Consider the following 576716-nt stretch of genomic DNA (forward strand, 5'->3'; position numbering starts at 1 on the left):
GTATTAATAGATTGTGTTTCCACTTATCCAACCACCACCACTGTTTGGTGTTGGTTCCTGCACGCGGATGCTGATAAATAAGCAAAGGAAGGCAGAGAAGATCTGAGGGCCACTGGCTTCTGAAGATCAGTCAGGAGGCAGAGAGAGCACCGGAGGTCTGATTGACAGCACACTCCAGCCAGCTGCGGACAGTGACGTTAAAGCATGGGAGTTAGGGAACTGGACCGATGGCTTTTAGGAGAGGCTTCCTGTAATGCTAAAAGGTGAGGGGTGCTTGTGAAGGAACTTCTCCATGACTCCTCTGATTTTCTCGTTTCTAGTGATTATTTTTATCAAGGTCAAGGAACTCGGATCAGGAGTGGCTGCTTGGGATTTGATGAAACAGGCAGTTTCCTTACCTTAGCAGTGCCTTGGCCACACAGCAGCCACTAGACTAGGAACAACAGGCTAGATGTCTCCGCACCTGTCTCCTCATTTATAAACTGAAGGGGAGGGAGGCTCAGATTTGGGAAGGTGATCTGAATCACTTGGGGATTTTTAAAATGTAATACACAGAAGAAAGTCCCTTTGGGAATCTGTCAATGTGCTCTAGGCCAGCTTTCTTCCTTAGGGGTTCAGGTCTGGATTGAGAATATATTGGCTGAGATCCCTCCTGGAGAGGCTGGTGTGAGCCCAGATCTGTAAAAGGTACATGCAGACAAGGACTTTAGCTGCTGTCAAATTTTACTGATGCTTCAGACAGGTAATTTAGCTCTGCCTTCTATCCTTCCAGTTCTTTTTTTTTTTTTTTTTCTTTCCATTTTTTATTAGGTATTTAGCTCATTTACATTTCCAATGCTATACCAAAAGTCCCCCATACCCACCCACCCCCACTCCCCTACCCGCCCACTCCCCCTTTTTGGCCCTGGCGTTCCCCTGTTCTGGGGCATATAAAGTTTGTGTGTCCAATGGGCCTCTCTTTCCAGTGATGGCCGACTAGGCCATCTTTTGATACATATGCAGCTAGAGTCAAGAGCTCCGGGGTACTGGTTAGTTCATAATGTTGATCCACCTATAGGGTTGCAGATCCCTTTAGCTCCTTGGGTACTTTCTCTAGCTCCTCCATTGGGAGCCCTGTGATCCATCCATTAGCTGACTGTGGGCATCCACTTCTGTGTTTGCTAGGCCCCGGCATAGTCTCACAAGAGACAACTACATCTGGGTCCTTTCGATAAAATCTTGCTAGTGTATGCAATGGTGTCAGCAAACGAGGAGTTGGTTCTTTGAGAAAATCAACAAGATAGATAAACCCTTAGCTAGACTCACTAGAGGGCACAGAGACAAAATCCTAATTAACAAAATCAGAACTGAAAAGGGAGACATAACAACAGATCCTGAAGAAATCCAAAACACCATCAGATCCTTCTACAAAAGGCTATACTCAACAAAACTGGAAAACCTGGACGAAATGGACAAATTTCTGGACAGGTACCAGGTACCAAAGTTGAATCAGGATCAAGTTGACCTTCTAAACAGTCCCATATCCCCTAAAGAAATAGAAGCAGTTATAAATAGTCTCCCAGCCAAAAAAAGCCCAGGACCAGACGGGTTTAGTGCAGAGTTCTATCGGACCTTCAAAGAAGATCTAATTCCAGTTCTGCACAAACTTTTTCACAAGATAGAAGTAGAAAGTACTCTACCCAACTCATTTTATGAAGCCACTATTACTCTGATACCTAAACCACAGAAAGATCCAACAAAGATAGAGAACTTCAGACCAATTTCTCTTATGAATATCGATGCAAAAATCCTCAATAAAATTCTCGCTAACCGAATCCAAGATCACATTAAAGCAATCATCCATCCTGACCAAGTAGGTTTTATTCCAGGAATGCAGGGATGGTTTAATATACGAAAATCCATCAATGTAATCCACTATATAAACAAACTCAAAGACAAAAACCACATGATCATCTCGTTGGATGCAGAAAAAGCATTTGACAAGATCCAACACCCATTCATGATAAAAGTTCTGGAAAGATCAGGAATTCAAGGCCCATACCTAGACATGATAAAAGCAATCTACAGCAAACCAGTAGCCAACATCAAAGTAAATGGAGAGAAGCTGGAAGCAATCCCACTAAAATCAGGGACTAGACAAGGCTGCCCACTTTCACCCTACCTTTTCAACATAGTACTTGAAGTATTAGCCAGAGCAATTCGACAACAAAAGGAGATCAAGGGGATACAAATTGGAAAGGAGGAAGTCAAAATATCACTTTTTGCAGATGATATGATAGTATATATAAGTGACCCTAAAAATTCCACCAGAGAACTCCTAAACCTGATAAACAGCTTCGGTGAAGTAGCTGGATATAAAATTAACTCAAACAAGTCAATGGCCTTTCTCTACACAAAGAATAAACAGGCTGAGAAAGAAATTAGGGAAACAACACCCTTCTCAATAGTCACAAATAATATAAAATATCTCGGCGTGACTCTAACTAAGGAAGTGAAAGATCTGTATGATAAAAACTTCAAGTCTCTGAAGAAAGAAATTAAAGAAGATCTCAGAAGATGGAAAGATCTCCCATGCTCATGGATTGGCAGGATCAATATTGTAAAAATGGCTATCTTGCCAAAAGCAATCTACAGATTCAATGCAATCCCCATCAAAATTCCAACTCAATTCTTCAATGAATTAGAAGGAGCAATTTGCAAATTCATCTGGAATAACAAAAAACCTAGGATAGCAAAAACTCTTCTCAAGGATAAAAGAACCTCTGGTGGAATCACCATGCCGGACCTAAAGCTTTACTACAGAGCAATTGTGGTAAAAACTGCATGGTACTGGTATAGAGACAGACAAGTAGACCAATGGAATAGAATTGAAGACCCAGAAATGAACCCACACACCTATGGTCACTTGATCTTCGACAAGGGAGCTAAAACCATCCAGTGGAAGAAAGACAGCATTTTCAACAAATGGTGCTGGCACAACTGGTTGTTATCATGTAGAAGAATGCGAATCGATCCATACTTATCTCCTTGTACTAAGGTCAAATCTAAATGGATCAAAGAACTTCACATAAAACCAGAGACACTTAAACTTATAGAGGAGAAAGTGGGGAAAAGCCTTGAAGATATGGGCACAGGGGAAAAATTCCTGAACAGAACAGCAATGGCTTGTGCTGTAAGATCGAGAATTGACAAATGGGACCTAATGAAACTCCAAAGTTTCTGCAAGGCAAAAGACACCGTCAATAAGACAAAGAGACCACCAACAGATTGGGAAAGGATCTTTACCTATCCTAAATCAGATAGGGGACTAATATCCAACATATATAAAGAACTCAAGAAGGTGGACTTCAGAAAATCAAACAACCCCATTAAAAAATGGGGCTCAGAACTGAACAAAGAATTCTCACCTGAGGAATACCGAATGGCAGAGAAGCACCTGAAAAAATGTTCAACATCCTTAATCATCAGGGAAATGCAAATCAAAACAACCCTAAGATTCCACCTCACTCCAGTCAGAATGTCTAAGATCAAAAATTCAGGTGACAGCAGATGCTGGCGAGGATGTGGAGAAAGAGGAACACTCCTCCATTGTTGGTGGGATTGCAGGCTTGTACAACCACTCTGGAAATCCGTCTGGCGGTTCCTCAGAAAATTGGACATAGTACTACCGGAAGATCCAGCAATACCTCTCCTGGGCATATATCCAGAAGATGCCCCAACTGGTAAGAAGGACACATGCTCCACTATGTTCATAGCAGCATTATTTATAATAGCCAGAAGCTGGAAAGAACCCAGATGCCCCTCAACAGAGGAATGGATACAGAAAATGTGGTACATCTACACAATGGAGTACTACTCAGCTATTAAAAAGAATGAATTTATGAAATTCCTAGCCAAATGGATGGACCTGGAGGGCATCATCCTGAGTGAGGTAACACATTCACAAAGGAACTCACACAATATGTACTCACTGATAAGTGGATATTAGCTCAAAACCTAGGATACCCAAGATATAAGATACAATTTCCTAAACACATGAAACTCAAGAAAAATGAAGACTGAAGTGTGGACACTATGCCCCTCCTTAGAAGTGGGAACAAAACACCCTTGGAAGGAGTTACAGAGACAAAGTTTGGAGCTGAGATTAAAGGGTGGACCATGTAGAGACTGCCTTATCCAGGGATCCACCCCATAATCAGCATCCTTCCAGTTCTTTTATGCACAATGTTAGTCCACGGTCTTTCTATGGGGAACCGTTTAAGAAAACTTGACAAATTGCTCAGGTGGATATTTACTGGGGCATGGTAGCCTAGAAGCACCTGGAATATGAGATGCCAAGGAGGAGGGCCACAGTGGACACCTCTGCTGATGGCTGAATCCACTGGAACCTCCAGCATGCTAACCTAGAATTTGGTCAGAGGGAAGAGGAATGCCGTAACACCGCCTCTCTCCCTTCAGTTGCCATTCAGAGATTTAACCTTATTACAGGATCCCCAAAATGCCTGATTGAGGCAGAAAATTGGAAAGGCCATGCTGTGTTCACACTTAGGTGGTGAAGGACAATCCTGAGTTGAAGTCTTGGCGAGACAGTAGTGTGTGTGTGTGCCGTGCACACTGGCAGGAACACACTGCCAAGCTCACGGTCATTAGCTCATTTAATCACAACCTGATCCCATGAGCTTGCACAGAAAAAAGTACTACTAAAAGGAATTAAGAGACGTGTTCCAAGACATGTAGCTAGTAAAACTCAGAGCCAGGAGTCAGACCGGAAGCTTGTGCTTCATGTCTGGGTGGACACTAATCAATTCTTTCCTAGTAGCCTATCTGGAGCCTCTGCCTCCCACAGATTCCTGCCCTGAACCAAAAAGGGAAACCAGCCTGTTATTTGCCCTCTTTTGCTTCTCTTAAACTATTTTTAAAGAATGCATGATTGCTCTCCTTTTTATCATTTGGCAAAGTATAATTTCTTTATATTAGAATACAGGAAAAATAAAAAGTCAAACTCAAGCAACTTTAGAGTTGGATTCACAGCACAGAAACTGGGTCCACGTCTTTTTAAGCCTCCTCAGACACCACAGGCAGCCTGCAAGCTTAACAGTCCAGGCTACTCTGGCACCTGATTTACATGTCTGGTTCCAGGTACTGACATTGGTTGCATCTGCAAGCTCTGTCAAGGCAATGCCCCACAAAAGGTCTCACTAAACAGAAAGGGTTCTGAGGTTCCAGCTGGCTTTTTATCGTTTAAATGGTTCTCAAAAGATAGCAAAATTAAAACCAGGCCATCAGCTACACTGAGCACAGGCTCTCTCCTCCCATAAAACCACACCACAATTTACTGCATTGCAGACTTTGTCACTATCTCCATTATTATCCAAGAGTCTATCTCAGTCCCAGCTTCTAGATTGTCTCTGAAAAGGGAGATGGAGAACACATTTTCATTCTGGACTAAACCACAGGAGGGGAAAAAAGATAAAGGAAAAAAAAAAGCAAAGAAAAGATTCGGGCACTAGACACCAAAGTACGTAAAACTTTTAATGAATTAACCTTACAAAAGACAAATGGCATCAAAACATCAGACGAGTTTGGTACAAAACCGGTCCTAGGCTGTGAGGACTAATTCTGGTAATGGATGGCAACGTGCTGCTGCCACAAGACAACACAGCAAGGTGACAAAAGCCGCGAGTCTCAGCTGAGGCCCGCGGATGACCACTGGCAATGAGACACACGGGTGGGTGAGCACAGACTCCATGTTGAGTGACGGGATCAGCTTATTCACAAATACTGTGGGTTTGAGTATCAGACTAGGGATGCGGTTACGAGCTACCGTATTTTCCAGAGAAGAACATGCACCAGAAGATAATATACACCCCCCAGTTTTATTGCCTTAAGAATGTGTGTTCACTTCACCTCTTCCTCCATCACTTCTTCCAATGCTCTCCTTCCAGGACACGGTTCCTTCTCCTTCTGCTTAGGAGCAAGCACAGTGCAAGTGGCAGGACAATCTGGGCACACGCAGACACCAAACAGTATGCCACTGGGTCACAGGAACTAGTCTGCAAGGGCTCCAGAGGGTGGGACAGAGCACGTACGTAATCAAGACGAAGGGGAAGGGCTGCAGTCAGAAAGTGCGTGGTACCTTCCTGCAAGCACACGCTTCTTGTCAGGAAGAGACAGCTTCTCAGGAAGCCAAGTTGCTCTGAGAAAGGGACCGTGACATCTCGGTGTTTACAAAGTACGTCTTCAGGTCCCCTTTCCCCTTCACGTTGATGATACCTCGACATGTACACGTGTAGCCAAGCGTCTGCAGGATGAGGCTTGTCTCCTCAGTCACCTACAGGCCACAGAAACACAAAGGGATTACTTTACAAGGCAATGTAGCCCACTTCATACAGGGTCAAAGTCTTCCTGTTTCTGCTTCCTATACAGACAATGTGGTACATTTATACAATGGAGTACTACTCAGCTACTAAAAACCAGTGAATTCATAAAATTCTTAGGCAAATGGATAGAATTAGAAAATATCATCCTGAGTGAGGTAACCCAGTCACAAAAGAGTACACATGGTATGCACTCACTGATAAGTGAATATTAGCACAAAAGCTCGGAATACCCAAGATACAATTCACAGACCACATGAAGCTCGAGAAGAAGGAACACCAAAGTGTGGATGTTTCAGTCCTCCTTAGAAGGGGGAACAAAATATTCAAGGGAGGAAATACAGAGACAAAGTATGGAGCAGAGACTGAAGGAAAGGTCATCCAGAGACTGCCCCACCTGGGGATCCATCTCATATACAGCCACCAAACCCAGTCACTAAAGTGGATGCCAAGTGCTTGCTGAGAGGAGCCTGATATAGCTGTCTCCTGAGAGGCTCTGCCAGAGCCTGACAAATACAGAGGTGGATGCTCACAGCCAACCATTGGACTGAGCAGAGGGTCCCCAATGGAGGAGTAAGAGAAAGGACTGAAGGAGCTGAAAGGGTTTGCAACCCATAGGAAGAACAACAATGTCAACCAAGAACCCCCAGAGCTCCCAGGGACTAAACCACTAACCAAAGAGTACACATGGAGGGATCCATGGCTCCAGATACATATGTAGCAGAGGATGGCTTTGTCGGACATCAATGGGAAGAGAGACCCTTAGTCCTGTGAAGACTTGATGCCCCAGTGTAGGGGAATTCCAGGGCGGGAAGATGGGAGTGGGTGTGTGGGTGGGGAGGCACCCTCATAAAAGCAGGGGAGGGGGTATGTGATGGGGATTTCCGGAGGGGAAACTGGAAAAGGGGATAACATTTCAAATGTAAATAAATAAAATATCCAATAAAAAAATAGAAAAATCCCATTCCTGGGAAATTAATAGAAAAAGATGTACCAGAGAATATTAGCATCAATAATGCTTAATTTACTGCTGGTATAAAAAAAAAAACCCTGAAAAGAGCAAAAATTGCCAAGTAATGTTCAAGGTTAAAACACCCATGGCTTATGGGGAAGGGATAACTAACATTAAATACCTTGGAAAACCTTACGGAGACACACTACTGTAGAAACTTCCTAAAGTGTATACATGTTTTGGAGTTTAAATGAGTTATCCTATAATGTGGGGGTCAGGGTGGGGTGGCGGCAATACCTCTCTCGGACACCATAGGCTATCAAGTAAAAGCCTGTGTCAGGTATGGTTACCTCTTTTTGAGTTGGTGGCCAGTTGGGTCCTGGAGAAAAACATTACAGGCTACTGCCACTGCTCTTGGTTACCTCACAGAACCCGATGGTGACATCCTGTTATTGAAAACACCATATACTTGAGTCACAGGGCATGGGGGAATATTTGGTACAGACCTGGAAGCTTCATCCCTTCTGATTAGGGTTCATCATATTGGAAGATTCTAGGCCTGATACTAGTGGAGGAAAACAGCCAACAATCGTACTTCCTGATGAACCTGCAGGCAGCAATGACTGGCCTAGCAAGAGTCTCCTACAAGTACATAAACCACAAGACTGAATCCACACTAAACTGAGTCAAATACCTGTGGCTGGAAAGGTCACTAAACTGAGTCAAATACTTGTGGCTGGAAAGGTCATAGCCCAATGGGACACATTAATACCACCAGTCTGCTGAATGGATGTGGTATACATTGCTCCCTAAGCTCTTATGGGTCTACCTATGAGTTAATGGATCTCTCAATGTTAATCAGAAAAGCTTCTTTTTCACTCGGTGACAATTAACAGAGACTGGAAACTGGCCAGCATGCAGAGAATAGGAGATCGTGAACTGCTCAGCTCTATACAGTCTTTCTCTACCACACCTTTTGCCCCTGAGGCTGAGGGATCTTCACAGAAGAGTGGATGGAAAGATTGTGCTGGCCAGGGGCAGTGGCTAAGCAGAGTGAAAGCGTTCAATGGACACAAGAGGGCAGCTTCATACAAGAATGTGACTGTGCTGTGTCTGCATGTACAGTATCTGTGTAGGGAAGCCACACCGCGTTCAGAATGGAAGAGGAAACTAGGGTGTTCATCCCTAGCTAGCTGAGGAGCTGCTAGGGGGAGGAGAGCCAGTTTCCTGAGGGGAGCCGTATACCTGACCACCAGTAGATGGCCTTATACTCATGCACATACTAGCGGCATGAGGTGGACTCTGTGGGGTTTAAAAGAGAAGGGAATGTGAAGCTGGAAGAGAATGGTTTATGGAATTTTCAATCATAAAAAGATGGCATTTCTGTCACATTTGGAGCGAGAGCAGGCTGCATCCTAGGAGAAAGGAAGCCTACTCTGTGCTCACACCAGGTTCTGAGTCAGGACAGGCAGCAGCTTGCAAACCTTCTCGGTCTCCACAGAGATCTGTCCTAGTTCCTCCTCAGGCAGTCTGTGGAGGTGCTCCACCTGTCTGAGATGCTCCACCTGTCTGAGATGCTCCACCTGTCTGAGATGCTCCACCTGTCTGAGGTGCTCCACCTGTCTGAGGTGCTCCACCTGTCTGAGATGCTCCACCTGCCTGAGATGCTTCACCTGTCTGAGGTGCTCCACCTGCCTGAGATGCTCCCCCTGTCTGTGATGCTCCCCCTGTTTGAGATGCTCTGTCTGAGATGTACTGGATCACATGGAGTGTTAGTACAGAAGTCCTGAAGAGTCACACAGGAGACACTGACATGTTGCACAGTGACTGGTAACACATATACTTATGTACATAATTAAAAATAAAAATGAATTAAGAGACAGACTTTATACCCTTTGCTGTATGGTATTTCTTATTTCAAATATATGGATGGCCAACGGCCTCCCACATTCCCTTCTATGCCGTTCTATGTCATTCATTTTCTTCCAAAATCTACAAGAGACTGCCTTTGTCCTTTGTGGGCCACTGTTTGGCCATGTCCACACCTAGCTTCTTCCATCTATCCCCTTAGTGATTTCATACTACCTTTATTGCCTCTGTCCTGTGGGCACTGCCCATACTCACCAAAGACAAATATTCAAAAAGACAAATAAGAAAAGAAAAACTAAAAGGTACGGAGCAAAGCAGGCAGGCCAGCATCCTTGTGCTCTCTGCAAGTGGTTGCAAGCCTCTACTCAGAGAGCCTTCTGGGAAGGCAACACCCTATGGCCTCATCAAGGACTGACAATCTCTCCCACCTCCTTTTGGGTGGCTTCTGATGCCAGGTCTCCACACAAGGCTAGAGACGGAATTTAAAACAAATTCCTTTGCATATCACAATTTGAGTGACATTTATATTTCTAGCATTGCTTGGGAAAGAGAAAGTGCAGGTCCAAAGCTTCTACAGAACAAAGGTACTGTAACATCCCAACCCTCCAGTATAGCTGGTCTTAGCCAAGACAGGACCAAGGGCATTTCTAGCATATGGTCAAATACATGAACACACAGTTAAGCTCTCTGTCTCTAAGTGTCTACTTCATATCTGCCTACTGTCATCCCCCCAGTCTCTAATTGCCATAAGAGAGTTCAAGCAACGACTAGAGATAATTATTCCCGATGAATGGGATCACTGTGTGTGGCTGTTGGGGTACCCCCTCCAGTGGACCTTGAATATACAACAGATGTGACATTTCTCTAACAGCTAGGATAGGTAGAGAAGATATGCCTAGGTAGAGATACTTCCCACAGTGTTCAAAAGCAATCTTGTATAAACTTCCCTTTCTGGTCTGTGAACTCGCTTTTCATCATGGTTCAAAACATTCCCTGTTTTATTATTTTGTCATAATTGTGACCACACAGCTGTGATGACCACAGCACACCTCTTGTCCCTAATGCAGTGCTGTTCCACAGTGTGTGGGCACTGGGCGATTGATATATTCCCTGCTGTAGACACAGTACATAGCTCAGCATGTGAGTGGAACTAGGAATTAAATGAGCCAAGATACCAACTCTAGGGGACACAGCTGCCTTGTGGGTAGCTTCCTGCCCATCTTTTGTACTCTCTGTCTTGACTGGTAGATCACTGCTCAACTACAGAACTGGAAGAATTCCATCACACTTCCTATAACAGATTTTTTTCTCATTATCTTTAGAGCAATCTCTACTCTTTTCCCCAACCCCAGAATGTGATTAGTGCGTTTTTAATTAGAGTTACTGTAGCCATGGCTGAAATTGATTAAATGAGCAGTGGGAACACTAACATGAATTGATTTTATTTTTTTAGTTGTTGCTTTAATTTGTCAGATATTGTCTTTCTTTCCCTTGGGTGGATTGTAGAGATTTGGGGTCATTTAGAGCTTGTAAGATATCTTGCTATGATGATTTTATTCTGCTCTTTCTGTCAGTCTTACTTTCATTTCTCCCACTTCCCAGTCTTCATCTTTCCTACACTTTCCTTTCCAGGAAGGCAGGGCTACCTGAGCTTTGAGCTGCAGACCTCCCCTGCAAAGTCTTTATATATGTGATGGGGTCAGCAAAGGGAATAGTTCATAAGACGTCTCCTGGGCTCTCAGTACAGGTGGGTACCTTCCCTCTGGGGCATTCACGGCTATGGGTCACCACCCTGCCTTGCAGGTCACCTCTGGTCAGAGGATTTATATTTTGAAGGCCCATACCTTCTTATCATTAGAGTCTGGTTGGTGTCATTCCTAACAGTTAATGAAAAAACTATGATTTTTCTCTATAGAAGGGTTTAAATAAACTCTTAAGTTTTCCTATTTATTTTTTGTTGTATTATTTAACATCATCATCATCATCACTATTATAATCAATGACAGTTCCCAAGAGAACCAAGGGTGGCTGAGAAGAGACTGTGTTACCTGTATTTTGTCCAGGACTCCGGTGCTGTCCATCCTACTAGCGACGTTGACAGTGTTGCCCCAGATGTCATATTGTGGCTTCTGAGCCCCTATGACGCCAGCTATTACAGGTCCATGGTTGATACCTGCAACATGTCAGAACTTGGTTAGCAAGATTGGAACTGCAGGAACTCTTTTAAGTCAGAAGTCATTCAAATCATGCATGAAGCATTAATATTAAATCTCAACCAAATCCATGAACTATAAGACTCCAAAGTCCAGAGCAACTCCAACTTTATCATCTCAAGATGCTACAGTGCCTATGCCTGTCAATGTTCCTTTTAGAGCTCGGCCCCTGTTTGTAATGCCATTGACCCTGCTGTGCTGTAAGATCTGCGTGCTTTGAAACACTCAGTGTTGTGACAAATTGCTTTCTTGATGTTGATAAGGAAATTCAGGTGAAAAAACCATCACAAGACACTTCCAGGGTTCACACGTGAATTCATTTTGTCTGTTTCCTTGGTGGCGCAGCTCAGACTGACTTTGAATTTCAAATCTTCCTGTTAAGTGCTGATACTTAGAGGTGTGAGCTATCATACCGAATATAGTTAATGTTCATTTCCAAATACTCACGTTTTAATTCTGTACCCTGATTGGATGAACTCAACGTTAACTTCCCTTTTGCCTACATGACAAGCACAGTGGCCACCACAGCAGCATCTCTGACTTCCATGGACTTCATGCCTCCCACGTATAAACTCTCCTCTAACAGTCCTGACAACTCTAGGAGGTGGGTCAGGCCACAGTTGTGGGTAAGGAAACTGAGGCAGGTGCCATCACAGAGGCAGAAGGTAGAGTACAAGCCAGGAGTGGCTTTTGGGTCCTCAACAACACATCTCTTGCCTCTACCTGTGCACGTGGTCTTTGCCTGCATGGGCTTGCTGCTTCTGAGTGTTCTGGATGGTGATGTATTTTGCTACCCTGTTTTCCAGTGGATTCCCTTGAATTTCTAGAGAGAGCTTTTACTCAGTCTGCACTAAAATCTCAAACAACTAACATGTGTGATGAAAAGAGGCCGGGAGAGCTCAAATTCGGGGATTAAAAAAAAATCACCGAAACTTCACATATACAATACACTGGAATTTAGAAGCAGTGAGGGGATTTTGTGAGCCCTGAGACTGTAGGAGAGTGGGTCTGGTTGAGGTTGCCCTGTGTGAAGAAGAGACACACTTGGCCAATCTCCAGGCTTCTTAGGTTCTGGTTCTGTTGGATCTGGGCCGTCTGGTTCTTTGTTCCTCAAAGGGAGGGTTGTCATCCTGCTGGGATAGAAGCCTCTCTCTCCGAGTGACTACCAGAGCTCTCGTTCTGGCCTGGCTGGCCCAGTTCTGGCTGAGGCACAAAGAATTTGCTCAGCTGAAATTGTGAAGCCTGGTTATTTGCTTGATTGAGGTTAAAGTGTGTGTTGACTAGTGTTGGGACATAGAGACAGCACCTACTATCAGAAGCCAATGGGTCAAGAGTCAGACCAATTTCTCTAACTGACAGGAGACCTGGAATTGTCTCAGTCTACTTCAAAGTCTATGTTGATTTCTTTCTTGGACAACTCAGTTCAAGCACACAGACCCTTAAGTGTTTTGGGGTGGAGTGGAGGAGAGCCATTGGAATAGGTACTGTGGTTCTCTGATTACTTTCTTATATTTTTTTCCTGCATCTACGCTCTCACCTTGAAGCATTACCATAACAGTATTAACAGTGCATTCCTGAGAGATATAGATTCTGACTGCAGACCTGCCTAGTGATGGACTTTAGAGATTTTTTTTTTTAACTATGGGAAGCTAGGCTCAGAAACAAAATCCAAATACTAGTCCATAAAATCCTGCAGGTGGGAGAGTTGACAAATACATCCCTTTCTGCTTTTTGTGGTATACTCAGCAAAATTTAACTTCTGCTGTAGACATCTGGCTCTGTCCCAAGGGTCAGAGCACGCAGGAGTCAGGTCAAGATGCTGGCCTGTGATTCTATCCCCTCACCTGCCAGCTTTTCTTCTGGCTGTGTGTAGATTTCTGCTTGGACTGCATCTCTTGGGGATGGGTGGGGCCTGACCTGGTTATGGCTGGCAACAGGATGTCTCTACTTAGTACACAATGAATGTGCATGACTTATGTCTTTGATTCTGCAGTCTGGCATACAGAAGAGGTTACATCTAGAGTGAATCTTGCTCTTGATGGAGCCATTGCTTTCTGTGCTAATTTTACTCCATGTTCCCAATGTGAACTGCCACTCCATAGTGTTGTGTGCTGGGGTCAGGCAAGGAGCACTTCTTAGGAGTGCCTGAAGGCTTGGGGAAGGGGGACTCAAAGGCAAACAAAACATCAGGTTAACAGATTGCAGGACTGATGTGTGGGGTGACGGGAGAGGTGTAAGTTACTGAATAATCAGAAGAAAGCAACCACTCAACAAATACCCACTGAGGGAGGGCATTTAGTATTTTCCCCAAGACTAATCAGCAGCAACTGATCTCAAACCACGTCACTCATCTCCTGGGTCCACACTGGTTCACTGCATGCTTCCTAACTCTATCAGTGGAAGAAAGAAGGTCTGTGTGGTTGCAAGATACAACCGTGCAGGGTCTCTGCTCTTCCAGCAGAGATATGTGACAACAAAGCACAGGCCAGGATGACTTTGCTTCTCCACTCCAGCGAGCAACTTTAGAAAGCACCGAGGTCCTGCCTGACTTACCTGCCTTAGTGCAGCATGCAGCTCTGTGGTCTAATGCTCTTTCCGCAGAGCCCAGCCTTTGCTCCTGTGTGTTTTCTGAGCTTCTGTTTCCCTGCACAGCGTCCTCTCTTTTTGGTCATTTTGCTCACTGATTTTTGTCAGCCTTGCTTTTTTTTTTTTTTTTAAATGGTGGCGCTGAAGTTATGATTTGTGGATTTCACCAGCTCGGCAGCAGGCTGCTGCTTACTGTGGCCCAAGCTTCATGTATGTTTGGAAACCACGCAATGTATGGAAACATAACATGCTTGGAAACGGTATTGGGTCACACAGAAAGCTCAGTGTTCAGGTGGTGATGTTAAGGTGATGGGGTTTCAGAAGGATGAACTTATTGATTATGTTATTATGAGGTGATAACGTCACTGTGAGCGTTAGCTCAACTCTCGTGGATGCAGACTGTTGCAAAGAGTAAGTTTAACCTGCCAGCCTCTCCGGCCTCCCAATTTTCCATATGATCCCTCTCACATATACAACTGTCATGATGTCACCATCCCATGCTGTGATGTAACCATGAGGCACGTTCCATAGGCCAAATGGTCCATTAGCACCTGATCTTGTACCATCAGCCTCAAGAACTATGACCTGCACCAACCTGTTTTTTTTTTGTTGTTATTGTTGTTATTTTTTTTTTAAATGGAAGTCTCCAGGGATTCCATTATAGCAACAGAGTAGTAGCATCAGGGTCTGAGGACACCATTTCCCAGGCTATCAAGAAACTATATAAAGAGAGCTCTGGTCTAGGATCCAAGAGACATGTGATGTGGATGATTGGCTGGCAGGGCAGAGCCCTGGTCGCCTCGCCTCCCTGACTTCTGGGTTTGCAGAGTCTAGATGAAGGCTTACGTACACAGAAGTGACGCAGTACGAAGCACAACATGCTTGGATGCTCACAATCAACAGTGCGTGTGAAGAAGAGCATCTCGTTTGCCATCAGGAGAGTTTTTAGAATTCAGGTCACATATATAGAGAAGGAAGAAGAAAATAACCTCCAAATATCTAGATATTTCCACCTCCACCTCCCCCTCTAAAGTAGAAATCTGTATGCAAAAAAAAGTTATAAACCACACAGATGGAGCCTGACACAGGAACTTCTTGTCTGTGGACTAAGAAGAAGCAAAATGTGTTGCCAAGAAAACAAAAAAAAAAAATTGTCAAAGAAGTTCTTACAAATCACAAATTCCTACAGACACCGTGCATATATTACGGGGCCAGCTGTGTGCTAAGTCAACGGCTTCAAACACTGCTTTTTTTTTTTTAAGTAAGGCTTTGGAAAAGGCAAGTCATCATGGAACATGCTAAATATCAACTTAAAGCTTGTTAAAAAATCTTCTCATAAATCAAGACGTTTCTTTTTCCTCAGAAAATTAGAACTTATGATTTAAAAACAAAATAAAGCAAAAAACTAAAAATCTCCCCAAGATGGAAGGAAGTTGGAAAACTACCTGGGACACACATTTTGCGTTCATCAAGTCTATGTGACCCCATGGATGTAGGACTGGATTTTAGTGTTTGGTTTCTGAGACAGAGTCTCGTGTAGCCTCAGCTGTTCTTGAACTGTTATGGAGCTGAGGATGGGTGTGAATCTCCTCCTTCCAACCCTTACCAGTGCTGGAACTGCATGTATATAAAGCCACGACCCTCACGCTTAAGATGCATTCTATTCAATGGCATCTCTTATGTCTGGCACAGGTCGAAAAGATGGTTGATGGGAGATCGGTGGTAACAGCAAAGCAATGGCAGCTTCCAATCCGTAAGGCACAGCAAATGAATGATTCCGTGCTAGGTAGAGCCGTGGCTGACTGGAGGCTCTGGGGACTAAGACAGCACCAACTCCACCTGGTGACCCATACGTCTGTTCCTAGAGTTCACCCAGAGGGAGCATCTCTTTCCAAATTGACTCTGGGGCTCACAGTTTCTCTACATCCTTCTGTATGCAGCCAGACCCACTGCTCCAGTGCCTCTAACTGCTTAGGTTCGCCAGCACCAGGGTCCCCATTGACTCTTGTGGTGGTTTGAATACGCTTGGCCCAGGGAGTGGCACAAGGTGTGGTCTTGTTGGAGGAGGTGTATCCCTGTGAGGGTGGGCTCTGGAAGGCAAGAGTCTGCTCCTGGCTTCTTTTGGGTGAAAATGTAGAACTCTCAGATCCTCCTGCACCATGCCTGCCTGGATGCTGCCATGCTTCCTGCCTTGATAATGGACTGAACCTCTGAACCTGTAAGCCAACCCCAGTTAAATGTTGTCCTTTCTAAGACTTGCCTTGCTCATGGTGTCTCTTTACAGCAGTAAAACCCTACCTAAGACACCTCCTGAGGCTTCATTCCTCATCCCAGACATTTGCACTTGCTCAAACCACTTTGCACAACATACCCACTCGAAGTTTGAAGTCGTTGAAGGAGTGCTTATTGATGGCATCCAGTTTCCCCACCAGGGCGTATGCAAACTCCACCATGGTGCCTATGTGCATGTATTGACGCTCGGGTTCCTGGAAGAGATCAGAGGCATCCAGACAGGGTTAGAACCACAGAATGGCATCATCACTCAGTCATGAGCCTGGGCCCATCCTGAAAAGAAAGGACTCATACTTTTGTGGGAGTTAAACCTCATCTCAAGGAAATATTGGCTCTGAATTTACTGTTGGAGTCAAAGCATGACACTAACCTCTGGAACACATTGTCCTGGCATCTTCAGGAGAAAGCACCATGGCTCAGAGATGTGGCCCACCTCAGATCTCCATTGTTCTACATGTGAGGCACTAGTAGTGAACTTTGAAGGCAGCTAGATCCTTAATGTTCACATACCCTCCTTATCAAGGCTGGCCAGAAAAGGGACCCTGCTGCTTGCCTTGCTACAGGTCCTGCTGGAGTGGACCAGTGGGAGCTTCATGAAGATGAGAGGGCCTACTTTGATCATAAAGGTTGGTTCTCACCATTTGGAGTAAGCTCACCATTCCCCGATGGCAGCTGTTATTCCATGGCAGCTCCCCTCGGCTCTGGTAACACACTCCTTACTTTGCCTATTCAGGACTCCAGGTGGGCATGCTGAGGGCTGAGTCTTGTGTGGAAGTCTAGCCTTAGACACTCAGAGTGTGATTTCATATCTCTGGATATAAATCCTTAAACAGGCCATTTAGTGAGGTTTCCAGCTAGAGCCTTAACTTATGGGATGGACACTCCTGTAAGAGTAGGTTGAGATCAGATGTACACAGAGGGACACCATGAGGACTCAGGAAGGAGCTGCCATCTAGCCAGGACAGATGCCTCAGGAGGTGCTCCAGAAGCACCTTGACTTTGAACTTCTGGCTGCAGAATGAAAAGGCGATGAGCACAGAGAGCCAGTCACCAGTTGTGGTGTCTGCTACAAGCCCATTCAGACTAACACAGGAGAGTCCTGCCCTTCACTCACCCCTGAGTGTTTTATGAAACACTTCATATGAAGTTACGTTTATTATTATTATTATTATTATTTACTTTTCTTGCATTTAACAAACTTATTCACCCCAAATGTCAGACCATTTCCTCTATCATACATAAGATGGCCTTGGGTATCTCTCTCTCCATAGATGAGGAAAATGAAAGCCAACTCCCAGAGCTTCTATAGGGGTGACATAGAAGAACAAGCAGACATAATCCATTCATTCCAGATAACAGGAAGTGGAGACAGCCAAGGGGGTAGCTGACAGGAAGGGGACAATGACATGAGGGTGACTTGGTGAATCGGCTCAGCAGTTAAATATGGACATGGGAGAGGTGCCTCACTAAAGCAGGTTCTCACCGTGGCTCTGTTGATTGAGCGGATAACCCTGTGTTCCGGGGCTTTCCTGGGCACCACACAGTGTCTATTTGCATGGCTGTCTCTACCCACTGGGGCTAATGGCATTCTCTATCTCTAGTGGAGATGACCCGCCCCTCCCCCAAAATGTTTCTGGATATTGACAAATTTCCCCTGGGGGAAGGCATGTCGGGCCAGAGAAAGGATTATTCTAAGATGAGAATGACTGAAGTGAGTAATGTAGATGTGAAAGGACAAGAGAGATTAGGGTTCTCACTAAGAGAGGAAGATTGAACATCGATCGAGAAAACGCAAACAAATGAAACAGTGCTGCTACCATCGTCTCAGGGTTACTCTTGCTGTGACGAAGCACTGTGACTCTAGCAACTTGGGGAGGAAAGGGTTTATGTGGTTTACACTTCCACATCACTGCCCATCTTAGAGGAAAGTCAGAAAAGGAGCTCAAAACAAGGCAGGAACCTGGAGGCAGGAGCTGATGCAGACGCCATGGGAGGGTGCTACTTACTGGCTAGCTCCTTGTGGCTTGCTCAAGCCTGCTTTCTTTCAGAATCTAGCACCACAAGTTCGGGGATAACACCAATCACAATGGGCTTGGCCCTCCCTCATCAATCACTAATTAAGAAACACCCTACAGCCAGATCTTATAAAGGTGTTTTCTCAAATGCTCCCTTCTTTCAGATAAGGCAAGTCTGTGTTAAGTTGACATAAATCCAGCCAGCACTGCTGTAAATCCTTACAAAAATTCTGGTGGAGATGCAATGCAACATAATCACCATCACCATCATCACCGTCATCACCATCATCACCTGACGTCATCATGTATGTATGATGCTTATGTAGGGGAACATGTGGACAACTTCATGGAGTTAGTTCCTTCCTTTCACGTCTACACAAACTCTGCAGATTGAATGCATGTTGCCAGGTTTGCACAAAGTGCTTTTAACTGCTGAGCTACCTTACCAGGTCATGGTGTAATTTTTTTTTCTTTTAAGAACAGTGAGGCTTGTACTAAAGGCTGTTAATACGTTTGTCTCCGTGGTTTGTGAGGAGCTAGGATTCAAAGCCCGTGTAGTGAGGTGAGCACACTTTGCTTTTTAACAGAGCAACATGTCACCGAGTCAACAGGAAGGGTCTTAAGTGGTAAAATCAAAACTGCCAAAGAGGAGGATGTATTTTTGTGGAAGAAATGGTTTGAGTTCCGCTGAACCAAGTAGCTTCATGTGCTCACCCATCGACTGTTTCCTATGCCTTCATGCAGTTGTTTGAGAATGGAGGTTTGTAAGGGACCTCAAGTAGTGAGGCAAGATGGAGTTCTTGGAGGAGGGTTCAACAGCTTATGTGGGCTCAGCAAAACCTAGAAAAAGTATATAGTCTGCAGACAAACTCAAGTCTTTTTGAAAGTTCCCAAGACCTGAGCCCTTGATACAAAGTTAATGGCAGGATTGTGCAGTCATTTCTCCTACGATTTAAATATCAGTTTCTACCAGCCATTTCCAAATGCTGAACTAGTGCCTAGCTGCCCAGAGATGACACATTTGATTTCTGAAGTGCATATTTTAAGCTGGTTGTTTTGGAAACAACAAGGAATGGTGCCGAATGAAAAGCCGTGCTTACTGAGATTTTAAAAATGCAAGTGACTATTTGACAACATCTCGTCCCAAATTGAGTTGGCTCTCCCCTCCTCCTCCTCCACTAGTCCTGTGCTGTGTGACTATGTTCTGTTTTGGGAAACTTCTGGTGTTCTGATTCTAGCCTTTTTGGTCTTGCAGGGACTCAGGGTGTCATCTAAGGAAGATTTGTTCTTGGTGCTCTCAGGAACTGTGACCATACCTGTCAGCTTTCTGCAGTGACATCTACCCACTGCCCCGGTGAGCAGAGAGAGCTAAATGCTGTTATCCCCAGCTTACACTGGAGAAGGCACTCTGTGAATACTGCCCTAGTCAGACAAAAGAGGACTCAATGCTGCGTTCTCCAGTCGCTGGGTATGTGATTTTTGGGTGAGTCACTTAACTTCTCTGAGCTTTGATTTTCTCACTTATAAAGTAAGACAAAAAACTAAGATGAAACATCTGCCTAATTGGACTCACAACAGCTTGTAAATAATGCCTGGTATTGAAAACTCTCTATACAACTATCTAGGGCTAGTGACATCATGGATATTTGAGGAGAACTTACTACATAACTTCCCTAGACCAGCATAATCCCTAACTGTATTATAAAGAAACTGCATTATAAACAGTTATCCTTATGTCCACAGCCAAGTGTAGCTGTCACCCCTCACCAAATGAACTTCTCTTTGTAACAGACAGAGACACTCACACAAAATCACAATTGACCACAATACAGAAAATAACTGATCCTGTAGTACCCAGGCGAGCAGATGCATCTACAACACAGCTTTTGCAACCAAAAGCTCAGGGAACATGGAAGAAGACAGGGAAGAAATAGTGTGATCAGGAAGTCACTATGAATTCATATTTCCTAAATGACAGGGAAGCTTCATCCACGATCCCTCAACAATTTAGCCATAGCTGCCTAAATAAGATGAGATATCACCAATAGAAATGCTAATGTAGAAGTCTCATGGGGCCACATGCCTAAACAAAGAAATACAGGTAACCAATGACTATAGAAAGAGGGAGAATTAGCCCTGCCCAGCCCAGGGATGAGACCTTTAAACTCCTTCTCTAATACCAAGTGGCCAGCCCTGAAATCATATACATGCAAGCAACACTAAACAGACTCAGCTTGTATTTCAAGATTTATGTATGTATGTACATATGTGTGTGTGTGTGTGTATGTGTGTGTGTGTGTATGTGTGTGTGTGTGTATATATATATATATATATATATATATATATATATATATATATATATATACATGCCTTGTTCCTATTGGGTCTGTTGCTAGGTAGCACCTCACAGAGGTATGTGTGGCAGGGATGCTGCTTACTTCTTCGTGGCTGGAAATGAAGATCAAGAGAAAGGTTCTGTGTGGCAATATTTCCTTCAAGGGTAGTTTCCAATAGATCTAACTGTCTCCTAAAGGTATTGCCATTCTTCAGTGCACCACCAGGCAGAGGCCAAGCCATTACCAGGGGATTCTTATCAACACCAAGGCAGGGAGCCGCCTAGGGGTGCCCTAATATGGGACTTTTTCTCTTCCTATGTAGGGAGTCTCTCACACTTTTGAATGACTTTGACAGTGGTCAAAGTGTTGGGCAAGCCAAGAGTCCTTGAGGGTCACAGAGCATACAGCTGAGATGGATGGCTCATTTCCCCCCTTCTGTTTTCAGGGCCCTAGTAACAAAAGAAGCAGAGAGAAGTTTGTTTTCCTATCACATACCATGAAAGCTGTGGTGTTTCTACAAGAAAACACAGCCTCCAACCTCACTTAAGCAGAGAATGAAATTGCCCTCTACCCTTCCCAGGAAGTGGGGCTACCAGCTCTGGTGGGCAGTTTGACTTTTGTAACTTGTCAGTGGGAGATCTCAGCAGACACTAAGATGCTTCTTTTTCTACCCGCTGATCCCTGCTGGCATGTCCTGTACCCTCTGTATCTCATGTAGAAACTGCTGCACCAACTCTTCATTTCTACACTTTAATCAGAACAGCAGTCATCAGTAAGGCTCTTGGTTTAGGCACAGTGTAAAAAGAAATCACCTGTGGGCTAACAACAGGCACATATGATTCCTAGCAGCTTCACTGGGTGACTCCTAACTTGGGCTTTCAAGGAGTGGGGTGGTTGAATGAAAGTATCTCCCGTTCACTGCTCTGACAGCAAGCTCTTGTTAAGGATTCGGTGGATGAGCGAGTTCAGAGTTTTCAGGGGCTCACATGGAGCCTGAGGTTGAACTGGGCTGGCTGGTGATGGACAGTATCGAAAAGGAGAAATGTGTGCCTTTGAGTTCTGGGTGAAGTTAGAGGTCCATCTCCCGATGCTAACTGGTCCTAACCAAGCCTGAAGCCCAAGTCCTGATGCCTGTTTTGTTCACATATAGTAAGCAGCAAATGAATTAATTTAAATTATATTTGAATTGAATATTTTAAAATTAAAATTATTAAGAAAATCAAGGTTCAATGCAGACCAAACACCTGGTGCTCATACCTTGGTAAGACAGGAAGCCCCTTTCGCTTTTGCTAGGCTCTTCCATCCCAGGTTTGCTCTATCCCTGGACGTTACATCCTTTCAAAGGGGTGCTGAGCTACATGCAATTAAGAGTCAAAGCTGGAGGCATCGTTTATTACATCAGGAGGACACAAGCATAGATTAAATGAGCTTTCTTCCTTCTGTGTTGCCTTTAACATCCTGGTAGAATTGGTGGGGAAGATATTAAAGCCAGTAAGTAATTACCACCGGTGATAATACAGGAGGTCACTGACTAGGGGCTTCCTCTGCAGTCAGCGGGGCTGCAGAGCTCTTCAGAGGTGGAGCAAGGGAGGCAGGGTAGAACCGTGAGGGTCAATCAGGGAAGAGCAAACGGAGGGTGGCAGCTACTTCTACTCCTGCAGTTCACTGTCATCAGAACCAACAATGGGTGAGAGTGATCATTCTTCAGTTGAAATGTTCTGCAAGTCAAGAAAACTATCTTTGACCCACCATTTGGCTACTGCAGGGTGAGGTCTAAAAGCCCAGGAAAGGAATCAACATGGTTGGCCAGGATTTGAGAAGCCTGAGGTCACAAGGCTAAAGGTCAGGGCCACAAACTGGGTGGGCCAGCTCCCAGTTTGAACCCTGATAGACTTCCTCGGAGGACTTTTGGTCACCAGGGCATGAGTTGCAGAACAATGGGAGCAGTCTAGAAAGTGAGACGATTCTTTGGAGTGTTTTTTCTCTCTTGACAAATGCCCGATTCTCTTAAGAACAACAGTCGGTTCTTAAAGGTGATGCTATCTTCGAGTCACATTGTCTTAGTGCTTAAAATAAGAACTCCCTGTTCCATTTTAAAGAGCAAATGAAGGGGAACAGTGGCTGGTACTAAAGCCTGGCCTGTCTGAGTGCTGACAGGACTCTTTGTATTTAATTTGCGGGTAGATAAGGATGCTGTTCTGCCAATAGACAATGCCGAAGCAATTATAAATGAAAGCCAAATTCCAAATGGCCATAATTCACATAATTTTGCCTCCTTTTGGACTTAAGAAAATCCAATTAATTCTTGAGAAGGTCTACATATTCTGCAAATTGAATGTTTGGCTGTGAAGAATAATTATTTGGTCACATAAATATATTTTGCCTATAACTTTAGATAGTATTAAGCATTTTAGAGATGTGGCATTCTCTTCTTTCTCCTCTTCCTCTTCCTCCTCTTTTTTAGAAAAGATAACTAACATTAATATTGACATTTCTACCTCATAAAATGAAATGGATTTTCCTTTTAGAAAGCTATCATTGTATGACCTGCTGAAATTCTAATTAAAAGTTGTAATCACAAATGGCCTCTACTGGGTAGAAATTTCCTGCATGGATATTATATTTCATTTATGCCCCCCAATAGCTCTTATCTCACTTCAACCAGAGAGGTCAAGAACATCATCATGGGAGACAGAGTCTGTCTTAACATTATTAGCTCTTTTATTGCCCACAAAGACCATGGCTTTTATGAAATATTTTGAAAAGTAATAGTTAATGTCATCTTCCCGAGAGCCTTACAAAAGAAGGGGTGGATATTGGTCTATGTGTAAGGAGACAAATGAAAAATCCAGCTGTTTTCTGCTTATTCTGAAAACCACCACTGGTGGGCTACTGCCCGCTCAGAAGGCAGAATTTTAGATCAGGCACAAAAGGATGTGTTCAGAGATACAGTTCATGAGGGTAGAGGGACTGGGCTCTGAGCAGAGAGTGAGTTGCTAAGACAGGATAGAGATGCCTAATGGTGTTCTCATTCATGCTCAGGTATGAACACAGCAGGTGGAGAGTATCAAGCAAGGGCAGATAATGAGGAAGGCAAAGTAGTTTAGTGGCAGCTATATTCCAGACAGACAGACAGAGAGGCGTGCATGGTACATTTGGATACTGGTCTTCGACCGGCTCTATAATTGTTGTTTTCTTTACAGCCTTGGTTAAGTCTGTGACTGCTCTTTGCCAGTTTCTCTATCTGTGGGATGTTCCAGAGAGTTTATCACTTAACATTTGGATTGTGGCAGCCCTCACCAGATATCCAAAACTTCTGCTTTGGATTTCCCGGCCTTCATCTGCGTTGCTCAGCTGTGTCAGGCCATGAGGACCAAGATAGATAGTTTCTGACAGTGCTATGCTGCGCATCTTTGGAGCCTGAGGCAAAGGGAGAGGGCCTGTCCACACATTAGGATTTCATGTTACATTTAGTAGCTAAGGTTTTCTAGGTCATTAAAGGCATTGACAGAGTCTGTTCCTTTCTATTATAACAGAAAGTAAAAACTTATAATGAGTTCTGCTTTGATTATAAATGAGATACTTACATTAAACAATGTTGCATTTTAAAACCTCTGTTTTACATTTTTTTTTTTACTTCAACACATTACTGTGATGTGGGAAAAAAAACCAAAAAACTGTTAAAAATATGCAAGAGCATGCACAGGGCTTTTGCCTCAGGCCCTAAGCTGGCTTAGGGGTTACTACTGAGAGTCCATGCATGAGATTTTCTTAGGTTTCTTTTACTGTTTCTTCTCTTTTTTCTTACTGATCAGTCAGTGTAGTCATTGAAATGTTTCTTGGAAAGAAATCAACTAAAGGGGAGGATGGATGATTATTGAGTCAGAATGATTTGAAAGTTACTTCTTGTGATGCTGTGGTGGTGTGAAGGAGAATAATCCCCATGAGTTACACACTTGAATGCTTGATCTCCAGTTGGTGGAAATGTTTGAGAAGGATTAGGAAGTGTGGCCTTGTTGAAGCCCCTGAGGGTTGGCTTCGAGGTTTTGAAAGCCCATGGCATTCGAGTTGGCTCTCTCTCTTTTTCTGCCTCGTGGTTGTTGTCTCAACATAAAAGACTTCAGCTCCTGCTCCAGCACTATGGCTGCCAACCTGCTGCCATGATCCCCACATGATGGTCATGGATTCACCCTCCAAAGTTGTAAGCCAGCCCCTAGTTAAAGGCTTTCTTTTATAAGTTGCCTTGGTCATGGAATTTCCTCACAGTTAGAAAAGCAACAAATTCAGCTAGTTAGTTTTCTGTTTCTTTGTCCATATGACTCTTTGTTTGGGACTCTCAGTCGAAAATATGCCTCCACCAGACTGGCCTGAAGGAAAGTATGTGAAGGCATTTTCTTGACTGATTGATATGGGAGGGTCCAGACTGCTTCGTATGGTGTCATCCTTGAGCAGGTAGTCCCGGATGGTGTAAGAAAGTGGGATGAGCAGGCCAGTAAGCAGAATTCCACCATGGCCTATATATCATTGACTGGCTCCAGGTTCCTGCCTTGTTCATGACGTGACTTTCCTGGATGATGGGACTACAAACTTTAAGATGAAATTAACCATTTCCTCACCATGTTATTTTTGGTCATGGCATTTCACCAGAGCCTTAGAAACTCCAACCGTAAGACAACTCTTGCCTCAGAATTACTCTTTCATTTGTCCATGAATGTTAGGAAGGGAACATACCTTCCTGCCACTTCTGGAGGATTTGCCAAGGCTCAGATTGTGTTTCCTCTCTCCCAATGGAGGTAGACATGAGCTGAGCCTGTGGAACTCAGCCCTTCCTATCTCTGAATTCCACCTGCTTTCAGGAAACTGTGTTCTGGTGTGTTCCATGCAATACTCAGCAGAGAATGCTTCCTGTAAAGCTACATTGAGATGCTCAGGATGTCTAATCTCCTCATAGGGTGTTGGTCTTACTCATTGATCTCTTCTAATAATCCAACAAGTAACACAGATATGTCTACACTAACATAGAAGCATGAGAAGAGTCTCAGCTCCTGGTTGATTGAAAATAATCAAAGGTCATGGGCCTAGGGGAAAACAAACTAATATTACTTTGCTAAATGAGCATAGCAATCAAATGACTCCACATGACACACTGCTGTACCCACAGGCAGAACATTTCTCAACTTCATCAGAAAAGCTTATTTTTGTAGTAGATGGGAAATTAACAAAGAGACCCAGAACTGGACAATGTGAAGAGAGGGAGAAACTTTGGGTCATTCAATCTTAAATTCTATGTCTATTTGTCAAATACCAATCAACTATTGATTGCTTCATCTTCTCTTTAGAATCAGAGTTCAGAAGACTCTAAGAAGTCTCCAGAGTTCTTGTTTTTTTCCCCCCTCCTAGGACTATGAACTGTCAGCCACAGGCAGTACACACAATAGAGTTCTGGGTCTCTGCATGGCTGTCTTGGTTATAGGCTGACTCCTTGACACAGTGGTGCATTGCTAGTCAGTTGACATGTATGTACCTACCTGGGCGTGCTCCTGACTGGGTACAGCACTCAGACCCGTGGCTGCCATGTATGTGCTACCAATGGTCTTGATCTTTTCAACGCCACTGAACTTCGGCTTGGAAAGCAGCTACAGAGCAAAGACAACCATTCAGTCACTCAGCTGGGTGTTGACTGGAAGCCTAGGTGCTACAGAGCCATTCTAGGATCCTAGACCACAATCACCACAAAGGGCAAGACACCCTCCCACCTTGAGCATGCAGGGAGCAAACATTTTTATGTATTTCATAAGCGTATCACCTTGGGGAGAGGAAGATAACACAATGACACACTTGGGATTGCACACAAATTGTCAAACTCAAGTAAGGAACTAGCATAAATTATGATGCAAGAGACAGTGGTTGGAAATAAATCCCCAGCTCCATGCATTAGAGGCACCAATACAACACTGATTCAGTGTGTAGGGTCTTCCCTTCACATTATGCAATAATCAGTGCCAAGGAAAGTCTTTGACAGCTGAGCACTGGAGGTGAGGAGAATAAAGACCCCAAATAAAGACCTCACCCTTCCATCGGCCCCAATCTAAAATTTCTGCCTCAGTATCAGCCATAGGCTTCTGTATCCATGCCTCTTCTCACACGGAGGGAAGGCTAAAGCTAGGCAGAAGCCACGAGGGAGTAGTAGGAATGGGAGTAGACTCATTCAGGAGGGCAGGCTCAAATGAACAGCAGCAACCAAAGACCAGGGGCATTGCTTTCTCAGTCCTCCGCTAGTCAGAGAAATATCTTCCAGGCTTAATGACAAAGAAATTACTTGTGAAAATCATGGTGCCACAAATGCACACAGCCACTGTCACTCACGTGTCAATATTGGGAAGACTCTATCTTGCTGCAGGCACTGTGCACACTCTGCAGCTAACATGCCACTGCCCTTCACAAGACACGTGGTGTGAGAGCAGAAGTCTTTGTTATGACTCCTCCATGAACATCCACAGGGAACGCATGGTGGAGATGGGGTAGGGAGAGCACACAGGACCCAGCAGATACTTGACACTGCATAGCTCATGTTCTACAACATCCTCTGATTCCAACGTGGCATTGCATGAATCAGGTTAAATGTACACTCACAGATGACAAATGTTCTCTGTTTTGTATAATATCAATAAGAATGGTACAGCTGCAATGGCCTTGAAGTCACACGTGTGGGTTTTTCTTTCTTACCAGAAAATAGGACATATTATTCTCTATTAGATAGAACATTGCAAGTTGAATAATGATACCTATTTCAAAGTCTAAAGTATATCTCATGTCCCCTCTGGAAAATGATGTATTATTCACACATAGTGCTTTGTCAACAATAAAGTCTGCCATTCATAAACACCTCAATTTGGCATCTGCCAGAGACCTTGAATATGCCCAGTGATGTCAATAATCTACTTCCATAAATAGATCGATTATATTTTAATATATAAAGGGTTGGCCTTTTTTTTTCCCTGGATCTTAAGCCTTTCTCGAAAGTCTTACCTATGAATTAGATGCAGATTTAATAGCTGCTCCCTGCAGTTATATTAACTTGAAATTAAAATGTATTTTCTTCCCCCAAATCATCCAGTGTGTAGGTACAGATTATGACTTGACCTCCAACTACCAAGAGCTAGGTGGAAAGACAAGTCTGAAGGCATGTCACTGTCCAGAACTAATTTCAACTGTGTAGGAATCATACACTGGGGGTGGGGCACCCCTGCTCTTCAGGTAAGTCTTAGCACTTACATCATCAAAGTCAGCGATGATCTCATTCAGGAGCCGGAGGCATTCCAAGCCTTCCTTGTTCACATCTGACTCCGTGTAGAATTCCTTGAAGTCCGGAATGGAGGCAAACATGACACAGACACAATCGTAGGACTGGTGGTACAACTCCTGCACAGAGAAAGAGAGGACTTGAGCACCCGGTGACCTTCACGCCAAGGCCCTTCGGATGTGTGGTCTGCTGGAGATGGCAATGCTCATGGAGAGTGGGAGCCTCTCTCTGCCAGCCACACAGGCAGCACCAGATGCTCAGTGCAGCCTCTGCTCAAGCCTGTCCATCCGCTTTAATGAAACCTTCTTCATGCTTCCTGGAAGATGCTATTGATACATGCCCCCACTGACCTGTAATTATCCCAGTCCTGAATCCTTCAATAGCTGCCAATGAGACAGAAAACCCTTTAAAGCACAGATACAAGTTCCCCCAGCCACCAGCTATTAGGAGTGCTTGTGTGAAACCTGTTCTCTCTACCTCAGACAGCTTTCATCTACCAGAGGCTGAGTTAGGACAATGTGACCTTCAGGCAACTGAAGGGAAGTAAATTCCATTCCTCAAAGAACAGTACTGTATTACAATAGTGTGTTAAGGCTCCATCCTTTGGATTAAAGTCTGCGCTTTTCTTTTCTTTTCTTTTCTTTTTTCCATTTTTTATTAGGTATTTAGCTCATTTACATTTCCAATGCTATACCAAAAGTCCCCCATACCCACCCACCCCCACTCCCCTACCCGCCCACTCCCCCTTTTTGGCCCTGGCGTTCCCCTGTTCTGGGGCATATACAGTTTGCGTGTCCAATGGGCCTCTCTTTCCAGTGATGGCCGACTAGGCCATCTTTTGATACATATGCAGCTAGAGTCAAGAGCTCCGGGGTACTGGTTAGTTCATAATGTTGTTCCACCTATAGGGTTGCAGATCCCTTTAGCTCCTTGGGTACTTTCTCTAGCTCCTCCATTGGGAGCCCTGTGATCCATCCAATAGCTGATTGTGAGCATCCACTTCTGTGTTTGCTAGGCCCCGGCATAGTCTCACAAGAGACAGCTACATCTGGGTCCTTTCGATAAAATCTTGCTAGTGTATGCAATGGTGTCAGCGTTTGGATGCTGATTATGGGGTGGATCCCTGGATATGGCAGTCTCTACATGGTCCATCCTTTCATAGGAAGTGATTCCTTTAATTGCAGCAGAAAGAATGAATGACCATCCCCCCTCCCCAGGTCACTTATTTAAATGGCATGAAACCCTGACTGCATCTGTTTGGAATATCTTTTCACTTCAAGTAGAGAGGGGCTCCTGGTCTTTGGTATAAAGACAGTAAAGCCACAGCATCCCGCATACGTAATTGCATACGTAATTTCAATTGTATAGTGACATCTTCATATGCAAATGGCTTCAGAAAGGAAGGGCTATGGGTGGGTTCATCGCAGGTGTGGAGGGCCTGACCACAGCACAGGCAGAGATGCCTGGTGCCGCTGTGTTTGCAGTGCAGCATTGGAAGGAATGACTTTGCCAGGAAGTTTGTTTAAATCAGATGGACAGCCTCTGAGTGGGAGCCACATTCTGGGGGCCAGTCCTGGCCATGTGCGTGGCAGGGAGAAGGTGCAGCTTTCTAAGAACACTGTCAGTGAGCTCTGTTCCCCGAGAACCTAGGCCCATCCATTGGTTGGCAGGGAGCATGCTTAAACAGCACTGTAACTCCAGGTTTGAGTGCCTCGTAGAGAGAGTAGTTTTTACCTCAGTAATAAACACTTCCGGGAATGACAACCCAAAGGAAGGTCATAACAGCTTCAAGGCAAAGCAGATTCGTGCCAAGCTCCCATTCCCAGGAGCTCTCATCTCACAGGGCTTTCAGCTACTGTCTCCAGCCTGGTGAACACTGCAGGAGCAATAGCACCAAGGATCTCCTTTCGTCTCTGCGCGCTCGGGGTGGTTGAGATGGCCTGCAGTGCAGACATCTCTTCGAAAAACTGTTCTGTGATGTGAACTTCATTTCCACTATAGACAACTCGAAGCTCATGAGACTGCCAAGGCCAGGTTCCAAGACTGCTGGCTGTAGTTCAGCAAGCAGGGCACCAGCGAGAAGAGAGCAGCTAGGAGCCCATCTTGGCTGATACCTTTTAATAAAAGATGTACTGATTCTCTTCTTAAGGATAGGGTACATGCCCCCACCCTAATTGACATTGGCATTAGTCAGGGGGCCCCTGGGAATGAAGTATAGATGGGGTATATTCACCACATACTGGATGCCCATTTCATGATAGCATGACCACTTCAATTCACACGGTACTTTCACTAATACACATGACTGCCTACAGATAAGGAAACTGAGGCACAGAGCAATTGCATTAGTTCTGTAAAGCTGAAATTACTCAGGTTGATCATGAGGCCTACTCTCATAAAGGTTAGATTGATACTTTATATAAAATCTACCAGATGGCTGTAGGGTGGCTATGCTCTCTGCAACCAGGCACCTACTACTGTGGATCATGTGACTTCATATTTATATTTCCCCCTGGAGTCTTGATGATGTCTGGAAGTGGGACAAGATGGGACATATCATTGTACTGACTCATATTTGATCTGCATGTCGTCTCATGCTGTGATTCTTAGATGGGAATCTGTAAGAAAATCAGCTATGGGGTTTCTAAGAATGTGAGTACCTGGGCCTCATCACTGAGCAGATGAGCTTCATCCTTAAGGATGGGATCTGAGCATCCACATCGCTTTGCAAAGCTTAGGGGATGTTCTGCTGGGTGGTGACCCTGATGACCATATCACTTTGAAAAGCTTAGGGGATGCTCTGCTGTGTGACCCTGGTGACCATATCACTTTGAAAAGCTTAGAGGATGTTCTGCTGTGTGACCCTGATGACCAGCTGGAGTCAGGAGCAAGTGGAACTCAGAGGAGTTGAGGGGCCCAATAAGGTTTTCAATTGGTTTGAGAGATGAGTTAAGACCAACTTCTGCATTTGTAGCAGACCATATACGCAAGTAGAGCCCCTGAATGGACACTGTTCATCCTCTCTTCTGAAAAAGCAGTCACCTGGGGTCATTAGAGAAATGCCAGCAGTAAGCAGAGACACTGTACCTCTGGTTCTGAGATTCGGGATTCCTAGATGACTATACCCGAAACCAAGGGAACTCCAGTGGTTTCCAAATTCCTTGGCATGATGAAACCTGAAGGCTTGGAAGAATAATCTGAATTTACAGACAGCTCTCAGCCTTTGCTTTGGGCATGGATCCTGAGCAGACCACATTCTGACTGGTGGGTGTCCTAAGCTTGGGATGTAACTCTCTAGAGGATGTGGGGACTGCATGGAGACAGGAAGATAACCCTTGGGAAGATTGCGCAGTTCAACTGGGAATGGGCAACTCACAAAGCTCTCACAGAGCATCACCAGACTCAGATGCACACACATATGATAATGCTACTGAAATGCCAGGACTGGGAGTATTGTCACCAAGAAATCACTTCTGTGTCCAGTTTCTGTTGATTTGTAAATGTACCAAGCTCTCCCCTGATGCTGAACTAAAACCTGAAATAACCTTCAGGGTCTTCTTGTTACTCAGGGTAATTCAAAGTCCTTTTATCAATAATTAAAATGTTCAGTCCAAAGAGTGATCAAAACCCTGGACCTGTTGACCTGTGTGGCGAGGAGCTGGGTAAAGTAGAATCTTAGGCACTCACTCTAACTGGCACGTCTCTTTCTATCCTTAATCTGCTAGCCATGTTCTTTTCCAAAGCACTCAGGATGGTGAACGTGGGGAGGAAAGATGGTTGGGGTACAGGCCAGTTTTCCATTGACTGTGTCACCCTGGGCAGCGACACCTTGCTTTGCTGACTACTTACTGCTTGCTCGTGGCTGGGCTCTTCATCTGTCCCCCATGGTGAAGAGCATACACTCACCTGGTTGCTATGCTCCCCCCAGTCTTGTGTTCTCAGACCATTCTAGGTTTTTGGATGAAGTCTGTTTTCCTATCCAGGGAATTTTGTGAAACAGGGTCTAGGTCAAGCCCCTGTTGATGCTCATTCTCAGCCTCGGTGCCTGAGAAGAACAGCATCTTTACTTTCTAAGATCCTTACAGTGTAGTTATAGTCCCAACCTTCCAGCTCTGTGGGCCTAGTCACTCAGAGGTAGTTTGTTCTTGGCATTTTATCTCTATCCTGAGTTTTAGGAGCTTCCCAGAATCACTCAGAGCCTTGATTCAGTCAGTCAGTCAGTCACTCAGTCAGTCAGTCAGTCAGTCAGTCAGTCAGTCAGTCAGTCAGTCAGTATTAGGCTAGAAGTTATGGGAGAGGCCTCATTATGGCTCTTAGAATAAGTCTCATTTTGACTACATTTTTTTCCTTCCAATGTCTAGTTTCCTAGTCAGTCCCACACAGGTCAAAACCTATAACTGAGTCTCAAATGGAGCATGCACAAGTTTTGCCCACTGTTCAGTAGTTTCTTTGGAACACAAGACCGAATGTCTGTTAGTGTTACAACCTAAGAGTCAGTTTAATGCTCTGTTCCACAAATTATTGAGAAAGGTCCAGGTTGCAGTAGTTAGACAACAGATAAGACAACTGTATAGACTCTGCTCTTAAGGCACTGAAGGTTGGAGAGGTAAGCTGCAGGGAACATAAAAATAAACGAAGAAGATCGGGGCTTATGCTCAGGAATGATGATACTTGGGCTGTCTCACCAGGCTGGGAGGAGTTAGGTGTGCTCTAGAAAGTGTCTGGAGTTGTGTGGATGTCTTCTCTTCCAGACTTAAGCTACTCCACTATGGTCTCTGGTCTTACACAAGACTCCACTGATCTCTGTATAGATTGTTTAGCACCATGATCTCAAACTGTCAGGCAATACTAATCTGTTCAGGAGCTCATGTAATTAATATCTCCTGAGAGTGCATTGCAAACCAATCTGTCCCTTGAATAGAATAGGTAAGGAATGCTGTGGGCATTGGGCTAAAAGTCCTTGAAGAGCTCTTATTTACAGAGACTATCCACAGAGTATTTGCTGGTCAAGCCTTGGTTCCCTGAAGGAGAGCACCTGGCTAAACATATACATAGCTCCCTTTACCTGGGGCCTCAGGAGAGGGTCAGCTAGGTGACAAATGCAGTCTTCTCATCCAATGATGAGAGTGGGCTCTGATCTGTGTTTAAGGCCTACAGAGTGGAGAGGACCAGCCCCTGGCTTCCCATCAGGAGCTCGCTATCTGTAGGGCAGGAGTATGGGATGTCCAGTTTCAAGAGGAGGGGGCAAGGCTATCTCTGTGAAGCTGGGTTCAGAGCAATGCATTCCATGCCAGGTTCTGAGCAGAGGCACAGGGAGTGATAGCCATCAAAATGAAAGCTTCAGCAAATTGTTACAGTGATTCAATAAATATTGAGTCCTAGATATGAGGGGAGGGTTTTTTTTTATTGTTTATACAATGAGATACAATGGATAGGGGGCAAACGGCACACTGAAGGACATTTGCTGATATAGGTGATGACACGCCCTGACATTTTAGCACGAATTTTTATTTCTAGAAAATTGTGTAGTGAAGGATGACCAAAGCTACCAGCATTTGCCATCATCTCCCACAGACTACGGCGCCGAAGAATAAGAAGGTGCTTCCCTGGTTCCGTCTTACGTGGTGGATGCAGAATCTTGTGTGATATTCTGTGCCTGCCTCTCTCGGACTCAGTACTAAGTATCCCATGACATATCTATCAAGCACAACTGGAGGGAAAGTCAGCCTTTTCACCCTGTACAGATGGCGAGATCAAGGCTCAGATGGGGAAAGTTCCTGGATGAAGGCTGCACAAGTAGGTAACATTGAGAGTAAGATGTGAAGCCATGCTGCCCAGCTCCAGGCTCCTTTCCTGTTCCCCTCTTCCCCCTCTGTTTACTGTTGAGACAGTGCTGACTGTCAACTTGACTGGGTTGAGAAATGCCTGAGATTTTTCTGGGTTGCCTCTGGCTGTCTGCAACGATGCTTTCAATGATGATTAGGCCATGAAGGCTCTGACCTAATAGAGAGATCATTCTGTTATCACTAGATGGTAGTGAACACGAGGAGCCAGGGCCATTGGAGGAAGTATGTCATTTGGAACATACTTGTCTTCTTGGGGTGATGGCATGTTCTGTCATTTGGAATGTCTTCTTGGGGCTATGGCATGTTCTGTCTCTGTATACTATCTTTTTCTTCTTTCCAGGCACTATGATCCTTTAAAACCTTTAAATCCTTTAAAACCATGAACTTTAACTAGTTCTCTTGTATTTCAATCATTGACACAAAAGGAACAAAAGAAGCAGAGAAACTATGTTTGGGTGCTTGCCCCCTTCCTGCCTGCACCATGGCTCTTCCAAGTTTTCTCTTCAGTGCCTCCATGCAGGCTGGAATCTTCTTCCCTGCCACTTGCTGCTTCTGTCTCATAGCTAGTTTCTAGTACTTTCTTTTCAGAGTCAGGGATCCCTTCCTCACAGTGGACTTCCCAGAGCCTGAAAGCCACTCTCCTGATGTGTGCTGACAGGCTGTGGCCCCCAAGAGGAGCCAAGAGTGGCCATTCTGTTCTGTCCATTTCTGTATTTAGGACAGCCCTAGCTGACTCTCATGTCAGGAGCATTAGAGGCAGGCTGCGTTTAGGAATCAGATGAACAGGAGCGGCAAGATGGCCAGTGGGCAACAATGCTTGGTGTGTAAGCCTGTAGATATGAGTCTGGTTTATAGAAGTCATGGATGATGAAAAGAACCAGCCCAAAGGTGGTCCTCTGAGCTTCACATGCACACATGACACCTGCAAACATTCACTCACACACATCACTCTTGTCACACACACACACACACACACACACACACACACACACACACACACACACACACACGCACACACACACACACACACACACACAAGATAAAATAAAACCTAAGAACAGCTAGATGTACAAGAGGCTCCTGTAACACTAATGAAAATGATTTTTTTAGTATGTCCAATGATTTAATTGCTTGTGATCAGCAACAAATAGTTTTCTGAGAAAACTGCTTAGGTCAGAAAATACAAATGACAAGAAGGAACACATGTTTTGACAGGATCGCTACACTCTGCACCCCAAGACTTCTCAGCTGCTCCACAAGCTCCTTTTCTGATTTTCCACATCTAATCTTATTTTATTTGTAAACTGTAAGTTAATTTTTCTAGTGGTACATCTCTACCTATAAATGTGATATCTTAAGCATCATTAAGCCAGCAGTAAAGTCAACAAAAATTACTATACCCAGGGGAACCACACCATAAGCACAGAGCAGTGGATGGCAATGTTCTCAGCATGGGTGTGAGCTATTGCAAGCCCCCTCACAGGAGGATGCTTGGCGGCCTGTTCTCCCAGGTTGAGTTGATCTGGGGATGAGTTCATCTGTCTGGTTTCCTCTGTTGCCTTAATATTCTCTCCCAAGCCCCAGCCTAAATCTCCTGTGGAGTAGACGGTGCTTAGCAGGCTCTGAAAGCACAGAGTGATGCTAGCAGTGCTAACCCCACGGTTTAAATTATGTGCAATTAGAGATTTGTCTGCTTTCTCTTGGTGCTCAGCAATATTAAAGAAAAAACAAACACCAGAAAACTGTTGCCCAAGCCACTCCCATATTCCAACGACAGTCACAACGCTAAGTATTCTCAGATATCCATTTTCTCCATTCAAGATGGGCAGACACAGCTGTGTGTGTGCTTGTAGGGAAAGCGCTTCTTTTTTCCCCCTAAGTACTGCCTTTTTCTTTTTCTTTCTCTCTTTTTTTAATTGGATATTTTCTTTATTTACTTTTCAAATGTTATCCCCTTTCCAGGTTACCCCACCCCCCCAAAAACTGTCTATCCCATCCCCTCTCCCCCTGCTTCTATAATGGTGTTCCCCATCCATCCACCCACTCCTGCCTCCCCATCCTTGATTCCCCTACACTGGGCACTGGGGCATCTATGGAGCCTTCACAAGACCAAGGGCCTCTCCTCCCATTGATGCCCGACAAGGCTCTCTTCTGCTACATATACAGTTGGAGCCATGGGTCCCTCCATGTGTACTCCTTGGTTGGTGGTTTAGTCCCTGGGAGCTATGGGGGGAGGGGTCTGGTTGGTTAATATTGTTGTTCTTCCCTTGGGTTGCAAACCCCTTCAGCTTCTTCAGTCCTTGCTCTAACTCCTCCACTGGGGACCCCGTGCTCAGTGTGTGGAAAGCTCTTAAGTTTACAGTCTCATGAATTATCTTATTGTATTTGAAGTTCCAAGCCCTTGAAAGTTTCCTAAGTCCACAGACAACATGGAAACACTGGCCTGTGGACTTCTGGCTTATTCTGGCTTCCTGACTTGAACTCTGTCACATGTGTGTTGGTATGGAAGTGTCCCCCATGGATGGGGACAAGAGGCCAATTAGAGGACTTGTGTGGGAATGTTGAGCCTCTTAACTCACATTCAAAACCTGACATGATTAAGGAAGAAAATTTAGATTGCATTTCTGTTCGCACACGTGTGTGCCTATGTGTACGCCACACCGAGAGCATGTGGAGGTCAGAGGAGATGGTCAACTAGAGGAGTTGGTCTTCTCTTTCCACCATGTGGGCCCTAGGGATTGAACTCCACTCATCAGGATTGGTGGCAATCACCTTTACCCGCGTGTCACCCCACCAGCCTGGAAGAAATTCTTAATAACAAATTATTTCTTCCTTAGATATTAGAAGGTCTCGCATAGTCCTTGCCTTATCCAAAGCTATCCTTGAACTTTCTATGTATCTGAAGATGGTTTTCAACTTCTAATTCCCACTGCCTCTACCTCCCACATGCTGACATTGTACGCATGAGCCATCACATCTGGTTTATGAACTCAGGGCCTTAAGAATGCTAGGCAAGCATTTTTTTTTTAATCAGGAAAATTATGGTTAAGTTTATTTTTTTTCTACAAATAGCTTATTCCTAAGCAATAAGATTATTTGATCTCTCTAATTTATAGTTATCTAAAAATTAACAGTATGTGTATACAGGCTATTATATATTATATTAGCATAGATTTATTTTAATCATTATGTGCATAAATATAATACATATAAAATATGCATGCTATATACACACACATATGAATATTCAGTTGGAGAGTGTGGGCATGTTAGCTTTTCCTGTCATGATAAAGTTATGGAATTTCAGACCCCGTCACACATGTGCTACCTTCTAGCTAAGATAAATAGGCTGAAGTTAGTGAACATGACATTGCTGTGCACTGATAGTGTATGTAGCAGAGGATGGCCTAGGCAAGCATTCTAGCAACGAAGCTCCGTCTCTGACCATGGACATGCTGCACATGCAGTGTGCAGTGCCGCAGTACGGCAGCCTCGAAGCCCACGGTGACCCCGCCCAGCCCCAGCCTGCCCTCTGACCTCGTTTTTCAGGCTCCTGGCCAGGAAGTGTTCAGCCACGTGTGCAGGTAGCACGTTCTCCAGCAGCACTCGGTTTAGGTTCTCCATGGTTTCGATCTCCTCCCGCTCTTTTTTGAACTTGTTCTTCCACAAGAAGTCTAACCTACAGTAATATTCACTCTGTTACAAGAGGACACAGAGGTGAAGAGACAATAGGCAACTTGTCCTGCTAGAGTGGAGGTCATCAAGAGAAAACACAACAAGAGAGCAAAGCAGCACAAAGAACGAGCGGTTGGTCGCCCTCCCGGCAGAGCCCCATGTCCCGCCCAGATATCTGTCAATCACCGTGTGATACAGAGAAGAAGCCGAGGAATGAGCAAAACCCAACAGCAGAGAACTGGGGGCGTTGGTGGCTTACAAGTTAAGATGATTATAAGCTGCCTCCAGATCTCCAACAGTCAGCTTACAGTCTAGTGACTTACAAATGAAAATGGTTGTAAGCTTCCCTTCTAGATCACCGCTAGTCAGCTTGAATTATTTTTTGACTTGGATTATTTCTTGAATTTTTTTGAAGTAGTACAATAGTATGAAAATGATGAACAAATAAGAAATTCAGCATGCTTCCTAGACAATTGATTTGAATCATATAAGAAATACTTTAAACTCATGTTAGTTTGTCCTTAGAATTTGGAAAGCAGCCTCTGCTACCACAATTACATGTTTGTTCATTATAAAGTATGGATGTTTTTCATTTACCATTGCACTGTGTACTAAGAATGCCAGTACATTGTAGATAAGAGTATATTTTGACATTATTGAGTTAGGAAAGGGGCTGTTGTTAAAATATACATTTTCATGATTTATGGTATATCATAGTACAATATAAAATATATGAGGCAGTTATTATTAATACTGTTGAGATGGAGACATCTATTAGCTGACAAAGGCAGTCTTTGGCCTGGCCATCATTTTGTGTCCCTACTCAAAGCTTTACATTTAAAGTCAAACTTCTCACACACTATATTAATAGAAAGCGTATATTGTACTGACAGGAAAAGCCCTTTATCTGGGAAAAATGCATCATCTTTTTCGATTTGGGGGCAAAGGGGCAGTGTAGTTGGTTTAAATACTAGACTAGAAGAAGGCAGGCCATGGTGGGGTATCAAGAAGACACAAGTGAACACCCAAAGTCAGGCACAATTGGCAGGAACGTAAATGAGATCATGCCCTTAGAGCCAGCACAGGCAGAAAGCCTCCTGCATGAAAGTTCAAGGTTCCCATGAGCTGCTCAGTTAGCAAGAGGCTGCTCAGGTGTTCTTCGGGCATCACAGGCAAACATTTGTTAGTGTCTTATAATTTGGAAATAGCCGCATGGAAGTGATAGTTTGTGTACTGGCTGGTTTTGTGTGCCAACTTGACACAAGCTAGAGTTATTACAGAGAAAGGAGCCTCCCTTGAGGAAATGCCTCCATGAGATCCAGCTGTAAGGCATTTTCTCAATTAGTGATCAAGTGAGGGAGGGCCCATTGTAGGTGGTGCTGTCCCTGGGCTGGTAGTCCTAGGTTCTATAAGAAAGCAAGCTGAGCAAACCAGGAGAAGCAAGCCAGTAAGTAGCATCCCTCCATGGCCTCTGCATCAGCTCCTGCCTCCAAGTTCCTGCCCTGTGTGAGTTCTTGTCCTGACTTCCTTTGGTGATGAACAGCAATGTGGAAGTATAAACTGAAAAAAACCCTTTTCTCCCCAACTTGCTTCTTAGTCATGATGTTTTGTGCAGGAATAGAAACCCTGACTAAGACAGTTTGTTTGATTATCTTTCTCTGTATCTATGGATTGTGCATCTGTCTATCATCTATTTTCTACCTTCACCTACATACCTTCCTGCTATGGTCTGGGTATGATTTACATGAATCCCTGAAAGGTTTAAGTGTTGGAAATTTGGTCTTTAGTGTGGTGTGATGACACGGAGCCTTTAAGATGTGAGGGGCAGTTTGTTGGGAGATCCTTTAGTTACTGGAGGTATCTCCTTGGAAGGGACTGTGAAATTTGGAAGATTATCAAGCTTCTTGTTTTATGATATAATCCTTCTAACCCACAGATCTATAGTACAATGTGATGTATCCAAGATGGCCTTCACTACAGCTGAGATGGTGGCAGGGCCTTGCTCTTTAATGTCTAAAGCTTTGAATATGTGATAAACTTCTTCCTTATAAATGTAGCCTGTCTATCATCCATCAATCTATAAGTCTATCTATCTATCTATCTATCTATCTATCTATCTATCTATCATCCATCATCCATTATCTATATAATCATCCATCCATCATCTATCACATCTCTAGCTCTTTTTGCATGTTAATTATATAATCTAACCATATCATCAACTAATCATCTATATTTATTTATGTATCTATCAACTCTCTAGCATCTATATCATCCATCCATCACTCCATTGTACCACTTTTTTAAGCAATGAAGACCACTTTAGATCTCTCCTACATATAAGCAGTGTTCATAAGAGAAACTCATGTTGAAATGTTTCAAAGGAAAGAAAAGGAGGTCCATCTCAAACCAGTTGTAATGAATTGAATAGTGAGTGTCTCAAAGACAGTTCCAAACCCTGGCTCCTGATATCCATGACCATGGTCTTACTTGGACATAGAGTATATGTTGATATATTTGATTGAGATCTGGAGATGAACTCGTCTTGGAGTTAGGTTGACTCTAAATACAATGATTGTTATCTATGTAAAATAACATGAGGATGAAGAGGGAGATTTGATGAGGCGACATGGGGATGGCCATGTGATACATCCAGCAGAGAGTGACTATATGGCCTAGGTGACTGTAAGGATGGAAATACTGAAGAGAAGAACTAAAGCACTCTGTCAGCCTGAGGAGAACAGTGGTTGTTCCACCCAACCTCCCAGAGCCACAGCTTTGCTCTGTAAAATTCTGTTCCTCAGACCATGATCATCTCTCAGATTGTGTCAGGCAGGATGTGTGTCAAGAGTGTCTGTGACCCTCAGTGCAGTGTCACACTCATCATTGTCTCAAGGCAGCTTTATGCTTTGCCTATTTCCAAAATTTACCCCAAGGAACCTCAGAACTTCCTATTGGTCTGCATGGACAAATTCAGGGGTCGAGAGGCTGCTGAGCCTGGCTTGAGATGACATCTTTGTTTCCAGACACCGCAACAGAATGACACCAGTCTCACTGTGGGATTGTGGAGACAGCCCAGCTTCATGATAGGGATGTACCTCACGTGGAACATAGACTTGACATTCAGTTTGCTGCAGTTTAAACTAGAGGCATGCAGGCTTCATCCATATTCTAAATAAGCCCTTTAGTGGGCCAAATTAGATGTGCTACTGTACATCTGTACAAGATATTGGATATGTTTTCTTTCATTTTATTAGCTGTATTTATTTTATGTGTATGTGTGTGTCTGTGCCTACATATATGTATGTGCACTGTGTGTGTGCCTAGTGTCTATGGAAGCTGGAAGAGGGAACAGGATCTCCTGGAACCAGACGTGTGGATGACTGTGAACCATAATATGCACTGGAAACTGAGCCTGGATCTCTTGTGAGACCAACAAATTTTCTTAACTCCTGAGCACACTTTCTAGCCTGGTCTATACTTTTCTTAAGCATATACAACTAGAAGGATCTTTAGGCTGCCAATTTGCTCAGAAAGCAGGTGGTCATGGGGACAGGAGACCACACAATAAATGTAGCTTCCTATAGAGGTGGCTGTTTGTAACTTATTTGTGATTTGGGAAAGGAGTGGAGGAATGGTCTTTCTTATCCCAGAAGAGTCTTCTGTAATGAATCAACATTCCTGTGATGATTCTGGATTGAAGATCAGCCTCCCAGCCCACCACAGTGTTTCCCATGTGCCTCATATAGATGTGTGATTCACAGCCAAAGGCTGCGTAAGTGACTACAAAGTCTCATTCTACTCCTTTGGGAAGCAACACCTTGTCCAGGTGTCTAGATGTGGAGGTTATGTATCATTAGGTTAATGAGCAAAAAGGAATGGCTTCCTATAAAGACTCCTTAACACAATTATGTTAGTGGTCAGTTACTTATTTGCTTTAAATCTATTATTGAGTAATGAGTCAACTGTCAGTCATCGGCCTTGACCACAATTACGTAGTGGAATTGAATATTGGCCATAGCTATTACTATTAAAAATAGGGGCTTGGTGGGATCCAGTTTGACTTTAGCATCCTAAAATACTCTGTGATGGGAGTGTGTGTGTGTGATCTGAGTGGTGATTATTACAAGAAAGACTTTGGACATAGCATCAATGACATGGCACATAGAGTCAGACAACTCATGGGTGGTTGCTATTCCCTGAAAAATGACTACTGGGGGCATCACTGCACAAGGAAGCTCAGTTCTTTTCTGTGTAACTTGTTGAGTACCCTGGGAAGCATAGGGGGTATGCAAGAGAGCAGTAGCAAGCTTGCCAGTAGTGAGAAAAAAGCAACCAGTGATCAAGTCACAGGAGAAGCAGAAAGTAAATGAGACAAAAAGTGGAGAGGGCGTTTTGATGGCAAGCCAGAGAACACAGAATGGAGGAATACAGACACCGTGGGGCTGAGACCAGATGAGAAGCTCACACAGGATTTTGGGCGTATGTGGCTAACTTAGCCTGAGGACTGCCACACCGCTAGCTCATGGGAAGCCTGAAACTCATACTGTGTCGGTGTCATAGTAGGGTAGCGTTTCAGATGTGGCATGCTAGCCAACCAAAGACTTCCCAACTGTGCAGTTGTTAATAGCTACCTAGCAGAAAGACTGGAAGCCAGATTGAAAGTCGTAAGTCTGTAGGCATTTGCCACGAGTTCATGTGTTTATTTAATAATGGACCCATGCTGAAACATTGGTGCCTTTTAGCCCAAATCATCCACTTAGCTTCACACTGCCAAGATCATATGCTTTAAACCAGATGCTGGGGACAGAGCTGCCTGGCTTCTGATAAGTCTTATCATCCCTAATGGCTGACTTTGTGCACAGGCAGAAGCATGGTAATCCTTAAATTCCACTATTCATAGCCTCCCCTGGGAGACCAGGAGCAGGCAGAGGCCCTAAGAATGAGCAGGAGTCTCATTTGCATTACAAAATACAGTTTTTAGCAGAGAACCATATTTTGAGAAATGGTTACAAATGAAGCCAAACTACCAACTTTGAGAAGAAGTGTGGCATTTACCATGACAGTCCTGTGCCATGGTAGCTCCCCATAATTCCAGCTGTTTGCCAACTACAATATAATTGTAGTTTAAGATTTAATAGGAAGTTAACTGATTCATATCTGTATCCAAACTTTGTTCAGAAGTTGTTCTGAAGTTTGTCCTGGTGGCAAAACAACCTTTTCCTTCATATCTGGCACTCACCCTGGCCGCCTCCTTTTCTCTTAAATGATTAGATGATTCTGATTCTTATATATATATATATATATTTACACAAACATGGCTACAACCCACCACAGGAGATGAGAGAAAGAACTTCTTACCTGTCTACCCAGAACGAGCAGCGTGATGAAGAATATAGAGAGGGACACAGAGCCCATGGTCTTCAGGTCTTTCCAAATGCCTGGTCTATTGAAAACAGAAACCAACAGGCATATAGACAGATGGACAAACACACCACAACAGCACACAACATGCATATAAGACTTAGAATCCCAGTAGTGACAAATGTCCAAATCCCCACTGCATTTCCAGATTTCATCCCAGCCAAGTACACATTTCAAATACATCCCAAACCCCAATTTGCATAAAACCACAAATAATTAAGTCCATATATTGAGGACACAGTAAATAAACATATGTACAAATTAGCACAGACTTTGCACTGAGTTCTAACAGATATTACAGAAGTGACTTGCAGAATACTAATTTATCCTATTAAGGCTTGTGGGATCAAGATGGATAATTGGATATATGGTTTCTTTGGCGTTTTCATTATTGCTCTCAGAAAGAGACAGTAATTTTTAAGTTATTGACTGTATGAAGCATAAAAATGAAATAAGGAAGTTAGTTTCTACTAGAGTCTTCCACTTGTGGCAGGTGCAGATTCATATAACACTCTAGCTGATGCACATTCTTAATACATTATACAATCCTGTATCCCAGAGGCCGGAATCCCATTCATTGCTAATCTGCCCTCAGATTCAGGTGAACACTGTCAGCCTGTTGCTTCTTACTACAGCAGGCATGGCAGCGACTCAGCACATCTGCATTAGTGCAAGAGGCCTCTACTTCAATCCTTGGCAGTGTTCTACATTTTCTGACAAGCAACCATCCCACATTAGAGCATAATGAAGTTCTGAAAAATACTGGGTAATTTCCTCAGACACTGTCACATGACTAACATGGTGGTAGGCAGTCACTTTCTTCATTGTTTATCCTGCTTTGTGAGTTTCCATTTTCCCCACTGAAGGTTCAAGGGCAAGCGAAATACTAAGATTTGATGTAGCTCAATGGGCTCTGAAGTAAGGGTGCCTGGACTTGTACTGTGAGCTGAAGGACTTGGGGGAAGTCCTTTTCAATGTCACTGCCCTCATCTGTGAAAGGGATGCACATTTCAAACTTCTGGGCCGTTCTGGATACCACATCAGATTTATACACCTGGCACATAGGCTGGCCCACAGCACTCTCATGGTAAATGGTGATTTCAGTATTAAGTGCAGGGTGACGTCAGATATTTATATACCCAGCACATACACTGACCCTCTGCACGCTCTCCCCAAGTGGCCCTAGTGATTTCAGTATTAAGTGTATGGTGACAGTGGAACAAAATGGCTAGAAAATTGGAAAAAAATGGAGATCAGTAAATTTCACAGAAAGGAAAGTGTGAAAGGTAAGGAAGGGTAGATCCCAGTGGGCTCAGCTCTGGAGCCTCAGAACCCTGCAGAAAGGCAGGTATGAATTTGTGCTCTTCCTTCTGGATCACACCTGCAGGTGTGCATTTGTGCTCTTCCCTCTGGATCACACCTGCAGGTGTGCATTTGTGCTCTTCCCTCTGGATCAGACCTGCTGACCCTGTTAAGAAGCTGAGCTCAGCTACCATGAGGAGGTCTCTATTTCTCCATGAATTACTAGAAGGGCATAGGGCTGCTTTCCGATTTTATCAGCACTGATTTTTATGACACGGAGCTCAGGCAAATGTGTCTAAAGGCACAGTTTAAACGGGTGTGGAAACCTAATAACAACGGTGACATCAGAGAACTTTAAACTCATTTCCTTTCTCCATGTTAACCATAAAGACACTGTGATGGGTGGTTAGAGAGAGCAGCATAGCACAGCTACCATTCCTGGAAGGTGCAGGTTGAACTTCTGCATGCTTCTGTCACCTAGTTGTTTTTAAAGCTAGGGGACAGAGACAGAAATGACAGTCCCTCTTCTTGAGCATCAATCAAACTAAGAATAAAAAGTTAAGCATACAGGTCAGAATTTTGTGGTAGTTTTTCAGCGACCCCAGACAGAGTCAATTCCCTTTTGATGTCTAGGTAAGAGACCAGCGGCCTCAAATACATGGAGACAAGGAGTCAGAGGCAGGGTCCTCATGGATTCAGAACCTGGTTGGGTTTCCATTGAACACAGAGAAAGCACACATACAAGCCACCAGGGATGCCATTCTGGAAATGCCTCCCACTAACGCTTCATGAATGAGGTCACAGAGGAAGGGGTTGACACCATGGTCCCACCTGACTTTCATATCTTCCAAATGACTAAATGCAGCAGTGAACTGGGAGTGGGATATCTGGAAAGCAGCCGAATGAAGGTTTGCTCTCCTTGTTGATCTTTGGAGGATGACAAACTACAGACCCCAATAAACCTTACAAAAAGCAGTACCGGGAGACCCTGGAGAACACTGTCCACCGGTAAGTGGAAGCCCTTTTATGCTGTGAATTTCCCCATCTATTCAGGAATTACTGAATTTTCTCAAAATGTTCTCCCCCAAACATCTTTTATTGAGTAAGCAAAAAGGACTGCCAGCGGCTACTGTTGGCCCTCCTCATGAGAGAACCTCTGCAGACAAATGATGCTGGGACTGCTGAAATCTGAAATCACATAGAGATCTATTCTTGGGTTACTCCTTTCTTCAAGAGTGTGTGGATGGGATGGGCAGGAAAGACGTAGAGAAAATAAAGTCCCGGATATACTCCCAACAGTCCGGTCCTCTGTGTAGCTGGCTCACTCCGCCGATTTCCTGCTGCAGCTGCAGCATGGGCACAGTCACCTAGTGGCTCCAAACTGAAGCCAAGCTGACCTTGGAGCCGTACTCCTCTGAAACCGAGGCTCTTCCTCGTCTCTTTCCAGCTTCCAGCAGTTTGCTGGCCACTTTCCGTGCTCTCTGACTTGACGATGTATGTTGTCACTCTGGGGTCTGACTTCATCATCACTGGGTGACCTCAAGCTCTTGTGTGTCTGTCTTTTCACATGTGATCTTAGAGGAGTGCAGTCATCCTGGGCTAGAGGTCATCTTCCTCTTGTTTGATCTCATTTTAATTTAATTTTATCTTTGGCTGTCCTATTTTCTCATAAGCTCACATTATGAGGTCCTTGAAATTAAATTTTCAGTGTATCTTTGTGGGGGCGGTATCATAATTTGAATCATTGAATGGGTTTGAACTAATTTTATGTAAAATGATAGTTCAAACTCTTTCAACTCGTTTGTTGTTTCTCTCTGTTCCACCTCTCTCTCTGTCTCTCTCTGTCTCTTTGTCTCTGTCTCCCTGCCTCTGTCCCCTCTCTCTCACACACACATCATGAAGATAAAGCCTTTTTGATCTCTTCTATTTTGGTGGTAGGGTGTCAGGTAACAGTATTACTGAATTGTGAAGCCAGAAGATGCAGCCAGTGTAACTGGAAACATTTCCAACAGTGATTTCTAATGGAAATTTCTAATTTCTAATGGTGATGTGTGTTTTCTTTCTAGCCATAAGTAGACTCTGGGGACTTGAGCCCACATATTCCTGAAGTTATACACTAATATGCAGCTATGTGACCGTCTGCCTGAAGCTGTTAATTAGCAATCATTCTGACCCTCAGAACTCAGGGATCCAAATGAACAAAAAGTCCTGATAAGTGGGGTGAGAGAGATGGAGGAATCCCTTAGTGAACCAGTGTCTACCTGAAGGGAAAAGGTTCTGATGAGGTAGACAGGACATTCTCGTTACTCTGTGGAGAAAAAGTCATCTGTGTATATGGGCACACACATTATCTCACAGGCGCAGGAGATGTTGCCCTTGCTGAAGACTGAAGCTGCACTTAGATGTTGTACTGAAAAACAGAGGTTGGGCTTACAGGGAAGGTTAAGGGTTAACATGACAGAGGCTGGAAGCTGATAGGAGGGACATGGCTGTGGGTGTGTGACCACAGCTGACTATGCACTCCTACCTGACATCCTGGATGGCAATGTAAGACATCCCATCTTTATATTATATTCTAGCGTCTAATGTGGCTAATTGTAACAGACTAAATTGTAAAGCTGGTTCTAGCCAGAAACTCCTGCCTATGAGGCCCCTGCATTGACAAGGATCTGAGGCAACCAGGAAAGACTGTGGCTGCTGTGTCTTGGTGTTAACCCTCTGACATGGTACAGCAACAAGTTAATCATGTATGTATGAGAACAGAGGGAGCTGGGACATCTGGCAGCACTAAGTTTGGAGGGCAGTGGCACTGGCCACGTGACTGGCAGATAATCAACAGTCAAGGAATCCGTTCAGAAAGTACAAATGAGAGGTGGATAGACAAGGGTTTTAGCCACCCTTATCTGGGTGGGTATCAAATGCACAGACCAAGGAGTTCAACGGCTTTTCCTCTCTTGGAAACCTCGACACTGGGAAGTTCTTCTCACTTCTTGATTCCTCAAGTCTTCCCAATTTCTCATTTTTCTGTAATTCTATTTAATAAAGGTTTCTTCCATTACAGAAGAGTCTTTGCCTTTGATTTTCCTTCATCTGAGGTGCAACTTCGGAGCCACTATCTCAGGTTGGCCTTTGTGACCTTTGAGTGTTAGGGACATCAGGAGCCTGGCTCAGGCACAGCAGGCAGAGAAAGGTTTCACTGAGAAACTACTCAACATCATTACTTCTAAAAACTTCATATCTGGGGGTGGGTGGGTAGAGAGATGGCTCAGCAGTCAAGAACATGTACTGCTCTTGCAGAGGACCTTAGGTACAGTTCTTGGCAACCACACAGCGGCTCACGAGGGTCTTTCTGACACCCTCTTCTGCCCTCCACAGGTACTAGATATATACACAAAACATGCATATATGCAAGTGAACTATGCAGAAACATAAGAATAAATAAATAATAAGTTATTTTAAAATATGTTTCTTAGATGACATAATCTATTAAAAAATATCTATAAGGAACCCAATTTCTGCTGTGCCATGAACTACACACAAGCTGAGATAATGTATTCTCAGGTTGCTGGTGTCTGGGATAACTCAGAGGTCTTCTCCCTAGGGTCCTCATCAGGAGCCCATGGCTTATAAAGAGGCCAGTGGACCAGAGGTGTGGTTTAGTGGTAGAGAGTTTAGCAACTGCAAGGTCCTACATTTCTGTCCAGCAACACACACACACACACACACACACACACACACACACACACACACACACACACAGAGTGAGAGAGAGAGAGAGAGAGAGAGAGAGAGAGAGAGAGAGAGAGAGAGAGAGAGAGAGAGAGAGAGAAAGCAGCAGCAAAAAGATAATGCCTCTGCCCATCACTTACCCACATAGCATTCAGGGCTGCCAGCTGACTTATCAGTTGGCATCAAGTCTTTTGGCTTTCTCTTTTCTATACCATTGTATTATGACATATTTATCTGGCTTTGGTAACAAGAGGCTTTTGAGTGTTCAGGAAGCTTTAATGCCAAATTAGGCAGAAATAAAAGCTTTTCACATTGATGTCATGAGGGTGAATCTGCTCACTGCCCTATGCTCAGCTCAGGACATGGAGCAAATGATGGGGGTCAGAAGTCAACACTGCCCAGAACCAAATGTAAAAAAGCAGCCCAGAAAACAAGCTGGACTCAAATGAAAAAAGAGACAGCCCATGTCCTGTCAGAGCAGCTTCATGTCATCTGGATGTGAGGGATGGGGAACTGGACGACGGACATGGTGGTCCTTCACAGTGCTGGCAGGCTGTCTCAGGAAGGTGGTATATTGGCTATGTATGACCACGACTGCCCTCTTAGGATGCTACTCCTCATCTTGAGTCCTCAGTGTCTTTATCTAGGTGAGCCAATGGCTGGTAGGAGGCTTAGTGACAACAGTTCAGATAGGGCTGCAGCATTCCCTAGAAGTGGTGCCAAGTGACAGTCCTTACGTTATCCAGGGGACAGGTGGCTCAAGACTTGAGAACCTTTCAGAGTGACAAAATATCATACCACTGATAACTGGACCATGGTAATAAGGCATGTTTGGAAAGTGCCATGAAGGTGGATACAGGTCAGAAAAGAAAAAAAACATGGCTGGAGAGGCACCGGCAGTGCACAGTTCTGGAGATAATGATACACTCCGATTAGTGCAGTTCTGGGTTCTCTGTGTAGAGACTGGATGCTGAGTGGAATGCAGATGCATGCAGTGGGACCTGATGCCAGGGGCTCTGCACAAACTCAGCATCCAATCTGAAGAGTGGACCCTAAGAATTCTCTTCTGTAGAATCTGCCGGAACAGGCCTGGTTCCCTCTCCTTCACTCAAACAAAACAAGCTTAAAAAAAATAGAATGTTTTTCCAGGTCAGTCCAAACAAAGATGTGCTCTGTTTCAGGTATAAGAAGATGGCTTCATCCTACAGAAGGAAGGTGTGGCAGAGTTTGGACAGCTAGGCTTTCCTCCCTACACTGCTGATGGAGGGCATGAGACAGCGCAGTGTATGCTCCTTACTTTTGGAAGAAGACAGAGAAATAGGTAAGACTGGGGAGGTTGAGATACCAAATCCCAAAGTAATGTAAAACAACTGCAAAATTTACTTGGACATATTATGAGAGAATGGATAATTAGAATATATTCTAATGAAAAGAAAGACGACCTTTAATAGATTGTAGGTGTTTTGAACACCCATCACTATCTACAGAGGGGGCAAATGTGTGGATCTCCCTGCTCTTCTGAACTGAAGTCTTCAATTTTTTCTCTCAATGGCCAATTAGTTTAGCATTCCCTGATCACAAGGTGAACAAAACATATCACAGTTTGACAACTTGTAGACACTGAGGTTCTCAAGAGATGTGGGGAAGATGAGGGAAACAGAGACATTCCACCTGGTGGGTCTGGACTCTTGCCTCTTAGTGATGCTTGCTGCTTTGAGCCCCTACACCAGTATCTGGGAGAAGGAGCTGATGCTGAAATTGGGAAGGTGAACTTACTAGAGATCACAGTCCAAACTTGTGGAAGATGCTAAGCTCTGGATGTGTCTGCTAATTATGCATTCATGTGCTGTGCCACCCGCAATGTGTTTATTTTACTTCACTCTGTTCGCTACAGTGCCCAAGTCTACAGAACTCCCTCATGGCTCCTCTCTTGGAACTCCTCATCCTTCATGCCTCTTCAAAAATAAAGAGACACATCTGGACTTCCAGAGGGGTTACCTAATGCCTGGCGCACATCTTGCATCTTGAGGCTTGTCAATCTTCAAGAGAAGATGCTCATAAAAAACCCGATGGTACTGTGTAGATTCTGCAGTCAGCCTGCATCATGGGAAGTAGAGAGGCAATAAAGCACTTCCCTCAGCTGCCACTTCCCTTAACATCATCTTGAAGAATGAACACTTAGTGGCACAGCAGCATTGGTTAAGAACAGTAGGAGAAAGTGCCCAGGTCCTTGTTTTGGAACTGGTATGGCCACATCCTCACAGACAGCATGTAGGGCTGTTGAATAAACTCAGAGATATGGGAACAACTCCTCCTTCACCTTCCAGACACATCCTTCACTGTGAGGTGATACAGAAGAAGCACGTGTTGCCAGTGTCCTGATGACAGTGATCCACCACAATGGATTGTTAACAGCGCTCTCACCCCATGCAGTCTTACTTTCCTTCTGAAAGATCTTGCCACATTCATGAATTGGTAATGACACCTTTGATGTCCTTTTATGAATTATTCAATGATCTGAAACTTCTCTCCTGCAGACTTCTGCTTTCTTTGGGAGCTTCCTTGGAAAAAGAGAACTCAGAAGAAGAGGGGGAAGACTCCATCGATTTGGGCTGTCTTGTACAGACCTTGGCTTTGTATTGTACTTATCATGACCTATGTCAAATTTGGCTTAGACAAGGCTACTCACCAAGCCACGATGAACCACGATGGTTAGCCACACACCATGCAAACTGCATTTATTTGTTGGCAGTGTCTTTAAATAGAGATGACCTTTCTCCATACTCTTTTGAGTGACATGACCTTGAGGAGCTGCAGAGGCAGGAGGTAGCTGAGGGGGAGTCTTAATTATTACCAGTGTTTGCAGGCTTCATATTGTTTGAAACACACCCTGATTGTATTTCATTTATTCAATACCAAGAACATGCCAGGCACTGTTGTAGGTACAGCAGGGCTCCTGGGTCTGTTTTGCTTCATTGAGAGACTTAAAGACCACCAGATTTTCCTCCCTCTCTCCCTCCCTCTCTCCCTCCCCCTCTCTGTGTATGTGTGTGTGTGTGTGTGTGTGTGTGTGTGTGTGTGTGTGTGTGTGTGTGTGTGAGAGAGAGAGGGGGGGGGAGAGGCAGAGACAGAGAGACAGAGAGAGATAGAAAGAGAGAAAACAATAAGTCAAAATCTATACCCAATTTATTAAGAATGGAAATATCAGCCTTTATTTTCAGGATGGAAACACGTCAGGAGTTACTGTGTATTTTGGCATACCTTCAGAGTGAAGGCTGAAACTGGAGTGAGGCCCATGAAAACACTCAAGAACAGTGAAGAGCAAGCCCAGAAGCCTTGCTGGAGGGGAAGGATGCTAGAACCTCATAGTCAAGCTGTGATATCAAGCCAATGTGTGCAAGCAAATCTGGATGGAGGATGGGATGAGGCTACGATGCCTAAGACAGGATTAGAAAGGGGTACAGACTGGTGGACTGCAGCAGCACACTGGCTCCAGGGGAAGGCCTGCCTCAGCTGCTCATTTCTGAGCCAGTTTCCTCCTGGAAGGGCATTCGTGTGCTGTTATGTGAAGATGCTCGCTCTCCAGACAGCAGGACTGGTCAACATACTTGCAAACATGTCCCCCTCTCACATCAGCACCAATAACTATCCTGTCCTAGCCTAGCCTAGCCTACCAGTGTCTCTGAACTAGGCAAAGTGTAGGGAGATCTTTACCATCCAGACAAAGCTTTGGATGCTCAGGATACAGAGAAGCATGAATGTTGGGGTGAGTTAGAGATGTTGGGATGACACTGAGCTACTCTTAGGGCTTTTCATTTGGGGTTCCCTCAGGCTGGTGTTAGAGGTCATTTTAAAGCTGGTGGCAGTTTGCTCTTCTGTTCTATGTTTCTAACACTTCTCCTTCAGCAGAGCAATGTATTTGGGGGATGAAGTAGGTACCCCCTATCCTACAGGTATCTGCCAAAGAAGAAGAGCCAGCTCCTTCTGAGGGAGGTTCCAAGATGGGCAGTGGACAAAGCCCCTGAAGAGGATGCTGGCATCCCCCAGTCATCCCTGTAGGGGTGAAAACAATGGAATTCCAAAGGAAGTCTTGAACAGATCAAAGACTTAGCACAAGTACCTAGCAACCACTGTGTCACTGCTGGGGCCTCTTGGAGATGGCATCTCTTCACGGGCTTATTTCCATCCCTTGGAACAATAATGTCCCCATCAAAAGCTTTATAATCTTATTTCCCCCTTTGCTTCAAATGTATAATATATCTCAGCACTTTAAATTTAATCGAGGAAAATTTAATAATTTTCAGCTGTATGCAAAAATCAGCAATGCTGCATTTATTTAGGAAAGTGATGCAGGCTCACTGGATATGGTAGAGATATAATAAAGCATGCTTCACTGGGGATTTTAAGAATTTATGGGAAAATTAACTTCTGGTTTCATTCTCATCTTGGCTAAGGAATAATAACATTCCGTTAATACAGTTACGCATTTCTGCAGCTTTATACCCTCAGCTTGATTACAGATTATCAGGTTTCACAGCATGGAGAAGGGTGGGAATTAAATTAGGTGATGAGGATGGCTGTCGTCACACTTCTGAAAGCATTTGTATTGATAAGAAATATCTAGTGAGGTGGCCACATTGTGCACGTGAAGAAGTGGCTACACATTGTCAACAGAACCATCTTTCTGGGCCAACATTTCTATGCATGTATTTGAGGATTCTCAATATTAAAAAATGGACAGGATAGAAAGAACAGGAAATATAGCTCAGTGGTAGAGCACTTGCAGGGAACATTCAAGACATGGTTTAGACCTTCCAGTCCTGAAAAAATAGGGAAATGATATTGAGAAAAGGGCAAAGGATTCATTGATAAACCCTGGTATGTATACAAGCCAGTGCTTGATGGGAACAACTTGCTATTGAGATGTGAAATGGATATGATCATTAAAATGCTCTCTTTCAAGTTTCGAAGGTTCTGGAAGCAATTTGATAACAGAAGAATTTCCCCAAACACGACTTCTTCAACCAGTAGATGCTTGTGTGTGATAACAGTGATAAGACCCTTCTGATAGGATAATTTTCTGCATTTGGTCCTGAGGCTGGGAAAGTCAACAGGATTGTGTTTGTCTTGGGAGTCAGATTTTTTCACAGAACTAAAAACATTTCTAGGTTTGACTTTTTCCCCCACACGGTAGTATTTAGGGTAATTCTACAAAGAATCTTTACACCACATCTTGTGAAAATAACTACTTATTTTTGGGGGGGTACTTTTTCTTCTGAGCTGGATGACATTTTGCCTTCAGATCTCTCTCTTGGGGAGATCTGGTGATTTCTGGGTACATGATTGGTTACTGTGAGCTGCTATGGAATGACTGTGACTGGTGTGCAGAGAGATGGAGACACTAAATGTCTCTAGACACCCCACCATATCTCTATCTTTATCTCTATACCTCTACTTCTACCTATACCCATCCATCCATCCATCCATCCATCCATCCATCCATCCATCCATCCATCCATCCATCTATCCATTCATCTATCCATCCATCTATCCATCCATCTATATTACATCCCCTGCAGCGGAGAATGGCTCAGGGCACAATGTTAATAGGGCCAAGGCAGGACTCTCCAGAGTGCTTCTCAGTTGGGCATGATGCAACCCATCAGTCCTGCTGTGCTAGCCACTGGAATGTCTGAAGTGTGAGCATCATTTTTGCTCAGGAGCTCAAGTCCAGCCTAGACAGGATGGGCAGACAAGGAAGGAAGTTTTATATTACACAAATCTTCCCCCCTAAAGTATGCCATACTCTCTACATAGATTTCTCAAGACATAGTCTATGTCAACAATGAAAACTCATCTCACCTTCTTGAGCCATCGTTTCAAAGAGACTCTCACCACGATTACCAACAGCAGAGACTTTGATGATTTTCACTGACCATAGGTTCAAAACTGCCATCAATGAGGTAAGGATAACCAGACACAGTGGAGGGGGGGGGGCGTCCCACTCACCTCTGAAACAGGACCTGGCTGTATGCATCCAGGACATGGGCATGGGTGTGGAGCAGAATGATGTTGTAGCCCACGAGTGCCACCATCATGATTAACATTTTCAACTCGTAGTTCACCCTCAGGAAAACGGAGCAGGAGATCAAACCCAGAATGCAGCTGTATATGAAGTACTGGGACAGGAAAATAGGATAGTAAGACAAGCCTTAGGATTGCTAGGAAGCCCTAACCAGTTACATCTGGGGACACCATCCAACAAATATGGTCAACATGAAAGCTGGCTGAGGAGGCAGGTGCACATCTCCACCCTCTGATCTGAAACTTTGTACCTGAGTGTGTTTGCTTCATGAGAAATGTGGAGTGCAGGACACTGGCACACTGCATCTCAGTCCACTGGAAACGGTAGGTCTGCCCACTTGCTTGATCATCTTCTCTCTGTCTATCATATGTAGCAGGCACTGGAGAGCCCTGGATTCAGCCATACCTTCATCAATCACTATCAATGCATTGACTTTTGGCTTTTTGCTGTCAGCATCTTCACTGTACAGTGAGGGTCATGATACTAGTCTTACAAATGTCTACAAAGAATAGATGCGGGGAGCCCAGAATCCAAACCCTACAGCCAAGACAGACTTGCCAAAGGGAGAAGTCAACTTTTCTGTGTGTTTTCTGTTGCTGCATCATGGAGATTCTAACAACCTGGAGCTAGGTTTCTAATCCAGCATTCCCATGGTGGAAAGAATATGGCAGAAAGAGCGAGTATCTCGGCTCAGAGAATTGGACTGGTTCATAAGGCATCCGGTTGTGATTTCATCGCAGTGATGCACCACTTGTGAACTCCTGCCACAGCTAGACCATCCCCATGAAGCTATACTGATATTAACTCATGAGTTCTGTTCTCACACAAGGAAAAAAGTCATAGTGGCCACAGAACAAAGTTCTGCTTTGTAACGGCGGTGCTCAATTGTGTGGAGGCATTGTGTAGGCATAGGGCACATGTTTTGCTGCAGAGAACTTGAACCTCACATTCCTGTTTTCAAAGGAGACATAAATTCCAACCCAATGATACAACTGGGTGGCTCTAGCAGAAGTGACAGTTTTCCTTGCATGGGTGCCAGGCAGTCACTCTCCACCTATGATGGCAGCACCTTGTGAGACCAGGGGTGTTGTAAGTATTCATCAGTGATTACTCACTGTTGGTTCTCCATTGCTCTGACCACCACAGAAAACAGAAAGGGACAGAGGGCCATGATGGGCTTATTTAGGCCAATATGGAGAAAAGACATAAGAGAATCATGAACATTTAAGTAGCAAAGCCATCTTCTCCTTACAGGGCGTTTCTTAAAATCAGCCCTGATTGCATCTTAGGTAGGTGGTCAAGCAAGCCTTAGGGACCATCTGAGGACTTATGGATACAATACACTTTGGCACTTCCTTGCCTAGGCTAGCCCCTTGGTGGGCTAACAATTCAGTGGTGAGTCCCAGGAGACCTGAACAGAATGTTGATAGCAATCCCATAGGACTAATTTGTTTCATTTTAAACTAACAGAATACGGGCTCGCAAGCACGCTTGTTTTTAATTGATTCTTTTTAGTTTTGGTAATCCACCTTTGTATTTTTTCACCAAAGTATGAAAGCACAATAGATTAGAAATCAAATGAACAAAGGTAAATGAGAATCAGGTCTTTACAACAAGAGTCCATGAGGTGCTGACTGCAGCCTGGTGGTTCCTTGCTCAGGTAACACAGCAGCCCCCCAGGCTGCTCTTCAGAGCTGGGGGGCTACACTAAGAGCTGAATATAGCGGGCTGCTTACCTGGGGTTTCTGGCCTATCTAACTCTTACAGCAGCTCATTTCAACGAGGAAGAAAGTTCTACATCTTCTGTCACTCAAAGGAGTTCTGGATATAATGCCAACCACCTCAGAGAACTCACACGGAGACTAACTATAACAACACAGGAAACTCATGTGGAGGTTATATGTAACAGCACAGAGAACTCTCAGGGAGATTATATACAACACACAGAGAATCTCTGTGGAGATTATATACTGCACATAGAGAATTTCCATGGAGACTATATATGACAACACAGACAGTTCAAAACAGTGCCTGGCCCAAAGCTACATAAAATTTATGTTTTTGTTATAGGGGTAATAAAATTTTGTCATTATTTGTAAAGACTGGCAGCCTTCATAAGTGGTAATTTTAAAAGGGTTTTATTGTTGTTTTATGAACGTTCAGAAGCATGTGATGTTAAAATTAGAAGTATACAAAACAACACACATAAAAATGAGAGTGTGTAATAGTCCCCGCTACCCAGAGTCATCTAATACTAACAATGTGGAGGTTATATGTAACAGCACAGAGCTATGTGTCTTTCTGTGCTTCCTACATAGTTTATTAAAGGTATTATTTTAAGAAGTTGTATTTGTATTTCTTGAGATAGCTTTAAATAATTCTTTTTAGTAATTTACTATGAATGTATGTTACTGAATGTTTTATAAACTAGATTATTTTTTAAGATTTATTTATTTATTTTATGTATATGAGTACACTGTTGCTCTCTTCCAACACACCAGAGGGCATTGGATCCCATTACAGATGGTTTTGAGCCACCATGTGGTTGCTGGGAATTGAACTCAGGATCTCTGAAAAAGCAGTCAGTGCTCTTAACCACTGAGCCATCTCGCCAGCCTCACTGAAGTTTTGTTTTTAATATCTCATTTAAAGGCTGAGTTTAATTCTATTGTGTGGTTATAATGAAATGAATTAAAATTTTTTTCCCACTTTTAGTTTTTCTCTCTTATTTTGTAAATACTTTGTGGGTAAACTATTCACTCTTTAAAATTAACTCACAAATTTAATCTTTCAGTGTTAGGAATTCATGTGGTTTTGCATTTAAAATACTAAATATTTTGACAAACTATTTTGTTATTACTGCAACTTTTATAATTATTAAAGTTTCTATTAGAAGAGTTATGTCCTGGCCAGTAGTACCTGGGACCTTCTTTCTCAGACCTTCCCCATTTTCCTCATTCTTAGACTTCCTATAATACGGGTTTAGAGGTATGTGGTCTTGCAAACACCCACAAGTAGTTCCCCTGATTCTCCCATGGGTGACTCTGCTAAGGCAGAAACCGTGATACTTTCCAGATCTTCTGGCCTTTTGACCTCCAGAGTCCCTCATGTGGTTTGTGTATAGGTTGGACAGGCCAATGTGGTTTATATATAGGTGGAACATGCCAATGTGGTTTATATATAGGTGGGACATGCCAGTGTAGGGCTCCTTGACAGAACCTGCTTTCCAAGGACTCGTGATTGGGTCGAAAGACTAAATGAGCTGTTGACTGAGACCAGTGACTTTATATCGCTTAGGCTGATGTCACAGGCAAACAACAAAGCACCATTGGGTGTAACTTTCTTACCGGGAGGAAAAACAAGTTTCGTGCATGAAGAATTGCTGTCTGGTTGTCTGGGACAGAAACGTTTGCATTAGATGCATTGGCAGTCGGAAGGGTTGTCTCCTCAGAGTTGCTCAGGAAAAACTGAAAGAGAAATGTGTTTTTTTTCAGTGAATTATTAGAGATCGGATGAAATACGTATCAGGAGAGAGCAACACTTATTAATGACTGTTCTTCTTGTGTACAGTCAGTGAACAGTCCTGGTCTCTACACTGCCAGTGTGACAGCTTCAGCTTCTTCTTGACACTGTGGGATGTTCTAGTCCATGAGTATGTAACCATTACAGTATTACTCCTTCAGTATAGAAACTCTAGGGCTTCAAGAGTGCTGTTGATGAAAACAGAAGCAACTGGATCAAATGTTAAGGTGCACACAGCACAGGAAGGCCTGCTAAGCCAATATCAGCCAATACACAGATATTCAACTCTCCCTCACAGAATCAAAGATGCCAGAACTGACTTCACTCTTTGCCATCTTGGTTCAAACATTCAATGAATCAATAGACTGAAAAAGGACAGTTGCCTGGAGCCACATTTGCCTACATCCATATTTACCTATAGCCACATTTGCCTACAGCTATATTTGCATACAGTCACTTTATTTGCATACAGCACATTTGCATAAGTCACTTTATTTGCATGTAGCCACATTTACATACATTATTTGTGAGCATTTGGCTTCTCAGATGATAGGTAAGAGGCCACAAAGTGAGCTTTTCCAAAGGTGGGTAGGATTAACAATAAGGTATTCAGATCAGCATCCAGAAGCAAAGGGTCAACCTGTTTGAAAGGCAGGATAAGAACCAACCCCTCTTTCTCCTAGATAAGCTGTAACACAGACTGCCTCAGTGACCACTGATCAGTTTTCTGCCATGTGACTGGGAATACTAGACATATCCTGAAAAAATAAACTAGAAAATCATGACTCTTGAAAACTTCTCTTTATAGGAAGAAATTAACCTGTAAATCTAGGCTGTGTGTTCAGTATTCACATCCAAGGTTGAAATGTAAGCCTTTCCTATATTTTTCCATGGTTGCTTCTGTTTACCACTTTACATTCTTTGATGGTACAGTTGTCAGCAATCTAGATTAGTTCACTCAAGTAAATAGGAAAAATGTTTATTTATGACAGTTTGGGTGGCATGTCGTTTTCCCCCAACAATGATGCTTGATATAATGTTTTTATCTATTATAAATAAAACATACTTAAAAGTTAATGAAACATAGATATCTTTAACTTCTTCTAAATAACTTGTGTCAAAATCCATGATCTCTAGTTGACCTATAATTCTGTTATCTTTTCTGGAAAAATTATATCAGGAAGAAAACGGAATGAAAAAATTACTTAACATACACTATGCTGTAAAACACTGTAGATTTATATTTGACCAATCCTAAATGCAATTAATTTAAACATGGAAGGGCATAGAAAGGAAAAAAGGAACCTTTTTAGTTTGGAGAGATACCACCCAGTCTAGTTGTAGGAACTCAGGAATTTTTAAATAATAAACAAAATATCTTGATCACATCAGGGAGACCAAGAATAGGAAAGATGATGTGCTGTGTTCATGCTGTGTAGGTACCAACTGCCTCTAGGAAGACCATGTCCTTGCCAGGAAGCTATACATAAATACAATGCTATGAATCTGAAAATCAGTAGAAAACATGGGAGCTCTGGAGCTAGCTCAGCAGTTAAGAGCACTTCCTGCTCTTGCAGAAGACCTAGGTTTTGTTATCAGCAAGTCTGGGGACGTGCAACTCCAGTTCCAGGGGTACTAATATCCTTTTCTGGTCTCTGTGGGCATGTGATATACATAGGCAATGTGGACACTCATACACATAAAATAAATCTTTTTAAAAACCAGTAGAAGATGCTAATCATTGTGTGCAAGAATACTTCCTGAACACAGTGTCCTCAGAGCAAGATGTTACTCAAATTCCTCTTCCCCATTCTTCCATGTTAATCCATCTCACTTCTCTTCATAGAATGAATGTCCACATCATGATTATCTAGGGGACTCTTACTGAGTACTCTAACTGCTAAAGCCTTGGCAATAACTGTAAATTTTAAATTGTCTAGAACAAGATAGTCTCAGTGGATGCTCAGAATGCCATGAATATGGGGCTTTTCTTTCAAATTTTACACTTCCCAGCAATTTAATCTCAACCAAAAGCATCTTTCCCAAGAACTGTTAACTGTGACAACAGGATTTGACATGGAGATCTGTGCTTGGTGATGTCATTCTTTGTCATTTGTTAGGAATTAGAAGTTCAAGTTGTTTATTGGTTGAGTTCAGTTAACTCTTACCTGCATGAATCACAAGTTTATGTTTGAATTACTCGTAACAGATCTCTTGGCAGTTTCTCATTTCATGACGTGGGCTGGCACGTAATGACATCACCAGTGTTGGCACCAACAGTGGCAAGTCTATTCAGCTTTCTTTATCTCTTTCATTTTTTGAGATTATAATGTAATCACACCTTTCTCCCTCCTTCTTTCTCCCCATGGATGCCTACATATTTCTCCTTTCTCTCTTTCAAATTCATGGCCTTTTTTTTAAAAATAAATTATCCATCTGTTCTACATATGAATCTACGCAGCCTGCTGGACACTTGTGGGAAGCAAAACAAGGCCATTTGTAATTTGATACTGAAGACTTAGGTTTGAAAAACAACACGGAATTTGGATAATTGTTGAAATATTTAGTATCATGTGGATGAATATGGAATGCTTAGGGCATCCTGGTAAAATCTCTGAGGTCATTTCATATACATTGAACATTCTCAGAACTGTTAAAATGCAGGGTTGGAAAAAAAAACCCACAAGTGAGTGAGATCTGCGCACAGCCTCCCTGTACTGTGGCCCATTTCCATAGTCATCAGCACAGGGAGGCTACCCACAGCCACCAGCCCTCTCAGATTGTCCTGAATACATCTGTCCCATCTTAGGTAAGCAGAACAACTCCTACTCCTTAGGTAGGGAGTTGAACCTAGAGAAGCCACTGAAAGGGGCTGCCTGCTGCTGGCTGGGAAGACAAAGCAAGCAGAAGCTCACTTGTTCCAGAAGGGCCATGACAGCAATAAGAAAACAAGAATTGTGAACACAGAATGATCTGTGAGATAAGCTGGGTACAAAAGAACATCAGTGTGTGGTTTCACTCTCAGGAGCATTCACAACAGGCAAATCCATAGGGACAGGAAGGCAGATGTACACAAGGGAAGGGAGGACCAGAGAGTGGAGACGACTGCTGCACTGTTTTTCAAGTGTAATTAATGCCATGGAATTGCACATGACAAAGTGATTAAATCAAGTGTTTTAGGTAACATTTTATTCAATGACAAATGCATTTAAGATAGGTTTATTTAATTTAACTTCATGTGTGTTGAGTAGTTCACCTGGGTGTGTGTACATGTATCACGTGAGAGTCTGGTGCATGTGGGAGACAGAAGAGGGTGTCAGATGTTCGGGAAATGGAGTTATGGATGATTGCGAGTTACCATGTGTGTTGGAGAAGTTAAAAGTGGGTCTTCTGCAAGAGCAGTGAGTGCTCTTAGTTAATGAACCATCGCTCCATCTCTGACAATAAACAGTTTTAAAGGGAAATAGAAAAAAAATTCTTAGTTACACACCCAGGAGACATAGGCATCTACAAGAAGAGTAGCTCTTGTGTCTATTAAGGGGTGGTACATGTGTGTATGTATGTGTTCGCTTAAATCACTGGGGGAAATTTTAGTGATTTTTCTGCCAGAAAATTTCATTTGATAAGAAGTCATAGTCAGCTCCACAGGTGAAATCCCTATGATTCTTGTGTTCACTTGGGAAGGAAGGGATCAAGTAGCTTGTAAAGAGTGTCCCAGAAGGCTGTGTTGTGTAGGAAGCTAAGCAGGATGGATATGTGGAAGGAGGGCCAGATAGGAAGACACAGACACAATGAGGGGAGCAGGTAACAGTGTGGAGGGAGAATGGGTTTTGCTTACATTCTAGTGGAAGGGAGCATCTTCTCCAAGAGATAGCAAGGAAAAGGGAGCCCATCTCCCAGCTATGACACCCTCTGGTGTCCTGTCTATTCTGTCCACTCTGTTCTAAGGAGCCCAGTGTTCCTGGGCACCAGCTGCTTAGGAGAGCCAGGAGGCTGGGTCTAGGGATTAGTGCACATGGCAGGCTTGTCTCTGTAAATCCAGATGCAATCATAAGTGGGGCCAACACAACAAACTCCTGGGAAAGTCAGATAGCTACCTAGGTAAAGCTGCTGCCATTTTGTTCATAATGTCAGCTTTTAAACCACTTTATGATCTCACTTTGGCATAACTACAAGAAACCCTGCACACAAAAGAGACACTGGAGGGTCAGTAAACATGGTGCACCTCTCACTGGGGAGGATGGAGCACTGCTGGCTTTTCCGTGTGGTTGGACAGGAGAGGCAAGACAGCTATACAGCTCCATCCTTATCCCCCCGAACGTTGATGAGCATGTGGTACAGGATTGTACTTCTAATTCACCACCTCCCTTCTCCATCAACTTTGCATGTCTTCTGGCACTCTCTCCTACCTGGCAGTAGGATTCTCCCATGTTAAGAAAGAAGAGCAACACTGCAAGATTTCTGGCACTGAAGGCAAAATTGTTCTCTCTACATGGATTATAGTCATGGTGTGAAAATATGTGTCAAACATGTCTACTTGGTCAATTACTATTAGTATTATTACTTGCCTGCTTGTCAACTACTATAAGTTACCTTACATTGGATACATGTATCCAATCAAATGTTTCCCAGCTATAATCTCTTACAAAGAGTAGTTGATGAATCTTGGTTGAGTAAGGCCAAACTATATTTTACAAAAAAGAAATGGTTTTGTTTTACAGAGTTCTTTACTTAACTCATCATTAATTATATACTCATGCACTAATGATTAGCTATGTCATAGGAAGAATACACTTCCTACAATGTGCAGGAAGGCAAAGACAACAAAAGGACCTCATCAAGGAGACATTTTCCAATTCACTCCCATGTTAGTTGCAGCACTCATCACAACTGCCATCTTTGGAAACAACCTCGATTTGTTATTACTGATGAGTGAATAAAGAAAACACAGCATATAACACAGAGATATTATATAGTCTTAGGGGATCCTGTCATGCATGACTCTGGAGGACATTATGCTAAGTGAATCAAGCCAAGTACAGACAGAAAACTACTACATGATCTCACTTGTATGTGGAGTCACAAAAAGTTGACTTGATACAGACAGAATAGTAGTTACCAAGGGCAAGAGGTCAGGAACTAGTAAAGGGTAAAAATTACAGTTGTGTAGGATGTGTAAATTTAGAGCTCCGATTCATGGTAGGAGCACAGAGTATTGTATAATTTGAAAATTAGCTAAAAAGAATCGATTTTAGGCTCTAAATATACACACATACATGCACACATGAACTCACATGCATGCACATACAGACACACACACACATACACATGCACACATGCACTCATTTACATTCAGTAAGTAGGGAAGGGGAAAGATACCCTAAACTGCTCACTCACAGTAATTATTTTTCTGTATATATGCACACCAAAATATCATGTTCTATGCTTCAAATATATGTAATAAGAAGAAAAGCCTTACTGTTTTTCTTGGTTGGTTTTGAAGATGGTGTCTCACACAGCCCAGACTGCTCTTGAACTTGCTATGTGGCCAAGGATGAGTTTGAGCTTCCGATCATCCTGCCTCCACATCACACTATCGTTTATCACTGTGCTTGGTTAGGGGCATTGACCCCAAGGCCTTTTGAATGCTAGGTAATCACTCTAGCCTGAAACTCACTAATGAGTGTGTGGACATCCTATTAACTGTTGAGTTTCTATAATTTGTATGTGGTGCTGTTGGCCAGTGAAAGTCAGCTTCCTGGAAATGTGTTGACTCACTGACTCTCTGCCCACACAGGTGAACTCAAGTGCAGGGTGAGGAGGATCACAGTAAGAGTCTTCAGGTAACCTAATATACCCTGTGCAACCATACAAATGACTCAAAACTACAGCCATAGCATCTGCTGTCCCCTCTAGGCTATTCCTCTGTCCATCCCACTCACACAGAGGCTCCTACAAAACATCTCTTTCCTTAAACAAACTGCAGCAGCAGTTTGAGGCTGGATTCAAAAGGCAGGAGGCAATAGGTGTCACAGAGACTTTGTGGGCAAGTTTCCAAAACTTCAAGACAAAAGGCTGAAGAAGTGGTTAGGCAGTTTAGAGTACCAGCTGTTCTTCCAGAGGACTCAGCACCTGAGTGGTAGATAACTGATGGTCTCTGTAGCTAACAGCTCTCTGCAACTCCAGTGCCAAGAGATCTGATACATGTGGTAGATAGACATACATGGAAGCAAAACACCCATACACATCCCAAACCAAACCAAAGTAGACCAAATTAACCAACCAATGAACAAAGCAACCAACCAATCTACCAACTGACCAACTGACTAACCAACCAACTCAACCTGGAAGGCAGACCATAGGTGAAATGACCTGTTCAAAGCAAGCCTTGATCCAGCCCAGGGGCTTACCATGTTAAACACAGCCATGGTTAGTATGATAGCTGTGGTGACGATCGTGAGGGAGATCCGTGGCCATGGGCGGTTGGCTATGATGCCTGATGATTTCAAAAGCCACAAGAGAGAGGCAGAGGCCTTTTTGCTGCATTGCTGTGTAGAAAGAGAAAGAAAAAATACACTGCTGTTTAGTGTATTCTCTGAAGTATAAAATAATGGTGTTTAAAACTGCAAGAAACACCAACACTTCTCCAAGATTAAACAAATCTCTCCCTGAGCACCCATACCAAGTCACAACCTCATTAAAATTATGTTGGCTGTCAAATGAAAGATAAATTAAGTGTTTATGACAAAGGTATGATATTATTGTGTATCTTTTCAGATAGACCTGAAATTATGATTTTAGGTAATTTTGGAAGAGGGAAAATTTCAGTTTATTTTATACTCTGGGGGAATGTACTAAATGGATATCTCATCTAAAACAATTACTATACATTTAGTTGATTTATGGAGAAAACAGGTCAACATGTTTCACATTCCTTTTACTGCTACAGCAGCTAATCATAAGAGCACATTCAGAATGTAGAGTGAGTTTGCTGACTGATAGAGTCTGCAGATAAGATACTCAATGGTGGATGGCTTCCTGCCATGTTACTGGTGGTTCATTCTTCCACAGAAAAATTTTATTTCAAACATTGCTCTCTCTTTCTCTGAGTTCCACTGAATTTCACCAGGTGATCCCTGTGATCCTGGACTAGGAACTACCCCTTGGTGCCCGGTGGGTAGGCACCTGGTGGGTAGGTGCCTGGTGGCTACCTCAATGAGCACACAAGTCCTAAGTCATGACAACGACTTCCTCCCTGAGAGACACCAATAGTCAATACTTCCTGATCTGTGCTGACTGTTGGTAGACCTAGTCATCTGAGGAACAGTGTAGGCATCCACAGCTGCTTGAAGTCACGGCTCTCAGAAGCCAGCATTCCTCATCCTCTTCCTCATCATCTGGCCACATCAATGGTGATATAAATGTCCTGTTTACAGCCAAGCACTCAGTCCCCACTATTCTCAGCACCTTGATCAGCTATTTGCCCCTGTATGAATGTCGGAAAGGCAACTGTAGGGAGGAGGGGAGAATGAAGAAATTCAGAGGGGATTAGAGAGGGTAGGGTTATAGTAATTATAATATTTTTTAATTTTAAAAGTTATAATCATTTATTCGATGTGTGTCCACACATGGAATCAGAGGTCAGAGGACAACAAGACAAAGCTACTTCCCACAGTTAGAACTTCTGCATCAGACTTGGTGGCCAGCACCTCTCTCCTCTGAGCCAAATGCCTTTACTTACTAAGCCATCCTCCTGACCCCCAGTTTACATGATTTTGACTATCTTAAATACCTTGAATATGTGGAATCATACATTTGCCCTAGTGACTAGTCTATTTCACTCATAATAATTCCCTAAAGCTCACCATGCTGTAGATGTTCCCTCTTTGTCAAGGCAGAGTAAAATCCCATTGTAAGTACATGGTATACTTTTTTTTTTTTTTTTTTACTGAGGTAGACGTGGAATGCTCCCACCCCATGCTCACATGAGCACAGCTATTGAATTGAAGGTCTCTTACTACAAAAAAGGGATCAGGATTGTTACAGAATGGGAGCAGATGTTCCTTCACCATTTCCATGGGCCCTGCACTGTTATGTGGTGTTTCATAGCTGCTCTTATATTCACTTCTTAATGGACAAGCCACTGTGAGTCTCACCTCAGTATGGGTCAGAGGGTAGAGCACAGAGAGCGCCTTCCAGGAATGAGTCACATGATCACACGAGGATGGTGCACTTTAATATGACAGGCAGTATCTGAAGAATTCTCCATGGAATCTCTAGGGAGGCAGTTGTCAACCTTTCTAATAGAGACCAGCCCTAAAGGGATGGGTCCTGGAAGTCTAACCCTCCCCCATGTTTATATGGTGGTAGATCTGGTGCAGTCTAACTAAAACTCAATGTGAAATAACCTCCAATGGCATTGGCAAACACCACTTACATTTTTTATACCTATTTCTTATGCTCTTTTTGAACTCCTCCTAAAATACCATTGACATAAGCCCTGAAATATGTTGAATGTCAACATGACAATCAAATAAGGCTGCTGCTGAGTGGGAGGCTGGTGGAGGGTAAGCATCCAGGCAGCACCTTCCAGGCATCCCCACAGCTGTGAGACTTTCCAAAAGTTAGTTATACCTTCCTGCCCAGTTTATTCACACACCTCCTTGGTTGTTTTGGAGATCTAAACACAAGGCACCTGATGGGAACTCACAAGTGTTAACTTTTCTCATCATTTCAGCGAAGAAAACATTGATATTTCTCAACAGCATCTCTGTGACTGGGAATCCATTTATTTCTTCAGACAACATCAGTAATCGATTCTTTCTTTCCATTCTTACTCTTTACTATGGTTCCCACACCCACAGTCCCTAACACAAAAATGAAGACTGTTAGTCCTTTATGTAGATGAGGACCAATGCTTTGGCTTCACTCCTTGGGTAGATGTTCCCAAGAAGGTGGTCCAGAGTTCAAGTCAATGCTGGTTGACTCTAGGAGCTGAATCTCTGACTGGTGTACAAGCCACTTTTCACTGGACTCTATAGATCCCCCTCCTCCTCCCAGCAAACTGGAAGTGATCCAGATCTATATTTTACATGTCAATCAAACAACAGAGCTTTAACAGGAGTTGGCAATGCTATGCATCTGTTATCCAGTATGGTGGCCCTTAACACTCAGAACATACAAGATGGGTCATGGGTCAGCATCATAACTGTGTAATGAATACTACATCTAGTGGTGCTAATGATATAGAACACACTCAGATCTGTGTTGTGTGGAAGCAGGAATGAAGTATGTAGATACATATCCAAGGAAACCTTAATCTTATCTAGCTCAGACTCTGTCAGACAATAATATTTGGTTGGGCTCTGATCAATTAAAACTAATTTTGTGTTTGCAGTCTATGCAGTAGGATTAGTATTTTTTTTGGAGATGAAAATGATTCCGATCAATGCACCTAACTTTATCTCTTCTCCCACACAGTCTTCACTGGACCCTCAAAGCTGTATTTTGAGACAACTTATAAACATATCAAGCTAAATGCTCATTGTTTTCAAGGTCAGGAAGGCAGGCATCCCTGTTTCTCCCCAAATCGCCAACAAGAGGCAGAATTAAAAACAAATGGTGATAGTTGGTCATTGGTGCTTGTGTTGAGGAAAAGGAAGCAGGAGGGCTGGGTGCAGATGCATAGCATGGCCAACTCCTGTTAAAGCTCTGTTGTTTGATTGACATGTAAAATATAGATCTGGATCACTTCCAGTTTGCTGGGAGGAGGAGGGGGATCTATAGAGTCCAGAGAACCTAGTGATGGTGGTGAGAAGAACCGAAGATCAGGATTTTAAAATGAAAGGAAAGTTATCAAAGGCTGATGAAGAGTCTAGGCATTGTATTACATGCTGCAATCCCAGATCTCCAGAGGAGGCAGGGAGATCAGAAGTCCCAGGTCATCCTTGGCAATACAATACGTTTAAAGTCAGGCTGGGCTAACAAAGACCCTGTCTCAAATAGAAATGGAAGTATAAAAAGGCCACACTAAAACCCATTACTTTGCATTTTTAACTTATTATAAAAAGGGCCAACACTGTCTCTACTTGCAGTTCTCTACACAGTTCAAAATATTCAGATTTCAGTATTTCAGTAACGTCCATGAGAGAAAAAGAGGTTTATCAAAATCCTGCCTATTTTGATTCAACATTATAAATGACAGCATTTCAAGTATTATGTCGACCTGTCCTCAGAAGGTGCCACTTAACTAAAGAGGAGATAGTACCTGGCCCAAGGCGATGTAGTCCTTGATTTAACTGTTAGCATCATTTCAGCAAATCTGCTTCCTATCACTGGGTCCAGGTGTTCAAGGATTGGCTCTTACACTGAGACAGGACCACATTCACCACCAAAAATCAGGTTTGGTACTAACTATGCTGAGAGATTTAAAGAAAGAAAGAGTATACACTTCCAGGAAAATCTTACCCCAGAGGTTATACTGGAGTCCAGGAGACCTGTTGTGTAATAGAAAGCTGTGTGGTGAATACTTAAGTTCTTGATCCTAAACAGACAGAGCGTCCACCAGAGAGTCAGTGCTAATACAGTGCACTTGGATTTGAAAAAGCCAAAAAGATAACTCTGCCATAAAACATGGCTTTCACAGAGGCCTCGGACTTGACTCAGCTCATGAAGCACCAACTTTACAAATCTGACTTCAGATTCCCCAGATCCAGGCAGAACCCAGTGTGGTAGAGCATGTCTGCAAATATTGTGAGGTGGGAGACAGAGAGCAGAATCTCTGGAAATGGTGCCAGCCTGCCCTGTGTATGCAGTACAAAAACACAAGAGCCCTGATCTCAAATATGGTGGAAGGTGAGGATGAGCAACCTGAAGTTACCTTCTGGCTTCCATACATGTGTACTTGGACACACAGAGAAAGAGGGCAGAGACAGGAGGGGAGAAGTGAATGAAAGAAGGGGTTGAGGGTGGGAAGCAGAGAGAGAGAGTTTTCTCAGTACTGTACAAGCCAGGAGAATGTAGAATTATTAGAATTATTAGAAAAAAAGTAAAAAACGATGATAGATGATCACAACAAAGAAAGACGCTTTTATACAATTAAAAAAAACAGCTATTATGCAATATCCTCAATTCTCATGAAAAGGGCATTTCTTACCAAGAAAACAGTTCCAGAAAAATATAATGCTCAGAGGCGATAGTTAGATAAATCACTACACAAGGGTAATGATAACGTGAATAATTGGAGAATATTAAATACACAAAGATTAAGTGATACGAGTCCGGAAGATGAGAGGGATGATGAGATTAGAGTATGGGGTCCGTCTGCTTCACGACACAGTTGTAAGAGCATCCAAGCATCAGGTGTACAGTACAAGTTTTAAAGTAAAATAAAACCAAAGCCCCAAATAAACAGCCGGGCTGGAGTGCATCATGTCTAAGTTACCAGAGAGAAGATAGTCCATTTGTAAAAAAAAAAAGAAAGAAAGAAAGAAAGAAAGAAAGAAAGAAAGAAAGAAAGAAGACAGAAAAGAGGAAAAATGAGTAAAGGAGGTGGAAATGAAACATGGGGAATTAATTAAAAACTATCAATCCCGCCATCGTGATATACACGCAGGCCGCTTGTCAAATCAAGGTGGGGGACTTCTGGATCAGAGAAAACAGCGTGTGGCGACGTGTTCTTTACCAGACTTATTACCAAATGATTACCGATTTTCCAAACAGACAAAGAGCAGCTGAGAGCAAGATGGAAAGAGGGTCACCAGCAAGTTCAGCCCAAGAGGGCTGCGAGCGCTGTGTTGCCATTAGAGAAGGCAGTCTTCAATGGCCACGCTCTCCCCAAAGCAGAGGGTTTTTTGTTGGCTGGTGTGTGACCTACTTTTCCTCTCCTAGGATGAACTCTGCATTTGCACTTTTGTCATTGTCCCACAGGAGGTGGCTGGCAGGGTGGCATCACGCTGCTTCCACCGTTCAAGGCAGGAGGTAACGACGTAGGAAATGTCTTCTGACATTTTCTAAGATAAGCTTTGTGTGGTGGTGGTGGTGGTGATGGTGGTGTGTGTGCATGTGGTGTGTGTATGTGGTGTGTGTGTGAGTGTGCACTCTATATATGGTCAGAGTTACTGTTTTATACCACAGAGAGGTAAGTTTCTCCCACACAGCTCAGAAATATCTGTATAATATTGGATATCTGTGCTCAGTATTAGCATCGTCACTGCTGTAATTATTCCATTACTGGCTCTGAGCATCTGTGAGAGTATGAAGAGGCTTCACGGAGCAGTGGTGGGGAAAGTAGATATGGCTGTGTTTAGGCAGCAACTGCTTACAAAAGTTGTTCATGTGTGTGATGGTTTATATGTGCTCAGCCCAGGGCGTGGCACTATTAGAAGGTGTGGCCTATTGGAGTAGGTGTGTCACTGTGCATGTGGGCTATAAGACCCTCATCCTAGCTGCCTGGAAGGCAGTATTCTGCTAGTTGCTGTCAGATGAAGATGTAGAATGCTCAGCTCCTCCTGTACCATGTCTGCCTGGACTCTGCCATGTTCCCACCTTGATGATAATGGACTGAACCTCTGAACCTGTAAGCCAGCCCCAATTAAATGCTGTCCTTGGAAGACTTGCCTTGGTCATGGTGTCTGTTCACAGCAGTAAAACCCTACCTAAGACCATGTGGATTTTAATGTTATACTTGGTCAAGTGTCCTGGAGGCAGACAGGACATTAGTGTTATTCTTGGTGTAATGGGAGGCCAGCTGGATGCTGAGAAACCATTCCTGTTTTAAGAGACTTACTATATATGTCTGGAAAAACAATAACAATAAAAGAAAATGCATGTATAAAATTGAGGCTCAGCTATGGCACAGGTCTGGAGTTCCATGATACTCATCACAGAACTGGTAGAGATTCCAAAGTCTCTGGTAGTGGGACTAGCTGTTGAGCCCACTTCAGTAGGTAAGAATTTGGAAGTGAATGCCAAGGGGAAGGTGGGAGGGAGAGCTCCTGGTGCAGGCAGTGGCAGGCTGCAGGTAAAAAAAAAGAAATTCCCAATGAGGCTCAGAACAAGTTACTGAATAAACCTCTTCCCATTTGAGGGTCATCACAGAGCTAGGAGCTCTGTGTCATAATGACTCTACTGTTTGCACATTGCATGATTTTCTACCTTTCATCAGGCCAGCCGTGAAATGCCAACCACTGTGACTTCCGTGTGCTGGATACTCTGTGCAGAAGACAGGGACAAAGTTCTACAGAGAAAGAATCATTGGCTAAATTTATAGCATTTGTAACTTTTCTCATTTCTGTGACCAAATAGCTAAAAACAACTTGAAAGAGGGTTCATTTTAAATCACAGATTATGAGATTCAGGCCATCATGGCAGGGAGGCAAACCGGGGAGCCAAGACAGGGGAAACACTGGGCTGGAGTTTCCTCTCTCCCCTTCTCGTTCAGTCTGGTTCATGTGATGGAACCATCCACATTCAGGATGGCTTTTTCCTCTTGTGTTAAATAGACCTGAGATCACTATCATGGATCTGCCCAGAGGTGGGCCTCATCAGTGCCTACATGTTTCTTATTCCAATCAAGTTGAAAATCGACACTCAAGCTAACTACCATGCTCTCCTCTGCTTGACTTCCTTCTGAAAAGCAGAATTTTAATTCTTCCCTTTAATTCTTCACAGCGAGAACTTCACACTGGCATCCTTAGCATCAATCTGCCCTTGGCACTTATGTCTGCAGAAGGTTAACAGCTGGTGGGCATTCTGCACATTTTCATAAGTTCAGTGTTTAATTAACAAGTAAATGCTAATCTCATCAGCTCTTATGCAACCAGTAGAATATCCAGGGCTCAGAGAATGAGCAGACGGGTGGCAGCACCATCTCTCCATGACCACTGTGGGATATCTGTTCAATTCTATCTGGAGGGCATCGTGAAAGACACACAACCCTTTCTAAGCCAGTTATGCGTTAATAGTTTAGCTGTTGATAGTTAAACAACCACCACAGAACCCTACAAACATTAAAATAACCCATTAGAGGGATGCAAATTTCTTTCTAAAGTTACAACCGGCTACTGGAGACTCTTATTCAAACATTCCTTTATTGGATGTTCAAGAGCATATGTCCTAATTTGCATTTTCCTGAAGGTGAGGCGGTTGGACAACTCTGAAAATATTTATTATATTAGCCATTTGTGTTTCCTGTTCTCAGAACTACCTGTTTTGTTCATTGGCCAATTTATTGATTACCAAGCAGATTTATGATTTTTAGTGTTTAATTGGTACATTTTTATACATTCTGGATATTCTTCAAGACTGACTCTTATAGCTGACAAAGATTTTTTTTAAAGATTTATTTATTTATTACATATAAGTACACTGTATCTGTCTTCAGACACTCCAGAAGAGGGAGTCAGATCTCGTTACGGATGGTTGTGAGCCACCATGTGGTTGCTGGGATTTGAACTCAGGAACTTCGGGAGAGCAGTTGGGTGCTCTTACTTACTGAGTCATCTCACCAGCCCAACTGACAAAGATTTTATCCCATTGTATAGGCAGTCTATTTTCTTTGCTAATAATTTTCTTTTATGTGATTTCCTATAACATCATTTGTCAATTTTTGGGTCACTTCCTGTACTACTGGAGTTTTGTTTCACAGATCTGTATCTATGTCTATAGCTTCAAGTGTTTCTTCTTTTCCCTATCAGTCTTAGCATTTCAGTTTTTGACTTAAGAGCATGGATAAATTTGAGTTGATATTTGTATGGGGTGAGAGATATGATAACTTCAGTTGGAATGACTATCAAGACAGCGAATGACAAGGCACGTTAGAGAGGATGTTTGGAAAGAGGAAGTTATTCATTGCTGGTGCAGCCAATCACAAACATAAATCACAGTGGTTTTACAAAACACTAAAAATAGAACCACCATATGAACCAGATATACATCTCTGGGTATATACCTAAGGGGCTCTGTAGCTTACTTAAGAGACATTTGCACACCCATGTTTATTGCTGTGGTCTTCACAACAATAAATTTCATGAAATCAGCATGGGTAGCCATAAAAATAGGAGTGGATAATGAAAATGTGAAAGACACACACACAGGCATTTTATGAAGCTATAAAGAAAAAGGAATTATGAAATTTAAAGGAAATAGGATGTGGCTGAAAATCATATTAAGCAAGATATGCCAGACTCAGAAACACAAATAACACACATTCTTTCTCATATGTGGATTACAGATCTTAATTTTCAAAATGAGACAGGGTCTTATTTTGTAGCTTCAATTACCCTGGAACTCACTACATCAACCTAGCTGGCCTTGACCTTGTAATGATTCTCCTATCTCCGTCTCTCAAAAGCTAGGACTGCAGGTATACATTCATGTGAGAGTGAACACGTATACACTGTGAAGGGATCATGAACTGAAGCAGGGTTTGGGGTAGGTAACAAAGTGGAAAGCATAATTCTGGGGATGGAAGGGTTCAAGTGAGGGGAGAGATGTGGAGGGGGGAGTGAACAGGGGAGGAGGGTTACCCGAAACAATGCATGTATGAAAATACATTAGGGAAAGCTGTCCCTTTTTCACACTAATTTTAAAAGTAAATAAAAATGACAAATACTTTCAAGTTTAGCCTTCACACTCCCTACCATATCCAGTCTTCTGAGAGGGGAGACAGACACTGGTTCATTTGTAGCTTTGAAAATTTCCCAGAATCACCAGAGAGTTACAAAAAACTTGCTAGTGAGTGTCAAGTAGGAGTTTGAGAAGCCTCAGGGAGGGTGGTGGCAATAATAATGAAGAACTACCAATTTCATCTTGATAGAACTTGGGGGGTCCACAGTCTATGAACAGGGGGGATCAAGAGATGTGTTATTAATAATAAAGAGGCTGGAGTCTCTGAGGCCAAAAAGGGAGGCACATGAAAGATCATAGTATTTTTATCAAAAGTAACAGACTCAACTCCTCCACATCAAAAACAAACACAGCTTCTAAGGCACAGGTGTGTAAACTATTGCTTTGAGAACAGGGCTGGATTTGTAGTGGAGCCACAGTGATAAACTTAATGCTGAAGACTCAAGAAGTGGGCTGAAGAGAGTTTGGGAAGACAAGGTGAGTCTAGAAAACCACGCATATTCTCATAGTTAGCATGCTATTTGTATTTCATGTGAATGATATTTTAGCTGCACATATGTCTGTGTACCTGCATATATCAGATTGTGCATGCCTGATGTCCAACTTAGGTAGCCTTTCACATTTTCCTTTGTATCCCATGAACAAGATGAAACATTGGCTTATTTCTGTTTCCATTCTGGCTTTCTAAGACAGCTTTTATAGTGACCTAGCTAGCTAGCAATACTTGAATAATATGGAACAATAAATAAAGAGATAATTTTCATATCTCAAACTAGTCTTCAGCTAGCATATAAGTTATAAAACTGCACAATAGTTGGCTTAAAATGCAAATAAGTAATACTTTTTCCATCTGTTAGGTTTCAAAGTTTCATATATTCAAATAGATTTAAAAGTTGTGTTAAAAGTATTTTAAGGGACTGGAGAGAGATGGCTCAGTGGTTAATAACACTGGCTGATCTTCCAGAGGTCCTGAGCTTAATTCCCAGAAACCACATGATGAATTATAACCATTTATAATGAGATCTGGTGCCCTCTTCTGACCTGCAGGAGTTAAATAAATCTTTAAAAAAAACCATGGTTTAAAAATATTTTTACTGTCCTTTACACGAAAACCTAATACTCGCATTCACTGCTACAAGTGGTCTGAAAATCAATGATGATTCAAAAACACTTGACAGAAAGGGACAAGCAATCCCATGGAGAATTATGGAGTGACCCCAACACTTTTTCTGGGTGCAGTGGTACACATTCACTTCCCAAGCTATTCAGAAGATTCAAGTAAGAGGATATTAAGTGTGAGGACAGTCTAGGCTACAGATTGAGGCCTCATCTCCACGGCGAAGAAAAGCCATCCAACATTGTAATAGTGGTCAAATGAGTGCCTTGGTTGCCCATGTGATACCTCAATTAACACCTAGGCTGTCTCTCCTGCTGGCCTAAAGGGTGCTAGAAACCACGGTTCTTCAAATATCCGCCAATGGTCCCCTTGCTTTTGAAAAGATGATGTAAGCCGTTTCAATCCAATGAAAACACTTCCCAAGGGAGTTCTGTCTTTGAAGCACCTACCAAAAGCTGTCCAGCGAAGCAGACAAAGAGGATGAAGATGAGGGAGAGAAATGCAGCTCCAAAGGAGAAGCCAAGGATGGACGTTCTACCAGGGAAGAAAAAGCAACAGGTTAGTTCAGAGGTTGTGTCCATCACTCTGGAAAATACCAGTGATGCTTCTCACCCAACTATGAGTGTACTAAATCAGGATTGCGACCATTGATTTTTTTTCTTTTTTAAATGAAACGAACTCAAATGAAATGTATGTCCTTGGAAGAGTGTTGACAGCCACGGTGGAGCAACACACTATGAATGAACCATTCCTATGGCACTGATACGTCATGGAAGAAAGGACCATTCTATATGGCTCACATTTTGTTTGACTTTTCAATATTCCGTCTGTCCAAACTTTCCCCTGATTGGCCCCTTTCCTGCTAGAGGTATCCTAGAACGTATTGTTTCTATGGAGACCACCATGATTGCCTGGAACATCTCATCCTACCCTTATCACTGGAATCCTGAGGACACTGAATCTCCCATGTCCTCCATACCTCTCACTGAGATTCAATTTTATTCAACATGGACACAGTCAAGTGTCTCCTGATCTTCTAGGATTTCATAGGGCAGGTCATGTACATGCTTCATCAAGCCAGCAAACGTGAAAAGCATGTCCACCAAATTAAACCTGTCCAGACGTTTTTTCAGGCTAGGCTCACATATCGGTGGATAAAACACTTACTTGTAAGGATGAAGACTAGAGTTGCATCCTTAGCTTCTACATAATAAACCACGTGGGTATGGAAGCCCACATTCCTAACACTCAGAGGGAGAGACAGTGGATCTCTGGGATAAGTCAGCTGACCATACTAGTTGCATTAGTGAATTTCAGGTTCAACAAGAGATCTTTTCCCAGTAAATAAAACAGAGAGCGATAGACAACACCAAACATCAACATCTGACCTCACATGCATGAACTCACAGGACACACACACACACACACACACACACACACACACCACACAAATATATATGATAAAAAGAACTTTATGTATTTCTGAGTGGTACTTTAAATAACTAAAGAACTCAAAATCTTCAAAAGTCCTTAAATTCCATCCTAGAATTCAGGACTAAGACAAGGGTTAGAAGCCATTCTTCAGACCTTAGAGTTGTGAGCTGCCATGTGGGTTCCGGGATTTGAACCAGGGTCCTCTGGAAGAGTAGTCAGTGCCCTTAATCATTGAGCCTTGAAGTGATTGGAAGAACCAGATACAAATGACTAAATAAACCTGCAACCACACTCTAGGACACAGCCTGAGACTCTAAAAGAGCAACAAGGCAAGCAGTTGGGGTACTGAGTAATACTTCAAGACCTCATAATCGGGCACAATATCTCTACCCACTACCCCACTCCCCTATACTATTTCAAGACATGATTATGGTGGCCTTGACAAGAGCTGCAAGCTTCTGTTCAAACCAACACTGAGCACTGTGGTATGGTGCTTTCATGTAAGTCCTTATAAAGCAGTGTACGTATTTCAGACCTAGACTGTCGACAGGCATCATGTGCCCATCATGCTTCAATTCCACAAAAACGAGTGAGATGGGACCTCAGGGTTATGTAGAATCTAGCAGAGGTAGATGCTAGGTGCTTCCTAAATTGTCTTACTCAGAACGTTGTCCCCTCACAGAACAAGCCAGGCCTCATTCCCTGGTGAGAAGCCAGCAAAGATCCTGGATACCAGCCTCTGCTCGAGGCTACCAAACACTACCAGAAACTCCTCCTTAGGGGAGTGAATGTGTGCAATGTGTATCTCAGAGGTAGCAAGCAGCCATAATTTTTAGTGGATCCCTCCACAAAACACACATGAAAGCAGGACCGGGTCTTCTTTGGCAGATAAAGGTTCTACCTCCCTCACATCACATGCACACCATGTTCACATGGTTGTATTCTTTAATTAAAAAAAAGATTTATAGTATATGTATAAATGTTTTTCCTGCAGGTATGTATGTATGTATGTATGTATGTATGTATGTATGTATGTATGTATATCATGCAAATGCCCACTGTCAGTGGAAGTCAGAAGTTGGCACTGCATCCTTTGGCGTTAGAGATAGGGATGGATGTTGATTCTGGGAACATGGATCCTCTGCGAGAACAGTAAGTGCTCTTAAGCACTGAGCCATCTCTTCAGGCTTTGTGTAATTGCAATGGCTATTCCCAATTGTTAATGTGACTGTATCTGGAACGAAATATAATCCAGAAATGGAGGGCATATCTGTGATCCAGATCTTGACTTTGGATGACACAATCTTTTGATGCAGATTTTGAGGTATACTGCCCATGAAAAGCTTAGTCCCAGGCAAGGTGGTACATGCCTTTAATCCCAAGAGACAGAGGTCAAGACCAGCCTGGGATAGTCCAAGTTCTAAGTGAAGAACAGTTTAGGTCCAGTCATGGTGGTACACACCTTTAATCTGGGCTACACCTTCTGCTGGAGACCTACATAAGGACATTGGAAGAAGGAAACCTCTCTCTTCTCCCCCTGCTTGCACCTGCCAGCACATCTGTTGGAACCTACTTCTTCAGGATTCCAGCTTATGCAGAAGTCCAGCTGAAAAACCTAGCCTTGTGTGACTGAGCAACTACTAGATTCTTGGACTTCCCACTCACAGATGCCCATTGTTGGGTTAATTAGGCTGCAGACTGTAAGCAATTACTTAATATATAGAGATATTTCATAAGTTCTCTGACTCTAAAGAACCCTGACTAATACAGTAATTATATTTTTTTATTGATAGCTGCTTTTACTATCAGGCATTCCATAATTCTGCTCTGTTTATTGGTTCTGTTTCTTGGATCAATCTTGATAATGCTGATAGGAAATTACCTATTTTATTTGTATTTTCAAATGTAAAAAGTCTACATAACATCTTCAACACAATTCCTGAGCCTGAGGCTCAGGGGTCATTGTGGCAAAGAAGGTGGCAAGATTATAAGAGTGAGATGAATGGGAGATTTGCTGTGAGATTGTTTCCCTAGAAATGTCAGAGAGGCTATACCAAGAAGTGTACACTCTCAACATGGATACCTAAACAAGACCTGGATAACAACACTACCAATAGACATGCTAACATAGAAAGGAAAGCTCATGGGTTTTCAACACTAGACAAAGATCCACAGCAACTGGGAATGCTGAGAGCCAGAGACATGGTCTTCCCCAGGGAAAGCTGCCTGCCTCCAGAATTGGTTTTCCATTATCACATGGTCAACCCTGCGATCTTATGCAATAGCAGTTAAAGAAGATGTCATGAGAACAAAGCACAGGGTGGGGAGTATAGGAGGAGATAGAAGAAAATAATATGATTGGAAGAAAGACATGGAAGAAGAAAAATAATGTAATTTTGATTTCAAAAGTAAATTACAAAAATCTGATATAACATTGTCTTATAATGCAAAAATTTCATATATGAAATAATTTCACCTCTGTTAAACATTTTTTTTTCTAAAATCTGAATGAGTCTTGAAACTTTGCATATTTTGCTGAACTCAAGACTTTGGTTTTTGTTTCACTACTAAGGACTATGATTTCTGTTCATTTTTTACATTTTAAATTTGAATTAAAATAACTTTATTGAAACATATACTGTTCTTTTTATTTGACTGTCATTTATTAACAATATTTTATACTTTCCAATAAATGTATTCAAGGACACAAATATTTCAGAAATTATTCTTTTGGCCAAACCCTACAGCTGCTGATTTACAGCTACTCGTTGTCACTCTTTCCTTAAAGCCTATAATTTCAATTTCCATCTTCTTGTAATAAGAGAATAATTAAAGCTATGATTACCAAATTCTACAGGGTAGTTATTTTTAGTTGGCCCTTATTATTTCTAAGTTCATTATAGCTGATCAGAAACTAAAGTAATTTTTTTTTGCTCTGTGCGTGATAAATATGTCATATTTGTATTATACCATAGGCATTTTGGAAAAGATATATATTTTATTTATTGTTGGTGACAGGGTCTGTTATCTGTAAACTTTTATTGAGAGAAACTGAGAAGTTAGTAAAGTTCTCCAGAGGCTGACTCACTTGACCTGTGAATGTAGAGTTTAATAGTATTTTACACTAGGATGCTCGGCTTGTCAATATATCTGAACATTCCAATAAATTTCCTTTTTTTTCTTCCAAAGAGATGCTGGAGTACATAGAAAGTTATGGTTGTTAAATTTTCTTGGAATTACATCATAATAAAAGCCAAGTGTCTAAGGGAGGGAATCAAATAGTCCTAGCAAGCTTGACATCTATGAAGCACGATGGTTAGCATGGCAGGGTAGCCCTAAGGGCACAGTAGTGCCATGCATACTTGGGTGATAAATAACAGCTCTCTGATTGGATCAAAAGCCACTCAACTGGGGGGGGGGAAGTTGTGTCTCTTACTGGAAATATAACCAACTAACTAGGGCTACTGAAATCACAGATCTTTGAGGAGAACCTACAATCCCTAACTGGATTCTGAATACTTGTCCTTAGACCTGTAGGTAAGTATCCTCACCTCGCATCTAGAAACTTTTTGTTTTTTTGTTTTACAAGAGATAAAAACAATTTCAGAAAACCACAACCAGTAAAAATACAGAGTTGTGGAGCCCAGTCCCAGCAGACACATCTACAATACAACTCCTGCCTCTAAGGCTCAGGGAACATTAAAGAAAAGGTGGAAAAAAAGATTTTTAAGAGCCAGAGAACCAGGGAGTTTGCTATGAGGTTGTGTCTCCTAGTAATTTCAGAAGCTATGTCCACAAAGGATCAACAACATGACTACCTAAACCTGAGCTGAGCAAAGATGACAGTAGGCATGGTAAGGTAGACAAGAAAAGCTCAACCCTCCATAAAGGCAACCAAGAAATCCTTAGAGTACGAGAACCACTCTTCCTCAGCAAAGAACACATCAAATGGTTATCCAATACCAAACAGCCATCCATGAAGACATGTCCCTACAAGAGACGTTATATAGATTGAGCAGGACATGTTTATGTATTTAGAAAGTATATGTATATAACAACAATTAATGAAAAAAGAAGATATGAATTTGAAAGAGAACAAGGAGAGGATTTGAAGGTAGGAGATTACAGGGTGAAATGATGCAATTATATTATAATCTTAAAAAATAGTTTAAAAAGCCAAGGTTTGGCTTTATTAATTTTATTTTTCAATTAGTTTCTGTTTTATTGACTTTAGAAATATTATCTATTCTCCTTTATTTGTTTGATTCTAAATTGTTCATCTCTTTCTGCTTCTACAAGTTGGAAACAGTTAAATGATTAAAAGTTTTTCTCTCTTTTAATGCAAAGGCAGTAATTTCTACCCATCACTTACTATACTATTAGCTATATTAGCTATATTTCACATATTTTAATATATGGCCTGTTACTATTTAAACAGTTAAAATTTCTCTTATGGTTTCTTAGTAGACTTGTGACTTATTCACAGATATATAGTCTAGGGTCAAATACATGGGGATAATTTTAGATATTTTAGATATTTAGATATTAGTAGTTATTTCTTATTTGATTGTGATATGTTTATATATCCAACTCTAAGATTTTAACTTTCTTTAATTTATTTCAACTTTATTAGATCTTTTCAGGATTTTTCTGGGTTTTTAGAAATTATATATTGGTCAATATTTCATGTATAGTTGAAGAAAATGTGTTTTGTGGTTTGCTTTATAGTTTCATGAAACAGTAATTAGGAAACTAATAATTTTATTCCAATACCCATCCTTGTTTGTAGAACAAGGGGTGGATCAGCTTTTAAAGCATCCAAAGGCACTATGCAAGCTGGCAATGGAGGAAAGCAAGCAGCAATCCTACCCAGTTGTAGAGCCTATGAACCAGAGTAATGGCCACCTCTATAAGATATCCCTAGCTGTACAGTAGTGGCATATTAATCTTGGTGGTAACCACATTAATTGGATTTATTACTACTTACTAGAAGGGAGTTCAACTGAAACCTACCCAATTTTTTGTTTGCTGGAGAGGTCATGGACTCTAGAAGAGAACCTGCTAATGTCATTTTCCTAAATCCTTATAGCAGGGAACACTGGCACCCATGTTATTATTGTCCACATAGACATTCATGTCTTCCAAGGTTGTTATGTTCTGAATGCTTGTGTGCTTCTAAAATCACATGTTAAACTCTTAGTACCAAGGCAATGACATTTGGATAAGGGCCCTCTGGGATGTGAGTAGATCATCAGAGTGGAGATAGTCTCCAACCATAAGAGGTTCCTTATCAGAACCTATCTAACTCTGCCACCCTCACAATGGACTCCAGTTTTCTAAAATCCTATGAAATAAATTCCTGTTGTTTACAAAATATGAAGTCTAGATGGTACTTCGTAACAGCAGACACCTGGGGACAAGAAATACCACAAGTCAAAGTAGTGGTTGGTCAAAAGCTCTTAATTACTACCACTTCTTTCTTTCAAAAAGCGTGCTCTGGCCCATTAAGCATAACAAGATGTTTTTGCAACTTAATCAATTTTAATTAACATTCTTGTTGCAAAGCTGTTTCTTTTAAACATATGAGTATAATTGATTTATATACTTACTGAAAAATAAATTTGACTCTTTCTTGCCATGAAGCAAGAAAAATTATACCTTTTAGTGGTGATGTTTGACTTTAGCAGTTTAATCAGTTGTATTGTTACATTCATGGAAAGGGCTGATTGGAGACCAAGTCCTTTCCCCCTCTGTGATTTTGCCTTTATGAGAGAAAGGTGCTCCTAACAAAGACAGAGACTCTCATTCTGGGGGAGAAAAACCCAGCAGGAGCACTGTCTCCTAAAGCCCACAGTGCGTCCCTATCATAAGCCATTGCATTAGATAAATACGGGTGACTTTTTCAGGAATTCAACTCAAGGAGATAAGACCCATGGCATTTCTTCCTCTCCACCCTGACTCGTCCCTCACTCCATGGAAAACTGTTCTACTCTATTTAGATTTTTTTGAGTTGGGTTCATCAAGGGAAATAATGGAGGGACAGAACACTCAATTATAACTTATCATGGAATAATTCGAAATCTCCTTTATAAAGGATACAACTTCAACATGAAAGGTCTTCAGTAGCAATCGAAAACAAAAAGAAGTGAAAGTTTAGGGGACAGAAAGGCATTCACATCCTTGATGTAAAAATATGAGTCCCGGGATCCTCATTTTCCCTCAAACCTGTTCTTTCCATCATAGGACGTTTTCCTTTTGCAAAATGGCAGGCATTCTTCTAGCTCCTCAAATGAAGCACACAAATAAAACTCCGCAAAACAACCCTCTGAGAGTTTTCATACCTGACCAAGCAGCAAGAATCATCTGTATCAGGTTTTATACTACAGCTCAGAAGTAGACCTTTTTTTTTTTATCACATTCAGTGCCATCTCCATGAAAACCACCACATCTTACTTGGTCCTGTATCTTTCCTTCCCATACATCACCCCCAGTGCACAGCCAGATCGTGACCTCTGCTTTAAATCTCTCATGGCTCCTCAAAGCACTGGGTAAGATATCTGTAGTTCTTAGGGTAGGCTGCAGTACAGGAGCTACCAAAACCAGCCTGGACACTGCTTCTCCTATCCCTTTAGATACCTGCTCTCCCGAGGTGTGCTCTAGGTTTTGATTACCCACCAAAGCAAACTACCTCTATCATAGCTACCCTCATTACGAATGCCAAGGGAATCAAGTCTATTTCTAGTGGGTATGAATGATACCGCTTTCTCATTATTTTCCTCTTTTGAGAGAATACTAAAAATGGCCCTTTGAAAAGAGCATTAAAGAATTACTGAAAATATATCTTTAAATGAGTAAGGAAATTGACAGAATCTAAGTAGAAATAATGGTTTTGAGGCTGCAATTTTGCTATTAATTTTTCTTAAGTAAAGTATCATTGTTATTTGCCTAGCCAGGGATAATGAGACACAAGATATCTAACTAAACAGTATTAATAAAACGTACCCTTGCTTCAACAACTTTCACAATGCAAAGCCTGATTTAATAGAATCATTGACTTTGACAGATAATTTGAATAGAATAATTGAAATATGCCCCACATTTGGTTATTATTTGGTCTTTGAAAGAATTTCTTATTCATAACAAAATTCTGCATACATAGTACAGGCAGAGCAGCAAAAACACCCAGAAAAGAGAGGTCCATTGATAATTTAATTAATTCTATTCAAATCTTAAGACTAGAGCCAAGTTCCACAAACTGGGATGGGTATAAAGAAGGTTGCAGAACCTCTTTCAGGAAAATGCTTTCTTCCACTGACCATTTCCAAGTAGAAAATCCCCCTGTTAGCAATTCATTTGCTCACTCACTCAGGCCTGACCTCTGCTTGCCTTTTTTGATTAAAAACAACAAACAAACAAACAAACAAAAACCAACAAAAAAACCAACAACAACAACCCAGCAGGTGATAGATGTAACTACCTTGATTCATCATTTACCTCATATCCACAATCATGAAAATGTCACACTGTATCCCATAGGTACAATTACCTCTTATTAACTAGAGTGCAAAAGTTATAGCTACACAGATACACACTCATGCATTGTGAGAAGGACTGCAGAAGAAGATGCAGGCTCGCTGTAACACAGTGGAGTCAGAAAATAAGTAAGGGTGTCTCAGCAAGAGTGAGATGTATCAATACAATGAAAACATATCACACAGACTAGGTAAGAATAAAATTTCTAGGTCCAGGAACGGCATCAAACACTCAGGGGCAATGACACTTGACAAACCTAAGGGGACCAGGGTCTGATGCACCCTTCATAGTCTGTGATTTAACATGTATCAAAGTAAGGGATGCATCCATGAATTTGGTTAACTGGGAGCTGGAGTTAAAACTGTGTTTTAGTGAAGTCAGGAGCCATGAAGAGCTGTACTTGGAGAAGAGTACATCTCTGGGACCCCAAGTTCTTCATCATGAAAAGGCTGTCATCAATAGTCAAGATCCTCAATCTCTCTCCACACCAGGGATGCTGATGGAAATTACCACCCATGACCTACTAAGCACCACAATGTCCCTTTAGGGATGGAACCAAAGATGGTCCCTTGAGCAGGCGAGCCCCAGAGGTACCTGACACTAAAATCAACCTCATGGCGATGCCTTTATACCAGAGAATGAATGAGGTGCCTGCAAACCAGATGAAACCATGTCTAAATAGGAGGTAGTGAAAGGAGAAACTGAAGAAAAACTTTATAGCCTGAAGCTCAGAATGGAAATGATGTACAGATAGGAACTCTGGGTTGGAAGGGAAGCAATGGGTATGGAGTTGTCTCCTTTGTGGCCAGGTGGTTCAGGAACTCAGAAAAGGCCACACTTAGTCACATAGGCATACAGGAACAAAACAAAACGAAACAAAACAAAAAACCAAAATGAAACAGAAAACCCAAAACAATAACAACAACAACCATTACCACCAAAACAAAACAAAACAAAACAAAAACAAAAACAGAAAAATAAAACATAAGAGACAAAAGCTCTTAAAGGACCCAGGACATGCAGATTTCATGCAAAGACATGCAAGGATCCTGCAGTAGCAGAGAATAGGACGAATCCACTTGAATTATACATGTGGGAATCTGTGCTTCAGAACCAGTAGAAGAATTAAAGAAATTGTTTAATCCTTAAAAGTTAGGAATATGAATTCAACTAAAGTTAACCCAAGATAAAATAGTAGAGATGAGGGCACTTGTAAGCAAATACATAAAAAATATCAGTTGAATAATGCCACATTAATAAGAATTAAGACTGAACAAATTAAAAGGGTAATTTAGAAAACACACATAAATCCAAACAGTGTCCAGAGGAAGGATCATGATTGCAATGCACAGGATATAGTCTTAGCACTTGCAAAGTCTGTGCGGTGGACACTGGGGTGTTGGTGACAGTACTTTTCTATATCTTTAAAACATTCAAAAGCAAACATCATTTAAATAGAAATAAACAGGGCTAATATGAGAAAGGTGAAAGAAGAAATACAACAAGAGCTTTGAGGCAGGCAGGGGACCGGGCCATGAGACAGGGCATGCATCTGTCAACACCAGCAGGAAAGGTGGCCCGTGTGGACTTCACAGGGCTCATTTTCAATGGCTAACTTGTTTGATGTAAAACCAAGTACCTGATGAAGTTTGTGAGAGTGGACTTTCCTGGGCTCATCAAGATGTGGCAGAAAACAAGAGACAAGAAAATCAAAGCCAACCCTGCCAGCCAGTATGGCATGGTGCAGTGTCCTCTTCTCCTCTTTTTTATTTTATATATTTTTTATTTTTAAGAATTCTTATTTGCAATCTCTTTCTCTTTTTTTCCAATTTTCATTACGTATTTTCTTCATTTACATTTCAAATGCTATCCCGAAAGTCCCCTATACCATGCCCCCGCCCTGCTCCCCTACCCACCCACTCCCACTTCTTGGCCCTGGCATTCCCCTGTACTGGGGCATAAAAAATTTGCAAGACCAAGGGGCCTCTCTTCCCAATGATGACCGACTAGGCCATCTTCTGCTACATATGCAGCTAGAGACACGAGCTCTGGGGGTACTGGTTAATTCATATTGTTGTTCCACCTATAGGGTTGCAGACCCCTTCAGCTCTTTGGGTACTTCCCCTAGCTCCTCCATTGGGGGCCCTTGTGTTCCATCCAAAAGCTGACTGTGAGCATCCACTTCTGTGTTTGCCAGGCACTGGCATAGCCTCACAAGATATCAGGGTCCTTGCAGCAAAATCTTGCTGGCGTATGCAATAGTGTCTGCATTTGGTGGCTGATTATGAAATGGATCCCCGGGTGGGGCAGTCTCTGGATAGTCCAACATTTCGTCTCAGCTCCAAACTTAGTCTCCGTAACTCCTTCCATGAGTGTTTTCTTCCCAATTCTGAGAAGGGGCGAAGTGTCCACACTTTGGACTTCCTTCTTCTTGAGTTTCATGTGCTTTGCAAATAATACCTTAGGTATTCTAAGTTTCTGGGCTAATATCCACTTATCAGTGAGTACATATCATGTGAGTTCTTTTGTGATTGGGTTACCTCACTCAGGATGATACCCTCCAGATCCATCCATTTGCCTAGAAATTTCATAAATTCATTCTTTTTAATAGCTAAGTAAGTACCCCATTTTGTAAATGTACCACATTTTCTGTATCCATTCCTCTGTTGAGGGGCATCTGGGTTCTTTCCAGCTTCTGGCTATTATAAATAAGGCTGCTATGAACATAATGGAGCATGTGTCCTTATTACCAGTTGGAACATCTTCTGGGTATAAGCACAGGAGAGGAATTGCTGGATCTACCTGTAGTACTATGTCCAATTTTCTGAGGAACTGCCAGACTGATTTCCAGAGTGGTTGTACAATCCTGCAATCCCACCAACAATGGAGGAGTGTTCCTCTTTCTCCACATCCACGCCAGCATCTGCTGTCACATGAATTTTTGATCTTAGCCATTCTGACCGGTATGAGCTGGAATCTCAGGGTTGCTTTGATTTGCATTTCCCTGATGTTTAGGATGTTGAACATTTTTTCAAGTGCTTCTCAGCCATTTGATAATCCTCAGTTGAGAATTCTTTGTTTAGCTCTGTGCCCCATTTTTTAATGGGGTTATTTGATTTTCTGGAGTCCACCTTCTTGAGTTCTTCATTTATATTGGATTTTAGTCCCCTATCTGATTTAGGATTGGTAAAGATCCTTACCCAGTCTGTTGGTGGCCTTTTTGTCTTATTGAGAGTGTCTTTTGACTTACAGAAGCTTTGCAATTTTATGAGGTCCCATTTGTCAATTCTTGATCTTACAGCACAAGTCATTGCTGTTCTATTCAGGAGTTTTCCCCCTGTGCCCATATCTTTGAGGCTCTTCACCACTTCCTCCTCTATAAGTTTCAGTGTCTCTGGTTTCATGTGGAGTTCCTTGATCCACTTAGACTTGACCTTAGTACAAGGATATGAAAATAGATCAATTCACATTCTTCTACATAATAACCGCCAGTTGTGCCAGCACCATTTGTTGAAAATGCTGATTTTTTTTCCCCCCCACTGGATGGTTTTAGCTCCCTTGTCAAAGATCAAGTGACCATAGGTGTGTGGCTTCATTTCTGGGTCTTCAATTCTATCCCATTGGTCTACTTGTCTGTCTCTATACCAGTACCATGCAGTTTTTATCACAATTGCTCTGTAGTACAGCTTAAGGTCAGGCATGGTGATTCCACCAGAGGTTCTTTTATCATTGAGAAGACTTTTTGCTATCCTAGGTTTTTTGTTATTCCAGACGAATTTGCAAATTGCTCCTTCCAATTCGTTGAAGAATTGAGTTGGAATTTTGATGGGGATTGCATTAAATCTGTAGATTGCTTTTGGCAAGATAGCCATTTTTACAATGTTGATCCTGCCAATCCATGAGCATGAGAGATCTTTCCATCTTCTGAGATCTTTGATTTCTTTATTCGGAGATTTGAAGTTCTTATCATACAGATCTTTCACTTCCTTAGTTAGAGTTACATACACTAAGGTATTTTATATTATTTGTGACTATTGTGGAGGGTGTTATTTCCCTAATTTCTTTCTTTCTCAGCCTGTTTATCCTTTGTGTACAGAAAGCCCATTGACTTGTTTGAGTTAATTTTATATCCAGCTACTTCACTGAAGCTGTTTATCAGGTTTAGGACTTCTCTGGTGGAATTTTTAGGGTCACTTATATATACTATCATATCATATGCAAATAGTGATATTTTGACTTCTTCCTTTCCAATTTGTATCCCCTTGACCTCCTTTTGTTGTCGAATTGCTCTGGCTAGGACTTCAAGTACAAGGTTAAATAGGTAGGGAGAAAGTGGGCAGCCTTGTCTAGTCCCTGATTTTAGTGGGATTGCTTCCAGCTTCTCACCATTTACTTTGATGTTGGCTACTGGTTTGCTGTAGATTGCTTTTATCATGTTTAGGTATAGGCCTTGAATTCCTGATCTTTCCAAGACTTTTATCATGAATGGGTGTTGGATTTTGTCAAATGCTTTCTCAGCAGCTAACAAGATCATCATGTGGTTTTTGTCTTTGAGTTTGTTTACATAGTGGATTACATTGATGGATTTCTGTATATTAAACCATCCCTGCATCTCTGGGATGAAGCCTACTTGGTCAGGATGGATGATTGTTTTGATGTGTTTTTGGATTCAGTTAGTGAGAATTTTATTGAGTATTTTTGCATCGAGATTCATAAGGGAAATTGGTCTGAAGTTCTCTATCTTTGTTGGGTCTTTCTGTGGTTTAGGTATCAGAGTAATTGTGACTTCATAAAATGAATTGGGTAGAGTACCTTCTATTTCTATTTTGTGGAATAATTTGAGAAGAACTGGAATTAGGTCTTCTTTGAAGATCTGGTAAAACTCTGCACTAAATCCATCTGGTCCTGGGCTTTTTTGGTTGGGAGACTATTATGACTGCTTCTATTTCTTTAGGGGATATAGGAATGTTTAGGTAATTAATCTGATCCTGATTTAACTTTGGTACCTGGTATCTGTCTAGAAGTTTGTCCATTTCATCCAGGTTTGTTGAGTACAGCCTTTTGTAGTAGAATCTGATGATGTTTTGGATTTCTTCAGGATCTCTTGTTATGTCTCCCTTTTCATTTCTGATTTTGTTAATTAGGATGCTGTCCCCGTGCCCTCTAGTGAGTCTGGCCAAGGGTTTATCTATCTTGTTGATTTTCTCAAAGAACCAGCTCCTTATTTGGTTGATTCTTTGAATAGTTCTTCTTGTTTCCACTTGGTTTGACTATTTCCTGCTGTCTACTCCTCTTGGGTGAATTTGCTTCTTTTTGTTCTAGAGCTTTTAGGTGTGCTGTCAAGTTGCTTTCTCTAGTTTCTTTTTGGAGGCACTCAGAGCTATGAGTTTTCCTCTTAGGAATGCTTTCATTGTGTCCCACAAGTTTTGGTGTGTTGTCACTTCATTTCATTAAACTCTAAAAAATATTTAATTTCCTTCTTTATTTCTTCCTTGACCAAGGTAGCATTGAGGAGAGTGTTGTTCAGTTTCCACGTGCATGTTGGCTTTGTATTATTTATGTTGTTATTGAAGATCAGCCTTAGTCCATGGTGATATGATAGGATGCATGGGACAATTTCAATATTTTTGTATCTGTTGAAGCCTGTTTTGTGACCAATTATATGGTCAATTTGGAGAAGGTACCACAAGGTGCTGAGAAGAAGGTATATCCTTTTGTTTTAGGATAAAATGTTCTGCAGATATCTGTTATATCCATTTGTTTCATAACTTCTGTTAGTTTCACCGTGTCTCTGCTTAGTTTCTGTTTCCAGGATCTGTCCATTGATGAAAGTGGGATGTTAAAATCTCCCACTATTATTGTGTGAGGTGCAATGTGTGCTTTGAGCTTTACTAAAGTTTCTTTAATGAATGTGACTGCCCTTGCATTTGGAACATAGATATTCAGAATTGAGAGTTCCTCTTGGAAGATTTTTAGCTTTGATGAGTATGAAGTGCCCCTCCTTGTGTGTTTTTTTTTTTTTTTGATAACTTTGGGTTGGAAGTCGATTTTATTCGATATTAGAAAGGCTACTCCAGCCTGTTTCTTCAGACCACTTGCTTGGAAACCAGTTTTCCAGTCTTTTTTTTTTTCCATTTTTTATTAGGTATTTAGCTCATTTACATTTCCAATGCTATACCAAAAGTCCCCCATACCCACCCACCCCCACTCCCCTACCCACCCACTCCCCCTTTTTGGCCCTGGCGTTCCCCTGTACTGGGGCATATAAAGTTTGCAAGTCCAATGGGCCTCTCTTTCCAGTGATGGCTGACTAGGCCATCTTTTGATACATATGCAGCTAGAGTCAAGAGCTCCGGGATACTGGTTAGTTCATTATGTTGTTCCACCTATAGGGTTGCAGATCCCTTTAGCTCCTTGGGTACTTTCTCTAGCTCCTCCATTGGGAGCCCTGTGATCCATCCATTAGCTGACTGTGAGCATCCACTTCTGTGTTTGCTAGGCCCCGGCATAGTCTCACGAGAGACAGCTACATCTGGGTCCTTTCGATAAAATCTTGCTAGTGTATGCAATGGTGTCAGTGTTTGGATGCTGATTATGGGGTGGATCCCTGGATATGGCAGTCTCTACATGGTCCATCCTTTCATCTCAGCTCCAAACTTTGTCTCTGTAACTCCTTCCAAGGGTGTTTTGTTCCCACTTCTAAGGAGGGGCATAGTGTCCACACTTCAGTCTTCATTTTTCTTGAGTTTCATGTGTTTAGGAAATTGTATCTTATATCTTGGATATCCTAGGTTTTGGGCTAATATCCACTTATCAGTGAGTACATATTGTGTGAGTTCCTTTGTGAATGTGCTACCTCACTCAGGATGATGCCCTCCAGGTCCATCCATTTGGCTAGGAATTTCATAAATTCATTCTTTTTAATAGCTGAGTAGTAGTGGATGGCAGGATCAATGTTGATCCTGCCAATCCATGAGCATGGGAGATATTTCCATCTTCTGAGATCTTCTTTAATTTCTTTCTTCAGAGATTTGAAGTTTTTATCATATAGATCTTTCACTTCCTTAGTTAGAGTCACGCCAAGATATTTTATATTATTTGTGACTATTGAGAAGGGTGTTGTTTCCCTAATTTCTTTCTCAGCCTGTTTATTCTTTGTATAGAGAAGGGCCATTGACTTGTTTGAGTTTATTTTATATCCAGCTATTTCACCGAAGCTGTTTATCAGGTTTAGGAGTTCTCTGGTAGAATTTTTAGGGTCACTTATATATACTATCATATCATCTGCAAAAAGTGATATTTTCCAGTCTTTCACTTTGAAGTAGTGTCTGTCTTTTTCCCTGAGATGGTTTTCCTGTAAGCAGGAAAATGTTGGGTCCTGTTTCTGTAGCTAGTCTGTTAGTCTATGTCTATTTGTTGGGGAATTGTGTCCAGTGATATTAAGAGATATTAAGGAAAAGTAATTGTTGCTTCCTGTCATTTTGTTGTTAGAGTTAGGATTCTGTTCTTGTGGCTGTCTTCTGTTAGGTTTGTTGAAGTATTACTTTCTTGCTTTTTCTAGGGTGTAATTTCCGTCCTTGTATTGGTTTTTTCCCCGTTATTATCCTTTGAAGGGCTGGATTAATGAAAAGAAATTGTGTGAATTTGGTTTTGTCATGGAATACTTTGGTTTCTCCATCTATGGTAATTGGGAGTTTTGCTGGGTATAGTAGCCTGGGCTGGCATTTGTCTTCGCTTAGTGTCTGTATAACATCTGTCCAGGATCTTCTGGCTTTCATAGTCTCTGGTTAGAAGTCTGGCCTGCCTTTATATGTTACTTGACCTTTTTCCCTTACTGCTTTTAATATTCGGTCTTTATTTAGTGCATTTGTTGTTCTGATTATTATGTGTCAGGAGGAATTTCTTTTCTGGTCCAGTCTATTTGGAGTTCTGTAGGCTTCTTGTATGTTCATGGGCATCTCTTTCTTTAGGTGTGGGAAGTTTTCTTCTATAATTTTGTTGAAGATATTTGCTGGCCCTTTAAGTTGAAAATCTTCATTCCATTCTACTCCTATTATCCGTAGGTTTGGTCTTCTCATTGTGTCCTGGATTTCCTGGATGTATTTTTGAATTAGGATCTTTTTGCATTTTGCATTTTCTTTGATTGTTGTGTCCATGATCCCTATGGAATCTTCTGTACCTGAGATTCTCTCTTCCATCTCTTGTATTCTGTTGCTGATGCTTGCATCTATGGTTCCTGATTTCTTTCCTAAGATTTCTATCTCCAGAGTTATCTCCTTTTGGATTTTCTTTATTGTTTCTACTTCCATTTTTAGATCCTGGGTGGTTTTGTTCAATACCATCACCTGTTTGGTAGTGTTTTCCCGTAACTCTCTAAGGGATTTTTGTGTTTCCTCTTTAAAGGCTTCTAGCTGTTTGCTTGTGTTTTCCTTTATTTCTCTCTTTAAGTCCTCCATCATCATCATGAGAAGTGACTTTACATCCATGTCTTGTTTTTCTGGTGTGATGGTGTATCCAGGACTTGCTAAGGTGGGAGAGTTTGGTTCTGATGATGCCAAGTAACCTTGGTTTCTGTTGCTTCTGTTCTTATTCTTGCCTCCTGCCATCTCTCAAGTGCTTGCTGCCCTCGATATATCTGATTGGAGCTTGTCCTTCATATAATCCTAGTTGATTCAGGACTCCTCAGAGTCCAGCTTTCTCTGTGATCCTTTGATTGTGGGATCCTGTGAACCTGAGATTCTAGGTGTATCAGAGTTCTTTGCAGTCAAGCTCCTCTGAGACCCTGAAATACTGGTGTGGCCCAGCTCCTGTTATCCTGGGATCCTGTTGTCCTAAGATCCTGGGTGTGTTACAGTGCCTGGAAATGGTGTCTCCTTTGAGGACCTTGGAGCTGTCTGGTCTGTTCGGAACCAAAGTAAACCAGAACTGATCAAAAGGAACCTGAGCCTCTGTCCAGGAAGGGCTCCAGTGTCCTTGTTCCTGCTGTCACAGGCCTGTCACAATTGGATTGGAACTGATGTTGGATTGGAACTTAGGATCACCAGTGATCCTAAGATCCTGTGAAGAGTCCTCTAGGGACCGTGGGGGTGTCTGCTGACTCCTTGCCCAAGGTGACCCGGTGCTGGTGCAGACCAGAAGGGACTTGTGCCCCTGGTTAGGCTGGTTTTCTGCTTCCTTAATGCCATCTCAGGTCCCTCGAGATTGGATTGGAACCGATGTTGTGTTCCACTTACCAGTGATCCTAAGATCTCGTGGAGAGTCCTCTAGGGACCGTGAGAGTGTCTGCCGACTCCTTGCCCAAGGTGACCCGGTGCTGTCGCCAACCAGAAAGGGTTGCAATCTCTTTCTTAACTGAAAATTATGAAGCATTTTCCCCCTCAGTCTTTTGTCTTCCTTGGGGATTTTTTTTTAAAACAACCATTCATCTTTCCAGTGATCGACAGCCCCTGCATCACTTAGGATGTAGGTAATATAGAGGTTCACCTAACAGATAGATGCAGGAAAATGAACTTATGCACTCGCCAGTGGCGCTGTGCCCCAGTTCCCTGGGCGATCATGACTCCACGACAAACTTCTGCTCCCTGGCAGCCCTAGTGGAGCACACACATTTCTCTCACATACCAGCTGCTTCAGGCCTGGTACTAGAAAGGAATTTAATTTGTTGGCATTTTTGAACGGAAGGCTGATCAGCTGACAGTGGGAAATTTCACTGAGGAAAAATTTTTTTTTAAGCAGAGAAGAAGGGCGCCTTGGGGGCCCATGCCTGCTGATGCTAATTTGTAAAAAAGGAGGAAATCTGGTGGGAACCTCTCCAAAACAGGGGAGACAGCTGAGGAACTGTGTGCATGAGTAATGCCCTGGCTGGCTATCACTCCTGTGAATGCCAGGGTTCTGGCTCAGTGCCCAGGATGAAAACCTTTGTTGTATAGAGGGGAAGATAGTGCTTGCTTCTAATTGCTAAGCATCTTTATCAGGAAAGGGTGCCACTCAATCTGAGCAGGTTAGCTGCCCACAAATCCTGGCTGCACTACACAGGATAAACGGCAGTACAATATTGAATCCTGGTAGATTGAAAATGCTTTTTTCTTTTCTTTTTTTGGCTCCTACAGAATACGCAGTGACTAGAGAAAATCTATTTCAGAATATATATATATATATATATATATCCATTTATAATAAGAAGGATGAATTTCCTAAAACTTCCTTTAAGCTATAAAACAAAAGTCATCTTCTTTGGAGACAGCCATATGAAAGTAAGTGTGAGAGGAAGGACCCTTTAGGAATTAGGATGGCAAAAGCAGTGGATAGAGCTCAGGGTATAGATCCTGTAAGCAGAACAGGAATCTGTGTTCTGAGCAACCCTGCCTTGGCTATATGTGGGGATGTGACTGGATCACCAGTCTGGATGCTGCTCCTGTCTGTTGAATGACATTGGAACCAGACCTCGGGTGTCATGGTGGAGGTAGACCGTTTCTATCCCCCAATTTTGGTGCATCTCCTAAATGAGGTTAGGTTATTTCTTTAGAGGGAGGATTGGTACAGAATCCTTTATTAGTGCTCAGTCGATGCCCATCAGGGATCACTATTTTCCCTTGTCAAAAGACTGGAACCTATTCCTGTTCTTGGATCGAGACCTTGCATTTTAAGTTACTCCAAAAAGTTAATCCAACCGGGCCTGTCAATCACCTGACATGGAACCACTTCTAAGGCAGGCGGATTCACCTTGAGCCATGCTGAGGTGATAGAAGGAATAATGTACTTTCCCTTATCAGACACTCTGCCCTCAGAATTGTCACTTGCTGAGGGCTAGGCTAAGCCTGCCTGATTTTCTGAATTACTTGGCAAAGTGTAAGTTTTTCTTTTTTCCATCTCTTTCTTTCAGATACGTGCCATAATCCCAACCTTTAAAGAAAGAGTGAGGGGGCACCTCTCTCTCTGTCTCTGTCTCTCTGTCTGTCTCTCTGTCTCTGTCTCTGTCGCTCTCTCTGACATTTCTACCATACAGTTGCTTACAAATGGCACAGGTTTCCTCTCTTCTCCCTTTTCCATTATTTTCCTGTAGGAATCCTCTCAGATTTAGAACTTACCTGTGATGCTTTTTTTTCTTTCAAACTCTAATAAAACTTTCTTCAAGACTGTCTCTGGGTCTGTTATTAAATTCTCTTACTAATGAGTCTAAGAACACTGAGATGAGACTCCAGTTCCCCCAGTTACAATATAATGCTTTTTGTCAGTTGGTTAGAACCTGAAGGACTCTATCCTAAAAGACAGGACTTGCATGGCTCACATTTCTTCCTGTGTTTCACGTCTCTCTTAAAACCAGCTGGAAACTGACCTATGACAGTGGGTAGATTTAAGATGAAAGAAGGGTGCATAATTCACAGAACTTACAAAAAAATGAAGGAATGGCATTTGTAGAGCAGGTGTTCATCTTCATCCCATGACACTGTGTATGTACATATGTGCACACAAACATGTGCAGCGGTGCTTTCCTCTGCATGTGTGCTGTGGCGGCCTGAAGTTGACACCAGGTACCTTCCCCTATTGCTCTCTGCCTTATTTTTCAAGATCAAGTTTCTCATCTAACCTGAAGCTTGCCATTTTGGCTAGAATAGTCGACCAAAAAGATCCCAGGATCCACTTGTCTCTGACCCCATCCAGCGCTGGAGGTGCAGGATGGGTTGCCAGACTGATTTTTCTTTTCTTTTTTTTAAACCGTAGGTGTTAGGGCTTTCACGTCAGTTCCTCATGTTTATTATTTGAGCAGTTTATCACTGAGACATTTCATAAGCCCCAACAATGGTGTTAAAGTCAGAAAGGGCACTGATTGGTTTGAAGATGCGGCATAATAGCAGGGCACTCAACTCACATGCATAAGGCTCTGGGTTTGGTCCCTGATATTGCAGGAAATCAGAACACCTTGCACCATCAGATCAGAGAGTAATTTCTGGCTTTCCTTGTAGAAATTATTCCCTGATCTGATAATGTTCAGTCTCAAGAATTGAGGCCGATATGCTTTATCTACAAAGAGCTCAATTGCAAGGTGTTATTATCACATGGCCACCAAAATCCACATTATGTCTCAAGTACTGTGATATGAAGAATGGCCCTCTGTTTGTAAAAGTACATGCTTGCACATCCTTCAAACACGCTGAGGCTTCGGGAGAGAGGCACAGCAGCTGAGAATCACAAGGGGGCGGGCTCATGAACTTACTTTGGCAGTACAAGAATCTGTACAATGAAGATACAGAGGAAGATGAGGCAGGCACAGGTCACGTAGTACTTGAATGCTGGCAGTGCAGTGGCTCGATACTGAGGAGGAAAAGGACACTGTGAGAGATGGTTGATTGCTGCCACGAGAAGAGCTACACAGAGCTACCCAGCAACCTTGTATCTGGGGCAGGATGACACTTGCAAATTTCAGATTTCAGCAGAAACAAGCTATGGCTGCTCATCCCAGTTAGTCAAATGTCCTCCCTCCAAATGTACCGTGAGTGACTTGCAAAGGCTGTGGTGTATGAGTAAATGTTTGAGATCCACGGATCTGTAACAGGTTCAAGCCAGTTAGGAAGGAAGCACCCAGACGGAAGCCGAGTGGGAGGGCTTAGTGGGTCCTGTGTGGGTCCTAGTTTCTATAGTCTACCATTATTTGGAGAAAGAGAATGACTTTCCAAATAATGACACTTTTAAACATACATATGAAATGCATGCATTTCAATGTTTTGTTTCATCATTGATCTCAGGGCTACTTAAAGTGTTGAATGACAGTATGTGGCGTTGGTTCTGAGGCTGGCTCAGGGAGCCTCCTTTGTCTTGTCCAGCACCATTAGCAGGGGTTCTGTCTACGATGCAGGACCACTGTTCTCAACTGACTTAGGAACACAAAGCCAGGCACCACTGTATCCATGATGACTGTGGTGGTGGTCTTTGCCCCAAGTGATTTACAACTCTGAATGTTTTACGTACAAAATGCAAAATACCAACAAGACACCTACAGGGAGGCAGAAACTATTTCTGTCCCTGCTTCTGGTTGAAGGAACTGCAGGCCAGAATTCATTTTAATATTAATGATTGATATGCTAAGGGACTGGCAGTGCGTGAAGCCCTAGTTTCTGCATCAGGAAAAGCAAAGGCTGTCTTCCACACAGGAAGCTACGCTGATTTCCCTAACAAGGCTCATAACAAAGTGGAAGGAGACAAAGTTTTATGAAATGGCACTGTAACTTCTTGCAGATGCTTTCAGGTCCTATCAGCTATATCAACCTAGCCTGGTTCCAGAGTTAGAAAGAAACAGATGAAGTTCTTAGATGTGAGCCACTCGGGTTTTGGTGTTGAAAGTCAGCAGCTCTCCCCTTCGTCTCTCCATGATTCTTTCTCCGTTTGTTGGCCTGTATTCTCTCCCCTTTCACTGGAAGTGCAGGCTGTGGGTGCTTAAGTTCCAGTATTCTCCATACTTTGCCTTAGCGTTGTCATCTGCAGATGTGCACACATGGGGAGAGTGTGTACAGTCTCTCCAAAGCTGCAGTCTTAACGATGACTACCTTCTTCCTTGTTAGAATCTTGTTCCTACTGAATTTTGTGTCTTAATATCCAGGACAATTTGCATGCTGATGAAGGCACGTCATTAGCATAATTGCTGGAATGTGATTGGACCCTATGCATTCTGTTCCTTCCTTAGCTTGAACTTCTCCGGGGCTTTGCATGGAGATGGTTTGGATTGGCTTTTTGGTAATGATCACGGGTTTCTAGCAGGAAGGAAGAGTGTGGCCGTTACATAACAAACATCCTTTAGTATCTCTTAGAATCATTCCGGGGTGAGATGTTATTAAGTAATAAGTTGGTAAACATTTTTAGACAGTATTTTACCAAGAAAGTGGCAAGTGATCTTGGTGTACCAGGTACACCAAGGGGACTTGGGAGAGCCTATAAAATCCACCTTCTTGGACTCTGAAAAACTTTACTTTTTATTTTTTTATTAGATATTTTCTTTATTTATATTTCAAATGTTAGCCCTTTCCCAGTTTCTCCTCTGGAAATCCCCTACTCCATCCCTTCTCTCCCTGCTTCTATGAGGGTGTTCTCCTACCTATCCACTCACTTATGCCTCACTGCCCTGGCATTCCCCTACACTGGGGCATCAAGCCTTCACAGGACCAAGGGCCTCTCCTCTCATTGATGCCTGATAAGGCCATCCTCTGCTACATATGCAGCTGGAGCCATGGGTTGCTCCATGTGTACTCTCTGAAAGACTTTTAATGTTGGATGTTTTCATTCCGTTTTCTAGAAAATGATGTGCTGAGTCTTCTGTGCAGAATATTCATAACAGTCATGCAAATGCTACCACTAACCTAATCATTTTGTTCAAACTGAGTGTGTAATGATGTGGTTGGATGATGGACATGGCCTCTGAACCATGTTTCTTCTTTCTATCAACACAAATCAGGAAGTGAGTGGACTTCAGGTGGCCTAACAGGACCTAGAAAGACTTTTTAACCTGCGCTTAGCAGATCTATAAAAGTCAAACATCTGCTGCTTGTTTTTGAGCCTAAACCAGCTCATTAGGACTCCTGGTGCCAATGTATTCAGATGCAACAAAATTAAAAGTTTGAGTTTTCTAATCTTTTTAACACAGAAGTTAGATGTAAACCTCAGACTTTTGTCAACAAATCAGAACAATTTGTGTAACAACATTGTCAATTTATTGGAAGTATTTTTTCTTTTAATGTGGTGGTTCTCAACTGGTGTGTGGGTCATTAAACTCTTTGGTGGGGTCAAATGACTCTTTCAGAGGGGTTGCCTAAATCCATTGGAAAACACAGATATTTACATTATGAATCATAACAGTAGCAAAATTACAGTTATGACATAGCAATGAAAATAACATGCTATTATTGTTGTTATGTTTTGTTTTTGTTTTGTTTTTTCTGAATCTCAACTGTATATCATTCACTACCAAGAGTGCAGAGAATATCACTGGGTCAGAGAGAGCATTTGGCAAAAAAGAAATGTTATGAAAGAGTGCCCAGGAGCAGTAGAGGTGAGGTACATACACAGCACTGACCCAGTTAGAGATAGTACAGACTGGGGTTGCAGAAATCAATGCCCTAGGTACATGTCTGAAATGGTCAGAGAGCAAATTCAACAAATGCCTCAAACATGGATATTAGTGAAGTATTTAACCAAAAACTATATTAAAAACATCCACTCAGTTTCATGATTGATGTCAAAACTACATTTCCAAAAGAAAATTATAATAGTTTAAAGAGGAAAATGGCTTACTTCTTTTTCTATATTTTTGTTATAGAAAAACAGGGAGATTCTTTGAATGTCTTCTGACTTGAGCCATTGCCTAGAGGTGAGGAAGACAGACAACATCAAACATCCAACTAAGCATCCACAATGATTTACAAAAGCAAGCAAACCGTCCAGTGTTCCTGGATGTAAACCCTGCCATTCTGAATACATTTTTGGAATGTAATAGCAATTTATTTGGTTTGGATTCTAGAAATGGCTACAAATGCTACAGGAGTAGTCACACAATGCCCTTCTGGGGAAAAAATCACATAATACAACTGTCATATTAAATCCAAACTAAAGTTAACCAAATTAACTAGCTCAAAAAATACCTCATCCCAAGGACACAGCTAAACCCACACTTCTTCCACACTCACCAAAAATCCTCTTATTGTCATTTTCTCATTTCAAGACAATAATAACCATGTCAGAAAGAAGTTCTCAGGAGATGCTAAAAATAAGGCTTATGTGTAAGCACTGCCACGACCTGTCGAGTTAGTCTTTTGGGCATGTTTCTGGAAATGGCATAATCAGGTCATATATAGGCATACTTTTAGGTTTTTGAGGAACCTCTACAAGGATTTCCATAGTGACTGGAGTCATTAAAATAGAAATTTGTTTATGGGAATCAGGAAAGAGGAGACTGGGGAAAGAAGAAAAAAAGGTGTATGGGGCTGGGGGAGGCTATACAGTCAAAATATATGATATGCTTGTATAAAAATATCTTTATGGAATCCAGTGTCATACACAATGAATAGAGCTAAGTGAAAATGTCTTTATGGAATCCAGTGCCATACACAATGAATAGAGCTAAGTGAAAATGTCTTTATGGAATCCAGTGCCATACACAATGAATAGAGCTAAGTGAAAATGTCTTTATGGAATCCAGTGTCATGCACAATGAATACACCTTTTTAAAAATTACTAAAAACATCAATTTAAAGACCCACAGGTTTATGATGCTGGAACAAACCAAAAACATCACAAACACAAGCACATAACCCTGATACTGAGAAATGAATAAAAATTATATGGATGAGATCATCCTTCCACATCAGCAACTTCACAAATCTGTTTCAGGTAGATTATACAGTGGTAAGTAACATCAGGAGAAAACTGCTCACTGGAATGCTTAATGCAACCCCAGGCAACAGCAGCACTGGGCACAGGTCACGGGACCTGAGCACAGAATGTGTGGCACAGCTTCACAAGTGACAACAGAATGAGAAAAGCGTGAAGGAGAAAGACAGCTTTCTCAAATGAATCATGATAGAAATGCAAAGCAAAGCCCAAATCCAATACAGAAAAGTGCCTGTGAATACCAAGAACAAATCATTACTGATTGGTTTGGATCACTACTCATTGAAGGACATACATACTTATTTTCCTAAGTTTCCTTTAATAAAACTTTCTGTTTAAAAAATATAATAGTCTCAAATATGTGGGCCTGTATATATTTATATACTCATATGTTTATAGCTGCACTTAACACATATTTACACAGCCATCTAGATATGGATGTTTAATATTTTTATTATCCATATATTATCATCTATCTATCTATCTCTACCATTTATCTATCTATCTATCATCTAATTTATCATCATTTATCTATCTAATCTATCATCTATCTATCTACCTATCTATCATGTATCTATCATCTATATCACCTGTCAACCATTTATCTATCTAATCTATCTATGTATCTATCTATCTATGTATCTATGTATCTATGTATCTATCTATCTATCTATCTATCTATCTATCTATCTATCTATCTATCTATCTATCTATCAATCAATCTATCTATGTATCTATCTATGTATCTATCTATGTATCTATCTATGTATCTATCTATGTATCTATCTATGTATCTATCTATCTATCTATCTATCTATCTATCTATCTATCTATCTATCTATCTACCTATTTAACATCCATCTCCTTTTATTCATCCACCTGTCTGTATATATGCCCATCTGCCTATCTTTATATCCAGGTATGTATATACCTACCTATCTATCTGAGTATATGCATTAGAAAATCCCAGAGAATTGTGTTTCACATAGATTTCCAAAAAGTCATATAAATATTTCAGTAATTATTAAATCACATGAATTTATTCTTTAAAAAGTTAGATTTGTTTATCATTTATTTGTGGGTGGAGCACAACACACCACAGTGCATGTATGGATGGGAGAGGAAATTTTGTGGGAATTGGTCTTCCTTTCCATGATGTGGGTCCCAGAAATCAAACCAAGGTGAAGAGGCTTGGGAGCAAGCTCCTTTGCCCACTTAGCCATCTTGCTGGCTTTGAAAATTTTAATACAGTACTTTCCAATACAATGAATTAGAGAGATGCAGGATGAACATGTGAGGAATCATGGGACTGAAGTAAGTGAAATGGTCTGACAGCCAAACACTCAGTAGGATTCCAGAATAGGCCTCTATAGCAGACTGGCACTCAGGACGGTGGTTAATGGCACAATAGCCAGGAGACCAAGAATGCTAATGGGGGTTTCCAGGGTCTCAGACACCTTTGCTGTCTAACCCTCCCACACAGATGGTCACATCAACTTGACTGACTCAGAAGACAGGACTACCAGTGACCCTTTTAAAACTGAGAATTCAGAATCAATAGTGTGTTCCAGAATAGCTATCATTAAAAGTAGATTGGACATCTGCACTGCTTCACGAAAGAAGGTTAAATTACAGGTTTCAAAAACAGATGTTGTTGGTATTTCTGATACTGTTAGCAGAGGTAGAATTTGATCTATCTTATAAGACTATTGTAGGACTCAACTCCTGATTTTCTTTCCACTTTTAAAAGTTCACTCTTATTTATTTCAAATTTTTAAATTTCACTCTTACTTTATTTACAAATTTCTATTTTGGGGAAGCAGTTTTTAAATTTTTAAATTAGGAATCACAGTTGATTCCTATGAAAATGCCCAGAAAATAAAAATAAATTTTATTTTGTTTATAATTTTTATTACATGTGAATTGATTTTGTGGGCATGCATGTGTGTGTGTGTGTGTGTGTGTGTGTGTGTGTGTGTGTGCACATGCACTCGTGCTCCACGTGCACTTAGACACACACAGGCCACTGCTGTTGTGTGGATGTTAGAGGATAACTTAGGGAGCTCAATTCTTACTGGTCATGGAGACTGAATTTAGATCGCCAGGTTTGGTAGCCATCTCCTTTACCAGTTTTTCTACCTTGTTGGCCCACAAACAAATTTTATCCATACTTTCTATTAAAACTGTATTTATCAGAATATGTATTTGTATAGCACTTGCAGGTAAATTACCCCCCATTTTTTTTCCTTTATCAAAGAGCAAAATCTAATTTTAAAAAATGCTTCCAGAAGACAGAAATTTGTAAATAAAATGAGAATGAACTTTAAAAACTTTTAGAATGCAGTTCTCTCTTTATTGCCAGAGTGCACCTACCACGTCTGGATTTACAGCTCCGGCATCTGGCAGGAAGGCACCATGACAGAACTTACCTGCCCTGGATTACCAAAGCCCAACATGGTAGCCCACAAGCCAGGAAATCCTGAGGAAACAACCAAATCCCAGCCAATCCACACCCTCATTTCCCCTTTCCATAGCAAGGTCTGTCTGACTGTGGCTTTTCTCTTGGAGCAGTAAATGGTGAACAAATCTGACGGCATCTTTGGACTAAGAGACTGTGTTGTTTCCATGGATTTAGTCTCCGTGAAGCCCCCAAATGGCTCCGTTCCCTCTCATGATTTGTATGAAATTCACATTTAGTATTATAGTCTGTCTATTTGATATGCTAGGCCTGCACTCTCCCCACCAGGGTTTGTTCACAGAACTGACTGGCCTGTTTGGACAGAAAGGATTTATGTAGGGCTGATAAGGTCTGATAATGTTTTTGGAAATTAGAACTAGAGAGTGACAGAAAAGACAGGAAAGGAAAGAAAATGAAGGAGGGAAATGGGCAGGGACATTGAGGGTAGAAGGAGAGAAGAGGGGAGGGGAGAGGAGAAAGTGGTAGATAGTAGGAGTGTAGAGGGCAGGAAACATGCTGTGCATGTGTGCGTGTTATCCTTATCTTCCCTGTTTCCCATCTGGTAGCATGAAGAGTCGGACGCTATCTCTGGCCCACACTGTTGGTGTTTCCCTGTTAATTTGTTTTTTTTTTCTACTATGATTTATTTATTTATTCTATTTCTAGGAAAAATAAAAGGAGATTACAAGTGAGATCCTATGTGGAGAATGCAGAACACAGCCCCATCTTCCCTGAGAACATTCTCCAGTGGAAGAATAAATGCACGTTCTGAAATGACAGAAGCCGTGGAGGGAGAGACTCAGCCATTCTATTTTGGATTAAATGTTTTAAATGTTTGTGTCTTCCTCAATGTCATATGTTGAAGCCCTGGCCTCTAACATGGCTGTGTTAGGATGTATGGCCCCTTGGGTACTGCAGAGATTAATCAGATCTTGGGAGTGGAGCTGGACTCAGATCAGACAGAAGTGAGTGTGTTGGTCTTGCACTTCATGCATGTACTTGGAAAAGGGAGTTTGCTGTGTCTGTTGGTCTGATGCTGAACTCAACACATGGCAATCTGCAGAGAAATCACTGCTTTGTATAAATAGAGAGAAACACTAATTGGTAATCCAGTTCCAATGGAATCAGTAGGTGGAAACCAGAAGAACAGAGGATCCTACCAAACCCAACAAGATTTAATGGTTAGGGAACAACAAAACATAACCAATGCCAACCAAACCCAGAGGCTGAAGGGCTTCCCTGTGAGCCGCTCCCTGTCTTGTTTCAAGAACAGCATTCGACTCTTTTCTACTTCATTTGGAAAATGTTGGGAAACTTATGACAGAAGCACTCAAGGCATCCGCCCGAAGCATCTATCTGGAAGCTGTATGGGATCTTGCCTTTTTTTTGTTTTTGTTTTGTTTTTGAGACAGGGTTTCTCTGTGTAGCCCTGGCTGTCCTGGAATTCACTCTGTAGACCAGGCTGGCCTCGAAATCAGCCTGCCTCTGCCTCCTGAGTGCTGGGATTAAAGGTGTGAGCCAAGGATCATGCCATCTTTATGTGCACATTTGGATAATAATGAGGCAAAGAAAAGCAACAGTTCAAAGTTAACCTTAATAACAATAAAGCAAAGCCACTGTAGTAGCAACTACACTGTAACTACACTGTCATAGTAACTACACTGTAACTACACTGTAGTAGTAACTACACTGTAACTACACTGTCGTAGTAACTACACTGTAACTACACTGTCGTAGTAACTACACTGTAACTACACTGTCGTAGTAACTACACTGTAACTACACTGTCGTAGTAACTACACTGTAACTACACTGTAGTAGTAACTACACTGTAACTACACTGTAGTAGTAACTACACTGTAGTAGTAACTACACTGTAACTACACTGTAGTAGTAACTACACTGTAACTACACTGTAGTAGTAACTACACTGTAACTACACTGTAACTACACTGTCGTAGTAACTACACTGTAACTACACTGTCGTAGTAACTACACTGTAGTAGTAACTACACTGTAACTACACTGTGACTACACTGTAGTAGTAACTACACTGTAACTACACTGTCGTAGTAACTACACTGTAGTAGTAACTACACTGTAACTACACTGTAACTACACTGTAGTAGTAACTACACTGTAACTACACTGTGACTACACTGTAGTAGTAACTACACTGTAACTACACTGTGACTACACTGTCGTAGTAACTACACTGTCGTAGTAACTACACTGTAGTAGTAACTACACTGTCGTAGTAACTACACTGTCGTAGTAACTACACTGTAGTCTAACGGTTTCTTGAGAGGATGAATGGTGTGGACAGTAGGGTCCCACCTGAGCACACACTGAGGCTGGGATCAGAGCTTGGGATTTTAGTGTTGCTATTGTTATTGTCATTATTTCTGGTGTTAAAACTCTGTCAGTGGGCAAGAGTTCCTCTTTCTTCTAATGTGTGTTATTCTTGGGGGAAACTAAGTACTGCCTGCTGTTTCCTTTAGTTGGATGACTCTCCCTCTTCCTTGTTTTTAGCTGCTAGAGGCTTGTTTCTTTGTGAAGTGCTCAAGTGTTCACTGGACCAGAGGTCAAGATAATGCTATGAGGATTCCAGAGTCAGGTTTCTACCAGGCTCTGCTCATGGAACTTGAGCATACAGGGTGATGGTATGTGTGTCAACTTGGACACATGAAAGAGCTATGACAGGCAATAATAGCCATAGCTTGTATATCTTTCTTGCAGCTCACCTGATCAAGATGCTTCATTGCCTGACACACATGCTAAACAATAGGCACCTGTGGCTTTCTCATAAACACTGTGTGTTCTGCATATCTAGACTGGGGCAGTCTAGAACAAATATGCATTTTACGAAGATGGGCAACTAAGGCCTTGCAACTTTACATTAAGCTATATTAATTGAAGGTGGTAAAAGTCATTTATATTTTCAAAAGTCAACTCTGATATAACAAATGAAGTAGGTTACCTTAAATATGGAATTTTTTTCCTTAAGCATTTTCTCAAGTCAACCTGCTGTTTCTCATTCTAATTTAATTTTTAAAAAGCACTGATTGTATAGGTGTGCTCAATACTTCATCTGCCGTTGGCTCTCCTGAGACCTCTATGACATAGGTGAGGTCCTTTCTGACACAGAGAAGGCTCTAGGGTACAGTCCAGTCCCTAATAACACAAGTGAGTCTTCTATGACACAGGTTGAGTCCCCTAAGACAAAAACAACTTTCTCAATGACATAGGTGAGTCCTCTGTGACACAGGTGAGTTCTCTTTGACACAAGTGAGTCCTCTGTGACATATATGAGTCCTCTTTGACACAGGTGAGTTCTCTTTGACACAGGTGAGTCCTCTGTGACATATATGAGTCCTCTATGACACAGGAGAGTTCCCTTATGGTATAGGTGACTTTCTCTATGGTGCAGGTGACTCTTCCATGAAACAGGTACTATTCAGTATGACATAAGTGAGGCCCTCTATATCATAGCTGACTTCTCATGTGACATAGCCAAGTCCTACTATGGCACAGGGGAGTTCCTTTATGACATAGATGAGTTTCATGACACAGATAAGCTTCTCTACACTTTTTAATTTTAAAATATAAAACAAAGAAGTATGGGCAATGAATTTAAATAGGGTGGATGCATGAGAAGAATTGGAGGGAGAAAGGGAAGGGGAAAATCATGTAATTTTATTTTAATTTCAAAAATAAAGGCAAAGTATATAATCTGACCCATGACTTTTCTTTGTAGGATTACTTGTCATGGTGTTTATTGCTAAGTAACTGACTGACTCCTTTCTAGACAGAACTTAATTTTTATAGCATAAAAGAAATCCTACAAACATAGAGCAGTTGGAATGAAAATGAGTAACTGAGAGGCTTGGGTTTGCCATGATAAGGATGGAAGCATTGGCGAGAAGATACTTGGAAAATGTTGCATTGTACTCATGGAAGCATTGGCTAGGAGACACTTGGAAAATGTTACATTGTATTTGTGGAAGCCTAGGCTAGGAGACACTTGGAAAATGTTACATTGTATTCACACATTAGGCTTTGAAATAAGCTGATCGAAATTTAAAACACTCACTTTTGTGCGTTGATCCCGTCAATTGCTTGGATCATCCTTTCATTCAGTTCTTCTTCGAATCGCTTCTTCTGTGACTTAGTTCTACACAGAAAGGAAATACGAGTGAGAATGTTAGTATGAAGGTTAATATGTGGTCCAGTTATAATGGTAACAAAGCATACACACACACCAGGGATTAAATAAACTGACCATAATGTTTACCACAGTATGTTGGCTTACTATTCTGTGAAACTCACTGGGATTTCAAATCACCACTGGAAGTACTTGGTGTGTGATATTTGTTAAACTTCATTTTATGATTAGAACATGCTGGCTGTAGAAGGATCCCTAGAGGAATCCTTTATGTTGGTCATTCCTTTTTGATGTATTTCTCAGCCAGTTTCAAAGAATTTGCAAAGCTACAGTCTCTGTTTGGGCATCTCAAAGCTTCATTTCATATGTAATCTATTGAATATAATTGAATATAACATAAAGATTCTGTGACGTGCAAAAGTCACACTCAAAAGACAACCTGGTTGTGTTTGTAGACTTAGAGATTACCACACATGGTCTTGGAGCAGGTGATCTTAAGACATAATACATGAGAGCTTCTAAGTCTCGCTATGCCGCTTAAAAGTGGGAGCTTCCTTCTGCCAGGAAAGGTGGATAATTTACACGACAATAGCATAAAGGAGAAACTGAGATTGATATGTCTTTTAAGAGTTAAATATCTACTGGAAAGATTAAAAGGCACAGGTTGGCCCTTGCTAGCCAATCTAGATGAGGCTATGCCAGTCTTCAGACACATGCATCTAGGCAGTTTAAAACTAAATGGATGGATCTGACCTGGAGTAGTCCTGGCACTTTTCCTGAGGTTTGATATACCCGTACATACCGATAAGAACACTAACAAGCATGAAATGTCACGCTTATCGTTTATCTGTAATGAAATCTCACAGAACTATCAGCGAGCCACAGCAATGTTTGTGCTCTCTACATTTTGACTTTGTTCCTTGTCTCTGTCATTCTGTAAAAGGTCAAGGGCTGATTTCATTCTAAAACAAAAATGACAGAAGGTGGGGGTCCGGACTGTACACATCAAGCCAAATCAATGACGAAGCTTGAGCACACTAAATTCTAATCCTCTCGAAGAAAGCATATTGATTTTGATCCCGTTTGGTTTCGACACTAGAATCTTGAAGTGTCCAACCATCCTGTGCTCTACTCCGAGCCTCTCCTCTGGCTCCTTTGCATTTTTGTATTTTAAGTAGAGCTTAATCAATCACCAGGCTCCCCCCCGATGTATGTAGACCCTCAAAGCAATCTTCAAGTCCCAGGAGGAGGCTGGAGTTTCTGTACTGCCATGGTTTTCTTTCTCACGTTTTGGCCAAGTCTAAGGGAATGCGCAGTGAGGTTGGTGCTCACAGGAAAAGGCACATATTTCCTGAGAGGTTGAGCTAATGTGTCAGCTTTGCTAATCTGCTCAGTGGTGGTCAGTGCTAGCACAATGACACCCGGGCAAGGCTCACTATTTCAAACACAACCTGTGAAGTAGCTATGAAGTGCCTATTATAGTGAATAATTTAAATGTACCATCCAGGGAATCATTCTGATGTAGACACAGATTTCTTATTTATGTGGCTTCCAATGTTGAGAGTGTAAGCCAACTCTACACCTGTTGGTCCTCTCACCAAGCCGTCTCGATGGCCTGTTGGGACTTGGTCTTTTTGATTCAGAACTGCTGGGTTCTCTGTCCTGTCACTGTCCCCTGACTCTGAGGTCTGCTCTGTGCTCCAATCCCCTTTTCCAAAGGTGTCAACACTCATTTTGGTTCTGGCCTTCTCAGGTCTGTCCAATCCAAGTGCCTGGGTGAGTCCACTTAAAGAGGCACAGATGGTGTCATGAGAAGTCAGTGCCCTGGTCAGGTACCAACCTCAGAGAGGTTAGTAAGCGTCCAGTTACAGTTCTGGAAGCAGTCTGGCTCAAAAGCTGTGTTCTCCACACAGTTCTTAGAGGCTACTAAAGATCAACAAATATAGACAACATGAAGCAAGTACATAATAAGGCCTTTCTAACCCACCCATGCTTTGGAAGCACAGTGGCTGGACACTATATAAAATCAACTGCTGACTTCAGCTCTGGTAGTCATAAGAGTCTTAGGATTGCCCAGTTCCCTTGTGTCTTAGGTTCTTCCCCTTTATAATGATTATGCAATAGTATCTATCCCATGGGAACACAGTCAGTATGAGGTTAGATTTTTTTTCTGACACAAGAGATAAAATGGTAGCAGGCTTTGATTAGACTCGTAGCCACAGTCATCCGTGAAGTCATGTCCTGCCTGTGTGGGTTCCTGTGACGCTTTCCCCACGGTACCTTGTCATTTGAAACTGAGTTGCATGGTGGTGAATACAGAACCCAGATGGTCCTGAGAATAATTGCTAAGCATGTGTGAGCATCTCACCATCTCCAGAAAGGGGATGCCTTCTCAAGGTAGCATAGAGATATAGAGGTACTGTATAAACTTAAGATTACCTTTATATAGTATATATTATGGAAACAGAAAGTATTTTGAAAAACCAAGAGCCTTACCATCTTCATAACATAAAGATGAAAGCACTAAATTTCAATGTTAAAATTTCACACTTGCAGAAATACAAATTAGGGTTCATTACAGTCGTCATATGGAAGGGCTCTGGGAAAACAAACAGGCCTGACAGGCATGTTTGCTTTCTTCTTGGGATACATTGCATATGCTATAGAAAAATATGTTGGATCTTCCATTTTTCTTCCATTTTTGTAAACCAAAAAGGTAGTCTCTTTGTAGAGAAAGGAAAGTTACCTTAACTTTTGTGACAATAGCTTACATTAATTATTCCAATATTACAGTAAAATGTAAGATAAATTGGTGTGGGGTTAAATATGTAGTGGAGCTCAAAGAGATTATTACATCAATAAAGACACTGTTACTGTTGCAGGGGACCCAGGTTCAGTTCCAAGCACCCATGTTATAGTTTCCAACATTTGAAACACCCAGTCTGAGGGACTCTGTCACCCTCTTTTGGCCTCTGCCGTTCATACAAGCATGTGGTATACATAGATACATGCACACAAACACCAATACACATACATTAAACAAAAAGATGGAGAATTGGTTTTATTATGGATAGTGGCAGGACACATAAGGACATTCTTGTAAAGGTCTTTCTTTTTGAGCAGGTGGGCAGCTTGGGGGTCGCTTTTGGGATTCAAAACAAACATTGATTTTTAAGCAGCAGTTAAAAATGTAAAACAATTCAGATATTTAAAACTCTGTATGTCTAGTAGGAAGAGTAATTGCAAGAAAGCATTTAACAGTGCAAAGTGTCGAGCAGGTGGTGTTTTCCTCTTCTCCCTCTCAAGCCTAATAACAAGACACTAATATTCTTATTTTTAGAAGCTGGGAGTAATTTGATAGGGCTCTTCACAGTAGCTGCTCTTTTGGAAGACACCTTTGAAATAGCTCTAATTGATGATAATTACTCTCAGAAATAAATAACAAGCAATATGCCTTCAAAAATTAAATAGTCAATGACAAACCATACCTTAAGGTGCGATTTTGAAAATTATGTTGACCCATTGGCACATCCTGCAATAAAAAAGAAACTTAATTAGTGGTGTCAAAAACATCTTTCAGGAAGAATGTGCTAACGATCCCGAGATGGTACATATTTCTTCTCTTATCATGGTGAATATAATGTAAATAACGAAGTGATAATCTACCTGAGAAAAAAAAGGTGTATCATAAACACTTAAAGACTTAAAATATTGGTATAAAGGCTACCAGGACCCAATGGTGATGACTTTAGGTGAAATGCCCAACAAACTGGAGACACAACCTGGAGAGACCACCTCCAGTAGACAGGCACAACCCCCACTTGAGAGATGGGGCTACCCAACCATCTCAAAAGGTTTAACCCAGAAATGTTCCTGTCCAAAGGAAAAAGACAGGGACATAAAAAAATAAAATAAAAAAATGGAAAAAGAGACTGAAGGAAAGGCCAACAGTGATTGCCCCACCTAGGGATCCATTCCATCTGCAAACATCAAACCCCCACACTATCGCTGATGCCAAGAAGTGTTTGCTGACACAGATTGATATGGCTGTTCCCTGAGAGGTTCTACCAGCACCTGACCAATTCAAATGCAGATACTCACAGCCAACCATCGCACTGAGCCTGGGGACCCTAATGGAAGAGCTAGGGGAAGGATTGAAGGAGCTGAAGGGGATTGCAACTCCATAGGAAGAACAATATCAACTAACTGGACCACTGGAAGCTCCCTGAGACTAAACCAACCAAGGAGTATACATGTAGGCAGCCATGTGATACATATGTAGCAGAGGATGGCCTTATCTGACATCAGTGGGAGGGAGGCCCTTGGTCCTGTGGAGGCTCAATGCCCCAGCATAAGGGAATGCTAGAGCAGTAAGGTGGAAGTGGGTGGGTTGGGAAGCACCCTCTTAGAGGCAAAGAGGGTGGGGGATGGGATGGGGGATTTGCAGAGAGAAGACTGGGAAGGGAGACAACATTTGAAATGTAAACAAATACAATTGTTAATAAAAGTGTTGGTGTAATCCATAAACATTGGCTATTGAGATGCTGGGAGTAGCAACATAATTTGGTTTTTTAAAAGTTTACAATCTTAAAATGCTCAATTTTAGCTTCAAATGGTGGCTTGCAGAAGACTTCATTAGATTTGTCAGAAATTCACAATCAAGTGGAAATGAATCTCAGTTATCACACAAATGTTTGACAGTGTTTAAAACATAAAAGTATCTGTCAATATCTGTCCAAGGACTGATTGGCAAACCAGGCTGTAAGAAATGGCACCAAGGATTAAATGGGTTTACTTGGACTCTGGAGACAAAGGACAGGAAGAGAAAATGTCATATGAGCACAGGAGGTTCCAGAAAGATTGGAATGGAGACATGGGCTGGGAATGACAGTAGAGATAGCTCGATGCCTAATAACAGCCAGAGAGTTAAAAACCAATCAATTGAACAAATAAAAACCACAGGGATGCTTTTGTATACTTGTTGTGGAATTAAAGTAAAAGCTTGAACAGTATGTTCAAACAAACTTATGCTTCATGTTTTATTTTTAAACTAGGAATATTGATTATAATTGGCAACTGGACACTAGAGCCTGGGGGTGCCTTTTCTAAGTGCCCCCGAGTGCTCAATGACCCCAGCATGGATCCCCCTCTCCCGATGGTTTCACGCTGAGCTTCAGCTTCCACAGTAGCATCTCCAGCGTCAACCTCTCTCACATGCCTCAGGCTTGCACAATCACCCATGCCCTTCCTTGTTGGATTGAGATATGAAGAAGGCATGGTGCTTATTAGAAAGATTATGATTTTTTTTCTATTTTAAGTAACCTGACTGCTCCTTACATTTATCACCTCAATCTGTCCTCATTCTCCAGCTGTGAGACCTGCTGCTGGCATGGATCCATTTTGCCACCAAGTCTCATCTGCTCCCCTTTCCAAGTAGACCCAGAGTATGCATCTCACAGTGCCTGCTGCTGCACCCTTGTGTGGAAGATGAGGATATTTCTCTCTCTCTCTCTCTCTCTCTCTCTCTCTCTCTCTCTCTCTCTCTCTCTCTCTCTCTCTCTCTCTCAGAATCTCTGCAGTTCTCATTTCCATTGAGGGACTTGACCCGTGCTCCTGCCAGCTCCCCTCAGGAGCTTCACTTTTGACCTTCACCTGAGAGGTTCATCCCTACACCCCATTAGGACAGACACCATTTCACTCCTTGATACACCTAAATTTACCTTCTTCACAGTGCTTATTGAACCTGAGATAGCGCTATTCATTGATCTTATTCCACTGTGATCTCCCTCACCATTAGAATATAAACTCCAGTCAACACTGTCTTCTGTTGACTGACCACTCACAATCTTCTCTTGGTTTACAACTATTTTTAAGTAAGGTATGTAACAGCAATTAATGAAAAAAAAGAGTTGGTGAATTCGAAAGACAGAAGGAGGGCTATGTTGGGGGGGGGGTGGCAGTGTACTGGCTAGTTTTATGTCAACTGGACACAAGCTGGTGTTTTCACAGAGAAAGGAGCCTCCATGAGATCCAGCTGTAAGGCATTTTCTCAATTAGTGATCAAGGGGGAAAGGCCCCTTGTGGATGGGACCATCTCTGGGCTGGTAGTCTTGGGTTCTATAAGAGAGCAGGCTGAGCAAGCCAGAGGAAGCAAGCCAGTAAGGACGTCCCTCCATGGTTTCTGCATCAGCTTCTGTTTTCTGACCTGACTTCCTTTGGTGATGATCAGCAGTGTGTAAAGTGTAAGCTGAATAAACCCTTTCCTCCCCAACTTGCTTCTTGGTCATGATGCTTGTTCAGGAATAGAAACCCTGACTAAGACAGGCAGGTACAGGCAGGAAGGGGAAATGATGTAATTATGTGATAATCTCAAGGATGCATGGCCCCCACTTGCAGGACTTAAGGATCTCTTGTTAAGTCTGAGGCATGGAGAAGAGGGAAGATGGAAAGCTGACTTTATCTGCCAGCCTGCCATGCTCTTTCTTAGCCAATGAGAACCATAAAACATTGCATCTTATCTCAACTTTTTCCTGCCATTACACATGAAACTGGACTCTACTTCGAGACTGAGGCATGCTTTTAGGATTATGTTAGTGATTCAACTGTGTTCACCCTTCCTGCTTCCTCTGGATCAATCTTCTATATTCTTCTCTGTATCATATTGCAAGAGTCCCCACTGTGAGAAGCTTTGGCATTTCTGATTGGAACCAGAACAGGGAAACACAGCAAAGGGTCAGGCAGATTGTTGTAGAGCCTGCACACCTAGGTCTTGAATAGTCTTGATAATGCCCATGAGCAGGATATCATGGATTCACAACTGCTTTCATTAGATGCTCAAGGTATCATACACTTTTCATAAGAGAAAGAAGAGTTTGGTTAATTCATTTTGTCACCCATGGATTCAGAGGTCACCATCATTGCTGACAAGCATGATTTTGGCTGGAAATGGCTGGTTCGTGGCTGGGGCAGGAGCTCCCAGTCCTCCCACCATGCCCATGGCTCCAAGGCAAGCATACCGTGGTGCTAATCTTCCCATTCTCTGTGGTCATGCTATCTCTGTGGTGCAGATGTGCAAATGGCTTGGCTGCTCCCCAGGACTCCAAGTACCGGGTCATGCGGACAGATGCTCTCATCTTGGCTCCATCCAGAGTGTGTCGAGGTCTGAAGAGATGCTGAGGACTCCGTCTTTCTCCCTTGGGAGGAGAAGCAGAGCATCACATTAGGCACACTCTAACCCTAGTCATCCCTTCCCTGGTCCTACTCCAATCTCATTTGGCCAAGTGAATTGTTTTTTTATTTTTTTCTAGATAGAAAAACTCACATGCACTTGATATTTAATGGATAACAATGCATAAAGTAAACACTTTGGCAGAACTTAGGATCTTCTTTGGTTTGTGTTGATGGTTTTGTAACTAGGTTTGTCTGTGTTGATCATGCTAGGTGGCCTCACACACCTGTTTTTTGGTGTTCTTGGCCTGAATACATGACTCGTACCATCTGCTCGCTACTCACGATACCCATCACCCATGTACCTCTAGGTCAACCGTGAAGCTAATCAGAAGTATGTCCCTAAAGGTGAACCAGGCTTCAGGGAAGCTATTACAGACAAATGTTTATGAATTGATCTTGATTTTGTGATCTTGGCTGACGTGGCTCGAAAGCCCATCTTGCTGTGTTCTGTACTATTTACTAGTAGTGCCACTTGGACAGTTATGCAACTGCCTGGAGCTTCAGGGTCTTACACTGAAAATGATGTTAATACCAGTTTGTCAGGAATCTGAGAGAAGTTTACAACACTGAAAGCTCAGAGTCCCTTGATTTCATCAAACAGGCAGTGTGCATACAAGAAGAGGCCATGCTGTCCTGTCTGTACATCTCCCAGGTGATGGGCTCTCTGGAACACAAGGGAAGCAGATCTGTATGTATCTATATTTTCACAAATGGATTGACAATGGACTGTGAGGTTTGCTTGTTAATCATAGAAAAACTCCTCTCTTTTTTTTCAGTTATCTTAGTTCATCTCATTAGATTATTATGTTTTGATGGCTTCATATTTCTTCTCAACTCACAGATTTCAAGGCTATACACACCAAGAGCCTTTCACATGCAGTATTATACAAAAACCCCACACACTAATATAGACATATCTCTACAATAACCCTAACCATCATCCTTCATCCCCTCCTTCCGTCCCCAGCATACAGACAGGAGATACTTTTAAAATATTTTCTGAATAAATATTTGAATTTATCATTGCAAAGTGTTTTCTACAATCAAGCCATTGAATGCACTTAAAGTAGTTTAAGGTGAAGAGTAGCAGAGAAATATACCAATTCCTGGCTAAAAGCACTACCTGTAACAATACTTCTGCTCTTCCTTCCCAATCATGGAAATCACGAGCTAATTACAAACACTGCAGAGTGGTACTGACCTTGGGGTTGATTACAAAGTAGGTTTTCACCAAATGCTGCTTTAAATATGGGTCTCTTATCTCACCGTCTCCTTCCTCCACTTTATAAGCCCCATTCAAGTGCTCCAGAGTGACTGAGGAAATGTGAACACGTCTGAAATTGAAAGATTTAAACATATAAAGGGATAATTGTAAAGAAAGGTATTCTATTTCTTTATGATTTGGGGAATAATTTCTCTTCCAAGTGAAGGAAAGCCAGTGTGTCCTTAGAAATATTGACTTCAGTGGAGATTTATAGACTACTTTGCCACTGCTTTGAAGGACAGCATCTGGAGGTCACGAGTGCCTAATACCTTCAGATTCTTTGTGCAGACAGGGAGTTTGGTGAACTTCATCAGAAAATGTTGGATCACACTGAATTTTCCTGTGAGAATATCTGTCAAAATCCACATTTGGGGTCTGTTAGCACAAGGGCCTCAACTGTATGAAAGAATGGATTTCCTTCCCAATGCACACTCCTAGGCTTCTCTGAATTACAGCTCACACATGTGAGAGTCACATGACTAATTACTAAGCACAAGTGGACTCTATGGCTGCTTATGATACTTACACTACTGCTTGTAGATGCTCCACTGCTGGAGTGATGCCATGCCTGTACTGAATCATTCAATGGTAATTCAGATCAATATTGGTAAATTTGCAAATAAATAAGGGTTTAGAATTGACTATGTGATATTCATAGAGGCTAAAAGGCTTATAGAATTGGGGCCCTGAACCCCTCAAAAATATTCCCTTCCTTCCTTCCTTCCTTCCTTCCTTCCTTCCTTCCTTCCTTCCTTCCTTCCTTCCTTCCTTCCTTCCTTTCTCCCTCCCTCCCTCCCTCCCTCCCTCCCTCTCCCCCCTGTGATTTTCATAAGAGGTCACACAGGTATCACAATTTCAACACAGGTAAGAGTAGTCATGTAAAACCCAGCAACTCTTTATTACCTTGTTCACCTGGCATGCCTAATTAAGCCACCACCTTGAAGAGAGAAATTCAATATTTGTCTTACCCAGGGACTCCTCCAGCTTCCATGTGGTTGGCCAAAGTAACATCATGAGACCACACGTCATACTGCCACTTCTGGAGACCAATCACACCACAGAGAACGTTCCCAGAATGCACTCCCACGCGCATGTTGATATCGACCCCAGTAGCATCCCTCACTTTCCTAAAGAGAAGTGAAGTGATTGCAGTTCAGGAATGTCCTTTTATTCCTTTGCTTCATGGCCAAATTCCCTGTGTTTTATTATCCAGATCACATCAGACTTTTGGCAATGCCTCCATGGACCCTCCCATGGCAGGGGACAAGAGGAAGGGATTCTCCTCAGCCACCCCAGAAGTCCACCCAAACATCCAGAGTCAGCCTAGTGTTGTCAGGAGTAACAAAACATTTGGCTACGGCTTTTATATTTCTAAGTAACATGTATCAAGAACAGATCCAGGTGTGTGAGCTCTTGCTATGTGTTCAATTCAAAACCTTTAGACATCAATGCCATTGCAGTATCAGACCTCATTCCAAATACCATTTGCAATTCTAGTGCTTTCTAAGGGGTATGTCATTGATAAACATATTATGAACTTATTTGGGAACTTAATAACTTCAGCCTGAATATGGATTTAAACAAATAATCATAAGGGGTTAAATCTTATCAGTTGAAATTTAATAAAAAATAAAATATTCTTAAACCTCCTACAGGGTTTTTGTTTTTATACCATAATATGAGGCTGGAATCATCTTTTGTCTATCGTTTTGAATACCAAATATTGATATCTCTTTCACTTGAAAATTCTTTTCAGTGTCACAGTGATGCTTTGAATGTACGTCTTGCTATCATATAATGTTTTTTTTGGTGTTATCTTCTGATATGAAATGATTTGTAAAGGTTGTACTATTTTAATTTAAAAAATCTTATCAGTTGAACACACTACTTAATAAGAAAAATAATTTTAAGAGCTGTAATTATATGTAATATATTATGAAAATGAATGTAATTTAAAATTGTATCTCATATTTCATGAGTACTGATAACCATTATCAGAGGTCAATGAAGAATTTCACTAAAGCAGAGATAGAAACATCGGGCAATGTTGACTTAAATCATTCACCATTCAAGGTATTGTTACAAAACAAGGGTTTAGGAGGATAATCCTAGCACTTGGAGACAACTGCTCAAGGGAAAATGGAGAAGAAGCACAGATCAATAGCATCTCATTACAAAGGACAGACAATGGTCTGTTACATCACAGTAAAGAAAACTATTATCATCTCACAATGGCCCAGAGTGTGCATAATGATGGCATTGGACGATGTTACAATTTCCAGAAAAATGTGCTACTGATGTAAGAAGAAATGGCTTCCCTGAAACGGTATCCCTTCACTAGACTTCCTGACTCATCTTATGCTCCAATAATAGGAGTACAAATGCTGTCCCTTCATGTAAGAGACAAGAGAACAAAGATTTCCCAGAATGTATGAGAGATCCCCAGTCTGTCACCCATTACTGGGGGCTTAAGAAAGCAAACTATTTTTAATCACCTCATCAATCACGCCTGAGATCAACAGGTAACATATCACAGAATGCAGAGCCAATGAGTGGAACTTGTTTTAATCACCTTTGAAACAAATTATTATCTCAGTTGCACTGAAATTCTTGGATGATAACTATGACCCTAAATGCCTCTGTCAGTCTTTCTCTGGACTGCGGCACTCTCAATACATCCATTTCCTCATATTTACCCTTAAATGTACAGTAAGCGCCAGTACACAGAAAATAGAAATAGCAGCAGGTGAGAATTACAACTCAAAATTGTTCTGCACTCAAATAGAATTTCTGAGTGGTACAACTTACTTTATGGCTTCGCACATATCCAGTCCCATTTTCACACAGTTCTTGGCATGGTTAGGGAGAGATATCGGGAGCCCGGAAACACAGTAATAGCAGTCTCCTAAAATTTTAATTCTCATGCACTCATTCTCCTGGAGAAAGAAATCAGAAGACCTCATTTGCATTGAGCTACAACGATTTGGATCTGTGCAGCAGCATCCATTGTTGACTCTGCTCCCATGGACAGGGCACATGGAGAGAGGGAGTCAGAACCTGGGCTTTCCCCACTGCCCAGAGAGAACTCGCCACCCCTTCCCACATTCCCATTTTCAAAGCAGCACAAGTCACGGTGAAGGGGAAGATGTGGGGCATACAGAAATTGCTTTGGAATGGGTCTCCCCTAAGAGCAGAGAAAGATTGTTCTCTGTAGGCTCAACTTCTCTAAACACTCGTGGAGAAGGACAAACGAACATTCTAAGAAGACTGGAATTGTTCAGACCAGAATCAGACAGTGAGACTTAATATGTGTTAGAGTATTATAGTGTTCTCTACTGTGTTTGGGCTTTTCTCCTTTATTTTAACTGACAGCAGACTCCTCCTTACACACACACACACACACACACACACACACACACACACTGCCTATGTCTAATACAAAGTTTGCTCAACTTAGGGCTGGATAAACGGTCAATGGTTAAGAGCTAGTATGCTCTTGCAGAGACACCAGGTTCAGTTCCCAGCACTTGCATCTGGTCCCTCACAATCCTCTGTGTCTCCAGCTTTGGGAGATCTGACCGGCGTCTTATCCATACAGAGTCACACATGTATATACAATACAAAACTAATCTTAAAAAATAAAAAAGGAAACAAAGTTTGACCAACTCATTTTGCTTGTTTACATTATATTTACATTAATTATAATTTACATTATAGTATTTAGGTTATCTCATTCATATGCATCAATACTACATTCCTTTTAAACCATTTAAGGAGCCCTTTAGTAAAACATGACAAAACTCAAGGTTTTCTAAACACGAATTATTTCCTCTGAGAATAACACATGACATCTTTGTAAGCATGTACGTAGTTTGTTGAATGTTTCGGCACATGTCTTTTCCTGACTAATAGGTCAGGAAATAGGTAGGATATGTGTTCATGCTTATTTATATCACTATTGATGATGTATTTAATTATGCCAGTGTAGTGTCACAAATAAGAAAGGAGCAAACTAATCATTAATCATCCTCCTTGTACACTTCTTAAGTGAATATTTTAGGTCAGAGGTTAGAAACAATGGCTGGCTATGACCTTGATATGCTTGGCTTAAGTGATGTGATTCACTCTGTGGGCTGGGCTGACTGCTTGCTTCTGATGCTTGGTTAATGTTATTTAACTGTATCATGAGCTGTTATCTAAAACGGATAGCCTCTCTGACCATGGACAGCTAGGCTCCATCTGCTGGGCTGGACTGAGATGCAGTCAGAGAATCTTACAGGAAATCACAATGTCCCTCTATTCTGAATGGGGAAAGTGTTCATTCTAGAGTCTTCTGTAGGCATCCTTCCTGTTGCCCGTTTCTGTCACTTGTCTAGGCAACAGAATTACTGAACATACAATGAGTTACAATGAAGTTCCACTGGAAGAGGACAGGTCCTATTCCAATATGACTGATCCTCATAGAAAGGAGAAATGTAGGTCCTAAGAGGTAAAGACAGAGGTAGAGCCATTCTCTCACTAAAATTTTAACCTCCTTTCTCAGTGGGAGCTTATATACAGAAAAAGACAACACACTAGAGGGATGGGCCCACAAAGAACCATCATCTCGTCTGCAGACGAAATTTCTTTCTAAGACACTGGCAATTGTTTACAAATGAAGTAATCCATGCAGAGCAGCTCTTCTCTGCATAAGTAACTAATATTCATAGCTATAGTGAAGGGTGTTAGGGAGCCATTCAAAACAAAATTAGGCTGAAAGGCAGTATTTAATGAAAAGGAAAAGGTTGACAAAAATGTTTTTCTATCCATATTCTGCCAGAAATTCTAGAAGTTCTCTAAGTAGAATCTAGTGTCATCTTAGATATCTTGAGTTCATGTCTTTGTGAAATTTCCCATATATAAGCATACAGAGGATGACACCCAGCTGATATGTCTGTTGAAGTGGCAGAAAGCTATAAGATAAAACTGAGGCAATAGTAAATAAAGGGCTTGTACAAACGGCACACTCATACCTCAGGGTTCCTTCCAGAACCCTACTTAAATGTACGAAGACAGGATGATTAAACCTTCACATTGAGATGCCTAGAAAGGAACCCCCCTCCCCCCGGAGAGCGCAAGGTGGACAGCATCACAAAGAGAATCTCACCATTCTGAGTGTAGAATTATACATAATTGTAAATTAAATGTAAAACTGTTACAAATAGATGAAAACTTGAAGTGCTTACATGTTAGGGCACTGTCCTTCCTAGCTACAGCAAATAAAACTAACAGGTTTTTGCAAACATTCTTGAAAGAAGGAAAATAAGCTGGGCATTTATTTATCTTCTCAGTGGAAGGAGTGCTGTGATACCCACCTTTGCAATTTGATCAAACTTCCCAAAGAGTTCATTCAGCATGTGGACCAGTTCACCAGGGGAGCAATCGCTTGCAAGGCGGGTGAAGCCAACAATGTCAGCATATAATATGCTGTGGAAACAGGTAGGGTAGGATAATTTAAAAGTCTATATTATGTTGTAAAGACAAGTCTTGGCAATTTCCTATTAGAACAGTGTAAATGCTTTGTATGTGATATTTTTAGAAGAAACATACAATTTCCTGGACAGGAAATACAGAAACCTTTCATTAAATCATAATTGAAATATTTCTCAAGTGGTCATTTTAAGGGAAGCTGAGGAGTTAGTGGGGAGACACAAACTGCTGCATCATTCTGACCCAACTCTGGGTCTTTACTCTTGTCTTTCCTCCATACTTCCGGGCACTGCACAGCTGCCTCAACACTCCTGCAACTCAGGTGGTCAGTGGAAAGCCCTGACCTGAACTGTCATGTGGCTCACGTTGTATAAGCTTCTACAGTAGAAGCAGCCGTAAAAGGAGCAGATGATAAGGCCTAATCCTGTGTGCACCAGCTCAAAAAAGAAAGAAAGAAAGAAAGAAAGAAAGAAAGAAAGAAAGAAAGAAAGAAAGAAAGAAAGAAAGAAAGAAAGGAAGAAAGAAAGAAAGGAAGGAAGGAAGGAAGGAAGGAAGGAAGGAAGGAAGGAAGGAAGAAAGAAAGAAAGAAAGAAAGAAAGAAAGAAAGAAAGAAAGAAAGAAAGAGGAAAGAAAGGAAGAGAAAAAGAAAGAAGGGAAGGAAGGAAGGAAGGAAGGAAGGAAGAAAGAAAGAAAGAAAGAAAGAAAGAAAGAAAGAAAGAAAGAAAGAAAGAAAGAAAGAGAAAACAAAGCAACAATCCTCTTTTCTCAAAGGGGATGGCAATCACATGATCCTGCATAGTTTGCTACCTGCTCAGACTTCAGGTGGGATGATGTGTCATAAACTGGATTGGAGTTTATTTTACAGTAGAGAAGTGGAAAGAGTAAGCAGAGGTTGTGATCAATGTGTGAAATCATGTAAAGCAATCATGTGTCTCTAAAGCCTCACAGGAATTGGGGAATGTATCACTACTATAAAGTTAAGTTTGAGCCGGGAAGCAATGGAGAGACATGGTCCTGCACTGAAGGAAAGTCAACCACATTGTGGCTAATTAGACGCTGGCAGGGAGCTTTCAGGGAGATACATTGAAGCTGAAGAGTAGTTCCTGAGTGAGCTGTGTTTGGGAATCCAGACTCACACAGATCATGAGCTTGCACAGGAAGGAGACCACTTCAGCTTTGTCAGGTTTTACTGCTGCCTTAAGTCATCCATCAGGTGAATCAGCACAGGATGCTGTGTAGAGTTCCATGTGTCACAAAGATAATGAAGTCCCAGAGAGCGAAGAGGCACAAAGGAGCCACAGGAGTGACAACAGTACTCATTTATAGGAGAAGATAAACTCAGTCAAGAAAAGAAAGTATCAAGATTGTAGCAAGATGAAGACAGAGGTGTTCTCTGAGTAGGGGGAGCACATGGTTAGTGGGGCCTGGACACCTGGCTGGCCAGTGCAACAAATATGCAGAAGAATACCACAGAGATGGGGAGAGGAGGGGTCAGAGGAGACCTCAGTTTGAATCAAGTTGGTGGCTCTTTGGGGGTTATTTCCAAAGGTGGCAACCCGAGGACAAGAAACACTAACCAGAGTATAGAAAAACCCTCTAGGTCCTGAACTGTGCAGGAAGGACATGGTTTCAGACAAATGATACATCAGATTAAGCAATAATACATTTGTTTTTATTTTGCCTTCATTTTTCAAATGTTGTGTCTCTGAATGTTTAAGAACTGCCAGGGAAGATCTGGAGAAAGGCAATCAAGAGTCAGAAGGCAACCAATAGTTGCTGTCATCACACTGAAAAATTATTATTATTTTTATTAGTGCTAGTAAGTATTATTAGTGGGAAATAAACTCTGTGTCTAGTGGAGGTCAAAGCAGAACCAGGAGGTAACAGTTAATTTTTCTGGCTTTGCCTAGATACCCAGCAAACGGATTCCTTGTATTGGCCGAACTGAGATGCCATGTTGAGAGGATATCAGGTCAGGCTGCTGATTGTGAGGACTAGGAGAGTTGAGGCCTCTAGTTAATAAACCATGTGACCCATCCAAGGAGGGCAGGATAGAAAGCAGATCCTCCGGCAGCTATAAACGATGCTTGGCCTGTAGTTCCATGACATAGCCAAAGCCCTAAACATCTGAATAAGCATTCAAACTTCTAGCCTATGGACATGTGAGATGCTTATGTCTATGTTAGACCACTAAATTTGGGGGTGACCTGCTATACAGAAACTGACAGCCAATGAAGGTTCTATAAGGGTTTCATTAACTGCTTACAGTTGCCAAGTTGTCCAAGGACAATATGTTCAAGGACTACTTAAGTGAACCACTTTTTCCTTTACAGGCTTTGATTACCCAATAAGTAGCTTGAAATTAGCTCCTGCGATGGGAGGGGACTGTAGCAGTTTGTACAAGGAAAGGCTGGGAGGAAGAATCACTGGAACAGCCCTCTCCCAGATACCAGAAATGAATTGTCTTGTTTTTTTTAACCTTATAGATGAGATGCTTACACAGCCAAAGGCAAACAGGGCTTTTAAATAATTTTATTGCTTAATGTGCCATAACATTAGTGTGCCATTCAAATAGGCTTAGTTTTCGTCATCACCCATCCAAGATTTCTTCTTTAGTTCTCATTCGGTGGGATGGGTTTCTTATTGCTCACATAACCGTGTGTATGTTTGCATTACTGGCTCTGTGCACCTTTTTGTAAGATCTGATGACAAATGAGCCATGGATCTAAGTTTCTGTAAAGTGCGTGTTTCATCTCTGAGTTGCAAATTTTTTATTTAAAACAGCTGGCCCAGGAGACAGTAGCCTGTGATGAGAGCCCAGATTTGGAGAACAGACTAGGGCCCAGTTCTAACAGATGTTCAACAGACTGCAGTTGAGAGCCAAGATTTGGGGAATAGGCTAGGGCCCACTTCTAGCAGATGTTCAATTAAATGTATCTGTGGTCCTGGGCATTCTGAAAAAGTTTCAAGAACCTTCCCCGACAAACTAAAGAATAACAAATGCAGCTAGGTATATGTGCAGAGGATTATGGGGACTGCCAATATGAACAAAAAAGCCTTTCATCAACACAGTGAATGGATGAGAGAGCAAACTCCTGAAAGAAGTACTTGGAGCAGGTCGGACTTGAAAGGAATACCAGCTATGTGGTGGCTTAGGGGAACAAGTCTCCTATCCAGCCCAAAGTGAAGGGCCTTATAGTTCCCCTTCTGTATTCAGGGGTGATAGAGGCTTCACACATCTTTCTTCTTGGCTAGACTCCCACAGTGCTAGCTTGCTGGCTTCTGAGCACTATAATTCTAGGAATGACTCCCTGAAGGATTCCTACGTCTGTCTTGACAAAGCAGTTACTGTCATGAGAAATACAAAAATAAGCACCCCACGCCCCATGGCCTTTGTCTCTGCTTGGTCAGACCCTGTAACAAAGTATCTCAGCCTCCTCCCGGGAATGCACTGGCTTCACCCAGCTCCTGCTTCCAGGAAACCCATCTGGAAGGGTTGGCCACTATATCGCAAAAGCTCAGGGCCACTCGTTCTAACTACACTGCAGTATGACTTTGGGGGTTCTCAGACAAAAGACCCCACAATCCACTTCCTTTTCTCTGTTCCTATTGGCCACAGATGGCAAGCCCACAAACTCAACTCAATGAGCTAAGTACATTATTTTAATATGAAGGTCCCGAGAGGTATCAGAATGGTAAGCGATGCGAGCCACACTCTACCATCAATGGATGGGAAGTTATCGTAGGATGTGACTCCCCAGGAAAAGGCCACTGAATCCAGTGCTGTGGGCCCGCACGGGGCACCATACCTCACGTTGGTGTGTCGCTTGACATACAGGTTGTGGAAGTTGTTCGTGTTTTCCATCTGTCCTGCTTTGGGTCCCTGTAGCCTTTGAATGATTTCAGCCTTCATTTCCATGGCAATGTGAGCAGGCAGCAGGGAAAGCAGAAGTCGTTCCTGCAAGGAGGGAAGGAAAGGTCGACATGTTTCAAATGGATACGGAAAGGGCCATCTGATTAGGTGCTGCTCTGAAGACAAACAAAACAAAACAAAACAAAACAAAACAAAACAAAACAAACCCCAAAGTTTCCTAAGGTCAGGCCATGGTATAACATCTTTATTTATTGAGTTCTAAATAAAAGTTCTTCACCTGGGTAACAAAAGCAGGTATAGTTATTTCCCCAAGGATATTACTCGTCTACTTTGATTCTGAAATAGGAAAGCAGGAATCATATTAAAAATCCAAAATACCAACAGACAATGTGAGATTAAAAAAAAAAAAACATTCATTTCACCTTCCCGTTCACGTGCATGAGAAAGCGTGAGCTTTATTGCACCTGGGGAAGGCAGGTGATACTCCAAGCTCCCTAAAAAAGGAAGTTAAATATTTTCCAATATTTCATTTCCTCTATGATAAACACCCACTATCCTCCAGTGACTATAAACTACTTCAGAAACGGAGTTAGACGTCTGAGTCTCTGCTAAGCGTTGTCCTTAACACACGCGCTTCCTGTGTGTTTTTGGCTTCTACATTCATGAACGCAGTTTTGGTTTCCACGTTCGTGAACACAGTGGCAGTGAACACTAGCATGCTACCCGGCACTTACTTCAGTGTAGACCTAGTTTAGTCAGAGTGGCATTCTCCCACATTCTGGAAGGAAAAATAATCATTTTTGGGGGGGAAAGAACCACAGGAGGTCAACCTCAGAAGTTTAGAGTCAAAATAGAACCATTTAAATGTTCATCTATTACATGTAAGACCGTCAGCAGGCTCCCCCAGCTCCTCACTGTGGCTCTTAGAGCTGATTTTTTTTTTTTTTTGGTATCTTGAGGGCTGCAGGGTGGACCCTCTGCTCTTGGTGAACAGGACCTGATGATAACAGTGTTATAAAATAACAATAAAAGTGAATTTCTAATGAAAGCCAGAGTTCAAAATAATACATGAGTTTCCTTCAGATTTGTCTTCATCCACTTTTAAAGGCCAAATATTAGAAGCTTTGCTCATTGCCCAAGACCCCCCTCATCTATGTCCCAGGCACTCGCTGTGGCTTGTTCCTTCCCACCGTTTCTCGGGTCTCAGACCATGAGCTCCTGTGTCTGCCTGTTTCAGTTCCCAAGCATCCTCCAGAGGGGCTCAGGACAGCTTATGGCTGTCACGCTGGCACTTCCTCCTCCACCTCACTCCCTCATCCTTCTTTCTGAGACCACCTCCAAACTCAGGTCCTCATCGGGGGCCCCTTAGCATTGCCCTCTCTCCATATTTTATAACCAAGTGAGCTAGACACCAAAGCCAGTCCTGCCTAGGGACACAGACTCCACGAAGAAAAATGGAGAATCAAATATAGTGATTTTATCCCCCACTCATGCCTTATTTAACAACCAAATGTAAGTTACAATTTCTATTTTAAATCCAAAAGGTAGATGAATGACCAACCTTTTTTTTTTTAAAGGACTGAGAAATACGGAAGACAAAATTCACATGTTATGTAACACAAACACATCTCTTTTGTCGTATTAACACATCACTGTGGATTTAGAACACAGTAAAATGTTTGGGAATAGGAGGTTGAGATGACTCTGTGGATGAAGGTGCTGACCACCAAGTTTGTTAGTTAATAAAAGTGAATGTCTAATAAGAGCTGTGTGAGCTTTCTCTCTTTAGTGACCCAGGCAAAGGAGCAAACTTTTAAAGCCAATTCGCCTTTCAGAGCAAGCATAAAATACTTTCTTACGAGTTTTTAAATTTTCATGCATTATTTGAGGATTTCATACATTTATATTATTTATTTCTATATCCTTCCCACTCTGTCTGTCCATCTTCTCCAAAACCCTACCATGCTCTCGTCTTCATTTTCTTTTTCTCTTTATAATCCCGAGTCCAATTATTGTCACTTGCATGTGCACATATGTAGAGCCATGCACTGGAGCATGTATAACTTAGAGGAGGCCACACCTCTGAAGAAAAGGACTCTCTACTGCTAATAGCTCTCACATAGGAGTGACGCTTCATGACCCTCTCTCCTATCCATGCTAGATTGTTGGATTTTTAAAATTTTGAATTCTTACTTCCAATCATTGTTTTATATGCAACCGAATCCTATCCGGAAAGCAAGCCAGTGTAATGAGCAGGAGGGGTATTAAGTAGTGCCTCTCCCTCCTCTTTCCAACTGAAAGGGGCTCTCAGAAATTAACAGTTTTTAGCAGAGCTGAGCCACAAGTGGCTCCATCATGCACCTGCTGAGGGAGAGCTTGTCTCATCTAAGACTGCCCTGCAACACAAAAGAGCTCCGGTCTTACCCAGACGCTGGCCTTTAGAAGACACCCACTTGGGGTATGAAAAAGAGCTACCATTACCTCCCTCTAGTTCACACTAGCTTACACATCACCATGCAGCCAGGACTATTATGCACATCTGGGAGAAAGGACATCTTCCACCAATTCCGATCACCAGCCTATCCCTGGAGTTGGGTTCTAGTCACAGTATGACTATTGCTGCTTCTCTTGTCTCACAGTGCTTATTTCTCATGGGTCCCTTGCAAAGGTTACTTCATACCAGTTAATTAAAACACACCACTCCGAATACTTACTATCTGAAGTCTTGTTTTATGTTTATTTGGCTACCATCTTAATAAAGCAGATATAGTGATTGCATAAGATAGGAAGCAACAGTTTACAGCATAAGCAGCTCTGAGATGGGGGAAGATGGTTCCAGCCTGTTTGCTGCCTTTTAACAGATAGCATGGGAATCCGAGCTCCAATTTCATTGTGCAGAAACTAGTTCTGTGCCAGGAGACCTGTCCGCGTCCATGCAGGATTTGGGCACTTCTTAGAATTCTGTTGGACTCTTTGTAGAAGTTACCTTTTCCCATTCTGGAGACAACTATGTGTCTAGGATGGATGTTCCCAGTGACTTGTCGCAACTAGCCAGGCTTGTGTTTCATCTTCCCTAGTTTCTATAACCTCCTCAAATAGTGATACCAGTCAGGAGGTTGCAAGCAGCAAACCATGAGCCTCTGAGTGAGATTCAAACTTGAACCATAATATTGCTTTTGCCCATCATATTCTTAGAGCAACTACAGAAAGGCAGGAAGAACAAGAATGGGCTGGTGTGGGAGCAATGGCCAGCATAATCATATCTGTGTGTGGGTAAGGTGGGTTCTTATTCATGGCTATTATAGCTATGACAAAATACCATGACCAAAAGCAACTTGGGGAAGAACAGCTTTTATCTAGTTTACTTCACAGTATAGAGAACTCTGTCCAAGTTAAAATCAGTGTACACCTCAGCAAACTAAACATTAAGTCTTTTCCTCGAGTGCATCACTTAATTTCTTATTAAAAACTGTGATTACATACAGTTTCATTTCAATTTAACTATTCTGACAACAGGAAAAAATTGGGACGGCTGTGGATCAGAGAGAACCTATGATTAAAAGGGAATCTAAGTTTTCCAACTTGGACAGTGGGTGGTGGTCCCACTCGCTGGGATGTGTAAGGAGATGGCCAGAGAGCTTTTCAGAGAGCACACTGTGAAAACAGGTGGGAAGAATGAAATTACCACTTCTATGCCATTGCCATCGCACTCCAGCCAAATGAAGTTAGAGAAGAAAGCACTCATCAAGTCAAATTATAAGTTACGTCTATAGTCACTGACAGCAGTAAATTGGCATTTCTAAGCTTGAACTGTTTACCATCAACTTTCAATTCAATTCTCTAAAATAGAGCCTCTGGGGGAATCAGAAATCACTCATCAGGTGGATAAATGTTCAGTTCTTACTGGTAGACAGTGGAGGTCCCCAGGGAAGGCCACAGCTGTGCTCTCTAGAGCAGGGACAAAGGATGCTTGAGTTTCAGCATGCAGAGAGCAATGGCAGGCAGGTCTTGGGTGGGGTCTTGCACAGAGTCTGGGCATCACAGAATGCAGCATCAGCAAAGGGCCAAGCGGTGAAATGCTCCACACAGAAGCTGATGCTGGTTGGCTCATCTCTCAAGGTCATCTATCCAAAGACTAAGCCATAAACAAGATGTGACAGCCAGTCAGCCCCATGGGGAAAATGTGTGAGGACTGACCATAATCCTGGACACTGGGTGATAAAATCCACAGCATAATGTCTGGGTTGCCAAGGAGGTTAAGACACCAGATTTTGAAACTCATTTGGGAGACAGGACAGGTGAGGATACCCATAGTATCCTCAACTCAAGAGGAAGTCAGAAGCAGTGGGTTCTTATGAAGGGTTCCTAAGAGCAAAACTGAATATTTTAATAAATAAATGCAGCCCTCCTGTGTGGGTATTATGCTATAGATAGCCAACTCTGGTGTAGTTTTAGATACACAGCATCTAGCAGTAAACTGAGGCACTGCTCTGAAACATACTGACCCTCTCTCTGTCTTTGTGCCACTGGTCAGCATCTTGGCCATGATCTGCTCTGATTTATGGGATGAACATCTGTGATGGGGGCTTGAGGGTGCTGCCCATCGTAGTGGTGAGGAGACAGGAGTAAGAGTCTGAGGGCTTGGCTCACACTGCGTCCTCACTGGGAAGCAGAGAGAGATGAGTGCTGGTGTCTCACGGGCTCGCTCCTTTATGTTCAATCTGACACCTCAGCCTAAGGGATGGTGCTCTTCACATTTAGGCTGAGTCTTTTCCCTCCCATTAACCCAAATTAGGGGCTTAACAGCCACACTGCTGTGTTTATTGAGGATTCTATACTCTGCAGCTTAGCAATAGAAATTAACCACAACGTTGGTCCTTCTACGTGTGGCATCTGGAAACAGTGGGCTCACTATGAATTTTCTTGTCTCCTCTTGTTTTGTATTATAGACAGTGAGTTGGGAAGCAATTCATGGTTTGGAACCTATGCATAGTATAGAATGCTAACTCACCTATGCCCAACATGTACAAGTGGGAGACCATGATTCTTGGTGATCACTTTGATTTGAGGACAATTCCACCATCCTATACTCTAGCTATAGAAATGCTTATAACACTGAATAACATGTGCACACCAACCCATGTCATTTAGATATAAGATTTACATACAGATGCTTTGACTTGGTAGATTTTATGTACATAGTCATGTAGGTAACCTCTCCCCTGTAAGTGTGACTTCAAGGTGGAATCTGTGGGTTGCACTTCTCTGAGGTTCTGATTTTTTCTCTTTCCCTCACTTACAGCAGAACTTAAGACCCATAAAACTGACAGCCTCCAAAGGAACTCACAACCTCCCAGAGACCTTGAAGCTCAGCTCTATTAACCTCATGGGTCCTATCAAGCACAGAAGTGACGATCTTTATTTCTTCCAGCACACTAAAGAATTGTTTATCAAAGATTTGCTCCAACTAAAAGCTGTAGTCATTGGAATCTAGTCAATCCTCCCTGACCTCAAGTGTCATCCTACATTCAGAGTCTTAGTGACTATTTTCTCTCAGCAAGTGTTAATTCACACAGTAAACTAAGGAACAGGGTGGCCAATAGCTCTTTCTCCTCAATTGAGGCATTACTTCGTAAAAGAAAGAGATAAACTCATCAGTCCTAGGAAGTAAGTGAGTCTTACAGGGCTCAGGAAGGAAACAAAACTCCAAAATTTACAAGGCCCTGGCTCAAGGCTACTTAAGCAACAGTAATGGCTGAGGGGAAGAGAATCCCTTAGAGGCCCAGCTGACTACAAGTTGTGAAGGGAGCTGCAAGGATGTAGCTTTTTTTTTTTTTGTTATCAAGAGGTCACTGTTTCTATGATGCATCTGCCTTTTAGTCACCAAGGCCTCACCCAAATTCCTGTAAGTAGCTCCAATAAATTCACTAGTTCCCTAAGCTACACTGAGGAGGAGTCATTTCTCTGTTATGTCACCAGCACTGTGTTTGAGGTGAACAGATACGTGTTCATACCTCCCTTGGAAGAGTCATAGAATAGGAGTGTCATCCGGCAGCCTTGACCTCCATCATTCAGAATGTAGATGCACATTGCAGGCACCCTGTGCTCAGGGGAGCCCCAGGAGAAGCACAGAAAGGGACCACCAGCATCTTACAGTAGGGTACATTGCCTGCTCTCCTGTGAGACCATGGTGCCTGTCTTTGCATCTTTAGGAGGCTCAGATTCTTGTCTATAGTGGGTCACTCTGCCAAGTCTGGAAGCGCAAAGCCAGTGAAGGAGCAGAACAGAATGAGGCTCAGAAGGCGGCATGACTCCTAAGTATCAGTCTTGAGTCACTAGAGTCTTTAAAAATGTCTGTGAGGGCAGGGGAGATAACTCAGTAGCTAAACTACTTCCCACATAAGCATGAGGGTCACAATCCAGATCTCTGGAACCCTTATGAAAGTCTGGAGGGAGGGTAGGTGTCTATATTTCTACAGTGCTTGAGGCAGAGACAAGGAATGCCTGAAACAACCTGGCTAGTCAGACGAGCATAAATGGTGCATGCCAGGTTCACCAAGAGACCCTGACTCAAAATGCTAGGTGACAAGAGATGAAGGAAGATACTGGATAGCACCCTTGCCCTCCCCCCACATGTGCACTGTCACTCACACATGCATTCACACACATGTGAACACACACACACACACTGCTCAAAACAGTGTGTAATCTGTGAATTCACTCAGCAGATATCTGCAGTTGTTGATTAAAGAAAAGACTACTATTTTCAGAGATACAAGCTCTGTAGTTCATGGTGATTTTCTGGTCCATATTTCTTGAGTCCAGTTGCTGTACTCTTGATTCACGATTCTTTCCTCCATTCCACAACAATTACGGAGGCTTTCCATGGACCACTTACAGGTCCATGGACCTTTATAAGTCTCAGCCCATTTAATTAGCCCCACAGCCCAGTGAAGCAGACACTGCTGTCTGTCCCATGTCTAATAAGAGGAGAATGAAAAGCTGAGACATCATCACAACTTACTCTCCGAATTTACAGTGACAGTTAACGGTTAACGGCTTCTAACCAGTGTCCAGAAAACAATGACAGCAGGAGTGGGCACAGGAGTGGCTGACACAACCTTAGATAGAGACCTGATTGTCCCATACAAAAGCCTTGGGTATGGTGGAACTTTATTTTAAACTCTATTTTCAGTGGGAGATGGAACTTTCCATAAAGTATGCTGAAGTCAGAGACTGGAATACTGCACTGAGCAAAGCTGCTTCTGTGTGAGCACCAGCAGCTTCAGGAACATTTCCGTCTCCAGTTGTTTCTTAGCAAGCCAGCCCAGCTCAGGCTAGCAGCTCTTCTGCCTTGAGACTGCACCATCCTTCATGTAAACCTGCTTTGGGACACCACATCGTACTATGAGTATGTGCAACTTTCACTTTCCAATCAATGTGAGATAAAAAACATTGCATGCAGAGCATGATACCAGAATGATTTCTTTGGAAAGATTGGGATTCTGGAAGAGAGAGTTTCATGCTCCACTCATGAGCACATAGATGACTCCTGAAGCAGGCACATGTATTTTCCTTTATGGATGCAGAACAGAGTTGCTGGTCACAGAGGTGAGCAGGGCATCTTCAGTACTGAGGCAAGTTTCCAAATCTTTGTTCATCTGTCCCCATAGAAGGTGTCTCATGCCATCCTCCCGGGACAGCCTAGCAGGGAACCAGCCTTCCAGTGCTGCACTTGTACTCAGGGAGCAGGATTTAGTGTTGCACACATCCTCAGGGACCAGCCTTCCAGTGCTGGACTCCAACGCTGGTTTTCCCCGTGAGCACTAAATGGATCTTTCACTTTGTCATAATAACAAGTTTTCAGGGGACGAGTAATAAATGAGAAAAGAGGGGCTGTAGATGAGTGGGGATCCACCCTGTGCCAATCAGGCTGGGTCCTGTGACACAAGTGATGACTCAGGCAGATCCGTCACAACCAACCAACCAACCAACCAACCAACCAACCAACCAACCAACCAACCAACCAACAAACGAACAAAAACCCAAGCCCAACTAAAACAAAAAAAACAAACCAAAACAAAAATCAGAGGGGGCAAACTGCATTTCTCAAGATTTTATTTTAAGGCTATTCTACTGCAGTCTGCCTGAATATACACACCAACCTGTTATTTGAATGGTCCACATAGGGGGTGTTTTGTCTTTGGAAAGCACATTGTCACCATCAGACTACAGGTGACTCTCAGAAACACTGCATCTACATTTCATGTCTTTGGAGAGAATCACTCCACTTATTAGATCAAAACAGCCATGCTTGCTCAGGACCTTCAACTCCCCTTTTCCTGATAAGAAAAAGAAAGCATGGCTCAGAGCTCACAGAATTTGGGAAACGAGGCATCCTGGGGTGGAGTCCTCATGGATGAGAAGACTCAAGTTCAGATCACACAGCTCATACAGGAGGGGATTTGATTCGGCACATCTCACCACTTGTCTGTGGCCAAGAATACAAGCTCTTGGTGCTAGAAATAGGAATAAAGGCTCAATACGGGGAAATTCCATCTGATTAAGAGAGCAGAATCTCTGACCAGAGTGGAGACTTAACATGCCAGTTGGCCTATGCCAATCACTGGCCAAGAAATCACCACTGGGAAGGCGGGTTCACCTTAAGCCTTGTTAGAGAGATGAGCGGAATAATTGGTCCTTTAATGAGATATTGTACTTTTGCTTAGGGGCACAACTGTGAAGCTTTAAGTTGACCTCCTTTTCTGAATCATTCGACAGAATGCAACATCTCTCTTCTCTTTTCCCAGAATGCTTTCCTCAGCAGTTTGTGTTCTCCCAACCCTTTGGGCTGTCTTACTCATCTACCATGTGTCTGACCTTCATGGCAGCTTAAATGGCGTGGCTTTTTAATTCTTTCCTCCGCACCGCTGAGGCTTTTACAGCTTGCCTGCCCTGAGGTTTTTCTTTTAAGTGCTAATAAAATTGTCTTTGACTTTTTCTTTTGAATCCACTCTTGAATTATTTTCTTCAGGAGACTAAGAAAACCCTGATGTCTTCTGCATCCTCTGACAACTAAAACGGGAGAAGTTACAACCCAGTAACATTAGCACTGATCAGAGATTCAGGTCCAAAGAAAAACAATCACCTGGTAGACTGTGAGCTGAGCCCAGCTGGGCACCAGCTCTGGATGCTTCCAATGCCTGGAAAGTGCACATGCCCAGTATATTCTAAGACACGGTGTTCTGTATGTGCCTCACCTCCCCTTTTCCTCCTTTCAGACCTTATGGAGTACGTTCTACTGCAGAGAACATTCTTCCCCTGGGTCCTGGATGACTGATCCCTTCATGTTGTTCCTACCCACCTTCCTTAGTTAAGGCTATTTTAAAACAAATTTTCAGACAAGCTTATAATACCTTTACTCCCTCATTCCACATTTTTCCATGCCCAAACTGCTTTGGGACCCCATGTTCCCCCTTGCAGTGGTCATTAAATCCCACTAGAATTATATATTTATATCTGGTACATATTTGTTCAGACTGTGTGATGGTTTGTATATGCTTGGCCCAGAGAGTGGCACTATTAGAAGGCATGGCTCTATTCGAGTAGGTGTGTCACTGTGGGTGTGGGCTTTAAGACCCTCATCCTAGCTGACTGCAAGTGAGTATTCTGTTTGCAGCCTTCAGATGAAGATGTAGAACTGTCAGCTCCTTCTTCACCATGCCTGCCTGGATGCTACCATGCGCTAGCCTTGGTGATAATGGACTGAACCTCTGAACCTGTAAGCCAGCCCCAATTAAATGTTGTCCTTATAAGTGTTGCCTTGGTCATGGTGTCTGTTCACAGTAGTAAAACCCTAACTGAGGTACTGTGTATTTTCAATATTGTGTGTCCAGCATCAAACACAGATCCCAGAGCCTGACATGATAGAGAGACAGTATTTGCTGAATGAATTCAGCAAAGAATGCATGAATGAAGGACCAAAGGCCTTATGACACTTTGAACAGAATTTCCAGTGTATTCATTACATCATCTAATTCTTCAATGACAGATCTTAGGAAAATATCCGGCTTATGTCTGTTACTTCTTAAGAAGGCAGCATGTAAATTATAGCACCTTCTTGACCCTCAGAGTCCTCAAGGGCTGAAAGCTATTGAAGTAAATGCCTGCAGTCAGTTGTGGGCTTTTGCTGTCAAGTGTCAGGAGGAGATGAGAAGATATCCTTACATATGTCAACAAAAATCGGAATATGTCCTGAATTTCATTTCTGTTCATTCTTGAAACCATCTGATTTTCTCTAAAGAAGAAATCATGGAGAACATACTCTGTACATATATGTATGGAAGCTTCATGCATGTATGGGCATATTTACATTCACACATTTAAATTTTTTTTTCTTGTATATTATGTTAGTTGCTAGGGATGCACAGGTTCTTGGGGAACTGTAGACCTGTGGAGATTTGATATTCTTTTCAACACCTCCCTGAAGGGCTTCTTATTTCTGATGTCCGCAGAGCTGAAGAAGTAGTATTATCCCCATTGTTTCTGCAGATCCAAGCCTGAACGCTCAGGTAAACCACTCAGGCCAAGGCTCCTCCTGTGGCAGACTCCAGCTGCTGACGGGATGGAGCAAGCCCAGCCCAGAATGCAATGTAGAGGGATGGAGGAGAAAATGAATAACATATGAACTGAAGCCTGCCAAAGCAAAAAGAAGGCACATTTTCTGCCAGGAAACAAAAATTCAGACCAGCCTTGGAATGGAAGACATGGCTAGTGGGAAAATTCAATTAAAAACCATATTTATTGATTACTTTGAATAAACTACATTAGCATAATAGAGAAACTTGGTGCTTCTTATGCCAAGCAAAAATATCGCTCAGTCAGTGCAAAGATTTTAAAAGGACTGACTAGATGTGTGCTGGGCTGAAATTAGATAAAATGTTGACTCCCATGCAGTGGTTTCTGAGGGAGCAGCATGTGATTTTTTCACACTATGCACCACCCTGCCTGAGCATAAGTCTGTTTTCATTTAGGAATGTGTTTTCATCAGCTATTGCTGCAAAAATAATCACCTAAAAATAGTAGGTTGGAAAACACTGAGACCTTCATCCTCATGATGTGGGAAAGCGGGGCAGGTGTGGGGCAGGTTCTGATTTGGTTGCGGCTGAAGCAGACGACTGGGTTCAGTCAAAGTCCTGGCCATGCCGTAGGCTCTAGTTGGAGGTCTGTGTGGCAGTTGCTTCTGGCAAACTCAGACGCTTTGGTTCTGTTTTCCAAGTCTGGCCATGTGTTCTTCCCTAGGCCATGCAGGCCTCTGCTGCCATCCCAAAGCAGCATTCTCAAAAGTGAGAAGGCGACTGGCGTATCCCCATGCAGCGTGGGCTGTAGAACTGCACACTGTCACTTCCCATTTGTCAAAGCAAGTCAGTCCCAAGCCCTCGCAGACTCGCAGACTTGCAGTGTAAAAGAATCTGGCCACCTCAGCCTCTCTCTCCACATTTTGCATTCTTCTGATATTCATTGACCCAAACGTAGGTGGAGCCAAGGGCGGTGGTTTCTGCAGTAAGTCTGGCAGTTTTAGTTTGTGAGCCATCCCAGGAACTCAGAAACTACAGCTTTAAGTGCTGGCTGAGTTACTTTGGACTCCAACTTGATTCTGTGAGTTCCTTTTGTTTCTAACTCTATGCTCACAGATTCATCTGATCTTTCCTCTGAACCCTGGCTCTGGGCTAAGCTTGCGCTGTGCAGGATAACACAGAGTAGGGCTGGGCCTCCCAGGAACTTTAATGTTACTCTCTACCATTTGCTCCTATGGAAACCTCACACCGGGCATACCATTCTCTTAGAGAGAGAGGGAGAGAAAGAGAGAGAGATAGAGAGAGAGAGAGAGAGAGAGAGAGAGAGAGAGAGAGAGAGAGAGAGAGAGAGAGAGAGAGAGAGAGAATAAGTAAAATTAAGCAGTTGCCCACAGATGCAGTGGCTCTACATTCATTATAAGGTTATTTACCCTATATGAATTAAGGATTTTACAAATCCCTATTGATTTTTATTTTCAGTTCTATGCTTGCCCTCCACACATAGGGGAATGAAAGAGTCCTTACTAGAGGTTTGCTGTGTCATTTAAGAAAGTATTGTTATAATGACTTTAGGATACTGCTTGACATAAAGGATTCTGAATGTGTCAGTTGCAATGGGCACACAGTTGTCTCTCTCGGGCAGCATGACTCCACACATCACTCTTTTCTCCGAGGAGTCAGGCTTTTAATCAGCAGTGCTCACGTGACATTTAACTTCATGCTACCCGCTCCCAGTTGTTGCCCAAAACAGGCAGAAATGATAAATTTCGCTTATATAATCTTTGTGACTCCTAGTGTTTATCAAAGCTATTTAACGGTTAATATTTATGACTCAATTTGTCAGTAGCCATAAGGATATGAACAAGGTAAATGCCCAAATTTATATTGCATTAAAACTATAAAAGTAAATTTCTGCTTTGCCAATATCTAACCAAATGGACCAACACTTTTAAAAGGCAACAAGAAATCCCAACGAATAAACAGATATAATTCGTAGTAACCCAACAAAGTCAGGAGATTCTCACCAGTGTCCATAAACCCGGGGAGGAATAAATGAGAAAGCGTTTGCAGTCTCTGTGCAAGGGATGAGGGGAATCCCTGAACTGTGGGAAAAAGCAAGGGGCAAGGAACGGAGAAACTGGAACTTTTTGTCTTGGTGAGGAAGGAAGGCCTCCCTCTTGCCCCAGCCTCCAGGCAGAGGAATGAATGTGACTTTATTAGTTCTCAATGAAAATATTAAGTGCTTGCTTTCATGGGCTGTGCACAGTAGGAAAAGAAAGTCCGATCAGTGTGAGCAACTCAGCTAGACTATCCCAAGGGAGCACTCCCAAGCCACCTGAAGCACGGCAGATAAGATCCAAGACATCCATGGCTGTCACAAACTACAGAATAAGCAAGTCTTTCACTCAGAGGGAAGGGGATGAAGGCCAGAAGGCTTGTATTGAACTTAGCTACTTCAAGGTGAAGTTTCCCCCAGACTGTAAATAAAGCAAGAATCTTGTCCCTCCAAAGTCACTACTGATAAGTTAGCAGAGGGAACAGGATGGCTCTCCTGCTGACACCAAAGCCAAGGCTTGCTGGAGACAGATGCGCTGAGCCTTGGACACCAGAATTGGCACTTCCTCCCAGCTAGTGGTATTGGAAAAATATTTTTCAATCCGAGGTAGCTAGCTCACCAAGGGCCAATATTTCATCAATCTCCCACATATTGTGAAACTTTCATGTTATTCTGTTTATCTTCCATTTCTGGTAGAACTAAGTCTCTCCACATCTCTTTCTGGAACTTGATGAAGCAGCCCACTCCCTCCTCTCTTCCCTTCACTTTCTTTATGACCTATGTTTTAAAACTAGCCAATTGCCAAGGCTGTGAGTTTGGACCCCAGTTAATGTGGAAAAACAGTCGGTTGCTTCCTACCAGGATTAATCTTTCTTTGTTTCTAATAGTAGTGACTGAACCCATGGAACAGTCCTTCATCCAACTTCATCCCCCAGTTCATAGTTCCCTCCTACTGGACAAAGGTATGAAGCAGCTAGAGTCCTGGGTGTGGTGAGAAAGAGACTGTGCATTGCAGGTGACCAGTTTGGATGAGAATCCCAGTTCTGACTGATGCTCATGTTTTCATGGGTTCTAAATGTGGGGGACTGAAGTGTCTAACTGCTATCAAGATCAGTAAAAGTAGGCAGGATTATGACATTCAACGAAAGCTCTAAATTCTAGCCTGAAATTAGCTGCTAATTTGATTGGGAATTTAGGACATTCCTACTTGCCATGATTTCATTTCCTCCAGCTTAATGTGAAGGAGCAGTTCATAATAAACTGCTCACCACACTTGTGGTGAACCAAGGCTTCTCTATCCCTTTCCTTTGGACACAGAACGTGGGGGTAGGGAATCAACCTCAGTGTAACTGCAAACAAAAGTATCTCCTTTCCCTGCTCACTAGCTAATTCTCCAGCAGTCAGAATTCAGAAAACACGTTGCTCGATCTATAGCGGCAACCTATAATTTGTGTGAGAAAGACTTAATTTAGGAGAACGCATGTGTCATTTTTTTCATAACCAAGTAAGAGTTACAATTATTTTGATTCACAAGCTGTCAGAGATGTCCCCAGTAGACATGCGGCGAACAATGAGGGAGAAACTCCCGAGGCAGCTCCGTGATCAGAGAGGGAGCGGGTTTTCAGTTGTGTAATTAATACTAAACATAAACCCTCCTCTATTTTCCTTCCTCAATCACCACTGCTCCCTGGAGCTTCATCTTCCAGAAGTCCATGAAGGATGAGAGAACCTGATTTCACTTACTCTCAAGGAGTTCTGTTCTGCAGCCTTCCACCTCTGGGAAAGAGCCAGAATAAGTGGCATTGAAATGCCCCAAATAATGGATGAAGCAGACATACTCATGAACTGCAAGTTTGAATAACATCATCATATCAGGGCTGTTGTGTTTAATAAAATTATAAGAAGGAAGGGATATGTTTGGTGGGAGATGCAGTATGGTGTGTGTGGGGGAGTGAGTCCCTCTGAGGGTCCATGCCCAGGCAGCCCTTTCTCCTGAGGTACCAGCTACATGAAGGGTATAAAATAGAGTCTATTCAGGGCATAGGGAGGGGAGTTGAGAGAAATGGGGGGGGAGAACAGGGAGAGAGAGAGAGAGAGAGAGAGAGAGAGAGAGAGAGAGAAAGAGAGAGAGAGAGAGAGAGAGAGAGAGAGAGAGAGAGAGATCAGCCATGAGCAAGTGAGAGAGAGGGGAATGGGAATAGGAGAGAGGAGGAAGAGGGTAAGGGAGCAGAAGCAAGGGGAGAAGAGAAGAGACCAAGAGACCAAGAGAGTGAGGAGAAGGCAAGCAGCCCCCTTTATAGTGAGTCAGGAACACTTGCCTGTTGCCAGGTAACTGTGGGGCAGAGCCTAAACTAAATGCCAGCAAAGGCCAGTGAGATAGCTTGGAGAATAAAGGTGTGCAGAGGTTTGATCATACATGTCTCTGTAGGCACATGGAACTGAAGGCGTGGTCTCCAGCTAGTGATGATGTTTAGACAGGTTATGGAACCTTGAGAAGTTGGAGCCTTGTTGGAAATACACAGAAATACATGTTAATGGATGGATCTGGAAGACATCACCCTGAGTGAGGTAACCCAATCACAAAAGAACACACATGATATGCACTCACTGATAAGTGGATATTAGCCCAGAAGCTCAGAATACCCACCCATGATACAACTTACAGACCACATGAAACTCAAGAAGAAGGAAGACCAAAGTGTGGGTACTTCCATGCTCCTTAGAAGGGGGAACAAAATATCCATGGAAGGAGTTACAGAGAGAAAGTATGGTGCAGAGACTGAAAGAATGACCATCCAGAGTCTGCCCCACCTAGGGATCTATCCCATAAACAACCACCAAAACCAGACAATACTGTGAATGCCAACAAGAGCTTGCTAACAGAAGCCTGATATAGCTGTCTCCTGAGAGGCTCTGCCAGTGCCTGACAAATAGAAAAGTGGATGCTCACAGCCATCCATTGGACAGAGTACAGGGTCCCCAATGAAGGAGGTAGAGAAATGACTCAAGGTGCTGAAGGGGTTTGCAGCCCCATAGGTGGGACAACAATATGAACTAACCAGTACACCCAGAGCTCCCAGGGACTAAACCACCAACCAAAGAGCAGGCTGACACTCTCTGCTCATGCTGATTCCTCTGAGATGCTGCCTATAACCCTCTCCACTGATCTCACAATCCACAAGCCAGGATCCACTTAGGTTGGCAATCGTCCTTCTAGAAGGTAAACCAGGATCTCATCTCCCAGAGAGCCTACTGTGGCCAGAATGTTCAGCACACTTGAGGAACTGTCTCCTGAGCGATGGGTGTCAATACTTCTCTCTGATAGCCCGCTTTGCCTGGGAACTCTGGCTAAGAGTCTGGCTTCAACCACTTGACCCATTTGGATGCTTCTCTGTTCAAATGAAGGTGTACATGGAGCTCTGCCTTACCTGTCTATTCGCCTCATTAGAATGAGGACTTGACCCCTCTATATTTTCCTTCCTTTAGCTCCTTGTAGGTTGATTCTTACTAACTCATTTTAGGAAGTATCACTAATTCAGGCGATCCCCACAAAAATCACATGACACAGTGTTTCCTCCAGTCATGCTCCTTATTTTCTCTCCCTCCTCAAACAGGATGCATGGATCTTTGCGTAGAACTGGTGTAGTAGTGAAGTAGCAGGTGGGTGTGGAGTTACGAGGGACGAGGAACAGTGAGAAGCGAGAGTTCTGATTCATTCCAATCTAAGCAAGAACTGAACCAGCTGTTCAGATCAAAGGTGCGTTTCTTACACGTCATATGAATGAGTAAGAATTCCAAATAGTTGTCATCTTGTAATATCAATTTCACCACAAATAAGTGCACAAAATATGTAACAAGAAAAATCTTTGATTGCAAACTTCCCAACCACTGTGAGATACAGTGGTGTGGTTTTTCTACAGAGACAATGAGCTTTCTATTCGCCAACCAAGGATTCCAGGTGTGTAATAACGAGAAATCTTCATTTATATTTTTAAGTGTACTCTTTTTTTTGTCTTTAACTTCTGTGTGCTTTTCCTGGTTTCTAGTTATATTTCAAGGAACCACTTATATTACTCTGAATTTCCCATTACAAAACAGAAATGATAGGGTACTTTGATATCTTTCTATATATCTGCCTGTCTATATATCTACCTATCTTTCTACCTATCATCTATCTATATTTATATCTACCTATCATTTATCTATCATCTGTTATCTATTTGTCATCTATCTATATTTATATCTACCTATCATTTATCTATCATCTGTTATCTATTTGTCATCTATCTATATTTATATCTACCTATCATTTATCTATCATCTGTTATCTATTTGTCATTCTCATTACCCTATTATCCATCTATCCATCCATCCATCTATCTATCTATCTATCTATCTATCTATCTATCTATCTATCTATCTATCATCTGTCTTTCTTTCTTTTATCATATATCCATCCACTTGTCTACATCTATCTATCCATTTACCAACCTTGTACTTCTTGAACTGTATTTATAACATCTACTCACAGGTTGCAGGACATGACACATTGAAAGTGTGTAGGTCAGGTTAGCTGGCTGGAGTCTCACAGTTAATGCTTCAGCTGGAGGCCATACTCTTCAGAAATTCATTCTTTCTTAACTATTCAAGTCATTTAGTGATTGAATGAGGCCCGTTGATACTAAGGATAGTAATCTGCTTCACAGAAAATGTACTGATTGGAATATTAATCCAACTTAGAGGGTAAGAAGCATTCTACCTAGCACTTGGCCAAAGTCTGTGTACTCACAACTTACCACAGAGTAACACATGAACCACTGCAACATAATGAAATACATCTGCTGACCTGTTTCAACTTCTGATAGAAAGAGGATGCTTAGAACATCAGTTTTATTCTCCAACATCTTTCAGATCTGTGGAATTCTTTACTTAGCTAAAGACAATCAGAATTTCATGAATTTTATTTGGTGGAAGATAAAAAAAATCACATAAAATTACTGTACCCAGAAGACAAATCTTTATTTGTGCTTTCCACATCAGTATAAAATATACTCATTCCCATCAGAACAATGGCTTCTTGACTTTAAACAAAATAAGGTATTTTAGTATCCTAGGTGATAACAATATGGTCTTATGAGTATATGAAAAGTCAACGAATCCTGTATTACATACTGAGAATCAGGGAGTTAGAGAAGTCTCTTTGGAGTTTGGAAGAAGTTGATCAATTACCAAGACTATAGTTCCCCTGTTTGGGATCACTCTATCTCTTCTGTTTCTTTGCAGAGTCCTAGCCAACACATTTTCTCACATTGTTGGTTGACAACTAAGCACTAAATGGATAACATCAAACCCTTTTCTTATGCATGTAAACCACTCCTGCCATCACACCATATATTGTTTGCTTTGGTGCATTACCTCATGGGGAACATGGAAAAGTCTGGGAGACTGTGTAGACAAGCTCTTCCAGTTGAACCACTTGGGAGATGGCTAATTTGCTGACTAATGCTAAGAATGGCACTTTTATCCATCATTTCCTGCTATTAGTCTTTTTTTTTCCCTCTTCTTCCATACTTCTCTTGAGAAGAAAATACCAGAATTGTATAAGGCACTAAGAACATAACCTGACATAGAAATTTTAGTCAGTGTACAGCAACTGAGTCATGAATGAGACAAGTAATTGACTTTGGTAGCTGATTAGAATAATATCCCTGGACTCAATTGGGCACATGGGAAGAACAACTTTCATCAGTACATTCAGAATGGAATCCCTGGACATCCACAGAGGGAAGATTGACTGAGGTGTGGGGAGCAGACAGAGAACTTTCAGCTAGGAAATGAACTATTGTAGGGATACCATTTGCCCTGGGGTCCCTCTTGCCCTGGGAGTCCAAACTCCACAGCAAGTAAGAGAACAGATACAGCGGCTAGCATCCTGATACAGGTGTCATCACTGTATGATCTTGGATTTTAATGGTAATTTTAGTTTTGTTTATGGGCAACATAAATAAAGTTCCACCCACTAGGCCTGTTTTTGCTCACTTTCTAACAAAACATAAAATGTTCCTGGCATAACTTGTGCTCCAAGTTAACATGAGTTTCTTTCTTCCTTGTCAGACTAAAGGATGGCCTCTAATGTGTAGGCAGTACATGGGCGCACAAGGAGGTGGTTCTCTGTAGAACTTTGGAAGCGTTAGAAGAGTCTTTTCCTGTAAGAATTAAATCTACATTCTAACACAAATCCCCAAAGGATTAGGGAAAGCCACATCCTACTAAGTGTTTTTTAAAGGCCCAGTTAAAAGTGAGAGAAATGGGTCTGGACTCCAAATGAAGCACAAACAAAAGAATCAGGAAAGAAGGGGAGAGTGCCACTCCAGTGATATTTCTGGGAAAGATACATGAGCTAAGGTCTAGGATGTGACCCAGGGGCTTCCATCAAGGAGAGAGTAATCATGGTAATCATGACTTCAACTCTGCTGACTCTTCCTAGGGCATGCATATGACGGTCACCAGCACCTAAAAATGGCAGCAAAACCTCATCAGCCAGTGGATCTTCTTTAAGTGACAGAGACTTCTCAGCATCCAATTATGAATTGTTTGCTCTCTGCTTTTCAGGACCCTCCCTTTGAACCCCGAGCATGTGGAATTGTTTTCGTGAATGGGGTATATAATCAGAGAGCTAGAAAAACCAAGCCAATGACCTTATGAAGTGAGAGAGCAAACTCAGCTGGGTGGAAGGGTTTGCCACCATGAGAAGTGTGATGATGCTCAGAAGAAAAACCAGCACATCTCTGGGCCACCAGTGACCTCCTGGTATGTTTCAGTGCAACACAAGGATGGACACAAAGGAGATCAAATAGGTAGCTCACCCTGAGCTCCTTGGTAGACTGTGTCTTGCTTTAGTTTGGAAGAAAAAGTCTTTCTGTCCATCTTGTTTTGCAAGTGAACAAAGAAATAGCTTTGTGCAATTTAAGAAAAAATTTTAAACTGAGTTTTCAATTCAGCTGTGAGGAAAAACACCTCGAATGCTTTTATAGACTGAACAAACTATGGTTGTGTCTTTCGGGCAATCTTGGCCCATCTTTTGTCATTGAATGTTTTTATTAGAAAGCTTTATGAAGACATTCTCTTAAAATGCTAGCATTCACTTTGAAAACCAACTTTCAGTTTTACTTTGACTCACTCTGGAAAGTTCTAGTTTGATCTCACTGGAGTGGTCAGGCTGTTTTAGGTACAAGAGGTGCACATGAGTTACCTCTCAGGAGTCACATTGAAAATCCACCTTCCTGACCAACTTGTGGACTTGCTTCGGATGCCTCTCCTACCCTACAGTTCTCAGGTTAGAGTGAACAATGCCCAAATGGTGTAGAGTTCCCATCTCCTTTCTGTGTAGAGTTATGGGTATGTAAGATTCTGTGTAGGGGTTTCTTGTCTCCAAGTGGTTTTGCTTGTTTGTTTTTGATTGTGCTGTTTTTGTTTTGTTTTATTTCAACCTAAGGATGCCCTCTTTTCAGAATCCTGACTTGTAACATTCTTGACCTGATCAGGTGTCATCTTTCCACGAATCCTGTGCTGTGCCTTATCCATGTTCATTGTTCATGAAGATCAGCAAGAGTCAGCTCATAAAAGCAGCAGGCTGTACACGCCCCTGTGTCTTGAGGCTTAAGAAGAAACACCCACGTTTCTCTAACATAGGATTTCTGTAAACTTCTAAGAGAAGAAGGCATGGATGATGTTAGAGATTCTTACTAAAAGTCCTTGGGCATTGGGCTGGAAGCACAGTAGACTGAGTTACCACAATAGGCAGGATGCAAATGCCATTAAGGACATGGACTGATTGTTATACTGGGTCTTGGAGGGACAGTGCCTGCAGCTCTGAGGTCTAGAAGCTCTTCTTTTTTATTGATGATAACAATCAATCTAAAAAGAGGCTCTCAGCCTGGCCAGGCATGGGAGTATTTTGAGGGATAGTAACTAGGAAAGGCTGGAGGAATAGAAGAAGAGGGGAGGAAGTGACGTAATTTTATTTCAACTGAAAGCATTAAAATTATAAAAATGATATGTGCATAACTCTTTCAGCTTGTATATTTACTGGACATGTCTCCTGACCATTAAGAATTCTGCTAGTGACATAAAAGCTAAGAGATCGTTTCCATAGACTCATTTCTCATTATCAGATTTCTCAGGAATCTAGTGGCTAGGCAGGACGAGAATATCCTGAAGATAGTATGGTTGCCTGTTTCTAATCTCATAGAGTGGCTGCCCATTATTCAGCTGCAGACTATTGCAGTGGGGTAGGGAGATGCCGATTTGGGCAAGTTGTGGTGGTCCAACCAACGTCTTGCCTTTCACTAAAATTTTGGCCCTGCTCCCAGGAATGTCTTTTCTGTGCTCTGTTTGTCTTCTGTGAAACCCTCACATGACAACTTTCTCCTCCCACCTACAACCTCCCAAGATAGATTTCTTTTCTGCTGCTGATGACCGAAAAACATCCAGTGGCCCACCTATAAGCAGTGCCTCCTGGTACATGGGGGAGGAAGTGACCTCTCCAGCCATGGTGGCTTTTGGAGATCAGCTAATAGCCTGCTTCATAGTGCATCTTCTAGACTTAACTAGAAATGCATCTTAAGCCAGATGAGATGCTAGCAAAATATCCATAATCCACTAATACAAATTATAAATAAGAAAAGAAATCATTGCCACTGCAGAATGGCCAACAGTTCCTGGGCTGGAAAGACACTGACAAGGCTTTGTGGTGTGTGTGTGTGTGTGTGTGTGTGTGTGTGTGTGTGTTTTGGTTTTGGTTTTGTTTTGAGACCAACAAACTATGTCATGTGCTATATGTGCATATTCAGGAGAGGGGTAGGGATGTGCACCAGCTGTCATCTATACTCACATGAGCTGGTTGAAACCATTTTTGTAGCATTCCTGAACTTGACCTCTGTTTATCTACTCTCTCTTGCCCTCAAGACACTAATGCTAAATTTTGAATATTTTCTTTACCTAAGGATGTATATTGCTTTTTTATGGATCCTAACATATTTTATCTGGAATCAAGAATATCTACATTCCTCCAACACACACACCTTTTAGAGTTTGTGTGTGCCAGAACGCAACAACCAACTTTATATTGCTAATAAATGGGTGGTTGTTCACCAAAATGATGAGAGGACATGAGGGGCCTCCCATAGGCATCCCCTTTCTCCACACCCAGGATGTGAATATGCTGTTTCCCACAGTAAAAGTAGCTCTGCAGATGTGACTCAGAGAAGTATCTTCGATGAGGAAATGATCTTGCACTATTGCAGCCAGGCCCAGAAATGTAAATAGAGGATTTCACAAGAGGGAAGCAAAGAGAATTAAAGACAAAATGTGATGGTGATGGTGGTGGTGGTGGTGATTCAAAAAGACATAAGGAGACGAAGAGAAGCATAGAGAGACAGAGACAGACAGAGAAACAGAGATACACAGAGAAAATGAATGTTGTAGTTTCAGCTTTGGAGATGGAGGATGGAGTATGAGCCCAGAATGTGGGAAACCTCTGGAATCTTGGATAAGGAAAATTTTTTCCTCTAGAACTCTGAAGGTAGGGACACCAGCGATCCATTTTAAGCTTTTCAGAATTGGAGGAAAGTATGCTTGCGATAAGGAGAGATCACATTTGGGGAATTACTACAGAATCTGTAGGAATGCCTCTTTACAGGGAAGAGCCCATGGTACCAATATTTCTTGTAAATATTGGTATAAAACAGTCAGTAAGTACTAATATTTTTGTAAGAAAAAACAAGATGGTGCATATATTAACTTGGACTTGGGGTAACCTGTGTGTGCATAGGGCCAGTGGATAGAGCAGGTGTGGTTATGACACCTCAGACAAGAGCACCCCAAGAGTGTGGGGAATGATATTCTCTATCTGCGAGATGCATGACATCATCATTGAGATGCCTGGTATCATCAGTGAGCTGCATGACATCATCAGTGAGATACGTGACATCACCAGTGAGATGCATGCTATTCTACCAGTGGCGTGCATGACACTACCAGTGAGGTCTAGTTTCTCGTTTGTGTCTCACTGCAAGCTTTGCCTCACCACTGGGTTCAGAAATTTCCAAGAGGCTTTCTTTGCATGAGGGCTTCTAGTGACTGCTTCTGCCAACACCTGTTACTGTGATCAGTGAGAGAAATTCACCAAGAGACAAAAGAGGGGTACACCATATTCCCTCTTATGAAGGACTTGCACGATTATTGGGAATGATTGAGAAAAGGATTGTCTCTCTAGCAGGACCCAGATTATCTTTTAAAACTGTCAGAAAGCCATATAGCTATTTCGTATTGCAATCAACAGACTCTCATTCTGGGAATGACTGCCTGGGACGTGGGTATCATTTATAAGAAATGGTGCTCAAGAAAAGAGGATTCTGGGCTGAGGGCTGGTGTGGGAATCTCTCTGGTGTGAGCGATAACACACTATATAACATGAGGGGTTGGATGACACTTGTCCCAATGTGCTCATAAGATAATTAATTAATGAACTGTATTCATAGTATTAAAATTATCATCAAAGCTGAAAAGAATTTTTTTTTCTAAAATTAAAAGTACAATGTTGTTTTGACCTTTTCTGCGTGACAGACTCTTCAAATAGCTGGGGGATATTTTTGAGCACATAATAATAAACATTTAATAAAATTAATCTATTCTTTTCAAGCAAAAATGCAATTTGTAATGATAATGTATAAAATAATCTTTTTCTCCTTTAAAGTAAGAATTTATACTATGAAGAGTTTGAAAACATTCATCTCAAAATGTCTTTTCATGTGATCTTATTTTAAAAATGTTAAGATTCATATTTGTATAGCTATAAGACTCATATGTATATAGCTATAGACCTTTGAAATAGAATTGTTAATTTCAGTATTTTTTTCAAATTAAATTTCAAGTTGTCTTTCTTAATACATTTCCTAAAACTAAAAACTTTAAAAAACTAAGACACACAGACAAAACAGCAATAACAACAACAACTAAAAAAACTATGGCTGAATTGTTAAGAGTTGATTAACATCAGGAAAATGACAATGGAGAGCTGAATTCCATCAAAAACTTAGGTTGTAAAGTTAGTATCCACCCTTTTTCTATTAACTAAATTCCCTATTCACTTCACACCCTGATCTCAGATCCCCCATCACACAGACCCTCCTCCTATCCATCGATTTCTGAGAAGGAGGCTCCCCCAACTCCCTTGGGTACTAGCTCACTCTGACACCTTAAGTCACTGCAGGATTAGGCACATCCTCTCCCACAGAGGCCAGACAAGGTAGCCCAGTGAGGTGAACAAGATGCACAGGCAGGTAACACAGTCAGGGACAGTCCAGGGGTTCCAGTTGTTGGGAGACTCACATCTGCTGCATATGTTCAGGAAGCCTAGGTCCAGCCCGTATATGCTCATTAGTTAGAGGTTCATTCTTTGGGAGCCCCAAATGGTCTATGTTAGTTGACTCTGTTGGTCTTTCTGTGGAGTCCCTGTCCCTTCAGGGTCCCTCTGTCCTTTCCCCAATTTGTCCCCAAGTTCCCTCTAATGTTTGGCTGAGGGTCGCTGTATCTATTTCAACTTTTTTTTCCAAAGAAGTGGATCACTTGTTCATGAAAACCAAGTGTCTAAATTATGGAACTAAAATAGACTACATTAGAGCACTCTCTTGTCAGATTAACCAGTAATTTCTTAAATGTTTGCAGTGGGGAGTTCAATCCACTTATATTTAATGTAATTATTGGCATGGAAGGAGTCACTCCTGCTGTTAACCGTGTCCTGTTCCGAATCACAGTCCTTTAGTGCCTGTTTTCCTTTCTCATTAATGATGCATGTTCATCCATGATGTTTATTCCCTCATGAGGCTCTTGACAAACATGCAGAGAGAAGGTATATTTGCTATTAAAACATTAAGTCATCTAGGAGCTGGACAGATGGTTGCATGAGTCTGATGACCTGAATTTCATCCTGGGTACCCACATTGTCACACACTGTGGGAGGAGGAAATTAACTCCTGCATGATGTCTTCTGACCCCCATACACGCACCATGGCGTGCATTGTTCTCCAACGAATGTAACAAAAAGTAAATAATTTACAAGGATTTCCATCCTTACCCAGAAATGGTTCTAAGTTGTAGTTTATAATGTACTGTTGGCACTTCTGTGGGTCCCACATTCACAGACTGAACTAATTTCAGATGAAAGAAGTGTTTGGAAAAAAATGTGTATATACTTAAATTGTAAAGACTTGTGTGCCATTACTTCCTAAATAATGAAATGTAACAACTCTTCAAATGGAATTTACATTACATTATGTGTACTAAAGTATGTGTGAAAATGTGGATGTTTTTTTGGGTGAAGACTATCAATTTATATGAGAGAATTTGGTATCTACCACGGGACAACTGTACCTAGAACTTCATGTGTATGTCCTGTAGATAAGCAGATACATGGATAAAAGATCGATAACCTCTATTCCTAAGTGGATTGTCAGAAAAAAATCTGATGCACCATGTCACAAAGCTTTGACTCTTGGACCAAATCAATCACCAAGTCTCTCAGCAACCAACAAAATCATAGAAGCACCCTCAATATTCAAGGCAAAGAAATCCCACGGATCTCCAGAAAGCCAATCCGTGCAAGTCTGAATCACTCACATTTATGGTGGTGTGAGAGAGATGTGTCTTTAAGAACAGATGGAAGGCATCTTCTACCCTTTTCTACTCTTACTGTGGTTGACATGAGACACTACTGTGGCTAGCCTATCCTGTCCAGTTTGGGCAAACACTAGTTGTTACTAGGGATGTACCTTTTTTCCTACCTGTAATAGATCTTGAGATCATTATGTTGGTAGCCCAAAATGTACTCATCTGAAGGACTTTGGAGCAAATATTTAGTTCCCCAAAGAAGGAGTTCCACCTCCAAGCTATAAAGTAGAAATATGTCTTGAATTTTCAGTCTAACTCAGAGCCATAGTTCTTGCCCAGATCTCCAACCAGCCTCATAGATTTTTGACTTGCTGGCTTTTGCAATGGAATGTGTCTGTTTGATCAGATAAATATCTGCCCTTACATATACATGTATGCTGTCTGATCTGTTTCTCTGGAGAAGCCTGTCAGCTTGAGTCACCCATATGCTGAACGAATAAACAGTCCCTGCCTCATCTGTGCCTTTACTTCATGCCTTTCCAAGAATCTTCTGGGATCTATTGTTCAGTACAACCTCTTGTCTTCCATTTCTTATCTGTCAGCAGATTCTTAATTGCTTCCCTTTGCCCTAGTCTTCTATGAAGAGTCTCCATGGAGAATTCCTGTGCCTGGCTGGCTCTAACACAGACTGAGACAAACAGGCTTCAACTATTTAAGGCATATATACTCCAAGGTTTCCACAGAAGTGGATGTGAAATCTAATCCCCTTTGTCTCACTTTTATTTATGTCTTTCTGTTTTCATCCCGGGTAATGAAGGAGCTATTTAACAGGTGACTCTTATTCTACAAAGTATGTGAGCACCGTGCGCATCAGATTGTTGACACAGCTGTTGAAGGTCACCATGGGGGGGGGTAGGTGTCTCACTAGCACTGTCATGAGTGTGTGGTGCATGGTGCTGATTCATCAAGGCTGGTGTCTGTTATTCTTGTCATAGTGGCTTCACTAGGTGACACTTCAGTTGAGGCTAAGTGTCATTCAGGTAGATGGGAACATTCAGCAAGAAAGAGAGGTGACCACCCATAGACTGCCCCACCTAGGGATCCATCCCATATACAACCACCAAATCCAGACACGATTATGGAGGCCACCAAGAACTTGCTGACAGGAGCCTGATATAACTGTCTCCTGAGAGGCTCTGCCAGTGCCTGACAAATACAAAAGTGGATGCTCACAGCCATCCATTGGATGTAACACAGGGTCCTCAATGAAGGAGCTAGAGAAATGACCCAAGGAGCTGAAGGAATTTGCAACCCATAGGTGGAACAACAATACAAACTAACCAGTAACCCCAGAGATCCCTGGGCCTAAACCACCAACCAAAGAAAACACATGGTGGGACTCATGGCTCTAGCTGCATATGTAGCTGAGGATGACCTAGTCGGCCATCAATGGGAGGAGAGGGCCTTGGTCCTGTGACGGTTCTATGCCCCAGTATCGGGGAATGCCAGGGCCAGGAAGTGGGAGTGGGTGGGTTGGGGAGTAGGGGGAGGGGATAGGGAATAGGGGGTTTTTGGAGGGGAAACCAGGAAAGGGGATAACATTTGAAATCTAAATAAAAACAATATCTAATAAAAAAAAGGAAGAGAGATGACAGGGCAGAGGTTCTGTTCTTGGGTGCAGATAGGTGGACTGTGTGGGTAGCCATGGAGGCCTAATGACTGTGTTTCTCTTATAGATCCACACAACTTGGATTTGCATTCTCACTGCTATTTAACCTGGATTTGAGAGTACAAAAGCAAAGAACTGTTGGCCACAGAGACATGAAAGTTAAGTGTTTTCACTCACATTAGTTGTTCCGTTTTTGATGACTGCATTTACCTGGTCCTCATGTCACAGCCAACAAATTACCCACAGCAGTTTGGGTATCTGGGAATGTATAAGTCACAGCTCTCTGTGTGTCTCTTACCTGCTGACTGTGGCAGAGTCACAGCAGCAGTTTGGAAATTGACTTCCAACCTCTCCTGGGAAGTTTCATTTATACAAATCTGCCTGGGATTGATAAAAATCTTTCCTGTCATCTGGGCTACTGCCGTAGAGCTTGCTCACATCAGAGGGTTGTTGGTCCTTAGGGACTCAATGTTCTGGCCCCACGAGTGTCCTGTTACAAGCTGTGGATGTTTGGGGATTAACTGGTAAGTATAACTCAGAAACCACAGAGCTGTGGTTTTCCGCATGGTTACAGAGAGACAGACAGTGACTTTGGTATCAGTTTTACCATGCTGTTTTCATTTTCATTCCAGTGCTGGCAAGAAACAATGAAATAGCCAAGAAAGAGCAGGAGTCTGGATATTGCAATATTCTTAAGTAGAATATAGATACGTGCATCCCCCACCCACCACCGTATACATGTGTGCAACCCCCAACCATATATATGTGTGCAACCCTCCAACCATATACATGTGTGCATCCTCCAACATATGCATGTGCGCATCCCCATCACCATATACATGTGTGCAACCCCCAACCATATACAACGTGTATACCCTCAACCTATACATGTGTGCACTTCCTAACCATATACGAGTGTGAATCCCCTAACCATATCCATGTGTGCATCCCACCATCAACATATACATGTATGCAACCCTCAACCATATACATGTGTGCATGCCCCATCATCATATACATATATGCATCTCCTTCCTCCATCCCCCCCCACTATATACATATGCATCCCCTGTCACCATATACATGTGTGCATCCCCTCACCACCATATACATGTGCATCATCCTCCTTCTGCCACCACCAAGAAGATACTTAGGTTTATACCAATTCTTGTAAATTACACTGCACTGCAAGGCTATGTGCAATTATTTAAATTACACATTATTAAGCCAGAACTGGATTGAATAGTTTGAACCACTGCAGTGTAAGAAAGCTACCTGTGCTGAAAGTGAAGCCCAGTGAAGCCATAGCCAACGACAACTCTTTCACCTCAGTTTGAATATTAGCATGATGAATTTTATAGCTTTCCAAAGACTCAGAATGGCAGAATATTTTACTGTTTAGCATTTTTAGTCCAGTTCTAAGAGCGAAACTGAAGCCTTGTATAGGTTTGGCAGTCGCCCTGCCATTGAGTTATGATCCTGACCCCATTTTAGTGTTTAAAGCCAAAGCAACCAAGTTGGCTGGGCTCCAGTATCCAATAGGTGATGAGATTTTCTTCTGAACCTTTCTGTGAAGTTTGTTTCAGATTGATTAACATTAAACTTGGGTAGAGCAAGTTTCCCACCACAAAGTGCTCAAGGTCTCTGTAGGTAAAGGCTGAGCTTCCCCAAGCAAGGATAGAAAAGTAGCCGTGGTCTATGTACTTGAACTGTCACATTGGCTCCAGCCTGTACTCAGCCTGTAGATTTGAACCTGTCAGATTCCATGCTTATAAAAAATAATTCCGTAAATTATCTTCCTATCTGCACCCCATTGGTTCTGTTTCTGATGTCTTATTCTAGTTGATTATGTTTCTGCTTCCTTGGCCTTGTGTTTTCAATGAAGCAGTGTAGTGTATACCTTTGTCTACTCTGATAAAAAGAAAAAAATATGAACTTGCAGGAAAAACTTTTCACTGGCTGGCCTTGAAATCTGCTCCTTTGAACTCAGCCCTCACGTGGAAGCATGGGAGAGGGTTCTAGTTTCACCACTGAAAGTCTGAGGAAGATGAGTGTCACTGTACATTGAGGCCAGAGCTCAGAGGCCATGTGGACCTTGGGCATGAATTTCCAATGTCTGGTTTGTCCTGGTGAGTTGGGCAATTACACAGTTGCTGTAATGGAGGCATGACTGCCTTTTCATTGGTCTTATGGTGCAGCAGGCAGATTAATGGCTCATAATTTTGCATCTGACGTTTAGCTGAGAGAGGAAAAAAATGCCAGGATTGTGCATATCTGAATGCTCATGGTCACCATCTAACTGCCTCATGCCAATAAATCTATGGAAAAGCATTGGGTGGGCATTGTTTGTGATGCTGACCGAAGAACACTGGCTAACCTGTTAACCACTTTGCCTACAGGTTAAAAATTTAAAAGGAGCACTTGTGTTTATGCCTGTGTGTGGTGGGAAGACATGTGGTCATGGAGATCAAGCACACACAGGATTTGGAAGAGGCAGGGACAGCACTGGACAGAGATCGGGACCCGCTGTTATAATCCTATGATACAAGACCCTGCCCATTCCCCCTTCAGCCCTTATTGCTCAGGGTGTGCTGTCCTGTACAAATAGTGTCCATTGTTTTTTTTTTTGTATTAAAATTTATTTATTTATATTTGTATGTATGTATGTGAGTGTGTGTGTGTGTGTGTGTGTGTGTGTGTGTGCGCGCGCGCATGTGTGAACATGTGTGTGTGTAGAGTTATAGGCACATGTGAATGCCAGGAGGCCAGAATAGGGTGTGGGACCATTCAGGGCTGGAATCCAGACGTTCATTATATGGGTGCTAGAACTTAAAGCTCTGGTTCTCAGGATTGGGCAGTAAGTCATACCTGCTGAGCCATCACTCCAGCTACCCTCCCTCAGTTTCTTCTAGATTCTATACACCACAGCAAAGTGATCACAAAGTAAAGTCAAAAGCACAGCTGGATCACTGATTGTCGCCTGCCCATCGGACCAGTAACTCCTACACTCCTTCATTTAGCAATGTACTTCTCTACTTTAAGTATCTGAAAGCCTGGTCACCGTGGATTGTAAAATATAAACTCTGGTCATTTTCTTTCTCCAGGCTGTACTTGACCCAGGAATCTGCTGTTCTTCAGTCACAACAGTGCCATCTCATCCCTTGCCACCTTGCTATTGCCACAATGTGACCGACCGTGCTACACTAGGGAAGCTCACCCTTGATCTTGGTGGGAATGACATCCAGCTGCTCAGACAGAAAGAAAATAGGGTTGTGTGACAGAATGATCTTCAAGATCCCATCCAGACCTTCAGGTCAGTATCATCACCCACTGGCTGAAATTGAATTTCCCAATTAATTTTCCCATTGTGTTTACTAGGATCTATTGATGAATCTTTTCAGTATATTCTGAAAAATATTTAGAGTCAGCATACTGCCCATATCCATACCAAACACTTAAGAGCTATAAAGCAGGGGCTACATTTATGAAGATTTCTCTGTGCCAAGAGCTCCTTGTAAGAGCTGTGTTATTCCAACAAGCATTTATTTCATGGGATACTGGTTTGGTTTGGGGATAGTGCAATTGCATTATCCATGAAGATGGACTGTGTTTAAACATTGGTCACAAGCACCCACATGGGAGATGTTGGCTTTGCTCTTCCACATTTACTAACCTGTAGCCTAAGCTTATGGCTTCTAACTGATCTGATGGTCAGTCCATTTATAGTTGATTCTTCATATCAGTGTGTGTGTAGCCCAGTCAAGTTAAATGCCTTCCTCCATGTGTAAACATCACCGAGTCCTATGAGAAATAGAATGGAGCCAGGGATAAAGGAATGAGCCCTTTCTGACATTCACTCTGATAGCTACAGTTGGGGTATTAGTCTTTTGTCCTTGGATTGGGATTCATCTGGCAACCTCTTTTTAAAATGATATTTTAGTTTAAGAAATCTTTATAGATTTATGTGTATATGCACTGGCCATGAAAGTGAGAAGAAGGTGTCCAATCTATTGGATTTGGAATTATAGATGACTGTAAGCCATCACATGAGTGCAGCGAATAAAGCCCAAGTCCTCTGGAAGAGCAGTGTTCCGAGTCATCTCTCCAGCCTGACTGTATTTTATCTATTATTTGGAAATTCCATGCACCTGTACAATGTATTTTGATAATAATCCAACCACCACTACCTACATCCAACCCCTCCTAGGACTCTTGTCTTCTAAAATTTATAGCTTCTTTTGGTGTTATTAATAACCCTCAGAGTTCATTTAGTACTGACCATGTGCACAGATATAGAACAATTCACTGGGGTATGGGCAGCTTAACAGCACCCACATCCCCACAGGGGAGTGACTCTACCTAGCAGCCACCAGCTGCCAGTAACTCCCCCGCCAAGGGTGGAGCCTTGGGGACTCCTACTCCACATAGGTTGAAACTTCAGCAGGCATGTATTTGTGCTGGTGACTACGACTGTCATGAGTTGATGTGTGTAGAAGCCATGGCATGTCTAAGAAGCAACGTGTATTGCTTCCTTCTCATCTACCAGTTCTTACATTTTCCTGCCCCCTCTTCATCAGTGTTCCTTGAGTCTTGGCTCCCTCTTTTGAGATTTCTAGCCTTTGTGGGGTCTCATTTCTTTCAGATGCAGATCAAGACATCTCAGCCTTCTGATCATGTGAGCTGGTTTTACATATGCCATATGAAAGTCTGCACTGTATGTATGTGTCTCTGGGGTCCATTTCTCTGAAGAATTCTGATTAATACGTACCTCCAAGCAGTGATGAATAACGAGAAAAGCAACAAAGAAACCCAACTAAAGAGAAACTCTCTCACACACAGCTAACTAGCTTAGAAGTACTTTGGGTCACTTGGTCTTGGCCCTGAGACACCAACTCAGAAATCTTGCTGGGACAAGAGCCAAAAGGCATTGTGGGAAATCAGGTATTAATCCTTGTACTCAGATATACGTCCTTAGATAGCCTGGCTTCCAATAACCAATGAAGATCTAGAATCATTAAAAAATTGATTGAAATACTTATGATTAAGCTAGAAACACTTTCTGAATACAGAAGCCATGTTCAAAAATTCTCTCTCCCTAAGCAAAAGGATGCCTATTTGAATTTCCACCTTAAATATTTCCATCATTTCAAGACTACTGAGGTGAGCCTGGATATTCATCCCAGTGCCCACATTGCATATCAACCTGCCATATTTTGCAACCCTCTTCACAGCCCTGTGTTTGTGTAGGGAAGGAATGATACAAAGGCATAAAAAGAAGAGTAAATAAAAGAGCGTAACGAAATCACATCTTGTTGTGGTTTGCCCTGATGCTGTTTGTGTTCCGATGTTAATTCTGCTTCCTTGAGAGGGGTTGCCATCGATAAGCATTCTCCCTATTATAACTGGTCAATAAAGGCTAGAGCCTGTGATTGGGCAGTGGAGGAGACAGGTGGGACAAGAGGTTTGGGAGAGTGAGGGAGGAGAATGAGAAGAGAGGAGAGAGCACAGAAGAGGAGAGGAAGCCATGATGGAGCAGAGCCACATGGCCAGGAGAAACTGCCAAGTAGCAAGGGGTCTATAGCTGGGGAATAAGTTAGTATAGTGATAGATCTGCCCAATCTAGGCACATAGCTTATAATTATAATAGCTAGATTGTGTTTTTTTTTAATATACAGGCTTACTGGGGTTGGAAATTACTGCAATAACATCTTGTACATAAAAAGGCAGGGACACACATGATAAAAACAGAGGAAGAGAAGGATCCCCCATCTCCACTAGCCATCTCTACCTCTCAATACATGTGCATGCCACCTGGAAGACCAGGTTCTCTGTTCTCTCCCTCAGGTTCCATTCCTTCCCATGTGTAAGGAAACCCACTCTTCTTTCCTGCTCAAGAACATAACTCCAGTGCTTTCTCTCACTCTCCAACAACACCTAATTCCTTCTTGCATGGCTCATTCAATAGTACATATCCATACTATTCTTTATCCCATATTTAGCTAAAAACAAATGGTAGGCAGGGCCTGCATTTGTTGCTTAGGCTGACCCTGAATTCATAGAATTGAGTGATCCTCCCACCTCAACCCGACTTCCTTTACTCCCTGTGACAATTTCACTGGGGTTGTCTAAACACTACTCTTGTGGGCTGTCTCTTTACTGCACAGCAGTCTCTTCTCCATCCCCTCTTTTGACCTCCCCCTTTTCTCCTTGGTCTCTCAGTGTCAGGGTTGTAAGCAATACTGTTCATTGGTCTGTCTCAAGCGTGGATCTTTAGCACAGCCCTCCATGAAATCCAGACTTGAACTTCAAATTCTATTCTCACCCGTTCTCCTTGCGTTTCTAATAAATTCGTCCCCGTGAAGTCCAGACATGGAAATAATTTTCTGCACCCGAGACGGCTCTACTTTAAGTGCCCAAGACTCGTTCATCATGAGTGATTGCAAGACCTTTGAAGTTTCAGGTTTCCTGTGATAGTGAGAAATACACTCAATAGTATTATATGCTCATAAAATGTGAAAAATTGCTTCACTTTCAGGACATTATTTAAGGAAGTTTTTGTTTCTGTCTCCATCCCAGTGCAGAGAGAAGGGTTATAATAACCTGTCCAATATCTACTGAATTCTGCTGCCAGAAAAAAAGTAAACACCTTCCATTGTCCACTCACTTAACTCTCTTGAAATGCTGCTGCAGCCTGAGTGACTATCATCCTTTAATTGCCATGTTTTGTCTTATCCAAGGAGAAACCTGCCCAAATCAAACCCTACCAACCCCCAACACCCTTCTCCTGGCACTACAGAAACCCTCGGTCCTGGGTCTAAGATCTGCCATGAGTAAAGGAAAGGGACAAAGAAAGAAAGAAGTATTTTGAAAGACACATTTCTTAGTGATTATACCCAGTATTAAAAAAATGACTCTCATTGATGCAAACCTTACGCTGTCATCACCCTTGGCACTACTGGGCTCACGGGAATTGATATAAATTCCAATCACAGTAGCATGAAAAAAATCAGAGTCATGAGTGACATTCTGAACATACTAAAATGATGTCCCTTCCCCCCCTTTTTTTTCTTTTTACATTTTTCTTTTTCCCATGGTTAATATTTTATTGCTTTTCTATGGAGTTCATGGAAAGACTTATGTACAATTAAGCACTAAGTTCAAGGAAGTTCAAAGAATAAAACAAGGGCTGACTTCTAAGAGTTGGAAAGGCTCACCCTACAGTGTTGGGAAGGAACAGTCTCAAAAGTGGGAAAGAGACTCTACAGAGTTGGGGAGGGTTACCCCACAGGGCCAGAAAGGAGCATTCACAGAAGGAAAATGGTTTGTTCAAGTCTCTCATAAAGGACTGTAGAGGGGGAAGAACAGGAGAAAAGATGTACAAAGATTCACAATGAAACACGTACTTTGTGAATGGACATATGCTAGTGAAAAAAACTCAGCCCAAGGTCTACCAGCTTGGTTCCATGATCCTATCTGAGAAGAGCTGCATTCACCTCACTGCAAGCTGCTCTGACGACATCTTTGAGATTTATGTTCCTTGTATATGAAGTGAGATCAATCTAATGAAAGGAATTATAGAGAACAGGTACAATTATTAAGTTTCATTGTCTGGAAGCTTGCTTTCACCAACACTGGAAACAGTTTTTATAGAAAATAAAATCCAAGTTTAAAAATAGCATATTTGAAGCTTTAAAGCTTCAGCTTTTGACTGTGTGCAAAATTGTAAGCCTATCATCATATCTTGAAAGTGATCAATGGCAACATATTTTACAGTTAATACTTGAAACTAGGTTTTCCTTTGGGCAAGAAAAAAATATAGCAATTCAACCAATCTTTTCTGCCGGTGTATTTATTTCTTGCTCTTTCCCCATAGCATAAAAAGCTGAGTGACTTTATAACTCTCACAACTTAATGAGAAAGGGAAAGGAAATGCCCACAGCTATGATCACAGACTGATTCAAAACTCTTCACTTTTTTCCGGTTGCATTGATCAGCTTGTATATGTTATGATAAATGCTGGTGTGTATCCTGCCAGGGGCTGTGACCTCAGTTGATTAAAATGACTTTTTAAGGAGGTAGTGGCAGAAGGAAGCATCTACCAATGAAAATCTTGACTATCCTCTAGAAGAGGGTATCACTAAACACAGTGTACTCTTTCCTCTAGATCCCGGCTGTGTAAACAGACTTTGAGCAAAACCTTTCATGGTGGGCTTTGGACCATAGCCCCAGGGCAGCAGGCCGAAAGCCTGCTAAAGATCATCCATTCATGTAATTCACAGTCCAGAATGGCAGATAAGTTGCCAGGAACCACTTCTCTCTGCAAACTTAAATGCCAAGTCACCAAGGAGTGGTAACTTGACCCCTGTGCAACACTGTGTCAGGGAATTGTCCTTCAGTATCTTTTTATGCAAACAATACTCCCTAGGCAACTGGCCTACAAACAGATGGTTCTGTTCCAGGAACCACACAGTCTTGCTCAATTCCCCTTTATTAGGATGTGGGAAAAAGTATCTCTCTTCTGCTCTATTTTTTTTAATTGGTCCTTATAAGATCCCACATAAGTGAGTTATTTTTAGAGTCCTCTCCTCTCTATACCCATTTTTTTTTAATCAACAACATCAGCAGTATTGGTGTGTACACAAGGGAGTGATCTCTCTCCAGGATTCAGGAGCCAAGAACATAATGGAGAATTCACAGGGGTTTATAGTGGAAGTTTCTATGCCCTGGGAGTGTTCTGTGTGCTTTATGTAATTATTATTTCAGAATTCCAGTTAATCATCCAGCTTTATTAGCATTTAGTGCAAATGATCAATGATTACAAAATGATGGCAGCTGTCAGTTACCAAGGGCCTCATGGAGACAGCCATTGTTGTAAGCATGTTATTTGTAAGTCATCATACTCAGGAAAATGGAGAGAGGAAGAAGGTGTTGATGTGTTATCTGTGTCTGGGTATATGTGTACATTTTTGTCCAATATTCTATCATGTGTTTTACAGTGAATATAAGCAAAGCTGAATATTTACAATTAAAATAATAGCTATACTGGCATATGCCTTTAATCCCAGCATTGTGAGTTCGAAGCCAGCCTGGTCTACAGAGCGGGTTCTATGAAAGCCAGGTCTATATAGAAAAACCCTGTCTTGAAACAATAAAATAAAATAAAATACCCAACAATATGACATAACATATGGACATTATAACCTCTGGGTTAGAGCAATGTCTACATATGGGAAGAATGAAAGTGTAAGGGAAGAAGGAACCATCTAAGGCAGAATTTGGTTTACAGTTAAAAATATGAAGAAAAAGAAATCAGCCATATCACCTCTCCTTGAAAGTTCATGAGAAATTGAAAATAGTTTTAGAAAACTGTAAACCCAGGGATGGTTGGTCAGGAAGCAACCTACTCACAATAGTCTGGAGGCCTCATTTTACACACAAGGAGACTGAACCCACACAGCATTTAAATTGATCCTCTCGGCATTCTGACATTTGCCCTGTCTCCTTCAGTGGGAAAGGGAATAGAAAGGGGGATCTACTTCTTTGTACTTTAAGACTGAAATATTTCAGGGAAGAAGTAGACAACATCAGCAATTGTCAAGGACAGTCAATCCATAGCAACTGCAGATGTTTACATCTCTACAACTGTGTAGTTCACACAAAATACGCATCTTCTATCTGGATGGAAACTCAGGTATCACCACACACAGACAGAAGGCAAAGATCAATGACTTGGCGTGTTGGACTCACTGTAAGAGGATGTCTTATTCTTGTTTTAAAAAAAGTCTCTGGTCTCTTTGGTAACAAAATATGAATGACCATGTGTGACCTTTTCAGATTTAGGAACCACAGTCCACTTTGATGAATATAAAAATCTACTTTCTTCTTTAAAGCTGTATGCGATGAAAGAGTAGACATTTTGCATGACTTAAACCAATTGAGTAAATTATTTAGATGTGCTTACATAGAGCATTCATATTTAAAGCAATAAAATAAATTATTTATATACATATTTTGTACTTAAAAATTTATGTGCAAACATATAATCAGGTCTACTAGATGAGACACCTGACTGATTTGATCATTCCCAGGAAAAAATCTCCAATTTAATAAATCAGACTTACCTTTCTCATTGTTTAGTACTATTTTGACACTAATAAGTAATAATTTAGTTTCACTTATTGTTTTAATAGCTAATTTTCTTACAATGCTTATTTTATCCCCACCTTTACCTCCCTTTTTATTTGAATTGGTAACCTGTCTTACTGAAGTAAATCTTAAAATAATCCTGTTTTGCTTAACTTGTATGGATGTTAGATTTCTTAAATCCATATGCACCCTAAAGTATTGGTTTTAACCTACGCACAAATGTTGATTTGACTTGGCATACGGACGATAAAGGAAAAACACTAGGCTTCATTAGTGTTAATACCCTTGCTCTCCCAGTTTCTAAAAAGATGCAAATCTGAGTTGTCTTATAGCAGTAGACAAGTTTCCCCCTCCCTCCTCCACCCTTGCAGCTTTTATGGTCTCTCTTACCTTAATATTAAAGAGCAACATATCTGCTGGGGGGGGGATTTAGGTGCCTGTTGAATATATAAAGATTCAGGCTTTTCATCAGTGATTCTTATAATTTATCCATAAGTTTTTTTTCTAACACACAGACTTGTCTCTAATGATTTTTATTTCTCTCTTCTAGAAAGAGGCATTGGCATTTAACAGCTATGAACTCAGCTTCTTCCAGACCCTCCTCAATTCAACCACAGTGGTCCCATATCAATCATTAATCAGTAAAAATTAATGCCTCACAGACTTGCTTATGGTTATCTGATAGTCATATTCTCAATGGAGTTTACTCCTCTCAGCACGTACTTCTCCAGCTTGTATCAAGTTGAATAAAACTAATCAGAACAGCCTCTGTCCTGATATAACACACTATATGATTCTGTTATGGTTAACCTCAATTGTCAACTTAATGAGACCTAGAAATGATCTGGGAGATAGGACTCTGGGTACTACTGTTGGAAGTTATTTTATTGGTTTAAGAGAGATGGAAACATCTGCTTACCGTGGGTGGCATCATTCCCTAGGCTAAAATCCTGACCTCTATAAGTGAGCTGATCATAGGCATTCATCATCGTTCCTTTTTTTTTTCCGTGACCGGGTACAAGGTGACCAACTGCTTTTGAAAAGGAACTTGAAAGTTCCTGTTGCTTTGATTTCCATACAAGGAACTCTGAGACAAAATAAGTTCTTTCTTAAGTGGCTTTTGCCAAGTCATTTCCTCGTATCATCAGAAAAGTAACAGAGGCATTTGCCATCACCTTTATTTTGGCCATAGAGAATTCAAATATAATACATTGAGTAGACATATATCTTTTAGGTGATGATAAATATATACACTGTAAACTCCAAATGAGGTAGGTGGCCATCTTTTATTTGCATATTATGAAATTAGGGGGTGAAACACTTAAGTAACTTTCCTCCAGTTACTTGGGTATCGAAGGTGTAAAAGGATTTAGACCTAAGCAATGTGGCTGTGGTGCCACGCTCATAACAATTACATAACATCACCTCTCAATCATAAGTCAGGGGACATCTGTTAGGGACACTGTATTATTAACTAGGGCAAGCTGTTAACAGGCTCAGCCTCTCCTGGTATTAACTGTGCCTTGGGAGGATTAATAGACTGCTTCTATGTGGTATGAATCTGACTAGTCTCAGATCACTTCAGCTAAACCATGCGAGCCGGTGTGGCCACGACAAAGAGGAAACCACAGGCACAGCACCTAACTGTATAGATGACAAAACACAGGCAACAGAGATAGGAAAGGGGAGATTTAGGATTGGGATGGGTAATGGGAAGGCATAAATGGCAACAGTGGTGCAAGAACGTGGTTCAGTCAAAGGTGGGATTTGGACAATTTGTTTCTATTGCATTAATGACCAAATGTCTACAGAAACAAATAAAGCAAAACACAGTACAGACTTACAGCTTATTTGAAAGCTTGTAAAAATTTAAACAGACTGACTAGAAACTTTTGATCCAGGAAAGCTCACTAATACTGATATTGAGACAGAGCACCTCTGAGTGTGTCCTAATGTGATTGGTGGGAGGTAACAAGAAGAATGACCTAAAAGGATTTATACAAGGGCAAAAGGACCAAAAAACTGAAATGGTAACAATTGACACTCCAAGAATGTCTTTCTCACTCACAATGATAAAGAATGGAGGGAGCAGAAACTGTGGTTGGGACATAGTATATGAGAGAAGAATCTATTTCCAATAAACAAACAAACAAACAAACAATCCACTCCCAAACCCACCAGAGATCCAGAGACAAACCATTACACATGCAGGGTAAAATGTTTTCATTTGATCAGTGTATTTAGATACTAGTTGAGCATAGACATTAAGAAATGTGCAAAAAAAGTTACCCTCCCCGCTTCCAAGAAGGAAAGTGGTAAGTCAGAGGAAGCAAGGAGAATGCTATTGATACTACTGACCAGACAGCTCAGAAAGAAAATATCTTTCTCACTTTATTAAAAGAAGACCATGAACATGCATTACTGGATATATGCCCATTGAGATAAAAGATAATTCCATTGCCAAAAATTGGCAAGTATATTCCAGGATGTAGCAAATACAGAGCCCTGTGCCAGAAATAGCTTTGTTGTAGAGTTGCTGGCCAGTGATCCTGTAGATCCACAAAACATTATAGGCTAATGCCAATGCTATTGATTATGTGCTAGAATTTGAAACTTAAAAGACACCATGCATTTGAGTCACAGAACATGAAAATATTAAGTTGTACTTAGTAGTGCCTTGAAAGCTTTGTCTCTACTGGGTAAAGTTTATAGTACTGGAAAGCTTTATTCATGCTGTCAGAGAAGAAAAGTAACAAGTCATGAACACTGTGAGCTACGATGACTGATCTGGAAAGACGTGTGCACTGGTACAATAGAGGCATAAAAATCACAGGAATACATAGTACTACCGGAGGATCCAGCAATATCTCTCCTGGGCATATATCCAGAAGATGTCCCAACCGGTAAGAAGGACACATGTTCCACTACGTTCATAGCAGCCTTATTTATAATAGCCAGAAGCTGGAAAGAACCCAGATGCCCCTCAACAGAGGAATGGATACAGAAAATGTGGTACATTTACACAATGGAGTACTACTCAGCTATTAAAAAGAATGAATTTATGAAATTCCTAGCCAAATGGATGGACCTGGAGGGCATCATCCTGAGTGAGGTAACACATTCACAAAGGAACTCACACAATATGTACTCACTGATAAGCGGAATTAGCCCAAAACTTAGGATACCCAAGATATAAGATACAATTTGCTAAACACATGAAACTCAAGAAGAATGAAGACTGAAGTGTGGACACTATGCCCCTCCTTAGAATTGGGAACAAAACACCCATGGAAGGAGTTACAGAGACAAAGTTTGGAGCTGAGACAAAAGGATGGACCATCTAGAGACTGCCATATCCAGGGATCCACCCCATAATCAGCTTCCAAATGCTGACACCATTGCATACACTAGCAAGATTTTGCTGAAAGAACCCAGATATAGCTGTCTCTTGTGAGACTATGCTGGGGCCTAGCAAACACAGAAGTGGATGATCACAGTCAGCTATTGGATGGATCACAGGGCCCCCAATGGAGGAGCTAGAGAAAGTATCCAAGGAGCTAAAGGGATCTGCAACCCTATAGGTGGAACAACATTATGAAATAACCAGTACCCCGGAGCTCTGGACTCTAGCTGCATATGATTCAAAAGATGGCCTAGTCGGCCATCACTGGAAAGAGAGGCCCATTGGACATGCAAACATTATATGCCCCAGTACAGGGGAATGCCAGGGCCAAAAAAAGGGGAATGGGTGGGTAGGGAAGTGGGGCAGAGGGTATGGGGGACTTTTGGGATAGCATTGGAAATGTAATTGAGGAAAATATGTAATAAAAATATTTTTTAAAAAATAAATAAACAAAAAGAAAAAAATCACAGGAATAACCAACCATTCTCTGATTGTGTTCCATCCCAATCCACGTGATGACTGATACCTAGAATCACTTTTGGACTAAGAACCCATAGCTAGACTTGCTATAGGTTCTAGAGGGAGAATCTGCTACCATTATTGTGCTCAATGGATAGAACATTAAAGTAACTTCTTTTTGTTTTGTTTTGTTTTTTTTTTGTTTTTTTTGTTTTTTTGTTTTTTTTTTTTTTTTGAGACAGGGTTTCTCTGTATAGCCCTGGCTGTCCTGGAACTCACTCTGTAGACCAGGCTGGCCTCGAACTCAGAAATCTGCCTGCCTCTTAAAGTGACTTCTAATGACTTATTTTTGTACTTATAGATTAAGAAATTGCTCAACCCTTACCAGAGAAGCTCCTATTTCCAGTAGATGATCAACACAGAAGTCTACAACTAGACAAGCAGCAGGGAAAGAGAGACTGCAGAATGCTCAGCGTGAAGTGTAACAACTTTATTGAATTCTCTCCTCCTATGGCTAATTGCAGAAGAGGTGGTAGATGGACTAGAAGAGCCAAGTGAATTAAATGAATACAAGGTGGTAGTGTCCTTTGGATACAGTAGAGCAGTTGCGTATGTGAACTCACAGGAGTTATGACAGCATGAGCAAGCACCATGCGAGTTCATGCATGACCAGGACATAGAGGGGAGGCGAACATGCAGTCCTACCCCTCACTGAGGAGCTATTGGGAGTTGATATCTCTATCTATTTTAAGAACGTTGTCAATAGTAGGTTGACCACACCCAAGTGGAAGGCCCCACACCAATGAATATATGAGCAGCACAAATTGGACTTGATAGTGGAAAAAGGGAACAACCTTGATCCATGTTCACGTAGGCAACTCTGAATGAATAAAGGAGGTCTCAAAGCAGACTAACAGGGATGGTTGAAAGTGATTAGTTTATGTATATGATTACTTGTTCAAGTTGGAAATTCTTAACCCTACATAGGCTTGGAAGCAGCCATGCAATCACCCTGTTTTTCAGTTTTAGCAGAGTTTGAGTTAGAGAATGCTCAATGATGAGTTATATGCTAGAGGATTTTGCCCAACTATAGGCAAATAAAAAGTATTCTGAGATAGCATTTAAGCAGCCAGATGTGTTGGCATACATTTTAAATCTCAACCTATGATAATAGAATGGCTTTCTTGTTTTGTTTTGTTTTTTAACTGGGGTTTGATTTTACACCTAGATCTTTCTAGACCAGAACTTTCTTGATGAACTGTAACCCAAATCAATGGTAGCTATTTTTGATTGTCATCTTGATGACATATGAGATCACCTAGGAGACACACCTCTGGGTGTTCCCCTGAGGGACTGACTGAGGTAAGATGACCTATTTTCAGAGTAAGAAATGCTTATTAGCAGGGAGCCCAGATGCAAAAAAGGTTCAAGGGGAAAGCTGGAATTCATGCTTGCTTCACTTCCTCTTGGGGGAATGTGGTTAATGTTGCTGCTGCTGTTATCACCAGGCTCATTTCCTCAGACTTCCACCATGGACTAAAGGCTGGAGTCTCCTCAGGAATCTTCTAGGCCTTGGCACCATCTGGAGATCATGCTATCTAGCTTTGTGGATGTAGTAACTGATAGGTTTACAGCCTCTCCAGTGTGCAGACCACCATGTTGGACTATTTGTATATTTAACTATGTATACATACATAAAGTTGAGTTTTGGAAGTTAAAAGTAAGATGTGATTCCTGGGTCTGATTAAATTAGCAGAGCACTCACCAACAAGAGAAAACAGAATAGATTAACGTCGAGCTCCATGATCACCTATGCTATTTTTTTTATATTGGGGGTTTTCTGCTTTGTTTCTTCATTTTGTACAATTCCAGTTTTAGCATTAGACAGAATTTTATAGAGTCTGTGAATCTTGGGGCAGATCAAATGGGTAGTTTGGTTCCACATGACACAAAATCCTCTTTGCATTGCCCCCTGTTAGATGCTTGGCTCTTGAATGGGATACCCGTAATAGTTGGTGGCTTCAAAGATATCAATGAGTTCCAAAGGACTTCGCTGAGAGAGAGAGAGAGAGATGGATGAAGGATATGAGCCAACAATGAGATGACAGGGTCCATCTTCCTCATCTTTCTTTTCATGGTCACCCCAAATAAGGACAAAAAATATCCACCAAGTTCAAAACATTTTATGACCTATGAAAAAAATGTATTTTCCCAGCTCATCCTTAAGTAAGGGATTCATTAGCCATCCTCAGACTCACCATGCACTCTTTCATGTGTAGAGATAGATGACAAGAGATGGAATTGTTAAACTCAATTTATATATATATATATATATACCGCTAAACTACCATGAAATTTGAATATTTCTCTTTTTACACACAAAAATATTCTGATCTGACCTGTTTCATGCTGCAGTCTGATAATGCTTCCTTCTCGGTCAAGTCAAATAAAATTGTGAGGTCACACAAAGTAAAAGGCAGTGGCTATCAATACTTATGTGCAGTCCTGAAGTGAAAAATTTCCTTAAGGGCGTAAAACACATAAACCCCAAACTTGAATTAAAGACAAGCTTAGTTTTTTCCCATTGCTCATCTGCAATGTTGAGAAGTCCATCGATTCTCTCTGGGGTGGAATTTTCTACATTCAGCATCCATCGTATGAGCTGATGAAGTATTAATCATCAATGAAAGGCTTTTTTTCCTATTTTTCAACAAAGCCTTCAAGTTTGAGTCATTATTTATTTTCAGGATGAACATTCTCAAGGAAGCATCTTGTCACCAGGGCTTATGTTTTCAGTCTTCCATGATCTTCTGTTCTCTTTAATGGTAAGAATCAATTACACACATGTTACCTTGTGTCTTGAAAGACCATTTGTGACAGCAACTCCTATGTACAAAGCCAGGCCTTGCTTTGCTACTGAAGTTCACCAGAACAGATATGAAATAGGTGAAGAATTGCATTCATCAACATAAACATCTCAGTTTAAAGCTTCATCCTCATGCAGACTGGGATCATGACTGTCCATGAACCAAGGGTTTCAAAAAAGACGGAATGTGTGTGTGTGTGTGTGTGTGTGTGTGTGTGTGTGTGTGTGTGTGTGTGTTTTTCAGCAGATTTACCTAGCAGGCTACTATGACTTCAAGATAATAGTCTGTCTTTGATATGTAAATTATATAACTTATAATACATGAACAAGTTCTGTGCCTACACTATCTTCTGGGAAGAGCCAGACTGCTTCCTTATCAGGCTACACAAACTCAAGTTCACAGACAATGGTCAGACAAAATGAGACTAGAGACTAGTAGGGAAAGAGCTTGGGTTTGGAGGACAGAGAAGTTCTAATACTGCTACACACCTTTGTTTACTGTTTAAATAGGTCAGCATCACCCTTTTGATTAGTGACTAGGTAAGCTTCACTATGGGAAAGTGTCTGGTTGTTGTGGCTGGGCTCCCTCCGCATATCCCCGAGGTTTCTAATATCCAATGATAGGAGTCAGAAGAGAGAAGCAGAAATGTACCATGGTTTTCCCAAGATAGTATTAGTATGTTGGAAGCCACAAGGATTAGAGAGTGTGAAATCATAGCCTTTGTAACCTAGGAACTTGTGTTCTACTTATAGCATGCTGATCTGCTAAAACCAGATGTTGTTCTTGTTGTTGTTGTGTTTGAGGCAGGGTCACTGGCAGATTTGGAACTCACTATGGAGACCAGGACGCCTGCCTCTGTGACCCATGTGCTTGGGATGTTCTCCCAAGCCTTGCTTAAACTGCTATTTTCAACACTGCCTTTGTGATGTAACTTCACTGGCTTCAGATGTAAAGCTTTAAACTTTTCTGATGCTTGAGTTTTTGTCTTAACCACTTCTCTTTATTTCCCATACACTCTTGTGAATGCTTTGCTTTCCTTCATAGCTTTTATGTTATTTACCTTAAAATTACCTTTTAGTTGTTTTACCTTGTCTAAAACCTTTGTTAGCTAATAGCATAGAGGATCTAATACGGAAGATATTACACATAGCAGTGTGTGATAATATATGAACAAAAAAATATTACTTCCTATCCCTTCTGTAAAATCAATGATTCCTAATAAAAGAAAAAAGTGAGAATACACAGCATAGTGCATCAGAAAATGTATGAAATACTCTGGGAGTAGGCAATACATAATTTAAACAGTATTGTCAAAAATGATATGCACTACAATAGGAAACATATCTCTGATTCCTGTGGGGTGCAGAGAACCCTTTAGCAAACACTATGCTGCATTCTTTCATTTTCAGTGCTACATAGAAAAAAAAAAGAGTTGTCCCCTTTAGGAGACAGGTTGTCTGTGGTTCACAGATGTGTTGTCACACTATCTGTCTCTCCTTGGTGTATATGCCCCAGCTCCGTATCAGAGAAGGTAAGAGGGAGGTAAAGGGGGGAGGAAGCTCCACACTCACTGAGTGGCCTTCCAAATCTCCCATTTTGTCTTATAAAACCTCAGCTATTTCATCATCTTTTCACATCTTACATGATTGGTCCAGGCTCCTGGAGGCGACTGCTGAATGCTCTTCCCACTAGGACACCTTCAGCCTTTGACTTACTGGACGGATAGCCCTACACACCATATTATCTTGGCTTCCACTGAAACACGAAATCTGGATTTTCTTTCATGTGATGACTTTGTATAATCATGCGCTGACCCCCTTATTTTAACAATAAGCTTTCCCTTCTCACTTTAGAAACAGGGCTGGTCACATTGGACACAGTTTCTTGTTTCCTCAAGGTGAGTACTGCAGATGTCTGCCTGGAATGGTCCTGTTGGTGCCCATCTCTCCCACTTCTCCATGAGCCCTCTGGATGCTCTGTATTATTTATTCACTTCAGTGACTGTCTGGACTGTATGTGCTATGCAGATGTATAGCGCCGACTTCTCCCTAGTGGCCAGCTGTGGTCCAAGTACATGCAGGCAGTGCTTGCTTGCTCCAAGTAAACACTCCAAGTAAATCTTTCTTTTTTTTAAATATTTTTTATTACGTATTTTCCTCAATTACATTTCCAATGCTATCCCAAAAGTCCCCCATACCCTCCGCCCCACTTCCCTACCCACCCACTCCCATTTTTTTGGCCCTGGCGTTCCCCTGTACTGGGGCATATAAAGTTTGTGTGTCCAATGGGCCTCTCTTTCCAGGGATAGCCGACTAGGCCATCTTTTGATACATATGCAGCTAGAGTCAAGAGCTCCGGGGTACTGGTTATTTCATAATGTTGTTCCACCTATAGGGTTGCAGATCCCTTTAGCTCCTTGGGTATTTTCTCTAGCTCCTCCATTGGGGCCCCTTTGATCCATCCAATAGCTGACTGTGAGCATCCACTTCTGTGTTTGCTAGGCCCCTGCATAGTCTCACATGAGACAGCTATATCAGGTTCCTTTCAGCAAAATCTTGCTAGTGTATGCAATGGTGTCAGCGTTTGGAAGCTGATTATGGGGTGGATCTCTGGATATGGCAGGCTCTAGATGGTCCATCCTTTCGTCCACAGCTCCAAACTTTGTCTCTGTAATTCCTTCCATGGTAAATCTTTCTTAAGCAAAGCTGCTTGAAAGGCTCCCAGACTCAGCAGGACTCTGTCTCACAACACTCACATGCATTCCTTCTCCTGAGCTCCACTCCTGTGTGAGATCCTCTCTCCTACGAGGAACACTGCGCTGCTATGCTGCTATTTCCTATGATTTGTCATTAGATCTTCCCTGACCTCCAGGTCAGATTTCTCCTGCAGTCGCCATCTTGTAGGAATGAATGGGACTTACAATGCAGGAGGACCACATTGGCACTGACTCCGTGAGCACACCACAGAGGGAAGGGTAGGGTCTGTGACCATGTTAACCGACCATCAGACATGTGAGGTTAGCAGATTTCACAATGTAGAGTAAGCCTCTTATTAGTGGTTTCCACAACGTACAGTGAGCCTGTGATGATAAATCCAACATGCTCCCTTTCCTGGTAAAAAGCATCATATTATACTTTATGATTAATACTCAGCAAAAATAAAAACAAAAACATGTTGGAGGTCACAGAAGCCTTTGAAATGTTTCTCCTGTAAGTGACGGACATCAGAGGTGTGGATGGTAAAACCAGAATGGCCGAGTTTTGAATTGGTGTCTAAATATTATTTATTTAAAATTTTCTTTCTATTGGTTTTTACTCACATCAACTTGGGTCTCCCCATTTGATTATCCCTTTCCTGTTATGCACTTCTGAAAGTGCCAAGAAGACCCATCTTAAAGAATGAAAAGTCATCTCCCTGAAATATTAGAAGTTTCCTGGGTGTCAGTAACAGCAAAGCCAGTGTTCTTCCTAGGACACCATTCTGGGCTCTGGCGTCTTTCAGACATTACCATCAGTGTTAGCTTGTCACAGTGTGGAGGATAGAACTGATTTCCCGATGCTTCTCTCAGTAGACTGGCATGTTCCAACTGGCCATTGAAGGTACTGCTGAGGTTTCTCACACAGAGGAAACTTCTAGAGTTTTAATTCACCCTTAGACTTTTGACTGCCATGGTAGAAAGAGATATTTGCAAACACTTTATCATTAAGACAATCTCTTGTTTTATTTTATTTTTCTTTTAGAGGAACATCATTCTCTTTAAGGAATGAACACATAGTTGGGAATGCTCTCTGTGAACTTCTAGAATCCTCTATACTTCTGTTCTTCCTTAGATAAGACAAGGTGATGATTTTTGGTATCCCCTCTCCACTTCCCTCAATCTTTCACGGCGTGTTTTTTGTTACCCTTAGAAGAATGTTCACAGCACAGCCTTTATTGCCATCTCTAAAAATGGGCTGAGTCTCATTTCTTTTGACTAAAGCACTTGTTTTGAAGATTGTTGACTAATTCCTTCCAGAGTTGATTTTATTTCCCATCTGAAAGCATCCACATGGATACCATTTTGGTACAGTTTTCCTGAAGTTTCTCCATGAGTCATACCATCCCAGTTTCCTGAGAATACAATACTATGAACTGGAGTAGAAACGGCTCATGCCATCATTTCATTTTATTCTGATGGTCTGGGATGGCAGACAAAGTAAAGAGAGCTGTGGCGGGGAGATCTCCAATTGTTTTCTTCCCAATTGTGAAACAAAGTATCTGTTGCCATCTGCACTGTTTTATATTCTAGTAACAAACAGAAATGGCCCGCTCCCGCATAGCTGTGGCCTCTCTGGAAGGAGAAACTCCAAAGAGAAAGGTGTAGTATAATTTCTGAGGAGGAAACTGTAGCACAAAGACTACACACAGGAAGCTCCTCTAATTAGGAAGGAGAGCTACACTGGCCAGTGGGTAGGAAGCAGTTAATTCTATGCACATTTAGCAGAGATTGAGGACTGGTTTCACCTCTAGAGCTGATGGCCCAGGCAGCTGTGAGTTCTTGGACCCTTTAATAGCATGAGGCATGAGTTCTGTGTTGTAAAGCAGATTTTAAAATCCAATGAGCAAGCAGTTGGTCATTCCCCATACTATGGTTCTCATGAGAGACGCTTCTATTTGCAGGAGATGGAGGTCATCACGATCACAGAACTGCTCATAGCAGAGAATCAGACTGCAGAGTGCTCATCCCTCCCTGTGGTCAAAGCAGAAGAGAGCAGGCAAAAAGATTCTAAGAGCCAGAGGTGAGAGGTGGGGGAGGACTTCTGCAAAAGTGTTTCCACGATGTCGAGGCCATGGCACAGATGAACTCAGATGAACTCTGGCTACTTTCACAAGACCTGCACAAGATGGAGGAAGCCAAAATGCCAGCAGGGGTGGGAGAGGAACTTAATAATTCCCAACACTAACTGAGGAGCTATTAGGAATGGATGGCTTCTGGGGTAGAGACTGTCACATGTCTGCAAATGTGACCTCCTGATAGACTGCACATGCTCCAGTAGACTGCACATGGCCCTGCAGTCACGTTCATACAGGCAGCACTAAGTGGACTCTGTGGGCTTAGAAACGGAATAAATGCAGTCGGAATGGGATCCTGGTGGAAGGCTAAGGGAGGGATCTGAGGCTAGTGGGATATGAGTTTGATCAAAAGACATACTCATGCATCAAATTCTCAAGCAATAAATAAATGAACCGCTGTGACAGAAATGATAGATGTTAGACGTCCTTGTCGGGGAGGAGACACTAAAGACAACAGTGGACACTTACTAAAGCAGACACAGTACAAGCAGTTGCCAGGACCAAGGGAGCCTTTAGCTACTAATTTCTGAGGATGCAGGAGTTGAGCAGAGCAGGCATATCTGAGCCAAACTATAAACACAGAACAAGCTGACTCGGGCTGCTCATGTTCTGCTGTCTCTGTTGGGTGCACCATATGATCAAGTTCCTGAAACCGATTTTGCAAGAAAAGTTGCTACTTCAGTTCTCCAGGAGCTGCAGTGGGAGGTTGTGGGACTCAACAGCTCCAACTTGTCCTCTTCCCATGTTCAACTTGGCTTTATGGGATGGGGACCACTATCGAGATGCCATCTTTGCTTCTAACTGCCATTGCTGAGAAAGAGCCTTGGGGTGAACAACAATCCTTTCCATCAGCGTATCCTTCCCCTTTCCCACTCAGTCCGTTCTGCTGATAAAGAGTAAGTTTGACTATGGAGAGATGGGTCTTATTTTATGTGTATGGGTGTTTTGTTTGCATGTATGTTTTGTGCCACATGTGTGCTCTGCTACGGAGACTGAAAAGAATGTGTTGGATCCCTGAAACTGGGGTTATTTGTGGTTGTGAGCTTCCATAGGGGTGCTGAGAATTGAATCCCGGTCTTCTGGAAGGACAGCCACTGCTCTTAACCAGCCACAGGAACAGAATTCTTGGTTAATTATTTTTGTCTTGACAAACCATCAAGCTTGTGCTGTTTAAACTTAACATACAGCACAAGAATAGATGCCATTGCATGACATCCTTCATCAATGGTCATATAAGCACAGGCCAGGATGGCTGCTTACTTCTGTTACCCGGGGCTAATGCACAGCAGTGTAAGGACAGGGACACTTCTGTGTAGCTTTAAGGGCATTCTGGTTACTGGAAGTGCCATTTAATGATTACAAGTAATCAGTCATGACTTTCATCTAGAATTCCCTCATGACAAGTAACCTGTTAACACACTTCCAGGGATTGCTCCAGGAAACCCATGCAGAGCCAGCACAAGAGGCAAAGGACCTAGAAACCATACTTATTTACAAACAGTGCGGATTTTGTCACTTAACTTCGACAGCTTCTAAATTCACAGGGAAATGGCATAAGTTGTGCATGGGAATAAGCAGAAAAGTGGTCAGATTCTACAAAAACATCACCGTCCAAATCCATGAGATGTATTGTCTTATTATTAAATGAGAACTTTTCTGTTTGTTTTTGTAGCAGGTTCTCATGTGCTTCAGGCTGGCCTAGACCCACATAGCTGAATGTGACCTTGAACAGTATATTTCCCTCACTTCCTCATCCCAGGCACTGGGATGACAGGTATGTGCCAATACACACAGTTTTGTGCAATGACTGAGCTCAAACTAAGGGTTTCATATCAACAGAGCTACACTGCCAGCAACTGGGTATGTTTTTAGGTGTTGTGAAATTTAGGAGGAGTATGCTTGGTTATCTAGGTGAAGCCAATGTCATTGTAGGGGTGGGTCATCAGAAGGAGAGACCTCAGGATCAAAGTCAGAGCAGGAAGTTGGTGGGACAGACGAATCAGAAGGTGGTGGTGGGGGATGGGGTCTATCATGTTGCCTTTGTGGAGGAAGGCAGGGGCTAAAAGCTAATGGTTGTTGAAAGCTTCTAGAAGGTTAGAGAAGTAAGACAACGTGTCCTTTCGTTCTGGAGAAGGGAGGTCAGTGGGTTTGTATTTCTAAAGTCTAGAACCACCAGCTCTTAAAGCTGTTTTGTATTCGGCTATCAAGAATGGCATTTGTTACATCAGCAGCGGGAATCTAATACAATGTTGTATCTAAAGCTAAGCACACCACCTGGCACCTCTAGAAGCCAGGGAAATGTTAGTTGCTGCACGCTTATTTCCTGTCCCTAAAGGCACCAAAATTTAGAGTCTACATCTAGAACAGCTTTAGCATTAGGCTGTTTAATGATGCACAGTGCATTCTTAGTCTCTGTTGTCCTGTCTATTTACAGGTGAGTGTACTTGCTGCCTACCAATCGGGGTTGTACTGAAGATGTTTGCTTATTTCTTTGAACTTTAAAGGAGGAAAGAAAGTTTTAATACAATGGCAGAAAAGAGACCCATTCTACTGACCTCCCAACAGGGCTCTGAATCCAGGCATATCAGCCTTGACTGTCTAGTGTTTCTTACTGGATGTGTGTATTATCTGTAGAACCCACACTAAAATAAATCATGGGTAAGCATGTGTACTGGCTGGTTGTGTGTCAACTTGACACAAGCTGGAGTTATCACAGAGAAAGGAGGTTCAGGTGAGGAAATGCTTCCATGAGATCCAGTGTGGGGCATTGGGCTATACACAGACAGTCTGGTCTCAAGTCCAGCTGAGGTGGAACCCCAGGACCCAGTGGTGATAATTCACCTACATGGGACAGAAGGAGTTCTCTCATGTCTCCTGGACCCCGGCTTCTGTCGAAGTTACAGCCCCACAGCCCCCACAGGAGAAGCATGGCTTTTAGTCACATAGGCAATGTCCCAAGCTTCTGACCTTCAGGCTAAACTCTTTTCCAGTTACCTAGCAACAGTAAAGATAACAACATACCACAAGAGGGGCCGCTTGCCCCCACCTCACTCTCTTACTCACCTTACTCTTCTTACTCTCCTCTCCTCTCTTCTCTTCTCTCACTCTCTTCCTCTCTCTCCCTCCTACTCTCTAGCCTTTCTTCTCTCTCTCTTTCCCCTTTCTCTCCTCTTGGCCATGGCTGGTCTCTCTCTCTTTCCACCTTTTCTTTCCCCCCTGCCTTTCTACAATAAAGCTCTAAAACCATAGGCTGTCTCTGTTCATCAAGGCCCACAGAGCTTACTCTCCCCTGCGTGGGAAACTTTCTCCCTTGGCCCTCTCTCTCTCTCTCATAACCCCAGGGCTACAGGGTCTCGCCCAGGGGCCCCCACTCAGGGGCTTCCCCTTGTCCACCCCGTCAACTGGGTTCAGTGGCTTAGATGTCCACTGGCGGCCGAGTGGAAAGCGTCTGGCAGCCCTCCTGCATCTGCCTGTCCAGAGCATAGGAGGAACTCTGGCCGGACATGGGCTATTCTCCCTCCCCACTCTTTCCCCGCACCCCCTTTAATTCCCACAATCCAGTTGTAAGGCATTTTCTCAATTAGTAATCAATGTGGGAAGGCCCCTTGTGGGTGGTACCAGCTCTGAGCTGGTAGTCTTGGGTTCTATAAGGAAGCAAGATAAGCAAGGCAGGGGAAGCAAGCCAGTAAGTAACATCCCTCCATGGCCTCTGCATCAGCTCCTGCTTCCTGACCTGCTTGAGTTCCAGTCCTGACTTCCTTTGGTGATCAACAACAACATGGAAGTGTAAACTGAATAAACCCTTTCCTCCCCAACTTGCTTCTTGGTCACGATGTTTGTACAGGAATAGAAATTCTAAGACAACTTGTAATGTCTTTAAAATAATGACAACATATGAACTAATGAGGATTTATTTTCTTTCCTTTCTAGTCCTGCCCTTCTCTCACTCTCTCTCCTTATTCTTTATTTCATGAGCGGGGTCTCACTTTCTAGATGAGCCTCTCCTGGAGCTTGCTATGTAGTCCAAGCTGTCCTTGAACTTATGGCAATCCTTTTGCTTCACCTTCCAAACTACTGGGATTACAGGGCTGAGTTCCTATGCCCAGTCGGCTTCTCTCTCTACCCTGAAAAAGAAAACAGTGTGTACTCTCATAGAGGCAGCATCAATTTCAATTGCTATAGCAGTTAAGAGAAAGGGTTCTTGTTTTGCTCTGTAGCCAGCTTTCAACAATTCCTGAGAGTCAATTACATACTCCAGAGAGAAGCTGTTCCCAGGTCTGACAGAGAAGCATCTGTTATACTATGAGATGCTCAACTGTGACTGTAGCTTCTCCTGTAGAAGCTGAAGCAGCAGACAACCATCAAAATGCAGAGATGAACCCTTTAGCCCCTAAAAGGAGCCTTCGTTCTAATGCCTTGCCACAATTTCTACCTAATAAAAAATAATGACTGTTGCTGCTTTTACATGAGAGCACATTTAAGGCAAACAAACAAACAAACAAAAAAACCCACAAAAAACCAACCAAACAAAAACAAAATCAACAAAAACCAAGCAAACAAAAAAACCCAAAACATATACAAACCCCCCCAAAACAACAAAAATCCCCATCTCTAAAAATACTCCTATCAAAAACTTTTATTTCCTTTTTGCTTAAAACTTTATATGACCAAATAGATGCTTTATTCATGTATTAATAGTAATGCCTCAAAGATTTCTCATTTGCATGTAGGGAAAGAATCACAGAACTTGATCAAATGCTTCTAGAATTGGGTGATTCCTTATACATGTCCTGGGAGCAACAGCTGTTTATAGATCTCTTCCAGGTTGAAGAAGGTTGTCTCCTGGTGACCCACCTTCTGCTTTTCTCTCTTTTAGGCATGAGGAGATGAATTCGTGCAGCTAATCAAGATTATGTCTCTCAGACTTGTGGGATATCGGCTCACTTTGAGGCATCTGCCATGTGACGTTAGGTTGCAGTATTTATTGTCTAAGTAATGAGGGCAAAAATAATTTCCTAGTTAGACAGCATGAATCTTCCTGGATAAAGGACTTACAAGGATATTACTACTTACTATAGTGACTGGGTAAATCAATGGAAGTTACTGGAACCTGATGAAAGAAATGATATGCACAGCCCAAGGAAGGGGACATGGAACCTAAGACCTCAGTCTGGATTGTGGCACCACATGGGTCTTGGGACCTCTAGGATTAACTCTTGGGCTGTGCATCTCTCTCTCTCTCTCTCTCTCTCTCTCTCTCTCTCTCTCTCTCTCTCTCTCTTTCTCTCTCTCATCTATGTGGTGTCTGTGTGTGGTCTGTGTGGTGGTGGTGGTGGTGGTGGTGGTGGTGGTGGTGGTAGTGTGTGCGTGCATGAATATTTAGGTTCTTGTGTGTGAATGTAGTCATGTACATGTAGACCATAGCAAAGTGTAGAGAGAAGAGAACAACCCAGGTGCCAGAACCGACCTTCCATCTTGTCTGAGAGAGGGCCTATTTATTGCTTTTAGCTGTTTGAGCTAGGCTGTCACCTGTGATCATTCAGGATTTCTGTCACTGCTTCCCACCTTCCCACAGGAACACTGAGAGTAAAGATTCTTCTGTCTGTCTGTCTGTCTGTCTGTCTGTCTTGTAGGAATTCATACTCAGGTCCTCATGTCTGAATGGCAAATGAGCCGTTCAGACATACCCACTGAGCCATCTCCGAAGCTCTATTTTAAGCAGACTGAATTCTATTTTAAGCAAGATGATTTCTTCGTCTTATTTAATAATCTGTTCTGGAAAAAAAAAACCCACGTATTCTCATTCTAGAAAAACATTCTCTGAATTCCTAACAGGAAAAGTATTTTCCAGGAATCAGTCTCTGGAGATGGACTCCCAGCTTCTCATACCATTAACAATTGATGGACCAAACTCTATTATATTAAACATCTTTAACAGATGTTTCTGCTCCCTTAATCTTTCCTCTTGATTATCTCTTGATTATAAAGGATCTCTGCCTTCTCTTATGAAATTTCCAGTGAATCTCTTCCCTTCTGCTACCTCCCAAGAGGGTCATATAGTCTCTGGCCCCTGGTAACCCATGACCCAGAAGCTGGGTGTGGTGACTGTGATCACAAAGACTGCCAGAACACTTAGGCTCCTTGGCTCAGAGAGACAAGAATGCTATGTTCTTCCCAAGCTCTGGGCCATGCCAAGGAAATATGATGTGTTGATGATGTCAGTAGCCTGAATCACTGCTTTTGTCAAAGCTGTGACTATAAACATTAGGCTCTGTAATCTGCCTACTTGGAATTCAGTTTCCTGTAGTTTTAGTGCTATTTTGAAATAGAGTCTAGAGGTGATGAGAAATAAAGTTAACTGTTTCTATCTGGACCAAACTTATGAATCTCCAGCCTTTGATGTTTTAATTATGTGTTTATGTATGTGTTTGTGGGGGGTATGCCAACATGATGTGGTTACCCATGGAGGCCTGAAGAGGGGGTCAGAGCTAACAAACTGGAATTACAGGTAGTAGTGAGTTGTCCTACATAGTCTCGGAACTGAACTTTGTAAGAGCAGCAAGTGCTCTTAACACCCAAGCAATCTTGCTGTATTTTCTTTTCAAGAAAATTCTAAAATTCTAAAGTGCTCAAATTTTAGACTATACAGTTGTAGACACGACCAATGGACATACAAGGATACTGTGGTGCCTTCTCAGATATATTGATAACAATGAAATTCGCATTACTGTATAGTGATACCCAGGCATGCAGCAATGGACTTGTTATTTTTTCTAGCATGAGAGAGGTGGTTAGACCTTCTTCTTGACTTCCTAACTGCATGGGTGGTGCTAAATTATGTAAGAGGTATAAAGCTAAATCTGGTAGTACTCCAGTGAGGAACCTTTGCTGACCTGAAAGGCATTCTGGGTAAGCTTCTCAGTGACGCAGATGCTTTTGAGTCATCCCTGTTCCTGAAAAGAACACCAGTAACTTCACACATCCATGGATCTGAAACTGAATGGAATTATTTCCTTGGTTTATTCGTGATCTATCTGTATGAATACATGGTTTTTTTGTTTGTTTATTTATTTGGTTTGTTTTCTGATTTTTGTTTTTGTCTCCCTAGGAAACCTCAAAACAAAACAACCATGTTATAGTGGAACCAATTGTGAATGAGAAGGGATGTCTACTGACATTGTGGAATCTTCTAGAACCCAAAAATTAAACATGACTGGGCACACGTATATCAAAAAAATCTAAATAGCTACTTAAGTAAACAATTGTCTATGGTTTTGATATGTCTAGTAGATAGTTAATTTAGCTATTAGCAGGCTTGAATGTTGTTGGAAATGGACCCCCTTCTTCATAATCTGTAGCTTATAGAACCAGGAATGGAGACAGCAGGATTCTGATGACTGAAGAAAGAAAAGAGGTGGGTAGAGAGGTATAGCAGGAGGGAGGAAGGAAGAGAGAGAAATAGATGAGGGAATTTGAGTCTCTCTCTGGTTCTGAGAGGGAATATGATATTCTGAATTTCCCAGAAGCCTGTAAAATTTACTTACTAGGTGAATGCTTTCTGGTAAGGGAAAAGAACATTTCATTGTCCCTCCCATAAGAGTCAATCTAGATGGGATGCCATTCACCTACACAGGAACATACTGATCAGTAAGGTCTGCCAGTTTTAGAGATGTTAGAGATGACCGTGTAAAGCCCGCTCCCGATGGATGCCAGCATGCTGCTCTCCTTTCTCTGATTGCACGGTCACACTGGAAGACCGCTCTGATCTGCAATGGTCCATCCCTTCAGCCACTGGACACTCTCGCCCCTTGAGAGGTTTCCAGTTTACTCTTTAATAAATTCTGTCTTTGTATGCTATGATGCATTTCAGCTGAATTCTTTCATCAGAGACAAGCATTATGGAGCTAAGGGATTTTTATCATGAGACCGAGGTATAATAACCAGGATGGACATATACATAGACAAATGAATTTAACATGAGTTTAATGGGAGGTAAAAATATTTTAAAATATCCACAAGATTTGCCAGTAGTAGCGGTGAGACCCTGCTGTTCTCACCTAGAACCATGCCCAGCACAAATGCTGTTCAACAGATATTTACTAAACAGACGAGCTGATGTTTCCAGTTTGAAAACTAAAAACCTGATTATTATTCTCAAATTTATACACAAAGAGAAGTCCAGGGCCAATACTTAAGTGATAATTTTTCCTCCCAACACCAAAAATACATTTTGATGAAATTTATAGACGATGTTAATTTAATACAACTTAACACAGTATCTATATTTGGACTATGGTCCATAGAAAATATGGTGGCCAGTGATACAGAAGAAGAACTCAGAGTTCACAGCCAGGTACAGCAATTGTCACTTTCTGTGTCACTCGGACCTTGCGATGGTGAATCTCCACTATCCGCTTGACTGGACATGAAATCAGCATGGAAATGCACAGCTGGGTGTGTCTGCAGGGTTTTCCAGCAAGGTGACTGACAATGAAAGAGCTAATTTGAATGTTGATGAGACCACACTGTGGACTTGGGCCCCAGAAAGCATAAAAAAATAAATACATAAATAAAAGCAAGCTGAGCACCAGCATCCATGTCTCTTGGCTTCCTGTCTGTGGGCACAGTGTAAGCAGCTGCCTCACACTCCGGCTACAAGACTTCCCTGCTATAACAGACAAAACCTTTAAACTACGAGTACTAAATAAACCCATCCTTACTTAAGATGCCTGTGTCAAACTTTTTCTTACAGCAATGAGAGAAGCCACAAACACAGCATCATGCCATCACCTAAGATAAGGGATATCCAAATCAAGACTGTGGGTGAGTTTTTCCTCTAGTGTGTCTGGTATATGTGTTTCTGCCCACTTTGTAGGACACCACATGCTTTGACTGTACGTGCCTCTCAATGTTTCTATCAGTTCTGCTTTGCATTGTTTCAATTCAGAGAATGTAATTCCCCATGTACATTTCTATACACCACTCTCACCGTCATCACAGGGCAGCCGCAGACAACACAATGGGCAGCCACCAGCTCCTAATGAAACTACTTCCTGATGCTAAAGTGATTCAGGAGGATGTTCATGATCAATGGAGTGGAAAATAGCTGCTGCCACCCTGCCATGACGTCACAGTCCTGCTTACACCAAGACGAATGCTTGCCACTAATGTTAATTAATAGCTGGCATCCTAGAAATGCCCAAGATAGTACAGATATAGGATTAAAAACACATTTTACCTGCTGCCGTTTTTCAAATTCCAGCTTGATCCGGGACTTGATGCAATTACATGTGTCCCGATAGGTTTGCTGCAGGGCAAGTTCCATGAGGTGCTTATGGTAAGCTCCCGCCAAGTTCCCACAGATGAAAATGATCACGTTGGCCAGTATCTAAAGAGACAAAATCATTTAATATGATAAGCATCTCTTCTTTGTGGACCCAACAGAGGCAGACTGTATGTATATCAGGAATAATCTTAAAAAAAAAAAGACTCAGAATAATTTTTACTTCTGCTTCTCAATTGACGTTGGCATTCTGGTTTGCCAAAAACCAGCCCAACCCAACCCAACCCAATCCAACCAAAGCATCTCTTAGGATTCTATCCCCTATGGCATGCTTGCCCCTTAGGGTCCCTCCCTGGATTTTAGACTCAACCCTTTGGGTTTTGTTTTTGTTTTTGTTTTGTGCAATGTGATCATGATACTTGCATTTTGCACCCAGCACAGGGCTTGCAGCCTTGGGGACTTAATACAACTCTCAGGACAAGCGTACATGGTCCCTATCTATTGCATTTATTCCAAGAAGGGAGATACATGGAGGAAGGCTTCCCCAGCCAACCTGGAGTCTACCCCTCTGCTACACAATTTCAAGTTTGTTACACAGCACCATTGCAATAAGCTGACAGATGCTGTCTTCTCTCAAAATGTATCCACTAAACCTCCATAAGTGATTCTTTTGTTTATAGACAAATAAGGGGACATTTTAACAAAATAGCTGTGATTCTTTTGATGAGTAAAAGTGTGTTCAAAGAATTTAGATGGAAAAGGATAAAAATATAAAAGGAATCTGAAAACTGCCCCAACTTCCTTGCCCAGGAAGACGCTTTCTGTCCAGAGGGCAGACTTCACCTATTTCACATTCCTATTTTAAAATTTGGTTCAAAACTTATTTGGTCAAGATTCACATCTTGTTCATAAAGGGCAGACTTCACATTTACTGCAGCTGTATGCTTCAGCTGTTTAATGTAACATAAAATAAAAGGTGTCTGAGATTACAGACATGATGTGTAGGCAGGTTTCCAGATTCTTAGTTAGTATTCAGTTCTATGACTCATTTAGTCATGTCTGTATATGTCTGTATCGCTCGATACGACTGTGTTAATATTCCATGTGCTTTCATTCTGCCACAGATGCCAACCTCATGTATAAAACCGTGACTTCCTCTCTGATCATTGCTTTAGACTCAGTTACTAGTAACGTGAGAAGTCAAAAGCCAGGTATATTTTTGTGCTTGATTTATGTTACAAATTTGCTCTCAAGACACATCCCCTTTATGTTCCTATCAGCAGGGGGTAGCAATGGCCTATCCACTGTGCCCTTGTCATCTAGCACATGATTTGGTCACTGCCAGCTCCTCAGGTCTCAGAGCTGAATTTGCTGGTCTGCCCAGGAGACGGACAGGCACACCACATGACTGTAATTCTAACATGACAAATCACTTAGAGTTTCAGTGGCATCCAAAAGGCATTGTTTCCAAAGGCCTCATGTTCCCCAGCAGACACAGTGGGCAGGAGATTTATTCCCACACCTTTGACATTTCTCAGATTTGAGCTCCAGAGAATTGTGGGTATCGTCACTTCAGCCTCTCTGACCAAGAGGTTTTCTTCTGAATGTCTCACTGGAGTTTTCCCAAGTAAAATACTGAGGCCATGCAACTTGCTTCTTTTTTTCTGGACTTAGAGTGGTCATCGACATCTGCTTTGCTGCTAGCCAAGCTGTGTATCTAATGGAGCCTTTTGACAAGGCTATGGAAGACTTTCATCTGGGGAGGGGGGTGAGGGGGGGTAGGCAGGGGACACACATAACCATGTTTCCAAAGTAACAATGATAATAAAGGTGGCCATGCTTATTTGCCTCTGCCTGATGCCTTATATCTTGACAGGCTGTGGGCACAGAAGGAAAAGATAGATTGATTTTATGTACCCCAAAGTGCCCTGCGGCATGCAGGAGAATGGAGGGACCAAGCTGGAGTAGAATTAAGATGAGGAGTATGGTGTGATGAACTCATCTCGGAGTTGCTGCTGGTATTCTGTAGAGCCCACAAAGAACTCTACAGACTGGAAGCAACCTTTGGCGCTGCCCTAAGTAACCCACTGGGGAGGTGTAACCCACTCGGGAGGCGTAGCCCACGTGGGAGGTGAAACTCACGCGGGAGGTGGCAGCTGTTCCATCTCAATCTCAGAACTCAACTCTAAGACATTTTTTTTATGCAGCCATATTTTATCTCTACTCCTTTAGTACAGATAGTTAAAAATATTAACTTTGGGTAGACCTCGGCGTGTTTTTCTTGTGTGTTGTATGGGCAAGGAGTCCATTCATATGTGATTAATGTGATGTACATATGTAGTGTGTATGCCTGTGTCTCTACATGACCCATACATATGACCCATACACACAAGTGTTTCATGTGCTGTGGGGGGTGGCATGTGCATTCATAGTCCATGAGTGTATGCACCAGGTCAGAGGTTCCTGAGAGCAATGTGACAGATTTCTGTTATTTCCACACATTTCCTAACATCAAGTTCTTGCTATGGTACAGTAACACACAGCCTCTGTGAGTGGCAATCCTGGAGTGGATAGGAAGTTTTGAGGACATTCTTTTGTTTGCTGTTTTTGCTTTGTTTTCATTTTTCTTTTTCTTTTTCTTTTTTCCTAAGAATTCAAAGATGAACTCTTTTAAAGATTTATTTGTTTGGTTTTTTTTTAATGTATATATAGGAGGATATAACAATATAGGTATAGGTGAAGGTCAGAGCAGCCAGGGACTAGATCACTACCAAAGAGGTGGTGGGACTCATGGTTCCAGCTGCATATGTTTTCATTTTACAAGACAGGGTCTCACTGTGTACTTCTGGTTGTCCTGGAACTCACTATGTAGAGACCAGCCTGGTCTTGAACTCACAGAGATTCATCTGCCTCTGCCTCCTGAGAGCTGGCTTAGAGGTGTGTGCAACTATCCCCAGCTAGAAAACATTCTTAATGACCTACTTGAGGGGATCCACTTGCAGCTGAACAAGACTGGTTTGGGATTCATGGCCACACCATTCATAAACTCCTAACGTATTTAGTGTCTGTGAAACAACCATCTGGTTTGCTTCTGATGATTCAGATCTCCTCATCACTGGAACTTCTTTGGAGAAATTCAGGGAATGAGGAAAGACAAACCCCCTGCTCAACTAGAAAATGCTAACTCTTTCCTTAGTAAGCACAGCTGAAATAATAATAAAGCAACTTAGTTGCTCTCTGTGAGAGCTGGCTCCTTTCTTTCCAGGGAAGTGTCTTCAAAACAAATGAGGAGAATTTGGAAGCTAAACCCTCCAGAATATGAATATATATACTCAAGGTAAGAAGGTAAGAACCGGAACTAGCAAAGCCATGTCTGTACCCCCTCTTCCCAGCAGGGGGCGCGAGTGTGGCCTTTCAGACCAGCATCCCAGGGCAGAGCCTCTTCCTCTGCCAGGGAACTGCTCATTTTTATGTCCTTCCTCAGGTTGCCTTGTTTACTTATTTCCTCTTTTTCAGAAGGGAGGTACCCCTTTATTCCGAGGTGCACCCCGTCCCACAGTCCCCAGGACAACCGTTGACTGGCTCAGACCCAAGATACCAAGAGAATGCTTATCCTCTCCAGGACCAGCCCTGACGAAGGGCCATGTTTTGGGAATGCTAAATCCAGATCAGACTCATAATGGTAAACTGAAGTTGGGCTGTGCCCTGAGACCTCGAGCGCCCATTCACTTGCCAATGTGGCATCAATCAAATAATTCTTATCCCGTAAGAAGTTATGGGGCAGGAGAGCTGGTCTATCAGGTAAAGTGTTCACAACACAAGCACAAAGACCTGACTTCAAACTCCAGCACTCTGAAAACTGGGTAAGGTGGCATGCTCCTGTAATCTCAACAATGGGGAAGAGGAGACAAGAAGGTCCCTGGAGTTAACCTCCCAGCAGCCCATCCAATCAGCAATCAGCAAGCTTCAACTTCGGGGGAAGATACCAAAAGTAAGGCGGAGAGAAATTGGAGGCGACACTTGACCTTGTTGACCTCTAGTCTGCACACATGCACATAATGCACACAACACACATATACATACACACACACACATATAGACATGCACAATGCATACACACATACATACTTTCACATCCAGACATACGCAAGCAGAATGCATACACACATGTGTACATCATATACATTTACATACACATACACAATGAATACACATATACACACATGCACAGCATATACATAGATTCACATACATACATATACACATGCACAAACCTATGTGCACACACATACACACATATATATACATATATACCCATACACATGTACATATACATTTACACACACATACACACAAACTTAGAAATTTTCTCAGTCTTCATTAACAAAAACCTGTCTGTTCAAGGTAAGTGGGCTTGTGTGTCTCTCTAGCTATGGGTTTGAAGAAGAGCTTCTTTCCAGCTATGCATTCCTTTGCTTTTCCTTAAAAATTTCCATTAACTTTATGTGGTGTGTGTGTGTGTGTGTGTGTGTGTGTGTGTGTGTGTGTGTGTATGTGTGTGTGTTGGTGTGTGAATGCACATATGTGTGCAAGTGTTCCAGGAGGCTGGCAGTGCTGGTTCCCTTATATAAGCTACTGTAAGTTGTTCATTGTGGGTTCTGGTATCAGAACTTGGGTCCTCTGCTACACCAATATGTGCTCTTAGCTTTTGATCCCTCTCTTCCAATCCCATCATTCCTTCTTGATGCTTTTCAACACTTCCTGGGTACCAGCACTGAGAAGGAGCATCTCTCCTGAGCTTTATTGGCACACACAAAGGAAAGGTACAAGAAGTAAGTGACTTAGACTTAATGCCAAATAAAATAGGAGATGTTTTTCTAAAGGAAAAACTTAAGAAATACCTCTCTTGAAACCTGGTTTTCTCTTGGTGGACAGTATTCTATAGTTAGCAGAACTGACTGTGGAATTTCAATAACACCATGTATTTACAAATATGACTAATGTCCCGAACCATTTTCCTTTCAGACTGATGTAGTCATGTGACTTCACATTACATCTTAGGTGTGGAAAAAATGATTAGGTTAAGAGTTTGCTTTTTAAAAATAACATCAAAGTCTTTTATTTTTCAGAAGGCTGTCAAACAGAACACGTAATCAAGAGTCTTATTTTCACACTCTTTGATTTTTTTTGATAGCACCATGCTGTCTCTTTGCGGCTTTTATCTTGTTTCATTTAGTTACCCTCACCTTTGTCAGAAAACAGGACAAGGAACTTAGCCTCCTCTGAAAGGTTTAGAAGAAAACAAATTGTTTTAGATAATAACACCAGGCCAGTTTTACCCTGCAGATTAAAACCAAGCCTTCAGACTGTGCAAGGCTCAGGTCTGGAATCTGTACGTATACAGCCCCATGGAAGCCTGCTATGTCTGAGATTCCTTCATTCCCTGCATCTGACTGATATAAATATGGAGACATGTCAAACCTTCTCATGGATGCTTAGAGGTGACATTAATGCACCAAAGGATGACAGAAGACCAGAATTCACCAGTATTCACCAGTAAGCAACAATTTGGTGTTTTTCTCCTGCTGGTCACCACCTTTCCTCCAAACACTTTCCAATCTCCAAGCTTTCAGGAGTCTAAACAGCACATTACACATTATCGATCCTCTTACAGTCAAGGAAAGAAAATTAAGTAACATGTGAGAGCAACCCCTGGGCTGTACTAGTTTCCCAAGACTGGTACTGTTGGGACAACTCCTATCCCATCCCTTAAGTACAGGAGAAATATCTATGCCAGGACATTGAGGATTTCTGAGGAATTCAGAAGAGATGTACATTAAAAAGAAAAAAAAAGAATAGACACTTTTTATTATCTTTAAAAGTTATTCGTATCTTCTGCTATACACGGCTTCTGTCGCTTAAAGTTAATTTAAGTGGCTACATTTTGGAGCCACATGTCCTTGGAGCCACATGCCTGTGCATTTTCAGAGAGGAACATAAGGAGAATGTGAAGATGCTTTCACAGACCACGTGGTCCAAAGAGGTGACCCATCTGAGAAAATGCCGCCCGGGAAGGAAACATTTAAGGATGCTAATTTATTGAGTTCAAACACCACAGAAATTTATCAAATCCTTTAGGTGACAGCTCAGATCTCTTGTGAATCTGAGATGCTATGCTTTAAAAAGGGGCCAGTATTTATTTATTTTTGCTATACATTTGGGGTGGAAAATTAAAAGAGGTGCAGCAGATAAAGAAAGAAGTACTCATATATACTGAGGGCGAGGTGAAGTGCCTGCCATGGCATAAGACCACCCACCACAAAATGATGGTTGTTCACCACCAGGAAAACAGCACAGCGTAAGAAGGGAAAGGATTTGAAACCTGCCATCAATATGCAAAAATGCCAAGTCTCAGTCCTAGAAAAATAAAAGGGAAAACAATCCATGGAGGGCTGCAAATGAGTGCCCAGCAGCTCCGTGCATCTCCAGAGCATTACATTTGGCTCACGGACAGTGTTCTGGAGCTGATAATGATCAACTGACATTCTCCTTCATATATTTCTCAATCATGGCTGTGGGTAATGAAGCCCCTACCACCTTAGCACTTCTCAGAATTAAATTAGCTGTATGCAGTGGGTTCAGGATCCCAGCAGACAGCAGTACAATGGTTATATTCATTACAGTCTTTTATATTTTTGATATAACTTAAAAAAATAAACCTTTAAGGTTACTTTCTAGCTATATTTAGGTTATAGAATGATAGACCGCAGGGCTGGTGCTCAAGTTCTGGTGCAGTGAACAGGCAGCAGGGGAGAAGGGGGCCTTTAGAACCATATTTTTTCTTTTCCGATGTGATCTTGAAACTTATTTAAAGGAAGGATGAAGTTTGGAAGATCAATAAGATCTTGACAATCATTTCTTCCTACAAATAGTTATTAAGAACACAGCTCCCCACCCGCCAGAAAAAAAGCCAGGTGGTGGTCAAGCACGCCTTTAATCCCAGCTCTTGGGAGGCAGAGGCAGGTGGATTTCTGAGTTTGAGGCCAGCCTGGTCTACAGAGTGAGTTCCAGGACAGCCAGGGCTACACAGAGAAATCCTGTCTCGGAAAAACAAAAGAAAACAAACAAACAAAAACAAACAAAAACAAAAAACAAACAAAAACCCAAAACAAAACAACAAAACAAAACAAAACCACAGCTTCCCTCCAAAAAGAGAATTAACCACATGGAAATCGAATGCATTTCACAGCTCAGTGGCTGCAAACTTGAACTGACTGAGAGCAGGTCATTCTGATGGACAGATTAGACTATGTGGAAAGATACAAAATCAGAGTATTGAGAGCTCTGTGGAGGAGAACTACACAAGTCTCCCCTACCACTTCTGGTTCCTGCTTTCTGCAGAGGAGGGCAATGCGTCCCTGGTGACCTCAAGCTGACAGTACCAACTTAGCCACAGGCTTATCAATGGGAAGAGGAAGCTGTACCAGATGAATGCTACAAAGACGCTACAATGATATAATACAGAGAGGAGGCTTTAAATATGTTTAACTTGTATTGTGCTGTCCTTTGACCATGTCGTAAATGTATAGCATGCATTCTGTTCAACTCTGTGCAAGAACGCCTTTTAAAAGCCATATCACACTTTATGAGGGGATAGGCAGACTTTTGTGATAGGTTAATGGAGAAGGAACACAGCCCCTAATTTCCACATCTTGCTTCTAGAACTAGGGCCAGTTGTTTCCCTATTGCAGGGGACCTACTCTGTGCAGCATCTCTACAAAGTAGCTCGTGTCAGATACTTCCCTTTCCCTCCTCTTTCCTCTCTTCTGCAGCCCCAGTCTCAGAGCTCCGGAGAACACACAGACCTTCTGTGAGAGCTACCTTTGTTGAGACGGACCCTTGATATATGAGTGGTTACATCTGATATTATGTCATCTGATAATGGTTGCCTGAACTTTACATCCATACCTATAGCCAATAGAGATCACCATGTCCTTAGACTTTGAAAGTCTAGTGCCCCACCCCACCCCCCCAGTGATCTTTCAGCTCTTATTTAAGAGACCCAGGGGGCCAAGGGGTCTTCAGTCTACTAAGCATCTTTCTAAATCCGTTATTCTATGGAAATGGCATATTGCTTTAGCAGGATGCGTTTTAATTGACCCATCTGAGGTGTTTTCAAATGTATATGAGCATATAAGTATATTGTTCCTACGATCCCAATTTTACTAGTCTTTAATAAGCTTTTCTAAGAAACAATATATAATTTGTCTTGTTAGGATCATCTTGGCAGGATTACCTTCTTTTCAAGAAAATTTAAACACACTTTAATTTAGACTCTAATTAATCTGAATCAATAAAGGTTAATTTCATTTAAATACCACCCATAATTTATTTTATTCATTACCGCTTAATAGATAATGCAGCAAGTCCCATTATGGCTAAGAAAAGCCTTAAGGTTTTATCTTTTGCACCTAATAGATGGATTTAACTATACGGAAAGTCACAGCACAGTGGAGCGTCCTGCACACAAGCACATGAAGAATAATGAATGGGAGGAACGGCCAATCTTCAAGGTGAAAAATGTGGAATTAGTAAGCATGTCCCCAGGAAAGTGATGGTCATGTTATTGCAAAATTGTCACTGACTCCCAGGGGAGGGGAAAGACAAGGGGTGTTATGGTTCCTTAAGTTGACTTTGAATTGTAATATTCTTTTCACTATGATCAAAACAGGCAGCACACAGGCACACAGGAGTTAAAAACAACAAACAAACAAACAAAACAAACAGATGCTTTTTGATCTGTGACTAAAATCATTTGCAGATAGAAAAACATAACAGTTAATGATACTAATTTTGAAAAAAAGGATGCCTTAGAGGTAGTTTCCTTGAGAGGATGAGAGGGTGAGATGTACTAAAACTTTCTCTTTCCCCAGAGGGCTTTTTCTGAGTCCCCTCAAGCACCTGCCTTCCTGTCTGTCTACACGTTCCTGTGAGTACGTGAAGGCAAGGTCTGAGACCCACTGACACCTCCCTCTGACTTCTGAGAAATTTCCACCAGGGAATATGCAACTGTTCTACCTAGTGCACCATTTGACTTCTGTGCTAGCATAATGTGGCTGCAACTACATGCTCAAGTCAACAGTGACCAAAGCAGAGTACATTCCCAAGCATACCTCCAACACCTTTTAATCTATCTACCTATCTATCTATCTACCTATCTATCTATCTATCTATCTATCTATCTATCTATCTATCTATCATCTATCTATCTATCTATCTATCTATCTATCTATCTATCTATCTATCTATCTATCTAAGAAGACTCTTGGACCAACATCATGGTGTGAGCAGGCTGAGCTAAGGCTTCTCTCTGACCTGCATATGGCTGTCTTCTTATTGTACTTTTGTGTCTGCTGCATTATCTATTCACACTGATAATGGCAGAGTACACAATGGTGTCATGTATAGCCAAAATGAAGGCATCAGCTCCCAGAAATGCAGGTTAGAAAGTCCAATCACAGTGCCAATGAATTTGTTGATGTTGGAGTCCAGTGTGAAACCCTGCATGCTACATCCTTCCAAGGGTCATGCTGTAACTGTGCAAGGAAGCAAAAGGAGGCCGAGTCTGCAGTTCTAAAATGGCGCAGAGATGCCCACTAAGATGTAGCCACCATGCCCTCAGCACATCATAGGAACTGCACTGATCACTACATAAAAGGAAATTAAATTCCATTCTGCATTTTGAAAGGGGATACTCATACTATAACACCTTGCATGGCCTTGTATCTGCAAGTGCCCTGGGAGTATCTTTGCCCTATAAATATCAGTGCTCTGGCCTTCCCTTATTGGGACAACAGGCAGCCTGCATTAGATCTAACTCTAATGTCCCTTTTACCCTAACCTCCTTTTCAAAAACCTTATGTCCAAAGGAAGTCACATTCTGAGTGACCATACTTTAACACACAAAATCTCTGAGTTGACATAACCAGTCCTTATCAGCACGAAGATGTATTTTATTTCTCCTGAATTTTTATTTATTTATGTGTGTGCAGACACACAGGTGCATGTGGAGGTCATGACAACCTTTGGGAGTTGGTTTTGTCCTTCTGTCTGAAGATCCAAGAATTGACTTCAGGTCTGCAGGCTTACAGACAAAACACCTTTGCCACCTAGGCCACTGGGCCATAAAATGAGTTTAAGAAGAAAACAATTTATTTATATACTACCAGCAAATAATACTCAAAGGATAAAACTTTGACATTATAAAATGTGAGGCTGGCACTTCTTTCTGAGAAATGTCTCTTGTTGCTGAAGATGACTTACTATGGACTGAGATGAAACATTCACTAAGGCCCCATGTTGGATTTTTTTTTGGGGGGGCAGGGGTATGGTTTGACCTGGTATAGGTCTTGTGCATGCATTCCCAGGCACTGTGAATTCTTGTGTGCCATAGCTCTGAAGTGCTCAATGCTGAATGGCATATCCATAGCACACCTCCCCCACAAGATTCAGGGATCTATGCAGAACAGGAAGCAGAAAGATTCTGATATCCCAAGGTAGTCTGACACAGAGCAGTGTTTTCAGGAGAAACAAGATTCTAATCTCAGTTACTGAGATTCCTGGATGCTTGCCATACACTCTGCCATTAGAGAGTCTCATCAAAGATCTTTGTGAGTATGTATAGGATGGACGTAGCTGAAGGAAGGTTCATGACAAGCAGAGCATGCTTCCTCAAATACTTCAAAGTTTTACTAAGAGAACTAAAAGCACTGACGTAGGCTTTCTGGATCCATAATGCCTGCAGTGTGTCATTAATTTCTTATACTGCTCTGAGACCAAAAAGGACCCTCTAGTGATTTTAAAATGCTACTAGGAAGGTCAAAACAACTTATATATTATGTTATAAAAACTTAGTAATTGCAATGAGTCCTTGTCATTAAATGTTGAAATCAAATATAGTATTTTACATCATTCTTGGGTAACCCCAGTGACTTACTACCAAAAGTCAGTAGCCACCAGGCCTGTTGAGTATTACAGAACTTCACAATCTGTGTTACAATTTAAATTACTACCCAAATTCCCTGTCCCATCTTCATTTCCGCAGCGTAATGTTGTTGTGGTTATTTTAAGGAGTGGTGGTGGCTCTCAGCAATAACTGAAACCCAGATTTGCAAATGTATGAGATCAGCAGGGAAACACACTTCATTTTAATCTAGGAACTAAGAGTTCCTTCAAGATAGCCTTCAAGGGAGCTGGAGGTCTGGCAGATGCTAAGCATTGCTGTATTTAACTGGAAACTTTGTAATATCTTCTTGAGTACTGGGCTCACAGCCTAGAAACTGCACAACTGCACCACTAAGCAGAGCTCCGCCAAAGTGAATCTATCAATTAATTTAATTAAACAAAATGTGCAATAGAATGATGTGCACTGCCTGGAGAACTCTGAGGAGAAGTATCAGCTTGGTGGCAAGCATGACCTCTCTGTGTGCACTTGGTTTGTACTGACACATGAAGCAACAATCTGTTCTCCCCGTGACTCCAGCTATAGCCTCAGCACCAGAAGATGGCATGTGCGAAAGAGATAATGTCATTAAGGGACAGTTCACAAAGGTGTTATCAAAGATAAGGAAAACCAATATTGAATTCAGAAATGCACAGACCTCTACAGCAGATTTCTGTTATCATGCAATCCAAGGCACAAAGAAAAGAATATGTAGCTATAACCTGGAGAGCTATTCTGTAAACTGAGCTGGCCAGCAGGGCCCTGGGGCAGAGCAGTGTCATAGTCAACCTGAGTTCTGGCAAAGAGGTCATTGAGCCTCCAAAGGAACCTAGAAGTCAAGACATTAAGGGAAGGATTGTGCAGAATTCGCACTAAGGCTTTGGATGGTCTGTATGGAAGCCTGTGTACACAGAAAGAATGAATGAAGAGACACTGTTTGTAAAGGAGACTTATAGAAGTCTGAATCCCCAGCTTACAGGGTCTGCTCTAGTTCTGGGTGGTCGGCACAGAAATGGAACTTAGCATACCAGGTAAGGTGGCCATACCTTCCCCTCAGGGCATAGCTGCCTTAGATAGGGGACTGATGGCAGAATGCCACCAGGTTTCCTCAGCTGAGCAGAGGGTGTCTCCTCCACCCTGCTTTCTTGTTCTGTCTCACAATTCCCATTGAAGCTTCTCCAGTGGTTGTCCATGGGTTTCCTCTTCAGGTTATCTTTTCCAACCTTCATTCCCACCCTCCCTTCCACCTCACAGAGATATTGGGAATACAATGATTAATAGATATAGGGAGCAGAAGTTCAGTGTTTTTCCTTCAGTTGAATAATCTGTGGTAGATATCCTACTTTAATCATTCTATGACTTGGCTTGACCTCATATGCCCACAGTTGTCTATATGTCCTCTCTATATTCCCTCACTCTTCTCACTCCCATGGCAACTTTACTCAAGAGTTTAAGTCATCACATCAGAACACCTGCTTCTCAAACTATCTACCAGAGACATCTACTGCACCAGAACAGTATAGAGACCCACAAGCCAGGCATTTGACTGTCAACTGATGCCCATGAATACTGGTCTTTCCTAAAGAAGTAACATGTGGTTTATATTTATATCACCTGGTGGTCTCAGAACCCAATCATTTTGTCTACAAGGAAGTGGATTCCTTTCATGAGACACAGTTTCTCAATTTCTTGCTACTATCCAACCTAATGCTTTCCATATGGTGGACTTTGCCCACATTTTCTCAGCTAGCAAGGAGCATAAAGCCAAAGGTCTCAACTTCATTTGATACTGTCTATGATCAAAATAAGTAACTTGCAGTTCCAAATACGATGTCATTCAGGGGCAAACTAAAACAACTCCTAATGTTCCGAGACCTTTGTAGGCTACCCAGAAAATAGCAGTCAATCTATGGCCATTAAAACTCTAAATCATGAATGTATGAAGAGAAAAGAACTCACTACCATAGTGTGTATAGACCACAATAAATCTGATCACTAAAATCTTTAAGAGGAGAACTAACAGATGTTTGAAAATCACAACTAACATTGCTAGATGAATTAGTCCAGAGGTAATGACTCTTAAGAATTGCAAAAAAGAGTAGATATACCATTTGTCAACTGATGAAGATCTTCTTTACTTTTTAATGTATTTTTTTGTGGTATTATAAGTAAAGGGGGGCCTCAAAATCACCTTTTCACTGGGAAGGAACAGAGACAGACAATGCAAGGCTTCCTGTGGTCAGGTGGCCTTGAGAGCCATTTCCTGACAGAAACATTGAAATTCTATGACTGCTTCAAGGAATGGTTTCCATAACTCAAGGATTCCTACAGTGATCTCTGCAGTGAAGGATGCTGATGAGAAAAAGATGTGCCTGGCATCAAAATAGTTTTAGATGTAGAATAGGACTAGATGAACCAGCATCACATTGAATTATGCATTTAAAATGTACCCTGATCCAATCTGGTAGGCAAATTCCACAGCTTATAAGGAAAACACACTTTGAGAGATTCTGCTAACATTATATGGGTGATGCTGGTGCTGAGTATGTTGTGGAGTCTACTGGCATCTTCACTATGATGAAGAAGGCTGGGTCTCACTTGAAGGGTGGAGCCAAAAAGATCATAATCTTTGCCCCTTCTGCTGATGCCCCCATGTTTGTGATGGGTGTGAACCACTAGAAATATGACAACTCACTCAAGATTGTCAGCAATGCATCCTGTACCACCAACTGCTTAGGCCCCTGGCCAAGGTCATGCAACTTTGGCATTGTGGAAAGGTTCATGACAATGGTCCATGCTCACTGCCACTCAGAAGACTGTGGATGGCCCCTCTGGAAAGCTGTGGCAGGATGGCTGTGGGGCTGCCCAGAACATCATCCCTACATCCACTGGTGCTACCAAAGCTGTAAGCAAGGTCATCCCAGAGCTGAACAGGAAGCTCCCTGGCATGGACTTCCATGTTCCTACCCCCAATGTATCTGTTGTGGATCTTACATTCTGCCTGGAGAAACCTGCCAAGTATGATGACATCAAGAAGTTGGTTAAGCAAGCATCTGCGTGCCCACTGTAGGGCATCCTGGGCTACCCTGAGGACCAGGTTGTCTCCTGTGACTTCAACAGCAACTCCCACCCTTCCACCTTTGATGCTGGGGCTGGCACTGCTCTCAATGACAACTTTGTAAAGCTCATTTCCTGGTATGACAATGAATATGTCTACAGCAACAGGGTGGTAGAGCTCATGGCCTCCAAGGAGTAAGAAACCCTGGACTATCCACCCCAGCAAGGACATTGAGAGCAAGAGAGAGACCCTTGGTTGCTGAGGAGTCCCTATCCCAACTCAGCCCCCAACACTGAGCATTTCCCTCACAATTTCCATAATTGACCTCCATAATAACAGGAGGGGCCTAGGGAGCCCTCCCTATTCCCTTGAATACCATCAATAAAGTTTGTTGCACCCACTGAAATGGAAATAAATGCTACTGGAAACCCAAGATGTATCAAGGACTGTTTAAAATACAGATTACATACAATCTTATGTAAACAAAATTATATAATATTCAGCTCTCTTAGACTTATATGAAAATGTGATTTTTTTCTCCTAAGTAAATCACTCCATTGTTCCCTGCTGGAGGACTGCTCTGGCTTTTGGGGAATGGCTTTGGCATTGGATGAAGGCCAAAAGGCTGATGATCTCTGACCTTGTAAGAAACTTGACTCTTACTTTATAATTCTTTGTGCTTGAACAAGCACTGATCTCTGGTGATGAACATGTGCTGTCTAGCAGGAGGAGATTTATCTTTATGGCTCTCTTCTCTCTTACCCAGGAGACTTGCCTCTCCCTGGGCAGGCAAGAGGGAGGGTTGGAGCTATTAATTCCTTGTGAACCATGCAAAGAAAGTCATGCGTTTAGAAAGAAAAACTTGTTCCCAAGCAAAGATGCGCGCACACACATACATACATACACACACACACACACTTAAACACACACACACATATTCTTGTCAGGCCCAACCAACTGTCTCATCTACTCCATAGGTATTCATGCACACTTATATACACACACCTATACTTACACATGCACACACACACACACACACACACACATATTTGGTGGATGGAGCAAAAGCCCCCATAAATAAGTTCTACTAAGCAAGCACCAACACAGAAAAAAATCTTCACTCATTCTAGATGAAAAATAAGCTCCAGCCTTTATTGCTCAGAGAAAGCAAAAGCTTCTCTACCTTTTTATTGCTGAATGAAAAAAAAAAACCACCCTTGTATAAAAAAGCCCATTTGCTTATTGCCATTGTTCTTAGTTTTTATACTTTCCCAGGAAAAGAGATCACATGATTTTCAGGCATCTCTACATTGCATAAGTTCATTGTAAATCTCATAAGTTTCAGCAGGAATGTTTACATGAGATTCCATTAAGAATAATTATCTAATTAAACATTCATTATCTGTCACTAGCTTCACAAGTTCATTAAAAGTTTAAAACAGTAATTCTTATGTCATAAGTTACGATGGCTTTGTCAAGAGGCAAATTATCTGCCTAATGTCTCATTAGTTTTGGTGTTTTAAATACATAAATACAGTCAATATTTTATCTTTTGTCCTTGCATCTACAGTAAATTGTCCATTCCCAGTTTATGACCTATAGTTATCAGACAATGCTTTCACTGTTAACCTAGAAGGAATGTTTTCCCTGGTCATAAATTTGTTCCAAGCCTGCTTTATATCCTAGTGCAATTAGCCTGTGACACATGAAGGTTTATAAAGCCATAATTCATATTGTAGAGGGCTCAAAATTACTTATATAAATTTATGAGTTCTATAGAATCATTATTAGGAATTATGAAATTATCAATTTGTCTACATAGCATTGCTACAAGAGATTAAGTACATCTTCACTCATCGGCAGAAAATCTGCCCAGCATGGTGAGATGATGCCCAGGAATTATTATACTATTTTAATAATGACAGGAAAGGCATAACAGCTGCAAGAAGTGATTCTGAGATGAAGTCTCTTTGGGCCTTGCCTTTTAGAGTTTACCCATAGCAGTCCATGAAATGATATGGGCCATCTTCTGAAAGGTCACTTATATGCTTTTGACCTATTCTAGATGGATCCTGACAGTAGCCCCTTTCACATTTACTGAGGAGGCCTCACAGATGCTTTACATTATATTTGATATCACAGTGATGCCTTTATGTGTATGCACTGTCCCTTCCTATAACGCGTGCAGGTGCCACCTTGAAAAAGCCATGATGACTTTGGACATGAAGTTGTCCATTAAGATTGAGCCTGATGAGGATACAGATACACATTTCATTCTCTAAAAGGAAGTGAAACCCATCCAGGCCTGACATCTGCTCGGGACACTAGAACATCCAAAAAAAAAAAATTGAGGAGAGGGTGTTTGGTTGGCTGTCTTAGTACTTGGTTGACATGCCCCTCTCCATGGATGCCCTCTGTAAGCCAGTGGTTCTCAACCTGGCTGACACTGTGACTCTTTAATACAGTTCTTCATACTATGGTGATTCCCAGCCATGAAGTTATTTCTTTGCTACTTTGTAACTGGAATATTGCTACTGTTATGAATCTTAATATAAATTCCTGGTATGAAGGATATCTGATATCCAACCCCTGTGAAAGGGTTACTTGATCCCTAAAGGTACCATGACTCATAGGTTGAGAACTGCTAGCTTAGTTATAATAAAAACCTTTGGGTTCCATGTCTCAAATAGTGCATTCTTTATGGTAACCATGCAGTCTGACAGTCAGATCCTGGTTCTTGATAAGGGGTTAAGTTTCTACATGTACATTCATGGCATATACAGGATGCAATGTACTTCTGGTGTTTTGGTTTTATAAGAGCAGCTTAGGGAAATGTTTTTAAGCACCTAGGAGAATGGCAATGCCCAAAGATGCAGAAACATGGCTATTTTCTTGGAGGTGGTGTTGGGGGTTATATCTATGGCCTCAAGAGTGCCAGGCCAGCATTTTGCCAGTGAGCAACTTCCCAGACTGAAATGCAACATTAGCACAGGGCTCAGAACTCCAGCTGTGTTAACAGCACACTCACGGGTGAACTCCACATAAGTGGCTTCTTGCTCCAAAAAGAGAAGGTAAGAGGTGGCACTGTACAACTCTCTGCTCTCCTTGAAATCTTCAATTCTTGTGACAAATCACTACGTTAATGTTCACCTTCGCCTACCTCTTTAAAGAGCCAGTCGGCAATGTGTGTCTTGTAGCTTGAATTATTCCAAGAATCCTACTTCAAACCTCCTGAGGTTTGAAGCTGATGTCCAGCAGAGGAACACAGGGTCCTAGGTAGATGAAGGCTCTGTGTCAATAGGCTTCCCTACCAGGCCTGTCTTCTGCCTGATGACATTATTTCTTAAATGAAGGATAACTTGCTCATGAGTCCATTGGTGTATATTTAAGTATGCCCATTGGAACAGATGCCTCATTCTTATCTGATAAAACAAATCATGCTCAAGTCAGTATGTGACTCTATGGTTTCTGGTTATAGGGACCCTATTGAGAATGTCACAGTTAAACATTCAGGGCAGCAGTATCTGCAAAGCTATATACTTCTGCAGTGTTTTGGGGAAGGCTGTCAAGAGAAAATGCTGTGCAAATGCATCTTCTGCCTCAGGGAAGTGATTGGAAAGACAAAGTGAAGCTTCCCTGGATCATTTCCTGACAAGTGTCGGGGCACTAGGATTCGAATTTGGGTGTGCCACACAGGCACCTTGCACACAGAAAAGACAGGTGCATGCCTGGAATCCACTCCAGGAGGTTCAGTTAATTGATCTTTAACATAATTATCTCCATGGGACTATGCTGTGCAGGACCAATGGAGAAACGTAACGTCAGGTACAAAGCAGAGGAGTCAGCTTTAGCACTTTCAGAGCCGAGCAACAGTCCGTGTGGAGAGAAGAGCTGAGAAGTTTTCATCATGGATGGAATAATGGAGAATGCTAATGAGGACACACAGTGCTTCATTATCCAAACATGAAATGTGAGGCCTGGATGAATGCTTTAAGCAGAAGAAACGATATCCTTCCACTCACTTGGGGGAATGGGGTGTTCTGTATTGACTGTTGAGAGAAGAGAGCACCTGTGAAAAGGATTAGGCACCTCCAGGAAGGAGGGGAAAGGCAGAATGGGTTTGATAAGAGTGAGCCAAGGCCAGCTCTCTCATGTCACTATGCTGTGTAGGGGGCATTTCAGAGGACCATGGCAATGGGTAGACTCGGTGTCTAGGGAAGGAAGTCAGTAAACAGAGTATAACGCTAAGGCCTAGATTCCTGGGAGGACTTGTTTCCTTATGACCTACGAAAGGATGCTTTGAAATGTGCCCTCTCAGATGATGAGCTATATACTTCTGTGTACAGATAAATTGTGCCTCTAGGCACAGAGCCAATATACAATAGTTTTCTAAGGAAACAGAGACTATCACATTAAAACTGGATACTATGCCAGCCATCTGAAATTATCTATCACTCCTGTGTTCTTCTGTTGCAGCATCCCAGTGTTCTGAACTGGCTAGTCTGGGTGAGCAACTGTAATAAATTTAAAATCAGTAAGAAGGACCGTACTCCAGAGCCTGCAAGAATGTACCCAGAAAGAACCCAGCTTACAACCAGTGCTCCATGTATACGATCATGAGCCAAGTCCACATTTAAATATCAAATTGTCTTTCATAAATAATTTGTTTTCATAAACCAATTTTTGTACTAATAACAGAGATGAAATATTGTTTGTATAATTTTTCGTGTTTCTGCTCCATTTCCACTACCACATTCCATTGGTTGGAGACCCAAAGGAACATACTGAGAACATCGAGTGAGTCTCCCCTCCAAGGGAGGCACAGGCCAGTGTCTGTATCCCACCCAGGCCCTCAGCAAGAGGTTTCCTTCATGCTGCATCAAATCTGGCATCAAAACATCTGCTAGCATCCCCTCCAAAATAACGTGTCTCCCCATCTAATTAACAGCTCTCTCTCTAAGGTTGACCGCAGTCTTAGGATGACAGCAGTGGGGTTCTGTGCCCACAGCATTGCATTCCAGAAAGCTCACCCCTGTATTTAAATGGGGAGAAACTCCAGTTCCATGGCTTATCTACTTTAGAGTTAATGACTGCCTACTAAGCTAATAGCTATTTTCATTGCAGCAGATGAGACCCCGTGCACTAAGATCTAGAAACAGCTGGTCTGGTCTGTTAGTCAAGACTTTCCTACCCCTGTGTCTGTGGGTGCTTGCACTACCCCCAACACATACACACAAAGACAAGGCAGGGTAAAACACCATATGTCTGTCTCCTCAGGCTCTCCTGTGATTGGATGTGGCAAGAAGCCAGATGAGTGGTATGTGGGAGGAAGGGTTCTCTTGAAACTTAATTTACCGAGAAAGAACAGCAGGTGCAGTTCTTGGGATGCATCTAACTTCCTGCTCCCTCTGCTTGGTATTTTACCAGATGAAGTGGTTGGATCTGCAGTAGTCTCTCACAACTGTGTGGAAAGCGAGTAGACCCCTGGAGGAACCAACCCCAACATCACTAACACATTGGACCATGGGCAGGATCCATTCTTCTGAATGTTTTTATGCAAAGCAACTGATTCCCATTTGTTCAAGCTTCTGTATTTTGGCTTTCTCTTTCTCCCAGCCAAATTTAAGGCTGACTCATATTTGGGAAGCCCAGGTGACTCAGCAAACAGCCTTGCCTGTGTCATAGCGGGAGCTCCATGCAGCTTTTCTGAGAGTGTTTGTAAATTAAATGAACAAGTTGAGACCACATATAAAAGCAATGTATATGGTGTACCTTAAATAGTCTGGCAAACCAATAAGAAAAGAAATTCAGAACAATAAAAAAAGTCACCCTTCATCTAGAGGCAGAAATACCAAGATAGATTTATATGGTAGATGTCTACCATTGTATCATAAGACCAACTAAAAGGGACCTTATGAAGGTAGTTATAGAGAGAAGCACAAAAGGGACACTGTGAATTGGCTCAGTGCCCGAAGGGCTGAAGGATGAGAAATAAAGGCGATGAAATGAAGAAGACATTCAAGAAATGACCACTTGGTACACTCTAAAAATATATCCAAAGGTGGCCGTGGATACACCACGTTCACTACTTGGCTACTATGTGGGAGGTGCTGGCTTCAACTCCATCAGAGTCCAAACCAGACCAAATGAAACCAAAGAGCTAGACAATCAAAAAAAAATACACCCCTCCTTCAAGGAGCATTTTATATAATTATGGGTTGCAAGCTCCGATGGGGGATCTGGATTGAGTTCAGTGTGGGTGTACCCGCCTGGTACCTGATGTGCATCTTCTCTATTTACCAGTATTTATTTTAACTTTATGAGACTGTTCTATAATCACACTGTTTCTCTCTTCCCTTTTCTCTCTTCAAACCCTCCAATACACCCCTCCTTGTTCTCTTTCCAATTCATGACCTATTTTTTCCCATGAATTATTGTTACATACATATATGTATATGCATATATGCCCCTAAATACATAAATACAACCTGCCCCGTCTGTATAATGCTATATGTATATATGTTTTCAGGACTGGACCATTTGGTACTGGATAACCAATCCTTGTGCTCTTCTCTGGGGAAGACTATTTGTCCTGTGCTCAGAATATCTTAAGATAGTGAAGACCAAAGGGTTGTGGACTTTGATGTAAGATTGTGTCTACTAGGAATGTTGGAAGCACCCTATCATTGCCTGTTGCTACTCAGTGGTGACTCTTCCACCCACTGGAAGCCCATGACAGTGACTATGGCACAAAAGGTGTGATAAAACTTAAGAGTTTAATATTATATTATCACGGATGAGAGTCTCCTCAAGCCACATGAGGAGAGATGACAGAGAGGAAAACCCAAGTTGAGATGAGGTCTAGACTACTGTGAGGCATCCATGAGCTAAGGAGTACAAGAAGTTACTAGAACCCACAGAAGGTAAAATAAGGGCCTATGCTTCGGTCTCTGGAGGAAAGGTCTCACTAACTACACATTGACCTTGTCTTGTGAGAAAAAAAACCTGCCTTTGCCACCAAATTTGCAGCACGGTGTCCTGATGCTGTCCTATGATCAAGGCAGAGAATCTGAAGATGAAAAGGAAGAAGAGGAAAGGATCTCAAACAGATGAAAGACAAACAAGTGGTCTGGATGTGACAGGAATGACTGATATGGGAGTGTGTGCATATTTGTGCGCATATGTGTTTGTGCATGTGTGTTTGTGTGAATGTGCACATGTGTGATTGTGCATGTGCATATGAGTGTATATGTGTCTGTGCACTGTGTGCACATGTGTGTTTGTGCATGTGTGCACATGTGTGTTTATGTATCCATGCATATGCATGGGTGTGTGAGTGTGTGTTGTTTATCATGACACTGGTTGCCATATTCACCAAATGAAGGCTTTTCTCTAAGTAGAAAGCCTTGTTTCTCAAGCGCAAGTGTGACTCAAGTTTGGAGTTTGGGACCAGTGACTATTAGAATGTGCAGAGATTGCCTTCTGATATAAGGCTTGCAGCCAGACTTTTCAAATGTCCCAATATCTGATCTTTGCATATTACAGAGGTCTAAGATGCAGATGTCCTTACTGACTTGGCCTTACCTGAATGTCTTCCATGGTTTTTCCTCTGTTCATTTAAAAGAAAACCTTTGATTCTGTCAAAAAAAAAATTAAACTGGTCTAAAAATTACTGTCAAAAAGAAGCCAGTAGGAGCTATTTGTGAAGGACCGGGTCCTAAGCAAAGATCAGACCACTGGGCTCCAGAGCAGAGATGGGCAGCTCTCAGCATAACTGTGAACATCAGGACCTGTCTTGGAGCCCTCTCTGGAACCCAGCTTTATCTCTCATTCTAAGAGATCTCAAGATCTGTAACCTGATGACTCCCAGTTCTTGGCCATCTGCTAAATTGGTAATGTCCACCCCAACTACAGCTGGACTCCTGAGCATATGAGAGGTTCTATCTTGACAATCTCAAATTGCTGAATGCTTCCCCCAAATTCACCCTGGTACATGTACATGATCCAGCCTCCACACCTGTCAGGCTCTGCAAGCTTCCAGCCTGCCTCCTGGCATTTTCCTGTGTCGTACATTATTGTCAGCTTTCATTGAGCATTCCTGGGGCTCTTCTGTTCCCACCTCCACACTCTGGCTTCTTAGATTTGCTTTACTCCTTTAGAATTCCAGCTAAGTGATTGTGTTGGCAAGTATGGTCGACACAATGCTATTAGTAAAATGCCCCACAAATCTGTGCTTCAGTCCTAGACACGGCTTCCTCTCATAACTCACTTGTGACCAGCTACCTGGCACAATTCTCTACCCAGTGGCTCTGTAAGATATTCTACAACACGGCCAAAAGAAATGTCCCATATTCTCTGCATAAAATTGTCATTTTTCTTGTACTATAATTTGGTTCTGAAATATATCATAAAAGCCATGAGTTGAAGGGTTGGTTCCTGGCTGGCTGTGACACTATGCAAGACCAACGTTCTTTCAGGGCAAGCCTGCTGACAGTGAGCTAGGCGAGTAGGATGCTGTGGGAAGCCACATATGCCATTACAAGATGGCGCTGGCTACCGCTGGCCACCACCCGCCCATAAATTCAGGTAAACAACCAATGTGCACATGTGCATAAGGGTTTCAAACCAAGTCACAGCCCATCCCGGGGAATGTAAATGAGGCACTGAAAGCACAACCAATCAAGTATAGACACACCACTCCTAGGCCTATATAAGCAGGGCCAGTTTTGGGGCTTGGGGTCTTTTCGCCTTCACTATCAAGCTCTTCCAATAAACGTGTGCAGAAGAATCCTGTTGTGGTGTCTTCCTTGCTGGCGAGTTGGGCATCTACAGGATGCAGTATTGGAGGTTATGTTGGAACTCTGTTTTTTGCTTCCCACATCCTATGAAGTAAACATCTCCCTTTGTCACATGCTTCTATGGTGCTGCCTTACTACAGACTCTACCACAATGGGGCCAGCCATCTATGGACCAAAGTATACAAACCAGTGAGTCAATGGACCTCCCCCACCCCCATCATCCTCAGTTGTATTTTGCAGGTATCAAGTCTTAGTGACAGGAGATGGACACTTCTACACCTTCTCCATACATTCAGTGTCACTAAGACTCACAACAGAATAGTCCTCTTGACATATCTTTCTCCTACATCACTCCTCTGCCACCTGCATGCGATGCCAACTTCATTTGACAAGAGCCTCCTGAAGACATGAATGCTCCCTACCACTGCTTCTTCCATCGTCTCTGAATCTTTATAACACAAACCCACTGCTCCTGCCCCAACACTGTCATCTTGAGCATCTAGGGTAGTTGCTAAAGCAATGCAGGTGAGTGAACCAGTCGCTGTCCATGTGGCAGGGAGACTGACACCATGACTGGGAGAGTTCCACACTCACCCTCCTGCCAGGAATGCCTCTTGCCTAGAGTATAAGTCCTCCATGGTTCAGTAGAGGATGGGGAGAGTAGCACACAGTGGGGATGCAAGTGGACATGGGTTTCATCTCACGGGCACCACAATTCTTGTGCCAGAGAGGAATCTGTAGCACAGTGGCTCCCAAAGAAGGTGACTCATATCGCCATTGCTTGTCATCGGAAGGCAATCGTATTGAGCTCTAAGAGCAGAACAGTACAACCCTGCAAGTATCAGTTGGCCAGCAGCTAATGCCACAGATGCCCAAGCCTCACAGTTCTCTGCTTAGAATCCCTGGGATTCCTCCACAGCTGCCAGCTCTGATCTCCTAGTTTCACAATCCACAATGAAGATCAAGGGTCCAAAGCACCGGGACCCACCTTCAGAAAATTCCGACTGGATTAGAACACAGCTCAAGAATCTGCATTTTAAATAACCAATGGGATTATGTTATTGTTGGTCCATGAGCCAAGTGTTAAGAGCTTCCTTGGTTTGAGCTTCCAAGACCACCGTTGTGTCTACAAGACTGGTTTGGCCTTTCGGGAATCCTATTTGTGTTTGCTCCTTGAAGAGAACTTGTAACAGAGGTTGTGCAGAGGATGTGGCTGTAATTCTCTATAGACGAGCTCCCTTCCCCTGTGAGCACAACCCTTCTCCACCTCCAGTTCACACCCTGCCATTTTGTTTGTCTGGTTCAGCCTGCCTGTATCTAAAGGAACAAGGATACTGGGATGCATTCAACCAGCTCCCACCTAGAACTAGTTGGGTCACATGATTATTGATTATCCTTTCTATTTTTAAAATTTATTATTTTTAATTAATTGTGTGTGTGTGTGTGCACGTGCACACACATGTATATGTGCACATGCATTTCCATGCCATGGACGTGTGGCAGTCAGAGAAAAACTTGACAAAATTTGTTCTCTCCTTCTATCCCATGGGTTGTGGGGATGGAATTTGGTCATCTGGCGTGGCCCCAAGTGTGTATTTATGGAGTTGAACGTGATGTTCTGATGTATATAAACATCATGCTTGGCTTGAAGCCTGATTGCCAAGTCAAAGGATACTTCCTTCGCTGGACTTGCCAATTAAGTTCAGGGGGAAAAAAAAGCTCCTTTGCTAGACTTCAAAGTTAAGAGCATGGGCATTTCCTTCTCTATGCAGAGTGAAAGGAGATGTTCGTCCTGGTAGTCAGTGACCATACAAGAGACTGGAGAGCCATGCACTGTAACCCACGCCATTCCTGCATCTCTCCGAACAGTCCACCCGCCTGTACTTGAAGGACATCATCTTGAACAGCTGGACTGAGCCCAGGAAGCATCAGGGCCAGACTCAGAGTCCCTGAAGCCTTCTCTGCGGCTTTGCAGCCTGATGTTCCCAAAGGCCTGTGCTGTCTGAGAGCACGGACTGCTCAAAGAGCACCCTGTGAAGCTCTCCCTAGTAGGCTCCTGAACATTTGCTTTGAGTCTAGTCCAAACCACAGCCCCAGCCTCTCCCTGGCCCCTCACTCCTTCTCCGGTGCCTTCGGGCAGAAACCAGAAATAGCAATTGGCTGAGGAAGGGAGGAACCGGCAAAAGCCTAATGCTTCCTTGACCTTCAAATGGTTCTTTTTAAATGAAAGAAAAATAGGCCATCAAGACTTTGCTTCTTGCCCACATTCCACCTGAGACATACTATGGGCTGAGCTTCCAGGAGCACACAAGACACTGCCAATGAGTTATTCTCCCAATGTTTGTTTTCCTTGCACGGCACTTTTCTTGTTAATGTGAAATCTGTTAAATATCATTGTATTGTGCCCATATTCTCTCTCTCTCTCTCTCTCTCTCTCTCTCTCTCTCTCTCTCTCTCCCTCTCTCTCTCTCTCTCTCTCTCTCTCTCTCTCTCTCTCTCTCTCTCTCTCTCTGTGTGTGTGTGTGTGTGTGTGTGTGTGTGTATTCCATACTGGACTTTTACCTCAAGATCTCCCTGCCCTGTCTCCCAGGTGGTATTGATTATAGGCATGCATCTGGGTTAATTCCTATATGAACATAGAAGATACATTTTGTTTGGTTGGTTGGTTTTGGTTTTTTTTCTCAGCATAATTTGTGATTTTTTTTTTATTTTTCAGATATATCATGTATTTAGCTACTAAAACTGCACAAAATAGTTCTAAAATTCCTTTCACTAATCTCTAATTTCCCCAGGTATTTGATTTATATATAATTAAGAAATGATTAAGTTTAAAAAAGACTCCAGTTCACTGATTCAATATAGGCCCTACACTAGATCACAAGACACTGTGTGATGTTTAATTGAGAATAATAATAATATTAACATTACTACTACTACTACTACTAATAATAATAATAGCAGCAGCAGGAACAGAATTTCCGTGTACTGGGCACTAGTGAACCCCTGCATGCTTAGCAGTGTATGCTCTGGATTTTACTCCCACTTGTAAGATGGAGATGTGAGGGTATATGTGTTCTGATACAGTCTCTGAGAAACCAGGAAGTCTGACTCCAGAGCCCCCAGCTCAGTTGCCCACACACAGGCCTTGGGTAATATAAGAATTACATTTTTTAGAAAAATGTTTCAGCATTTGTTGTTGACTTTTCTCAAGTAATGAGAGGTTCCTCTTGTGAACTAGCCTAGCAAGTCATCAAATGACCCCACCCTCCAGAGCCACTCCACAGCCAGGGAGGACAGGGAAGCACCTCGGGAGCAGGATTTGGACTTTGCTGTTGAGTACCCATCACTTTACTGGACTCAGGGAAGGGAACGTTGTGAACCTAGCCCTGGAGAACACTGTATCTGGAGAGCCACACATGCCGACAAGGCTGTTGCCATTTGTTGACCCTGGGTCCCCAAGGAAGAAATGGACATTTTAAAGGCTATCACATTATTTTTACCCCTTGAGAGACACACTATAATACACAGAGCTCCCAACCACTTAAGAATGAAGAAGAGGGAAACTCTCCATTCCTTAGCAGGCAAAGGAATACCTGATTGCAAAATAGCAGCTAAATTGGGATTTCAATAACTAGTAGAGATGGCTCACCAATCAAAAATACTTGTTCCTTTAGAAAATCTCAGTTTGATTCCTAGCATTCACTATCTATAACCTCATCTCCAGGGGATCCAATACCCTCTTCTGGTCTTTGTGAGCACCTGCACACAGGTGGCACACATACATGCACACACTCAGGATACCTTCACACACACACACACACACACACACACACACACACACACACACATGCACACACTAAATGTTTAAGTAAATAAATAAGCCTAGCAAGGCTTTTCTGAACATGTATACATTAAAAATGTTTTCCATAGGTCATTAGACTGAGAAAGATCAGGTTTCTATGTAAACACATCAAAGCCCAGTGAAGAAGAAAATGAAACTATAGACTCCTCCATGAAAAACCACCACCTGAACCTTCTCGAGAGTTGCCACGCACAATGAGCTGGACTTCCACATGTTATCTATTAATTCTTTAAATAGGATGTTTCAGATTTATTTTTATTTTATGCGTATAAGAGTTTCACTTGCATTAATGTATGTGCCCCACACACATGCCTGATGGCTGTTGAGGTCAGAAAATGTCATCAAATTCCCTGGAACTAGAGTTAGGAATGATTGTGGACCACCATGATGGTGCTAGGAATCCAATCTAGGTTCTCTGTGGGAGCAAAAAAATGTTTCTGAGTCATATAGCCAGACCCTGCTTGTAAACTCTTGATCCCCAGCGGGAGTCCACCCATCACACACAGTGTTGCCTGGTTTGTAGCTCAATGAATACCTGTTCTTTCTAAAGTCTTTCTTTCTTTTAACAATATGAAGAGCATTCCTAGCACTAGGAGATACAGAGATACCCAAGGGAGCTGTTAAGTGACAGAAAGTAGGGGTGTGAAGGAACAGGGTGGGAAAGTCCCTCTGGAATGTGAATGGGTGCCCCCTGAGCAAGGTGGTGGTGTGAGGGTCCCATAGGAAGTCCTCTGCCAGGAATGTAGTTGTAGAACTTCAAAGGTGAGAGGTAGCTATTTAGTAAATATCACATACAGAATTTGGTATGTTTATATTATTTTCTAATATTTAAAAATGATGAAATTTGTCACTTAGAGATCCTTGCTGAGGAAGTGGTAGGCATGGATTCTTTCCTTTTTTTTAAATATCAGAGAGGGATTTTCTTTCTTTCTTTTTTTCTTTCTTTAGTTTTTTAAGACAAGGCTTCTCTGTGTAGCCCTGGTTGTCCTGGAATTCACTCTGTAGACCAGGCTGGCCTTTACTCAGAAATCCACCTGCCTCTGCCTCCCAAGTGCTGGGATTAAAGGTGTGCACCAACAGTGCCTGTAGGGATTTTTTTTTTCTATTCCAACAGACATGTGGGAACTAAGGTCATGACAAAATCCTCTTTTCCAATTTCACTCCACTTTTTTCTTAAAAGCCAAATTCAGAATTACAGAACCTCGTGTGTGTGTGTGTGTGTGTGTGTGTGTGTGTGTGTGTGTATGTGTGTGTGTCTGTGCATGTGTCTGTGTGTGTCTGTATGATTGAGCATGTATATATGTGTGAAAACAACATGTGTAAATCCCTCTGCAGTGGAGGATTACTGTAAACTACAAATTTACATGGGAACCGACATTGTGCTATTAATGTAAACAAATGCTCACGGACCATGGACAAGGAAATGTGTCTTGGGAGTTTGTTTTTTTTTTAAGTTTTGCTGCTTTGGGCCCTCTCTCTCTCTCTCTCTCTCTCTCTCTCTCTCTCTCTCTCTCTCTCTCTCTCTCTCTCTCTGTGTGTGTGTGTGTGTTTGTGTGTGTACCATGGCTGTGGCTGTTTGTTTTTTTCCTCCCACTTCACTTCACAGAGCTGGCATGGAGGTGTGGCCAGGTGTTTGGATGCCTGCCGCAATGCACTCATTAGATGGAACAATTATAATTAGATAATGAATAAAAGCACTATTCCTTGCAAATCACTCTGCCTTGAAGGACAACGAAAACAAATTAAAAGGAAGGGTAGAGGAAGGCAAACTAATTTAAAATGATATGCCCGTGTCCTAAATAATTGGCTTAGAGCCACACAGACAGATAGCATTTAGAAGTAGGCTCTGGATTCTATCTGCTGGAACCAGACTTGAGGCTAGACTCTTCCAAGGACACAGCCCTTCTTGCTCTGAAATAAAGTTCATAATACTGGTCTAAGAAGGTGAAGGAAATAGCTCTTTATGTAAAAGCCTTGGGTCATTTTATTTAATAATTTAAAATCGTGTCTTTGAGATGAGTGCTTCCCCAATATAGAAACATCCATGTGTTGGCGAAATCTTGTTTATTTGACCATTTATTCTCCAAACACTTTATTGAAGACAAGACAGACAAATCCTTTGCCTTTGTTCAAATTTATGTTTCCAGTTGGGTACAAACTGACAGCAAGCATATAAGCTTATTAGTAAGTCAGTTAATTAAGGACTATTATGTGCAAAGGAGCCACCATGCAGAGAGTTACACAAGCGTCCCTGGCTACTTGGGAAAATTGTAGCATCCAGGGAAAACAGTGAGCCTTGTTATTATAAACCCAGAGCTCTAGCAGCCCAGTTGCTCGCAATGTGGGATGTCTCAACTGTATGTCCAGAGAGTGACCTGGTGCCCATCTGCACACTATCCCTCCATACTTGGGAGTCCTATGTAGTCTGAGCTTCTTACTTTCCATGTCTGTCTTCTGGAAAATCTACACAGTGCAGCCTTTGGTGCCCACCCCACAGAGAACATCTCGTACCATGTTGATCACTAAAACCTGGGTCTAAGCTTCTGCTGACACATCTCACCTTTAATAGTAATGATCTCAAAGCCCATCTTGGGAATCTGCCTTTTCTATCTTATAGCACTGTAGCCAGTGAAAGGGACCAATCAAAAGAGAGACCTTATCATTCATCAACAATGATGGCCAAGAATCTGCTCCATCCAATGCAGACAAAAGTCAATGTCCTTCCCACTGTACCAAAACCACCTCTCCAATCTCTTGGCCTACTTTTCTCTTCTGCACACTGGCTTCCTTGCTAATATACATACTCAGAACTCTTGCTGTGGATACCTTTAGATCTCAGATCCTCAGATAACACTGTCAGGAATGTCTTTAATGGTTAATTGCTAGATAACAATACTCTTTACAATCAATGCTGTTTAGATTTACATTCAAGCCAGTAACCATTCCCTACCTCCTCCACAGTGCAAAGGTCCTAAAGTCAGAGCTGCATCATGAGATGAACTGCTTGCTCTCTCTGTCTTTGAGAAAAAGCCTGTTGGGTTAGTACAACCCCGGTATCTTCAATGGATAACTTGGATGCATGTATCTGTGGGCATAAGAAGGACATTTTGGTTCTGCTCCTCAATGAGTTTCCACTACTCATGAATGTATGTATGTATGTATGTATGTATGTATGTATGTATGTATGCATGCATGCATGTATTCATCTATCTTTTGGCCTTCATCCTGTCCTTCTCTTTCCCCTGAACTCCACTCATGTTTGTAACACAAATTGCTGCCATACCAGATCAGGAAGGAGAGAGATGGCACTGTACTTGCTCATTGGGCCAGCAGCAAAAGACTCTATCCTCCATGCATGAGTGAACCTGACCAAAGGCAAGCCAGTAACACACTCAGCGGAAACCCCCATGGGACAACTGCATTTTGTTGACACAGTTTCTGTGCATGAGCTAGATTCCCACATCATACTGAAATCATGAAATCATTTCTGCTGAACTCACACAGGGAGAAATTTCTTCTGGCTGAAAATGAAAGTGCTCAGAAACATTCTGCTAGTGAGAAGTATCATTCGGCCACATTCTAAAGTATCTGAGAAATTGCAGACGGGAATGCTACTGCCTTCGGAACATTTTAGAACATATCCCTAATATCAGCACTTTAAAAAAAGACCAAACAAAAACCAAATGCGATGAACTCAACACCTCTTAATGACTGTGTTAACCATTTAAACACAAACATCACTGATTCAGCTCATAGGGTTTTTTTTTTGTTGTTGTACATTCATCATTTATCAAACTAATGACCACTGAGAGGTGTCCCCCCCCCCGCAAAGGTGATAGGTGCAGAAGTAATAGCTTTTGCATCCTAAGCCTCCAGGTACCATTGGGACATTAAGGCTGACAACACCTCTTGGTTCTATTGTTCCTCCTCCTAGGTTTTTTTGGTGGTAGTTCTTCCTCTTGGAGGCAGTCATTCTTCAAGCCTGGTTCTGTAACTGAACATGCTTCCAGATGAAAACTCGTCTGTGAAACCTAGGTAGCATCTTGTAATACCAGAGCATGAGGGCTTTTGAAAGAAGGCTGAAGCGTAGAGGAAGAGAGAACAGAGGAAAAAGCCATCACTGAGAACTGAGACTTCATACTGAGTAGGAGAGAGCCACGGTAAACAGCAGCAAAGTGCCCCGCAGGCTCATGCATTTGAACAATGGTCCCCCGATGCTGGTCCTGTTTTGGAGTGTTAGGAGGCTTGGCCTTGTTGGTGGACTTTGAGAATTTAAGGCCTTATCCTACTTCAAATCTATTCCTTCTGCTGTGTGTTTGTAGTTCAAGATGTGAGTTCTCAGCTTGCTGATCCAGCCACGGCCAACCTGCGGCTACCTATCTTCACACCACGATGAACTCCAATCTCTCTGGACCCATGAGTACAAATAAGTCCTTCCTTCTGTGAGATGCCTTGGGCATGGTGTCTAATCATAGAAAAGTAACTCATAAGTTTAGATAAATATTCTTGAAACACGTACTAAAAATGAAGTGGGGGGATGTGAATTGGCTCGGTGGCAGCGGGGCTGCCTAGCATTTGATCCTGAGTTAAATTCTAAGAACCAGCAAAGAAAAAGTCATATACAAACAATCTCTCTCTCTCCCACTCCCTCTCTCCCCACTCCCAGTCTCTTACTTTGAGTGTGTGTGAGAGAGAGACAGACAGTCAGACAGACACACACAAACACACACAAATCTAAAAAAAAAAGCCCCTTTGTTTTTCAGTTTTGATGTTATTTTTGGATGGTGAAAGGGAATAATAATAAAAATAACAGAGATGAACAACAAAAGAAGGGGGCAAATACACAAATGACCAAGGTAAACTAGCAAATGATTTCAGTGCTCAGAAACAAAAAGGAGGATTCGTTCTTTGTTTCAGTCACAAATTCAGCTACATTTGTATTGCAGACCTCTCCAGGCTGCCTACCTGTGCCATCCTGCTCTCGCTTCTGATAGTTTCATTACAACATCCTTTAACAAATGCTTCTGTGTACTGTTTTGCCTTTTCTGATCATCAAAATCAGGCAATAATATTTTAACCACTAAATTGCCAACATAGAGGAAAATCTTTATAAACCACCACTTGTTTGACTGCAGAAACAAGCAACATGGATGATTAAATATACCTTTGCGATAAAAGAATACAAGGCTCCTAGAATATATACTGTAGCTATTTTTAAAAATAGGATCTTCAGTTGGGCACAATTTAAACATGATCTAGTTTCTCAGCACTGTGCGTTTAACTTACAGTGCTCACTGGTGCATGGCCTGAGTGATTAAAATAAATGACAGAACTGAAAGACTCCCAGTATCAATTAACAGTCGCCACAGGCTACCATCTCAGCAAACACTCCAAGCTTAGCTTCCGTCATGATTCCCTCTTGTCCTTTGTACTTTGTTGAAGAACAGTGACTCTCAAGTTACTTATTGCCTTCTAACTGTTTCCTATAGCTCCTCACATCTTTGATTTTAGTTTCAGTTGATGGAGTCTAAACATCTGTGTGGCTGTGGTGCTCAGGCTCCCAAAGCAGCCATGTCTGTGTCAGCTGGCTGTGCCACCTATAGAGTCACAAGGCGATTTAGTATCAGTTATAAAGGGTCTTGGTAGAAATCTTAGTCAGTAAAAGCTTTGCCACACAAGCATGAAGACCTTAGTTCAATCCTTAGAACATGTCCAAATGCCAGGTGTGGTTGTGTCCACTTTCAATTTTCACCCAGTTAGAGACAAATGTATCCCTGGGGCTTATAACACCGAGAGTCTCGCCTAAGGAATAAGCTCTGGGGCAGGGGATGGCTCCTGAGGAATGACATTGTACTGGCTGGTTTTGTGTGTCAACATGACATAAGCTGGAGTTATCACAGAGAAAGGAGCCTCCTTTGAGGAAATGCCTCCATAAGATCCAGCTGTAAGGCATTTGGAAGGGCCCTTCGTGGGTGGTGCCATCCCTGGGCTGGTAGTCCTGGGTTTTGTAAGAAAGCAAGCTGAGCAAGTCAGGGGAAGCAAGTCAGTGAGCAGCATCCCTCCATGGCCTCTGCATCAGCTCCTGCCTCCAAGTTCTTGCCCTGTGTGAGTTCCAGTCCTCACTTCCTTTGATGATGAACAGCAATGTGGGAGTGTAAGCTGAGTAAACCCTTTCCTTCCCAACTTGCTTCTTGGTCATGATGTTTTGTGCAGGAATAGAAATCCTAACTAGGACAGACATGTTGTAAATTATGGTGAAAGAAAATACCCATGAGACCCACAAAGATGACAATCTCTTGTATCTCACCATAGGCAGTTCTGTTTGAGAAGCCTTGTCAACCATGGCAGTCTGCAGGTGCTGTGCTGTACTGTCCTGGATGGTTTCATCCCTCAGAGAGCAGATACCGTGGTTGCATATCACAATGCTCAGCTGTGTATTCGTTCCCAATGATGCTACATTTTCTTAGGTATAGTTTTGTTGTTCTTGTTGTTATCAAATATATTTACAATTAATTTTATTAAATTACCAAAAACAGGTTCCGTGAGATATTTATTAGTCGAGTGTGTCAATCTTACAGATGAATTTGGCAAAATGCTGGCCCAGCTGTGACACAATTTTCACTCAGTAATATGGTATTATTATATACACCCCGAGGGGGATACACCCTGAGGGAGGAATCACTTTCCTTTAAATTTCTTCTACTTTTCTTAGGTCAAGTGAGGCATGTAAGTAATAAAGATACTGGGATCCTATCAGTCAGCAAGAACATGAAGGGTACTCAGTAAATAACATTAAGAGTTGGCTGAAACTCTGTGCAAAAAGCCCTTGCATCATCCGACATCTGAAGCAAATTCCCACGCAGAGGTTAAAGTATAAAAAAGTCTCCATGGGTGGGTAAAGGCGTGGGTGCTATCTGGAGACAGACCTCTGCGGAGAGAGAAATCAACAGATGGATATGTGGATGGAGAGACACAGAATCTGCTCTTCTGCCCATGCATGGGTAAAGTTTTGCCATAATTTCACAGTGAGATAACACATCTATAGACTTACAGGCCCACTGGTGGCAGGCCTTTCTCTGGCAGTTCTGCACGCAGAGCACCATACACATGCCTGGGTACATTTTTTTAAATTAAATTTAATTTTTTTTTCACTTTTCACTTTACACCCCACTCACTGCCCTCCTCTTGGTCATCCCCTCCTATAATCCTTTCCCCATCCCCCCTGCCCTTCTCCTCTGAGCAGGTGGGGGCCCCTGGGATTCCCCACCACCACTGCATGCCTGGGTAATTTTAGGGCAGTCTCCTCACTTCCTGAACACATACCCAGGGAAGGTAAACACTCAAGTTCCCTGGCCTGTGTGAGCTCCATTAGCTAGCCTTCTTTTCTGAAATGAACCCTTCCACAGCATGACAGAATTTAATTAACTGTACATTCTCTTTCCATCACGTTTGCCAGAATTCATAAATTGATCAGGAATAGTCTGCACAGATGTATTGCTGGGATGGCGAGAGCCTGGGAAGCCAGGAAGTGAGGGAGGGGACATGAGCCCAGGGACAGGGACAGAAAGGGTGGGCTGGCAGTCAATGTTGAGACCTAAAACCGCTCTTTTTAAACTTCATTATTCTGGCTGCACTCTTTGCATCAGTACTTCACAAAAAGCTATTTTGTATCAATGGTTTGCAAAACCTAAATGGGATTTTCTTCCCTCTCCAAACCCCTTCTTTGAACTTCTCATGAATTAATCCAAATGTACAATACCGATTGGCCTCAAAAATCAAACAGGTAAAATCATAAGGTTACTTTTCTTTCCAAATAAACTTACTATTGCATCTAGCAGTTATATACAATACACAGGAAAATGTTCAGCTAAATGATTAGAGTGGGCAAGCTTATTTATTTATTTATTTATTTATTTATTTATTTATTTATTTACTTACTTACTTACTTACTTACTTACTTATAACCAACCTACACTCACACACACCATTTTTCTTTCCTAAGGACAGCTGTGTCTTCGTGCACTGTATAGAAAGTCTGCATTTGCATCCAGTGCTCTTCCCAGCAGTTAAGCAAACGCAAGGCGGATGTTAAGGGAACAATGAAGTGGATAATATTTATGCTCTACAAGAAAAGTCGAAGACTGCATGATAATAAGCACAAAACAGCTGTGAGTTTAAGACATAAAGCACCCCTGTTTAGTGTTATCAAAAGACAATATTGTTTTGGTTCTGGTTGCTTTGAAAAGAATTCCAACCAAGAAATACAAATTTTTGATAAGTAAGGTTGCAGGTTCTCAGCTCACAGCATGTTAATAAAGACAAACTTACTGAAGGGCAGGAAGAAGCACAGGAATTTAAAGTGGCTTGCCCTCCTTGGCACCTGTGGGTTTAGCATATCTGCTAACAGCCACGACTAGTAGGTCACCTTCCATTCACCACAGAGCCTCCCCCCAAATAATGCATCTGTATGTTTGAGGTCCACCAAGAACATACTTTTCATTTCTTTTGATAGAATGAGTTCCCTGAGGATGAAGAGGAAAGAGCCAGTGACTTCATCAACTTATGTGTAAAATGGATCATAGAGAAACAACTTAAAGGTCTATGCACAAGGCAAAGAACTCATGTCACCCAATTTCTTAGAGCCTACTGTAAAGCAGGGCACCCTCTAGGTCACAGAGCTGGTTGGTTGATCTTAGGACATAAAGCACAGAGGCTAGGGGTACATAGGTTACCGCAGGTTGTTTCTGTAGTACCTTTCTTCCCACCCAGACCATGCTTGCCAGCCTCACCCAAGAACAATAGCTGCATACATGTAGATGCATCCAACAAAGAGTGAGAAGGGCCAAGGGCACTTCAGAGTCATCCCCGTTTTAACTGATTTAACTCCCACAAAATGTACATGAGATATTCACACATCTTCTTAGTAAGGCTCTTCCTCGTGGCTATAGCAGTGGTAACAGTGCTGATCGAGAGTGTTCTCCAGTGAGCTGTCTGCAAGCTCTTTGGTGAGAACCAAGGTGCTTCTGTTACATCATCCATGGTGGGGGTTGGGGGCAGGGTTTCAAGTGACACCGTTGACTTTGAGATCCTATAAATAACCAGCCATTTATGCTTTTATACGTAACCTCAGGAAAGCTCCCTGGGTCACTGGGCAAGACTTGAGTGCAATCATTTTTTGGTATGTAACTGGTGCTCTTGGGGGGAAATGCATTTGCTTACATCTCTCCAGGATTAGTCACAACAGTAGCAAATTGTTACTTTATTGCAGGTATTTTTGTCTGTTCACCTACCTACCAATCCATTTTATTTTTAATCCATTTCAAAGTACTTTTTACAGATCAATACACTGCACCTTGTCCTGCTTACTAAAGCCAACCAAGCAAGGTCTTTAACTGTGATCGGCCTTCACACGATTATTCAGACTATCCCAAGTCCTTTGCCTTTCTGTAAAAACAATAATCAGATCATATAATCCTATAAAAAAATCTATCGCATTTACCTGTGAGCTTAATTGAATATGTGCAATGACTTTGAGGAAATTTCCATCTTAATAATTGTGAGTTTCATTTATGCCAATTATATTGAATGTACATTTCTTTGGTCTTTCATCAAATGCCTTTTAGCTACTATGTAATGTCAAATGTAGAAATCTGGCTTGTGATTTAATTTTCTTAAATATTTTATTTTTTGACAGAAAGGAAGCCATTAGATCTCCACTTGTCAAGTTTTCTTGCGATAATGTATCAAACTCAGTGGCTTTTCCCCTCCTGGGTCTGTGGCACAAACTCTGTTCACATTCTACTCAGACCCTTGGAATCCATAGAGAAACAGTGTAGCCATGAAAAAGTTTGCTTCTTCCTTTTCACATTTGATGCCATTTTTTTCTTGCCTCATTTCACTTGCAAGCCCTGCAGATAAATGAAATACAAGTGCCCTTTTCTAGACTTCAGAGGGAAAGTGATTAAAATGTGGCTACAGAGCATAATGTTAGAGTGCCATTCATGCCTTTCGTCCATTTAAAACAGCCTTGTTCTAAATTGCTGGATTTATTAAGAGTCAACAGCAGCCGGGCGTGGTGGCACACGCCTTTAATCCCAGCACTCAGGGAGGCAGAGGCAGGTGGATTTCTGAGTTCGAGGCCAGCCTGGTAAACAAAGTGAGGTCCAGGACAGCCAGGGCTATACAGAGAAACCCTGTCTCAGAAAAAAAAAAAAAAAAAGAAAGAAAGAAAAAAAAAAGGAAAGAAAGAAAGAAAGAAAGAAAGAAAGAAAGAAAGAAAGAAAGAAAGAAAGAAAAAGAGTCAACAGTAGAAGTTGAATTGTGACAAATTCTCAGTTTCTACAATATCCATATACATTTCCTCTCCTATTCTGTAAGTGGGGGATACAATTGTTTAAGTTGCAAATACTAAATTCTACATGTAAAGGAGAAACTAAACATGGCTAAGATAGATGCTTCTGGCGTGCATACTGGTATGCCAAAAGAGTTTGCTTATTAGAATCACATTTGCTTATCTCTCTCACCATAATACAGTCTAATAACTGAGTTAGCTGGCCCCATGGACCTAGCAGGGATGTCTTCTTTTCTATTTTCTTTTTCTGAACTGGTTCGAGAAAGGTAGATCTCGCTATGTCCCCTGATTGGGATCATTTCAAGACTTGGTAGCCAGGCATGATGACATTCTTCTGTAATCCTGGCAGCACTCAGAACACTGAAGCAGGAGGATCATGGTTTCCAAGCCAGCCTGAGTTACACAGCAAACCCTACGTGAAGATAAATCCCCACAGCCAGGGCTGTAGGATCAGTGATGGATGCCCCACCACACAATCATGAAATTATTTTGTACTGAGCAGTCTCTCCACATGGCCACTGATATTAGTAGAACCACTGAAAGCCCCTGGCTATATTTTTCACTGATATTCTAACCAGAACACCTTCATATTTAAAGGGATTTTTTAAAATTGCATATGACTGTGGCATGGTTGTTCCCAACCCTGATAAAACCAGCATTTTAGGTTTTTATATTTAGTTTTAAATACTTAGGTATTTATTTCATTAGCATTTTACATAATTGTTAATATAGCTGGGTATAAGACCAGCTATATTAATATTTAATGTATGTGTGTGTTGCTTTTCCCAGACTTTCTCCTTCAGCCAATTATATTTGAATCCCATTTCAATCCATATCATGCTTTACCTGTGTTCACCCTTCACTAGGATATTGCGGCAGCAGTGACAGGAGGTATCACTAACTTTTCAAAGATGACGTGGCATGTATATGCACTATGATGTGGTATGAGTCTCAGGCAAGGCACTGTATACTATATGTACACTAGACATTTCTCTATCATGTGCATTACACGACAAACATTAAAAATTCACCAACAGACAGCCCATATGTATGTTTTAATTAAAGCAGGATTAAAGTAATTATGAGCATATGTGTAATCTCCAGCGATCATCCTCATTCCTGGCCACCCACATCTCCATCACTTTAAGTCCGCTGAAAGGGATCCTGCCCTGTCCCTTCCCTTGAAGTACCTCCTAGTGACAAATGTCTCAGCTGTCCTTTGGAGAAGACCTTCATTTGCCTTCAGTCATGATGGATGCTGTTGCTGGATTCAGATTTACGGTCTAATGTGTGTTTATCATTGAGAAGATTTACAAGATCAGGCTCCCATGCCCTCTGGCTTTAGATGGTTTTTGGAAGGACCTGCTGTCACGGCTGCCTGTGGTGTTATTCCCGGTACCTGTCTTGCAGAGTTTCTCTTTATCACGGTCTGTTCCAGTTTGATGATGATGCGCCCATTGCTGGAACTCTTTGTGTGTGCTCTGTGAAGCAACTGCACTAGAACCTGTACATTCAAATCTACCCGACTTTGTTCCCACCTCTCAGGGGAGCCTAGGACAGGCTGTTTTGGGGTTTCATTTGTCTTATAGTTCCAAAGGGATACTGTCTACATGGCCAGGAAGACATGGCAACAGGCAGAACATGTACAATTGCAAGATCATCCTCATGTTCCTGTTTGGGGAGAAACCACACCCAAGTCCTGGAAACAGATGAGGAACTGAGGCAGAGCTGCCAAGCCCTGCCCCTCAGAGACCCAGTTTTCCAATGAGGCTCTACCTATTCAGGGTCACAGAATCTTTTCAACCAGCACCAGCAGCTGGAAGCCAACTATTCAAATGTGAGAGCCTAATGGGTGACATCATAATGACAGCAGGCTCACGGCAGGTGGCTTCAAACCACACGGAGGAAGACCTTCCACTACATATTTGCAGATGTTTACCAGGCCTGTTACAGGAAGAGCTTGGCACACTGACTGTTTACGCATGGAAAGCGGTAATGAGAGGGGTCTACCAGCTTTAACATGCATCCCACTGTAGTGCCAGACAAAAGGAAGCTCTTGAAATAAAATGCCCCCAATTACAAAACATTTGCTCACTACAGAGAAACCAGATGAACACGCAGCCAATGTATTGCAAAAGTACCTCAAATGAAAAGCATGCATGCAAACAAAGACTTGCCAAAGAAAACAATTTCTCCTTTAAAAATAACCAGACAGCAAATGGAAGCCCATAGAAGACACTTTTTAGACTAGGGGGAAAAGGTGAGGATAAAAAAAAACCAAAACTGTTTACAGTAGGAATAGCTCAGTGATTCATTTCTGCAATGTTCTGAGTAAGAAAAGCACCGGAAACACACTCAAGGCTCCAGGTTCGGTGCGGCCCTTGGCACCATATCAACACAGCCCCTGGCACTGTGTGTGTTCACAGCCACATTGCACGGACTCTTGTTGAAAATTCAAAATGTAGCCTCTCATAAAGTATATTTTAAGAAATAAAACGTGTTAAGTGTTTTCTCCCTTTGTGCATTTTCTCTTTTCTCATTTTAATATTTTATCATTTTTTAATTTAAAAATGTGGCATTGTTAATTTTTTCCACTAATTTATTTATTTACTTCACATCTCAGTTGCTGCCCCCTTTCTGGTCCCCCCTCACACAGACCTTTCCTTATCCTCCATCCCCTTCTTCTCTGAGAGGGTGCAAGGTCCCCTGGGTATGCCCCCTTCCTGACATATCAAGTTACTGCAGAGCTAGGAGCATGCTCTCCCACTGAGGCCAGACAAGGCAGCCCAGCTAGGGAAATGATTCCACAGAGAAAAGCAACAGCTATAGGGACAGCCACTGCTCCAATTGCTGGGGGACCCAAAGGAAGACCAAGCTGCACATATGCCAGGTCCAGTCCATGTCTACTCTCTTTAGTTTGTTGTTCAGTCTCTGACAACCCTCAGGGATCCAGGTCAATTGACTCTGTTGGTCTAACTGTGGAGTTCCTATCTCCTTCTGGGCCCTCAATCTTTGTCCCAACTCTTGTGTGTGTGTGTGTGTGTGTGTGTCTGTATGTATTACTTTTTGTTTTTATTAGATCTTTTCTTTATTTACATTTCAAATGTTATCCCCTTTCCTATTTTCCTCTCTGAAAATCCCTCATCCCCTCCCTCCTCCCCTGCTCCCCAACCTACCCACTCCCTCTTCCTGGCCAAGGCATTCCCCTATAATAGGGCATAGAACCTTCACAAGACCAATGGTCTCTCCTCTCATTGATGACCGATGCCTCTAACTGCTACATATGAAGGTAGAGACATGAGTCCCACCATGTGTTTTCTTTGATTGGTGGTTTAGTCCCAGGGAGTTCTGGGGGGGGGGGGTTACTGGTTAGTTCATATTGTTTTTTCTCCTATAGGGCTGCAAACCCCTTCAGCTCCTTGGGTACTTTCTCTAGCTCTTTCATTGGGGACCCTGTGCTCTGTCCAATAGATGGCTGTGAGCATCCACTTCTGTATTTGCCAGGCACTGGCAGAGCCTCTCAGGAGACAGCTATATCAGGCTCCTTCTTAGAAGGGGGAACAAAGTACCTATGGAAGGAGTTACAGAGACAAAGTTCGGAGCAGAGACTGAAGGAATGACCATCCAGAGACTGCCCTACCTGGGGATCCATCCCACAAACAACCACCAAACCCAGAAACTATTGCAGATGCCAACTCTTTTTTTTTTAATATTTTTTTATTACGTATTTTCCTCAATTACATTTCCAATGCTATCCCAAAAGTCCCTCATACCCTCCCCCCACTTCCCTACCCACCCATTCCCCTTTTTTTGGCCCTGGTGTTCCCCTGTACTGGGGCATATAAAGTTTGTGTGTCCAATGGGCCTCTCTTTCCAGTGATGGCCGACTAGGCCATCTTTTGATACATATGCAGCTAGAGTCCAGAGCTCCGGGGTACTGGTTAGTTCATAATGTTGTTCCACCAATAGGGTTGCAGATCCCTTTAGCTCCTTGGGTACTTTCTCTAGCTCCTCCATTGGGAGCCCTGTGATCCATCCAATAGCTGACTGTGAGCATCCACTTCTGTGCAGATGCTAACTCTAATGTAGTCTCTGAACTCTGCCCAATGTTTGGCTGAAGGTCTCTGCAATTGTTTCAGTCAGCTGCTGGGTACAGCTTCCAGTCTATGAGTGCTATATCCATAGATTTCACAAAGCTGGCAAAATGCATAGCAAGGAGTTTCCAGTCTGCTTTCTTGGTCTCCAGACTCCTGTAGGGAGCTCCCTTGGGACTAAGAATGATAGCTTCTCCTAGAGATAGGCACCGTTCTAGTGTCATTCCGAAGCAGCTTCAAAGGGGACAACAGTGGGTAAGGACAGCAAAATGCTTGCTCTTCTCCTCCTTTCTCTCCTGCCCTTCTCCACAAGGAGAGCTTGTCATTGTTTGCAAACACTTTGTTGTGCTGTGCCCTGCTGCTGGAGCCAGGTACAAACTCTCACAGCTGAACATCTCCTCCTATCTTATTTTATTTATTATTATTTTATTTCATGGCAGCTATAAGAAAGCAGCCACACAAACAGCAAGTCTGTGACATCATAAGGCCACTCTCTCCAAAGCTTCTCTTGATACCTGGAGCTGTGACTCAAGCAACAGCTTCAACACTGCCAGCTGTTGCTTCCAGACTCACAGTGCCACGCCCACCACCAGCTATTCCCTGAGTGCAAACCATCAGTAAGTTTAGAAAAATCTGATCTGGGCTTCATGATTACCAAGAGGCATATATGCATGACAACTGCAAAGTTGGCAGACGGTATAATTGTATTTAGAATATTGCAAACTCAGGATTCAATCATCCAGCTTTGAAGGCGCTCCCAGGATGCAAAGCAGCTTCATACTCTGTGCTCTTGTTTTGGGATCCTGTATCTGATAGGACACTCTTTTATTTTATTAGTTCTAAGCCTGCAGGTTGGGATGGGTTGTGAGCAAGATGTTACCTCTTCATAGAAGCCTCTTCTCTCTCACTGGAATTATTTAATAGTCCTATTTATCTGACTCACTGAGTCTGATTGATAATAGCAAATGGTTTTTCAAAAATAGAATAACTATCCAATTCTCCATCACACCTCATGGACATAAAATAGCATTGAACATAAATTAATGAGGAAGGAATTTGGCACCGATTACATTAAAATTGCTTCATTAACACACACAAACACATGCACAAGTACACACACACACACACACACACACACACACACACACACACACACACACACACACACAGAATTTCCACAACATTAAAAGTTATCTTCCCAATAAAGATAAATTCTCTTGTTGAATTTGCATTTAAATTTTCTTAAAACGTCTCTGCCAACTTTAAATAAGTTGCTTGCTTTCCTTATCAATCAGGTTTGCTTAACATCTGAGGATGTGTCTAGAATAAATACCTTAGTCAGGAACTCTTAATGTTGTTAAAGGAGGGCATTGATGAAAGTGTTTAGTTTCTGTCTCCATGTATAAGCTCCACGACCTTTAATAACTTGCTTAAGGTTCTGTATCTGTGCTCGGCGCAGTAAGAGAAAGGCAGTTTTGAGCTTTGAAAATGAACTAACAAATTGAAGCACGTTACTTTGTACAGTATCTGACTCTGATGCTCAGCAAGTACTCGGACAGGACAGCTTGCAAAGTCTAACTCGAGCTATAACACAAGCTATGATAATTTTGAAATCCTGTTTTTCTTCACCATTAGCACCAGGCTATTCTGTTGATTTCAGTGGCCAACCCGAAAAAGCCAAAAGCTCTCTCTCTCTCTCTCTCTCTGTCTCTCTCTCTCTGTCTCTCTCTGTCTCTCTCTCTGAGATATATATATATATATATATATAGAGAGAGAGAGAGAGAGAGTGTGTGTGTGTGTGTGTGTGTGTGTGTGTGTGCTGAGGTGAGCAGGGCATCTACAGCCTGTTATTAATGTGCTGGCCTCAGCCAGCTAACCTCAGGAGCATCTCTGCAGTCCATGAGTGCTCTCCAGCCAGCCTCATTCCTCCCCCAAGGAGTCATAAACTGAGGCTGCGGATTTAGTACAGAACCATCTGTGGCAGCCCTGTGACAGCTCTGTTACTGCCGCTCCCCTCCTGGGAGGGCCTGTATGTAGCACAGTGAGCCAGAAAGAAAACATTTTGCCTTCACTCTGGGGGTGAAGCAGAAGCTGGGAGGCAGAGGGTGCACAAACACATGGATTTCTGGTAATGAAGTCAAAGACCAAGAACACCATACCCAGGGGCATGTTTCAAAATATTTCATTCTGAATAATACTTCCTGTTGCTTTAGAAAGTAGAAAACGATTACAGTTGTTTTCTAAATCATCCCTCCTACACATAGGTGCACACACTCACTAATAAGATCATTTCTTTATTATTGAAAAGCCTATACTACTGTTCAGAGGTAGTGTGATTTAAACAGTTTGAGTCTGGTTCCCAATAGGCTGGATTGTTTATAATAAATTGCCACTTTTTTATAACTGGTGTTGGGCAAGAATATCCTAGTGAAGAGGATAGATGGCACATATTTCATTGTAAAACCACATTTTAAGCCTTTAATCTACCCAAAATTGTAATACTAATTTAGTATCTCTTTCAATGTTATAAATGATATATTCATATGAAAGTCTCATAATGAAATGCATTAATTTTTATGCTAACTAAAAAAGTCTCAAACAGAAATACTTAAAAATAAAGTCAAACAAATGGCCTTTTCAAAGGTAGACAGAGACACAGAAAATCTATTAGCTTGACTCAGAAAGACCTAAATTTAGAAGTATTTTTTTATAATATTAAACCAAACAATTAGCTTGACAATGACTGCTTAAAAGCCAACCAATTAGCTCAACAATGTAAAAGGTAAATTAACTGATACATGAAGGAATGGGCTTCACATTCCAAAATTCTGTATGACCACCTTTACTAAATTATAGCTGTTATGTCTTAAACATTAACAAATTACATGATTTTTGTAGCACTGTACAGTTAAATTATAGAAAGTTCACAGATAATTTAAAGGAAAATATTAAAGGTCACCTATAGTATCAATAGCCCTAAATAACCCAGTTAGGATCTTTGACATGCCACCTCCCATAGTTTGTGTTTCTCTGCAGGGTTTCCACTGCAAAGATGGAGCTATCATGTTGCCATCATTTTGAGACACACTTCCATACAATGCTGTAAATGCCTGTTTCTCAAATGTCATCTCTTTGACACAGTTACATCACTGTATTTCATTGTAACAACAATGTGTGATTTCATCCCTTACTGTCAGACGTATGATCCTTCCACCTTAAAACAGAACAAAACAGAACAGCAAACACTCTTAGAAGCTGACAGTTTGCAAACATCTCTTAGAACTTCTTTAGAACACCTCTCTTGTGATTCAATGGTGGCATACACTGGAAGGCTAGGTTTGACCAGCTTGTCACCCTAATGTGATATCAACGGAAAGCCACGGGTAGAGCATGATTGTATGTGGATAGCTCAGGCCGGGGTGTCCTATACTGTGTGTGCAGCTGACAGCATTTCTGCCAGCCATGGATTACAATAGGGTGGTCTCATACAATTACCGTGAAGCTGAACCTCCCTGTCTCCTGAAGATGTGTGGCCTCATAAGTTCCATGATACAGTTGGTGGTGATGCTAATTTGAAAAGAGACCCCCTGTGCTGCTATATCGAAGCACGCTCCACTACAGCACACGAAGTAGTCAACCCACTTGACAATAAATGACTATGCTACTGAATTAGACATTCATTACTGTTTGGTTTCAGACCCTGAGAAATGAGGCTGAGATGCATATTTCACATACCAAAGCGGACCTGGCCTTCAGGTTCTCCTAGCATCCCTCAGTTCCTACTTTGCATACCCTGCCCCTAACCTTAAACTTCCCTCAGAGGCTCTTCCCTATATAATCTAGATATTTTGGTCTCCCTACTCTCCTCTTCCTCTACCTCCTCCCTCCCTCTCTCCCCATCTCTCTATGTGCATACTCTCTCTCTCCTTCTTTTTCTCTCTTCATCCCCTCCCCTCCCCTTTCCCCTCCTCTCCCCCTCCCCTTCTCTCCCCTCCCCTCCCCTTCCTTCCTCTTCTCTTCTCTGTCCCTTCCCATGGTGACTTCCCTGGAATCCTTCCCTGGGGCTAGTGAACTTGTATGAAAGCAGCTTCCCAATAAACTTGCATTTAATATAACCTAATTTGGCTTGAATTAGCTCATTTTAGTGGGCAGAGAAATAACTTATCAGATAGTGCCAAAACCCAGAAGAAGTTGAGACCCCAGCCAGTGGCCTGGGTCTTTTCTGGCTGTGTGGGGACCACTTCTCTCTCCCTCTATATTTCTCTGCTAGAAACTTAATTTCTTTGGATTTATTGAGTATTTGGATTTATTGAGTATCTATCCCCAGATACTGCTTCTTCAGGTCCAGGACCCTCTGGGCTTTCTCTGCTGAGTCATGGCTGCACCAGAACTAGCCCCCTCTGAACAAAGACCAGGTCTTTGATTTGGGGGAATCTTTGATACAGAGATGTCTTGTCTGAGGTTACTGCCTCCATATAAACCATTGGATCCAGACTATCACTTGGGCCACAGTTTCCATAGTCCTGGTATTTCTGCCAAACATTGGGAAGATGGGTACTGCTGAGTCTAAAATTGATCCCCAGACACCTCTTGTGTCATATCCTCAGACCTTATACTTTTTGTTAATTTATGGTGTATGCCTTCTACTTATTTAAAAACTGCCTGCCAACAGCAAAAACCAAAACAAGCCAAACAAAACAACAACAACCAACCAAACAAACAAAAACACGCGGTACCCTGTGTTTCACAGCAGCAACCTCATGGTTTCATTTCCCACATCTCTGTGGTGTCAGATGTCACACTGGAGATCAGAGGAAGCCTCTGGAGATTTCTGCAAAACAACTTCGTGATGCCCATACAGCAAATCCAGCATCACCACAATGTTTCTCTGAACGAATCCCTGTGAAGTGTTCCATGACGGCATGCCATCAGTTGTGTTTCACCTGGGTAACCCTCACAAACACAGAATTCATATAGTCCAAAAGGTCTTCAACTTATGATACCCTGACTTTACATGGCTTGAAAGAATTCAGTGGAAGCAGCAGCACTTTGAATTTTGATGTTGGGTGCTCTTCCAAGCAGGCAAGATGATACAAGGCAGCAGCAGTGAGTTGCAGCTCTGGCTGTGGTGATGGGGACCAATGCTGTTGAACAGTGTCTCGTGATGCTGAGCTGTGGTGCTCAGTAGGCCAGCTGTGGCTTGCGCGCCGTGGGCATATAATATATTCAGCTTATGATCAGTTCATTGAGATGCAGTCCTACACAGAGAAACTCTGTCTCAAAAGGCGAGAGAGAGAGAGAGAGAGAGAGAGAGAGAGAGAGAGAGAGAGAGAGAGAGAGAGAGAGAGAGAGAGAGATGCAGCACTACTATAGGTTAAGGAGCATCTAAGTGCACTTATGTGTAAGTTACATTGTGACTTTTATAATAAGCCTCCTGTGACATCTTAGCAAGGCCTATGTCTTGAACAACTCATGAACGAGGAGACTTTCTACAGCTCTGAAAACCTGAAGCCTAGGGATGAATAATAAGGAAATGCTGAGAAAGCTCTGAGATAGGTGCCTGGTCCCCACCAATGTTTCAAACAAAATCAATAGGGTCTTACGTTCTTAAGAAACTTGGTTACAATAATTTTGTGCTTGAGTTGTGGCAAATTTCTTAAAGCTTAAAGGGAAGTTCCTGGGTGGCACATTCTAGAGTGAGACTCTTGAGTATGTGGTGTCCTCTTGTATTTAGCTTCCCTTTGGCTTTGCTCTTGATTACATCTTGGACAGCCCTTACCTTACAAGGCTATGAATTATCCGTTCCCCTTCTACTTCCTTCTATGGTTCTGCTTCCCTTATATCACTTTCAAATGTCTCTACCTAGGTCCGACTAAGCTAGCAAGGATCCTTCCCGTTCCCCTTAGTCAGGACAGAATGCCCCATTTCTTTCCTGGTCTCATGAAAGTCTAGACTGCAGGAAAGCATTCAAAGCTAAGGTAGGAAAGCTTTGTTAAACTGTTTCCCATAACAAGCTTACAGAATGATACCATGTTGCTACTGATGAGAAAGTGTCTCCTGAAGGTATGCAGTGTGAGTCCTATGCCCTGTGAAAAGGCCCATCACCAGGTGGCTTCAAGGAGCCTGACACTGTTAACCACCTGCATTTGTTCAGAGTTACATATCAATTTAGGTAGCTATGTGTCATCAACTATGTGGAAGTTCACTTCAGTTTGACAAGAAAAAACATTTTAACAAGAAAATATTACCTATGAAACCATCATAATCTTAGAAATGATTAGGAGACCTTAGAAAGTTTCTAGGTCAACCTCACTGGTCTTATTAAAAAAAAAAGTGTTCGGCGGAATGGCTTGTTATGGCTATTTAATGTGTTGATCACCGTAGAGAATATAAATATATGTTTTCCACTTCACTTTTTCGTTCCAGCTTTTCCTTGTAAGGTCACATTTCCAACCAGACCCCAGCTGTGATGTATTAAAGCACTGTGCCCACAATGACTAGGAGCTGCACACTTTTGAAGGACAACATAAAAAGAGAAATTTAGATTAAATCTGGCAGGTTTCTTTATATCTTGACCAGAGTCATATAGGAACTACATAAGCCAACATGGGTTTTGCCCTCGTCAGTGAGTATGCATGACATGTAATTCACGTAGTGTAGCTATGTTTGCTGTACTTGTTCACTACTAGAAGCCTATCGGCTTTTCCTGCATCAATGTCCTTACAAACAAGGGAGTCATGCATTATGCTTCGGGTCTGGACTGAATGAAAACAAGAAGGCACCGAGAATCAACATTTCTTCATACTTGTGTCTCTGTCTCTTTTTGCACCCTATAGATGAAATGTGACCAGCCGCCTCATGATTCACTCGCATTCCACACCTGATGGACTTTATTCTTAACCTGTGAGCCCAGCCCATTAATGCAAGATAACCTTAACTTCAGTAATCTTCTAGGGCCAAAGTTTTGCAATAGTCCTGACTCTACTAGACAGAATGTCAACATAGAGACACTGCACTTCGTATTACTGAAGTTTCATTGAAAAGGGGTAAGTAGCCTAGAGATGGTAAATTAGATTCATGCCTGACACATCAAATTTTGGTTGAGAAAAAGTATCTCTTACAAATACACAAAGGGAATTGAGCAGTCAAAGAGCAAGACATGTTCTTACAGATATGCCAGTTGAATCATATTAGCTAAGAGTCCACCTCAACCGTTACATGCTGTTCAGATAGGCGGCAAGCGCTCTCCTGTTCATCTTAATAAAGAGGAAAATCTAGTTTTGGCACCATCAGCACAAAACACCAGCCTTTTTATCGATGAGTTCTCTCAAAACTTTCTAGATGCAAAGCAACGGTCATGCTCCACCACCTCCAGTGAGGTCGTTTTATACACACGAGAAAGGCTACAGGGAAACCATTGAACTTCCTGGGAAGGAGACTGGGCAATCAGATGAGAAACTTGTTATCACCCAAGAAATGACTTTTTCCTTTGTAAGAACAAGCTATGAACACTAATTATTGTTCCAAGCTTGAGGGTAACAGTATGTTCAGTCTTTCAACTTTCTCCTAAATTGATGTCATTAGAGGCCAGTGAAGATGCAGATCTGTCACTAATTATCCTCAGACTGAGGGAGTAGAGAGTCAAAGAGCAGAGCCTGAGATGGATACAAGTAAATAGTAAATAGGTTATAAAGAGAGATGTTGTGCTGGTATGGGAGCCTGTGGGCCTGATATAAATGATTCTGGGGGTCACAGCATAAAGAAAAGGGACATTGGCTGGAGAGATATCTCAGGGGTTAAGAACACCGACTGCTCTTCCAGAGGCCCTGAGTTCAATTCCCAGCAATCACGTGGTGGCTCACAACCATTTGTAATGGGATCTAATGCAGTCTTCTGGTGTGTCTGAACACAGTGACAGTGTACACTTATATATAGCATAAATAAATCTTAAAAAGAAAGAAAAAAGAAAAAGTACATTGATTCTGAGCTCTCATCTCTTAGCACAGTAAAGAACAAATGGATAAAACATGAGCTATTCCTAAAACTAGATCACAAATCCTGAAAAATCAAATCCAGAATATTCTCCTTAGAGGAATGTAATGGAATAGGTGCATACAAGAAAGGAAACCACCCTTTTAAAGAAGAAAGACAGCAAGAGAGACATATGTGCACAAATGCTCTTCTCCATCCAAACTCTGCACCCCTGATTTCTTTTCGGTCAGATGGAGATCATACAGTTCCTTGTGGTTCTGTAGTATGATACAGTGATCTGAGAGATGATTAGTGAGATGGGCTATATTAAATAACTATAGAAACCATGCAGTTGTATAATTATTCACAACAAACTTCAATAGAACAAAGATTAATGTGACAATTGGAAAATACTGGAAATAAGAACAAAGGAGTTTGGGTTTCTAAGCTGCCTAGCCTCAGCATCAATCTTCAGAGCTAATCTCGACATCATGCTCCTATTATCAAAGAAGCTCAAAAATCTACAGAGCACAGATTGTAAAGAGAGGGCCAGCTCATGAAAGATATCCCAGCATCATCCATAGCTAAAGGAGAAAATCGAAACAGGTTCCAGAGACATTAGTTGTCACCTTTTGTTGTAGGGAATAAAAATAAGAAATGTTAAAATCCTATTGGAAGTACAGAAATCATAGAGGAGTGCTGCAGAGACAGTCTTTCTTATTCTAAAGGGTTAGTCAAAGGGATGTAACATGGCTCAGAAGGTGAAATCATGTCACTGGTAGAGAAAGAGTTATACCCAGAGTTAAACAAACACTTCAGGTTCAACGTCAAATATCATGTGCTTTCTCTCATTTGTGGATTCTAAAATCCACACATATAATATTCTGTGACACATATAATATTCTCTGTGTGTGTGTGTGTGTGTGTGAGAGAGAGAGAGAGAGAAAGACAGAGACAGAGAGACAGAGAGAGACAGAGAGACAGAGAGACAGAGAGAGACAGAGAAGTGGTAGTGAGATGGTAGTGAGATGGAAAGGAAGTCACAAAAGTAGAGAAAAGAGAAGAGGGTCTCAATGCTCCAAACTCAATAAAATGCCTTGAGGAAACCAACACCATACATGGTCATATTGGCCAATAAAACATAAAGCTCTTACCTAGAAATGAAAGACCTAGGACTGGAGAGTGTTACTCAGTGACAGAGTGACTAACTAGAATATGCAGCACTAGTAACAGCACCACATTAGCAGAGAATTGGGAAGTGAGGGAGGAGGGGAAAGCAGGGAAACAAAATCAAAACCCCAAGAGGACACATGAAAACCACTAAGGCAAGGATGTATATGTATCTTCTGAAAAGTAGAAAGCAGTTTTATACTGTGATTAGCCCCAAGAAACATTGTTTCAAGGATGGAAACAGATCACAAGGACATTGATATTGTTATCATTGATGGAATCTATTTACTATTATTTAAAATATCTTTTGCATCAATATCATTTGAAACTGTTTCATATACTCTTGAAATAGTAGTGGAAAAACGTAAGAGCCAGAGCGCTGGGAAGTGCTGTCTTCTGGACATAGCAGGACTATTGAAATCATGACCTCACAGCAGCACTGAAATCTGGACAAGATTATCACAAGACCAAGCCAGCCAAGATCTTAGCAGAGATGGAGTAGAAGATCTCCAGGCCCACTTCTTACTGAGGAGCTATAAACAGTGGATAGCTGCTGCAGAAAGAAGAATCATTCTTTATTGAGGGTGTGACTACTGGTAGGTTTCTCGTGCTCCAGAGGAGGACCCTACATCCATCCATGCACATATGAGCAGCACAAACTAGACTTATTGGGTTATCAAAAACAGTAATCATGACATGGGGAGATATGGAGGAGTTGAAGTGGGGAAATGGTGAGTATATATGCTCATATTTCAGTGTATGAAATTCACAGAATAAAGAGATAAATAAGCTATAATGAAAAGTTGTTGCTGCCTGTCTTAATGGTTTTCTGCAAAACAGGCTTGTGGATAGAGGTGCCAGCCTACATCCTTTGGGCTAAGAAAACCCCCAGCCTGGGCTGAGTTTTCTCTGAGGCTCAGAGGGCAGTATTCCATGGGTCACTGTTAGCGAATCTTGAGAAGACACTGGTAATGGACAAAGAAAATGTCTCTGCCAGTGATCATGGAAGAACAATTTTTTCCCTTAGCCTTGTCTAAGTGGCTGCCATAAAGAAGAGATCACAACCAAGGGAGCATGTGTGTTGGTCTGCAGTTATTTTAGCACACAGGAAAGATGCTTGAGGAACATGTCTCATGTCTGTACTTGGTACTCCAGCCTTAAGAAGAGACTGAAAAGCACTCTGGTAAAATCCTAATGAAGGGCGCAGTACTTCATCTGTGTGTTTGAAAGGCTCTTGAATAATGCCAAATAGACCCACGATTAATATCCCAATGTCAGAGACCAGACAAGAGGAACCAAGCAAAGAGGACTCAGTATTGCTGGCATAGCAATATTCTATGGAGTGAGCTGTGTGCTGGGTGATGTGAGCTGAGTGTTGGGTGCAATGTGTTAGGTGCTGGGCATTGGGATCTGGATACTGGTGTGGGTTAATGTAGACATGCTCACACGTGTCAACTGTCCTCTCTGAGTGTCTGGCTGGAATGCCAATGCATTTCTACCTACTTTAGTAGCACTCATGGACACGTAGTTCTTTCTTTAGCCTTGTTATGGTGGCTGGCAAAAAGAACAGATCACAACCAAGGGAGTCTGTGTGCTGTTCTGTGGTTATTTTAGCACACAGGAAAGATGCTTGACAAACACGCCCCACTTCTGCAGTGAGAGCACTTCTGGTAAATGTCTTAATGAACAGTTTGCTAAATGAGAGGAGGGAAATGAAGTCAGAGATTGCAATTGAATGGCTACTGGGAAATTTTACATGCTTAAAGCCTAGCCTTTCAGTTCTTACAGTGCATTCTAGAATTTCCCATGACTTCTGGTACCAGTTAGAGATTCTTGGTGGTTTGTCATAGACCTGACCATCAAAATACTATAGTGAACACTTCCAAAGAGAATGAAACAGATTTGGGGGGCAGGGCACATGACTTCCATCACAGGTTATCTGAACTCTTTTGGGGAAACTATCATGCCTGGGTCTCACCAAAGTGACCATTTCCTCAAAACCCACGACTTTTGCAGGTGACTTGGCTCAGGGAAGATCTGTGGGGCAGGGAAAATAGACCCTCATCCAAAGAAGCTATGACCATTGCACAGTCAGAAAATGAGTTGCATTTGAAGTGAGAGGGAAGTTCGCACAGTGAGAATGTCAGGCAGAGAATCGACTCCAAGGTGCCACCTGACAGCCTGATGTCTCCCTTTCTATGCCCCAGGGATTTTGTGAAGCAGAAGTGAACTGATAGACTCCAAGGACTTCTGCAGCATCCTGACACATAGAAGCATCACTACCAAACTGTTGTTCTTCTGTAAATCACAGTAGCCCTTTGAATTTATAATGTATCACTCCTACCCACTACTGTAAGAAATGCATCATGTCTTCCATGACCCTAGAAATGCAAAGCCATGCAGTGAGCTTGTGATAGTTCATAGAATAGGAGGAGTTGGAGCCCCATGAACAAATAACCAGCAGAATAATCATATAATGTCTCCACCATGCAATGGGGGAGACAGTGACCCATCTAGGTATCTTATGTCATCAAGTACAACATTCAGTTCCAGAAATGGGTTATGTCTTGTTGAGTCATTGATCAAAGAGGTCCCAGAGGTCCCCCGAACATCACAGGCTATTACTAAGGCCATTGGTTGTTCTCTATAACCTGATGGTAAAGCCCTGTCGATGAACATACACTATTTCATTATGTCACTTAACATGGAGAAATTGATACGGTGCCAATTGATACGGTGCCCATCTAAAAACTTCATCCTATGGACCACCTCTAGGCTAGCATTCATGGCATTATAAGGTACTTTGCATGCTACTGGAGGAGAAAAGCAATCAATTTCACTAAGCTACAAGCACTGTGCTCTACAACAGAGACATGTCTGTAAGACATACTGGTACAGCTTTGGCACAAGTATTACAGGAGCAGCCAGTAACTTTGTGGGGGTGGATTTAAGGCCCACTTTATAAGATGTAACCTACACCTGACACTGATAAAGTAGTCAAGAACCTAGACTCTAGTTAGATCCCAGGCTTAAGGGGAAACTTGGTACTAAGTTAATTCTGCTAAATGAACATAACAATAAAATGTCCACTAATGATATATTTCTATACCAAGAACAGAACATTATTCAAACCTCATCAAAGAACCTTCTCAGAAGAGATGGCAATTAACAAGGAGATCCACATCTGGACAGTGTGCAAAGTCCGAGAGACTTTCAAGTATTAGGCCCTAAATGGGATGTCTTTATCAAAGTTCTCACCTCAAGGCTCCGGGAGAATGTGGAAGAACAGGAAGAAAGAATATAAGAGCCAGAGGTGATGGAGGACTCGAAGGAACCAGTGTCTTCCAGACACAACAGGGCTGGTGCACATAGGAACTCACAAAGACTGTGACAACATACAATTAATACCTGCACTGTTCAAACCAGACAAAAGCCCAGCACTGACAGGGGATGTGCACACAAAATCCCACCCTTAACCAAGGACCTATTTGTAATCGGTATCTGCAAAAAAAGTGACAATCAGTTTTCTCCACTGTAATACTGCTGAGTGCATTGACCACACTCCAGCTGATGCCCAGAAGTAAAACAGACTCTTTTTTTGGGTGGGACTTTGTTTTGTTTTGTTATTTTCTTGCTCTGTTGATTTGTTTTGTTTTGTTTTGTTTTGTTTTGAGACAGGGTTTCTCTGTATAGCCCTGGCTGTCCTGAAACTCACTTTGTAGACCAGGCTGGCCTAGAACTCAGAAATCCACCTGCCTCTGCCTCCCAAGTGCTGGGATTAAAGGCGTGCACCACCACCGCCCGGCTGATTTTTTTTTTAAGTTTGTCTGTTTGATTTTCAACTTTTTGATTTTGTTGTTTGGGTTTTATCTTTCTTAAGACAGCAGAAGAGAAAGAATATGCAGTTGGTAGGTGGGGGAGCGGGAAGGCTCTGGTAGAATTTGGGGGAGGGAAAAGAAAGAAAAGGAAATTAAAAAAAAAAAGAAAAATAGCAGTGATTTCAAATAGACCTTTATTCTCCTGATTGCTTTGCAAAAGGAACACGCTTGAATGCCTTCGGTTCAAGCTTACTCAGAAGTCTCAAGGCCACAGATTTTAAAAGACAGCTCTCAAGATGACATCTGAATGCTGAGTGTGTGCATAATGGAGTAAAGTTACTCTGAGAAATTCAGTAACTTCTGCACACATATAAGAGAAAGACTTGTAAGAAGCATTTTCCCATTAATAATAGGAACTGGTTACTATTTTTAAGCTACTGTTAAAAATTAAAACATTAAAAACCACCAAAAAGGAAAGGAAAAAAATAACATAACCGCTGCTTGTGCGTTTGCCATGTGGATCAGTGAAGAAGATGTCTTTTCCACAACATAACCCACTACTGACATGAAAAGCACTCTCTTCCCTTCTAGAGAGTTCCTGACACTAGCTTTGTCAGACATGTTAACACAGACATGTAGCAGAATCAATGTTCTAGAATGTTCTAGATGCTTCTGCTGTACAATAGAATGTTCCACAATATACCCAAGGTCAAGTAGCTTGATTTCTTCCCTCCTTTCCTTCCTTCCTTCCTTCCTTCCTTCCTTCCTTCCTTCCTTCCTTCCTTCCTTCCTTCCTTCCTTCCTTCCTTCCTTCCTTCTCTGTCTTTTTTGGAAATATCCAGAGAGAATTTTCCAGTAGTCAAAAAAGTTATCATGCTTCACAGGTGAGCAGAACTGTAGGTTTTTAAAACTAAGTGTTCTAGTTATGTCCCACAAACAGCATGCTCATGCAAATTTTTTTCATGAATAATCTCTTTCCTGGTATGTGGGGCTTCATGTATGTGGGGCACCATGTATGCAAATACCATATTTCCAGCTGGGACATGATGTTCAATATATATTTTAAAATACTGCACACATGAAATGCACACATGTGAATACAATACATACCTACACATTTAGGAAGAGGCATGCTTTGATCTGAGAATGTATCGATATAAAAGCTGTGTTTCCTCCACATCTCCAGTGGGCGGGAGGTATACATCTCAGATGGCCTCTGGAAATCTGAGAAAGTACCAGGTTGGAAAGAAACCACTGGATGACTTTTGGACACATTTCCTTCACATTTTGGGGCAGCCAGTCACTGTCCTCTTTGGATATCTAGTGAGAACTGCTGAACAGATTGCAGAAATGCAGACGGGCTTCACAGAGACACATGTTCCGGAGACCCGCTGAAATTCTGGCACCACCATGTCCTCCCCACCCTGTCAAGCCATAACCTGAAACCTGGAGGATGTGTTTACCCCAGAGTGGTTCTATTAGCACTTTCAAAAACTCAGTGGCAAAACCAGTTGGGCTTCCTGCCCAGCTGGCCTACTTTTGCTTAAAGGATCATGTCTGGAATCTTCCTGAGCTTACAGAGAGTTTAGCATAATCGATTTTTTTCAAAAACCCTACCGTATGGCAACACAGGTGCTACTCAAGTCCCATCTAGACAGTTATTTACATCAAGTAAACAGTTGGAGGTTATAATTATAATCAAATGTGTATTTCCCCTCCTCACACAACTACTTCCTTATTAGGGATAGCATCATTTCTTTATGATGTTTAAAAGCAAAACTTACTTTCAAAATGCCACTGGAACTTCCAACTTTTCCCATGAAAGACAAAAGTGCTCAGATTAACACTTAACTTAAAAATCAGGCCAAATCCCATATCTTTAATTTGCAAAAAAGAAAATTATAAATTTAAATACATTAAAAACACTTAAAAATTAAATACACTTAAATAATAATTTGGGGGAATGTGTGTGTGTGTGTGTACATGAATGTACCGAAAGTGTCCCAGTGTGTTGGTGACTGTGGAGTCATGGTTCAATCTCAGGTGTTGGTTTTTTTTTTTTTTTGGTCGCTGTTCACCTTATTTCTTTGGAGGGCTTGGTGTCTCACTAGACAGGATCTTATCATCCCAGCTAATCCGGATAGCCAAAAAGCCCCAGTGATCATCTTAAAGCCAGCACACCTGCCATTTTACAAGGATGTTGGAGATCAAATTCAGGATCACCTGCTTGAGAAGCAAGAACATTACCAATGGAACCAACTTCCGAACTTCACCATTTTGTTTCCTATGAACTGACCTCAGGCACCGAAATAATTAAGAAATGAGCTATTATCTACTTGTTTCCATAACTCACCCTTCATATATATCTGACCTTCTGCTCTGTGACCTTCCTCACACACACAGGATGCTTGACTGACATTTCTAATCATATGGAACTTTCATATTAACACAAGAGAGAGAACATCATTGTGATTAAGTCTTGTCATGTTTCCCATCTCCCTACAGTTCCCTTTACATTCCGAGAAGCAAACAATGGACGTCCTGTTGCTTCTATTTTTTTTTTACACCCAAAGAAATCATTTGTTAATAAGACTCTGGGAATCCTGGAATCCTCGGGTACTTCTTATGCACTACCTGATCCTAGGGTACTTCATAAGCACTACCTTGGAAAAGCCTCAACATTTGTCTTTCTGACAGGAATGGCCTAGTGCAGCAGAGTGAAGCCACCTTTCAGGTTCCAAATCACACCATTGTTAATGCCTTCAATGCCCTTTCTGGTCTATGCTCTCAGGGTGTATATATATGAAGACATGCATCACTTGTCGGAGTCTGTATGTTTCTTGAAGTCCGTGTTGTAGGGTACACCCCATGAGGCCACAGGTGCATAAGTGGGGTCAGAAGGAAGCACAATCTGTATTTGTCAGGGTGCCTGGAAGAACAGACTGATAGAATGAACATGTCCCTCCTAGGTTTAGCTGTCTTAGGAAGAACAGGTAAGGTGGAGGTGAGATGAGGTTTCCATTAAGTCTGACCACTTCCTCCTTCTGTTGGCTCTCTGTCTCTCTGTCTCTGTCTCTCTGTCTCTGTCTCTGTCTGTCTGTCTGTGTGTGTGTCTCTCTCTCTGTCTCTCTTTTAAGGACTCCTGTAATAAGATCCAGATTTATCCATAGATAAGGCTATTCCACAAATGATTACACCCAAAGATGTAGTGTAAAGGTAAGACTCCAGGAAAGCCTATTGCGTGTCATTGATGATATAGGCTATGGAAATCACAAGTGGTACTGTTCTCTATCCTGACTGTTCTGGTGCCAATTTAGAACCACAGATTTGTCAAACATTATCAAAACATACATGCCAGCCAGTGTGTCTTACTGTATATAAGCTGCACCCCAGGGAGTTCTTACAAGGTCTCTAGAAGGCCACAGGCTCTGATGGCCTCATGAGCTCCCTTGGGGATGTTCATCTCGGCTTCTACAGGACACTAAAGCACACCTCCATCCCCATCTAGGTCTGGCCTTTGTCTCCACAAGTATGATGAAGACTGGGCTGCAGAGTCATCCCAACTTTTAAAAGCAATTAACAGATATTGCATTACCAGTGGAATATTTTTAAATGCTATATAATAGACATCTTTAGGACAAAAGAGCAATTTTTAAAAATGTATACAGTCTCAACAGAAAACCCTAAAATCTAAAAGTTAATTATATACTTTTACTCTAGTGCATTTAGGGTAATAAATGGTAAAACAAAACAAAAAACAAACAAACAAAAAATAAAAAAACAAAACCAAAACCCTACACAAAGACATGATTTAAGAATGCATGGTTTGAGGCCTGGTGTATGCTACAATGCTAGAGAAGCCACATAGTGTGTGTGCAGACCTGGTTTGATTGTCAATATTGGAAGGAAGAAAGACAAGAGTGGAGGGAGGGAGAGATGGAGGGAAGGAAGAAGAAAAGAAGAGAGGGGAGAAGGGCAAGGGAGAAAGAGAGATGAATCCCTTGGCAGAAAGAGAAGTTGGAGGATAATGGAGGGAAGGAGGAAAGGAAGGGAGAGAGGAAAGGAGGAAAAAAATCATTGTACAGAGTTTCTTCTTTGATCTGAATTATGGGTTCAGAACAAAGGATGTCAGAAGAAATCACAGAAAATGTATCCAATGTGCTACATTTAGTAAATATTTTCAACAAAGACTATTATATTTTGTTCAAAGGCTTCCAAGACCATGATGAATAACAGCTCTAACTCCTAATACTCTGAATGTGCATGCACATGCTCACATGTATAAGTGCACACATGTGGATATGCATTTGGAGACCAGAGGTCAGTGTGGGAGCATTCATTCATCACTCTCCACCTGACTTCTTCCTGTTCTCTAAATGAACCTGGAGCTTGCCAACTTGACTAGACTAGCACAGCGATCCTCCTGTCTCCGACTCTCTGCCCTGGGATGACAAGTTCGTGCTGCCGCACCTGGCTCTTTACATAAGGGCTGAAGTTCCAGACTCCAGTGTTTACACTAACATGGCCAGAACTTACTGAATGAGCCCTCTCCCTTGTCCTCTATTAATATTTGAAATATGGTATCGAGATTTCTTCTTTCCCAGAAAGAAAAAGGGCCTTAGGATCTGCAATACACGAATACCCCTCTTCCTTAGCACAACCACAGGCAAAGACACAGAAGCAAGTCTGCCAGCTACCAAAGTGCTGCTTCCAACTGACCAAAGGCCCTGTTTTCCAGACGAACATCTAACAAGAGTGTAATTAAAATATGGAGTAAGGAGAATTTTTACTTTTCTCAGCCTCTACAAGTCAGTTTATCTCAAGGTTTATGCCACTATTTCAGCTCTTCGTGAGTCGTTTCTTAGCCTAATAAAAAGCTCTATTCATTGAAAGCAATTACAATAGATTTGCTGCTCTGCCGAATCAGTTGTGCTATTAAAATCTACCTCCAAATATTACAGGATTCTCATTAAGCCATTGATGGCAATTTTAACTGAATGATGCAACTCTGTACTGATTTCATTATTTTCTGCTAACATATTATTCAGGTAATAAAATTAACTATACAGAGCAAAAATAAACAATACCTCTCCCACAGGCTTATCCACATGGGGAATAATAAAAAGCAGAAGACATAACCTTAGAAAGAATTTTGCCATTGGATGGCTTTCCTAGGTTTCTCCACATGGGCATATAAAGACACAGGCGTAGGCACAAGTGATGAGAAGTCTCCAAGGGTTCTGACATCTTTTGACACACGTGTCCTCCAAAAACACAGTTTTCCAGAGTAAGAAGATGGGTCTAGTGTGCATTAGATACCAGTGATGGCTGCTTTTGACAGTCACTGCTTACTGGGTGAACCCTATCATAGACTTCCTTATGCATTCTGAATAAGTAGACATCTGTGAGGAAGAACATCTCTTGCTGTGTTCACAAAAGGAGACCATACACACTGCCTCTCCAAGGTTGTGTTTTGTGAGTCTTTGCAGGGTGTCTCCATGGACTGAGACATAACAGAGTGCAGAATAAGGAAAGAGACCCCAGTACTTCCTGTAAGCAGAAACTGCTTTGGATCATTTCACCTTTTGGAATCTAAGTTCCCAGAGTCACCAACATCAAGAAGCTTGGCCAGGTGGTACTAAATTTCTCAGATGAGATCAGAAAGCTGGAATCTTTGCTAAAGACTGGGAATATGGTTACTCTCCAAGAGAGACAGGAATCAACATCAAGAAGCCAATTTCTCAAAGAAGAATAAAAATTCACTAAGTACAGAAGTACCCCCCCCCCCGGGAGAATCTGCGTTAAAGAACAGAGCATTTAGCTCCTCTGTCAGAATGAATGGGAACCAGAAATTGGATGTTTATAACCAAGAAAAGCAGAATTTCATCCAGCACTTCTCCCAGATCGTCAAGGTGCTGACTGAGAAGGAGCTGGGACACCCAGACATAGGGGATGCTATTGCCTGGCTCAAGGAGGTCCTAGAGTACAATGACTTAGGAGGCAAGTGCAACCGGGGTTTGACCGTGGTACAAGCCTTCCAGGAGCTGGTGGAGTCGAAGAAACAGGATGCTGAGAGTCTTCAGCGGGCCCTGATGTGGGCTGGTGTGTAGAACTGTTCCAGGCTTTCTTCCTCGTGTCAGATGACATCATGGACTCTTCCCTCACTTGCCGGGACAGATTGGCTGATATCAGAAGCCAGGCATAGGCTTGGATGCCATCAACGACGCTCTGCTTCTGGAAGCCTCCATCTATTGTTTGCTGAAGTTCTACTGCAGGGAGCAGCCCTACTACCTGAACTTGCTGGAGCTCTTTCTGCAGAGTTCCTATCAGACTGAGATCGGGCAGACTCTAGACCTCATGACAGCACCTCAGGGCCATATGGATCTTGGTAGATACACTGAAAAGAGGTACAAATCGATTGTCAAGTACAAGACGGCCATGTACATGGCAGGCATTGATGGGGAAAAGGAACATGCCAATGCCTGAAGATCCTGATGGAGATGGGCAAGTTCTTCCAGGTCCAGGACAAGTTGCCCTTGATCTCTTTGGAGACCCCAGTGTGACGGGAAAGGTCGGCACTGACATCCAGGGCAACAAAGGCAGCTGGCTGGTGGTTCAGTGTCTGCTACGAGCCTGTCCTCAACAGCGCCAGATCTTAGAGGAGAATTATGGGCAGAAGGACCCAGAAAAAGTGGCTCGGTGAAAAGCAATGTATGAGGCACTGGATCTGCAGTCTGTTTTCTTCAAGTATGAGGAAGACAGTTACAACCGCCTCAAGAGTCTCACAGAGCAGTGCTCTGCGTCCCTGCCCCCATCCATCTTCATGGAACTTGCAAACAAGATCTACAAGCAGAGAAAATGACCTTGGTATTGGAGAGGCTGGGAGGGAGGGATCTCAATAAATTATTGTTCAACAAGAAGAAGGAGAAGAAGAAGAAGAAGAAGAAGAAGAAGAAGAAGAAGAAGAAGAAGAAGAAGAAGAAGAAGAAGAAGAAGAAGAAGAAGAAGAAGAAGAAGTAGTAGTAGTAGTAGTAGTAGTAGTATCCTCACTGTAGGTCATGATGTTGCAGAGGCCTTAGAGAACTGGATGACTCTGGAATTCTTAAGCACAGGAGGTGAAAGGGTGGGTGTGTATGAAGGATCAAAAACAACATTGAGCACTATGTGGTGGTAAGTGTGGTCACAGGAAGTGAGGCATGAAATTGGCTGGATCTGAATACTGGAAGAGAGACAATTGATGCTATTTGTGCGGGGTTCTCACTTCTTGAGGAGACACAAGGCATAAGATTATACGAGAAGGACATGGATCTCTCATGGACTGCTGTTAACAAAGAGGTTTAGCAATTGTGAAGCCAATAAAGGATCTAAGAAGACACCTCCATTCCAGGTAGCTGACAGGTATAGAATTTGTGCTTTGTAGTCAGAAAAGTGAGCAGAAGCCACAGTGTTGTGTTTTATGAGCAAAGTCCACATTGTCCTTATTGTTTCTGTAATTTAAAGAATAATATTTTTGTACTTTCACAGAAATTGGGTTATATTTTTAACCAACCGGAAAGATAATAGTTTGTTTGTTTGTTTGTTTTTTGAAACCAGGCTTCACTGTGTAGCATTGGCTGGCATTTAATTTACTATATAGACCACTCTGGCCTTGAATTCACAGAGATCTGCATTTCTCCGACTCCAGAGTTCTGGAATTAAGGGTGTGGCCTTCACAGTGAACCTTTGGAGGAAGCATGAACCACCCAGCTTTCTGGAATTTTAAGTCAAGGAGGAGTCCTCAGGCCCCGAGAATGTTTAAAGTCCAAAATGACTGGTATGACTTTCGTTAGTTATAACATAGCCAAACTTTATATTATTTGGGCAGAAAAATAGAATTTCTCTAACACAAAGGGAGCTACACATAATGAAACCAAGCTTTAGAGTCAAGAACAGAAAGATTTCATCTTCCGCAGGATCATGTAGCTTAGCACATTCGTACCTATGGATCCCAAAGGTTTATTAACTTGCTTTGCTTCCCAAATATAAAGCTTTTTGTATTTGTGTTCTTTTGCTGGAATTCTGGAATGCTGAGAAAGGAACCCAGCGCTGAGGCAAATAATGTCCAAGTGGTCTAGGTAGGCCTCTCTGAGTGAGAGGACCACTGAAAGTTTGGTTTGTGCATGACACTGTAGGCACTGGCTGGAGAGATACATCAGTGCATGGGTGTCTTAGTCCATTTGGTATTGGTATGCCCACAAAATGCCTTAACCTTCATCATTTATGTACAGATCTCTTTGGTCTAAGATTCTGGGGGTGGGGCAGAATGTTCTAGAACAGGTGCTGGCATCTGCTTCGCACTGGCAAAGGCATTCATGATGCAGCCCCATAGCAGAGGACAAGGCAGGAGGTACACCATGAAGCTTCTAGAACAAAGCCATCCCCCAAGTAACCCATAAATAAGCTAAACCACTAGGCCATGCGTGGATTAGAATAGATGGAGCCCTTCCCATACACTTTTCCCATGGTGCTAACTCCAAATACCATTAACCCATGCATTCAAAGACTACATTTCATCACAGCCTCCAGAGAGGACATCCAAACCGTGGCAATAGCTGGTGGCTGTGTCTGGTCACTCGACTGTGGCCCGGTCTCCTGAACTTTGAAGGCAAAACCCTGTAGACACCTGGTGGATCTCTGAAAGGAGGAAGATTGACAGTGACTTCACAGGCAGGAAGCTCATGCTGAACCAAATGTCACAGCCTCATGAAAACAGCTCTCTGGATCTCACGAATGACACAGAAAAGAGCTCAGCAAGTGGATATCTACCTGCAAAGACTTTGTATTTGAAAAGCAAAACAACTCGAGGAACCCTTGGGCTCAACAGGCAGAGATGTGCTAAGCTGCATTGATACTTGCCGAATCATCCCACGGAGGACAAGACCTTTCTGTCCCTTACTGTCAAACTTGCTTTATTATACATAGCCCTCTGTTAGAGGAATTCTACTCTTCAGCCCAAATAATACTAGGTTTAGCCAGATCATGACTAGTAAAAGTGACAGTATTTTTGAGCAGAAACTTTAAGAAAACCATTCCAAGGGCCTGTGGCCTCTGCCTTCCATCCAGGTAGAGATGCCACCTCTTCCAGAAGTCTACAGCAAGGAGAAAGCAGAGAGAATGCAGACTATTACCCATGACAGAAGCCAAATGTGAGAAAGAAATCCAAACATGCGATAATCTGTGGGGATTTTGGGATTACTTGTTATAATAACATAACCTTCCCTGTCCTCAAAATGCCTGTGTGTACCATTTATGATCATTTTTAAAATGTATAAGTTAATTCCTACACCAGTGGAGCCTAGAGCTGCTCGTAATGCCAAGGAGGCTGTTCTAGCTTCCTGTACCATTCTCCTTCCCTACAAAACCACCACTTGGGAATTTTCTCCTGCTAAGTACAGAGGCAGCAAGCTCTGCTCAGCCCCAGAGCTTCAGACAGGATGAATGTCCTCAGCCTGCTCCTCCTCCTAGAGCAAGGAACAAAGACAGGCAAGTAAATATTATGGTTCTATGTTTATTTTTAATTCCACAAAGTTCATGCATATGTAAATCACAGATGGGTTTGGGCTTCTGGGCAAGCTGCCAGGGAGGTTCTTTGGGGCCTAAATGTGGGTATATTGTCCTAACATCACTTCACGTGGAGTGCTTGGCAATTATAATGCCAGAGCCACGAGAACAAGTCCCGAACTGCTTCTACTAAGAAATTATTAAAAATACTGGGAAAACAGAGATTGTGGTAGATTACCCTGGGAGGAACAGAGTAATTAGGGGCCACTGATGCAAAACTGAAATAAAAATTGCTTATTCAAACATAGGCACTAGACAGTCACAGACTCCAAGTCAGAAACTCTGCCAGCTACCCTTAAAGAAATCCATGGTGACTCCTCAGTCCTGACATAACTGTTTGTATGGGACATTTAATTTCTGTCTCAAATAACTGGTTTTTGTTTTTGTTTTTGCATTGTAACACATGATCGGCTGTACAAATTATAATACATAGATTTTTATGTTTACTTTAGTATAAAAGTACATACCTAAGTGTACTTCCCAAAGAGAAACATTGTGGTCATTTTTTAGTTTTAGTTTTCTGTATTATGGGGGGAAATCAACTTCAGAATAAATCATCAGGTGCTAGAAAGATGGCTCGATGCTTAAGAATGTATACTGCTCTTGCAGAGGACCTTAGTTCAGTCCCCAGAACTCATGTTGGGTGACTCACAACCACCTGAAACTCCAGCTTAATGAGGTCTCATGCCCTCTTCATGTCTCTGCAGGTATTGCATTCATGTATGTACATCCTCTACACAGACTTGCATACACATAAACACACAAATAAAAGAATCATGAAAACATTAAAATATATAATACATCCTCATCTAATGATGTTTTCTTCTTAATGTGATAATACTATTTTACTGTATATCAGAAGTAGTAAATTTGTTGAGTTTGGCTCTGTCAAAAAGAAAAATTTTACAATATGACTTCCTTCTTCCGGGCTACATCATGAGATGCATGTGTGCCCAAAAGAGTCACAATGGCTTTATTTAAGCTGAGTGTGGATCCTAGAGAAAGAACCCAAGAATCCAGACAGTTCCTTGGAATGTGGTTTATCAGTCAAAGCAATTTGGTAGAAACCTTTCCCACAGTAATGAGTTTTCAAATTCATTATAGAACGAAATGGCAAAAGGCCACAAGGTCACCTCAGTGAAAAGCCACAAGCTAGAGAGAAAGGACTTAGACACCAAAAACCCTTGTAGCTCTGCAGAAAGTCAGCTGTAGGGAAAACAAGGGGAGACGCAGTTGTATTGTCAAACACTAACATCCAGGATCATCGGGCACGTAAAGGCTGAACTTAGCATCAACTGTGATGACCACTTGAAGACAAATTCAATAGTAGCCACAAGGAAGGGACAACTTAAATTTTCTTTCTTCAGAACAAGAACATCTGTTGTATCACTGACAGCAAAAGGAGCAAGATGGGGAAGTTCAGAAACTAAGATATTTTGGTGTCTTGTTAGAAATATATGGAAATCCAACCTATTTGCTCATACTACAAACCAGGGGCACCTTGCTTACTGGTTTCTATAGACACATCCCTATATGTGCCCACACCCAAGGGAAAAAAGTGTGTAAGACTCAGACTCAAGACTGTAGTCTACATTAGTACCTTTTCAAGATCTGTTAGACAATAGTAGGGCCACTTCACTCTTGCCACCCAGCTTATATCCTACCATTGGCTTAATAGAACGTGCCTGCCAAATAGCCACAGATCCTCTCCTCTCAGAGAGTAGATCTGGAGGACATAGAATGCTCCCTAGCTTAGGTCACAGACCAAAGTCAAGCACTATAGTGTTTAAGAATTAAAATGAGGAAGCCATGATGTCTCTGTTCTTGGTCTTCCATTTATACTATTCTGGGTGTGACACCCTAAGTCCTTCTCTTAGGTGATAACTTTTGCTGTTGGTTCTTCAGTAGTAGTGGTGACTTGGGGTGGTCAGGAGGTTTGTACCCTCCAACACTTATAGAACTTTTAACTCAGATGCCTGAGCCAGAGTGACTGGTCTGTCACTCACTCACTGTCTATTTGGACAAGACCTTTTATTCCCTCAGGGTATTGTCACTGCAGCAGAGGGAGGTAGAGATCTTATTACAAGGGTAAGAGATTGGAACTCTTTGGCCACACTGGGTACTGCCTGCTCTCTTCATTGCAAGTACTGGGGAAAGGTCAGTCACGACCTCCATTATTTTTGTCATATCTATTCAGGCAATTTCCTTCCCTTAAAGCCTTCCCTGGCCATCACATTAGGGACATACAGACCTATAAGAACGTGTTAGACAAAATAGGTTTCTGATTTGTCTTATACAGAAAGGACTTCAGGATCAATACAGGAAAAGCACAGTCTCCTCGGAGTTTTTCTGTGCAGACTTAGCCCATTTGCTAATGAAAGAAAGGGCTGAACGGCCTTTGTTTTTCTAGGTCTGAGGTAGCAGTGGTAGGAGGGAGGAAGTTCTTGGCAGATGACATCGCTAGGCAGAAAAGGTGCATTTCTTCCCATGGTTCTGGGAAATGAAAATTCAGAAAGAAATTTCCCGAAATACCCGTGATGAGACCAAGCACAGTGCCTCTCCCAAAACAGCTGTGACGGCTCTGATAAAATCCCAGTCCTTAAGCCTTCCATCACCCAGGCTGAGCCGCTCACGAGGTGGGGATTACTGGCAAAATGTAATTGCAGAGAGGAGCAAATGTGCAAAAAGATTGCTTATCAGCTGGAGAGGGCCACTCCATTCGTGTGCGGAGGGATTGTCATTGCATCCTCAAAATGACTTTCAGGGAGAAGCAACTACCCCTTTAAAGGGCGAGCACGAACCTTCAGAGGTAATCCCGACAAATACAGCAGATACCTCTGTGGCTGTTGGAGATGAGATTGGATGCATCCTGACCCAGGTCTGTCCACCAGAAGTTTCTTCAGTCCATCTGGACAGAACAGATATGGATTCTCTGCCTCCCAGGTATATAGGTACTGACCAACTGGCACTATCTTTAAGAGGAAAGTAAAACTTTCCCAAACACTTGCCAGGGTGGACAGGTTCTAATGCATCATCTCTCTTTCATAGGAAGAGAGAAGATGCAGAGACCAGCCCAGCAACACGAAATGAATGGAGAGAGTGAATCCAGTGTGATTCCAGGACGTTCCCACATCTGGATATGTGAGGGCATCCGGTTTGGGGGTGAGTCTGTAGATGCTTCATATCTAGATGGCACTCAGCACTCTAGGCCTGCCAACAACCATGCCATGCTGTGATCCCTTCCAATGCATGTGGAGCTCAGTGTCCTCCTTCCTATGACTAGGACATGGGGACAAGGATGATTAGCTGTCACCCCAAGCTAGGTTATAGACTATGGCTTTCACAGTGATGTTATTCTATTTTCTCACTATTGTCTGTCAACAAAAAAGAGGGGGCATGGTGTGGTATGGCCACAGAGGGGACCTAGTGTCACCTAGCCAAGTGAGGCTTTGGCTAACAGCTCATGAGGCTGTGGGGCCCTTGTATGGACCAACCATGAGGAATTAAATTCTTTAGACAAACACAAGGAGTTTAGCTGTGATGCCCCAGTAGAATACGGGTTGTCTACAACCAGTCTACAATCTTCACAACACCCTTCAGAGAGGCCCAGAGAGAAAGGACCCCACTGTATCCCACCTGGATCCCTTGTCATGAGAACAGTGATAAAATAAAGGCATCTATGCACACACAACCATATATGTGTACAGCAATTCTTCTCGCTAGTCATCTTGTCATTTAGGAGTCTGTTGCTAAAACCTAACTTCCTATCACAGATTTCAAGCACCAGGACATGAAGGAGAGAAGTGGGAAGTACGGAAGACTACCCAAGGACTTTACATCCTTCCTTGGGCTAGTGCTGGTTTCTCTTCATTGCACATGGGATGACTGTCTCCTGTTATAAGAGAATATGGCTGTCACTTATTTGTTGGTTAAATACGCATCAAAGGTGCACGCTGGTGCCACGTAGATAAAGGCTGGCATCTGTCGGTGAGTTTTATGTGCCAATTTGGCTAGGCTTTAGAATCCACTTCTTTAACCAAGCACCAACTTAGGTGGTGTAGTGAACGTGTTTACAGGTGTGGTAAATATCTATTCTATTTAAAATCCTTAAAAGTTGTCAACCACAGTACTTATAATAGGTCTCATCAAGTCAGTTTGTAGTGTTTATGAGTGACACAAAGGTTTTTTACAGGAAAGAAGGAATATATTTTGCTTAAGACTGCTCCTTCCCCTCAAGTTCCCACCCTCCTAAGCTACCCTATCAGTCTCAAGTATCAACCCACAATTCTGTAAGCAATCCACCGACATATATCTCTTAATGTGCATAGGTGGGGGTGAGTGGGTGCATATCTGATACTGACTTCCTGGGGAGTTCTGACTGATACATGAATATATGAATATATATATTCATATAATTCATCAGCCAAGGAAATATCAAGATAAATTTTAAAAAATGTTTGAATAATTGAATTTGTCAACATTTGTCAGGTGCAGACAAGATATTGCTTAGTTGAAAATTCATGACATTAAATCCACATATAAGAAAAGAAGAAACGTCTAAAATATGCAATAAAATGTCTATCTTCCTGGGGAGGAGCAAATTAAACCAAAAATAATATTATAATTAGGTCAGAAATTAAGAAAAGTAAAATAAAGAAAATGGAACAAAAATAAAAATGTAAATCTAGTCCTTTGAGTGGATCAATAAAATGATACATTTCTGTTAAAACAAAGCAATCTAAGAATATGTGGATGTTTCACATAATAGTTTTGCTTCATGCTGTAGTTCTGCATACAGATGAAGTTCTGACTGTATTTTAGTTTTCTAACAGAATAAGTTTTGTTTGCAGTAATGGAAACACTAAAGCTGCCTGTGCCGTGAGGTCACATGAGGTCACATGAGGTCACATTGTCACATGAGGTCTCATAGGATCTCATGAGGTCACAAAGCCTGGGATTTTGGCAAGTGCCACTAGACTTTCTTTCCTTTCTTTCTCTCTTTCTTTCTTTCCCTCCCTCCCTCCCTCCCTCCCTTCCTTCCTTCCTTCCTTCCTTCTCTCTCTCTCTCTTTCTTTCTTTTCTCTCTTTCTTTTTCCTTCCTTCCTTCCCCTCCCTCTCTCTCTCTCTCTCTCTCTTTCTTTCTTTCTTTCTTTCTTTCTTTCTTTCTTTCTTTCTTTCTTTCTTTCTTTCTTTCTTTCTTTCTTTCTTTCCTTCCTTCCTTCCTTCCTTCCTTCCTTCCTTCCTTTATCTACATTTCAAATGTTATCCTCTTTCCCAGTTTCCCTCCCTTCCTCCCAGAAACACCCTATCATATTCTCCCTCCCCCTGCTTCTATGAGGGTGTTTGTCCACTCACTCACCCACTCCCACCTCCCCCTTCTTGATTCCCCTACACTGGATCATCTATCGAGTCTTCATAGGACCAAGGACCTTTCCTTTCATTGATGCATGACAAGGTCTATGCTACATATGCAGCTGGAGCCATGTGTACTCCTTTGTTGATGCCTTAGTCCCTGGGAGTTCTGGGGAGGGGGGGGCAGTCTGGTTGGTTGATATTGTTGTTCTTCCTATGGGTTTGCAAACCCCTGAAACTCCTTCAGTTCTTTCTTTAATTCCTCTATTAGGGACCCCATGCTCAGTCCAGTTGTTGGCTGCTAACATCTGTCTCTGTATTTGAAAGGCTCTGGCAGGGCCTCTCAGGAAACAGCCATATCAGGCTCCTTTCAGCATGCATTTCTTGGCATCCACAATAGTGTCTGGGTTTGGTAATTGTATATGGGATGAATCCACAGGTGGGACAGTCTCTGGGTGGTCTTTCCTTTAGTTTCTGCTCTACACTTTATCTCTGTATTTGCTCCTGTATTTTGTTCTCCTAAGAAGGACGAAAGCACCCATACTTTGGTCTTTGTTTGTACTGAGCTTCATGTGGTCTGTGAATTGTATTTCATGATAGGTGGAAGAAATGGACCCTGAGAACCTGGGCTACAGATGTCTGCTTGCTATGCACCAGTTAAATAGTTTGTCTTGTCAAACAACACAAAAACAAAAGAATGAAAAAGCTGATGGACTTTTGTCTCAGTCTAGAGCGCTTGTGTTGGTCTTTCCCAGTTGGGGTTTCCCAGAAAATTCTTCATATTGAATGCTGGCACTGCACTGTCCTTAACCTCACAGTACTGGACCTCCATTGGCTTTCAGTGGGTCAAGGTATCTGTTTTCACCAGTGTGATTCCCTTTGTTTGCTTAATTGTGAAAGGACAGAGCCGAGGCAGAACTCAGGCTTATTGTCTTCATGCTTGCACTTTATGGATGGAGTACCCATAAAACTATAGGAACTCCTGTGATGCTCTGACCATGGTCCTCAGTAAGACCCATTGTTTCTGTAATACATAAACTGCTTCTACATAAACTGCTTCTACATAAACTGGAATCCAGAATATGGGTAATGTGTCAAAAACTTGACCCTTACTCCCAGTTGATGAGTAATGCCAATGCAGACCTCTAGGGTTCTGTTTTTTACTGTACTGAGTTCTGGGACGGTAATACATTCTATTTAGGTACTCAAAGCAGGTAGCCATGGCATTCCACAGTGGTTTTGTTTGTAGGTTCCCAGTCAGACTGCCTACACTCACTCATAACCTGAGCCACCACTTGGAAGGTTCCACTGTGGGGGAAGAAGGAGAAAGGATAAGGAGCCCAGCTGTTTAGATGTGGAATGAACTGGGAAGTATTTGTAAACATCAACCAACTCCACTCCAACCATCAAATATCAGGCCACTAACAGTTATCAGCTCAGCTCCTAAAAATAATTGTATTTTGTGCCACAGACATCCTTGTTCTTCTTGTTTCATGCATGCTAACATCATATGGTCCGACCTGTACCTACAAAAGAATCTCTGAATTCCTTTGCCATAGGATGTTCTGTAGCATATTTTCCTCCTTCTGTGTTTAATCAGTGTGTGTTCTGATGTTTATGCTAGAAATAAAATCTAAGTCAATTCAGTGAACATTCTAACCATGCTAAACTTTGTCCAGCAACTGGGGAGATAGTTCAGTTAGTAATGTGCTTACTGTGCAAATCCAGGGGCTCAAATTCAATCCCCAGAACCAGTGAAAAAAGATGAGAGTGTGGTCGTGCATGCCTGTGATCCACGGGATGCAGAGGGAGAAGTAGACAGATCTCTGAGGCCTGCTGGCTAGCCAGCTCACATTCTGCTCAAACGATGTTTCAGTAAGAGATGCTTTGCACAAAAACCAGGGTGATAGCTTGTGAAGCAGAATAAAGGCTGAGGTTGAACTTCGCCCTCCATATACATGTGCAGAAGCACTTGCAAGCACAACGTATATGTGCACTTGCACACACACACACACACACACACACACACACACACACACACCTTCTTCGGGGGTCTGTCTTCTGCCTCAGTTATTGCCAGCCTCTGTTCAACATTCATATCATTGCAAGTTCCTACAGGAATATCTCATTATCACCCTTGTCACCAAATGCACCTTTAATAAAAATGTGGGACAGGCAGAATGAAGCTAACCCTGCATGGCACATCTAAGATGTTTCACACAGACACATGCCCATCAGTCACCATGAAGGCATATTCTCAGAAGTGCTTACCTGTAAATGCTTTGGCACCTCCAGGTGGCCTCCATGGCCTTCCTGGTCATGTTCCTTGTCCCCAGAAAACTCAAGCAGGAGCTTAACAAGCTGAAATACAGATGCCTCCCATTTCTGACAACCTGACAGCCCTTGAGTCTACCATGAACATGTGTTCCTAGCAGACCTTTAATACATGGGGAGGAATGTGTATTTTCATGAATACATTTTCCTTTTACAAGTCTTGAATTTCACACCATCTGCTGATCTGGGCACTTCTCTTACTGCCAGTCAGCTTAAATTTTATTTTTAGATGCCAGCATTGGGCAGAGCATGAAAACCCTCCAGGCTACATTTTCAGACATTCTAAACAAAAAAATTTCAAGAGCCTTTGAAGACCTAATAAGAGTGGATCATGTCAGAAGCCAAAGCCACTTAAGATCACTCGGTTGTTTCATAAAAGGAGAAACAAAATCTAATGTAAATGGATAATTTAAATGCACAGGCTCTAATAATGGAGGACTCTGTGACAGGGCCATGTACACTGTTCAGGGAGGTTGGCTATGGCTGGGCAACTGTGAGGAACAGAGGAACAGGGCAGCATTCTTACAAGAGACAGGAAGCATGGCAATCAAAGCACAGGGTAGGCACCCCTCAGGAAGCTCTGCTCTTTCCTTAGTCTTCTTGGAATATGGACTAAGGAAGAAGAAAAAAACCAACCAGCAAGCACAGAGGTACTACTGCAGGAAAACCATGAGTCAGTAAGCTTGGGTAAAATACAACAGTCTCCTTTCATGAACAGTGGTCTGTCTTAGCAGAACACAGACCCTAGCCAGGCACCAAGATGTGAGCTGTAGGGAAGGTTGACCACCACATGATTGGGATATTTCCATAAGTTGTACTGGACACTCTTTGGGAAAATGTTAAGTAGACTGCAGTAGCCAAGCCAGGGCACTGACGACATGTGCATGTGCCTACATTTCCCAGACACTCACGACAGACAGGGGTGTGGATGTGTCACTTGAAATGGAAGCATCTGCTTGAATCCCAGAAGACATTCAGACACTTTCCGGCATCACGGGAATCAGAGATGAGTAAGGGTAACAGCCCCAATTCTCACTGTTAGAGTAGAGGTGTGGAGACCAGTTAGGTTAAATCGATGGGGGATTTCACAGGCGTGCTTATTCTGAGACTTGAGGAACATGGAAGATGAGGTACAGTTCCACAAAAGGAAGCTCACTCTGGAAGCTGCATACTCCAAATCTTGGAAGAAAACAAATACCTATGCTGAGTAAGAAGATGACAGCAGTGACTGCTCAAAGACTGTGTAGGGTGATGCCTGTTCTACTTGATGTGAAAGTAAAATTGATAGCTAGTATTCTGCCATAGACCACAGGCCACCTCTGTCTACTGCTTGTTTCTGTAAACAACTTTCTTGAAGCTCAGCCACACCTGTTGGCATGCATATTCCGTGCTTGCGGCTGTTCCAGGAGCAAGGCTGAGCAGGCCTGTCACCAGATGGGCCATGATCTGAAAATATTTGCTCCATAGCCATTCCCAGAAAAAAACACAGAACACCTATTCCAAAGAAACATGCATCTTTCTATGTGGCTAAGGGTTTTCTTTATGAGCCCTGATAACAAAGTTACTGTCCAGCAACTGGCAAGACCCAGAATTGTTGTAAAGAGGCATTGCCATTCTGAAAGTACGGTATGGAACATGGCAACCTAGTCATTAGACAGGTACATTATGAAGGAAATGGGTACCCTTGTGAGTTGTTAAGCTTGGGTGGAGCCTCTCAGAGAACAACATGCTCCTGTCTGCAAGTATAATTGAGTATCATTAATAGTGTCAGGGATTGGTACTTGCCCATGGGATGTGTCTCAAGTTGGGCACCCTCCCCCATATCTGCATGGCTTGGAGAAAGGATCAATTTTGGATCGAAAGTTTGGTGGGTTGGTTGGTGTCCCTCTCATTCCACTGGCATTCCTGTCTAGATACAAGAGGTGGCCTCTTCAGGTTTCACATCCCCAGTATAGTAATTCACACTAAGGTTACCCCCATTGATTCTTGGGCACATGTTGCTTGCAGACCTCTGAGTAGATGTTCAGATATTTGAGGGTTTTCTTTATTTCTTTCTTTTTTTAAAAAGTCCTATCCACAGAGTTATGGATGGGTCCAGTTACATAAGCCCAATGACCTGAGTTCAGATCCCTAGAACCCATCTAAGAGCTAGACACAGTAATAATCCAATTGCCCCAGTATCAAGACAGGAAATAGAGACAGGAGAAGTGACAGAGCCTGTCGGTACCAAGGCAGAAGGCAGGGCCCATACCTGAGATTGTCTGCTGACTTGCATACACCTGTCCTGGCATGCCTGCTTGGACACATGATCACCCCCTCCCCCTTAGGCACACACCGGATATCACACACGCACACACCACACCCTGCCCCGCCCCTCACACACAGATCCCACATCACACCACACTCATTTTGATAGAAAGTACTGAGATGGAGAAATTTCTTGAAACATATCTGTTGGATGATGACCTGGCAACTGACATCAAGTTTTAACACATTTCGAAATTTATAGCAAATACACAATTTATTTAGAAAAATATTTAATAAGTTAGTTTTGAAGTCATATATGGTGGTGGAGCTGCCTATAATCACAGCATGTGGAAAGTGGAAGTAGGGAGATCAGGAGTCCCAGGTTACCCTTGACTACGTGGGAATTTGAGGACATGCTGGGCTACATGAGACACGGTCTCAAAACAAACAATTTATTTTCATGGAGAAATTAAACTACTCTTTATGCTTACTTCTCAGACAATGTAATCTTACTTGTTGCTGGACTTCTAACTGCAATTGTTCTGTTTGATATAGAACAATGCAGTGCTAAACACTATATGATTCATTCCCTAACTGTTGGAGGAAATGACTACAGATGTTGTGATAGATGCAAAATATTTTCTCCCACCTAAAAATCTTGGATGGTGGCTCTCTCATGACTTCAAAGGCTCAATATTTGTATCTTAGTAAAAACTAAGCCAGCAAAAAGGGTGGGGTGGCAAAGCTAAAACCTGATAAGGGGCTGCTGCTCAGTGGGCATGTGACCACACCCTCAGACAAAGGCCACACATACCCACATCCCCAGTCCAATCTGTTACTCTTCATCTTCCACACACAGGTCACAGGTAGATAGAGAAGCTGAATTGTGGGGCAGAGGGCACAGACAACCTGTTGCTTAAAGCCATGACCCAATAATGAACTAGGACCTGGGCTCATGCTTTGGGCTCATGCTTTCTTAACTCCAGGATGAAGGTTTCTGCCATTATACACCATGCTGCTGCAATGAGGAGAAACTGTGACTTCAGTTCTGTGAGATTTAGCAAAATTATACTTTAGAGAAGAATGCAGCTTTATATGCATTCTTATAGAAAACAAGTAATATTTCTAAGTTCTATAAGCTCAACATTCTAAATATAACAGACAGGAGGTTTATAGATCCAGCAGTGGTGTCTTCTGGGAGCCTGAATCTGAAGGGTCTTGCAGCGAAACATGGGTGGCAGAGAAAGGAAAATTTGACTTACTGTTAGAGCTCACTCACAGATACCCAGGTACCCAGGACATACTTGTAGTAACTGAGGACTTCCAACAGGTGACACCTAAGCTTGCTCTTAAGTACCTGCTAAGTGTCAATGCTGGAACGCTCCATAGAGAGCAGAATAGCTGTAACAGAACAGAAAGATCGACAAGGAGCTCAGATCCTATGCCAAGGAGGAGACGGACAGACTGTCAAGTCGCTGGAGATATATTACACAGGGCTTATTGTTATCTCAGTCCCAAAAGACTATTCTATTCTACCAGTAGTTAAAAAGGAAAAGAAGGCACTAAAATGGTTGTAGACTGGTCTTTAGGTGGACATGCAATGAGGCTGAGCTATTACAAAGACCTGGACAGAAAGAACGTACCCAGACACACATCAAGACTGAGAGGAGGCAAAGTGACATGGTGGAGGGAGAGTGAGGAATGTCATAAGATCCAGCAGCTGGGAGGATGATGAGTTGGGAAGGAGCAAAATGAGGAGGTAGTGTTCCCTTTCACAGACATGAAAGAGTCACAAGCTGGGAAGTACTGAGTTGAGTTTGGGGTCCCCTGTTGAAGTTCCTGTGGAGTGTAGGCTGACTGATAATGAAGGCACATATTTAACTTTGAAAGTAGAGAGCAACCGACTTCTAAACCTCATGCAAGTCAAAAGGCCAGCCGTAAAATGGAAATCTTTACTTTGAGACGTTATAAATATTAGATTTTAAACCCTTTAAATAATAAAAAATAATTTCAAGTTTGCCCCCAAATAAACTTGAGGAGATTTGTAATATTCCTATAAAAATGTGCCTTAACACTAGAATAAGAAACCTATCCGCTTCTTGGTCTCTTCACCAAAGCTCACAGAAGATTTGAAATTTCCCACAGAAGAGAGTTCTAGCAAGGAAGGGAAGTCAAAGCCTTAGATGAATTTGGAAGTCTATGCATAAGACAATTTATGGCTTATTGGCAATGCCACACAGCCTTTGCAGCCGTTAAATGAACAGAAAAGCAAACATAGAATGGGAAAGATATCCAAGGGGGGATTTCAATGCTTGCAAATCATACAAGAATGAGAAATGCCTGGCTTACGGCAGAGATACCACTGACAGCCACTATAGGTCAGTAGGGCGTGGAGACCCTGACTACTCTGGGAGCAGCTGGCCACATACTGGGAGGTAAAGTCCATGGTCTCTGGCCCATGCTGGAAAAATTAGAGGTCAAAAGGTCAAACTTCCAAGGTGGGCAAGGTCAAGAGGAAAGAGAGAAGAGAAGATGAAGACAGGTCAAGCCATGTAGTGAATGCAGTTTAACTGGTGTCTTGTCAGTGTTTCCACTTTTTGCCGGAAAGGCTCCAGTGATGAGCCCTAAGTTCTATATTATCAAGGGTCTCACCAACAAAGCCCATTTGCCTGGGCCAAGACCAAACCAAGCTAGGCTGGCCCATGGAATTTCAAGGCATTGCAGACATGATCTGTGGTTCTTGAAGATGTCTAAAAAAGATTCCCAGAGGAGGGCATTCAAAATGGCGATAATCACCTGTTCCACTTGCCATCGAATACCTCACCAGCATTTGTTGGGGTGATGGGGTTACCATGGATCACACCTGCACAGGTAGGCATTGGGATTCCAGGTTACCTCAACATCTCCACCGACATCCACTATTTTAATTCAACATCTGCCCGGTGCTCTGGCCCCCTTAAGGGATGTTATGTGGGGATACTTTTCACTGGGAGTGCCACCATGAAATTATCCACCTGACTGGAGTCTACATCATCTCCAGAAGACTGCATCTCCTTAAAGGTTCTGGTCTGCCTCAGAGACTGGTCTATATTCATAAAAACCATCTCCTTCTGCCTTATTAATCAGGTCTAATCGAGGCTGCCTTTCACTGACAGTATTTTGAGTGAAACATAAGGCAATTTTCTCTAGATTGGTGAGCCCAGTTCCTGCAATAATATTCTGAAACTGCCTCTGTGTATGTAGGACATTAAACCAGTGTTGTTTACTGCCTGACTAAGTAGATAAAATACTGGCCCAGAGATAGAAGTTATAGGGCTATATGAAAGTAAACCTCCAGCCATTCTTCCTCCTATGGGTCATGTTAACTCAATGAAGGAAGTTCAATTTCAGTTCCCTTTTTCTTCCAATGACCAGCAATCCCAGATCCTTGAAATCCTACTTACACATCCCATTTCTTCAATCACCTTTGCGTCTTTCTTCTGGTTACTCTATAATATTGTACATTTGGAGAACTCAGATGATTTAAATTGCATGGAAAGATCTGGATTGTCCTGAAGATAATAAGCTAGTGACATAAACATCTGAGGAAGTTAGGATTGTTGTCCTTTGTGTCAATTCAAATGAGAGTTACTCCCTGTCTTAGTCAGGGTTTCTATTCCTGCACAAACATCATGACCAAGAAGCAAGTTGGGGAGGAAAGGGTTTATTCAGCTTACACTTCCACATTGCTCTCCATCAGCAAGGAAGTCAGGACTGGAACTCAAGCAAGGCAGAAGCTGATGCAGAAGCCATGGAGGGATATTCTTTACTGGCTTGCCTCCCCTGGCTTGCTCAGCCTACTCTCTTATAGAACCGAGACTACCAGCCCAGAGATGGTATCACCCACAAGGGGCCTTTCCCCCCGATCACTAATTGAGGAAATACCTTACAGCTGGATCTCGTGGAGGCATTTCCCCAACTGAAGCTCCTTTCTCTGTGATAACTCCAGCCTGTGTCAAGTTGACACAAACTAGCCGGTACACTCCCAGAGTCTCATATGTTTGAATACTTGGTTCTCAGTTGGTAGAAATCTCTACCAACTATTCGGGGAAAATTCTCTTTCTGTGATAAAGCATGCAACCAAGGCAACTTATGAAAGAGTTTAAGGGCTTGTGGTTTCAGAGGGTTAAAGCCAATGGCTCATGATGGGTAGCATGGCAGCAGGTGGGCAGGTACGATGTTGGAACAGTAGTTATGAGCCCACATCTTAAAGTACAACCATAAGGCAGGAAGGGCTGTTAGGGAATGGCATGGGCTTTTGAAACCTCAAAGCCCTGACCCCATAATGACATACCTCATCCAACAAGCCACACCTCCTAACCCTTCACAAACAGTTCCATCAACTAGGGATCTTATTCAAACACATGAGCCTATAGGAGCCATTCTCATCTAAACCACTACAAGGTGAGTCATGGGGCCAAGCTTTGAGGCTTAAAACATCTCCTACCACTTCCAGTGTGGATCAAAATGTGAGCTCTCAGCTGCTGTTCCAGCCGTGTCACCATGCCTCCATCATAGACATTAACCCTTGGAACCATACTCTAAACCAACTAAAACTCTTTCTTTTATAAGTCGCGCTTGATCGTGGTGTTTTATCATGTCGATAGAAAAGTAACAAACTCTTCAGAATTACCTTCAATGGATACCAGAATTAACTGATAGATATTTAACAGCCAGCAGAGATGCTTAAGGAGGGTGAGTATTACAGGGGAGAAATAATCCATTTCCTTGACTTGTAATAGTGAAGACACTACCTGCTGTGTCTCTACATCTGTTTAGACATTTGTGAGCTCCATTGTCCCACATCTCAGGGCTTTAGTTACATGTGTACACATTTACTATGTACCTTCAATGATGGAGCATAATAACTTGTAAAAGACCCAAGTTCTGCCACAGAGAATTCTTCCCAAGGTCCACAGAATATGTGGCAGAAGCAAGCAAGGAAGACACAATGACACATACACATGCTGACCTCTGATGTGCTATGTTCCATGAAAGATGAGAATCAAAATGGATAACAGGTTTTATGGAAGAGTGGAGTATGGACACCTCATTCCTTCCTCTTCCATCACTACATCTATATCCACCAATGGCTACTTAGGGCAGGGTACTGATTCTGTCCCCACCTTAACTCTACTTCTTTTCTATATAGAAGCAGGCTTGTCTTCTGGGAATGGTGCTAAAAGGAGAGATGTAAAAAAAGAATGTTCAAAGATTAGAGTGGAAGAGTTCTCTCCATGGTGACTTAAATGATAGAATTAAAGTACTCGGGGAAATCACCCTGGGGCTGGGATCTAAGATAGTGTACACTGTAAACAACTCCCTCACTCTGTTAGCATCTGCAGCTTCTATCTCATCTCAGGTCCCTGTCTTGGGCTCTAGCTTGAGGGTCAGACATAAAACACAAGGCAGATTTTTAAGAAGTTTCTAAGAAATAGATATTTGCATTTTACCACGTGGAGGATACATTCCATCTTCTCAGCCTGGGAATTAACTGGAACACATAGAACACAGAAGAAACAGGAAACACAGAAGCCATTTATGTTTTCAATATGAAAGAGTGCAGTTAGTATCAAAGTCAGACAGGCAACAGAGTGTAGGGCAAGAGAAGCCACAGAAGGGGACATTCATGGAGGAGCTGACAGGCAGATCCAGGAAAAGGAACCTTGCTATTCAGGGCCTCACTTGGGTGTGTGGGAGTTGAACCCAGAGGCTCACAGAGCCAAACTAGGAAAGGTGTGAGGAGTGAGGCACACTGATACTGAGATCTTTATCTAGATACCATGAGCATCTGCACTGGCCATGGTGAACCATGATGATGACCTGTGGCAGTCAGCAGCCAGCTCTTGGGAATTGGTTCTTTCCTTCTACTGTGGATTCTGGGATTGGAACTCAAGTCCTGATGACAGTAGTTCAAGCACCTGAAGTGCCCCATTGCATTTGTGACTATGAGGAGGGCTGGTGGCAGCAACATGGACAGTGTGGACCTCATAGAGATAGACTATGTTGGAAGCAGAAACAGGGCTGCTGGGGGTGGGGAGTATTCCCACTGGGTAAAGGCTCTTGCCACACAAGCCTGATAGTGAGTTCCATCCCCCAAAAACCAGAGAGAAGAAAAGAGCTGAGTCCTGCCTGCAATACATGCACAGGGCCCATCTATGCCTGCATTCAAACACTCATACCATGTACACAAATACAAATAAACTAATAGAATAATAATAATGAATTATAATAATAAAATGAAATAGAAGTCTTTTTCAAGAGGATACATTAAAAGTAAGCAGGACACCATCTCTAACCTTTAAGGCAATAAAACTAAAATTGGTGATAAATGTGAAAATTACACACAACAACAAAAAAGCATATTGTCAAAAAACCCATCACTACAACCAACAACAAAAGTTTTTCTAAGCAAAAAAGGAAATGCAAATGAAGTTTAAATTATGTAGAAAAATGGTAAGGGGCCTATCAAAGACTATGAGTTTTGTAATTATATAGTTGCGAAAAATATGAGTTATTTAACACAAAACAAAGCAAAGGAAAACTGAGATACTCATGAACAAAAACACAAAATAAAATAACACAAACTGGAAAGCAATAAAATAATATGTACATCCAAAATTCCATATTTGGAGCAATAAAATAAGCAAAATGTTATCTGGATGGATCTAAAGTTGGAATACGGACAAGAGATTCATGAAGAAGACTCTAGCCAGGGAAAAATAAATAGAAATATAAAAAATGAACTCATTAATAGATTCCTCAATTTGGAATGAGAAGTTGGTATTTATAAGAGAATATATTTTACCAAAACAAACATCTGTGGAGAGAGTAGATAAGCAGAAACATCTTTACAGGAAAAATAGAAGATGGTATCTCATTAAATCTAACCCAGTCTAAGCTAATGAACTAAGCACTGTAGTTTAAAGTTTGTGAATGAGAAAATCATGCAGAGCCAAGGGCAGTGATGGGATGTTTACTTTCGCCATTCTCAAGACAGATGCAAATTCCTCAATAACTCTCCAGCCAAAAAAAAAAAAAAAAGGTAGAAAATTAAGGATAAACCTAGCATGCCTCCATAGGGATAATTATAGATTCCCAAGGTTTATTCAACTCTATGGAAGTAGGTGAATTGTACAGTCTTGCCCACACTGGGTACACAAGTGTTTTGGTAACAGTTCAAGATTCCTTCTTTAAAGAAAAGGCGAGGGATAAAACCATCTGCAAATAAAAGCAAATGATTCCTTCCTTCCAATTATAAACTTCTCTTGGCTTAACCCTGAAGCTAATCTCTGTTTAGAAGAAAATCCGCCCTACTAAACTAAATGTTAAACCAGATGGTCTACCTCACAGTCTTGAGGCTGGATGTTTTTGTCCTAGAGGTAGCCTGAGCACCAGCTGAAAGAGAATGAGGAATTTGAATTGTAAAGTGATCCACTTGACAATGAATGCCATTACTGTTTGTCTAGAGAAAGCAGATCAAAGGAGAAAGATCTATAGACACCAAGAAAGGTCATGAGTGGTGGTGTGCGTGTGCACACACACATACTAGTATACCTAGTAGATGTATGTATGTATGTATGTATGTATGTATGTATAACACTAGGTATACATTCAGTATACAATTTGGGGGAAAATAAGAATTTTTTTTTAGATCAAACCACAGAAGTTGTGACTAGAACATTCTTGATTTAGGATGGGTCCTATTACTACAGCCACTATCCCCATGAGAGGCAGAAGAAATGAAGATGCAGAGAAGAAATAGCATGTGAAGAGGCATAGATTCATGGAGCCCGAGCCTAATGAACAACTGACCCCCACTGGACGCAAGAACACTCACATAAACAGATTTTCATTCTGAGTCTCTAGAGGTGACAGAACTTACCAATGCTTTGGTTTTGTGTGTGTGTGTGTGTGTGTGTGTGTGTGTGTGTGTCTGTGGGAGAATAAGCGTGAGGTTTTATGGATTTCTAACTTCAAGAACTGGCATTTGTAGTGATTTTGTTGCAGTGGCCCTTGGGAAATGATGCTGTATCTTAGCTGGCAGAGGTGGGAGAGATGCAGAAAGAAGCCATTGCCTGTTCTCAAGACTATACACTATAATCCTGGTGTATAGTCAAGTCTATCTAAGCAGGGTACCACAGGGCTGGAGAGCATGAGGAGAAAGCAACCTTCCTCCAGGCTGGTTGAAAGATGCAGTGAGCTTCTTTGGAATTAAGAACTTCAGAAAAAAAAATGCCAAAGGGAGTCCACGCCACCCCACTGGCAAGTCAGTCTCTATGCATTCACTCTGGCACTGATGCCTTTGTGCCACCTACAGATGTTCATTTGTGAGCCTGTCCCTGAGGGTTTCCAAAGTCATGCTGTCAAAACCCAGAGGAGTTCAGATTCTTGGGGATTAGCAGACTTCTTGTCAGTGAGGTGTGGGCTTGGAAAACCCAAGTTGCATGAAGCGTGCCATCTTGGATCTGAGGAGAGCACACTACAGAATGGATAATCAAAACCAGACTTCAGCTCAGAGTGTCTCACACATGTGAGACCCACCTCCTTCCCTATTCAGCTTTGACTGTGACTTGATTGCCTGGAGTATTTTTATGTTTCATTTCTCTTAAAGTCTGTGAAACCATAGAACTAAGTAAAACTACAGTATTATTGCTATTTATTGAGAGCTAAATACTACCCTGGCTTGATAGTGGGCTGTTTATATACAGTACCTGCCACTGTTATTATTGGAATCTGAAATTTTTCATAGGCTTGGACATCCAGTACCTGGAAGTCAGGTGACAGAGTTACCTTGGGAAGTTGTGGAATGTTTAGGAGATTGAGCCTAGCTGGCCAAAAGAGGTTTGTTGGGATAGGCCTTTAAAAGTCACAGCTAAGCCTTTGATGAGGATGTGCTCTTTGCTTCCTGGTGCCATACACTCTTCTTACCAAGAAAAACACCATGCCTCCCCTGTTTTCATGATAGACAGATTCCCTGAAACTCCCTGAAATAACATGTTTCTGCCAAGTATTGTGATCACAGCACTGCAAAAAGCAACGAATACAATAGCCTATGTACTCAGCACCAAGGCCAGCAGCCATACCACCTCATTAGCTGTCCAGGTGACAACAGAGGATCATAATACTCCGGTAGCTCATGAAACTTACCTGCTGTAGGATGTTCATAAAACTTACAAGGTTCACATGTCCCCTGCCCAAGGTTGTATGTGCCGCAAACAACTGCTAGTGAGAAGAGACTCTTCTATGATGCAACTCCCTACAGGTTCCATAAGGAAGCCCATTGATGTTACTTTTGTGAGTTATTATCTATATGCTTTTTGGTGATGCAGCTGCTCCTGTAAATAACATCCATGTTCCTGGGAGTAACCCTAGTGAATTCATTAGTTCACAAAGCTGGAACTGGGTGGTATTTCTTTAGTATGTGATCAGTGCCCTATATGGAATGGAATCAGCATGTTTCTCTTATTGCCGATACATACAATACTCTGAACCAGAGATTTGGGTTTACTAGCAGTTCCCTAGCACCAAGACTGAAGGAGAGGAAAGGAAGTGTATAATAGGCTGGAGGGAGAATTTGGGTGTATCGCCTGCATATCCACCACACACAGGTTTAAGGCAGAAGTGAGATCTAAACCCAGAAACTTCCTGATATCATGAAGCTTTTTCTGCCCAGCTCCTATGCTCCTTGTTATATCAAAATGTTAATGAACCTCAGAGAGGAATTTTAGCAATGGTGAACCCAAGCCTTGAGTCTGTCCACCAAGGTCTCTCATCTCTCAGGAGATGTGAAGTCTAGGATAGGTTTTCTCATTTCCTGATATCTCCCTCTGTTATCGGCCTATCCAACTTACTGTATATATTGGGAATGTTGTATATCTACCAGTAAGCCATTATTACCAGTCCTTGATGTTTTAAGTGCTACGTGCTTGGTTCAGTTAATTTTTTTAAAATTTATTTCCTTGCTTCATCATTTCTGCTGCTGTTGGAATGAATGAACTAACTATCTACTCTGTCTTTCACTGAATAAAATGGGTTGAATGCATCTCTACAACATGGTCAGTCAGGGGCAAGGGCTACCTTCTTCTTGTTCTTGTTGTTCTTGTTTTTCATTTTGTTTTTGTTCTTGTTTTTGTTCCTCCTCTTCCTCCTCTTCCTCCTCCTCCTCCTCCTCCTCCTCCTCCTCCTCCTCCTCTTCTTCTTCTTCTTCTTCTTCTTCTTCTTCTTCTTCTTCTTCTTCTTCTTCTTCTTCTTCTTCTTCTTCTTCTTCTTCTTTTTCTTCTTCTACCAATTATCCCTATTTCTTTAGATCATTAGACTCAGCCACAACTCTGTCTTTCCAAACTACCCTCAAGAGTCATGTTCGACCCTAGAGAGGACTCCTCATGATTATTGCAGTCCCACCCCAAGGACAAATGATTAATGCATATAACAAAAGCTTCATTCTGTGTTCAGCTTCACAGAAGAAGGGGAGAAACATATGAGCCTGTACTGACAATTCTCATCTTCGCATTCCCTTCTGTGTGTTTCAAAGAATAATGATCAAGGTTTTAGTGAATATCACAAATCAGAGTACATCACAAACTATCTTCCTCCACTTAAAGCAAACCTTTGGAATTATCAGAGCTGCAGATATTTACAAGGGACAAACCAAAGACACATGAATTAGTGGAGATGGGAGGAAAATCACTCCAGGCTTGTCAAATAAAATGCCAGTGAAAGGTGCAGAGCAAATTCTGATAGAACTGTCAGTATAACTTGTGTGCAGAGAAACATTCTCTTAAAGAATGGAAGTTACACAGTCCAGATGCTAAAACCAGTAACAGGATAGACATGGTTCACAAATTACAATCTTGCTTTATTTTTCAGAAAATCCATCTTTCATGCACCCTTTATCAAATCTTTAAGAACAGGACAGTGTTCTGTTCATTAACCCACAACACACACACACACACACACACACACACACACACACACACACACACACACACACGATACATAAAGACCTTGGGGACAATTAGTAGAAGAAGAACAAATGTAGACCTCATTCTAAAATTGGCTGCTAACTACAAACATGAAATCTGGTTTCAAACTCTTGAGTTTTCACTCTAGAAATTGCTGGAACATTTTTAGTGTGATTTTTATGCTCTGAGGTCGGAGTTACTGTTGCTCACTTCTTCTGTCTCCCCCATTGGCCAAGGTGGAACTTGTCTTCAGCCAAAGCAGTGCCATGAAGGTGGAGTGGGGAGGGAGAGGGAAGAGAAGAAAAGAAAAGGAGATTTGCTCTCACATTTGCTCCCAACTTTATTTGCATGATCTACTTTTTCACAAAACACACCTATTTTCTCTTCTTCCCTATTCCAATCCTCCTTTCCTTCCAAAACCAAATGCCTTCAGATTACATAAGCAACCATTTACTAAGACAAGATATGAATTAGACTCAATCCATACCTTTGTAATATAAAGAATATTTTTTCTTTGTGGAAAAATAATATTTGATACTTCTTTGAAAACAAGCAGGAGGACAGAGATCCAAATTGCTGGTAATTAGTCTCCTCAACACCAGAACTGGGCAGCTGGTGACCTGAGGTTTTTCCTTTGAGCTGCTCAGATTAGACCTCAAATGCAATTTAATTCCAGACACCAATAGACACTTCCTGAATTACACTTCATCTCAGTTACACAACAAATCCACATTGCCATTGATTCCAGACTCGCCACAGACAATTGTTCACATTAGATGCAGTGAAAACGCTCCACGTTTTCACAACTTAAATATATTAAAGCTTCCACAGTGTCAAAGATTCCTGTACCAATTTCCCTGATATCTGAGTAATCCTGTTACAAACCAATAAGCAGTCCTTAGCTCATCTTTTTTCATAAATATGGATTCTCATATAACCGACTTACTTAAATAAATCTATATTCAAATTTCCCTCCTCTCCCAAGGGAAAGGAAAGATATATGAAATGAAAATTCAGAATGGGCTGTGAATGCCAAGGAAGTAAAGATTCAATAAGAGTGACTAAAATTCAAATACAAAATGTAGCCGTGGTGCATAGACAGGGATGCCTGAAGATTTCTTGAAGTTGCTTAGGTATTGTGGGAACTATCATGAGGACCTCTAAAAGTGAAGAAAATGGAAAGGCAAGATACATATTTAAGATGCAAGAGTGCTCACAGCACAAGCTTCAGTGTTGGACCACTACTTTTGGCTGTGAGGCAAGACTCCAGTCTTTTCCCTTCTTTCATTGGCTGCTTACCCGTCCACTCCTCAGACTCAGTCAGGATGCAGCCAGCATAACAGGGGAGCGGTGGTCCCGTCTTGCCTTTGCTGACTTCATTTGCTTACTTTGATTTAAAGGTAAGCAAAAATGACTTGCTGTTTTCATGTTTTAGGAATTATAACCAAACACTTAGTATCCAACAAGTAACAGTAGAATTATTTTCTAGTCAATTGTGAAATGCTAAAAGGTTATGGTAGTTTTACTTAACTGAGCATGTAAAAATAAGTATTCGTAGGTGGGCAAAGTAAGAACTTTTGCTCAGGTGCCTGCTGCTTTGTAGTTCCTTCCTATCTTTATTTTGGAAGTCTAGAATATGGTCATAATCAGGAGGTTCCATAAACATTCATGAAAAAGAAAAAAGAAAAAATTATTTGAAACACAGTAGGAAAATAAAAAGAAAATAACTACAAGAACATATTCCCAAGCAGAGTCAATCAGTGACCAATTGAAACTCTTCTCTTCCTCCCCCACAAACAGTGATACGTTCAAAATTTGTTGCTTCTTTGTCCCGTCTCTTCTCCTGTGATCCTTGCTTCTTCCTTCTCTTCTAGATACTGCAGGTGTAGTGGCAACCTCACATGGATAGATCCTTAGGTCCTGCAGAGTATACAGGTCTGCAGAGAGGAAGCTGGGCATGGTGGTGTCTGATGTGGGAGACTGGCTTTACAAGAAGATTAAGAATCATAGAAGCTATTATTTTTGCAACTATTGGTCAAAAAACACACATGCATGCTGGATGAATGTGACCAGCAGCTTCCTGACTGCCGGGCTGGCCTTAAAGTCCTACTGCTGTGTCTTTTCCATTATGGTGGACCATATCTCTGTTGGGACTGTAAGCCAAAATAAACCATTTCTCCTCTAACTTGATTGTTAAGGACATTTTATTACAGCAATGGAAAGTTATATTAATAATAGTATGTATAACAACAAATGCAGCTGTCAATATGTGGGCCCGACATTGATATGATGCTAACATCCCAATAGCAAAACCAAACAAAACCAAAAAGTCCCTGATGCCTAAATGTTACCCCTAAACCTTCTCCACTACAAAGAATCAGAGGATAGAGTATGCAACTCAGTTCTCAGAGTGCTGACTGAGCATGCAGCCATACTCTGTTTCCTGTGGTATACACCTCTAATGTCAACACTTCGGAAGCAGGAGGAAGAGAAGTTCAAGGTCATTCGGTCATTCTCAGCTATGGAGAGTTCAAGGCCAATCGAATACATGAAACCCCATGTTGGTAAATAAAATAAATTAATGAATAAATAAATATGTAAAGAAGTAGAGATCCTTAATTTTAGACATAGCTAGGGCCAAGCAAGATGTGTGTGTGTGTGTGTGTGTGTGTGTGTGTGTGTGTGTGTGTGTGTGTGTGTGTGTGTGTATGTATAGTAAATTTCCTCTATCATGGCATGAGAATGCTTTGAGGCAAATGCTGGCTAGATGAATTTCCTAAGAGCATTTAACTCTGATAGGAAGCATGGACAAGGAGTGGATTGCTCTTCAGTCAGTATTTCACTCAACAGACACATCAGACATGACCTCCGGAGATTTCCCCATGCCAATAGAGGCACCATAATACAAAATTCTTAGTATGGATATGGACTAAGCAGATTTTCACCTCTGCTAATGGCTTAGTGCAGTGGTTCTCAAGGGTCCCAATGCTGTGGTCCTTTAACAGTTCCTCATGTTGTGGTGATCCCCAGCCATAAAGTTAGTTCCTAAATACTTCATAACTGTAATTTTGCTATGGTTATGAATTGTAATGTAAACATCTGTTTCCCAATGGTCTTTGGTGACACCTGTAAAATGGCTCTTCCTGACCCACAGGTTGAGAAATGGTGGCTTAAAATCAGAGCAGTACCCATCCAGGACTCAAAACCTTTCTTTACACTTGAGCAGTATCCTACATTTTACATAATATTTTTCTGAACAAGACACCATAGTGATCTAACCAGCAAATGTACAGCTTTCTAATTTGTAAGTACTATGCATCAAAAGAATCCAAGGAAGTGTTTTTCTTTGCCCACAATCCAATGGTAATTTTAGCTTATATTTCCAGCAGTGGCCAAGCATAATAAAGCGTATCCTTCATACCGTAAACATGAACCCATCTCTTAAAAACACATTTTCTATTAATTAATTTATTTATTCACTTTACATCTCAATAGCAACACCCTCTTTCCCCTTCTCTAATTACCCCACCCATCATGGTCCCTCCCCTTCATTTCTGAGAGGGTGGTGCTCCCCATCTGGGGTACCATCCCATCCTGGCAGCTCACGTCACTACAGGACTAGGTGCATCCTCTACCATTGAGGCCAGACAAGGCATCCCAGTTAGGGTAATAGGATCCACAGGTAGGGAACAGAGTCAGAGTATATACCTACTTCAGTTGTTGGGGTACCTGCATGAAGAGCAAGCTGTGTATCTGCTACATATATGCAGGAAGTCTAGGTCCAGCCCATGTATGCTCTTTAGTTGGTGATTCAGTCTCTGGGAGCCCTTAAGGATCCAGGTTAGGTGACTGCATCTTCTTGTGGAGTCTCTATCCCTTCTGGGTTCCTTAATCCTTCCCCCAACTCTTCCATAAGACTTCCCTTGTTTCATCTAATGCTTGGCTCTGTACACTGCACAACCCCCCTTCTGAATCCATTACTGCATTCTGCCTTGTTGGCTCTTGGAATCATGGAGTTATTGAAGACATCAGAAATTGACTACAGGGTCTTGGTTTCTTTCCAATGTTATCTTTAAATGAAATACTATAGCATTAAGCATATATTAAATGTTAAAGTCATTTATATAATTCCACAATTATCTTATCTCTGGCTGCAAGCCAGCATATTTTCCTACTAGTTTTGAGAAAAGAGTAAAAACGTTGTATACTAATCTCTTTTCAATTTCTTTCACTAATAAAGATAACAGTGCATCAAAAAAAAACAATTCAATACAAAATGCAATGACCTGAAACACACCTACTTCTTTATAAAGCATTGCCTATCTCTCTTTACATAATTGTTTTATTGCTATAAGAGCAATTAAAGCCTCTGTCCCAAGATATAATACTTCATTTCCTCATGAAGAAAGCAGAAAAAATTGGAAAGTGTGTACCCAGTGGAAACCTCCATCACACAGCTGCCACAAAGCATGAAACATCCGAGGGACCTGCTGCCAGTGTGAGCATGAAGAAAGCTTTTCCACAGTTGTATCCAGAATGTTAATGGGCTGAATGGATTCTATACTTGTTACTGCACACAGCTACTCACCGAGGAAGCTGAGCTTCCTGGTGCTAGCAGTCAGCATGGTATGACCACTGATAGGAGAAAGTGGAAATCTATCAGGGGTGCAGAGAGCAGTATGAAATGCAGAGCTGAGGAGCAAACATGAGTGGAACCTGCACACAGGAGTTTCTGGAACTCTTTCAGGCCCCCCATAGGATCATCTTTCCCTTGAATGCCATGGGAGTTGTATGGAGTTTGGGTTTTTGGAAAGAGGGAAGATGTGAGTTAAAAGGCACAGATAATGAGAGGAACATGTTTTATGTCTCACAGACGACATTTATAGTGACAGGTATGTAAACTGCTCTGATAAATAATCAAGTCTTTTGTTTGTTTGTTTTTGGCCCATCTGTCTTAGTCAGGGTTTCTATTCCTGTACAAAACATCAAGACCAAGAAGCAAGTTGGAGAGGAAAGGGTTTATTCAGCTTATACTTCCACATTGCTGTTCATCACCATAGAAAGTCAGGACTCAAACTCACACAGAGCAGGAACCTGGAGGCAGGAGCTGATGCAGAGGCCATGGAGGGATGTTACCTACTGGCTTGCTTCCTCTGTCTTGCTCAACTTGCTTTCTTCTAGAACACAGGACTACCAGCCCAGGGATGGCACCACCCACAATGGGATGGGCCTTCCCACCCTGATCATGAATTTAGAAAATGCCTTACAGCTGGATCTCATGGAGGCATTTCCTCAAGGGAGGCTCCTTTCTCTGTGATAACTCCAGCATGTGCCAAGTTGACACACAAAACCAGCTAGTACACCATCCGACACTCTAAAGTGCTATACTTCACCTTCATCCATTTGAATAAGTGCTGGCTGGCCTCCATTCGTCAGGTGGTACAGATCCAGTACACAGCGTAAAGCTGGAGACTATCACCTTTGCTCTCACTGCGGACAGAGGATGCTATTATACCTTGAGTTTCATAATGACCTCAAAGGCTCTTGTATTGAAGGATGGGTTTCAAAACAGCAGAGCACAGGTGAATGGGTAAAGAGCACTCTAACTTCATGAATAGATTAAACCACGGATTGGTTCAAGGGTGGATGGGCTGTTAGGGAGTGTGGCTTCTCAGAGTTAGCAGGTCACAGTGGGCGTGAGGGCATGTATTTGAAGATATACTTGTCCCCCAGACCCTTCTTCAGCGTCTCTTCTTCCTGACTACCAAGAAGTTAGTCATATGTATTCACCCCATGAACACCTACCCAGTTTCTCTCCCTCCACAGACGTCACATTGGTTATATCTCAAACTCCCTTTTTTTTTTTTTTAAGTCAGGATGCAGCTCAGCAATAAGAGGAATACACAGCATTCCAAGGCTCTGGTTCAATTCCATCACGCCCCAGAATTAAATGACCCCATCTATGGGCACAGTGCTCATCACACTGAAACTTGTATACCTAGTACATTTTATACTGTGGAGATATTTGTTGTGACTACCCCAAGACAGCAAAATAAAACATACATTTTTTTTTCTCATAAAAAAGGACACTGTTAGGAAGAACTCCAAATCGCCAACTCTCGTGTTTATGGATACACGTAAAGGGAATCAAATAGCTTTTAAAATGCTTTTAACTAATTAAATAGAACAGCTTCTTGAAATATCACTTATGAGCAAAGCACAAATTTGCCGCTGTAGCATTTTAAAAACTCTGCTTTTTAATGCTCATAGATCTGGCAGAAGACTGAGAAATTGAAGTGTTTTTCCCCCCAATACTCTGTAAAGAGAGATGTTGGGGGTGATTTATGCTTCTAATTATATGATGTCTCATACTAAAAGTAAGAGTCCTAAAAATTATAATCTATAATAAGATTCCAATGTATACCTTTGCTTCCAAAATTATATCACTACTCAGCAATCAGCAAAATGGTGTGTATACACTCACACACACACATATATGCATATATACATATACATACACACACACACACACACAATTATTCTGTGAACATTTTCTAATTGCTGCTAATGGCTAAGTGACTAATGACCCTGGTGGAGGAGGACAAGGCTCAGCAGCCCTTGCAGACCATGTCAAGGAGCAGCCAACAAATCCACCCTGGCAGCTCCGACCGATGCTAGGAAGAGCTCTGAAAGGCCAGTGGCTCCCACGAGGAAGGGTACTCACCTGCCAGAACAGGTGCTCCTTGGCCCCTGGTGTTGCAGACAGGTAGACACTCAGCACTATCGTATGAGATGAAGAGGTGAGGACGCTGGCGATGATGGCATCCCTCATGTTGAAGGGAAGCATGGTGTACACCACGAAGATGATGAAGAGGAAGAATGACACCTGTGGAGGGAAGAAAACAATGAAGCATCAGAAAATCCCGGGTTCAGTTATCATTAAAGGAGGCCGAAGACGACAACACCCTCATTTGAGAAACGACATCATCACAATATAGAGTCAAACAAATACACTGAATTATAACAAGCCTAGTGCAGGAAGCATTGGCGGTGGAAATGCGAGGACCCAAGGCTGAATCCCTGGAACCACGTAAATCTGGGTGTGGTAGTCACAGAGTCCTGTGGAAAGATAGGAAGCGGACACATAGAAGATATCCAAGAGCTTGCAGGGCAGCTAGACTCACGAGGGTCATTGAAACAAATGCTCAAACCCTGTGTCAGGGCGGAAGGAGAAAACCAACACCTGAGATTGTTCTCTTTCCGCCATATTTGTTGTAGCACATGCACAGATATGCATATACACAGATTAAAAGGGGGAGGGGAGAAAAAACTAGCTTGCCATTGTGATGGGGAAACGGTTTCTTGTGTGGGACTTCAAATTTTAGCAAACAAACTACCGCATACATGAGACTGAGCTTGGGGGCGCTTGTGTGAAAGAGCAAAGCCGGTCTCGCATCCCTGAGGCTTGGAGTCATTGCTTCTGAGTTACCAAAGGTGCTTGGGTGCAGATGGTCCCGCTGTAGTGGAACAGGTTAGTGCTCCCTGGCAAAGAGATTAAACATAGAATGACCCTCTGATCCTATGGTTCCACTCCTTAGAATGATATTTTAAATATATGCATGTACATTTTAATCATAGGATTTGCATATCAGTTAAAAGATGAGAACACAGATACCCAGCAGTGGGTGGATATCACCTGTCATATCTGCACACCAGAATGTGATTCACGAATAACGTGGATTAAAGCTTTGGTATATGATACAATGTGGAAGAGCCTCAAAGGCTCCACATTGTAAGATTCGCTTTATATAGACCATGTGTAGTTAGTAAATCCAGAGACAGGAAGCAGATGCTGATGACCTGGTTGGCAAGGTCTGTGAGCAGGCCTGTGGGGCAGTAGAAGCACAGAGATCGCACAGCAATTGTAGACTTCCCTTGGGTGATGGGAAGGCATTTGAGTTGGACAGAGATGTCCATTGCCCAATACTGAGAATGTACTGAATGTCTCTGTATTCTTCACTGTAAAATGGCTAACTTATATTTTATGAATTTCACTTTTATAAAAATCAATATGAAACCACTCAGAGAAATTTTGAGAATGGAAATGAAAATGCTTACTAGGTAATAAAATGAGAGCATTTTTTTTCATTGCAAATGAGCCAGAGACAGAGGAGCAAGAGAGAGAATATAAGCATGTGGTAACTATAGCAAGAGAGCCTGAGGTCATAGGCCTCAGGGGAGAGAAAGGCATGTGACTACAGTCATATACACCATGAGAAGAGGACACAGAGACCTGGTCAGCTGTGTGGGCATGGCCAGATCACCACAACTGTTATGGTGTGTGTTTTCTTTGAGTGTCCAAGTGTGAATGACCACCAGGCTCTGGTGACCACAGACTCAGGACAATGCAGCCCAGAGAGTGGTGGGCTTCATCTTCTCTTGCCCATTCTGCACATTTACAACATAAAGGTCTTGTCTACCTCCATGCTATGGTTCCAGGATGGCACTTTGCAAGCTGTCTTTGTATTACCATCACACTTGCAAGACTACACAGAAAACAAGACGTTTACAGCCTAAAAATAACTGAATTCCTAAAACGTGTCCTTTTATTTTCTTCAGGACATTCTAAGAAGGACATCCATTCATTCCTCAAAAAAAAAAGCATGGGTTCCTCTGAGGGGGCAGCATCTCCTACAGAATGAGGAGCGAAGGCTCGATCACAGCTCTGAGCCGTTACAACTGAGGGGATGAGTCTGCCATGCATGCCAGCTGTCTTCATGGCTGAGAGAAGGGCCACCCTTCCTACCCAGCCCCACTCTGAAGAGACAATGAAATGGGCTCTAAACATCTTCTCTATTTGCTGCAAGTTCTGTCATCGTGGAATGACAGCCAAGGAGAAAGCCATCGTGGGTGGGCAAAGTGACCAGAAGTCCTCGGGAAGCCTGAGTTTGGTGTGGGCCATCTGCTTCAAGCCCCCGCTTCCTCCCCTTCAAGCTATATTTATATGGGCTGTCAGGATAAAAAATGTGGGTGAGCAGATTAACATAGCCATACTTTTTCTAGCAAACATGTTTTTTTCTTTTGCCTCTTCAAAATAAAAGACTATGGAGATGTTGCTCTCGGCAGAGCACTAGCAGTCAGCATGACACACATTCCGTTTTTCCTGTTCTGTGTGTGGATGAGACCCAGCACTGCTTTCAGGGGCACTTTATGCAGTGAGCAATGATCTGTCCAGACAGAACAGGATTGCCTCCCTCAGGAAGCCTCCCTGAGGCCAGTATATGAAGAAAATGTTCAGGGAACCAATCACATTGTTTCAAGTCAGTTACTAACCTTTGCAAGCATTTACTGAGGGCTAACCTAGCACGATTACGTTTCCAAAGTTGAGGTAAGCAATTGCAACAAATCAAGCCCAGGGTTCCAGCATTGGTGCTTCAAGAGCTCAGGCAAAGACCCCTGTGTCACCCACCAGTGTGACTTGGCCAATGGAAGTCAAGTTTAAGGCTTCTCGGAGGAATGGCCTTTACACCTTATTAATCTCAATAGGTTTTCAGATCATTAGGTCTAGTTTCTAACTCCAAAGAGCACTGTATGTAAATGGCTCTGGCACATCTAAAAACATGTTGGGCAAAATGCTCCAGAAACTTCTCTTGCAGTCTCTAGGGTTTCCATGTTACCATGGGGACATGAGATTCCTCTTAGCTGTACTTTTCTCTCTGTGTGGGACAAGAGCCTCAAAATCAAAGCAAGATCACTGTTCTCAAGACTGCAGGAAAGGCAGGTGGCAGAGTATCTGAAGTGGCCATGTTCATGCCAGTAAAGGGGCCACAAGTACTCGTTCTCACTGAACCTCTGCAAGACACACACATCTTCCTGACTTTCGATTTCCACTCCTCTCTAGCTCTCAGAGCTTTTCTCTCTGCTCACTGACCTGTTCCTTTTGTACCCACCTCACTTTATCTGGTGATGGCCCAGTTTCCAATCACAAAGGCACATACCACCAAAGCTTATCCTTAGCCATGTTCTCTTCTGGCTTTGAACTTCCTGTGTACATTCCTGGTATCTGTCTGTTGTTCTGCCTGACATCCATGACACTGTCTCAGGGCCTTTCCACCTGGCAAGAATATAGCTTATATAACACACTCTCTCCCTCTTCTGACCTCTGACAGCTCAGTGAATCCTTTCTTGTTTGTATCCACTCAATTCCTGTCTCCATGTTTCAAGACAACCAGTTCAACTTCCTGTCACCATTTTCTTCTCGGTTAGGGGAAGTTTCATAAGTGTCTATGAAGCATAAACACAACTAGTGTGTCCTCTTAGAGTAGAAAAAATAAATGGTGCATGATATATCTTGTCACCTTTTCTCCCTGGCAGTCATAAAATGACAGTGTTGGAACTCCTCTAGTATATATCAGGAAGTGAGGATAGAAGGTCTCAGATGACTGTAGTTATGCAAACACCTGATTCGTATTTGTAGTATTATCTCCCAAGTCAATAAGCAGAGCTCAGCTGGTCTAAATCCATACCAAAGCTACATATCCCTCCTCTGTCCCATTAACGTTATATTTATAAAAGTGGATTACTTTTATATGATCAGTTTGCTTTTTAAAACAAATATTTTGTGGCACAAATCTATAGATGTGAATATATTGATTTCACTAGTTCACGACTAGTTCACTTATGGCATATGCTTTCCCTGAGTGCTGATCATTCCTAGCAAGGCAAGTACCCATGAACTGATTTTAATATGTGTCCTCTGATCGACCTTGCTTCAAAATTCTATTTTCCCTTATCCAGATAATACTGCAAAGCTTGTGCTTCTGAGTGTAGAGATCTATGGCTTTTCTTTCTTAGATGATGGCCTTCTCTGGTCTGCCCTAAGAACTCTGCAAGACATGACACATCTAGTGCTTCTCACCAACTTCACTCATCATGTTTATAGTTCCTATTTATAGATTAATGCCCCCCCTTACACAGTGAAGGATACTGGTACTTTAACAGCACACCTTGATTTACTAAGAGCCAAGACTGCAGTGTTCAGGGCTGCACCCGATGTGGGAACTGCTTCGTAAATTTTGTTGTCTTTACAAAATGTCTATTATATGTGTTAGTGTGACACAAGCTCATCTTCCTCAAAAGCACCTCACAAAATGCATTTCTAAACAGTTCACTGTCCTCTTTGGTATAATTAGCTTCACCATTAACTATAAACATGTTGATTTCTGAATTCACATTTTTTCTATTTAATGAATCAATTACAAAAAAACAAAAAACAAAAAAACAAAACCCTTCAGCTCTCTATTAGACAGACACTGGCCAGATTCTCATAGCAGGCAGCTGCAGTAAATCTGGGAGCAGCCCCTGCTCACAGAGAATGTAGGCTGCAGTACCTACCATGGCACCTTCTCTCTGATCCAATCCCTGTAATCCCTGAATCCTACATAAAAGACTTCCCAGGACTGCAGTCATGAAACTACTGTTAATCAACAAAAGGGAAGAAATGGCACAGGCTTTGTGCAGTCAGCCTGACAGTTGAGACTTTTTGGGATGCCTATGTACTTTGGGGTTTCCAGAAGTCAGCCCAGAGGGATTGTCACTTTCAAGTTCATGAGGAAACATGTTGCTTTAGGATATACCAGCTAAGGAGGCAAACAAACAAACAAACAAACAAAAAACAAAACAAAAAAAACCCTTATTCTGCCCAGTGCTTTGTGCTCCTAGCAATACAAGCTTGCAAAAAGGAATTTTGAAAAGGTAGGAGTGATAGGGGCGTCACCCTGTCTATCTGAGCAGAAGGAGCTAACTCTTCTTTCTGTGGATTAAGACTGACTCTTGCCAGTCTGGAGAGATCTAGACTTGGAAAACTAGAAGCATCATTGACTTAACTACTTAGAGTCATATGCTAAGTGTGTCAGCTTCTTTTATCTGTCAAAACAAATTACCACATGTTCAGTGACTCAAAATGTCAACAAAAAAAGTTACTCTTATTGTTGAAAATCAAAAAGTTTAAAATGTAGGTGCCAGCAGGGCTGGGTTCTTCCAGGGAGATTATGGGAAGAGCTGCTAAGTATATGCTCTTCGAACTCTTCCAGCACTGGACGACTTGGGCATTCACTTGCTAGAAGACATGCCATTCTAGTCTCAGTGGCATTATTCCAGGGTATCTCTCCTGCTATCTGTGGGTGTCTTTACCTGGCATCTTCTCTTTGCATCTTTGTAATACTTTTATTTTTTTTCTTTCCATTTTTTATTAGGTATTTAGCTCATTTACATTTCCAATGCTATACCAAAAGTCCCCCATACCCACCCACCCCTACTCCCCTACCCGCCCACTCCCCCTTTTTGGCCCTGGCGTTCCCCTGTTCTGGGGCATATAAAGTTTGTGTGTCCAATGGGCCTCTCTTTCCAGTGATGGCCGACTAGGCCATCTTTTGATACATATGCAGCTAGAGTCAAGAGCTCCGGGGTACTGGTTAGTTCATAATGTTGATCCACCTATAGGGTTGCAGATCCCTTTAGCTCCTTGGGTACTTTCTCTAGCTCCTCCATTGGGAGCCCTGTGATCCATCCATTAGCTGACTGTGGGCATCCACTTCTGTGTTTGCTAGGCCCCGGCATAGTCTCACAAGAGACAGCTACATCTGGGTCCTTTCGATAAAATCTTGCTAGTGTATGCAATGGTGTCAGCGTTTGGATGCTGATTATGGGGTGGATCCCTGGATAAGGCAGTCTCTACATGGTCCACCCTTTAATCTCAGCTCCAAACTTTGTCTCTGTAACTCCTTCCAAGGGTGTTTTGTTCCCACTTCTAAGGAGGGGCATAGTGTCCACACTTCAGTCTTCATTTTTCTTGAGTTTCATGTGTTTAGGAAATTGTATCTTATATCTTGGGTATCCTAGGTTTTGGGCTAATATCCACTTATCAGTGAGTACATATTGTGTGAGTTCCTTTGTGAATGTGTTACCTCACTCAGGATGATGCCCTCCAGGTCCATCCATTTGGCTAGGAATTTCATAAATTCATTCTTTTTAATAGCTGAGTAGTACTCCATTGTGTAGATGTACCACATTTTCTGTATCCATTCCTCTGTTGAGGGGCATCTGGGTTCTTTCCAGCTTCTGGCTATTATAAATAATGCTGCTATGAACATAGTGGAACATGTGTCCTTCTTACCAGTTGGGGCATCTTCTGGATATATGCCCAGGAGAGGTATTGCTGGATCCTCCGGTAGTACTATGTCCAATTTTCTGAGGAACCGCCAGACGGATTTCCAGAGTGGTTGTACAAGCCTGCAATCCCACCAACAATGGAGGAGTGTTCCTCTTTCTCCACATCCTCGCCAGCATCTGCTGTCACCTGAATTTTTGATCTTAGACATTCTGACTGGTGTGAGGTGGAATCTTAGGGTTGTTTTGATTTGCATTTCCCTGATGATTAAGGATGTTGAACATTTTTTCAGGTGCTTCTCTGCCATTCGGTATTCCTCAGGTGAGAATTCTTTGTTCAGTTCTGAGCCCCATTTTTTAATGGGGTTGTTTGATTTTCTGAAGTCCACCTTCTTGAGTTCTTTATATATGTTGGATATTAGTCCCCTATCTGATTTAGGATAGGTAAAGATCCTTTCCCAATCTGTTGGTGGTCTCTTTGTCTTATTGACGGTGTCTTTTGCCTTGCAGAAACTTTGGAGTTTCATTAGGTCCCATTTGTCAATTCTCGATCTTACAGCACAAGCCATTGCTGTTCTGTTCAGGAATTTTTCCCCTGTGCCCATATCTTCAAGGCTTTTCCCCACTTTCTCCTCTATAAGTTTAAGTGTCTCTGGTTTTATGTGAAGTTCTTTGATCCATTTAGATTTGACCTTAGTACAAGGAGATAAGTATGGATCGATTCGCATTCTTCTACATGATAACAACCAGTTGTGCCAGCACCATTTGTTGAAAATGCTGTCTTTCTTCCACTGGATGGTTTTAGCTCCCTTGTCGAAGATCAAGTGACCATAGGTGTGTGGGTTCATTTCTGGATCTTCAATTCTATTCCATTGGTCTACTTGTCTGTCTCTATACCAGTACCATGCAGTTTTTACCACAATTGCTCTGTAGTAAAGCTTTAGGTCCGGCATGGTGATTCCACCAGAGGTTCTTTTATCCTTGAGAAGAGTTTTTGCTATCCTAGGTTTTTTGTTATTCCAGATGAATTTGCAAATTGCTCCTTCTAATTCATTGAAGAATTGAGTTGGAATTTTGATGGGGATTGCATTGAATCTGTAGATTGCTTTTGGCAAGATAGCCATTTTTACAATATTGATCCTTCCAATCCATGAGCATGGGAGATCTTTCCATCTTCTGAGATCTTCTTTAATTTCTTTCTTCAGAGACTTGAAGTTTTTATCATACAGATCTTTCACTTCCTTAGTTAGAGTCACGCCGAGATATTTTATATTATTTGTGACTATTGAGAAGGGTGTTGTTTCCCTAATTTCGTTCTCAGCCTGTTTATTCTTTGTGTAGAGAAAGGCCATTGACTTGTTTGAGTTAATTTTATATCCAGCTACTTCACCGAAGCTGTTTATCAGGTTTAGGAGTTCTCTGGTGGAATTTTTAGGGTCACTTATATATACTATCATATCATCTGCAAAAAGTGATATTTTGACTTCCTCCTTTCCAATTTGTATCCCCTTGATCTCCTTTTGTTGTCGAATTGCTCTGGCTAATACTTCAAGTACTATGTTGAAAAGGTAGGGAGAAAGTGGGCAGCCTTGTCTAGTCCCTGATTTTAGTGGGATTGCTTCCAGCTTCTCTCCATTTACTTTGATGTTGGCTACTGGTTTGCTGTAGATTGCTTTTATCATGTTTAGGTATGGGCCTTGAATTCCTGATCTTTCCAGAACTTTTATCATGAATGGGTGTTGGATCTTGTCAAATGCTTTTTCTGCATCCAACGAGATGATCATGTGGTTTTTGTCTTTGAGTTTGTTTATATAGTGGATTACATTGATGGATTTTCGTATATTAAACCATCCCTGCATTCCTGGAATAAAACCTACTTGGTCAGGATGGATGATTGCTTTAATGTGATCTTGGATTCGGTTAGCGAGAATTTTATTGAGGATTTTTGCATCGATATTCATAAGAGAAATTGGTCTGAAGTTCTCTATCTTTGTTGGATCTTTCTGTGGTTTAGGTATCAGAGTAATAGTGGCTTCATAAAATGAGTTGGGTAGAGTACTTTCTACTTCTATCTTGTGAAAAAGTTTGTGCAGAACTGGAATTAGATCTTCTTTGAAGGTCTGATAGAACTCTGCACTAAACCCGTCTGGTCCTGGGCTTTTTTTGGCTGGGAGACTATTTATAACTGCTTCTATTTCTTTAGGGGATATGGGACTGTTTAGAAGGTCAACTTGATCCTGATTCAACTTTGGTACCTGGTATCTGTCCAGAAATTTGTCCATTTCGTCCAGGTTTTCCAGTTTTGTTGAGTATAGCCTTTTGTAGAAGGATCTGATGGTGTTTTGGATTTCTTCAGGATCTGTTGTTATGTCTCCCTTTTCAGTTCTGATTTTGTTAATTAGGATTTTGTCTCTGTGCCCTCTAGTGAGTCTAGCTAAGGGTTTATCTATCTTGTTGATTTTCTCAAAGAACCAACTCCTCGTTTGGTTAATTCTTTGAATAGTTCTTCTTGTTTCCACTTGGTTGATTTCACCCCTGAGTTTGATTATTTCCTGCCGTCTACTCCTCTTGGGTGAATTTGCTTCCTTTTTTTCTAGAGCTTTTAGATGTGTTGTCAAGCTGCTAGTATGTGCTCTCTCCCGTTTCTTCATGGAGGCACTCAGAGCTATGAGTTTCCCTCTTAGAAATGCTTTCATTGTGTCCCAAAGGTTTGGGTACATTGTGGCTTAATTTTCATTAAACTCTAAAAAGTCTTTAATTTCTTTCTTTATTCCTTCCTTGACCAAGGTATCATTGAGAAGAGTGTTGTTCAGTTTCCACGTGAGTGTTGGCTTTCTGTTATTTTTTTTGTTATTGAAGATCAGCCTTAGTGCATGGTGATCTGATAGGATACATGGGACAATTTCAATATTTTTGAATCTGTTGAGGCCTGTTTTGTGACCTATTATGTGGTCAATTTTGGAGAAGGTACCATGAGGTGCTGAGAAGAAGGTATATCCTTTTGTTTTAGGATAAAATGTTCTGTAGATATCTGTCAGATCCATTTGTTTCATCACTTCTGTTAGTTTCAGTGTGTCCCTGTTTAGTTTCTGTTTCCATGATCTGTCCATTGGTGAAAGTGGTGTGTTGAAGTCTCCCACTATTATTGTGTGAGGTGCAATGTGTGCTTTGAGCTTTACTAAAGTTTCTTTAATGAATGTGGCTGCCCTTGTATTTGGCGCATAGATATTCAGAATTGAGAGTTCCTCTTGGAGGATTTTACCTTTGATGAGAACAAAGTGCCCCTCCTTGTCTTTTTTGATGACTTTGGGTTGGAAGTAAATCTTATCAGATATTAGGATGGCTACTCCAGCTTGTTTCTTCATACCATTTGCTTGGAAAATTGTTTTCCAGCCTTTTATTCTGAGTTAGTGTCTATCTTTTTCTCTGAGATGTGTCTCCTGTAAACAGCAAAATGTTGGGTCTTGTTTGTGTAGCCAGTTTGTTAGTCTATGTCTTTTTATTGGGGAGTTGAGACCATTGATGTTAAGAGATATTAAGGAAAAGTAATTGTTGCTTCCTGTTATTTTTGTTGTTAAAGTTGGCATTCTGTTCTTGTGGCTGTCTTCTTTTAGGTTTGTTGAGGGATTACCTTCTTGTTTTTTCTAGGGCATTGTTCCCGTTCTTGTATTGGTTTTTTTCTGTTATTAACCTTTGAAGGGCTGGATTCGTGGAGAGATAATGTGAGAATTTGGTTTTGTCGTGGAATACTTTGGTTTCTCCATCTATGGTAATTGAGAGTTTGGCTGGGTATAGTAGCCTGGGCTGGAATTTGTGTTCTCTTAGTGTCTGTATAACATCTGTCCAGGCTCTTCTGGCTTTCATAGTCTCTGGTGAAAAATCTGGTGTAATTCTGATAGGCTTGCCTTTGTATGTTACTTGACCTTTTTCCCTTACCGCTTTTAGTATTCTATCTTTATTTAGTGCATTTGTTGTTCTGATTATTATGTGTCGGGAGGAATTTCTTTTCTGGTCCAGTCTATTTGGAGTTCTGTAGGCTTCTTGTATGTTCATAGGTATCTCTTTCTTTATATTTGGGAAGTTTTCTTCAATAATTTTGTTGAAGATGTTTGCTGGTCCTTTGAGTTGAAAATCTTCATTCTCATCCACTCCTATTATCCGTAGGTTTGGTCTTCTCATTGTGTCCTGGATTTCCTGGATATTTTGAGTTAGGATCTTTTTGCATTTTCCATTTTCTTTGATTGTTGTGCCGATGTTCTCTATGGAATCTTCTGCACCTGAGATTCTCTCTTCCATCTCTTGTATTCTGTTGCTGATGCTCAAATCTATGGTTCCAGATTTCTTTCCTAGAGTTTCTATCTCCAGTGTTGCCTCACTTTGAGTTTTCTTTATTGTTTCTACTTCCCTTTTTAGGTCTAGTATGGTTTTGTTCATTTCCATCACCTGTTTGTATGTTTTTTCCTCTTTTTTTGTAAGGACTTCTACCTGTTTGATTGTGTTTTCCTGTTTTTCTTTAAGGACTTGTAACTCTTTAGCAGTGTTCTCCTGTATTTCTTTAAGTGATTTATTAAAGTCCTTCTTGATGTCCTCTACCATCATCATGAGATATGCTTTTAAATCTAGGTCTAGGTTTTCGGGTGTGTTGGGGTGCCCTGGACTGGGCGAAGTGGGAGTACTGGGTTCTGATGATGGTGAGTGGTCTTGGTTCCTGTTAGTAGGATTCCTACGTTTACCTTTCGCCATCTGGTAATCTCTGGAGTTAGTAGTTATAGTTGACTCTGTTTAGAGATTGTTCTTCTGGTGATTCTGTTACCGTCTCTCAGCAGACCTGGGAGACAGATTCTCTCCTCTGAGTTTCAGTGCTCAGAGCACTCTCTGCTGGCAAGCTCTCTTACAGGGAAGGTGCACAGATATCTTGTTTTTGGACCTCCTCCTGGTCGAAGAAGAAGGCCCAAAACAGGGCCTCTCTCAGAAGCTGTGTTGCTTTGGCAGTTCCCAGAAGCTGTCAGCTTCTGTGGTGCAGACTCTCACCTGTGCAGACTAAAATCCTAAGTTCCAGGGAATCCTGGAACCAAGATGGTGACCGCTGCTCCTGAGGCCGAGGCCGTCTCCCGAGCCAGGTGGACACCTGTCCTCTGGTCCGGATGGTGGCCGGTTATCTGCGGCCCGCCCAGGCTGCTGCCTCAGCGGCTCTGTGCTTCTGCCCGTCCCAGAAGCTGTCCGGTTCTCTGGTGTACCCTCTAACCTGTTCAGACTAATTTCCTAAATTCTGCTGATTCCCGGAACCAAGATGGCGACCGCTGCTGCTGAGGCTGAGGTCGCCTCCCAAGCCAGGCGGACACCTGTCCTCTGGTCCGGATGGTGGCCGGTTATCTGCGGCCCGCCCAGGCTGCTGCCTCAGCGGCTCTGTGCTTCTGCCCGTCCCAGAAGCTGTCCGGTTCTCTGGCGCACCCTCTAACCTGTTCAGACTAATTTCCTAAGTTCTGCTGAGTCCCGGAACCAAGCCTTTGTAATACTTTTAAAGACACCAATTTCTGGGTTTAGGATATAACATAGCTCCAGTGCAATCTCTCAACTTGGTAATACGTAAAAAGAATAGATTTCCAAATTAGGTAAGTGTCACAGATACTGAGGGTAGGAATTTCAATTCAACCCAGGCTATCAGTTTGTTCTACAGGACAAACCAGTATTTAGATTTCAAACCCTTGCCTCTACTTTACATTCCTCTTCCATTTCCATATCAGATATTGAAGCCATGTCTATGATATCAAGGTCTTTACACTTAAGAAAGCAAGTTGATGTGGTTTAGAGATGCAATATCTTATAAAAACTTGTATAATGAGGTTTGATTCTCCCAGGTATATAGCAGTGGACCTTAGGCAACGACTGAATCATGACTGGCAATTTGTAGATAAGTTCCTTGTTTGAAGTTCACAGGAGGTATAACTTAGGAGGATATCTCTGGCTCCTCGTCCCTTTCCCTCTTTGCTTGGCATTACCATCAGGATAACAGCCTCCTCTACCAATTCTCCCAGTTGCCAGGATGTTCAGCTCCCCATAACGTTCCAAGCAATGAAGACAATTGACCAGAGACTGCCTCAGCCATTTTGTTGCAACCATTGAACAATGACTAATACAGAAGTTGACAGTATCACTAGGCCTCTGCTGCAAAGCTTACCGATTATAGAATATAACTTAATATTTCTTTCAGTACTCAATGATACGAAAAAAAATTCTCAACACTCCAATATTATCTGGTAAAAATTGGAGGATTTTTAAAAAATCAAATCATACCTCAACACTTCCTGAAGCGTTGCTGACCATCCACCCTCTTCTATGCTGTATGAACTCACTAATATGTATGATAGTCTCGAACAGTTCTGAATGTAATAGGGTTCTCAAGAGAAATACCACCAGAGAAAGGTTAATGTTTCTGTTATATGAATAATGTTATAGGAAAAATCCCATTGATTTTTATAACCAGAAACAGAGATATTGAAATCATAATTCATCCAGATTCTCTGAGAAATTAGAAATAGCATAGTATTTCAGTTTCTTAACTTATTTTGATTTATTATTTTATTTTATGTGTATTAGTGTTTTGTCTACATGCACTGTCTGATGTATATTACACACAATATCTGATGCCCTCAGAAGCTAGAGGAGAGTATTGGATCCTATGGTGGTTTGAATGACACTGGCCCCAGAAGATCATACTTGGTCCTCAGCTGATGGAACTGTTTGGGAAGAATTGGGCAGTGTCACCTTGTTGGAGTGGATGCCTATTCACAGGGATTGGGCTTTGAGATTTCAAAAGCCTACACCATTCTGGGTTAGCTCCCTCTGTCTCCTGCTTCTGGATTGAGATGGGAGCCCTCAGCTGCTGCTCCAGTGCCATGCCTGAATGCCTGTTGCCTTACTCCCTGACCTGGTAGTTATGCACCCACACTCTGAAACTATAAACCCTTAATAAACACTTTCTTCCATAAATTGCCTTGGTCACTTTGTCTTATCACAGCAATAGACCAGTAACTAAGATTCCCTGGAACTGGAATTATGAATAGTTATAAGCTACCGTATGGATGCTGGGCATCAGACTCAGGTACTCTATAAGAACATTGTCTTAACTGCTGTTCTATCTCTCCAACCCCCAGTTTCCTAACTATGAAAAGGACAAGTATTTGAGCCCGAAACTGTAGGAATTAATAGCATTCTAAGTAAAATATCAGATACAACTCTATACCTCATTGCTGTCAGGAATTCTAAGCATAAATGCAAAAAACCAATTAGCAAAATGCCCCCAAAGTCAAGGTACAATTATTTAAAGGGAGATATACAAATGACCAATAGATGTATTCAGTGAAGTTCAATATCACTGATCCTAAGTGAAAGATGAATAAAAAGCAGAAAAAGATACTATTTTATACCTCGTGGATATGATCAAATGATGGTTGCTAGGAATGTTTATTAATTAGTACAGTAGTTAAGGAAATGATCTGGTGATTTCTATGAAAACCAGAGTCAGAACAGCTGTGTTAGTTAATTTTATCATCTTTATGGCCAAATATTTGACATAAACAACATCATGGGAGAAAGGATTCTTTGTCCAGGAGCATCAGGCCATTGTGGTGGGAGCGAGGCTCAGAGGAGTTCACAGCACAGCTGCAAAGAGGCAGAGAGACCAGGGAGAGGAACATCAGGAGGACCCAGGCCATAGTCTTATCTCAAGAACATCCCCTCAATGACCCACTTATTTCAATAAAGACCATTTCTTTTTTTTTTTTTTTTCTACCTTACAGTAATGCCACTTCTGAAGCCAACAAGGGCTTAATCCATCAATTCAGTTTTAGGTTCTGAAAAACATGTGGTATCTATTCTGACTGGAATTTTGGCCTTTTAAGAGGAAACTCAAACCAGGAACTATACACCTGACTAAGACCCCACAGCTAGAGAAGTCATAAGCCCTAGAGGAGCACTTACTTCGATTACTTGGCTAACTGTGTAATCTCATCTTTATACCCACAGGATGCCACAACCCTCATTAGAAAAGCTTCCACTTGATGGCAGTTAGTACAGAGACTCAGAACTTGTCAAAAGTAAGAAAAATAAGTGATGGTGAACTGCTCAGCCCTACATGAAACACCTGTCATACACACCCTTTCCTCAAAGCTCAGGGGACTCTGGAAGAGATGGCCAAGAGACTGTAAGACTCAGAGACAGAGGACCACTATGGAGCACTGCCTTCTCACAGAGGCAGAGGATCACTATGGAGCACTCCCTTCTCATAGAGGCAGAGGACCACTGTGGAGCACTGTCTTCTCATAGAGGAAGAGGGCCACTATGGAGCACGCCCTTCTCACAGAGGCAGAGGACTACTATGGAGCACTGCCTTCTCACAGAGACAGAGGACCACTATGAAGCTCCCCCTCCTCATACTGTCTCTTTTGCACTGAGACTTCTTTATTTGAATGAGTTTAATTTTTCAGGATGTGCATGTGAAACCTGGCAGCACTTCCCTTTCTATGCCTGACTCATTTCCTTTCATGCAACATTGGAGCACTCATCTGCCTTGTCCCAATTGAAAAGATTTTCTTCTTTTCTATGTATGTTTATCACACTTTTCTTTTAAGATAGAATCTCCCTTTGTAGCTCAGCCTGGCTTATTTCTCCCTATGAAGCCCAGGATAGTCTAGAACAACTAATACTCCTGCCTCAACCTCCTGAGCGCTGGAGTTACAGGCATGAGCCAGCACAGGCAGCCTCTTATTTTATTTTGCTTTAGTTTTTGTTTTTGTTTTTGTTTCTGTTTTTCAGCTGACATTTTCTTTATTCACTCCATGACTGACAGAACTCCAAGCTGATCCACCTTACTCAGAAGCATATAAAGGAGAGTCCTGACATCTCTTCTGGGCCCCAGCTTCATGTTGTGTGTGTGTGTGTGTGTGTGTGTGTGTGTGTGTGTGTGTGTGTGTGCGCGCGCGCATGCGCGCGCTCGTGCCTTCAAGCATTGGTTTGTTAAATTATATATCATTCAATTTTAGTTCCCTTATAAGGGATTCTTCCATCATCATTTTAAGTATTGGAATCTCATTCCCTTATAAGAGCAACACAAACAAAAACCTCAGACGCATATTGATGACTAGATAGTATGAGATTCTATTTCTTTCATACCTTCGACCAGATGTCCAGAACTCTTTTCAACGTCAACCCTACAGAACGTGAAAACATGACCTTAAATGTTACATTATGAATCAAACGAACGCATTATCTTCCTTGATAGCTATCCTGGGCTTCAAAATGGTAATGATGAAATCATGAATCACAGGATGCACTTCATGAATCTCTTTAAAACCCTATGCAGTATGAGAGACGGATGACAGTGTGTATTGAGAAACAATTTAAGTTCTCTGTGCCTTTTAAATTTGAAACAGGTAGGAGGTAGATCATAGATTCTTAAAAAGCTTTATAAAATAGACGGGTAGGAGAGGCAGCTTTGCTAGGTTCTGGGTGCCTACATAAGTGTGTTCGCTCCATCCTCCTTCCAACACTCACATTGCTCTATTCTTATTCAGGGGTTTGAATCAAGGTCAACACTAGACAAGTGTTCTACCACTGAGCTACACCCCAGCCCCATGTCACACTTCCATCTGCTGTATCTATAGTAACTTCAAACCCCGTAAAACATCCCACCATCCACGAAGATGCTATCCTATGGCATGTGAACATCTCTCAAGAGGCCCATGGATTAGACATGATTCAAGCCAGTGTTACCATTGGAAGGGGTTGAGACTTTCAGTGATTGGAACTAAGTCGAAGGAAGTTATATCACTGGACTGTGCCATTGAAAGGGATGTGGGGACCCTGCATTCTTCCCTGGGTCCTCTTTGCTTCTCTACCACTGTAGAGCAAATGCCTGCTCCAACTCCCAGCCCCCTCCAAAATGTGCTGCTTTATCTCAGGCTAAGGAAGACCAGTGACCACAGATGGAGACCTCTGAAGCCAGGAACTAAAAGGAGTCTTCCCCTCTTCACACTGGTCAGTGGAACTCCCCCACAACACCTACTATACAATGTTACTGATCTTATCATTCTAAAAAGGGTTTCAATTGAGACAGATTCCAAATAAATCCATGTGCTGCAAATAGTTTAAGCCTTAACTTCTATTACTGTCCCTTTCCTTTAGAAAGCAGGAAAGGAAAGGACAGTCCTCAAAAATTTATATAATTAAGATGCTGATTTGTCTTGTAGATTAGAGATTTTCCCAATTTAGTCTCTCTCTCTCTCTTAGAGTTTTAAATTTTTGTTTTTAAATATTTTTTAATTAAAATTGAATTACATCATTTTCTCCCTTCCCATTCTTCCCTCAAGCCCCTCCCATTCTCCCATTCTCAAGTTGATAACCTCTCTCTCTTTTCCCCCTCCCTCCCTCCCTTCCCCTCCCTCTCTCCCTCCCTCTCCTGCCTTTCTCTCACACACACATGCATACCTTTGATGGTACTGTAGTGGTCATGGCTGACCTTTCTTCATTGGACATCCAACGAAGGGGCTTATCTCTGGGAGAGGCCAATTTTCCTTCTCCCAGTATTCTTAAAACTCTTGAACTCTCTCAGTGAATACCAGGTTACAGATTTTCCCCCATAACTCTTCTATCACTTCATTCATTTTATTTTTGTTTGCTTTTTTGTATGTGAAAGCATGATACATGTTTATGGATGCATGTGTATTGGTACATTGTGTACATGTATGTGAATGCATGTGGTGGTCAGACGCCCATGCCTGGTATCTTCCTCAATCATTCACCACACTGTGTTTTGAGTTAGGTCTCTCACACTGAGCCTGGAGCATATTAGTTTGGCCAGGGGAGCTAGCCATCAAGTGTCAGAGATTTTGTGGGTGCTGAACCTGGATCCTCTGGAAGAACAAACAGGGATCTTATGAGCAGAACCATCTCTCTAACTTCCTTTTTTTTAGTTTATTTTTTAGCTATTATTTTAATGATTTAAAATTTTAAGGCAGTATATAACTCTCTGATCTTAAATTTGTGTAGAAGTGGCTGCATTGCCTCCTTTGTTCCTCCCTGGTTGTCACTGTGTATACCCCAAGATCTTCCTAGTATATACTTTAAGGCAGCACAGGCCAAGGCTGCCCATGCAGAACCCTACCCTCTAGGGTGGCATGTGATAACTGCACAGCAGATATACTCCCCCATAAGTTTAGTCATTTCTGCTGTGACCATATTAGCTTCACTTTCATTATTGCTCAGATATAAATTATAAGGATTTTTATGAACCAAATGTTCAAAGAAAACAGAGACAGCCCTTGGTAGCCAATAAGTACAGCAGTTCAAGCCAGACTGGCTCAGAAATCCTTAACATAGGAATGCCTGAGAGGCCTCTACCCTAATCACTCAATTGACTAGCACAGCAGCACACTGATTAATCAATTGAATAGCATGGCAGCACACTGGCTATGCTTAAATGATCATTTGGGCCATGGCACCTCATTCTTGTGTCTTTATCTCCTCATTCCAGCATCAGTTCTTCCACCTCATGGGTGAGAGATCCTCCCTGAAGAGATGCTGCTGTGTGTATGCCTAGTACATCATAGTACACCATTTCCATATGTGAAGGTTTTTAAATTTTAAATCATGGCCTATACATGAAAACGCCAAGGAATTGTTTGCATACTCTGTGTGGGTTAACTAGCTTTATACAACAGGATATGTAATCTTAATTTATTTTTCTCTGTCTTTGGACATTCCTCAACTTATTTAGGCAAACACTGTATTGAGCCCTTGGCATGAGGCTGGGCTGAATTTTTGGCTAATTGGTAGCATCATAGAGCAGTGTTATCTTCTCTCTATGGATGCTTAGGAAAATGTCACTGTATGAGATAATTTGACAAAGTGATGATCTCAATCTGCATATTACCTGGGGTTGTGGAAGAGATGGTGCCTTGGAAAAATCACTTTGAAATATTCCACTTATGAAGTAAAGGGAGAAAAAGTAACTCTCTGGTAAAAAGAAACAAAATAAAATGTTATGCAAAGGGCTTTTATTTATATTCACTGTTTTGGTTCTTATGAATATTCATGTCTATATTCTTTTGAAACACTATATTTACTTAATCTGAAAGGCCAGTACTTCAGATGAGGAAAAACCATGCTGGGAAAATGAGTGAATTATTCATCTAAAAACAAATATTGCATTAGGATTCCATTTTAGACTATGTCTCATAATCAGCATAGGCCAGAGGGGTGCATTCCACAGTGGGATCTCTCTAGAGAGACCCACCAAGCTCTAAATGCCTTAGTTTGCTTTTTCCTTTATCCCAAACAAGGAAAAATCTCACCAGACAGAATGCACACATATCCCTGAGCTGTAAGACGGATTATTTTAGCATTGACTGGGTGAAGCTTTCTTGAATGACACAGTTGCTTCCTACTCATCACTGGGCCCCATCCAATCAGCATTCTGTGGAGGTGCCCAGACTGCTGTGCACTCTCCTCAGGGAAAACTGGCAGCCTTCAGAGCATGCACATCACACCATGGGATCTGGAGCTCACCTCACACACTACCAACAACCCCCAGGTTTAGATCCAAACCCACCACCACACATAGGATGGTGTCTCTCTATTCAGTATTCTATGCTTCCATTTTGACAACTTAGGTGTGTCATTTTTATGACATGTACACTGTCACTTAAAGAAATAAAGTCTGAAGATCAACAGCATGGACATGCGTAACAGAAGGCTTCCTTCCACAGACACAGCCCTGCCTTAGACTCACTTCAGAACAGACAGCACCACATGCACCCTGGCTAAACAATACATAGTACTAGCTAAGTATTTATAAGCATGTACAACTCCTGTTTGCATAGGCAATTTGTTCCAGAGAGCAATATGGGCTAAACAAAACAGGAAGATTTCACACTCAGAATTTTGTCAAATCCATGTCTTTGAAAATACAGATAGTATAAAAAAAGTTCAATAAGGAAATATTTCAACTTTAGATCCTATAAAGTTTGATACTGTGTTTTCTGTTCACTTATTTTTATGGGTCATAACTTATATCAACCTTGTTATTTAATAAGGAAATTCATTCAAGTAGCTATGGAAACACTACACACATGCACATACACACAGGCACACACATGAATACACAAAAACACCCACACATACAGACACACATGCACACATATGCATACACACAAAGATACACACGCACATGCATACATATACACACATTGACACAAATACATACACACATTCATACACCCATGCACACACACATGCATACACACATGTAGACACACACAAACACACACAGACATAGACAAATGCACACACATGAATATATACACACACATGCAAACAAACACAAAATCACACACATCCATCCATCCATGCACATACATACAGGCATACACACACACACACACATGCAGACACATAGATACACACACACATGCAATACATGCACACACAGGCACATATACTGGTCACTGCTGTGAGTCCCAGGAGTTGGGGATAATATCCAGTGAGAGCATAATGAGCTGATATTGCCACACTGATGGAAATGAAATAGATCCCATTCTTTCATCATGAGCACAACACAAACTGGAGCTGTATACTCTGTGTACTGGCTGGACTCATGGGAAAGAAGAAGGAGAAGGAGAAGGAGGAGGAAGAGGAGGAGGAGGAGGAGGAGGAGGAGGAGGAGAACAACAACAACAATAACAACAACCAGTTCAATATCATTGTGTCTTGCTTCCTTGATTCTGTGAGCCAGGTATCCAGCCAGCTTTCTCCTGAATTGTGTGATGCCATAGGATGACTGGCAAATCCCTGGGCTGTGAAAATATTCCCACTCCAGCATGCTTTTTTTCCTCTGAATGCTAATAAGCATCAACCTAAATGGCTAACTACGTGAGAATCCAGAGGTTCCACTATTTACTGCATAAAGAGACTGAACTGGAGATGAAGCCCTTAGGGGTCAGAGGGTAGGTTCTGTACCCCGCGCCCCACCTCCTGCCTGACCATCAGCATAATAGGTCACTGAACTGACATGACTTCAGGCTCCCTCTGTCTTTCTAAAAGTCCATGTATATTAATAATAATCAGAACAAACAAGCAGAAGCAAAGGCAGGCTAGAGATTGCTTTCTTATTACCACTTATAAACTTTTATGTGTGCATCTGTTGTGGGTGATGAACTTTCATTGGTAAGTATTGTACTACATAACTCACTGCACACTTTTCAGGACTCTTTAAATGTTGAGGGCAGAACTTAAAGGCAGTGAACATGCCTGCAGCATTGTCATGAATACAGAGGGAAAGAAGAAATGAGTGCTGTGTGCAAAGATGTGGTCCAGAGCATCAAGTGTCTTTAGGAAATAAGCCCTATGTCTTTAAGGCTGCATCACTTTGACAGAAAGGTGGGACTAGCCAGTTGCCTGCTAGCCTGTGTGTCCCTCTGCCTTCATGTGGAAGTAAATGATAATGAAACCATACATATCATACTAGATCTCTCAACAGTAAGTCCAAGAAGGGAGGGAAATGGAGATAGTTACTTTGGTGTGTGTGTGTGGGGGGGGGGGTTAAGTGTAATCATTTCTTGTTAACAAAAAAAGAAGATGATGAAGAAGACAAAGACAAAGAAGATGAAGATGAAGAGGAGGAGGAGGAGAAGGAAGAAGGATGAGGAAGAGGAGGAGGTGGAGGAGGAGGAGGAGGAATTCATCTGAAACAACATGCATTGCTTCAGGGAAATTTTCCTACACCCTTTAACATCATTTTAACCTCTATATGTCCTGATGAACTCAGAGTCTAGGCATACTTCAGAAAAGTCTACTAATTAAGTACATGCTGATGATTTTCAAACTAGGCCCTTTTCACCTGTGAATTAGAATTAATAGTTCCCCAGGGACCCTCTCTTCATTAAGGGGATGAAGACTTAGAAACCAGGAGCTGACTTCTAAGTGTGATCATTATTTCAGCATATCGTTTTATTTCAAATAAATACACTTTCACTTTAATTGTAATGAACACGTCATCTCTATTAGTGGGTTATCATTTAATATGTAACTCTAATTCCGACATCATCAACAACTTGGCTGAGATTTTTATTATCTTTACTTTTCCTTATGGACTTACTCATTGCTCCACTGACTTTTGCAGCCTTACTCTGTCCTTATGAGTCCATATCTTCTTGTGTCACCTTCTACTCTCTGCCGATGAAAGGGGTGTTTTAGTTAGTGTCTCTATTTCAGTGATAAAACACCATGACCAAAAATAACTTTTGGAGAACTCCCATTCCTTGGGGTTTCTTTTTCTCTGATGTGATAACATCCTCTCAGTTTTTAACATTTGACTTCAGCAAAGAAGTCTCTGCTACATTTCTTTTAAAATATTTTTAACCAAGTATTTTTAATCATGTATTTTTAAAGTCATCTTTCAAGTGACAGAATAAAAAAAAATCAAAATAACAGATACACACACCCATGATCCCCTTCTCGTTAGTACTGTATACTAGCAGGTGCACCTGTCAGGCTTCAAGAGCCAGCGTTGATATCACCACTAATTAATGCTCACGCTTCACTCAGAGTCCCCTCTCACCTGGCATCCTTTTCTGTCATAGAATGCTGCTTACTCCTCAAACACCCTTGAGGCCTCCAGCTTAGTTATTTTTGATCTTGACAGTATAAAAAAAAGTCACAGAATGTTCTTCCACTGAAATTTGTCTAAGGCATTCCTCGTGACTTTGTACCTTGGGAGAAAGACCCTGTTGTGGATTGTCCTGGTGCTGTTTTATTCTGATGTTGATTCTGCTTCCTCAAGAGGGGTCTCCCCAAGGAGGAGTGGGTCACGTACTCAGGTGACTTCATGTGAACCTTCTCCCCATTCTAACTGGTTGGTCAAATTAAGGCTAGAGCCTGTGATTGGGCAGTGGAAGGGAAAGGTGGGGCTGGAGATCTTAGAGAGGGAGGAAGGAGGATGTAACAGAACCACATGGCCTGGAGAAGCCTTAAAGTAGCACGGGATCTCATGCCTGGGGATAGCTTAGAGCGGTGGTAGTTCTGCCCACTCTAGGCATACAGCTTATAAACATAATAACTGAGTTGTGTGGGTTTTGCACGAGCTTATTGGGGTTGGCGATTTACTCCACCAGGACTCCTGAGAAAGAGGTATCCTGTCAGCTCCTATCACACCAGAAACTGTCTGTATGACCTACACTCCTGTTAGTGAACTTGGATGATAGATTAGTGACACCAGACAGGATGCTACCCATCTTTCTCATTTCTCACTTTCCAGTCTTCAGTCCTCGGCAGGAGGATGTCTGTGCAGCACACTGGAGGAATTCAAAGCCAGTTCTCATTCCCTAAAATCAGGGCTTTATATAAGCCATCCAGAATTCTACGACAGGCCCAACTTGACCATCCCCAACTACTTACGAAGACACATATATAATTGTGTAAATTGATGAGTGAGTCCTTTGTGGTGTCGATTATAATACAATACTATCTTGTTTATTTGGGTGTTCAAATTCTCCCAGCTTTGATTTTTATTCAGGGTGCAAGTGAGTACTTAGAAGCAAAGAAACCAAATAGCATCTTACAGAAACAGCCGTGTCAGAGGGACAGAGCCACAAAATAACAGTTGATAGTCTTTTCAATACCTTTTCTTCATCTCTTATGATAATCAAAGTTGAGGGGTTTTTTTTGAGATATAATAGAAAAAGTTATTATCTTTATTTATTATTATAAATAGACTAGGTCCCTTCATATCTATTTCACATATTTGTATTTGTGTGTATGTGTTTGTATGTGTGCAGCTGTGAGCTGAAGCCAGATATTGATACTTGGGTGTTCCTCAATCAGTCCTCACTTTAATTTTTAAGATAGCATCTCTGACTGAGGCTCAGTGATTTTGCTAGACTCCATGGCTAGTAAGGCTCATGGAAGCTCTTGTCTGTCTCTACCATGCCTGGTCATAAGTTCTGGGATGAAACTCCAGGGTGTGTACTCATATAGCAAGCACTTTACCCAATGCATGAGCTTACTAGCACCATTTAAATTCACTGACGTGACTAAAAGATTACAGTTTATCAAACACTGTACAATGGCTTTAGCAGGCATGTCAGATTGTGTTTATGTTTATTTCTCGGTGGAAAGTTTCCTTCGCTTTTGCGTTATGTTTCTTTGCATTTAAAAAAGATTTATGCTTCTATATTTTTGGTTTAGTGGCAACATAGACTGTATTGATATCGCATATATATGAGCTTTTAGTTGTTCTTATTTCTTCAGTAGTAGATTTGTACTAACTGCATCCCAAATTTGAACTAGAACTTCTGGCTCCTGCTAATTACCTGAGCAGCCATCAAAAGCTCATCTCATCTTCCCTCCCTTCTATCTTCTGTCCAGATATGGCCTCTGTACTATAAAGAAGCAGCATTAAAAAAATTGTGCAAAACCTCCATCTGTACATCAAAAGTAAAGGCAGTTACAATCAAACCAACTCATGACATAGCTCAGGCGTCTCAGGACCTATCAGGATCATCGTTATGAAAAATCCCACAAAAAGTGACTCCTGATTTCAAGGCAACAGATGAACTTTGCATGCTTTTGATTTCTATAGGAATTAAATCGTGCCACATAATCCTTTATTGGCTGTTGTGTACTTAATCTACATTATATGTGCTCTTCTCTCGGCACTGCCACCTGGTTTTAGTAATTGTCACAGAGTGTGCTTCTCCTCCAGTGGCCCAGGGGGCAGTTGACAGACACAGAGCTAAGATGTTAGTTCAAATGCTGCTGAGGACATTCTTGCATATATCTTTTGATTAATGACTGACACTCCTGAGCAAGTGGCTCTGTGTATGTGGAGCTGTGGTGAACACCAGCATATTTTCTAAGTAGTTAAACCAGTTTATATTACAAAATGTACTATATGCACTCTTGCTTCCTATCTGTGTCAATACAGCTTCCATTTTAAAGTTGTATTAGTTTGACAGGATATATAACACTTAAAGGTACTGTTTTCCCAATTGGTAGATGTTAGTTTTACTCAGAGATGTAGAGACATACACTTCAGAAGCTTATCACGCTCTTCATCATTGTTTCAAAATGAATGATGTCCTCCTGGAAAGTACTGAGGCTTCACCATGCTTCCAGACTTCCTGGGTGCTCTTCAAAATACAATTGATTTGGGACACATCCCATCACTCCTTCTGTTTTAACTTTCCATCATCTCCTGGATAAATCTTGTCCTTTGGTGTGATGCTGTTTGAAGTAGGTCCCAGTGAAAATGGAAGACAAACTCAAAATTAAAGGGATGGTTGCACTGAAGATGCTGTTTGGTATACTTTTGTCACTCTTCACTTCTGTTTGCTCGTCTTTTATTTGTGAGCAATGTGTTATTTACCAAAGCAAGTGGGATCTTGAGCACTTTCAAGAACAAGTTATCTATCTTTTTAAAGTCCTTGAAGAGGAGCCGAGAAGACTGGAGTGTGTATACACAAGTACGACATCCTTGAATCCTTGATTCTTGGAAACAATCTGGCTGAATACACGCTGAGGAGCTCATGCGAAACCTCTCTTGCTTGGTCAACTGCTATAAAGCATCCTGCTGTCAAACCTATTTCATTTCTAAAAAAATTAATGAAGACTTTTCTCATCTTTAACATACTAGTAACTAGGAATGTCCGGCAAGGCTACTTCAGGCCAGTTTCTTCTGGTACTCAATGAGACCTTGGACATACAGATTAAAGATTTAACTGGTTTTCTTCAAATTTCTCATATTTATTTATTTATTTATTTATTTATTTATTTATTTATTTATTTATTTATTTCATTTTTAGTGCAAGTCTCATTTAGAATTTTTAAATCTTAGGACTGTTTCGTGACTTTCAGGGATATATTTCAGCTGCTATAGCATGTGAATCCAAGAAAATAAAAGCAGTATAATGAAATATTCACATACTACATACATATTTGTGTGTGTGTCCAATCCAGTTAACCACTCTATCTCATTACCTTGGTTCTTGTGGCTAATTTCTAGTCCTCTGTGTCTTTCATCCTATCTCTGTGAGATGTGTCCTGTCTCATGTTTCTGTCTTCAAATCTTCCCTGAGATTAGCTGATATTTAATTCAGCCTTACTACTTTTTAATCAATATTCTTCTCAGTTTTTGAATTACTAATATGACAGTTTCATGTAACCCGGGTTGGCCTTAAATTTACTAGGCAGCCACGGAGGGCTCTGAACACCTCTTCATAGCTCCCAGGGCTTCTTGCAAAGCAAGCACTCTCCCAGCTGAATGACACACACAGCCGACTCGTTTATCTGAACATGCTTCTTAGGACTGTGCTTTAGCTTCACCTTCCGTTGCATTTGCTTTGTGAGGTTTTATAACTTCCTATTTGTCCTTACAGGAGTCTTGCACAGATGATGCCACATCCCGTCCATTTCATGAGGAAACAGTGCAAAGCCCATGCAGCCAGAATGAGGTACTGTCTACGTGCTGCACACCACTTCTCAGTCAACGACTTCTTTGGAGGAGGCAGAGTGAGTCCGCACTCTTGCTATTTTGTTCCAGCATGACTACATCCCATTCCCATGCTTCTCAGCATCATGCATTTAGTGAGTTTGTTCTCTCGTCTGTCCTTCCCTGCCAGGCAGCAGCTCCTTCCTGAAATTGCTGAACACCCCCATCCTGCAACCTCTCAGTTGCTTCCTATAAATCCGCCATGAGTCAGCACTCTGATGAACCAGGTTTAAGGATTTTTTTGTATTCAGTCTTCCTTTTCCTTTCTGGAAACGAATTTATCTTTTTGTTAAATGGCTTGTTATTCTGTGACGGTTCCATATACTACATGATGAAGTTCACTCATTTCTCCTCACTCCCGTCTTTTATCCTCTCCCCCCTTTCCTCTCAAGACCTTTCTCACCCCTCCCTCTGACTTTCATGACTCTTGTTTGTGTGACTCCCTAAGTTAAATAAGAGTTGCTTGCCCCAGCATTGTGGGCATGTGCGAGGAGGAGAGACACTTACAGGAGCATGGCAACTTATCTATCACTACAGCACTTAATAAAGCTAAAATCCCTGATCTAGCAATCATTAGCTACACACAGCGCTTAGGGAAGGGAATGGGATGCATAGATCTCTTCCCCATCCACAAGAAAAGGATGACAATGTGCTCAGCTCACCATGGCTGTAGTGAGTCCAGCAGATCATCATGGCAGTAGTGAGTCCAGAAGCTCACTATGGCAGTAGTGAGTCCAGCCAATCATTATAGCAGTAATGAGTCAAACAGCTCACCATGGCTGTAGTGAGCCCATTAGTGCAATGGCCTTATTATGTCCAAAAGACCTTTCACTACGTAATTCTTCATCATCTGGTTCTTACATTTGTCCAACTCCATCTTCCTCAGTGTTCCATAACCTTTAGAAGGAGTTATACAGCTGTGTCCCAACATCTGGAGTAGTTATTTTACTTCTCTCAGCTTGGTAGTCACCATCTTCTCCTCTGTTCTATGCAATATTCCTGGAATTCTACTCAGGTTTGACTCTAGTTTTGGCTCTGTTATTAGTTTGTATATAAAACTTTATTTCTCACAAAAAAAGTCTCAGCATTTATTAGTCTCTCTCTATTATGCTTTTGGGATAATTACGAGAGTTTCATTTGATCTCCTTAATGATTGTGAGAGCTTCTTTTAGGGGATATATTGAGATCATGAGGCCACCTTGGTAGGAATATTAACACCAGAAATTAACACCCTGGCTTCATTCCCAAAGGGTTGCCTGGCTTCTGTTTTGAAAGATTTTTATTTCCCAACATTTTGAAAAGATATAAATATGTGTCAACAATTTCTGTCCATTAGTCAGTCTGCTTTTATTTTGGTAGCCTTTCCTTCTCATTATGAGAACATTACTACATCCTAATATAAAAGAAGCAAGCAGCTATGGGAAGCTCTACTTCATGTAACCTTTCTGGACCTTCCTGTCTGGAATATTCAAAACTTCTCTCAGCAACAAGTGAATCATTTCCCCATATCTTTATGTTTACTTTGAGTGATAAAGCATTCAATTTAGACATTATAGACAGAAAACTTGACATGCTATCAAACAATGTTGAACTTTCATGTGTTGCATTATGTTCTATATTTTTAGCATTAGTATTTCCTCTTAGTGCATTCCTTGGGTAACTCTTTGGTTCCCACGCAACTTTGAGTCTTTTTTGCCTTATTTCCCTTATCCTTGGATATATTATTATGACATATTGGCATAACAATATGTCCCTAGGTGTACCAGTATGAATGCATGTATGTCTATCATCCCATTACATGGCTTCCTTTCCACTTGTCTACTGAAGTCAGTCGATGCCAGTGCTCACCATACTGACACACAGACTCTCTCCATTAATTCTGATGTCTTCCTGAGAGCTTCTCTATGTTCAGGAAGGTATTACTTACCAAGTGTGTACTCTTTGCTCACTGTTCTAACAGGGGCATCTCATGTGCATTATCCAAACTACTTTAACAAATTTATAATGTACACTGTATTAATGATCTCAGTTGAGAAATTAAATATGAAATTTCACACAGATTAAAAAACCTGGTCTCTATTACATTTCTAGGTCAAGTGTAAAAGCCACAATTAAAGCTTCTTGTCCACGTTTCTCTCTATAAGGATTCTAATTTATCATTGCTCAGTCAGTGAAGTACAACAAAGTTTCACATGATGATGCCTTATGTCCTTTTTGATCTTCATTCTAATGAGAATTTCAATGTAGAAATTGTTATTTTTATGGCACAGTTAACTGTTCTTTACTAAATTTTAATAAAATAGCAAGGGCTTTTTAAAAAGAATATTTACTAAGAATTTACCCATTAGAAATTGAACTTAAATTATAGGAATTATTTTGAGAATATATATATATATATTCTCAAACACACACACACACCAAAATAACCATTTAGTTTTACCCTTTGAGATTTAAGATTTTAAAAGAATGTAACAATGTTCTATTTTCAGCTGTTGAACTTTCTTTCCTTTCCAGAACACATTCTACGTAGTTCCTGGAAAAATGTTTTAATCTCTACAGGCCTGTTATACATTATTTTCTTTTTTGAGATTATAACTATATCATTTCTCCCTCCCTTTCCCATTGGAAACACTGACAAGTATCCACCTCATAGTTCTGGGGCAGAGCGTATCTGTTTACTCCATCAACCTACCAAGTAGGCATTTTCTGCCGGGCACTGATATCCTACTGTCTTACTTAGAGTTTCATTACTGTGAAACGACAACATTTAATTGATAGAAGACAACATTTAATTGGGGCTAGCTTACAGGTTCAGAGATTTAGTCCATTATCATCATCATGGGGAGCATGGTAGCATAGCACATAGCAGGCAAAGATAGTGCTGAAGAAAGGAACTGAGCGTTCTACATGTTGATTTGCAGGAAGCAGCAGGAGAGTGTGTTCCACTCTGGGTGGATCTTAAGCCTCGGAGACATCAAAGCCTGACCTCAAAAATGACACACTTCCTCTACATCTCCTAACAATGCTACTCCCCAGGAGCCAAGTATTCAAACACATGAGTCTATGGGGCCCAAACCCATTCAAACCACAACGCCTACAACAACATGCACAAAAACCTCATATTATAGTTAATGAGATAAAGGAGATACAGGTATTACTCACCATTGCCATACATTCCATAAATAAGAGGGAAAACAGCTCATGGGTACATCTGTGTTGAGGTTTTGTCTTTCATTAATTATGGTAATGCTACCTCTTGGCCTCCAAGATTTGGAATCAGCATATAGCCTGAGGGATCCTGTCCCTAGTTAACTCTGACTGGTAAATAAAGATGCCAGCAGCCAATAGCTGGCGAGAACTGACATAGGGCCAAGAGATCATGGCCCAGAGAGCTGCTCAATTGGGTCAACAGCAGCAAAGATTTAACATAGAAATTAGTAAGTAGTGATGCAGGATTACCGATAGGAAAGTAGATCATTACAGCATGGAGGTAAGGCAGTTGCCCAGTGATTGTGCGGCATAAGTCTTCTTAAAAATAAACCTGTAGATGGCTTATAACAAGATAGCCATTTTTACTATATTGATCCTGCCAATCCATGAGCATGGGAGATCTTTCCATCCTATGAGACCTTCTTTGATTTCTTTCTTCAGAGACTTGAAGTTCTTATCATACAGATATTTAACATCCTTAGTTAGAGTCACACCACAGTATTTTATATTATTTGTAACTATTATGAAGTATGTTGTTTCCTAATTTCTTTCTCAACCTGTTTATCCTTTGTGTAGAGAAAGGCCATTGACTTGTTTGAGTTAATTTTATATCCAGCTACTTCACTGAAGCTGTTGATCAGGTTTACGAGTTCTCTGGTGGAATTTTTAGGGTCATTTATATATACTATCATATCATCTGCAAATAGTGATATTTTGACTTCTTCCTTTCCAATTTGTATCCCCCTGATCTCCTCTTGTTGTCAAATTGCTCTGGCTAGGACTTCAAGTACTATGTTGAATAGGTAGGGAGAAAGTGGGCACCCTTGTCTAGTCCCTGATTTTAGTGGGATTGCTTCAAGCTTCTCACCATTTACTTTGATGTTGGCTACTGGTTTGCTGTAGATTGCTTTTATCATGTTTAAGTATGACCTTGAATTACTGATCTTTCCAAGACTTTTATCATGAATGGTTGTTGGATTTTTGTCAAATGCTTTCTCAGCATCTAAGGAGATGATCATGTGGTTTTTGTCTTTGAGTTTGTTTATATAGTGGATTACATTGATGGATTTCCGTACAGATTCAATGCAATCCCCATCAAAATTCCAACTCAATTCTTCAACCAATTAGAAAGGGCAATTTGCAAATTCATCTGGAATAACAAAAAATCTAGGATAGCAAAAACTCTTCTCAAGGTGGAATCACCATGCCTGACCTAAAGCTCTACTACAGAGCAATTGTGATAAAACTGCATGGTACTGCTATAGCAATAGACAGGTAGATCAATGGAATAGAATTGAATACCCAGAAATGAACCCACACACCTATGGTCACTTGATCTTTGACAAGGGAACTATAACCATCCAGTGGAAAAAAGACAGCATTTTCAACAAATAGTGCTGGCACAACTGGCGGTTATCATGTAGAAGAATGCGAATTGATCCATTCTTATCTCCTTGTACTAAGGTCAAATCTAAGTGGATCAAGGAATTCCACATAAAAGCAGAGACACTGAAACTTATAGAGGAGAAAGTGAGGAAAAGCTTTGAAGATATGGGCACAGGGGGAAAATTCCTGAATAGAACAGCAATGGCTTGTGCTGTAAGATCGAGAATTGACAAATGGGACCTCATAAAATTGCAAAGCTTCTGTAAGGCAAAAGACACTGTCAATAAGACAAAAAGGCCACCAGCAGATTGGAAAAGGATCTTTATCAATCCTAAATCAGATAGGGGACTAATATTCAAAGAATTCAAGAAGGTGGACTCCAGAAAATCAAATAATCCCATTTATGGGGCTCAGAGCTGAACAAAGAATTCTCACCTGAGGAATACCAAATGGCTGAGAAGCACCTGAAAAACTTTTCAACATCCTTAATCATCAGAGAAATGCAAATCAAAACAACCCTGAGATTCCATCTCACACCAGTCAGAATGGCTAAGATCAAAAATTCAGGTGACAGCAAATGCTGGTGAGGATGTGGAGAAAGAGGAACACTCCTCCATTGTTGGTTGGGATTGCAGGCTTGTACAACCACTCTGGAAATCAGTCTGGCAGTTCCTCAGAAAATTGGACATAGTACTACCGGAGGATCCAGCAATACCTCTCCTGGGCATATATCCAGAAGATGTCCCAACCGGTAAGAAGGACACATGCTTCACTATGTTCATAGCAGCCTTATTTATAATAGCCAGAAGCTGGAAAGAACCCAGATGCCCCTCAACAGAGGAATGGATACACAGCTGTCTCTTGTGAGGCTATGCCAGTGACTGGCAAACACAGAAGTCGATACTCACAGTCAGCTATTGGATGGAACACAGGGCCCCCAATGGAGGAGCTAGAGAAAGTACCCTAGGAGCTAAAGGGGTCTGCAACTCTATAGGTGGAACAACAATATGAACTAACCAGTACCCCCGGAGCTCATGTCTCTAGCTGCATATGTAGCAGAAGATGGCCTAGTCGGCCACATTGGGAAGAAAGGCCCCTTGATCTTGCAAACTTTATATGCCTCAGTACAGGGGAATGCCAAGGCCAAGAAGTAGGAGTGCGTCGGTAGGGGAATGGGGGGGGCAGGGAGGGTATGGGGGCCTTTTGGGATAGCATTTGAAATGTAAATGAAGAACATACCTAATTTTAAAAAAAAAACCTGTGTGTGTGTCTTTCATCCAGGAACATAAGTACCTGGGTGGGGATGAAGGCAGGAAAGGGAAAGAGAAAACTGATATAGTTATATCTTATTTGAAATGTGTCTTTTAAAGAGAAAGAAGAGACTTTCCTTTTTCTAAATTTCTAAAATGGTTATTCACTATTTCTGCTTCCTTAATTCTTTTAAGTAATTTATCTTCCATTAAAATGCCATTAACTTGCTTAAATTTCCATTATTATCAGCATAGAGTTGTACCTAAAATGGCTTTTCATAACATTTGTAAACTGCTATGACAGTGAAGAAAACATCAAAAGAACAGTTAAGGAAAATTCACCTTTTTACCCTCTTTTAAAAAATCACTTCCAAATAGGTTTTTTATTATATATTATAATTTTTTAAAATTACAATAAAATTACAAAAATTCCTCTTCCCTCTTTCTCCCTCTAAACCCTCCTATTTATACTGCACTTTCTCTCCCAATGGAGGAGCTAGAGAAAGTACCCAAGGAGCTAAAGGGATCTGCAACCCTATTGGTGGAACAACATTATGAACTAAGCAGTACCCCAGAGCTCTTGACTCTAGCTGCATATGTATCAAAAGATGGCCTAGTCGGCCATCACTGGAAAGAGAGGCCCATTGGACACTCAAACTGTATATGCCCCAGTACAGGGGAACGCCAGGGCCAAAAAAAAAAAAATGGGAATGAGTGGGTAGAGAAGTGGGGGGGGGAGGGTATGGGGGACTTTTGGGATAGCATTGGAAATGTAATTGAGGAAAATATGTAATAAAAATAAATTTAAAAAAAAGAAAAAAAAGAAAAAAAGAAATTTATGGTCTCTTTTTACAACAATTATTGCTGCATATGTGTATTTGTGCATATACAGACATGTATAGATTACAAAAAATATAAATACAACCTGCTTGGTCAATATATTCCTTATGTGTATATACTTTTTAGGGCTGACCACTTAATATTTGATAACGAAGAATTCTCACCAAAGAAGTTCTGATGTTGAGATTCAGATTGCCAAGAGCAGCCACTCATTAGGCACCATCTTGAGCAGGTATAAATAAACTTAAGTGTAACTTTGCCACAGAACCACAGCTACTTTAAAAAAAATAAAAAAAGGAAAATTAAGTGTGTCAGTGTTGTATTATAGCCCTGGGTCCTTCAATCCACACTTAGTGCAAAGTGAATGCTATGTGTGTGCAACACACTAAGTTTACATTCATCAGTTCACCCACCAACAGTATGTGTTAGTCATCCACCTGACCTCTGATCATATGGACCCTCGAGTTTCAACACACTGAAAACAATGTTTTTTTTAATGATCATTAAATCATTGATCATTAAATCATTGATATGACTTAGTTTTGTAGTTATTTCTTCTGAATTGAGACATCCCATCTTAGACGAATTCAGGAAGTGAACAACCCATAAATCTCAGGAAGGTCCTGAAACTTTCAAAACTCTCCAAGTCTTTTCCTCCCCCAAGACTATAAAGGGCAGTTGCAAAAGTTTCAGACCTGTCAGGCTGCCTGCCAGTTTTGCAGGGATCCCCAGGGAGGTAGCTTTCATGAGCCGTCACTGAGGCTGGGGTGGGATTTCAGTGATGCAGAGCTGCCTTTGAGTGGTTGCTACTCTTGTGAGCAATCCCTTACTCATACTTGTAAGCAATCTCAATGAAACTCTTAGGTCACCAGGCCAGAATTTAATGAGATCACAACTTTAGTCTTTCATTAGTCTTTACCTGAGAAGAATAGATATTTGTTTGTGTCATATAAGATTAGGATATGGTTTGAGTATGTCCCCCAATAGCTAATGTGTTGGTTCTCAGTATGATGATACTGAACCTTGGTCAAACCTTTAAGATAAGGGCTTTATCTTGAATTGTTGATCCCTGAAATATTTCCATCATGAGATATGAAGGTGATTGTGGGTCCACACTGGTTCTTGAGAGTAAGTTGCTATGACAGAATGTGACTGGCTCCTCAAGAGTCCATGTGACTTTGTAATGTCATCCTCCATTTTGAGATCCTCACCAGAGTGGAACTGAAGTCAGCATTTTACCCAGAACCTCCAACACCTACTTCTCCATACATCTCTGTTCTAAATAAAATACCCAACATTGGATATTTTTGACAGCAACATAAAATAGACTAATCTGGGCACCATTTGTATTATTTAACGTTTTATTTCAAAGGTATGGTCTCCTGGATGGTTTTTCATTTTTTAAAAACTCTCTCTGATAACAGAAGGTTATCTTGTTTCATATTTCATTTTCCAGTTTGGGTCTAGTTCTTAAGGTTGAATCCAGGACCTTCTGCATACTTAGAAAAGCCTGCACCACAGAGCTATATCCTCAGCTCCTTCAGCACTCTTGCAGGGTAATCAGCACTTGCCATTCATTACCACACACAGAATGAACGCTCACATTTGGTTGGCATGAGAGGACATTTTATAAATTCAGTCATCTTCTTCCTGATTATGCCTTCTTCTCCACAGACTGGCTAAACAGTTCACTGAAACTGCCTTTGGACTACTCCCAAATAGAAAAAAAAATGAAAAAATTTCATGAACTGCTTTTAGAAAAGAATGTCAGACCCTTAAGGTTCTGCATGTTGTTTAAGTTCCATGTGAATTCAAGGTGTACAGCATGACTTTTTCCAGGTACCCTTAAAATAAGATGAACTACTTTGGACATAAGTATTATTTAAGAAGATTTAATTAGCAAAATTGAAATAAAATATGTTTCTCAATCTTAAAAAAAATCCTCAAATATATTCAGTTTAGGCCATCTCATTTAAAAAGTGTCACTGTTCCATTATAAATGCAATTAGTTTTATATGCTGGGAACAAATAAAGAATTCAGGTCTTAAGAGGTATTAATTTTGTGTAATAACTGCAATAACTTTTTTGTGCAATAACTTTTTGTCAACATTATAGTATCAATTTCCCATCATGGTTGGATTTACCCTATTTTTCAGAGTTCCTGGGCATATACTAAGGCCTTCCAAACAAATGAATTAGATGATATAGTGAGGTCTGGGAATCCTGACCAAGCAATATTGGTTACCTGTGCATCCCTGACAGGAGCTACAGAGGTTGTGTGAAGTAGATTTAACTTATTTATTCACAGTAAGTGAAGCTGAAACTATAACATGACACAGATATGACACAGGATGGGTTAAGGCTAAAGAGCAGCGAAAGTGTGCATTTGTCCTTGAATGGGGCCATGGGCTGAGGTAAACATAATTACCAGGGACTGAATATAGACTTTCTTAAGTTCTATTTTAAAGATACAGAGGGTTTGAGTAAGAAAAAAAAAGGAGTTGATAACAGAGACAAGGGGCATCTGAAAAATCCTTCAAAGGGAAATATGTGGTCCTCTAGAGAGACAGCCAATGTCAAAAAGATGGTGATTCTGGTGTTTTCCCAGAAAGTGTGTGATTAGGATGGATTCATTATCTTTATCCAACATTTAAAGTTGAGTCAAAGCTACAATCCCTTGTAGGTATGTTCTGTTACTTCAATTCACACTTGTCTGGAAACACCTGGAGATATTTGCCAAGCCCTTTTTGTGACAGTAAAATGGCATCTCCCCTCAGCTAATGAACAATACATCAGCTTTCTTTGCCTTCTGAGAATCAGTCAGCCATCTTCGGTCTTCCCCAAGAGTGTGTCTGTATGATCCAGCCCCTGCTCAAGAGGATGGTATAGTGATGACAACATCTGAGTCTATGGGAGAGGTATGTCTTTTCTATGATTCAAAGCCAACATGATGAGAACATCTAAACAGACTTAACAGTGACTGATAGGTGAGTGTGGAAGGATGGGAGTTAAGAGACTCGAGGGCAGAGGGACAGGAGGGGCCAAGCACTTACAGGTTCTGACCTTAACAAGAACTCTAGGTATGTATAGACATAGGCAAGCTGACCATGCCTTGATGAAACTGGATTGATGGAACCCAAGACAGAGAGGTAACATGGGGCAGGAAGAAAATGTCTCGCTGAAGTAGCTGACATGAAAAGGTACCTTTTCTTCAGGCATATCAACAGTCAGTTCTTAAAATTGAGAGCTGAGCTGCCTGTAGCTCATAGGTTTCTTATTCTCCTGTCCTGTGGCTCCATGTATACCCAGTGTACTAGAGAGGCACAGACAAGTGCATGCAAAGTTTAGGGGCATACCAGGGGCACTTCCTTCTGACCAAGTTGGCTCCAGATGAGTCTCCTCCAATCTTTGGCCTGAATGTGGAATGACTACTTAAACATTTGTCTGTGGAGTTTATGACCTGGCCAAAGTGTAGATTTTCACCGAGCATACCTTTCCTTTTCACTGCATCTTGCCTTTCCCTAGTGAAAAAGTACTTGAAGAACACTGCCTTTTGGGCTTGGCTGAAACAGAAACATTCTTTGTACTTCCAAACTGTCCTTACAGTATCTGCTGACCCAGTCCTTTCTGTCCTCAGTTCTACTTGTCACAGTATCCCTCATCTGTCACAGTATCCCTCATGCCCATGACTCAATAGCTCTCAACTAAGAAACAGAAGACAGTACAAATCTCTCCACACAGTGTTCTCCCACCCTGCATGAATCAACCTAGCATCTTCTCATGGTCACATTCTGGTCAGATGTGGCCTAACTGTAGACTGGACGGTATGCATTCCATACCTATCTTTTGATTTTTCCTGTTAGCTTACAAAGAGCCATGAAATCCCTGAACAATGCCTCCTCATTTGCCTCTGTCCTTTAGTCTGTGGAGTCTTCAAGGACTAACACATACCAAATTCCTTTTGCCAATTTCCTTCCATTCCATGCCCAGCTGTCATCCTCCAAGCTTGGCAGAAACTTCTTGAAGGTCACTCATACCACGTGATCCTGCTCAGAGGTGGGCTGGAGCCTCTTCTTCTCCCATCTCTCTTTGCTCCTGACTACAACCTCAGGACCAGTTCCTAGTTTCCTTCATCTGCCGTTTCACTGCTCTTGCTCTCTGTTTCTCCATCACCGACACAAAAGACTCACTCTCTTTTGCCTTCATCACTTCTCTCTCCACAGATATGGCTTGTCACAGATCCCAGCCCAGTGACCTGGCTTGGCTCCTGCATGGCCACCATGAGCCAGTTTCCTGTCTTTCAGCCCCTCATCGTGTTCTGTGTGGCAGTGACTTTCATTCACCATACTCTGGCATCATTTCCAGGCACACACTGGTCCTTGATCTATACCTTTCTTTACCTTGTGTCTTAGTTAGGGTTGTACTGCTGTGAACAGACACCATGACCAAGGCAACTCTTATATGGACAACATTTAATTGGGCCAAGTTCAGTCCATTTTCATCAAGGCAGGAAAATGGCAGCATCCAGGCAGGCATGGTATAGGAGGAGCTGAGAGTTCTACATCTTCATCTGAAGGCTTCTAGCAGAATACTGACTTCCAAGTAGCTAGGGTGAGGGTCTTATAGCCCACATCCACAGTGACACACCTACTCCAACAAGGACACACCTACTCTGATAGGGCCACACCTTCTAATAGTGCCACTCCCTCGGCTGAGCATATACAAACCATCATACCACTTTGTCTGCTCAGCACTAGGGCACCTCTCTAGCTGTGCTATTCTACCTGATCTTCTGATGAGAATCCTAAACTGATGATGTGGCGATAGCAGGTAGTCACAGAAATCATTCCCTTACTCTTGAATTCTGATCTTTTCTTAGGGTGCTGATCTGTGGTACAAGCCTTTTCTTAAGATGCATTCACAAGTCTCGAGCAGCAACACCCAGGAAGTGGGAGATCATAGGGTAACAACTGATTCCATTGTGTTCTGCTTCTAAAGATGGATGTCCTAGTTATTTGCATTATCAAATCACAGCGTTTTCAAGTTGCAGTGGTTTTCACAGGAAGTGACCCTTCCAAACACTGATGACAATATCTAAGTGCACATAATCATGCATGGTTAATCCTCATTGTCACTCTGACAGGACTTGGAACCACCCATGTGACAAGCTGTGCCTTTGAGAGATTATCTAAGAAGAGAGGTCCCAACCTGAATGTGGATGGCGCCATCCCATGAGCTGGGTGCCAGACTGAATAAAAAGGCAAAAGTCAGTGAAGCATCATCATTATTGTCGTCAGCGTCATTGTCATCATCATCATCATCATCATCTGTGAGCACGAGCATGCATGCACACATATGTAGGTACCTGTATGTCTATGTGTACTTGTCTGTGTATGTGTCTGTGTATGTGTATCGATGAGCATAGGTTATGGTGCATCTGTCATCCTCTGTCTTATTTGGGGCAGAGTCTCTTGTTAGCTGAAGCTAGCTGCATATATAAGGTGACCAGCCACAGCAAAATCTCTCAATATGACTAATCCACTATGATGGATTGTGTCCCCTCAAACTGTGAGCCAAGATAAAAGCCTTTCCCTTATTTAGTTTGTTTGTGTCAACATTTTGTCACAGAAAAGAACAAGGAAATGAAGACAGACCACAGCTGTGCATTGCTGAGGAAAGCCTTCATGGGCATATGTTACCTAGCTCTAAAGTATGCTTTTGTTCTTTCCAAGTTTATTTTGTTTTCCGATGGAGTCAGTAGACTCAGAGAAGAGTTGCCTCCTCTGCCTAGATTGAAACCTCTGTTGTTTCATTGTTCACCACTGTGGAAGCTAAATCCCATAATCAAGGTCTCCTAACATCCACATAGCAGCCATTGCTTCCTGTTCACCCTAGAGCTGTGGTGTGGGTGGGCCAGGCAGGAGTCAGCCCACAGGAAACTGTGAACTACTAAATAGTCTCATCTGAAAACAGTGCCATTTAATATCCGAACTTCTGAAAGATGTGAATAATGGCATTCGCAGAATGAAAAGACAGCTCTTATAGATGCTATTAATATTCTACAACTCCTACCGGTTGTAAGGGGGAGAGAGCTGACATCAATTGTGTGTGTGTGTGTATATATATATGTCTCTGAAGGTTCCCACCTACTCTCACACTAAGAGTGAGTTTCTAATCACATATCCAATTTCCTTTTCTCAGAAGTAATATCCCTACCCACTAAAAATGGTAAGTTTTGCTACTATATCCTTCGAGCTTTTGCTTGAGCATTAAACGACATATTAAACTTGCCTTCAGAATTCAATATTAAAAAATAAATAAGGCCAGAGTAACTAAAGGCCCACTGCAAGCATCTAGAATCTGTACATCAAGCTGTTTTAGACACCACAGAGTTGTTTATATCTGCTCACATGTTTCAGAAAGGAAGCAGCCTGGCTACCAATGCAAAAACAACCAACCAACCAATCAACCAACCACCACCACCACCACCACCACCAACAACAACAACTAGCTCTCTCCTTAAAAGTAATGGAATTTGTTTTTATTCTGAGCCAAACACAAGGGCCCATACCCCAAGAAGACAGAATCAAGTTGCCCTAAATGACATGCCTCACCATAGGCATGGTTACCTGGACCCTTTATAGTCGCCCTACAAAAGGAAGCTACAAATCACTGCATTTCCTAAATACATCTGTGGGAACATTAGGTTAGGCAGAGGAGAACAAAGCTTATGTATCCGCTGCTATATTAGATGCTATCTGATGATAGCTTTAGCTCTTTAGTTGGTGGAAGCTAATTAGATATGCTAAGAATACAATCCAAAGATTTTCCTCTGAGAGTCAAAGGGATGTCAGTTCTGATACAGAGGTGGGCAATGAGTGGCTATTAAGAGGACTAAAGATAGATCAAGATAATTTTGGCTCTAGGTTTACAACATTGCCACTCTCTTTAATCATGCAGCCTTGTAGATTGTTCAGCATAATGTATTATTTTTTTCCTAAGGCTTTTCATTCCCACCACATGCTCTTACAGAAAGGACACAGGTGACTCCAGGAGGTAACTCCAGGGGGCGCTGCATTGCCAACCTACATGTTTGCACTCACTTCACTTGCACATAATCTGTGATTGGGGATCCAGGGACAGGCATGGGAGTGGCATAGAATCACACCCCAGTGACAGTGTGGTGACCCCAGGACTGGCATAAGGACAACTGAGAAAAAACTATGAATGAAGTTTCCTGGCAGATCTACAGAAGAGATGGCCCAAAAAAGAGCTGAGCAGAGGGACAAACCATGTGTAGACCATCCCCCAAAACCTTTGACATCAGAAGAGAGGATGTAGCCGGGCATGGCAGCATATGCCTTTAATCCCAGCCAGCACTTGGGAGGCAGAGGCAGGTGGATTTCTGAGTTCAAGGCCAGCCTGGTCTAAAGAGTGAGTTCCAGAACAGCCAGGGCTACACAGAGAAACCCTGTCTTGAAAGAGAGAGAGAAAGAGAGAGAGAGAGAGAGAGAGAGAGAGAGAGAGAGAGAGAGAGAGAGAGAGAGAGAGAGAGAGAGAGAGAAAGAGAGAGAGAGAGAGAGAGAGAGAGAGAGAGAGAGAGAGAGAGAGAGAGAAAGAGAGAAAGAAAGAAAGAAAGAAAGAAAGAAAGAAAGAAAGAAAGAAAGAAAGAAAGAAAGAAAGAAAGAAAGAAAGAAAGAAAGAAAGAAAGAAAGAAAGAAAGAAAAAGAAAGAGAGAGAGATGTATTGAGACAGGAGGCCCTGCGCTGAATGGCTGCTGCTCCTGATTCTATGCTCAGGTTGCCCAGGGAAAACATGGGTCAGAGACTGTGCAAAGTGGCTGCCACCAGTGAAAGAGGACTTCCATAGGCTTTTAACAACTACACACGAGTCCTGTGAGGATTCTGTGAAGATCAGTGCCACAAATGGAGAACTATGGAAAGTTTGCTCCCAAGCAGAAATGCAAAGAAGCCAAATTGTGTTCATGCCATAGACAGGAAGTGGTTAAACGTGTGCAAGGCCACAGACAGGAAGTGGTGGAACATGTGCAAGGCCACAGACAGGAAGTGGTGGAACGTGCGCATGGCCAGACAGGAAGTGCTGAAATCGGCCCAGTCTTCTTTCCGGACTGGGAAGGAGGAGTCAGTTTTCTCCATTTTTATGAAAATTCAGAGATTTTGAAGAGGTGGAGTCTGGCTATTCAACCCAAATCATAAAATTTATCTTACTAAGCAAATGAGTGGGTTTTAAACAATGATTTTTAAACAAGTTATTTTTATTCTTTTGGAATTTCAAGCACATATTCAAAGATATACAGTAACAAACACATACATTTTCCCTGTCTAGATTCCCCAAGATTTCTCATCCTTCTCTTATGTTGGTTGGTTAGGGGAAGAAGCTAATTGGTTTTGTCTTTAAAAAAAACTATTTTAGATTACAGAATAATTCTATCATTCTCTCTTTCCAACCTTTAAGTCCTCCTATATATCCCTTCTTATTATCTTTCAGATACATGGATTTTTTTTCATTAACTGTCTGTATAGTGTTCCTAGTGCATATATATATATATATATATACACACACACACACATCACATACATACATACACTGACCATTTGGGGGCTGACCATTTGTTACTGGATAACCAGTTGGTGTGCTCTTTCCTGGGGAAGGCTATTTCTCCTACTCCAGGCATTCCTTAGTTGCTTAGTTCTTTTGGATAGAGCTTTCTCTGAGAAGCTCATTCATCACAGAAGGTCATGGTGAACCTTTCTGGAGCTTCAGTCACAGGTTTGGCCGCCAGATAAATTTAGGGGGCAGAGTGAGAGCTTGGTTCCCTCCAAGAATCTTTGTGTTAAAGGCAATACCTGAAAAGGACAGCTAAGGTTTGAATGATAAATGTTCCCTGCAAACTCATCTTTGAACACTTGGTCTCGAGATGCAGTATTGTTAGGGAAGGTTGTTGAAACTCTGGGATGTAGGATAGGGCTGGTGATGGCTCACCATTAGGGTTGGGCTTCCTACCTTCATTCTCTGGTTCTTATCTGCCATCCAATGTGACAAATGGCCTCATGCTGCCACAAGCCTTCAAGCCTGTGCTGTCATGTCTTTCTGGGCCGTGATGGGAGTTACACTGGAATTACGAGCCAAGTGAACCCTCCTCTCTCAGGTAGCTTCTTTAAGTGTTGTGGCAGTGAGAACGGGGCCTCCACAAGGTCTTTGTGGCCCTGGGTGAACAGATGCCAGGACTCCTGGCTTCTTAGTAGGAGGCTTGAGAAGAAAAATCCCTCGGGTGGGGGTTGAGGGCAGGCCTTACTGAAACTTCACTTTCAATATTATACTCCTCTGGTATACTGCAGAAAATCCTTCCAAAAATCTTCACAACAGTGAGGTTTTTAAACAGGTTGGACTCAAAGCATGGAGAACGGAAGGAGAAACACAGTGGGGGCAGAAATTCCAGAGGCAAGCTGAGCTGGAAAACACATGGCCATAATCAGGGGGTGGGGAAACAAAGCATTCCCACAGGACAGTGGGAGGCACAGAGCAACCCAATGTCACTTATACACCTTATAGAAATCCTGGCAGAGCCACCTACAGACTAGCTTATTAATATCCCAATGTTGTTTTCAGGAGAGACTAAAATTCTAAAACGCTTTTTAAATGATGTGTTTTGTATACACAAGTTTTCACCCACACCACTTACAGTTTTCCAATAAAAGCCTATCTAAATAAACAGTTTAAATTCGTTACACGGGGCTGCATATTTCAGTTCTGAAATCAAAGATGGGAATCAATTTGAATTATGACTGAAATCACCATTTAGAAAATGGTCTCATACTGGATGGGTTGTTCTCAGAGGCAGAATAAGCTCTGCCCCATCCCAGGACCGCGACTCCAGGCCAGTCATGTCCCCTGTCTCACTGCAGGACCACGACTCCAGGCCAGTCATGTCCCCTGTCTCACTGCAGGACCACGACTCCAGGCCAGTCATGTCCCCTGTCTCACTGCAGGACCGCGACTCCAGGCCAGTCATGTCCCCTGTCTCACTGCAGGACCGCGACTCCAGGCCAGTCATGTCCCCTGTCTCACTGCAGGACCACGACTCCAGGCCAGTCATGTCCCTTGTCTCACTGCAGAACTGGAAACAAAGATTTTGTCTTCCGAGGGAAACAAAGGCTCTGACTTGCTATTTAGAGGCCGTGTTCAGGGAAAGGACAACCCCCAACCCCCGCGCCCCATGTGTCTCATTATCGTCTACAAAAGACGATACCTAACGGGGAGACCCCATCAGGATCTGAGCAGAAAAAGAGGAGGTTTCCATTCTAAAAGGGTAGGCTTCCTTTAAACAATCGCTCAGCAAAGACTTGGTTTGTGCAACACTAATGAGACCATGGAAGGAACAGGCACATTGATGGTGTCAAGCATAGGGCCCTGAATGCCCTTCTTCATGCCTGTGTGTGGTGGTCTGACTGTGAAGGGGTCATTCCAGAGACAGCTTCTCTGAGAACATGGCAGGGTGAGAGGTAAGGCTCAGAATCGCTGATGCAGAGAAGCCAGAGCCCCATGGCGTCAAACCCTGTATGTTGGAGAAAGAAGCCTAGCGATGAGCGAGCAAGGTCACGTGGGTAGATGCTCTTTCTTTTTGGAACCGCAGCCTCAATGCACGCTGCTTTCATACCAGGGCCCGTATCCAGGATGTCATCCATATCACCCCAGAGCATCCTGCGGAGCAGAACTTATTTTGCCCCCATACACTAAACACTCCAGAATTACCTATAAAAAGCCTGTGCCCACGGCCCATGCCAACTTCTGTGTCCTAGTTCCCAGCAACATGCCATCTTGCATACCATGAGGCCAAACTATTCTCTTCAAAGAACTTAACCCTCCCCAAGCAGCCCTCCCCTCCATAGGAACGCAGCTTTAGTGTGGCACGCCCCTCTTCGGACCCCACGCCACTCAGTATTGTCTCTTTCTCTCAAGTCACATCTAACATCTACATTGTCAAGTAGGTTTGTTACAGGGTTAATATATACTCTAAGACTTTTTTAATATAAAATTTCTTTCCCATGTTGGAACGCGCAAAGAAGGATCAGTGTTGCACCGAGGCAAGACTGAGCGTGGTTCTGCAGGCCTGCTTCCCCCATCTTCACAAAAACCGAGGTCTGTTCCCACAGTAACAATCTGACTGGAGGTGTGAGAGACATTTGGAATTGCTCACATGGCTGCCAGCTGCTGCAAAAGAGGGTGCTGCCCTTCCCCAAATATTGTCTGAAACTCTTGGCTTTTTCCATAGAGCTTCCCACCCCCACCCTCCCACCTCCCAACCCCCCCCCCCCCCCGCCAAACTTCTCTTACAGTTCTTTTTAAAAATATCATTGGAAAACTACACAGAGAGTTTATAAAACAAGTCCCGGGGATACATCAGAGAACTCAGACAAGCATGTGTGCTCAGTCATGGATCACTTAGTGATGGGAAAAGTTCTGAGAAATGTCCTGCGACCATGTATGCCAAACTAGACATACATGGTCATCACAGAGCATGGTCTGAGGATTTGTCCCAGGGGCCAGTGAACAGGAGACAAACTGGGCTGCTGTTTGAGTAAAACCACATTGATTTCCCCATACTTTATTAATGGGGATTGACTTTAAATGACAGAAACATACAGCTTAGGAAGTGCATAACCTAGTAATAGTCATTTCTTTTTACTGTTAAGTGGGAGGTACTGCTAAAATTACTGTGTTTTTATAGGGCAATCAGCCTTGTAGGTCTGCTAACACCAGCAGCCCGAGAAACATGTGAAACATGTGACTACCACATGTGTTAGGATCAGTGCACAGGACAGATTCTTTGCTATATTGTAATCTTATGCAACCACTGCCAGATGCAGGGTCTATTGTTGACTGAAACATTGTTCCACAGCACAGGGCAATGTGTAGATGTGTTTATTTATGCTAAGTTTTGTAGAATATATATCAATATGAATGTGTATATTCATATATATGTTTATTCATATTAATATAAAGTTAGACATTTTAGAATTAAACAAATTAATATAGTCCCGTGTCAAGAGATAAAATCCGAGCATGTTCACTTTCATAGAGAAAATAGTACCTAGTAACTCAAAATTTCACTTACTTAGTGTATTGTTAATAAAAAAAAATCATGTATTTTCTGGTATTTCTACATTTAGAACATTCATTATATGGGCCCTCTGATAGGTTACCCAATCTCTTGTGGTCAGCGCTAAACACATACACATATAAGAAACACTAATTAGCTCTGTAGGTATATACATATGTGTGTGTATACATATACATATATTTACGCACATATATATCAACAATAATTAAAGAAGAAGTCATGAAAGAGTGGTAGGACAAAGGAGTTGGGTTAAGAGGGTGGAATAGAAATGCTATAAATATGGTACTCATGTATAAAATTATAAAACATAATATAAGAACATTAATGACATAACTTCCTTAACAAATAAGAATGTTTCATTTTTTTCATTCATCATTCCACGTCCATACTAATAAAGGTTTATTAAGGACATCACAAGTGATTAAGATAAAAAGAGTGCCATCAATCTCTCTGACAACCATACCCAACAACTCTCCTGTTGTCACTGGGACATTTACCTTGCTGCCTCTTTCCTATTGTGAGCAGAATGGAGTTCTGCTATGCATATTATTTTAATGATGCATCACAAGGATGATAGCAGTAAATCTCTCCAGCAATTGCTAATGTAGCACAGGAGGAGTATTTTTAATCTGGCATTTCTGAGCCATGGAATGTTTCTACCAAGTCTCAGTGACACATCTTGCACATTTATGTAATTATGTTCTCCTTACACTTCACCAGATGTGGAGCTGATGTGTCAAAATAAATGTGCATTTTAAGACTTAAGGAAGAAAAGTGGCAAAATCCTTTCGGTGGCTATGTGCTAGCTCATGGCCCAGGGACAGTACAAGTGTGCACCTCTGTGAATTTATTTGTTACTAGTGAGAATAATCTTAATATTTTCACATATTATTTGTCCTGTAAATTATACATTCATGACTATTTCTTCTTCTTTGGGGGTTTCAACATTTTTACCAAACTGAATAAAAGTTCTCTATATATCAAGAACATTGATATTTTTTGACATTCCTCTAACTTTCACTAACAGGTAGATTACTTTAAAACATTACTTGAAGGTGCCTGTCTTTCTTTTAGACTTATAAGCCTTTCAAGTGGGTTTGTAGTCACATCTATCTAAGTTTTGGGGAGAGAAGAGGACCCATAATGAGGAATAATAAAAGAAGAGATAACAATGACCATCAGTTCCTGCTGTATTGGAAGCTGACAGTGACCTTCAGGAGATGACCTTGGGAAGTGCACTATCACCCACAGGGATCAAGAACAATAAAACAAACAACAAAACAAAAATCAGTCAAACAAACAAACAAAGCCCAAGCAAAGCAATATGTGGGGGAAAAAAGTCTACAGAGATACCACTGAGTTTCTTTTGTGTTTGCAATTTCCTGCTTGGCATGGGGCTTGCCCTTATGTTAATACTGTGTGGTTAATATACCCAGGGAGACTCCATTGGAGACAACTCTTTTTCCCTTGCAAGGTAATGGCAACTGCAGGTACCTTCTTGGTTAAGGGTGGCTCAGGAGCAGTGTCATTCAGGTGCCACTCTCTTGCATCCTCTCCCAGACTGTGACAAATTTTTGGATTGTAAACACATTTAAATCTGAGGTGGTGTCAGAAATGGTTCGAACTGCCCTACAGTGGGCATTATCCAGCAGAAGTAATTTGCCCCATCCCCACCCCCACACGCCTCATTTGGGCTCACACAGCAAAATGGTTTAGGTGTTCTGGTTAGTGATAATCTAAAAGAAAAATGCAATTGGTCTTCCTAAGGCAGAGTGCAGGGTTCCCTCCTAGATAGGACAGTCTTCAAACATCAAAAAGCTGGGGTGTTTGCTTGGGGATTAACCCCAAACTGTTGATTCTTCCGTCTCATGTTTCTGGTATATCATCATTTTCTACATCTCTGATCCAGAAGGAACATCCACTCATGGATAGACTCAGAAACATGGCAATTCTCCTTAAAGCATGAATTCGAGAATTTCCTTAATAAACTGACTTCTAGAGACAGCACGCCATCGCAGGAACAGACAAGGAGGTCATTGGTGGACTGGATTCAGCAGGCTGTGACATGGTGGCTAACACTTTATGACTCTTGAAATCATAGATAAATTTATTTTGATACCTGAGTAATCTTGAATAATCTTGGCGCCTGCTTGATAAGGAATGCAGAAATCAATTGCACCTAGGGTTCCATGTTGTGGTTCATTGACAATCTCATTGCTCCTTTAGAAATAGGACCCTTTTTGTTCTGTGCATCACTGTATTGGATTTGAACACCTAAAATCATCAATGCCTGAAATATGCTAATGAGAAGAGCATAGAACAACCTACTTCAGGTCCCAGATAAAACTCCCGCAGTTCTTCCTCAGTCTTATGACCATTGCTGCTATGTTGTAATTCCTGTGAATTCCATAGCATAGAAACAACAAAACACGGATGCTGAACTCCATAAGGTCTTATTAGTCATAAATTCAGGCAGCATTTACTAGTATGATTTCAGAACATTGACAATTTCAAAGTAGGCAGCAGGGTGCTCTCAGGATCCTTAGCTACTGGCAACGCAGCACTTATTACACAGAAGGGTTTCTCTAGCCCTCCCACTTAACATAAAATGCACCATCCTCTGTGAAACACTCACATGACGTGAGGGCCAAGCATACAGCTTTGATGACAAATTAATTTTAGGCTAGAGATTTTTTTTTGAGGGTACCTCACCAATGTGTGCTCTGCTTAATGAGCCTGTGCGAGCAGAGGTTGCTCTGTATGCTTTCGAGGATTAGGCTAACACAAGCCATTAGTTGACAAAGAGTATTACCATATCAAATGTGTTTCCTTTTTTATCTAAAGAGTTGAGTAAATATTAATCGGGCAACAAAGGTCCACCATCCATGCAATGGATATTGGAGTTTCTATTAGGTTTAAATATATTCAGCAGTCATTAAAATTACATATCACAATTCATTTGTGCACAGGCATACATATGCATAAATATACATAAAGAATGTTGAACAGGGCCTACATGAAACTGGGCCCATCAACACTTGGTAGAAGCTGGGAGTGGCTCATGGAACTCAAGCCTTCCCCAGTTGACAGCTGCTGTGAGAAAGGAGGAGTGGGCAGCCATCAGCAAGCTGTCCATGCTAGGTGGACAGATTCACACCTACTCTCATAGGAGCAGCCCTGGTTAAACTCATTGAATCACAAAGCAGATACAAAACCTCTCCTGTGACATTTGATGTAAAGGCATGAAATTGTGAGGGAAAAAAAGCCAACTTAATAAAAAGTTAAAGTAGTAAACGACCAAAGGGCAAGGTGGCTATGTTTCTCTGTACATCCCTGTTTCCTTCTTCCCTCTGCTAACAGCACACGGTGCTCATGGTCTGAATTCATACTACCTAACTGTTCAAAGTCTTCTATTACAGTAAGTCTTCTATCATGGTAACAGCTAACTCTGAGTTAATTATTTTAAGATCAGTTCACAAGCATGGAGTGCATCCACCATTGACAGAGTAAGAAGATACTCCTACCCACCCCATGGCTCTAAGATAACCTCCTCACAGACCCATTGAGACAGAAAGAGATTCTTGGTCTACAATGCTGATGATATAGCTTACAAAGTTAAAGAAATGCTACACCACTGTTATTTATATTTCAGCCAAGGAACTCTTAGGCATGGCATTGTGTGGAGTAAGACACTGAATGACCCAGGGAAGGATGCTTCATTTCACACTGTGCCCAATCACAACCTATCACTGCGTACTGTGTCAGGTGCATATAATCAATGCCAGTAAATATTTTTTCTATTTATTGAAGTCATTGGGTGTAAGAATAGGGTAATGATGTAACAAAGATGACCCTGCAAGTCAATGAATTTCAGAGATCTGCCTCAGTTCAGTGCTTTAGGCAGAAATGTTTTATTTAGTAAACAGAGAAAGACTTAAACTAAAGATCAATGAAAGCTTTCTTAGTTAGGGTTTCCATTGCTGTGAAGAGACACCATGACCACAACAACTCTTACAAAAGAAAACATTTAATTGAGGCTGGATTACAGCTTCAGAGGTTTAGTCCATTACTGTCATGGTGGGAAATGTGGCAGAGTACAGGCAGGCACAGTGCTGAAGGAGCTGAGAGTTCTACATCTTGATCCAAAGTCAACAAAATGGGACTGTTTGCCACACTGAGGTTAGCTTGAACATAGGACACCTCAAAGTCCATCCCCACAGTAACACATCTACTCCAATAAGGCCATACCTCCTAATATCGCCCCTCCCTATGGTCCAAGCACTAAAGCATAGGTGTCTATGATGGCCATACTTACTCAAACCACCACAAGAGCCATCTTTAAAATTGTCTAAAGGGAAAATCGCCCTGCCTTTGCAAATAGTTCCCGTTGCTTTTGACACTTCGATAAGGAGCTGGAAAGAATTTGGGAGGTGTACTGGCTGGTTTTGTGGGTCAAGTTGACCCAAGATTGAGTTATCACAGATAAAGGAGCCTCCCTTGAGGAAATGCCTCCATGAGATCCAGCTGTAAGGCATCCCTGGGCTGGTAGTTCTGGATTTTATAAGAAAGCAATCTGAGCAAGCCAGGGGAAGCAAGCCAGTAAGTAACATCCCTCCATGGCCTCGGCATCAGCTCCTGCTTCCTGACCTGCTTGAGTTCTGGTCCTGACTTCCTTTAGTAATGTACACCAGTGTGGAAGTGTAAGCTGAATAAACCCTTTACCCCCAACTTGATTCTTGGTCATGATGTTTGTGAAGGAATAGAAACCCTGACTAAGACAGGAGGTCATAGGTCAACTGTAATGTAAGTGTTTCTGGCCTTTATGTCATGAACAACAATTTACTACACAAGATCCTGGAGAAAACAGCCTTCATTTCCAGATGAACCTCATCTCAAGGGTGAAACCCAACAAGTACAAAAATCAAGAAATATTTATTCCGTGTCTTCAGTCTTTTATAATTGCAGCCGAAGTATAGTGATGTTGCTCAAGCATCTGGGCTGGCATTAGAGCATCAGGATTGATTGTTTCCTCCAGAAAGTTCACAGAATGCACACAGCCCTGGGTTCCAAGCCCAGAACAGCAAAAACAAAAGAAAACCAGCAAAGCATAGCTCTTCACAGAACTGGCTCTATATAACTGAGTGAAGAACTCCAGATGACCAACAAAACGTAAAACACATTTTGTACCAAAAAAAGAAAAAAAAAAAAAGAAAAACACCATAAATGCTCTATTTTATCAAGGAAAATACTGGCAATCCATTATGGATCAGTACATTTGCAAAATAACACCATCATATATAAACATACACATGCCTTCAAACAGGATGTACTATTATATTATTTGAAGGCAAATTTTAATCAAGATTATTCACTATCAATGTTTAGAGTGGGAATATGAAGGACAATAAGAAAAGTACATGCCAAATCATGATACGCACTCAAAGTTAGGGGGATAAGAGTTTTATTGGCATTGATTTAGTTTCTTGAGCTTTGAGGACGCACTGTGTTGCCCAGATTGACCATGAAGTCAAGAAGCCCCTGCCTCAGCCTTTCGGATAGCTGGGATTACAAGCATATACCAACAAGTCCAACAGGTAAGTATTTTTCTAATTTTTAGCATATTTGTTTTATGTATATGAGTGATGCATGCCTACGCATCGTATGTACCTGATGCCTGCGCAGGTCATCCCCTGAGTCTGAGGCTAGAGATGTTCAGCAGCAGCCATGAGAGCATTAGGAATGAAATCCAAGGCACCCGACAGAGCAGCCACTGACTTTAACCACCAAGTCACCTCTTTAGCCTTAGATAAATATTTTTAAACGTTGAAATAACATAAACAGTAAATAGAAAATGGATAGCAAGATAATAGACATTCATCTAAACGTAGTATGCCAGAAGTAAGTGATTAAACAGACCAATGAAAGGAGAGAGTCATATTATATAAAAAGAAGGCTCAATGCCTTGCTGTCTATAAGAAACCTAATTTAAATATAAAGACATGCAGGCTAAAGTTAAAAAGAGAAAAGCATTCTGTATGACCCACTAACTAAGAAAAACTAGGTTGTCCTTATTTTAAGAGAAGAAAATGAACTTCAGAATAAGTGAGTTCATCAATACGGAAGAACCGGGTCTGTACACATGGCTAAGAGCACTTGCTGCTTTTCTAGAGGACCCAGGCTCAATTCCCAGTACCCACATCTAGTGGCTCACAGCAGCCTGAAACCTCAGCTCGAAGGGATCTAACACCCTCTTCTGGCTTTCATCTGCATTAAAGTCATGAAGGACACAAACACACACACACACACACACACACATCACACAAGTAAATATTCTTCCATGAATTCATTAATTCTGAGGAAGTTAGTTGTTGAGTCATCTGAGAAACATTTTCTCCTAGATTTCTTTATAAATCTTCATTAGTTAGACTTCAACCTAAACTTCATCTCTTCTTCTCCTCTTTCCAGGAGGTATGTGCAATGCTGAACGAACATTCACAGAGAAACCCCTTCTCAAGAATATGCCATGCAATAAGAAATACAAATGATGAAAGCACCCAGATCAAATACTAAAAGAAAGATGCTGAGAAGTGTGCAGAATTGAAGTGGGATATAAGAAGAGGAAAAACACTTTCTAGACTCTGTATAAAAGTATCCAGCATCCTGGTCACACTCCTTGAAATTCCAGGTGTGCATTCACTGGAGTTAGCACATGCCATCAATACCACACGAGTGGTGTCATGTATTAGTCTCCAAGGTTTAGTCACAGTGACAAGCTGAGGAAAAGCTGCGAGCTATAACTACGTGAAGGGTAATGGGTAATTAGGCTTGCTTGCAGAAGACCAATCAAAATAAGACAACATGGTTTTAAAATCAATCGTTAATTGGGCTTGAAATGTACACACTTGAAATGTGCACATCAACAGTGCGCACACACATAAATTAAAAAGCTGACAAATTTTTTCATGCAAATTCAATGAATTAGGTGGATTTACACATAAACAGAACATATCCCAAAGCAGATGTTTAGAATGCACTACAGCACTACACAGAGTACTCCAGAACCTGAAAAAGTCAGAGAAGAGACCACACTGAGCTACCCACAAAGCACTATCACTGTTGTTATACCAAATCCATTCACAGACTGGAATCAACCCAATGAAAATTTATAAAGAAGTCTAGGAGAAAATGTTTCTCAGACGACTGAACAATTAACTTCCTCAGAATTAATGAAAAAGTACTAAAAATTTTAAAATACAGACTGCAAGTTACTCAGACCATCCACAATAACTGTCCATTTTAACGCACGAGACACAGTTATGGTCCCATCAGTGCTAAACGAGTAACATTAAGATTATATACTTTTATGTCAAAAACTAGTCACATATTACAAATAAGATTTTTTTTAATGTTCTGCAAATACATGAAAATAAGTGTTTACACCTCCACATATAAAGCAGAATTTCCAGGCATCAACATAGGAAAATCAACAGTATTTATGAACTGCTGGTTGAATAATTGATAATTGTTTATGTAATTTTTAATGTATATGTATATGTGTGTGTATATATATATGCATATATATATATATACATACATATATATATATATATGGAGAGAGAGAGAAAGAGAGAAAGGAGAGTAGTCTAATTTTTCTTTACAATGCAGACAATACAGATTACTTTTCTAATAATAAACATATAGGATTATTTTCCAAACATTCTCTGAAAATACAAAGTCAGCCACTGAACTCACCCTGCACTCACAGGAGAACAAAGTACATCTAGATCCCCTGATCTCTTCCCCAACCCCTCTGGGCTGGTTAAGCACTGAATGCTGGTATGATTTGCCATGCAATGTGTGGCTGATTAGGAGCTGAAGGGATCTTCAACCCTATATGTGGAACAACAATATGAACTAATCAGTACCCCCAGAGCTCGTGTCTCTAGCTGCATATGTAGCAGAAGATGGCCTAGTCGGCCATCACTGGGAAGAGAGGACCCTTGGTATTGCAAACTTTATATGCCCCAGTACAGGGGAATGCCAGGGCCAAGAAGCGGGAGTGGGTGGGTAGGGGAGCAGGGCGGAGGGAGTGTATAGGGAACTTTCGGGATAGCATTTGAAATGTATATAAAGAAAATATCTAATAAACAAAAATAAGTAAATAAAAATAAATAAATAAATTACATGACTGTTTTGGACATGAAATATCCAGACATTTCCTGAAGTTGCTATTTAGATAAGCAGCCTTAAATGTCTGGCTTGCAGAGTTTTCCATGCATATGACATGAAGGAGCTTAAATGTGTGGTCTGAAGTCATGTCCTGTAAAGAGTCCAAAGTGGCTTCTGGGTCCTCCCCTCCTGGACTAATTTCTAGAGCTGACAGACAAATAGAAGATTTTGAGTCAAGCAAAAAAATGTACAATGTTAAAAGCTATAATTCTTCAACCACTAATCCATGAACTTCCTCCTGTCAACTAACACTTGTTACTGGTGACATAATGATGTTTTTCAAAAGAGGCTAAAGTTTTAACAACCAAAAAGGAAAAATAAGCAACTACAGACCATGCTTATGAAAGAGTATGTCTGATTCATCGTTTAACTGTCAAATCGATATGAAACATGACAACATTACTTAAGAATGTTTGTTTCCCTTCTGTGCTATGGTTTGGATGTGATGTTTCTCAGTATCTTGTGTTAATGATATTAAGAAGGTAGTAATTAAATCCTATCAAAACATTTAGGGACATTTGAGTAGTAATTGTGTTACTTACGGTTATCTATTTATGGTAGACTTATGTGGAAATGAAGAGAAACTACATAATACACACATGTGTTCCCAACAGGATGTGGTACACCAAAGTGGCCCCTGCTAAAGGTTACACCATGCTGTTTAGTCTTCTACCCCTAAACACTGGAGCTAGATTCAGCACTTATCTCTATAAATTAGCTTGCCTTTGGTATTTTGTTACAGTGACACCAAGTTGAGTAATGTATCCACTCTTCTGCAGGGATACTAGCACTATCTTACTTTCTCTGAAATGAGCCTCACAGTGGGTCCTTCAGTCACACTTCCAGACTCTGGTTGTATTATCATTATGCCTCATCTCTCTATTCAGTTTCAGCACTAGCCTATCTTATGAAACTAGGGCCTTTTTAGCATGTACGTCGGAAAACTGTTTATTTTATTTTATTTAGGTACACATATGTTTTTGATTAAACTGAGATCGGGCAAAGTTACATAGGATGTATTCACAGTTTTATTCTTTCCCTAGATGGCAGTGGTAACTGTCACAATAAAATAAGCCCCACCCCCAGATCACCAGAGGCAATAGAAACATTCTTGCTTTGTAGTATATTTGATTTTCCTTCACTGAGAACTGTTACTTACAGACAGGCAGTACATTCCCTTTCCTTTTTTGTCTCATAATATGCTGCATCACCCTCTTTTACCCAGCATTCTCTAGCAATTGCAGTGACTTAACCAACTAAACCATCAGACATTTCCCAACACCCACAAGAACACACCTCTAAAGAAATATCTGTAAGGACTGGTTTATTTTATCCCAAGCTCCTGGTGACTGAGGAGCCAGGAGGGAGACACAGACCTCTCAAGGTTTTAACCAAATAGGATATAAGAACAAACCACTATTTTGAACTCCAATTATTTGTGTTACGAAGACCTCATTGTTATTCCCTTTTTTTCTCCTTAAAAAAAAATAAAATTCACAAATCAAGAAATTCTGCCCAATACAGGAGTCCAAGGATGACTTGAGATACGGTGAGTTCACAGCCAGGCATCTGAGGGCCAATTTGCACATAAATTTTGCTTTGACAAAATGGTGCGCCACATGGCTACAAGAAAACACTTTTTCAAGACAAGACATAACTGAAGATCCTGAGAACAGGGCTCCCGATAAGAACAATGAATCCTGAGCCATGGTGATTGTCAGAAGTGCCGATGTAAAAATAGGTTTGGGCAAAGCTGAGAACATAGCAAGGACAGTGTATGTACTCCAGGGTTCTGTTCCCTTGAAAGTTCAAATGTGTTTGTGGTTTCAAGAGTCAAAGTTGCTGCATAATGCTGATCTCATCTCTCAGAGCCTCAGTCTGTCTGCCTCAGGCACCTGGTCCCACTAGGCAACTGGCTTGAGCTGCCTTTCACCTCCCTAGTTGATTGATCATGGGAACCAAGTTTGAAAAGACTGGTGGACTGGCAGCTGATAGAGCAGCTGCTACCAAAGTTCTTTGTTCTCCCGCTTCCCCAATTCTTAAACATCTGGTCCCAGACTCAACTCTAAGTGGTGGAGGTCCCGTTGTTTACATTTTTTGTCTGCAAAAAATAGCTCAGAGACAGTGTCATCATTAAAATCAACTTCTGTCTACTTAACTAATGGGTATCAGCAGTGAGACCTCTACAGATATGCCTGGAACTCTATGAATAAAACATAAAATCCTATTCCATAAGTGACCATAGGAGGAGAGAAAAACCTAACCTTGGCCGACGTCTGAGTACTTGCTCAGAAAAACATAAAACTGGACTGAAATGGATGTTCAAAGGCATCGGCGATAAACATTTATTGGGTGCCACAAATAATTTATCTTCGCCTCAGCAGAGATGAACTTCATCTGAGCGCATTCCATCCTATGATATGTGTATACAGGCTTCTTACTCCTCAGAGAAAACAATTTTAAAGGGCATGACTCCGGGTTTTGCCACTTTCTGAGGCTAGACAATAAATGTGTATCTGCTAATATTTTCTTCATCAGATGCCAATGGGGACTGTCTCGGTGCTTTCTTCACCCCACTTCCAGGTCCCTCCAACTTCCTGGATTAAACTTGTGATCTGACACACACTTTAGAGAAACTCTCTGAACACCTTAGCTTTGTTCCTCTCTCTGTCTCTGTCTCTGTCTCTGTCTCTGTCTCTGTCTCTGTCTCTCTCTCTCTCTCTCTCTCTCACACACACACACACACACACGCACGCACATGCAAACACACACACATACACATTCCATGCTAAGAGGAAGAGGACATGTTCAAAATAATTTAGAACAGATATGTACTCGCCTTGTGCTCTCTCTTTTGTGTATGTGTATACATATATATGTGCACTATATCTCTATATATGCACTGTATATACATCATATACATACATATACACATACATATATACAGAATGTAGTCAAGTTGCTAACATTTGCCCATTTTCATCTTGTCATCTACACCTCAGTATAAAAGAAACATCCCATAGCTTTCTTCTGAGGGGTCTACATTCCCAGTGACTTCATACCTAGCAATGCCTGAGCTCTACAGTCTCCCCAGCACCTGGGGACACCTGTGAACTCACTAGTGCCCAGGGAATTGAAACCTCTCAGGAGTGGGGCTCTCAGGGGAGGGAGTGGAGCCCGTGGCTTGGAGAAGCTAGCTTTTTAAGAAGAGCAATGAAGCCAGATGCACCAGAGCTGAATGTGGAGCTAAGCACATTACAAAGGATGAGATAAAAAAGATACATCATGGAGGAATTCAGGGTGTCTGACACAGGCACCTGGACACACTGCACTGAGATTATATGGGATGGAGAAGAAAGTGTGAGAGAAACTTAATACTGCTGGAGAGATCCCAGGTACAGTCTTGATAGAGTAGCTGGACTCCCAAACAGAGATCTGAAATCGTAGACACAATTAGTTTTGCTAACTCAACATTCCTTAGTTTCTTCCACTCCACACCTCCCCCTAATGCCACCTACTCCTGTTATTTGGAGGTGGTTATTTTGACTTAGTTCTGTCAAATGTTAAAGCAGTTCCTTTTATTTTTACTGTATATTAAATGACAGAACTTGTATCTCTTTCCAGTTCTGATGCAAGACCCAAGCAGACTTGACACATACCCCATATCTAGCATACCACCCTGGAACTCAGTGACTTCAAACACTAACGGTATATTTATATCATCGGTTAGGGATAGGGCAGGGCCACAGAGGAAGATACTTTCATTCCGTGTGACACTTCTAGAAGCCATTTGGTGGCACTGGAGTAGAAGCTGGGCTGTCAGGTTTGCCACCACATCATGGAACTAGAGAGACTCAGTTCTGGATGAGACCCCGGATGAAAGCTGTGTAATGGCTGTCTCAGTGTAGTCCGACACCTCATAAAAATATGTCTGCCAACAGTTACTGTCATTCCAAAGGTTCCCAACAATAGAACAAATGTCAAATACTTGAATTCTCAGTAGCTACTCTACACCATGCACCTCTTTGTAAGGAAAGGAAATATTTCCTGTATGACTGAACTACTGAAGTATCTCCTATCATCTTCAGTGAGTATGATAAAAGCAGCCATACTACAAATGCCATTTAATCAGGAAATGAAAACTTGGTGACTGACCTATTATTATCAATCAGTCGCTGAAAAACAGTTTGGGGACTGACATGTTTGTTACTCTCATCTGCCAGTATTTTAATAACATTTCCATTAATTAGTCTGAGAGATCAATGACTTTCCTCCAAGTGTTAATCAGCTGCTACTTGCTAATCACAAGGTCAGACAAGCTAAGACACAACGTTGGGCTCTTATGCTGTGAGTGATTAAAGAACATTCATCCTCATTGAGCTCCCAGTCTGCCTTCTGTAGACAGTCCATGCTGCCCGGTCTATCCCCCAGCTTTGTGCTTTTTAAGAGGGCTGCACAAACAGTAATGGTGTGTGCTCAAAGCATGCTGATGCCACAAACCCACAACTAGAAAGGAGCCAGAGTATCAAAGGGGGAGCTAAGGAAAAGAAGGGGTCACATGTCCTATAAAAGCAGAAAGAAGACTGGAGTGGGAGGGTATCTAAAATGAGGGAGGGAGATGAAGAGGTGAGATGGGAAGAGAATCTATTAAAACACACTTTATCTGAAAATTACATAATGATATATAATACTCTGTAAGAAATTACAGTCAAATCAAAATTTTAAAACGGTAAGATTTGTTTTCTTAAACGTTTAAGCTTCATTTGTCCACAAAGACCAGGGCACCTGCACAGCTAGGTTTAAAGTTCTTTGGGGTCTGGTGAATTTGGGGATGGCACCTCAGATGTGCCAAAGGCATAATGTAGAAACACAATCAAAGCTTCATGAGAGCTGATCAAAGAAATAAAAGCAGGATGCTCTACTCTCGGCAACATTCTGACATTGTTGACTCACTGGGGTGTGTACACCTCACTCATGGGTCCCCAGCTGCTCACTTGGAATATCTGCAACAAGTGAAATGAGCACTCTGTCCAATATCAGGCGTGTGACACATGCTAGAGCAGCAATTCCCAGCCTTCGTAATGCTGTGACCTTTTAATACAGTTCCCTGTGCTGTGATGACTCTCCCCCACCCCAACCATAAGGTTATGTTTAATGCTTCTTCCTAACTGTAATTTTTCTACTGTTATGAATAATAAGGTAAATATCTGTGTTTTCCAGTAGTCTTAGGTGACCCCTGTGAAAGGATCGCTCAACCCTCAAGAGGATTATGACCCACAGGTTGAGAACCACTGTAATAGTGGCTTTCTATCATTGATGTTGCCTATCCTGCCGAGAGTTCATGGCTTACTGTTCAAATAAGAATAGAAGAAACACAATCTACTCTATTTGGGTTAATGTAAGAACAAACCCTAATCTCAGCTACTCTCCAAGTTCTCAAATCCCATGCTTAGAAAAAAAAAAACTAGCAATATTGAATCGCTGCTACTAAAAAGGGTTCCCTGCTCAAAGACAAATTGTGCTGGGAAGAACAATTCTCACACCATCTTCAAAATGTGGAATGTGGATTTGAGGCGACAGCCAGGAGGAGAAACAACAGACATCACCCTGAGCATGTGCGCATATTTGAAGTGATCTTCAGTTTCGAGGCTCTAAGGACTCACCTGCTTGCTTAGGATTTTGGATTCTGGTTGTTCAAGTTTATACTAGTACATCTCTATTGGTAGCAAAGGACACTCATATCCTACTGTAGTAGAATTGGCTATTCGGGTTGACTTGGCCATTGACAGTGAGTCGACATTGTGGGGCTATGCTTGCCCTGCCAAGTTATTGAATATCTGGTTTTGCCCTTATGGTGTGGTGACACTCACTGAGAAAACGTATGTCATTCCTAAGCATTGAGGTTAGGAAAGATAATGTAAACCTGCCTGCAGTCTGGAGGGATACTCAACTGAAACACACTAGCTCCCAGGCACAATCATTGGTGAGAAAGATGCTCACAATATCATGAAGCAAGCCACTGGTCTTGGAGTGATTTACTTTCCTGCATCATTGCAATATTTGCTGATGGACACACTGGAAGTCAATTTGGCCTATACCTATAAAAAGCCATTCTATGGTGGCTTGAATGACCACTTTGGGTCCCTAGTCGTTGGTACTGTTGAGAAAAGTTATGGAGCCTCTAGAATGTGCAACCTTGCTGGAGAAAGTACATCACCGGGGTGGGCTTTGAGAACGTGTAGCTTCACCAACTGACTTCCTGTTCCTTTCCCTGCTTCCTGTTCCTATTATCATGCCACACCATGCCTTTCTGCCATGATGAACTATATCCTTCTAGAACCATCACCAAAATAAACTTTCTCCCTTGAGCTCCTTTTGATCATGGTATTTTATCACAGCAACAGAAAAGTAGCCAATACATCATCTTATGAAGTGGCTTTCCATCAGCCCTTCAGACACTAAGCATAATTCATTAAGTCGGAGCTCCTCCCTACAGGACGCTTCAGAGACAATGACAGCTAACTCCCAAGTGGTTCACATGTTATTTTATTTATGAACTATCAAGTCTTAGGCAAATGGTTTTTTTCTGTGTTGTTTTATCCTCTGAGGTTGCCTTAGCCATATTATATCTTACCAAACTCCTTGACAAAATAAACTTTGCCTTATCCCCTTTTCTACAGAAACAGTATTAGACAGGTGAATCATCACAAATATGTTTGTTGGAATTGGTTGACGTTGGAAGCAAAATCCAGAACTGATCAAGAAGATAAGATCACTGGAAAAAGTCTCATTTTCCTAAATATATAATGGAAAATATTTGGGGGAACAAATAAAAGAGCATGTAAGTTATGTGTGAGTTGAGATTACATGAGCATTAGTGGCTTGCAAAACCTTCCTTTGGTTTCCTATTAGCTCACTGTCTGAGAGACAGCAGAATATTTCTTCCTTGTTGTACAAAACCATCTGTACCATCATCACTAATTTAAAGTATAACATAAATAATTCAAAACTGCTACTCTTATAAATAAGATAAAAGACTGTATTAGTTTTCTGGTCAAAACCTCATTGATCAAGAACAGTATTCTATCTTATACCTACTTAGTCTTTAGTGAATCACCAGTACTCTCAGAATGTTAGAAATTGCAGAGTCTCATCAGAGTGACCTGCTCGGAGTCTAACTGTGATGACTGCCATCATCACTGTCAGCATCCCTGAGGGTTAGAACAGTAGGTCAAAAGTTACAAGGACACACTATATAGATTTCATAGGGAATCCAGGCCCCAAGTGAGGAACCTGCATGAAATAAAATGTCTTGCACTTGTTCTGCTTTGGTGGTTTTGTTATGAATGTTGATTCTCATTTGACTTTAACAGATATGGTCTTTCTCCCAGCTTAGTGACTGTGGGCACTTTGCATCTCTCATGTTCCCCATGACCTACTTCTCACGCTCAAGGGAACTCAGCCCCCTTTCACTGCCTTTTAATGGGACAGATCAGTGGACACTGGGCTAGAACTTCTCAAACCAGATCTCATCATTGTTGGCTCCAGGGTCCTGATGTGGCCAACGGTCTGTTCTCTCCCCACTTCTCCCCTTCAGGACTCAAGATTACAAGTTCTTTGGAAGTTGCAAGTTCTTTATCTCTCCTTGAAGCCACCTTAGATTTTGCACCTGGTTGGAGAGGTCAGGAGAACATGACAGAGGGAACTCAGCGCTGCTCCTGAGACCATGAGTATCCTTATCATCAAGCTGGAGCCCATCAGTTGAACCTGAGCTCAGAAACTGGAAACCCACAGGTTCCACAGCTGAGAATATGAACATTTTCTATCCCCTAAATGGGAAGTAGCCACAAATGCATAAGGGAGTTCAAAGCAGACAGGACAAGGTCCTAGAAAGAGCCTGTGCTTGTTTGCAACCATTAGATTATGAAGTGCTTGCCTATACTATCAGAGGTACCTGTCAGCAGCTCTTCATCCAAAGCCTCCTGTGTAAATTTTTAAGAGCATGGAATGTGAATGCAGGGTAACAAAGGGGTTTCAAGTGGGGGGACCCATGGTTTGTAAACTGTTGTGGGCATCAGAATCATGGGCAAGCTTGGTAACACAGAATGTAGCTGACTCGGGGATGGAGACTGAGAGCCTGTATTCCAAAAGTGTATTGACTTTGATACTGTTTAGCAGTGAGAAGCCCAACACTGAGAATTACTGCTGTCTAGGAGCAAATGGTCAGCAAAGGAAAGTGAACTAATCTTGCTAAATTAAAGAAACAAAGACTCCTTTAAAAATTCAGTCTGACTAGGCAGGGTCTTATCCACCTTCAGCAAAAGCAGGAACGGAATCCCATCTTTCATGCAGACACGCTATGCAACATGAATATTAATATGGAAAACAATGGATTATTCTTCTTAGGCCACAAACGCTTCATGAATTACTGCATGCAACAGTTTATGATTATATTTAAAAGTCTGTTAAAAAAAACAGTAGAAGGCACATTAAGTTTTACAGCATGAATAAGCAGTATTTCCATAAACTATTAATATTTAAACTTTAAAAATCACAGCAAGCTACACATTTATCTATGTGAAGATGATTGCAGTAACATTTCAGAGTATATTGCTTATGGGGACACACAGTTAACAGAGCATACACATATCAACCTGTATGTCTTACTTCAGTAACTTAAACATACCGGCATTAACTGAAGCTCTCAATTGACTGGCAGTAAGTCCCTACACCTTTTGGGCAATGAACACACCTGTTACCCCTTCGTTCCCTATTACCTATGCATTTAACAGATCACCAATGAGCAAACACTTCATCCACTCATGGTGAATTCATTGTGCTCAAATCAACAGCACAATTTTTAATTCTGAGAACTGACTTCTTTTTAAGATAACACTATTCTGTACAATTTTCACTTCAAATTAATAATGCTCCAATTTGGAACAACCCTAATTTTTATTATCTTTCTAAACTACAAATATAACCGGAGAATAATACCACAGTGAAAGCAATGCTCATGTAGTAAGGTTTCCTTGTCTGCTCGGTCTATAAAGATTTTATGTCACTCCTTTATAAACATAAGCATGTCAGGCAAAATTTTAATTTTAAATTTTATCCCAGGGCTGGAGAGATGGAGAGAGCAGTTGAAAGCAAGTGCTGTCCTTCCAGAAGTTTAATTCTGCACCCACATGGCAGCTCACAGTTCCCTGTAATTCTAGTTCCAGGGTGTCCTACAGTGTCTTCTGTCCTCTGCAGACACCAGACATGCATGTGGTATCTACAAATTCACATTCATGCAGGCATTCAAACACACACACACACACACACACACACACACACACACACATTCCAAAAAATAAATTTTCCTTGATAAAAGTTTTATCTCTTTTTTTAATTGGGTATTTATTTCATTTACATTTCCAATGCTATCCCAAAAGTCCCCCACATGCTCACCCACCCACTCCCACTTCTTGGCCCTGTCGTTCCCCTGTACTGAGGCATATAAAGTTTGCATGACCAATGGGCCTCTCTTTCCAGTGATGGCCGACTAGGCCATCTTTTGATACATATGCAGCTAAAGTCAAGAGCTCAGGGGTACTGGTTAGTTCATATTGTTGTTCCACCTATAGGATTGCAGATCCCTTTAGCTCCTTGGGTACTTTCTCTAGCTCCTCCATTGGGGGCCCTGTGGTCCATCCAATAGCTGACTATGAGCATCCACTTCTGTGTTTGCTAGGCCCCGGGGTAGTCTCACAAGAGACAGCTCTATCTGGGTCCTTTCACCAAAATCTTGCTAGTGTTTTAATGTTCAACTTCATTTTGTAATTGTATAATACGATATAGCTAAAACACATCATATGAATATGATAAAACTTGAAGTAAGATTAAGTACATTGCTCTATATAGTTTTCCAAATTACGTATTATTTGAATGTGTGGCTTTGTAATTGCATAGGTAGCCGCATAGTGTCAACCCTATGTATGGTACAATACCACATTTCAGGGCTGGCTGGTTCTTCAAATGTTCCCAGTTTCAGGGCATTTTCATCAGATGCATCAAAAGTTTTAGTGGAATAACATGTGGCCATGTTTTTGTCTGAGGCAAATGTCTAAATCTAAATATAGCTGTGTTTACACATGCAAGGCTAACTCTGGTCTCCTGTCCGTGATGCAGTACCACCAGGGCACACTGTGAGCAGAACTGTAAAGCCTCAGCTAATTGTATTCTCCCATTATAACTCCTAAGCTGACATGGTGGGATTAGATAGCACACACAAGTCAAAGCCCAGAGAGGTGACATGTAGATCAGGAGAGGTTTCTGTAATACAAAAGGACACAGGTAGGGCACGAAATTCTAAAGCCACCAGAACTACACTAAATGCTACAGTGGGGATTTCACTTTCTATATCTAATATTAAGATATAAGTATAAAAGATTCTCAGTATAAAGTGTATTTACGAGGACATGCTTAAAGTAACCAGAAAAGTTGGGACTGATTAAAACACTGCGTCGATCCAGGAGATGAGGGGACCATGAGGCCTGGTCAGTGCATGCAGCTGAAGAATCAGTGAATCCAGAGCCGGGGCCTTGGGACAGATGAGTGGGGGGTGGCCCAGAAACATGTGACCATAGCCGTGTCAGCTCTGCATGTTAGACTACTTGGGATATTTTTCCTATTTAAGTTGGTTATGTGTGTATGTGTGTGTGTTTGTGTGTGTGTGTTTGTGTGTGTGTATGTGTATATGTGTGTGCATGTATGTGTATGTGTGTGCATGTGTGTGCTTGTATGTGTGTGTATGTGTGTGTTTGCATGTGTATGTGTGTGCATGTATGTGTGTATATGTGTGTGTGCATGTTTATTTGTGTGTATGCATGCATGTATGTATGTGTTTGTACGTGTGTGTATGTGTGTGTTTATATGTGTATGTGTGTATGCGTGTGTTTGCTGTTAATCATATTTTTAATCATTTCATTCATATTTGAGGTTATAACATAATTACAACATCTCCCCCTTTCCTTTCCTCCCTCTGTAACCTTCCATGAAGCACTCCTTTCTCTTTTTCAAGCCCATGACCTGTTTTTTAATTTCAGTTACATGCATTCTGTATATGTATATACACATATATTCCTAAATATAAACCACTCTTGGTATAATGTCGTTTGTATGTGTGAACACTGTTTCAGAATGCCTTCTGAGTGAACTCCTGCCTTTATATTTCATCTCTGTCAGATTGCATGATAATAAAAAAATAATCAACATTTGGAAGTGGGAGATGGGAAGATACAGGGAGACTCAGCAAGGCAGGAATCAAGGGGGATATTTACAATCAAGTTTCAAAATGTTTGAAGATTTATGCTTCAACTTCTGAAATGCTTGAAGATTGTTTTCTCCACTGGAATCTGAAAAGTCATACTGTTCACCATGCTGATAACTTCCAGAGGGAAAGCCATTACTGCTCCCTGCTTAGCTGCCGAGCCAGTTTTCACACATCTCAACAGGGAAACAGTGGTCCACTTTGTTTGCACTGTTTTACTGTGGGCTCCGGGGCACAGTCTGTACATGGAGCAGCACTAAGTCCTGCTCTTGCTGGACGTACCCGATACCACTGGAGCCCACATAGATGAGACACGCAGAGGCTCATCTTCATTTGCCCAAGCATTAATACGGGATCAGAGTACGCAGAAGAGTCACTTTTAAGAAAGATCATAATTCTCTCATATGAAGGACCTAGAGTTAAAATGTGTGTATGCATGCATGAGTATGGATGTGTATATGTCTGTGTGGCTTCTGAAAGGAGAAAGGAGAAAGGAGATCCTGCGAGGGGAAACAGAGAATACAGGGATTTGTGCAGTAGGAGGGCACAGAGGTAGACTCCCTGCGGGAAGTTATAGCACCAATCAGAGGGGCCAAGAGCATGAGACAGGGGAATCGGAAGAGGGAAAGAAATGAAAATATAATGGCATATGTGTGAATGCCGTAATAATTAATAAGTTAACTCATCACATTTCAATTACAATTAATTGGTAATAAATTATTAATAAATAAAATACTGTTTTTCAGGTTTATTTGTTTGATGGTGGTGGTTGGAAGGTCAAAATTTTAAAACAAACAAATGCTTTTGGGTAGAAAGGGTAAATTAATAAACTTGCTGTATCTGAGCTTCAGATAATGATTTACCCTGGCCAATGCCAACACTCAAGCATTGCTCAGCTTCAGGAGTATCACCCAAAGGAGAGAAACTGAGGGAAGACCTCCTCACACCAAGAGTCACTAAGACTGGGAAAGCACAGACCTTCACTATCTGACCCTGCCTCTTGAGCGACACTCTGCAAAAGCCCTCTGCATCAGCTCCCCCTCCTGACAAGGCCTTGAGGCCAGAGCGAACTGAAGTCTGCGAGATGCACCAACCACAGACTTTAGGCGCTTCAGTCACTCACATGTCTGCTTCTGTAATGAGAACTGTGGTTGTCGCAGACTCCACAGACACCAATGAGACAGACATGCACTTCCTCCTGAGTGTCCAAGGAAATAATCTCCTCTCTAACACTAACACACAAACAAGTACAGACCACATCGAATGCCACCTCCACGCTGCACACACATACACACACACGGAGGCAGAGTATTGCCAGCAAAGAGCAGAACTATAACCAGGGACACCATTCTCATTAGCAGACATGGACCACTCTGTCTTACCCACCTAAAGGTTTTCAGGCTACAAAACTACCACCCCTTCTTATATGCAGAAGCCTCTTATAATAGCCAAAGATGTAAAAGAAAAGGACTTAAATGATATATTGGACAAAAGAAATAACACTTAAACTGGAGTCTGTCATGTCCGACACCAGACATGCTGTAACTCAGGATGAAATGCAGGTTCTTAGAAAGCTAGAGACTGCAAGGGACAAATCAAACCCTTACATGTCACCTACCACACTCCTAGATCTCTGAGATACTTTCTCGTGAATGTCAAAACTCAGTTGATAAATGTCCAAAATGCTTTTTGAAAATCAAACAAAAACAGTAAAAGAGGAATTTAGGGGTGCTTAATGTAGATAAATGAATTAGGTAAATATTCATTCAATCAAAAGATCTTCATTCAAATGCCTTGATGTTGAAACACTAGAGCCAGATGCCAACCACCCCCCTCCCCCACTAGCCTTCAATGCAGCCACGCAGTGATAGCATACAGGAAAGAGAGGCATGGGACTTGAGGGTAACAAGACAGAAGCCATGGAATCCATCCCATCTGCAGACACCAAACCCCAACACTATTGTTGATACTGAGAAGTGCTTGCAGACAGGAACCTAGTATGGCTGTCCTCTGAGAGGCTTTGCCTGCACCTGACTAATTCAGATGCAGATACAGCCAACCATCGGACTAAGCCCAGGGATCCCAATGGAAGAGCTAGAGGAAGGACTGAAGGAGCTGAATGGGATTGCAACCCCATAGGAAGAACAATATCAACTAAGCCCAACCACCCAGAGCTCCCAGGGACTAAACCACCAACCAAAGAGTACACATAGAGAGACCCATGGCTACAGCTACACATGTGGCAGAGGACTGCCTTATCTGACATTATTGGAAGGGTAGGCCCTTAGTCCTATGAAGGCTTGGATCCCCAGTGTAGGGGAATGCTGAGTCAGTGTGGTTGAAGTGGGAAGGTAGGTGGGTGGGGGAGCACCCTCATAGAAGCAAGGGGAGGAGGAGGGGCTTAACTGGGAAGGAGGATAACATTTAAAATGTAAATATGTAAAATAACCAAAAAAAAGGAAAGATAGAAGCCATCCTAACATAGCAAAACATTCTGGAAGTTTTATTTACCTGAGAGGTATATTAAAATACTTTTATAAACAGTAAGAAATTTAGTAGAATACAAGGATATAAAAGAAACACACAAAAAAACCAATTAACATGTATAAATGAGAAATAGATGTTGAAGGAAGTGACGTGGGCTCTTGCAGAAGTAGAATTTAGAGGGAAAGGTGGAAACAATGGAGGCTGATGCTTCAGGCTTGAGACAGAAGTTTCTCTGCCCCTGGGAAGCTTTCAGTTTGTGCTAATGGCCTGAGTGGATCTGCCTCAAATGTCAAGGGTCATCTTCTTGAAAGCAATTCACTATGGATGCTTAACCACATCTATAAAAATACGTCTAGGGCTGTAGTCCAACTGGTGCTCGGCGGAAGCATTGGTGCCGTGGCTTAGCAAGCTGACACATAAAACAAGTCCAGGTGGATTTCAGGATGTGCAGACATACATAATACAACACGCACATACATAAGTAAGTATTATTAAATGGCTTTTCTAAAAGAAGGAATATTTGGTGTAGAAACATTTGGTCAGAACAGCATTTAGCACAACTGTATCCTCTATGTTCCTGGTTTCCATGACTGGGAGATGGTGCCGAGTACCTCTTATTACTTGTGCCTTCTCTTCTAATGCCACAGTTGTTACCTACCAATTTTATAGTATATGGCCTTGCTCTAGAAGATTGGGATGCTGATTATTAAGTATTCCAGAATCCCGGAAGGTGGTACCAGCTTGAAGTCAACCATCAAGCAACTTTTATTTGGGAAATTGGAAAATACTCCAATTTCTAAATGAAGGAGTTTCCCTGATTGCTGTTGGTCTGGGTGCTTGTCATTAGTTCAATAGAATGGGTGATGAGACACGTCCATTAACCTATGAGTCAACGAATTATCTTTGTAAAAAGCATTTAGGGTCATCCATGACTCATCCAGCAACATTAAACTAAACCCTTCCTCAGGAAGGCAGGGGGAGATCCTCACCCTAGGAAGCTTAGCTACTAGCTAGCAGGTGGTGAGCACCTCTGAGGATACTCCCGTACCCTCCATCACCATCTGGACCATCTGATGATACTCTCATACCCTCCATCACTGGCTGGACCATCTCTGCTAGATACCTTGCCTGCCTCTGAGCCTTGCAATCCCTTAGAAGTCAAGACTGAGTCTCTTGGTACTTAACTCTTTCTAAGACATTCAAATTTCATTTTCTAGTAAAATCATATACCCAAAATGCTTTTCTTTTCTTATCAATCCAGACACTGGCAAGGTCACACGCATGCACCCCACGGTGGTAAAACCACAGTTAACTCTCCATGGCTCCATCTCCAGGCAGATGGTCCAGGCTGAAGAGTGAGACTTGGGCCCCTTGTCTATAATGCAGAGACAGCAATGTCAAACACCAGGTACCCTCATATCCGAGTGTGCCTGCCTCATCTGCTCATGATTTGAGAAAAAGAATTGGTTCTTTCATGTCTTATCGGATATTTTCAAATTAATTTTCTTCATATGCTAACTTTGTTTTGTAATTTGGATAAACATCAATAGCTTGTTTAATTTTCTCTCTAACAGATCCCTCACAATGGAAGGTCATTGAAATCTTCAAACTTTGTTGATAGAGTCAACATTCTATCTTGTTAAATTTCCCAACATCCATGAATTTTCAGCATGGTGCTATTTTGGGTACCATGGAAAGGCCACTGAGTCAGAATGTTACTTCGCCAAATGGAAGTTCCATATAGCTAGTGTGGAAGGACAGGGCCCAAGTTCTCTCAGTGAAAATAAACTCAGACAATTTTGTTTTTTCTGAGATATCTATGCTTCAACTCTGAAAACCTAAGTGAAAAGACTCTTTAAAAAAATAAGTAACTCAGAAAAATACTTGAAAAGCTTCTGTAATTAAACATTTCAGAGCATAATCATTAAAAGCAGAGCCCACAAAGTGTCTTTTCTCGGTGAATCATCTATCTCCCTGTGAAAGAAAATCAAGGACGACCTTTCCTAAATGATCTTAGAGCCATCTCCGATTGGGGCTCATCTCTAAGTAAATGAAACATTAGTGCATGACAGAGCCTCCTCTTGCCTGAGGAGACATTAATTCCCTATCATCTCAAATTTAGCAGCAAGCTTTGGTGGCCGACCTCAGCCTCTGCAGGGCCTGGCATTTGTCCCCATGTCGCCATCTTTAAATTCTTCCCGCACCACTGTAATCTCTGTATTTAGCTGAGGTTTCTCTCACTTCTGACCACTCACAGGATGTTTTCACTGGATTGTGTTCTTCCATCTACCTCCTTCCCACCTCACTGCACAGCACCGAGCACACAAAGCTCTATTTTTACACGGATAGATGAATGGATGGATGGATGAATGGATGGATGGATGGATGGATGGATGGATGGATGGATGGATGGATGGATGGACTGATAGACTGTTTTATAGTGCTACAAATGGAACTCGAACCTTGCAGATGAGGCAAGCACTCCCACTAGACTCAACAGTTGTGGTTTTCAAAGAGCCTTTTGTTTTTGACCTCTGAAATCTCAACTGGTATCTAGACTGTCTCATCCAGACACAGTACCACCCTTCATCCTCACCTGTCCCAATGCCCTATCCTCAAGATCCAAGGGCCACCCTAGTTTCTTCTCTACCTCATCCCTAATACAGGATATGATAAGCTCTTGCTCAGTGTCAAGTCTCCTAAAACCAAATTGACTTTTCTATACAGTGTGGGCTCTGAAGATCCCTAGTGATACCCTCCTGTGAGTAACTGATGTAAATTTTGTTTTGTGAGAATACAATAAGTAATTAAGGGTTTGGTTTTTTTTTAATAAAAGACTACTGAATATTTATTGGTGAAGTTTCAAGGTGGAATCTTGTTTGCATGTGTATATATTTGTGTTTGTGTGAACTTTTCATCTGATACCTACAGTTGTTTACAGGACATTCAAACAAGAGGTCCTTAAATGTGAAGCTCTCTCCCAAAACCTCAATGACTTTATCACTCTATGTTCCTTTTGAGGTCAGGCCAACAGCAGAGAAAGATGCTCACAAGAGTCCTGACGCCTGCATTTTGTTTTAACTGTTTTTTTTCCTTTTTTGAGAATTTGATACATGAGTATTATGTTTATATTATTTCTACTTTAGCTCATCTGTTTACCTCTCCCTATGTGTTCCCTAATCCATCTCAACTACGTGACCTCCTCTTCTGTGTCTATTTAGTGTTGCTCATGTGTATATCTGTTCACAGGTGACCACGTTGCACTGGATAGCCTATCATCCCTGGAGAAGACCGATTCCTTCTCTCTTAGGAGCCTTTAATTGCTTTTAGTTCTTATACTTTTGGCATGGGAGCCACAAACAGTGGGGTTATGGCCCTTCCTTGGCTGGCTCTCAGGTAAGCTGGCTCAAGAATCCTGATCTCCCTGCTATGTTATATGGTCTTCTATACTGTGAAAGCCACATTGTCTCTCCTGTTGCCCAGCTTCACTCCTCAGAGCAGATCCGGGACATCTGCTTCCTCCCAGGAGAGCTAGCCACAGAGCATCACCTATGGGCTCCGTATTTGATACATGCAGGAAGTAATAAAGGTTTTTGTGAAGGTCTATATTGTCAACTTAACTGGATGTAGAATCACGCTCTAGACAAATCCCTGGACATGTTTGTGAGTTATTTTCTAGATTAGGTTAATGGATATGGGGAAACCCATCCTTAGCTGCTGCACTGAATAAAAAGTAGAATAAAAAACTGAGCCAAATGCAAGCATCCATCTCTCTCTCTCTCTCTCTCTCTCTCTCTCTCTCTCTCTCTCTCTCTCTCTCTCTCTCTCTCTCTCTCTCTCATGCCTCATTGCAAAAGTGATGTGATGAGCCTGTCACAGACCTGCCTCCACAGCTTCCATGCTGGGACAAACGAGAAGCCAAATTCAGTGCCTCCCTTCTTCGGGTCACTTTTGTTTATATTTATCACAAGTACCAAGTAAGTAATACGACTACTAATCCTTACAGCTGGAAACTGACTTGTGAAGATTCATGAAATGAAATCATTCAAACCTGTCAGGCCATCAAGTCACCAATAGGCTCACGGTTTTCAGCTCTTGCAGTTATGACAGAGTCCATGCTGCCATTCCCCTACCACACCCTGTCTCCTTACACCACCCCACTGTACCTCCCCTTGTGTGTAGAGGCATCTGTATACCTCTCCTCTGATATGCCCAGCTCTGGGGAAAAAATCTTCTATTTTCTCAAAGCCACCTGCCATCACCCAACAGTGAAGAACCGCTGCTTGCTGCATGTCACAGAACATGCTTCTCCCTGTTATCCAGGGTGTGACCTCCAACAGGGCAGGCAGTTTCTCAACTCTGGTCGCAGGAGCAACCTCCACATTGTCACTTGAACTGAGTGGAAGCAGCAGTGAATATACATCCTTACTGTGAAATGTGATAGTTTAAACTTTAGCTATGCCTTACTAAGATTATGTTAAAAGGTTCCCAACACATCCAGCACAAGGCCTTCATAATTACTGTGCTGAGTACCTTTTCATTCTGAATCCGCCAGTGGTCCTCTTGGATGAATTGGATTTGACACATTGGGGGAAAAAAAGTTGCTGGACTGCGTGAACTTCAACATGACTGCTTCGCTGCCATCAAGATAACCTTGGCAAGATGAGACTAGGAAAGCTGTATGTCTGGACTCTGTGCTCATCACAGACTCACCCTAGTCAGGCTTGGCATGCTGGTGTTCCATTGCTTAAGTCTCTGTTACAAGGCTGCCTGCAGAAGTCCATGAGTACTGGAATGGAATGTCACCTGATCTGCCACCTGCCATCAGTCTCTTGCCAAATGCACCAGCTGCATTCGGAAAAGGAAGAGGTCACCTAAGATACCAGGGACTGCTCAACAGGAACGTGCCCATTTAAATACTTCTGGTAGTTCTGGGATTCTTTACTCTATCATGAAGACTATTCCTCTACAGTTATCTTTGGTTCCCATTTCAATGATGGGCTTGACTTCTAGGAGTCAGAAACACAGCTCAGAAGCAGCAAAGCTAAAGCACATGTCGTTTCACTTCATTGGCTACACAAATAGAAAGGGCAGTGGCAGAGACAGAGAGTGAGACCTGTCATCACAACCCATCTTCCATGAATTACTCTGTTCGTGAGGTTCCTGACTTCTCTTCCTAGGGACACACACAATCAATTCTTGTCATTTGTAGTACATGCATCCATATCGTGCTCACAAATACTATCTTAAAGACTACTAAACCATTCAATATGGGTTTAGGTTCCTCTACAGCCCCAGACTCAGGATTTTTTCAACCTATCTGTCCATAAACTTATTTTGTGAATGTTATTTTTAAAATCCTTCCTTAGCATGTGTTGCTGACTGATTAACCTTGAAGTCTCAGTAGCTCAATGTGGCTAAAGCTTCTCTAATACATGCATTTTCTCCCCAGGGGACACACAGCCTTGAGCTTAGAACACGGGACATCCAAAGAACACGTGCACCAATATGAAGCCTGCCGGTGTCAAGCTGTAACACTGGACAGAACGCAAAAACACACTTGACCCTTTCATGAGAGCTGAATGTCGCCTTTTCCAGGCTCATAGGAATGGGAATCTCAGGTGACTGGCAACTTGTAACACCCTGACCTACCTGTGAAAGAACACCAAGAATTCATATTTAGAGTTATCAAATGTTTCAGGCCAGAAAAATTTGCAAATATGGAATCTACAGTTATTATATTTGCATTCTACTCAAAACTGAGGTAAAGCTGTTGCCATTTCAAATGGCTTGTGAAGTGTAACCGTGGCCTCTTTCCTCAGAAGTGCACTGCTTCTGCTGCAGGGACAACAAAGGGCTCCTCACTCTGGGGAGTTTGTTCACGTCTAGTGGTTACAAGCGCCCATGTCTGCTGTCAAGTTATACTGAACCCCATGAGCGAGGCCTGAGCCTGATCTGACCCTGTGACTGACACTCAAAATAGAGTTTGGCTTGGATGAGAATGAAACCTTAGCTGTTCTGTTGGTCGTGTGTTCACTCCTGAGGCCGTGATTTTTAATTAATTTTTTTTTCTCTCATTAAGAAATCTTACTGGGCTCTTAAAGGAAAATACATCCATGGAATTAACAGGTTTTGTATAATGGGAGTTTTCCTAGTGCTCTGAAATTAAGGTCTTCTGGCCTAAATTGTGCCCCTAACCAGTTACTCAAGATGCTGGCTACATCTGCTGGATATTCAGAACATGTCGTATGACCTAAGAGAATGGTTCCCACACTGGCAGGTGCACTAAGTCATGAGTGGAAGGTGTCTGGGAGAGGAGATGTTATAAAACCAAGGTCTAGATGTCCGGATAGGAGAAACTGCTACTCCTCTGGAAATACCCATCCTCCTTGCTGGGCAACAACACTTTGCATGCAGACTGGAAATTAGTTCATAGGACTACCAGAGAGATGTAGAAAGGACCCCTCAGACCCTCACCAAGCAGAAAGATATCATCCAGTGTGACCTGTCGATCACAACGAGTTCACAAATCCACAAACTGAAATCTATAATTATACTTCCATGATAACCCCACAGAAAACAACGATGCTAGAGACTGAGATTTCAGAGAAGTTTTAAATTTGGAGTGGCTGTTTTTGAAGTTCACTCAAAAAAAAATCCCCTTGTTACCTAATGAGGGAAAAGCCTGAGGAACACTGTTCATGTCTATAGTTATTAGCATCTAAATTTGCTGTTAAAATATGCTGAACACCAAGGCCTTGGATCAAGTAAAGCCAGAGTCATATCTGGCTTAAGAGTTCATACAGAATACCAAAAAAAAAAAAAAAAAAAAAAAAAAAAAGGCATTTTGGTTAGCAGACAGGAGCTCTCTCTCTCAGCAGCAGTTAATCATAAATTAGCATTCTGGAGGAAAATGCACCAATCCCCACAGTTAGATCCTCCATACAAAAGCCTTCTGGACCCACGCAGACCTCCCACAGGACAGGCGCCCAGAAAATCTTGGCTGATATGACTGGCTCTTTATAACTGCAATGTGGGAGACGCAACTTTTTAAGATCAAACTTTTACTTTGCTGGTCTAGGGGCTGTTCCGCTCTGCAAAGCTCACAGCCAGCGAGGCTAAAGTTTAGAGATGCCAGGACAGGAAGCAGCAGAGAGATTAGGTAAAGGCTTGCTTCTTTGTCCAGTTCTGAAGACAGGGCTTAGAATATGTTCACACCCCAAAGCCTTTGGCATGCATGTGAGACCCACCAGTCAGATGGTTTTGAATTCTTGATTAAAAAAGGGAGGGGGGGAAGTATTCATTGCTATATAAAGGTTCTGACTTGAAATTCTACAGAGCTGTGGATAAAGTGTAGGGAATCTAGGTTGTAACAGAGTTTGACCAAATCCTTCATGTGTCTACTCTATGCAGGTTCAAGGAGGACTCAGAATAAATATGGCTTTACCTTAGTACCAGAACTCTACTGACTTCACTGACTCTCCTACAGCAACCTTACAGGTCTCTTTTATATGTCAGATCACATGGGCACAAGCAAGTTCTTTCAGGCTTCTCTGTGCTCTCAGCAAGCTTTGAGTATATATAAAGAAGCCAAGTAAATTGGAATTAATTTTATATGCTTTAATATTTTATCATTTTTCTTTCATATAAGAAACCCCTCCAGAGCCGGGTGTGGTGGTGCACGCCTTTAATCCCGGCACTCGGGAGGCAGAGACAGGCGGATTTCTGAGTTCGAGGCCAGCCTGGTCTACAAAGTGATTTCCAGGAGAGCCAGGGCTATACAGAGAAACCCTGTCTCGAAAAACCAAAAAAAAAAAAAAAAAAAAAAAAAAAGAAAAGAAAAGAAAAGAAACCCCTCCCCTCACTGTTATCATTAAGAGCCCCTGTATTTTATGAAAATCTTAATAAAATGTGTTCTTCATTTAAATTTTCATCCATCAAGACCTTATACTTGTATTGAGTATGTAGATATATTGTAATAAGTGTATATATGTGTGTGTGTGTGTGTGTGTGTGTGTGTGTGTATACATAGATACTCAGGATATATATTGTCTTGAGTATGTATATGCTGTTTTCCATGAGATACTCAGGGTTTTGTTTTTAAGTATTTCATTTCTGACTCGGTGCTTGCATATACTCAATAGCATATGCCAATCCCACTGAACTTGCATAGAAAACTATAATTGTTGCCATTCCAGGTACCCTATTCAGTTGCCCTACCTTAATTTTGTCTCTATTGGAGTCAATATTGTCCTATCTATTCTTATCATTTTATTTGTCTTACTAAAATAATTTCCCTCTATTTTTTCCTTCATGTGAAAGCTACTCTACCTGTCTTAAATAACAGAGGTTATCTAATTGTTACACTGCCGTGAAACGATGTATTCTGTCCTTCCTGGAACACCTAATTGTTATGTTCCCAATCAGAAGGTCAAATGCTCCAATAAGGAAAGTTTTGTGTTCCTAGAACATTTAAGGAAATACCTACACACTGACTGTGTACCAGGCAGAACTGTTACAAGCCATTGCAAAAGATACTGGACAGTGACTGACTTTCGAAGATTGAGTAGTTAATTTTCCAATCTTTTAAATTTTTTATTAGCTTCTAAATCTTTGCTCACAGACTCCTCTTCTCCATAGACCCTAAAATAGAAGGAAATATCACTGGAAAGAGAGGCCCATTGGACACACAAACTTTATATGCCCCAGTACAGGGGAACGCCAGGGCCAAAAAAAAATGAGAATGGGTGGGTAGGGAAGTGGGGGGAGGGTATGGGGGACTTTTGGGATAGCATTGGAAATGTCATTGAGGAAAATACGTAATAAATAAATTTTAAAAAAGGAAAAAAAAAGAAGGAAATAGTATCAGTTTCTAAGAACTCCCAGTGCCTCTGTTCTCCAAAGTCCTCTTTTCATTTTTGCTAGGACAGGGAGAGATGTGTCTGTGAGTTCCTGAATCAGTTGCTGAGGAGATAGCAGTGAGGGGGGGGCAGAGAAGACCACTCCTGCACTGGCCTCATGTCTACAGCAAGCACCACCCCTCCCTTTGCATCTTTACAGATACGTATATTTGAATGCTGTATTGCTCTGTGGTTGATGTGAATACCACCTCCTTGTTGAGGGTATGTATCAATAACTCAAAACTTTAAGGCATAAAAATTACCTACGTGCTACAGAAATAGTGACACACACACATCATATATATAGGATGAACTACAGATACTTAACAGTTCATACTTGGAAGAGTCTTGACAAGAGCAAATATCATGATTAGAAATCTTCCCCCATAGTGTCCTGCTGCCCTTTGGGTCCTGGTCTATGTCCCACCACCATTTTCACTGGCACACTCACCACTGGCACAGTGCACAGCGTGTAGTGCTTCACGCTGGGTTCTGAGAGTTTTCATTCCCCGTGTGGCTAATAGTGCTCACCATCAGAAGGTCTGTCTCCCATCTGTCCTCTGAGTGAAGCATGCTTGGAAGGTTTTAGTATCCTTTTATTATTGTGTACTCTACTTGTCATTAAATGTTAAAGACACATATTCTAAGTACAAGCCCTTTCTCGCATATTTTATGGTTATTTTCCCTACTCGTGGCTTGCATTTTCTATTTCAAATCAAAATGATGCCAATAAAAATCCATTTTATGAGGAACTTTAGTAGTTGACTCCTTTTCCAGAGTTCCTTTTAAGAAATGTTTTCAAAACTAACATCTTCAGAGCTAACATTTAAGTCCACAGTGTTTTTATTAACTTTTACATATTGTGTGAGTTGGTGGCCAACATTTATCTGAGTGCAAGGCTCCACAATTTTGTTCAGTAACCGTTTCTACGAAGCTTATATTTTCTCCACTGAATTTTCTTGGAACACTGTCAAAGTATGTTGACCATGCATGCAGGGGACTATTTCTAGACAGTCTACTGTATGCCTGTGCTCAATATGCCTGCTTATATGAATGCTATGTTATCTGGATTGTTGCAGATTAACGGTGAACTTTCCAAGTCTAATAGGGTAAGAACTCTGTGTTCTGTTTCTTTGGTTCCTTCCCTTCCCTTCTCCATGACCCCAGTGTTGTTTGTTTCTACACACAGCCAAGGGGTTGCTGTTACCCTCTGCAAACAGGGTTGTTGAGATCTTGACTGGGATTATGCTGAATCTAGAGGAGTCTAGGAATAGTGTTGGATCCATGAACATAATTCAACTCCCAGATACTTTGACAAGAGAGGGAGAATTGGGAATCAGTCTTCTCCCTAAACACATATGCATAGGAACAATACAATATGGATTTAGTAGGTTGTGTGTGTGTGTGTGTGTGTGTGTGTGTGTGAGAGAGAGAGAGAGAGAGAGAGAGAGAGAAAGAGAGAGAGAGAGAGAGAGAGAGAAAGAGAGAGAGAGAGAGATCAAATAGTCAAGTATTTGAAGTATTTGAGAGAGTGAAGATAAAGTGGGGAACTTTCCTCAGAGTTCTTACCCTACTAGATTTGTAAGATTCACCATTAATCTGTAACAGTCAAGATAAGGAGGCATTGGAGAAGGAAAAGTGGGGGTCGAAATATAGATACCATGACTTATGTGTGCAATCCTCAAAATAGAATCAAAGGAGAGTAAATTTCAAAATTTTTTCCAACAGTGTTTCATAGTTTTCTGCACAGAGATGTTGTACCTATATTTCCAAATTCACTGCAGAACAAATGTGTTATATAAAATGATGCTTTTGACTTTTTACTAGATACTTACAAAATATAAAAATATAGTTTTCTTCTCTCTTGCACCCTGTCCACTACAAAGGCACTAGTGTACTTCTAGCTCTGAGCCTTTCAACATAATCCCACAGGACTTCCAACATATACCAATATGGTTCCATAACATCCGACACAGGTATTATTTTACATTTTCTTGCTGCTATGCTGGAGTAATTGAAATTAAGTTTAATTGTTCCTTATGTTGTAACTGAAATTTGTCATTGCAGCAGTTACCATTCTTTTCATGAGACACCTTCTCCACAGGTCATCGTTGACACTGGATGGAGTCCCTCTCCCAACTTTAGACACATCTGAAGTACTCAGTAGTCAGGGATGATGGCCATGCTACCATGAAGGTTCCCTTAGCTCTTTCTAATCTGCATATTCTTGAGTCCTTTCTTGTTCTTTTCCCTACTCAGGATGCTCTGTAAGTCACTGAAGGGCAGAGACGGGAAAGACCATCCTCATGTGTTCCTGGTGGCAGGGATTTTACTCAGTAGTTCACTGCTTAGCATGACCCTGTAGTTTATAATGTCTTTCACCAGTTCAAGAAAGTTCTTATTCCAGATTACTAGGAGACTTGTAATTTAACATAAACAAGTGGTGATTTTCTTCAAATGACTCTTCAGCACCTGATGAAAGACTGATGATGTAACTCTACTGAAATGATGCTTAATGTGGTCTTTCAGTATTAAACCAACCAACTTTGCATGCTTAGGACACATCATTTATATCTTTGGCATATATAATAATATTTTCCTCTCTGTCTTTATACATACATATGTACATATGTGTATATAAATAATAAAATTGAATAGATTTAGTCTAGAATTTTTCTGTCCATATTCATGAAAAGTACAGTATATAGTATTGTTTCCATGGAATGTCATTGGATTGGATATCAGAAAAACAATGGTTTCATGACATAGGTTGGTAAATGCTACATTTACTATTCTGTAGAACCTTTAATATTGTAATTATTTTTCTTAAATAGTTGTGTAAACTCACCAGAGAAGCCATTTGTTTTGGAACCTTTTTTAAATGAAAATATCTTAAACTTCTATTCAAATTATTTTATTATTTTTCCCAATTATTTTTGAAGATATAGATCCATTCTAATTTGATTACCATAGAATTCATCCTTTTTGTTTGGTGTTATAGAATTCACTGAGCAAAGTAGTACAAGTCAGTTTTCTGTTTCTATAACAAAATAATTGGAATAATCAACTTTAAGCAATACATCGGTTTATTTGGGCTCATAATTACGAAGGCTTTACTGCATGGGTGTTGGTCCTGTTACTTTTGTGTATTTAAGTATGGTTGATGAAGCTGCTCACCACAAGACAGTCAGGCAGAAAAACAATCACTGAGGTGTCAAAATCCCTTTTGGAAGCATCCCCTCAATTAGCTAACTTTACTTCATCTACTAAAGATTCTATGGACCCAATAGAACCATGGGCTGGAGATCAAGCTTTGAAACTATGGGACTTTGGGACATTCACATTCTAAATGGTAATAGTTGCTTACAGTAGTATCTTCTTGTCTTTTTAAAGACCATAGAATCTATAAATAACTTCTCTCATATTCCCAGTGCTGATAAACTACCTTTATCCTTCTTCCTGATCAATTGGCCAGAGTCGAATTAATTGTTCTGATCTTCTCTAAGAATCAGCTTTGAATTTATTGATCACCACTATGAGTTTTTTGTATAAAAGTTCAGTGTTTATGCTTCTTTTATTCTGATAATTCACACTCCACTTTCACTTTCTTGAGGTGGAAGCTGAAGCCGCTACCTCAAGCCTTTTTTTCTGTCTTCTAGATAAACAGCAGATGAGATGCTTTGTGCAAACAGTGGCAAGTCTGAATGCATTACGCAAAGTGCAACACATGGTTTCGTCTTTTTGAGCTCAGTATTCATCCTAATGCCTCTTGTAATTATTTCTTGGACTCAGAGGTTATTTAGAAGTAGGTTGTTATTTTCCAATTACTTATTGGTTTTCTGGACTTCTCACGTTTTGTGTGATGGCAATCATTTCTAATTTAGGGGACTATTGAGACTCAGAACATGTTCTTTCTTGGAAATCCCATATACATTTGAAAAAGTCAATATGTTGCATTGTTGGGAGGAATGTTTTAGAAATCAGTTTGATCAACTTGTCCAGCAGTGCTATTGAAACATCTTATATTCTTATGGCTTTCTTTCTTGCTGGTCTATCAGTTATTAAAACAAAGGTGTCAAAGTCTCTGAATGGAATTATGGATGTTGAAAGCATGTGTTTTGAATCTCTCTTCACTGGGCTGCTGTGAGCTTGAAACTCTTTGGTCCCCATGATAAGATGATTCTCCTAGTCTTGGGAAATATTCTTCCTTGTTATTCTAGTTTCCAAGCCCCAAGTGAGTAGGGGTATCACACTCCTGCTCCTTCCGTGCATCATTTCCCAGTCTTTGCAGAGATCTACAGAAGAATGGGTGGTACCCTCGCACAGTCATATTTTCATTCCCTCTCTTCTCCCTTTCCTGAGCCCCTTAGTGTTCCTCCCAGAGAACTCCAGTCCTTTGCTATTTCAGACTCAGGTCTATTTGTGCCTCAGCACATTTCCTGGGCTCTGTGTACATTCCCTTCTCTGGTCTGCACCTGAATGGCCTGGGACAGGAAGCTGGGAGATCCTACAGCCATCTCCACCTTCTGTTGCAAATGAGTTTCCTGAAGTATATTTCCCAGTCTTACAATTGTTGTTTCAGGCATGTTGTTTGTTTTAGCTGTGTGAGATGGGAAAGTATCTTGGGCTTCTGTTATTTCGTTTGATGCACACATCTACAGCACAGCCTACCTCAGAAGGAAATGGTCGCATCACTAGATTTAAAATACTTAATCACCTTAGCTTTAAATTTATTAGACAACAAAATTGCTAAAAGCAACTTACTGCAGAATAAATTCATCACAACCTGTACTGGCATAGAATACCATACATTAATGAACCCTCCAGCACCAAACCACTTCCTTAAATAACAGCTTGGTTTAAGAGAGCAAACAAAAACAATCACAAACCACATGCAGCAAAACCAAGCCCTTTATTAGGCAAATCACTCTGCTGCTCCAGGCCTAAGTCAGCACCCACTCCATTTTCTTCTAGCAGAAGCAACTACTCTTGAAGCCTAGCTATTTTCTCCCGGTGGGTTATCTGTGTGGTGGGTTTAAGGATACTCCATCCCTTCAAAAAGCCATGGCGGAGCATAGCCACGACCCCAGGCTAATAGAGTTGTAATTGCCATTACTCACTAAGATGACTGGATTGATGTGACTGTTGTTCTAAGAGGAGACTGTGTGACAACAGAGTCACACAGGAACTCTGCCACATGACGGCAGAGGCTGATGGACTGACACAGCTGCAAGCTATGGTGCCAAGGACAATAGGCAAAGAGCAAAATATCAGAGAGAGAGGCAAGACAGAAGTTTGATCTGTACCCTGCTCGTGGCTTCACATGCTATAGGCCTATGCTACAACCATCATAAAGAGGTGTGTGGGCTCAGGACCCTAGTAGGTGTCTCTTCTGGGCAAACACTATGCCAAGGCTGCTATGGTCTGAGTGTGCATCACTCTAAGCTCCTTGTTGGAGATGCAGCAGAATAAGCAGGTGAGGCCTATAGTAGGCTATTGGGCCTAATTGGGGTTAACATGTTGGTAAGAGTTTTCAGAGAACTGCCTGGGCCACTCACCACTTCTTACCCATTAGACTCAACATGGATGCCCCTTTCCATATTATTTACCACCATGTGAAGATTCCGTAAGAAGGCATGATATCAGAGAGAGGGAGCACTGCCCAACAGAACTGCATCTGGTTGTCACAAGATCTCAGATGTCCTAGGCTGAGAGAGAGAGAGAGAGAGAGAGAGAGAGAGAGAGAGAGAGAGAGAGAGAGAGAACACATCTCTGCTGGGTAGAAATACCTCTGTCTGTGTCTGTGGTATTTCATTATAGCAGGACAAATGAAAAAGTAGTTATCTGATTATAGCCCCTACTGAAGATGGGGCGCAACATGTTGACAATAGAGAAGACAGATGGTGTGTGGTCAGAACAGTAGTTAAAGTGATTAAACAGATTTTTCTTAGGAGGTATGGTATAATAGTGTGTGTGTGTGTGTGTGTGTGTGTGTGTGTGTGTGTGTGTGTGTGTGTATGTGTATGTGTGTGTATACTAATGTATTTACTAGTGTAAAGATGCATCAGGGGCTCAAAAATATTAGTTATTAGCTGAAGAGATGGCTCAGAGGTTAAGAAAACTGACTGCTCTTCCAGAATCCTGAGTTCAATTTCCAGAAACCACATGGTGGCTCACAACCATCTGTAATGGGATGTAATACCCTATTATGGTGTGTCTGAAGAGAGCAACAGTGTACTCACATATACTAAATAAATAAAAAAATATTGAAAATAAAAATAAGATTCAAAAAAAAATCTTAGTGTCATTGAAAGTCTCATCCTGTTGTAAGGGGGGACTCAGGAAGATGCATCACGGGAGTCCCAAGATCCAATCAACTTTCCACGTCTGATATATTCTACAGCCCCAAGTCAATACGTAGCTGGGGAGAGTGTGGTGGCTGCCAGCTGCCCCTCACATCCCTCAGGGGTGTGAACAGCCTGACTCTCCCAGCACTGTCACGTTGGCTTATTTCATTGTCATGACTGTGGGAGCAAAGAACCTATGCAAGTTATCAAGGCTGACTGACTGCTCCATGATGCCCATGGTCACATCAGACCTAGAGGAAATCGCTTCACTGGGCTTGAGAACAGCCTGGGATGTACAGGAAATCTCTATCTCAGAAAGGAAGGAAGGAAGGAAGGAAGGAAGGAAGGAAGGAAGGAAGGAAGGAAGGAAGGAAAGAAGGAAGGAAGGAAAGAAGGGAGGAAGAAAAGAAGGAAGGAAGGAAGGAAGACAGAAAGGAAGAAAGGAAGAAAGGAAGGAAGAAAAGAAGGAAGGAAGGAAGAAAAGAAAAGAAAGAAGTAAGGAAGGAAGGAAGAAAAAGAAGGAAGGAAGAAAAAGAAGAAAAGAAAGGAAGGAAGAAATGAAGAAAGGAAAAAAGGAAGAAAAAGAAAGAAGGAAGGAAAGAAGAAAAAGAAGAAGAGAAGGAAGGAAAGAAGGCAGGAAAAAAGGAAAAGAAAGGAGAAGAGGACAGCACGTAGAACCTGAAGTAGGACCCTCTAGATCTGAGTCTTCTGTTTTCCCCTTGTGCATTTACCCTTCGACTGTTTCACTCAAGTACAGAATGATTCTTAGTCTTTCTCGCCCCATGATCCTCTCCCAACACCTTCCCTCTCCTACATAACCCTTCTTTTTGACAATACCCCTCTCATTTTCATGTCTTCCATTTGTGTGTGACCCAGTAAGTTGAATTTTAATGGTTGGTTAGCTTCAATTGTCTACCTAATTGGATTAAGAAATACCTCAGGCATTAGTAAAGCACACCTTTGGGTGTGTCTGTGAGAATGTTTCCAGAAAGGATTAAGGGAGTTAGGAAGAGTCACCCTGAGTGTGACCCCACCATCCCTGGCACTGGTCCTGGGCTAAATTAAACAGGTAAGGGAAGAAGCCAGCCAAGCACTGGATTGCCCTTCTGCTGCTCCCAGATCTGTCCAGCCACGTGCAAGCATCCTCACACTCCTCCACTACAGCTGAGAACCGCTTCCAGTACCACATCATCCCCACGGTGACGGATGGTCCCCTCAAGCAGTGACCCTTCTCCCTATGTACCCGGTCAGGGCAACAGTAAAAGTAAGTATTACAAGTGCTCCCTCTCCACCTCTCCCAGCATTTTCTTCAGGGACACAACCACACTTCATTGCAGAGGCCACAAAGCTTCCTAGGAGATGGGAGTTGGGCACAGGGGCCATAAGCAAGATGGCAGAAAGTTCCAACCAGAGGAAAAGAAAAGCACAGTTAGCAGGGCTAAGCCAGTGAGTCAGTTACACCCACCTGTTTGTTAATGTCTGATAATCTGCACATAAACCTCAGAGCTTGGCTGAGAATGAACACTAGGTACCCCTGGCCCTGGGGAATGGGAAGAAAGTATCAGGGGCATGCCCTGGTGAATGACCTTGGATCTGCAAGGTTGCCAGGCCTTTCTGTGAGAACATAGCCATGGTTCTGAGTTGTGTTCTCTGCTCCTTCCTGTCTGAGTCGGGAGGATGATAGTAGTGGCCATAGAGAAAAAGAAGCCTGAAATACAGCACACTGGAGGAGCTAAGTGAGGTGTTGCTTAGCAACTCTTAATAGGAAATAATTTGAACTGGGAAGTTATTTTTTCCTGAGAACTTGCTGCTCCAGCCTGAAGATAAGGATTCACTCCCCTCTCTTCTGGCAGCTCCTCTACCTGCAAGCCGGGGTGCCAGGGTGCTTCCACACAGCCCCAACCTGACAGAGAAAAAGCTTGCTTGTAAGAAATCTGATACAGTGAAGAATAATTTCGGTTTCAGTATAAAACCAACTGATCTTCAAATAACAGTGCTCCCCATATTGTACAGAGTTGTGCCTGTGCACACACATCACGGACAACATGAATTTTCCCCTCACTCTAGAGGGACCCATTTCTCTTATGGAACATGGAGGATGTGGCCACCAAATAAAAAACTCAGCCCGCAACTCAGAGTTGTGTCAGTCTAAGGTTTCAACATCCCAGAACCCTACCCCACACCATAATGATTTTCTGAATCTCCAACCCAAACCCAGCCCAAAGAAAACCATCCAGAATTTCACATCCAACAGTAAGCTTCAGAACAAATGGCAATGGGTATGCAGAGATAAGTGTGCTGCTGCTGGGATGCCAGGGGTAAATACCTGCTCTCTTTCTTCCATTCCTTCTGTTCAACTTTATATAATTCTCTTAACTTCTCTGGGGTTAAGTTTTCCCATCAGCTAAATGCAAGTAATAATAGCTGATAGTCATAAAGAAGTTAGGTGTGTAAACCAAGGCCTGGTGTTGGGAGTAGCCTAGGCATATATCCCAGCAGTCTGGTAGTAGAGTTAAGTAGGCTGTTATGTCCTTTGTACATTCATTCCTTATTTCCATAACTATTTACATCTGGTAATGTGTGGGGGTGGGGTGTTGGGTCGTGTAGTCTTTAAAATGCACCTGGGAGCTGTCATGCATTTAGCTCTGTTGATGAGAGTGCAATGCTAATCCAATGCACCTTGGGTGCTGCGTGATAGTGACTGAAGCTCTGAATTGTGATGCCCATCATTCACATGAAGCCAGCACAGTAGCACACATCTGTAAATGGCAGTACTCCAGTGGTGGGATGAGAGTCCGAAATCAAAGAATATTCCCTCAAGAAGATACAGCCATCCCTGCAAGAGACCCTGTCTCAAACAAGGTGGAGGGGAGGACCCACAGCTACGGTTAACATCCCACCTCCACATGTACACTGTGGCCTGAGCACATTATTGCCCACTCATAATAACAAGATATATACATTACACACACATCAAAAAGAAGAGATAAAATACACATTGGATACAGGGTGTGGTTCGGGTCTCAAGGAAGAACAGAGATAAGATCGGTACAGCCTGCCTAATGACCTGATAACTGAGATTTTACTCTCCAGGGCCAGGTCCACGTTCCTCTGAAGAAAATCTCTAGAGGGAAGAGAGGACATCAACAGAAACAGTTAACCCATGAGACAAGGTCTGAGAAAACCCAGTGTGTGGCGCAGCAAGGCCTCACTAAAAGGCCAGGATGATTTCCCCACATGCTGCTTAGAACCCAACAGGAGGGAGAATTCAGAAATGCTGCCTCCACTCTAAACAGCCAGAGTTGTGTGGGATCCTAAAATAACTGTGCAGCAGGCTTGGTCTACCCAGTATGTGTCCTTAAAACTCACATCCCAGCAGAGTGGGCTTTGCCACTTAAAAACAAACTTCTTCATCTTTGTTCTTAGCTAGAACTACTTTTTAGTGTTTTCTCAAATCCATGCTTCATGCATAGTACAAAATGCCTCCGGAGCTCTCTAGTCATGGTGCATGAAGAAGGGTCTGTGTCCAGGGAAGGAGCTCCGAAGGGGAATGGAGGGGCTTTCTCCTGCCATTTGCATGGAAGGTGATTTGCAAGTGGGAACTTGTTGACAGCAGCCCTCCAGCCAGCACAGCAGGGAGCACAGGCGGAGGCTGTACCACTTCAAAGCCCACAGAAGGCCTTTACTTTCTCCTTCTTACCAACTTTTAAAGAGATCAAGTCTGCCATTGACCTACTGTTTTTGTTAAAAAGCCCCTGTGTGCACACACATATCGGGAGCTGGCATCTTTTAAGGTAACAGAACCAAGGAAAGTCCCTTCCCTCTGAAGGAGTGAGGTTAGCCCTCCAAGCATCTAAGGGCTACACCACTGCACTGAGTGTGTGTCTGCCACAGCTGAGAGGAGGCTGAGCTGCAGGTTTAACTTCATATGGGGAAAGACAGGGGGACAGAACGCAGCTCCGGAACTTGCAGGGTGGCGTTTCTAACGGGCTCTTAGTAGCTGCCATTCTGATCATCAGTCCTGACCAGAACCGGCACCTCCTCATGACCAGTCTTCTGTATGCCATCCCTGCCTCAAGAAAATGGGACAACCATCAGATAAGGAGAGACTTGCTCTGGTCAGAAATTCACCAAGCAGGAAAGACATCACTTAAAAAACCTAGTGGACCCAATGCCATTTTCATAATGATCAAACGGCAGCACATTTGTTCCTGGGGTATACAGAGGTCAGCCAATATCCTGTGACACATACACAGTAGAGAGACTTCTCTCCCCTTGCCTCCAGAGCCACGTGAGCAGGTTATTACGTCCTTAGGCTTGTAGGTGTGGATGTCCCTCCCTGGATATGGTCACACATGAGAACATCTCTAATACTCAACAGACAGTGGTTTGAAAAGGGAAGAACCCAAACCTCCTTCACATAGGTTCCCTTCGGTCTAAAGGAAAGCGTGATAGCAGGAGAGTTATCAAGCCTCAGGTGAGAGAGGAAGCCACAGAGGGAGGGCTTCCCTAGGGGCAACATGTACAAGATAGAAACTAAATCTGTCAAGGATTGAATACTGCAGCCCCGAAAGATTTGTTCAGTTGCTAAATCCTGGCACAACTGAATATAGCTAGTTAGAACCAGCTTGGAGATAGGGCCTCCACAGGTACCATCAAATGAAAATGAAGTCACATACGGGGTTCAATTCCAATGTGAATCATGTTCTTATAATAAGGGGAAGAGGGGCATAAGGTGACACTCTGGGAAAATGCCAAGGGAAGGCACAGGATGTCCAGTTGTGAAGGGCACCCTGGAAGCTGGAAGAGATGAGGAAGGGATTCCTCAAGAGCCTACTCGACAAGCACAGCCCAGCCTCTCCCTCAGTTTCAGGCTTCTGGCTTCAGAGCTGAGGATGACATCTCATCCATGAAACACAACTCAGATAGTATGGGTATCAGTGACAGCAATACCAGAAACCTGGACCAGCATCCACCACAGAGCAAGCACTGCTCTTTTCAACCAGGCCAGGCCTGTCAAGGTCAACCTCTCCAGCTACAGATATGCCCCAGCAGTTCTAAACAGGGGATTCGTTTGTCAGTCTTGACGGAGCTTCTTTAGGTCAGACTCACTCTTGGGACATTGGTAGCCCCTACCGTTCCCAATCCTTGACCTACAAACTGCCGGGCGCAGATTGATGCTTGGCTGTGTGATGTGTTGGGTAAAGGAGAGATATTGAAGCAAATCTTCACTGAGTTCCTCAAAACAAAAAGTGTCCCATTTATGCCAAAACAAAAACTATGCCTCATATTTTCCTGAGCTAGTTTCAAGCTCAGAATGCTTCCCGTTCTTTTAATCCAAAGATGACAGGCAAACATGGCCTCATGACTCACTCCATTGGTAGAGAAGCAGCAGTGTAACCAGAAGGCACTCACAGAGCCTGGGGTGAACCGCAAAGACTTCCATGTGAAAGGCAAATAAGAATTCTACAGCTCGCCTCCCTGGCTTTACCAGGAGCTTCTAGAACATCAAACCATGAACCAAACCAACAACAAAACAAACAATAATAACAACAAAAACAACAACAAAAACACCACTGTAATACTCTGCATTTACCAAATTGCTACATGAAACAAATAAATTGGGTCCCATTTCTGCAGCATGAAGTAACTTCTAAATGAGTGTCATGGTTTGAATATGTTTGGCCCAGGGAGTGGCTCTATTTGGAGGTGTGGCCTTGCTTGAATCGGTGTGTCACTGTGGGCCTGGGCTTTAAGACCCTCAGTCTAGCTGCCTGGAAGTCAGTCTTCCACTAGCAGCCTTCAGACGAAGATGTAGAACTCTTAGTTCTGCTTGCACCATGTCTGCCTGGTTGCTGTCATGTTCCCACCTTGATGATAATGGGATGAACCTCTGAACCTGTAAACCAGCCCCAATGAAATGTTGTCCTTAAAAGAGTTGCCTTGGTCATGGTGTCTCTTCACAGTAATGAAACCCTAACTAAGACAAGGAGGCTGGCATGTGTTAAACCAAAACAGCATTGGAGAAGCGCCCTACACATCAAGGGCCAGTATCTTGAACCCCCTTCCCCATCTTCCATTGTCCTTTTCTCCCAGTTATTCTTTTGAAGCTATTTGGTTGTATGACAAGATTATCCCAAGCCTCCTACCATTTGATGTGCCTGCACTTTCTCAGGGTTGCACAAATTTCCCATTTTTACCCTCCCAGAGCTGATGAAGGGTACTTTTATGTGAACACCTGTTGAGCCAACACATCCTAGATTTCATTTCATTGACATATGGGGACCAAAGCATTCTATGGGTGGAACTGACGTCTTCAATGGAGAGCATTTATCATCACCCTTGGCTTTCTGCGCCCCTGCATGACAGTGACACTGGTTAGAATTACTGATATCATGATTAAGAGCTGGCCTCTGAAGTCAGTCCTCTTGTATCCCAAGCCCTTCCCCTAAACAGCATCTCAGCCTGATTGAGATCCTTCATCACCCGCCTCTACAGGAGCAGAGAGGGTCAGGAGAGTGCCTACTATGTGAAAAACAAAATAAGCAAAGCAAGAGTAGCACAAATTAGGATCTGGCTGAGTCTATATTATACAAGTGCTAGCCATCGTCACCCTTGTCCCATACTGGGGAGACTAAGGACTGAGTTACATGCAAGGTACTGTACACTAACAAGGGACATCACAACAAAGAGACCTAGCCTCACCTCAGCTTCTGGGAGGTAAGCTAGGTTCTTAGATGCACTGACTACTTAAAGCACCTGCATTTACTAAGCTTTGTCCATGCAAGAGTAATATATGATAGAGTTGAGGGCTAAGCAGGATCAGTGAAGCCATGTCTAAAGGAGAGATGAGAAAGCCAGCCTTCTGTCCAGAAGGCTGTCAACTGATGGTCAGCTCACCAGACTGTGTATACTCCATTGAGCCCCTGTAACAACTCCACACTTGTCCTCAGCAAACCTCATCTCTGCCACTGCCATGTTATTGCCAGCGCTGTCCATGATTTCAGAGAAAGGACAAAAGAACTACACTGGGGGTTTCCTAGTGTTTCCTCTGACTGAGATCTGTGTGCATCATCTCCATGAGGACCAATGAGCAGAAAGGGGGCAATTTTCATAGTTCCCTCAGCTCTTCTAGAAAATGCGCCTGTGGGGCACTCCTCTCCAATATTACTTTTACCACCATCAAGAAGAGAGCACGTTTTTAATATCTGAATAGTGTTCCATTGTGTAAGTGTACCACATTTTCTTTATCCATTCTTCAGTCAAGGGACATCTAGATTGTTTCCAGTTTCTGGCTATTATAAATAAAGCTTCTATGGATAGAGTTTAGCAAGTCTCCTTGAGGTATCATGGAGCATCTTTTGGGTATATGCCCAGGAGAGGTCTAGCTGGGTCTTGAGGTAGAAGTATTCCCAGTTTTCTGAGAAATGGGCAAATTGATTTCCATAGAGGTTGTGCAAGTTTGAACTCCCACCAGCAATAGAGGAGTGTTCCACTTACCCATTACATAGGTAAGCAACAATCCCTGACACTATTAGTGATACTCTGTTATACTTGCAGACAGTCTGGTTGTCCTCTGAGTAGCTCCACACAGCAGCTGAGTTAGACAGATGCAGAGATCCACAGCCAAACAGTAGATGGGGCTTGGACACACTTATGGAAGAGTTTTGGGCCCCAAAGGAGATAGAAACCCCTTAGGAAGACCAACAGAGTCAGCTAACCTGGACCTTTGAGACTCTCAGAGAATGAACCACCAACCACAGAACATACACAGGCTGGACCTAGGCTCCGCTGTACATATGTTGGTGATTTGCAGCTTGGTCTTCATATGGGTCCCAAACAACTGGAGCCAGCTATCCCAAGAGCTGTTGCCTGTCTGCAGCATATGCTTTTCTAGCTGGCCTGCCTTGTCTGGCACCAGTAGGAAAGCATGCGCCTAGCCCTGCAGAAACTTGATGTGCCAGTGTGTCTGTGTGTGTGGGTGTGTGTGTGGGTGTGTGTGTGTGGGGTGTGTGTGATATCCAGGGTGGCTTTTACCCTCTCAGAGGAGTAGGGGTGGGGACAAGGGGTGACCTGGAAGAAGGACAGTGAGCTAGATGTAAAGTGAATAAGTAAAAATAAATAAATAAGTTAATAAAAATAAATATATAAAATAATTTAAATGCAAAAACATAAAAAATAAAGAGAAGAGACTATGTTGCTCTAAAGGGCAGGGTGGTTCTTCACTTTCTGAAGCAGGGTAAACTTACTGAGGCACTTTAGGATGACCAGTGTTCAGGGAAGGGCCCACATCTATGGCAGATCTATTAAAGAACACTGGAGGATAAATTCAGATGATTTAAAACAATGATTTCACCTTAAGTCTTCATCCCAGTTGAATGTGTCAGAAGGACCCAGGAGAGATTTCAGTTTTCTATGCAGGAATAGAAAGCATCTCTGCTGTAATATGGAGTGTAAGCAGACCCACAGCACAGAATGTGCCCCCTGACAGCCTTGACAACTACAGCCATGGATCCCAGCTGTGGGCCTTTGCTGATCTTAGAGCCTGCAATGAGAGGAAGGGGCAGGCACAGACATGTCTGCAGAAACACACCCTCCTCGGGGCTGGACATGCAACCCATAGGATCACCTCAAGGTACCAGACCCTTTGGATGTAAATGCCCTAAAACTAGAAAAAGACAACCATATGTGTAGACATTTTTAAAAATATCAACAGAAGTTTGGAAACAAAAATGCCAAGGCACATGAAGACGGTTAATACCAAAATAATCCAGTCTAAAGATGACAAAGTCGAGCATAGCTCCCCATCAATGAAGCCTGTCTCTCAACCACTTCCTAGAGGGAAGACACCAAGCTGAGAAGACACTCCCACCAATCTCCATGGTCCAGAAGGCAAGACCAACAGTAAAGAAAGCCGCTGGGAAGTGGGGGTCATTGAGAAAAGTCAAGGAGGATGTGAGAGGTGGCTAGTGAGGTGTCATTCATAGATGCAGAAGCCTGTTCTCTGAAGGACACTCTAACAGATGGGAACAATCCTTCCTGATTAAATCACAAAGCTATAAATAAAGCCGAGGGGACTAATTAAGAAACAGGTCTGATGCCACCAATGGGGATGCTCTTGTTTGCCCCTATACTGCAAGCTCCAGCTAAGAAATTAGTGTGTGCTACGTAAGAGTGAGTGAATTAAAGATCTGAAAGGAAAAAAAAGTGGCAATTCCAGTCACCAACGGATGACAACGCTGTACATATAAATAAACTGAAAATCTCAGGCAAAGAAAGAGTACTAAGTCTGCTGAGACTGCTGTGTAAAAAAGGAATCTTATCAACATTAACAATTAGATAAAGAAACGTTTTAAAGTTTGAGTCACCTATTTTATTGATATATAATTTTTTATTTCTTTTATTTTGAGATTATAATGTAATCTCATTATTCCTATCTTCCCTTCCTCCAAGCTCTTCCATGTGTGTCTCCTTTTTCAAAATCATGGCATCTCTGTTCATTAATTTCTGTTGCATGTATATATCTATATACATATATATTCCTAAATATAACCTGCTCAGCCTATACAATGTTACATACATGTATGTTGTAAGTCGGGCAAGTATAACAATAGACATGACAAAATGGGCAGGAGAAAAAGTAATTTCAAGATTCCATTCATAAGACAAAAACAAAACTTTTAGGGACTCATTCTCCACATCCTCACCAGCATGTGCTGTCACTTGAGTTTTTGATCTTAGCCATTCTGAGAAAGGGGAAGAACCCTCCATTGTTGATGGGATTGCAAGCTGGTACAACCACTCTGGAAATCAATCTGGCGGTTTCTCAGAGAATTGGAAATAGTTCTATGTGAAGACCCAGTTATACTGCTCCTGGTTATATACTCAAAAGATGCTCCATCATACCCCAAGGACACATGGTCCCCATGTTCATAGTAGCCTTATTTATAAGAGCTAGAAACTGAAAACAACCCAGATGTCCCTCAACCTGAGGAATGGATACAGAAAATGTGGTTCATTTATACAATAGAATACTCTTTAGCTCTTGAAAACAAGGACATCATGAATTTTGCAGGCAAGTAGATGGAACTTGAAAATATCACTCTGCATGAGGTAACCAAGATCCAAAAGGAAGTACTTACTGATAAGTGGATATTAACCATAAAGTGCAGGATATTCATGATACACTCCACAGACCCAAAGAAGTTAAACAAGAAGGAAGACCAAAGCAAGGATGAATCTCACTTAGAAAGGGTAATAAAATAGTCATAGGAGGCAGAGTGAGGGAGAAAATTGGATGGGAGAGGGGATGGGGAGGGGAGTGGGGGAGAGGATCAGGATCAGGTGTAGAGAGAGACAGAAGAAAGGGCCAGAGAACCAGGAGAATGAATGGAAGTCTGTAGATGTAGGTGTAGGGGTAGGAGATGGGGGAAATCTCTAGGAAGTCCCAGAGACCAGGGATGGGGGAAGAGGGGGCAATACAGGTTACCTTAGCAGAGATGCCTAATAGTGGGGACATAGAACCTAAAGTGGCCACCTCCGGTAGCCAGACAGGACCCCCAGTGGAGGTATAAGGAAGGATACAGGGAAAGGCTGGCCTTTCCTCTACAGGGCTGCCTTACTTCAGTGGGAGAAGATGCCCTAATCTGGTGGATACTCCAGGGTGGGATGATACCCAGGGTGCCACCACCCTTTCAGAGGAGAAGAGGAGGGCAGGCAAGGGGAGGGACTCTGTGGGGATGGGATGTCCGGGGGCAGGACAAGATGCAAATAAATAACCTTTAGGGACCTAGGAATAAATCCAGGAAAATTTGCCAGCTCTATAAAGAAGTAAAAGTCTTAGACATAAAAGATCTTCAGACTTTATAGGAAGCATGCTACTGTCTCAGATGGGGAAGAGATCTGAAATCTCTAGGTGTTCTTTTATTAATTCAATGTGTTCTCTCTCTCTCTCTCTCTCTCTCTCTCTCTCTCTCTCTCTCTCTCTCTCTCTCTCCACCCCCTGGGGTTTTATTTATAAAAACTAAGCTGGCATCTTGTCTAACTATCCTCAACCTATACCTATTCCCTATACAATACAGCCTTCAGCCAACCCATCAGGCAGCTGCTGAGAGGCGCCACTCATACAGCAGAAGTGCTGAGTAACATCTCTGGCTAGACTGTACTGTTAAGACATGACATCACCCAGACATGGGCAGATTCTAAGTCAAGAGCCCAAGCAGGAATGAAATGGGTGTTAGTTTGCAACAGGAATAGGAAGCAAGCTTACTCACATGATGTGATCGTGTTGGTAGAAAAGCAGGGTTGCTGGAGTCTGTCTTTCCAAAGCAAGTGAGTGTAAATGAGAAGGAATTTATGTGTTAGTCTGGGAAAATCAGAGCACACTGTGCAATGGGGGAAAACTCTAGACTGCACCAAGCAGTGGCTACACTATCCAGAGGACCAGGAGATCAGTCCAACCCCACTGCCAGCGAATTGATGAATTCCAATAGACACTGTGTGACCCTGGCTACTGAGCACCTCCACAATAGATATTTCAAATGACTTTCTTCTTTGTGCCTGGATTATTTCATTTTCAACTAGACAGGAAGAATGAGATTTGGTGACTTTCTGCTCAGTATGCTGACTTCAGTCAATAATAATAGATTAGATATTTCAAAATTGCTAAAAGATTGGGTATTTCAAAATTGCTTAAAAAAAAAGAGCCAGGTGTTGTGGTCCATGCCTCTAATCCTAAAACTTGAAGTCAAGGGCAGAAGGACATGAGAATCTGAGGCGACCTCAGCCCATGTGGTGAGTTCTAGGCCAGCCATGGCTACATAGTAAGACTCTATCTCAAAAAAAAGTTTGTTCATAGCTGGGCAGTGGTGGCGCACGCCTTTAATGGCAGCACTTGAGAGGAAGAAACAGGCGGATTTCTGAGATCGAGGCCAGCCTGGTCTACAGAGTGAGTTCCAGGACAGCCAGGGCTACACAGAGAAACCCAGCCTCGCAAAACCAAAAAAAAAAAAAAAAAAAAGTCTGTTCACAGTATCTCACTTCAAAAAAGATAATCCAGTCAGGTGTTGATATGCTAATTACATACGCTAATTACCTTGACTTTATCACCTCACAGATTTACATCAGAGTGTCACATTATAATCCATAATACACAGTCATTACTTGTCAATTAAAAGATAAACATATTTTTAAATTTTCATGTCTTTCCATTAGTCAAGTCTAGGATGAAGTCTACATAACCAAGTAAGGCTTGAATTAAGGCCCGAAGATAGAATCCAAAAAAAGTGTGTGATTTCTTACCTGGTCCCAGGCAGACACGGTCCCTCCAAAGCACATGAACAGGTATCCCATGGCAACCAGACATATCCAGATCACCAGCGAGAACACTCGGAGAAGCTTCTTGAACACAGACTCAATGCAGACAAGAATGAATATGGCGAAGAAGATGGCCAGGGCAGTGGGAACGGTTATTAAAAATGCCACATGGTCTTCTACCTCCTGCAGAGAGAAAGCAGAAGATGGAGTTGGAGGGGGAGTGGCCACGACTTATGGGAAAATAGCTCCAGTGTCAACCAATGTCAAACATGCTTGGCTGAAAACCATTTCCAAAGGAGAATTGGTTAAAGTTTTAAACTCCAAGTTTTACTTTGAATGACCATGTATGTTTTTTGGTTTTTGGTTTTTGTTTTGTTTTGTTTTGTTTTTCCTAAATAGATCATGCAAGGCTGGCTCTTTTAAACTAGCAAATTAGCCAGACCCTCACCATTATGTTTTTCCAGAAAAGTGAAGAAGTAGATTTTATAACAGAATTGACTTCAAGAAAAAAAACGGAGCAGAGGCACACACAATCCCATCCACGCCAGGGGAAAATAAGACACATCAACTTCCCTGCTGGGGCTAGAGGGCCGTAAACACTAGGCTCTCCAGAAACTAAGTCACCAAATGGATTTGAAGTGTTTTTTTTTAAGAAGAAGAAGAAGAAGAAGAAGAAGAAGAAGAAGAAGAAGAAGAAGAAGAAGAGGAGGAGGAGGAGGAGGAGGAGGAGGAGGAGGAGGAGGAGGAGGAGGAGGAGGAGGAGGAGGAGGAAGAGGAGGAGGAAGAAAAAAGAAACACATTTGAATTATTTCCATGTCCACAGTGATTAGCTTTTATTTTAATGCATGACAATTATTATTTTAAAGGGATCACGGGTTAATAGGGAAGGAACACAAAGTGCTAAATATAGAAGTCTGAGTACGGGAAGAATGTAAGAGAAGGCCCCAGAGCATCCCTCCACCCCCACTTCTCTGGTGCCACTACTTGAAAAGGAAGTGGGCATTTATTTATTATTCACCTCTTAGTGGTGCCATTTTCTAAATTAATTTTTTGTATGCTAATACTTATTTTGCTTCTCCCCCCTCTCTCTGTCTCTTTGTGTCTCTGTCTCTGTCTCTCTGTCTCTCTGTCTCTCTCTCTCTCTCTCTCTCTCTCTCTCTCTCTCTCTCTCTCTCTCTCACAGGCATACACACACTTCAATTATATTCAACATCAGAATCGTCCCATAACCACCTTATTCTCTTTGATTATAGCAGAAAGAATTGAAATTGCAATCCCTGAAGCTAGAGTCCTGTTGTGGAGGACACTCTCTAGGGGACAGAACATAAAGCAAATGTCTTTAATCCTCACCCAAATGTCTACAGTCACTAACACATGAATTGTAGGCTTATTAAAAAAAAAAAAAGTCCCCGCGTGGCCAAGACCATAAGAACTTCACTGAAATTTTTAAGAAGGTAGAGAGAACAGTAAACTAAGTTTTTTGGCAGCCGGGAAACACCTATGGTGATCTAAGGCTGCTCTCTCCTACTAGCAGTCTCAACACTGGAGACATCTAAATTCCAAGCAACTAACCACAGAGCAGAACAGAGCAGCCAAACCCTGCATGGAGTCCAAGCAGCACTGAGCCCTAGAGACGCCTTCCCGCTGACTCCATTTCCCAAGCTCTCAGCTACATGTGTGTTAAATGAAAGACGTAGTAAGTCAGCGAGAGGAACGGGACAAGCACGCTGCGCCCGGTGGTACTTCCGTGTTTAACACTGCGACATGTTTCAATGTCTTTGATCCTTGCATGAGTCCTTGAGGCAGGCCGCATGCCAGTGCCTCTGAAAACTGAGAAAGTGGAGAAGCTGACAAATGCCAAGAAAGCAGGACTCTAGGCCAAGCAAGGAGCCACTGCAGTTCTGTGCCACGCGGGCTCAGCTCGCTGTCTGAAGCAGACAGAAATTTAAGAGCCAGCGATGTCTTTGCATAGGCTAGAAAAACAAGTGTTTCAAGAACTGATGAAAACTAGCAAATCTTACTCTCTTACTCTCTCGTTTCACCGATCTCTTCACCCACATTCACGGCTCTTAGTCGCCCTTATTCCCAGACACCATGACAGTCCTTGCAAAGGGGGATGAGCAACCCCTAGGCTATGAGAGCCCAGCACTCACAACGCTAGAAGCCAACATAGTCTATACCTGGTAGCATGGCATTTGAAGGTAACCTGCTGGGGACTGTGATTGTTCACACATGGGGCCATGAAAACTGACTTGACATTAACCCGGTCACAGTGAACATCACTGAGCTGAGAACGAACAACCAGTCACGCAATAGCCAAAATAGCCACAAAGCTATTTTTCTAAAAGAGGTTTCCATTTGTTTCAGTAATTAAGTCAAGAGACAGTATTCAAATTTACTGGCTTTTACATGCTTAGCTGCAAAACAAAAGCCAGGGGCTGTAGGAACAGGAAGACAGAGAGGCGCTCCTTCAGAAGAGGGTTCACAGGAGCCTTCCCACTTCGTTCTCTGCGGAGTCCTCTGCACAGGCAACTACGATCTGCTCTCCTGGCTCTGAGCTTACGCTATTTGTGGTTTAAGTATTAAGCCTCTATCTTTTTTTTTAAATGCCTGATCGCTTGCTAGCTGCAACTTGAATTTGGTGGCATTTCCATTAGTCACCATGGTCAAGTGGCTGGCTTGCACAATCCTTAAGCTCCCCACAGAATATTTTATTTTCTTTTAAAATTATTAAAAATTTTATTTTTCCCCATTTTTATTAGTTCTCTGAATTTTGTACAACGCATGGTGTCCATATTCACCCCCACACCCCCATTTCTGCCAGTGCTATCCCCCGTTCCCTACCCACCCAACTCTGCATGCATTTTTTAAATCCATCAAATACAGTTTATTCTGAACCCATCCTACTGGATATATGGCCTTCACTGGAGGGAGGTCAACCCAGCAGGGTGCCACACCCTTAAAGAAAACTGACTCCTTCTCCCAGCCTCTATCAATTGCCAAATAGCTCCTTAGTTAGTGGGAGGTCTTAATAGCCACCTCTCCTCTCCACGCTAGAACTCTGTGTGGCCTGAGCCCTGCAGGCCTGGTGCATATTGTCATGGCTGTCATTAACTCATGTACATAACTGCCCTGCTATGACCCCCAAACACCATTTCTTTGTCATCATTTACTACCTATGATTTTTCTGCCCCTTCTTCTTCTGCCATGATCCCTGAGTCTCTGGTGGAGGAGTATCATGCAGATGTCCCATTGAGAGGTGTACATATAATTTTATATATGTATGTAACATATATATGTAATATATATGTATGTATTATATGTGTGTAATATATATGTATATATTATACATATATATGTGTGTGTGTATGTACATATACATATATGTGTATATATGTGTACATATACATGCACATATACACACACACATGTTTTCCACAAGGTTTTATAGTTAATGACTACACTTCAGTGCACACTGCTGCTTTGAATGTGCTTCTATGGAGTCAGGCCCCTGTGCCACAGTGGCCTCCTGGTGGGTGGTAGTGTACACTCTTACTCACTAGGTGGGTGACATTACCAGAAACATTATGCATATTAACAGAGCAGCAGCAACTTTGCACAGCGAGACCTGCCTGGTATCGAGCCAAGTCCCCACATGGCCTGGAGCTCAGAACAGTCAGCTGCTACTCATGAGGCTAGACCCAGCTCTTGGCCAGGCCTGGATCCACCAAAAAACAGGAAGAGGACACTTCTTCTGCATCTGCTGATGAACTCCAGCTCTGAGTGGGATTTAATGGAGACTTCTCCACAAAATAGAACCTTCTATAGAGTGTCAGGAAAAACAGAGATGAGCATTCATCAGAGTATGTGAATACTTATAAACTGCATTCTTCCCCAGGCCTTGCCGGGTGCATTGTGCATTTTTCTTAAGGCTAAGTAAATGAAATCAAGGCATTCCAACAGATTTAAATTACACAGCTCTCTTCCTTTCCCACACTGTCGCAAATGGTTGACAAGGAAGCCGTGGACTTACCCTATGGCATTGTTTTAAGCAAGATGAAATTATAAAACTCCATAACAGACAACCAGTCACTTCTGGTGATAAAATGAAAACATCAAAGCATCATCAACCTAAATTATTTTTATTTCTAACACCCTCTCCTCGCTTAGTGGGAAAAAAAAAGTTAACATGAATTGCAAAGGAAATAAAATGTAGCAAATTAAATGCCTTTAGTTGTGCTAAAATGCCTTTTAAACAGGAGAAAGAAAGAAAGAAAGAAAGAAAGAAAGAAAGAAAGAAAGAAAGAAAGAAAGAGGGAAAAACAGCTATAATGCACAGAAAAATGGGATGTTCTATAAAATGCCTTCCACAAAGGAAACTTTCCTCAAGGTATTATCTGCTAGAATGATAATGGGTTCCTATCACTCTTTTGGAAAATGTTGTTCTCCAGTTTTGATGCATTTTCTGGTAATTTTGAAAGGATTCTAATTGCTAGGACGATTAAACACCCATCGCTTTTATTGATGACAGGACAACTCCCTTGTCTCTTCCAGGCTACTCTGCAAAGCAGCAGTTTAGCTGTATTTTCATGTATCGTGTGCACTGCCTTTTTTCTTTCCTGTTAAACGTGCTAGTTTCCACTGAGACGGTAAAGGATGCCCTAATATAAAGTAATGCTTTTCTATTAAAAATACTTCCCGAAGTGCTTTGAAGTCAACCAGAAAGCAGATGTGGATTTGCATCGTGTCCCACAGTGTACGAGGCTCAGCAGCCCAGTCAGCTTCTTCACTGTGCCCCTCTGCAGATTCTAGCTCTGGATGTTCAGTCCCACACAGCAGCACCATGAGTGGCAGTTCTCACAGGGCAAAAGCGAAAGGCCACACTTAGCTAGGCTCCCCACTCCCTACAGGTGTGTGTATGGAGACTCCTATTTTCATATGCATATGTATTAGAAAAAAATCACTTCCACTCCAGTGTGACCATCTAACTTAAACACGCATAAATCTAATGACCCTCAAATCATATCCAGCATGTGTAAACCAGTCTCCTCAGAAGGGAAGGTTCCAGCACCTCCCACAAGCTATCACTAGAACAAGCAAACAAGACAAAACAGAACCAAGCAACACAATCAGTAAATATAAGTAGAAAGCATGGCTTGACCAAAAGACCAAGGGAAGAAAATATTCTTACAGACAGTCTTTTCCAGTGCACACGGCATTCAGAACGATCCCGTACTTTTCACGGAGCGGAGGTTGATGGTAGAGCACCTGCCTAGCCTCTGCGATACCCTATGTTCAACTATTACCACATACCGTATAATTATGTATCAGGTAACTTGCTCAAAAGAATAAAATACCTTGAAGTTATCCTACAAATCCATGTTCTTTGATCATAGCATAATGCAAATTAGAAATTTATATAAAAAGCCCAAATTATACATCACAAATATGTGCAAGTCAACTATAAAATCACCTCTGATGGAAAAAAGAAACCATGAGCTGGATTTCCAAAGAGCAATGAAAAAGTCTGTGTTAGTCTTATGGTGATGGTGGTGGTGACTGGGAAATGCTAATGCCAGGATGGTTTGTCACGGTGTGGGCTTAGACTTGCTGGGAATTGCATTGTCCATAATATTCTATATTCTCTGCTAGGGGAAAACTAAAGATGAGTCTGGGAGGCAAAAAGCACACCAAGTGAGCCATCACCGGACATCTTCATAGTCAGACACGCCTGAGGATGGACAGTGCCCTTGGACAGCTGGTGCTGAGCTTTGCATTCATCTTACTGGGGGTGCTGCTTGTTTGCAGCCATGGCTACTGGTGGACAGCAGCCGAGCAGACCTGAGCTGCAGCAGGCAGGAGCCACACAGAAGCAAGAAATTCCCACTGACCCTTCTTCAGTGCTTCTCCATCCCAGCTGCCCTTCAGTAAATGGCCATGCTAATCTACACACACTTCCTGAATGATCCAAGCTGGTGCTTGGAGAGTTAATTCTTATGACCAAATAATTATTGCTCTCCTTTCGAGAAACAGTTGATAGCATGCTACCAGAACTGAGAAGAAAATGAATAGTCATCAGGAGTGACAGAGTCACCATGTGATCTAAAATGCCCAGTGCTACAAATATTTTCATCAGGGATAAGGTCCAACTCAAAATATGGAACCTGACTCTTCCAGAGGACCTGGGTTCAAGTCCCACAAGCAATCTGTATCTCCAGTCCCAGGGAATCCAGGATCCTTTTCTGGCCTCTGTAGGCAGCAGGCAAACATGCATGGTGTACAGACATACATTCAGGCAACACACGTGCACACACACACACACACACACACACACACACACACACACACACATGTCCATGCCACAGTGATTTCAAAGGGTATTAGTCTAGTAAACCCTTTCAGATGGAATTGTCTCTTGGTACAGTGGTGGTGCAGGGGGTGGTGTAGTAGTGTGGCTGTTTTCTGTATATGTGGTGGTTGCTAAAGAGTCAACAACATTTCTTTTCAGCCTACAGATATCTGGACCAAGAGAAGTAAAACTAGACACAGTAAACCAGACACAGGGAAATGATGTCCCATCTTTCCTTTGGGCATGAAATGAGTACTCCTTACTGAATGACACTGGGTTCTGAGCTTGATGCTATCAATGGATGGGATATGGGGGAACGTGTGCTGTCCCCCTGAAGAAATACACAAAATATGAGAGACCAAGTAAGTGGTCTGCACTATCAATTAGAACTGCTCATCATTCTAGGACACCTCTGTTGTGAATTTATCATGAAACTTGATACAATTCCCTTCCTTGAGGGTACAATGCACTTGCAATACCAACCTGAGAGGTACAGGTAAGAGGACCAGTTTAGGTTCAATACATAGCAAGTTTGAGGCCAGTGGGGAAATGAGATCCTGTCTCAAAATAAAATAAATAACAAAAGCAAAAAAAAAAAAACCAACAACCATAAAACAACAATAAAAACAAAACCTCAAAACCAAAACAAGTAACTATAATCAACGATGCCCCAAACAAACTTTAATTAATCATTCTAGCTTCATTTCCACTGCTATAATAAAAAATTCTGGGCAAAAGGCCACTTAGAGGAGAAAGGGTCTATATTGCCTTAAAATGCTGGTTTACAATCCATCATAACAGTGCAACCTCTACTTATTATCGCAAGCACCCAGGAGTAGAGTGACAGTAGACATGTGTGTACTTACTAATGTTTATAATGCCCCCTGAACTTAAACAGTTGAAGGCCCAAACTCAGGGAATGCTGCTGCCCCCAGTGGACTGGGTGTGCCCACCTCAATTAAAGCAGTCAAGACAATCCTCCACAGGTATGTCCATAGGCCAACCTGATCTGGACAGTCCTGCCTCTGTGGAGACAGTCTTCCGGGCAATTCTAAATTGGGTCAAGATGCAATTAAAACCAGCAGTAGAACAACAACCAAAACAACCAATGATTCAGGACAGTCCACAACAAAACGCTCACATGTGGGATTCTGATGTATGGGGGATTGGTGAAGAATAATCACTACTACTAATACTAATAATAACAATAACAATAATGATGCTCATCAGTAAAAGTTGGTTTTCAAAAAAAAAGACAATGTGTACCTGGACCTTAATCTCTCACAGTGACACTGCTTCTCAGCATCAGATGGGTGCACCCTGAGAATCCCATCATAAATGAAAATACTGTAAGTGTAAAATGTATTTAAAATAAGCTGAGGAGCTCAGCTTAGTCACGGCACCATGGATTCTAACGCCTGGGCTCCTCTCCTTCATGATAACCTAACTAAGAGTGGGTTGTGCTACTGCTAGCCAGCATTGCAAGAGAGGACATGATTACATGGCATCCTTCTAAAGCAAGGACTGATTCAAAGATGCAAGCACATTTCCTGCAGAATAGATACCATCGTCACACTGTAGTGACGTCAAAGATCTTACATTGCACTCTCATTAATATGTACATGTGCATTGTGTATGCACATGTGTGCATGATAAAGTGAACAAGTGCAAGTTGAAAACAGGAGAAAATGGGCAGGAGAGATGGGTCAGTGATTAGGAGCACTAACTGCTCTTCCAGAGGTCCCGGATTCAATTCCCAACAACCACATGGTGGCTCACAACCGTCTGTAATGGAATCCAATGTCCTCTTCTGGTGTGTCTGAAGACAGCTACACTGTACTCAGATACATAAAATAATTTTTTTTTAAAGAAAGAAAACAGTAGAACACAATTTAGTGTGAAGCTTACACTGGAAGGGAGATGGAGCACAGAAATAAATCACAGGGCAGATGCGGCCCACCCTGGATTAGTGGCTGTTTATTTTCATATAAGTAAGTAATCCAGATATAAATCAGGGAGGATTGTGCTCAGGAAGGGAAGATTAATCAGGCTAATCAAACGATTAATCCCACTCTGTACCTATTCCCAATTCCAAAGTGCATGGCTGTTATGCCTAAATCATCTTCAGTCTATTGTGGGGACAGATTAACTCTGAGGTTCACCATATGTCTGAGCTACACTCATCTCATCACCCCTTCATCTGCACTCAGCTGCTCATGCCAGTGGGTTTGTAATCTGTAGCTTTCATTGACTCTGCTAATAGAGTCGTCCGAAGTTTTCTTTCCTTTCACATGTGTACAGGAAACTATTGCCTTGAAACATAAAATGCTGTATCTGATTCCTTTAAAATAACACAAGAAACTAAAACACACACTATACACATTGACATACATACATGCACTACATACAACAATTCAGTTGCTAATAAGTGCCTAAGAGTGGTAGCCAGTACCGCTGCAATAGCAAACCGTGACGAAAATGAAAGATGCAAATGGGAAGCTTCGTCCACCCTAAATCACTAACTTCTCTACCAAGAGCCTTTAGGAGGCAGAAACAGGCAGAGCTCTGAGAGTTCAAGGACAGCTTGTCTACAGGTCTGCGAACTCTAGGACACCCAGAGCTACAAGGGGAGAGCCTGCTCCAACAAAACAAGCAAGCAAGCAAGCAAGCAAGCAAGCAAGCAAGCAAGCAAGCAAGCAAGCAAAGAAACAAACAGTGGACTGTTGATATTGGCAATATTGGACTGGATAAGACTTACTCTCATAAGTCTCTCATACACAATGACCTCTGGGGAAATTGCCAGAACTACAGTAGTCTACAAAAGGACATTTTATTGTATAGTATTCCTTCATATGTAAATTCTTTTATAGTATTTACTCCATATATTCCAATGCCCATAATCATTTTAATCACTAGCCTTTTAATTAGGTTGAAATATAATTTGTCTTAAGAATCTTTAATGACCGTGACTCCTCTCTCTCTGTCTCTCTCTGTCTCTCAGTGTGAGTCTGTGTGTATATGTCTGTGTGTATGTGTGTGTTTCCATATGTCTGTGTATCCGTGTAATATGTGTGTGTGTCTATGACTTTGTTCTATGTGTGGATGTGTGTACCTGCATGTCTATGTCTGTGTGTGCATGTGTCCATGTGTGTGTGTATCTGTGAATGTGTGTCTGTGTATGTCTCTTTGTGTGTGTATGTGTGTGTGTGTGTCTGTCCCTCTCTTCCTCCCTTCTCCCTCCTTCTCTCCCTTGTGTATTACTTCTTCTTTCCCTTCAGCACAATGTTCCCTCAAGTTCTGGTGAGCCTGTAACTAGCTGCCCAGTTGGTTCATGATGGTTTCCAGGTAGATATCTCTTTCTGTGTCCACTGCTCTCATCTGAGTCTGGCTTCTCTAGACAAAAGTGTAGAGCAAAGTAAGGGGGGAGGGGGGAAGAGAGAGGGAGAGAGAGGGAGAGAAGAGAGAGGTGGGGAGACTCAAAAGGAATTATTTGTAACATTGACAAAAGGTTGGACCCAGACAGTCCTTCTCCTGGCCTCCCCTTACCCTTCCATGGGCTTTTGTTGTATCCTTACACAAAGAGGGCATTGAATCAGCACAGGACTAATTTTTTTCAAAAGAAACAAACATACAAAGTAACTCAATAACTCTTTTCTTTCTCTCAAGCCACCTGGGATTTGCAAACCAGGTATGTGTGTATATTTCTTAGTCTAATACCATGTTATCACAGGGTAAACATTCCTTTATTACTCTTGGTAATTTTACTTAAAATTTCTCAAAGGCATTGAGAAGTATCAAAGACAATATAAATCAAGTTGGCAAGAACTTTTATGTTAGGGAATGTTAAAGTTTTGTCAAAATATGACTTGTAACTAAGCTAGCCACACTTCTTGTCTTCTCCTTTTTAAAAAAATCAGTAATAATTATATTATTATTTATTATTAATGAACGAATAAATGAACATATTTATCATATAAATAGAAACACATCCCTGGTCTTTCACATTTAGGATTTAAGACCTCCAATATTCATTTTATTTTCTTCCTGAAATATGTCTGTCGATACAGGCCCTTGACAAGGAGATCCTTCTGTGGTATAAACACAATGACAAGGAATATTACATGTTTTGTCTTGTCTTGAATACTCATAGGTTTATCATCCTTAACTCACAACCAAGACCCATTTGTATGGTTCTGCTCTGTATTTTACTTCATGGAAGGAATTGAGGAAAGAACAGATGATTGAACTCTGTAGGATTGTCTACTAAGAAGCAAAGCTGAGGGCTAGATCCAGGTGGATCAACCATGCTGTGCTTTCTGGTGGCTGTGCGTGGGAAACGCCACAGTAAGGAGGCTGCTACCTGGTCAGCACTGTGTCAAACACAGAGGGCAGCAACTCCCTTTCGGGTTGTGCTAACCATGAGTTGAGAGAAAACCCAGGTAGAGATGGCTCTACCTGAACTTCCCCAGCAACACAAGGGTTAAACTTCTCTGTGCAATTCACAAGCATTCCAACTATGAAGCAGAAATCAATAATGGCTGGGTGTTCAGAAAGGGCTTAACTCTCCAGGAACTTGAATGGGAAGACACAACATAGGAAGGAACAGGGAACTCAGGTAGACAGGGTCTTAGTGGAAGAGTCCAGAAGGACCAGCTATCCACCAGAAGTAAACAGTCACTGAAGAGAGATGACGTCAGTGTATCGATATCAGATGCTTGCTGGTGACCCACCGGGGATGGTATCAACAGAGTGACAGCCTCAGTACGGGCTCAGAAGGCATACCGTGACTTAAGAAACAAGGCAAGTTAAGTGACAACAACCCATTTAATCGACTAGTGCCCCAGTGCACTCTGCCTGAACACGTGCCAAAACAATTGCAGACCAAGCATGTTACCGTCATCAGGACCACCAGGAGCTATAGTACCTCAGCTCTAACTGCTGATGCTTTTCAATAGAATCCACGACTTTAAAATATCAGTAAGAAACCACAGCTCAAAGGAGTGGCTGTCACAGGCCATATTGCCCTGTTAGGACCTTCTCTGACAACAGGAATGCCACAGATGGATTCTCTGCTTTATGGGGCAAATCCTAGGAGTAGTCAGTGTACTGAAAGTGATGGATGCCACCATTTCCATGAGCAAGCTGAAGAAGCATCTCTGCCCATCCATCGTCACAGAAAGAGAGGAACGAGATGCAGCTACCACAGAGAGAAGCCTGAGCACGTTCACAGCAAGGGGGAGGGGGTTTCCACCAGGGATGGAGAGTCTCCAGACCTGCAATGTTCCCCACAGCATCATGTGGGGGGAAGCTCACAGCTCAGGGATCTTGTCCCATCTCTGCAGCTGCATGACCTGGAAGACATTAATTTGGCCCTCTGGGTATGAGTTTGTGCATCTGTGGAATGAGTACGTCTCAGTCCTACTACTGGTTGGCTATGGGACACGACAGTGCATCTCCGGGGGACCTTGTGATATTAGATGCTCCCAGAGTTGCTTCTTGGTCATTTGGACCATCTCTTTCTGAGGCAGATCCAATCTCATTTGACAAACACATGTGGTAAACAGATGTCAGAGCATGGGAAGGAAGAAGAGCAAAACTCCAAGTTCTTAATCATTTTGCTTCATGCTCCCTAGACAGGCTCTTCAAACTTCAAAACACAGACGAGGATTGCCTTGACCTCTGGTCTTCTGTAGCACTGAGACTGTAGGTGTGCACCACAAAGCCTCCTTACTTCTCTACTGCCATTTTTTAAACAGAGAAGTTAATATCTGTGGGCTGCTTTCTCATTTCAGTTTTCACCTGCATAGTTCTTTATATTACAACCACCATTCCTGTACAAATTTAAGAGTTTTCCTTGGCCTTTGTGTAGACTACAGGTAAAATGTAAAGTGGAGTGACTTAGTGACTGGCTGGCTGCAAATTATACACACCTGCAGAGAAAACATTGCTTCTATGCCTAGGAATGCTTGGAAAGGTGGATCTGTAGCCACCTCTGCTCTGGTGCTTAGGAAAATGCTCTGTTTCTCTTGGACTCCTATAATTCTGAAAGTACAAAAAGCACACACTGAAACCTCTGTTCCTTAGTCAGTCGGGGCGTGTCTGTCTATCCTCCCAGACTCCAGCCTTCTCAGAAGTGGGTGATTCTCCTACCAACAGCAGGTGCCGAAAGGCTGGATCAATCAAGACATGTTCCCTCTACTAATGCTCCTGTCTGTTTCTTTGTTTTGAAAGATGAAATTTCTTTGCAGTAAATACATGAAAGAAATTGTCTGTTATATTTGCCCTCAGGGGAAATTAATGAATAGTGAAAAGCACTTGCCCCTTCTGGTTGCAAGCACTAACTCACCATGCAAACGAGGGTGGGTCGTGAGCTCAGCTGCACATACTACATATTTACAGTAAATAAAAGTACATATTCTTACTTCAGGATATGTTCCAAGACCTATTTTATTAAAATGTCTGACTACTTTAAATTTATGAGAATATAACATTTCCATTCAAATACTGACTACTCCCGATCATAAATTTTAGTCAAAACAAACATGTCCAGAGCCACCTGGTATTTTGACAAACAAAATTTATGTCAACCTTTCTTAACAATGAAGGCAATTTTTAAGAAAAGCTGGCAGATTTTGGACATAATAAATGAGAGGATTTTGTTCTGAAAGGAGGTTTTCATTCATTCAGTAATGAAAGCCAGCTCTAAAAATCAAAGTGACATGATATTTACAACTTACTTTGGTCACATTAGGTCTAAGTTTTCTCTTTCAGGGTCACCCTGACAACCATTCACGAGGCACTTGGTAGAGACTCAGCAAACCAATGTCAAAAAAACCATAAATCAGTTTTTTTTATTGAAAATTTCACCAGCAAGCAAAGAAAGAGTGTTCATGTTATCAACAGAATGTATATATACAAGCTATCCCAAGAATTGCTCTATTTTATTTGTCATCTTAGAATAAGTCTTAGCAAGAATGACATTTAACCTCATGTTTAGGCTTTTAGACTGAAAACAAGCAATTATACAATACTGTTGAGTTTCAAGTCACCTTTATTTTTATGAAATAATGAAAATACATCAAAGACCAGTAATGTTAGGGTCAGAATGAGAGAACCATAAATGGACCACAGTTTGAAATCAGGTGATATAAAAGTTTAAGTGTCAATTAAGACAATACTAAATCAAAAGACATGATTATTTTCCCTCTTTATTTACTTTCATTTATACCTTGATACAAGGCTTCCTGTAGCTCACACTAACCTGGGACTCACAGTGCACTGAGAATGACCTTGTATTTCCTGATACTCTTCCTCATGTCTGCAGCCCTGGATTCCAGGAATATAACTCAATGACTGTTGAATATGGTGTTGTGGTTGGAACCACCCAGAGCTTCCTTGCTGCGCAAGTCTTTCACCTACTAAGCTATATCCCTAGTCCCCCACCCTTTTCATTTTGAATATAAATCCAAGACCAACTCACATAAAGAAAGCAGGAAGATTTCCATGTACTTGGAATACCCTGGGATCATTTTGTGACCCAAATCTACTAGAAGATAGGAGCTGTGTATAAGAAAACTGTCACCCGTTTTGTCACTGTGAGAACTCATGAAAGAGAGACGGAAATCAAAACCAGACAGATGCATGGGAATGAAAGAAACTATCCAAGAGTTTAGGCAGAAAAAAAATCCTAGATCTATTTCACTGTTGAATCACATGAGGGTTTAGCTATTCCAGAGGGTGCTCCAAGATGAGACCCCTCAGAAGTCAATGCCTGCTCAGTCTGAAGTAAGACCGCATCTCCATCCACATAAGCATGGCTCTAACTCAACCACATCTAACTTAACCACATCTCTGGTGCTCCTACCTTAACTGTCTTTGAAGATCTGGACGGGGTGGGGGGGGGTCCTGTTTGAAAGTGGAGATACTGCCTACAATTTTTCAAGAAACAAAAGAGAGATAAGTCTTTGTGAACCTAGGGGTCACACAGTCTCTGCTCCTGTGTTGAGGTATTGGAAGACAGTGCCCACATCCCTCAGGCCTTTCTCCTTTCATAGAACGCTGGAGCCCTGTTCCTCACCAGAAGGTAACCTTTGGACTAGATCCAGGCATCCTCCCTGGAACATGTCTGCAGTTTACACTGAAAATTTACATAGTGGGCACGAAGCCAACCAGGAGCATGGAGGAACAGACTCCATTTCATGTCGTGTGTGGATCTTGCTCTGGGTGACAGCCAAGTTAAGGAAATACCAACTCTGGTTACAATGATTTAGCTGAATGAAGACAGGTGTGGAAATGATGAGCATACTAAGGAAATACAATGATGCCCCTTAAAATGGCATGAGGCCCTAGCCCTAGCAGAAGAGCTGTTGGCTGCTGATGGCTTCTGCAAGAAAGGGTGGTTTCCCATGCACCAATGTATAATCTCACTGCTATGCACACATGGACGGCACAAATGGACCCCAGGTTTTTGTTATTTTGTTTTGCTTTGTCTTTTGGTATTAAAGAAGAGAGGGAGATAGACTCTGGAGAGATTGAGGGAGTGGAGTGAAGTCGGATGTGATTAAATACATTGTATATGGTATTTATCTATGAAGGTTTCAAAGACTTTTTAAAGGCTATCTTTCCAACATTTCAACTAAGCAAAACAGAACATAAAAGAGACTCTTTAGGGACAAATGGGAAGAACAAAGGCAACTTAGAAAAGGGAGCCTTAAGTCCCTTAAGTTCTCCTGGCATGAATTTCTCACGGACCCATTCAAGAGTACCTAATTCAACGTGGTTGAAGTTGGAGCGTTCTAACCTGGAAAACAAAGTAGTGTGCCTGGGGAACACGAACTTCGCACTTGTCTCCCTAGACTAATGGCACTATAAATAGGCCATCACCTGCTCCTCTCCGTTTAGGAAGGAACCAGCCAGAAGGATTTGAATTACTCACAAACAGAAACACTTAGGAGGAACACGTTTCCAAAGGACAACTGTGATGTTTTCTTGCCAGCAATGTGAAAGTGAGGTGAGGTCTTTAAAGACTGTTGGCCCCGCCCGTGATCCCGCCCCCCTTCCCCAAATCTCTCTTTAAGTTCTTTTTGGTCTTATAAGTAGGGACAAGCAAGTGCGGCAGGGGTGGGGCTGTCGTCTTCTCACACCTAGGCTACCAGGATCAAAGGAGCTCCCTGCTTGGCCTGCTACTGGAGAGGGCCAGTGACGTCATAGTCTGCCACGTTGGATTATCTTTCCTTACCTCATGGAACTCAATCAGAAAACAGGACCCACGCTCGTGGGGGACATTTAAAAAATTGTACCGTGACTGAAACTTTTTCCTCCCGATTCATAATGTGAGCGCCATATGGTTCGGATATATAAAACGAATTGTCAAATACCTAACAGAGTTTCTGTGTCCTTGAGGCAGCGTGAGCTGAATCTGCTTGAGACTGGTGAAAACAGGCATGTCTTTACATTCTAAGCTCTGGGAACACCGTTCAGCAGAAACATCCCGCATTATCCTCTAACCACACAACTCACGAGCTGATCCAGGCCTCGGACAAGACAGTCTGCACAGGCAAATCATGGTCAGGGGGAAAAGTTTGAACCACACTGAAGAGAAGGGAGCGCTAAGAGGAAGTTACCGCCATCTACAGATTTCCTTACAGGGCTCCAGGGAGCCAGCCTGAGATTCCTGACTGAAAATTATGAACCAGAAAAACTGACATCAGCTATTGAGCTGCGTTAATGCTTCTAGCCGTGAAAACATGCTTTAACCATCAGCAGGGAACCATGATCGAGTCCTGCACTTCTCTAAAAAGGGGAAAGCAGCGAGGGTCCCTTCCATTTTTAGCTCACTTATAGTCTCTGGAGATGAGGCTTGGGCATCTGCTCAACACTCCATCACTTTCTCTCTACATGGCTAAACACGAAAAGATTCAAAAGCCAAGATGCACAACATTATCTGGTTTTCATTTTCGCTGTCATGAACTGCTTTCCCAAAGCACCTTGTTTTTTAAGAGTTAAATGATGCCCAGACCAAACTCAGAGAGGAGAGCCGGGGGCGTTCCGCGGACAGGGATGGGAGGCAGCTAGCGCGCCAAGGAAGCCTGAGGACTGCCTCTGCTGCGGGCAGCGGCGCCGGGAGAAAGCGCAGAGTTGGCCACGGGGCGCAGAGATGCTGAACCCACACGCCCTGCCCGTCCACCTGGAGCAAGCCCTGGCAACTTTATTTTGGGCAAAGCCTTCCAAGGAAACTTTTCCTCTGTCCACAGCTCTCGCCCTAGCCAGGCCGGCCTCGGGCAGGGCACAGGGGTGAGGAGCAGCCTGGGGCGGGACACGGTCGCCTGCGCGGTCCCCTCGGAGCCACGGGGAGGCCACTCACCAGCCCGAGCGCGAAGAAGACGGCGAGCAGGGCGAGGCAGGCGCCCATGACGATGAGCAGCAGGAAGACGATGAGAGGGTGCTGCTGGCTCATGCAGTAGTAGGACTCGTAGAGCCAGTCCCGGGACCGCTGCAGCCCCTCGCCGCCGCCCGCCGCCGCTGCTGCCGCCGCCTCGGCGCGGTCCCGCAGGTAGCGGCGCCGCCGCATCGCCTCCTGCCACATCGGGGCGGCTCGCGGGGCGCCCGCTGTGCGCGCCCTGCCCGGGCAGCGCCGCTCTGTGGTCACCTACCGCCTGCCGCCCCCGCGCTTCGCGACCCGCCGGCTGCCCGCCCGGAGCTGTGCTCAGGGGCCTCGGGCGCGGGCGGAGCTCGGAGCCCCGGGCTGGGCGCGCTGACGCGCGGGCGGGGGCCGGGGGCGGCCTCAGGGCAGCTCCCGGGCGCCGCCGCCGCCACCACCGCTCGCGAGGGCGGGAGCCACCCGGCCCCTCGGCCCGCCTCGCCCCACCCCGCGCGCAGCGCACCGGCCTCCGCGCAGGGGCGGCGCCGGCCCGCGCCCACCACCGCCCCCCGACGGCCAGGCTGGGCTCCAGAGAAAGCTTCAGACCGAGTCCTTGCCCTCCAGCCTGTCGCAGGCTGCACAGTGGGGCGCCTCCTCCTCTCGCTTTTGGACTCCAGCCAGGCAGATTGGGGCTTCAGCCTTGTTCTCCACTACAGCAGAGAACAGCCTGAGGGCTACTGTTGGGCTCCTGGAGTCTCCCACCTGACTGCCAGAGTCCCCACTGCCTCTCCATGATCTCACAAGGCAGCAGTGTAAAAGGCTGCCATGCTTTAATACCCCCCAGCCTGGAGAGGGGGTCCCATATCCCTGACCACCCCTCTTTAGTATGCCTACTTAGCAAAATGTGGCTTCTTTCTCACTTTCTCTATTGTAATTTGACTCCCAGTACAGAGCAGGAGTTAGGACCCTCCAGGACTTGTGGGAGTCCTTTTGAAAGAATGGCCCCCACGAACTCAATTACACAGTGACTGGAGACACCTGTGGTCCTCAGGCAGCGGGCCTCTCCTTTTCTCTGCCTTTGCTCTCCGCGCCTTAGAAGTACCCTATGGACCTCTGTGTTTGGCATCGCAGATCTCCCCAGAACCCTTTCAGTCAGACAGGGATGGCACAGAAGTTGGAGCAAGGAATGAGAATCATCCTCTGTGGGCAAGGTTGGCTTGGGAATCACTCATCCCATGCCGCTTGACACTCTCGGGGACCAAATGCACGAAGCATGACAGACCTAGCTAGATCCTCGTGGACAGGCTGGGCAGGCATTTCGTGGTTGTGACCTCAACCTTTGTTCTTTCTAGATGACAGGACTAACCACTGACCTTCAAAAGACTGCTTCTAGAAGGTTCCTATTTTCCTGTCCTTCCATCCAAAGAACCCACAAGCCATTTTTCTCCCCCAAATCATTTTCTAAGGAGTCCAAAACACAACACCGCCTCAAGAGCTATTCCACATTCTCTGTCAGCCCGGAACTGCCTTAGACCTTTGCATGTTCCCTGACAGCAGCCTGCCTACCTGAGTTGCAAGCCAGCCAGCATGAACAGGTAAGCTGAATAACTGTGTGACTCTCAAATGCTGGACCTAGGCCATGCACAGAGTCTCAGACCCAGGGATTTCCAGGGATTTTATTTTTGGACCCAGAGAGTGAAGACACAGCTGTGTTCTCAACCTCGATAGAGGGCAAGGATGGAGTTAATGGGAGAGTTGACTTGAAATCCAGGACATCCCAGCTTTCCTCACCCAGTCCTGGAGGAAATCACGATGGATCCCTAATAGTGAAACCAAGCTTGTCATGGAGCCTCCCTGCCCTGCTTGACCTCTGATAAACAAAACCTCACCCTTTACCAGACATTTCTATGGAGCCTCAACTTCTCCTGCAGGCTCAAACCCTCTGATTGACTGGGCCCTTTCTTCTGAACCAGCAACCATAAATTTTAAGGTTGTATAGGTGTTTAGACATCCCGAAAGCAAGCCTCAACAACAAATAGCACTAATGAATAGAACTTATAAATAGCCAGGGCTGATCCACTCGCAGGAAACATGGCTAAGTAGGCTGTGCAGATTCTATGTGCAGGACTGTCTAGGTTAGGCAGAATTGTGCATTTCCAGTCCCTCCCTGCTAGGGAAGTTCTGTTACTCACCTCCTCTCCAGCTCCCATTTCCTCACTGCTAGCACTAAGAAGCATTCTCCTTCACCCACACGAGAAGGAAGAAAAGACAATCAGTGATCTAAGTATAAAGGGTGGGGAAGTGTAAGACCTATGAGGGAACAGCAATGCTTAAGTACTTTCTTTTCTCTAGCAGAAAAGAAAAATGTATTTTAACATCCGTTGTCCATCCATGACATATGTGGTAAGAAACTGCAGCTCAAGAGATTTTGTTAAAGTAATCTTAAAATATTTTGTAAAAGTGAAATAAAGACAAAAATCTAACTGGAAAGACCCTGCATGTGCCTTTAGGGGGTGTTTAGTGTCCCACTCTTCCATTTAATTAAACAAATATTTATTTTGTGCCTACCATACATGCACTAAATGCTGATGGGGGGGGGGAGTATAGACAGCCTGGGGCCATTGGAGGTGTTCCCTGTGTCCTTAGAAAGACAGAGACCCATGGAAGCAACCAGGAATAAAACCCAGTGTTCCTCTCTGCTTTGCTCTCCCTCTCCCTCAATGGAGTCACCACACACCAGTCTTTGGAAGGAAGCACCATGGCAGTTAAGGTGGTGTCTGCCTCCTCTGTGGTCGCATCAGGACTTGTTGTTCTGTTTCGTTTGGGGTGTTTATTTTTTATGAGAGCCTCTGTCAATGTTTCACATGCAATACTAAAAAGAAAAAAAGTGAACTATTTAAAATGATTGTTATTCTGTCAGTGTTTTGGTATCCATGGGACCAAGAATCTTTTACAAAGTTTGCAACAGTTCTTATTTTTGAAAGGGAGGCAAAAGAAGAGGAAAGATAACCCCTAAGCGGTGTGAGACAAAATGAGAAATAACCTTTAGTAGAAAGCCAAGACATGAAATATAGGCTTGTGACAATAAAGGGACCCTAAGGAGTCCTCTAGCTCATCTCTGCGCCTTCAGGTGTCAGCACTGCTGCAAAGCAGTAAGGCATATGGAGCAAGGGGGCTTGCCCATAAATGTACCCTGCATCAATTTGTGACAAAATGCACAAAGAAATCAACTATGGAGGCTCTAACTAGGCCTGTGGGAGGAAAAGAACATTTGAAAACGTCATCTTTCCTGCAACGCTAGAGGGCACCCTTCTATCTTGCTAGGGAGAAGCAGCAGGCAGGCTCTCTGGGGAGGGGCTTAAGTACTTGGTGCAAGGTTTTGTTACCTTCACTTTGAATTCTTAATAGTTTTCAAAAAGGAGCCTTGCACACTGTAGATGGTTCTACAAATTAGAAAGCCAGTTCTCCTAGCAAGTTGTATCCAAAAGGTTTCCTATCTTCGCCTGTAACTGGAGCCTCTGAATTGTCTGGCTGCAGGCAAGTTTTTTCTGTGCAAGACTCTGCCCATGCCTCCTGATCAGACCTCCCATACCCTATGCCCCATCTCATTGACTGAAAACAAAGTTATCACACTGCAGGGCAGGTTTACGCACAAGTGAGTTTTACTTTAAATGAACCCATCTCTTCGTTCCTGTTTCAGATCCAGTTGGATTAGTTCAGTCAATAAGGGTGTTGTCATACTCCTCCCAATGTCCACAGAGTCCACAATGATTAAATAAAGGCAAGCCAGGAAGCACACCAAGGACAGAGGTGGACACGTGCCAGCCAACACAGGAATACAGGTGAGAGGAGCGTAGTGCTTGCCTGTGTGTTCATCTTTCTCTCTGGCAAGTATGTTACTAAAATACACATATAAAAAGGATGAATGGTCTGCCAAAATTTTCATTATCACCGTGGAATATGTTTTATGTTCTCAGCTAACATTTACATTTTTATTGAATCAGACACTTTTCTTTGCTGTGGCAAAAATCACTGAGACATCTTTAAGGGAAGGATTGATTTAGGGGCATGAATTTAGAAATCTGGTTCACGGTCACTTAGCACTGTGCATGGTTCAATAGAAAGGAGAGGAGAAGGAAGTGGCTCACAATGATAGACAAGTGGAGAGATCGGGTAGGAGTGGAGAGATGGGAATGGATTTGGGGATGAAGATAAAGAGATCAAGGAATGAATTCACTGATAAAGTTTGAGCTTTTTAATGTTTAATATTGATTGTCAATTTGACAGATTCCAAAGTCACCCAAGACAAACCTCTAGGTCTGACTATAAGGGAGTTTCTAGTGGAGTTTATTAAGTGGACAGTATCATTTCAAGGGCTGAGGTCCTGGGAAGAATACAAAGGAGAAACCATCACTAACCTCTCTGCTTCTGGCTGGATACAATGTAATCAGCCACTGAGCTCCTACTGCATGATAGACTCTGTCTTTGAACTGTGTGCTACAATAAACCGTCTTTCATTACATTGCTTTTGTTGGTTATTTCGTAGCAGCAAGGAAGAAAGCAACTAAAATAGACCCACATGATCCTACTAGTGCCTCCCGCTGAGAACCAAGACCAGAGCCTTGGCAAGGATGTGTGGGGAGTATGATCCTCCAAATTAGAGCACTAAATACATTAAAAATTGTTAGGGAATATTCTAGAAACATCCTAAGATTCAAGTATAATATACTGAGAGATTATAGCACTGTGCTACACAATGCTATGGCATTGTTTAAGAGTATTTCTCTCCAATTCCATCTCCCTCATTCCATTCAGACAACATAGGTTATGGTTTTAAACCACTGCACATCGGCTGATTTATGACTTTATTTCTGAATTTGTAAATAAATCAAACCTACCACTAGTATTATTCCACTCTGTCTGATAGTAACTGTCAGTGTTCAGATAATAACTTTCTTAAAAGTTGATGGTACATCCTTGGAAAAATCATGTAAAACCTATGAGCTTTAGTTAATTTATATTTGCAGTGATAAAGTGGTTTATTTATTATAAGGTGTTTTCAAACAAGTTTATTCTACTCTTGTACATAATGGAATGACTTTTAACCTACCTCTTTGGATCAAAGAGAAAACTCTATACCCAATTAAAATATTAAAGGTAATTATAAATTGGACTGTATATTTAAAAGTGTGCTGGATTTTTCTGTTTGGTAAGTAGTATTTACTCCAAACTATTTCTCCCAAGAAAGAGAACATGTTATTAGTGGCATGGCAGGTCAACTTTCTGCACAGTCATATTTTTGTTTTAATGCAATCTACCTTCCTCCATCAGATGGCAAGTTTAGTAGGGGTAGAAATATTTAATTCCTTCTGTCCAACGTTATGTCCTTGTTGGGGGTTGGTTTTAATATTTTGAATTAATCCAGTCCCCCCAGATCGGGAATCTGCATGCCCAAACACTGAAGGTCCTTGTCCCCAATTGATTTTTGACTGATTAATAAACAGCCAACAGCCAGTGTCTGGGCAGATAGACTGAGGCAGGACCTTTGGATTTGTGAGGGCTAAGAACTGGGAGGAAGGGGGAGGATCACCATGATTTGGCTGGAGACAGATCCGATTGAGAGCCGCAGAAGGAAAATCATCTGAAATGTTGAGAAGGAATGCAGCCCAGGGTTGCCCAGAAGTGTCTTGGGCAGCAAAGATTAGGGAGCTGTCCAGAAAGAGCCAGGGCAACAGAGGTAAAATATACAATTAGAGGGCGTTAAGCTAGGATTATAGGAGGCAAATATATGTGCTAGCCACTGGGAGAGTTAGAACTGCCCAGCCTTTGAGCTAGTCAAGGCATTTAAAATTAACGCGTGTGTGTGTGTGTGTGTGTGTGTGTGTGTGTGTGTGTGTGTGTGTGTGTGTGTGTGTGTGTCTTTCATTCTTGAATCCAGAGGGTGGCACAAAGCAGCATTAGCTAAACTCACTACTACATGTCCCTATGACCATAATTTTTTAAATATAGTGGATGGATAGATGGATGGATGGATGGATGGATGGATGGATGGATGGATGGATGGATGGATGGATGCATGGTTAGATGAATGGATGGAGAGATGTGTGAATGAAGAGAGAAAATTAGGCTACTTCTTTTAAAAAGATAGCACAATGCATGAATATTGACAGAACTCTTCTAATCAGGATCTGATCTGCCAGGTTTCCAGATCCTAATGAGGCTGTGTTACAATGTGCCCATTTGCTCCTAAATGAAATGGTATCCTTCCTTCACTGGGTCTTTAAAGACCTTATCATGCTTTGGACTGTAACATAGCAGGATTTCCATTAAAGATCAAATGCCTATTGCCATAAATTCCACTTGACCCATCCAGCAAAGAGTAACAGCATGTCTGAAGTTAGAGCCTGAAGATTTTTTTTTCAGCACAGTAAATGTGTTCACAAAAGAGATCACGTAAAGAAAGTATTATTTTGGGTGAGTTTTATCCAGGGAAAATGCGTTTGGAGCTGTGAGTTTCCAGTAACTCACTGTGGAAAAAAAAAAACAATTGCAAAAGATAATTGTTCAGCAGCACAGGGTCTGTGAAGTATGCAGTGAAGGCTGCATCTCTACAGACTTAAGGACATGGACTTGACAGAAAAGAGACAGGGATAAAATCAAGCCAAAAACATAAGCACCTTCCTTTGTTGCCACTAACTGGCAAGCTTATCACCAGTCATTGCCAATGCCCCAACCCCACTCCCAAGGTCAGATGAGACATACCACTCCCAATCAGCTAGCTAGGGTTTCTGGATTTTGCATTTGTTCTTGTTGGCATTTTAAACAAAACCAATTTATTTGTAAACTTAATTTCCAACGTTATGACCCATTCATGCAAATTTATTTTGTATGTTACAAAGTGTTACAGATTTCACATTATAATCTCAAAACATTCGCTATTAAGTGGGAGATTTTAAAAAGATAAATGCCTGTACATTGTGGGTTTTGTTGTTGTTGTTGTTGTTGTTGTTACCAGCATACTAAATATGAAAACGCAAGATACCTTTGCATACCCTCAGACCTAAATAATTAGGCGCTTTCCTTCCAAATGGAACCCAGCCATGCTCTGGATTCTCTCACAGATGGACGGATGTGAAATTGAATGTTGACATCTGCCAAACCTTCTGTTAAGCCCAAGCCACTTGTAGCATTGCTGAGCTAACTTCAGTTTCTTCCTCTTACTGTGGCACCTGCCCACATCTCCAGATCCATGAAGCTTTGCCAACATCATCCAGGCTCTTCTCAAGTCTTAGGCATTTCCTTCTCCCATCTCCCGTTCCTGCTGCAATTGCCTTGCTCCAATTCTGTCTTATACATCTAGACTCAGGGACCAGGTACACTGGGCTGCAGGGCAGACCCTGATCCCTGCATTGTCCCCACTCCAGCCCTATCTCTAGATCCACCTGACTTCCATCCGTGCTCTTATTTTACACCCTGCTTCCACCATCTGCTTCCCTTGCCCAACTCTTTTTGTAGGGTGTGTAGGGAGGGGGCGTCATCCTTGTCCCCAACCTTCTGTCCACTCTCAACACCAGTAGCTGATTGTTCAGTGCCTGGCTTTATTCTGAAACAGAGAGATAACAATTGTCAAACAGGGTTTTAGGAGCTTGGAGGCTTGAGGAATATATTTTATGAGAATGTGTTTTTTAGAAACACATTGTCATGGATAACTAGTATTTAGGCTTAGAGTGTCATCCACTGTAATATTATCATGGTCATTTATACCAATAGGAGCCAAAATGTATAAACACTGAGTTTCTACCAGCAGGATATTTGAATACACAGATTCATTGCATTTAAGTGTTTATATAAAATGAGTTAATGAAAAACTCTTTCCAGTATCCTAAAAAGGCACAATCTGGACTCTGCTGAACCGGAGGTTCAGTTCACTCGGCTCCCTTGTGCTTGATGGAGGCGGTGCCCAGTACAACAGCCAGAAGGTTGCTGGGTTCCTGTGGCCAACTGCCCGAGGTTAAATAAGCTGCAAATGGCCAGATTCTGTTAGGTGCCAACTCTATCTAGACAGGTGCTGTTGACACTGTTACTGGGGAACGCTGAACACACTTTCATGCTCAGCAGGCTAAAGGAATAAAATGGCCATCCAGGCCTAGACAACTCTTACTGCATTACTAATGTATAACTGATACATGAGCCAAGGCTTGTCTTCTTGCTGAGGCCTTCACTTCTAAATGAATTCTTCCTGGGAGCCAACAAGTGGAGAGAGGGCTTATCTGAAAAAAATTAATAGATAAAGTAAAAATAAATAGAAAAGGAAGGAAAATGTGTAAAGAACTTATCATCAATGAAATACAGAAGATCAACATTAGGCTGTGAGTTGCATACTATTGGCTCAACCTGTTCTATGCCAAATTTTATTAGTGTGCTATCCCTGTTCTTAGGGCACTGTTCACAGACTGCATCCTGTACAGTGCACTGTCGCTTTTCCTACACTGAGAAGAAGTTCTGCAGTTACATTTAATTTGTAACTTTGTACGTATGTACTATAATTATGTTTATTTCAGATAAAAGTTTACAAAATTTTATACTTGGCATATAGTAAAATGACTACCAGCCTTTTTTTTAACCTCCTAAGAATAGAATTATAGGACAATTTAAGAATAAATGATTGTGGAGTGGGATGTTAGAAATCATCCGTGATTGTGTATAACAACAATGAATTAGGCTAATGATTCACATATTACCCATTGGTCCTTCTTTGAGTTAGAATACCCAGGATGTTTTTCCTTCCTAGATGTAACATATTCCTCATTCAAACAGTTGGAGTCTTCCAGGCAGTGTTAGTATGAAATGCAACAAGATGAACTATCAAATGAAATTCATAAAGTGATTTCTGTATTTGGCCAGGGACCAGTCTATCAGTTATCTACCAACAGGAAGATAACCCCAAGGATGTATACAAAGGCTGAGCTGTACCCAGAGATTTTCATCACAGAAGACCACAACCTGAGTCCGGGGGCCATGCCCTAGTTGCCCCACCCTGCCTATCACCTGGTTCTTACTAAATGATTAATCCCTGGGATATCTGATCTTTCCATTTACTGCTCAAAGAATGCATATTGAAATTGTTTTTCTTCTTCTGGTCATTATCCCAGGATCATAAATTCTTCATAAAGATCTTTGGGAGGGGTTCTCATACCAGACTATCTAATAAACACAGTATTATTTTGTTTATTATTATTGCTTTATCTGTATCATGATACACAGGTAATCTTCTAATTCCCTAAATCATCCTTTCCTCCTGGCCATCTGGAAATGTCTGTTTTTCACTAACTGGTTGATTGACACCCCATCCAATTCCCAGTAAGGGTTGGCAGATTAATGACCAACCTGTGATTGTTCCCAAATTATAATGATACTTCCAACCACTTTGGAAACACATGGGATATAAATTTCAATTAAATAATAGTTACTGGGAAAGAGAGAGATCAAAGATAATTAAAATAAGCTAATTTTAAAGTTATTAATGAGCACCTATGAAATTTAGACTTGATTTTAGAATGCTTATTTACTTGGAGAAATGGATGTGATAAATTATTTCAAGAAGTGACATCACGGGGTAAGTGCTACAGACCAGGAGCCAAGGCCCCCCAAAGGCCCCCTCTGGAGCCTTTTAGAAAAGCTTTGCTTGGCAACTGGGCTTTTCAATCTCATAGTGCCTCGTGGGACACACAGATATGCAGACATACTGACTTCTTAGTGTCCCTATAAGTGTTTTGGGCCTTTTGTGTATCCTCGCCTTCATGGATGGGGAGGTGAGCAGATCCCTCCAGTGCAACATTTCAGCCTGATTCTGAACCGAGTGGCACCCTTTCTAACTATCTAAGCTGTCATTCACAGGGAGAAGTCCCATGATGCCCCACAGCCAGAACTACTCCCTCCACAGAGATGTACCTATCCTGATCATTCTCTGATTATTGAGGGGTGACTTGTGGTCCAGCTACTCAGCATTCGGTGACTCTCCAAGCATGACTTCTGGGGTTCCCCAAAAGCCTCTACTTGGTCCACTGGGACTCTGTTAGACCCATGAAAAACTCAAACTCTCATCTCAGCTATCTTAGGACTTTCCTAGAATTCAGGGGCCTGAAAGGAATTTGGGGTACTATGGATGATAAATAATTGATAGTGAGACTAGTGCACACTAGCTAAGCCTTCTCTCCCCTTACTCACCTGTCTGATACAGCCAGTATTAAGAATCTCACATACTTTGTGACCCTAGCATCAAAAGTTATGATGATGGTGATATCCCATCAAACTGTGGTTGGATGCTTTGACTACTACACTGATCTTCAATATCTACTTCCTACCAGGAGATCAATCAGTGCCTCTCTCTCTCTCTCTCTCTCTCTCTCTCTCTCTCTCTCTCTCTCTCTCTCTCTCTCTCTCTCTCTCTCTCTCTCTCTGTTTTGCTTCTTCCTGTCCAGCTTGGGGCCTGTTATTTTCTGTTCTTCATATGCTCCTTCTCATAGTGCCTGTAATTAAATTTAGTCTTAGGCTTAGGTCTGGGTCCCCAGGACCATCTTACAGTATGTTCAAAATGTACTAGTGCTTATGCTTTAAACAAGAAGACGACCCAACAGCTTAGGTAATTCCCATGCCTGGGAAGCAGTCTGGAGGAGGAGAGTAATGGCTCCAGGAGGTCCTCTGTTCTCAGCATCATCTCTCTCCATCCAGACTGGTACTCTCTGAACTTGCAACTTTTAACCCATCTAGCCACTGTTGCTGAATGCTCATATAACCACTGCATAGGATTGGGAATGAGAAGAGACTGGCAGTAAAGGGGCATTGCTTCTGGAACATTCTTCCTTCTATCACATTGCGGGAACTATCATCTTCACATAGCAGAATTCCACCTCTGTGAACAGGGAGAGCACCAACCTGCCAGTCACAGTGAACAGTGAGGTCACCACAATGATGAAGTTCATTGAGATTCATTCTTGCCCAGAACCTGTGTCAAGCAGATGCCTAAACTAAACAGTTAACACTGGCAGAGTCAGCAAGGAGGAAAACGTAGATTGTGTCTTCAGGCTGTGGTTCCCAGGAGCTATAGAGAGATGCTGGCAGAGCAGCCTTGCTTTCTTGACAAGGCCTTCTTGCTACAAGGTTACTTTACAAGAACATATCAAGGTCCCTGCTAAGGGTAAAATGTAATCAGCATTCTCTTTGTTCTCTGCAAAGTTAGCGGCCACCCCTCCTGGACTCCAAAGGCACAGGCTTCAGGAAGAGGAAAAAAATCTTCATGGTGAAATTAAAGAAAGTGTCTAAAATGTTTCCAAGGTTGTGCTACCATCGAATTGCTCCTTGCTCCTTACCAATGACTGCTAAGTGTAGAGCTAACATGAGATGAAAGCCAGCTAGAGATACTTTGCTGGTAAAATGTTAAAAGGCATCAAGTTGAGACTGAAGAAAGATCAATTTTGACTCAGCATAATGGGAGTTACTGAAAATGCAGTCGATTATCTAGTGAATTTGTAATGTTTAGGATTAAGATCTCCATTGAATAGTTACAGGCTGGACAAAGGGCATTGAATAGTTACAGGCTGGACAAAGGGAGTTCTGGTTCTAGTATTTCAAAAACATTTGAGAGGAATTTCGTAAGTATAGCTACAAAAAAACCCCACAAAAACCAAACAGAGTAATGACAAAGGAGCCACGTTTTTTAATAACAATTATTCCTCTATTAAACAATTCTGAATGTGAGGACAGTAATTTAATGACCTTCATCCTTCAGAATTCAAACCTGTCAACCGATAGTCTACGTTGGCTTATGACTATTGATTCTTAGTAAATGTCACAGACTTAGTTCATATCCCAACAGCCAACCTTGGCACATTTCCATGAAATCTGTCCATTTCTCAGACCTAATGTATGTAACATTGCAAAGCTGAGACTAGACTAAATGTTCTCTAATCCCACAGAATATTTTTAAAGGCCATAAAGCATCTATCTTAAATTTACAGTTTGGATCACAGAATCAAATGAGACTATAGAACATTATTAAATATTAGAGCTTATACATTTTATACTATCATGACATTGTTATTTGCTTTGGGGATGTAAAAAGTTGAAGCAAAATAATTTTATTCAATTAGAACTACTTCAGTGATGTTTTGAAATATTTAATAATTAAGCATGGCCTGGCAAGATGGCTCAGTGTGTAAATCAGATTGCCACCAAACCTGACATACCTGAGTTAAATATCTAGAACTCACATGGTGGAAGAAGAGAACTGCAAAGTGCCCTATGACCTTCACATGTATGCTGTGTACTCTTGCACTCCCTCTCTCTCTCTCACTTCCTTTTCCCCCTCTTTCCCTCTCCCTCTCTCTCTCCCTTTCTCTCCCTCCCTCCCCCCTCTCTCTCACACATAGGAGAGAGAGAGAGAAAGAGAAAGAGAGAGAGAAATGCATTTTTTAAATGAAAAAGTAATAAAGCTCACTTGTTCTCAGGAATTGGTCTTTATGTGCTGGCAAACTTTCCTAACGACATGAATGCTGCTTTCAGAAATCCATAATTTCATTTTCAAAGTATGAAATTGATTCAGGTCAATACAATTATTGATAATAATTAGTTACCTGGGGACCAGATTATAAGGATTAATTAAATAAATCCTTATAATCACCATTGTTGTTGATACAATGATTTAGAAATACACTCTTACTTTAAATTTAAATTTAAATCTGTGATTTACCATCTGCTTAGTGTATATTATTGCATGTTCTGGTAAAATTACACTCATTTACATAATTACAGATTTTGTATATATTTTAATTCATAACATAATTTATAAATATACTTGTAATCCTTTGCAATGAAATCGTGCTATAGTGACTAGGCTGGTCTACAGCTCCTGAATTCAAGAAATTCTCATGCCCTACGCACCATGTATGTGGGACTATAGATACATGCTTCCATGCCAGGTATGAATTAAATTTAAAATAGTAGTGTATGAGGAATTCTTTCTTTTCTTCTTCTTCTTCTTCTTCTTCTTCTTCTTCTTCTTCTTCTTCTTCTTCTTCTTCTTCTTCTCCTCCTCCTTCTCCTCCTCCTCCTCCTCCTCCTCCTCTTCTTCTTCTTTTCTTCTTCTGGTGTGTATAGACATGTAAATGTGTGTATATGTTAATATGTATATTTATATATGTGTGCACATTAATGTGTGTCTTAATGTACTACAGATGTATGCATACATACATGTAAATGTGTGTGTGTGCACATGTGTACCAACTGGCTCTGGTTTCTGTGAGTGTATGTGGAGGTCAAATGACAACTTAGGATGTCTTTCTTCAGGAAATGAGCCTTCTTAGCTATCTATCCACTAGGTATTGAAACAGGTACTCTTCACTGGCAACGTTGGCTGGACTGGATGGCTAAGGAGCATCATAGATATAGCCCTCTCTGCTTCCTTAGCAATGGAATTACAAGCATGTGACACAATGCCCAGGCAGTTATTGTTGTTGTGTGTATGTGTGGGGTGGAACCAAACTCAGGGCCTTGTGCTAAAGGCAACTATATCACCAAGTGGGTCATCTCCCCATCTCTTACAATCTTCTGTTGCCTATGAAAGAAGTGTGGCTATGGAAAACCTGCTCAGACAAAGTTGAAAAACTTTAGAGCTAGGACTGAATGTTTTACTACACACAAGCACGTGCATTCTCTCTCTCTCTCTCTCTCTCTCTCTCTCTCTCTCTCTCTCTCTCTCTCTCTCTCTCTGTCTGTCTCTCTCATGCATGTGAGTACCTGCACACACACACACACACACACACACACACACACACATCATAACATGATGGAGCAATATCAACTCAGAAAGCATCAAGTTGCATAGGGAATTAATTCTGCATGAACAGGATATGCAATTATGCCTAGATCTCAACATGTAAGTCTCCATAGCATTGTCTTCATCAGGGTGGGGCTCCAGTGGGAAGCTGTATGAGCATCCACAGTGTGAGCCTCATCAGGTAGGACTCCAGGGGGAAGCTGTGTACCATTGGTTTGAGGTGTCAGGAAGTAAGTGTGAAGCTGCCATATAAGAGAGGAGGAGACCATCTTATTGAAAGTCCCCATCTCTTGTTAAAAGTCCTACTGAGTGTTATACTTGCTGCCAACAAGGGAGACTGGAAAAGGGATAGACAGTCAAGACATTTATCTTCAGCCCAAAGGATCCTCTACTCATTTTGATCCATTGGCTTTCCTTCCCATCTTATTGTCATTTCTCAGTTAGAGCACCTTCTGATCCATACAAACCTGTGTGTGAACCTCGGCCCTTTCCATAACTTTCCCCAGGAAAACAAGCTAGAGGAAAAGTAGAAGAATATACTACACATTGTCTTTGGCAGCTGCTGATCCAAAGGCCCCAGCAAACCACAACCATCCTCACTTATACTGGGTGTCTTCTTACAAGACAAATGTATGGACACTGGGTTTATTTACTTATCCCATTTTAAAAATATAGTCATCCAGTTAATACATATGAGTTTGATAACATTGTACCTGAACCACACGTGGAATATACATCTTACTTCTGTCATCATAGGCTACATCAAAGCTCAGCTTTCCTGACTCATCCTTGGCTCCAAACGACGAAGCCCAAGGTCATGCATTCATAGGATGCAACTTGGTAGAGGTGTGATAGCTGAAGGATCAAGCAATCATCTTCCAGTTGATAACTGTATTCAACAGCACTTTCCAAGTTATCTGCTTGGTCATTCTCTTCTCATCACAATTTTCTTACTTGACTTTGAATGATTTAGAGATCCTAAGTTCATATGTTCCTTGGACCTTAAAGTTATCATAACGAATCTTTCTAGAGGGAAATGTAGCTTTATAATTTGACTTAGGAAAGGCTTAGTGAACTTAGATTTTCTAAACAAAGCCACACAACATTTCACATGTATTAGAAAACCACTGCATCTCCCCGCATGCAAACGGTCATTAATTGTGTAGACACTTACATTTATCTTTTCTACACCAAACTCACAGCTTTTCATTGTTCTTTCTGTGGCACACACAATCCATATTTGGGGAAGTTGTCTGGAATGATTAAGACATAAAGCTTTGGTGGCCTGAAAAAAATAGAATGTATCAAAGCTCAGCTTTCCCAACTCATTCTTGGCTCCAAACGATGGAGCCCAAGGTCATGATTTTATTTGTAGTCCATCACCTACTCTTCATGCCTCTCTTCATGCCTTTGAGAGGTTGAACTTGGATGTAATTTAACTTGATTATTTATTGAGGAAAAGCAACTCAGGAATGGTGGAGAATAATATGATTCATCTTATGTTTCTTAGTCTCTGTCAAGGGGGCAGAGAGAGAGTACCTAAGGGAGTCTGGGCAGTTGCTATATCCAGCTCATCACTCCTTCTTGTCCATGAAATACCACCACTAAGGAAGGAGCCTGTAACTACATTTACTGTATTCCATTTGCACAGGGCCCTGTCTAAATGAGGCTAACTGCCATGTTCTTGTGTAAATATGGCTGGGTTAGTATTTTTGTGTCTGAAGTGTGTGGGACCATTGATTTCCATGAAGAATTTCATCGAATCAGTGAACATCGTAGAGAGAAGGAGACACGAGAACACATGAAGTTGACATCGTGAGAAAGTAAGGGAAGAGGAGAGATTGAGATAGGGCTGTGAGGCAGAGGGTTGAGGAAAAGCCTAATGTAAAAGTATGCACTCATTTCTTCTCCTTCCTCTCTCTGCTTTCTCTGGCCCATGATTCTCTTTGTCACTGGTCTGTCTTAAAGCCCAGATTCTAGAAAAGTCCTACATATTTTTGAAGCATTTTTCTGGATACTCTGATCAAGAAACCTGTAGAAATATCTAGCCTGGGAGTTATGAATCAGCCAGTCTTGGAATTATTTTTAACTTTAATTAAAACAGTTCCCTGACAACTTCATAAGTGTATAGAGCACATTCTGAGTACTACCGTACTCCCACCGTATCCTATCTTCCTCCCTCGCCTCTATTACCCCTTCTTCCTACAAGCTCAATTCACTCATTCATATCCCTTTATTTTGTGACTGGTGGAGTTAAACCAGAATGAGTTGTGGTTTGAAGCTGCACATTGGAGCCGGATTGGTTCATAAGTGGGTACACAACTGAAAGTAATAACTGCCACCAGTAGGAGTCAGTCGTAGAGAAGCATCAAGTCTAGTAAAACCATCTTCTATCCATGGTTGGAGTGAGCAGGCCCATCCCAGGAAGTTGCAGTTGCACCTGCAGTGAGATCATGATTGCAATGAAGAAGCCATGTCTGGAAGACATCATTTCAAAGTGCTTGTCTCTGTCTTCTGGATCTTACATTTCTTTCCAGTCCATATTTTACAAAGTTCCCTGAACTTCAAAGGGGTGGTATAATGAATATCATTTTAGGACTGAACACTCACCTGTTAACTGATTTTTGGTCCTTTTAGAAGCCATTAGTCTCTGAATACACTGCAGTTCATTGCAAAAAGAAACCTCACAGATTAAGGATAAGGCATACCATGTGTCTACAAGTATATGCATAAACATTCAGAAGATAATTTGATGCTATTAATTTTGCTAATCAGCAGTAGAAATTTTCCTGCTAGGATCCAATACCTCCTCATCTGTGAGTTTTTGAGCCATTTTCAGACATCGATTTCATCTTATGCAGAGGACTGTGATTGAATAATCACAGAGCAGTTAGTTACCCCTGCAACGGAAAGACATAATATCTTCGGTAACACACCTTTCACATTTTGTCATTGTTTAGGGTTGGTGCTGCCTTTCAGAAACACAGTGTTCTGAATGAGGGAACAGGGAAAGAAAAGGGATAGAAATATCCTTAGAGTGTTGAGAAATAGAAAGCCCGTGAGAGAAATTAAAATTAAAGATATCATATGAAGAAGACATGGCCCAACAAAGAGCTATGGATGGAGAGACCAGTGCAGAAAAGCCTTGCGGGTCAGAGAGGATATAGAAGGGAGACAGCAGAAGCTTTCAGAGCCCTTCTGCTATGGAGAAGAAAAGTAGCACGTGGAAGCCATGAGCAACCTTGGATGCAGTCTTAACCGTGGCTACAGTGTTCTCACATCTCCAGACATTGGCTGAACAGATAGATGCTGTCATACTTCTTAGAGTTGCAAAGATAAAAGGCATTCTCATAAACACAGCCACTAGCAGCAGTTCATGGTCTGGTATTAGCGGATTCCTCCTTGGTCTGACCTCCATGTCTCTTCTGTCTCTTCCTGGCAGAGGATGTAGGGTGTGAGCTGGTCTTACATTTACTGCTGAGTCCACCCTGCTGACATTGCAGCCATATTCCCTGCTGGGTAAGAAAGATGCAAGCCAGTTTGTACTGGTCTGGCAGGGTCATGACCATGGGTTATTGAAATCAATGTATAAGGGACCCTGATTGCAATTGGTGGCCTCCATCTCAAAGTTAGCAAGATGGAAAAACCTTATCTCAGAGTTGAAAGAAGGAGGCAGAAGAAGGAATGCCTGCAGTAGAAGTCAGACTCTCAGGCTGGGATTTATTCAAAAATAGCTTTTAGTGCATTATATTTCTGAAACTATTTACTTCTTTCTAGTACCGCGTCATTTTATCCATTCAAGGCAGCACAATCCTCTTAACATATAGACATTATTTTAAAAGGGCACTGTGGCTTCCTGCTGGCAGGTAATGAGGTGCTGCAATATAATAAAAAATAAAGAAAAAACAAAACAAAACTCCAGCCATGCCTGTAGGACGGGTATGTGTCATTCACACAGGCACAGAATTGGATGCGTGCACCTGTGTACATCAGCACTCCAATCGATGTGGTGCCAGGGACTGAAGAGCTCTCTCTGGGGAAAATGGGGAAATGGATTTAGAAAATTGGCTGCCGTAAGAAAAATCTTTACTTAATTTATCCTTCCATTTCATGGACCACCTGGTAGGACTTTCACAGCCCTGGCTCCCCAGGAGGGTGGAAGTCCAGGGTGTTGGGAATGGATTTCCATTTGTGATTAATATTCCTGACTTTACCTATGTAGCCTAGGTATTAAGCATCAGGACAATAGTTAAATTACCCAAGTCACTCTTTTTTTTAAAATCTTTTTCATCATTATGTATTCTTTAGCTTCATCTAGTTTTATAAAATAAACATTATAATGTAACTTTCAAAAGAAGGACTTATACAGTAATTGAAATTTTAGATGACTTACGCTAACAATGTTTTTAATACCCTTCATGCATGCATTCAACTTTTCATGCCTTCTACTTCCAAGTCTTTCCCTTCTAATAACTGTGCCTCAGTGCTTGTCGCATAGTAGGTGTCTCTTAAACCGTGTCACAGTGAAGTCATTTCCCTTCCAGTATGTGCTGGTTCATCCACCACAGTTAGGCATTCCACCTCTTGGTGGCCAGAGAGTCAGCAGTGACTGCCCACAGAACTGACTTGGAGAAGTACTACACACCTGTCTGAGTCTGTGACCTGGCTTGGCTATGGGCACTACTATGGGTGACAATTTCCAGGAGTAAAGACCTTACCCAGAGCTTTCTAAAAAAAAAGTCCTGAAGCTAAAGATGGCTTTGGGAAAGATGTGATCACAAGCAGGGAGAGCCAAAGAAGGGAAATGAGGCAGGAATGCTAGGGAGGCTGTGCCCAGCAAACTGGGAGGATGTCCAGTAGGTAAGGGGGTCCAGAGGGCTTGAACCCTCCACACACTACTGTCCACCCCTCGGAGACAGGCCTAGAAGCCATGTCCAAATCAGGTAATGTGGCACCTTACAAGCCTAAATTTAAAGGCTGACGTAAGCAAAGGCTCTGAGAGACTCAGGAATATAGCACATGGATGGGGAGCTGCAGCCCCTTCTGAACAGACATCTAGAGCAGGGGCAGGGGCAGTGTCTGAGGCCCTGTCCAGACAAAACAGAGAACTTGGGATCATAGTGGAAAAGGTTGCTACATTCAGCTTCACTGAGGAATTTGTTGTTTATGTGACCAAAATGTGCTACATCACAGAAAACCAGTAAGTGTCAAATGTAAATCGTGCATATATATATATATATATATAGCCAAGATACAATTTTCTTACAAAAATACCTTTAAAAGCAATAAAAAAGAAAAAAGTATATAATAAAATAGGCAATGAATATAGAAAGGATATTATAAAATGATAAAATATTTATAGTGATATATTCCAATTATCACACACTTAAAAGTACAATTTAATGCTATAATATGGTACTATTTTCAATAATAGTAAAATATATAAAACTGATTAAATATAGTATGAACAGGCTAAGAGAAGATGTTTGGATGTCTAGCAGAAGATTGTGAATTGAAATAACCTTTTTGGAGAAATAATTTCATAATTATTCAAAATTTAAATATCAGCACAATAATTTTAATAGTCTTTCTGACAGCCGTCTATCAGTACATAAAAATATATGTGGAGGTTATTTATCACAATATCTTGAAGTAATAGAAAACTAAAGTCTATCAAAGGAAATAGTGGATCATGAACCACGGTTACACATAATAAAATTTTATATAGTTTTAATAAAGAATAGCACAGACACATCTGCATAGGAAATCTCTAAAGGTCTCGTAAGATCCAGCTGGAGAGATGTCTGCATTGTCTGGTCCCATCTGTGTGGGAGTAGGCAAGGGTCAGAATACCTTCGATTTTACTAGGGTCTCAAATGTGAGCAAATTCAGGGTTGCTGATGTGATATTTGTTGACTTAAATATAAGAAAATCACAAGTGATTTTCTAAGTGAAAAAAATCTAAGTGAAACTTGATCACAGGACAGGAACAAGCTTGAAACCGTCAAAGGATTTTGTGTGTATATCTAAAAGCTCCTGAGAAACACAGACTATCTTAGGGTTTCTATTCCTGTGAAGAGATACCATGACTATGGCAACTCTTATAAAGGAAAACATTTAATTGAGGTTGGATTACAGTTTCAGAGGATTAGTCCCTTATCATAATGGTGGGAGCATGGTGGCATGCAGACCGACATGGTGCTGGGGAAGGAACCAAGAGCAGGCAGGCAGCAGGAAATGAACTGAGACATACTGAGAACTCAATGCCCACCCCCTAGTGACATACTTCTGCCACAAAGCCAACCTACTCCAGCAAGGCCACACATCCTACCAGTGCTAGTCCCTATGGACCTATGGGGGCCATTTTCATTCAAATCACCACACAGACTAACACTGCCTTGTGATGTCACCAAGCCTTTTTAATAAATAATGATAATTGGCAGTACAAACAAGAGGAATTTTATGAGAGAGGGATACAAAGATAGAGAGACAGAGAGAAAGACAGGGAGTAAACAGGGGCTGTCATGCTTGAAGCTACCTCTGAATGACAGGTGGAGAACTCTAAGTACAATTACCTCTGTAGACTGCATGCAGAATGGCAGGATGTTGGAGCTTCGGGGAAATTGACTCACATTGTCCACTAGAGGAACCTCTCTGATCACTTGAGGGCCTTACCATGAGATGGCATAACTTCTCTTTGATGACCAAATCAAAGAGTGGATGAATATATAATGACATGTGTAGGTGGGCTTTTTGTGGTTACTTTATTAGTTTCTGATATATAGATCACCTTCCCAACCCTTGTTCCACCCTAATCCCTTCCATCCCCACAACACTATGTAGGAGAGAGAGAAAGTTAGAGGGGAAATGGAAGATACAGACCTCTTTAGACTACTTCTTGCTGATTAGGGGCATTGAGTTCCTTGGGACAAGTCAAATCTTTGTCAGCAGGATATCTAATTTCTTCTCCTCTCTTTGCTCATGACTGCTTGACAAACCAAAGCAAAAGGGACCAGCAGCAGCCTCCTTGGAGTGGGCAGCACACCCCACTTAGGTTCTGGCCTTTATAACCTCTGAAAAGTTCCCAGAATTCCAAACATAAACTATTGATCTACAGCTGGGCAAAAATATCAAACCAGTCCTAGTTCGTGAGACAAATCATAGTCACCTGATGTGAAACAGACTCTTATCCCACACCTGGGATTGAAACAAAAATATATTCACACAACATAACTGAGTTTAAAAAAAAAACAACATTCTCACTATAAACATGAAACAAAATAAAATAATGAAAGAAACCACAAATACCAAGTTACTTTCTATTTAAATTGAGGTACTATTAAAACCATAAATTTTTAAATGAACTAGATTAAGCAAATATGTTTAATGCCAATATTGGAAGGTGGTGGGTGGGAGGTAGGGGGACAGGACATACAACCACAGGAAGCTCAATAGATACTGAACATGGAGGAGTTAGGATCCCGTGAGGATCACATGTTTAATAAAAATGAAATAGTATGGAAATCATTTCATATTTTCAATGAATATGCACAGTATTTACCACAGTACCCGCTATACTAAGATGTTAAAGCAAAGAAAACACATAAGCAGCTATCCACAGTAGGTGTAACTGTTGGTACACTTTCCTTCCACTTAAATTTACTTACCTTCTCTACTTTCTAAAGAGGTCCTATGTTCTATCAGGAATATGCCTTTTTAAATCATAACCTTTTGAAAAAGCCTGCTGATCTTAAGTCAAGGTCTGCAGAGCACAGGAAGAACACGTTCAGCATTTATGAAAACCAGGCAAACTCTTCTAATGCATTAAACAAGTGCCATCAAAGGTTCAGTGTAAAAGTAGTGAGACCCAGGTCATAGTCCACATGTCTTTCACAATACCTAGTAACTGCTTTAAGTAGCTGTTTTTCAGGTAATCAAGATTATCTTCAGGAATTAATGAGATATATGTTGCCTTTAAGCTCATCTCGGAGAGTCTGTTAGAGAAATCATTCAGTTTTTAAAGATAAGACTGCTTAAAAGTCTTAAACCCAAATTAATCCATAACCCAGCTGTCAAGCAGAAACTAAATGTACTAATTCTAACAGTGTGTTATGAGGTGATGAATGCCAGTCTTAGTTCCCAGAAATTATTAAATAAACCCTCAGAGAAGTGCTTTGTGTCCCAAAGCATTCCAGGGTGAATTGACAGACATTTATACTTGGAATCAGGTTACAAAATATGAGACAAATAAGATGCAAGGGGCTTCATTCTGACTGCCTGGGAAGCCATGGCCAAGCCTTTGCTTTGGTAATAAGAGAGCCTGATCTTGCAGCTGTTAGGGCTCCTACACCTCCTTGGCTTTCCTGAAATACCCATGGAAACATATACTGCTGTTAAAGCTGACAAAGCCACCTTACCTTCAAATGTTTGCATAGCATCAGCACCTACAAATTATGATAAACATGGTCTTGATTTTAGGGTTGGTTAGGAAAACCATGGTATTGATCAATCTTACTCACTCTTTGTTCTCTAAATTCTCTAAAGAAGGACTCACAGGATAACACTTTCCTAACCCATTATACCAACAACGTTATTTGGAGATCTAAGCTTTTGGCTCTTAGTTAAGCCAATCAGGAGTATTCCATTCCAGCTTCCTGGAGCAATGGTGACGCTCATGTAAATAGACACATTGAATACATTTAATAACCAGCTAGTGAAGTTTCACTTCACTAATGAAATGATGATTATACAAGGTCACTCTCAAACTTAAGAACTGATAACCAAGAAGGGCCCTACCCTTCAGGCAGTTAGAATACAAATAAGCTTGATGTATATATGACTTTACAGCTGGAAATTCTGAGGAGTAGCCTTGGAAGACATGTCTAAAACCAGGACTCTCTAAGCTGTCCTCCATTCCAGGGCCTGTATCTGTTCATCTCAAGCATCCAGTGGCTGTTTGTGAGGCGCTTGGTAACACGCCTCTGGGAGCACCGGGTGAGTGTGCACTGACCAGTTTTTCTTTAATTTTTGCATGTGTCTGTTTGTGTGTTGTACACGTGCATACAGATGCTTGAATGTGTGTAAGTCCACATATGTGTACACGCCTGAGGGGGCATGACATCAGGTGTCCTCTTTGATAATCTTCCACTTTGTTTAGTAAAGCAGGGCCTCTCATTATACCAAGGGCTCACCAATCCTGCTGGTCTAGCTCTACAGCTTTGCCCTCATATCATCTATCTCTGCCTTATGAGTGCTGGGATTACAGGTGGGTGTGCTTGCCTGTATCCCATGGGTTCTGGGACTACAAGTGGGTGTCCATGCCTGTGTCCCACAGGTGCTATAACTATGGATGTGTTTCTATACCTGTTTGGTTCACACATGTGCGTGTATATGTGTGTGTGATTGCAACTCTAGTTCCCACTTTTGTGTGTTGAGTGCTTCATTTAGAGTCAGCTCCTCAGCCCTATGCTCAACATATTGTTCTATTCCCAAGGCCTGCCTTTCTATCTAGCCACCATTTCTCTCAACAACTATCATTCAGACATGTAGAAAGGACTCTGCAGTAAAAGTCATCTCACACCTTCCATGGACCGATTCCTACTAGATCTGATGTATCTTCATCGGTGAATAGCCAAGGAGTCAGGGCACTTTTCTGTCAGTAAGTTTGTCTTCTTCATACTTCAGTATGATGAGTTTTGTAGTTTGATACATCTCATCCTGGATTCGGCAGATTATAAACGTAACCGAGTGACATAAAGCAGCAAATGGGGAGATCACTGGACAACGTGGCAGATGCCTCCATTTATAAAGACATGAGGTAAAACTCAAACTACATCTTTGAAGCCCAAACCTCAGCACCCGTGGGCTCTGCCTGCCTTGGCACATGGGATTATTTATTGAACCCTGAAATGTCCTCCCACCCCCTTACCTACAGGTAGCCAGATGAGCAAAGGTGAACGACTGCTATTTGTAATAAGTAGACACTCTAACCCAGAAGAACAAATGGCAGTCCTGCTCCTCTGGAGGACAAGTGCTGTCCTGAGTTCCATGTTGCTAGAAATGGATCAGTGGCTTATTTCCTTTTTACACCATGGCTGAGGCAGGAGATATCAGGAAGTCATAACATCCTACTTTACTACCAGGTTACCTCTAGGGGAAAAGACACCATTGGCTTTGCTCCCTCTTCATATAATGGAGTAAGCCGTGGAGATGACAAGAGATAGACTTAGTTAAAAGGAATCAGGATGGAACCTCAGAAGAGGGTATTTGCTTAGTGTCAACATCTCTGAATGTGTTTGGCTGAGGATGGAATGGCCATTTGTATCTTGGAGAGTCACTGAAGGACCTTCCATAGTGCATCTCCAATGTCCCCCCTTCTTCATAGCTCTCAATGGGGCAGTAGCTACTCTTGGCTGCTGCACTGTGAGCACAGCCCTCCTAAGGCAAGGCTGACACCCATCCTCTTCATGCATTCAACTTTAATCTGATCCATGAAACCATGCTGTAAAGGAAGCCTGACTCCAGGCCCCTTTACAGCGCTACTGTTCATCTAATGCCCTGGGTGTGCCATAGCATTTTACAGATGTTTTCAGTACAAAGTACTAAGCTTGCTTCAGTCATAATTATGTGTGAATGCTCTTGTACTCCCTAGGGAAGAAAATGGCTGTGGTATTTAAAATATCACTCTCTCAAGGTCTAAGAAACCCAGAATCATATTCCGTATATTCTACTTCTTCCCCAAATCTTCTACTCTTCATTTTTGTGTGGAAATAATTATTACAATTGGGATTTTCTTTTTACAGCAAAGTTAAAGTTGGATGCTGACAAAGTTTTCAGAAAATTCTAAAAGCTTCCCAATGTGTAAAGAATTTGACTTTTAATGTGTGATTTTGGATAAAGGGTACTCTGTGTAAGATGGTTGCTTTATTTGAATGAAATGGTCGGGCTGTCATTTGAAATAAGTGTGGGATATTTTCACAGAAGCTTTTACAACTATGTCTTAGTTAGGGTGTGAAAAGAAGCCATGACCATATCAACTTCTATAAGGTAAACATTTAATTATGGCTATCTTATTGTTTCAAAGATTTTTTTCCATTATCATCATGGCAGAAACATGGCTGCATATCATGGCTGACAGACATGGTACAGGAGGAGCTAAGAGTTTTACATATTGATCTGAAGACAGCCAAAGAAGAAATGAGCCACTAGGCCAAGCTTGAGCTTCTGGGACCTCAAAGCTTGCACCCACAGTGACATAGTATCTCCAACAAGGTTACACCCCCTAATAGTGTCACTTGCTATGGACCAAGCATTCAACCCTTTGTAATATTCTTTCAGGTTTACTTCTTCCAAATAGGCTATGTATCAAAAAAGAAATGTTTCTTTAGACAGGATGGTTTTTTTTTTTGACATAGGTACAATCTTCAGACAAATTCTGTCAATCACTCAGTAAACATTTGCTGGATAAGTGAATTTGCAGCAAGCATAATCTGTCACTACCTTTACTTTTTAGGGTGGAAGGATGATTGATGTGAGCGTACAGATATTCCCTGAAACATCTGAGTGATTTTAGTATGTATGCATTGAACCAAATATTACTTAGTCTTTCAAAAAAATACTAGAAAAGGTTTTGGGCAGAGGAAGCTAAGAAAACTAACATGTCTGGTCTTATTTATGTAGTTACATCAAAATGTTACTCTGACCTGAATTTAAGATGGATAAAGAACTAGGCACGTGGTCTTGAAGACGATTGTTTGGACAATAAATATGTGATCAATAAAGAACAAAGGAAGAGTTCGAAGAGTGGATTGTGTCTTCACATTGAGATATAGTGCCCCTCACCAAAAATGAGATAAAAGGAAGCTTCTGGAAAATCATGTCTTAGAATGTGAAAAGATCATCAGGAAGCATGCAGAAGGGGATGAGCACTGGCCTCCGTGCAGATGGTATCTCTATCATACCTTAAATGAAAATGACATTCTAGAAACATGTCTTAAACATAACAATAAGCCATACATTTCAAAGAAGTTTTTTTCCTACTTTCTCCCTGAGAATAATTCAGAAGAGAGGCATTGTTTTAAAATTTTGCAGACCTAACTAATGCCAGAGCTGAAGGAAAAGCATATTCCCCTATCTGCTTTTGTGTCCTGTCTGCTGCTATGGATGTGTGACTGCAATTGGGCTGCACAGAGCTGGCTTTAGACACACCTCACTGGAAAGGTTGCTGGGGAGGGGGGGGGCACACGCTTTGGTGATCTGCTGAGGTAATTGTGAATAGCCCTCTTTGTTACTAAGCCAGAACTTGAAAGGCAGTAGCTCCTTAAAGGTTAATTGCAACCTGAAACCACAGCGATGACAAGTGTGTGTGTGTGTGTGTGTGTGTGTGTGTGTGTGTGAGAGAGAGAGAGAGAGAGAGCATGAGAGAGAGCATGAGAGAGAGAGAGAGAGAGCATGAGAGAGCACAAGAGAGAGACTGAAAGGGCAGAGAGTGTTCACTGATGGGGAAAGTTAGGAAGTTCTGCTTTTCTGCATAGCATGCACTGAGAGCTATAGTTTTAACCTAAAATTTAAGGTCAGCCCTTGGAGGGCAAGATCTTGGCAAACTTAGCCAGCACTAATCTATATAGTTGCATACGTTAGAATTGGCGCCAGAACTCACATAGAAAGTAAATAACTTAGAAAAACAAAGACAAACTTGTAGGAGAGTCTATGTGTGGGGAGTCTACTTCTCAGTCTAAGGGTTGCTACACACTTTCTCATGTTGTAAAAGAATGTGTCCCATGTATACAAAAGAATTTCTGTCAGCTCTAGAGGAAAATGAAGTCATGGTGTTTTCAGGAAAACAAGATAGCGATTATCATGTTAGGCAAAATAAGCCAGTCTTAGACAAATATTGCATGTCTCTCTCAGATGTGGGATTTATAATGAAGTGTGTGTGTGTGTGTGTGTGTGTGTGTGTGTGTGTGTGTGTGTATGTGAGTGTGTGTGTGTGTGCGCGCGCGCACGTGTGTGTGAATTTTTTACAGTGAAGTCCATCATTGTGTTTAATAACCACAAAACTAACAAAATAAAATCTACCAAGATGGTAAGCTCGGTAATCAAGGCAGCGTGTTTCTGCCTTCAGGGTGGGCAGGCAGCAGAACTGAGCAGTCTGCAGATGGAGCTTTAGGTGCGTGGGGAAATAAATGCGAACAAATGTTCCCGTGAAGCTCAACGGGGAACATGGAGTCTTCTCACAAATGATCAGGCACAACTGGTTATCTGTTCAACCTGAGCCATGCTCTATACCTAGCATGAAAACAGACAGAAGTTGATGGAGAACAGATGACGTTCAAAAGCTTTAAGTCTAAAACTTTTGCCAAAGCCTCTGAGACAGTATTTCTTATAACTGAAGTTGTTCAATATTTCTTAGAGAGATTACAAATGCGCTTACTGTAACATATGTCAAAGCCAGAAAAGATACACTGGATTTCATTACAGTTAATACTATCTGTTCCTTAAAGACTGACAATAAGTAAAAGTGCAAATCACAGATCAGGTGATTATTATCACTATCATATTATAATACATATTATACTATGTAAATAGCCAAGTTCTATGCAGAAGTTTACAAATGGAAAAAAAAATTACCGGCCACTTTTAAAGTGTCAAGAATTTCTTCAGAAAACAACATGACTGCAGAGTTAAGAGAAACAGTTGATATCGATAATTAGGAAGAAAGCACACTGTGAAACCAGGATGAGATACTACTTACTATCTATAAAGCCCCTCGACTGATCAAGTATAAAGAACTTCCTGACTTAAAGGATGGAGAGAAGGAGCTTGGGAGGGTAGCTCATTCTTGCTCTAGTCAAGTGAAATGGTATGATCTCTAAGAAAAACTGGCCCGTGGTTTCTAATAATATTTGTTTGAGTCCTATTTCTGTTGCTATCATGAAACACCAAGACAAAAGCAACTAAGAGAGGAAAGGGCTTATTTTAGCTGGGAATTCCAATTTAAATCCTACCATGGCACAGATATCAAGACAGCAAGACGTTCAAGAGTTTAGTCACATCCACAGTTGAGAGCAGGGAAGGAACATGTGTGCACTTACTGCCCAGCTCCTGTTCTTCACCCTTCTGCAGTTCAAAATTCAAGCCTAGGGAGTACTTCCACCCATAGTGAGCTGCCTCTCCCCATCTTCATTAACAAATCAGGAAATCACCCTGCAAGCATTCCAGGAGGCCAACCTGACCTAGACAGTCCCTCACTGAAACTTCCTTCCCAGGCAATCTTAGACTGTATCCAGTTGCCAAATAAAATTAATCATCACAACACTAGACAAAAAGCTACCTTATGGTCCAGCAATTGAACTCTATTGTATTTCTGTACCATACATGAAAACATATGCCTACCATAAAGGGTTTTTGGCTACTTCATTCATATTAACAAATAATATCAATGATCTAAATGCCAATCAACACAGAGAGAAAGTGAATGACATTATGCTCAACCAATGACATTTTCCTCAGTATCAGGAAGAGATGACCTAGAATGCTTGTAACAGGGATGAACATAAGAGGTACTCAGCATATTTATGAAACTCAAGAGCATAAAAGTATCTCCGTGTAACAAGAACTCTGAATTTAGGGATCTACTAAGAAATATTAGGATTTGAAAGCTGACAGCAATTCCCCATGCTTTATTGATTTCATGCTATACACATTCTAAGAAACTCATGGTAGAGCAAACTTAGGATCTAAACGTTTTACTATATGTAATTATATCTCAACAGAAATCATAAAATGCAAGCTCTTCTTACCCCCCACGACACTTATGAATATTTTGTTGCTTTATTAAATGAGGCATTCAATCAAATATGCATTTTGACTGCATCATGAATATGAAACGTGCTGATTACCAATTCATATTCATTTGGAAGCCCACAGGCAGACACCAAATCACCTTGTGTGACAGGAAGATGGACTTACCCAACCCTCGCGTCTTCAATCTCTCATCTATTAACACGGTGATTACGTTTAATGACTTTGTTCTCCTCAGTGTAATCAGACAAGAGACTGTAGATGGAAAATTCATAAAGTATTCTAACTCCTGCCAGGAAAAGAATTCAAGATGTTAATCAACTCTCATCAACTCCTATGTGTCTAACTCTTTGTAAGATGCTTTTCTTGTAGACCTACGTAGCCAGCTAACCATCTTGTCCAGAAAGGACAGTGTTCCTTTTTTAGCCTCTCTCTGTAGGAACCAAAACCCTCATGTAGTGCCCACAGGATCATCCTACTATACTCTGTGCAAACCCATGGTCTCTTCCTTTTAAAATATTACCTCAAGTAAAGTTAATACGTAAATAGGGTAAAGTTTCATAGTCCTCCTCACTTATGAAAAGCTAAGCATGAAAATCAGACGTTTGGAAGGAAGGTAGGAAAGTCATCATTGACTTATTCTACAGATAAAATAATGGAAGCTCGCGACATTTAAGTACATTCATAATTAAACAATAAATTTAGATGAAGGATCCATCTGCAGTACACTTAGTAGAAATCTGCCCTGGGTTTTGAGGCCTTCCTAAATTAAACTTCCTTATGAATTTCAAAATCTACACAGCCTGTATGCCAGTATTTGAGAATTATTTTTTCCCCAGTGATAGAGATGAATCATGTGAATTTGGGCACACTAGTTCAGTACTCTACTATGGAATTACATCCTCAGCCCTTTGATGTAGTGTTTGAGACAGCAAGAAACAGATTCCTAAACTCATTCATAGGAAACGGGAAAGAGCTGTGTGTGTGTGTGTGTGTGTGTGTGTGTGTGTGTTTCTATGTTTCTAAATCTCAATCCTAGCAAAAATGTTCTGTGGAAAAGAAAATATCTACTAACTATCTACAAGTCTGACCCCAACTTTTCAAAAAAATTTAATTTTATTTTATAATTTTGAATATGTAGATCACGTGTAGAACCCACTTTTCCCTCCCATTCCATATCACTTTTGGCTGTGCATCTTGTCTACAAATCTCTATCTCATTTTCTTGTCTATTAACATTGTTCTGTGACCCACTGGCACAATTAGGACCATCCATCAACTGTATGAGCATGGGCTTAAAGCAATCTTTTGGAGATTGGTGGACTCAACTGTGGATACACAACTGAAGGCAATGATTTCCCCCATGGCAAAATCTACTGGTGCAGAAATAAAGGAAAGGACATCTAGAAGAGCTTCCCTATTCCTTGATTATTGACAGAACTGTTTGTTTGTTTGTTTGTTTGTTATTTTTATGTGAGCAGGTAGCTATGAGCTGAGGTGAGCTAATAATTGCAATGGTTGTATGAGTTCAGAGAAAGGTACTTTACAGTCCCTTGTGCCATCCTCTTGCTCGTGCCAAAGACAGGACAGGAAGTATATAAAAGCTGAAGTCTTTCCTCATAGCCTTCCCAAGAACCAGGACAAGGATCTCTCTCTGTTTCCCCACTCATCCACACACCACCACCTCTACTCTAGGAAATACTCTGCAATGGTAATTATGCAGCTGCCTTTTGATGGAGAACAAAGACACCTCCAAAGAGCCCTGGTGATCATTCTCACATTTTGCTTTGGAGCTATTTATAGCAATTGGCCTTTGACAGTGATTCCTGACTCATGCACAGATCTTTCGAATCCAAAGTCCGTAGCAACCACACCTGTGCGGCTGATTTACCTAAGCAGTGAACACACAGTATGTGCAGTCTGTCTCCCATGTCACATTGATCTCCTGCTGAAAGATCACCCTGTTTGTTTCTTTGGCTCAAAGCTAGATCTCCCATCCTGCAGCTTGTTATTGAACACAGCACACAACTATCCAGACTCCTCTTCCATCAACTACTCACCAGGCTACCTTCCTTCTAACCACACTAGTGTCAATAGATGAATAAATAAAGAAAATAGGACACACACACACACACACACACACACACACACACACACACACACAGAGGAGGCACCCTTCAAGTTCCATTCTTGTCTTCTCTTCTATTTACAAACTCCATTTTGGAGAGCTGTCAAGTCTTCCTTCTTTGCTAAGTCAAACTTTGAACATGATTTTGAAGGCAAGACAGACACTCTGATTGTATGATAAGATTTCTTAAGTTAACTGTTGTCTTAGAATTATGGCGCGCTCACTCTCAGGGCTTCTTGCCACATGGACAGATACCCCATGTGTCATGCCTGCTCTCTGCCAGCTTCTTAAATGAAACCTGGTTGCTTTGTCTGAATTTCGTTTCTTCGGGAAAGCCCATGTTAACCACTCTTCTTTACCCATTATAACACTCTGCACGATTCTCTGGTGGAGCAGGAGGCAGCTCATGACATTGTCTATAAATTGGTTTTCATTACACAATAACAAAATATTGGTTAGCAAATGATGCTGGGCTATCTATCCTTTTAGATTCTCCCAAGTATAATATTTGAGTGAGTTTTTTTTCCTGTGAATCAGAAAGTAAGCAAAATAAGGAAGATTGCTTGTAAAACTATTAGAGTTTCTAATTTAATGCTTGCTCACTTCAGAGAGAATTGGTCTAAAAGGTCAAAAATCTTCATTTAAACATTGTTACTCGGGAGACTATTGAAAAGTAATTGATTTGTTTCACAGAGATATTTAACTAGGTTCAGACAAGGAGGGCATTTCAGCTTGAATCTCTTGTGTTTTCTTATGCTTATTAGCTGCATAAGGACAGTATATTGATAGAGGGTATAAACAGAAGATATTTTTAGTAACTAAAATATATCCCAGGGACACTAATTTAACCAACTAAATAAGGTTTTAAGTCCATGTTTATTATAACACTATAGTTGTGGAACCAGTCTAAGAGGTTGTGAATAGATGAATGAATATAGAAAATGGGACACACACACTCACACAAACCACATGTACATACACATATACATACACAGGAACAACACATGAGCACACACACACACTCACACACACACACACAAGTTTCCTTCTGGTATAAAAAACAGTGGGATTTTGCTATTTGCAGGAATGGATTCACCTGGAGGTTGACATATTAGATGAAATAACTCAGACTCAAAAGACAAATAGTACATATTTTATTTCCTTTTTTGATTCTAGATGTTATATAAGTTATATGTGTGTGTATATATATATATATATATATATGTGTGTGTGTGTGTGTGTGTGTGTGTGTGTGTGTGTGTGTATACACATGCATGCATGCATACATATAGGACATGAAAGTAGAATGAGACTGTTTAAGGAAATGAGGGGAAGGGAGAGAGGAGGAGGTAGGAAAAGGGAGGTACAGATGAGAAAAGTTCCCGTTACACTTGTATGAACTGTCGTCATAAAACATAGTAGTACTATGTATAATAAACATTTGTCAATGAAATGCTTTATAAAATTTGAACGTTATTTGATTTTTTATATTAATGCAGAGAAAATATTAAGTTTGTTGAAAAGGTCTTAAATGTTATATGTTCTTTCAAGGCAGGTTCTTCTTGTGCATCCTGGGATGATTTGGAAGCAACTACGCAGCCCACATTGACCTCAAGCTTTTTCTCCTCTTCCTCTGCCTCACAAATGCTGGGATTATAGGTGTGTGCTCCCATGCTCAGCTAAAGCAATTAATTAAAAGCCAATGTTGTTAACAATGTTAAATGACTGTAAATCATTCTAGATGTTTGACTCATTTTCTGGAACTATCTGGTGGTTTAGAATTAACTGCTTGGGGTTGGCATCAGTTTCTGAAACTCGTTTTAAGCAGAGTTATAGACTTCACCTTAGAAAAGAATCAGATGAGGAAAGGACCAGCTATATTTTCTTAAAATGAAGACATTAAAGGAGCAAAACTTGATACCCATATGAATGGATTCTAATGTTTAAAGACAATTTTAAAAAAACAAAACAAAACAAAACCCTGTGCATCCAACATGAGTCTGAATATGAACAGGCATAATCACCAGCTGTAATCAGGACAGACAGGTATGAGAAGACATACAGACAGAGCCATGGGATAGCACACAGCCCAGGGGTAAGCACACATAAATCTAGTCACTTATGTGTGACAAAAGAGTAAAGGTGATCCCATGGGAAACACACTGTTATCAACAATTAGACTAGACACAATTTTCAAAGGAGAATAGAGACTTTTCTGGATGCCTTTCACAACTGACTTGGATGTAAGACAAAAGGCTGTAGAGATCCCTTAGAGCTAGTATACACAAAGATGTATACTATATATGAATACTATGTATATGCATTTATATATGTATTTACATACATATATAAATATTATATATGTAGATGGCCTTGGAATTCAGATTCCTTTCTTTTCTGTTGGTGTGGCTGTCATACCCAAAAGTGCCTTATGGAGGCAACAGTTTACTTGGGTTAATGGCTCCAGAGGGAGTCTCTTTAATGGCAGCAAGCAGGCATGACAGCCAGAGCAAGAAGCTGAAAGATCAGGTCTTCAAACACAAACACAAGGCAGAAGGTGAACTGGAGGTTAGCCGAAGCTATAAAATCTCAAAGTGCCCACAGCGAGTGTCTTTCAGCAAGGCCATGGCCTCCTCCCCAAACAACACCATCAACTGGATACCACATTTAAACTACAGGACTCATTCAAACCATCACAGTTTTGTAAGGGCATTTTAGATAAAGCAGCAAAGGCACCATCAAAGAAAGGATTGATAAATGATGTTCAATAAAACTTAAAAATTGAAAAAATAAAATTTCAATTCCATGAATAAAATTGCTAAGGGAATAATTTACATATAAGAAAGAAATATTATGTATGTGTGTATGTGTGTCTATGTGTATATGTGTGTTTGTGTGTTGAGGATAACTAAGCCAGAATTACTGATAGACTGTTAATCAAAAGGAAGGAAGGGGAGGGGAAGGGAAGGGAAGGGAAGGAGAGGGGAGGGGAGGGGAGGGGAGGGGAGGGAAGGGAAGAGAGAGAGAGAGAGAGAGAGAGAGAGAGAGAGAGAGAGAGAGAGAGAAGGAACGAAGGGAGGGAGAGAGAGAAAAAAAGAAAGAAATTAGTTAGATCATCAACCCATGTATAGATTGAAAGACTTTTTATTTTTCAGTTATATACTCTAGTAATTAACTGTGTCTGAAATATACCTGGCACATTTCCTCTATGATTCTGTAGGTTATTTCTTCACTCTACTGATGAGTTACTGTTCTTTGAGAAGGCTCACTCGTCAATCCCTGGTGTGTGTGTGTGTGTGTGTGTGTGTGTGTGTGTGTGTGTGTGTGTACGTGTGCATGTGTGTGGCTGTGTGTGTGCACATGTGGATGTGTCCTGAAACCAGAAAGGACTAGGAGAATGGGGAAAGATCCTCATATCTGGGAGAAAAGAGTAGTAGCATCCTGAGATATGAAAGCAGACTGGAGGTCATTGAGTAAGGAAGGGGATTGGCCCGAGAGAGGAGAGGACCTGGGAAGGAAAGTGGGGGGACAGGGAAAAGAGGAAACTAAGTATACAGATGTGATAATAAAATCCATTGCTGTGTATGTTACTTTAAAGAACTACTAATAAATAACAAGAGAAAAACTATAGTCGATAACCTACAGGAAAGTACATAGATGATGCATAAGCACATTAATTGCTCCTCATCCTGTGCAGTCAGTAAAATGAAAACACGGATGCCCCACTGCACATCTACAATGTGAATGGTGGAGCAGAAGCCCAGAACGCTGACAATGACAGATGCTGGTGAACTTACAGAGTACTGAGCCTTGTGAGCATTGCTACAGAGGCTACAAAGTGATGCGTGAGCTTCAGAAAACATCTGGCAAACGCTTCTGACGCCATACGCACTCTTCTTGCATGATCTTGGTCTGCACACAAGAGCTGAAGCCTGATGTTCCAATCAAAGTCTGTCCAGATGTCCTCAGCTGCCATAGCTGATGTAGCAACCTTGACTTTAGAACACTGTAAATGTGCTATAGTAGAAAGCTTAGTCCAAATTTTGATCTTTTTCCAGGCTAATGCTATGTGGTAGCTACAGCTTTTCGGCATCTGCTCCATCAAAACATACAAGCAAGACTCCACAGTGTGCCGTTAAGCTTAATGTTTCTAAACATTAAACACACCAATGATTTAACAATATTTGCAACTTAGAGTGGTTTTTTTTATCAGTATGTCATCCACTATAAAACTGAGGAATGCCTGAACATGGATGTGCGTGGCACAGTTATTTACAGTTTCTCAGACTTGTCAATCACCAGCCAAAGGATAGACTGTGGTACATCTAGACAACAGAACATAATAGACCACTAAAAGTGGATGAGCTGTCAAGCTATTAAAAGCAACAACACAAGTTTACATGGATGTCGCTAAGGGGAAAGTGCAAATCTGAAAAGGCTAAATACTGTATGACCCCAAATACGACATTCTAGAAAATGCAAAATGTTTAAGGCAAGGAACAGCCATTATGTAAAGCACAAACTCAACCTCAGAGCTATGATGGAAATTCTAAGCTACTCTGTCTGCATGGCGCTCTGGTTGGCAGAGGTCCTTTAAAGCTATTCCCAACATTCAGGGCTAAGAGTGAACCCTCACAGAAGCTATGGGCTCACAACAATGTACCAATGTTTCTTCACCAATTTTACTGAATGCTCCAATAGTTAAGGTGTATGCGTGTGAAGGGGCTGGGCACACATTGGAAATATCTTTCCTTCTCCTCAGATTTTCTGTGAACCCAAAAATGCTCTTGATAAAATAAATGTTATGAAAAAAATATATTTAGTAAAAGTAAAGGTTTGGTAAATGAGTGTTTGAGATAGTTGAGAAATCTATAAAAGGCACAGTTATTTACCACTAATCAAGGCACAATGTTCCAAGCAGCAGAGTCTATTCACTGGGAGCAATGCTAACAATACAAAGCATAATGAGCCAAGAATAACTAAAAAGTCTGCCAGCTTTTCTTGCAAAAGTTGTTTATAATATAACAAATATTATGACGAAGCTGGCCAGTTAGCAATAGGCAGAATCAAGTCTTCTAGTATGCTATTTTGTCTTTTATTTTCAAGTGTGTGTGTGTGTGTGTGTGTGTGTGTGTGTGTGTGTGTGTGTGTGTGTGTGTGCATTGCATGCATTGGGGTATGGGTATATGAGTGCAAGTCACCTCAGAAGTCAGAGGCATTGGATCTCATTGGAACTGGAATTGCAGGAACTTGTAAAGGGCTCAATCTCGTTGCTTGGATCCAAATGTGATCCTCTGCAGGAGCTCTTAACAGCTGCGTGGTCCCCTGCATGGATGCCTTTAAATTTCCATTGCTGGTGACCAGATGGTTTGGGTTGATTGGCCACAGTCTTTGTTTCTCATCTTCCTTCGTGCTCTTGATATGGGTTCAGATATGCTGCCCAGGCTGTCCTCCAACAGTCTTCCTGCCCAGCTCAACAAAGGTCCGGGACTCTTACAGAAAAGTTGGGGGAAGGATTGAAGGCACTGAAGGAGATAGGAACTCCACAGGAAGACCAAGAGAGTCAACTAACCAAGACCCTCAGGAGCACTCAAAGATTAAGAGTATACTAGGCTGGACTGAGGGCACCAGCACATGGGGCTGCCTTGTCTGGCTGCAGTGGGAGAGGATGCACCTAACATTGCAGAGACTTGATGTGCCAGGGAGGGGGGCACACTGAGAGGAGGCCCCACTCTCTCAGAGGAGAAGATGAGAAGAGAGTCAGTAGGGGGGAACTGATCCGGGAGACAGTGTTTGGGATGTAAACAAATAAAAGAAAGGAAGAATGCTTCTGGCACTGAGTCTAATTGTGGCCAGACACTGCAACTCATGTGTAATAAAGTAGTATAGAACTACACACACACACACACACACACACACACACACACACACACACACACACACACCACAAATGACAACAATCAAGTCTGGTGTGTCTGGAGAAGATGAGTGAGTTGCATCAGTGTCAAAGCCACAATCATGACCTCCGAATCCCAAATCAGACAATGTTCCCAGGTAAATCTTCTTGAGTCTGCTCACATGACACTACAGGGGCCTATTTCACACTGTACCCTAGTGACAGGTTGTGGTGAAGATGTAAATGAGGTGAGAACATTGTATAAATTAACTTGAGACAATGAGGTGATAGACTTCATGTTTACCCTTGAAACTTAAAGTACCTCATTGTGTGTATGCAAACATTTACAGCATCAAATAATCCTAATTTTGAGACATGAGGGACACTGAGTTTGCAGAATGATTTTCCATGATGTCTCTATGGTATAAGGCATCATGGGAGACCAGGTAAAGTGTGCATAGGTTCTCAGTCTACCATGACTTACAAAGACACGTATGTAGACTGACCTCAGTGAATGTTCCCACCATAAAAGCAACAGCTTCGTGATGTTTTTGATGATCTTGGTGTGTCACTAATGATCTTGGGGTATCATAGAGTTACCTGCCCTTCAGTAGAGCGGAAAGGGGAGTGACTGTCATAAGTCAGGGCTAGCCTCTACTCTGAGGCCATCTTTTAGTGGCATGTGAACCATACAAATACTGTAACCAGCCAGCTAAGCAAAGTCAGCTGAATATTCAGGGGCTTCATCTTCTCAGTGGTGCCATGACAACCATGCAGATGCTCTACTGCTTATTTCCCCTATTTGTTTTTACAGTGAATCCCATGAAGAGCTTTATTGTGCTGTACCTGAGACACAGTCAGTCTCCAAACCCTTTCCCCCAAGCTTCCATTTTTCTTGACAGTCAATTGCGGCAGGGTTAGTATCAGCACTGAGTTTCTTGAACAACATAAACGGTAATTTGACTCTGTTTTCCAGCACACCGTGAGAGTCTGGGCCTGCTGAGCTTATCTAGAATCAGAGTGGGCTTTGTCCTTTAATACACATGTCAAGTTCAAGGCTCTACTCAATACTTTCATGGCAATAGCGAAATATCTTGTCTTTGATCCTACTAATGTAGGCTCTGAAACATACAGAATTCTACACAGTAATGTATACATACAGAGAGTACCTGATATAAATGCATTGCTCAGATCAACTTCTAATATTTCCCATTCCTCATATCTCACGATGAAAAAGTATGAAATAATAGTTCCCTTGATATTTCTATTCTTTTCCATTTGAAGCAGCAGTGTGACTGCCATGGAAGTTCCTTTGGGGGCGTCAAGGTCATCAATTAATACAGCCACAGAGTGGAATTTCCTTGAGAGGCACTATTGCGTAACATGAATGGACTAGGTCTTCAAAGGGGCAAGATGAAGGGTAACTAGAAGAACTCCTGGCTGCTTCCCACAAACTCAACTTAGAAGAATCAGGACAACCCTGCTATTCACTACCCAGGCGTCTCAGCTCTGGAAAGTCATCCCAAAAAACCTTCCTAGCTTGTTCAGCCTGCGGTGGTTCCTTTTCTCAACTTCAAACCTAAAACTGAACAAAAGCCTGTAATTATCTGTAGTACCTTGCAGATGCTTTGTAAGCCCCATGCTGGCTCTAGTTGGTCCTCTAATGAGCCCTGGACCTGAATTCATGAAACTGGCCACAGCAGGAACCAGCACCAACCTCAAAGACATTTTATTCTAGCACAGCTGAGTGTTAGGGAAGCAGAGCAAAAGAGCCACTCTGCTGCTGCCAGGATGCTCTGCTCACCCTCCTGTCTAATTCGTATAATCCCAGCAATGATGGTAGTGAATCTGGCCACTCTCTGATTCATTAGGCAGAATGTGCATCTGTGAATCTACCAGGAAGGTATTTCATAAATGGATGCCGATATTTCCTTTTTCAATGTAATTAGATATTCTGTTTCAATCCGAGGCCCTTATTGACGCCAAAAAGGAATAATGAAACTTTCAGACATTATACAGCTGGATAGATTTCAGCATCTGCACACAAAAAGAAGGCCACTCCATCCTCCAGGCTGTGGAAGAGGTTGTCAGAGGAACTCTGGCTTCTTTACAAAGAAGTGAGCACTGAGGAGTTTATTTCTTCAAAAAAATCAGAAGAAATAAAGAAGAAAGGAAGGGAAAGAAGGAGGGAGGGAGGGAGGGAGGGAGGGAGGGAGGGAGGGAGGGAGGGAGGGAGGAAATGATAAGAAGAAAGGACAGAATCTAGGAAGTGGGGAGGGAGCTAATGTAGTTTCTTGTCTGAAGTTTCAAACGTAGTGGCAAGGATTAACGAGGGAGTAAAGACAACCAATGAGTACATCCTCCTGCTGTTTAGAAAAGTAAATAACCAAACGCACCCTAGGTGTTGTGCATTTTCCCCATCCATACCGATAACACTGAAAAAAAAATCTCAGCATGACGACGGACTATGAAGCGGGGCGTTATTGGAGGATCTTGCTTTGATTCTTAATGTGGTGATGAAACACCACAGCCTAAATCTTATTGAAAAGAAAGATGTTTGTTTATTTTATGTCTTAGAGGCTCAGAAGTTTGAGGGCACAAAGGTCATGTCTTACATGACACATAATAGAAGTTACTCCAGGATTCAAATGTGAGTGAAAGAGCAGACAGAGGGAAGGTCACCCTTCATCAGAGCACACTCAACACTCCACAGCAGCTAAGCAGTAGCAAGCTACTCCAATAACAATATCAATTCATCCCCGAGAGCACCATCCTCATGAAGCAGTCACCACTCAGAAGCCTTCCTCCCCTGTCTGCCACAGTGAGGATCAAGCTCACAACATAGTAGTTTGGGGACACATTGCAAGCATAGCACTAGGTAAGAAGAATCAAGTTCAGAGTAGCTCAGATGGCCGAAGGTGATCTACCTGGAGTACTGAGAATTTCCCAGGAAAGACTAAATAGCTCCTGAGGTCTGTAATTTAGAGAGAGGAGAGAGTATGCTAAGAGTTGCTGTGGGAAGTTTCCTTTTCACGATGACCTCCAGCTTCTCAGGAGATTGAGTTGGGGTATTGAGCTTTGGAGAGAGCCACTCTTCCCAGAGTGAAACAACAGCCACTTAGCGGCCTGGGTAATTAAAATGGGCAGTCATCCATCTCAAGACCCTGAGAAGTCATCATCTTCCTTACAATCCAAAGGAAACCTGCTGTACTGGAATGTGCCAACTTTATGTAAGAAGCTCCTTATAAATAAATAGCAAGCAAACAGCAACAGTTGGTAACACTTAACCCCTGTCCCAAGCCACCCCATCTTGCAGCCTTGGTGTGGCTCTTTTTCACAGCCAAAGCCAGTGTTTCACTGGTTCATATTTCAGAGACATGGAAACTCTCACATTTTATAAAAAGCCTCCAGTACATTTGTATTCTGTTGTAAGCTGAACAAACTCTCTGAGGATATATCAACCTAGATTTTTAAAAACAGATTTTGCATTAAGTAGTTGATATCGGGAATGTGCTTGAGACTCTCCTCTTTATCTGTGGTCTCCCATGTCTGGGAGCTAGAGCTTCACCCTCTCCACTGAATTGTTCTGTGCAGACATCAGAGGGGTCCTGGTGCTGCTTTCAGAGAAGGTGGAAATGAAGAGAGCTGTGTCTCTGTCTTGTCTTCTATCAATGCAGGCCAAGGGAGGCGTGAAAGAGTATAGGTAAAGTGGGAAGTCATAGGGCTTCCTGTAGGAAATGATCCCACTGTACACTGTTGTCTGCAAGTGATGGACAGAAAATGTGCTTAGGAAAATACTCATTAGGAAGAGAAAGACTAACAGATGTGAATCGCAGGAATAATGTCAACAGAGTGTGTGACACTACTATTAGAACTTGGTGTGACCGTCAATAGGACAAAAAGACCACCAACAGATTGGGAAAGGATCTTTACCTATCCTAAATCAGATAGGGGACTAATATCCAACATATATAAAGAACTCAAGAAGGTGGACTTCAGAAAATCAAATAACCCCATTAAAAAATGGGGCTCAGAACTGAACAAAGAATTCTCACCTGAGGAATACCGAATGGCAGAGAAGCACCTGAAAAAATGCTCAACATCCTTAATCATCAGGGAAATGCAAATCAAAACAACCCTGAGATTCCACCTCACACCAGTCAGAATGGCTAAGATCAAAAATTCAGGTGACAGCAGATGCTGGCGTGGATGTGGAGAAAGAGGAACACTCCTCCATTGTTGGTGGGATTGCAGGCTTGTACAACCACTCTGGAGATCAGTCTGGCGGTTCCTCAGAAAACTGGATATAGTACTACCGGAGGATCCAGCAATACCTCTCCTGGGCATATATCCAGAAGATGCCCCAACTGGTAAGAAGGACACATGCTCCACTATGTTCATAGCAGCCTTATTTATAATAGCCAGAAGCTGGAAGGAACCCAGATGCCCCTCAACAGAGGAATGGATACAGAAGATGTGGTACATCTACACAATGGAGTACTACTCAGCTATTAAAAAGAATGAATTTATGAAATTCCTGGCCAAATGGATGGAACTGGAGGGCATCATCCTGAGTGAGGTAACACATTCACAAAGGAACTCACACAATATGTACTCACTGATAAGTGGATATTAGCCCAAAACCTAAGATACCCAAGATATAAGATACAATTTCCTAAACACATGAAACTCAAGAAAAATGAAGACTGAAGTATGAACACTATGCCCCTCCTTAGAAGTGGGAGCAAAACACCCTTGGAAGGAGTTACAGAGACAAAGTTTGGAGTTGAGATAAAAGGATGGACCATGTAGACACTACCATATCCGGGGATCCATCCCATAATCAGCTTCCAAATGCTGACACCATTGCATACACTAGCAAGATTATGCTGAAAGGACCCTGATATAGCTGTCTCTTGTCAGAGTATGCCTGGGCCTAGCAAACATAGAAGTGGATGCTCACAGTCGGCTATTGGATGGATCACATGGCCCCCAATGAAGGAGCTAGAGAAAGTACCAAAGAAGCTAAAGGGATCTGCAACCCTATAGGTGGAACAACATTATGAACTAACCAGTACCCCGGAGCTCTTGACTCTAGCTGCATATGCATCAAAAGATGGCCTAGTCGGCCATCACTGGAAAGAGAGGCCCATTGGACACGCAAACTTTATATGCCTCAGTACAGGGGAACGCCAGGGCCATAAAAGGGGAGTGGGTGGGTAGGGGAGAGGGGGTGGGTGGCGATGGGGGACTTTTGGTATAGCATTGCAAATGTAAATGAGCGAAATACCTAATAAAAAATGGAAAAAAAAAAAAAAAGAAAAGAACTTGGTGTGAGAGAGGTTGCACAGCCCTGCCAATAGCTCAGTGAAGTAGTGAGGCTGTTACCTCAGCTGTAGGATTAGTGGACAAAAGCGTAAGGAGCATTCGGTGGCATGTTCAGGAACTAGAGCCAATGCCACAGTAGGGCTTTGGGGCCAGGCCAGATGGGGCTGGCTCCATGTCTGGGTGTATGAAGGTTAATTTGTTTCATCAATTAATATTAAATGGATCATTTGTACAGTTTTCTGCTCAGAGTAAAGCCCTTTGCTAATCCCTAGGTTTCAGCCAGCAGGTATTTATTTAGTGTTGGCGCAGGGTGGTGAGTAACCAGAGTAGTCTTAGCAAAAAGCAATTATGACTTCATTTGAAATTCAAGTATATTAAGCATTGTTGATTTTCTTTTCAGTTGAAATAACCTTTCCATGGGGTCTATCGGTCCTTGTCTTTCAGCAGTTATTTGTCAATGGCAAATAAATCCTACTGAAGCAATCCATGTCCTGCTGTCAAGAAAAAAAATCTATTCTTCATGAATTGTCTCTTAGATGGAAAAGGTCAGATAACGTAGCATCCACTGATTTTACCCAAAGGCATCAGGACAAAGCAGAGCCATTGGGTGCCACTTAGTGAGCCTCTAGAAACACAGAGAAACAACAGAAAGATAACTGTAATAAAAATGGAGAACAGAATGATACCAGTAGCTGGGCATTGCTCAGCGCTCACCCTGTACTGAGCCTAGGGGACATCCCGTCATGTGATTGGTCTCATTCAGCATGGCCCTAGGAAGAAGTTTAATTCACACATGTTTGTCTGGATTTATGGAACTCAAAGCAGCTTTGTTGCCACGTCGTTCTGGTTTGGGTCTAGAAACCACCCTTTCCTTGTTAATACACTGTATGTGAAACTGAACCATTCTTCTGAGTCCAACCTCCCACCCTATGCACCCCTGAAAATGTAGACACCACTGGGAAGAAGTTCTGAACTTGTTGACAGCTTTATGGTGTCATGCCAGGGAGACATGTTCACACAGCTGCTATGCAGGGGAAATGTTCACACTGCTGCTATGTAGGGGAAATCTTCACACTACTGCTATGCAGGGGAAATGTTCACACTGCTGCTATGCAGGGGAAATGTTCACACTGCTGCTATGCAGTAGAAATCTTCACACTGCTGCTATGCAGTAAAAATCTTCACACTGCTGCTATGCAATAGAAATCTTCACACTGCTGCTATGCAGTAGAAATCTTCACACTGCTGCTATGCAGTAGAAATCTTCACACTGCTGCTATCCATGGGGAAATGTTCACACTCCTGCTATGCAGTAGAAATGTTCACACTGCTGCTATGCAGTAGAAATGTTCACACTACTGCTATGCAGGGAAAAATGTTCACACTACTGTTATTCAGGAGGAAATGTTCACACTACTGTTATCCAGGGGGAAATGTTCACACTCCTGCCATGCAGGAGAAATGTTCACACTGCTGCTATGCAGGGGCTGTTACTAAAGGGGCCCAATTATGCTTGTCCTCTTTAATGTCCTAGAAGTTGACTTAGCTAAAACTGTTGCTTAAATTTTATCTGATATGAGGTTGTTTTTTTATTTCCTCTGGGCAGGTTTGATGAGGAACCAAGGGGAGGGCTCTGTGTTAATCTCCCAGATTGTATGTAACAGACCACAGTACTTCCCCTTACTCTCTGTAACGACCACGATATTGCTCCCTATTCTCCTATACCAAGACTCACAGTGAAAGCCTCAAGCCTGGGCAGTTTTCAACCTTCTGCTTTCACCATGTCCAAACATCCTTATGCTATATTATATTTATAAATTACACAGCAGAAGAAATCAGCAACAGTGATGATTCCATAGGAAATTATAAAATACAAAATAAAAGTTTGGAGCCATTAGTCAATAAAGTAAAGATCACTTGAATGTAAGAGCCATGGTGCTATCCAGTCTGGTGGCTGAGACCACTCTGATGTGAATTGAGAGGAGGGAACAGTGAACACAGTAGATGTGAGAGATGAAGGACGAAGCATCTTTGTTCTAGGAAATGGAGATAGATGGTATAATATTTCATCACAAAGTGGAAACAGGCTGAGTGATTGAGGACTTACAAATTGATTCTTCAAAAGTTATCTATTATTATTGTGAGTGTGTGCACCATTCATATGTGTGCACACCGTGGAGCATGTATGGAAGCCAGAGGGCATCTTTTACTGTCAGTATTCCATCCACCTTTACATAGCCTTTGAGGATTGAACTGTGGTCCCCAAGAGTGCATAGCAAATGCCTTCACCAACTGGATCCCAACCTGTACTTCCTTATGGAATTTTTAAGAGCTTGGGTTACCATAGCTAGCTGAAAATGCAAAAAGTAAAATTGTCATTAGGAGAAAAGGCCTACCGTACCACCATCATGGTGATGCCGGCAGATCAGGATACATTGCTCAGCCATGGCTCCAGCGCCATGTGTGCCTGCTTGTCTACCTCTGATCAGCTTCTCCCCATAATAATCATGGACTAACCCTCCTAAACTGTACTCAACACCACCCCCCAATTGAATGGTTCCATTTATAAGTTGTTTTGGTTATTGTATTTTGTCACAACAAAAGGACAGTAGCCCCTGTGTCTAAAATTGGTTATATTCAAATGTATGTATTTGAAATATGTCTGTGAAGGGCACACCTCATCCCCTCATAACTGGCCTACACACTCTGCTCCCATGACTGCCACAGGTTAAGTAGGAGCTCCAAGTCTGCCATTAGGACTAGTCCTTTCCTACTCACTCTGTCAGGAAAGTGGCAATGTCTGGTAACTCTGCTAGTTCCTGCTTACATTTTTGTGACTCAACGGTGTAAAATAACCAAAGTTTGGGAAATCTCAAGATTATACTAAAAGGAGAAAATATTTTGTTATTAATAATTTAGAAACACCCAAGTCTGTAAGCAGTGTTGTATAAGCCAAGAACAATAGGAAATGCTCAACAACTCTTCCTATTTTAAGGTTTCCTGTTCTTCCTAGTAGTGCTTTGAAGCACCTGGATGTGATTATCTCCAGCACAAGCCTAAACATGCAGAGAAGAGGAAAACAGGGGGATAATTCTGATCCATACTGGAATTTGTATTATTACTCTGCAGTGATTATATTTTTAAACCAGTGTTGAAAGCCTTTATTTGGCATTTTATATTCAAACATTATCGTATGTGCCTGTTGATATCCAGAGAAAAGGGATTTCATGATGTTGACTTCTCTTTTTTTTCCTCATTAATTTACTTAGTTTTTCACTCTACATCCTGATTACAGCCCTCTCCCTCCTCTCCTCCAGTCCCACCCTCACAAGACCCCCCATTACTTCCTTCCCTTCTCCTCAGAGAAAGGAGAAGTTCCCCAAGGGTTCCAACCCACTCTGGCACATCTAATCACAGGACTAAGTACATCCTCTCCCATGGAGGCCCAATAAAGCAGCCTTACTAGAGGAGGAGATCCAAAGGCAGGCAACAGAGTCAGAGACAGACTCTGCTCCAATTTCTAGGGGACCCACATGAAAACCAAACTGCACAATTGCTACAAATATTTTGGGGGGTTAGGTCCAGCCTCTGTATAATCTTTGTTTTGTGTTTTAATCTCTGGGAGACCTCATGGGTCCAGGTTAGTTGACTCTGTAGGTCTTCTTATGCTACGTTACTGTCTGCAAGCATATCAGAGTATTATTAATAGTGTCAGGCATTGGTTCTTGCTCATGGATAGGGTCTCAAGTTGGACCAGTCATTGGTTGCCCATTCCCTCAATCTCTGCCCCATGTTTATCCCAGCATATTTTGTAACCAGAACAAATTTTGGGTCAAAGGTTTTATGGGTGGATTGGTGTCCCCTTTCCTCCACTGGAAGTTTTGACTGACTACAGGATGTGGCCACTTCAGTTACCATATCACCAGCTGCTAGGAGTCTGAGTTAGAGTCAAGCTTCTGTAAGGCAAAGAATGCCTTCAAACAAGTGTTCAAAACAGGAAAATAATGGGAAAGATCTATGTCTGACAGAGAACTAGTATCCAAAACAAATACATAACTCAAGAAATTAGACACCAACAAACCAAATCACCCAATTAAAAATGAGGTATAGAGATAAATGGAGAATTCTCAACAGAGGAATCACAAATGGCCAAGAAGCGCTTAAAGAGATGTTGAACATCCTTAGTCATCAGGGAAATGCAAATCAAAATGACCCTGTGATTTCATTTTACACCTGTCAGAATGACTAAGATGAAAAACACAGAGACAGAACATATTAGAGAGGACGTGAAGCAAGGGGAACACTCCTCCATTGCTGGTGGGAGTGCAAACTTGCACACTCACTTTGGAAATCAACTTGGTGGTTTCTCAGAAAAATGGGAATAGTTCTACCTCAAGACCCAGCTATACCACTCCTGGGCATACACTGTACCACAAGGAGACTTGCTCAACTATGTTCATAGCAGCTTCATTTGTAATAGCCAGGAACTGAAAACAACCTAGATGTCCCTCAACTGAAGACTGCATAAAGAAATTGTGGTACATTTACACAATGGAATACTATTCAGCTATTAAAAATCAAAGATATGAAAATTTCAGGAAAATGAATGCAACTATAAAATATCATCCTGAGCGAGGTAACTCAGACCCAGAAAGACATGCATGGTGTGTACTCACTGGCAAGTGGACATTAGCTTCAAGTACAGAATAACAATGCTCCAACCCACAGTGCCAAAGAAACTAAGTAACATGGAGGTCCCAAGGGAGGATGCTTGATTCTCACTCAGAAGGGGAAATAAAATAGACATTGGAGATGGATGGGGGGATGGAACTGAATGGGAGAGGTGGTGAGGCGAGGAATGGAGATGGGGATTAGCTGTTGGGTTGGGGCCATAGAGGGCTGAAAGGGAGAACAGAAATCAGTTGGGCAGTCTCTCTAGGATTAGGCTAGGAACTGAGACAGGTTCTAGAAGTCTGTGGAGATGACTCTATATGATGTTACCTTCTTCAGAGATGGTCAGCCAATGTCTAGCAGGCAGCCTCTAGCCTTTGGGCCACTCTGTCATTTGTGGGTGTCGGTCTCCAAATGTCCTACTGTTTACAATACCAAGAAAGAGACATTGCTGCTTGCAGAGTGGGAGTCTGTCTCCCAGAAATCATGGACACTTCAGAGCTTACACCAAATACCTAGTTTATAGATAAATTAAAGCCCCAACACACATATAGGGAAAAGATGGAGCTTTGTTCTAGATGGAAGCCCCATACCCCAACCTCTTTCTCCCCCAGCGCCAGAAAAACCAATAATTTACTTTCCATTTCTAAAGAGCTGCCTTATATGGATGATTTTATAAATGAAGGGCATAATCAATGGTGATTTTTTTGAGACCTCATTTTGTACTGGGGCTCTTCATACATGTCCTATTATATTCTGGATACCTTGCTAGTGCATTCTGTTCACATAAGGTGTACTGCTTTTCCTCCTAGGCACAGGCCACTCCCAATGACTGTGTTTTGAGCCTTAAAAGTTCCATGAGATGCTCCAAGCCACACTTTCCGTTATGCTAGAGATGCAGAGGACAACTGTTACTAATTGATTTTAAAAGTTTTATATTGAGATATTTGGTTGACAGATGCTGACCAGGTAGACAAAATGATGCTTTTCATGCTTTGAGTATTGATGACTACTCTTGAGCTGATGAGGACATGTGTTATTCGTGAAGTTACTATTGTATGCGTGGATGTTGATGAACTCTGAACAGTCTACAAGAAAACAATACAATAGTGTTCGAAATACCTGTGCACATGTATCAATGTTTGGTTTTTAAATCTGTTTTTAGTTATATACTATCTTTAGAAGCACTGGGGAAAAGTTGAGGCAGATACTATTGAGTTTCCTCGGGAAGGGTGATATTTAAGCATATAAATCTCCTAAATTTCACTTCAAAATGTAAAGTGCATCTTTCATTTTTTTTAGGAAAGCATGATGCAGGTATTTTACTGTTTTTAAAAGTATATAAGCTCTTTTCTGTCCTCTAGATAATCCAAGGGAGATGCCATAGTCACATGACCATCCCCTAGAAGATGGGACCACCGTATGTGATGACAATGTTTTGTAAGGATATTCTTGTGGACCTTTGAAGTCATATACTTTTTAGTAGAGCAAAGACAAGACCTGGCACAGCTTTGATTAACTCAATAATGGATGATGACTGGTTGTGATTGGTAGGCATGAGGTTAGGATTTCATGCCCCATCTCCAATCCTGTGCAGGGAACTCAGGCTAATGAACAAGCCTGGAATTCAAACTGACATTTCTTTAAATGCAATAAATTCCAGCTCATGACAAATATGCTGTCATCCCAAAGAAATCACTCTGTTCTGATGGATGACTCTTGGGGTCATTTGCTCACCAGTAACTAAGCTATGGCAGAGATTCGTCCTTCACTAAAGACCAAGAAAGATGGTTATTGGGATAGATGAGAGTCCCTCCTCTGAAACCATGTGCCTATTATCAAAACAAATTCAACATACACTGCAAATCCAGGCCTAAAGTAACAAGGACTTCTCAGCAGAGATAGGCTCTGGCCACTGCACTGTTCATTTTCTACAAAGCTTAGATTTACAGATTTCTTTCCTTGCCCAGACATTCCATTGCTACATTACACCTACAAACATAAATTAAAAGGTTCTCTTTTATATCTGTATGTGTTTTACTCCATCAGAAGATGCTAATGTACGATGGCATCCTAGGTCATGGTCTTTATTCATCTAAGAAGCATGTACAAGTTGACTGCTGTACATTCAGTTCTCTCAAAAGTAGAGTATGAGAGGGCTTGGGATTGTACAACCTGCAGTCTCCTCACAGCCAATGTCAGTCCATTTATATAGAAAGGGAGCCAAGGGACTCTTAACTGTGCAGGCTACTACTGCTATGTGTTGAGTGGTGTTTGTTTTAATGAAAGAGGCTGCTATATAGAAACAATGAATTTCATAGTAGATAGTTTTACTCATGATAATAATAGCTAGCAAGAAACCACTTTTCTTTGTGTTCATTTTGTGTCACATAATTCTTGCTTTTATCCAATGCAGTTCTCAGGGTGTACTGGCTGGTTTTGTGTCAACTTGACTGGAGTTATCACAGAGAAAGGAGCTTCAGGTTAAAAAATGTAAGGCATTTTCTCAATTAGTGATCAAGGGTGGAAGGACCCATTGTGAGTGGTGCCATCCCTGGGCTAGTAGTCTTGGGTTCTATACGAGAGCAAGCTGAGCAAGCCAGGTGAAGCAAGCCAGTAAAGAACATCCCTCCATGGCCTCTGCATCAGATCCTGCTTCCTGACCTGTTTGGTGAGTTCCAGTCCTGACTTCCTTTGGTGATGAACAGCAATGTGGAAGTGTAAGCCGAATAAACCCTTTTCTCCCCAACTTGCTTCTTAGTCATGATGTTTTTCGCAGAAATAGAAACCTTGACTAAGACGCAGGGGATAAGCAATTTGTCTAATTTTTTTCTGGCTACCTATATCAGGCTCGTAACTTGCACCCATATCTTGGATTTATCCACTGAAGGCTTTAGATGACACCAGACATTCCTACATTCTTCACAGTAAATTGTGGCAGTTTTTTCTAGCCTAGCATTCAGTTACTTAGGGTGTTATGAACAGTGTGCACTGTTGCAGTCACATCAGACAAAGAAAAAAAATCAATATTACTGCTGGGTATTCATTTATCAATATCAATATCGATATTGTTTTGCTGCTTTGCTTTTGGCTTCTGTGGCTCACTGAAAGCATTATTTATTTGAATGGTTCTACTATGCCCAATTCTTTTCCTACAAAAGAATTTTCTTTCTGTGCATTACATGGACACACCTCCGATCTTTCGCTGAGGTAAGAATTATAGCCGATATTTTAGCTGGCTTATGTGGCTAGCAACCTTGCTACTCTGCTCCTGTTCCTGGTCTACATCCCATTCATAAGCCTGTGTGGAAATGCGGCTGCATTTCCATTTTCATGACACGCCCACTGCATCCTTGCTGCTGGAGGGCAATCAATCATTTGGGAAGGGCGCTGGGAGATGCTACCTATAATAAATATGTCTCATCAGTAGGCTCTCTATAAATATCTGTTCTCAAGGTGCTTATTTAGAGTCCCCCACACACTGGGGCATGACTGCTATTTTCATCAGTTAGTGTTGAGTTTTGTGAGCTGTGATGTTCCAAATTCAATGTCAAACAATTCCTTTTTTTTTTCCAAAACAGTAATCTCATGCTCCCGATATCAGTAAGAATAACAAGGTACCTGAAAATTCTACAACAGTTTTATGTGGTGCACATTAAAACGAATAGAATTTACATAAGTAGAATGAAAAATGATTCTAATTAAGGGGTTTTCATTTCAATTTGACAAGAAAATTTTCATAGGAAGAAGAAACAAGAAAGAATTACAGAAAATACATGTTTGTCTGGCAGTTTGACATGATTTCTGAAGCTCCTCCAGTTCCATCCTGCCTGACTTGGGATGGCACATTCAGGTGTCTCCCTTTGGGGCTAGATAACTCCTTGGTGTTGGTGATAGGAGCAAATCGCTTGGTGATCATTATTTGATATGAGTTCTCACAAACCAGATCCTAACACAGATCGCAGGGAGACTGCAAAGGTGTCTCCAGAAAAGGGCACGTGTTGATGGGAAGCTCAGAGGAGTCTCAACTGACAACACACATGCTTCTGTTTTCACTTCAGGGATATAAAACTGCAAGGAGAGGAGACACTGTCACTCTAAGTAGCTGCATGCGTGTTCAAATACACAATTCATAAGGGCAGGCAAATCTTGCATTAGTAGGTTTCCTCTCAGACTTATTTTTTTCTTTTTCTTTAATTAGATACTTTCTTTATTTACATTTCAAATGATATCCTCTTTCCTGGTTTCTTCTCTGAAATTCCCCTATCCCCTTCCCCTCCCCCTACTCACCAACCCACCCAGCCCTTTTTCCTGGCCCTGGCATTTCCCTACTCTGGGGCATCGAGCCTTCATAGGACCAAGGGCCTCCCCTCCCATTGATGCCTGACAAAGGCCATCCTCTGCTACATATGCAGCTGGAGCTATGGGTCCGACCATGTGTATTCTTTGGTTGGTGGTTTATTCCCTGGGAGCTCTGTGGGTACTGGTTAGTTCATATTGTTCCTTCTATGGGGCTACAAACCCCTTCAGCTCCTTGGGTCCTTTCTCTAACTTCTTCATTGGGGACCCTGTGCTCAGTCCAATGGATGACTGTGAGCATCCACTTCTGTATTTGCCAGGCACTGGTGAAGCCTCTCAAGAGACAGCTATAAAAGGCTTCTGTCAGCAAGCACTTGTTGGCATCCACAAAAGTGTCTGGGTTTGGTGATTGTAAATGGGATGGATCCCTAGGTGAGGCAGTCTCTGGATGGTCAGTTCTTCAGTCTCTGCGCCACACTTTGTCTCTGTAACTTCTTCCATGAAGACTTATTAACTTGAACAAGAAGCATCTTTTCAGTGTCTGTGGGCCAGGAGGTCATGCATGATAGCATCATGTGGGTGTTGCTGTTGGAGAAGTCATCCGGGACATTGCTTGTACCAAGTTGCACTGAAAGAGCCTTGCGCCAGCTGCTCTGAAAGTGTCTTTGTGAAGTGACCTCAAACTTCAAACATTTAAGCTTTGATTGCTGTTGAGCCGTGTGTCCAAGGCCTTGGGCCATGTTGGCTTCTCCATAAGACTCTCCCAAAACAAAGCAGGTCCTATTATTTAGAAGAATCTGATTCAGAGCTACAGAAAGCTCATCCAAGGTGAAAGGTGTATGTTCTCTCTCCATCTTGTTCATGGTATTATGTTTACTAAAACAAATCACTACACTTTCTAGAGGGATTATATAAGAATAAATATGTCTGCAGACCAGTCCCTCTGGGGCCATTTCAAGAAATACCCACTTAGACTTCTCCATAAAGCAACCCTTTTCTTTGAAAAGTGAGCAGATTCTCATTTGCCTTGCTGAGAACAGCTCTATAGTCTTTTCTTAGTGTTGGTACTTTGCGGAAGCATCGTTTCTTCTGAGGTCACAATCTCATGTTCAGTCTAACCTAGGGGTTCCCAATCTGTGGGTCACGACCCTTTTAGGGGTTACATATCATATATCCTGTATATCGGATATTTACATAACAATTCATAGCAGTAGCAAAATTACAGTTATGCAGTGGCAATGAAAATAGTGTTATAGTTGGGATCACCACAACATGAGGAACTGTACTAAAGGGTCACGACATTATGAAGGTTGTGAAACACTAATTCCAAGCAATTGATCCTGTATCCAGCCAGACTTCCTTACTGGTGTCTGCCAAGTCTAATACAGCTCTTGTCTATCTGTAAAAACAAACAAACAAAAACAAACAAGCAAACAAACAAAACATCCAGTGAATCCTGGGAATTGTTGTCCATGGTCTGTAGTAGGGATCCACCTTCCACTTGCTGGGACAGTGGGCAAGAACACGTTGTTCATAGGTATAGCCCTGAAGGCCTTAGCAAGCCAGGTGATGCCCTGCAGTTAAAGCTCCAGTCCCCAGTCAGGCTCTAGTTACCCTGCTGGCCTAAGGGCTGTGGATTTCTTTTCTCCCTTTCCTATTCTTTTTCCTAGATGAGTGCTGATGCTACCAATGTCTCAAGGAAACTGATGGGATGAACTATAGAGATGCATACAGTGTAGAATATAATAAATGGGTTTTATTTTGTTTTGTTTCCATCACTGACTGTCATCAAGGAACAGCTGTTAATGGAACGGCAGAGGTTCGTTGGCTGTGATGAAATCTACTAATGCAAGAACTGTCTTTTCTTATAAATGTGTGCTTGAATGTGCATGCTGTCTTACCTTAGGGTGACAGTGTCCTCTCTCCTCATAGTTTCATACCCCTGAAATGGGTTGATTTGGCTTATACTTTCATATCACTGTTCATCACTGAAGAAGGTCAGGACAGGAACTCAAACAGGGCAGGAATGGAGAGGCAGGAGCTGCTGTAGAGGCCATGGAGGACCCCTGCTTACTGGCTTGCTCCCTATGGCTTGCTTAGGGTTGCTTTCTTATTGAACTCAGAAATACCATCCTGGCAATGGCCCCACCAACAATGGGCTGGGTCCTTCTCCATCATCACTTAAGAAAACACCTTACAGATGAATCTCATGGAGGATTTTTCTCAATTATGGTTCCCTCATTGCTGAGAACAGCTAATTTTAGCTTGTATCAAGCTGACATAAAACTAACCAGCACATTAGGGCTCAATACTCTTGACTTCTTGTTTTTTATTTATTTATCCTTCTTAAATATCACTTCCTGACTGTAGTTTCCCCCCCCCCCTGCTTCTCCCAGTTCTCCCCAGTCACTTGCTCTCTCTCAGATCTACTCCTCTCTTTCCCTTCAGAAAAAAACAAAAAACAAAACAAAAAAAGCAGCATTTTAACCAAAAGAGCTGAGTCATTCAGGGAAAACTCTGAGTTTCAAATGTCAGAGTTAGAATGAGGCTTTGAATAATGGTGTACTTTAATTTAGGGACAGCCTGTAAGAGTTAGATTAGCTTCCTTGTACTTGTTAATGGTTTTAGCTAGACTTCCTGACAGAGTCATCATTTCAGCCAGACTCCTGGAGCAGGGAACAATCATCCAGGACCTTGCTCTCATCAGTCCTGGGGATCATTAGAGGCAGTGGCCTAAGATCAACTGGCCCGATGTTTTCTTAGATTTGCAATGGATGAGGAGATATGTGGATGAGGTAATTTCAAGGCCACACTGATAAAATTCAATGCTATTCATCTTTTTGTAAATAGCAATGTTATGGGGGAATTCACACCGTAAAGTAGAAAAGAATTTCTGAAACATGTCCGTAAATCTTCTTTGTTATTTAGTGAGGGGCGCTCATCCCTTTGCAGAGGTAGACATAAGAGATGCACCTTGCCAGGCGATTTTTCCTTTGCTTATGAGTCAAAATGAAAAGCCAAGCAATGTTTTCCTTGAAAGGGAGCTAGAAATGGTCAGAATGTTCAAGGGACCAACACAACCTGAAAGCAGGTAAGCCAAAGGGAAGAATCAAGCACAAATTTTGCTTTATTACATGGCTAGTAGCATGGCTAGCCAAGTAGTAGAAAGAAGCAGGTCTTATTTATAGAATTCCAGACAACACAAAGAATAGAATAGAGTAGAAACGCAGATTCAGTGAATTAGGAAACTACAGAGCTGTCAGGAAAGCCATCCTCCCCCAAACCAAAATGACACCAGGGAAGATACTCTAAATACAGTTGTCTGTAGAAAGGGAATGACAAGGACAGAAAAAGTTGTAAATCACAGAATATCCATGAAAACAGCAACAGGCAAACAGATTCAAATGTTTCGTGGGGAAAAAAACACCTATGTATAGAGAAAATAGTTGGTTATTAATGGAGACACGAGAGTTTTATCATCTAATTATTATGTATGGGCCTTTTTCCATACCCAGATTAGCACAAATTATGAAAAATATAAAGAAGAATGCTTGTGATAGATAAGATATTGTTGTGAGTATGGTGATATGTACTTGAAATGATTAATATTGCTAAAGAAATCAATTTTGGATGTGACAAAAAGAAATCGGATGAAAATGCTGTAGCAATGGTAAAAAACAAAACAAAACAAAACTCATCTGTGACGTTGATTCTGCCATCAGCTCATAGTCAGGGATGAAAGAAACATGTTCTTCAAATAACACAAGCTGGAGATGACATGGAGGGAGTTACATACAAGGAGATGACCAGATGGAACAAAACATATAAGAAGGTAATGTGCATGGAACTAAATATACAAGGAGATGACCCAGAGGGAGATAAACATACAAGGAGATGACCCAGAGGGAGATAAACATACAAGGGGATGACCCAGAGGGAGCTAAACATATAAGGGGATGACCCAGAGGAAGGTAAACATACAAGAAGATGACCTGCAGGGAGTTAAACATACAAGGAAATGATGACCCAGAACTAAACATACAAGAAGGTAACCTTGAGGTAACTGAACATAGGAATAGCACAATACAGATTGAAGAAGTGAAATTTTGGGTAGTGGTGTGACTGAACACAGGACTGAAGTAGTTAAAAGCTGATGTCAGACATTATCAGAGTTAACACACAGTTCAATATATGCATGTTTGAAACATTTCAAAGCCAACAGTTAAAGTGAAAGCAAAGGTAAACATTTAGAGGCTGTGAAGTTGGGCACTCTGTTTTCAAAGTCAATTCCACATTTACAAGGACAAATGAAAAGCGAACTTGCCCAGGCATCTGAATATCGTATAATGTAGAGGTTCTCAAATGATAATTTGACCTTATAGTCCGTAATAAAATGATAACTTTCCACTTGGCTTCAAGAGTCAGAAGTAGGATATAAACAGTAGTCTGCTGAAATCAAATCACTCATACTGATTTCAAGTATTAAAGTTATATTATATAGCTCCAAATTAACAAATAATATACATTAAGAGATAATACAACAAATACTGAAAACTCATCCTGTCTTGTTTATTTCTTGTACTCCCTATATTCTATGTGGTCAGAGTTGTTCACGTCTACTGTGAGCATATTTGATGACAGTTTGTTGCAGGGTGTACTGTGATGTGCCATGTATGTATCTCTTTATATATCCGTGTTCAATAATATCATGTCATGAGGAATCAGTCACTTAGTTCTAGAGTGAGTAAGTATTAGCCATAGAGATTGTCCTTAGTAAACCAGGAGGAGAAAGTCAGTAAGTCCTATCTACAAGTTTCTACCTTGAGTTCCTGTTCCAACTTTCCTCAGTGATGAAGTGTAATCTGAAAGCTGTAAGGAGAAATAAATATTTTCTACCCAAATTGCTCTTGGTTGTGGTGTTTTATCACAACAAAGATAGAACTAAGTCAAAAACAAACAAACAAACAACAACAACAAAAACACCCCAATGGTACCAGGAATAGGGTACCTGGCCCAGTTCTATACTGACCCGTGTTTTGGAAAGGATTATGAAACTTTGGATTAGGAAAGCCACTGATTTTTCAGCACTTAATGGGGTGGTGTGGAACTTAGAAGATAATGCTGAGAGCCGTGCAGATGATCTAAGTCTGGTTTGTGAAGTTTCAGAGAAAAACAAAGACTCTACTGGGACCATTCATGTGATATTTTGAGTAAGAATCTCTGGTTCTGATACGCTGATATTGAAGGACTCAGCTATAATTATGAAAAGGCTAGCCCACTCAAATGGAACCTTTGCTTTTCTGAGGCAATCAGTCCTGGTTCACTGGGGCTGAGAAAATAGCTGTGATTAAAAAGAGATCAGCAGTATTAAGGTTAATATCCCAGGGTCATGTCCTCAGCATCGATATATAGATGCTGTGGAACTGCATTTTTCATGCTAGCTGCTGAACTTGGTTATGTTTATGAGTAACCTGCTAGTACTGGTTTTGAAGGCACAGGGGGTCATCGAGAGAAGCCGAGGCTTGGCTCTATGTGGCAGGACTGGAATTTCTGAAGGGAGACTGGGAGAGGCCATGAGTGCAGGTTTCACCTCCATTGAAGTGGAGACTCTATCATACTGGGGTTACTAGTATCATGAGGTGATTGCCCATAACAGCAAAAGTTACGGAGTAAATAGAGCTGCCTTCATCCAGAAGACTAACTGCATGCGCTGAGGACAGGAGAGCAGGGGTGGAGTCTGGTCCCTTGGAAGCCCACAGAATCAGAAGTGTATTCCAGACATCAAACACTGAATGTTTCACACTGTTGAATTTCAGTTTTGATTTGATTTGATTTGATTGTGACTATACCTGGGTTCTTCTCTCTGGGAGTAGTATAGTGGGTAACTTGTTGGTTTGATTGTTTTCTTAACTTTACAAGAACCCACAGTTAGAAAGACTGAATTTTTAGAGAGGTTTTAAATATGTTAAAGAGACTTTGACTTTTAAGAGATTTTAAAGGCTGGGATCTTTAAGGTGATTTATGTCTTATAATATGATATCAATATTATTATGAGATCTTGGGGATAAGAAACAAGGAGAAGATTACGGATAAACAGATGACTGTTCGTGTGTCAAATGTCAAGGGGTGAGTTGTCCTGATGGCTGTTTTGTCAACTTGATACAAGTTAGGCTTATATTGGGAACAGGAACTTCAGTTGAGAAAATGCATTCATCACATTGGCCTGTAAGCAAGTCTCTGGAGGAATTCTCTTGCTTAATGATTGATATGAGAAGGCCCAGCTCTGTGTGGGTGGTGCCACACTTGGGAAGGAGTATAGAGAGAAAGTACAGCAAGCGAGCCATGGAGAACAAGACGGTAATCAGTGTTCTTTCACAGTCTCTGCTTCTCTTCCTGCCTTGAGTATCTGCTCTGGCTTCCCCCAGTGATGGAGTCAGATCTGAGAGTTTTAAGAAAAAACCCTTTTCCTCCCCAAGTTACTTTAAGTCCTGGTTGGTTGGTTGGTTGTTGTTGTTGTTGTTGTTGTTGTTTTTTCACAGTAATAGATATTGTAACGGAAACAGAACTATTACCATGGAGCTGGTCATTAAAAGATCCATTCTTTGACATTAACATGCTTCTACCTATACATTTCCATGTCTGCTCCCTCATTTGTGGTCTGCTGGGGTGTAAGGAATGAATGCACGCGTCTACTCCAAGCTCAGGAAAGCAGCTGAAGTGTTTGGTTAACTGAGTGATGAACGGCTCTATTTCCATTCATTGTATTTCTTGAGTGGAGTCACCATTTTGCCAGGTTGTGTGGAGATAAGAAAAATTGAAATCTTTTCTCTTCCACCAAAGGGTACTAGACCCAACTGGTACACCCATGGTAGATTACATGATAGTATCAATTATATATCTAGCACCCCTTGTTTCTAAAGAAATAATAAAGTGAGAAAAACAGGGAAGTAAGGATATTTAGAGAAAAAGTAATGATTTTTCTGGAGAGATAGCACCGACTTCAGATCCATGCTTGGGAGTTCAGTAGGCACCAGACACTGTACTAATAATGTACATGTAAAAGTTCAGTTAATAATGGAAGGACACACTGCGTGGATATCATCACTCCCATCCCCAGAACATAAAGGGACTCCAGAGAACCATGAGTTCACTATTTGGCTCCAGCATTTTTGCTGTCAGAACCTATGACAATGGGAAGCAAAGAATGAGGAAAATATAATTAAGTTTTGCAAGATTTTATCTGAAGGGTTGAGGGAAATTAAGATACTTTACTAGGCAGGGGCAAGGCATCAGAAAGATGGATGCCCTGAACTGGAGAAGGTTTTGGACTGGTTCATGGTTGATGTATCTGTAGACAGTCTGAACAGGACATCAGCTGAGAGCACTCTTCTTGAATGACTTAAAATCCAGGCAGGGAAAATTGGCTCTGAAATAGGAAACCATCTCAGTGCTTGAGCTACAGAGTGCTATAAATTACAGATTTCAAAGATCATTAGAAAGTAGGCCAGACGGTTAGAAAAGGCAAGAATGAAAGCAGATGTTGCAGGGGTAAGGGGGATACAGCAACATCGAACCCCAGCAGAATAACATGGGTTTTCTTTGGATTTGGCTGATTCTTTCTGTAACATACCGTTTTCAGCCAGTGAGGATGACAAAGTCAAAGTTCCTGTAGTTGGACAGAGAGTGACTACTAGGTTGTCTTCCTTCTCATAAGCACAGCACAGCAGAGAACTTCTCTTCTGCCTTAAGGGAGACTGAGCATGGTAGAATGACCATAGAGCTGTTGACACAAAACTGCAGCAAACCTACTCAGGGTGTTACAAGCACTGTCCCTGGCCCTTGCCCATGTGTCCCAGAGGAGAGGCAACCATCCTCTCAAGAGGCCATTCATATCAGGTGACATTTGAATTCATTTCTGGGTGTTTTCAAGTAGCATCTCATGCATAGAGACAGCTTATTTCAAACAAGATACCTTTGATTTCCAGGGGCAGCTTACAGGAATTTAATTAAGAATCACATTGACCTTCTGAGTCTCTGACCAGAAAAATTGCTTGAACTCATCCTTAATAGCAAAAGAGAGAATTGCCTGCAAGCTCTGAGTGGAATTTCAGAGACGTAAGTAGAAATTATGAATAACCATTCATAATAGTGAAATCACAGCTTATTCAGCTTACAAGAGTACTGAGGCTAAGATCTCGTTAGAATGTAGCCTATAAAGATGAAGACCAATGAGTCTAAATTTCTTTGCTGGCAGAGAAAGATGGATTTGCATTAAACACGACCAGTAGGTTTTTAAATACGTTGTTAAAACTATCCATGAACACCATTTTATGTGTTTAGTCTGTGAAGACTGGTTTCGCTTCCAAAGACGCATTCAGCGTCTGCACTCGCAAACTGATCCAAGAGTTTCTCCTGATCGTTCCTAGCCTCAAATCAGGTGCTGTTTTGTTCAGCAGGAAATATCACCATAGCCCACAACGCAAGCCTTTCCCTATAAGCTTCTGAGATCAATAATTAGGACAAACTTCCAGAGGGCTGTCTTCCCTCAAAGCTTTTTACCTAAATATCTGGGTTCTGAGAACATGATCAGTTTCGGAGATTTAGACACGGGGACACAGAGGGGGTGGAATGCCCATTCTTAAGCTCCCCCTCCCCCTCAAATGATGCCTACATTAAACTGCTGAATATGGACCTTTGAGAGGGAATGGAAGAATCTAAGGCCAGCGGGAACTGAGAACCAGCGCAGGGTGACAGATCTCCAGCACTCAGGACCACTTGGTGAAGAAGGGCTGGTGCTGCTTGGGGGGGGGGGGCACAAGAAACTAGAGCCTCCTTGTCCTAAGGAGCAGAGGAAGGCTCTGGGTGCAGTGGATGGTTTCTGCTACTGCAGATATGAGGAAGTAATTCTACAGCAACAGCCTCGTTTACTATTTGAACAGAGGGATTTCTTTTTTAAATTTTATTTATAAATTTATTAATAAATCCCCTCACTGTAGCTGTCTTCAGACACTCCAGAAGAGGGAGTCATATCTCACTGTAGCTGTCTTCAGACACTTCAGAAGAGGGAGTCATATCTCGTTACGGATGATTGTGAGCCACCATGTGGTTGCTGGGATTTGAACTCCAGACCTTCAGGAGAGCAGGCGGGTGCTGTTACCCACTGAGCCATCTCACCAGCCTGATCAGAGGGATTTCAAATGTCTGATTCTCTGTAGTGATCTTCTGAACAATTATTTTGAACTGCCAGATGAATCCTTCTCTTAACTGGTCTTCCTGTACTCTTTAGTGTCCATTCCATTGCCTGCTGACTTGTCAAGTATTGCTCCTCCCACATATCCTTCTCTGTCTTCCTGAGCCAATGGGAACAAAAAGGAAAAGTCTTTTGAGCATCCAAGTGCTCTGAGTAATGTCTGGCTGTGTTCTATCCTGTCCTCATCTGCCAGCTCACTCTCAATCCTCTCTGAAACATGTGTCCTTGTCTAGGAGCTCTCTCTCTCTCTCTCTCTCTCTCTCTCTCTCTCTCTCTCTCTCTCTCTCTCTTACACACACACACACACACACACACACACACACACACACACACACACACACACACACACACCTCCTTCAGGTCTTTATTCATGTATCACCTTCTCAAATATCAATTTACCCTCAAACTTCCTAGTCAAAATAGTAGCTGAAACTCTCTTGCCCCTTCCTTCTTCTGTTTCAAGTTTATTTCCCTTTGTTCCTGCAAAGTTGATCATGCCAACATGACCTAAACTTGATATCTTAGTCTCTGTCTACTGAGATAATGAGGTCTTTAACATGAATGGTGCCAGTTTACTGGTAAGCACATACAGATGTGAATGAAACATGTCTGCTTAAAAAAAGAGAAAGAGAGAGATCATTTGCATAAAATGATATCACTGTAGAAAATGCCAGGCCCATGTACTAGAAGCAATGCTGTCAAATACTCCCATGTGCCCAGCACCCAGCTCCACCAGTTAGCCAATTATGAGAGTTTTATTTTATATAAGCTCTCACCCATTTAGCTCCACCACACCCACATTACATTTGCTATTTTTAAATTTTCACTTATTTCTTTTGGGGAGAGAGAGAGAGAGAGCGCGTGCAGTTGGGTGGGTAGGGAGGTATAGATGATCTGAGAGGGGGAAATAATATCAAAATACAGTGTATAAAATTCTTTATTAGTCAGCTAGTTAGGTGGTCTACCATGTCTTTGGATATGATGGACACCATGAGAATGATGCAGAAAATACAGATGTTTGGAGTTGGGCTGAGCTGCCCTGTTTTTTCAGAGAAAAGGAATATGTATTTGGAGCCAATGTTGATCATGTCAGAAGTTTCTCCTTCGGGATGTGATTACCTTCCCAGTTTATCAGCTGCTCTCTCCCTGGCACTCTATCACGCACAGTCTCTCTTGTCATCCTATCTTGCGTGGTGCCGACAAAGCCATTCTAACCTGCATCACCCCTACACTACCCACAGTTTGCTGAACCTGTGCTGAATCCTCTCACCTGACTACCTGAGCAGGAGTGGGGTTCAGCATCCTTGCATGAAAACCCTTTGTGAACGGGGATGTGGGGGTGAGGAGTCAAGAGGCACCACTGCCTTAAACAAGCCACAGAAGCAGAAGCACACACTGTGAGGATGGATATGCATGCGGGGCCCAGGGCTGGGTTGGGATGACTGCTCCTCTGTCCTGCCCTATCTCTATGGTGTAATCTTCACTGCAGTTAATTAGAACCATTTAAAGACTACCCTCCTCAGCAACTTCTCAAGAGGCTTTCAAGCCTTTCCCAATAATACCACAGGGAATTACTTTCTATCCAATGAATGTACCACTAAGCCTGAATGATGGAACCTGCAAGGATGGACATAAATATCTGGTCTCCAGAGCCACATGGTTGTTTTCAATTGTTCTAACCATGTGACATATTCATCAGGGAAGGAACCGGCTTCATCTGCCTTGCTACACATATTTACACATACACCTATAATCCCAAATACGGAGGTAGAAGGGGCAGAGTGGTTGCTGTTGGTGAGTGGATGGGACTTCCTTTTTGTCTGGCCATCCCTCCTTCAGACTATGAGTGTGGGCATTGAGTCCTTGCAGGCTAATGTCAACTGCTAATGTGTAGGTTCAGGAAGGTTCTATGGATCCCCTGTGCCTCAGTGATTAGTGATATAGTACTGCTTCTTGTTTCACATGGAGATGAAATGTAAATATGACCACTAGCAGGATGAGGGAACATGACAAGGGCTTGACATCTGCAGCAATCTTTCTTTTTTACCTGTGCCTACAGAAAGCAACTTCCATGAACACCTTGTCATGTGGAACAGCTCTGAGTGAGTGGAAAGTTGCTGATCCAAGACCTGTAAAGTGGTCAGCATAAAGTTCCTTGTCCCTGTAGTAGCTTCTGGGTATGGGCCTCTTTCTATATAATCAACCAAATGTCACTACATACAGTAGGACTGACACCACCATTCCAGCCCTTGGACATGAAAAAGCCTAGGTGACTATTTTTCATAACCCCTTGATTGTATGTTTACCGTCCTCCTGTGTACTTGTCATGACCTCTTGGCACAACTCTTGCTGTGTGGACATCATCAGGGACGTCACTCTCCTCCTACCATCTGTGCCTTTGACCTTCTCAGCCACAAGATGGACATCTACACTCTTTAGCCATGCCCTTACCACAGGGCTAATATAGTAATCAATGTGTTCTTAGTTATTCATCCTAAAATTATGGTCTTTTCAAACATGCAATAGGATCTACACTGTGTAGCGAAAGATAATTCTGTGTCTAAGTTTTGCTTTCAGTTTAGCGCAGCCAGTATGGACCCAATAGGCATAACCATTTCAAGTTGAACATCTTTAACAAGCGGGCCCTATTTATATACAAAGCGGGCCCTTTTATATACAAAGCTGTATATAAAAGCCCAAGCTGCACTGTAATATTTTTCCAGGGTCTATACATAGTGGCCCTGAGAGGGCCCCAAGGAAGCCCTTCTGCATTCATAGTGGAGGAAGCATAGGGTTTCCACATCTCCTGACTGTGGCCAATCATACATCTTTCACCTTTTCCACAGCAATACAGTTATCACACAAAATAAATCCCAGTGCAGCTTGAAAAGTGGTTTTTAACATCCCTAGACATTTCTCTACCCATAGAGGAAATTAGTCAGTATATGTAAGACACATGTAGATCCACGTACAAATGTCTCCACACCACAAAAATTATGTTAATGATTTTAAATGATTGGTTATATTAACAATATTTTAAATATCTTAGGGAATTTTATGTCTTATTTTAAGTAAGTATACAAAGAAGATTTTGATAATTTCTAAGCAAAAAAAATCTTTCAAGTAACATATTCAATGACTAACTAGTGATTAAGCCATATTAAGAACTACTCATTGTCACATAAATTATTCTAAACCTGTCAATTATAAAATCAGGGAGGCTGGCTAACCAGAAGCAACAATAATTGAGTCTACTACAATCAATAGTTCTAACATCTCTTCTAAAATTTGAAAAAAACTAAACAAATAAAATGTAACAAATACACGGTATTTATTTGAAAATCAACTTAGCTACTCACTATTAATTTTTCCTGCCTTGGGGTGTCTATATGTTGAAGAAAAACAGCATTGCATGAGTAACAAATTAGTTCACTATTCATAATTTATCATGTGGAATCAATGCATCTATTCCCACAAAACAGAATATTCTCAGTTTTTATGTGTAAGGCTCAGAAGAGAAGAATCCCTCATAAAAACAGCAAGCCAGAGTCCTGTAAATCACAGTTGGTTGAGAAGCTGGCAGCTGGTTGTATAGGGCATTCAATTCCAATTGTGGACAGTTTCCACTTGAATCTGTCTTGAAGACAGAATACAAATAGCAGAATTAAGTCACGTATTTTGTGAGCTTCATTTGCTGTGAGAGCAATAAAGTAAATTGAGGACTAGAAAGCCAGTCGGTGGCCATAGAATGAGAACGGAGACTACACATCACACTGGGGGGTGGTCTCCATGTGTGAGTAGAATGGCAATGGGTATAATTGACATCCTTATCTGGACCTGTTTGTTTCAAAACCACTTTACATGCCCAGACTCATTTAAGCACAGAAATAAATGACTTGCACCAAGAAAGCACCAAAGCACCTCAGGAAAGGCACTTAAGGAAAGACTCTGAGAGGACAGCTATAAGTGGAACTTGAGACAGAGCCCTGGGATATAATGGTGTGATGCAAGCCCTTCTCAAAACTCACAGAACAGTTTCCCAGAGATGCTACTCGTTGTCATTATTACCATGTGATAAACATCCTCTGTGCACAGGTGTGGAAGCATGGTCATTCATCAGGACTTCACAGATAGAATGGCAAGCAGAGTGTGAGAGTTTTCAATGGAGGAATCTAAAATTTGTTCACAGATTTGGTAATAAAAATAGACAAGTTTCTATGAGATGAAATTATTATTTAGTCTTGGGGAGGGGAAAACATAGGAGATAACAATGCCTACTGAATACAGTATCTCTAACTGCATCCGTATGTTTTTGTATGTGACTATGGTGCACCACAGTTGTAAGCACATGCACCCTGTAGGTATGTGTGAATATATATTCATACTATATCTATATGCATATGGAGTTTAGATGTAGATAAAATAAAAATCATATTTTGAAACTGACCATATACTACATTAGACTGAAAATGTATAATTTTTGTTTTTGCTTTTTATTTGAAAATTACATTGAGTACTGTATTGACACAAGTTCCAGCTACATTTATGCCTGGTCTCCACCCCCTCTCTCAAATTCATGGCCTTTTCTTCTTTAATTATCATTAACTACTCATTGTTGTGCATGTGTGCACATGTTTAGGGTTGGCCATTTGGGACTAGCTAAGCTATTAGGGGTCTTATCCATGGACAAGATTCCCCATCTCTCAGCAGTCACTGATTGCCTGTAGCACTTCATCTAAGGGTTGGGGTCTTGTGAGATTCCCTCCAGCTATGTTGACTTGGCAAATGGTTGTCGTTTTGCAGATTTTGTTTAGGTAGTCATGTTGTTGAGATTTCACGAATAACAGATTCTATGGCAGGTCTGGAAGCCATGATTTAGTAACGGGCATCCTGGTTCTCTGCTTCTGACGTTGTTAACTCCCTTCTCATGTTTCCTGAGCTTTAGTGGTAAAGGCTTTGTTGTAGACATACCATTTGAGGCTGAGCACCTCATATCACTTATTATCTGCATTGTGACCAACAATAGCCATCCTTGGTAGCCTATGTCTTCCACAAAAAGGAACTTCACTGATGATGTATGAGACCTACAACTACCTATGGGTATAAGGATAAGTATTTAGAATGCTGTTAGAGACTATATATATATTCCTCTAGGGCCCATGGCTTCAGCAACCATGGCAGTTGTCCAAGTTCATGGTACCAGACCTAACTTTCCTCCTAGGGAGTCAGCCTTAGGTCCAATTAGATGTAAGCTAGAAACCCCAAAGAAAGATGTGAAAGAGGACAAATTCCTTATATCCTCCTAGGTATATACTGAAGAATGGCATCCCCTAACATGCTTCCCTCTCTCAACTCTCTGAGCCTACCTTCCTTCTATTATATTAAATCAATAAAACTGTTGGTAAATAGAATCACATTTCCATGCCTGAATACTCAGGACTGACTGACAAACATAACTGCAAACTCAACAATCATATATTCACACATCAAGGGTGATGCTCTTTTGACCATTGCCGAGCTCAGTAATTGTACGTGACGAGCGCTTTTTCTGATGCAAGGCATCCCTAAGGCTTGACCATTTGGCATTGAAAAGTCTAGGGCATGACACTGGAAGTCCTCATCCAGTCCTCAGCAAAGAGGCACTCCTGCAGGTCAGTGGAGAATTGAAAAAGAAACTCATTACTGGAGCCAATCCAGTGACTCAGACACATACCCTAACCATCAATTTCCTGGGCCAGTGCAAGGACATGTTCTCATCTGAACCTGACACATAAGGAGATAAAGACACAGGACACAGGGCATGGGTGGGCCATGTACAGGGATGCACAGCTCTCTGCCCTCAACACATACAGTCTCTACTCATCGGCTGCCTGACACTGCCATTCTAATTACACAGGATTCACTGAAACATATGGCATCTTGGTGACTAATCTGCCATTAATGTTTTATGATTTATGGAAAGTACTGGTGGCATTATGATACCTGGCACCATTAACATATCAGCCTGGACACTTACAATCTTTGCAGCCTGTTACTGTAGCCTTGTTACTAGGTAACAGCCAGGATATTATTTATCTTCTGTAGATAAACCCACCTTCCTGTCTCCAACATAGCCCTCCCCCAACCCGATTTGACAGGAGCTCTTTGGAGCCTCTGTATGATCTTTGGACACCGAGCTGTCTGTCTTGAAACTAATGGGAAAATCACGATGTGCTGTGGAATTATGCAATACAAAGTCTTAAGCTTCTGTTTTCACGTGTTGACAATTAAGCCAAAGTACTCACCTACAACTCCTCCCAAGAAAAATCAGTTAATCGAGGAGAAAAAGCTCGTGATGACAAGGAGGAAACTCTCTGAAACACAACCCGGAGGCTGTACTACTGTGACGCAGCTACTACAGGGACCAACTTCCCTTTCAAAGGACTTTAGAGCCACTGATTCTATCTTAGAGGCCCCTCTCTCACAGCTTTAGCTCTGAGAGGGATTGTTGCTTCTGCAGTTTTCACACGCTCTGTAGCAAGTGAACGCTACAGATGAATTATGATTGCCTATGGAACCAGACTAATCTGCAAAATCAAAAGTCAAGGATGCCAGACAAAAGAATAAGTCTGATTTTCCTTTTCTAGTCACTGAAAGTTTTTAATTCACTTAAAATCATGCATGAAAAATTTAAGTTTTATTAAATCATATTTATATATTAAATATATAAATATATTAAATTATATGTATGAGTTCATATTGGGAATGAAGAACGTTGATTGTATTCACCCCCAACTCCTCTCAGATCCTTCCTCACCTCCCCACTTCCCCAAATTCAATTTCCTTTTTTAAATGTATTTAAAAACTCATTGACTTCAATTTGTGCTGTCCATATACTTCTGGTTGTGGGGGCATCCAGTAAAATGTGGTAGACCATACACTTAAAGAAAATTGACTGTCCTTCCCCAAGAAGCCATCAACGTCTCATAGCTCTTCACTTTGGGATGAGAGCTCACAGATCTCCTCTCCATCCATGTTAAAAGGTTGACTGACAATCATGTGCAGACATCCCAGCTACTGTGAGCTCGTGACTGCTGTGGTCCTGACATATCTATAACACACCATTTTGATCTGGTCCTCTCTGACCTCTGGTTCTTACAATCACTTCTAAGATCATTTCTGAGCCTTGGGCATGTTATAGACCTCTCATTGAGGGTGAGGCTACCACAGACTCTGTTCTCACTTTGACCAGTTGTGAGCTTCTGTCGTAACTTCAACCTACTGTACAAAGACATTTCTCTGATAAGTTCCCACAGCTGGAAGTGGTAGGAGTTTTATCTTGTGGCTTTCTTGATGACTGTATGCTGCTTTGAAGATTTCTACTGCCCCCTTATATTGCTGGGTATCCTTGTTAGAAGTCAAAGTGTAGGACATGGTATTTGTCTTTGTGTGTGTGTTGGGGGGAATCTTTAAGGGGAGGCCATTTAAAGACAGACTTAAGCTGTGATTTGGTGATTCTGGTTCTCAGTGAAGAAGACAGAGTACAGAGTACACATGCTCTTTGGTGAAATGCCAACTTCCGTAACCAGGGGGTTTCTTAGGTAAGTAAAATAGACATGACATGAACAAAGGTCACATTGAACAGATCTGGGCAATTAAAGGGATACTCTGACCATTTCAGAATTTTAGTGAAACAAAAGACCATACTCATGATTACCCAGCACGCAAATGTCCTGTTTTCACTCAAAATGAGGAAGAGAGACTGAGACAACACTAAAGCAAAGGCTGCCCCTGATGTTCAGGGGAGAAATTTGTCAGGAGAAAGGACTAACCAAATAATTTGATGAATGCCTGTTTTCAAAAACCATTCTCCCCTATGGCAAGTGATTTATTTCACTGTTTGTTGTTAGTGGTTAGTCTTCTCAAGGCTTCTAAAAGCAGAGGATGCACTGAGCAGTAACAGGGGTGGGGTATGCGGGTGATGGACTGTACAAGATCAGAGTCACCTGGCTGGATGACCAGTCAGACCTCAGAAGTCTAGGCTAAAAAGCTCTGGGGGCTTTCCGTCTAAATACCACAGTGTTGCATTGAAAGAGATGAATTTGCAGTCAGATAGATAGATGGATAGATAGATAGATAGATAGATAGACATATATGAGTATATCATATATGTCTATATAAAATCAAAGCCCACAACCTGTAATTTCTTTAAATAGAAAACTTCTAGCACAGTCTCTAAAACTCATATGTTATATCACATTTACTGGCCTGAGACTATGCCACATCATTGTAATAACACAGTACTTATATAACTACTATATATATGTATGTATGCACACACACACACACACACACACACACACACACGTGCCTTCTACTGAACTCAAGTCATATAGCTTGGAATAAATTTATTTGTGTAGCTTAAAAGCTGGATCATTGAGAGTTCTAGTCCATGTATTATGATAAAAAGCCATTTTATGTTTCTGCAATGTCCCCTACCTCTCTTAAATGCACTTGTTAAATTTTTCCATTGTCAACTGGTTGGTCTCTCACAGATGACAGAACGTTGCAGCCTCAGTCACAAATTCCCAGCATTCCCAAATGATCCTTTTACAATGGTGTTTAAAAGGCGACTGTCCATGTGCCAAACAAAGCAGTCAACATTACCAAAATATCTTAAATCTCCCTTCTTCTCTTTCCAGTTACACAGCAAAATGTATTGTTCTTTATGAGTTTCAACATTATTCCTGTGCGAGTTAAATATGCTACTTGATTGTCTTTCCTTTGCTTGATGTCTGGCTTTGTATTCCTTGATTCCATATTTCAGAGTTTGCAAGTTGCTAGCTAGAAAATCTTCCAGGGTCTCTTTGTGGTTCTGAATTTTTTCATCAATGCCTTCACAACAGTGGCTTCTCTTCTGTCTGCTAAACTCATTTATTTCTGGGGTTTTGCAGGTTATTTCCACCCATTTCCCTTCTTACTTCAATAGTCTTGCATGTATACATCATTCACTCATATACACATACATACACATGAATATTTGCATATATATGAATAAACAAAATATAAAAATAAAAATGAAGTAAATGATTCTAGCAATGATATAATGTCCTTTAGGATTTTTTTATATTTTGTCTTTTTTTTCCTCTGCAATAGAAATAAATTCTGTACTTGGCTTTCTGAAGTTTCTGACTTGTGTCTCATCGTGTTTCAACTGTGTGACTCTTGCATCCTCAGAACAAGATGGGGGTTTTCTCTTTCCCCCCTTCCGGATTCATCTTCTTACTCCCGCTTCCCCCACCATCCAGCTCCTCCGTCTTATGGTCTTGCATGATTGATATTGGAATCTCTGTGCCTCTTCATTGTGCTTCTTAACTTTCCCTTCTTACTTCAATAGTCTTGATTTTATTCTCTGGCATTCTGGAAGGCTTCTTTCGCCTCTTTTTCTGGCTAAGTTTTTCACCTGTTGTGATCATGTGCTGTTTTGCTCATGCACTAATCCTTACAGCTTTTAACCCATGTTCCCTTTATTCCTACAGATCCTTTCCTGTCCCAGAGGTAGAGCAGGCTGGGCTTCTGACAAGCTGACACCTGACAGTTTGGTTTACCGCAGTCCTCTGGTTGAGCATCCTTCCCTTAGCTGGGATTGCTCATTCACAGTCTGCCAGCAATTCAGAACTGTGCTTTTGTCTCTGGATCTGAAAAACTGCACTTTCTTTACTCGAGGCTCTTTTGGGGGTAGAAGGAGCTGCAGCTGGGCTCTGAAATCCCAGGTCATTTATTTGAGGATGGAGAGGCCCTGGCGTTCTGGGAGCCATGCCACATTGACTGTGTACCTACTCTTTTGCCTTCCTTTCTCCTTCAACCACACAACAATGCTCCCTATTTTCACACAGTTCAAATGGCTTTCCTATAGTTGCCTGGCCCAACATGTACAACAGGCTGCAGTACAGGGCCAGGCCCAGCTAGAAGCTCTGTGAACTTTAGTTCTCAGGTATTTGGGGTACAGCATATATTAACTAATGTAATAATTTAACTATCACTTAATTTAATATCAATAAAATGTCTTCAAAATCCCTCTGAATGAAAAAGGGTAAAAAGCAAAGGAGACTGGGAGATGCTACATCAACATGCACTGTAGGAGAAAACACAAACGGAGATGACAATCACCGACAGACATTACTTTGAGCAAAGACAAAAGTGTTCAAAAGGCTGCCCTCAAGGACAACTGAACTTCAGTAGCCAACACCACATAGAGCAAAACTGAACAATTATTAATGTAGGTAATTAGATCTAAGAGGAAGGTGACGATCTCAGATGAGTGATGGGACTTTGCTCTCATGCTTCAGCTTATTCCAGTTTCTCTGAAAAGAAAAAAAAAATCCTCCTCATTGCATCATAAAGAATCCAGGAAACAGCATCAGGTCCCACCACTTTACTGCTGCAGCCAAGTATCATGGCGTGGGCTGCTTAAGTCAACAACAAGACAGACTCATCTTAAAGGGTAATAGCTTAAGATAAAGGTGTGACCAGGGCTACTTCTCTCTACGGACTCAGAGGGAGGATTCTTCCTTGCTTCCCCAGCCTTACCTGGTCTGAGATCTTTCCCAGTCCCCAGCTTTTTCAGGCCAGTCTCCACCACTCTATTCTTCCCTGCCTGCCTGGTCTTCACAGGGCAGCTTCCCACTAGCGTCCAGAATGCTCTTCTCTTTAGGAAAACATCAGTAATATTGGACTAGGGCCCACCCCAAAGGTTCATTGCAAATAGGAGAGCTCTGCCAGATATGGTTACACAATATATACTAGTGTTTAGGAACATGATGTCTTTTGAGTGTATATGCAGTTAGGACCCAAACACAATACACGCAAAGGGAAACCTGGGTCCTCTTGCAGAACTATCAGAAATCAAATCGAAATCTCTCTCAGTGTATTAGAATCCTTTAGCTAAATGCATTCTCACATAGAAACTAAAGCACAACCCAGGAAACTAGCTTCCTTTGAGACATCCAGGCTTACCCTGTCTCCTTGTCTACCAACAAATGACAGACATTCCAAAGTAGCTCCTTACAAATTAATTTTTTACTCTGCATTGTCAGTGTGTGGTATTTCAGTATCTCTCTTTCTCAAAAAGAAGAAAAACTAAAGTCAAAACAAACAAACAAAACTTACCAAGACAAAAAATAAATACCAAAACACCCCCCTCCCCCCCCCACACACACACTTAAAAAACCCAGGGAGATCATTTGATGTTGGCCTGTTGGTATTCCTTCTATGCTCCTCCCAACAGTTACCTAGCAACATCCTGGTAGGCCTAGTTTTCTATGAAAGGGACTGTTTGCTCTCTCTCTCTCTCTCTCTCTCTCTCTCTCTCTCTCTCTCTCTCTCTCTCTCTCTCTCTCTCTCTGCTCTCTGACCCCTTTCTCCTCCCCCCATCCACATGTTCCTGGCTGACTTCTCTCCCCCCTCCCCCTTCTGTTCCCTCTCTTTCTCTACCTCTACTCCTTTTCAACTCCCCTTACCATGTCCCCAAATAAAGATGGCTGGTACCTGGGGCAGGGGCAGGGGCAGGGGCAGGGGCAGGGGCAGGGGCAGGGGCAGGGGCAGGGGCAGGGGCAGGGGCAGGAGCAGGGGCAGGAGCAGGGATGCCTCAGCATGGGCCTTCTGAGATATCCCCTCCCACCCCACCATACTATGCTCTACAAAACATACTCTTGGCTTTATAAAATACATCATGGCCAACTCCTTCATTGGAAGGAGAGTGCACAGAGCTCCAGTCGCTTTTCCTGGGACACTTCTCTTCCTTCCTTCATCATCCTTATCTAATTGTGTCACTAGGATACAGGCAAGATCAATAGCTTTTGACTCCATGATGGGTGGATTCGGTTCTCTGCTCTCTGGGCAACCATGGCCTCTGCCTCCAAATCTGCCAACTCAAACAGCAGCCAGCACCACCTGCGTCTGGGCTTAGTGTTTTATAGTAGTCAAAGCGCCATAAGGAAGCTGAGCGGAGCCAGAAGAAACACTACAGCATGGGGCAGAGCCAGAAAGGACGCTACAGCATGGGGCGGAGCAACGCCTGCTGCGGTGCACTGGATCGGTCCTCCCTAGATGAATTTCTCCCCGTCCTGCTTTTCTCTGAGAACGCTTTCTTTAGATCGCACAGTGGAAAGGGAGACCTGACACTCAGTTCCCCACATGTATGCCTGAAACCTGCCTAGCCACAAGAAGATATTAGAACCCCTGGAACTGGAGTTATAGATGGTTGCTAGATACCACGCAGATGCTGGGAACCAAGCCTGGGTCCTCTGTAAGACCAGCAAAGGCTCTTAACTGCTTTGCCATGTCTTCAGTCTCATGACTTACTTTTTTTTTTTTTGTAAATTGCTATTATTCATTCCTTTCATTTACATCGCAAATGATATCCCTATTCCCGGTTACTCCTCCACCAGCCTGACATCCACCCTCCACCCTCCCTTTTGTATGAGGGTGCTTGCCCACCCACCCCCATTCTCCCACCCCACCTCTCCGGTGTCGTCCTGTGCTGGGGCGTCAAACCTCTCTGGGAACAAGGGCCTCCCCTCCCATTGCTGTCAGGAAAGGCCATCCTCTGCTACATATGTATCTGGAACCATGGACCCCTTCAGGCACACTTCTTGGTTAGTGGTCTAGACTCTGGGAGAACTGGGTGGTCAGGCCAGCCTATGCTGTTCTTCCAATGGAGTTGCAATCCCCCTCTGCTCCTCCTCCAGTCCTTCTGCCCCCAGCAGGTTCCCTGAACTCAGTCTGATGGTTGGCTCCAAGCATCCACATCTGATATCTTATCAAGAAATGCACCCGGGTGGTGGTGGTGAGAATGGAAATGTTCAAACTTACTGTATTCTCCCAGTTAGTGACACGTGAATGTGCTATGACGAGGTAGAATTTACAGAAATTAAGCCAGCTAGACATGGCAACAAGTACTTATTAGTGTTTATAGACACCTTTTCAAGGTGGATAGAAGCTTTTCCTACCAGGACTGAGACGGCCAATGTGATAGCCAAGAAGATCCTAAAAGAAATCTTCTCAAGGTAATGGACCTGCCTTTGTTGCCCAGGTAAATCAGGGACTGGCCAAGATATTAGAGATTGGTTAGAAGTTACATTGTGCATACAGGCTCCAAAGCTCAGGACAGGTAGAAAAGATAAATAAAATTCTAAAAGAGACTGGTGCAGACTTGGTGCTCCTTCCCCATGCCCAGCAATGTCTTAAATGATGTGTTTAAACCCACATGTTGTTGTAATAATAATCTGTATGCTAAGTTAAAAGGCTTGCAGGTGGTGCAGAATGGAAATGTTCAAACTTACTGTATCCTCCCAGTAAGTGACAGGTGAATGTGCACAGAGACTCAGAATGGGAAGATGGGATGTAAGTTCTATGAGTCAGAAAAACTATTTGAGCAATGTAGGAAAGCACATATTAGAAACATTCTAATTAATGTTTTGAGGGGGGAAAAAGCAAATCTTCACTACAAACAATTTGAACAATGAAGAAATGGACAACATTGAAGAAATGAATCATGACTTCAAATTTCATGTTGAATTCCATGCTGTCCACCTACCAGCTGCTTTGTAACTGGTAGATGGACATTACGTGTTGTTTCTACGCATGTGTAAATGCTAGATAGTAGGTGAATGGGTAGGATAGACAGATTAAAGCAAACATGGCATTGTAAGTACTTTCACATCTCTTTGACAAACTATACTTTTAGTGAATTAGTATGACATTTTGATGTGATAATATTTGCTCAGCTAAACTTCATTGTTACTTTTTCTTAAAATATTCTTTGTTACTTGTAGATTTTGTACTGCTTTGCAAAGAGTTTTGTCATTTTGTTTTGGAGTGAATGACTAGAATAGTGAGCTTTCACATTCAATAGTATCACATTTCTGGTCTCGTGCCTAATTCTTTCTTCCATTAGTAAGTTTTACAGAATTCTCTTGGGTGAATTGAACATAAAAGTCCTCTATGTGCACGTGTGTTGAAGGTTGGTCTCCAATGGAGATACTTGGGAGACTGTAGTAACTGTTGGAGGGTTGGGTTTCTCGGGAAGAAACAGTTCACTGGGAGGAGAGACGCCTTGGAAAGCTGGATCTTGATTTCAATGCTTTCGTCTCTTTACTTTCCCAGTTGCCCTGATATGAGTACCACTGTGGTGCCTACCACCTTTCCACAGGTCCGGTGCTAATGGAGTCTCTGACTGTGGACTTCAAGCTGAGAAACTGTGGGCAAAAAATGAATTTATCATAGTCTCACACATCTCTGTGAAATGCTTCCACATCTGCTAAGTGTGCCTTTAATAGATTATTGTCACTGTTCCAAATACTTATACTAGTATACATTTTTAAATTGTTATTATTGTTTTTTGTCAAGTTAACAAAATAATGAGGTCTGCTACAACACTTTTATATATTGTATTGTTGGCGCGTTCTCATAGTCACCACCCACTAGCTCTCCTCCTTCCTTCCTTCTCTTCATCCCACTGGTCCCTTTCTTATCCAGATAGTACCCACACACACATGTATGCTTTCAAATATGTAATATTAGGGAAAACAGAAAATACCTTTCCATGTTCTTTATGATAACAAGAATTCTCTCAGTTAAGACTTTTTTTTTGGGGGGGGGGGTTGAGTAGGCAACTCACTTTTTCAACATCGCCAAAATGAAAAGTGAGTGTTGATAACGAAGACTTTTCATTTGCTGCGTTCGTTGGATTTGTGTACTCTGGCTCGTTGGCGTGATGGATTATAATTGACACACTTCCCGCTGTTATAACATCTTTGTTTACTCAAGACAAATGCCAGTTCCGTTTGATGACACGATTCATTAGTGCACATCTAGTCCCATTTTCTCAGTGTGTACTTAGAATCTGAGTATTTACTTTGTAGCATAGATGGTATATAATTTTCCTTTCTTGCCCAATTCTTATTTATAACTGTGGTGAAGGTTGTATTTGCCTCATAGCTTTGAGAGGACGGTACATGGTAAAGGCTTGCTTAAATACAACCACAAACCTTCCTGTGTAATAAACTGCTAGAGACAGAAGGTTGAGATAAATGCAGGGTCCCACCCACCGCGAACAATGAACTACAGGATACTAATGAATTCTGAGAGAAGGATGGTTAGCCTCTCTCCAGGATGAGCATTTATTGGTTGTCTAATACACAAGGCAACCTTGAGGGGATACACACATTAACAACAAAAATGGACCCCGTAAGTTGTGTTTACATATTTGTGCAAGTGAGTGCATGTGTGCATGCATGCGTGCCTGTATGCCCAAGAGTGGAGTGGTCTGGGAAGGGGCTGGAGAGAAGAAAGGGAGGGGGGATTCTACTTCAAGTAAAATATATTATTAAAAATATGAAGTATTTACTTTTTTAATGATAAATGCATAGTGTGGGGTTGGGTTAACCAGGTGATCTTGTCCTCTTGAAACTATTTTGCTGAACCCAGGGACCCCAACGGAAGAGTTAGGGGAAAGACTTAAGGAGCTAAAGGGGATTGTATCCCCATAGGAAGAACAATATGAACCAATCAGACCTCTCAGAGCTCCCAAGAACTAAACAACCAACTAAAGAGTATACATGGAGGGATCCAGGACTCCAGATACATATGTAGCAGAAGGTGGCCTTATCTGACATCAGTGGAAGGGGAAGGAGGCTTGATGCCTCAGTGTAAGGGAATGTGAGAGCCTTGAGGTGGGTGTAGTTGAGTAGGTAGAGGAGCACACTCATAGAGGTAAAGGGGAGAAAACAGATGGGATGGGAGAAGGGTTGTTTGTGGAGCGATAGCCAGGAAGGAGGACATTTTTTGAAATGTGAACGAATAAAATGATTAATAAAAAAAAATAAGGAAATAAAGAAAAAGAGGCTATGAAAGAAAGAAAATTATCTTTTTTAATCTTTCCTTTTACAGATCCTGGAGCACATTACTGACAGTGTTCCCACCCTCTAGGCCATGTGTGCTTGCAGCGTTTCAAACACTTTTGGTATTTTCCATTTGTTCTTTGTCTCTGTCTTGAGTTCTCTCATTAACTACATGTGCATTTTTAATTATTTTCAAAAACAAGTTTCTTTTTAAAGCATTTGCATTCTTACCCAGTTGCTTTCCCTGCCACAAGCTCTGCCTTATCTTAAATTCTTCCCTTTGATTATCTGTAAATTTAATTTGATATTCCTCTATCCAATTTCTTCAGAGAGAATGCTTGCAAATGTCAATTATACGCTTTCTTGGTCCATAAATTTTTGATGTTCGGTGCTTTCAATTTTGCTCTAAGCATGTCTTCAATTTCAGTTTACACTTTAAAATGCAGTGGCATACTTTCATTCTATTAGAAATAGATCCTGAATCTCTATGGTGATTATACTGAATGTGTTATATGTGCTGAAGTTTGTTGCTAATTTCCAAATACAGAAATACCCTGGTTGTGTTTACTGCCATATCTGACCCAACAAGGAGCATGATCCTAGTGTGTCCTACGTGAGTCTGCAAGATGATCCAATCCTTCGGAACTTACTGATGCCCCCTTTATGGTGGGCGTGTACATTCCTTTGAGTGGCTTCTCTGAATTTGAAAAGAATATATCTGACGTTCAACAATGTACTTCTCTATACTTGGTCATTTGGGTGCATAGTTAATATTCCTGTTTAAAGTTTCTGTATTATCCTCGCATTTTCTGCTGATAATAAAGAGTAGAAGAAAAGTTCCTATTTAATTCCCCCCTTATATTTTTCAATTCTTATATTTTTAAGGCACCTGTAGATGATATGGCCATATTCTCTTAAGTTTTGTGATGGTTTGAATAAGAAGTGTCCCCACAGGCTCATGTCTGTTCATGCATGTTCCTCAGTGGGTGTTGCTGTGGAGAAGGTTATGTGGTGTGGCTTGCTGGATGGACGAGGTACAGCAGGGTTTGAGGACTCAGAGCCCCACTGCCAGTTTAAGTTCATTCTTCACTTTGTGTTTGCAGATGGAGATTTCATAGCTCAGCTTCCGGCTTCTGCCACCATGCCCGGTGCTCTCTGCCATGTCTCTCTATCACGATGCATTTTTATCCCTCTGCAACCGTAAGCCAAAATACACTCTTCTCTGTAAGTTTTTTCCCATTCTGCTATTTTATTCACAGCAACAGAAAAGTAACTGATACAAATTTTGAAATGTCATCATGTGAAATTCCCCTTTTTATTTCTAGTACAATATGTAGCCCTGAAGTTCGTCCCACTCTGGTTCAATGAAAACCATTATCAGTTGTCTTCCACTTTTACTTCATGTAAAGTTTTCAACCTATCTATTTTTCTGAGTTTCTCTCAAGTTATTTTCTTATGAATTATATTTAACTGATGGTTTTTTAGTCATACACACACACACAGTCTGTATTCATAGATTTTTGTTTTGTTTTGTTTTGTTTTGTTGTTTTGTTTTGTTTGAGACAGGGTTTCTCTGTTTAGTCCTGGCTGTCCTGGAACTCACTCTGTAGACCAGGCCGGTCTCGAACTCAGAAATCCACCTGCCTCTGCCTCCCAAGTGCTGGGATTAAAGGTGTATGCCATCACTGCCCTGCTCTTCATGGGTTTTCAGATTCACATGTATGAGCATGTGCACTGGTACGTGTGTATGCATGTGTGCACTTCAGTGACATTCACTCCTCACATGACATACACCACCATTTTATACACATCATATGATATAGACAGGGTATCTTTCTGGCTTGTAACTTGAGTTATAGGTTAAGTTTACTGTCCAGCAAGCCTTGAATACCCACCCACATACCTCTGCCTCTTCAACATTGAGATTAGAAGGGCACACAGTCAGCCCAGCTTTTTTCAAATGGACTCTGGGAATTGAACCCAGGCAGTCATGGCTCACAAGCCAAGCACTTGACTAGCTGAGCTGTCTCCCCAACTCTGACAGTACTATTGTGATTCCATCTAATTTATTCGGTGGCATTGTCAGAAGGATCACGGATGTTGTAGACACTCTGCTCTGTTGACCTGGAATTTTTTCGGCACTTTCTTCCTGTGAATGTGGAGTAATTTTGAAGTGGGTGAGAATGGATTCTCCAGTGTTGTTACTCTTCTCAACAAGATTTTAGTCATTCTGCCTTGGTGCATTTCTATCTCAAGTTTAGAACCAACTTGTTTTCACTCTTAACGTTTTCATTCTTTTTGTTGATGTTTTAGTAGAATTGTTTACTTGTCTCCAATCTCAATTTGTTTATCTCTCATACAGTGAACTTGTTATTTCTACACCTTCGAAATTCATGAATAGAGCGAGGGCCAAGTGGCTCACTTCTGTAGTTCTAATACTTGGGGAGCTGAGACAGAAAAATTGCCTGCCCATGCTTAAAGGTGAATTATAGGCTAGCCTCAGCTAGCATGAGCTTCTATATCCAAAACCAAGTGTAGCCCCCTGTGAAATAATATTAGAATCTTAGATAATGGGAGGTAATTAGCTCACCAAAGCAGACAGCTCAAGGATAGTAGTCGCTCTTCACACACTATACAAGAAGCGCTCATGTCCTTCTTATGTCTGGTAACGTTGCAGGAGGAATCAGTTGTCTGACACCCAGAGCAATCCACACTCATCAGAACCCACGTACAGGCACCCTGACATGGGGCTTTGAGGTTCCGGATCTATGAGAGATAAATACTTACTGTTAAAACTGGCTTTGCCTAGGGTGACTTGTTACAACAAGCCCATTGATTTTTCCATATTGAGCTCATATAAAGATTGTGGGTACCTTTTTTTAAATGCTAATAGCTTCTAATGGATTCCTTAGGATTTTCTGAATACAAAATTGTGACATGAATAGAAATAGGGTTTTTTTTTTCTTCACTGAAAATCTGAATGATGGGTTTTCCTTGCATCCTTCATTCTCCTTCCTGTACAATCTGTGAACCATCCATGGCCCATCCCTGTCTCTTCACACTCATACATCCATACATAACATTAAGCTAACCTTGCATTCCTGAGGCAAGGCTTCTCAGCCATGGTCTATAACCTTCTCACATACTTCTAGATTAGGTTTGCTAGTATTTTTATGTGAAGAGTTTGCTTTTCTGTTAACATGAGATAGTGATATGTAGTTTGTTAGCTGTGGATATCACTATCTGATTTATCTCTTGTGATAATGCTGAACTCATAGAATGAGTTGGGAAGTGTGTGCTTATATTCCTATATAAAACTAAGTATAGGTTATTCTTTGAACATATGATACAATTTACCAAGAGTCTTTTACAGGAATCTTTTCTTACTAATTCAGTTTCCTACTATGGGGTTATTATCATTTAAATATCACTTGAGATAATGTCAATAGTCTATATTTTTTCTTGGAAGTTTGTTCATTTTACCTAACTTCAATAGAGTATAGTATAGAGTTTATCACACTAGTCTCCCAACCCTTTTTGCTTCTGAAAGGACAATGATAATAACCTCTCTTTCATCCTCCATCACCAACATTATTATGATCAATCTCTCCCTCCTTCCCTCTCTCTTTTTTCTTCCTTCCTCCCTCTTTCTCCCTCCTCTCCCCTCCTTCCTCTTTACCTCCTTCCCTTTCTTTTCATCACTCTTTCCTTTCTCCTTTCTTTTCCTCCTTCTTCAGCTCAGTCAGTCTAGCTGCTTGTCAGTTCTGGCTGGATTTTTTTTTTCATACTGTTTGTTGGTATAGTTTATACTTTGATGTTGGTTTGGTATCTTTCTTATTTTATTTTTTTAATTAGGTATTTTCTTCATTTACATTTCCAATGCTATCTCAAAAGTCCCCCATACCCCCCTCACCCTACTACCCACCCACTCCCACTTCTTGGCCCTGGCGTTCCCCTGTACTGGGGCATATAAAGTTTGCACGACCAATGGGCCTCTCTTTCCAATGATGGCCGGCTAGGCCATCTTCTGATACATATGCAGCTAGAGACACAAGCTCCGGGGGGTACTGGTTAGTTCATATTGTTGTTCCACCTATAGGGTTGCAGATCCCTTTAGCTCCATGGTTACTTTCTCTAGCTCCTCGGGGGCCCTGTGATCTGTCCAATAGCTGACTGTGAGCATCCACTTCTGTGTTTGCTAGGCCCCAGCATAGTCTCACAAGAGACAGCTATATCAGGGTCCTTTCAGCAAAATCTTGCTAGTGTATGCAATGGTGTCAGCATTTGGAGGCTGATTAACACATGAAACTCAAGAAGAACAAAGACCAAGTGTGGACACTTTGCCACTTCTTAAAATTAGGAACAAAAAACCCATGGAAGGAATTACAGAGACAAAGTTTGGAGCTGAGACGAAAGGATGGACCATCTAGAGACTGCCATATCCGGGGATCTTTCTTATTTTAAAAGCATGGTCTTTCTTTTTTTTTTTTTTATCTTAATAAATATTTTTTTCCCATTTTTTATTAGGTATTTAACTCATTTACATTTCCAATGCTATACCAAAAGTCCCCCAAATCCACCCACCCCCACTCCCCTGCCCACCCACTCCCCCTTTTTGGCCCTGGTGTTCCCCTGTACTGGGGCATATAAAGTTTGCAAGTCCAATGGGCCTCTCTTTCCAGTGATGGCCGACTAGGCCATCTTTTGATATATATGCAGCTAGAGTCAAGAGCTCCGGGGTACTGGTTAGCTCATAATGTTGTTCCACCTATAGGGTTGCAGATCCCTTTAGCTCCTTGGCTACTTTCTCTAGCTCCTCCATTGGGAGCCCTATGATCCATCCATTAGCTGACTGTGAGCATCCACTTCTGTGTTTGCTGGGCCCCGGCATAGTCTCACAAGAGACAGCTACATCTGCGTCCTTTCAATAAAATCTTGCTAGTGTATGCAATGGTGTCAGCGTTTGGATGCTGATTATGGGGTGGATCCCTGGATATGGCAGTCTCTACATGGTCCATCCTTTCATCTCAGCTCCAAACTCCGTCTCTGTAACTCCTTCCATGGGTGTTTTGTTCCCAAATCTAAGGAGGGGCATAGTGTCCACACTTCAGTCTTCATTCTTCTTGAGTTTCATGTGTTTAGCAAATTATATCTTATATCTTGGGTATCCTAGGTTTGGGGCTAATATCCACTTATCAGTGAATATATATTGTGTGAGTTTCTTTGTGAATGTGTTACCTCACTCAGGATGATGCCCTCCAGGTCCATCCATTTGGCTAGGAATTTCATAAATTCATTCTTTTTAATAGCTGAGTAGTACTCCATTGTGTAGATGTACCACATTTTCTGTATCCATTCCTCTGTTGAGGGGCATCTAGGTTCTTTCCAGCTTCTGGCTATTATAAATAAGGCTGCTATGAACATAGTGGAGCATGTGTCCTTCTTACCTGTTGGGGCATCTTCTGGATATATGCCCAGGAGAGGTATTGCTGGATCCTCCGGTAGTACTATGTCCAGTTTTCTGAGGAACCGCCAGACTGATTTCCAGAGTGGTTGTACAAGCCTGCACTCCCACCAACAATGGAGGAGTGTTCCTCTTTCTCCACATCCTCGCCAGCATCTGCTGTCACCTGAATTTTTGATCTTAGCCATTCTGACTGGTGTGAGGTGGAATCTCAGGGTTGTTTTGATTTGCATTTCCCTGATGATTAAGGATGTTGAACATTTTTTCAAGTGCTTCTCTGCCATTCGGTATTCCTCAGGTGAGAATTCTTTGTTCAGTTCTGAGCCCCATTTTTTAATGGGGTTATTTGATTTTCTGAAGTCCACCTTCTTGAGTTCTTTATATATGTTGGATATTAGTCCCCTATCTGATTTAGGATAGGTAAAGATCCTTTCCCAATCTGTTGGTGGTCTTTTTGTCTTATTGACGGTGTCTTTTGCCTTGCAGAAACTTTGGAGTTTCATTAGGTCCCATTTGTCAATTCTCGATCTTACAGCACAAGCCATTGCTGTTCTGTTCAGGAATTTTTCCCCTGTGCCCATATCTTCAAGGCTTTTCCCCACTTTCTCCTCTATAAGTTTCAGTGTCTCTGGTTTTATGTGAAGTTCCTTGATCCACTTAGATTTGACCTTAGTACAAGGAGATAAGTATGGATCGATTCGCATTCTTCTACACGATAACAACCAGTTGTGCCAGCACCAATTGTTGAAAATGCTGTCTTTCTTCCACTGGATGGTTTTAGCTCCCTTGTCGAAGATCAAGTGACCATAGGTGTGTGGGTTCATTTCTGGGTCTTCAATTCTATTCCATTGGTCTACTTGTCTGTCTCTATACCAGTACCATGCAGTTTTTATCACAATTGCTCTGTAGTAAAGCTTTAGGTCTGGCATGGTGATTCCGCCAGAAGTTCTTTTATCCTTGAGAAGACTTTTTGCTATCCTAGCTTTTTGTTATTCCAGACAAATTTGCAAATTGCTCCTTCCAATTCGTTGAAGAATTGAGTTGGAATTTTGATGGGGATTGCATTGAATCTGTAGATTGCTTTTGGCAAGATAGCCATTTTTACAATGTTGATCCTGCCAATCCATGAGCATGGGAGATCTTTCCATCTTCTGAGATCTTCCTTAATTTCTTTCTTCAGAGATTTGAAGTTTTTATCATACAGATCTTTCACTTCCTTAGTTAGAGTCACGCCAAGATATTTTATATTATTTGTGACTATTGAGAAGGGTGTTGTTTCCCTAATTTCTTTCTCAGCCTGTTTATTCTTTGTATAGAGAAAGGCCATTGACTTGTTTGAGTTTATTTTATATCCAGCTACTTCACCGAAGCTGTTTATCAGGTTTAGGAGTTCTCTGGTAGAATTTTTAGGGTCACTTATATATACTATCATATCATCTGCAAAAAGTGATATTTTGACTTCCTCTTTTCCAATTTGTATCCCCTTGATCTCCTTTTGTTGTCGAATTGCTCTGGCTAATACTTCAAGTACTATGTTGAAAAGGTAGGGAGAAAGTGGGCAGCCTTGTCTAGTCCCTGATTTTAGTGGGATTGCTTCCAGCTTCTCTCCATTTACTTTGATGTTGGCTACTGGTTTGCTGTAGATTGCTTTTATCATGTTTAGGTATGGGCCTTGAATTCCTGATCTTTCCAAAACTTTTATCATGAATGGGTGTTGGATCTTGTCAAATGCTTTTTCTGCATCTAACGAGATGATCATGTGGTTTTTGTCTTTGAGTTTGTTTATATAATGGATTACATTGATGGATTTTCATATATTAAACCATCCCTGCATCCCTGGAATAAAACCTACTTGGTCAGGATGGATGATTGCTTTAATGTGTTCTTGGATTCGGTTAGCGAGAATTTTATTGAGGATTTTTGCATCGATATTCATAAGAGAAATTGGTCTGAAGTTCTCTATCTTTGTTGGGTCTTTCTGTGGTTTAGGTATCAGAGTAATAGTGGCTTCATAAAATGAGTTGGGTAGAGTACCTTCTACCTCTATTTTGTGAAATAGTTTGTGCAGAATTGGAATTAGATCTTCTTTGAAGGTCTGGTAGAACTCTGCACTAAACCCATCTGGTCCTGGGCTTTTTTTGGTTGGGAGACTATTAATAACTGCTTCTATTTCTTTAGGTGATATGGGACTGTTTAGATGGTCAACTTGATCCTGATTCAACTTTGGTACCTGGTATCTGTCCAGAAATTTGTCCATTTCGTCCAGGTTTTCCAGTTTTGTTGAGTATAGCCTTTTGTAGAAGGATCTGATGGTGTTTTGGATTTCTTCAGGATCTGTTGTTATGTCTCCCTTTTCATTTCTGATTTTGTTAATTAGGATTTTGTCCCTGTGCCCTTTAGTGAGTCTAGCTAAGGGTTTATCTATCTTGTTGATTTTCTCAAAGAACCAACTCCTCGTTTGGTTAATTCTTTGAATAGTTCTTCTTGTTTCCACTTGGTTGATTTCACCCCTGAGTTTGATTATTTCCTGCCGTCTACTCCTCTTGGGTGAATTTGCTTCCTTTTTTTCTAGGGCTTTTAGATGTGTTGTCAAGCTGCTAGTATGTGCTGTCTCCCGTTTCTTCTTGGAGGCACTCAGCGATATGAGTTTCCCTCTTAGAAATGCTTTCATTGTGTCCCATAGGTTTGGGTACGTTGTGGCTTCATTTTCATTAAACTCTAAAAAGTCTTTAATTTCTTTCTTTATTCCTTCCTTGACCAAGGTATCATTGAGAAGAGTGTTATTCAGTTTCCACGTGAATGTTGGCTTTCCATTATTTATGTTGTTATTGAAGATCAGTCTTAGGCCATGGTGGTCTGATAGGATACATGGGACAATTTCAATATTTTTGTATCTATTGAGGCCTGTTTTGTGACCAATTATATGGTCAATTTTGGAGAAGGTCCCGTGAGGTGCTGAGAAGAAGGTATATCCTTTTGTTTTAGGATAAAATGTTCTGTAGATATCTGTCAGGTCCATTTGTTTCATAACTTCTGTTAGTTTCACTGTGTCCCTGTTTAGTTTCTGTTTCCACGATCTGTCCTTTGAAGAAAGTGGTGTGTTGAAGTCTCCCACTATTATTGTGTGAGGTGCAATGTATGCTTTGAGCTTTACTAAAGTGTCTCTAATGAATGTGGCTGCCCTTGCATTTGGTGCGTAGATATTCAGAATTGAGAGTTCCTCTTGGAGGATTTTACCTTTGATGAGTATGAAGTGTCCCTCCTTGTCTTTTTGATAACTTTGGGTTGGAAGTCGATTTTATCCGATATTAAAATGGCTACTCCAGCTTGTTTCTTCAGTCCATTTGCTTGGAAAATTGTTTTCCAGCCTTTCACTCTGAGGTAGTGTCTGTCTTTTTCCCTGAGATGGGTTTCCTGTAAGCAGCAGAATGTTGGGTCCTGTTTGTGTAGCCAGTCTGTTAGTCTATGTCTTTTTATTGGGGAATTGAGTCCATTGATATTAAGAGATATTAAGGAAAAGTAATTGTTGCTCCCTTTTATTTTTGTTGTTAGAGTTGGCATTCTGTTCTTGTGGCTGTCTTCTTTTTGGTTTGTTGAATGATTACTTTCTTGGTTGTTCTAGGGCGTGATTTCCGTCCTTGTATTGCTTCTTTTCTGTTATTATCCTTTGAAGGGCTGGATTCGTGGAAAGATATTGTGTGAACTTGGTTTTGTCGTGGAATACTTTGGTTTCTCCATCTATGGTAATTGAGAGTTTGGCCGGGTATAGTAGCCTGGGCTGGCATTTGTGTTCTCTTAGTGTCTGTATAACATCTGTCCAGGCTCTTCTGGCTTTCATAGTCTCTGGTGAAAAGTCTGGTGTAATTCTGATAGGCCTTCCTTTATATGTTACTTGACCTTTCTCCCTTACTGCTTTTAATATTCTATCTTTATTTAGTGCATTTGTTGTTCTGATTATTATGTGTCGGGAGGAATTTCTTTTCTGGTCCAGTCTATTTGGAGTTCTGTATGCTTCTTGTATGATCATGGGCATCTCTTTTTTTATGTTTGGGAAGTTTTCTTCTATTATTTTGTTGAAGATATTAGCTGGCCCTTTAAGTTGAAAATCTTCATTCTCATCAATTCCTATTATCCGTAGGTTTGGTCTTCTCATTGTGTCCTGGATTACCTGGATGTTTTGAGTTAGGATCCTTTTGCATTTTGTATTTTCTTTGACTGTTGTGTCGATGTTCTCTATGGAATCTTCTGCACCTGAGATTCTCTCTTCCATTTCTTGTATTCTGTTGCTGATGCTCGCATCTATGGTTCCAGATCTCTTTCCTAGGGTTTCTATCTCCAGCGTTGCCTCGCTTTGGGTTTTCTTTATTGTGTCTACTTCCCCTTTTAGTTCTAGTATGGTTTTGTTCATTTCCATCACCTGTTTGGCTGTGTTTTCCTGCTTTTCTTTAAGAGCCTGTAACTCTTTAGCAGTGCTCTCCTGTAAATCTTTAAGTGACTTATGAAAGTCCTTCTTGATGTCCTCTATCATCATCATGAGAAATGTTTTTAAATCTGGGTCTAGATTTTCGGTTGTGTTGGGGTGCCCAGGACTAGGTGGGGTGGGAGTGCTGCGTTCTGATGATGGTGAGTGGTCTTGATTTCTGTTAGTAGGATTCTTACGTTTGCCTTTCGCCATCTGGTAATCTCTGAAGCTAGCTGTTTTAGTTGTCACTGTTAAGAGCTTGTTCTTCAGGTGACTCTGTTAGCCTCTATGAGCAGACCTGGAGGGTAGCACTCTCCTTAGTTTCAGTGGGCAGAGTATTCTCTGCAGGCAAGCTCTCTTCTTGCAAGGCAGGTACCCAGATATCTGGTGTTCGAACCAGACTCCTGGCAGAAGTTGTGTTCCACTCACTAGAGGTCTTAGGATCACGTGTGGAATCCTGTGTGGGCCCTTGCGGGTGTCAGGCGACTCAGCTGGCAAGGTAGCCCGGGGCTTGAGTGGAGTGGAAGGGGTTTGTGCCCCAGATCAAGCCCGGGTAGCCTGCTTCCCTATGTACCGCAGTCTCAAGTTCTGCGCGATTGGATTGGGGCAGGCACTGTGATCCACTCACCAGAGGTCTTAGGGTCCCGTGGGGAGTCCTGTGTGGACCCTTGCGGGTGTTGGGCAAGACTCTGCTGGCAAGGTAGCCCGGGGCTCGAGTCTCGAGTCGAGCGGAAGGGACTTGTGCCCCAGATCAGGCCCGGGTAGCCTGCTTCCCTATGTACTGCAGTCTCAAGTTCCGCGTGATTGGATTGGGGCAGGCACTGTGGTCCACTCACCAGAGGTCTTAGGGTCCCGTGGGGAGTCCCGTGTGGGCCCTTGCGGGTGTTGGGCAAGACTCTGCTGGCAAGGTAGCCCGGGGCTCGAGTCTCGAGTCGAGCGGAAGGGCAAGCATGGTCTTTCTCAGCTGTAATTTCCTTCTAACCTCTGCTTTATCACCACCACATGATCCCTCATGTACTGTAGTTTTCTTCATTCTTATATTTTCATTATACTGATTTATATTAAATTGAATGAAAATTCAAGGCAGTAATTTATCAAATGTTTCACTATATTTTTAAGTTAATTTTTTAGTGGCTACTCTGAGTATTATAATGTTATTTTTCAGACTTATACTAACTTAATTTCAGGAAGATATATGTTTATACTATCCTGACTTTCCTCGTGTTATTAGTATTATGAATATGCTATCTACAAGTATCACAAATCTGACAGTATGTTATTGGTTTTTTTTTTAAACACAGAATTTGTGTCTTTTAAAGTAGCTAAAAGAAGAGAAAAATAAAAACATAAAATACTCTTAAATAAATGAGCCAACAATGACCACTTTATTGGGTTTTTTCCTCCGTGGCACACAGGATGATTCATTTCAAATGCTCTGTAATGTATGTTTTAATTAAGGAGCAAGTCAGTTAAAGTTTGACAATGTGAAACATGCCTTCTTTGCACAACGCCCTTCTAGGTACCATATTTCCATAGGGCTACAAGTATCCCAAGCTCTTGCTGTCTTTGGATTTCTCAGACCTAAAAGATAGCTCTTTCTCGGAGCACAGACATCTATCTAGCACCCATTTCACTTCCACTCTCCCTCAGCAATCTCCTTGCTGGCTCCCTCCTGCTCAGGGACTCAGTCACCCTCTATTGAAGGTGTCAGTTCAACCTCTCCCAGGGTCCACTAGTAATGCATGAAATGCTCCACTGCCACCTGGTGGTCATCTTTTCCTTGGGAAGACTGTATTACACAGACTCACCTTATTTGTTAGCTTTCAAAAACATGTCTTTGAAATTAACATATAATTATACCATCTTCATCTTTTATGTTTCTCTCCCAACACATCCTGCTCTCTCTCTCTCTCTCTCTCTCTCTCTCTCTCTCTCTCTCTCTCTCTCTCTCTCTCTCTCTCACTTGCTCTCTCTCACTCTCTCTCTCCCCCTCTCTCTTAAATTAATGATCTCTATTTCATTAATAGTTATTACACATATGTCTAAATACACTGCAAAGAACAAGAGGCCGAGTGGCCCCAAATGACATGTCTACAACACAATCCTGCACCTGAGACCTAGAGATCAAACCAGAAGAGGGACAGAGAGACGGTAAAAGGAAGAGGAACTGGAGAGCTGCTGTGAGATCACACTTCCAGCTCAACAACATGGCTGCCGAAACCAGACCTGAACAAGGACAACACTAATAGACACACTAATGTGGGAGAAATGTCCTGGGTCCTTAGCCATGGAAAAGGAACATCAGGCAGCTAAGGAATGCTGAGAGCAGGAGAAACAGTCTTCCCCGGGGAGGAGACCTATCATGGATTATCCAACACCAAGTGGTCGGCCATGAGGTTACACACACAAAAATATAGGGACTGACAAGGATGTATTTATATATTTGGAAATATATATGCTTTTAAATAATCTTTGTGAAACTCATTCCTTAAAATTTCTCATACAAGTATGTGGTACAATCTGATTACTGCAATCACCCAACCTCTCATCTCCCTCTCCTTGACGAACTCCTCCAAGTTCTTTTTCCCTCATGGTGCCTATTTTGTTTCTAGTCTCACTGACCTGGATTTGGGGGGTGCACAGGGTTCCACCACCTCCCCCTGAGCTGCTGGCTACATTGGGTATGAAGGAGAGGCAGTCATTGTCTTCTTCCTATGCATACTGACTCACCAACCAGTCTCCTGTGGACAGTTCCAAACCCACAGTCACAGAGATGGCCACAAGAGTTTCATGTTGGCCTCTTCATCATATCTCCTGTCCCCTTTGTTCTACACTTCAGTTACTTTCTTACTCTAATATGACTTGATCACACCTACTGTCTATATCTGGTGTTATTATATGTTGAAAGTTAAATACCATGCACATGTTATTTTATTTTTAAAAATCTGTATTAGTTAAGAAAAAGAAAGAAAAATGTCTTAGGGTTTGTATTCCTGAATAAAACATCATGACCAAGAAGCAAGTTGGAGAGGAAAGGGTTTACTCAGCTTACACTTCCACATTGCTGTTCATCACCAAAGGAAGTCAGGACAGGAGTTCACACAAGGCAGGAACTTGGAGGCAGGAGCTGATGCAGAGACCATGGAGGAGTGCTGCTTACTGGCTTGCTTCCCCTGGTTGTTCAGCTTGTTTTCTTATAGAACCCAGGACTACCAGCCCAGGGAGGGCACTGCCCATAACAGGCCTTCCCACCCTTGATTACTAATTGAGAAAATGCCTTACAGCTGGATCTCATGGAGGCATTTTCTCAAGGGAGGCTTCTTTCTCTGTGATAACTCTAGCTTGTGTCAAGTTGACATACAAACCCAGCCAGTACAAAAAAATATGAAAGTATATCAATATTTATCAGTACACTATTCCCTTTACTAAAGGACGTGTGCATTTTCTGTTAGAATATATTTCAGTTGGTTCATGGGGTCACTGTTTTCCACCTGGATTTTTAAAAGTGTTTCTTTAGACAATTTACTTCTTCATCTGACCCAAATACATGTTTGCAGATTTTTTATATTCTTTGATATTCTTACTGACTGAAGAAGAAAATTTCCAAACTTTCTTTTACATGTTTACTTACTAAAAGAGCTAGATGGTCTATGGCTCTGTTTCTTGAATTTAATACACCCCCACTTCACCAAGGCTTCTAGATCCATAGTCACTGCTTTCAGAGACTAACCACCCACTGGCATTTTCCCATCTTTTGCCACAACAAAGCCCATTCCCTCAGATATCCTTGTTAGTATGTAAAAAGAGATTTGGGGAGTTTTATTTAAAATTTTTACATGCAATATATTTGGATTGTACTCTTTACCCTCCTTCAGCTTCTCTCAGATGCCTCCATCTCCTGATAAAGCCAACTTCAAGATGTCTCTCTATGTCCAAACAAACAAACAAACAAACAAAAAATCATAAGACAGAAAAGGAAACGAAGGACAAAACAAACAAAAAACAGTCACACACACACACACACACACACACACACACACACACATTAAACAAACAACAAACCAAAACATAAAAAGCACAAAATGAATGCAGTCGGTTTTTTGTTAATCAGCTGTTCCTGAACACATGAACTGCCTTGGAGAGTAGTTCATATAGCTGGTGGAACTTTATCAGACAAATCTGATTTCCTTTGCCAGCAAGAATCAATTGAAAGTATCTTCTTGGTTATGGGTAGGACTTTGTGTCCACTTCTTCCAGTCAGTACTGGGATTTTGTTTGTTTTGAAACTGCTCGGGGCTATGTGTGCTGTTATAGTCTCAGAGTTCATGTGTACATCCACCCCGTTGTGTCTGCTGGAAGCTTATTTCTTGGCATCAGCATCACATCTGGCTCTAACAATATTCCCCCCACTTTTTCCACATAGTTCCCTGAGATATGAGGGGAAGGGTTTACTAAAGACATTCCATTTAGAGCTGGCTGAATAGTTCAACGTTTTGGTAGCATATAATGTCTAGTTGGAGCATTCTCTCTCTTGTTATATGGTGACTCCATTTAAATTCCTTTCATATATGTCTATATTTGGGGAGGCTTCTACAGTAATAGGTTTCCATATGGTTTTTCAAAAGATCTAAGGAAGCTAAACAAGAAGGAAGACACAGGAAAGAATGCTTGAATCTTACTTAGAAGGGGGAATAAAATAGTCATAAGAGGCAGATGGAGGGAGGAAACTGGGTGGTGAGAGAACGGAAAGAGGAATGGAGGGGTTGAGGATCAGGTGTGGGAAGGAGCAGGAGAGATGAAGTATGGAAGTAAACAGGAAATTCTCAAACTTTGGAACCCAAATGTCTGAGAAACACTTCAGTATCCTTAGCCATCAGAGGAATGGAAATTAAAACCACTTTGAAATTTCATCTTATTCCAGTCAGAATACAAACGACAGCACATGCTGGCATGGGTACTGGGAAAGAGGAAAGCTTGTTTATTGCTGTTTGGAGTGAAGACTGGTAGTCACTGTGGAAATCAGAGTGGCAATTCCTCAAAAAAAAAAAACAAAATTGAAAATCAATTGTAATGGTTTGTATATGCTTAGCCCAGGAAGTGGCACTATCTGGATGTGTGGCCTTGTTGGAGTGGGTGTGTCACTGTGAGCACAGGCTTCAAGATACTCCTGGAAGCCAGTCTTCTGCTAGTTGTCTTCAGAGCAAGAGGTGGAACTCTCAGCTCCTCCAGCTCCATGTCTACTTGGATGCTGCCATGCTCCTGTCTTGATGAAAATGGATTGAATCTCTGAACTTGTAAGCCAGCCTTAATTAAATGGCATCCTTATAAGAGTTGCCCTGGTCATGGTTTCTGTTCACAGCACTAAAACCCTAACTAAAACATCAATCTACCTTAAGATCCAGCTATACCACTCTTGGGCATACACCCAAAGGACTCTATACCCTATTGCAGAGATTCTTGCTTGCCCATGTTCATTGCTGCTTTATTGATAATAGCCATAAATTGGAAGCAGTTGATTAGTTGTAGAATAACTTGACATTTTAGATGATGTTGTGTTTCTCTAGAATATTGACTTTAAGTCTGGCAGTAAATGTGGGTAATGTATCTTTAAGAAGTAGCAACATCAGATTCTAGGGCACCATAGTCTAGGGAGGGAGGTACTGATGTTAATCACTTCCCGTATCCCATTCATTTTTTTCTCCTATACCCTCTATGTTACTCCTCTAGTGTTGATAACCCTGTCCTCAGGTATGAACTATCTCTGAGATAAGTGATTTGAAGGGAGAAATGGAAAAAAATATGGGGGAAGAGAGAGAGAGAGTAAAACAACAGTACGGATGTCTGAAAATATCATAAAGAATCATAGTATTATCCATTTGATTAAAATTACACACAATACATACATTTGTGTATACACACATACTTATATAATTTAAGTGACATTTCCCAACTAGGCTGGCAGTGTTTTTTTTCCAAAAGCCATAGTCTATCTAACAAAAACTCCAATGCAGGCACAAGAAACCCCCTTTCAAGCTGTTGGTCAGTGGAGTCCATGAGACTTCCAAATCATAGGCTATTGTTATAGCCCTTGAGTACCTCCAAAGGATTAAAGGTTAATTTGATAGCTGAAACGTCTTTGCCCTTTAGACACAGGATGTGTAGAACTCAAAATGTATTGAACCTGATTACCTCCTTTCTGAGGCTTAGATTTCATGATACCCAAAGGTGCCACGTAAGCTTCCATGGGAAGGAATCAACCAATAGTCTTGCACACCTATAGTACCTGAGAGCAACAATAATGACTGTTGTAGCACAATAGCCCTAAGGGTGTTATACTGGCATGAGTACTTTGGTGGTAATCTCTAATAGGACATAAGACTTGCTCTACAAGAAGGAAATCATAACTAATACAGGAAATTAGCCAACATTATCATTTTGAGAACTACTAGTTGATTTAAAGTCAGCTTTCTATTGCTTAGAATTGGATTGTTATTGAGAATTTTGACATAAAATATTTGGTATTAGGTTTAATTATTTAAATATACTTTCTTCAATAAACAATTTCAGTTTAAGTATTAAATAAATAAAGAGTTGTTTCCATCACAACAGAAAATTTATCTTTCAAAAGGAGAAAATTGGGCAGGGGGATATGGCTCAGTGGTTAAGAACATTTGTTGCACAAGTATAAGGACCTTAGTTCAAATCCCCAGCACCCACTTAATAAGCTGAGTGTGGTCAGGTGCTCAGTGGTAACTCCAGAGCAGAGACAACATGTTTGTTTGAGTTTGCTGGCAGCCAGCCCAGCTCCAGATTCAGTGAGACCGTATCTCAAAAGAATAAAGTGGAAAGTGACGAAGTATGACCCCTGGCAACCTTTTCTAACCTCTGCTTATACACAGGTGGATACACTTGAATACACACATGTGTGCAATCTCAACTCCAACACACATACACGGTGAAGATGTAAATATGCTATATGTGACTTTCAGAACAACACTTCAGATATTGTAAGAAGTCTACTGCTGAGAGATACCTAGGTCAGCTCCTTGCTTAGCTATCATGAACAGTGCTGCAGTAAACATTTATGTGCAACTGTCTGTCATTTTATAGAGATGCATAAAATCAGAGAACTGTGTAGAGGAACAAAGGGGACCAAGAAGGCTAGAAAGAGTAGCAGTGAGTTGGATTTATGTGCTTAAAGCACACTCATTATGCATATGCATGAAGCCTTATGCAACCCAGTAAAACAGAATTTACAAAAGTGATAAATAGAACTATTGACACAGAAAAGTATTCCTGATCTACTGAAAAGCAAAGATGAAGTCTTTATGAACAATATCCAGATCATGACAGAAAATACATATGTGTATATGTGTGCAAATGTGTGTGCAATAGCACTTGTGTAGATGTAAAAGGAGACAAAAGTTGACATGTTTGACAACACATGCCTTTCCTGCTGAGCCATCTCACCTGCCCAGCCTTTTCCTAAACTTGATTTTGAGCAAGGGTATCACTAAGTTGCCTAGGCCTGCTTCCTGAACTTGAGATCCTACATCTTGCATGTAGTTGAGGCTACAGACATGGACTACCATGCAAGTCTCTCTGACTTTATATTTTTCTGTCTCTCTGTCCATCTGTCTGCCTGCCTATCTGTCTGTCTGTCTGTCTGTCCCTGTCTCTGATAAATATAAGGGGAGGGAGAAAAATTCTGAAAGGCCATATACCAAAATATGGAGAGGACTTATATTATTTACCATTTTAGCATTCTCCATGGTTCCCCGCCTTCCTTTTCTGAACTATGTGTATGTGACTTTGGCAATAAATCATATCATAAGCGTTTTTCCTCTAAAATTTTTATCACATTTTCAGACCTACTTGCAAAAGACCTTCTTTTGTACTTAATATCGCCTTGCTTCTGAAATCCTATGACAGAAATTACTGTTATTTCCCTGAAAATCACACTCAACCTGCACGCTATTCACTCACTGTTGAGAAAGCATCCATCCGTCTAATCTACCAGTAACTCAGAAATTATAATTTAAAGGAATCTTCAACTCAGCTTTTACATCATGGAACTACCATCTTTGCATGTGACTAAGAAGAAAACAACACAGTTTCTAAATTGATCAGGAGGAAAAAACCTTTTTGTTCACTGCCTATAAATGCAGCAGATAATTACAGGGGAAAACACATAAAAAATACAGAGAGAAATGGACGTTTTAACACCACTCCTTCCTGAAAATGAGATTTTTGCAATGCATATTATTTTTCTGCTTTTATGGTGTTGTTTGAATGTTCCTTTTTTACAAAAGAGAGTTTTATCAAAAGAAGGTTAACAATGACACAATGAACTATTGCTGCTAAAAATAAAAAAATAAAAAATTTAAAAAGAGACACAGTAATCTCTCCTAGATGATGTAACCAGAGCTTATTTAAATGTTTGCTTGTGGGCTGGAGAGATAGGTCAGTGGTTAAGAGCACTGACTGCTCTTTCAGAGGTCCTGATTTAAAATCCCAGCAACCACATAGTGGCTCACAACCATCTGTAATGGGATCAGATGCCCTCTACTGGTGTGTGTGAAGACAGCTACAGTGTACTCATATAAATAAAAAAGCAAATCTGAAAGAGAGAAAGAAAGAGAGAGAGGGGAGGGAGGGAGGGAGAGAGAGGGAGAGAGGGAGAGAGAGAGAGAGAGAGAGAGAGAGAGAGAGAGAGAGAAAGAAAGAAAGAAAGAAAGAAAGAAAGAAAGAAAGAAAGAAAGAAAGAAAGAAAGAAAGAAAGAAAGAAAGAAAGAAATGTTTGCTTGCAGTTCTTGTGTCATAGAACCCAGGCTGCATTGCAGAGATGTCATTATTTAGAAAATACAAAAACAAAATCATGCTGTTCTGCTATGCTTATGACCAGGAGACTCTGTTAACACTATTTCATTGAGTCTTTAGAATGCTGAAGTGAACTTTTGAATGGTTTGAACCGTGCTAAAATTAAAGCATCGAAAGAAGTGAGCTACACAGAATCAACTGACCAGGATGCATGGGGGCTCACAGAAATCAAGGAGCTTTGGAATATTCCACCACCTTTGGCTCTTACAACCTTTCCCCTCCTCTTCTACATAGATCCCTGAGATCTGAGAGGAAGGATTTAATGAAGACATCTTCCTTACAACTCCAAAGTCTCTACTTCTATATATTGTCCAGCTGTGAGTCTGTGTGTTGATTGCCACCCACTGTATGAAGAAACTTCTTTGATGTGAGCCAAGCAAGGCACTGATTTATGAGCATAGTGGTATGCCATTAGGAGCCATTTATTGTTATGTTCTTTTACCAGAGCAATAGTTAGTTTACTCTTTGGTCAATGACCTATCTGGTCTCGAGTTAGGCGTGTCAGTCATGGGTTTCCTCTCAATCCCAATCTGAAGGTAGTTGTTTACTTATATAACATTTGTACCACTGTTTCATCTATATATCTTCCAGTCAGTTCACTGTTCTAGGTCACAGGTTTTGTAGCTTGATAATACTAATGACATTTTTCCTCTAGTAGTATATAAAGTACATTCCAGTATGATGAACAATGGTTAGTAGGGGCAAAGCTTAAAGTTGGACACTAACTCGATTTCTCCATGTCCGGTGGCATAAATGAATTATGTCTTCATCAATGTGGTCTTACAGGCACAGTTATAGAGTAACCAATAGTTTTAGCAATAGCCTGTGGTGTCATAGTGTGTGTGTGTGTGTGTGTGTGTGTGTGTGTGTGTGTGTGTGTGTGTGTAACTTTTGGTCAACACCTCAACAAGATGTAACTCATTTCTGGCTCTACAGGTTGTACTTGGTACCATAGGATGTCAAGTTAAGGTCTTGTCTCTTCTACTGTACGGTGACTCCTATACAGTGAATTTCTTTCATATATGTCTATACTTCAGATGGCTTCTATAGTGCTGGGTTTCCATGTGGCTTTTCAAAAAGACCCTTAATCTATTTTGTTAATTAATATCTGCTTGAAAAGCAGAAATCCATTTTCTCTAGTGAAGTGTCACTGGGTATGTCTACCACACTCCAGAGCAATCCCCAAGTGCAGGAGTAGTGGGCCAATACAAAACAGACTCCATGTTCTCTGGTGTACTTTTTGCTTGATTTTGTTACTTGTCCTTTTTTATTCAGTTTGCTTTGTTTTGGGTTTTATTTTAGTGTTTAGTTTATTGAGACAGAGACAGAGAACATAAAGTTTCTGAGTAGAGAGGTTAGGAGAAGCTGGGAGAAGCTGAAAGAAGCTGGGAGAAGCTGGAATGGGGAAAGGGTATAGTGAGCACATTATATGAAAACAATTGAGAGTTTCTGAGGCGGCGCCATCTTCGGCTCCAGACAACCGGCCACCTTCCTGGTGAGAGCACAGGGGACCGCCCGGCCTGAGAGGTTTCTGCCTCAGACCCCAGCGGGAGCCTCCTTGGCTCCAGGACTCCGCGGAGGGCAGGCTGCACGGGTGAGGGGGTGGTATACAGAGGCCAGCCGTTTCTGGGACAGGCGAGAGCCACAGAGCTTCTGAGGCGGCACCATCTTCTGCTCCAGACAACCGGCCACCTTCCTGGCCAAAGCAACACAGCTTCTAGGAAAGATACTGTTTTGGGTCTTCATCTTCAGCCAGGAGAAGGTCCAAACACCAGATAACTGTGCACCTTCCCTGAAAGAGGAAAGCTTGCCTGCAGAGACTGCTCTGACCACTGAAACTCAGAGGAGAGAGCTAGTCTCCCACGTCTGCTGATAGAGGGTAACAAAATCAACAGAGAAACAATCTCTAAACAAAGACAACTATAACAACTAACTCCAGAGATTGCCAGATGGCGAAAGGTAAACATAAGAATCCAACTAACAGAAACCAGGACCACTCACCATCATCAGAACCCAGAACGCCCACTTCGCCCAGTCCAGGGCACCCTAACACACCTGAAAAGGTAGACCTAGATTTAAAAGCATTTCTCATGATGATGGTAGAGGACATAAAAAAAGGAATTTAATAACTCACTTAAAGAAATACAGGAGAACACTGCTAAAGAGTTACAAGTCCTTAAAGAAAAACAGGAAAACACAACCAAACAGGTAGAAGTCCTTATAGAAAAACAGGAAAACACATCCAAACAGGTGATGGAAATGAACAAAACCATACTAGACCTAAAAAGGGAAGTAGACACAATAAAGAAAACCCAAAGTGAGGCAACGCTGGAGATAGAAACCCTAGGAAAGAAATCTGGAACCATAGATGCCAGCATCAGCAACAGAATACAAGAGATGGAAGAGAGAAACTCAGGTGCAGAAGATTCCATAGAGAACATCGGCACAACAGTCAAAGAAAATGGAAAATGCAAAAAGATACTAACTCAAAACATCCAGGAAATCCAGGACACAATGAAAAGACCAAACCTACGGATAATAGGAGTGGATGAGAATGAAGATTTTTCAACTCAAAGGACCAGCAAACTTCTTCAACAAAATTATTGAAGAAAACTTCCCAAATCTAAAGAAAGAGATGCCCATGAACATATAAGAAGCCTACAGAACTCCAAATAGACTGGACCAAAAAAGAAATTCCTCCCGACACATAATAATCAGAACATCAAATGCACTAAATAAAGATAGAATACTAAAAGCAGTAAGGGAAAAAGGTCAAGTAACATATAAAGGCAAGCCTATCAGAATTACACTAGATTTTTCACCAGAGACTACGAAAGCCAGAAGAGCCTGGACAGATGTTATACAGACACTAAGAGAACACAAATTCCAGCTCAGGCTACTATACCCAGCCAAACCTTCAATTACCATAGATGGAGAAACCAAAGTATTCCACGACAGAACTAAATTCACCCATTATATCTCCACGAATCCAGCTCTTCAAAGGATAATAACAGAAAAAAAAATACAAAGACTGGAACCACGCCCTAGAAAAAACAAGAAGATAATCCCTCAACAAACCTAAAAGAAGAAAGCCACAAGAACAGAATGCCAACTTTAACAACAAAAATAACAGGAAGCAACAATTACTTTCCCTTAATATCTCTTAATATCAATGGACTCAACTCCCCAATAAAAAGACATAGACTAACAAACTGGCTACACAAACAAGACCCAACATTTTGCTGCTTACAGGAAACTCATCTCAGAGAAAAACATAGACACTACCTCAGAATGAAAGGCTGGAAAACTATTTTCCAAGCAAATGGTATGAAGAAACAAGCTGGAGTAGCCATTCTAATATCTAACAAAATCGACTACCAACCCAAAATAATCAAAAAAGACAAGGAGGGGCACTTCATACTCATCAAAGGTAAAATCCTCCAAGAGGAACTCTCAATTCTGAATATCTATGCTCCAAATACAAGGGCAGCCACATTCATTAAAGAAACTTTAGTAAAGCTCAAAGAACACATTGCACCTCACACAATAATAGTGGGAGACTTTAACACACCACTTTCACCAATGGACAGATAATGGAAACAGAAACTAAACAGGGACACAGTGAAACTAACAGAAGTGATGAAACAAATGGACTTAACAGATATCTACAGAGCATTTTATCCTAAAACAAAAGGATATACCTTCTTCTCAGCACCTCATGGTACCTTCTCTAAAATTGACCACATAATTGGTCACAAAACAAGCCTCAACATATACAAAAATATTGAAATTGTCCCATGCATCCTATCAGATCACCATGGACTAAGGCAGATCTTCAATAACAAAGTAAATAATACAAAGCCATCATTCACGTGGAAACTGAACAACACTCTTCTCAATGATACCTTGGTCAAGGAAGGAATAAAGAAAGAAATTAAGGACTTTTTGGAGTTTAATGAAAATGAAGCTGCAACATACCCAAACTTATGGGACACAGTGAAAGCATTCCTAAGAGGAAAACTCATAGCTCTGAGTGTCTCCAAAAAGAAACTAGAGAGAGCACACATTAGCAGCTTGACAACACACCTAAAAGGTCTAGAAGAAAAGGAAGCAAATTCACCCAAGAGGAGTAGAAGGCAGGAAATAATCAAACTCAGGGGTGAAATCAACCAAGTGGAAACAAGAAGAACTATTCAAAGAATTAACCAAACGAGGAGTTGGTTCTTTGAGAAAATCAACAAGATAGATAAACCCTTAGCTAGACTCACTAGAGGGCACAGGGACAGCATCCTAATTAACAAAATCAGAAATGAAAAGGGAGACATAACAACAGATCCTGACGAAATCCAAAACACCATCAGATCCTTCTACAAAAGGCTATACTCAACAAAACTGGGAAACCTGGACGAAATGGACAAATTTCTGGACAGATACCAGGTACCAAAGTTGAATCAGGATCAAGTTGACCATCTAAACAGTCCCATATCCCCTAAAGAAATAGAAGCAGTTATTAATATTCTCCCAGCCAAAAAAAGCCCAGGACCAGATGGGTTTAGTGCAGAGTTCTATCAGACCTTCAAAGAAGACCTAATTCCAGTTCTTCACAAACTATTCCACAAAATAGAAATGGAAGGTACTCTACCCAACTCATTCTATGAAGCCACAATTACTCTGATACCTAAACCACAAAAAGACCCAACAAAGATAGAGAACTTCAGACCAATTTCCCTTATGAATATTGATGTAAAAATCCTCATAAAGTTCTTGCTAACCGAATCCAAGAACACATCAAAACAATCATCCATCCTGACCAAGTAGGTTTCATCCCAGGGATGCAGGGATGGTTTAATATACGGAAATCCATCAATGTAATCCAGTATATAAACAAACTCAATGACAAAAACCACATGATCATCTCGTTAGATGCTGAGAAAGCATTTGACAAAATCCAACACCCATTCATGATAAAAGTCTTGGAAAGATCAGGAATTCAAGGCCCATACCTAAACATGATAAAAGCAATCTACAGCAAACCAATAGCCAACATCAAAGTAAATGGTGAGAAGCTGGAAGCAATCCCACTAAAATCAGGGACTAGACAAGGTTGTCCACTCTCGCCCTACCTATTCAACATTGTACTTGAAGTCCTAGCCAGAGCAATTAGACAACAAAAGGAGATCAAGGGGATACAAATTGGAAAGGAAAAAGTCAAAATATCACTTTTTGCAGATGATATGATAGTATATATAAATGACCCTAAAAATTCCACCAGAAACTCATAAGGCTGATAAACAGCTTCAGTGAAGTGGCTGGATATAAAATTAACTCAAACAAGTCAATGGCCTTTCTCTACACAAAGGATAAACAGGCTGAGAAAGAAATTAGGGAAACAACACCCTTCTCAATAGTCACAAATAATATAAAATATCTCGGAGTGACTCTAACTAAGGAAGTGAAAGATCTGTATGATAAAAACTTCAAGTCTCTGAAGAAAGAAATTAAGGAAGATCTCAGAAGATGGAAAGATCTCCCATGCTCATGGATTGGCAGGATCAACATTGTAAAAATGGCTATCTTGCCAAAAGCAATCTACAGATTCAATGCAATCCCCATCAAAGTTCCAACTCAATTCTTCAACGAATTAGAAAGGGCAATCGGCAGATTCATCTGGAATAACAAAAAACCGAGGATAGCAAAAACTCTTCTCAAGGATAAAAGAACCTCTGGTGGAATCACCATGCCGGACCTAAAACTGTACTACAGAGCAATTGTGATCAAAACTGCATGGTACTGGTATAGTGACAGACAAGTAGACCAATGGAACAGAATTGAAGACCCAGAGATGAACCCACACACCTATGGTCACTTGATCTTTGACAAGGGAGCTAAAACCATCCAGTGGAAAAAAGACAGCATTTTCAACAAATGGTGCTGGCACAACTGGTTGTTATCATGTAGAAGAATGCGAATTGATCCATTTCTATCTCCTTGTACTAATGTCAAATCTAAGTGGATTAAGGAACTCCACATAAAACCAGAGACACTGAAACTTATAGAGGAGAAAGTAGGGAAAAGCCTCGAAGATATGGGTACAGGGGAAAAATTCCTGAATAGAACAGCAATGGCTTGTGCTGTAAGATCAAGAATCGATAATTGGGACCTCAAAAAATTGCAAAGCTTCTGCAAAGCAAAAGACACCGTCAATAAGACAAAAAAGGCCACCAACAGATTGGGAAAGGATCTTTACCTATCCCAAATCGGATAGGGGACTAATATCCAATATATATAAAGAACTCAAGAAGGTGGACTCCAGAAAATCAAATAACCCCATTAAAAAATGGGGCTCAGAACTGAACAAAGAATTCTCACCTGAGGAATACCGAATGGCAGAGAAGCACCTGAAAAAAATGTTCAACATCCTTAATCATCAGGGAAATGCAAATCAAAACAACACTGAGATTCCACTTCACTCCAGTCAGAATGGCTAAGATCAAAAACTCAGGTGACAGCAGATGCTGGCGAGGATGTGGAGAAAGGGGAACACTCCTCCATTGTTGGTGGGATTGCAAGCTTGTACAACCACTCTGGAAATCAGTTTGGCGGTTCCTCAGAAAATTGGACATAGTACTACCGGAGGATCCAGCAATACCTCTCCTGGGCATATATCCAGAAGATGACCCAACCGGTAAGAAGAACACATGCTCCACTATGTTCATAGCAGCCTTGTTTATAATAGCCAGAAGCTGGAAAGAACCCAGATGCCCCTCAACAGAGGAATGGATACAGAAAATGTGGTACATTTACACAATGGAATACTACTCAGCTATTAAAAAATGAATTTATGAAATTCCTAGGCAAATGGATGGACCTGGAGGGTATCATCCTGAGTGAAGTAACCCAATCACAAAGGAACTCGCACAATATGTACTCACTGATAAGTGGATATTAGCCCAGAAACTTAGGATACCCAAGATATAAGATACAAATTGCCAAATGCATGAAATTTAAGAAGAACGAAGACCAAAGTGTGGACACTTTACCCTTTCTTAGAAATGGGAACAAAACATCCATAGAAGGAGTTACAGAGACAAAATTTGGAGCTGTGACGAAAGGATGGACCATCTAGTGATTGCCATATGCAGGGATCCATCCCATAATCAGCTTCCAAATGCTGACACCATTGCATACACTAGCAAGATTTCGCTGAAAGGACCCAGATATAGCTCTCTCTTGTGAGACTATGCCGGGGCCTAGCAAACACAGAAGTGGATGATCACAGTCAGCTATTGGATGGGTCACAGGGCCCCTAATGGAGGAGCTAGAGAAATTACCCAAGGAGCTAAAGGGAACTGCAACCCTATAGGTGGAACAACAATATGAACTAACCAGTACCCGGGAGCTCTTGTCTTTAGCTGCATATGTATCAAAAGATGGCCTAGTCGGCCATCACTGGAAAGAGAGGCCCATTGGACTTGCAAACTTTATATGCCCCAGTACAGGGGAACGCCAGGGCCAAAAAGGGGGAGTGGGTGGTTAGGGGATTGGGGGTGGGTGGGTATGGGGGACCTTTGGGATAGCATTGAAAATGTAAACGAGGAAAATACCTAATTAAAAAGAAAAAAAAGAAAACAATTTAAATAAAAGTTAGCTGTGATACCATTATAAACACCAACCTCCACTTCTTCCTCTGTGCCTTTAACTTCCACTATGTAAATATGCATCAACCCTCACCAGATGTCATGTACTATATTTAAATTTTCATTAGGGATTAAGATACAGTGTCTAATCACATCTTTCACCATGTCAGAGAAGGGAGGGGTTCAAAGTCATGTAAATAAGTGATCCCAAGAAAGAGTTGAGCACAAATATCATAAGAGCAGGACCTGAAGACAGGAATTGGGTAGTGCTGCTCAAAGTGCAGACAGCCATCCAACTGTATGCTCAAAATATGATGAGATCTCACGCATTGAGAATCTACAATACCTCATCATATTAAGAGAGAATGAGAGTGTGTCTGTGAGAGAGATAGAGCTCTAAAGATAAGTGTAAAAAAGCATACTATAGACAAAGAGGTTTGTAAACTTAAAGGAACAAAAGATTACAAAGAGGCAGGAACCCAAACTGCCCCACTCTGGAGAAATAAGAATCAGAAAGACAGAGGAATTTTCAACAGAATCTGTGGGAGTTAGAAGCTACCATTAAAGCTTATACATAAGCCACATGGAAACCCAGTACTATAGAAGCCATCTGAAGTATAGACATATATGAAAGGAATTCACCATATAGCAGTCACCTTATAGTAGGAGAGATAAGACCTTAACTAGACATCCTATGGTACCAAGTACAACCTGCAGAGCCAGAAATGAGTTACATCTTGTTGTTCCTTGATAGACTATCCTCAGGTACAAAGGTACCATGAAAGCATCATCAGAAGAACCACAACAGGAAGACATTGCGAGTCTATGAAAATCCTCTGTATTGTATACAACATGTTGTATCTTGGTAAATGTTAAAATGTATTTGAGAATGGTGTATGTTCTGCTAATATGATTATTCTCTGATTATCAGGTATGTTTGTAGTTTCATCAAAAATGGACTTTAAGAAAATAATTATTTTAGAAGAAATCATCAGAAGAGACTTTTTAAAAAAATAATTTTTTTTTTGGTTTTTCAAGACAGGGTTTCTCTGTGTTCCCCTGGCTGTCCTGGAACTCACTCTGTAGACCAGGCTGGCCTAGAACTCAGAAATCTGCCTGCCTCTGCCTCCCAAGTGCTAGGATTAAAGGCATGCACCACCACTGCCTGGCAAAATAAATATTTATATCTCTTTATTGCTGTTATAATTAAAAATGCTTAGAAAGAACCTAAAGTCGAAGGTGGCCTCCCTGGGTATTGAACAAACATTTAAGAAACAAAACCCAACTTAAAGAAAACCACTTATGAAATAGAACACTATAAACCCTTCCCACCTTTTTGTGAATGCACATGTATTCAGGGCCTGTGTGTATTCAGGGCTCAGCAGGTGAAAGATGCTAATGACCAAGCCTAGTGGCATGAGTTCAGTTCCCAGACTCCACACAGTGAAAGAGTAGAATGGTCTTCTACACATTATCCTCTTCCCTCTAATCGTGCACTGTTCCATATCTGTGTACACACAAGTAAATATTTTAAAAAGGATAGTCATCATAAACAAACTCAGGCAGTCTATTACAAGGAAAGACGCAAACCTTTAATGAAGTGTGATCAAGTCCACAAGTGGCTCAACAGAATGATGATCTATGGGCAAGGAGGGCTCAGTCCACAACAGCAAGGTTGAGTTCGCATATCAAATCCAGTGTGTTTTGCTCTCTGAGTAGATAAGGGAAAAGAGGTGAGATCTGCCTTACTATGAAGGGTCTTTTAAAATCTGGACAATTTGTGTTGATGATGTTATTCCTATTTGTATATTATATATCTAAATAAAACTTATTGAGCATAAGCTCTTTGTAAATGTCAACACATGTGAGCAATCACTTTGTGTGTGTCAAGTGAACCCTGGAATCTACAGTGGGGAATTTTAAGTTTACAATCTCTATCAGCAGGTACCCATTCCTCCTTGAACAAGGAGGGAGAGTTCCATCTACCCGTGGTCTCCATGCTCGTCTATGTTTTCTGTGATATCTGGCAGATTGCAGAGTTCAAATCTGGTGGTGCCTGTAGCCTGACCTGGAAAGAAACAGGAAGTTCTTCTTACTGCCCCTGAGGACTTCTCTGCATCCTTCCTGTGACTTCTCCACAGTGCTGTGTTCCTGGATGAAAGGGACAAGAAGGCAGAGCCCATTGTCCAGTAGTTATGCCTCTTGTTATCTGTTAAAATCAAGTTGTCTGCTGCAAAACATCCTCTTTTCTTATTTAAGAGAGAAACTGACCTATAAATAAGTCATCAAGCCTCTGCCATGCCAAGGATGAGCCTCCTTTAATAAGCTATCATGTTCTATCTCTCTTCTTCCATGCTGACAATGACCCTCCATTAATGGGTTATCATAACTTAGCCCCACTCTTGGATCTTTACAGCTTCTAGAGTCTTTTCCATTTATCCTAAAAACTTCATGTTTACCTCACAATGTCAGAAAACCAAAATTAAATAGCAACAGCCCTGATTCAAAGATGGGTGCCATTTCATATTAAATGTCTTGTATTTTGGGAGAAGAATTATTATTACCTTTGTTGCATAATGTACTTTGTTTATGAGGTTACATGCTCTTAATTCACTTTGTACTACAGCCAAAAGTACACATTTAGTTTTGAACAAATGAACCTCTCCTGTGTGGAAAACAAATGCTGAGATTACTAAGTAATGGCTTTTGAAGCAGGTAAAGGAGACAAAAATAAATTTTAAAAACTTATTCTTTGAGAATTTTTATACACATATATAATATAATAGATTTTTATCATTTTAGAATTTTAAGCAGTAAAATCATTTTAAGAATAGTTCTTCTATAAGTCAAATTTATAATAAAATCATCAAATAATCTCTTTGTATCCAATATTCACAGAAAAACTGTTCTTCAAGAATATTTTTTCTAAAATTATTTTCAAACACCTGATATGGATACTTCAATATTTGTATTTCAGAGCCTGGATATGTCTTATAGAATGATATTTGATCTCTAAAACATTTTTGGCAAATTGGTTGCCGCAGATAATGGAACCAAACTGATGTTCTTAACATGAGTTAACAAAGTCCCATTGTTTTTGATAGAAAGAATAGTCATTTGGAAAACTCACAGAGGTCAGGAAAAGATGAAGGGACTGTGTTTAAGACCCTTCCATGGGGAAGAAGATAAAAGACACTAGTTTAAAGGGTTACTGCCATATCCGGGGATCCATTCCATAATCAGCTTCCAAACGCTGACACCATTGCACACACTAGCAAGATTTTGCTGAAAGGACCCTGATATAGCTGTCTCTTGTGAGACTATGCTGGGGCCTAGCAAACACAGAAGTGGATGATCACAGTCAGCTATTGGATGGATCACAGGGCCCCCAATGGAGGAGCTAGAGAAAGTACCCAAGGAGCTAAAGGGATCTGCAACCCTATAGGTAGAACAACATTATGAACTAACCAGTACCCCGGAGCTCTTGACTCTAGCTGCATATGTATCAAAAGATGGCCTAGTCGGCCATCACTGGAAAGAGAGGCCCATTGGACTTGCAAACTTTATATGCCCCAGTACAGGGAAATGCCAGGGCCAAAAAGTGGGAGCGGGTGGGTAGGGGAGTGGGTGGGAGGGTATGGGGGACTTTTGGGATAGCATTGGAAATGTAAATGAGGAAAATACCTAATAAAAATATTAAAAAAAAGAAAACAGTGAATAGTAAGGGTTAAACTGAGGTAGAAAAGCAAAGGCCAGGGTAGAGGAAGGAGTGTAGAAAGTGATAAATAAAACTAAGAACCTTTCAAAAAGACATGTGGAAATTTGCTACTATAAATGCTTCCTAAAATATATACTAATCTATGAATTAAAAAAGTTAAAATGGAGTTACCCTCTAACACAGTGGTTCTCAAAGTGTGGGTTGTGACCCCCCCCCCGCTTTAGGTTGCCTAAAACCATTAGAAAACACAGATATTTGCATTATGACTCATAACAGTAGCAAAACTATAGTTATGAAGTAGCAATGAAAATAATTTCATGTTTAGGGGGAGGGGCTCATCACAGCATGAAGAACCATATCAAAGGTCATAGCATTAGGAAGGTTGAGAGGCACTGCTCTAACAGGACACTACATACTAACAAATAAAAAGCCCAGTGTGGGCCAGGCGTGGTGGCACACACCTTTAATCCCAGCACTTGGGAGGCAGAGGCAAGCCTGGTCTACAGAGTGAGTTCCAGGACAGCCAGGGCTACACAGAGAAACCCTGCCTCGGACAAAAAAAAAAAGTGCCCAGTGTAAGGAATGGGTTAGTTTCTTTGGAGTTGTTGCCTAGTGAGGCTCCATAGACCTCAAAATATCCCAGGCTGTTACCAATGCTTTTGGTTTCCCTCCAGCCCTTGATAATACGACCCTATTACTAAAGACACTACATACCTATTCTATAGCCACAGAATACAGAGAAATCATGGTAACATGAATATCATAGGAGTCAACAAGTACTTTCTAATTGAATCTAATCTCACTCCACAAGATGAAACACACAGCTAGCCATGGTCCAAGAACCCATCATTAGGCAGGTCAAAAAGCCTAAGGAAGAACCTACTACTAGTATGCTGCTAAATGGACAATGTGAAATCAACTCTTCATGGCTTTATATTTGCAGATCAATGCATCTCTCAACACTCATTTGAGTAGCTTCTATTTGCAGTAGGTTGTGATTAGCATGTGACCCACAACTAGCCAAGGTGCAGAGAATAAGAGACTCCATTGTTGATGGTGCCATCCTTGGGCTGGTAAAGAAAGCAAGCTGAGCAAGTCAAGGGAAACAAGCTAGTAAGCAGCATCCCTCCATGGCCTGTGCATCAGCTCCTGCCCCCAGGTTCCTACTCTGTGTGAGTTCCAGTCCTGACTTCCTTGGTGATGAACAGCAATGTGGAAATGTAAGCCTTTCCTCCCCAACTGCTTCTTGGTCATGATGTTTGTGCAGGAATAGAAACCCCTGACTAAGACAGATCCCCTCCCAAGACTCAGGAAATTCCCTTTACTGATGAGGGAATGAAAAAAGTATAAGAGGCTGAGGCAGTGGATGGCTGACTACAGGGAAATGTTATCTTCTGGACACAGCGTGACAGTTATTCATATGAACTCACACTGTTTAGGACAGCATGCACAAAAACCTCTACAAGCTCACATCACAGCATGGAGAGGGGAGTTGAGCACACAACTCCACTCCTATCTGTATAGCTATTGGAACATGTCAGCTGCTTGAACGGGAAGAGTCAATTTCCTCCGAGAGAGTAGCTCCTGAGAAGTTGACTTCTCTCTAGTGGAAGAACACATATTCATGAATATCTAGGCAGCTCACATTGGTTTTTGAAGGATTTAAAAGAAAAGGAGGACACAAAGTTAGATGGGTAGTGAAGCAATAGTGGATCTGGGAAGATCCGGGGGAAGGGAGGTGAAGATATTAAACCCATCATAGTAATGTTTTATAAAAGAAAGAAAGGGGTGTCAGAGACCACTGTGTTTTCTTCATCCTTGTCTTTCAAGGTAACTAACGATTTTGGCAGATTCCCCAGTTTAAAAAAGTGTGCACAGATTGCCATGCCAGAATTCCCATTGGGGTGAGCATTTTGTTGTCCAGAGTCAATCAGCCATTCTCCAGGGAGCAGATTGTCAGGTCTATACTGGGCTTCTGTCTAGGTGGCAAGACCCCTGATGAGGGAGAAACTGTACTTAAGGCAGAGTTGCAGAATCTGTAGAGATTCAGAAAGACGGAAGGGAGATATAAAGGGCCATGTGAAAAGATTCAACAGATGAAAAGGAATCTTGGAACATGCAAGACGGATCTTTGGGGTGTGTATGTTGATATGTGTGCACATGCCCATACCCACGAGTGCATGTGTATATGAACAGGCATACACATATGTGAAGACAAGGGAACAGTTAATTCTTTCCTTCCACCTTGTTTGAGTGAGGGTCTCTGTGGTTCAGACCTGTGTACACTAGGTTAGGAGGCCAGTGAACTTCTTTATATTCTGTCTCCGCCTTCCATCTTGTCATAGCAACAGTGAGGTTTCAGATCCATATTACTCTCTCAGCTTTATGTGGGTCTAGGCGTTTTAACATAGAACCTCATGCTTACCCTCTGAGTTACATGTTCAATCTGATCATCTTGTCTACAATTTGACCCCCTTCTTTAATATTCCCATGATTTCCCTCCCCACTCTTTCTTCCCTTGGCACCATGTAGCATTGCCCATGTTTGATTTATTTGCATTGTTTATTGTCTATCTTCTACAATGAGATACCAGCTCCACAGTGCCAGGTGGTGGTGTGTGTTTGTTACCATCCAGGCCATAGACAGTGCTATAAGGAGCCTAGAAACTCTGAAATTGTGTGGAATGAGTAAATGACTAAGAAAGAGCACACAGGTGATCCCAATGTGTCTCAGTGTTTCAAATGCTATGGTCCAAGAAAAAAAATGAGTCTTGTTAGCTTGAGGGGTCAATAGAAATGTCCTAAAGGCAAGTTGTCTCTAACTGACCTTCAGGTGAAGACCCCAGGGAGGGAGAAGCAGACCGTTAACTCGGGCTATCTCTGCAGGATGGTTGTTCTTTCCCTCAAAAATCATTCTTCCTTTGAATAACAGAACTTTATTATTTATGTTCTCTCCTCCATCTTGAGCAATGGTCAAGGTGTGGTTTGCTCTAGTGAATGATTCTAGCACCGCTGAAGGCTTTCCTGTGTATCTGTGTTCTTCTAATCCATGGGCAATACTGAGCACTTCCCCACACAGTAAGCCAAGTCTAGCCCCTTGCTTCTGCAGCTCTCTCTGCCTGAGCTGGGAGCTCCCAATCTTGTCTGTCATCTCAGTGTGCTGTATAGTGTTCCTGCCTCTCTGACAAATCTGTGACCTTCTCCTCTGCCTGACCTCTGGCCTTTGTCTTCTCTTCCATCAGGGAATGGCCAAAATGTAACTGAAGGTCTTATTCACACTGTGTCACTTTCTACTTTGCCTATGAGAACATTTCTTGTCTCTGACTGTAGATACCAAACACATGAAGTTCAATGAGAGTCAAGTTTGAAGACAGACACCCAAGTTCACTCCTTGATGGACAGGATTCAATGAGGCTTGTAGCACTGGCTCTCTTATAAAAGGCTTGAGTGTATCGCCAAATACATTCCATGCATGAGAAGCATGTACAGCAGTTGGCAATCCTAAGCTGAGGGCTGTTTGAGGCTCTAAGATATGCTTAGTAAATAAGCACCATTACTTGTTTTAAGAGATATTGTTGTTTTTTATCTTGACCGCCCCCAATCACAAATACTACAGAGTAATCAAAACTCACACAGTACTAGCTTTATAATCAGGTGTTCAACTTAGCCATTTCAGCCATTTGAATCATTCCATTGCACATTTTCAAAATGTATAGGCATAGACGGTTCCTATGAGAGATGCCTTTTATCATGTTCTATTGGGATGCCACATACTGAGGGATATACTTATTTATATCACATGCTTATTTTTTTAACACAACTAGAGATTTAGAGAATGCCCCCACAGTTTATATTAAGAGAATTACAAAATAATGTTTTTAATTTGGGAATTCAAAATGCAATTGAGTGCCAATTCTTCTCACTCTTGTCTCCTTTGGAATTTCTGTGGGAAAGTACCCAACAGTGCTGGTGAGAGGCAGTTTTGTCTCATTTTAATTAACAGAGCTGGTCTTTGGGGAATCATTCCTTTACAATGAGCCTTTCTGGGAGGCAACACCTCCCGCCCACCACTACTGGTGCTTTGCAGCAATAATTCCACACTGAGGAGAAAGCTCGAGGGCAATGCTGGAAGTTTTAATCACAGCTTCTAATTATGAACAATAAGTCACTTCAACCATGTCTTGTGTCTCAAATATAATAAAAGAAAAACTAGCACTCAGCAATAATTCTCAGGCTGATAAAGTTACACAGACAAAGAGTATGAATTTTGTGCCCCGTAGAGAACATTCTAGAATGCTTTTCTACCTGACTTATAATTAGAGATCACTGGCCAAGGAACAGGTGTTCCTTTAAGCACTAGGATATTACCTTCCAACTACTGGGGATTGTTAAGGCTCCCTCATGAGTGTTAGGAATTCTTAGCAACAGATAGCAACTCTTGGTTTCCAGTTGCCAAGCAGGTTGTTGCAAGCCTGCCACCTAAGAGTGCTGTCTGTGACTAAAAACCTTTGAAGGAGATGTCTCTGAATCTAACAGTGGTTACTGATGGAGATCCCCCCCACCCCGCAGTGGCTTTGGTTTTCCATTTTCTGCTTCTATTATTTTCCAGATCATATGCTGAAAGTTGGAGTGTTCTTATGCTATTGAAAACAGTTGATGTTCCATACCAACGAACCCACAGAATGCTTTGTGTTGACTCCAGTGGGTCTGTCTCGATCATGCGGCCACACTTGCTGACTGGGTTGGCATCCTCACCTCTGCATGCCGCATGATTGAGGCAGAGCAGTTTGTGACAGTTGCCTATCTTACCACAGCCACAGGATATCTGAAATAGTTCCTCTTTATTGATGCTTACCCAAAGGCCATTGTAAACTACAGTCATCCACCTTGTAGGAAAGCAGAACCTAGGGCTTATATCATTGTTTTGCTACATGATGCCCACCTTCGGTTTAGTACCTTTTTCCAGTCCCTCAGGCTCTAGTAAACACCACTATATATTCCAATGTTTTCTTCAACATATATGTATGAGAAGAGACATATTGATATCCCTAGATTTGCTTCATGTATTGACATGTAGTTCCATCTATTTTGCTGCAAATGATAAGACATTGACCTATTTGTGGCCAAATGAACAGTTACATGTCTATAGGTCACGTTTTCTTTCATACATATCTGTGCCGAATCCATCCATAGCTCAGCTATTGCAGATACCAATATACTGGGTGTAGAGTGGTCAGTTTGACACACTTACATCATTTTTACTGAAGACCTACCCAGATGTGAGATAGCTAGATCAAATGGCAGTGTGTTTCTATTCTTTTGAGGACATCCATGTGTGTACATAAGAAGTGTGCAAATTTGCATCCACACCAGCAGTGATTGCTCTATGACTCCCTCTTCTTGACAGCCTCTCCAGCACTGGTTAGTGTGACCTTTCCAGGTAAGACCTTCTGACTGCTATGAGACACCGTCTCATGCCAATTCTGACTTGCCATTTTCCTGATGTCTAAATGAGGTTGAGCATTTTTCCATAAGTTTGTTGATCATTTGAATTTCTTCTTTACAGAGAATTTGATAGACTTTTGCTCGTTTTAAAATTGTTGGTTTCTGCTACTTTGTTTGGAAAGTTCCTTACATTCTGGTTATTACTAGTCACATGATAGATGGAGCACGTCCTCTTGTAGTTCCTCTGACTCTGGGAAGTATGCCCTTCCAACATGTAGGCTTCTTAGTTTGATGTTTGTTTCCTTTTGTTTCTATTGCCTGTGCTCTTGGGTCTGATCCCCAAACCATTTCCCATATATCTTCAATTGCTTACTAATGTCTTCTAGAATTTTAGATTTTAAGGTCTTATATTTTGATCTCTGATATGTTGCAAGTACTACTGAAGAAAGTACTAGTATATATGTAGCTATGTGGTCAACTTAAGCCATTCAGCCATTTAAATCATTCTCCCATTTTCAAAATGTACAGGGATAGAAGGTTCTATGTATGTACTTGTGTGTATCGGTGTGTTGTAAATATATACTGCCAAATTTCAGTGTTTTGCATGTGTGTACCTGTTTATTGAAGATTTAATCATTTCTTCAACATTTTTTGTTTGTCATTGTTATTTAACCATGTGTAGATTGTTCCAGGCCATCCATTATTTTGTTTTCAATTATGTGTTTGAATTATATCTTTTGAGTTAAGCTCACTTCTTTGATTGGCCATCCTAACATTTTTGTAGTAAATTTTGAACCCAAGTCATATGTGACTTCCAGCTAGAAAATTGTGTTCAAGAGTATTCTGTTACTTGGGTACTTTCAATATTTTTAAGTGAATTTTAGGTTGTCTTTCTAGTTCTAGAATATGGGATTTTTATGTGAACTGTACTATATCTACAAATTGGGCATTCTAACAACAGTAAAACTTTTAACTCCAATGTGTCTCTAGTACAGCATGCAGTAGGTCAAACCCATTGGTCACAGCCCAGAAGGCTGCAGAGAGGCCGACCAAGAACCATTTGGAATTCCATTCAATGCTATAAGCAAACTAACTCCTCTGGGCTCATTCTCCAGAGAAGGCTGTTTCTTAGGGAAGATTGCATTTACAGATGGAAGAAAGTCCCATCCCTACAGGTGCACAAACCCCAACATGGAAACAGTGACCAACAAGCAAACAAAAACTGAGAACACACATACACACACACACACACACACAGTCATTAACTATGTGGAAAGTCACTGCAAAGTGTCAAGAGTTTAAAATACAGTCTTTCTTCATTTTTTGTTTTATTTTTGTTTTGAGGATGAGAAAGAGGACATAAAAATTATTAAATTGAGTAGGTGGAGAGGTGTGAAGGACCTAGAAAAAGTTGAGGAAGGAGAAACCATCTTCACAGTGTATGGTATTAAAAATAAAATAAAATAAAATTACAGTGGTGCTTAAATTGATCAAGGATTTTGAGGAGCATGTAGACAAAAGGCTGGTGAAGACAAAGCAGTGGGTGTGAGTAAAGAGAGGGGAATTCTAAAACAGAAGGACTAGACCCAATGGTCAGGAAACTCATTGTGTCAGATAGAAAACTTCAGCTGAGAGCCTTGTCAGTGGACTAAAATAAGTGAAGGAAAGACCCTCAGTTCTTAAAGACCTGAAGAGCTACTTCTATAAAGCCCCCGAAAATACATGACCTGAACGTCTCAAGGAAAAGAAGCGCATTGGCTGATACAATATTTACATCAATATTGCAAAAATCTGAATCTTACCAAAATCAACCTACAGACTCAACACATTGTGAATCCAAATCCCAAATGGCATTCTTCACAGGAAAGTAAAAAAAAAAAAAAAAAAAAACAAACAACAACCCTTCCCCAAACAAAAACCCTTCAAAGGTATGTAGAACCACAAAAAGCCACAGACAGCCAAAGCAATCCTAAGCATCTTTCAGTAATGCTGAAGGTACAACCATTCCTGATTTCAGGTTATTCTATAGTGTCATCATAATGAAAACATTGTGACACTGTCACGAAAACAGACACAGTGATCAGTGGAGTAGAATAGAAGGCCATGAAACAAACCTACAAAGCTACTGTCACTGTTTTTATTTAAGGTGTCAAAAGCACCCACAGGTAGAAGAATAAAGCCAGAGCCCAACTCTGAACACAGGGAGACTGGGTGATAAGTCTGCCCACTTGCCAAGGAAGATAAAATTGAATTGGAGTTGGGTTCTTATCAGACTCAAAGTGTGAATTCGTGGTTATGTCTTCATTTCAAAAAGCCACCTCCGAGAGTTTATCACAACAAAGTAGAGGCATTCTATGATGCAAGGCCGTGCTCCCCAGGCCTTCCCACTGAGTGCTGGTGAGCTGACTTGGAAGGATCTGTTCCCAGGACATGTTATTAGAGAGGTCTCCATTCTTGGTAACAGCTCAAATCCACAGTATGCTTAAAAACCTGAATGCCATGCTTGATTCAGGATGCAAAAATGTCCTTGTGAACTTCTGAAGTAATTCTTCAAGCTAAGTTGTGTGAAAGTTTTTTTTTCATTTCCAATATTTCCAATAACATCACTTCTCAAGTCTGCCATAATTAAATTTTAGGCCTCTTCTTTCTTTTACAGGAATAAAAATACAGCCATAGCAATATGAGTTGACTAGAAATGACTCAAACAATGGCATTGTACTTTTATCATTGCATTGAATTATGGACAAACTTGAAATTCTGCTTAGAAGCAGGTCAAGGCTTCATAGCAAAACTCAATGCTTCTGTACTATCCATAGAAAGCAATTTTACAGTTGTTGGACCATTCCTGGCATCCAGCTAAGAAGAGAGGCTTGAAAGGCCTTATGTTCATGCCAAGATTTGTCTATCGTTTCTCAAATATACCCCAAGACACTAAGTGTTCTTGCTGCCACTCTCCCCTCTGTCTAGACCCATGTATCATCTCTTCTTGCCCTTCTCCCTCCATTAGAGTGAACTTTAAAACTAAAGAAGATCCCATTGCTCCCCATTTAAAAACCACCAGCACATGATTCTAACAAGGTTTCCCACCATCACCTTCTAGGGCTCCTGGTCCTCTAGACACTTTCTGCGGATACTGTGCCTTTTCCCACCTTCCACACTCTATGCTCAGTGTACCGACTGGTTTTGTGTGTCAATTTGACACAAGCTAGCGTTATCACAGCGAAAGGAGCCTCGCTTGAGGAAATGACTCCATGAGATCCAGCTGTAAGGCATTTTCTTAATTAGTGATCAAGGGTAGGAGGGCCTAGTCCATTGTGGGTGGTGCCATCCCTGGTATGGTAAAGAAAGCAAGCTGAGCAAGCCAAAAGTAGCAAGCCAGTAAGCAGCATTCCTCCATGGCCTGTGCATCAGCTCCTGCCTCCAGGTTCCTACTCTGTGTGAGTTCCAGTCCTGACTTCCTTTTGTGATGCACAGCAATGTGGAAGTGTAAGATGAATAAACCCTTGACTCCCCAAACTTGCTTCTTGGTCATGATGTTTTGTGCAGGAATAAAAATCCTAATTAAGACATTCAATAAGACAGAATGTTATACCTGCTACCCCCATTCCATCCCCAGGTATTCAAGAACCAAAGGTTAAATGGAGTAGAAGACTGTTTTGTCAATCAAACCCTGCACTGACAGTTTATTCTTTCAGCCCATTCTGGTGCTGCCCCACACTGGGTTTTGGTATCTTCTTCTGACTGTAGTTGTATGCCAGGAAACCAAGCTAATAATTCCATGGAGGAAGGCATCTATGGAAGTCATCTAAGCACTAGGTCTCTCTTGACTTCCTTTCAAACTGTGTGATACAGTGTGGTCAAAATCTCAGTGTTTACTTTAAAAGGATTGTGTTTTGTTTTGTGCTATTTGAGTTTCAACTTCATTATGTAGCTGGGACCAGAGCTCGAGTTATAGGAGAACATTCCTGGAAAACAGAAAAACAAAACAAAACCTCAACTCATACCTGAAATATTTTGCTTCATATTGCAAGTTCTTTCTTAGGAACATAAAATTGATCTTAGCATAGCTGAACAATAAATTTATCAGTTAATAGTTTATTATATCAGGACATATTTTAGGCATTTAAATAAGCCTGGATTATCTAGAAAACAATGCCCATTATATTTCCTACTTTATAATAGTCTAGTTTTAATATGATACAGATTTTAAGTATAGCTTCACATTGATAATCTTGAAGATACACATGTGTGTGCAGACACATGCAAACATAGACACACACATGCATGCATACACACACGTGTTTTTAGACTAACTGCATTTTTCAAAACACAGCCCATTTCCTAATGTATCAGAATATATAGAAATTCAAAGAACTAACCATTGACTTATCTAAGGTCCCTGCTGTCAAAGTACAGAAATACGTGCGCCTTAGTTTCTATTTATGTGCAAGGTTTTGAAGAATTCACGTGATTCAGGGAATCTGTATAAGACAGAAGCAGGATAATGTCACAGAAAACAGGATAGGATAAAGCATACTATAAAATCACAGTTTCATTTCAACCACAGATCCTGCCTAAGATTCTGTAAAGAATGGACTGGTAAAGGGTAATGAGTAAATAGGCTCACATTGATAGGTTGTGGATGGATAAAAATAGGTGACTGATAGACTCAAAATACAGATTTGTGGCTTTAAACTATTTAATTTTGTTTATTTATTTTTATTTGCTTATTTTGAGGCTGTCTTTTAATTCCAACAGTCTCCCTTTCTCTTTCCATCCTCCGAAGCCTCTCACCTACCCCTCCCTGCTCTCCTTCAAACTCACAGCCTCTTTTTTCATCAGTTGATGAGATTGTGTGCATATGTGCATTTGTATTATACATATATACTCCTAAGTATATTATCCAGTCCATATAATGTTATTTGTTTGCATGTTTTCAGAGCTGACCATTTAGCACTGGATAAGAGTGCTCCTCCCTGGGGAGGACCACCTCTGCCCAGCTTTCTTCAGCTGCTGATAGTTCTTGGTGTAAGGTTGAAGCCTGGTAGGCTTTGCTCCATGTACTTCGGCATGTTCTAAATTTTAAAGTTAAAACTTAAAGACCTAGTATCAAGAACAAGTACTAATCACTGTACAAATTCAAGACCCAGAATTAGTACTCACTTTCTATTACAGTTTTTATTTGGTATGCTTAGATCTGAGAGACATTGTATGCCTCTTTCAACAAACTCACTCACTTTGAGTTTTGAGCTAAAGGATGGTTAAGTTGCTAGAGTCCTAGCCTTCCAGGCAGGAAGACTGAGTTTAGATCTTCAGAACATATATAACAGGCATGATGACTCTTTACCTACAGGTCCTGGGCTGGGAAGGTAGACACAGCCATGGTGAATCAAGACTCGCTGTAGTGGGAGCGGCAAGGATGGCTCCAAGGTTAAGAGCAACTGCAGTTCTTCACAGGACCCTGGGTCAATTTCCAGACCCACATGGTAGCTCACAACCATCTGTAACTCCAGGTTTAGGGGCTATGATGCCCATTCTGGCTTCTGTGGGCACTAGACACACATGGGGTGCACAGAAATACACATTAAACTATTGAAGACTATCTAGAATGAACAAAGGTGCAGTGTGGAGGGTTTGAAAATATTTCCATTTAGGAAAAAAACAATCTCAACTCACTTTGATGTTCTGTGCAGATCTGAGCCACGGAGCCACTGATCTTGTCTTCAGTGATCTCCTATGTTTGTTTGGTCTGCATAATCCCTCTTGGTCTCGCATGTTATACATTAACAGATGGCCAACTAACTACTCATGTTATTAATGAAGTCAACTATACTTGACAAGATCCTGTGTTGCATTGTGTAGCTACTTCATAATTCCTTATGCTCATATCTTTGAAACAAGGTCCCAGGTGGCCCACATTGGCCTCAAATTCACTTTGTTATCACAGATAACATTGAATTTCTTGTCTCTTCTTCCCAAGTGCTGGAATCACAGCCATGTGCCATCAGGCCTTGTTTACACTCATATTTCTGAAGCATCTACTAAAGATTTCATATATATGACCTATTATCTAATTGTTGTTTTTCTGGGGAAAAAACGAGAATATCATAGGTAGATAGTACATCTTTAAGAAAAAGTGTAGATAATTTTATTGCAGGGCATAAGGAAATCAAGCTGGAAGTCTCCTCTCTTCTGAATAATTTTCACAGTGTTAGAAGGGGGATGTAGGTTTCTAAGGAAGAAAACCTCTCACCAGACTATCCCAGTTGTTGAGCCCATATACTGCAGTAACAATTGAGGTGTGTTCACTGTGCAGTAGTGGGTGACTATTATGGGGAGTAACCAGTCACTTTCTGCTTGGATTTGAAACCTGCTCCACAGAACAGAAGTCATGCAGGGTGTTGGCCAAGAACCCATAGTTAAAGAAATCCAAAGCCCCATGGGAGACCCACTACTGCTGTTTTGCTAAATGAAAAGGTTGTCAAACTGTTTTTATACATGTGTATGTTTATGCTCAAAGGTGAGTGCTTTCCACAGCCTTCTCATGAGAATCTTCTTTTAGCTGTAGTCAGCAGTTAATACAGAAGTTCAGAATTGGTCAAAATGCTGAGAATAGGAGAATTCTCAGGCCCAAATTAGATCCTGTTATTACTCCTTTCAGGGCTCTGAAAGGAGGGGGCAGAAAAATATAAGATTTAGAGGATGTGTTATGGGCATAACATAGTTGTTGCATGTATGAACTCTCTATAGCTGCACTGTGTTGCCTGCAGGAGACTGATAGGACAACATGCCCATCATCACCATAATGGATGAGGGATGGACTTCTGAGGCTCCAAGCTTTGGCTGATGGCTGCTGGCAGTCAATGATGCCTGGCAGAGTAGAGACTTATTTCCTTTAGTGGTGCAGCCACTGGTAAGACATCTGTGCTCCAGTAAACAGCCCCCCACCTACACCTGATTAAACTTGGTGAGTCACACACATAGGACATGAAAGTGTGTGAGAAACTTGTTCAGAAGAAGAAGGAGGAGGAGGAGGAGAAGAAGGGAAAAGGAGAAGGAGAGGGGGAGGGAGAGAGGGGGAGGGGAGAGAGGGAAGGTGGGAAAGGGGGAAGGGGGAGGGGGAGGGGAGGGGGGAGGGAGAGGGAGGAGGAGGAGGAAGAGGAAGAGGAAGAGGAGGAAGAAGAAGGAGAAGGAGAAGGAGAAGGAGAAGGAGAAGGAGAAGGAGAAGGAGAAGGAGAAGGAGAAGGAGAAGGAGAAGGAGAAGGAGAAGGAGAAGGAGAAGGAGAAGGAGAAGGAGAAGGAGAAGGAGAAGGAGAAGGAGAAGGAGAAGGAGAAGAAGAAGAAGAAGAAGAAGAAGAAGAAGAAGAAGAAGAAGAAGAAGAAGAAGAAGAAGAAGAAGAAGAAGAAGAAGAAGAAGAAGAAGAAGAAGAAAAGTATTTCAACAGGACAGAGAGGGGAGATATGAAATGTTAATAGTGGGTGAAACTGTCAAAGAATAAGAGAACGTTTTGTTGAGTTATTTATTTTATTTTCAAGACTATAACATAGTCACATCATTTTCCCCTTCCCTTTCCTTCCTCCTAACCCTCCACTACATCCCTCCTTGCTCTCTTTCAAATTTAATCTTTCTTTTTTCATTAATTTAAAATAATTTTTAAAAGAAAAAAATGTATAAGAAAAGATAAACATAATTATGCTTACTGATACTATTTCCCTTCAGTCTATGTGTGTTCCTCCAAAAAGGGTGATTCTTCAGATTTTATTTTTAACTGACAAGTAAGACAAAACACGAGAGATCTACCAGAGTTTTATAAGATGCTGCTCTGTCTGACATCTCTCATCCCCTGAGCTCCCATAGCATATTCTCCACCTATCAGCCCAGTGGTTCTTTGAAGATCTACATACTCTAGGTCAGTCAACTTCTCCTTCAAACCTTCACTGACACCTCGGTTATGCATATCCAAGTACATACGGGGAGTTAAAAATGCAGGCTGTCCCGGGCGTGGTGATGCGCGCCTTTAATCCCAGGACTCGGGAGGCAGAGGCAGGCAGATTTCTGAGTTCGACGCCAGCCTGGTCTGCAAAGTGAGTTCCCAGACAGCCAGGGCTATACAGAGAAACCCTGTCTCTAAATAAATAAATAAATAAATAAATAAATAAATAAATAAATATTTTTAAAAAGTGCAGGCCCTACCCCATCCAGGGCTATACAGAGAAACCCTGTCTCTAAATAAATAAATAAATAAATAAATAAATAAATAAATAAATAAATAAATAAATAAATATTTTTAAAAAGTGCAGGCCCTACCACATCTCTGAGAAGTTTCCAGGAACGGCCTGCCCCATTGTCTGAGCTCCACCCTTAGTGTTCCCTGGAGCCTAATCTCCCCGTACAACAGACTTTCAGATTGCCAACTCTTTCCTTGGAAGTCTATATGTAATATTGGTTGCTCGGCATGGTCACCCACTCACCGTGTATGTGGAAGGGGCAGTATATCCCTTCAAGTTGTTTTCTCCATGGATAGTTTTATCTACACATGATTTGTTTCCAGGGGATGGTACGAGTGACCATCGGATTAGCAAGTGCTGAGCACCAGTGGTATTCTGTACCCATCTCAAGGTAGGTAAGTAAGGATGGATTGTAAGGTTGTAAGTAGTCAACTTTAAGCTATTCTGCAGTAACAGATGCCATCTCTACATCTCAGAAGGGGCTGCTGGGAAGACAATGAGTGCTCAAGGTGCCAATGGTGCCTAGGAAGGACGCCTCTCACCCTCAGAGCTTCCTATCACAACCCCCAGTCCTGAATCCTCACACCCACTACACTGAGGAAACTCAAAATGGCCAGAGATCCTCTCTCTGACCCAGACAAAACGACTCACTGCTCGGATTTCCCTTCCTGAAGCCTGCTAACTAACTCGTGATTTCTCTGATTGCAAGCTTCCTGGGCTTTGCCTGTCCAAATGGGGCTTCCTGACTGCCAGCAGCCATCTTCCTCTCCTGTGTTCTCTGTGTGTCTCTCTGTTGATTGACTCTCAGCTTGATGAAGCCTGCACTTCTGAGTACCGATCTACATTCCAGTCATTGCTATCTGTCGCTGTGACTGTTTCCTTACCTGTTGTTTCCTCCCTTCACTGTGCCTCTTGTTGACTGTTGCCTCTCTCACCAACACTGCCTTCCCAACTCCACTGAAAAACCATCTGAAGCAGCAGCTGCCATGCCAAACCTAGGGGGATTCCTTCATAAAGTTCAATTTCTCGTGAATTCTGGGACTTTGAAATCAAGCCTGTGGTTTGTTTGTTTTGTTGGGTTTGTTGTTGTTGTTGTTTTATTTTTTTAACACACAGGCATCCCGCAGTGTTGTAAAAACAAGATAATATTAATTTTCCCATTAAGTTGCTTTGACATGTTTATGAGAGATCAAATTGATCATATAAATGGAACGTTTTATTTCCTTCATCCTTCCCTTTTGCCAACATAGCATTCTCCTGATTACTACAGGCTTTTAGTAATTTGAAGTCAGCAATTGTAACTCTTCCAAGTTTTTTTTCTTTCTTAAGATGATGTTGGCCAGTCTAAGCTCTTCCCATTTCTACTTAAAGTGCAACACAGCAGGTCAATTTCAACAAATATAAATTGAAGGCCAGCCAGATGGCTCAGTGGGTAGAGGCACTTGCTACCAAGCTGGTCAGAAGTCAGTACATGGGACCTGTGTAGTAGAACTGTATGCACTCCTCCACCCTCACATACAAACGATTACACAAACAAATATAATTTTAAAAACTATGCTTAAAAATAGAAGGACTTTTTTTTCTGGGACTTGATTTGCTTTGAATCTATGAGTACATCCCAACAGTACTCTCCTAATGCTGAGATATGTTAACAAGTTCATGTCTTAGGGGTTCTGTTTCTGTTTCTATGATGGAACACCATAACCAACAGCAATTTAGGAAGAAAAGAACCCATTTAAGCTTGTAATTCCCAAGTGACATTCCATTATGGAGGGAAGCCAGGAACACAAACGAAGCAGGAACCTGGAGGCAGGATCAGCTGCAGAGGCCATGAAGGGATGCTGCTTACTGCTTTTCAAAGCATGCTAAGCCTGCTTTCCTTTTTTTTAATTTTTAGAAATTTATTCTCTCATATATTACATTCTGACCACAGTTATTATGCCATCCAGGACCACCTGATGAGGTGTTGTAATACCCACAGCGAACCGGGTCTGCTGACATCGATCACCAAACAAGAAAATGGACCAAACTGATGCAACTGTTCAATCTTTAGTCGTCAAAGCCCTTTCCTTCATCTGCCCTCCCTTCACCTCTGAGAGGAAGGAGGTCCCTCCAGAGGAATCAACCCGCCCTGGCACCTCAAGTGACTACAGGACTAGGTATATCCTCTCCCACCAAGGCCAGGTAAGACAGACAACTCAGTTATGGGAGCAGGACCCACAGGCAGGCAGCAGTTGGGGAAGCCTCCTACCCACTCCCACTCTAATTATTGGGTAAGGCTCTGCATGAAGACCAGGCTACACATCAGCTACATATGTGCAGAGGGGCTGGGGGGGGGGTAGGTCCAGCCCCTGTATGCTCTTTAGTTGGTGGCTCAGTCTCTGGGGGCCTCCAATGGTCTAGGTTAGATGACTCTGTTGGTCTTCTTGTGGAGTCCCTCATAGGCAAATCTTCCTCCTGGCTAACTTTGCCAAGCTGCCAACAACCACCCAGGCTGCCCTCTTTCTTCTCCTGACGACCTTAGCTCCACGGATGGAAAACACTAGACAGTTTTATTATTTTAAAATGAGCCAGATCACACAATCGCTGGGCTCTTAACAGCTAACCTATTTCAGCTAAATGCCGGTGGCGGAGGCCACTAATTCTGGTTGCCCTAAGACCTTACACAGTTGTTGGGTTCTCTCATCTCCAAGCCTCTTCCTCTCTCCCTGTGTCTCCTTTCCTCCTCCTCCTGGGACCCAGAAGTCCTACCTTTTCCCTTTCATCCAGCAATTAGTTTCAATCAAGAAACAATTAGGGAGTCAACACCTCCCTCTGGTCAGCAGAGGAAGGTGAATTCTGGTGATGCTGGTGAGTTGGTTGGGTTTTTGTTGTTGTTGTTGTATTTTTGGTGAGTTGGTTGGGTTTTTGTTGTTGTTGGTGAGTTGGTTGGGTTTTTGTTGTTGTTGTATTTTTGTTGTTGGTGGTGGTGAGTTGGTTGGGTTTTTGTTGTTGTTGTTGTATTTTTGTTGTTGTTGTTGTTTTCCAATTGTCATTTGCGATAAGAATAGCAGAAAGTAGAGGTCATCTCAGCATGTGCAAGTGTACATTAATCCATACATGTTGATAACAAACACAAGCAAGGTGGATGAGAGCCTCCCTGAGAAGCAGGCCTGGCCTCCCAACAAAAGAAAACAATAGAATGTGTGGGGGTGGGGGTGGGGGGCTGCTCTCTGTATAGATCAGAGGCCAAGCTGCCTGCTGCTCAGCAGGTGAGAGAACCTCATCCAGTGTGCAGCACCTACAGCCAAGCCCTGCCTCTGCTCTGATTTTCCACACTCCTCACGGATTGAGGAGGAACATTCCATTTTCATGTCCTCCTCCCGGGAGACTGTCTTGGTACTGAAAAGTCACGTCCTCTAAGGAGGTAACGAGATGAGTTTGTGCCACCATCCCTTCCGGTGAAGCATCAGACCAAGGCCTCAGGGTGCAATGCCAATCAGAGGAAACTTCAGACAGTCCACGTGCTATTGTGCGTGTTGGACAGCCATCAATTCTTTGTGGCACATGGCCACAGTGAGTTTGGAGAGCAAAGAGAAGCAGTAAAACTTTAATTAAAATAAAAGCCCACAGTGGGGAACACTGAGAGACCTCATTTTCAAATCTTCCTTTGTAATTATAAAACTGAAGCAGGTTTTTACCTTGAAGTGGGAAAAATCTAATAAAATTTAAAGTGCATATAATTTCATTATCTAGAAACAATTACTACTAGGATTTTGGTATATTCTAACTCATTTTTATATATTTGCCTCTGTCTTTCTGTCTGTTTTTATCTATTTGTCTATCTATCTATCTATCTATCTATCTATCTATCTATCTATCTAACAACAACAATCCTATATCTATCAATCTATCATGGACCTATCTATCAATCTATCAATCTATCTATGCATCATCTATGTATCTATCTCTCCACGTGTGTGCATGTGAATGTATGTATGTGTGTGAATGTGTGTGTGTATCTGTGTGTGTACGATAGGATACCTCATGTACTCTAGGCTAACCTCAAATTCTTTATTTTCTTGCCCAAATCTCCTGAGTGCTGGCATTATAGACATGTATCACCACACCATTCAAGAATATTTTCAAAGTTGTTATATCTAAAGCTTACGGTGGTCTTGTCTTACTGCATCACAACCTTACAGTGCCACTTCTGAAACCATAAGTATGTATAAGTGTCATGTAAATTTTCATGTACTGTTTTATGCTGTGTTCTACTTGTAGTAGTCAATTTTATGACAACTCTGTTATGCCTCCTTTAACAAAGATAGTTGTCCTTTCAACCACTATATGTAGTACGTATTTAGGCACTGAATTTGCTTCAAAGTTTCCCAGTAATATTCTGAAAGATTGCAATAACATCTTGCAAATTCTATTTTCCCCTAATTGTACTTTCCACCGCATTTCCGTGTTAAATACCACAAAAAACACCCTCTTTTCATCTTTATTGCAAGTGTTTTGGTTTTTTCTTTTTTTAATAGATATTTTCTAAATTTACATTTCAAATGCTATCCCCTTTCCTAGTTTCCCCTCTGAAGTCCCCTATTCCTTCCCCCATCCCCCTGCTCCCCTATACTGGGGCAGAGAGCCTTCATAAGACCAAGGGCCTCTCCTCCCATTGATGACTAACTAGGTCATCCTCTGCTACAAATATAGCTAAAGCCATGGGTTCCATCATTTGTTTTCTTTGATTAGTGGTATAGTCCAAGGAGCTCTGAGGGTACTGGTTAGTTCATATTGATGTTCCTTCTGTGGGGCTTCAGTCCCCTTCAGCTCCCTGGGTATTTCTCTGACTCCTTCATTGGGGACCTTATGCTCCATCCAAGGATTCTTTTTTCTATTGTCATTTTATATGCTTTACATTATCACCCCCCAAATGGGATCTATCTAACTGTAACCTGCAAAAATGTAATGCTATCCTTTATCGTATTCTAATATTTTTTATTTATTTTTTGAGAATTTCATATTTCTGTCTAATTCTTTCTTTTCCTTCAATTCCTCCTAGATCTCCTCACCACTGGTTCATATATTTTCTTTCTCTTAAAAAACTAAAACAAAACAACAACAAAAACATAGAGTCCATTTTTTGTTGATCAAATACCCCTAAACATGGGACCATCCCGGGAGTGTGATACTGTGTTGAAGAAAAGTGATTTTTTTCCTTCCCAGTAGATATCAAGTGTGAATAGTTTCTTGGTTAGTGTTTATGCTCACTTCCTGTTAGGGGTAGGTCTTCTGTCCACTTTCTGGTTAGAGGTGGGGGGGGGGCTTAGATCCACTTCCCCTTCTCGGTGCTAAAATCTTGTCTGGATTGAACCTGTGAATTGCTGTGTGTGCTGGCATGGTCTCTTTGCATTCAAATGTATGTTAGTTCTCTGATGTCCAGAAGATACTGTTTCTTTGAAGTTATCCATGGTCATTGGCTCTTGCAATCTCCTTCTAGCATTTGCAACTGCCCCCCCCCAATTCCATAGAGATCCCCAAGTTTTAGGAAGAGTGGAGTAATGTCATCATTCCATTTAGAGCTGAGCACTCACAAGCTCTCACGTTCTTCATTGTCCACTGCAGGTTTCTGTGCTACCATATTTTGCCAGATATTTTATAGTGTTTTGATACTGCTTAGGCGATGTTTTGAAAAATTGATGCTTTTTTTTTGTTTTGCAAAGGTAAAGAGACAAGCTCCTTTCACAGGTGTTCACACACAGACACAGAAAGCTGATATGACTTCCTGAAGCAAATATTCCTCATGAAAATACCTAACCAACGTTACCATTTCCTGTAATTTTATTATTTGGGCTTTTGAAATTTTTCACAAAAGCATCTGCTTTTTTGAAGTCATAATATATGACATAAAATGAAGCAATGTTTTTATGGAGACAAGAGTGGCTTTATTTCCATTGTTCTGGTTTCTATTCCTCCCTGGGAATCAAGGCCTCTTGATTCTAAGCAGAGGCCTTTCTAAAATCTTAATGTAAGCCATCGATACTATTTCACCAGTGTTTAGTTAGTATCACATCTTGTAAATAATTCCATAGATGTTATAGAGACTCATCCAAGAATCACTGCTGTTCCATATCATCACAGAATTAGATTATGTTCTAAATATCTGGCACAAACACAGTGTATATGATCCACTAAAGCTTGCCTTTTTTCTTTCTCAGATTCTACTAGTGAGAGGGTGTTTAGTGGGAGGGGTGACAGACAGATGGGGGGACTCTCCTTCTCAAAAGAGAAAGGGAAGGTGCAATGAGGAGAGGATTTGCATGAAGGGGTACAGGGAGGAGAGGAAGGGCTGATATTAGCTTGCAAAGTTAATAAGCATATAAACTAAAAAATAAGAAAACACATAAAGTCTTTTGTGTATAGGAGTGTCTCTCTCTCTCTCTCTCTCTCTCTCTGTGTGTGTGTGTGTGTGTGTGTGTGTGTGTGTGTGTGTGTGTGTGTGTGTTGCTACAAGAAAACATAAGGACAGGAAAGAGGAAATTTGGCTCCTTCACTTCAAGGCTGTAATCTTTACTAGGCATTGATGGTATGTATTGCCTCCCACATCGATCTACCCAGAATCCAGTCTTCATAGCCATGCAGGATACAGACATTGTTCTGTACAGACTAAGAACCAATTAAGGACTTTAAGTACAAAAGAATGAATGGGTGAAAGTTGCTTCTGGCCACTAGTGGCCTCCAAAATATTAACTTGCTTCAAATAACACATTAGTGAAGGATATGAACAACCAAAGAGAGAGTGAGAAAGAGAAAGATACAGTGTCTATGAAGCAGGTGATAAAGTCAGAAAGGGGAAAGAAAGCATCCATAGGACGCTGATGAACAGAGGGCTTCAATGGAAGCCAAACTGAAAGTCTAAGAGATCCTCAATACAGGCAAGACAGGAGGGACATCTCCGTGTCCATCACCAAGGAGAAGGAGGAGGAGGAGGAGGAGGAGGAGGAGGAGGAGGAGGAGGAGGAGGAGGAGGAGGAGGAGGAGGAGGAGGAGGAGGAGGAGGAGGAAGAAGAAGAAGAAGAAGAAGAAGAAGAAGAAGAAGAAGAAATAATTTGATTAAGATCAACACATCAGGACCAATAAAATATGCAAATGAATCAAGATAGACTATTAAGTTCAGAGGTAGGAGACTGGAATTTATTCATCATGTGGCTATGCTTAAACTATAAGTGATATTTATAACCACAATAATGTGGAAGCAAATACTGCTGTGATGGGTTGGATTTAGTTGCCCAGGAGCTTACATGATAAAGTCCTAACCCCAAGGCTAGAACTATTTTGGAGTAGAGTCTGCAGAGGTAACTGAGATAAAGCAAGGTGCTTAAGAGGGCCCTAATACATTCTTGATGGACCACATAATACTTGCTCCAACTTGAGCAACTGTCTTAGTTATGGTATCTATTCTGTGGTCCCATGTGTATACCAGGACCGTGGCAGCCCTTATAAAGGAAAATGTTTAATTGGGGCTGGATACAGGTTTATGGGTTTAATCTATTATTGTTATATTAGAAAACATGGTGGCAACACAAAACAGGATGTTAGAAAAGGACCCAAAAGTTCAACCTCAGGATCGGAAGGCAGCAAGAAAAGAGAGGCACATGGGGCCTGACTTGAGCCTCTGAAACCTCAAAGCCCACCCCAGTGACATGCCTCCTCCAACAATGCCACCCCTACACCAACAAGGCCATTTCTCATCTATCCATGGTGCTGAGTTCATATGAAAATATGTCTCTCAATCCCTGGAACTAGCAGGCTCCACGCAGACTCCAAACCCCACCACGAGCAGTCAGCAAGCGCAGACCCAAAGTGTTGATTGAATGATGCCAGCCTAATAATTCACATTTAAATTTTTACTTTTAAAAATATCACACCCCCCCCAATGATATACATCAGCTTGTTATTTATTGATTTATTTATTTCTTGCATAGATTATTTGCACAGCTCTGGGAACTGAACCTAGGACCTCACGTACAGTGGGCAACTTCTCTGCCGCTGACCTATATCCCAGCTTTCAGTCTGTGTAATAGGGAGCCCTCCAGGGCTTTCTGAAAATGGAGTCATAGCAGCACACCCTGCAGGACTGAAAGTGCATGACATCTTTCCTATGCTTTTCCAACTTGGAACCTGAGGGCCCCCTCTTGAAAGTCAATGACCCTGGCAAAGCTTGGGTTCACAGTTGCCATTCCTCTAGCCTCTGTCATACTGAGCCTTCCTAATTCTTCTACCAAAACTCTGACTAGGCACCTCAGACCTCCCCTACTGGGTGTGTGCTATGTTCTCATATCCAGAGGATTATGGAAACTGTGTCTCCTGTCTGGGAAGGCCTTGTACATCTCACTCACTCACTCTGACTCCAGCCTCTGTTAAGTACCATACTCACTGGGACTGGTGATTCAGAGGGGCCAAGAGCTGGATGAGAGTGACCTAGAACTGTGTGTACCTGCTGAGACTGAGTTAAAGTCTAAGTTCAATGCTCACACCACCATGAGCAGAGCATAACACTGTTTGAAAGATGTAGAAATACCTCATAAACTGAAGTCAGGGGTGCAGGCCTCTCTGAGGTAAATGATAGAGACTCTGAAAACAGCTGGAGCCTCTGCATTTGCATATTTGTACCATATCCAAGAATAGCACTGCTAAGAAGTGTCCCTGCTGCGGCGCAGCCAGCCCCAGATCTACACAGGCAGTAGAGTTAGTGTCCTGGCAGTGGAGGGAAGCATTGCTTTTCAATTTGTTCGTCTGGCAGCTGAGATCATAACAGTGTAATAGTGAGCACAGGCTAATCTGTGAAGGAGAAAAACAGGCAGAGCCAGGCAGCTCTGTCTGGCTGTAGAGACAACAGGCATTCTTTGGTAGGTAAGATGTGATTTAAAGACAAACTAGGCAACTAGAGATGATGCAGTGATCAAGAGCTCTCACTGCTCTTTCAGAGGACCCAGGTTCAATTCCCAGCTCCCACACAGCATCTCACAATTCTCTGTAACTCAATTTGCAGGGCTATTGGATACCTGCTTCTTGTCTCTATGGGCACTGCACATACTGGGTGCACATATATGCATGTAGCCAAATACTTGTACACATAAAAACATCTTTTATAGAAAGTACAAACCGAAGGCAACAGTGATTTAAAAATAAGCTGCCATTTTTGTGAAAAGGTGACATTTGAGTTTTCAAGATGATTAAGGAAAAAAACTGCCTGGTCATTCCTTCCTGATGTCATTTTTGTTGTATTTAGAGTTCCTCAGAAGACCTAGGGACAGTCTCATGGTTCCTTCTACCCAGGTTAAGCCAGAAGTACAGTGTTTGAATGGCTATGTGAGGTCTTCCTGTGCTCTGCTAAGAATGCAGAATGGAAGCCTACATATCCTATTCTTTTGTCTCAGGCACCAAAGTCTTTTCTCGGTACGATTTGCACACTCTTCAAAGGCAGCCCTGTGTCAGACCAAGCAGGATATATAGTAAGACTAAGACGTGGAAGGACATAGAGTGAGAGAGAACAACCATGGCCCCAGGAACATTGCCAGGTGTCAATTTGGGAGCTTGACCTTGAATATCTATGGTACTTTGTAAACTCTATATTTGTGGGAAAAAGGTATTAGGAACCAGGGATGTCATGAAATGAGATGTAACACTTCAGAGGAAGTGGATTATTGCCCACACCCAACAGCAAGAGCCATAGGGAGCATGCCTCTACAGATGTGACATACAGCCTGAGTGGCCAGTCCATGCTCTGCTGACAGCAACCTGTGCTTCAGCATCTAGGATATGGAGCAAGACAAGGGAGGCAGCCGATCGAGGCAGGACCAGGCTCACTGACATCACTCAAGTACCATCTAGCTGTGCCTGACATTTTGAGATATCCTCCTGCCAAAAAGTTAACTGAAAATTACAATTACATTTATGATTACAAAAATACTACATTTGCAGTTACAAAAGAAAAATCCAATTTTATTGTGTATATATATATATATATATATACACATATATATATATATATATATTTTAATTACTGAAACCGTGCACGATGTAAAATAAAATGTGGCCAGAGGTTTCACGAAAAGTTTGGACAGCCAGGTCCAGAAGCACGGATATCTGCTGAGCTGGCTTGGCATGAGACCTGAGCAGTGACTGGGTCTGAGCCAGCAGATTTAAGGAAGAAGATGGACTCCAGGGACTGCCATCCCAGAGGAGACCTTGAGACATCTGTCATTGGATGGAGCGGGGCTTTCTCTGCCTCTGTCTTGTTTTGAAGAACATGTCTTCCAAGGGAAATTAAAACCCCAGGCTAGAGTCTCATCTGAGTGAAGATTCCAAATTTATACTCCACATGAGGTGCGGGAAAGTGTAATTGGAGGAATTAATATTAAATTTGGTCCTCGGCCAGTGCTGCTGCTGAGCCATCTGGAAGAATGAAATGAAAAGCTGAATTAAATGGAGGCTATTGCGCCCATGGAGGCTCTGTGAACTCGACACGTACAAAACACTTACCACTTCAAAATGAAAAATGCCACCCATGGAATAGCACTTGATAGAAATTCTGTGGGCAAAACTCTTGGGGTTCAGGTGCTAGGGGAACTTCAAATTAAAATGCAATAACTTCAAAAACTCTTACAGCAAACAGGCTCCAAATGATGGCAGAGGTGAAAGCACCACTCTGTCCTGTGAAGACACAACTTGGGAAATAAAGGCATAAGGTTGCTGACATTATGGCCAGCCTCGGATACACAGTAAGAGGCCAGCCTTGGTTACTGACTCAGACTGTGAAAATGACTGCAAGTTATATAAAACTATAAGAATATGTTATATAAACTATATTTAAGAAGAAAATAATTGTGCTACATTAAAAATAACCTTACAAACAAGAAGGAAAACTAAAATTAGAACTCAAACTTGCACAAGAACAACAAAAGTGGAGAGAAGACCTAATTATAAATATAAAATTTTCAAAGCTTCAGAGTTCTGGTTTCCACTCAGAGCTGGAAAAAGCCGGGGTTGGGGGAAAATCATTATTCCTATTGTTACAAAATCAACCCTGGGTTTACCACAAGTTCCTGTTCTCCTTGGCTCTCAGGTCACCAAGTAAACAAATAAGCCAGGACTGGAAAGAGAGAGCAGCATTCTCAGAAGCGACCTGTTCCCAGCACCTGCTGCCCGGCTGCATGCATCCATACCCAGGAAGCTAGTTGTGCTCTACAACTTGATGCAGACCTGATACCACAAATTCCACCAGATGCTAGAGGGGTGTCAACTTCCAGGGCTGCTCCGGGAGAGCGTGAAAACATCATGAACCTCTTCACCCCAAGCTCACAGGACAATAAGGTTCTACTTCTCTGAGAGAGCAAGCAAGCAGCAAAACCATCTTGCATCTGGGAGAGGGAAAGTGGTTGCAACAAGCTTCCAGGCTGTGAGTATGGAGAAGACTCAGAACTCAGGAAGGTCAGAGGCTCCAAGACCCATAGGTACCGCTCATCTAGGACCCCAGGCTAATGGAGGCACAGAGCTCCATCCACCAAGGCACGTGGCACCTTGGGAGTTATGTAATACTAGGACACTCCTAGGATGGAGCAAGCAGAAGAGTATTTCAAGCACAAGAGAAGACATGTTGACATTGGAAAGAAACCTAGACAACTGGCCTACACATTGAGCCCAGGGTGTTGGTGGCCCAGTTCAATGTCTATCTCTCTCTAAAGCCAACCAAAGCAACAGCAAACCTCAGCTCAGCTCTGAGAGCAAGGACCAACAAACCATGGCTTACCAGCTAACCTAGTATCCCATCTACTTGAACAATCACGTTAACCAGATATTATCCTTTACATTCTCATCCTTAGCTGCTTCCATGAGACAGTGGGGACCTGTGAAGATGGTAGATCACAAAGCTGTGGGGCGTGGCCGACATTTGGGCCTTTCCCTAACTGTCTCCTGGACTGGTGTGAAGATAAGCGTCAGTGCTTAACCAGGATGCAAGAAGCCAAGCTTAGCGCAGAAACAAAATCAGAGCTTCCTGATTCTGGGACCAGATTAAAAAAGGAAAGGGTGAGGATTAAATTACGAACTGAATAGTATGGTGGCTACCAGCAGGAAAAATGACAAGGGAGAATTTAAAAGGCAATAAATGCACAAGACCCCGAACAATAAACAAAACCAGACTCCACCATTGTACCACGTGACTCTCTGACTGAGGACCTAAAATAACTATGGCTAATACAGTGAAGATCATAATAGAAAAATGTGTCACCATAAATGAACAGATATGACTGGGCACAGTGGTCCAGGCCTGTAGTACTAAGACTCAGAAGGCTGAGGCAATAGGATTATTCTGAGTTCCAGGACAGCAGCCTTGGCAGTACTGTGACCCTATCTCAAACAAAAACAAACAAACACAAAGAAGTAAGAAAAATTATAATGAAGGGAAAAAGAAAATAGTTAATCTTATCAACCAGGATTTGGAAAATAAAGGAACACATGAGAATGAAGCTCTCCAGATGGGAAACTGAGGAGGAGATGCAGAATATACTGCATGGTCCAGGAAAGACAGGATGTCAATGCAAATTTCTGTGATGAAGCACAAATTCACAAAGACTGGCAATAAAAAGAACTAAACCTTCAAAGGGTCTAAAATTCCCAGTCAGATACATACCCTGGAGAGCCAGGAAAGAGAAGGTAGGATGTGGTAAATAGTCTAGGGAATAATTGACATTTTCTGACATCTTTTACAAACACCCAGCTGCAGAGCTATGAAGCCCAGCAACATTAGCAACATTACATTACTTTGTAAGCAAATGCAGCCATACAGAATAGTTCAGGCACAGGACCCCAGCATCAGGAAGCTGGAGCAAGAAGGCTATCGTGAGCTATAGATATAGAAAGACCCCATCGCAGAAAATAGAACTAAGGGCCTAGATATAAGTTCATTGTGACCACAGCTCCATGATGTTTGACCAAGATGCCAAATATACTCAATGAAAGAAAGACAGTGTCTCCAACAACCATGTTGCAACAGCTCAACTGGATTCCAACATGCAGAAAATGAAACTTGAATCTTGTCTCTTGATATGCACAAAACTTCAGTCGTTCAAGGCCTTCAGTTTGGACTTAATTATTTTGGAGACTTCCAGCTTTGATGATCAAAGTCATAGATGTCTCCTTCTGTTCAGTCTCTGCTTTGTGTATAACTGTTGTGCAAATTATTATTTAATTAATATTTTTTATTGATTAAATTTTCCCTTTGGTGGTATAATCCGCGTATCTAATGCATTCTGGCTGTTCTCACCTTCTCCCCTCTCGTCCCCTTCCTTCCCATCAATTCCTGCTCATCCCACAAGTCCCTTTCTCGCGTTTGTGCCTTCCCAGGTCATTTTTTTCCCCTAAGTTCTGAACTTCATTGTGGTTCCATTGCTGATCTAGCCAGAATGGCCTGTGTGACATATTGGGAAAATTGGACGTGCATCCTAGCAGCACTGCCTCCTGTGATTTCTGCTTCTACTGAAAGGGTTTGCCATGGAACAGACTCACCAGATTCTCTGGCTGAGCATCTGAAACTAACCTTGCTTATTTTCCACTCCTCCAACAAGCCAGGATGACTACAGGTACATTGGTCATTGCAGCTCAAGGACACTTTGTGAGTCACCTGTTCATCTAACCTAGTGCACACATATCTGATTTTCTGCTGGGGGCTGGGGACACACAGCTAGGATGCTGCCTTGCATCCCATGAAGAGTTCTTTGTTCAAGAGGTCACATGTTGATAAGGAACATTTCTAGAGGTGGGAGAGAACCTCAGTTGGCAGGGAAGTGGTGGGCTACTTGAAGAGACACAGCCTTGTCAGAAGGCTGAGGCTGGGGAAGAATCAAGCACTAAGGACAAAGAGGGTAATTTGAGGGACTAAGTGCCAGGGCCCAGGAGTGACCAGGAAGAGTCTGTACTCAGTCCTCATCTCAGAACACTGGAGTAGTGCCAAAGAGGCTGTATGAGAATTTGGGGGCAGTGTGGAACCAGAGGCTGGAAGAGGTACTGAAGTTAAAATCAGCTGGAACTTAGATACAAATTAACTTTTAAAAAATGTCTCCATTCGTTTTAGTGTGTCAGACTCATGACATCATTCTCTCTCTCTCTCTCTCTCTCTCTCTCTCTCTCTCTCTCTTTCTCCCTCCCTCTCTCTCTCCCCTCCCCCCCTCCCTCTCTCACTTGCTCTCTCCCTTGCTCTCCCTTGCTCTTTCGCTCTTTCTTCTCGCTCATTCTCTCTTCCTCTCTCCCTCTCCCTCTCTCACTCGCTTGCTCTCTCATGCTCTCTCACACTCTCTTCTCTCTCGGTCTCTCTTGCTCTTTCACTTTCTTGTTCTCTCTCATTCTCTCCTCTTCCCTCCCCCCTCTCTTTCCCCCTCCCCTCCCCCCTCTCTCATGCTCTTTCACACTCTTGCTCTCTCTCGATCTCTCTTGCTCTTTCATTCTCTCATTCTCACTCAGTCTCTCTTCCTACCCCCTCTCTCCTCTCCCTCATTCTCTCTGGCCTATGGCAGTGAAACAGAATGCCCCTGCATTGCCTCTGGAGCACTGGACCTTATCTGCTATGCAGTACTGATACCCCCTTTACATTTTGCAGACTTGAGGCTTTCCCACAAGTGTGTTGGCTCATGCCAACACATTAGAGTCATTAGAGTAAAGGATCTACTGCTGAACCCTCACCATATACTCACAGATATTCTACTTGAAGTGTACTTGAAAATGAGGTTAATAGCCTAAGTAGAAATTCCTTTATTCTCTCGGTGCTTTCGATTAAGCTTTTGTTTTTAACAAAATTGACTAATTTTAAAATCATAGTCTGAAGAGGTAGTTTTGCGTTGGTAAAGTGTTTGCTGTAATTGCTTGAGGACCTGAGTGTGAATCCTCAGAACCTATGTAAAGCTGGAAGTGCAACATATCATATCTATACCTCCAGTCTCAATGGGAGAGGAATCCCAAGAAGCTGGGCCAACCATCCAGAGACTGCCCCACCTAGGGATCCATCCCACACAGAGGCACCAAACCCAGACACTATTGTGAATGCCAAGAATTGCATGCTGACAAGAGCTTGATATAGCTGTCCCCTGGGAGGCTCTGCCAAAGCCTGACAAATACAGAGGCGAATGCTCACAGCCAACCACTGGACTGAGCACGGGGTCCCCAATGGAGAGGTTAGAGAAAAGACTGAAGGAGCTGAAGGAGTTTGCAACCCCATAGGAAAAACAACCATATCAACCAACCAGAACACCACCACCCCCAGAGCCCTCAGGGACTAAATCACCAACCAAAGAGTATACATGGAGCAACCCATGGCTCTAGCCAAATATGTACCAGAGAATAGCCTTGTCAGGCATCAATGAGAGGAGAGGCCTTTGGTCCTGTGAAGGCTCTATGCCCCAGTGTAGGGGCATGCCAGGGTGGGGAGGGGGGAGTGGATGGTTGGGTGGGAGAACACCCTCATAGAAACAGGGGGAAAAGAGATGACATAGGGAGTTTCTGAGGAGAAAACTGGGAAAGGGGATAACATTTGAAACATTAAAAAATGAAAATACCCAATAAAAAAGGAAAAAGAAAAAAAAAAAGAAAAAGAAACTGGGCCAGCTAGTTTAAAATACAAAACAGCAATCCTGTCTCAAACAAGAAGACTGACACCTAAGATTGTCCTCCACATCTGTGCTGCACACCTACATGTCGACACATGCACCGTGCACCCAAATGCATGCACACAGGTACACATGTATGCACATGAAAAAGAAATATGCCTGACTATATAGGTGACTATATCCTGCTACTGGACCTATATAGGTGAATTCAAAACTGTTCAGCTAGAAAAGTTAATTCCACAATGTTCCAGATTATTTAATCAAGGAAATAGAATGTTTCCTGAAATAAGACCATACCCTACTCAGGGCGCAGGAGATTAAATGTGCATCAAGTCACCATGGCCACGTCAGCACTGTCCCAGAGTCAGTGACACACACTGACTCCCGCTCATTGCATTTTGCAGCCCTCTGCTCAGTACACACCTCTGATTGAGTTGAACTGGAAGGCGCCTCTAATTTCTGCTCTGCTAAAATAAACAGAAGGAAGCTTGGAGTACTCTGGGTTAAGTTTGAAGAAAGGGGGACATGAAGGGGATACTTGATATACAAAATGGATTTAAGAATTAGAGAGCCCACATTCTGATACGTTGTGGTTCTCTGCTATTAATGAGCTATCCTTAACATAATTTAGAGCTTCACTTAAAACTCCAAATAGCAAAAACTTGGAGTCAAAAGTAAAACTCTCTTTTATTCTCCATTCCAAGGCTGGAAACTCAAAAGGGATGAGGGTAAGAACTGTAGATATGAAAATGTGCCCCATGCATCTTGGGTTGACATGGATGGGCATGTGAGGCCATCTTTATAGACAGCATCTGCATGCTCTTCCCAGAGTTGCACAGTAGTGTTTGCTTCTGGGATGCTTCAAGAAATCCCGAATGGTCCTGTTGAATAATGACAATCTAAAGCCACTTGTCCCAAGGCTGCCCAACTGTCCCTGTGCCATGAAATGGTGTTAGTCTGAGTGCAGCCTGCTTCACGGCCATTCAACTTTCCTTCCTCTGTCTTGTCCCTCACATAACAAAACAGCAGAAGACCAGAAGCAAAGGGAGAATGAGACACAGACCGAGCCTCGATATTTAGGAAGTAATCTTCTGTTACGCTCTCCACCTGTCCTGCTGAGGCCTCTTGGTGAGAAGAAGCACGGGAGTTCTGGGGTCTATGACCACCAAAGGGCTGAGATGGCAGCTGAAGGCTCAGGGAAGGGTGTGTATACTTCCTAGTGAGCATCAGTCACGGTCTGACTCCTCACCATCCTAGCCAGTTAGATCGCACTCTATCTTTCGTAATGAGAACTCAGGTTTAAGGTTTTATATTTGAGCGATGACAAGGAACTCAGAAAGTTTTTCTTCTTGTAGGATATGTAAAGCAAGTGTATTTCTAACTAGTAATAAGGAAGAAAATTTGGAACATGTGCCGTCAGCATGCGCCGTCAACAATAAATTCCATAGACTTTAGGACTGGAGCTTTGTGGGTTTTTTAGGAGGAAATAACAAGAGGGAGAATAAAATGATGATAGCAATGATGGTGGTGGTGGTGATGTTGATGCTTGTGGTGATGATAATAATGATGATGTTTATGATGGTGAAGGGGATGATGATGCTTATGGTGGTGATGGAGATAATGAGAACTGTGTGATTATTTTGATAGTGGCAACAGCGATGATCATGATGATGGTGATGGTGGCAGTTACTGTGATGATGATGATGATGATAATGGTGATGATGGCAGACATGATGACGCTGATAGTGATGTTGCAGACAGTCACTATGAAGATTATGGGATGCTGCTCATGCTCAGGATCTTGATGGTGGTGGTGATTACAATAGCATTGATTATAATGCTAACGGTAGGCGTGAAGGTGATTACATTCAGAAGAGTGATAATATAATGGTGACAGCGGTGATGACCACAATAGCTATAGCCGCAGTGAGGGTGATGATGACAGCCTTAATAGTGGTTGTCATGGCGATAGAAATGTCAATGATTATGACAGTAATGATGAACAGTGATGATGGTGGTTTTGATGGTGGTGGTGACAGTGGAAATATGATGATAATGACAGTAATGGTATGGTAAGAATATGATAACCTTAGTGATGAGGGCATTGATGATCAGGACAGCTAACACCTAGAGCAGCTCTTATTGGCTCTACAAACTCTATATACATAAACTGCATGGGTCCTTATAACACCAAGATTTAAGCACCAGACTTTCCCCACATGTGAGAGAATTAAAATTATGTTCATATCTAAATTCCTGTGGGGTTTTTTTTTTTGGAGGCATTTGTCTCTTCTGGTCTCAGAGTTCTTCAATGGGAATGTAAGAGTGTTCTCTGAGTACAGCCTATGAATGGCCCTCTCAGCAAGGGAGGGATTTTAACATGGTTTTAACACTTTGAAATCATGATCAAATGCACAGGAGAAATGAATTTCTTTTCCTGAAAAACACCTAAGGACACAGTCTGCTAACTCCAGACGTCCAGGTGGAAAGGGTTTTGTTTTTGTTTTGTTTTTTTGTGGTTTGTTTGTTTGTTTGTTTGTTTGTTTTGCTGAAGGTACCTCAAATACAGAAGTGAAAAGCAGCTTTTGTTTCCACAGTGGAACCTGCATCTATCTTGCCAACTTACACTTTTCTTACTTGCCAACTGTCAAAAGAATGTCAAGACCTGGTGTTCTGTGCAGATATGCTCACTAGAGTAGGTGACTTCTAGTCTCAGGGTTAGTCTGTGTCAATGGATTTGAACACAGCACTCTTAGTGCCTGAGATTATGTAGTTCTTTTTATACTTTGCTCACATCTCATAAAAGCCAATATTTATGTCCTACCAGGAGTCAAAGTGACTGAAGTAGCTGAGAAAAAAAAATCCAGTAGTTCCCCATTAGTGTTCTCACTCAAGCTTCTACAGGTGGTAAATATCTCAGTAGAAGTACTTGCTTGACCCCAAAACACCCAGAAATGAGGGAGGATTTTGACTTTTGTACAACACAGAGAACTGCCAAAACGATATTAAGAACACAGCTTACCTTACACTCTTTCTGTAGTAACAGATATGTACTGAAGATGGAACAGGCGAGGAGACCACCCACACCTTACAACCAGACATCAGGCAGTTTCTCAACTTTCTCTACTAAACTCTACTAAAATAAAAATATAATAAATTTGTGCTAATGTGGAATGCTACTGTTTCTGTGGTGATAGAAAATTGATGTATAGATGAACTGGAAAGGAGTTCCTTTGCTTCCTGCATCTCAAATGCTTTTCCCACTCTTGTGTCCTTCTTTAGTATTTGGAACTAATGTGTAAAAATGAACCCAAGGAGAACTGAATGTTACCTGACCCATCACCTGCAATGGTGCCCAGGCTCTACTCTTTCCTGGCCATGCCTAGCCTCAGACAAGTCCTTCCCTACCCTCAGCCCCCTGCACAGTTTACTTTCGTGAATCTGTGAAGTGGCTTAGGTAGTGTTATCTCTACTTGTCTCATTAATGGGTTGAGTGGGACTATCAATTCTTTGAAGCCAATCATGTATTGGATTTGGTGTCCTAGAACTAAAAGGTCAATTTTGGCTTATAGCAGAATTGGTTTATGACCTGCAACTTCAGGCTTAGATTTTTTAAAAACCTACTTAATAAGGGATCTTAAATGCTTCAACCTCACCTCTAGCCTACCAACCTAAGGGAGGGGTATGAACCTGTTTAGAAGTAGTTTTAGGGGGGAATTCCAACATTGATTGTCAGAATATCGGTAGTCCAGTCAAAATATCAAACACAAATCAGTAGTGGCAGACCAGTCCAATTGGCAAACACCAAACACAAATCAATAACACTTGCTAGATCTAGAAGAAACCACAAGGCTCCAGTGAATTGGCATAAGCCCAAGGAAGTGTCAAAAGGCAGCGAAAATACCACAAGAAGTCCTTTGGTGTTTCTCTCTATAAAGTCATAATAAGCAAAAATCAGCTAAGACCTGTGAAGGGTTGCAAGGTGAACCAATGCAAGAGCCTCATTCAGTGTTTGTTGGGTTTTGCTTATACTCTTTCCACACATTACACAAATCTGACTCAACAAAGCATCCTCTCATGTGTCTGCTTCAGCAAAACATCCTCTCATAAAACAGCTTCCAGAAAAACCTCACATGACACAACTGATTCCCCAAAGAAACCAGAAATTTCAACTTCATGCAACTAATAGTTTCTAGACCAGAGAAAGCAAAGACTTTTTAACGAGCAAATTAAATAAGCTATGAGCCAGCTAAGCATTTGAGAACTCAGCATGCCTGCTGTTTTTATAAAACAACATTTATTTTTGCATATTTCTAAGGAATAGATGATCTTTTTCAGTGCTTTCTCTAAGTAAACACTGGGGTTTATTTGCTATGAATGAATATTTCTTCATATCCTATCTACAGTGACAGTGTCAATGTTACTGCTTACCTTGTTGAACTGATATTTTGTATTTTAACAGTTATAAGTTGGTATTTGTAAGCATGGGATGCTATGGCAAAACACTACAGGATGGATGACTTAAAAAAAAAATCACATACTTAGGGGCTGGAGAGATGGCTTAGCGGTTAAGAACACTGACTGCTCTTGCAAAGGTCCTGAGTTCAAATCCCAGCAACCACATGGTGGCTCACAACCATCTGTAATAAGAACTGGCACCCTCTTCTGGTGTGTCTGAAGACAGCTACAGTGTACTTAGATATAATAATAAATAAATCTTTTTTTAAAAAAGTACATGCTTAGTTTTGTACTTTGCAGTTTTTGAGAGAAGTCCAAAATTAAGGTTCTGTTTTGTCCAATTCCTTGGAGGGAGTCCTCTTTCTACCTTACAGAGCGCCACTCTCTTCTGTGTGTCATATGGCCTTTTTTCCAAACAAATATGCAAGTGGGAGTCAGGGGTGAGATAAAAAAGGAAGGAGGGAAGGAGAGTAGGGGTAGAAAGAGAGGGAGAGAGGGAGAGGAAGAGAGAGAGAGAGGGAGAGAAGGAGAGGAAGAGGGAGAGGAAGAGGGAGAGAGGGAGAGGGAGTCTTTTCTTAGAAGGTTAGTATCTGATTATAGAGACCTACTGTTCCCATCACTGAATTTCTAAATTCCATTGCAAGGTCGATTAGGGTGTCAACATAATAACTTGAGAAACACAAACATTCAGTTTTTAACATGGTTAATCCATCTTGGAGAAATTGTTCTAAGTTTTCCTCATCATTCTTTTCTCAGTATTTACTAATAGAAGATCAAATCTGTAGTTGGTGGTCCATACACTCTTTGCCATGGTAACAGCCTCCTGTAGTTGGTGGTCCATGTGCTCTTTGCTATGGTAACAGCCTCCTGTAGTTGGTGGCCCACACATTAATGGACATGGCAACAGCCTTCTGTCGTTGGTGGTCCATGTGTTCCTGTAGTTGATGATCCACCTGTTCCCTGGAGTTGGTGGTCCATACATTCTTCTTTGCCATGGTAACAGCCTCTGTTCATGATGCTATCTTTATCCAAGTTGTTTCTGGAAATCTGTTAGATACTTAACTCTATTGCCTCAGAATGTCACCACTTCCCAGTACTAGGGACAGTTTTCTTAACTGTAAAACAAGAAGGTTGCAGTCAACATCTCTAAGACCTTCCATTACATATGATTCTAGGACTCTAATAGTAAATATCTCTAATAAAGACTAGTAGTGAAGAATGGCAGTGAACACCCACTGAGGAGCTGCTGGCAGTTGATGGCTGCTGGGGAATGAGAGTCTGTTTACTTCAGAGAGGCAGCCTCTGAGAAGCTGCCCATGCTCCAGTAGACGGTCCTACATATATGCTCATACAGGCAGCACTAAGTGGACTCTGGAATTTTTTTAAAGAACATATGAAGATGGTAAGGTGAAATAATGACGAAGATTGAGGAAATAATTGATTGAGTTGAAAAGGTGGTGGGTTTGATCAAAACACATTATGTGCATGTAGGAAATCCTCAAACAATGAAAAGGTTAAACAAAGTAATAGTGAAGACTCAATCTTTCTTACTTATTAATATATATTCTTATACGTTGATATTGTTTCAATGGCTTATTTTTAAAGAGCATTAATTTAACTAAACAAACTGATCTTTTTTTTTTTTAATTTTTATGACTTGTTCCCAGAATACAAATTTTAAAGAAAGACATTCCATGAAAGACGTGGGAGTATGTCACAGTCACAGAATGAGTTCTCTGGAAACTTCCCTGCAGACTTGCAACCAGATAATGACTCCACACTGGATAGAAACCTGTGTAGATGGACAGATGAACTGCAGAAAGATGTGAAGGAAGTGTCTGTCCCTTTTGTGCTGTTAAAAACATATAACTAGGTTGATACACTTTAATAATGATAGAAATGTCCAGTTGTGTCTTTCTTAAATTAAACAGAAAAAAAATCATGAGCAATTTGATGGGTATTTAAAAGACGTGGAAATATGGGAAATTTTTGAAATTTTGTGAATGAACAAATTTGTGCCACCAGAAAAGTGATACAGCAACTGGCATCACAGTAGACTGAATAGTATTCTCTCGGAACTCAAAACAGCTTGGGGTTCCAGAATGGAGATTGTTTTGGAAACTGGGTCTTTATAGATAGAGTTGTTGACATTGTACTGCTTAGACTTGGCTCTAAACTAAAGGACTTGTGACCATCTAAGAAGGACGAAGGACACAGAGATGTGTCAAGGAAGAAGGCCTAATGAAGTGGTAAACAGAAACTGATAAATTATCAGGAGGAGAAGGGATCAGTCAGGGACACCAGAGGCCAGGATGAGGCAGACAAAGCTCCTTCCCTCAACTCTCAGATAGAACTGATCCTTTCTGACATCATGACTTTATTTTATTTTATTTTTTAAAATTTTTTTTCCATTTTTTATTAGGTATTTAGCTCATTTACATTTCCAAAGCTATACCAAAAGTCCCCCATACCCACCCACCCCCACTCCCCTACCCGCCCACTCCCCCTTTTTGGCCCTGGCGTTCCCCTGTACTGGGGCATATAAAGTTTGCGTGTCCAATGGGCCTCTCTTTCCAGTAATGGCCGACTAGGCCATCTTTTGATACATATGTAGCTAGAGTCAAGAGCTCCGGGGTACTGGTTAGTTCATAATGTTGTTCCACCTATAGGGTTGCAGATCCCTTTAGCTCCTTGGGTACTTTCTCTAGCTCCTTCATTGGGAGCCCTGTGATCCATCCATTAGCTGACTGTGAGCATCCACTTCTGTGTTTGCTAGGCCCCGGCATAGTCTCACAAGAGACAGCTACATCTGGGTCCTTTCGATAAAATCTTGCTAGTGTATGCAATGGTGTCAGCGTTTGGATGCTGATTATGGGGTGGATCCCTGGATATGGCAGTCTCTACATGGTCCATCCTTTCATCTCAGCTCCAAACTTTGTCTCTGTAACTCCTTCCATGGGTATTTTGTTCCCACTTCTAAGGAGGGGCATAGTGTCCACACTTCAGTCTTCATTTTTCTTGAGTTTCATGTGTTTAGGAAATTGTATCTTATATCTTGGGTATCCTAGGTTTTAGGCTAATATCCACTTATCAGTGAGTACATATTGTGTGAGTTCCTTTGTGAATGTGTTACCTCACTCAGGATGATGCCCTCCAGGTCCATCCATTTGGCTAGGAATTTCATAAATTCATTCTTTTTAATAGCTGAGTAGTACTCCATTGTGTAGATGTACCACATTTTCTGTATCCATTCCTCTGTTGAGCAATACCTCTCCTGGGCATATATCCAGAAGATGCCCCAACTGGTAAGAAGGACACATGTTCCACTATGTTCATAGCAGCCTTATTTATAATAGCCAGAAGCTGGAAAGACATCTTGACTTTAAATGTTTAGACTCCATAACTGAAATAACTAAGTCCCTCGTGTCCCCAGCCACCTGATTAGTGATCATTTGTCCCTGTAGGTCTAGGAGCTCACTATGGTGAAGCTTAACAAGGTTAGAAAACGTAGGTGGTGACCACACAGCCTCAGTGTGACTAGGCACTTTCTATACTTTACCAAGTCTAACCTTACAATTATTCTACTCATCTGACAAAATGAGTATCACAGAGGTTAAGAAACCTACATAAGTCATGTAGCTGATACTTGGTGAGTAACATTAAAACCCAGGTCAGAATGAAAAACAGGCATACTCCCCCTCAGGCAGGCAAAGGAGGGTCTCAACAAATATTCAGATATGGTCAGTGGAGAAAGGCAACTCTGCTTCGGTTACCAAAGAAGGGGAAAAAAGAAGACAAGATGAATGCTCATTGGAAGGAAGTGGTTTGGACATGTGCTTTAGTGGAGGCAAGGCATGGTGATGACAGGGTTCAGTTGAGGAGGAAGTGATGGTTTGAAACTAATATCAGACTCTGGGTGTTCCAGGGAAGTTTAGGATGGCAGCCTAACATCTCATTCGCTGTGAGAACATCCCAAAGCTGGCTCTTTGCGAAAACCAGTGGTTACAGAAAATGAAGCTGTGCCTAAACAGAGCCTAAAAGGATGTAGACTTTCTTATCCTTACCTAATTTACCTGTGGGTCATGCTTTCTGTCTATCACTCTTCCCACGAAATGACACTGCAGAGGAAGAAAATCTCTCTCCTTTGGTATAGTGAATGTAGAGAATGGTCCACACATAGATGCAACCAATACATCATAATAACTATTCCTGATATGCAAAAACATGGTTATACGACAATGTGACCTCTCAGTAGAAAAAAAGAAAAGATCAACTGTCCTGTGCATCAATCATTTGCTTTCTCTCTTTACTAGGAGTTGATACCTTGTATCAGAAACAGATGTGAATGGTACCTGGGTCATCTCATCCATCCTTTAAATGACTAACTTTATAAAATAGAAATCCACCTCAGAAATTTGAAAGTGAAGTTCTTATTGGTTGATGAAGTTTTTACCTGATTGCTTAATCAGGTAAGAAGGCTGTGCTGCAAACACGACTTCATTTTGAATTTGAAAAGCTTACACTATTATGGAAGAGGAAAGACACCTTTTATGGGCAGCTGCTGAAGTAGTCCTTCTCCAGACCCAGACTTCCTTCAGGCCTATGCTTGCCTTTGTTCTGTGATTTGTTCTGTATTCCTAGTTTTGTGATCTTTGAAGACCAAAAGTCAAGAATCTCATTCTGCTGACTCCTGGCACACAAAAGCCACTGAGAAGACTAAACTGACTGTGCCTGTCTCAATTTCATTTAAACATTACCCAGGGCTGATGGGAAAGAAGAACGTTCAAAGATGGACACACCCCAATGATCAAAGTCCAAATTGTGCTACCCAGACTTCACCAAAATTCTTATTAAAAACTGTAGACAGTGCCGCATTCCATGTAATTTCTCTGTAAAACTTTCTAGAGTGAGAGGGTCATTTTGGAAACTACCTATATTGATAACTCTGAAATCAATAACGACTTTGTAGGGGTCCCTAGAGAAAACTACTTTTCTATGTTCAGGAGAAAATTATTAGTAAATCACTCTTGAAAATGATGTTCTTTCCAAAGCTTTGTCCTCTGATGGAGCAATTCTGAGATTTCAGCCAGTTCTCTCACACTGCTTGTTAAATGCATCCTCCCACCCCCAACTCAAGTGGTTAATAATGGCCTTAATTATGGTACATTTAGGCTGCAAGTGGGGGAAAGGAAGGAGCAAACAGTGCTTGGTTCCAGCTTACTGGTCAAAGCCAATTTTAAGTGATTTATTTTGTCTAAGAAACAGCAGCTCCATGGGATGCATGAAGATCAAACAGCTGTTTTTTCAGAGAAAGGACACCAAGTTCCAGAAACCTCATCAGGAACAAGAGCCCAAGGAGATCAGTGAGCCACTGTCAGACCAGAGAAGTGAGCCACTGTCAGACCAGAGATGGGGATTGGAGGAGATGCTCAGTAGAATGTGAATGGGACGTTCACCAAGGAAACAGAGCCCTGCCTACCTGGTCATGAGATCCTGGATAAGTAAACAATGTCCAATATAGGACTTGGGAAGAAACCAGCTCTTTTTCTATTAGTTTTCCACTCTCTTGTTCTCCCTGGGATCACTTATCCTACAAATGCTTCTGTTTCCCCTAAGAGGTATTACTTTCTACTGTCTAATCACCCAAACTAGGTGAGAAAGGCACAGGTTGTGTATCACAGGAGACCCTTTTTCTCTTAGAGTTGTGGGTCTTCTGGTTTGCAGGATAACTGCACCTGAATTCTGGGTGGGTGAGTGGCTGAGGCTCACACAAGGGCTAAAAGCCCTTCTACAAAAGATCATAGTCTGACCACTTGCTTTATCTCGAGTCAAAGCAAACCGGAGACCTAGGACCTCCAAGATGAGGTAGGTCCACTCTCTTCATGAATAGGAGAGATGTGCTGGGTCCACCCCTGTGCTGATTCTACTCACCTCCAGAGCATGCAGAGGTGAAAGGCTTCTTCTTAGCTCCTGGACACATGGAGGTAATTTCTAAAGATGTCCAGAAAAGTTGGAGCTGAGCTCGGCGTACTCGCCTAACCAGGTGGAAATGAGGTTGATAGAGAGAGCTGCTACACAGAGTTCATGAATTTCCCATCACCATAAACCTTCCAAGTGACGGGAGCAGCCCCAGGTCCTCTACTTTTATTTTGTTCGCTTCATTTGATAAGGTGGTCCCCCACCAGCATCTCCCTGGTTACTAACTTTATGTGGTCCCCCATCATCATCTCCCTGGTTACTAACCTTATATGGTCCCCCACCAGCATATTCCTGGTAACTAACCTTATGTGGTCCCCCATCATCATCTCCCTGGTTACTAACCTTATGTGGTCCCCCACAGGCATCTTCCTGGTAACTAACTTTATGTGGTCTCCCATCATCATCTCCCTGGTTACTAACCTTATGTGGTCTCCCATCACCTTCTCCCTCGTTACTAACTTTATGTGGTTCCCCCACCAGCATCTCCATGGTTACTAACCTTATGTGGTCCCCCATCATCATCTCCCTGGTGACTAACCTTATGTGGTCCCCCACCAACATCTCCCTAATTACTAACCTTATGTGGCCCCCCATCTGCATCTTCCTGGTTACTAACCTTATCTGATTTTCCACATCTCTAGTCTCTCATCCTTCTTTGTTCACTCCCTTTTCAACATTACTACGACCTTCATGGCCTATTAGCTCTATACCTTTCTGTATCTTGAAGGCTTTTCTCAAGGTCAATGCCATGATTACCTGAAACCAGTCTTTACCTTAAAAATGTACCCTCTCAAAACTACTCTCACGTCCTCTCTTCTAATCTCACAAATATTTGGTACCTTCCTTGTTCATTGTTGGATCTACTCTTTGTCATCCTCAGGCTCCATTGAAGTATGAGTCATCAGCCTGTATCAGAGGAAGCTTCCACAGGCAGGTGCCCTTCCTTGATACAGGAATGTACAATATGCCTAGTCACTTTCCCCTTTCATAGGCGATTTCAGCACACGGCTCATTGATCCAATCTTTCTATCATAATTCTTGTTTTCATTCCCTCACAGAATCACGCATCAAACCGATTGATAAGCAGCCCTGAACTCTCAGTTCTAACCCTTCTGTGCAGTCTTCTCTTGGTCAAGCTCTGACATTGTTCCTATCTCGTTACAAACTCATCCATTTTGGGGCTTGTACCTCCAAACCTCACAACTTGCTTAGAAGTAAGTGGCCAGATGAAATCTAGGATACTGAGTTAAATTTAAATGTCATAAAAGCAATTCCAATATCATTCAGGATAAATGCAACTTGGATCACATACACACTGATGTTTCAGTCACTATAGCTCTGAAATTCAGATATACCTGAATATTCAGCATATTCACTTAAATCTGGTAAACTCAACCAGGACCCAACCAACCCCATAGACCAGCTTCTCTGTGAGCTTTATTCTTCCCTTTCCTGGAATCAAGATTTCAAGGTCTTCTCTCTACAGGCAAGACTTAAAGACCCTCTTTGTTCATTGCTTCATTGTTTGTCTTGAAGACCCCAGATGTCAACCTGTAGCTGTCAGCGGCCACAGGTTCCTGGGTTCCTGAAAGAAAATCTGTGGGTGGATGGGAAGAATAGCAAGAGAAATAACGAGCCAAGACAAAGAGGTCTCTGATCCAGGGTCAACTTTAATTCTTGAGTCTAAATTTTTAAAGGGGGGAACCCATCCCCCACTTTGCCAGGATCTCCTCAGGAAAACAAGCTCTGCTGCTCAGCAGGTAGTGGCTGCTTGCAGGAAGCTGCAGATGTGGCAGGACAATAGACTTTACCTAGGTCAGAGGACTCCAGGACTCCACACTAGGTGGGCTACCTGACTGTGGCAGACAAGGTCTGATTCAGTCCGCTCAAGGCTTGAGGGAGGGCACATCAATCAAGTTCTATTCTCTACCTATCTTGTGCCAGATTACTAATATGCACTTAGGAAAAAATATTTTGATTAGTCTTAAATAAAAAATATATGGTCACAGAATTCAAGGCAAGTCTTAGTAAAGCCCAATACTCATACCTTTTGTGAATGTTTTTCAGGTTCAAAGCCTCTAATTATTCTTAAACCTCTGTTTGCCAGCTTTTTGCTTCAATGACAGGAGCCCTCTGCTTCCATTACACTAACCCCTGCCTACTGTATATAGTTTCTTTCCAATTGATTAATATGTACAGAAGCCAATATGCCTTAAAGTTTCCTTCAGGGATTTTCAGAGTGATGTTGGTAAGTACTACCATGTCCACCATCAAGTCAAGCATGCATGTGTATTTTATGCATTCTCTTTAGCTGTCCTTGGATCATAATGTGATATTCCCAAGTGAGCTACAGTAACACCATTGATGTGTTTCCTGCTTCTGCAATAGTTTATCTTCTACAACAAAGCAATTGTTTTTATCCCTTAGTGTTTTCTGGAAATGGTCTCAAAGGCTATTACATGGAAGGATAAATGAAGGAAGGATGTAACCTGAAAACCAGGAACTCTGTATTTCTTAGTCCACCTTAAAAATACCAAATATGTGACTATAAATTCAGAGAAAACCCAATTTTCACCTCATTTTCTAGTCTTGCCTTCACAGATATTTAAGTTATCAAGGCTGAGTCAGCTCAAGGTGCTTTGTTATTTTGAAGGTTATAGAATTGTCAACATGAATTCACCCACAACTAAGCTTCTTCTTTTAATTTTGCTTAAGAGAGCAGACATTTATAACAGCACATGAAGCCTAGGGTATACGCTTAAATAATCTGTAATCCACCTCTGGTTTTTGTACAGGCTTTGGCAATTTAGAATGGTTTAAATGGTCATATGAATCACTACCTGATATCTTCAATCATACCTCTTGGACAAAGCCTAAAATATTTATAATTTTTGCTGTTAAAAAAATTATGATGAACCTTGTACTAACAATTCCTCAGAGTTTATTTCAAAGGCCAAATCTCTATAGTCTAAAAAGAGAACTAAATGAAAATCGTATATCTCTCAGCTCCTCCCCCTGCCGAGATAACTTTGCATTAGTTTTATTTTATTTGTGTGTATATGTGCACATATGCAATGAAGCATTCAAATAGAGCTCAGAGGGCAGTGTGAGGACTTCAGGCCTCTCCTTCCATCATGTAGATTCCAGATATCCAGGCAATAAGGCTTTGCTGCAAACGGCTTTACCTGTTAAACCATCTCCCATCACAGAGCCAAGATGGCTTTTGATGTTGTAGTTAATGTATCTTTTAGTGTTCTTCAAAGATTTATTCCTGAGGAAAATAAAAACCAATGGCTGGTTTCTCACTGCCTTACCCACAGAGAAAGCAGATTTCTTCTACAGTTATACATCTCCTCATGAGTGCTTTAAAAGCCTTCACCCCATGGAGTCAGTAGAAGGAAGCATTCTGAGAGGTACAGGTGACATAAAGGGACATTTATGGTTGGCACACCTGGAGTTAGGCTAATGTTATAGTCAAGGAAGGGAATTAATCTAGGCCTACTCTTTAGCATCCTTAAACTTCAAGTCACTTGTAGTATAACAATTAGGAATGTGTTTTTAATGCTCTGGATGGAGTTTCCTCCCTGGAAACTTCAGTGGATATAGTCTGCATTGAAACTCAGAAAGACAGATTTAGAGATATGTAGTCCTGGGTTTCTCAGACAAATGTTAACATCAGAGATTCTCACAAGCAAAGAAGTATCTAAGTCTAAACTACGTAGGCAAGTACATCTTCTCTCTAGGGCTAATGAGTGGTAGTTCTCCTCTATGGATAGCTCATGCTTGGCTCCTTTCCCACTGATTTGATTTGAATGTGCCATTCAAGGATGTACTTTGTGGTGGACCAAAGCTGTAAGTTTTTTACCTAGGTGCCATGCAGTTCATGATAGGTTGCTAAATAGTCTATGACATCAAGAACCCTAAAAATAAACTTTTTAATTAGTTAACAAAGAGTCAAGGGGCAGGTGTCATGCCCTATTAATAAACCATCATGTTGATAGACCATCCTTAAATTTGGAGGACAAGACTTTATCATGAGACGACAATTTTTCTCTTTGTAACTTATATGTCTTTTCCCCAAAACATACTATTTTTGAAACATATGTTCTACTCTGTATGTGTTGTTAATCAGATATTACAGTTGCAGCAAAACTTTCCAAGAAATTCTAAGGTAGTTAGCCATCTTAAAAGGAGTTTGTTCTTAATGAGAAAAAGAAACATTCATGTCCCTCAGACCTGTTGGACCAGATGCATCCGTTGATACTGGGCTCATTTGTGTGTAGCTTAGAACATGAGAACAGAGAAAACGTTCATTACATAGCAGAAGAACGGTAATTGTTTCCAAGGATTCCCAAACATCCAAGGCAGAGCTACCCTTTGTTTCCACTAAATGGATTGCTAGTTGCCTCTGCAGCATCTGTCTTCTGAAACTGGATGTCAAGCAGATGCTGCTGTTCAGTCTTGATACGAGCAGTGACATGGCCAGGGACAAATGGGGCCAGTGGTATCTGCAACCTAGCTCTGTCTTTCTGAAGTACAGGATTGGAGCTGAATCACCTTTGCATTATGTTGTTCATTCTGTATGTGTTTCCACTTTGGTTCCTCCACGTCTTCCATAAATATAGTCAATAAACACCATGTAGAACTGTTTGGAAATCCCAACAAAGACACAATTGTCATGTGTTTATTACATGTTAAGGACATCCTCTGACCTTGAATTTGCTCAGCAGTGGCTAAGTCGTGTGAAGGTCAGAGAACAACTTATGAGTGCCAACTCTTTTTTTTTTTTTTGTCCTTTTGCCTACTTAATATCTCCACTGGGATATCTTTTTTTTTTTACTTCATTTTTTATTAGATATTTTCTTTATATACATTTCGAATGCTATCGCAAAAGTTCCCTATACCCTTCTTCCGCCCTGCTCCCCTACCCACCCACTCCTACTTCTTGGCCCTGGCATTCCCCTGTACTGGGACATATAAAGTTTGCAATACCAAGGGGCCTCTCTTCCCAGTGATGGCCGACTAGGCCATCTTCTGCTATATATGCAGCTGGAGATACGAACTCTGGGGGTACTGGTTAGTTCATATTGTTGTTCCACCTATAGGGTTTCAGACCCCTTCAGCTCCTTGGGTGCTTTCTCTAGCTTCTCCATTGGGGGCCCTGTGTTCTATCTTATAGATGACTGTGAGCATCCACTTCTGTATTTGCCAGGCACTGGCATAGCCTCATATGAGACAGGGTCCCTTCAGCAAAATCATTCTGGCATATGCAGTAGTGTCTGGGTTTGGTGGCTGATTATGGGATGGATCCCTGGGTGGGGTAGTCAACTCTTGCCTTCCATCATGTGGGTCTTGGGATTGAACTGAGGTCCTAGGGCTCGGTGACAAGTGCCTTTTTCCACTGAGACATCTGGCCTGCCCTCCAGGGGCGGGGTCCTTATGTAAATGAGGTTTGGTTTAACAAGTATGAGACAAAACCATGAAGTGGAGGGAATTCTGAATGTTTAGACTTGCCACTTTTAACAGATACTGGGGACTGAATGGTGAGACACCCAGACAATGCAAGTGAGACTCTAAACCAAGTTTGACTGGTTTTTTTTTTTAATTGATTCTTCCAACTAACTTCCCATTAAGCTAAGATGTATAAAAGAATACCATTTTAATTAAATTCAATATGAATTTTAGATTTTTAGCATTATGTATTAGTGAAGTGCAGCTTATATGTAAGTGTCCACATGGACATACAAATAAGAATATTTGTAGCTACAAAAGGGTTGAGGGTCTCAGCTCACATGTGACAATATCAGCACATCCCGCATCTCCCGAAGATGAAGTGTTGAGGACTTGCAAAGTCCCAAAAGCAAACAGTTAATAAGTCTGGAGCAAAGAGGCACACATTCAGCCTCATAGTAGGTAAAATCTTCTTCTCTTGACAATGGGAACAACTGGAGAAACTATGGTATAGAAAGGTATACTATGGAACACCAGAGACCACACTGGACAGGGCCACAAAGAAAGGTAAATTTGGATTTCTGTCTGCTACTCATAAGGTATGTGTATGTGATGATACAAAATAAGCCCCAGGTCTTTAACTATGTAGCTCTATGGAAAAGTTGCGGAGCTTAGACAATCTTGGTAGTGACAGCTTGAAAAATTCTGGAGCAATTATGTGAATCTCTACTGAAGACCATGGGGCTAACCTTTCCTTTGTGTTGGTGCCAGATTCCTAATGCACTCCACTGTTAAACAAATAGCTTCCCTTTCCGCAGAGTTCAGTACAAGCTCGCACACTGCCTGTTATAATTTGTGTGATATTTCCAACTGTGCTTTGGGGAGACCACGGAAACATGAACATATGGAGCTGGTTATTAAGTGCTGGCTTCTCAAAAGATAAGGAGTCAGGGCTGCCTTCGCCACTTACCCAGATTCCTAACCTATCTGTTTACTGTGATGCTGGTTGTAAGAATTACAACCCCATGTGTTTCATATGTGATGGCCTGGCCAGCTCAATAATAATTGTCAGCACTAATGGAATGTCAAACCAAACAATGTGGTTTTTCCTAAGAAACCCGGAAATGGCAAATACAGTTTTCAGTTTAGCAAGGGGGGAGAAAAAGGTTCAATTTGCAGTTTCAAACATGAAGGGTTGGGATTCCTTAAAGCCTTGGGCTGACCTGGCATTGCTTGAGTTTGTTCGCCCAGACTCTATACTGACCCAGGGAAGGACCTCTCACAGTAAAGAAGCATTGAGCGAGCTGACAGTTTTCCTTCACAGATGTAAAAAATTCTTAAATGTCAAAGCTATGAATTCAGTGGGTCACCTGGGGCTTGAAAAGGGACAGCTGTTCTGTGGAAGGTAGGTCCAAGTCACACACTAATGTGGAGAGCTGCATAGGGTCTCAAGTCACCTCTGTCTAATATCTGCTTCTTTAGATTCTACAGCAAAAGAAAATATCTTGACTGCATTTTCTCATGTGTGATTTCCAGGGCAGCTGTCACTCAGCTCTGTCTTGTGCTTCTGGCCAGGTGACTTTTCTCATCAGATAACTTAGGTCTGGGAAGGTGAGTGCACCTGACGCAGTTTCCATGGTCACTGTGCATGTGACCAGAGGCATGACATTTCTCTCGTGGACCATTTCCTTCTTTATTTATTTATTAATTAAATGTTGGTAGTATTGGAGACTGACCTTCTTGCATGCCAGGCAGGCACTCTCCCACTGGGCTATGTCCCCCTCCGTCTTGATTCCATGTCCTTCTTAAAGCAGCATAAAACTGAGGCCACGGCATGCAATTTTCATGAGAAAATAAGTAAAACTTCACTTGGAAAATATTAGCTGAGCCATGATACATTGACATTAGTGTTTGAATAGCTTCATCATTTATTACTTCCCATACTGTCAATATTATATTATGCCTTTTCTCAAATTAGTCAAATTCAACTCACCAAACATTGAAAAGCAGCTTTTTTAAATCATATATAAAGTGAAATTTTATTTCCTGAATGTGTGTGATGCCTATTCACTTAATTTCTTTTTTTTTTCTTTCCATTTTTTATTAGGTATTTAGCTCATTTACATTTCCAATGCTATACCAAAAGTCCCCCATACCCACCCACCCCCACTCCCCTACCCGCCCACTCCCCCTTTTTGGCCCTGGCGTTCCCCTGTTCTGGGGCATATAAAGTTTGTGTGTCCAATGGGCCTCTCTTTCCAGTGATGGCCGACTAGGCCATCCTTTGATACATATGCAGCTAGAGTCAAGAGCTCCAGGGTACTGGTTAGTTCATAATGTTGATCCACCTATAGGGTTGCAGATCCCTTTAGCTCCTTGGGTACTTTCTCTAGCTCCTCCATTGGGAGCCCTGTGATCCATCCATTAGCTGACTGTGGGCATCCACTTCTGTGTTTGCTAGGCCCCGGCATAGTCTCACAAGAGACAGCTACATCTGGGTCCTTTCGATAAAATCTTGCTAGTGTATGCAATGGTGTCAGCGTTTGGATGCTGATTATGGGGTGGATCCCTGGATAAGGCAGTCTCTACATGGTCCATCCTTTCATCTCAGCTCCAAACTTTGTCTCTGTAACTCCTTCCAAGGGTGTTTTGTTCCCACTTCTAAGGAGGGGTATAGTGTCCACACTTCAGTCTTCATTTTTCTTGAGTTTCATGTGTTTAGGAAATTGTATCTTATATCTTGGGTATCCTAGGTTTTGGGCTAATATCCATTTATCAGTGAGTACATATTGTGTGAGTTCCTTTGTGAATGTGTTACCTCACTCAGGATGATGCCCTCCAGGTCCATCCATTTGACTAGGAATTTCATAAATTCATTCTTTTTAATAGCTGAGTAGTACTCCATTGTGTAGATGTACCACATTTTCTGTATCCATTCCTCTGTTGAGGGGCATCTGGGTTCTTTCCAGCTTCTGGCTATTATAAATAAGGCTGCTATGAACATAGTGGAGCATGTGTCCTTCTTACCAGTTGGGGCATCTTCTGGATATATGCCCAGGAGAGGTATTGCTGGATCCTCCGGTAGTACTATGTCCAATTTTCTGAGGAACCACCAGACGGATTTCCAGAGTGGTTGTATAAGCCTGCAATCCCACCAAAAATGGAGGAGTGTTGCTCTTTCTCCACATCCTCGCCAGCATCTGCTGTCACCTGAATTTTTGATCTTAGACATTCTGACTGGTGTGAGGTGGAATCTCAGGGTTGTTTTGATTTGCATTTCCCTGATGATTAAGGATGTTGAACATTTTTTCAGGTGCTTCTCTGCCATTCGGTATTCCTCAGGTGAGAATTCTTTGTTCAGTTCTGAGCCCCATTTTTTAATGGGGTTATTTGATTTTCTGAAGACCACCTTCTTGAGTTCTTTATATATGTTGGATATTAGTCCCCTATCTGATTTAGGATAGGTAAAGATCCTTTCCCAATCTGTTGGTGGTCTCTTTGTCTTATTGACGGTGTCTTTTGCCTTGCAGAAACTTTGGAGTTTCATTAGGTCCCATTTGTCAATTCTCGATCTTACAGCACAAGCCATTGCTGTTCTGTTCAGGAATTTTTCCCCTGTGCCCATATCTTCAAGGCTTTTCCCCACTTTCTCCTCTATAAGTTTCAGTGTCTCTGGTTTTATGTGAAGTTCTTTGATCCATTTAGATTTGAGCTTAGTACAAGGAGATAAGTATGGATCGATTCGCATTCTTCTACATTATAACAACCAGTTGTGCCAGCACCAATTGTTGAAAATGCTGTCTTTCTTCTACTGGATGGTTTTAGCTCCCTTGTCGAAGATCAAGTGACCATAGGTGTGTGGGTTCATTTCTGGGTCTTCAATTCTATTCCATTGGTCTACTTGTCTGTCTCTATACCAGTACCATGCAGTTTTTACCACAATTGCTCTGTAGTAAAGCTTTAGGTCAGGCATGGTGATTCCACCAGAGGTTCCTTTATCCTTGAGAAGAGTTTTTGCTATCCTCGGTTTTTTGTTATTCCAGATGAATTTGCAAATTGCTCCTTCTAATTCGTTGAAGAATTGAGTTGGAATTTTGATGGGGATTGCATTGAATCTGTAGATTGCTTTTGGCAAGATAGCCATTTTTACAATGTTGATCCTGCCAATCCATGAGCATGGGAGATCTTTCCATCTTCTGAGATCTTCCTTAATTTCTTTCTTCAGAGACTTGAAGTTTTTATCATACAGATCTTTCACTTTCTTAGTTAGAGTCACTCCGAGATATTTTATATTATTTGTGACTATTGAGAAGGGTGTTGTTTCCCTAATTTATTTCTCAGCCTGTTTATTCTTTGTGTAGAGAAAGGCCATTGACTTGTTTGAGTTAATTTTATATCCAGCTACTTCACCGAAGCTGTTTATCAGGTTTAGGAGTTCTCTGGTGGAATTTTTAGGGTCACTTATATATACTATCATATCATCTGCAAAAAGTGATATTTTGACTTCCTCCTTTCCAATTTGTATCCCCTTGATCTCCTTTTGTTGTCGAATTGCTCTGGCTAATATTTCAAGTACTATGTTGAAAAGGTAGGGAGAAAGTGTGCAGCCTTGTCTAGTCCTTGATTTTAGTGGGATTGCTTCTCTCCATTTACTTTGATGTTGGCTCCTGGTTTGCTGTAGATTGCTTTTATCATGTTTAGGTATGGGCCTTGAATTCCTGATCTTTCCAAGACTTTTATCATGAATGGGTGTTGGATCTTGTCAAATGCTTTTTCTGCATCTAATGAGATGATCATGTGGTTTTTGTCTTTGAGTTTGTTTATATAGTGGATTACATTGATGGATTTTCGTATATTAAACCATCCCTGCATCCCTGGAATAAAACCTACTTGGTCAGAATGGATGATTGCTTTAATGTGTTCTTGGATTCGGTTAGCGAGAATTTTATTGAGGATTTTTGCATCGATATTCATAAGAGAAATTGGTCTGAAGTTCTCTATCTTTGTTGGATCTTTCTGTGGTTTAGGTATCAGAGTAATAGTGGCTTCATAAAATGAGTTGGGTAGAGTACTTTCTACTTCTATCTTGTGAAAAAGTTTGTACAGAACTGGAATTAGATCTTCTTTGAAGGTCTGATAGAACTCTGCACTAAACCCGTCTGGTCCTGGGCTTTTTTTGGCTGGGAGACTATTTATAATTGCTTCTATTTCTTTAGGGGATATGGGACTGTTTAGAAGGTCAACTTGATCCTGATTCAACTTTGGTACCTGGTATCTGTCCAGAAATTTGTCCATTTCGTCCAGGTTTTCCAGTTTTGTTGAGTATAGCCTTTTGTAGAAGGATCTGATGGTGTTTTGGATTTCTTCAGGATCTGTTGTTATGTCTCCCTTTTCAGTTCTGATTTTGTTAATTAGGATTTTGTCTCTGTGCCCTCTAGTGAGTCTAGCTAAGGGTTTATCTATCTTGTTGATTTTCTCAAAGAACCATCTCCTCGTTTGGTTAATTCTTTGAATAGTTCTTCTTGTTTCCACTTGGTTGATTTCACCCCTGAGTTTGATTATTTCCTGCCGTCTACTCTTCTTGGGTGAATTTGCTTCCTTTTTTTCTAGAGCTTTTAGATGTGTTGTCAAGCTGCTAGTATGTGCTCTCTCCCGTTTCTTCATGGAGGCACTCAGAGCTATGAGTTTCCCTCTTAGAAATGCTTTCATTGTGTCCCAAAGGTTTGGGTACGTTGTGGCTTCATTTTCATTAAACTCTAAAAAGTCTTTAATTTCTTTCTTTATTCCTTCCTTGACCAAGGTATCATTGAGAAGAGTGTTGTTCAGTTTCCACGTGAGTGTTGGCTTTCTGTTATTTTTTTTGTTATTGAAGATCACCCTTAGTGCATGGTGATCTGATAGGATACATGGGACAATTTCAATATTTTTGAATCTGTTGAGGCCTGTTTTGTGACCTATTATGTGGTCAATTTTGGAGAAGGTACCATGAGGTGCTGAGAAGAAGGTATATCCTTTTGTTTTAGGATAAAATGTTCTGTAGATATCTGTCAGATCCATTTGTTTCATCACTTCTGTTAGTTTCAGTGTGTCCCTGTTTAGTTTCTGTTTCCATGATCTGTCCATTGGTGAAAGTGGTGTGTTGAAGTCTCCCACATTATTGTGTGAGGTGCAATGTGTGCTTTGAGCTTTACTAAAGTGTCTTTAATGAATGTGGCTGCCCTTGTATTTGGAGCATAGATATTCAGAATTGAGAGTTCCTCTTGGAGGATTTTACCTTTGATGAGTACGAAGTGCCCCTCCTTGTCTTTTTTGATGACTTTGGGTTGGAAGTCAATCTTATCAGATATTAGGATGGGTACTCCAGCTTGTTTCTTCATACCATTTGCTTGGAAAATTGTTTTCCAGCCTTTTATTCTGAGGTAGTGTCTATCTTTTTCTCTGAGATGTGTCTCCTGTAAACAGCAAAATGTTGGGTCTTGTTTGTGTAGCCAGTTTGTTAGACTATGTCTTTTTATTGGGGATTTGAGACCATTGATGTTAAGAGATATTAAGGAAAAGTAATTGTTGCTTCCTGTTATTTTTGTTGTTAAAGTTGGCATTCTGTTCTTGTGGCTTTCTTCTTTTAGGTTTGTTGAGGGATTACCTTCTTGTTTTTTCTAGGGCATTGTTCCCGTTCTTGTATTGGTTTTTTTCTGTTATTAACCTTTGAAGGGCTGGATTCGTGGAGAGATAATGTGTGTCGTGGAATACTTTGGTTTCTCCATCTATGGTAATTGAGAGTTTGGCTGGGTATAGTAGCCTGGGCTGGAATTTGTGTTCTCTTAGTGTCTGTATAACATCTGTCCAGGCTCTTCTGGCTTTCATAGTCTCTGGTGAAAAATCTGGTGTAATTCTGATAGGCTTGCCTTTGTATGTTACTTGACCTTTTTCCCTTACTGCTTTTAGTATTCTATCTTTATTTAGTGCATTTGTTGTTCTGATTATTATGTGTCGGGAGGAATTTCTTTTCTGGTCCAGTCTATTTGGAGTTCTGTAGGCTTCTTGTATGTTCATAGGTATCTCTTTCTTTATATTTGGGAAGTTTTCTTCAATAATTTTGTTGAAGATGTTTGCTGGTCCTTTGAGTTGAAAATCTTCATTCTCATCCACTCCTATTATCCGTAGGTTTGGTCTTCTCATTGTGTCCTGGATTTCCTGGATATTTTGAGTTAGGATCTTTTTGCATTTTCCATTTTCTTTGATTGTTGTGCCGATGTTCTCTATGGAATCTTCTGCACCTGAGATTCTCTCTTCCATCTCTTGTATTCTGTTGCTGATGCTCAAATCTATGGTTCCAGATTTCTTTCCTAGGGTTTCTATCTCCAGTGGTGCCTCACATTGAATTTTCTTTATTGTTTCCACTTCCCTTTTTAGGTCTAGTATGGTTTTGTTCATTTCCATCACCTGTTTGTATGTTTTTTCCTCTTTTTCTGTAAGGACTTCTACCTGTTTGATTGTGTTTTCCTGTTTTTCTTTAAGGACTTGTAACTCTTTAGCAGTGTTCTCCTGTATTTCTTTAAGTGATTTATTAAAGTCCTTCTTGATGTCCTCTACCATCATCATGAGATATGCTTTTAAATCTAGGTCTAGGTTTTCGGGTGTGTTGGGGTGCCCTGGACTGGGCGAAGTGGGAGTGCTGGGTTCTGATGATGGTGAGTGGTCTTGGTTCCTGTTAGTAGGATTCCTACGTTTACCTTTCGCCATCTGGTAATCTCTGGAGTTAGTAGTTATAGTTGACTCTGTTTAGAGATTTTTCTTCTGGTGATTCTGTTACCGTCTCTCAGCAGACCTGGGAGACAGATTCTCTCCTCTGAGTTTCAGTGCTCAGAGCACTCTCTGCTGGCAAGCTCTCTTACAGGGAAGGTGTGCAGATATCTTGTTTTTGGACCTCTTCCTGGTCGAAGAAGAAGGCCCAAAACAGGGCCTCTCTCAGAAGCTGTGTTGCTTTGGCAGTTCCCAGAAGCTGTCAGCTTCTGTGGTGCAGACTCTCACCTGTGCAGACTAAATTCCTAAGTTCCAGGGAGTCCTGGAACCAAGATGGCGACAGCTGCTCCTGAGGCTGAGGCCGCCTCCCGAGCCAGACGGACACCTCTCCTCTGGTCCGGACGGTGGCCGGCTGTCTGCAGCCTGCAAAGGGTACTGCCTCAGCGGCTCTGTGCTTCCGCCTGTCCCAGAAGCTGTCCGGTTCTCTGGCGCACCCTCTAACCTGTTCAGACTAATTTCCTAGGTCCCGCGGAGTCCCGGAACCCAGATGGCGACCGCTGCTGCTGAGGCTGAGGCCGCCTCCCAAGCCAGGCGGACACCTGTCCTCTGGTCCAGACGGTGGCCGGCTGTCTGCGGCCCGCCAAGGGTGCTGCCTCAGCGGCTCTGTGCTTCTGCCCGTCCCAGAAGCTGTCCGGTTCTCTGGCGCACCCTCTAACCTGTTCAGACTAATTTCCTAAGTTCTGCTGAGTCCCGGAACCCTTCACTTAATTTCTTCTCTGCTAACTCTAGAAGCCTACTAAACCTTCAGAGCCAGCAGGATATAAAGCATATTTGCATCTTCTCTAGGTATTTATTTCAGCTTTCTCCTTATCCATACTGTCCTCTGGAGATTTAGAATCTAAACTGCATTATCAGCACTTAAAAATTATGAAGAGCTTCAGACCCAGAGCAAGTGGGCATTACCAGAGCCTTCTTGTTTAGTAATTATTCATGAAAGAACACTAGCATAAAAAATATATTATGATAAAGGGAACAATGTATACGAGTGTTAAAAAGCCCAGGAGTGTATCAGAATTAATAGCTGTGAAGAATTTATTGATGTTCGTTCTTCTGCATATATTACTGTGCTAATGCATCCTGAGAGAGAAAGGCTATGGTGCTGAGCATACCCCCTTTCCTTCTGAAATGTATCCCTACAGAGCTAAGGCAACCCGCAGTGAGTTGTCTGTTTCCAGCGGATCCTTGAAAACTTTGTGCCATCCCTTCCATGGGTTGTGGTGTGAGTATTGGGGAAATTAAAGGTGTGCATTCCATCGTTCAGTGTGCATCAAAGGAAAAGTTACATGGTATTAGACAAACATCAGATGAATGCAAAGTGAGGGCTGTTCTGCAAACTACCTGGCCATTATTATCAGGATCACTGAAACCAGGGAAGTCTGAAAACATGCACTGGTTAGTTCTAAATGTTAATGTGCCACAACCTAGAACTATCTGGGACTAGAGTTACAACTGACAGAACACCTAGAGCAGATGTCCTATGGACATGCCTCAAGGGAATCATCTTGACTGCTACTTGAAGTGAGAGGACCTAGACCACTATGGGTAGCACCATTCCCTAGACAGGATGCCTGAACTGTGTAAGAATGAAAGAGATAGCAAACAGGCAGCATTCATACATCAGTGCATTTGCTTCTCTTTGCGCATCATGGTGGATTTGTGATTAGCTGCTGGAGTCCCTCCCTTGACATCCCCAGTAGGAGAGACTATAACTTGAAATTGTAAGCTGAATAAACACTTTCCTCCCAGTGTTTTTTTTTCTTTTGGGGGAGGGAGGGTCAGGATATTTTTATCCCAGCTACAAAAATGAAAGTACAATATTTTTCATGGCTGAGAGGACCTTCAGGCACCATGGAGACATGTTTAAGGTGGAATGCCGGAGAGTCCCAGAAGAGAAAGCAAATACATGGTAGAAATTCTAAAGACCAGAATAAAATATGGACATGCATGAAGTAGTTGTAATTTTCTAGTCTTCTGTCAGTTACTGCAAATGTCAAACAAGGTATTCATAATAAAATGAGTATAATATCTTATAAATTATATTTTTAAAAATTCCATGTAAATTTAAAGATATTGTGAACTAAATGTTTTTGTTTCTAAAAATTGTCATCAGGCAGGAACAGGTGAATACAACAGCAGAATTTCATTATTTTTTGCTTTTGTTTTTTTTTTAATCTTTCACTTGTTTGTTTGTTTGTTTATCTATTTATACTCCCAATATTATTCCCCTCCTGGTCCACCCTCTGACTGTTTCACATCCCATACCTCCTCCCTGATCCCCATCTCCATGAAAATATCTCTACCATCCACCACCTACCCCACTAGACCTCTAAACTCCCTGGAGCCTCCAGTCTCTAGAGGGTTAGGTGCATCTTCTCTGACTAAACCCAGACCTGGCAGTCCTCTGCTGTATATGTGTTGGGAGCCTCATATTAGCTGGGAGAGGGAACTTGTAGAGCCCACTTCCAGCAGAAAGACAGGGCATCAAGTGAGGGATGAGGTTGCCATCCCACAGTCAAAACTCTGACCCATAATTGTTCCTGTCTGAAAGAGCTGCAGGGATGGAAATGGAGAGGAACTGAGTAAAAGAAGGTCCAGAGACAGGCCCAAAGTAGGATCCAGCTCAAGGGGAGGTCCCAAGGCCTGACACTATTACTGAGGCTATGGAGCACTCACAAAAAGGGACCTATCATGACCACACTCTGGAAGACCCAACAAGCAACTGAGAGTCAGATGCAGATATTTGCACCTAACCAATGGACAGAAGCTGCTGACCCCAGTAGTTGAGTTAAGGAAAAGCTAGAAGAAGCTGAGGAGGAGGGCAACCCTGTAGGAGGACCAGCAGTCTCAATTAACCAGGACCCAAGAGATCTCTCAAACACTGGACAGCAGAATTTCAAAACACAAAGCATTTTCATCAACACAGGGAATCTCACAGGTTGTAATGACAGCATTTGTGACAAGGGAAAGACTCTATCTTTGTTTCCACACATGTATGTCTTGTCCTCTGGATCTCACTGTGCTCAGCTTTGAAGCTGTAAGAATAATGAGTACTATAAGTATTATCTGAAAAGATTTCATTCAACAATATAAACTTCTGTATATAGATACAGAGTCTGACACAAAGAGCTGGGCACCTTACTCTTACCATAGAGAATACTTGCTCTCTTCCTTTGAATGTAGGGATTTTGTCAACATTATGAATAGTTTTAGCCATGCCAAGTACTGATTTCACCAGAGAAGGTGAACTCTTAAGTATCTAATCTCCATTTATTTGTGATCATCTGTAACTCTTGGCACATGTCTGAAATCAAATACAATGAAAGATAACAAAAAAGGTAGCTAAGATGCCGATTTTGTTCTATGCTTTAGAATAAGATAAACGGGGGGGTGAGATTTGGGGGACATTGGTGTCATGATTAGTTTTTATTTAACTTGACACACACAAGCTAGCATCACCTTCAAAGAGGAAACAACAGCCTTTGATCAGATTGGCCTTTGGGAATGTCGTGGGGTCATCTTCATGATTGATAACAGATGTGGACGGGCCTAGCCCTTTGTGGGAAGTGTCACCCCTTGAGAAATGGCTCAGGTCTGCATAAAAAAAAAAAAAAAAAAAAAAAAAACAGTTCATCATAAACCCTTGACTGAGCCAACAAAGGAGTGTTCCTTCATGGCCTCTGTTTGACTTTCTGCCCCAACTTCCCTCAAGGATGGACTGCGACCTGGATGGGTAGCTGAAATGAGCCCTTTGCTCTTCTAAGATGTGTTGGTCTGGAATTTGTCAAAGGACTAGAAAGAAAGGTAGAACAATTGCTATTGCTATGACATCAAACTTAAAAGGGAAAAGGCATTATTTTGACCTCCAGTTCCAGAGGGCACATAGTCCACCATAGCGGCAATGCATGTGAGCATAGATGTGAAGCCAGCTTGACTGTCAGGAAGCAGAGAGATCATATTTTGTCATCACGCTGAAAACAGAAACAGATAACAGAAAATGGAGCCAGGTTATAAAACCTCAAAGCCCAGCACCTGTGATGCATTCTTCCAGAAAGGTCTATCTCCTCTAGGTTCTAGAACCTTCCCAAACAAGGCCACCAATGGGGGACCAAATATTCAGACACATTAGCTCTAGGTGGATATTTCTCATTAAAACTATAGGCCATATATTAAGATCTTTCATCCCATTTGAGTTGACCTTTATAAACACACCCAGGAATAAATTTTCAGTCCTCCTGAGAGAAAAACATCAATAATAAACAATAATGAAAAACTGGTTGGATTTGAAGCCTTTATATGCTCAAAAAAAATAACTCAAAGAAGTGGGTTTATCTATTGCATTTACTACTGCTCTATAGTTGGGAAATGGTTAGTAAATCGAGAGAAATAAATCTATTTTGATAATTCACACCTCATCCCTGAGAGTTATGGACAGTTCGGGTGGATTTTTACATACACCATTTAAGAACCTAGCTTTTAACAACCACCTGAATGTAAAGTTCTGTGCTTGGTGTTGAATATAGATACAAAAGATGTTCTCAGCCATTGAAGTGTGCATAATTAAATTTGAGTGATTCTGCAGCCTACAATTTAACCCTTACCCAGTGTTGGGTATCTAGAAAGTGCCCTGGAGTATCTCCAGGAAGATACGAAAACATGGGAGGAGACAGACCTAGACATAAGCCTAAGCCCAACCTTCCATTAACAACAAATTTTCCCAAGAGAGAAGTAGACCCATGGAACTAAGGTGAAGGGTCAGCCAATTGACAGCTAGGGCCTTAGCACAGAAGTGCTTAGATTGGGAGCTGAGAGGTGAATTAAGTCATCTCGACCCTAACAGCAGACACGCCATGTTCATATTGTAGAATGGAGGGTTAACTTGTAAACTTGACTGAATTGTTAAACGCCTGTGGCATTTTTAGGTCTGTTTATGAGGACCAATTAACAAAGGAAATATACTCTTGACTATGGGCAGCAGGTCACATGGGATGGTATCCTGAACTAAATAAAAAGAGAAAGGAGAGATAGCCAGCTAACCATGGCATTCTGCTTCCTCTGTCCCTGTTTGGTACCATGAGGAAGCTGCTCCTATCACCATGCCTGCCCCCCAGCCCCCGCCCCACTGCCCCATGATGGACTATATCCTTCTGACTTGTAAATGAGAACATCTTGATTCTTTAAGTTATTTCTGGTCAGGTGTTTGGTCACATCAATGTCAATTTCATGCATGTTGACTAAATGCTGAACTTGAGGACTTGATGAAAAAAACTTCTGGAAATAAATTCCATGCAAACAATAAATAAAAGTGGGTTATGATGCTGAAAAATCTCAAAACAATAAATGAAAATGGCTATGAAGCATTAAAACATGTTCAACATCCTCAGTTATTAAGAAAAAGCTGATTAAAACTACTTTGAGATTTCATCTCACCCCATTATGAATGGTCTGGATGTGGAAAAGGGGGAGCTCTAATAAACTGCTGTGGAAATCAATCTGGTCGCTTCTCAAACCACTACAAACAGAACGACCAGATGACCCAGCTATACCACTGCTGACCATACACTCAAAGACCTCATATCCTGCTACAGAGACGCTTGCATGTGTTCACTGCTGCCCTATTTACAGTCACTGGGAGATGCAATCAGCTTAGGTGCATATTATGGATTTTTAAAATGTGGTAAATATATGGAATGGAATATTAATCAGTGAAAAAGCAAAATCATGAAATTGGATGTGAATTACGAATTTTAACAATTATCCCTTCCCAGTTATTGACCACATGGCCAACCCAGTAAGGGAAGCTGGCAAATGTAGTCTTTTCCTCTAAATGATAATGCATCTGGCTAGTAATGAAGGCCCTTATTATAGAGGACTGGGTAGGATGTGTACTGAGGGAACGATGGTGTGCTATCATGTCATAAACTTTAAGATTAAGATGGTTGGGGGTTGAGAGTTTATCTCTGTAAAGTACTTGTTCACCATATGCAAGACATGGGTTTGATTCCCAGAATTACAAAATACTTCTTTATGCACACACACACACACACACACACACACACACAGAGAGAGAGAGAGAGAGAGAGAGAGAGAGAGAGAGAGAGAGAGAGAGAGAGAGAGAGAGGCATTCACAGAGAGGGCAGAGAGGGGTGGAGAGAGAGAGATAAGCAGGAGGAGTGAGTTAGTTCTCTTTCCAAATAGTGTATATTTAGATCTTTTATCTACCAAACATTGTTGAAAGTAACACAAACCTGTAAAGTCAAATTTTGTCCTTATAGATCCTTATCTGTAATGATACTTTTTTTTTTTAATTTCACTCAGAGCTGGGAGAATAGGCTCATCTTCTTTTAAATCTAAACTTTCTGTGTTAAGCTAAGGAAAGGATGTGCTGTGCTATGACTTGACAATTCTAGGAGAAATCAGAATTCCCTGCCTTTGACGTGTTATGTGCAATTTTATTGGTAGAACAATATAATGAAACAATATATAGGTATATATAATATTGTGTGTGTGTGTGAGAGAGAGAGAGAGAGAGAGAGAGAGAGAGAGAGAGAGAGAGAGAGAGAGAGATATTAAGGACCTGCTCCTCTCCTGTATGACACATAATGTAAAGACAGCAAGACTAAGAGGCTCCCTGATGCCCTCATTGTGATTATCCTTAGTTATTTGTTCATGAGCCACTGGAACTCTGCATCTAACATGGGCCCACTATTTTGCATACATGGATTGCATATGGTGTAACTTTGTACTACTAAGGAAAGGAAAGTAGAGCTTAGTCTCTGGATGCAGTATCAGAGCCAACCTGCCTCTGTGTGTGTCCTCTCTCTTTAATGTCAAGTCGTGAGGTAACAACTCTTGAGCTCTTCAATGTAAGAACTCGGGAGAGGTACGATTGCACTATGCAAATCTTGGCTTTCTACACCAACTGCCTGTGAGCCAGTTAAGTACATGCCCTAAATAGTATTTGGTATCTATAATAGAAAAATAATCTTAATTATCACATAGACCATTTTAAAAGTAAAGAATGTTACATAAGAGATATATTCAAATATATGTATATGTTATGTATATATTTTAGTCTGTTAAACATCATTAGAACTGTTCTCAGATGACTGATGAAGTATGGATCCCTAGAGAGGACTGAGCTGTTATATAACTAGAGAACATAGTAATGAATTTTTTTTTTGCAAAGATGATCACTCAAAATTATTTAGTTTGCAGAACATAAGCGTGTTGACTTTAACCCAAATGTTCACAACAAGCCATGAAAGGAGATATGCCCCCTATGGAGAATACATGGCGTAGTTTTATGCCTTAATAAGATAAACAGGAAACCCAATACTAAACAGAATGCTATGAAGGTGATTTACCTTGCAAAGGGTGTCAGCCAAGCATCTATCAAGCAAGCAGCCTTCTCTGTCATGACAGAGATTTGATTTGCTGTGAATCCTTTTATTTTTCACTAGTGAAAAGAGCTGAAGTTGTTGCCAGTGGATACATACATATTTCTTAAGTACAAACATGTTTTTGTTAGACTTTTCACTGTTGGAAGGCTTCAAAGTCGAGCTCATCTTAACAATCGTGGCCTAGACATAAGTGTTAAAGGTTCTGTCTGAGACATTTGTTTCTCTTCTAGGAATGCTGCTGGATCTTAGCACCATGTGAAGAATGGACTGGGGAAATAGAGTGAGAGAAGAAACTGTGGATGGTAGGTGGAAGATCCAGAAGAGAATTGCTGACAGACAAACGGAGTTTATAATATGAGGTTGCTCACATGCCAACGCAAAGATTGAGCTGAGTTTATGACACACTTCTTCAATAAGAATTAAGACATCAAGTTCAACAATGACTTTTCTGGTTATTCAAGAGGTGAGAAACTTTGGCTTGGGGAAACCTAGCAGATGGAACAGTTTTATATTACAAGAAAAGAACTTAGAAATACGTTCTCTAAAATGGACCTATAGGCCTACATAACTTGTTAATTTCCTCTGTTCCATAACTCCAAGAAAGATGTCGTAGGGAGACAAGAGTGAACACTGGACATTCTGATGGTGTATGATAAGCATCTAAGGATGGTGTGAAGAAAGGGCTTTCCAGAGCCAGGCTAGGACTCTCCTTACATGCCAGTTTGCCTCTTCTGTACTCCAGTGCTCTCCCCAAACCCTGGAGGCTCCTGCTCCTAAATACTGCCTGATATTCTGTCCCCATAGAAGGTCTCAAGTCCCCAGTCTTCCTCCAGTTGGAGTCCCACCTCTCTGGGCTCCAGGTAAATCCTTAGTAGACACAGAAGGAGAGTTTGCATTGGTGAATTGGTTACTCAGGGATGACTGGAGGCAGTTGAGTTTTCCTCCATCATTGTCAAATTTCCTGTATCCATTGAATCTGTCTGTTCCTTACACTATACACTCGGAAGCCTGAAGAGCTCATGTTGCAGGAAACATGTCTGTCAGAGAAGAAAACGTCCATGAGGACTCAGTGTCACAGGAAAGGATATCTTATCTAGGAAGCCTGCTTCCAAAACCTGTGGGCAAGACATGGCCTTGCTTTGCTTGTCCTAAATGTACCTCCTTAATGAAGTGTGACTCTTACCAGCACAGAATATTGATTTTTCCATGTCCTGTTTTTATCAAGTCCCGATCAAAACACCATTGCTGTAGGCACCTGCCACAGAAGCAGCCCAATGAGTCAGCTAGGAGGACTCTGTGTTCTCATTCAACGAACATGAGGTCTCCCTTTTCCTAGCCTAATACTGCATTTGTATCCTACCAAGCCTCAGATGAGTACTGTGTGCAAACAAAAATGAATTGACTCTATCACCATTAATTTCAGGACCCGAAGGCTGGTGCTCTTTGTTCTTCCTGTACAGCAATTATTAATAGTAAGAGAAAGCCAGGGTGGATAACCAAATATTTTGCCTGTCGAACTGAAAGTCAATGTAGTCAGGAAAATGCTCTCCTTCCCAGCACAGAGGCTGACAGTGTCCATCATGCCATGGGTGGTCCCTGATCATACACCATGTTCCCTATGGGTTTCACTTCCTTTATCTCTGTGACAGAAGAAGAAAATGCAAGACAATGACGATCAGCTTATTTTCTGATTGCTTTCTACCCAAATAATCATGGCAAGTCAACAAGAAAATGGTAAACAATGAATATTATTTCAGATCTGCTAGTAGGATAATTCAATTAGCTGAATGTTATAATACCACACAAAAGATAAAATTTAGATACAATGTCAGGAAATGTTTTCTCATAATGGGAAATATTTGATTAATGGAATGGGCCGAGAGAAATTGCCTACAAGTTCCCCTAGCCGTAGCATTTCAAATTACACGTGACCCCTAAAACAGAAGCTGGGCTACTATCTGTATCTGAATTTCCCATTGGTCTTCTTCAGCCAGACCACGTGACACTGAGCAGAACCATTCTCTTCTGACTCTGAGTGACACATGAATAGATTATTGGCAGCTATGTTGTTCTGGTCTTATTTGAACTTTTTAAATGTGCGAGCAGAGATTCTCCTTGCAACAATGTTTCCTAGGAAGGGGTGCTGCAGAACCCCAGGGAAATGGAAGGTTTTAACAAAAATGCTGCACTGCCAAAGTTCCTTTTGTTCTTTTGCCCTTGGCTTACGTCCTTCACAGCTTTGAAGTTTAACTATTAGACAAGACTTCTTCTTTCCTGAGAGCATGCTTAGTAAGCCCCCAGAAACTAACATACAGTAACTCTTAGTGACCATCAAAGCACCACCACCTCCTGAACACACTCAGTGTGTGCTCCAGTGTTGTCACTGGGTAATAGGCGTCTCTTTACATATGGAGACTCTTGGGTTACATCACCAACAATTCATTCTTACAAGGAGAGAGTCTCACCTGTTTCACTTTCCATGCGAATCCTTCTACAAACAATTGAGCATATTCTTATGTTTAAAGGCCTAAGTAGCTTAGATGCGCATTGAACCGATACCAATTTAAAAAGCCGTGGCTTCAGAAATATTGGAATGTCCAGAAGGGATAGATGACACCAAGGAGAGAGTGCCTTCCAGACACAACAGGACTGATGCACATATGAACTTACACTGTGGCAGTATGCACAGAGTCTGAAAGGTTCAGTCTACACAGGGTCCCATCACCAAGAAGGGAAGATGGACATAAGCTCTCATCCCTAGCCAAGAAGCTAGTTCCAACTGGCAACCACCTGCAAAGGAAAAATAAATTTTTCTTCAATGGAATCTCTCTTAAGGGTAGGTCTCACACCCAGAAGTAACTGACCATGCAAAATGAATTCAGCGGTATTTCTGTAGACATTTTGTCTCACATGGGTGTGTTTGGGTATTATTTCACTTACTAAACTTTTGCTTAAATATGGTACTTTTAAAGGTTTTGGGGTGTGTGTGTGTGTGTGTGTGTGTGCGCGCGCGCATGTGTGTTTCTTATGCTTTTTGTTTGGTTTTTATTCTTATTTGGTCATTTTATTTGCCTGTTTGTTTCCAAAGAATGAAAGAAAAAAAGACATTGAGTAGGATAGTGGGAAGGTGAGGAAGATCTGGGAGGGGTTGAGTGAGGGGAAACACTGATTATCATTGTAATGGTTTGAATATGTTCAGCCCAGGGAGTGGTACTATTAGGAGGTGTAGCCCTGTTGGAGTAGGTGTGGCCTTGTTGGAGTAGGTGTGGCCTTGTGGGTATAGGTGTGTTGCTGTGAGTCTGGGCTTTCAAGACCCTCATCCTAGCTGCCTGAAAGCCAGTATTCAGCTAGCAGCCTTCAGTTGAAGATGTAGAACTCTACACTCCTGCAACATGCCTGCCTGGATGCTGCCATGTTCCCACCTTGATAATACGGGACTGAACCTCTGAACCTGTAAGCCAGACCCAATTAAATGTTGTCCTTATAAGAGTTTCCTTGGTCATGGTATCTGTTCACAGCAGTAAAACCCTAACGAAGATAATATATATTGTATGAAGATAATTTATTTCCAAAATATAAAAAGTAAAATAAAATAAATTAAAAGCTATGGTTTCGAGATGATGCTCCACCATCGTCTGGATGTTTTAAGAACATCTCACTGCCCGTTTCCTTCCATTTTCAGCTCAGCAAGCATATTCTCTAGTGAAGATAAGCTCCTCGGTGAGAATGCACTGACCCTTTGATTTAAAAAAGAAAAGTTTGTTCAGTACTTTTATGAGTACACTGGTAGCTGGAGTTTTATTTGTTGGATAGCTTTTTCAGAAACTGTGGTATAGGTATCCTGCATTTTAATCAAACCTCAGATGAAGTTGATTAAGGTTTTGAAATAAAAACCCTGAAGAAAGAAATTAACTCATATACCCCCCCACACACACACACACAGTGGCAGCCCCTCAGGCAAGATGCAAACAAGCTGGCTACTATTGCAGGTAGAAACTTCACACCAGCAGTGCTTAGCTTGAACCCCTGGATCATATGGGAATATGGGACTATGAGATCCTGCAATGAGTCTCTCTGGTTGTCAAGGAAGGGAAGGAGCTAAGTTTTTGTGGAAGTACTGCGGATAACTGAATAGTGGCACAAGCATTTTGCAACCACCAGTTAGGTCATCCCGGCCATCTTGTGTTAGGAAGTGGGGCCTAGCTCTTGGAACACCATCAGATAACTCTGCACTCACCTTGCTGAGTGAGAAGCACTCTTTGCCTAGCCATTATGCCTATGATCTAAAAATAAGCTAGGCTCTTTAACAGGGGAAATCGTGCAGGCAACCTACTTCTCCAGCTTTCATCTCAGGTAAGTTAGCAAAAGGTGTAAGAATCAATGTCTGTGGTAATTACCCACAATATTTTCTTCACACATAGAATAATTTTATGACGACTCTTCATATAGACACATCTGGAAAGTGTGTGTATCCCAAGGAATACAGATCATTCCTCTCCCTTTGCCATTTTGAGTTAGACATCCTGCAAGGTCTGGACCATATGCTTATAATTCCAGCAAACAAATGGCTGGGGCAGTAGGAGTTCTGTGACTTCAAGGAAAGCCTGGGCTACGTAGTGAGTACAAGGCCAACTTGGTATGTGTAGAGATGTCGCATCCTAAAAAAAAAGAAAAAGAAAATAAATCCTAAGTCACAAAGAACGGCATTGACTTTTCAAAGACAAACTCTCTCCAGGATATGTCTTTAGATCTCCTTCTTCTAGGCCACCCACAGAGCCACCTTCCTTTAGCGTGGCTCATACAAACACAAACACACTCTGTTTCTGGGGTAGCAGTGTTCCAGTCTCTTGTGTTCTGTCACCTACAGAGCTTTCCAATGGCTCATCAATACCGCCAATGTTGTGTTCTTGCTCATCTCTTCGATCTTCAAATGTGAGTTGTGCCTTCATACACTGCTCAAATCAATCATGGCTCCATCCATGCTTGATGCCTTGTTTAATGTTCATAGGTTGTTTTTTTTTAATTATGGGCATAATAAAAGTATATATGACAAACATAAGACCCACATGTTACTAAGGATATAAAATTAGCAGAATAAAGAGATTCACACTGCACTCATAGTTTAAGAATGAGTCTCCAAGGCATGATGAAAGTCAGCTCATGACATGTTGTTCTTAAGGCTATTCAGATAAGCTGGGAGAAAACAGCCAAACCTCAATCAAATAACTACAGCCTATTAGTGTAAGGTAGAGAATGGGAGCCAGGGGAGGGTGGGCTCCTCAAGTCTCAATTCCTTTTGCTCTGCACAGTTGAGAAGGATAGAAACTGAAAAATGGAGACAGCCGGCCACCTTCCTGGTGAGAGCACGGGGGTCTGCCTGGCCTGAGAGGTTTGTGGCACAGGCGCCGGCGGGAGCCTTCTTGGCTCCGGGACTCCGCGGAGGGCAGGCTGCACGGGTGACCGTGTGGAATACAGAGTGCCAGCTGTTTCTGGGACGGGCGAGAGAGTTGCAGAGCTTCTGGGCGGCGCCATCTTCAGCTCCAGACAGCCGGCCACCTTCCTGGTGAGAGCACGGGGGTCTGCCTGGCCTGAGAGGTTTGTGGCACAGGCGCCGGCAGGAGCCTTCTTGGCTCCGGGACTCCGCGGAGGGCAGGCTGCACGGGTGACCGTGTGGAATACAGAGTGCCAGCTGTTTCTGGGACGGGCGAGAGAGTCGCAGAGCTTCTGGGCGGCGCCATCTTTAGCTCCAGACAGCCGGCCACCTTCCTGGTGAGAGCACGGGGTCTGCCTGGCCTGAGAGGTTTGTGGCACAGGCGCCGGCAGGAGCCTTCTTGGCTCCGGGACTCCGCGGAGGGCAGGCTGCACGGGTGACCGTGTGGAATACAGAGTGCCAGCTGTTTCTGGGACGGGCGAGAGAGTCGCAGAGCTTCTGGGCGGCGCCATCTTCAGCTCCAGACAGCCGGCCACCTTCCTGGTGAGAGCACGGGGGTCTGCCTGGCCTGAGAGGTTTGTGGCACAGGCGCCGGCGGGAGCCTTCTTGGCTCCGGGACTCCGCGGAGGGCAGGCTGCACGGGTGACCGTGTGGAATACAGAGTGCCAGCTGTTTCTGGGACGGGCGAGAGAGTCGCAGAGATTCTGGGGCGGCACCATCCTCAGCTCCAGACAACCAGCCACCTTCCCGGCAAGAGCCACAGAGCTTCTGAGGCTGCGACATCTTCGACTCCAGACAACTGGCCACCTTCCTGGCCAAAGCAACACAGCTTCTGGGAAAGATCCTGTTTTGGGCCTTCACCTTCAGCCAGGAGGAGGTCCAAACACCAGATAACTGTACACCTTCCCTGAGAGAGGAGAGCTTGCCTACAGAGACTGCTCTGACCACTGAAACTCAGAGAAGAGAGCTTGTCTCCCACGCCTGCTGATAGAGGGTAACAAAATCAACAGAGGAACAATCTTTTAACAAAGACAACTATAACAACTAACTCCAGAGATTGCCAGATGGCGAAAGGTAAACGTAAGAATCCTACTAACAGAAGCCAGGACCACTCACCATCATCAGAACCCAGAACGCCCACTTCGCCCAATCCAGGACACCCTAACACACCTGAAAAGGTAGACCTGGATTTAAAAGCATATCTCATGATGATGGTAGAGGACATAAAGAAGGAATTCAACAACTCACTTAAAGAAATACAGGAGAACACTGCTAAAGAGTTACAAGTCCTTAAAGAAAAACAGGAAAACACAACCAAACAGGTAGAAGTCCTTATAGAAAAACAGGAAAACACATCCAAACAGGTGATGGAAATGAACAAAACCATACTAGACCTAAAAAGGGAAGTAGACACAATAAAGAAAACCCAAAGTGAGGCGACGCTGGAGATAGAAACCCTAGGAAAGAAATCTGGAACCATAGATGCCAGCATCAGCAACAGAATACAAGAGATGGAAGAGAGAATCTCAGGTGCAGAAGACTCCATAGAGAACATCGGCACAACAATCGAAGAAAATGGAAAATGCAAAAAGATCCTAACTCAAAACATCCAGGAAATCCAGGACACAATGAGAAGACCAAACCTACGGATAATAGGAGTGGATGAGAATGAAGATTTTCAACTCAAAGGACCAGCAAACATCTTCAACAAAATTATTGAAGAAAACTTCCCAAATCTAAAGAAAGAGATGCCCATGAACATACAAGAAGCCTACAGAACTCCAAATAGACTGGACCAGAAAAGAAATTCCTCCCGACACATAATAATCAGAACACCAAATGCACTAAATAAAGATAGAATACTAAAAGCAGTAAGAGAAAAAGGTCAAGTAACATATAAAGGCAAGCCTATCAGAATTACACCAGATTTTTCACCAGAGACTATGAAAGCCAGAAGAGCCTGGTCAGATGTTATACAGACACTAAGAGAACATAAATGCCAGCCCAGGCTACTATACCCAGCCAAACTCTCAATTACCATAGATGGAGAAACCAAAGTATTCCACGACAAAACTAAATTCACCCATTATCTCTCCACGAATCCAGCCCTTCAAAGGATAATAACAGAAAAAAAACAATACAAGGACGGGAACCACGCCCTAGAAAAAACAAGAAGATAATCCATCAACAAACCTAAAAGAAGACAACCACAAGAACAGAATGCCAACTTTAACAACAAAAATAACAGGAAGCAACAATTACCTTTCCTTAATATCTCTTAATATCAATGGACTCAATTCCCCAATAAAAAGACATAGACTAACAGACTGGCTACACAAACAGGACCCAACATTCTGCTGCTTACAGGAAACCCATCTCAGGGAAAAAGACAGACACTACCTCAGAGTGAAAGGCTGGAAAACAATTTTCCAAGCAAATGGTCTGAAGAAACAGGCTGGAGTAGCCATTCTAATATCGGATAAAATCGACTTCCAACCCAAAGTTATCAAAAAAGACAAGGAGGGACACTTCATACTCATCAAAGGTAAAATCCTCCAAGAGGAACTCTCAATTCTGAATATCTACGCTCCAAATGCAAGGGCAGCCACATTCATTAAAGACACTTTAGTAAAGCTCAAAGCACACATTGCACCTCACACAATAATAGGGGGAGACCTCAACACACCACTTTCATCAATGGACAGATCGTGGAAACAGAAACTAAACAGGGACACAGTGAAACTAACAGAAGTTATGAAACAAATGGACCTGACAGATATCTACAGAATATTTAATCCTAAAACAAAAGGATATACCTTCTTCTCAGCACCTCACGGGACCTGCTCCAAAATTGACCATATAATTGGTCACAAAATAAGCCTCAACAGATACAAAAATATTGAAATTGTCCCATGTATCCTATCAGACCACCATGGCCTAAGACTGATCTTCAATAACAACATTAAGAATGGAAAGCCAACATTCACGTGGAAACTGAACAACACTCTTCTCAATGATACCTTGGTCAAGGAAGGAATAAAGAAAGAAATTAAAGACTTTTTAGAGTTTAATGAAAATGAAGCCACAACGTACCCAAACCTTTGGGACACAATGAAAGCATTTCTAAGAGGGAAACTCATAGCTCTGAGTACCTCCAAGAAGAAACGGGAGAGAGCACATACTAGCAGCTTGACAACACATCTAAAAGCTCTAGAAAAAAAGGAAGCAAATTCACCCAAGAGGAGTAGACGGCAGGAAATAATCAAACTCAGGGGTGAAATTAACCAAGTGGAAACAAGAAGAACTATTCAAAGAATTAACCAAACGAGGAGTTGGTTCTTTGAGAAAATCAACAAGATAGATAAACCCTTAGCTAGACTCACTAGAGGGCAAAGGGACAAAATCCTAATCAACAAAATCAGAAATGAAAAGGGAGACATAACAACAGATCCTGAAGAAATCCAAAACACCATCAGATCCTTCTACAAAAGCTTATACTCAACAAAACTGGAAAACCTGGACGAAATGGACAAATTTCTGGACAGATACCAGGTACCAAAGTTGAATCAGGATCAAGTTGACCTTCTAAACAGTCCCATATCCCCTAAAGAAATAGAAGCAGTTATTAATAGTCTCCCAACCAAAAAAAGCCCAGGACCAGATGGGTTTAGTGCAAAGTTCTATCAGACCTTCAAAGAAGATCTAATTCCAGTTCTGCACAAACTATTTCACAAGATAGAAGTAGAAGGTACTCTACCCAACTCATTTTATGAAGCCACTATTACTCTGATACCTAAACCACAGAAAGATCCAACAAAGATAGAGAACTTCAGACCAATTTCTCTTATGAATATCGATGCAAAAATCCTTAATAAAATTCTCGCTAACCGAATCCAAGAACACATTAAAGAAATCATCCATCCTGACCAAGTAGGTTTTATTCCAGGGATGCAGGGATGGTTTAATATACGAAAATCCATCAATGTAATCCATTATATAAACAAACTCAAAGACAAAAACCACATGATCATCTCGTTAGATGCAGAAAAAGCATTTGACAAGATCCAACACCCATTCATGATAAAAGTTTTGGAAAGATCAGGAATTCAAGGCCCATACCTAAACATAATAAAAGCAATCTACAGCAAACCAGTAGCCAACATCAAAGTAAATGGAGAGAAGCTGGAAGCAATCCCACTAAAATCAGGGACTAGACAAGGCTGCCCACTTTCTCCCTACCTTTTCAACATAGTACTTGAAGTATTAGCCAGAGCAATTCGACAACAAAAGGAGATCAAGGGGATACAAATTGGAAAAGAGGAAGTCAAAATATCACTTTTTGCAGATGATATGATAGTATATATAAGTGACCCTAAAAATTCCACCAGAGAACTCCTAAACCTGATAAACAGCTTTGGTGAAGTAGCTGGATATAAAATTAACTCAAACAAGTCAATGGCCTTTCTCTACACAAAGAATAAACAGGCTGAGAAAGAAATTAGGGAAACAACACCGTTCTCAATAGTCACAAATAATATAAAATATCTCGGCGTGACTCTAACTAAGGAAGTAAAAGATCTGTATGATAAAAACTTCAAGTCTCTGAAGAAAGAAATTAAAGAAGATCTCAGAAGATGGAAAGATCTCCCATGCTCATGGATTGGCAGGATCAACATTGTAAAAATGGCTATCTTGCCAAAAGCAATCTACAGATTCAATGCAATCCCCATCAAAATTCCAACTCAATTCTTCAACGAATTAGAAGGAGCAATTTGCAAATTCATCTGGAATAACAAAAAACCTAGGATAGCAAAAACTCTTCTCAAGGATAAAAGAACCTCTGGTGGAATCACCATGCCTGACCTAAAGCTTTACTACAGGGCAATTGTGATAAAAACTGCATGGTACTGGTATAGAGACAGACAAGTAGACCAATGGAATAGAATTGAAGACCCAGAAATGAACCCACACACCTATGGTCACTTGATCTTCGACAAGGGAGCTAAAACCATCCAGTGGAAGAAAGACAGCATTTTCAACAATTGGTGCTGGCACAACTGGTTGTTATCATGTAGAAGAATGCGAATCGATCCATACTTATCTCCTTGTACTAAGGTCAAATCTAAGTGGATCAAGGAACTTCACATAAAACCAGAGACACTGAAACTTATAGAGGAGAAAGTGGGGAAAAGCCTTGAAGATATGGGTACAGGGGAAAGATTCCTGAACAGAACAGCAATGGCTTGCTCTGTAAGATCGAGAATTGACAAATGGGACCTAATGAAACTCCAAAGTTTCTGCAAGGCAAAAGACACCGTCAATAGGACAAAAAGACCACCAACAGATTGGGAAAGGATCTTTACCTATCCTAAATCAGATAGGGGACTAATATCCAACATATATAAAGAACTCAAGAAGGTGGACTTCAGAAAATCAAATAACCCCATTAAAAAATGGGGCTCAGAACTGAACAAAGAATTCTCACCTGAGGAATACCGAATGGCAGAGAAGCACCTGAAAAAATGCTCAACATCCTTAATCATCAGGGAAATGCAAATCAAAACAACCCTGAGATTCCACCTCACACCAGTCAGAATGTCTAAGATCAAAAATTCAGGTGACAGCAGATGCTGGCGTGGATGTGGAGAAAGAGGAACACTCCTCCATTGTTGGTGGGATTGCAGGCTTGTACAACCACTCTGGAGATCAGTCTGGCGGTTCCTCAGAAAACTGGATATAGTACTACCGGAGGATCCAGCAATACCTCTCCTGGGCATATATCCAGAAGATGCCCCAACTGGTAAGAAGGACACATGCTCCACTATGTTCATAGCAGCCTTATTTATAATAGCCAGAAGCTGGAAGGAACCCAGATGCCCCTCAACAGAGGAGTGGATACAGAAGATGTGGTACATCTACACAATGGAGTACTACTCAGCTATTAAAAAGAATGAATTTATGAAATTCCTGGCCAAATGGATGGACCTGGAGGGCATCATCCTGAGTGAGGTAACACATTCACAAAGGAACTCACACAATATGTACTCACTGATAAGTGGATATTAGCCCAAAACCTAAGATACCCAAGATATAAGATACAATTTCCTAAACACATGAAACTCAAGAAAAATGAAGACTGAAGTGTGAACACTATGCCCCTCCTTAGAAGTGGGAGCAAAACACCCTTGGAAGGAGTTACAGAGACAAAGTTTGGAGTTGAGATAAAAGGATGGACCATGTAGACACTACCATATCCGGGGATCCATCCCATAATCAGCTTCCAAATGCTGACACCATTGCATACACTAGCAATATTATGCTGAAAGGACCCTGATATAGCTGTCTCTTGTCAGAGTATGCCTGGGCCTAGCAAACATAGAAGTGGATGCTCACAGTCGGCTATTGGATGGATCACATGGCCCCCAATGAAGGAGCTAGAGAAAGTACCAAAGAAGTAAAGGGATCTGCAACCCTATAGGTGGAACAACATTATGAACTAACCAGTACCCCGGAGCTCTTGACTCTAGCTGTATATGCATCAAAAGATGGCCTAGTCGGCCATCACTGGAAAGAGAGGCCCATTGGACACGCAAACTTTATATGCCCCAGTACAGGGGAACGCCAGGGCCATAAAAGGGGAGTGGGCGGGTAGGGGTGAGGGGGTGGGTGGCTATGGGGGACTTTTGGTATAGCATTGCAAATGTAAATGAGCGAAATACCTAATAAAAAATGGAAAAAAAAAAAAAGAAACTGCAAAATGAATTTATCCTGTATTAGTCTTTACCTTTCCCTGCCTAGCAACTTGTTCTGGCTTCTTGGTAGTCTGTGTGGTCAGGCCCTTTAGACATTTGCTGTAAATGGAAGGCTCTAGAAAGAATTCATGCAGAGGTACTGGTGATTCAGGAAAATATTCATCCCATAGCATGTATTTTAACTATAGTAAGTGTGACATGAGGAATTGTGCTGTTTGGTTGACTAAATGCCCAGCAATCTTATCTCTGTTGATGTGTTCTTCAGATGATGATGATGGTGGGTGAGAAGGGAATGCAGGGAGGGAGAAGAGATGCTTTACAGTCATATTTTAGTCATCTGAAATCGGATCATGGAGGCTACTATGGTCAGTGTATAACCTTCAAAACTCTGAGACTCGTTTTATTAAACCAGCGAAGCAGAATCTTTTCTAAATGGTGTTCCAGCTGGTGAAACCAGTGTCTGTTTAAGGCCCCAGAAACCTTGGTCTTCTCCCTGACCACTACTGAATCCAGGAGCCAATGATTTCTGGAGAGGTTTTTATGTACACTTAAGGAGGGATTCAGCCCATGAAAAGTACTGCAACCAGGTCCCACAGAAAGCCACATGAATGACAATAATTTGAAGCAATAGCTTCAACTGGTGACTCGTCTTGTAATTGAATCAGCATGTCAGAATGTTCACACAATTCCAGGACATGGATTGGTATGAAGTACAATATTCATGATCTGACAGAAAAGTAGAAAAAAATGAAAGCAATTTTGTGACTTTTACTTTTTTTGTCTTGGTCATAATTACCCAACTCATCTGTGCTGTGGTAGATGGCTTAGTTGCTCCATATTGTTTCTAAACGTAAACAAAAAAACAAAAAAATTGATTCTGCCATTCTGCCTATATAAGGGGCTTGTTAATAATAAGTGGGTTGGGTACCAGAAGTGATGGGAACACCACCATGTATATACGGTGAATGCTGCAATCAAAACCATCTATTTCATCACTCATTGTAGTAGCCTCTCCTTTCAAAACCACCAGACATTAAGTACTCACCCAACAAAATGATGAATGCAATATAAATTAACAAAACTCTTCATGTGGCAAAATTTACAATGTTACATATTAACTGAGGGAGTTTTGGAAACTCCCCTGACATCTCTGAACCCCTTTCAAATTGAGATGCATATGGCACATCTTATATTGATGTATATATGTATATAAACAGCCTACTTGGTAAAAACTGTAAGCCATCTCCCCACTTCTGAAGCCAAAACACTGAGTCATGACTGCATTTCTGATTTACACTTAATCCTAAAGAACTTGGCAATCCCTATTGTATTGCTGCTCTACCAAATCAGCAAGAGCGTGAAGAGTTGTGAGAATTCTACTCTAGCTGCATTCAGTTGAGCCCATGCACACATTCATCTATCCTCTTATCTTTGGAGAAATCACTGTGATATGTTAGTCAGATTCTGAAAGTTAGCCATGAATGTTGAAGCCACTCTAAATATGCATAACATAAGGGATTTAAGCAGAACATTGATGGCTGTGTGATAGAAAGGGTGAATAAATCAGTGGAGGACTCAGGCAAGTATAATTGATCATTGTAGTAGGAAGAAGTTGAGCAGACCCAACAGGAGGTGGTGCTGTGTGACCCACATATCTAAGTGGGGTATTCAACCCTGCTGGGGCAAAAGTGAGCTGACAGCCAAGATGGAGGCCCCTGCTCTGCCCCACCTTAGTCATCACCTTATTTTTGTCATCTATAGAACCACTCTGCTTGGGGACAGTCATTCCCAGGGACCTAAACCTAATGCTTCTATAGCAATGGAATGAGGAGCAAGAAGAGAATCAGAGACACTAGAGGCAGTGATGACAGGATTGCTTGTGGACACAGTTCAGCTCCAGTGAACATTGATGGTCAACCCCCATACTTGGAAACAGAAAACTCATTTCAGGAGATCTAAAAGCACAGAACAGATTTAACATAGTGTGAAATTTGGCTTGGCAGCAAGGGTCTATTGAAGTTCTCTGTCAAGTTTCTCAGCTCAAACCTGTGTCTTACAAAATACTAAGGGTAAGCATAGCATTACAGAATGCATGAGAATGTTCTTCTCTTACACAGGTTTTATTTTATGGGGTGACTGGCTTCCAGGGGTAAGTAAGATCTATTCTCAGCCATGAAAAATGTGTTTACAGCAGTTTCTGGCCTTATATTTTCAAGCATTTAATGAAATGTAAGGTAGGTCTGATTTGTATAAACTGTTCCCAGAAGTTAGTTTTGCATCTGACAAATTGTGATAATCTACTGTGATTCAATATGCATTGCCTTTAGCTATGTGTGATGCCCAGTGCAAAATAGATATTTGCTTCCTCCAGGAATTTATGGTTGATTTTATAAGGAATGTCAGGCAAGTAAGATAGAAAAATGTGCCATTAAATTATAACAACTTAAAAATAAATTTATTGTGCAACAATATTGATTAACATGGAAGATATTATGTTAAGTAAACTAAACCAGATATATAAAGACAAATATCAGGGTTGGGGATATGCTCAGCCAGGAAAGTGTTGGCCTTGTATGCAGAAGGACCTGAGTCTGGATATCCAGCACCCATGCAAAAAGCTGGATGTAATGGCATACAGCTAAAGTCCGAGCTCTGGAAACAACCCTGGGGTCACTCAGCCAGCCAAGCTGAACACCTGAGGGACCCTGACTCAGAAAATAAGGTAGAGAGCTACCTGTGGCCTCTATGTGCGTTTATACACACATGCCTCAGTATATGTACATATACATACACTCTCTCACACGTGTGTGTGTGTGTGTGTGTGTCTGTGTCTGTGTGTCAGTCTCTCTGTCAATCTTTGTGTCTGTGTATGCATGTGTGTATGTATGTATTCTCTCTCTCTCTTTCTCTCTGTGTGTGTGAGAGAGTCTGTATGTCTGTGTGCCTGTGTCTGTGTTTGTCTCTGTGTATGTATGTATGTATGTATGTATGTATGTATGTATGTATGTATTTCTTTTGTCTCTCTCTTTTACACACACATACAGAGAGAGAGAGAGAGAGAGAGAAATGGAGAGATGGAGGGAGAGAGGGAGGGAGAGAGAGCACACACACAAGACTTCTCCTTGCCAAAGCCACAGTAATTAAAGCAGATAATAACATACTTCCAAAATCTATCTGGGCCATGCAGAATCGCCTTCAAAAACAAAAGAAACAGAATCACAGAGCCCGTGGGTGAAAGTCTATCTTCTCACTCAAAGCCTCTGGCTTTCTGCTCCTAGTCTATACTACAGAGACTGTACTTCCTCCATTCTTGTGTATGTCATAGTCTCTTTTAATCTATTTCTTTTTTTTTAATTAGATAGTTTCTTTATTTACATTTCAAATGTTATCCCCTTTCCAAATTTCTCCTCTGAAAACCTCCTACTCCCCTTCCCCTCTCCCCCTGCTCACCAACCCACCCATTCCCACTTTCTGGCCCTGTCATTGCCCTATACTGGGGCATAGAACCTTCACAGGACCAAGGGCCTCTCTTCCCATTGATGACCAACTAGGCCATCCTCTGCTACATATGCAGCTAGAGTCAAAAGTCCCACCAGGTGTTTTCTTTGGTTGGTTGTTTAGTCCCAGGGAGCTCTGGGGGTATTGCTTAGTTCATATTGTTGTTCCTCCTATGGGGCTTCAAACCCCTTCAGATCCTTGGGTGCTTTCTCTAGCTCCTTCATTTGGGACCCTGTGCTCTGTCCAGTGGATAGCTGTGAGTATCTACTTCTGTATTTTCAGGCACTGGCAGAGCCTCTCAGGAGACAGCTATATCAGGCTCCTGTCAGCAAGCTCTTCTTGGCCTCCACAATAGTGTCTGGGTTTGGTGGTTGTTTATGGGAAGGATCCCCAGGTGGGGCAGTCTCTGCATGTTACTATTCTGCTCTTCAGCCTGCCCCTGTGAGGTGAGGCAACCTTAGAACAATAACCAAGGACTTCATTTCTATCTTCCTCCTCAATCTACCCCAGCTGTGAACAAGTGTGGTGCTGAGTTTGCACTTAGAAGATGTACATGAGCACCCAGGTAAAGACAGGCATGAGAACAGCTTCACTAGACATGAAATGAGTAGAATCTGAGCCTGATTGTCTCCTGAACAGTTCTTACACTGGGAAGAGCAAAGTATTGGTGTTTCTACAGCCTTTGCTCCACCTCATTTCCACTCTCAGAATCTGGGATAGGAACACTAACTTTGACACCTTAATTAAAGAGACTTCCACTACATTTCTCCACTGAAAAGAGACTGTTTCTTCCCCTGTGTAAGGATCAAGCAACCCATGTAAAGACACTTTACTCCTGAGGACACAATGTCTTTCCTCATGGAACTCTGTTCATGACCAGATCCCATTCAAGAATCACCAGGTAGGTATCAGTATCATGGTGGCTGTGTCATGACAGTCATCCATTATTTCTTATTCTCTTCAGTTATGAGAAAATATTGACCATTTCTGTAGGAACAGGTTTTCCTGATCCTTTTTTGGTAGTCAGTCATTAAGGATATATTTTACCCCAGCGTTTCATTTAGACAGGGACATTTCTGACAAGAATGGAGCAGAGACTGAAGGAAAGACCATCTAGTGACCAGCCAACTTGAGATCCATCCCATGGGTAGGTTCCAAACCCTGACACTATTACTGATGCTATGTTGTACTTGCAGACAGGATCCAGCATGCCTGTCCTCTGAGAGGCTTTATCAGCAGCTGACTGAGACAGATGCAGATACAGCCTACCATCGGACTGAGTTCGAAGACCCTTATAGAAGAATTAGGGATTGAAGGAACGGAAGGGGATTGTAACCCCATAGGAAGAGTAACATTATCAACTAACCTGGACCCCTGGGAGCTTCCAGAGACTAAGCCATCAACCAAAGAATATACACAGGCTGGTCTATTGCCATATGTAGCTGAGACTGCCTTGTTTGACCTCAGTGGAAGAGAATGTACCTAACCTTGTAGAAACTTGATGCTCCAAGGAAGGGGCTTGCAGATGGGGGGAGGGGTGAAATGGGGGAACAGGTAGGTAAGGAAGATGGATAGATGCGTGGGTCAGGGAGCACCCACCCAGAAGCAAAGAGGAGGGCAGATGGGGTGAGAAATTCTGGGGAGGGGGACAACATTTGGAATGTAAACATATAAAATATTTTTTTAATCTTTTCTTCTTCTCAAAGATATGAATTTGTGGTTAAAAAAGTCTTTAAAGATAGGAACACCTAGGGAACACTGACCTAAAGAGAGAGGGGCACACATGTATGAATACACAGAAGCAAACACACAGCAGATAGAGTACACCCACCCTCTGCATATAGATGCACCTTTTAACTCCATTGATAGGCATACTCCTGCGGCAGCTGTGAAGCCGTTTCTGGCTCTGAGTGATCATGCTTCTGCGTCTGTTTAAATGATTTGAGATGAAGCAGATGGCCAGCCTATTGAAACAGACATGGCAGGTGGGGTCGGCTCTCATTGATTAGACATTTCTTAGAAAGCCTGCTTGGTTCTGTTTTTAACATTACACAAGTGCTTTCAACCATAAGCCTAAAAGCTATTTTCTGTTTTAATATTCAGAAAGCTAGAGAAACTCTCCCTTTGCCTCTGTCTCTTTCTTTTTTTTTGGTCCCTACAAATGGTATGAGATAGAAGTGGTGTGGGGTGGAGGATGGTGTGGGATGCAGGATGATGTGGGGTGGAGGATGGTGTAGGGTGGAAGATTGTATAGATGGTATGGGAGGGGTTTCTAACTTCAAGAGGCTTAAAGTGAGAGCAATGTGGCTTCAGAATATACTCCTTCTTAGGTAATGACTAGTCAAGATAACAAGCAGGAATCTCTCAAGAAGAATTTACAGAGAAATTTTTCTTTATTGAACTAAAAGATACATGATCAACCCTGGAAGGAACTAGATTTTGTTCTAAACGTTGAGTTTCTAGAGGCTGGACATCCAGTCTCATCTCTAGCATGTAAACCTCATGGATAGCACTGTATGCATTGATGCTGACTATGCTAGTTGGCCAGCATATATCACACCCTGCATCTCTCAGTCCCCATCAGAGAAGCTTCTCTTGGCAATAGATGGCAGTGAACATAGAGATACACAACAGTTCCAGGTGCATCAAGTGCATATATAGGTTCTACTATAAATGAGACATCTAGAGTGCACACCTCCTCCTAAAACATGGAGACCACAGTGGAAGAGGGAGCAGAGTGTAAGAACCAAAGGCAGTGGATAACTACAGGAAAACTGTTTTCAGACACAATAGGGAAGATGAACATAATAACTTATGGTGGCTGTGACCTCATGCTTAAGACCTGACAAAATGTCAGACAAAATGTCAGTGAGATGGGAAGAGTAAGCATAAGTCCCACCCTTAGGTAAGGCTCCATTGACAATTAATAGCTTCTGGGAGAGAAGGAGTTAGTTTTCTTTATAGGTGTTGTGGTGGTTTGAATATGCTTGGGCCAGGGAGTAGCACTATTTGGAGGTGTGGCCTTATTGGAGAAAGTATGTAAATGTGGCCTTTAAGACCCTCATCCTAGCTGCCTGGAAGCCAGTCTTCTCCTGTCTGCCTTTGGATGAAGATGTAGAACTTTCAGTTCCTCCAGCCCCACATCTGGCTGGACGTTGCCATGTTACCTCCTTGATGATAATGGACTGAACCTCTGAACCTGTAAGCCAGCTCCAATAAAATGTCCTTTATAAGAGTTTCTTTGGTTATGGTGTCTGTTCATAGCAGTAAAACCTAAACTAAGACAGGAGTCGTCCTTGATAATCAACCATGCTCTGGTGGATGACCACACCACCAAGAGTACATGAGCAGCACCAATGGATTTCATGATTGTTGTTTGTTTGTTTGTTTGTTTGTTTGTTTGTTTGTTTTAATGGTGACCCTATTTTTAGTGGGTAGGAAACAAAGGGAGGCTCTGGAATGAGTAAACATACTCAAAAGGGAAAGGGGGTATGAAAATACTCAAAAGCAAATTGTGTGAAGTTTTCAAAGAATTAATTTTAAAAACGTATGAAAATTCTCTTTTTGTTTATATGTGTGTGGCATATAGGTAGATCTGGAGCTACAGGGAGTTGTAAGGCCCATGTTGTGGGTAATGTTACCTTCTGAGCCATCTCTCAAACACAAGAAATTCAAATTACTATGGGAATCTTCCTTGCTATAATGTCTTTGGAAAGCAACACTATGGTTTGAAAAGGAAATGTTCCTTCCACCTCACATGGTGAATGTCTGGTCCCCAGCTAATGGTGATACTTAAGATGTTCTGGAAACTTCTCTACTAGCTCAAGAAAGTGGGTCACTGTGAGGATGATTTTGAGGGTTGAAGTGGATCCTTGGCCCCTTCCCGAATCTGCATCCTCTCCACCAAGAGGTGAGCATCATTTTTCTCCACCTCTTCTTACTATGCCATTCTTTACTTCTGTTGGTCCGAAGTCAAGGGAGTGAGGAACTTGAAGCCTTGAGCTTAAGTAAATTATTCCTCGGGCACATATATTTTGACCTGTGACTTTTTTAAAGGAAAAAATTACTCTATGTTTCTAATTATCCACAATGGGAAAGGGATAAAAAAAAGTCATCTAATGTTTACTACTACGTAGCTAGTTAAGCAAATTCTGTTTGTTCAGTGTAATATTGTATTGCTTCATAATGGAGGAGGGATTCTGCTTGCTTTCCACAGCGTTGTGTGTTGGTAGGCTTTGCTCTATTCCCCTTTGTGTGGGCATTTTATTAGAACTGCTATAATAGCAATCAATGTCCCTGTGGACATATTGGAGGGGTGGGGTGTTTTGCATCTCACAAAGAAATCAGTAGAATCAACCTGAACCCATAACTGCCAATGAAGTCTAACTCAGAACTGGTAATGTGACTGTCCTCAGTCGGTCCTAGTCTGTTCCTCAGAAGACCACTGAAAGACACTGAATGAGAGAATTACTACTCTGTACTCATTGCTGAGGGTCTGTTTTGTATCTTACACACACACACACACACACACACACACACACACACACACACACACACACACACTATACTACACTTGATGAATAGCCACTATAGGGCAGACTCTCACTGGACACACAATACTAGCATTAAAACAGAGACAGAGACAAAGCCCAGTTGGGACTGCCATCTTGTTTGAACACACAGTCCCATCATTATGCAGTGAGTATCTCGTTCTTTGGGAAAATAACTCCATTTTAAAAATTGGAAGTAGTCATGAAAATAATTTGAACAGTAACTAAATAACAATGATTTAATAGAATAATTATTATTTCAGTAGTTCAAATAACAGGTCTTCTGATGTAGTCATAATTGTACTAATGTGGAGGGGCTGTGACTCCCAGGCAGCAAGACAAAGCTCAGCTCACTGTGGGGTGCTTCTATGTCCAATTTCTTTCCTGAGGCTTTGGCGGCTATTTTCTGTTTTACTTCTTTTTCTTTTCTTTTTGGAAAAAGCATCTAAGCCCAACTAGGTCAAGACAGTTAAAACGAAAGTCATTTTAGCCACTTAGTGAGAAAATTTGTTGAAAGTGAATTCTCTGCTGTCCAAAAGGAACAAAAATAACAGTTGTATAATACTGCAATTTTTTTTTGAATTATGGGTTTGTGCATATTCTTTATTCCTGAAGTCCACGAGGTGGGAGCTCCCCCACTGCCCTCTTTGTTACATCTCCTCTGTTTACTCTTCTGTGTATTAGAATGGTCATTTTATTAGTGAGCAGATAACTGAGTGTATCTTTTATGAATATGGATCCTTACTGATTTAGAGTAAATTGATAACAGTTATTTATCAATAAACTGAAGAAAGGATTCCATCAATATGTACTAAATATGACTTGATTATTTCATTGTTTTAATGAATCTTATAATTAAGGAGAATTGAGGAAAGAAATTTTTTTTGAAAAAATTATAAAGGTCTTCAGCCTGAAAGATTCCAAATTATGTGGTTCTTTGTGCCCGTGCTCCTGGAGATGTACATAAGATATATGTTTTCAATTAAAAAAAAACATAATTAGTGAACATTACAAAATCATTATGTATTTGAGCTGACTGGAAGCAATGCTTTGTTCATTTTCTCCCTTGCATCCTTGGGAAGTAACCTTCAGAGTATTTCCCAGCAGACCTTAAGTCATTACTTTTATAGAAAAAGGCAGTCTAGCCCAGCCATGGTGGGGTTCTGTACTTATTACCCAGTAGATGCCCGCTGTGGTGGAGCTGGGTGGTAGAGCCGAGTGGAGATGCTAACTAGAGCATTGTAGAGGCTAGGAAGGGCAGCCGGGCCTCCTGTCACAGAGCTCATCTGAGGAGCAGACCTAAAGCTGGCATGTCCCACCTTGTCTTCCACATCCATGAAAAGGACTCACAGGAAACACTGTCAGTGGGGGGAGGAGCTTGTGAGACTTCCGGTAATATTCATGAGAAACCAAAGAGAGGTTCCAGCAGGGAACTCACAGAGCCAGGAACCTGTAGGTAAAATTGGATTGAGGCAACACTGTATCAACTTCCTCAAACTTAAGACTTTTTAAGTCTTGGAAGGAGGCTCCATGAGACTCAACACATGCTAATAGGTGGTGAAAACATCTGCCATACAGGAAGCTTCTTAAGACAGAAGGTTCTGGAACTCCTACACTTGTAGGTTTCTGTTTGTTTGTTTGGTTGGTTGGTTTTTTTGTTTGTTTGTTTGTTTTTCACAAGGTTTTTTTGCCTTATTGAAGAATTTTCTTTATTTTGATTTCTGTTGGTCTGTAGGGCTGTTGGGAGCTATTTTGAGGGATAGATAGATAATAGATAGATAGATAGATAGATAGATAGATAGATAGATAGATAGATAGATAGATAGATAGATAGGTAGGTAGGTAGGTAGGTAGGTAGGTAGGTAGGTAGGTAGGTAGGTAGATAGATAGATAGATAGATAGATAGATAGATAGATAGATAGATAGATAGATAGATAGATAGATAGATAATAAGTAGATCGTGAAATTGGGTGAGTAGAGAGGTGAGAAAAATCTGGGAGTAGTTGGAGGAGGGGAAAAGCATGATCTAAATGTACATGAAATACTGTAATTTTAAAAAGCTTGTACATAAAAACAAACCAACAAAAGGCTTAGGAGGTTCTAAAAGAATATGCCATAAGGCGTGGGAAGTAAACAACATAGCAGCCTCAGAAGTCCCTGAAACTGACCAGATGCACTAGTCCCCAACACTAAGCTTCCATAAGCAGTAAGTAGTACTGAGTGACAAGTCAGACCAGTCATGCTTCATGGAAGAAACAGAGACCAGGAAAACTGTTCATGTGACCTGTGTGGGTCCATGAATTTTTTTTCATCTATGCTGCCATTGGCTTTGAGTCATTCCTACTCCTATAAGAACCACTCATTCATACTCCTAAAAATAACCCCAGTAAACTCTTAGCCAGATTGATATTGGTGGTATCTTTGATTGGTCATTAGCTCCCTCCCCAGGGGTAGTAGACTTCATTCATTTACATCTCCCTAGGAATAATCGCACACAACAAAGATCATCAGGCTACTGGCTTTTATTCTGTTAAATGAGCCCAACACCATACACTAGTAAATAAGTTAATAGTAATTGCAGAGACACACCCCCACAGAACGAACTGCCTTTTACATCAGTCTCACCTAGTCTTACCCTGACTCAAATATAAATATTGAGAGCATTCATCATCTTTGTCATCAGTAAACAACCAGTAGATTCCTGTTGGACTCTTTCCACCTTCTTTGTGTGCAATTTATGCACAGTGCAGCCTGTGACCAACCAAGCTAAATAACAAAATTAGGAAGCATCTTTATAGATATGCAGACAGTACAGACATCAGACCTCCACAACTTCAAAGACCATTGTTTCTATCCAGCCAATATATTTCCAGGATGTGCCTGGCTCCTGGTACCCCACTGTTGTCACATTACTTTCCTAATCTTCTAACCTGTAGGTTTTAGTACAAACCAGAACCATCTCACATGAGAAAAATACCTGGCCATGCTACCATGACTTTAGAGAAGAAAATATTGAGGAACCCATAGCTGACTTTTCCTTATTGCTTCATTAGTATTTGTGTATGTTGACACAGACTTCTGAGATTAATGAAAAACAAGAACTAAATAAATGGATTTAATATATGAGAAGAAAAACTAAAAACCAAAACAATAAACAACAAATGGATATTTCCTTTGTCCAGCTAAATAGACCAAGTAGAGGTTATATTGTATGCAGCAGAGGCTAGATGCATGCAGTAATGAGTGTATATAGCAGAGTTGGATTGCATGCAGTAGATGTTATTTGCATGCACTAGAGGCATATGCAATAGAGGTTATTCTGTATACAGCAGAGGTTAGATGCATGAAGTAGAGGTTAGATTGTATGCAGTAAAGGTTAGATTGCATGCAGTAGCAGTTATATTGCATGCAGTAGAGATTAGATTGTATGCCGAAGAGGTTAGTTGCATAAGGTAGAGGTTAGATTGTATGCAGTAGAGTTTGGATTGTATGCAAATGTCCTTGTATCTGTCTCTGTATTAGATTTTGTTCATCCCTGTTCTGCCTGCTTCCAACAAAAGACATATCCATCAAACCTGCCTGGTCTGTATAAGCTCCTCCCTCCCCCATGAAATCAGAAACCACTTACATCAACTTTTCTCCTGCAGCCATTTCAACAGTCAATCTAAGTGCCACAGGGATTGAAGAAGCCATAAAGGTCTCTTCCATGGAGCCTTTGTAAACTCCTGGGAACGTGTTTGTTCTGTTTTATTGTTGTGTATGGGAGAATTTTCCTTGTTTGGTTGGTTGTTTTGCTTTGAGAGAGAGGACTGCTTTTGTGTGTTTTGACTGTTATTTTTGTGTGGTAGGTACCAGATATTTAAAGGCTTGGGCATGTAGGCCAAGTAGTCTACCCCTAAGGTATACCTTCAGCCTCCAGAGAGCCTTTGGAGGAAACTCATTGATATATTTTTTTTTGAGACAGGGTTTCTCTGTGTAGCCTTGGCTGTCCTGGAACTCACTCTGTATACCAGGCTGGCCTCGAACTCAGAAAACTGCCTGCCTTTGCCTCCCAAGTGCTGGGATTAAAGATGTGCGCCATCATCCCCCAGCCCATTGATACCTTTTAAAAATATTTTTGGCCCCAGAATCATAGACATTTGTCATTTAAGTCACAAACATCCCAGAAATTTGTGAATCAGCCCCAAGGAACTAATAGAATAGTTTCATATCTGTATTATTTTAGTTTAAGGTAAGCTGCTGCTGAAGAGAGGAGAGCTGAGGAAAAAGCATGAATGTAAGAGAAGAAGAGAGAATGGATGTTATGACAACAATCTAACCCGATGCAAGGGCTTCGGTGATGGGCCTGGAAACCACTCCTCAAAGACACAGGACTCGAGGAGCTTAACAGAATCAAAGATTCCCCCTAGATGCTCCTAAGACAAAACCATACACTGAAAATGTTAGTCTAGCTTCACAGTGAGCAACAGAAACCTGTCCCTAAATGCAGCATGGCCCCCAAACATGCCTCCCTAGAGAGGATATTTCACCTTATGGATGTAATTCTGAGTTATGACTCTTTCCCTCTCTCCCTATGTAGAGCCCTCTGACCTATGACCTGCCCTGGTGTACTCCTTTGTCACCGGCGATGATGATGTCAGTTATGACTATAGCAACTGAAAGGACAGTAACCCTTCATGTCTGAGAATATTTCTAAATAGTGGAAGTCCTCACAAGAATGCCCTGGAGCAGTGCAGACATGACAGCTACTGTACTGAAAGAGGCTGGGGACTCTAAAAGACTTGCTCCAAAACATTCTTGGCTTTGCTGGGGAAGGGTGGGTCTGAGTCAAAGGACACAACCCGAATCAAACATGGCTACTTTCCAGGTTGGCTTGAGTGTCCTAAGATAAATGTTGAGGCCCTTATCCCTAAGGCCTGTGAAAGTGGCCTCGTCTGGAGGTGGAGACTTCACTGAGTAGATCTCCATCCAGCGTCACTGGTGATCTTGTGAGGAAGCTGAAATGTGAGGATACACAGCCAAGGCAGCCATGTGGGCAAACAGGTATAAAGGTATCCACATGCCACTCAGCAGACCCTGTAGTCCTGAAGGCACCCAACCTCACCACCAGGCTCTGCTGACAGCTGACAACTGCAGAGGCTTCCTGGCAAGTACTCTGAGCCTTTTACAGACTGGAATTAACTGTCTTGAATTTTCTAGGAGTAACTTGACACCGGGTTTGTTTCTGCTTGCCTTCTCATCTTGCTTTTCTGTGGGTTTATCAGTTTCCTCTGAGTTTTCCAGGAAGGATCCCTTTCTTTTG

The 576716-nt window shown here is 41.8% G+C and overlaps 1 protein-coding gene, 3 long non-coding RNA genes and 1 pseudogene across 23 annotated transcripts; 3 read left to right on the plus strand and 2 right to left on the minus strand.

Annotated features, from left to right (window-relative positions):
* Positions 1–5501: 5501 nt before the first annotated feature.
* Adcy2 (adenylate cyclase 2) lies at positions 5502–385059 on the minus strand. 2 transcript variants are annotated; one of them, NM_153534.2, is made up of 25 exons: positions 384533–385000; positions 367806–368003; positions 273418–273579; positions 181989–182138; positions 124007–124155; positions 120083–120194; positions 117537–117664; positions 115697–115855; positions 114666–114798; positions 113251–113427; positions 109723–109766; positions 106163–106243; positions 98517–98586; positions 95452–95549; positions 74720–74804; positions 63937–64074; positions 57352–57471; positions 53929–54098; positions 42826–42910; positions 37327–37485; positions 27916–28062; positions 26169–26276; positions 16369–16483; positions 11247–11371; positions 5502–6331 (listed from the first exon to the last, which is right to left on the minus strand). In NM_153534.2, exons 1-25 carry the CDS (start codon positions 384752–384754, stop codon positions 6179–6181), a joined length of 3288 nt encoding a protein of 1095 aa, NP_705762.2. In that variant the 5' UTR covers positions 384755–385000; the 3' UTR covers positions 5502–6178. The 2 variants fall into 2 exon arrangements, 1 of the variants encoding a protein (NP_705762.2); XR_001780768.2 differs by having other exon boundaries at positions 5508–6331; positions 37327–37468; positions 384533–385059.
* Positions 241942–243074, plus strand: Gm7979 (predicted gene 7979; annotated as a pseudogene).
* On the plus strand, positions 385004–417014 carry Gm35161. 15 transcript variants are annotated; one of them, XR_873629.3, is made up of 7 exons: positions 385004–386124; positions 388230–388371; positions 407283–407357; positions 407857–409934; positions 410043–410308; positions 413285–413371; positions 416848–417014. It is a non-coding gene; the product is annotated as a predicted gene, 35161 (long non-coding RNA). The 15 variants fall into 15 exon arrangements; XR_873631.3 differs by having other exon boundaries at positions 407857–410308; positions 416844–417014; XR_873627.3 differs by having other exon boundaries at positions 407857–410308.
* On the minus strand, positions 391379–455460 carry Gm35049. 5 transcript variants are annotated; one of them, XR_382610.4, is made up of 5 exons: positions 455306–455452; positions 413334–413454; positions 399538–399648; positions 392691–392799; positions 391379–392132 (listed from the first exon to the last, which is right to left on the minus strand). It is a non-coding gene; the product is annotated as a predicted gene, 35049 (long non-coding RNA). The 5 variants fall into 5 exon arrangements; XR_382609.3 differs by having other exon boundaries at positions 391379–392799; positions 399538–399616; positions 455306–455460; XR_382608.4 differs by having other exon boundaries at positions 391379–392799; positions 455306–455454.
* Positions 455461–526661: 71201 nt separating this feature from the next.
* On the plus strand, positions 526662–529424 carry Gm26844 (predicted gene, 26844). The gene is made up of 2 exons (NR_166905.1): positions 526662–526799; positions 528864–529424. It is a non-coding gene; the product is annotated as a predicted gene, 26844 (long non-coding RNA).
* The last annotated feature ends 47292 nt before the right edge of the window (positions 529425–576716 follow it).

The sequence above is a fragment of the Mus musculus genome, chromosome 13 (assembly GCF_000001635.26).
Source record: "Mus musculus strain C57BL/6J chromosome 13, GRCm38.p6 C57BL/6J".
In the NCBI taxonomy this organism is placed as follows: domain Eukaryota; kingdom Metazoa; phylum Chordata; class Mammalia; order Rodentia; family Muridae; genus Mus; species Mus musculus.

Excerpts from the sequence above, each read along its gene's own strand:
- Adcy2 (NM_153534.2), bottom strand. The coding sequence starts at position 384,754 with ATGTGGCAGGAGGCGATGCGGCGGCGCCGCTACCTGCGGGACCGCGCC. Across the intron at positions 42,911-53,928 it reads AGCCAGGTCCTGTTTCAGAG|ACCAGGCATTTGGAAAGACC; the intron begins GTGAGTGGGACG and ends TGTTTTCAATAG. Across the intron at positions 6,332-11,246 it reads GAGTCCTGGACAAAATACAG|GTGACTGAGGAGACAAGCCT; the intron begins GTAACACAGTCT and ends TGTGGCCTGTAG.